Source organism: Vipera berus (genome assembly GCF_964194415.1).
Source record: "Vipera berus genome assembly, chromosome: 2".
Lineage (NCBI taxonomy): Eukaryota > Metazoa > Chordata > Lepidosauria > Squamata > Viperidae > Vipera > Vipera berus.
In genome coordinates this window covers 257,630,554-258,118,140 of record NC_138203.1, presented here as the reverse complement: position 1 = coordinate 258,118,140, position 487,587 = coordinate 257,630,554, and the positions used below count along the sequence as shown (strand labels likewise).

Sequence of the window (487,587 nt, the reverse complement as noted above, 5' to 3'; positions counted from 1 at the left end):
GTTAATGCTGTATGGAATGAAACTGGTTGAATCTGGATGTTCTGCTGCGGATACCACAAAGCCTCCTCCCAGAAGGTAACAAGGAAAACAGGTCATGAAGAGGTTGTGTAGTGTCCCAGATAATCTTACGGACCCTGTTCAAGCAACGCTTCTTTGCTATGTCCTGGATGGGAGGGAGGGAACTGCCAATGATCTTTTCGGCCATCCTCACCACTCTCTGCACCTCCTTCCTGTCTGAAGCAGTGATGCTTCCAAACCAGACTGTGATGCTCTATGACAGGATGCTCTCGATCGTTCCCCTGTAGAAAGTGGTCAGGACAGGGGAAGGAAAATGTGCTTTTCTCATGCGACGCAGAAAATGCAGGCGCTGCTGTGCCTGCTTCACCAGTTTCTCACTGTTGAGTGACCAAGCCAGCCTTCTCATTAGCTGCACACCCAGGAATTTGATGCTGGTAACCATCTCCACAGGTGAATAATTAATGCACAGAGAAGTGTGGCTGTGGCTGCCTTTTCTGAAATCAACAATGAACTCTTTGGTTTTTCCGGTATTTAAAACTAGGCTGTTTTCCTTACATCAGTTCACCAACCCCTCAAACTCCTTGCGCTAAGCTTCCACCTTGTCATCATGAATAAGGCCCACTACTGTTGTATCATCTGCGAACTTCACAATATGGTTGGTGGCAAACCTAGCAAACAGTCATGGGTCAACAGGGTGAACAGCAGCAGACAGCAGTTGAACCTAAAGATCGGGTTGCCTTGCGATGGTGGCAAATATCTGTAGCTTGGGTGAAGGATGAGGGTGGAAGTTCATTCTCTGAGCTTGTGGGCTGGTTTTCGAACATTTCCTTACCAGGCTAGGTAAATTTTCAATGGAGTTTAGGGGACGTCAGTGTCAGTGTTCTTCTATTTATAAGGGCTTGGTGTGGTCAATAGGTCTTGTGATGGGGAAGTCACATCAGGTGAGGGTCTTGTGATGGGTCTTGTGATGAGCCAGGTGTGGGTTGCATCATTAGGCTCCTCCCAGGGGTTGAGTCTAATGATAGGGCTGGCTGTTGTTGGGTGTCTCCTGATGAAACGAGCAGAGAGAAATTGATGGAGAAGGTTAAGAAGTGTCAAGCCCCACAGAGATAACAAAGAAGCCAGGACCACACAGATTTCAGAAAAGTCTGTTTAATGCTAGCTTAATGCTAAAATACAATCTTGAAACCTCTGAAGAATAAATTGATAGTGAATTAATTTAGGTCCCTTTGATATTGTTGTTACATCTATGCTGTGCTGCTTCTTTACACCTCCTCTGCTTTCTTCCCACAGTCTATCTCAAGAGCTATGGGCAGCCAGAACAATGTTAGATGGGCAAGTGGATATATATATATATATATATATATATATATATATATATATATATATATATATAAAATAAAGGGAACACTTAAACAACACAATGTACTGTATTTAATAGTAGGATGTCTTATGTCTTATGCCCTAAATGACATGGGTCCAGGTTACTTACGGGAGCATCTGCTGCCAGCATCAACTTCCCTTCGTCCAGTGCGCTCCCACAGAGAGGGCCTCCTTAGGGTGCCGTCGGTCAAAGAGTGTCGACTGGCGGCCCCCAGGGGGAGGGCGTTCTCTGTGGGCGTGCCAGACCTTTGGAACCATTTACCGGTGGAGCTCCGGACGGCTCCCGACCTTCACTCCTTCCGACGTGACTTAAAAACATATTTATTTGAACAAGCCGGCCTGGTCTGATGGGTTTAGGGGTATTTTAACATTTTGTATTAATCTATTGAATTGGGCTATTGTATTTAAAATTTCTTTTAATTTTTTTTTTTTATTGAAAAGTTTTAAGGTACAATTTTCCTTTAAGAGTCCCCCCTTCCCCCTCCCACCTCCCCCCCCTACCTTCCCCCCCTCCCCCCCTCCCCCCCCGACTTCCCAAAGCTAAATACAAGGTATATATATAAAAAGCAATCATAAGCAATCATATACTAACAACAATAAACTCTAAAATCCAACACTCTCTAGCTTATATAGGATAAAACAAGCCTTAATAATATTAAATATATATAAAAAGAAACTAAAATAAGAAAAGAAAAAAAAACGAAAGAAGACTTATTCAAATGCTACAGAAAACTTCTTAACCCTATACTTGTTCTGGATAAACTCAATCCATTTTCTCCATTCCATAATATAGCGTTCTTGCGAGTAATCTTTCAAATAGGCCGAAATCTTCGCCATCTCTGCCAGGTCGGAAACCTTTAAAGTCCACTCTTCTATGGTCGGCAGTTCCTCTTTCTTCCAATATTGGCCTATCAAAAGTCTTGCTGCCGTAATTAAGTTCAACATCAACTTGGTGTCCACAACTGTAGCGTCTACAATTATTCCCAACAAAAAAAATTGCGGACAAAACTTTATCCTCTGTTTAAAAATCTTCTGCATATTCCACCAGACTTTTATCCAAAAAGCCTTAACCTTCTTACATGTCCACCATATGTGAAAATATGTTGCATCTTCATCTCCGCACCTCCAACATTTAGGCTGATAATTCGGATACATACTTGCAAGCTTTTTAGGATCTAAATGCCATCTATAAAACATTTTGTAAAAGTTCTCCCTTAGATTTTGAGCTTGAGTAAATTTTACGTTCCTCACCCAAATCTTTTCCCAGGTGTCCATTGTGATAACTTCCTGGATGTTTTGGGCCCATTTTATCATACAATCCTTAACAAGCTCTGTTTCTGAGTCAATCTCTATCAATGCAAGATATATCCGTTTGATATGTGCTGGACCCTGATTTCTAATTTGCTTTATCAAATTTTCATCAGTCATTGTAAATCCATTTTTCTGATCTTCTTTCCACCTGGCCCGTAACTGAGTATATTGAAACCAATTTTGAACAACCTTCTCATCTCGCAAGAGGCTATATGATTTCAAACACCAAACATTTCTTTCCAAGCTAAGGATCTCCTTGTACGTAGTCACATCATGTTTGAAGCCAGCATGTATGTTTTCTATTGCGTGTTTTGGAATTGCCCACAATGGTATCTTACAACTTAACTTATGTCTATACTTCTTCCAAACTCTCAGCAATGCCTGTCTTAAAATATGCACCCTAAACACGTTGTCTACCTTCTTATCATACAACAAATATGCATGCCAGCCAAACAACAAATCATGGCCCTCAAGATTTAATAACCTCCCTTGCGTCAAGTTAATCCAATCACTTATTCCTACTAATGCAGCAGCTTCATAATATAATTTAAAATTAGGCAGTTTAAGGCCACCTCTCTCACGAGTATCCTGCATAATCTTAAGTTTAACTCGTGGCTTTTTCCCTGCCCACACAAATTTATTGATACCTCGCTGCCATTCCTCCAAATTAGAATCTTTCTTAAGAATCGGTATCATTTGGAATAAAAATAAAAATTTAGGCAGGACATTCATTTTTACTGCTGCAATCCGTCCCAACAAAGACAATTGCAATTTTTCCCAACTCTCCAATTCTTTTTGAATTTTCCCCCATAGTTTTTCATAATTATTTTTATATAGCTTTGTATTAGAGGGCGACAAAATCACCCCCAGATATTTGACCCTTTTAACAATCTCAAATCCAGTTAATCCTTCTAAGAGAGCCTTTTGCGAAACTGTCATATTTCTGGCCAAAATTTTGGTTTTCTGTGTATTAACTTTAAATCCAGAAACCTTCCCATATTGTGTTATTATCTCCATCAGGTCCACAACAGAGTTCTCTGGCTGGGTCACTGTAACAACCAGATCGTCTGCGAATGCTCTCAATCTGTAGTCCTGATCTCCAATTTGTATCCCCTTAATTTTTCCTGAATTCCGAATTTTAACCAATAATATCTCCAATGTTAACACAAATAACAAGGGCGATAACGGACACCCTTGCCTTGTGCCCTTCTCAATATTACATGCTTCTGTCAAGCTATTATTAACTATAATTCGGGCAGTTTGTTTTTGATATAATGCCCTAATTGGTTGTAAAATTTTTTCCCCAAAATCCATTTTATCTAAAACTTTCAACAAAAATTTCCAATTCAATTGATCAAAAACTTTTTCAGCATCTAAAAAAATTAGCACCGCAGCGATCTGGTTGTTCCTTTCCAAAAACTCTAACACATCAACTATATGCCTCACATTATTTTTCATTTGCCTACCACTAATAAACCCCGTTTGATCCCCATGGATCACCTGTTGCAGAACCCTCATCAGTCTATTAGCCAAAACCTTAGCAAATATCTTATAATCTGTGTTCAAAAGCGATATTGGTCTATAATTTCTAACTTGAGTAGCATCTTGGTCTTCCTTTGGAATCAAAGAAATAAAAGCTGTTCTCCAAGACGGTGGCACCTTTCCCCCCCTCTGAATTGTCTGGAACAATTCCTTTAACGGTTTTATCATCTCTAATTGTAAATTTTTGTAATAGGCCGCAGTCAAGCCATCCGTACCTGGTGCTTTATCCACCTTCAATTCCTTAATTGCTGTAAAAATTTCTTCTTCTGTAATCAGTTGATTAATCCCCTCTTTTTGTACTTGCGTAAGAACCGGGATGCTAGCATTCTCCAAATATATATCAATATCTTTTTCATTAATTTCCTCTTTAGCATATAGTTTCGAATAGAAATCCACAAAAGCGTCCTTAATAAGATCCTGTTGAAACACAACCCTTCCTTTATGCTCAATCTTGTCTATATTAGAAGCCCTTTCTTTTAATTTTTATATATTGTATTTTATTGTATTGCCCTGTACACCGCCCTGAGTCCTTCGGGAGAAGGGCAGTATAAAAATTAAATTATTATTATTATTATTATTATTATTATTATTATTATTATTATTATTATTATTATTATTATTATTATTATTATTATTATTATTATTTTCTGTTCCCTTTATTTATATATATAAATATATATATATATATATATATATATATATATATATATATATATATATATATATATATATATATATATATATATAAAATCTGCTTCAAGTAGCGCTTCACACTGCCAGGTGTGTGTGGGAATTGCATCTGAGAACTCTTTTGCTTTTCAGAGTTTGTCTATATCCTATTGTCATGCTGAAAATATTGCACTACTATTTTAAAGCCAGCAATGGTTCAAGGGTCTGAAAAATTGCTTTCTTATAGCCACTACATTTGATGACTGATTTCCAATTCAACACTGGGCATGAAATCTACTAAATGCCAGCCACGCTTAAGGAAAATCACTGGTATGTAATGTCTATTAATGTTTAGTTGACTCCTAGTCTCTTAGCATCCAATCAGCCCATTAACCCATGCCAGTTAATGCAAACTAATTAATGCTGCCCTTTCCTTAGTAGGTTTAAGGAAATTATGAAAAATGGAACTGTTTAAGAGGGCCTTTGCTTCTGTTTAAGAGGGCCTTTGATTCTTTATTTTTTATTGCTTACTGACTGGGGTTTTTAAAATGTTTTTTGTTTTAATGGGTTGACATTTTTTTGTAATTATTTGGATGCGTGATTCCACCACAGAAATCTTATAAGTGATATAATAGTACCTTACTAAGAGTCTGTTGACTGTAGTTGGTTAAAAAATGGAATCAATCAATTAATCAATCAGAGCCCTGACAATTAAAAGGATTGAGGGTATCTGGCATATTTGCAGGAGCAGCGCCCAGAATCTTTTCACGCTATACTCCCAGAATACATGGGAAGCAGCCTGTAACTTTCTCTAATTTTAGAAAAAGCAATGCAAAGCAAAACGAAACTCAACTCCTACAGCTCTTATACTAGCACTACCAGATCTTGGATGCAATGGTATGGAAGATGATCAGTGGACCGTATCTTCACAGGGACATTTTTAAATTTATTTTTAATTACATGAGAAGAGAGCAGAGATCTCTGCCAATTCCTGGCCTGATCAAGCAGTAATTTGAGGCATATGTAGGACTCAGAAAACCTGTGAACATGTTGCCATTTCTGGATCATCTAGCATCAAACTGCTCCTTTCCCACATAATTCCTTTCCCTACTTTCTAGGGCTCATGTGCTCTGGCTTTGGAAAAGAATTGTGCCAGATGTTTCATAATTATTCAGAGCAGTAGAGGAGGTTGAACATTTCCCTTTGACAATGGGTTTCTCTCTCCCATTGCAGAGGAGGGAACCCAAAGCCTCTAATGGGCTTTGGAAGAATAGGGATCGTAAGTTTGCTGTCTTGTTTTAGTTATCAAAATCTTAACCCTAGGTGTTTAAATTTATGTGCTGTCCATCTCATCAGAGATGACTCTGAGCATCTGACAAACATTGAAACTAGCATAGATTGAAATAATGAAACAATAAATAACAACAATAGATGCTGCTAAAGGACGGGGTGGAAGGAAACATGAAGTGAACACGGGGAGAGGTGTGTGTGTGTGTGGGATCTTTCCTAATCCAATAGCCATCTTTTGTTGGGGTGCCAGGCCAACTGGCAGAGCCAATTCTTCAAGCCAAAGGGTTGGGTCTGGATTTCAACTTAAAATTATGTTTTAAATGTTTTTTTTGAAATAACCCAACACTTGTATCAACTTGAAAATAAATATTTAAGGTGAATTGTATGGCACCAGGTTCTGTTGCAATGCAAGGGAACAGCAGAGGAAAAGAAAACCAGATTAGGTCTTTTAAGTTTTGATTTCTTCTGATTCTCTGATTCTCTTCCAGTTCTGGTTTTGAATGCTTTGGATAGGAGTGAGGAGGGGCAGAGCTGGGTCTGATTGCTGGTATGGGTGCAAGGCCAAATTTGCCTTGGCTAGAGAGTGAGATTTAATAACATCACTCGGTTAAATCTTCGTTTAACTCTGTTAAGTGAACATTCCCTTTTCCAGAGGTGAGAATAAAAGCAGTCCTCTGGGTCCCTTGGCTTCACCTTCCTTGGAATGCTTTATCCAGTAAATCCACCCCAACGGGGAAACCCAGTGGCGTAGCGTGGGGGGTGCAGGGGGGGCCGGCCGCACCGGGCGCAACATCTGGGGGGGCGCATTAGATGCATTTTACTTTAATTACATCAGTATTTTCACGGGTTAGGGGGCGCAAATTACTTGCCTTGCCCCGGGTGCTGACAACCCACGCTACGCCACTGGGGAAACCACAAGCTGGATGAACTAGCTGAAGCAGAATCACCTTCAGGTGACCTGTTTGGGTGGGTGGGTGGGTGGGTGGGGAACATTACTGCATTCCATTTGTCCATGATGAACTTCCCCAGCAGGAAAGATAATGCACTGGGGGAACCTACCCAGTGAGGATTCCAGTTCCAATAAGGAACAAAAGAAGCTTAACAAAGCAATACAATAACAACAACAACAACAGCAGCAGCAGCAGCAGCAGCAGCAACAACAACAACAACAACAACAACAACAACAACAACAATAATAATAATAATAATAATAATAATAATAATAATAATAATAAAAAGTTGGAAGGGACCTTGGAGGTCATCTAGTCTAACCCCCTGCTCAGGCAGGAAACCCTATACCAGGGGTGTCAAACTCAATTTCATTGAGGGCCGCATCAGCATTGCAGCTGCCCTCAAGGGGCCAGGTGGGTATGGCCAGGGTGGGCGTGGCCTACTGGGTGGGCGTGGCTAGAATGCGTATGGCCTACTGAGTGGGCATGGCCAGCTCTACATCGTTCACATCAAGGGTGCCTATGGGGGCCTGGGCAGGAGTGGGACAGATCTGAGGGTCTCTGGCAGAAGGAGGGTCTCTGGCCCAGGGCCAAGGCAGTGGGGGCCGTTCCCTCACTGTTTCCAGGATGGCTTCGCGGGCCACATGAAACCACTTCGTGGGCTGGATCCGGCCCCCGGGCCTTGTATTTGACATGTCTGCCCTATACCATTTCAGACAAATGGCTGTCCAGTTTCTTCTTAAAAACTTCCAGTGTTGGAGCATTCACAGCTTCTGGTGGCAGGTTGTTCCACTGATTAATTGTTCTAACTGTCAGGAAGTTTCTCCTTAGTTCTAGGTTGCTTCTCTCCTTGGTTAGTTTCCATCCGTTGTTTCTTGTCCTGCCTTTGGGCGCTTTGGAGAATAGCTTGACTCCCTCTTCTTTGTAGCAACCCCTGAGATATTGGAACACTGCTATCGTGTCCCCCCTCGTCCTTCTCTTCATTAAACTAGACATACCCAATTCCAGCAGCCGTTCCTTATATGTTTTAGTCTTCAGTTCCCCAATCATCTTTGTTGCTCTTCTCTGTGCTCTTTCTAGAGTCTCAACAACTTTTTTACAACCTGGTGACCAAAACTGGATGCAGTATTCCAAGTGTGGCCTTACCAAGGCATTGTAAAGTGGCATTAGTACTTCACGTGATCTTGATTCTATTCCTCTGTTAATGCAGCCTAGCACTGTGTTGGCTTTTTTGGCAGCTGCAGCACACCACTGGCTCATATTTAAGTGATTGTCCACTAGGACTCCGAGATTAAAGGTAAAGATTCCCCCGTTCAGTTGTGTCCAGTTCTAGGTGGCACTGCTGACCTCTGTTTCTTAGCCGGGAGCCATCATTGTTTGAAGATATGTCCGTGGTCATGTGGCCAGCATGACTATACATTGAAGCACAGTGAATGCTGTTACCTTATTTATCTACTTACATCTGCATACTTTCGAACTGCTAGGTGGGCAGGAGCTGGGGCAAGTAATGGGAGCTCACCCCATTGGGGCCAAATGCAAAGTAAACATAAGCTATAACAATAATGAGGATATTAGGAAAATTAAAGCAAGAATGAGCTCTGATTAGTGAAGAAAACTAGGAAAAATGAAAAGGGCTTTTTAAAATGTTTTCCAAAAAAAAATATCAGTGTGTGAGCTGTTCAATTATAGTTCCCAAATGCTAACAGGTAACAATGAAAAGTCAGCAAACAGTATTTCTGTTTTGCTTTAGCCTCGTCCGTCAAGAGTTGTGTTCCACCAAGCAAGATAAAGGGACAAAATTGAAATACCGGATTGACTTTGAGGTTAAGTCTCCAGGGCCAGAGAAATGGCATCTCAAGACACCAAAGTCTGACTGAATCCTATGAATTAACTTTGAGAAGTCTGGAGATGAAGTGTCATAGGATGGGAAGAGAGGAAATGTCTCTGTCTTCAAAAGGGAAGCCAGAAGACCCAGTAAACTGAAGACTGTAAATCTGACATTGGTACTTGGGAGCAAATCATTAAAAAAAAAAAAGATTGGCATGATTTTGAAGGCAATGCAATAATTACCAGAAGTCAGTATGGAATTGCTGAATTAACCTTACCTAATTTTTGGATTGGAAAATTTCCCTAATAGATTGTGGGACCACAATACCTGTAGAGATATTTAATTGATTATGAAAAAGAACAGAACTAGATGATATGTTTGTTAGTTAGTTAAGCGTGGGTTGGATTGCATGACAATTACAAGTGCATTAGCTTATACCAGTTAAAACTTACCACAGCACTGAAAAAAAAATGGACTTACAATCAGTCTGCAAAGTTCTGTTGCAGTGTCTCCCCAATGACATGATTGCAAAGTTGACATTTTGATAGCTGTTGCAACTTGCCACAAGCAAAATCAATGGAGAAACCAGTAGGTTTTCTCCCAAAGAGCCCATTATCTTCACCCTACTGCAGTCTGTAGAACCATCCTGACTCATCCACACCCCCTAGCATCAGTGGTGGGATTCAAATGTGTGAACAACTGGTTCTCTGTGTGGATGCCGCTTCCGGAAGTCCTTTCTGGGCCTGGACAACAAAAAATTAGCTATCGGTTCTGCCGAAGTGGTGTGAACTGGCTGAATCCCACCACTGCCTAGCACCCACTTGTGGCACCCTCCCACCCACTTCCGCAGCCCCCCTCTCCCCCATGTATACCCAGGCAGTTCTTGGCTTCTACTATTCAGATGGAAGAGTACTGTGGATGTCTAGGGCTACAGGCAAGATCAAGAAGATGAGGATCTTGATGATTATTTCCAGATTGAGACAACAGCTTATATATCCCATGAGGTGTCCATGTTTCTATCGGGTGCTGAGGTCATCTTTTTGCTTTCCCACCTGAACGACACCACCAAAGATGTCTTAGAAAGCTAAGCAGGGACAGAGGTCACTGCTGCTTGGATGGGAGGCTATCAGGCTTCAGGTTGGACTGGGAAGTAAAAAAGGAAAACACTGTGTAACAAGGCACTGGCAAACCACTTCCATTTTGTTGCCAAGAAAATCATTTGAACATACCCAGTAAGTCCACAGGAACTGAGCTTCATAGGAAAGTGCATGAACTAGATTGTTGCATTGAATGTCATGGTTTTCTTGTCGTTTCTGTTTTTCTTGTTTGTATTATTTTTGATTTTACTATTGTGGTGAGCTGCCCAGAGTTGTCTTCTACAAGGTAGGCAGCCATATAATGATGGGATTAACAAGAGTGACTGATGGCTGTTTTTCACATTTAATGTCCATTGCAGCATCCCCCCATGGTCACGGGATGAAAATTTGGATGGTTTGGCAACTGTCATGTATTTGTGATGGTTGCAATATCCCAGAACCACGTGAAGACTTTTTGTCACCTTCTGACAAGCAAAGTCAATGGGGAAAGGAGATTTACTTAAGAACTCTGCTGCTACTTTAACAAGTGCAGTGATTCACTTAACAACTATGGCAAGAGTGGTCGTAAAATGGGACAAAACTCACTTAACAACTGTCTCACTTAGCAACAGAAATTTTGGGGTCAATTGTGGTTGCAAGTGGAGGACTACTTGTACTCTACAACCGCAGCTGAACACTTTTTGGCTGGTCTCTTAACCTGTTTCATGCTTAGTGAAAGGCTTCCTGTGTAATTGTTCTGCCTCATTCACAGCATATGTTGCCTCCCGTTGGTAAATTTTCCAGGTGGAAAAGGAGCTCCTCAATTCACAAACTATTTTTTTTTAAAAAAACACCCAGGTGAAAAGAAAATTCCTTTATTCTAGAAGACAGGAGCTCTTACATGGATTCTTGTTAAATTGACTAATCTTTCTATTTGTTTGTTTATGGGTTTTTTTCTTCTTCTTCCTAAGGCAGACATAAAAAGACTCCAGTGTTTTATTAGCAGGACATCTGAACAGTTATTTATTGAAAAGCCACAGTCCCCACACTTTTACAACTGTCGGCTTGTATAAGGCAAAAAAGCAAGATGAATCCACTATATTACACAAAAAACTAAAAGCTCCTGGAAAGGATTTGGGGGGAAAACGCAAGGACATGCACGTTACTGATCCAAATACAATGTACATGACAAGATATAAAAACCATTATGAAAACAAAAGGAGGTTAAAATGATGGATACAGTCTACGAAAAGAAATGGTCGTTCGTTATCATTATTGTTATTATAGCATCCTCATTATTATAAACACATCTGTATAGTCTACGGTTGTAATTAAAGTCCTTTTTACAAACACAGTTATTGGAACTCTGAACAAAATGTAACATTGAGAGGGGCAAGACGCTGACATAAAGCAACTGCTCAGAATCATAAGGAGGACAACGTGATCAAGGTCAGCCCAAGGTCAGCCCATTCTGTAGATGGATGACTAAGATTCCAGTGGTCAGCCACTTCTACAAAGTTAGCTGTATACTTTGGAAGAAAAGTGCTAGGGTACAAATAAACAGGAATAATCCCAGCTTCTGGTTTATATTCCTTCTCCCCCAAATGTACAAAATAGGTGTCTTGTAGTAGCCTTACTCTGTTTCGAAGCAGTTGGCACCCATAGAAGAGAAACAAACATATGAAAGTACTTCTTTCACTTGTCTTCACAACAATTTACCATCCATGTATATACGTACATTAATGAAGCATCATTTATACTTTAATTATCATAGGGACACACCTAGTAGTATGTTTTCTATGCAGATTTATTTTTCCATTAACTGTTTTAAACAATGGTGCTCCATATTGCTTATAAACATAGAGATATGAAATCAGGAAACTCAATGAATCGAAACAGAGATGCTAAGTCTTAAGGACCACACAGCTAAAATGGGAGTTGTATTGGTAGACTTTCCATGGGCGTTGAGAGTAGACAGAAAATTTCCTAATGTGGCTAATTGAATAACCGACTAGATTACATGCACTGGTTTCCAGGCTACATCCAGGTTGGGGGGACTCTAAATTTGGAGATCTAATCATCCTCTTCATCTTCTTCATCGCTGTCTTTCATGGTGATCCCTTGGAGTCCTCCACCTTCGCTTACTGAAGCTGTGGCTTCTTCTACTGTCAGCCGGTTTCGGACTGTGTCATAGGTTTTACTATTCAAGGTAGAATCCAGAACTCCTTGCAATCGGAAATCTCTGTATGTTTTCTAGGATGAAGAAGTTGGTGGTGTGAAAAACATGACCAAACATCCAAACCAAACCAACCCAGCTATAGCAGGAATTAGATCTCATGCTTCCAAATACGTTTCAAGCACTTTTGCTTTTAATAGGAACAGATGCTATCTTATAGTATTTATTCCCCAGTATTTCTCGACCTATTTCTGCAGAAATAGAGAAGTTGAAGTAAAATGATTTGATAGTGCTGGATGTCTAATTACAAATACACATTGAGACCAAGAGAGGGAGAGAGGTTTGGTTTCTTAGTTTTAAACTGATGTATACTGTACACTATATTACTGTTAATATTACATCCTTAATATTAAATTAAGGAACCAAATGATGCTCTTGTTCAATGATGTGTTATTGAGATACAGATAATAAGCTTGTTAAACCTTTGAAGAGTTTTGTGAAATGGGACGAAGAAAAAATGAAAAGAAATCAAATTCCAGGAAATTATTTGAAGCGGCTAAAGATCAACATTGTCAAAAGTATAAGGAAGGAATATAAAGTTGGTTTATTTGATCAAATTTAAAGTAGATATGTTGGTATAGATTTTGGCTGATCAGGACTAAAGCAATAAGGCTTTAGGGATTTGTTTATAGATAAGAGATGGGATATGGGAAGAAGAAGTCATTTGTTATATTTTAAGAGAAGGTGATAAGTTACTAAAATGGTTGATACTTGTGATGAAGATGGAAGTCATTACACACACACACACAATCTTTTTCTTTACTATATTCTTATTTTTCTTTCCTATTTTTCTTTGATTTTTTTTCTTTTCTGCATGTTCTATTTTTTCTTTTTAGGCATTTATATTTTAAACATAGTCTGCTCTTACAAAATGAAATAAAAATTAGGCTTTGGCTGATAATCTGATTAAAGCTATATGCACAAAGCTTCATTTGCTACAAGAGATCACAGATTGATTGTATCTGTACCCATTTTGAGAAGAATTATTTGGACTGGTAAAGCTGAACTAGCAGAGGTCTGTTCTCATGCATGCGTGCTCTTAACTGGATCAGGTTGGAAGCCATTGTGATTGATGAAATAGGACAGGGGTGTCAAATTTGGAATGTCATGTGACATGTTGTGACGTATAATGACATTTTGCCATTGCCAGCAATGGGGTGGGCGCAGTTTCGCTATAATGCATCTGGCCTGTGGGCCAGCAGTTTGACACCCCTGAAATAGGTGGTCATATGGGTGCTGTTGTTCAATGTATCTGATTTCCTTCCATGAGGTAAATCTTAAAGAAGGATGTTGAGCCTTTCCTTTTCATGCATCTTTGATTTTGACAGTTATCTGGAGTTTGTATTCTACAGTAGGGGTCCCCAACCCCTGGTCCGGGGATCAGTACCGGGCTGTGGCATGCCAGTAACCAGTCCACACAAACAAGCAAAGCCCCATCTGTGGGAGGCAGGCAGCACACAAAGCCATGCACCCTCCAGTCCGTGGAAAAACCTCTCTTACATGGAACCGGTCCTTGGTGCCCCAAAGGTTGGGGACCTCTGTTCTACAGAATACAGTCTTCCTTCTGAAAGAGTGGGACCTGTGACAGTATCTTAAACCAGCATTATAACAATTAGTCTAACTTCTTATTGCCTAGGTTTTTCTGAAAATAGTTTCCATAATGGGGGAAAAGCAACTGGAGGACTGAACAAGGTTTTTTAGAAGATCGTATTTTATGACATAGCACAGAAAATTTCAGAATAATAATTATGGAGTAAAAATTGCGGAAACGCATATGGGAACGGGGAAGGCTGTTCCCATGTCACACCCCAAAACTGGAAGTGAACCAAACAAAGGGAGGTCTACAGCAGCAAACATTTGTATAAAAATGTCATAGATATGGCAGGGATAGCTGCAGGGAAGGGCAAAAGGCAGAGGAAGGTGTGCTATGAAATCATGACAACTGTGTCCCTTTCATACTTGTGTCGCAAAATCAAGTAGGTAAGGAGCAAAATTTGCTTCATGATGTTGTGATGCATATTTCACCACTCTGATAAAATTGTGGCTGCCTCTGAGTTGTGGGGGGGGGAGCAATGGCCCCATCTTTCCATTTAATAGCCCTCCCTTGAGTATTATGAGAATAAATGGGGCTGTGAACTGTCTTAGGTGTCAAAGCCATTTGTTTATTAAAATTTTGTCTAGGTTTGTGAAGTTTTTTGGTTTTGATGGTTTCACAGAATTCAGTGGCATCATAAAAATACAGGTATTAGTTAAATTCACATACTGTTTAACAATGTGTTTTGCATGTCTCTTATGACTAGAGAAACTGTTATTTTTTTTTAAAAAAGAGGCTATTATGTAGTCTAATAGTACAAAAGACACTTCCCGTGTTTTTCAGTGTTCCCAAGCTAACACATAATAATAATGTGCTAATACCTATTGCTTTTATTTTGAAAATTAAAAACCATGTTAGTAATTTATTCATGACTTCTTTTCTAAAGTATATAATTTTCCTTTTCTGCAAAATATATCACATGGAACCAAAAATGATCAAATATGTATTTACCTCCTCCTGAGATCTTATTATGTGATGTAAGCCACTGAGATTTCACACTGAAATAATTATCATCCATCCATCCATCCAACACATACACGCACCCATGCATGCACACACGCGCATGCACGCGTACACACACACACACACACACACACACACACACACACACACACACACACACAGAGACAGAGCTATATTAAGGAGATCTTCTTGTTTTGTTTGTAACCCATTTTTAAATGTTGTCAGCATCTATTGTAAGAGAAATTATTTTAATTATGTGTGCTGTTCTGATATGGCATGTGTTTTTAAGGATCTTCCAAGTTCCTGAAAGTGAAAATCAGTAATGAAGATTGCTACCCAACAATTTTGGGTAGTATCTTTTGCTCTCTTTCTACATATAGAAGGGGGCAGATTAAGAGATACTTCTAGCTCTGCTAGAGAAGATTATCCAGCACTTTGCGCAGAGACTCACGGTAATCGTTCATCCTCATATGGTTCCCTGCCTTTCAGTACCATCTGTCTAGGTTGGCTCCTGTTTCATTTGATCAAATGGAAGGAACTAGAGCAGTGATGATGAACCTATGACACGTGTGCCAAAGCTGACCCACCATGAGGCTTTGGGTGACATGGCAGGATTTATGCCAGCGTTCACCAGCACCCAACAACTATTCTTGAAAGCACGCCTTGTTCCCACTGAATTTTTTGGAGACTGTGCAAGAATGAGGTACCGTATATACTTGAGTATAAGCCGAATTTTTCAGCCCACTTTTTGGGCTGAAAAATTCCACTTCGGCTTATACTCCAGTCAACAAAAAAACTTACCGAGGACTTGTGCGCGGCCGAGGCTTTGGTGCTTCCGGGATCGCCCGCACCTCTCCCAAGCCACCGCCGTCCGAGACCTGCCGAAGTTTGGGGAGGTTTGGGGAGGTGCGCGCACACCTCCCCAAACTCCGCGCCTTGCCTGCCTGCTTCTTTCCGCAGCGGAAAGAAGCAGGCAGGCAGGGCGCGGAGGAACGGAGACTTGCCGACGTTTGGGGAGGTTTGGGCGCCTCCCCAAACCTCGGCAGGTCTCCGTTCCTCCGCGCAGACCTGCCGACGTTTGGGGAGGTTTGGGCGCCTCCCCAAACCTCGGCAGGTCTCCGTTCCTCCTGCCGACCTTTGGGGAGGTTTGGGCGCCTCCCCAAACCTCCCCAAACCTCGGCAGGTCTCCGTTCCTCCTGCCGACCTTTGGGGAGGTTTGGGCGCCTCCCCAAACCTCCCCAAACCTCGGCAGGTCTCCGTTCCTCCTGCCGACCTTTGGGGAGGTTTGGGCGCCTCCCCAAACGTCCCCAAACCTCGGCAGGTCTCCGTTCCTGTTTGGGGAGGTTTGGGCGCCTCCCCAAACCTCCCCAAACCTCGGCAGGTCTCCGTTCCTCCGCGCAGACCTGCCGACCTTTGGGGAGGTTTGGGCGCCTCCCCAAACGTCCCCAAACCTCGGCAGGTCTCCGTTCCTGTTTGGGGAGGTTTGGGCGCCTCTCCAAACCTCCCCAAACCTCGGCAGGTCTCCGTTCCTCCGCGCAGACCTGCCGACCTTTGGGGAGGTTTGGGCGCCTCCCCAAACGTCCCCAAACCTCGGCAGGTCTCCGTTCCTGTTTGGGGAGGTTTGGGCGCCTCCCCAAACCTCCCCAAACCTCGGCAGGTCTCCGTTCCTCCGCGCAGACCTGCCGACGTTTGGGGAGGTTTGGGCGCCTCCCCAAACCTCCCCAAACCTCGGCAGGTCTCCGTTCTTCCTGCCGACCTTTGGGGAGGTTTGGGCGCCTCCCCAAACCTCCCCAAACGTCGGCAGGTCTGCGCGGAGGAACGGAGACCTGCCGAGGTTTGGGGAGGTTTGGGGAGGCGCCCAAACCTCCCCAAACAGGAACGGAGACCTGCCGAGGTTTGGGGAGGTTTGGGGAGGCGCCCAAACCTCCCCAAACGTCGGCAGGTCTGCGCGGAGGAACGGAGACCTGCCGAGGTTTGGGGAGGTTTGGGGAGGCGCCCAAACCTCCCCAAACAGGAACGGAGACCTGCCGAGGTTTGGGGACGTTTGGGGAGGCGCCCAAACCTCCCCAAAGGTCGGCAGGTCTGCGCGGAGGAACGGAGACCTGCCGAGGTTTGGGGAGGTTTGGGGAGGCGCCCAAACCTCCCCAAACAGGAACGGAGACCTGGGGAGGTTTGGGGAGGCGCCCAAACCTCCCCAAAGGTCGGCAGGTCTGCGCGGAGGAACGGAGACCTGCCGAGGTTTGGGGAGGTTTGGGGAGGCGCCCAAACCTCCCCAAACAGGAACGGAGACCTGCCGAGGTTTGGGGAGGTTTGGGGAGGCGCCCAAACCTCCCCAAACGTCGGCAGGTCTGCGCGGAGGAACGGAGACCTGCCGAGGTTTGGGGAGGTTTGGGGAGGCGCCCAAACCTCCCCAAACAGGAACGGAGACCTGCCGAGGTTTGGGGACGTTTGGGGAGGCGCCCAAACCTCCCCAAAGGTCGGCAGGTCTGCGCGGAGGAACGGAGACCTGCCGAGGTTTGGGAAGGTTTGGGGAGGCGCCCAAACCTCCCCAAACAGGAACGGAGACCTGCCGAGGTTTGGGGAGGTTTGGGGAGGCGCCCAAACCTCCCCAAAGGTCGGCAGGAGGAACGGAGACCTGCCGACGAGCCTTGGCCACACAGGGTATTCCTGTGTATTCAGGCTTGCAAAATGGCGGATCGAGCCTCTGCTGGCGGCAGAGGCTTGCAGAACGGCGGATCGGCTTATACTCGAGTCAATAACTTTTTCCAGTTTTTGGGGGTGAAATTGGGGGTCTCGGCTTATACTCGAGTCGGCTTATACTCAAGTATATACGGTATGCCCTTGTGACAAAAATCATATGAGAAGGGGGCTTTCATGCAGGTTTTGGAGGTTGAAGAGGCTGCCAAAGAGCATTTTTGGAAGCCATTTCAAGGGTGAAGGCCTTGCGTGACCCAGAGCAGTGTTCGGTAGGCTGCAGGGCCCTGTCAACAGAAAGAGAACACCACTTGAAGGTTAGCAGTGAATGGAAGATCCTGGGACAATCCCAGCATTCCCTAAGGCTCATGTGCTTTGGGGAATGGCAACCGCCAGTCTTTTTAAGTGGCAGTGGGGTTGCTAGGACTGAGTCAGGGCCTTGACCTCTACTTCATGTGAGCCTCAGCACTGTTGCCAAATGCCACTGTTCAAAATGGCCTAAGTGGGAGGAGAGGGTAGATAGAGAATTGTTTCTTGTGTGTTTCTCTCTCTCTCTCTCTCTCTCTCTCTCTCTCTCTCTCTCTCTCTCTCTCTCTCTCTCTCTCTCTCTCTCTCTCTCTCTCTCTCTCTCTCTCTCTCTCTCTCTCTGTGTGTGTGTGTGTGTGTGAGAGAGAGAGATGCCAGCAGAGTCAAATTAGTCTTTTGACAAATTTTTGACCTGCCAAGCTCAAAAGGTTAGCCATCACTGAAATAGAATAATGCTAGTGTGAGAAATATTATCATTCTGGGTAATCAGGACTCCTGCCTTGGGCAGGGGGTTGGACTACAAGACCCCCAAGGTCCCAAACCTAGTATTAAAAATATCCCAGTGTGACTGATTTCAGAGTTGTACAGAACATGAAGAATAAATGATGCTGACGCATGGACAAATTGCTACAATTGCCTGCTATGTTTCCTCCATCTTCACTCTCTTGGATGAATATTTTGTCAATATCATTTTCACTTTGTTCAACATGGCAGATGGAGAGTAAGGTCCATATCTACAAATGGGCCTCATGCTTTGATTTAATTGGCATTTCCTTTCTGACTGAGAGCAGAATCTATTTCCAAGTAACACAACTACATTAGGCAAGCTTACCTTTACTATTCTAATAAGGGTTTTTAGTTGATAGATGTGAAGCTGAAGGTCCATGCGGTCTGTTAGCCAAGTGCAAACGATGTTCATGGAGCTGGTGTACCATTGCTGCAAAACAAGCGAGAGCTCTCCGAGGACATGTCAAACAATATGAATCATATATATTTATAAACACATTTTATTAGGTTTGATCTTTTCACTGTAAACATTCAGACCCAAAATTAGAGTGCACACTTAAAGACAAAAGAAACATTTGGATCATTGATGTTTAAGAATACTCAGCATATGGCCCAATAGGTTTCAGTATCCATCCAATCTGGAATTAGGGTTTGATTTTTTCCCCTGCTTAAAATACATTCCCAAATACTTTTTGTGCCTTTGCCTTACATGGTATTATTTAAAATAACTTTGCTCTTTAAAATTGACATGCTTCAGATGAATGGAGAGGCATGGATGTTTAATACCTTCTTTAGACTGGCTGCATCTGCATTTACTGTGGTTGTTGCTCCCAAACATTTAAAGAGTAGAAGTGGGTTATAAACACTAATCATAGCTGATTTCCATCTATTAGTTTCCCTTTTAGTTGTACCACCTTTGAGATGGCCAAGTGGGCTGGGCAGAAAGTCACTAGTGGAAGCACACATCCACATTTTAAGTTGCCCTTGCCAACTTTTCCAACCAGAATATCTGCTCCTACGATTCATGCAGCCATAAATAACACTTGAAGAGGTGGAAGCAACAATATCCAAATGTTGATCAGAAAAAGAAGAGGAACCACAGAAACTATTTCAGCTCTCCAAGTCCATACTGCCCTAACCTTTTAAAATTGCAGTGAAAATAAAGATGTAATAAAAAATCAAGGGTCTCATAAACCTCAAATACCATGTATTTGGAATTCATGTGCTCTCTATCCCTGCTAATATTACTGTTTTTCCCCCCCCAGCCCAGAGTCAAATCAGATTCTTGATGGCATCTCTGGATGAGGGAACTAGGTCTCTAATGACGTAATTTGGAGAAGAGCAGCTGTAGGCAGCGGAAGGGAAGAGCTTGTACTACTCAACACTTCCGGTGTTCATATCTAGTTAACTGTGCTAGAAAAGCAGGCATAAAAAGAGCATGCAAGGGAAGAACTTAACTTCTCTATCTACTGCTTTATCCTTCTCTCTTATATTATTATTTCAAACTCCAAATCTTTGGCATATGTGAGCTTGGCATTACTAAGACTATACTTTTAAAGGAAGTCAGGGAAATACATAGTAGCCATTTCAATTCAAGTCACTTTTTATTGAGGTATTCCCAACATATTTTCTGGCAGGGCATCTGCACCCTGGGAAAAGCTTCACCTCCCCTACTTCATATAGCAAGTCATCTGTTGAAGATAGGAAATCAACCTTAAATCAATACTGAATAATGGGCTTGAAGTAGTTCTCTATATTAATGGAGCTGTGAATGGAAATATCTTCCCTGGCATCATCATCATCATCATCATCATCATCATCATCATCATCATCATTATTATTATTATTATTATTATTATTATTATTATTATTATTATTATTATTATTATTAAAATTTATATGCCGCCCTTCTCCCTAAGGACTCAGGGCGGCTCACAACAATAAAAAATTAAAAAAACATAGAATACAAAAATTAAAAAAGAATTAAACAATAAATAAAGAAATAAAGGACAATTTAAGCCAATAAAAACCAAATTTAAAAAACCATGATCAGTCCAGGCCCACTTGTTGGAACAACCATGTCTTCAGGTCATGGCGGAAGGATCGAAGGTCAGGGGCCAACCGCAGCTCCGGAGGCAGTTCATTCCAGAGGGTCAGCGCACCCACAGAGAAGGCTCTCCCCTTGGGGGTCGCCAGCCAGCATTGCCTGGCCGACGGCACCCTGAGGAGGCCGACTCTGTGGGAGCGAACCGGGCGATGGGAGGTTGACATTGGCAGCAGGTGGTCTCGGAAGTACCCCGGGCCTAAGCCATGTAGGGCTTTAAAGGTAATTACCAGCACCTTGAATCGCACCCGGAGGGCAACTGGAAGCCAATGCAGCTCACGCAGGAGTGGTGTAACATGGGAGTATCGAGATACTCCCATAAGCACCCGCGCGGCTGCATTTTACACCAGTTGAAGCCTCCGGGTGCATGGATGAATGTTGAGGCAGGTCTGATGGGGAAGTAGAGTTAGGGTTTTCTTTATGGATGGAGGGGTGCCAAATTCTCCATGAGATCCCTGGGGCAGAGGAGGAGGGGTGTGACAGCTTACGTTGTGAGGCAATTCCCCCCACTTTTCTTTGTCTTGCACACCAATTCAAGAGGGTAAGTTTTTCACTCTGTAACTTACTCTAAATTACTCAGCTCTGCCTTTTTTTCGACCATCACAAATAAAACACTCCTTTTATCTTCAGGCTTTTGGACAGAAGCTACCTCATAAATATTTATCACTCCAGCTTTGCATCCCAGGGTAATGAGGGATTGCTTGTTTAATACACGCTACTTGTTCTTTTCCACCCATGTAACCCCATCACTTTTTCAATCTCAGTGACAGCTAATGGGTTGCAATTTAGGGTTAGACATAAAGATTTTCAGGAATTTGGTGACAACTCTGTTTGCTGTTAGCATTTATTTTAAATAAGTTCAGATCTATGTGCTACTCTTTTCCCCCCCCAAAAAATATGTCTCTCCCTTAAACAACAATATTAGTAGTATTTATCTTACTCCCACTACCTGACACTTTTTTGTGAAAACAATTGTTCTCTGTCAAAGTGAATGTATTCATGAAATAAAGCAATTAAGGCTGCAATCCTACACAGATTTAACTCAGCTCCAGTGGACACAGTGGGACTTCAGAATAATGTAAAAAGGAATAAGTTGCGCTGAAAATATGTTAAATTAAAATGTGTAGCTGGCAATGCAAGCCTAAATGTTTTTATATGGAAATAAGTTCTATTGCATAGATCTGAGTGAAGTGCATGTAGTATTGTAGCTTTAATGACAAAAGTTGAATACGGAATGCACTATTATACTCCACTTAACAGTGGAAAAGCTAGTTGCTGAGTGCTATTAATGTCAATTATCAAGGTCACCATCCTTAACAGAGAGTAGCTCTTACAGAATTCAGGAAAATATCTTCATGCACGTTCTTGGCATTTGTTTGCAAAGACTATCAATTTTGGGTGGATTATCTTTATTAACAAAATACATCCAACCACAGGACAATTTCCCTTTGGATACTTTGCCTCCTCTTAATTTTAAAGAGGTCAAATTTGGAGCCTTATGACCAAGGCGGTTTCAATTTTTCTGCCAAGATAGAAAATTATCCCTTAATAAAATTTCTACAGATTTTAATGGTCATCCTTTTTAATGGTCATCCTTATCAAAGAATTGCTAATCTGAAAGAAAACAGGGAATTTTGTAAATATAATTGGTGATAGTTTATAAAGATTATTAAGTGCAAACAGAAATATATATTATTTCAACAAGGAAGAGAAAGCAGTAATGGTTTAATTGGCTGTTCTATTCAAAGAGGAGAATATATTTACTTTTTTTTTAATTTAGATATCACTTCTGGATTTTGTGCTTGTGATGAAAAAAAATATGAAACTTTGACTTTGGTTTTGCCAATTAGATAGATTTGTTGTTATAGAAATGGCTAGTTACATACTAATGTGTAAAAGTAAAAAAAATGAGGTTGTAATGTTGTTATCTTACACTTAAAAAGGGTCAGAAGTCAATGTTTTTTCTTTCTTTCCTTGTACATCGTATTTTCTTTCCCCCTTTCTTTTTTATTTTCTTAATTTCCTATTTTTATTTTTCTTTGTATTTTAAGAATTGATAAAACAATAAAAGTTAGAACAAAAAAAGGGAATTGTCAATCAAAGGAGAACATGCCTTCAGAGCCATTTCTTCTTCAGAATGCACATTTCAAATGGCCCAGTGATATATCAGTGTAAACACATGAAAAGGATAAAAGCCAGTTTATTTCATGGAAGCTTATATGAATGTACTGTATGAAAAATGATATATTGCTTAAAGGAGATGGTATTGTCCATCAGCTTTTGTCTGAGAAGAAACACAGCAGCAGTTAAGATACTGTATGTCTGCTGCCCTAAGTTTATAGAAAGAAGTGGCAGTGAAGGCCAATATTATTTTTACTGTACTTTTCCTTCCATACTCCAGTGACATTAATTAGCACTAAACTTGGATCCAAAGCATTATCCAGGCAACACCTTTCACCTTTGATTTTACACAGCTAATATCACACCTATACTGGTATTCAGTTTGCTTCAAGGGCAATGTGGACAGATTATCGCCATATTCTGGATCCTGAAAACTCCTGCATGCATTTCTCCAAGAGCTCAGGGCAGTTTATAAGGGGAATATGCCTACATTTTACACCCATGAAGGTAGGGTTAAAAACTGATGAAGGTAGGGTTAAAAAAGAATAATTGACCTAAAGCCCCTCAGTGAATTTCTATGGCAATTGGATTTAAATATAGATTTCTCCAGGCCTGGTTCCATATCTTAGCTGTTCTATTACCTTACATCTCAGGCAGGAACGGCACAAAGCAATCTGAACCATGGATTTCTTATGCTATTTATTTGTGAGAATTCTTGGAATGAAGGGGTCTAAAACTGAAACTATACAAGTTATGCTTTTGTAACCATTTCAGAGGTGCCTTCTTTCCATATGCCCATATATTATGACAGTACTTATAATTTTGATAAAGTTTGATAAGACTCGTAAGTTTGGTTGGATGGTTAAGGCACCAGGTTAGAAATTGGGAGATTGGGAGTTCTAGTTCAGCCTTAGGTAGGAAGCCAGCTGGGTGGCTTTGGAGCCAGTAACTTTCTCTCAGCTCAACCTGTCTCACAGAGTTATGGTATGTTCACCATTTTGAGTTGTGTATATATAAAAGAATAAATAATGGATAACATTCTTTCTATAAATGACATTTCCCCAGTTCTCAGAATAATTCACTTATTTACCATTTCTAACTAATTAACAATGTCGCTATGGATGCTCATGGATCCCCAATATAATTATACCAAAAATATTCTAGTTTTACCCTGAGTGATTAGTTCCCTTAGAACAGCTTTTTCCTCATCGGAGGCTTCCCACTGGATTTTAGCTCCCATAATTCTCAACCAACATGAACTTTAACAGAATGTCACACACTTTTCTTTCCAGTAATAATACACAAAGGTATATGACTTTTTCAACTTATCTCATGGATGAAATTCTGAGCAGCTTTCAAAACTCATAACTTTTGTTGTTTTCATTTTTAAAAGCTGTTCTGCCTTCCCTTGTGATAAAGTAAAAAAGAACTCTACTTTATCTGAACTCATTCCTTATTCTTAGCAGTGGGAGTTGTTTCTATCAACAACAGCATTGAAGCTTTAAATATAGTGACAGGCCTTTCAGATTTTACACATTCTTGGTACTACCTGATCCTTCAAAGTGGTTTGAAGCTGGCGTTATAATTGTGTTCACTCCTGCCAAACTTGGAAAGCTAAGAAAAGGTAGGAAACACACAATCTGTGCCCCCACCAATCAATTGACTGAAGAGTGCAAAAACTGAATTTATGTCTGTGCCATGCCACCTGAGCAGTAAAATAACTTTTGGAATAATCAAAATCCCATACTCCAGAGGTCCCCAAACTTTGGGCACCAGGGACCAGTTCCATGGAGAAAGGTTTTTCCACAGACCAGAGACTGTGTGGTTTTGTGTGCTGCCTGCATCCCACAGATGGGGCTTTGCTTGTTTGTGTGGACCAGTTGCTAGCATACAGCAGCCTGGTACCAGTCCATGGACCGGGGGTTGGGGACTCCTGACATACTCTATGCAGAAAAAAGGGAAATCTCACTTAATACCTTTATTTAATTATTGGATTTATGAGGCTACGCAGTTGAAAAGTGTGACTCTGGGTGACTTTCAGCAAAAAAATAAACCAATACAAGGAAACACTACATTATTCTCAAAGACCCCACACAATATTAAATTATACCCCTCAAGACCCCCTCAAAAGAGCCATAACAAAAGAACCATTAAAACATACTCAATATAAAAATATAACTCAGTGACCAAACACAATAAGGAAACAATCAAAAGGAGACCATGGACCAAGTGTCAGGGGAAGAAGCCAGTTCTTACCCAGTTTTCTAAAGGTGGGCAGAGTTGGGGCTGATGTATATTGAGGCAGATCATTCCAGAGCAAGGGGAGAAATCATGATTGTTCTTTCAGTACAATTTTAGAGAGAGAGAGAAAAAAAACAGATGTATACATTCGAATGTCATTCTGTTCATCCTATACTTAATCGGCCTCCTAATTTGATTGCATAGGGCATTTTGTCAATAGGGTATTTCGACCCAGATGCAGTCTAAAGCAGGGGTCCCCAAACCCTGGTCCTTGGACCAGAACTGGGCCACAGCATGCCAGGAAACGGTCCGCACAAACAAGCAATGCCCCATCCATGAGATGCAGGCAGCACACAAAACCACGTACCCTCTGTGGAAAAACCTCTCTCCACGGAACCGGTCCCTGGTGCCCAAAAGGTTGGGAACCTCTGGTATAAAGCATTGTTATGTTCATTTTTTTTATAAGTAGTGAGTTACCAAGGTTTGTGACCCTTCCCTTTGCCTTATTATAGGTCAGAATTGTATTTTTTCTGCCTTTGGGGACACATACGTTTGTCTCCTGGAGCACAGTGGCTCATGTGATTAGGGGTTGATGATAAACAAGCCCGGGTTAGAGACATGAGTGCTGCTGCTGGGTGGGTGAGCTCTTGTTATTCGCTCCAGCTCTTGCCAATGTAGCAGTTCGAAAGTGTGCAATTGCAAGTAGATAGACAGGTACCATTTGATGGGCATATTATTATTATTATTATTATTATTATTATTATTATTATTATTATTATTATTATTATTATTATTATTATTATTATTATTATTATTATTAACTTATATGGGCACACGAAAGGAGCTCCCAACTGGGCATCCACCCAGCAACAGTGATGTGTCACTGGCAAATCCTTTCAACTGGGAAGCACCTTAGGTGCTTCCGGCACAAACAAAAGCAAGTTTGTCTCCCATTCTTCTTTTGAATGCTTATAGCTGGTTTCGCCTGGCAAGTTTTAATAGAGGAGAGTTTCTTTCTTCTTGTTATTTTCATCCACTGGTTTCCTCCTCTGCTTTCCTTATGAAGAGTTGCTTGCCCCATTTTGGTTCCACAGCCTGTCTTTGAACTGATATTTCCTTTCTTTTGTCATTGCCCAAAATATGGCCAGGTATTAGTCCAATGCTTTCACTTCTTCAAGGACTGCTGTGAACTTTAATCTGCTGGAAATGTATGCTAGATTATTTTCAGATAGGAAGGCAAACATGTCACAAGCACTACTGGCCACAGACTTAAAATTCCTATTTCTTTTTGTTCCCTCCTCAAGTTCTTATGGTTGCCCAGGACAAAGACTTAACTGAAAATTTGTCGCAGACTACGCTTTAAACTCATCTAGGGCTCCAAGATCACTGCAGATGGGGACTGCTCCTGGGGAGGAAAGCCATGGCAAATCTAGACAGCACACTAAAAAGCAGAGACATCACCCTGTCAACAAAAGTGCGTATAGTCAAGGCTATGGTCTTCCCAGTTGCAGTGTATGGCAGTGAAAGCTGGACCATAAGAAAGGCTGAGCGCCAAAGAATTGAGGCCTTTGAACTATGGTGCTGGAGAAGACTCCTGCGAGTCCCTTGGACTGCAAGGCGATCAAACCGGTCAGTCCTAGAGGAGATCAATCCCGACTGCTCTTTAGAAGGCCAGATCCTGAAACTAAAACTCAAATACTTTGGCCACCTAATGAGAAGGAAGGACTCACTGGAGAAGAGCCTAATGCTGGGAAAGTTCGAGGGCAATAGAAGAAGGGGACAACAGAGAATGAGGTGGCTGGATGGAGTCACTGAAGCAGTAGGCGTGAGCTTAAATGGACTCCAGAAGATGGTAGAGGACAGGAAGGCCTGGAGGAATGTTGTCCATAGGGTCGCGATGGGTCGGACACGACTTCGCAGCTAACAACAACAACAACAACAAACAGTAAGTGCAATATTAGGGGCAGCACAATGGTGAATAGAGTGTGAAGGATGTGTATATATAATGTATGTTCTTATCTGTGGTTTTTACTTGTGTGTAGTGTGCACTGTGGACAGCATTTAATTTTGTTGTGAGTTACACAGTGACAATAATTCTATTCTATTCTATTCTATTCTATTCTATTCTATTCTATTCTATTCTATTCTATTCTATTCTATTCTATTCTATTCTATTCTATTCTATTCTATTCTATTCTATTCTATTCTATTCTATTCCTGATTACTGCTTTCAATTCAGTTGCTTAGTGAGGTCCATTTGCTGGAACTTGGTGTCTTATATTCCTCTTTCAGACTCTGCTTACTAGAAAGGAAGCAGTCCCTCAATCACAAGCACCAAGCAACCAGCAGGATACAGATCTTGCAACCAGCAGCCATTCAATATATGGTTTCCCCAGCTTAGCATCACAGCTTAGCATGCACTCTTTCAGAACACATGGTTTCTCTGATCTTTCCCTTCTCATCCTCTTGTTGAACTCTTCTGGCAAACTCCTGTTGGCTCTCTCTGTTTGCTTATGCAGAAAATCAGCCAATCAGATCTTTCTATGAAGTGTAGACAGGATGAAAGAGGCTCTTCTGTTTAATCTACATTCAGCTGGCAAATTCAGCACATTTAGCACAATGTGACTGTATTCTGAGATTAAGGTCTGTCTTCTTAGACTCCTTTTTTTTTTTACTATTCGATGAGGTGAAGGGAACACCTTCTCTTCCTTGAGAGTAAGTTACATCAAAAGGAAATGTATTTTTTTTCCAACTTAACGCTTGATGAGATAAAAGACTGAGAGAAGAGGGCTGTTGAGGAGGGAAGGAAAGGAAGAACAAAGGGAACTCAAGGGGATAGTTGGGAATATGCAAAAGCCAAAAGAACTGCTGCTGGACTTCCTTACTCTGGCTGGTAGAACACCTCAACTCTTGAAACAGCTCCCTTCTCTGGTGGAGAATTGAATTGGTCCTTCAATCAGGATGACCAAGTGCAGGGGTAGGCAACTTCGGCTCTTTTATGACTCATGGACTTCTGGGAGTTGAAGTCCATGAGTCATAAAGGAGCCGAGGTTGCCTACCCCTGACCAAGTGGGAAGAAAATGAGCTGGTTTATGTAAAGGGAAAGGACTGACTAAATTTTCAGGCATGCTTGATAGAGCAAGAAAAGGCTATACAGGCAGTTCTTGCTTTACAACAGTTCCTTTAGTGACTATTCAAAATTACAGCAGCACTGAAAAAAAGTAACATGACCGTTTTTCACACTTACGACCGTTGCAGCCTCCCCATGGCCATGTGATCAAATTTGGATGCATGGCACTGACTCATATTTATGACAGTTGCGGTGTCCTGAGGTCATGTGATCGGCTTTTGCGACCTTCTGACAAGCAAAGTCAATGGGGAAGCCAGATTCACATGCTGCTAACTTCATAACTACAGTGATTCACCTAACAATCGTGGCAAGAAAGGTTGCAAAATTGGGCAAAATTCCCTTAACAGCTGTCTTAGTTAGCAATGGAAATTTTGGGCTCAGTTCTGGTCATAAGTTGAGGACTACCAGTAAACTACTTCTGCCATGATATCTCATCACTTTCATTGGACACAACAGAATAGCATAGAATAGAGCTGGAAGGGACATTGGAGGTCTTCTAGTCCAGCCCCCTGCTCAAGCAGGAAACCTATACCATCTCAGACAGGCGAATGTCTAGTCTCTTCTTAAAAACCTCCAGTGATGGAGCGCCCACAATTTCTGAAGGCAAGTGGTTTCACTGGTTGATTATCCTCACTGTCAGGAAGTTTCTCCTTAATACCAGGTTGCTTTTCTCTTTGATCAGTTTCCAACCATTGTTTCTCGTCCTTCCCTCTGGTGCTCTGGTGAGCAAAGTGACCCCCTCTTCCTTGGGGCAGCCCCTCAGATACTGGAACACTGCTATCATGTCTCCCCTAGTTCTTCTTTTCTTTAGACTAGCCAAACCCAAGTCCCATAGCCGTTCTTCGTATGTTTTAGTCTCCAGGCCTTTGATCATCTTAGTTGCTCTTCTCTGAATTGTTTCCAAACTCTTGACATCTTTTTTGTGATATGGTGACCAAAATTGGCTGCAGTATTCCAGGTGTGGTCTTACTAGGGTTTTATAAAGTGGTACTAATACTTCATGTGATCTTGGATTTAATTGTTTATAAACTGAAAGTTCAAAGGAATAAAACTATCTATTCCTTTCCTGGGTCCCAGTGTTTGCAGCTGCTTGTCTGGTCCTCACTTCTCTACCTTATGGAGTCATGATGACATTCAAGGGCAATTGCCTTTTTTCTGTTGGTAAAAGTAGCTTTTGCAATGTCTAGACTCCTAGCTGATATTACAGTAGTTGCTATCACGTTTTGAAAAATGGCTTTGGGACAATCCTGCATATCAATTGATACATTCAAGGCCCTTTGAAAAGTTTGGGCAGATCAACAGTTAAAAACAACAATAACAGCAAACCATCCATCAAAGTAACTCAAGCATACAGAATTGTCTCTGTCTGTCTGTCGATCTGTCCACCTGTCCACCTATCCATCCATCCAGGTTTACTTCACTGCGTGTGTTGTAGATGACAGAGACCGGAAAAGCCATACCGAAGATTAGCTTAAGATGCTTGTTCATAATTAAACAGAATATCTCTTATATCCTGAACTAGATAATAAAGGTTTCAAATCCCAGGTTGGTTGCGTTGATAAAGCAAAAATGAACCCAGAAATCACCAATAAAGCCACAGCTACGGAGACTGCTTGGAAACTTACTAACATCCCTCCCACCATTTCCCATCACTGTGAGATTGCTATAGACCTCTGTGGTATGAAAGAAGCTAATACTAGTCTATTCGTATGTAGGCAAAGACAATTGCAGATAATAGCTAGAGCCATGTGGAGACATTTTATTGCTGCATTAATCTAGCCCCTATCCCAATGGCAGATTATGTAAGGCAGTTTGGTGTATGAGGCAGAAAATCTCATAAGCAGCTCTCTGGGTAATTCAAGTACAAAAACAGTACATTAAAAGAGAATCAAGTTGCTTCCCTCTCACGACACTCAGAATGAGCTGTGTGAGACAGTCATTCCATCTCTGGGAATGGAAGGGCAAGATTTGTAATCCAGGAAAATCACCAACAAATGACTTTAAACCATCCCAAAGGTTGTTTAAAAAGTACGCCAATGATGCGTGATCATCGCCGCTTCTATCACAGCCCAGATCATTTGAGTTATGGAACGTCACTCTCACCGATCTGCGGTCTTATTGAAGTCCTAAATGCGCCTCCAAATTTACAAGGAAAAAAAAATGATATGAATAAATCTGCAAAGTAACACCCACTGATGGCAGGGCGGCACATTTTTTTTTAAAAGCTGTGCTGGGTTCCTGCACTCCAAGGGAGGTGGTGTCATTACACATCCACCAGAACATCTGCAAACTCCGATTTCCTTTTCATAGATTTGAATGGAAGCCTGACCTCCTGTTCCTTGCTATGAACCTTAAGTTCACACTCACATTTTTACATGCTACAGGAAGCCAGAGCTCCCTCCAGGGGTTCTGCAAACAGAATCTCATAAGCCAGATGCAGCCTGGCTCCTTAATGCACCTGAAGGAGCTGTATTCTTCCTCTGGTGCTGATGGTGGGGTAGACAGAAGCGGCCCGCTCACACATTAGAGGCTTAAGGTCACTCCAGCTTTTGTAAAGAAGCGGACAAAACCTGGAATGCTTATGGGGCTGAATTGTCAGCAGGGTAGCAGAAGGATTACAAGAAACCTGTGACTCTGCCTCTTTCTGCCTTTGCTGGTAGTGTGTGTGTGTGTGTGTGTGTGTGTGTGTGTGTGTGTGTGTGTGTGAACAAGTGCCATACAACAGATTGAGGCTGGTATAAAGGCCTGGGACTGTGCAAGGAATCCCCCGCTGGGCCTCAGCTGTGCTTGCAATTAGCAATAAGCATGAAATGATTATTGTTGTGGTGGCTGATGGCAATCTGAAGTGACAAGTTTTATGGGGGGAAGTTAAAATAAATGTGTGTGCATGTATGTATGTGTATAAGATGTTGAGAGAGAGAGAGAGAGAGAGAGAGAGAGAGAGAGAGAGAGAGAGAGAGAGAGAGAGAGAGAGAGAGAGAGAGAGAGAATCAGACTCCTTGCTCACAAACCATTAAGCAAAAACCCCAATGCAGTTTAGTCAGACCTATTTTCTGCCATTCACAAAGGTCTTACAAAGTTGGCTGAAAGAATATTTTTCTTTCTCTTCTCCCTGCCTCGGAATGGAGTTTTTCTAGGTCATGGATTCTCTGCTACCCTACTTAGTGTCGGGGGGGGGGGGGAAATACCCATTTGCCTCAAATTAGCCAAAAGCTTGTAGGGAAGGGTGAGAGATTAAACATACAAAATTACTCAGCAGGTGGCTGCTTGGGTGGATTTGGGGGAAGCCAGGAGCCTTTAAAATGGACCAGAAGACATTATAGACTTCTGACAAAAGAACATAGTAATCCTACCTGCTCGCTTTAACCACTGCCGTTTGCCCATTATGATGTGCTCTAACGCCCATGAGAGTTAAACTTCGGGTGATACTGCTCCATAACCATAGTAACTCACACCCGCGACCCTTGAGTTCAGTTCTGGGCTTTCCAACCAGAATGAATCCAGGCTGTTCAAACCTATTAAGCATCACCGAGGTAGATTCTCTGCCCTGGGAAATGGCAGGGATGAGATGGCCTAACCCTAACCCTTCTCTCTGGTCCAGGCTGCAGAATCTCTTTTGAAAGGCTGAAAGGGGGACTTTTAAATTTAAGGTGTTTTGAAGGTAAGGCATTCAGTGGAATGAAAGAACCTGGCATCCTGCTGAGTCTAAAAGGAAAGGAACAGAGGGGACATTTCTTCATGAATGGACGGCTTCCTGGGATGTTATAGAACAGCTCCCAGTTTTGACAGATCGGTGAAATATAAATCTCAGGTACATGCATGACGTATGTTTTTTCCCAATCCATCTATTAGGCTCTCAGTGGTTGCAGATATAAATATGAAAATGGCAGATATCCATCAGGATTTCACATTAAGATCTTGAGATCGGCTGATCTTATGTATTTCTACCGCTGAGATTCTTGGGCATAGATGCTCAAAAAAAAAAGGGGGGGGGCTACAATGAATGGACCCTGAGAGCTGAAGGATCTCTCTCCTTTGCTCCATTTCCATAAACCTCAGCTTATTAAAGCCTCTAATTTTAAAGTTTGTTCAATGAATAATGGGGATGAAAGTGTAACATAACATTCTTAATCTCTCTCTGCCTCTGTCTCTCTCTCATCTATCTACCTACCTATCATCATGATCAGGATCATCATCAATCTATGTCCAGGAGAGAAATCACTCCCTTAACCACTCCATCCTCCCAAACTCTGCTGAATTATTTTCCATCCCTAGATGGTTCCTGGAACCCTTAGAAGCTCAGGAATATTTTATGGCCAACCAGGTTTTCAAAGGATACCTAGCCTTGCAATAAGCTAATAAACTGTCCTATGTATTACATAGATCAGATTAATTAACTGAGCACATGAAAGCAATATTTTCAGTGCTGGTATGAATAAAAAACACAGAAAGCAAATAGTGTCTTAGAAGATAAGCAAATATATATTTAAAATACACTTTTAAGCAATTTATCAATGCTTTCAAAGAAGGTGTCCTGTCTAGTACGTACACCTGGATAGCAGCCCAAATCTCATATTGATCCTTGAAAGATAGGACACTAATAAGTACCCAACCTCTTCACATGCTAAATATATTTATCCCCATTAATGAATTATGCAATGGCCTTCCAACTTTTTCTTGTTTGAAATATAGTGGCTATCATAGCAAGAGTTTCATATTTGAATTCATCTGAGTTTGGAACTAAAGGAATTTTAGAATCTTGGGGCAATTCTGATCACAACAAAGAGAAATAGCAAAGACAAATGATCACATTCTTGTTGATTCTAGTAAAGAAACAGCTCCAACTCTGAGTGTCGTTTGATTTCCCGCAACTGTCAGTCCTGATGACCTATTTTCTTTAGGGCTAAGTATTTATAATTAGGCCAAAGGATATCAAAATGGCAGTTTCTGGGCATTAATTTATCCTAATTAATTTATTAATATTTATGCCATTTCTTTATGCAACTATCTTGGATGCTATATCATAACTGGCAGTACCGTTCAAGATCAAAGACAGAGATTAACAATAAGACAATCAGTTTCTGGGCATTATCTGATGCTTCCAGCAAATACACTACTGGGTCAATGAATTCATAAAATCAATATCTGAACAAAAATGACAGCCCTTTGGAGTCTCTTCCTCTTTCCACCATAGTGTCTTCAGATTCTATGCACTTTTGCACTTTTTTCAGTATTGATGACAGGGAGAGAAGTTCACAATTGACAATGAAGATAATCCTTCAAATCTGTCTTAAGAGAATGCATTTTTACTAAAGAAATGCCAACTTTGCTAACATTACATCTCTGTGTATTTTGCACCCTTTGCTTTCTACCTTTCACCCAATGCGACAAAATGTGCATTTTTTAAAAGAAAAAAACACCATGCATAATGTTTGCATTTCAAAAGTTGGCACTGATATCCAAGACCTGTTTTATCTTTGGAAGGACTCACGTATGTTTGAATTCTCTCAACAAAGCCTTGCAATCAAATCAAGACAGAGTCTATTGCCTTTTTCTTTTTTCTAAAATGTGGTCTGGAGATGTGTCACTCATTTGCAGAAAACATTGTTTAACTCAGGCTTCTTATCCAAGCATATTAAAGAATATGCTGAGCACAAATTACTTTGTCACTTGTTCTCTGCTTCTCATTCTGTGGAGTCTAAGCAGCCTGCCCAAGATGGAAAGAAGGACATTTAATAGAATTGCTTGATACCCATATTCTTATCTAGTTCATCTTTTCCCCCCTATTATTATCAAGCAACCTTTACATGTAGGAAGAAAAAGGTGTGTGCGAGCATCATCACAGGTGACAGTAGCTTCTCCAAATTTTATTTATTTGAAAAAGCATCTCCAGCTGAAGATTTTTTCAGAGCTCTGGGACAAATAAAGTTCCTTGTTGCTGATTGGTACTCTTCTGACTGTAAAACTGAATGTGATTTTGGGATAATTCAAATTGCTGCTGGTCAACAAATAATTGTGTTTAAGAAAATGTCTGGGATCTGGATTTTGTTATCTTTTACAGGAATTAAAGTCAGGATAAGGATATGGGGAGTAGGGTTTTTTTCAGTAATGCCACTAAATTCAACACTCCAGTAAACTGGTATTTAGCAATCTGACAACTTCTGTTTTTGCCAAATGTTTGGGTCAATTGTATCCCAGGCAGAATAACCAGAGTGTTCATAACCTTGGATGCCACTTGCTTATTTTGCCTCTTTTATCATTCAAATGGCCTCCTTTAAAATGTGTATGTTATTATAATTATTGTTACTACTATCTACTCTATCAGACCCTACTGTATACAAGGCTCCTTTCATTTTTGCATTTGTGCTTCACAATGGGCATAACAGGGATCCACTTGCTTGTGTCAGTTGAAGGGGAAGCAGAATGGTACAGGAGATTATTAAGATGCTCTAAATCCTCCTGGACTAGAGCTTTAAAAATAGTCTTCTCTGTCCATGGAATAAACATAATAAAGACACTTACTATCCCAAAGGTGATTTTTCACAAGGCAACTAGACTTTCTTGATTTTCTTTGAAGACTTTTCGCTTCTCATCCACTTTCTACCTTTAATGAAGACACCTACATTTGTCTGATTACTTCTTACAACAGCATCCTGGGCATGATTCCTCCAAAATAAATCTGGCTCCAAAATATCTGGACAATTTTCCCTTAGAGAAGAATATAAGTGACATGTAACCCAGGGAATTCTTGTCTTGAGGGTGATCTGGGATTCTTAAAATTCAACAACAATGCAACAATCCACGACAAATCTAGAGTCTTATTAAATTGCAGCAGCTCTTTTTGGCCTTTATCTTTCCAAGATAGAGAAGAGAAATTTCCATCTTTAGAATGGAAAACAAATCTTAAACAATCACCGAGAAGCTGACTTTGCTGCAGAGTCTTCTATTATTCCATTACTATGTTCGAAAAACCGGGCGAATGAGTTAATGCTGTGGATACTGATCAGCAAATTTGAACAATTATAATGATAATGATAATAATGATAATGATAATAATGATAATGATAATAATAACAAGAACAACAACAACAACAATATAGTTTTGGTGTGTGTGTGTGTTTTAAAAAACCCAGGCTCCCTTCAACCTTTTATTCACAAGCATAAGAAATTAAACACTCGTTCTAAAGAGTGAATGAAATTGAATAAGCTACCAAGTACTTGAGTTTCACAGCAAGTGCTTGAATAGAGCAAACCTCCTATGTTGAATAGGTTGCCTTTTGGGACCAATTTGCCTCTTTTCACTCTTTAGTATTCCTTTTTTGCTGACAGATGTACAAAGGCGGAACTGCGCTGTGCGGCTTATCTACATACACCCTCAGCAGCTGTCACTTTTGTCGAGCAAGTTAATCAGCAAATGCCACCATATCCCACTTTCTATAAGGAACAACATGTTATAGACAGGAGTATCAGGAGAGAGGGAGAGGGGGGGGGAAGACTTTATTTTAACTTTGATTAGCTTGATTTTTTCCCCTTATTTCTTTTCAAACCAAAGGCTCCTTTTCCCTCTATGTAACTTTTAAGTTTTTCTCTCTTTTTCTTTTCTTTCTCTCCCTCCCCCCCCTTTTTTTAAAAAAAAAAAAAAGAGCTCAGTACCTCAAAGCCTGTTTTGGTTACCAATGAGGGTGAGGATTAAAAAAAGTTTCTAGACCTCATCAAAATATCAAAAAAGAAATCACAATGAAATCACAAAGGGAAAAGGAGGAAAAATTCTGCTTGGGGAAAGAAAAAAAAAGAGCTAAGCATCCACAGGAATAATTAAAAACAGAAGGTACCTTTCTAATGAAAGAGGAAAACAGTTTGTGAATATTTAAAGTCCTCCCAAGTTTTTTTTTTTTAAAAATTGTTTTCTGCTTGGAAAGGCCTCTTTGTGCTTAGAAAAGTTTTATAACATTAACAAAAATGCACTGCAGAACAGTGGACTTCCATTGTTAATTTTTCTGATTACAAGGTATTGATTGTCAGTTGCGTTCAAGGTAAGTGCAGCTAAGGTGAGCTTCTGCACAGCGCAAGGGAGAGGATCTTGCTTTTCTGTCCCTGTGACTTCATTGCAGTGGAATCAGAACTTCTGGATGTTACTCATACAGATAGTCCTTGACTTATGACTGGTCGCTTAATGACTGTTCAAAGTTAGGACAGACTCAAAAAAAGTTACGACCTGTCCTCAAAGTTATGACTGCCACACCAACTTTGATAAACATGATTGCACTTTGGGTGTTTAGCGACCAGCTTGCGTTTATGACTGGTTGCAACGTGATCACTATTTGTGAAGATTCTTGCTGTTTTCTGACCAAAAAAAAAAAGCTCATTGGATGAAATGGATCTACACTTACCACCACCACTTAACAACCATGGTAACTGGCTTAACAATTGTTCTACAAACAATCATAAAATCAAAATCTGATCACATGGTAACTTGGCTTATGACTACAACAACTGATGACTGCAATTTTGGTCCCAGTTGTGGCTGTAATTCAAGGACTAATTGTACCTGCTCTTTGAGAAACTCAACTTGTGTGACTTGTTCTTTTTCTTCTGTTGAAGATGTTTCCAAACTTCCAACATGTGGAATCAAATTGATCAAGGGGAAGTTGTGGTACATATAATACACTTTCACTGCTGTCAAAGATTAGTAATAAACACTTAGCTGTTGCAACAGAGCCACACTACCAAAACCAGCACATGGACTCCAACCTCTGAATTAAATAGAGCTAATATGGTTCTAATATCTTCCCCAGGCGACTGACTGACTTGTTTCTAAAGATCTTGGCCAGAGACAAGCTGCTGACACCACAATCACTTCTGCCATTTGAAGCACCACTTTCTAATACAGTACATAAAAATAGTTCACTAGAAGTTGTGATTTAGGTTACCTTGCTAAAAACTACGATTCAAGAAGAAACGTTATAGTTTCCTCTTATGCTCCTAGTACACACACACACACACACACACATATAAAGATTTTTTTAAAAAATGGAGATAAAGGCTAATACAAAGTAATATAAAGTAACAAAAAAGACAATGAATTTTTTAAAAAAAACTGTAAGAAAGGGAAAGAAAAATAGAAAAGAAAGCAAAAAAGGAATAAGTAGCTTTCAATCTTCTTTATAGCAATCATAAATACAATTATAAATTTGCCTCTTATTTATGGTTAAAAGTTAACTCTCTTCTTTCTATAGCCTATTTTGTCTAATTATCAAATGCATAAATCATAAGTTCATTTTTTTAATGTTTCATGCAAAACATCTGTAAGGGGTACACTATTTCCTTAAAAGTTAACAGCTGTTAACTTTCAGGATTCAGATGGTGTTTGCCTTCATATATCATAGAACTTTGATTTGGTTGTGGCTCCAAACAAATCAGAAATATTAGGGGGTTGAGAACTGCATAAAAAAAATAAGGACCCAATTTAGCTAATTGCTTCAACGATAAAAGTATTTCTATCTTCAAAAAAGTTAGAAATATCTACATTTATTTTTATTGAAACATACGTTCTACATTAATTCAGTGATTAAAAAGGTTTTCTTAACATTATCTTATAGGATCAAGTGACAGATAATAGTAATTGGTGATGACATTAAAATCCATTTTAATATTTAACATCTACATTGTAGTTCTCAAAAAAACCCCATAAACCCATTAGAATAGATTTTCACGCTATTAGAGTGCCCACATATATTTAAGCGAGTTTTTAAAGCAATGATCCTGTTACCTTGACAATAAGCTTTTATGCATTAATTCTGCACTAAGAATTTGTACACATACTGTGTGTAATATTCATTATCAGCGAAATCTTAATCACCCTGAAAGTGCACCAATGTAGGTAGGTTAGATAAACAGTGAGATTTAATATTAAAATCTTTTGCGCTGTTATTTAACAAGGCTGCCATGTTGGTGTTACATAATAAAGCTAAGCTGCCATCCTTAACTATTAATAATCTCTCTAGTCATTGAATTACATCATCGCTCCCTTTTTTTCAGTGGCTAAAATAAACCATCAAAACATTGTTGGAATTGTGGAAAAGCTTTGATCTAGACAAAACAAGGAAGCGGGCTAAGAAGGAAGCTCAGATTTGCAAACACAGTTTTGTGCCTGCGTAATGCAAGGGTGTTTTTTTTTTTTTGCAGTACATATGGTCTATAAGATCACCCACTGTTTAGGGACTTCTGTGATAGAGTGAGTTAAGGATGGAGTTTCATCCTTAATTGGGATTAAGTTTGACTCGAAGCAGTTGTATTGCATAGTGTTCCCTTCACTGCTAATGAAAGTTATGGGCTGAATGAAGTCCCATGGGTTTTAACAAGCCGGACTCCTTGAGCATAAATTTTCAGTGCTAAAATTATGGAGAGATTATTTTCAGCTCCTAAGGTTTTAACTGGGGAATGAAGGTTTATTAACTCACATGCAAAAATCTGCCCTCTGCATTTGTCTGTTCCACATTCATTATCTGTTTTACTAATAATTGCTATTATAATGTATTTTCTAATCCTTTTTGTTCTGTATGGTTACAAGAAACTCCTGCTATTGACATAGAGGCTAGTGACTGGGAAATCAGAATTATGGAATTTGTTTCTGGAAATATGAACGTGAAATCCCTGACTTTTTGGGGTCTAGCTAGCAGAAACTCCCTCCCAGATTCTTAAGCTTTGCATAGGACCGAACAGCAGTAAGCTTATAGACCAAGAAGATTCAATGTAAGAGCACATAGCAGAACTGTAAAAACATAAAGAGTAAGCTGAGTTTTGGCACAGCTCAGTTTTATCTGGGATGTGTGTATGTGTGTAATAAGAGGTTAGGGAGGGAGCCGTGCCTAGACTCTTCCCTTGAAGAACCAGTTTGAAATAGCTATTTCTATGCGGTATTTTTAGCCCCAAAGAAATTTTGATTTGACTAAATCATTGTTTTCTGAAAATGGACTCTTTTTGGCATTTGGCAAATAATTCCCCAAAGAAGGGGGAATTTCTTGTGGAGTCAAAGTAAAATGAGACACAATTTTGTATGTTGTGTTGCCTTACTCCTGCTTTGTTTTCTCTGGTGTAAATAGATGATGGTTTGACCCAGAAAGGGTTTGCCATCTATAGCATGGGAAGAGAAACAAGCTCCCCAGCTCCCATTTTTCAAAGAAAAAAATAAACCAAGCTCTACAGCTGGATAGTTTTAAAACCTTTCCATGGGTAACATCATTTTTTTTTAAAAAAAAGAAACCTTATCGATTGTGTGTGTGTATGTATGTGTGTTTCATACAAAGGGGTAAAAAGAAAGAGTTGATTCTCCCCTTTCCCTACACCAAGTGGTCCCAATCCAGACTTACAAAGCAAAGAAAATAAAATTAGGAAAGAAAGCAGCAGAATGAAATATTTATGGCTCATTTAGTTTAGCTGATTCTTCCAAGAACAAAAGAACAATAAGTAAGCAAATAAATAGATATTTTCTAAATTATCCACTGAACATTGATATGAAGAAAAATCAGGGTTTTTTTTTGGGGGGGGGAGAAACATCAATTTGACATCCCCGGAGTTTTTAATATGAACTGTAGACCCCCAAAGCTTTTTCAGTTTAACTGCTAATGTCTGAATTATTTCAAAGTATACATTTAAAATACACGAGAGAGGACTCTGGAATTTTCTTTTATACCATAAGGTTTAATGACATTGACTCATGGGAAAAGTCTGTTTTTTTTAGAAATACTTCTTGGTATTGTATTTTCTGTGGAATTAGAATTTATGGGAGTTTTAGTCTCTCTCACTTCTAAATTTATTCTGAATTTAACAGGTACCCAAATTGTATTTTAGTTGCAGGGCTGCTCTTTTATATAAAATGCAGATGCCAGGCTCTAGTTTTCACATGAGAAATGGGGGACATACAACTCTTTTTCCCTTCCACATCCCTTATCACCCCCTTGGTGCCAGTCTCCATCAATAGATACACTGCATTATATCCTCCAAACTCCTTATGATTAGATGGGAATTATAGTCTGCAGTTCTCTTTTAGTTTTTCAAACAAACAGATGAAAATTGTAGAGGAACAGGTAGGAAATTGTATAAAGCAATGGAGCACATTGGAATAAAAGAAAGGCGAATAGCTGCTCTTACCTAAAATATCTCCTAAACAAACTTATCCCAATCAGGCTTTTAATTTAATGAAAATAGGACCAACATATGAAGAAAATGCCATTGTATGTAGCTAGGAACTAGAATAGAGCTTGGTATGGCACATTGCAAGAGGCAGCATCTGTGTGCCAGATTCTATATCTGATGGCTTCATCAGAGTGTATATGAATCCTAGGCATCCTTGGGAACTGCTACAGCCCAAGTCTCTGGCAGAATCTACTGCTAGTGCCTGCCATCCTTATTGTCTTTCTTGATTTGCTGTCTTGAGTAGTAACATGGAAGTTCATAACAGAGTTGGAAGGGAGCTTGGAGGTCTTCTAGTCCAACCCCCTGCTCAAGCAAAAAACCCTATACCATTTCAGACAAATAACTGTCCAATCTTTTCTTAAAAATCTCCAGTAATGGGGCTCTCACCACTTCTAGAGGCAAGTCGTTCCACTGGTTAATTTTTCTCTCTGTCAGGAAATTTCTCCATAGTTCTAGGTTGCATATAAAAAAGGTAAAGGTTCCCCCGCAGATGCGTGCTAGTCGTTTCTGACTCTAGGGGCCGGTGCTTATCTCCGTTTCAAAGCTGAAGAGCCAGCGCTTGTCCGAGGACGTCTCCGTGGTCATGTGGCCGGCATGACTAGACACCAAAGGCGTACGGAACGCTGTTACCTTTCCACCGTAGTGGTCCCTATTTTTCTACTTGCATTTTTATGTATATATATATATATACATACACACACACACACACACACACACACACACACACACACACACACACACACACACATATATATATATATATATATATATATATATATATATATATATATATATATATATATATATATATATATATATATATATATATATATATATATATATATATATATATATATATCTTACCAAGCATTATATCGTATTTTCATCTTTTAATTTATCACAATATCTAATACATTGTTCTTGGGCATTTGGGGAAATTAAAAGGTTAAGTGGATCCAAGTGCTTGAAATGCTGCCATTTAACTAATAGACAGAAAAGGATACTTTCCCAGATCCCTTCAGTAACATTGAGTCTATCTAATGTAAAAAGGCATTTTGCTTTATTCTACAGATGAGCCACTTTCACTAAGACAGAGAAATGGATTGGGCATACTGGGAATTAATGTTTGAAGATCACCAAGGAGGACTCTACTGCTGAATGGAAATGTTAACCTGGGTCTTCTGAGTTTTGCTATGACTCTTTGGCCATTTACCAGCAAAGTATAAATTAAAATCTCATGATCACAACCAATTTAAAATAAGGCCAATGCACAAAACTTTTGCATGAGTTTCTTGGCAGTCACATAGCCACCGTTTCCTTCCAGAGTAACTTTTGCAACTTCTCAGTCTCCGATCAATCTTTTTCAAACTGGGTAGCTTTAAGATGTGTGGACTTTGAAGCTGGCTGGTGGAATCCGGGAGTTGAAGTCCATGCATCCTAAAGTTGCCTAATTTGAAAAACATTTATCTAGATCAGGGGTCTTCAAACTTGGCCCTTCTATGACTTGTGGACTTCAACTCCCAGAATTCCTCAGCCAGGCACGCTGAAGAGATGTCTTCCTTATATGATCAGGGCCTTGTGAGGGTAAATGAAATTGTGGGCTATGTCATCAGACATGTATATGTTCAGAAGGGTCTCCCATGGCAAATAGGCCATGATATATATCCCAGACTAACACTGATCACATCTGCCAACCTGGATTGGACCACTATGGTAGATTATGGTCTATTCCTTCCACCTGCCAATCAGATGTGAGAATGAGTCAATCCATTATAGAGTGTTGACAGTAATTTGGGAGATCTGCATTTATATTCCACCTCTGCTTACACCTTAGCAATATTGGAAAATCACTAACATTAATCTGAATTTCCTTACTCTAAAAAATTAAAAAAGCTATTTTTTCCTAGGCTCACTTATTTCCATTCCCCTCCATCTCACACACATAAATATAAAGCTTTCTTTAATACCTTAAATATAATTTAATACTATTATTTGTCTTTGAACCAGAAGCTACTGCAAAGAGCAGATTTGTTGTCAGTTTTATTTGAAAAGAAAATCTCATTAACACGAAAAGTCTTTATATCAACAACATAGATCTTTGAGACTGTTGCTAATATGTGTAATGCTCCCTCTAGTGGCTGGTAAATAAGCAGGAATTAATTATTTGCATGGAGAAGAGAGCAGCACTATGTGAGGAAAAGCAAATACATAATTTTGAGTATCTCTTTTACTACATACCCACAGGAAAGTGAAGATAAGATCAACTACGCCTTCTCAGTGAGGTCACAGATAGCAAAAAACATGCTTGCAATAAGCTGCATACAATTATTAGATGCTGCAGAGATAAAGAAATTTTGTACATTTGGTTGCTGAAGTTCCTTAATCTATATATTAATTTATTATTATTATTATTATTATTATTATTATTATTATTATTATTATTATTATTATTATTATTATTATTATTATTATTAAAAAACATTGTACTTAGTTTTTCCGTTGTATCTGTTTTGCCTTGGAGCTCAGTTTGATTAGCATTTACTAAAGTTCATTTGCTGATGTCATCGATCCATCTTGTTTTAGGTCTCTTTCATGGATGCTTTTTATCAAGTGGGATCCATTCTGTGACTGCCTGGGTCTGCCTGCCATCAGTTCTTGCCATGTGGCCAGCCCATTTCCATTTCCATTCTTTTACTTGATGATGTCATACACTTTCGTTTGTCCTCTAATTCATGTGCAGTTCTTTCCCTCTTGTCTTCTATGTGCATGTATCTTTCTATGGCTCTTTGCGCCACTTGTAGCTTTTGTATCAATTGTGAGGTTAGTGTCCACGTTTCACTGACATATGTTAGAGCCGGTAGCACACACTGATGAAAACTTTTCTCTTCAGGCATAAGGAAAATTATGCTTAGCTTGCCAAATGTCTGCCAACCACATTTAAAATGTCGTTCAATTTCCTTTATTGTATCACCTTCCACTGAGATCCATTGGCCAAAGTATATGTACTGGTTTACTATGTCTAGTTCTTCTCCAGATATAATTTTTTTTATTTCTTTGGTGAATTTATTAAACACAACTTGGCTCCTTTTCAGGTTTATTTTTAAACAAAATGGTTCTCCTGCTTTATTGGAATTTATTAATTATTGGAATTGGAACATTGATTAAATATTGCAGCAGCACCTCACAGGGTTTAGTTTGCCCAAGGTTCATCCCAAGATTTATGCACAATAGCGCTTGGTCCAACTGTGCAATTTTGTAGTGTGAAATTTAGACTTTCCATAACACGTGGATGCTTTTGTGCTGAGGATCCATGCAATTGGATACATGGAACCGCAAGCTTTTTATTGTTTAAATTATTTTAATTGGCTTACAGTACTTGAGTACTTAATAATTTGTCATGCTGGATGGACCCAGAAACCATAGTGGCTTACTTTCATACTGATTAATATTACTATGAATTTTACAGCAGCTCTTCAAAAATGCTCAAATTGTGAGAGAAACCTATAATTTTTGCAAGTCTAACCACCAAAAGGAGCCTAAAATTGAAATGCTTTCCACATTGTCATCTCTTGGACTTTTCCTTTCAGAATACCCTTTCTGGTCTTCTCTCACTTCAATTTAATCCCAAATCATTTCATCACTTTTGTTTTTCATTCATTTACCATGTTGGAGGCTTCAGGTTTGGTCCATTTTACTCCCTTCCAGCATATTTTGTGATTTCCATCAAATTGCCCTTTAGTTTCTACCCCGAATTTATTCTTAACTAGTCCTTGTTCTGTTTGACTACACACTTTTCAATCATTTTTGATGTACATTATATACTTTCATTCTCATTTTTTCTGGATGATGCTTTTTTTTTACTTTTAGCATTACATATTTCTCATTAGTGTAATTCCTCCAGGTCCTATGGCACTCTGTAACATAGTCTTCTCATCCTGTTCCAAACAGCTTCTATGCCCACTTTTTGTGCCTAGTTTCATTTTATTCTTTAAAAAGATTATCTCCTAATACTTTTTCATAACAAAGCTTGCTTGCAGATTCTTTTCCTGCAGTTTGATCTGTGTTCCCTCTTGGTTTCTCACTTTCCTTCTGTCCCCGTATCTGTTTTCCCCAAGAGACACTCTTGACACTAGCAGAAATGTCCCTTTGGCCGCATCTCTTATCCCTCTGGTCTCCTTCACTAATCGTTCACCAAAACAATCAATCAAATGTGTTCTAAATGTACATCCATCCTTTTGCTATTTATATTCTGACTGATTAACCTATGTATTGGTACTGCCCTATGTAACCACAATAATTTGATGAACCACAGCTCATTCTCTCTGGCAAATATTTTAACCTTTTCATACCTTTACCTAATATCATACCACCAAATGAAGCAATTTTTATTCTAATCAATTACCTCCTTCCCCATTTTCACAGTTTCCCGGAAACATAACATGTGCATTTTTATTTCACCGACTGTGTTTGTCAATTCATGTCCTTTACCATTTACTCTCTTACATTCGAACTTGCAAACTTCCTCACCGTATGCCCTGCGCTTCTTCAATGCCCACCAAAACTTTGATAACTGAAGCTTTCACAGAACACTTTTTTTATGAGATAAAGAAGCAGATTGGGTTACCAGTTTTAGGAGTACCCATGCAACTGGATTGTATTTACAATGGTTGCAACATCATGGGGGTGACGTGATAGCCAATTGTAACCTTCCCAGCCAGTTTCCAAGAAGCAACACCAATGGGGCAAAGTCAGATTTGCTTAATGACTGCCTGATTCTCTTAACCCGGAGTTGCTTTTCAGAGTGAAGTGGGAGGCCTATAAATTTAATAAATAAATAATCGCACCGATTCACTTAACAGTCATGGGTAAAAAAAGATTGTAAAATTGGGGGTGACTCACTTAACAATTGGCTGGCTTAGCAATGGACATTTTTTTCTCTCGATTGTGGTCATAAGTCGAGGCCTACCTATAGTTCTGACGATTTTCTACTTTTAGAGAAATGGGAACATGCCTACCTGCAAGGAGGTACTGCTTGTTTCAGGTGACCATGGAGCCAGTTCCATCATAGCCAATTTAATCAGTTAAGTGGGCTAGCAAAAAGAGATATTCTTTATTTTCCAATGCATCCATGAGATCCATAAGCTTATTCCCCCAGAGTCATAGGTAGTCCTTGACTTAAGACCAAAATTGAGTTCAAAATTTCTGCTGCTAAGTCAGACAGAATTTCCCATTGACTTTATTTGTCAGGAGACTGCAAAAGGTGATTGCATGTCCCTGGGATATTGCAACCAAGCTGCCCAGCGTCATGTGATCACATGAGCATGGGGATGCTGCAATGGCCACAAGAGTGAAAAACAATCCTAAATCACTTTTTTCCCCCAGGGCCATTGTAACTTTGAATGGTCACTAAATGAACTCTTGTAAGTTGAGGACTACCTGTACATTTTTTCCTCTATTCCAATATTCAGAATCCAGACTGAGGCTCCTTGCTTATTGTTATTAAACCTGAGAGTTCCCCTGCTTGTGTCCCAGATGATGTTGCATTCTTTACTAAGAATAGTTCTCAAAGATTATGACAATGCCTATTGGTCTTGAATCATCTACTTCTGGAGACGCTTTGTCTTAAATGGTGAGAATGTCTTTTGTCAAATATTTCCCATGCCAACAAAGGAGAATATTTGTAGCTCAGGGTTGACATGAGGGGTCCTTGGTGCTCTCTGAGCTTGGTTGTTTCTTTGCAGACGTTTCATTACCCAAACTAGTAACCACATCAGTATTAGCGCTGATGATGTTACCTAATTTGCAAAATGAAATATCTGCAAAAAAACAACAACACCCAATCAAGCTCAGAGAGCACCAAGGATCCCTCATATTTCCCATGATTAGTATCTCCAGATATGTTACATGGCAGCACAGTAATTAGATTTGGTGTCTGGTAAACATGGGAGTTGTAGTCCACCCAGTTAGGAAAGGTAACAGTGAGGCAATTGCATTTAACGAGAGGGCATGGGAAGAAGAAAATCTACAGAGCTTGAGGCATGAATGGGAAAGCCATTTAAAAGGCTGAGATTCTGATAACTCTTCAAGAAGGTACCCAGCTTGATTATGAGACAGCAGTTTTCCCACCCTATCTTACCAATAATCAAGCAATTTTATGAATGGCTACAGATTGCCCACTCTAGGCTTTAGTGTAAATTAGAATCCTTAAAAGAAGAAACAAGGTCGTTGAATAGAATTGTGTGACTGATAAGACATAATGGAGGGCATGATAGGCTGCAGATTTTTTTTCCTTATAGGATGACAAGTTATTCATTATTTTAATGTTTCATTCCTAATTTCTCAGCAAGGAACTCATAAGAATAACTTAACAAAATGTATTGAAGAGCAGGCTCGTGGCAACAATATTCTCTTCAGTGATTCTAAGGGGGTTGTCACTGAAACGCTGCAGGTTACATCCAGGTGATTATTGTGGAAAGCACCATTTCCCACAATCATTCATCATGCTAGCCCTTCAAAAGAAGAAATACCAAAATAATTAATAGCCAGGACATACTGACCTATCTTAAAAATCAGTAGAACTTTACAAAGTTTTGGAAACAGAGTGAATCAGAAGAAATTCAGGGTCCTCAAACTTTGTGATGCTATGAACTATTACAATTTGTAAAAGGACTTACTTGTCCTATCACCCTGATATCACACATTCATGAATCTCTTCTAAACAATACAATTTAACTCATAAAATTTGCCAATAAATGTTTCAACCAGCAAGTGGCAAAATCCTTGCCTATATATACATTTAAATGTTTTCACTGTAGAAGTAGTACAGAGTTAGCACAGATCAGTATGTAGGTTGTGATTTATGTCCATCCATCCATCCATCCATCCATCCATCCATCCATCCATCCATCCATCTATCCATTCGTCCATCCATCCATCCATCCATCCACCCATCCATCCATCCATCCATCCATCCATCCATCCATCCATCCATCCATCCACATCTACATAAAGCTGTACTTCCTAAACCTCGGTATAGTAGCCAAAATTGGGTAGAAGTGATTCTTCTTGGAGTAATGACACATGGATCCATTCATGGTTTTCCAGTGCAAGTGATTGAGCTTAAGTCGAATAATCAGTGCAAGATGTTATTTGCAAAAAAAGGACTGGTTGGAGACTTTTTGCTTAACAAGTCACGATGAATATCCTGTGGTAACTGGGGATGCAATTATTGCTGCAATTGTTGCTGTTTCCAAGCACCCACATGTGTGATGTAGGATTTCCTACTTTTCCCTCCATAAAGAGCACAAAATGAACCCACAAAACAGTTTTGGGTATTGAAGGAAAATGTTTGTGAAGCACCGACATAGAGTATAAATAAACCTATCTGTATGTAAGATATGGTCACATTTGAATGTTCGATAGCTGGTTGCTTATTAATGGATGGTGCCTGCTTAAACATCTGGACTATTTAAAAAGCAAATTTAATTTTCCTGCAAAAGGAATTAATTCTTGAGAACATGGAAGCTGATACCTATTGTGGAAAAAAACCCTTTAACGTGAGAGGATCAACACTGATCTGAGATACTGGCACCCCTACCTTATCACAGTGAATATGGCTGCTGGGATTGACAGCTGTGATCATACAGTACTTTGAGAGGAAGTGCAGGAGACGGATGGATCTTTGTGAAAGCCTGGAATGGCATAATAGGCATGTAGCTATCAAGACTTCAGGATATAATCTAGTTTTTGTAACCCTGCATAAACTCCACATTATTTAAGCCTTTTAAAAAAGACACCTGAAACAGTGAACTGTAGAAGATCTCAAAGGAAATGAATAGCCCTCCTATTTTAAGGCCTCATTTTGAATACAGTATTCTTGTTTGTTCACTTAAAAAAAGGAATGTTGATATTTTACACTCATTTTTTTTCTATAAAAGGGCCTTAACTAAACAGACTACTTACATAGCAATTTTGTAAAGGGCCATGCCCTTTCCTAGTCAATGGATTGCAATTCAGCACCAGTATAATTGGGACGTAATGTTATTTTGCACATTGCAAAAGAATAATGCCAGACATACAATACTTTAATTGTATGGGTATTTATGCTCTGAGACTAGAAGTGGAATCAAAAGACGTCACAAACTGGACTCAGTAACCTTAATTGAGTCCTTTTGGGTAGCTTTCACATTGTAAAATGAGCGTTTCAGAGCAGCCTATGTATTCACTCAGAACGGGATATTTAACAAATAGTTGAATAAGGCCCTCCAATGCTTTATATGGGGTTGCAAATGGATCTATTGGCAATTTGGAAGCATTTTTGTAGGCTGATATCATAAGTGGAAGGGAGGTATTCAAGGGTTAGTGGTTGGGAAAAATAAAGAAATGTGCTACAGTTCAAATTAAGAAGTGACATACAATTCTTTACCTAATAGGCTCTGCTAGTTTTCTTGTGGTTACTGTGCAACTGGGCCGTGGGCAAAGAGAGGGGCATTGAGCACCGAGAAGAATATAGAAAACTGAATCATAACCTTTGCAGTTATTGGCTAAAATCTGCAGATTAAAATCCTTAGTCTGGTGCCGGGAGAGCTCACCACAGCCCTCTGCTTTACAGCAAGACTGTGTTCTTATTTGTATATGCATGTATGTGGGGAAAGCAGATGATTACAATGCTTTGTGATGATATGTGTGGATCATTCCTGAGAAGACCTATCTCACCATGCACTATGCTGAACTAAATCCAAACTTATACAAGCACCACATCAGCTGGAAAGCTAGAACAATGGAAGATAAACGGTGAAATGGTAGAAGTAGTTGAGAGTTATAATTTTCTAGGTTCCAGAATTTGGGGAAAATAATGGTGGATGTACCAAGGAGAATCATAGAAGAACAGCAATAGGCAAAAAGGCATTGAGGCATCTAGACAAGGGGAAAATGGAGACATTTCAGTCAAGCTTAATTCAGTGATATTTCCTGTTAAAATATATGGTATGGAGGGGAAGGATGGACTCTGTGCATGAGCAAGAGAAAGAAGAAGGACATCTCTGAGCCATTGCATTGGAATTCTTTGTATTTCTTGGACAGCCAAGAGAATCAGCCCTTCAGTACTTTAAGGAAATCAAACCAGAACATTCACTGAAAGAAAGGATCATCAAACAAAAATTGGACACATCATGAGTAATGCACCATCTATGGAAATGTTGGGCAGGATGAGCGGAAGAAGAAGAGGAGGTTGACAGCGTAGGAGGTAGATAGCTGGAAGGTTGGAAGCCACAGAAAGGCACCTGCAAAAATTGTACACTGCATCAAGAGATAGGACAAATCAGAGAGCTTTCCTCTAAAAAATCCCTAGAGTCAGCCCAAACAAACAAACAAACAAACAAAGCTAATGTAACTCCTTAAATCATGATATGGATCCACAACCCATGATCTTTAAACACAAGCCTTTGATTGTTTCACATAAGCCTATTTTCAATAGGAGGTAAGATTCAATGAATTTATTTTAAGGAGACTGCAAAATGCATGTAGCAACTGTTATTACTAGAATAACTGTCAACCTTATACAGAAGATTCTTGAGCATTCTTAACAGTTCAATGGGACAGATTTTTTTTATATTGTACAGCATCAAGTATTCATCATGTTATTGTCCATGATACATTTATGTACTTATTGTAATAATGGTGGAAAATCTATATTTCCCCAAGGATCTAGCAAGATCCTAGGAGCAATGCTGGAAAAGCATCTTCTATGCCTGGGGGAAGAAGTTTAAGAAAAAGTGTAAGAAAGATATGTGGGATAACTGATATTCCTGTAATTTAATAGTTCCGTATGTTAATAGACCATTTTACGGAAGGATGTATTAACCCCATTGTGGACCTAGCTAAGTCACTTAAGGTCATAGACTGGGGATTTCTGGCAGTGGAAACAAGATGCCAATGGCTATTATTACCATTGTACTTTCTAGCAGCAGGACCTACCACAGGAAGTAATAGAATGTCATCTGCTTCTATACTGAATTTAATTCTGCCCAGATGTCTCAAGATAAGCAACTTGTCACTCAGACAGGAACTGAGTACCCCCCCCCCCATATATTTCTTCTTGTTTTTCCCTTTGCTTCTCTGCTTGAGGCCTATTGGCAATGTCTTCCAAGAGTACCTGGTTCCTTGCAACTTTATATTCCCTACTTTGACTTTATTTATTTATTTATTTATTTATTTATTTATTTTATTTATTTTATTTAATTTGTATACCGCCCTTCTCCCGAAGGACTCAGGGCGGTGAACAGGGCCATAAATACCAAAATAACCAAAATACAAAATTAAAAACAAATTAAACCTTAGTGCCCAAATGTAAAAATAAATTATATTAAAACAATAATTAAAACCCAAACCCATCAGACCAGGCCGGCTTGTTCAAACAAATAGGTTTTTAGATCACGTCGGAAGGAGCGAAGGTCAGGAGCCATCCGGAGCTCAACTGGTAAATGGTTCCAAAGGTCAGGCGCACCCACAGAGAACGCCCTCCCCCTGGGAGCCACCATGCATGTTTTAGTCACTGTTTAAGACTGAATCACATGATATTTGATTAAAGCAGCCATTGGTCAGCAATGACCAAATACATTTGTGAGATAAAATAGGCAGGAAATTGAGCAAGCAGGCAGGGAGAGTATGTCATCATTTAACCAACACAAAATTGATCAAACAACTGTATCCAATAGATATTTACCAACACCTGATTCCATTTTGTATCAGAAAAAAGTTTTGAGATTTTGGGATCTGTGCTGTTCAACATATTTATAAATGACTTGAATGAGGGGGTTAGATAATATGGTTATCAAATGTGAAGATGTCTCAAAGATTGAGTGATAGCAAGAAACCTAGAGGACAAGTATCAAGATGTAGTAGGATCTTAACAAAATGGGCTGAAATCAGCAATGTGAATTTCAGCAGAGACAAATGCATTTATTTGGATAGGAAAGAATCAAAGGCATGAATATAGGGAGAAGGAGACCATATTAGGCAGCAGCAGATGTGAAAAGGATTTGGAATGTCTTGGTGACTTATAAGCTGAACATGATCCAACAGTGTGATGCAAAACCAAAAGTGAATGCAATTTGAAGTCACCTCAACAGAAATACAGTGTCATGATCAAAAGAAGTTATTATTCCTCTCTATTCTGCATTGCTCAGACCATACCTAGTTTTGGGTATGTTCAGTTGTGGGTCACTACAACTGGCAAATTGGAATATGTCTGGCCCTTAAGTTGATACTAGCTGGAAAGAACCTTATGAGAATCAGTTAGAGACATTGAATATGGTTAATTTTGAGTAGAGGAGAATGCAGGGAAACATGATAGCTGTCTTAAATATTAGGGGTATTATGTAAAGGTTAGAGCAGAATTATTCTGAATTGAGATAGGACAAGAAATAAAAAGGTAAAGGTAAAGGTAAAGGTTCCCCCGCACATACGTGCTAGTCGTTTCCGACTCTAGGGGCCGGTGCTCATCTCCGTTTCAAAGCCGAAGAGCCAGCGCTTGTCCGAGGACGTCTCCGTGGTCATGTGGCCAGCATGACTAGACGCCAAAGGTGCACGGAACGCTGTTACCTTCCCACTGTAGTGGTCCCTATTTTTCTACTTGCATTTTTATGTGCTTTCGAACTGCTAGGTTGGCAGAGCCTGGGATGAGTAACAGGTGCTCACTGTGTTACGTGGCACTTGGGATTCGACCTGCCAAACTGCTGACCAACAAGCTCAGTGTCCTAACCCACTGAGCCACCGTGTCCCTTAGGACAAGAAATATTGTGCTCTAATAGTGGAAGTAGATATTGGTTAGCCATCAAGGAATAATTCATAATGGTAAAAGCTATTCAACGTGGGAATACATTGTTTTGGGAGGTGATAAATTCTCCTTTGCTGGAAATGTTTAAATGCAGACTGGATCTGTTGGGTATGCCATAATTGTTTGTTCCTGCACAAAGCAGGAAGTTACACTAGATGATCTTCAAGGATCTGTCAAATTTTGCATTCCATTTTCCAGTAAACCCTCCTTCCATGGGGGAAGATACTCAGGAAAGCCTGATACTGTCAGTTTTCCATTAAAAATAACCCAATTATTCCATGTAGAAAACATAAAATATGTCAGCAGGACATCGAGTAACAGTAATCTGTCAAATTTCTTAGGATGCAGTTCAATTACAGCACTGTTTACACTGATGTGGTCCCATTGACATATGAGAGTCTGTATCAAGGTAGAATGATTAGTGGAACAATCTTCTCTGGAAAGAAAACCAATTAACTGCCTTCACCAAATGTCTGCTGAAACATGAAAAGCTGTTCCAATAAAGATCTTTAGGAACAAGTAAAGCCAAGTGATAAATCTAGGACTTATTTTATTAAGGGTCGATCTAAAATAAATTAGACTAAATCCTGCTTAAATTAATACTTCAGGAGGGAATAAACCTCCTGACAAATTATAGATGTCAATTCTTTACATACATGTGATTCTCCCACAGAAATGAGGAAAACATTTCCATCGTTAATCAGATCTTATTTTGCCCTTTTCTTGATGCTAGAAATGCAGTTAGGTATAAGCTTAGGGGGAAAAAATGCCCTGTGAGTTGCACTAGATTCTGATATTTGCAATGCTTCTCACTAATTCCACAGAACTCTTCCATTTCTCCCAACATTCCATATGACCAATGTGATAATTTATAGTGTTGGATTTGGGGAATCTTTAATGAAGCACAAACACATCTGATCCATAAGGATTTGGCCCAATCGTTACCATTTTGTTGCATTTTACCTAAACAGGGCTTACTTTGCCTGAGTATATTTTGCTTACTAGAGTTTCCAGATATGTTCCATCTTAAAAGGCCTTTACCTTTTTGAACACATAGGGGTAAAATCTGGGTAAAGGTAAAGCTTTCCCCAGTCCAGTCATGTCTGACTCTAGGGCAGGGGTAGGCAACCATGGCTCTTTTATGACTCGTGGACTTCAACTCCCAGAGTTCCTCAGAGCTGGCTGAGGAATTCTAGCAGTTGAAGTCCATGAGTCATAAAAGAGCCAAGGTTGCCTACCTCTGCTCTAGGGAGTGGTGCTAATTTTTGTTTGTTAGCCAAGAGAGTAAGTGTCGTCCAAAGACATTTCCATGGTCATGAGGCCAGAATGACTATATGATGAGGTGCACAGAACACTGCTACCTTCCCACTGAAGTGGTACCTATTTATCTACTCGCATTTGCATGCTTTAGAACTGCTAGGTTGGCAGAAGTAGGGGTAAGAACAGGAGCTCACCTCATTGCATGGTGCTCGGGCTACCAGCTTTCCAGCTGACAAGGTCAGAGTCTTTAAATCTTGATATCTGGGTACAGTTTTAATTCCTGTTGCAAGTGTAAATAACAAATATAAGAGAAATACACCTCACGCTAGTCGGGAACAACTGATTTGATAACTAGTTTCTCTTTTAAGTCTATTACTTAGCTGTTTATTATTGATGGGTAACCTCAAATCCACTACCTCCCTCAACTTTTAATAATTCTTTATCTTCTTTCAAATTAGGAACATCTTTAAATTAGTAGTATCTTTAAATAACAACTCTCCAGAAAAAAGACTCACTGTGAGTTGTGGGGGGGGGCACGAAGGGCAGCTCAGCCAATCTCACTGTACACATGTACTTTGATAATAAAGGTTCATTCAAGATGATGACTCCTAACGTAGGAAACATGGCCTACCCTTTTGGTCTGTCCTGCAATTTGGCCAGATGGGAAGCCATATCTGTTAGGTTGAGACTGAGACAAACTAGGAGTGTTGCTGTTGTGCTACATTACCACCTAACTTCCCCTCACACTATGGTGTTAATTATGTTAGTTAGTTATGGATTCAATTAATGCTGGGTAATTTTATCCTTCATTTTCTGGGGCTAGAGGTGGTTTGGGAATTCATAGATGCCATTACAACTATAGAGCTGTCCCAGATATGATCTAGTTACCATTGGGCTTTTCCACCAGTTTTTTTTGACATGTATTGTGTAGTGGGTTTTGGAACGCATGGATGACGCCAGGCACAGGAGTACAGCATAACCATCTTTATTAGGTGGTAGATTGTACTGGGGGAATAGGGGTTACCTGTGCCCTATTTGTACCTGTCCAGGTACACTTCCAGCCAATAGATTTAAACCTGGCTTCCCCGCCGAGAGTCCAGGCACAATTCCAGCCAATAGATTTAAACCTGGCTTTCCTGCCAGAACGCTGCTCCCGGCCGCAGCAGTTTCAGCCCAGCGCCACCTGGTGGTATCGGTAGAGCCATTGCTTGCAGTGTTATTAAACCCCATACATAAAAACATGGATTGATCATTTATTATTGTCATTTGGAGTTACTAATCTCAGCAGAGGAAGGGTCAATTAAGATGGCTTGCATGATGAACCCAGAGGGCTCTGTGTGACACCTAGGAAAATCCCCAGAGATCAGGAAGACAGTTTTGTTGGAAGACTTGCTGACCTCTGGAATATAGAGGCAACTAGGACTTTCGATATGATTGCTTTCAGTGGTTGCTCATTGCTCACTGATCTTTGATAGCTTTTTTGGTCCTCTGTGGATCTTGGGAAGATGGAATAAAGAGACACACTGGAGTAGGAAAACAAGAAATTTTATATGTGTGAGCTCAAATCCAAGGCTATGTCACGGAGCTAATGACAGCAAAGCAGGTTCCCCTCCTCCAATTCTTGTTTCATTTATGTAATGTTAGTTAATTACATTACTTAAGAGGGACTCAAGCACCTTTTTATGGCAGAGTCTGATTGTTTGGCTGAACATTCCATGAATTAAATTGCTTATATTTGCTGTTACACCTTCTGAAGGCTAACAAAAACTCGGTTCTTTCAGAAGGCCTTTGGAGATTGATGGTGTGGAATCATTAGTCTAAGAATGATCAAACTGTTTTCTATTGCTGTTATACTCATTCATCTTGTTTATTCTGTTTGGTATTTGTAAACTGCCTGGTGTCTCTTAGGGGTAAAGCAGTCAATCAGTCAATCAATCAATTAATCAAATGCCCACTGTAAACTGGAGAAAAATGTGGACTTGACAATCTAGTCTTCTTTAACCTGGCACCCTTTAATTGCATTATACTACAACAGACAGCATTCCCAGGGAATTAATAGTACGGCCAATTACTCAGTTGGGGAAGATTCACAAAGCTTTTTTTTTTTTAGAAAAGCTTAATTGCATCTAAATATAGCCCTTTATTTCCTGTACTTTCATAAGCTATGTCAGACTTTAGGAAGGTGTTTAGTTTTTTTATTTTACTTTATTTTGATCATGACCAAATCAAAACAAAATTTAACAAATCCAGCCATGGAAACACAACATACTGAGGTGTAAATAAAATAAGGCACACATTATTAACACTAAGACTAAAAATCAGAAGTTAAGATTAGATTTAAAAAAAGAATCATAAAATTAATTGACAGCTAAATCTAAAACTAGATACTGAGTCTACAGCACAATAAATGAATAGTATAGAAATAAATTGTACAGTAAGATCTAATAATCCAAAATACCTTTATTTTGGGACATTAATTACCATTGATTAATTAATTTATTTGTATCCCGCCTTTATTATTTTCACGATTAACATATTAACATATTCACATTCCTCCTCCTATTTTCCCCACAATAACAACTGTATGAGGTAAGAAGGGCTGAGAGAGAATGATTTGCCCAAGATCACCCATCTGGATTTCGCACCTAAGACAGGACTAGAAATCATAGTCTCCCAGATTCTAGCCTGGTGCCTTAAACACTAGACCAAGGGTAGGCAACCTTGGCTCTTTTATGACGCGTGGACTTCAACTCTCAGAATTCCTGAGCCAGCCATGCTGGCTCAGGAATTCTGGGAGTTGAAGTCCACGAGTTATAAAAGAGCCAAGGTTGCCTACCCCTGCACTAGACCAAACTGGCTCTCTGATGCACAGTTTGCTAATAGCACAAGCACTATATTTAGGCAAGAAAAACCAAATGCACAGGTACAGTTTAGGTGGTACCTTGCTCAATAGTAGTAACTGTGAGAGGGATCTAGGAGTCCTAGTGGACAATCACTTAAATATAAGCCAGCAGGGTGCCGCAGCTGCCAAGAAAGCCAACACAGTGCTAGGCTGCATTAACAGAGGGATAGAATCGAAATCACGTGAAGTGTTAATACCACTTTACAATGCCTTGGTAAAGCCACACTTGGATTACTACATCCACTTTTGCTCACCACAATGCAAAAAAGACTCTAGAAAGAGTACAGAGAAGAGTAACAAAGATGATTAGTGGATTGGAGGCTAAAACATATAAAGAACGGCTGCTGGAATTGGTTATGTTTAGTTTAATGAAGAGAAGGACGAGGGGTGACACGATAGCAGTTTTCCAAATCTCAGGGGCTGCCACAAAGAAGAGGGAGTCAAGCTATTCTCCAAAGCGCCCGAAGGCAGGACAAGAAGCAGTGGATGGAAACTAATCAAGGAGAGAAGCAACCTAGAACTAAGGAGAAAGTTCCTGACAGTTAGAACAATTAATCAGTGGAACAACCTGCCTCCAGTAGTTGTGGATGCTCCAACACTGGAAGTTTTTAAGAGACTGTACAACCACTTGTCTGAAATGGAATAGGGTTTCCTGCCTGAGCAGGGGGTTCACCCAGAAGACCTTCAAGGTCCCTTCAAACTCTATTATTATTATTATTATTATTATTATTATTATTATTATTATTATTATTATTATTATTATTATTATTGTTGTTGTTGTTGTTGTTGTTGTTGTTGTTGTTGTTGTTGTTATTGATAAAACCTTTCATTCAAAACTGAACTTTACAAATTATAGGCAAGGAAAGTCATTGAATTAAACCATAGAGCCGTTCATAACTATATTGCTCCATCTTGCCATCCATAACTATACTGCTCCATCTCCATCTCCTCTGACTTGAGGTTAACTTGTTCTGATTTCACAGATACATCCATATTATCTTGGAAAGATGATAACAGAACAGAAGTCATTTGCTACTGCTTTGTCCCAGGATTTTTCCCCCTTTTATTTCAGAGCCCTGATACTGAGTCATTCTGAGGGATGGGAACTACATAATTTTGTCAAGCGAACAAACGAACAAATAAAATACTTCCCAGTGGCCTCCAATCCAATTATTATTTAGGTTTAACCCTTTTTTTAAAAAAAAATCAGCCATTGATTGAATACGTGCCACCAAGTCAGTATCAAACCAGTTAAAGCGAATATAATTTACTGATCCTAAATAACAAAGAACACTCAACACACGGTCATTTTGTTAGAGTCAAAACTATGAAGCAATGCTAATAATTGTAGATAACATGATTCTGTAACACAGATGTAGTCTGTAATTATAAAAGGGAAAGTGATCCTTGTGTATTTATTTACCAATAAATTTTGATGAAGTCCTCACAAAATAGCTTTCAGTATATAAAAAGAAAAACATGAATACTCAACATATTTACTCATAAATCAATAAAGCAGTACATCTCTGTTAACTGCATTACCCGTCCCACAAATGTAGGATGAAGCCAATTAATATTGATTATTAATAATAATATTCTTGTCATTATTGATGAAATTAATAATTCAAATTATTTTGGGATCAAAACAAAAGTGCAGCAAAAAAGCCGAGCCAAACCAACACCTATAGAAGAAATAGCATATCTCAAGTCCTGTTGAGTTTTTCTGACTCCTAGTTTTGTACTTTGAAGTTCTACATTGATCTTAATTGACTAGACTTGGACTACTGCATCCAGTTTTGTTTGCCACAATATGAAAAAAGATGTTGAGACTTTAGAAAGAGTACAGAGAAGATCAAGAAAGATGATTAGGGGACTGGAGGCTAAAACATATAAGGAATGGTTACAGGAATTGGGTATTTCTAGTTTAATGAAGAGAAGGACAAGGGGGGACATGAAAGCAGTGTTCCAATATCTCAGGGGCTGCCACAAGGAAGAGGGAGTCAAGCTATTTTCCAAAGCACCTGAACAAGAAGCAATGGATGGAAACTAATCAAAGAGAGAAGCAACGTAGAACTAAGGAGAAATTTCCTGACAGTTAGAACAATTAATCAGTGGAACAACCTGCCTCCAGAAGCTGTGAATGCTCCAACACTGGAAGTTCTTAAGAAGAGATAGGACAGCCATTTGTCTGAAATGGTATATGGTTTCCTGCCTGAGCAGCTGCTTGGACTAGAAGATGACCTCCAAGGTCACTTCCAACTATTATTATTATTGTTATTGTTGTTGTTGTTATTATTATTATTATTCCCTGCTCAAGCAGGAGACCCTATATCATTTCAGACAAATGGCTATCCAGTCTCTTCTTAAAAACTTCCAATGTTGGAGCATTCACAGCTTCTGGAGGCAGGTTGTTCCACTGGTTAATTGCTCTCACTGTCAGGAAATTTCTCCTTAGTTCTAGGTTGCTTCTCTCTTTGATTAGTTTCCATCCATTGCTTCTTGTCCTGCCTTCAGGTGCTTTGGAGAATAGCTTGATCCCCTATTCTTTGTGGCAGCCCTTCAGATGTTGGAAGACTGCTATCATGTCACCCCTAGTCCTTCTCTTCATTAAACTAGACATACCCAATTCCAGCAACCGTTCTTTATATGTTTTAGCCTCCAGTCCTCTAATCATCTTTGTTGCTCTTCTCTGTACTCTTTCTAGAGTCTCAACATCTTTTTTACATCGTGGTGACCATGGGGTTGGATCAGAAGACCTTCAAGGACCCTTCCAACTCTGTAATTCTGTTAGTCAAGTATAATTTCCCCCCATATGTTCAAGACTACCATCTCTTTTTGCACTGCTTGGAGATCATTGAGTTGTAATGCAAAATATATTGATAACACTAAGTTGAGGAACATTGTTCTAAAAATTGCATTCCGCTCATTGACTTTTCAAATACAGTTTTTGTTTGATACCCTTGGCATGCTGATACTCTCCTTTTCCTTCCACATCTCTTTTTGTTTTGCTAATGTGTAGTGATATAAAGGAAGGGAAACATTAATCTGCCTGAGCAAATAACAGGAGGGCAGAAGGTAAATCTCCAGTTTGAATAGTATCTCTGGCAGGACAATATCCTTTTATGCACAAAACAAGAATATGTTAAGCTTGGAACAAAACAGTCTCACTTGGTATGTTCTTTTGGAACAATTTAAGCTGGCTGGGTTCTGACAAACTAAACGTAAGACAAGTCAAAGATTTTGTATTCTAGTAGTATCACATTTGAAATGCTTTGAGTGTTGAGGTCATGGAAAACAATGACAACTTAAAACAGGTCCCTTGCCTTTTGTTTTGCAAGGATCACCAGAATAAAAGGGAGGCTATCTTTATTGACTACTATTTGCCACCCCATTTATAGGAAAATTGATTAAGAAGATTACCTCAATATTTTAAACATCCTTTTAGGAAACAATTGCTTACATTTCCTGCAAAGGGGAAAAAACAAAACAAAAACAGAATACAAAACACTCATGCAATTTCATCACATAAACTCCACAGTAAAGAATAAAAAACAATCTAACTTACCTATTAGATAGAGAAGAATACAGGTGAGAGCAGTCTTCTCTGCACAAAAGAAGCAGCACAGAATAGCCCAATATGGCTTTTTAGCCCGAGTCAATAAATAGCACTCCACACATCACCCATCCTAAGTCAGTAGCAGCAACAATATGATCAGGCCCTGTGATTCTACTACCTAAGTGACATTTTTTGAAGCCAAAACAAACTAATCAACAGGCACAAGGCAAAATTCTAATGGCCATGCTTGGCATAATCTGAAAACCTCAAAACCATGCCTGCCAATCCTGAATTTGTTCCAAGTTGGGGCAAAAAAAAAATACCATGTATTTTTATGATCTCACAAAAAACTTTCAGGACAAGCACATTTTTATCCTGAATTTGGAATACAGGACAAACATGTCAGATCAAGAACAATTTGTATACTCCTAGTTCCTAGAGTGCATTAAATGATAATATGTAGAGAAAAATGGTACAAACTATATTAAAGACATCCAGAACAAACAAGAATATATGGCAAAGATATACTTCATCTACCAAGCTAGTATTTAACCAGAAAATAAATAGAGTACAAGATTTAAATCTGACATTAAGCCTTATTTTACATTTCCTATACAATATCTAAAGTTTACATGTTCACCTAGCAGACAATTCTTTTCCTGCAGGGGAGTTGTGCATACATCAATAAATTCACCAAACAATCTGGTATCTTGTCAACCAGTGAACACCAGAGAGAACATAATCACTAGAAATAATAAGTCTGCCCCCATCTTGTGGACTATAAATGTGGCAACCACTAGGCTGTCCTAATGTTTTACTAGTCCAGCACATGAAGCAAACCATACTCAATCTCAATGAAGAAGAAAGCAGCCAGAGACTGAAAGTTGTCACAGTCTGCCCACTTTTTGATGAGAGTTGACCATTTTAAGCTGTCTATAAGTGTGGGAGAGCCATTAAGATGGCTTGTTCTCAAGAAGTATGACATCCAAAGGGTTTCATGAACTTCCATAGATAGTGCTGGCGATTCTATTGAAGCTCTAGCTTCATTTCACATTGTGATAGAAATTATTGATAAAATTATTGCTAAGTTGCTTCTCCAGAAATGCAGAACCTGGAATCTGAAAGCCTTCTTGACCTCAGAGGAACTATGGGACATGAAGCAGCTGGACATGGCTGGAGTTTAGATGGTAGAAATTTTGCTCCAAAGATGACCAAACACAGACTAAAGCACATAACTGATTTTGTTTGTTCTCACTAAAAGAACTACCTAATCATTTTGTGCTGTTTAAGGGCTTCTAAATTATACTCCCACAAGTGGAATGTTTAAGACTACAGATTCATGTCCAAGGCTCCTCAGAAATATGTCTACTGGCCACGGCTGATGCACAAATGAAGTATCCTTTGTCTTGTTTGGTTCAAATTTTGGGGGTCAATTATAGCTTATTATTGGACAACCACCTATTTGAAATGGTATAGGGTTTCCTGCTTGAGCAGGAGGCTGGACTAGAAGACCTCCAAGGTGTCTTCCAGCTCTATTCTAATTGATTGATTGATATCTCCATTAATTATGCTTTATTTCTAGCATAATTGGGTGTTGATGTTACCTAGTTTGGGTAATGAAATGTCTGCAAGAAAATAAGCAAGCTCAGAGAGCACCAAGGACCCTTCATGTCAACACTGAGCTACAAATATTCTCCTTTAAAGTGAAGATTTTCAACAGCTCTGGATGAGAGTAGACTTGAATTTGGGTCAGGTCCAACCTCTTAGCAATAAATATCTTCTCTAACAAATGTGAACCCAAAGGAATACTTCACTTCAGTCAAATTGTTGTGAAGCATTGTTTCTACACAGCTCTACACAGCACTGTTTCTAGACACTGTTGGTTCCTTCACCACCTTCTGAGGGCTTCTGAGCACGCGTTCATTTTTGTTAAAGGGAAGCAGTTTGGCAAAGAGAAGCAGGCCACCTAGATGGTTCAATTTTTTTGTGTTGTGGTGCAATTTCCCTCTACTAATCCACAAAGCAGCTCCATTTTGTGCAGCCAGGAAAAAAAAATCATTTCTGAAATAATAGGGCATATACAACAAGATATCACTGTCACACTAAATTATCCCTTCCTTAAACACAGGAAACAGCTTTATCATCTAGGAAGGCTTTTGAACCAACTCATCCTCTCTATTGGACTGGTTATAGCTCTGTCCTTTGTCTCATCCCGCTTTTACTCAGTAAGGTGTTTTCCAAGCAACTCCCACATTAATGGGAGTACACAGCGGGTATGTATAGTTTAATGAAAAGAAGGACTAGGGATGACGTAACAGCAGTGTTCCAATTTCTAAGGGGTTGTCACAAAGAAGATGTGGTCAACCTGTTCTCCAAAGCACCCTGAAGGCAGGACAAGAAGCAATGGATGGAAATTAATCAAGGTGAGAACCAACCTAGAACTAAGGAGAAATTTCTTAATAGTTAGAACAATTATTCAGAAGAACAGCTTACCTCCAGAAGTTGTGGGTGCTTCAACATTGGAGGTTTCTAAGAAGAAATTGGACAACCATTTGTCTGTAATGGTATACGGCTTCATGCTTGAGCAGGGCATTGGACTAGAAGATCTCCAATGTCCCTTCCAGCTTTGTTATTCTGTTGGCATATCTAGGCCCATGTTATACAACTGTTTCTAGGAAGCAGCAGTGAAATGGTAAATCTATCCTTCTCTGGAAGCACAGAGCAGTTGGTTTCCTCGTATCAGCAGCCTATCATTGCATGATTAAGTTCTTACCAGACTTTTCAGTAAGGGCAACCTTCCTGATCTGGTAACTACTCAGAACAAGCCAAATACACTGAGTCAATCTATGAACATTTAATCTCTGCAGAGAAGGCAGATTAAGGGTATAATTGACCCATATAATCCGCCTATCATCTCCAGTCAAATGCTTCCTACTTCCGGTTTAGGCAGACGGGCTAGGTGGGGGCTATCAAAGAAAGCAATCAGGGAGTGCATATTATGGGGACTGTGGATTTCATCAAAGTTCGAGATGGTTTTTTAATCACTGATCTCAGAGACTGCCAGACTTAAGCAGATGAGCTAGCTGGTAAGCACATCTGCCTTAATCCTGATCTTCTGCTTGGACAGGCTTGTGTCTTCAAGGAATATAAGAAGGGGGGGGGGAAATAAATTAATTTTTGTTTGGATCTTTGCATTCTTAGGAGCTTCAGTGGATGATTTGATTTCTCATATCAAAAAACATGCTCTTTTTTTCTTTTAAGAAGTATGTTTGCGCAAGGGACAGGCTAGAGAATTAATCATCTGTACTGAGGAGTTAGAAAGGCCATCTGCACCATTTGTGGATTCTGTAATCAATATCCTATGAAACCTAGGGGCTCGGCTTCATGACTTACTTCCCTGTACTTTGTTGTCTGTTTTCCCTATTCATAATGCTATATATTCTGCAGTACTGATATTAGAACACTGCAAATCGTTTGAAATAGGTGCTTTAGAACCTGTGCGAGTGCAGATCAAGTTTTCTTTTGTGTGTCTTTCTGGCTACCTTAGAAGCTCTCCTGGATTTCTCCACATGAGTGTCCATGCATAGCTACTTTTCTTGGGGAGATAGTTAGGAGCACCTTTGGAAGTACTGTAGGTGTGTGAACCTGGCCAAAGATGTGGCTGCTTTAATGATTTAAATACAGATGCTTTGCATGTAGTCAAAGGATTTACACTGCTCTAATGAACACAGTGGTTTTCACGACAGGATTAGTGGTGATTGAGATTTCACAGAGTCAGTGGTGGTGCAAAGGCAGACTAAATGTGACAGTAATTGTACAGTTGGCCTTTAACTGTTAATTTTTCTTTTGTGAAAGAAAGGGAAAAGAGAGCAAATTGAATTAAGGAAACTCTGAATTGCAATGGTCTATGTTCAGAAAGGAAGCCTTGTAGCTGCTATTTGCAATGGGAAATGAACTTCTCTGGTGCTCTAGCATCACTGCACTGTTCACCTACTCTTGGATTCTCCTAGTGCAGCATAGCTGGCTCAGGAATTCTGGGAGCTGAAGTCCACAAGTCTTAAAGTTGTCAAGGTTGCAGACCCCTGTCCTAGTGATTCTGCTCTACAATAGACTTGTACGGGTATTGGTATATGTATATTGTATATGTAAGTACATATATCTGCACCATTGTTAGCATGCAGTAGCATCTGCAAAGCTATATTCTTTTTGTTCCCTCTATATAAACATAGGGAGATGCAATCTGTTTTTTTTTTTAAAGATAAATTTTCTTTAGTGCCTTTGAGTCAGTGTTGACTCTTGGCAGATGTCTGGACTAGTCCCTGTAGTTTTCTTGGTAAGATTTTTGGAAGGGGTCTGCCATTGCCTTCTTCCTGGAGCTGAGAGAGAGGGACTGGCCCAAGATCACCCAGCTGGCTTTGTGCCCAGGGCAGCTTCTAGCCTGATGCCTTAACCACTACACAAAATTGGTTATAACATAGTCTGTTATTAAATATATGGCATGAGTTCAGGGTATCTGAGAAATCGTCTTACCCCAATGGACCTGTCTGCTAAGGATTCCAGAGGATGGGGTCAAGGAGAAGAGCCCTTTCTGCTGTGGCTCTGATCCTGTGGACCTCCCTACTACTGGAGGTGAAAACTGCTCCCACAATTTTGGCCTTCCAGAAGGTTATTAAAACTTGATCTTGCCTGTTGGTTTGTGGACTCAAAGAGGTTGTTTATTGGTGGAGGTAGTTGATGGGGCAAGAAGACCTCTTCCCTGTGCTGTCCATCTCCTTGATTCTGGGTTGTTGTTTTTTTTGCATTGTTTTAAAATTTTAATTTTCATAGTTCTAATTGTTTTTCTAATTACCTTTTTATGATCTGTAAGCTGCCCAATGTCACTTTACTGGGGAGATGGGCAAGATATAAATTTAATAAATGAATAAATAAATTATGACTTATTTATAAACATATAAACAGTCCACCACTGATTTATTGATGTGTGAATAAGAGATTAAAGTAAGCAGCTTCTCCCTCTTACCCACTGTGTGTTTTGGAGCTTGTCTGAAAACAACCTACAGAACTACTGGGTCAGGAATTTGTGGTTTAACCTTTGCCTTACCAATCAGGGTTGTCAAACAGAGTTCAATTTCACTTTCAAAGTAGGATTTTAGACCAGTGGTCCCCAAACTTTCTGGCTTGGTGGTCTGACAGTGGTGGGGAGAGGGTATAGTTCAGTGGTGGGATTCAAATATGTGAACAACTGGTTCTCTGTGTGGATGCCGCTTCCAGAAGTCCATTCTGGGCCTAGGCAACAAAAAATTAGCTACTGGTTCTGACAAAATGGTGTGAGCTGGCTGAATCCCATCACTGGGATAGTTCCTTGTGAGTGGTAGGCAGGTGCTCTTGAGTACGGGCAGCTCCATTTGTGTGAAGCGAAGTTTTGCATGTGAGCACAAGATGGCCATCACTCGCGTTAAGGGAGCTTCTTGTTCAAGGGCAAGTGACTGGTGCTCACCCAAGGGAAGCTTTGCACATGAGGGCAAGTGGCCACCATGAGTTCAAGATGGCCACTGCTTGTGTAAGGGGAGCTCTGTGTGCGAACGCAAGAAGCTGCTGCACACATGAGGGGAAGTTCACATGAGCGGAGGCACTGGTCTGCTGCTTGCATGGCCCTGTTCTGAACAGGCTGCGGCCTGGTAATGAGTCCCAGGGGTTGGAGACTCCCATTATAGACAATTTCCTAGGTTTTTTGGAGGGGTTTGCAAAACTAAAGTCTATACTGAACCTCCCTGGTTGATAGAAAGAAGGATAGGAAATGGGAAGGGGGAAAACCAATGCTTGATGGATATTGGAGACCAGGATGAACAAATATGTTTTCAATGCTTATAATTTAGTTTATACTGATAAAGTATATTAGGCTCCCAGTCTTGATGTTCAACTAAAATCAAAGATAGATAACATGATTATAGTTTTCTCCTCAATCTCCAGATTTCATCAGTAGATGCCAAAATTCCTAATGGGCCACAGAGAAACTGCAGCTCTATCAAATTCTGATTTCTTAACCACTTATATAAAGTTATAGGATCTGATTTAAGATGAGTTCTTGATAAGATAGTGGGATTCATTCTGTCTAGATCAGGGGTCTTCAAACTTGGCCCTTTTATGACTTGTGGACTTCAACTCCCAGAATTCCTCAGCCAGTGTGCCTGGGTGAGGAATTCTGGAAGTTGAAGTCTACAAGTCATAAAAGGGCCAAGTTTGAAGACCCCTGGTCTAGATAATGGAAGATGTTAAACTACCTTACAGAACTTAAATCATCAGGGAATACACTGAAAATACATCCTCAAGGCAGTTTCAGAAGTAGCATATAAATATGTGGGTGGACATATCTGGCACTAAACCATTAACTGTAATAAATGATCCTTTCTTTCTCATTACTCCTTCACTGTAGCTAGAATTTAATAGAATTTTTAAAAATGGTTGCATTTCAATAAACAGTTCTTGGAGAATAAAGTGACCCTTATTAGATGCTGATTGTAGACTTTCACAATGTCCTCCAGTAATCTGAACCAAAATTTTGATGGCTTTTTTCCACGATAAATTTAAGTTACAGAACAAATGTGATTCACGAGTGCAGTACAGTAATAGTTAGATACTTTCCCGCAAATGCTAATATTTTCAAAGGAAAATAAACCCTGCTATTCTAAACCATAGGAACGAGGCTTTATAAAGGAAATGAGTATTAAGCAGTATAAAGTCGATGATTTTAGCAATAGAAGAAAGCAAAATTAATAGTTCAGTAAATGTATTAACAATAATATTAATAAAATGCCATTTAAAAAAATTCCAAGCAAGGAAGGGAAAGAATCAAATGGAAAGCGAAGAGAGAATAAACTTTTTTTTGTTGCTTTGGCATTTATGATTCGAATAGAAGCCAAGCCAATTTTGTCAATAGAGCTTCAAACAAAGCTCTCAGTGATCCTCACCATCGCCATAATGGGACACTTGGGAGTTTTCATTCAACCACATTCAGAGGTGTCCATCGAATGGGAACAAAAACATCAAGATGGTCATCCCAACCATGTGATCAAAATTCCTTCCTTCCCCCTTTTTTTTTACCATGTATGAAAAAGAAAAAAAAGATTGGGGCTTTTGATTGCATGGTTGAGGCTTCCATTTTGACTTTATTTGACTCCCTCCCTGCAGACACCTCTAAAAACCATTTCAAGAGCCACAGGTTCCCTTTTTTTACGCCTTATCACTTTTTGGAAATGTTCCTCAAAAGTTGTGGCTCTAGCCCAGGTGTTGTCCAATGTATACTTGTATCTTCCTATGGGGCCTGTATGGTTTATAGATGTGCTTCAAAGTGCTTTTTGTTATACAGTTCCTGTTCTGCCAAGAGGGTGTTTAGATAAAAACTCATTTATTAATAAATTTATTAATATTTTTTAAGAAGAGACTGGATAGCCATTTGTCTGAAATGGTATAGGGTTTCTTGCTCGACCAGAGGCTTGGACTAGAAGCCCTCCAAGGTCCCTTCCCACTCTATTATTCTGTTATCCTGCCCCTTCCAACTCTGCTATTCTATTCTATTCTATTCTATTCTATTCTATTCTATTCTATTCTATTCTATTCTATTCTATTCTATTCTATTCTATTCCATTCCATTCCATTCCATTCCATTCCATTCCATTCCATTCCATTCCATTCCATTCCATTCCATTCCATTCTATTCTATTCTATTCTATTCTATTCTATTCTATTCTATTCTATTCTATTCTATTCTATTCTATTCTATTCTATTCTATTCTATTCTATTCTATTCTATTCTATTCTATTCTATTTTCCATTATTCTATTCTATTCTATTCTATTCTATTCTATTCTATTCTATTCTATTCTATTCTATTCTATTCTATTCTATTCTATTCTATTCTATTCTATTCTATTCTATTCTATTCTATTCTATTCTATTCCATTCCATTCCATTCCATTCCATTCTTGATTGTGACATGATTGTGATACTTATTCCATTTGAGAGGGTCAGGGCAATTGGCTGAGATACACGCTGGAAAATGTTCAGTGCAAAGGCTACCCCTGAAAAGAACAATCCCTGGAAATGTATTGCTAAGTGGAGAATTTCTACAGTGATGGGGAGAGTGCTAGCAAGTGTATAACCGAGAGAAAAGGACTGCCTCAAGTGGAAAGGTGATTTGCGTCTCACATTTAAATTCTCTTAAGAGGAAAAGAATCTCTGGAGGGCTTTATGCATGAATGAGGCATTCTCAGTGGATATGGGTCATGCTAGTAGATATACACAGGAAGATTATTTGACTCCAATTCATGCCACTTGATATAATGTGATAAAACATTTGACATGGGAGATAAGTTCCATTTTAATCTCGTGGGGAAAGGAGGACTGAACAAAGAGAATTGCACAGTTGGAAGAGGCTTCAGTGGGAAGGAAAATGGGAATAAAGACGAGACTCAATCATAAAAGGAATTTGGAAAATTTGGGGACATGGCAGACAAACAGCTTTTCAATCCAATATAAGCAAGAAAACAGGTAAAAAACAAACCTGCAGGGAATCTGAAGGTGTTCAAATTGGGATACCAGAACACAGAGGAGGGTAGAGAACTTAGAGCATGGAGAGGTAGGAGAGCAAAGACAAAGGCAGGTGTTGTACAATTTGCACAAACACATAGACAAAGAAACATGCATTCCTAACAAGTGACGGGAGCAGGAATATTTAACCACCTGCCATAAGTTGAAATGCTAGGCTATACAATTACTGCCAGGACAAAAAAAATGTATTCTAGAGAGAAAAAAAAAGCATCAGAAAGACAAAGAAACCAAAAAAATGCATGATATTCAAATAAAATCTTAGATAACCCTTTAAAATAACTGGGTGGTACAATCCTCTTTCACAGCTGGAATCGCATCCAACCTCAAAATTAACCTTACATATTCAGATTGGACAATGGATACAGAAACATTCCAATATTTTCAAACTAATTTTTAATCGAAAGCCATACAACTATATTCAAAATCACAATTGTATCTATTACTAAGGATATTAATATTACTACTAATAATAATGTATGTTCATTTTTCATTTTTGAAAAAAAAATGGGTCGAATCATGGGTAAAGTTGCTGATCCTTCAGCAAAAAGTTTTACTTTCAATCAGATCACAAATGGACTTTTTCTGAGTGTTCACTTTCTCTCCTAGTTGGGAAACAAGACTTTAAGGCTAAGAAAAATGATGGATACGTTCTTACTGTCAGAGTGATAAGCATTGATTTAATGTGCACTTATGCTAAAATCTAAACAGAGGGAAAGTAAGTCAGAGAGGCTTGGAGAAAGCCATTAGAGCAGACAAGTAGCAGATAGGTTGAGTATCAATCAAAAAAGAAAAAAAGAAAAAAAACACAGAAATTTCCTTCAAAATTAAAGAGAAAACAAGAAAAAAGAAAAAAAGAGAATATTATCATTCATCATTTATCTCAAAATGTGACTTATCCTCCTGTCCCATTTTGTCACATTTTGCCAGTCTCCCTCTTGTTATCTCCAAGATGGAGGGGGCATCTACTTACATCAAATAACCTTTCTATATACATCTCCTCATTGACCTTATCACGCAGAATGTCCTGAGAATGGCGAACGAAGGTCACGTAGGCATCAGCAACGTCCATCCCTGGTTTCTGTGTGGAGAAAAAGAGTGAGATGGAAAGGAAATTAAAATGGAAAAATTGAAGGAAGAAGCATGAACGTGACATCTTTCCAAGACAGTCGGATTATTCAGTGGTGTGAGCACTGAATATTCTCCTTCTTCTATTTCCCTTCACATTATGGCTGAGGGACCTATTCTAGTTGACACATTGAGACTTATTTGGGAATCAGTAAAATCTTTCTGCTGTGTGTAGCAGGTAGCTAAAGCACCTAAATATTGGTTTGCATAGATCAAATCTTTTTTTCTGTCTCTCTCACTCCTTCCTTCTCTTCCTGACCTAATTAGCACAACCACAACAACAACCCATGTGGCTTCATTGTCACCTCTTTAGAATCATCTTCTCCAAGAAAATACTCTCTAATATTAAAAAGGGAACCTTCAGACCTATTCAAATCTAATGTGCCAAAGTCCCAAAGGTGCTTTTTCAAGAGGCAGCTGGACTTTCTTGTTTTTCTTTGAAGACTTTTGAGAATCTCCATAGACATTTAATGTGCCAAAGGTTCTTGAAATATTTATATTCAGTTTTGAGTACCCAATCAAACATATATATTTAAAAAGAAAATATCGGTTGGAGTTATAGCTATATTTTATTTTTCCCCCAAATCTATTTCCTACCTGTTAAAATCAGCAAAAACCTTCAAGTGATAGATATAGGTTGTCAATGTATTATTGCTGATGGAAATGTGATACTTTACATTAGCCCAATGAAGGTGACAATCCTTTAATTCTAGCTAATTTGGGTCAGATTGTACCATAACTGTATTTCCAATGCATTTGCAACCTTCCATGTGGGAATAGGTCCGATTGAAAACAGCAAGATTGCCTTTTGAGTAAGCAAGTATAAAACTGCTCCATTCATCTCTTGCCATTCCTGTGGAGCTGCCACACACCAAAGTCCTTTAAATCAGAATTTACAGTTTGCAAGATATTATGACAGTTTGTATTACGCTCACCAAAAGCTAATAAGTGAAATAATTTGGGGAAAAAAACAATCAGTAAGTAAGTTACACGCTTTGATATAATGGAATCAAACTCATCTCAAAGGAAACCCATTAAAATGCTAAAATAAGAGTCATTATAAACGCTGCCACACAAACCTTAAATGCTGGTGGTGCATGGGAAGTTTCTTAATAACGAGTGTCATTACTTTTATTACTGTGTTTTATTACTGCAGATCACAAAGTATCATTTCTCTATGAGATGTGATTGTCATCCACTGTAAATTGAAGTTAGTTAACACCCATTTCCTGGGTGAAAATTAGGAAGTTTGAGAAGCAGGAGGAAGGTGTGTGCATATCTTGGTGTGCGTGTGCGTATGGACATTTTTGCATCTCTCTCTCTCTCTCTCTCTGTGTGTGTGTGTGTTTGTGTATATAAACAGAAATACAATTATCAAGCAAAGGGCAATGATTGGCTCTAAGATGTCAGTAACATTTTTAACACCTATTGAAACAATGACAAGGTATTAATTTAAACAACAACAATGAGAACAATATACAGTACAATATGACGGTGATATTTTTTTCAAGGCAATATTCAGCAAGTGAACTGCACTAAGGTTGTAATGCAATAAAATGGATTAGTGCTGCAACTATTTAATTCCAAACAAACCAACTTTCCAGAATTAGACAGGATAGTTGTTCAGCTGCTATAAGAGAGCAAAGCTTTTGACTAAATTGTAATGCCCAAATTTTGGCTGCAGCTTGCTTCTTTCTGCAGAGTTTTGTTTGTGTGTGTTAGTATGTATGTTGGTAGGGTGGGGGAAAGGTTCTCTTTAATAATATTGGCAATTCAAAAGGTGAAATGTCAGGGCTGATGGAATGGCATAGCTAACCTAAAGACTGCTGTAAATCCAAGGAGGTAATGATAAACTGTCTAGACCAGGGGTAGGCAAACTTGGCTCTTTTATCACTCGAGGACTTCAACTCCCAGAATTCCTGAGCCACCATGGCTCAGCTTGGAAACCTCTCTTTTTTCCCTCAGCATGGCTGGCTCAGGAATTCTGGGAGTTGAAGTCCACGAGTCATAAAAGAGTCAAGGTTGCCTACCCCTGGTCTAGACTCATCTTGTAGGGGAGATGGATGGTCTTAAAAATAAAATAAAAAGTTTTAAAAAATCTAGCGGTGATTCTCTACTACTTTTTTCTTGTTTTCCTCTTTAGGGAAAAGATTTCTGCATCTGTGCATACATAAAGGAGAGGAGTTTTGATATTACAGGAAGAGAGGTCTTTACTGTCATTTCAAAAAGTCTATTGATCTAGAAAAATGGCAATATTGGAAATGTGATTTTAACATGCCTAAGCCATGGTGTCCTGGTATTTTTCATTCTACCTTCCTTCCTTGTATGTAAAGCAATTATTAATATTAGTTAATTGATAAGTTAAGATGTTTTTTTTTCCTGCAAGATGTACCCGCCCAGTAATATTGTATTGCAGTAGGGGGAAAAATGAGTTTGAACTAGAGGAAAATGGCTGCCAAACTTTGCTTCCTTGTAATGTTCAGTGGAGCAGCTGCGTTGGTGTGTGTGTGTGTGTGTGTGTATTTACCTTCCATCTCACATTACTTTAAAGAGTGGTTGTGAAGCTAAAATAGGATAATATCAAGAATATCTCACTGGGCTTTATGAGTGTGCAGGACATATTTTAGATGAACAAATATGTAATATTATACAATAAAAATCAACATTTTGGACAAGCGAAAATATAAAATAAAGGCATATAAATTATGTTTAACTTTTTTTCCTGTCTTTTTTCCATAAAGTTATATTGAAGGAACTTTTACACTCAGCCACTGTCTATATAATTTATCTTAATAAACATGGATATATGTACACACAATTTGGAAATGAAAATTTAGAGCAGGGGCTCTTATCTGTAAATCCTCAAACTCAAACGCCTGCAGTTGTCTCCTGCTTTAACAATCATAATTCCCGACTCCAACTTAAACTTAATTTAACTTGCACTTTAACTTAATTTAAATGTTAATTTCAGATATGTAAAGTGGTTTGCCTGAGATCTTCAAGGACTCTTTTCGTTCTAATCCAAGCTCTAAATAACGGGCTGCAGCACCCTTTTTTTTAAAAAAAAAAGGAATAATAAAGGGGTTTTTTTTGTAGAAAGGTCTTCAACATGGTCTTTAATATATATATACCACTTATCTACCGCTCACCATTTTCCTGTCAAAAATTATTTTTGCCTTAAAGTTAAAAGGCTGTTCAACATTTAGGAAAATAAATATTAAAATGACAGTTAACATGTTCAAGATTGTGCTGTAAAGGAGTCAGAGAGAAATTCATACTTGCATGATTCTCTCAACGTAGCTTTAAAAGAAAGTAGAATTAGCTCATGTGGTTGTGATTCCTATCTGGTTTACCCTGTGTGGTTGACATCAATCTTGTAAGCATGAAACTACACTCCTCCATACACATCTGCTTTACAGCCTGAGAAACTAGGGAAGGTCTCTTCTGAGCTTCTTGCCCTATCTACTATCCATCTGTGGGCTATGCTATCTCTTATTTGTCTGTTCCCTTGGCAGTGTCTCTTTGCCCAGGCTACCAAGGTCTTTCTTACATACCATTACAATCCCCCCTTATCCACTCCCTACAATATGCTTGCTCCTCACATTTCTCTAGGCACCATTGTCTTTCTTTCCTCATTCCCCAGGTCTTTGGAGATGGCCCAGCAACTTTGAAATCAGCTGCCTCTTCTACTTTGCCTCTGGGAAAGTTGGATGGCCTTTGAAAAAGTTATTTTATTCTACTCTTATTAAGGTAGGTAGCTTTTAGGATATATCGGCTTTGGACTGAATATAGACTCTGCTGTACTATATAGAGCAGGGGTGTCAAACTCAATTTCATTGAGGGCCGCATCAGCATGGCGGTTGCCCTCAGGGGGCCGGGTGGGTATGGCCAGGGTGGGCGTGGCCTACTGGGTGGGCGTGGCCAGAGTGCGTATGGCCTACTGGGTGGGCGTGGCCAGCTCTACATCATTCGCATCAAGGGTGCCTATGGGGGCCTGGGCAGGAGTGGGACAGATCTGAGGGTCTCTGGCAGAAGGAGGGTCTCTGGGCCAGGGCCAAGGCAGTGGGGGCCATTCCCTCAGTTTCCAGGATGGCTTCGCGGGCCACATGAAACCACTTCACGGGCCAGATCTGGCCCCCGGGCCTTGTGTTTGACATGTCTGATATAGAGTGTTCCTTTCAATATGTATGGATGTTGTGCTTATCTTGTCTTAGTTGTAAATATTTAATTTATTGGATTGGTGATTAAGTTGTGCATTAATTAATTGGAGGGAATTAACTACTATGCTTTCCTTTTGATCTGTACCAAGACTTTGCAACAGTCTAGAAATTCCTCCTCTTCTTCTTCTTTCTCCTCCTCCTCTTCTTCCTCCTCCCTTGTATGGAAACTTATAGCTAAGAGTTGTTTTTTTAAAAAAAATGATGGGATAGCAATGCAATTGATAAATAAATAATAATGATAATATAGCAATAATAGTGGTATAATATATTATTAATAATAGTAACAGTGATAATTATTACATTGTGCAACAGTAAAACAAGCTGTTGGAACTGTTTGCTGTGGAATGTAAAACAAACATAATTCCATTTCAGCCCACTCATTCTAGCTTTGTTTGTCTACTTTAAACCTCTGAGCACCTGCTATTCTGGATTCTGATGCAGAGCTTTTATTCATTTCAAACAATGTTATGTCAGGCTTTACTGTATTTCAGGGCCTCTCCAATTACTTGGTCATTCCTGGGAGAAAGGGCACAAAACCCAAGGAAGCAAAGAAAGAGGCCCATCAGATTCGTACCCAGTAACAACAATGAGAATCGATCTAGTGCCAGTTTCTCTGGTTTCGAAAGACGAATTGAGTTGCTGTTCCTTGTTAGGAACTTGAGGATTCCCACATCTGCATTCTTACCATCTGCCTAGATTTTTACACAGTAATGTTCTTTCCATCCAAAATGAAGAATTACCTTCCTCTTTCCTTCTTTGACCTCACACGCCTTTTCCTCTAAGCTGATCCCATAATTAGCCTGCCTCCATGTCAGCCATGGAAATCTTCACTACTTCAAGATGCTGAGAATGGCAGTATGATCCAACAGGAACTTCCTAGAGTCTCTGACACTGCATAATAAACTCTCCTTACTCTGATCTCCTTCCTGAGGTCACTGTTCAGCAAAAAGGCCAGGTTACAGCCAATTTGTACTGGTTCTTAAAAGTTATTCTACATCTCAAAGAGCAGTGATTATGTTTTGTGATCTGGGACAGATAATTTACAAAGCGACTGTGGCTATATAGTTATAATGAAATACATTGCAAATTTTCATAATTTTTGTTCCATATTTTCACTGTATAACATTTATTTTTAACATATGTTTTATTTGACAGATAACCAGACTTTACAAAGATCACTGAGAAAGATCCAAAAAAGATCAGCTCTCATAAACTTTTGATTAAAAGGCCTCATTATCATCACTGATTAAGAGAACAGCCAATTACTGTAATCATTGTAAAGAGGCATCACTTCCGTTACAAAGAGGGTGGGAGAAAAAAAAAGAGTGCTATATTTAAATAAAGCTTACAGGCACATCCACGTATTTGGAAGCTGCTTTCACCTAAAATAGAAACACAGCAGACATTAAAATTTGTTACTTTTACACTATAAAATAATATAGGAAAACAAATTATGGTACTTGCAGCATTGTTAGAAAATAACAAGTGACAATTTATATCATAGGCACATATACACATACATATCCAACATGTGATTCCCTTTTGAAGTAAGCTACTTCGTACAAAGTTCAGAAATGGAGTAAGAATTTATGAATTGAAGGGATAAAGGCATTAAGAGAGGAAAGGGAAATACAATTGTATCTAATTTACACCAACACCGTTTACTATACCACTCCAGATACAGGAAATCCTTGAGTTACAATCACAATTGAGCCCAAAATTTATGTTGCTGAGTGAAACATTTGTTAAAAGAGTTTTGCCCACAATTTATGAGTTTTCTTGCCACATTTGTTAAGTTTATTTATTTATTACATTTTTATACCGCCCTTCTCCCGAAGGACTCAGGGCGGTGTACAGGGCAATAAATACAAAAAACAGGATACAAAAGTTAAAAGCGAATTAAATAAATAAATGCCCAAAGTTAAAACAATAATTAAGATATATTAAAACCCCAACCCTAACCCATCAGACCAGGTCAGACTGCTCAAATAGATACGTTTTTACGTAAGTGAATCAGTGCAGTTGTAAAATTAATAACATGGTTGTTAAGTGAATCTGGCTTTCCCATTGACTTTGTCAGAAGTTTGCAAAAAGTGATCACATGACCCTGGGACACTGCAACTGTCATAAATGTGAGTCAGTCGTCAAGCATCTGAATGTAAATCACGTGACCATGGGGATGTTGCAACGGTCATAAGTGTGAAATATGGTCATAAGTCACTTTTTTCCCATTGCCGTTGTAACTTCAAATGATCACTTAGCAAACTGTTGTAAGTTGAGGACTACCTGTATTTCTACCATGGATGCCTGCAGTGTTGAGATTTTATTGAGACGATGAAATCTGTATTGTGACATCATAATTTGTACAAGCCGGCCTAGCCTGAGGGGGGTGTGTTGGGGTTGTTTTATCTTTCGCTTTTTAATTTTTCTGGGGGTTTTTAGCGTTGTATCTATATTGTTTTTAACTAGGGCAATTGTTTAATCTTTTTTAATGTTTGTATTTGCTATTTTATTCTGCCCTGTGAACCGCCCTGAGTCCTCAGGGAGAAGGGCGGTATATAAATGTTATTAAATTAAATTAAATTAAATAATGCAAGCTCCACCCCTCACGTACCTGTATATGACATTTTGATGCAAGTACAAAAGTTTATATAATGATACACTTTTTTCTCATTTACCCTCTTTGCCCAACCTTCCATGACATCCATGCTTTTTATTCTTGCTAACCATCCTTGTTTCTACTATTTTTATCCACCATTGGTTGCATTCTATCCAACCAGCATTTCCCCAATCTTCCTGTTCCTCTCTCTTCCTATTCACGTATTTTCACACATTTGTTCCATAATTCAATCCTCACTAATTTTCTAGATACAATCAAACTGCCCAAGTGTAATTCTTTCATACCATTCACTTACTTTTATGATCAACTCACATCCATTCATTTTATCCTGTCTCTGCTCCAGATATAAATCTGAAGCATCTATTCTCACTGCACTCATCTTACAATTGTGTTTCTCTTGACATACATCAAAATTGGTCTGTATTTTCATGCTTGCTTCTTAATTGATTGTATCTCGTTTTGATGATATTCCTTGTACCTATCTTTTTCTCTCTAAACCTATCTTTTTCTAATCCTAATTTTTGCAGCAATCATTCTCTTTAATGCATTTTTTTTACGATTCTGCTATCCTTTATTTTTCCCAACACACATCATTTTTCAAATTTCCAATTCATATAACTGAATTTTCTCTGGGACACATACTTTTTAAAAAACTCTGTTCCACGTAGCTCCCATTTCACCTTACAGTCATTTTCCATTTATTCTGTTGGGAGATTAATTTACTTTCTAATAATACACCCACATAAAATACATCCTTTCTTTGCCTCCAGTTGTTCACCATTGTTTTCTATATCCATTTTTCTCTGAAGCTCTTGACTTACCAAAACATGGTTTGTCAGATTCTGTCAACATCCCTTTTCCTTCCTTAATTCAATCTTCTATCAGCTTAATTGTGCTTTTAGATATATGTTCATACCCTCACCTGAACAGATTTATGCTTAATTCGCATGTTCAAAACAAACTGATCTTTTTCTATGCAGATATGCATCTGTCACTATTCTCTAGAGTCTGTAAATGGCTTGATCACTTTTTTTGCATTGTCTTGTTTTGTTCCCACCCATTCAACCAGTTTACTGTACACATGAGAATAATTTCTGAATCTCATTCACTCAGAAAATTGTACATTTCCCCCCTAAAATTCATATTTATTTATTTATTTATTTATTTTAATTCCATTTATATCCCGCCCTTCTCCGAAGACTCAGGGCGGCTTACAAGCTTAGCAGTAGCCTTCATTCTATGTATATGCCTGCTTATTAGGGCTTTCATACACCCCCCCAAGCGGCATTATTACAAAGTCAGCTTATTGCCCCCAACAATCTGGGTCCTCATTTTACCTACCTCGGAAGGATGGAAGGCTGAGTCAACCTTGAGCCTGGTGGGATGCGAACCTGCACTAATTGCAGGCAGCTGGTGTTACTTAAGGAGGCATTAGCCCACTGCTCCACCAAGGTGCAGTGTGTTTCTTCCATTCACCAAAGTGCTACTTGCATCTATCAATGGATTTCTACTGTCATACATATCCACAACAACTTAGATAACACCAGTTCATACTTTCCGCAAAATGTTTTAGCCCTTTTGTTCATAATCAAACTAATATCTTCACTTCCCTGTATGTATTTATCAGCTGAACCACATGTTCAGACAACCTTCACTACATGACAAATTAGAATCTTCTGCATTCCATGGTCATCACCAGATGGGCCCCAAATGATCTTCACCCCATGGCCATCACGAGATGGGCCCCACATATATTCACCTCTGCCATCTATCACAACTTTAGTCAACCAAGACTTTTGTTTAATGCTTTTTAGGAAGATGTAAAGTGCTATCCTAAAATATTAGCCTTAGTCATACCTCTGCCCAGATGCAGTATTTTCTACTATTAGTAAGGACTACATTGATCAGATTGGGCACATTTTGGTCAGTTTGTGCAACTAAAGCCAGTTTTGGTCCATGCATGTTCATTCTGTTCAATGCAAACTAGCATCTGACAATAAACTATTGTCCATATCCCATCAATCTGAAGGCATCTACAGTGTTTGACACATGCTCGAGATGCATTGAGAAATAAATGTTAATTAAAGAAAATAAAATTATTCACAGGAAAAAAAATACAAAACAGCACATGCGTTAAGCATGCCTTTAAAACAATCAAAGGATAGTTTAGTAAATGAAAGAACACCAATCTATTATATGGCCTTTGCAATGTTAGATGAATGACATTCTTGTTGTTTGTTATAATGGGAATCAGAGCTCCTGACAAAAGAAATACTAGGCTTTACAATATTCCAAATAGGCTGCAAAGAAGATGTGGAGCCCTTAAGAAACATTCCAGATTGTATACAAATTTACAGTGGATTATGTTGCCTATTTCATTTGGAAACAACACTATCACTATTTCCTAAACACAGGACTTAAATAAAACTAAATCAATGCAACACGGCACAAGCAGTATCTCACTTGAGCTGAGCTGGGATTCATACCTGAGAAGTGGATGCTTTTTATTTACCTCCTTATCACCCACAAAATTACACCGAGAAACAGTATGTGAAAAACAGTTGTGAAAGAATCCTACTTGTCAGTACCACACTGGGATTTCTGTGAGCCGTGTGGCTACAAAAAGGGCAGCTGTGATTGTGAAAATAGCAGCAGCAAAAGCATCTGTGTAGCGAGTGATGCTTTACTGGGGTTTTGCACATTGGATTCTTCCATGCGAACGCATGCCATGAGACATTCAAGATGATTATCTGGAGTAGGGGAGCATCTGATTGTATGTGAGAATTAGTCTTGGCATGCCCAGTATCCCAAGAGCCCTGAGGTATATGGCTCACCCCCACGTCTAACGCACCTTTCCGAAAGCAAGGAGCAAAACTGCCTGTGATAACTTGTCCAATTTTGGGTGTGTGTGTGTCTTGACAATGCCAAAACCCTTTTCTGCTCCTTTCCCTGTTGAGTAATATATACAACTGGGCTATTTCTGCAGCTGGCATCCGTGTGTGTGTGTGTTTGTGTGTGTGTGTTTGTGTAGATTTCCATGCAATTCTGAGTGAACACAGCTAACTGAACAGCTTCCAGATGGACAGAGAGGCCCTTTGATGAGGGTACCAGAATGCATCCCATCTGCAAGGCTGTGAATTTCTGAAACAAATATGCATTTAATTACAATACATCACTGAACACCATTCTTATTTGGGTTTTAAAATACTCACCTGCTTCTAAATATTTCTAAAACTCCAGGTAAAATTGTTTAAAGACAACACAGATGCCTGGATCCTCTCACAGATCCACCTCTTCACGTGAGGATTACATTATCCATTCAAGTTGAGAGAATAAAGACTTCAGCCCAAGTGTGAGCAAACTGACATTGTTTACTAAAATTTAGTGGCATAGTGGCAAAAATTTACACAGAACTATACATTTGCTGCTGTCGAGATTAAGCTCAGTAGTACAATTCCATTTGGGCAAAAGACAGGTTGTTGACTGCTATAATCTGCACTTTAACCTCAGATATTCATGGAAAGTCCATAGGCCAGTCTAGATATTTATAATTCTCTAAGTAAGTTGGATTTGCTAAACATCTCATTATTGACTTAACAAGCACAAAAGATCATTCCAACATCCTAAAAGATCCTGCAGTCAGGATTTCCATTCACATTATTCAGCTGTTTTTCATTAATTAGCTAGTTAACATATTCCCCTTTCTGCACCATCTAATTCTTCAGCAAAAATCATCAAACAGAATGGAAAAGAGGACTAAGAAGAGGAGACAGGGCCCAAGGAGATAAAGCTGGTGAACTTGGTGAAAGTTTCTTGATCCTAAATACAAATTAGATATCCTAGTAAGAAAATGAACTAAATTATGTCATCAATGCATGTACAGTGCTGTATTAGCTATTGTAGTGGTCATAAGAATGCACTGCTTACTCCTTGGTTAAAATAAAGTCAGAACATATTATAAATTGGTTAATTTAAAACAACAACAATAGCAACAACAACCAATCAACCACAATGCTTGTTTTTCTTCAATGCAAACTTTGGCTACATCAGGGGTAGGCAACCTCGGCTCTTTTATGACTCGTGGACTTCAACTCCCAGAATTCCTGAGCCAGCCACGCTGAGAGGAAAGGGAGAGGTTTCCAAGTTGAGCCATGCTGGCTCAGGAATTCTGGGAGTTGAAGTCCATGAATCATAAAAGAGCCAAGGTTGCCTACCCCTGGGCTAGATGGATGGCAGTTTCATAATTTTTTTTTGGCTAGGCTGCAGCACTTTGGGAACAATGTGATTTCTTTCCCATGAATTTTCTCAGTTTATGGCAACAATTTGTGCAGCACAAAAATAAGATTGCTTGTAACCTCTCCCAAGGGTAAAATACATTCTCTGGTTTAATTAATGTAGGAAATCATTTTTTTCCCTCTTCAAAGAGAAAAGACTCTTCAGATTAAATGGATCCTTGGTAGGTGTCATAAGCTTGGTGTAATTCATTTTGTAGGCAAAGATACCTATTTAATAACTGGACTGATTGATCCAAGGAACATCACTGACTGTAAAAAGCATCTTTCTTCAGCTATCAACCAAATATGGAATGATGTCTCATACAGAAAGGAGAAAAAAAAACAACCCCAGGAAGTACTTTATAATGATGTGGTTAGTGCGAATGCTATTAGGAAAACTGATGTATTAATTTTAAGATAGATTTCACAGCAAGGATTGAAAATGAAGGTATCCTACTAGGTGATAAAACGACTTGTCATAAGAGCCCTGGTGACATGTCATTTTCTAAGAGACTGAACAATGTTTGATGAAAGAACTTGGTAGATAGCTGCTTGTTTTGAATTTTTTTAAAAAATGCTCTAGCTACATTCCACACACACACCCGCTATCAAATTATATATTTACCTTTATAATAGAAGACTGACTAGATAGCAGTAGCATAATTTCTGATTATTTGCCAAGATAGCTATGAGAATTAAGCTAACATGTTAAGCTTTTTTAAGGAATAATCTCAATGTATGGGATGTTTCTCAATAACATCTTATTTGGGGGACCTATTCAATGGTTCAATGCTCAGTTTGTTAAATCATAGCTTAGTAGGGTGTTAAAAGAGTTGTAAGACCATGTGCCTCATCCTTGTCTTCCTTCCTTCCTTCCTTCCTTCCTTCCTTCCTTCCTTCCTTCCTTCCTTCCTTCCTTCCTTCCTTCTTTCTTTCTTTCTTTCTTTCTTTCTTTCTTTCTTTCTTTCTTTCTTTCTTTCTTTCTTTCTTTCTTTCTTTCTTTCTTTCTTTCTTTCTTTCTCTTATTTCTGGATAAATTAAAACAAACTATCCATTCCAACTCAACAGGGTAAATGGTCTAATGTAAATATATTAACCAATATCTTATTCAGTGTTCAATTCTGGTTCTGGACCCTGTTTATTAACAACTATGTTCTGATTTATAAAACGTGCTTGCAGCAGAGGCAACACTTCTATTAATGAAGCAACTAAACTGGAATGGCTGTTTTCACAAGTGTCTTCATGTTGTAGGATGTGGTCTCGTTGTTTGCAATGAAATCTGCCAAAATTAGTGCTTTAGTGTTCAAATGTTGCATGATATCTGCATTAAAACGTGCATTAAAACTAAAACTGCTACTCACAAGGTTCAGCAGACATGTTTTGCTTCTGTTAAAATGCTTTCCAAAAGTGCTGAAACATCCAGCTTGAAGGTTAAAAGAAAAGGTTAGAAAGTTCATTGGGACATGATTTTTTTTTTAGTATGTGGGATATATGTGCCTATTACAATGCACAAATTAAAGTAAGAGCTGAAAAATCTTATACTATTGACATACATACATTTTCTGTGACTTTCATATTAGACTAATTAATATACTGGACAATAAAAGAGATAGTTTGGTGAACTTTGAGGATGATGATTGCTATTTCTATTTCTACTATTGTTATTGTGTCTTTTCTACCAATTAAACAAAAGATGCTTGATTCATGGGTAGATGTGGCTTACTTTACTGAAACTTCTGTAAGAACTAACTCTGATGAATTTGGAAAAATTACAACATATACAGGCAAACCAACATACTTAATTAGCTGTCACAGGCATACTTATTAAGAAAGACTCAGTCCCTACACCTTTCTCTGCCAAGATACAATCTACATGATGTTGTGGTTTTTATATATAAATTGGGTAAGGTTTGTTATCACAAACAAAAATGTTTGGTGTGTCCAAATCTACTGGTGACTCTGGAGCAGGGGTCTTCAAACTCGGCCCTTTTATGACGCGTGAACTTCAACTCCCAGAATTCCTCAGCCAGGCATGCTGGCTGGGGAATTCTGGGAGTTGAAGTCCATGAGTCATAAAAAGGCCGAATTTGAAGACCCCTGCTCTGGAGTAACTACCACTTGTATGTCTCTCTAGATTGATTCTGCAAACAATTTATTATTTCTTATCTCTAGCTCATCAATATGTGTCTCCATATATTATGAGGAGCAGTTTCTATGATACAAGAGAGAAGACCATTTGTTTTCTTCGATCTGTCTGGTTCTTCTTTATAGTCTTTTGCCAGTCCAATAGAAATTGTTATCTCTCTGCCTGAGAGGGTTGCTTGCTGCATGACAAACTTGCTTGTCTTGAATGCTTCTTCCTGAATTAGGTTTCAGAAGGCACAGCCTGGGATGTAAGGTTTAACTAAAGCAATATTGTTGGTGCTTTGTGTGTTGTTGGATACACTGTGTTGCAATAGAAAGAACAAGAAGTCTGAAAATGTTTGACTCAAAACGACATTTTCTCCAAATGTCTGTTGCAAAGCAGTCTTGAAAATCTGAACAATCTTTTGGTCAGTCTGTTTATAGTCGGCTGAGACACTGCTGATGTGATATGTTGGATTTCATTCCTTTTCAGAAGTCTTTGAACTCTTCAGTTATACATTGTGTAAATTATATAGTCATCAATTGTCCTGGTGCAGCTGTTCTCATGGGCATATATTGCAATGGATCTATAGCATGTGTGGGTGTTGTTGAAGTCATTAGAAATATCTGTGGCTATTCTGAACATGCATCCACAATTAAGAAACCCTTAAATAGTCCTACAAAGTTTATATGAAACATACCTCACTCAGGAGAAGTGCATTTTCTGCTGCTTCCTTTATGGGATCTTTCAGAAAAATGAACCCCCACTGGGTCTACAAGAGTTACAGCATCTACAGGCAATCCAAGAATGCTGGATCACAGCCACACTTAGTCACTCAATAATCCCAGTAACCCGATCTACTGCCATTACTATTCGTTAGCATTCATATACTGTTTCCTGGTGGAAAGATGAGGTATGTTGTTGTAAGAGCCATTTCAACAATCTTAAAATGTTGGTCAATGACATTATTTCCCTTCTGAAAGTATGGGATAGAACTGCCTCTAAAATTACAGTGATTTTCAATGACTAGGGCATCAAGCACTTGCATATGACAGCTCCCAACTTCTATAGGCATGTCTGCCAGCGGTGTTTTTAAGTTCTTGGTTTTGGCATCACATGTAGGCTTAAAAAAAAACTTTCATAATGCCTGGATGTAGAAATTTAACGGCAGGCTGTGCAGCTCACACTAATTGGTAGTTGCTGTGTTGATCAGCAAAGGCCAAAGCATCCTAGGTTTTTGGATTATCTCCCTGAATTAAGAACTAGTTTGATTTTCTCCAGATTCATTGACCCATCTGCACCACACTGGGACATCCCTTTATCACCATTCAGAAAATATTATGTGGTACCAGAGAGGAAGAAACTGGATCCAAAGAAAATAGTTTAGTAGAGGTGATGCTGTTCATTCCAAACCTTCCAAAGGAGCACTTCTATATCCTTTGCTGCTAATTATTTCAAAGAAAAAGCAAGCTTAACCAACCAACACCTTGTTTTCTAACTCAGATTGAAATCGGACATTGAAATCGGAGAAATGAAATTACTGGCTGATGTTCATTAGGTTTTTCTCTTGGTGCTTCTTTCCTTAGCACACAAAGATATCTTCATCTCAGTGACCTTCCAGTAGGTAATGTCTCTGATTTTAAGTGGCAATATCTTTTCCTTCAGCTGCATTCTTTATTGCTTTTAAAGGTAAAGGTAAAGGTTCCCCCGCACATGCGTGCTAGTCGTTTCCGACTCTAGGGGCTGGTGCTCATCTCCGTTTCAAAGCCGAAGAGCCAGCGCTTGTCCGAGGACGTCTCCGTGGTCATGTGGCCGGCATGACTAGATGCCAAAGGCACACGGAACGCTGTTACCTTCCCATCGTAGTGGTCCCTATTTTTCTACTTGCATTTTTACGTGCTTTCGAACTGCTAGGTTGGCAGAAGCTGGGACGAGTAACAGGCGCTCACTCTGTTACGCGGCACTCGGGATTCAACCCGCCAAACTGCTGACCTTCTGATCGACAAGCTCAGCGTCCTAACCCACTGAGCCACCACGTCCCTTATTGCTTTTAGTTCTGTGGAAATGTCTACTAATTCTGTTATGTAGTTGTATGATTATGGGAAATGCAGCAATGGGGGCTCTCAGTGACAGTAGCAGAATATCTATCCCTGTTCTGATGTTGATGTTTTTATTTCTTTGTGCCACAGAACAGAACAGAGGAACCAGAAGCGGAGAATGGGCACGCAAGCTGTAAGTCTCGAGCTTGAAAAATTGGACCCTACTCTTTTCTTTGGACTTGAGAAAGCAAATATTCTATAGCCATTTCATTCTCTTAATCAATCTTGCCTGGCATGCAGGGAAGGAAATGGCAGCAGATGCTCTTCCTAAGACCACTTGGATTCGTTTCAAAAATTAAGTTGCAATTTTCCCTTGGTGGGGGAGAAATTCTAAGATAATGGCTGGATTAATTTGAAATAAGTTTGAATGAGTTTATGTGGCTCTATTTTTATCTCTGCAAAATTCTCCGTGATAGTATGCAGCAGTAAAGAAATGTTGGTTTTGCCAGATTTAATGGAGTTTTATTTTTCATCTTGATTGCTTCTTTTAGCTATATTTTAAAGCAGTTTAACATGTATCTTGAAAGGCAGTGAATAAAGAATCCAAATTAATTAGAATATAAGTTAAGGTAAAACAAGGCAGACCCACAGGACAGTGACTTAAGTGACATCCATTCACTCAGTGGCTGTTCAAAGTTACAACAGTGAGTTATGACTGTTTTTCACACTTATGACCATTGCAGCATCCCATGGTCACGTGATCTAAATTTGGGGGCTTGGCAACTAGCATGTATTTATGAGAGTTGCACTGCTTTGAGATCATGTGATTACCATTTGTAACCTTCCTAGCTGGCCTTCGACAATGGGGAAAGCCAGGTTCATTTGATGACTGCATGGTTCATTTAATAACTGCAGCGATTTGCTTAACAAATGTGGGGGAAAAAGGTTGTAAAATGAGGTGCAACCCACTTAACAACTGCCTCACTTAGCAGTGGAAATTTTGAGCTCAGTTGCAGCGGTAAGTCAAGGGCTACCTGTACACCACCCAACTATATCCATACACCGCATAAAGCCATTTACAGCTCTCGAATTCTTGGTGCCCTTTGAACTTGGATCTTTCCCCCATGACTTTCCATCAGTTCTTCTTGCATTCTGCTTCCTTTCCCATCCCAGATCCCCCTCTACTCAGTTTTTTTTAACTTTTCCAAGTCACATAAGAGGTGTGGTGGGCCGGTGGTTAAAGGTAAAGTTAAAGGTTTCCCCGCACACGCGTGCTAGTCGTTTCCGACTCTAGGGGCCGGTGCTCATCTCCACTTCAAAGCTGAAGAGCCAGCGCTTGTCCGAGGACGTCTCCGTGGTCATGTGGCCAGCATGACTAGATGCCAAAGGCACACGGAACGCTGTTACCTTCCCACCGTAGCGGTCCCTATTTTTCTACTTGCATTTTTACGTGCTTTCGAACTGCTAGGTTGGCAGAAGCTGGGACGAGTAACAGGCGCTCACTCTGCTACGTGGCACTTGGGATTTGAGCCGCCAAAATGCCGACCTTTTGATCGACAAGCTCAGCGTTAGAATGCAGTAATTCAGTTGGCTAATTCTGCCAACTGCCAGCAGTTCAATTCTCACCGGCTCAAGGTTGACTCAGCCATCCATCTTTCCGATGTGGGTAAAATGAGGACCCTATAAACTGCTTATGGAGGGTTGTAAAGCACTATGAAGCGGTATACAAGTCTAAGTGTTGTTGCTATTACTATATGCACTCCAAATATTTTCGTTCTGCCAACTATGCTCTACTCTGCTCTGCTCTACTATGAGGGACCTCCTTCAGATGGTAGCTGTTGGAGATCAACAATGACTACCCTCCAACTTCACCTGAGCTCCCTAAGCCAACCCCTCTGCAGCATAAAGGTATTCCTCAACTTACAACCGTTAGTTTAAAGACTGTTCGAAGTTACAATGGTACTGAAAAAGGTAATATGAACCTTTCTTCACACATACAGTTGTTGCAGCATCCCCATGATCACATGAGCAACTGGTTCATATTTATGAAGTTTGCAGTGTCCCCGGGTCACGTGACCACCTTTTGTGACCTTCTGACAAGCAGAGTCCATGGGGAAGCTGGATTCACTTAAGAACTGCGTTACTAACTTAACTGCAGTGATCCACTTAATTCACCTGTGGCAAGAAAGGTCATAACATGCAGTAAAGCTCACTTAACAACTGTTTTGCTTAGCAACAGAAACTTGGAACTCAGTTCTGGTCGTAAGTTGGAAGTCTACCTGTATCCTATGTAATCTTTCCTAAGCCAGTAAAACATCTCAAAAATGGAAGATGCTATTACACCAGCTATTATTCCAGGCACATTCTTAATAGGGTAAGAATGCCACCTAGACTTTTTAATCCAGGCATGAAAATATCACCAGCTGACCCTGGATAATAGAGCTATCCTGTCTTGCCCCCCATCTCTTGCTCTCTCTTTTTTTTTAACCAGGTAATCAGAAGTAGCTGAAAGCAAATGTTGACCTCCAACGATCTCCTAATTCTTATTTTCTGAGCACAACAGTTAGTCCTCGACGTAAAACGGTTTGTTTAGTGAGCGTTCAAAGTTACAACGGCATTGAAACTGGGATTTATGACCGTTTTTCACACTTATGACCGTTGTAGCCTCTCTGAGGTGATGTGATCAAAATTTGGACACTGGGCAACAGGTTCATATTTATGACAGTTGCCGTGTCCCAGAGTCAGGTGATCACCTTTTCCCAACCTTCTGACAAGCAAAGTCAATGGGGAAGTCAGATTCACTTAACAACCGTGTCAATAGCTTGGCAACTGCAGTGATTCACTTATTATTTATTTTTTAAAAAAAATGTTTATTGATTTTCTAATTTTACATTTAAGTATTTGAAAAGCCGCATGGTGGCTGGGTTAATCGATAATACAATGACATATAAGTATCTTTAGTACAAGTCTCAAGCTGCTACATTAAATTTTTCCTCTCTTCCCCTTAGCATTTACTGTCTCCTGTTTAAACTAATACAATTCTTATTAAATCAATTAAATAAAGATGACATTCTTACATTTATCAATAATTTTTGGCTTATACATAACCTTATTATTTTAACATTCAGTCTTTATAGACAATCAATGTCCTAATTAGTTTCCCCCAGTTTTTAATTTCCCATTAATATTTAACTTAACATTTCATATTTCTAGTTTCCAAGTTTTAAGGAACCAAAGTTCCCATCATCACAACGCATCACAAAGTCTAATATTCAGAATACACATCTGTTAAGTGATTCACTTAACAGCTGGGGCAAGAAAGTTCGTAAAAGGAGGTAAAACCCATTTAACAACTGTCTCACTTAGCAAACAAAAATTTTGGGCTCCACTGTGGTCATAAATTGAGGACTACCTGTCTTTAGGTCCCTACATATTCAGAGACGTGTCAGGGAATAACAAGGAAAGATTGCCAGAGTGCTCCAGCTTATTCCAACTCCAAGTGTCAGCAAACCAACTTACAGTAAATGAGAGGAAAGAAGAAAACAAGGTCCCTTCATCGTATCTTGATAGCTTGGCCAGCACACCTTCCAGGATGGTGACAAACTGAAAAAAAAAGAGAAAGAGAAATTTCAACCAGAGATAAAAGAAATAAATCCCAAATCTCTCATGTTGCATGTGTGCACGCATGCACACACACACGGGCGACAAGAAGCTCTTCTTCATCAAATCATGACAACTGAGGAAGCCAGCAGTCTATTGGTGTAAATGGGATTTTATAAATCTATCCTCAGTCTTCTAAGTAGGACAATTGCTCGAATGGATGTTAACTGATACACTTAGATTAAAAAAAAATACTCATTCTCTAATTAACAGAGTAAGGTAAAGGTAAAGGTAAAGTTTCCCCCGCACATGCGTGCTAGTCGTTTCCGACTCTAGGGGCCGGTGCTCATCTCCGTTTCAAAGCCGAAGAGCCAGCGCTTGTCCGAGGACATCTCCGTGGTCATGTGGCCGGCATGACTAGACGCCAAAGGCGCACGGAACGCTGTTACCTTCCCACCGGAGTGGTCCCTATTTTTCTACTTGCATTTTTACGTGCTTTCGAACTGCTAGGTTGGCAGAAGCTGGGACGAGTAACAGGCGCTCACTCTGTTATGCGGCACTCGGGATTCGACCCGCCAAACTGCCGACCTTCTGATCGACAAGCTCAGCGTCCTAACCCACTGAGCCACCACGTCCTAATTTACAGAGTAGTCAATGGCAAAAGAGAAGCCAAGATGTCCTTATTAAAGGAACATATTGATTATTCTGGGTTTTTCTGGCATTTAATGTTCTTATTACTTAAGATTATTTAATTGGCCTTTAATAATAGTTCCATATAATTGGAATGACTTCATAAAACGAACAAAGGACAGTCAACCCTGCTTTTTTGGCATCAGTTCAAGTGCACATAGATTAACTATTACTACAAACAGACTTTGAAGAAGACAATGTGGGGCACTTGTAATAACTATTAGTTTGTGAGATTAATATTTATAAACAAAGTAAATAACATTTTTGTTACCTTTAAAGCAAAACACTGATGAAATTAAATGGCTTGTTATGACCTGATTATACCTGCCAGTATAAGAATTTTGCAAGCAATGGTTTTACCCAGTAACAATTCCTGATTGGAATTAGAATTAGTATATGAGGGGTCCTTGCTGCTGTCTGAGCTTGGTTATTTCCTTGTAGACATTTCATTATCCAAACTAGGTAACATCATCAGTGCACTAGTTTGGGTAATGAAATGTCGGCAAGAAAACAACCAAACTCAGAGAGTATCAAGGACCTCACAATTCAACCCTGAGCTACAAATATTCTTCTTTATTGATAGAATTAGTATATGTCATTATTGATATAACAACTGCCTTCTACTCTACAGATGGTTGTAGTAGCCTTACATTTGTTCATTTCCTAGAACCTTTTTACCTTTTTCTCCCACATGACTTCCATTAAGTTCAGCCACATTATTCCAATGTAATGGCAGAATTTATAAACTTCTATTGATGTGGTAGACATGGCAAATGGCTAAGTCTGAATTATTGGGGTGTTCATCAAGCATTCCTCTTTGATGGCTTTAAAATAAATGTATTAAAGACTCACAAGGAGCATAAAGAATGCTTTGTTTTAGAACATCTTAGTATTTACACCAGGCCCATTTCCTCTTGTGATAGGGTGAAATTACTGAGGGAATGACCAAGTACTGGGGAATGAATAAGTAAGAGGAACAAAAAATATTCATGTATCACAAAATGGTCCAAGCCTACAAAATGTACATACACAGCAGTACACTAGAGTATATACTTTAAATCCAATCAATAAAAAGATACACTAAATCTTAAAAGTCATAAATAATGTTTTATAAACCACTAGTAGTGGATCTTGAGAACATGGATGAGATGCCCAAAGAGGTGAGATCTACAACTTGTCAAATTTATTTATTTATTATTTCAATTTATATATCTCCCCATTTCAAATATATGACTCTCTGGCTTGCAATTTCTGTTGATTTTTCTGGCTGATGGAATCACTCTAAGTGGCTCTATGATTAACGAATGTCTTCCTATGGGAAGGGATTTTTTCTCCCCCATCTTGCTTTTAAAGGAAGCAGTAAGGAAAGCAAACTTCCTTAAGCAAATACTTTTGCTAAAGGTTTTGAAAAGAGACCTCACCACTGCAGAATGCAAGTATAAAAGTACTGAAAGTAAAAGTGAATAAAGTCAGCCACACTGCCTCAAGAACTACGGTATTTGTGTGTGTGTGTGTGGGGGGGAAATCCCAAATAAAACTTCTTCCAGAACTGTAAAATGTCTTGCTTCCTTATCTTGGCTGTGAACCTTGTTTTCCCTAAACGTGGTAATTGGAATGAGCTGATAGTTCATGAGTTTTGGGGACCCAAAGAGATTTGTATGGATTTATATGGAAAATTCAGTGGGTGTTTAAAGTGGGAAGGTAGAGAGAAGGGGTAGTTTGAGTTGGAGTTGTGTGCTGGGAAGTTTAGGAGAACACCCAAAGATCAGGGATGTCCACTCAGAGGTCATGTTCTCCAAAGGAACCTCAGCATTCTAAGGCTGTCAAGGACCAGTGAAGAACAAACAACCAGCGATCTTAAAGATATCATCGAATTCTAAAACTACAAGTTACATGTATATTGTGATCCATAAACTGTAATTGAATACAGTTAGTCCTTGACTTATAGTCGCTTAGCCAAAAAAAAAAAAAAAGAAAAAAGGGCACAACTTGGATTTGAAATTCTGATGGCCAGCACCCACAACGCCATGGTCACATGATTGCAACCAGCCCACACTTATAGCCATTTGCAGCATGACTGTCATTTATGCCTCTTTTTTTTTGCCGGAAACCTATGTCTATATCCAGTTTCCAGCAAAAAAAGCACCTATGGTGGACAATGGATTCATTTAAGAATTGCATACACACACACACACACACACACACAATATATAAATCAGTTCTGTCATGTGATGACCTGTTTAATGACTGGCATGATTTTCAGTCATAATTATTTATTTATTTATTTATTTATTTATTTATTTATTTATTTATTTATTTATTTATTTATTATTTGGATTTATATACCACCCCTCTCCCGAAGGACTCGGGGCGGTGTACAGGGCATAATTCTGGATTCAATTATCGTAATAAGTAGAGGACTACCTGTACCTTTTTTCTGCTCCATTTTATGCACATGACAATCATGAGACGTTCAATCTATCAAGACTAAGTAGCGTTAGATTTCTTTCATGACAAACAACAAACCATCTAATTGTCTTAAATGTGCCACATTTGTATGGGAATGTGTGTGTATTCCCTTTGAATGATAATATTAACCATGAATACCTTCACCTGAGGTTGAATGTTACCTTTGCTACAAGGAGCGTTATCATTTCTTTGACGGTTTCTTCAATTAGTTCATCTATTTTTGAATGGTACTGGTGCTACGGATGGAAGAAGAATGGAAGTAAAATATTATTAGTGTAAATCAATTGCAATACACATAGCTATTTACTTTTACTGCAGATATTGACTATGGTGCTTCAATGTTGATTAACATGTGTTCTAATGTAGTGGCCAGTAATGAATTAACATATACACAATGCCTCTGACTAAGGAGCCTCTGACAGGAATTTGTGAATGTTGGTCAAATCCTAATTGTGATTTCGTGCATGCAGCTGAGCCAACATTAAGGAGAATCAAATGCATGCAGGATAAACATCTAGCATCTCTTTGCTATACGTAAATCAGGAAAATAAGAAGCGCCAGTGGTAAAAGAGCATATTACATCTGCTGTTCACAGTTCTTTAAGTCTGAAATAACAACTTGAAATACAGGTCAACACTGGCTAGCACAACGGCAGCTGTTTTGGGGCGCAGAGCAAAGCTGTTGTGTCAGAGGAAACCTATAGATGAGTGACACTGAAGCAGAGAAGCTTCAGCATGTGGAGCCATCGAGTATGAACAACTGGAAGCAGAATATCAGTTTTAGAATCCACCTTTTGAAAGGAAATTAGATAAGTATGTAGCGTTCCAATTCAGGTGCTGGTTAAGCACTCGAGCGAATTGGGGCCTTTTTGACCAAGTGTAATAATGATTGAGACATGGGTGTTCTGAGTCATGCAAAAGATGGCAAGTGCAGTACTGGGACCCCTCCAGTTAGGTCATGCTGGGGCCTTCGGTTAATGCCGACTCATAGAAAAGATTGATACCAACAAAACATCCACGTCACTTTCTACACAGAGTTCCTCCCCTCCCCTCCCCCCCATTCCTCCACCCAAATACTGACCAGATCAAACTTAACTTTGTTCTGAGTTGTTTTCAAGGAAGATAAGAACATTTTCAGCTAATTTGTAACAAACATGCTTCCTTTTTCTTAAAAAAAAAAAGTCTTTGGGTGACTAAACAAACACTATGGCGTATTCTTTTGTTTTGCCAAGAACAGACAAAATATTTAATATATGATGATTTTCTTCCACATCGCCTCTCCCCCACATTAAATAAAACATTGAAAGTGCTGATCTTAGTCACTGTATTTATTGCCACTTGTTTGTGCTAATGTTATTTTAAAATGTTAATATACAAGCAAAAAGCAATCTAAAATACAAAAAGGAAAAAAAAATCAAACCAAAACAAAAAAAAGCAGCATTAGAATAGACAGATCTGTGGTAAATACTAAATTGTGCTTTAGGGAACAAAGGAGTGTGAGGGGCAATTAGAAGTGTCAGACCTTGGTCCCTTAGCATTGACTAAAGTTCCTTTGCTAGTTTGAGCTGCTCAGTGTTTGCTTTATTTATTTATTTTTTTCTCAATGGAACAGTCACATTCTACAACAGGAACTTGGAAGAAAAGAAAACAAAACGTAAGGACACACTTACCCACTCTTTAGCAAACTTTCAGATGATTGGGGACAGAAATAAAGAGGAAGGTGCAGAAGACAGGAAAAAGAACATATGAAGGTAAACAATAAATAAAAACAAAACCTTCAAAAGAATGGGACCGTATAAACAGGGGGCTATGAAAATGCAGCGGCATGCAGAGAAACAATAAGCAACAGGAAATGAAATTATGAATAAATTCCCCTTCCCCCCCCCCCCCTGAAATACCCAGAGAGATTGCTACTGGAGAGAATCGCGCAGAAATTCAAAAAGGGGTTTTTGAAAAGGGAACAAGGACACCTACATAGAACATGCAGGGGTAGGCAACCTCGGCTCTTTTATGACTATGCTGAATTCTGGGAGTTGAAGTCCATGAGTCATAAAAGAGCCGAGGTTGCCTACCCCTGCGCCTAGTGAGACAGAGAAATATCATTTTGTTACAATTGAAGAAAAAAAAAAAGACCATATGAACAGTGCAGTGGCGTGGCAGCTGTTTTTTTTTTTTGAGTTTCAATGGGCAGATTTATTAAGCTCTCTTGCTCACTGGATTTTATGAAAATGACACTTGGAAAGAGAGACGCTCCCAAAATGAAAGGAGCTTTTCCTGACTCGCTTTGTACTTCAAAATCAAATCGATTCTTGGCTGTTCTAGTTACCGGCTGTAATTAACATTTAAGTCACCATAATAACGTTAATCTTACACCAATTGAGTTCACTAATGGCTTAGTTGTTTTTAGGGATTTGGTGGCTTATCTGATACATAATCTCCAGATCTGAGATATGGCTAAAGGAAAGATAAACTTTCTGTTCAAATGGGATGCAGAGCACCCAATGCCATCCTTTCACTGATGGCCCCTTCGTGCTTTGTAGAACTACACAATTGGGATGAAAAAGAGGACAGTTGCGTCAAGAGTTCAAGACTACCTTTAAGGCTGTATCTATAGGAGGGCTGTCCCAAACTTGGCGATATGTGGACTTATGGTCTTCAACTCTCAGGATTCTGGGAGTTGACTGGCTGGGGAATTCTGGGGGTTGAAGTCCACAGGTCTTAAAAGTGCCAAGGTTGGACACCTTCATCTACACCTTCAATAGAATCAGATGGTAGAGATCCAAATAATAGAGCAAACAATACCACCTTACTCTGAAGGGGTTTTTATATATGTCTGCCTAATTAAATAAAAGAAAAATCTGCAGGTAGAGAACCAACTGGGTTGATCAAGAGCCTTTGCTCAATGACAGAGCAGACACTTTTTATGCAAAAGCTTCCAGGTTTTATTCTTTAAATTTCCAATTAAAGGAGAACCAGAAACCCTGGGAAAATCCCTGCCAGAAGGAAATGAGCGGAAAGAATTCCTCCATGCCTGAGTTCCTCTCAGCTGCCACCAAACAAAATGGCAAATGCCAGGATGAATGATGTGATTGGCATAAGGCGCCTTCCTGTCTATCTTTTCTTCCAATAGGGTGAAGCAAAGATCTATTTTACTTACAGGTTAAAGCTGTAGAGCTCGTTCCACCATTGTAGGACTCTACCACCCCATTCAATTGGCTGTGTACATTTGGACTAAATTGCAGAGGTGTGTTCTAGATGCACTGGGGTATGGAAGTGTGTGTGTAGAAATGGGTGGGGAGAAGCAAGTCAGCATCATTTAAAGTGTGCCTGGGCATGCATGCACCAATAATGGCACAGAAGTCCTGGAGAGGTTTGGAAAGACAGTGCTTGCAACCTGCAGCAAGGTCGGGGAAATCAACAAAGGATGCAAGGAAAAGCAGCAGCATTTTGAAATCCCACCTAGTGCTTGCTTCTGCCTCCCTTCCTCATACTGAGGGCCTAAAGACAGAGACTTAAGGAGTTGTTTCCATCCGTCCTTTGAAGAAAGCTGCTAGGTTGGCTCAAATTAGCTGGGAAGCACTGACAGGCCTCCTTTGGCACAGGAGCGTGAGGAAAGTCAGGAAGCAGCCTTGCCAGAAAGGTACTTTCCCAATTTGTGCTAGGATTAGAAGACCACATACATCCTCCTTGGACCCCCATCTTCTAAACAGGTTATTTCACGTGCAACCCCTCCCCCTCTCCTCTTTCTCCAGCAGCCACAAACACTTTTGCAGATATTTCCTCTGGAAGGTGGGATGCGGGCAGTCCTGCTGAGAAGTCACATGCCATATCATGAAGAACGTGCTCAACAGAACAATTGCTGAGACCCACAAAGCCATAGATGTGTTCTGCCGAATGGGATCCTTTGAGAGACTGAGACATACTACCCACTAAGTACAGAATGAAGCTTGCAACTGGACATCATGCACACTAGGGGAGCTAGGTTGGTCAATTCACCATTCAGAAAGCACACAAAGGCAAAACTATCTTTTTTTGGGTACAATACTGTATACACCCAAATCTGGCACAGTCTGCCCCTAATGCATGCATGGAAATGGGCTCCTTTTGCATGCATGGTAGGCTGAGCAGAAAGACATCAAAGCACGTGCAAGTTGGACATTTCCAAAAGTGCACCAATGCTTTTGAAAATGCAGTCCACGAGAAATGGTGGCAAAGCGTAGAATTTAAAAGAAAATATTCTCTCAACTGGTTTCTAGCCCCCTCCCCATCGGGTTTTGCATATAAGTCCAAAGACATGCTTAATTTGCCACATTATCATATTGTTTTAATCAGGGCTTTTTTTCTCATAGAACGCTCAGAACGGAGTTCCGGCACCTTTTTTGGATGGAACCTTGTAGGGTAGGCAAGGCGGGTTGTATGACATGTGTGAGTTCCGGCACCTTTTTCTTTTACAAAAAAAGCACTGGTTTTAATCAATAACTTTTGTTTGTTGGAGATGAGGAAGGGTGACAATTCTCATGCCAGTGTTCATTTTTGTTGGATAAATTATGAGTTTTAACTAAAACGATGGCTAGGTGTGTGCAAAATAATACAGTGTGAAATGTATTGACAAATATATTTTCAATTAAAATCTTGTTTACAATGCAAATAAGAAAGGCAGCAGGCACAGCAGCACTAGAATGGAGCCAGAAAGATTAAAGACTTGATCCTCAAAGTTCCTCATCCTGGCAAGTACTATTGAAACAAACAGAACGTATGCTGGTGGAATTGAACAGGAAGATTAAATCTTTAAGGAGAGAAATAGCTCTGACCTTCGGAAAGCAAAGCAAGCACTACATCTTTTTCCCAAACATTTCTTCTCAATTAATTGAGAAGATGGGCCAACAAGTTCATGTTCACTGAAGTTAAATTCTACTCAGAATGAATAATAATTAATCAGAATTATTATTAGAATAAAATAGAGCTGGAAGGGATCTTGGAGGTCTTCTAGTCCAGCCCCCTGTTCAAGCAGGAGAATCTATACCATTTCAGACAAGTGACTGTCTAGTCTCTTTTTAAAAGCCTCCATGATGGAGTGCCCATGATTTCTGGAGGCAAGCTCTTCCACTGGTTAATTGTCCTGACTGTTAGGAAGTTTCTCCTTAATTCCAGGCTGCTTCCCTCTTTGGTCAGTTTCAGATTCCATCGTGTTATAGAACAGGATTACTGTCTTCCATATGTTTCTTTACACTCACTTATAAATCAACATTTAAATCAGTGCTGTGCCCTTTCAGTTCATGGGATTGTAGTATAAAGATATTGGGGTTTTGGCTAATCTTACAGCAAAAGATACCTTAAAAAGAACTTTGACATCTTATTCCCTCTCTAGTTTCATCACCGTTTAATGTGGATGATAGGGATTAATGTATGGTGTGGATGTGGATTTATAAACGGAAGATTTTGTTGTTGGCAGACATTGAAATGGTGAATGCCTAATGATTGCTTTCCAGGTTCCCATTGCACAGAGATTCTATGGCTGTTCAAACATTTGCCTCAACTGTTCCTGCAACTAAGCAACTACTGCTTCATTTAGCATTGGTAGATGCTCCCATCATATTGAGCACATAACAAGTCAGCTTCTTCACATGTGTTGGAGAGGTGGCCTGCAAAACACTCATTCCAATATATTGACTATTCTGGCTAGACTTTGATGGGAACTGGGAAATGTCACAAGAAAAGGGGAAAGCTGTGGCAAGGCAGATGGACTCTAACTTGCATATGCTAAACTAACTTGGTTGTCAACAATTCCATAGATTTGTTGAAATTCAGAGTGGGGAATTCAGACATGTTAAGAACATGACTGGTTCTTGTGTTTTGTTCATTGAAAACAGTGAAGGAGGAAATAAGGAAACCATAGTTTGACTGAAGACAAAGGGGTTAAACCTGGATTCCTTCTTGTCTTAATCTAAAAGCCTCCTATTTTATAAGACGACGGCATGAAAAGAACAATCATTTAGTGCCATATCTATTCTGACTCTTGGATTATTTGTCCAGCTCCATGTGGTCTATCTGTCGCTCCCAACTTGGCATCCTCCAGACGTAATGTGACAACTTCCAAACTATGCAAGTCCCAACATATCTAGGAATTGGGGAATTAGGGGAGATTACTCTGGCCTTAAAATATCTCCTTCAGAATCTTTCCATCATATACCATCTGATCTCTGTCTCTAGATGGAGCAGAGATTGAATTTGGGATCTCTGAATGGCAAGCATCTGCTCCACCCTTAAGCTATAGATAAGCTCTAAGCTTCCTAAGTCTGGATGACAGTATTTTAATTAGAGTAAGAACATCCTTTTCCATGAGTGATTTTCAAAGATACATTAATGGCAACCCTGCGGCAGAGAGTTATATAACATACTTGTCTCTGTGGAATCAAAGTCTCCAGTGAAAATATGGAACAAGTAGTTCAGGAGGGGTGGGGAACATAAGATTTGTGCAGTGAATTGGTAAATGCTAATACTACCTTCTGCTGCCTTCAGCCCAAGAGCACCCACACAAGAAGCAGCATAAGATGGGAGAAAGTCAACAAGCATAGCCATAGGTTGCCCTTGATGACCCTGCCGCTCCTACATTGCTATTTTACTCCAGATAACTGAAAATGAATTTGTTGAGTTCGCTCTGAACTGTGGGGTCCTTGGTGCTCTCCAAGCTTGGTTGTTTTCTTGCAGATGTTTCATTATGCAAATTAGATAATATCATCAGTGCTGAGTAGGTAATGAAACATCTGCAAGAAAACAATCAAGCTCGGAGAGCACCAAGGATCCCTCATTTCAACCCTGAGCTACAAGTATTCTCCTTTATTGGTTCTGCCATCTGCTTCAGAATTGGCGACCTCATATGCTGGTGTTTCCCATTGTCCAGGCCACCTCAAACAGCCAAGTATTAACCATACTGAGCCATCAACAGCATTCATTTCTTGGAATACTTTCTCTTTCCGGCATTTCAAAAGTTTCTTTCTACTATAACCTTATAGTTGCCTTATAGATTTGTTTCTTCATTCATTCACATTGTGTGAATTATATTCTCCCCCTGCTTTTATACTAAGTCCTTCTAATGTTTTTGCAACCTTGTGTTCAACTCAACATTTTCTTTACTTTAGGGTGATTCTATTTATACAAAAATATAGTACAAAAAACAAATGAATAAATTAATATGGAAAACTGGACTCAGAAGGTACACTGTACCATGATAGGCAGTTGCATTAGCTAAAGCTAAACTGCTTTGCAGGAGTGGCTTGCTACTTCAAATTATCCCAAACTATTGGAAACTTTAGCCTTATTTGTTGATAGATGAAGTTTCCTAGGCAGATTCCATCTGATTTGAGTAACTGTATGTGAGAGGCACTATAGAACTGCTAACAGATTGTGTATATGCTGCATTTTCATCAGTGACCAAATCTGACCTTGGAAATGAAACAAAAACATACCGGATCAAACTCAACATGTTTTATACATACATTTCTGCCTGTCCATACATTAAAAATTCAGAGGAAAAATATTTAAGGGGTAAATTATGTCTGCCAAATGTCTGAACAGCTGCCTTTAAATACAAGGACACAGGAGAATATGGGCATATGTGTTCAGCATAATATTTTCCCTAAAATGTATTTAATTATTCTATTTCTGATCATACAAAAAAAAAAACCTGCAACCAAGTTTGTGGGATCATTATGGTGGAAAAGCCTTACGGTGTAATACTTGTATTTTTCTCAACTTAAAGAAACTGTGAATATTTCAGAAACAAAGCGACCGTATGAGATGAACTCTTTCTGCCCTGAAATTGTTGTGGAAGTAGGGAAATTTTGTTTAAGCTCATTAATCAAATTTCTTTGTTTGACCAGCCAATTCCATTACCTGCTGGGAAGAGAAACTACTGCAAATTGATTGTTGTCATGTAGGGTAAAAATTTGGATCAGCTTTATGATGAGTAAAGAAGGGAGATATTTATTAAAAAGAAGAACTGAAAAATGTGAGAATCACTCAGGAATTTCCCCTGAAAAGAGGCTGGGGTGGGTATTCAGGAGACCCTGGGAGTGATAGCATCAATCCTTAGATTGGAAACTAACAAAACATCCCCACTGCACCCAACATGGATGGCAGGAGGTTAAAATGCAGTAAAAACAAGCATATCTTTTTCTCTTGAATTAAAGATATACATGGACCTAGTACAATAGTTAAAATCCAGTATTGCCCTTCTTATTTTGAGGAAGGAGTAGGAAGAAAATCTAATATAATTGGCAGCTGTTCATTTAAGGGTGAATTTTTTTATCTTGAAGAGGAACAGGGAAAATAAATCAAAGAGAGAAGGGGTGTTTGTAACTGAAATTAATACAAGAGCAAACAAAAGAGAGTAAGAAACAGAAACATGTATGAAACAGTAACATATGCATTGGCAATTCACATCTGATCCATGGGTCTATTAGATTTTGTTATTTGTTTAAAATACTTTACTACAGCAAATGCTACTTTATGTAATCACTGTGGAATCTCTGCATACGTTCTCTAAGAAGCGGACATGGATGTACTAAAATGTACTAAGGCTAATTCTTTGTACAACTCAATTGCTTGTCATCAGTTTATCACCATGATGGTTATAGCTCTGCAAACATGAATAACAAATCATATTGGCTATGGCAAAGTAGTTGATGTGACTTTTGTCTATGTTGTACCTAGTGAGAAATAAATTTGATAGCTAGTTAAAATTGAAGACTATCGTCTAAAATTTGTGAGTCAAGCCTACTTTTAGTTGTAGTATAAGGATAACGCTATCAGATAGCGCTGAGCAATAGTGGATAGCTTTACTTACTGATGAGAATTATGAGATACAAACCAGGAGTACTGAAAAACAGGTACCAAATGTTTAAAGAGAAAACATTTTAAAAAGAAATTTTGTTAACAGAAAATCAAAAGATTACGGACAACCAAATCGTCTTTTTTTCTGGGGGAATCATATTCTCCAAAGCTTGTTTTGTAGCTTTTCACATGTGTGTAAACTTTTTTGCTAACCCAAAAGTGCTTTTTCAAAAGACAACTGGACTTTGTTTTTTCTTGAAGACGTTTTGCTTCTCATCCAAGAAGCTTCTTTAGCTGGATGTGAAGCGAAGCATCTTCAAGAAAAAAAACAACAAGTCTGGTTGTCTTTTGAAAAAGCAATTTTGGGGGCAACTACGATTGGGATGACTGAGAATCTCCATAGGCTTTTTTGCTAACCTTTTTTTAACCTGCTTTAGTACTTTCAGAAGCTGTAGTTTAACTACTGCAGTGATAACAGACGTTGGGTGAGGAGATGCAGCACTGAGAAGGAGATGGAAGGAAAGTGGCTGTTGTTTCTGGTTCTAAATATCAAGGAAACGATTATCACGGAAGCATTTCTTTTATTTTCCTCCCAACTTACAGTGAATGGTGTGAAGATGGCATGTGCATGTTGGATGAGAGTTTGTGATAGTGGTTTGTAGCATGAGGGGTTGGTGTGAGTTGTGTGAATGGTGTATATGAACAACTATGAGAATGTGGTCCATGTGTATTGTGAATGGTGTATTTTATTTATTTTTTATCTGCCATAACTGAATAGTCCTTAGGCACTATCAACATAGATGTGTTTGCGTGTGTATGAAATGTGAGTATATGTAGGCTTCTTGTTCTCTGAGCTTCTCAACTCAGAATATTCTTTGGATTGCCCACATTCCTCATTAGCTTGCAGTAAATCATACAAAAGTCTAGCAACTGTTTGGCCAAAGTTTTTTTTTTGCTATAGTGATTGGAACTTTATCATGCTAAATCTTTAAAAGAGGTTTCTGTAGGACTCACATCTTTTCTTCTGCCCTCTTCTCAGATCAAGAAAAATCACTGAAAGTTTGTGATTAGTTCTTATCCCTCTCTCTCTCTCTTCCTTTCATACATATGGATTTAAAGGCAGAACTGTAATGGATCTGGGAATGGGAGAAGCCTAGTCTGATATTTTTCCCTGGGGTATTATCTGCAAAAGCAGAATGAAAAGCTGCACAAGTTGAGGTGATGTAAGAGAAAGCTTGAGATTCTTGGTATTGAAGCCATTTATGGACCAAAAAGCATAGGGGGTTCGTTAGAAATTAAATTTGGATTTTGGTGAGGGAAATGTTTTAGCACCCACAACAGTCAATTTGCATCTTGGAATAAATCACAGAAGATAGCTAAAACAAAACAAACATAAAGAAATGATAGATTAAAGCAAGAAAAAGAAATGTGGACAAAAGGAATTGACTGGTTAGATGGTGAGCCCAATCTCACCCTGCATCCAGTCCCTCTTTCTGGACCTTTAAAGTATCCAGATTAGATAGATATATTCAACAAAACAAAACAAAATCGAATTGGAACACGTAGGAAATAAATTCTGCACATGAAACGTTGGAATAGCTTGCATTACTGAAAATGTGATAGAAACATCGAAGCCCTGGATTGGTCTTAAATGGAGATGAAAAATGTTGAACATTGTTTAAAGTCTTCTGAGCAAAACCGATTCAGAGGATACATTTCATCAAGTTCAATTCAGCATGTCTTTCTACTTCTTCACATTACATTAGAATTAGAAAACCTCAGGTTATAATGGTGTCTCTTAGAAGGAAAACAAATTAGACCAGCAGATGATAAAACTGGACCAGTTTGGAGCATTAAGGACCTTGAAGTATGTTAAAACATAGCATCCGGAGATTGCCTTTTTTAAAAGCAACAGATTAGTTGAACAATTTATTTCCCTTTAAAGATTTTAGTTTCACTATTTATGTTTTTTTTCCATGATAGTCAAAATAATGTCTTCTTTTCAACTTGGAAAAGATTAATGTTTTGAGGAAAAAACATTCCAAAGTTGAGTTAATGACTCAATATTGCACACTGTCAAGCATACATAGGCCATGTTGTAGGTATGTTGTGCACATCAGTCTTTGCCAAAAGTCACCACTAGATGACCATGGATCTGATTATCTGCACTATGTAAACTGATTTGATGGAATGATCCAGGATTTTCATCTGCACAGCCTCTATAAGACTAAATCCACAACAGTTAGAACGTTTCTGAATCTAGCAAAAGAAGCGGACCGTTCTTCTCTTAAAAATTACATTTTTTTTTCATAATGCATTTTACCTCTTGGCCCATTTCCATACTGCAAAGTTTTGTTGATTGAGCTTTGGCATCAACCATAACATTAAACATGGTGCATATTGACTGAGGAACTCGGAAATCTGTTGATCGGCTTGTTTTCTGTAGTTTTACTTCAAATGCAATCCGGGTTCTATGAAGCATGATTAAAAAAAAAAAAAAGGAAGATGTTTGGCTGTGTTATAAACATACTGCATTAAATAATCCTTGTAATCAATGCAACACAATCTGAAGGCTTCAGAGCAAAGGACACTGCAGGCTGATGTGAAGGTCGGAAGAAAAAAGAGATCAAGGCAGCTGTGTTGGTCTGGCCAAGACTGTCCACAGGGTGTGATTAAAAAAAAGTTCCTTCATCACCACACCTCCAACATTTAGGCTGATAATTCGGATACATACTTGCAAGCTTTTTAGGATCTAAATGCCATCTATAAAACATTTTGTAAAAATTCTCTCTTAGATTTTGAGCTTGAGTGTGGTGATGAAGATGCAACATATTTTCATATATGGTGGACATGTAAGAAGGTTAAGGCTTTTTGGATAAAAGTCTGGTGGAATATGCAGAAGATTTTTAAACAGAGGATAAAGTTTTGTCTGCAACTTTTTTTGTTGGGAATAATTGCAGACGCTACAGTTGTGGACATTAAGTTGATGCTGAACTTAATTACGGCGGCAAGACTTTTGATAGGCCAATATTGGAAGAAAGAGGAACTGCCGACCATAGAAGAGTGGACTTTAAAGGTTTCCGACCTGGCAGAGATGGCGAAGATTTCGGCCTATTTGAAAGATCATTCGCAAGAACGCTATATTATGGAATGGAGAAAATGGATTGATTTTATCCAGAACAAGTATAGGGTTAAGAAGTTTTATGTAGCATTTGAATAAGTCTTCTTTCGTTTTTCTTTTCTTTTCTTATCTTAGTTTCTTTTTATACATATTTAATATTATTAAGGTTTGTCTTATCCTATATAAGCTAGAGAGTGATGGATTTTAGAGTTTATAATTGTTAGTATATGATTGTTTATGATTGCTTTTTATATATATACCTTGTATTTAGATCTGGGAAGTCGGGGGGGGAGGGGGGGAGGGGGGGAGGTAGGGAGGGGGGAGGAGGGAGGGGGAAGGGGGGATTCTTAAAGGTGAATTGTATTTTAAAACTTTTCAATAAAAAAAAAAAGTTAAGATGGCAGCCATGGTGGTGTGGCCAAACTTTCATCTGTTTTCACTCATTAAAAAGGCGGAGCTTCAATTGAATCATAGTGATTGCTGTCTTGACTTTTTGGACCACAGTTTGAGAAATGCATTGATATGGTGGAATGATAAGTGTCCTGAGTGTCCTTCATAATGTTTCTCAAACAGAAGTTTATTTATTGATTGATTACATTTATATGCCACCAGTCTTACTGATAAAGTGACTCTGGGCTACTTGTGAAATAGCAAAAAGGTAAATATAAAACCAGTTAACATTAATAAGATTTAAATAAGAACTAAAAACAAGGAGATGGATGGCACCAGGGTGAAATCTTTTCTCCTATCCTGCCAACCACCTCCAGCCAGCAAAACCATATTTTTAAGGTCTTTCTGGAGCACCAGAAGGGTGGGGGCAGATCTCACTTCCTGTGGCAGAATGTTCTAATTTGGGGGGCAGGGAGAACACAGTGGAAAAGGCTCTTCTTGACTCCATCAGCCGAAATTCATCAATGGACAGAGTTTGCACTGGAGCGAGTGGGGCAGGCCAATCCCACTGGGGCAAGATGGCGCCTCAAATAACAGCCAACACCTTGTGTTTAGTGGTATCAAGGAAATTGGTAAGAGGGACATTTTATTTGGCTTCTATCTGTTTTGAAATCAATTTGGCGAACAATTTTTGTCACTTTTTTAGTCATACTCCTCAGACTGTTTCTATTTCTATATCAAGAGACAAGAAAATCAGTAAGTACCTTCCCATATTAATTAAACAGTGTGATGATGTTATCACGGCAAGCGATAAAAATGCGTTCCTATAAGATGGTTGATCTGTAGCTGAAGTATAGTAGGGACCACAAAAGAAAACTCACAAAATGAAAGGAAGCTGAGGAATGCTCTGTTTTAAGCACAACTTAAACAAGTGTATTAATTGGTTGACTGCACAGTGACTTTATATTTAATATTTTTTCACAATGTTTCCTTGCCTGTTCTCTTCATAACTGTCACATAAGCAACTGTAAGATAGATTTTTGCACACAGACACACCAGCGCCATGGCGAAACATAAAAATGATGCAGAGCTCCACCAACCCTAATAAAGTTGCTCAGTTTAAATTTCATTTTCAAACATGACAAAAATCATACAGTGAAGACAGAGTTTGTATAATTAGGAGCTCCCTGTTTATACTTTGGTTCTTCCTTGTAATCCCATCTTCTCTAGCAGTAACCCAAGAGACACAGTGAAGTAAGGTAAACCCAATCTCTTGCAAGTTCCTTAAGTGCATCAGATAACATGTGATGAAAAGTGAAAATGAAAAAAAAAGCACTCTTATTCGGGCAGTAAACTCATGTTTTCCATTTCATGTAGTTCTGTTTGGAAGTAGAGTCAGGATTTGGAAAACGCTGTCTGATAGAGAAGGTAGCCACCGTTACTGATCTTTTCACAATAAAATTTATTTTTAATCCCGCCTTTATTATTTTTATAAATAACTCAAGGGGATGAATGTAATACTCCTTTCTCCTCCTATTTTTCCACAACAACAAGGGAATTGGGAGGAGAGAGAATGACTGGCCCAAGGTCACCCAGCCAGCTTTCATGCCTAACTTGGGATTAGAACTCACAGTCTCCTGGTTTCTAGCCTAGTGTCTTAACCATTGTTGTTAGCTGCGAAATCGTGTCCGACCCATCGCGACCCTATGGACAACGTTCCTCCAGACCTTCCTGTCCTCTACCATCTTCTGGAGTCCATTTAAGCTCACGCCTACTGCTTCAGTGACTCCATCCAGCCACCTCATTCTCTGTCGTCCCCTTCTTCTATTGCCCTCGATCTTTCCCAGCATTAGGCTCTTCTCCAGTGAGTCCTTCCTTCTCATTAGGTGGCCAAAGTATTTGAGTTTTAGCTTCAGAATCTGGCCTTCTAAAGAGCAGTCACGGTTGATCTCCTCTAGGACTGACCGGTTTGATCGCCTTGCAGTCCAAGGGACTCGCAGGAGTCTTTTCCAGCACCATAGTTCAAAGGCCTCAATTCTTTGGCGCTCAGCCTTTTTTATGGTTCAACTTTCACTGCCATTAAACCAAACTAATTTCTGGAAACTCTGTATCCCCCTAATCCAAAATGTAGTAAGAACTGGTATTTAATTCAGAGTTAGACTTGTTCAAGCCTTTAAAAAGATGGCCAAAGGACAATGTGTAAGTTCTAACCACTAGGATCATTTCCATAAAGCTATTGTCATATTTCAACCCACCTCTTTACACAGGATTCAATCATATCACTAGCCATAAGTTTTAGTCGTTGTTCTAAGTGTTTCCCAAATTCTTCCTCAGGCCAGTGTAGATCCCTGATGAAGGTCTGTAAGGCATCTAGTTTCCAAAACAGATCTTCTGATGTTCCTGATCCATTGCTGCCAGGATAAAATGAAAAATAAGAAACAACCAGGTTACAGTCGGCTCACTGATTTTGGAATCCTGATGTGGAGATTGTTCTTGCACACATGGAACGGAGTGTAACAGTGACCGAAGACACAGAACAATGCCATGGGGAATCTCCATCATCAGGCTTGTAGTGTTTTCTAGTCTACCTATCTCTTACAAGTCTTTCCAGATCAGACGGAGAAGACAAGTCATGTAAGAAATGGACATTCATCTGGAAACACTGCGTATGAGAAAAAGAACTCAGCCCTTTTCAATAACCACATTTCCTTCTGTAGTTGTTGAACTGAAGGCTCTACAAAGTAAAGGGACATCTCTATTTGATAATAACCGCACTACACAATTGCGTGTGGTTATTTTTAAGTTCCATGCATTTTATTTTCACAGATTGCCAGATCTGTTCTCTTTCCTTTTCTCCCCCACTTCCTTTATCGCAAGGGTTTCGAGGGAGAAAAAAAATAGTGCTAACAAGTGGTGAGCGAGGACATGATTTTGGAACAGCTGGAAATAAATCAGGGCAAGGCAATTAAATTATTCACAACGAGACATTTTAAAAAACCTAGCTCAGAAAGGGTTGAATTTACTAACCAGTTGACCTATTTTTGTTTTTGGAAAAAATTATTTTGGAGAAGGAGGGATCAATCTACTTCACCAGGTTATTGTAAGGTTTTTGTTTTGCTCCACTTTGTTTTCTTATTCAGATTTTTTTTTCATATATTTGGAGCTATCCTGTCTCGCTGCTGATTAGACTTCTGTTCAGCTAAAATTATGCCTAATGCCTCCACTCACAAGGTAAGTTTTACATTATGTTTTACGCCGAGAAATTTACATATCTATTTATTTTACCCTTCTTCCTTCCTTTTCTTATTTTTTCCCCATAATTATTATGACCAAGGAAGCTTCAAGACATTATTCCCACTCCTCGCATACCACTAATGCTAACACAGTGATTGATATTTGACACACCATGCATTGTCATGTCACGCTGATATCGTCTATAGAAACAAACGAGGAAGACTGTTTCTATTGTAACCGATGCCAGCTGCATTGAATTAATGCTACAGAAGGGAAGATAAAGCTACGTGGAAACCATATTCCCAACATGCCAAAGGGCTCTTTAAATCCTAGGCCAACAAAGGTAATTATTCAAACAATGCACTGACTTAGTTGTAGAAAACAGACATATCCATATAAGTGGGGTGAAAACACTGAAGCATGTTCCTAAATGGGTAGAAAGGAACTGGAATCAATGAAAAGATAGAGAATCAGGCATTTTCTTGAAGAATTGACCATCAAAGAAATGCTATCGCATACAGATAGTCCTCAACTTGCAACCAAAATTGAGCCCAAAATCTATGTTGCTAAGCAAGAAATTTGTTAAGTGAGTTTTGCCCCATTTTACAATTTTTCTTGCCGTATTTGTTAATTGGATCGCTGCAGTTGTTAAATTAGTAACACGATTGTTAAGCGGATCTGGTGTCCCCATTGGTTTTGCTTGTCAGAAGGTTGCAAAACCCCAGGACACTGCAACCGTCATAAATGTGAGTCAGTTGTCAAGCATCAAAGTGTAAATCATGTGACCATGGGGATGCTGCAACGGTCGTAAGTGTGAAAAATGGTCACAAATATATTTTTTTCCAGTGCCGTTGTAACTTCGAATGGTTACTAAACAAACTGTTGAAAGTTGAGGACTACCTACCTGCACATGGTAGTCAGAAACTATCATTGGTTCAGGATGGTTTCAGCTTCTTCTGCTTCAGATATACATTTGAAAATGTTTACCTTTTTTCTTTTTAAAATCCATTTTAATCCTGCTTTTGGAAACAAGAGTGTTTTGGAACAGAGTGCTTTTGTTTTAAGCAATTAGGTAGCCAGGAATGCAATAACTGTTACTTATTATTACGATAGGATGACACCCCTCTGCTTCTAGAAATTTCAAATAAAAAAAGAATGCTAAGTTGTTTTTGGATTTTCCTTTTCAAGAGCTCCTTGGATTTTTAAAGAACAACAACGAGAGAAGCCTGATTTCAGACTGGGAAGTTTAGTGGCATATTCAGCAGCGTTCAACTTCACATGGCTGCTCCATTGCAATGGCTGGGGCTGTGATCTCAAATATCTGTCCTCATGAGTATGTGTCATTTTTAGCGAGACTTCCTTTGAGGGAGCATGTATAAGATTAAAGCCTTGATTCTTATCTTTTCAAAAATAAAGTAAAATGGAACAACATCACACAGCATGCACAGAGCAAAGTAGTTTTCCCCCCCCCAATTTACATAGACTGCCTAATCTAATCTAACCTTTCATAAATCAGCTTAACATGAATATGAATTGCAAACGTTTTTTTGGACAGCTATTCATTTCATTTGCAATTTAAAATCATCGTGGTTTGGAAAAAAAATCTCAAGTTGGAAGTTTAAAAATGGATTCCTGTTCCTGAATGATTGTCAAAAAAGAAAAAAGAAAAGAAGAAGTAATCTTGTTGAAAGTAACATTCTTATTACAATTTGACTTTATTATCATATATTGCCACATGGGGAAATTTGATTATGATCAGAATATGTTGTAAGTTTTAAAAAAAATGTTAACGAAAGATAGAGCGACAGTGATTGACTAGATTGAGTTTGCAAATGTCAGTTGACATGTGAGCAATACTACATGTCCCAGTCGGGACATCATAATCACTTTGTGATTTTTCTGAACCATAGCTTGTTGCTGTTGTACATAATACAAAGACATAAGCTTGTTTTGAAGTCACAAGGGTGCACTTCTACATCATCTTAAGTTAAACACCGAATAAACCATGATTTGTTATTCCAGCCCATTATTTGCCTGCAAGAGAATACATATGCACAATGGGTACCTTGTGACTGAAAACAATAATAAAATAATAATATACAGCTGTTATTAACTTTATTTCTGAACTGGGGGATTCTTATTTCCAGCATGATATTTCTGCTGGTCCTTACAAATGAACAAATACACTGATGCAGATATGCCACCAAAAGCAGTTTTAAAATGTGCCAGATACCTCTGTCATGAAATGATGCATGACAAGAAGGGATTCAGAAGATGACATTTCATTATTACTATGCATGTAAAAATAAAACAAATTGTTTACAAAATTGTCATCCTGTATCCCTATTTCCTTTTGTGTGCATTTGTTTGGCAAAAGAAAGGAAGGAAGGAAGGAAGGAAGGAAGGAAGGAAGGAAGGAAGGAAGGAAGGAAGGAAGAAAGAATGAAAGAAAGAAAGAGGAAAGGAAGGAAGATACAAACAAAGAAAGGAAGGAAGGAAGAGGAAAGGAAAGAAGGAAGCAAGGAAAAAAGAAAGAAAGAAGAAAGGAAAGAAGGAAGGAAGGAAGGAAGGAAGGAAAGAAAGAAAGAAAGAAAGAAAGAAAGAAAGAAAGAAAGAAAGAAAGAAAGAAAGAAAGAAAGAAAGAAAGGAAAGAAAAGGCAGAAAATCTTAGCATTTCCTACTTGGAAGAACAAAGATTTCCTGCAAATGAGAAAATGTATTGTGGCAACATTTTTTTAAAAAAAACCCAGAACTTTGATATCCAATATTTGTTCAGAAATAATTGGCTCCATTGTTAAAAAAAGCTGATGTTTGTAATCATAGAAATTTAAAATTCTTTTTAGTAGCAGATGCAGAGATCTCCAAGGAAATGTCCCGAGTAGACTATGTAGAATATGCTGTTACAAATGTCAGTAACGTTAGTAGCATAGTTTGAAAACAATCATTTATATTATAATCTGTAGGGTCCATGGGCAAGTAAAACGTTGTGACTTTTTATTGCACATTTTTTCTGGATTCCATCTTTTTTTTTTAAACATGCATGGAAGAACAGGATTTTAGCAATAATAGAGGCAGCAGGACTGGGGAGAGGTGGTTTTAATCTCCGGCTATTTAAAATGTTCTCCATATTGAGATAATCTCTTCCCTTTTGCCAAGAGGAACTATAAATTCCATAGCCAGAGATGAGGAGTTACCCTCCTGAGTAAGTTTGCTCACCCACAGAATAAAGGTTAGTTAACTATATTACTGGAATCATTAGCACCCCATGGCAATTCAACATAGGCCACACATGTCAAACTCGCAACGTCACGTGACGTCACTTGACCTATCAGAACTTTTCCTCCATTGCTGGCAATGCGGTGGGTGCAGTTTCGTCGTGATGCATCTGGCCCGCAGGCCAGCAGTTTGACACCCCTGACATAGGCCATCGGTTTGCTCTCCAGATATACAGGACTTCAATTCCCACTATTTCAAGCCAGAGTGAACTTTGGCAGTTGAGGTTCAACACAGGGAAGGCTGTGATCATTTTGTTTCCCATGTAGCTATAGGACTGATGTGACTGATTATTATCTAAGATAACCTGGAAAAATTAACTAAACAAGAATAATTGGGGTAAATTAATATTTTCTAGAGGCCTCCCTTCCAAAAATGAGAAGATTATTTTTTATTATTCTGGACAATCATTCAGAAAATTAGGAAGAAAACAAACAAAATTAGATTTTAGATTCTGAAGTAGTTAGTGAGAACAATCTTTCTCTTTTTGAATGTATTTTTTTTAAAAAACCCAATACATATTTCTTGCCTCACATTTAGAAGTATGGGATCCTGGAAAGGCCAATTTTAACCAGAAAACTATGGATCCCAGTGTGAAACAGAATTTAAAAAAAAGAAAAAAAGATCTTCCAGTTTTGTTCAGTTCAGTTTTGTCAAATCATACGCAAATGCCCATTTCTGCCCAATTTCAATGCCTGCTTTCGGGAGATTTGCGGCGGACCCATGTCAACTGATGCTGCTCCCATGATGTTTCTCTTTTCAGATCTGTTGACTCGAAATGAGCAATTCATATTCATGCCAAGATTTATTTATTTATTTGCTTGAAATGAGATCTCTTGAACTGAATACACACTCAGCATCATAGATAGCCGCCATCCATGACGGTGCAGAAAAGGCAGGCATTTGAGGAATGCCTAGTGGGATGTTAACTGGTAGGTTTGGAACTTTAGGGAGATTCACATTTGGTAGATTCACATTGGGCAGATTACTTGTTAAGCTCCTGTGGAAGAAACAGACAGAAAGGAAAAAATACCATCACGGTGACGATGCTGATGCAGCAGAAGCACAGTGGCACTCAGAAAGAAATCTGCAAAGTTCACAGCAAGACAACAATCAAAAAAAACCCAAACCAAAAACATTTCAGAGAGAAGCATGAGTATGGAAGGCTTTAAGTGTGGGGTTAAGGACTTTGCGTTATTTCAACACTCTGCAATCACAAGTTGCTAAAACAAAAAGAGAGGGAAAGAGAGAGCAAGAACAAACACAAAAGAAGGAACATTTATAAAAGAGCAACTTAAAACATTGATACAGAAGGACAGAACTTAACTGCTACCACATTTTAAAAACCGTAGAGTTTAACTTGGTCTTAGACGAAAGACGAGGAACACACTCAAATGATTTTAAATGATCGGCATGTAGACTTGAAGGACAAAATGGCACAGCTATGCTAAAAAAAAAAGTCTAATAGGACTATTTTGTAGATTTGTGCGTATGTGTTTGTTATAGAAGAGGTTTAGCAATTGAATATATGGCCAGGATTTTTCTCTACATAGACATTTTATTCCCAACACATGGAGTTGCCATAAATTTTATATGCCATAGGCAGGTCCCACCCACATGAGGTGGGTGGCCATATAAAATCTATTTGATAAAACAAACGAATAATAGAGTGGCAACATATGGGATAGGGACCTGTCTATGACATATCCCATATCCATATGGGGGAGGCCTTCCCGGTAGAAAATGGGATCCCCTGTTTTTCAGTTTAAAGCTTTCTTTTCCATTCAAACAAAGAGTACATATGCAAGTGATCTTGGGCCTCCCTAAGCAGCTGCGTTGAACAAATTATTGACAATGCTATAGGACTCCGCTGAAGGCAGGGAAGGGCAAAATTGGTCTCACTCACATTGGAACTGAGCAACTATGGATCTGGAATCAACAATGACTTGGTGGCACATGAACAAACCAATAAATCAAATCTTTCTAGATATTTATGGCCCTCATCATGTAATACTGTACAGGGACCTCCTGACTGGTAACATACTATATTGGAGAAATTGTACAATTTTAAGAACCTAGAGGACTGTGTAACTTTTATAACAAAATTGCAGATTCAAAATCCAAGTTGGATGAAGTACATGAGGAATTTAATGGGCTTCCATAATTTGCAAATGGAAGCATGCAGTCTAATCTTGTGCATATTGACTCAGAAATATTTTGCTTTGAGTTAAATCACATTTACAGCCGAGTAAGTTGACAGAAGAATGGGCTGCACAGAGAATATTATATATGTTTGTTCAGATCAAAGGAGTATCTACTATTCATAAATAAATATACAAAATATTTAACTTATTTTCAAATGTACAGCAAAATAGCATGAAATTGACATTGCCATGAAATCTAGACTCTGTGCAACAAATCCTGATACCAACAGAAGAAAATATTTGTTTCTTTGCTTCTGCTTCCCCAAAGCTCTATTCTGATCTTCAGAAGACTATGCAAACATTGTTTCTCTGCAGTTGTTGACAAAAACTTGGTGAATGCATCTAATATCGTATAGGAGCTCACTTTGATTGAGCATATATACCACTTCAATCAGGATGACTGTACAGTGTACAACAGCGTTTATCAAGCTTACCAATTTAAGATGTGTGGATTTCAACTCCCAGTATTCCTCAAGCTACATGCTGACTGGATAATTCACACATGCTGAAGCTGACAAACACCGGTGTACAGTATATTGTGCATCCCCCAAAAACACCATTATGCAAAATAAAATAGATTGAAAATCTCTGCACATAATACCCTAAATGCTGGGATGAATAGTCTGCTAAGTTCTAGTCTTCTGGACATATCTAGCGCTAATGAATTAATTCTTTATGTTCAACATCAAGTCTTCACTTGTAGTGTGTAGACTGGCTCACAAATTGGATACAACTTGCAAAGAAGCTGTCATTCCTTAGTTTTGCCCAACATAGCAGTTAAGCTTAGAAGGAAGGCAGAAAGGAAGGAAGGAAGGAAGAAAGAAAGAAAGAAAGAAAGAAAGAAAGAAAGAAAGAAAGAAAGGAAGGAAGGAAGGAAGAAAGGAAGAAAGGAAGAAAGAAAGAAAGAAAGAAAGAAAGAAAGAAAGAAAGAAAGAAAGAGGAAGGGAGGGAGGGAGGAAGGAAGGAAGGAAGGAAAAAGGGAGAAAAAGGAATAAAAATAGAACAAATTATATAAATGTGAAAGAGAATATGGGATAATTTGTATTATGCTGACTGATTATGCTGAGATAATTCTGATTATATTCTCAATTTCCTCCCATACCAGCAAATTTTACCAAAGGATTTTTCCCCCCTCAAGGAATGGGAACCTTGGGAGAAAGGGATTGCCTATCCCTATAGAAAATTGCAAATATATGTGAATGTTCATCTTCAGGTTGAACTGATGCAGTCTTTATTTTTGGGTGAACACTAAGTCCATAATCTTAGGTTGTCAATGTTTTCTGCGATAAGATTTGATTGATTTTCCCTTTGAACATATTATGATTTAATTAAGGTGAAATTAAATTACAATTAACCTACACATTATAGACTAGTCTCACTACTTCAAAAGATGCCACAGACATAGCCACAAAACAATAACCTTGTAAAAAGAAATTTTCATGTGGTATTGATATCTAGAAATACATTCTCTGAGCATTGTTACTATGCTAACAGGAAACAAACATTTGAAGACATAAACAGTGCTCACTGAGGACAGCTGGTTACAGCAGACATATTCCAGCAAAGACAGCAAAAAAAAAATTCACATATCATCCATCTCTTATATGAAACAAAATGATTTAAGTACCATCTGCCCAGTTTAAGAGAAGCAAAACTCCTATCTATCTTGCTATATTTATATATTATCTGTCATACTATGTCATTAAGAAATTAGTTTTAACTTCATTCTGAAAGCCAGTCTAGACAGAATCATATACCAAATTATTATTCTATGTTTATGTACTTTATAATTATTTCAGAGTAGCAAACACTTTGCAAGCTTGGTTTCTTTTCCTCTTTAATTGCATCAGTTTTCTGTCCCTATGTTAAAAAAAAATTAGTAGCTGACACTGGAGAGACATTATAAATTCTGCATTTTGCCTGAAATGGCACATGGGAGGGAAGGAGCAACAATACATAGTGACACAAAGAAACAATTCCCATGTGCAAAAAAGAAACATATTCTACATTGAAATTAAAATCAAAACAACTCTGGCTGAAGATACCATTTTCCCCACTGATTTTCAGGTATCTCAACCATTGTATGGAAACAGATATAAATTGGTTTGGCATCAGAATTTACTACAGTGAACCTTTCAAAAAGACTGCTCCAAATTATGTTTGTCCTAGAATGTAGTCTTTAATGCCTTCAACTTTTTGTGCTATAAATTGGTTATATCAAAGTTGGACCGTTTTTTTCCAGCTATCCTATATGTAATACAAAATGGTCATCCTTAAGTGGAAATCTCCTACTCCAACCGTAATCACAGTTAAAGGCCTTAAACGTGACCCTTGGTGGCTGATAATGACAGTAACTGAGAAAATGCAGGCTACTCTGAACAGTCTTCCGCAGCAACAACATTTTCAAAAATCTTTTTAGCTCCTTCTACCTAGTTCAGTGTTTCACAATCTACGCAACTTTAAGATATGTGGACTTTAACTCCCAGAAGTCCCCAGTCAGGGAATTCTGGGACTTGAAGTCCACCCATCTTAAAGTTACTCAGGTTGGGAAACACTGATCTTGTTTATCCATTGCCTTTCACTTCTACTTCCTACAATTTTGTTAAGTATAATATTTTTTAGTTCATTACCTGCTCATCACACATTTCCCGAGTATGTGAGTTACTGCTCGCTGATGACCACATCAAGGAAATAATCTTTATTTCATCCAGGATTGATTTTATCCTTTAAGAGTCCATGATACTCACGATAATTGGCTCCAAATCTATAAGATCTATCTTCTTCTCTTCCTCTTTCTCAGAATCCAACTCTCATGACTTACTAGATCACTAAAAAAGTCCTATTTTTATATACTGTTATCCTCCATGGTCTTGCCGAAGTATACTCTCTTTATCTAGGACAGCATTAAAGCATGGTTATATACTGTATAATCTTCACTTTTGACCATCAATGAAGAATGCAGACTGATGTTACTTTTGACTACTTCGAAATTTACATTAATCCAGTTTTTTTTAAAAAAAATTGAGTTCTTACTTTAAATCCTCACTGCTACATAATGGTGCTGCCTGCTTTTCTCAAATTGTTCATGTTTCAACCTCTGATATCGATTCCCATTGTGATATTTTCCAATCCTGCCATTCTTATACTTTAGTCACTGTTTACATTAAATGGATATGGGGACCACATGCCTCATTTCCTTCCCTAACAGGAACGTCTCTGTTCCTCCAAATTCATTTTTTATAGCAGATTCCTCTTTACTGTTCACATCCCTTAGGAAAAAAAAATCAAGTCTTCTGGAATGCCCAATGAGACTTAATACATACCACAGCCTGACAGAATGCGGCCGCGCGAGTTGTAATGGGGGTTTCCCGATACTCCCATGTAACACCTCTACTCCGCGAGCTGCATTGGCTTCCGGTTGCCCTCCGGGTGAAATTCAAGGTGCTGGTTATTACCTATAAAGCCCTACATGGCCTGGGTCCGGGTTATTTGAGGGAACACCTGCTGCCGGCATCAAACGCCCTTCGCCCAGTGCGCTCCCACAGGGAGGGTCTGCTCAGGGTTCCGCCGGTGAGAGATTGCCGGCGGGTAACACCCAGGGGGAGGGCCTTCTCAGTGGGAGCGCCTGCCCTCTGGAACCAGCTGCCGGTGGAGCTGAGGACTGCTCCCGACCTCCGATCATTCCGCCGGGGCCTGAAGACCTGGCTCTTTGAGCTCTCGGGCCCAGGCTGAGGAGAAAATTTTAACTGGGGTTTTTAGTGTACAGGGTGAATTTAATACTTTTTAACTGGTTTTAACTTTTGTATGTTTTGATTTTTAATTCCCTGTAAACCGCCCTGAGTCCTCAGGGAAAGGGCGGTATACAAATGCAACTAAATAAATAAAAATAAAAATAAAGAGCTGACGCAACCAGTGAAGGGAGGATAAACTTGCTTTTATTTGCTCTCCCTATTCATCCTCTATTAGCTCCTGTTCTTGTGCCCCTTTGCTTTCTCTAAAACAGGTCTGTTGATTTGGTCATTTCTCTTTCCACTGATGGCTCTATTCTTCCACTGTTAGATATTAAGTAAACTTTGCTTGAATAAGGAATAAGGGCAATGGGTCATTCATTTGTATCTCACTTCTTTGTTATTGGCCTAGACCAGGGGTGTCAAACTGCTGGCCCGTGGGCCAGATGCATCATAGAGAAACTGCGCCCACCCCATTGCCGGCAATGGCAAAAAAGTGGCAATACGTCGTGACACATCACGTGATGCTACAAGTTTGACACCCCTGGCCTAGACAATGATGTTTTTCCCAGGCCACAGAAATTTGTTACATGTTGTGTTCCCCTTTTAATTGCCTTACTTTGCAACTTTAAGATGTTCAATGTGTTCCTTTCTCTGTTGCTTCTTGTATTTTGTCAAGAGGTGGTTCCTGCACATATAGAGGTTTTATAAGTTTTGGCGTATTATAATTAAGTTAGAACCCCTACCCATACATTTATGACAGTTATGATATTTAAAGATGATGGCACTCAGGATGTGGAGAACATTTGCCAAACAACTACGTAGAATGAATCTTGCTCAGATTCACTCATAAGTAAATATGCTGATTTATAGGGCTTAATTTTTAGAAACAGAGTTTAAGCCCATTCCTCTACAATGAATCATAAACAAAAGATAACAAAATGATGAAAAATGCTATAATTAACTTTTAGTCATCACTGTAATAAATTAACAATGCTACCATTTGGAAATCCTAAAGTGAATGTGTTGTGCTTGTCTCTGTGTGATTTGTCTTCCTGCATTAGTGGAAATGACTGGCACAATTGTTGAAAAAGAGTTCAGGAACTCTTAGACTCATTTTTTGGAGGATGCCTTCCAGTCATTCTTGAGTCCTGGTAATTTCCTGGACAAGTTCATATAGCTTTTTTATTAGCATAAATGTATAATATTATTATTTTTCTTCTTCTTCCATTCCTGGAGTTTTTTTGGCAGGATTTTTCAGAAGTGGTCTGCCCTTGCCTCCTTCCTAGAGCTGAGAGAAAGTGACGGGCCCAAGGTCACCCAGCTGGGTTTGTGCCTAAGGCGGATCTAGAACTCCCGATCTCCTGGTTTCTAGTCTGATGACTTAACCTCTATAACAGGGGTCTTCAAACCTGGCCCTTTTATGACTTGTGGACTTCAACTCCCAAAATTCCTCAGCCATCGTACGCTGGCTGAGGAATTCTGGGAGTTGAAGTCCACAAGTCATAAAAGGGCCAAGTTTGAAGACCCTTGCTGGGTACCAAAGTGCCTCTCACAATATCATGTAGAAATCCAGAAACATGTTTTGAATTCTTTTCATCATTGCTTTATGAAAAGAATGAAGTGGGACATTAAACTTATATTAACAAAGTGATCCTAAACATTTGTTGGAGAAGCTACTACTGTGTTCAATTAAGCTTTCTTCATATGAAGTACAGTCTTAATTTAGTGATAGCCTTACTAGATTCTGTGAGATTTATTTTTGAGTAGGCACATTCAGCATCGGCTTATTGTTATTAAAGTGGAAGTATATGTTTATGAAAATATTTATTTTCATTAGAGTGGCTGTAAATAGTTTCTAACAAAATAATTTAATAAATGGCTACATCCGATGGAAGCTCTAGCCCAGGGGTGTGAAACTGCTGGCCAGCAAGCCGAATGCGTCGTGCTGAAACCACGCCCACCCCATTGCCGGCAATGGAAAAAAAGCCGCGATACGTTGCGACACGTCACGTGACATTGTGAGTTTGACACCCCTGCTCTAGCCCATCATGGCTGATCTTGGAAATCACAAAAACTGAACCTGTGATGGAACACAATGAAGAGATGGATTCTTAGGAGGGAATGGCTTAGATATCATGTGAGAGAAAGAGGGTGAAGTCAGCCCCTCCTTCATAGTTGCCAAAGTATACTGTAGATGCAGACAGCAGAGTCAGGCAAGATTTGGTCCGTAAGTGTGAAACAATAAAAAAAACTCAGCTTGGAAGAATTAGCACCCCACCGTCCTGTGCGCTCCCACAGAGAGGGCCTCCTCAGGGTGCCACCGCTCAAGGAATGTCGGCTGGTGGCCCCCAGGGGGAGGGCATTCTCAGTGGGTGCGCCAGCCCTCTGGAACAGCTTACCAACCGAAATCCGGATGGCCCCCGACCTCCGCACCTTCCGGCGCGACTTAAAAACCTTCCTGTTCCAGCAGTCCGGCCTGGCCTGATAGCTTTAATTGGGGTCCCAGTTTGTTTTTACTATTGTTTTTTATTGTTCAATCTGTATACCTTCCTTACTCTGTACACCGCCCCGAGTCCCTCGGGAGAAGGGCGGTTTATAAAAACAAACAAACAAACAAACAAACAAACAAACAAATAAATAAATAAATAAATAAATAAATAAATAAATAAATAAATACTATATGTTATTCTTGATATTGGGCCTGACTGAACCTGGTTTAACACTGGGATGAGGAAAACCTGAAAAATCCCATGTCAGAAGCAGAATATAGCAAACCCTTTTCATATTGTTGCTACATGTCATTCTATGAGTGTGACTCAAGGTTGGATTTATATTGTATTCACTCAGTTGTAGTTCAGTTTGACCAGATCAAACTCAGTTGAGTTTGTTTGACCAGATCAAAATACTTCCATAAGAAATGTTTTAGCACAACATATATTAACTTATATATGTTCAAAACATTTGATGTCTGAGCAATCATTTTTTTTAAAGAATAAGAATCTAAGGGCTCATGGTGGCTGTGGAATTTCTTCCAACTACGGAAGGAGAGAGGGACAATTCCTGCTTTTTATCTTGCAGTACTTTCTGTCCATTCCATTTCTGTTCTGGAGAGCTGAAGGATCGTTCTGAGTAAAATTTTAAGTTCTTGCAAGAGAAGAACAGTCATCTTGTCAAGTCCATGGACTTAACTATTAAAATTAAAAATGAGTACAGGTGGTCCTCAACTTACAACAGTTCATTTAGTGACCATTCAAAGTTACAGCGGCACTGAAAAAAGTGACTTATGACCATTTTTTTCAAACTTATGACTGTTGCAGCATCCCTGTGGTCATGTGATCAAAATTTGGACACTTGGCAACTGACTCATATTTATGACAGTTGCAGTGTCTCAGGGTCAAAAGGATCACCTTTTGCAACCTCCTGACAAGCAAAGTCAATGGGGAAGCCAGATTCATTTAACAACCGTGTTACTACCTTGACAGCTGCAGTGATTCACTTAACAACTGTGGCAAGAACTGTCGTAACATATGGCAAAACTCACTTAAAAACTTTCTCGCTTAGCAATAGTAAATTTTGGGCTCAACTGTGGTCGTAAGTTGAGGACTACCTATACATAAGTTAGAGTTCCTATCTTTTTTCTAGTTCTTACTTACAGCAAAAAGGGGAAGGTAGGTACCAATGTGGTTTCCCCCTCCTATTGTTTTACCAGTTTATTAAATTTATATGCCACCCATCTTGCTATTAATCAACTCTTGGCAGCTTACAACATCATAAGGTCACAATATAAAACTACAGAAAAGATTCAGGAGTAAGAATTAAAGCATTAAAATTGATCAAAACTAGATAAAGCCTGCTGTTCCTTTGTTGATATTTCTGGCCACTTTCTTTTTAAAAAAAAAACTAAGGCTATAACCCAGAATATGGTTATGGGCTTTGGGTCTGAACATTTCCTTCCTTTTTTTGCCACTTAAAATATCTCTAATATTTTAACAGGAGTGGCTTAGCAGTCTAAATTGGAAATCATGACACACTTTATATTACAACTGAGAAGCTGTTAAAGTTTTCAAGAACCTTGCACTCATTAATGAAAAGAAAAAAGGAAAATAAAGACACGTAAATCTTGACATAAAACAATCAGATGTAATATATCAAGTGCTTATTATAATATTCATTGTTCACTTTGTTTACCATTCTGTTTTTAATCTAATCAAGAACTTCTTTGTTTATTCTTTTTCCCCCCTCAGAATCAGACAAGATAAATACTAGACTAAAATAACACAATGGAGGTTAAAAAAATTGATTTTGACTTTTACGTTTTTGCTGGGTAAACTGATCTTATTTATGTGAATTACTTTTGGCCACTTGTATGAAATAAATAGCACCGTGTCACTAGAACATTGCACCAAAGGAAAAAAAATGCTTCTCTATATAGTACTCTGCAGTTTCCTTGGCAGGATTTTTGGGCAGTGACTTGCTATTGCCTTCTTCCTAGGGCTGAGATAAAAGGAGTGGCCTAAGATCACCCATATGGCTTCATGCCTAAGGCAAGATTAGAACTCTCAGCCTCTTGGTTTCTAGCCTGATGCCTTATCCACTATAGCAAACTAGTTCACTTCTAAATATTGCTCTGTTTACCTGTACATGAAACAGTAAAGCTCCGTCCCTTTAGCTGAATTCATATTTGTGTAAGATAGTATAGAATATTGCTATGGGTTCTGTATTACTTTATATGCTGCTAATCAGTAAAGGCAGGGCTAGATGAATCAAAAGTTGGAATTAAGATTGCCGGAAGAAACATCAACAACCTAAGATATGCAGATGATACCACTCTAATGGCAGAAAGTGAAGAGGAACTAAAGAGCCTCTTGTTGCGAGTGAAGAAGGAGAGTGCAAAACTTGGGTTGAAACTAAACATTAAGAAAACCAAGATCATGGCATCCGGCCCTCTCAATTCCTGGCAAATAGAGGGGGAAGAAATGGAGGTAGTGACAGATTTTATTTTCCTGGGCTCCAAGATCACTGCAGATGGGGACTGTAGCCAAGAAATTAAAAGACGCTTGCTCCTTGGGAGGAAAGCCATGTCAAATCTAGACAGCACACTAAAAAGCAGAGACATCACCCTGTCAACAAAAGTGCGTATAGTCAAGGCGATGGTCTTCCCAGTTGCAATGTATGGCAGTGAAAGCTGGACCATAAGAAAGGCTGAGCGCCAAAGAATTGAAGCCTTTGAACTATGGTGCTGGAGAAGACTCCTGCGAGTCCCTTGGACTGCAAGGCGATCAAACCGGTCAGTCCTAGAGGAGATCAACCCTGACTGCTCTTTAGAAGGCCAGATCCTGAAGCTAAAACTCAAATACTTTGGCCACCTAATGAGAAGGAAGGATTCACTGGAGAAGAGCCTAATGCTGGGACAGATTGAGGGCAATAGAAGAAGGGGACGACAGAGAATGAGGTGGCTGGATGGAGTCACTGAAGCAGTAGGTGTGAGCTTAAATGGACTCCAGAAGATGGTAGAGGACAGGAAGGCCTGGAGGAACATTGTCCATAGGGTCGCAATGGGTCGGACACGACTTCGCAACTAACAACAACAACAATCAGTAAAGCTCACTAATGTTTTACACACAATCAATATTAGCTGAGACTTTGTGGAACAAAGTTCCATTCTGCCTTTGTTCTTGAGCTGAGGGCACTACTCATAGTCACTTGGCCTTAGTCATCTCTTGAATGGATTACTCTACATGTGCTCTACATGGGGAGGCCCTTAAAAGAATATTGAGAAGCTTCAGCTGTGGCTTGGATGCCTTTAAAGCCCTTCACCCAGTGTCATCTGTCCTTCTTCTTAGGTCTGGCAGGAGAAGCATTCTCTAGTTCATGTCAGTATGCCAGTATGCCATCCGGAGGGGCCCAGGGAGACTTTCTGTTGTGCTGCCTATCTTCCGAATATCACCTTCCCCAGATATCAGACTCACCCTGACCTTACTGACTTTTCACAAGGTCTTAAAGACCGGGTTGTATTATTCATCCTAGGGCCCTGGTGGTATTGATGAGCCCATTTGTTGACAGCATTAATTGCAATTACTGTTAGCATTGCTCTGGGTTGTTGTTTTCAGCTACTATTCACATGATTTATACCATTGTTATATTGTTTTTATTCTGTTTTGGTAGCTGCCCACAGTTATGGACTCGAGATGAGTGGTCATATAAACAAATAAACAAATAATTTCTTTTTTTATATCTAGACTTTCTATGGTTGGTGTGCATCTCTCCTCACTCTTATTACCTACATGAAACTATTGGCCATCTATCTTATGGAGCATCATCCATTCCCCATCGTTGTTCAGATGGCTCTGATTCAGATGGCTCTGATCTTACTTGCCTTCTCTTGAAGACCTGGCTTTTCCCCTCAGGTATTGGGCCAAGGAGGTTAGCTGAGCTTGGTGTATAATATTGATTGGTTGCTTTTTTAACTGGATTATTAGGAAATTGAGGAGTCCTTGGTGCTCTCTGACATTGGTTGATTTTTTGCAGATATTTCATTATCCAACTAGGATGACATCTCCAGTGTTGGGAAGAAAGTGAGGTTTACTCTCTGTTTATATATGGGAAATCACCTTGTCAGTATTGGTGGGACTGTTCTTGGTTCCTAGATTAGGCTGTTATTTACTGATTGATTGCTTGTATCAAAATCAGGAACCCGACCCCAGCAAATTCTACAGCTAAAACCGGAGTTACAGATATTCTCTTCTATCAGTATTAGGAACCTCTGTCATATTACACAGTGTATGTATGCATTATTATGGAGGTGGGAAGGATTGGTTACAGATATTTAACTTGTTGCTTTTATTCAGATATTTTCATGCTTTTATATATTGTTAGCCAGTCACCCTCTCTCAGCCCTAGGAAGAAAGCAAGGGCAAAACCTCTGAACAAATCCAGACAATTGACACAAGTCAAGAATGACTTGAAGCCCCCACACCCAAAAAACAGGGAATAATTTTTTTTAGAAGCAACATACAAAAAATTTGAGTGTCAAACGTATGGAAAAGCAGTTGGAAAAACCACATTAAATCACATCAAAATGTTTTGCAAATCTAAATTGGATTTCCCCCCCCCAGAGATTCCCACAAAGAGGTATACAAGAAATCCTGAAAAATGCCTGATACTGACTCGGAGTGTTTCTCCCTCTAGCTCAGGGACGGAACACATTTATTTTTGAGGATGTGGGATAAGTCTTCACACTTTATTCATTTTTTAAAAAATGTTCTCCAAGGAATGCGAAAGTCATTGCCAACGAAGAGTTAACATCTTTGGAATTAGGAATGGTTAATTCCTATATATTTTGAAAACAGAAAAAATAGAATTACTTTATAGCTGAAATCATTTTTTAAAAAGAGAAAGAAATATGCCTGAAAATCACTAGATAAGTGGATTTTTGTTTAAAATTACTCATCAGCCTACTGAAAACGGATATGTTGCCAAGAAATTTCGACAAGTGCAACTTCGGCAGTTTCTGGCCTGCAAGTGTCTCGCAGGCTGTTCGCCCAATCTAGTTATGTCTTGTCAAAGCTGATTTCAACCCTAAATTCCTGTAGGTTTGAGGCAGAAATGTTTCTACTTGGAGATGCCAGGGACTGAATCCAGGACCTGGATGCAAAACCGGATAGAGTGCAATTGAACTAACTTGTCTCCCTCATCTTTTGAGGGTCCCTGTTTTACAATCTTGTGACATTTCTGTGAATCTGACACTCTTGTTCAAGATGAGCTGCATTCTGCCATCGGCGTTCTTTAGCGCATCGAGATCTCAATGGCGTAGAATTGATTGAGCACGGAATGCAAAGGCGACGCTGGCATGGTCTCTCCTTTCATGCGCCTGTGTATATTCCATCAGGCTAGGAACAGATTTAACTTGCATATTCAGTGTTTTGGAAAATTGTGTTAGGGCTGCTGTCTTGCTTTGATTCATTTTCCCTGCACAGTTTTGCCCACACTTACCAGCTGTGTAACCTTTTGAAGAGCAAGTTAACTCATTTGGGTGAGTTTTACAGCTCTTGCCGAGTGAGCGAAAAATAAAATAAAACAAAAAAAGGAGAACATATTTGTTCGGCATTTGTGAAAATCTTCAAGGCTCGCAATGTTTATCTGCTTGCGTGTCTCACATTATTCCTTAGGTGATGCTCAGCATCTAGCAAAGAAAATACATCTTTTTTTAAAAAAAGTATGTTCTAGTAGACAGCCATCTGGTAAAGACCTCATATTTCAACCTTGATTTTCAGGCAGGCATCATGGAAGGTCTGTTTTCAAATTTGTACGTTGTGACAGACCATCCTGTGTACACAAGATAATGCACTTTCATACACTTGGCTTGACTTAATGATTTAAAGTGAGATACGATCACCCATTTTCTGCCTGCTATCTCCAGGGAGTTGAAGAAAGACAACGTTGAAAGAGTCACCCCCCTCCCCAGAAATAAAATAAAAATGGTGAGGTCTTCTTTGTTTTTACCCTGTGTTAATAAATATGTGGCTTACTGAAACAATATATCAACAGGATTTGGTGTCCAGGAATTTCCCACCAACAGTTTATAGAACCCTATTGTACCTTGCAGTGGGATCCTGAGTTTTTGGCTGCACAATAAGTAGGAAGAACAGTGAAAATCACACTAGCGACAAAACTGCTCTCTGTGCTGTGTTGAAGGATAATAACCGAGGCTGTGCAGTGCTGAGAATGTGAGGGGGAAAAAATGCTATGGGGCACATTTGAAGGGTTTTTTTCCTTTTTTTCTTTTGGCCTTTGAATGAGTTCTGACTATAGGAGAAGTACATATAATTTTCTAGGCAAGCTTTTGGAAGTGGTTTTCCCTTCCCTATTTCTTCCTGGTCCAGGGAGAGAACACAATTTGTTGGTTTCCATGCCTAAGACAGGACTGGAATTCAGATTTCCCTGCTCCTAGCCCAACCCCTTGCGTAGTGCCTGACCTGTGGGCAATTTCTTAAAGCAGACTGAGATCATGCTTTTGGAAACATCCCTTTGAATCCAATATGCTCCACAGACCTAATAAAAACATAAGGAAAGCATGGCTGAATCAGACTAAATTTTTATCTAGCCAATTTCTTGTTTCCCATCGACCCAAGGATCTGGGTTTGCAAAGTATCTCTAGGAGGTGTTTTGCACATTCATCCTGAAGATAGTACATAATCCTCACAATCAGTTTCCTTCAAAGTCTTGTTACTGACACCACAGTTATTCTCAGGCTTAAATGGCTGCATTCTATTTTTGAGTGCTACATTATTCAAAGTTTTCATGAAATTATACAAATTGCAGAGGATGCGATGGCACAACTATTGGAGGTTGAAAAAATGTTGGCAACCCACCAAGATTATTGTGATCTCAAGCAAATGTGTGAGTTTTTATGATAGTTATATGATCAAGCCAGTAGGAAATAGTTTAAAAATGAGTAAGAATTCAGGTTTTTTTGTGAAATTGTCATACAGTAGCATGATGATAAGAAGCTAGGTAGATATTAAAAACTTATCTGAGATGAATAGAGTTCTTAAATGCCAATTCTGTCTTGAATGTCCTTCCTTGAAATACAGGAAGAACTTGGAAACTTCAGTCTTCAATTTCCAATCTTACTATGCAGATGAAATATGCTTGTTTATATGTACATTCAGTATATGAGATAGACAAAAAGCCACCTAAATTTGCTTAGAAACAGAAATTGCTATTCAAAAGATATAAACCAGTACTGGAGTGAGTTCTTGTAAAGAAGAGAAAAGTGATGGCAATCTTTACTTTTCACTCCTATGAAGACAACGGGACTACTTCAGAATATACACATTATATAAACTAGCATGGAACTATTTTACCGGGTACCACATTAACAAACTTTTAATTAATTTAAAATTAATAAGTGTAAACACTTTTTGAATAAATATGCATTTAGTATTGTATTTAGCCACAAAATAATATAAAACAAGATAATAATCATTTAGATTTTTTTCCCTAGCATTTTTCTCACAAATGCTAGGTCTGCCTTTTTCTGATCAACCGAGTTTTGATCCATTGGTTACTGCGGCAATTGACTGGCCAGCTTGTTGCATGAACCTGGCTAAAAGAGAGACTGGCTGGCCCAAAGTCACCTAGCTGGCTTTCATGCCTAAGGCAGGACTAGAACTCACAGTCTCCTGGTTTCTGTGCTAGCGCCTTAAGTATTAGATATATCAAATAAGTGGCATTTTATCTTTTCCCCTCCTACTTTTAGCTGCAGATCTTTCTAACTATATCAATTGGAAGAGAATCAATGTGGAAAAATGGCAGCAAAATGGTGATCAATGGGAAGGGAAAGGAATAAGAGATTCCACCCTTTTCCTGGTCCCAATACTCTCCTTTTGAAATAAATTTGCCACTGGAAATGACTGCTAAGATTTTATTTTATGATTTGGAAAATAATATTCCAAAATATTTTCTTTTGGAAAATATTTCTAAGACTCTTTGTCCAAACTTGTTTTGCTTATGGATATCTTGTACAGCTTCCTTTTGAAATGAAGTTCAGTATTAAATTCCATGAAAACTAAAAGCAAGATAGCTTGTGGAACACCTTTCGCTGAAATTGCAGAACTATGATGTCTCATCTTGTTGCTATTGTTATTCAACCACAGCATCAGCCAGTAGTTATTACTCAGGCACAAGAACTGACTGAATAATACCTACAAGATTTTTATTCTTTGTCAGAAAAATTGTTGCATTTCAGACATGGGTTGGATGAAGCCTTGGGATCATGGTGTTGGGATAGACTGATCTTGCATTCTCACGAAGAGTAACAATTTATTCTATTAATTATTCTATTAACACTTTCCGAACCAAATGTAAACCAAAACTGCAGGCTGAAAATTTCACTTTTTACATTTTGCCATTTTAAAAGAGGGCACAACCATATACGTATGCTTAGAGGAAAATGTGCACCCATGCCTACTTCTCAAAGGACAGAAAACTATTCTAAGAAAATGTATACCACTAAGTATATTATGAAATTCTGCAGAATTTTATGCAGGGTTTTTTTTGTGCAGATTAGTTCCTAACCAGTTTGATAATTGAAATGTTGAGAAATGGGATGAACTGAAAAGAAAAGGTTAGAAAAATTAGAAACAGAGAAAATTTGCTATTCTCCAGTAATATGGGTTGGGCCTAAAACCAAAGAAGCAAAAACATTTGTCAGTAATATGGAACCTGCTTCCAGTGCCGCCCCCCCTCTCTCTTAGACAACTGAGTAATACAATTTTTGAAACCTGAGCTGAAAGGCAAAACAATAAAAAGAAATACTTTTGGAACCACCTCTGAACTAACAAGATGATCCTTCGCGAGATAAGATTTTCATACTTGAGTGACTTTGTCCCAAAGGTGCTTTTCCAAAAGGCAACTGGACTTTCTTAGCTCTGGAGCACAAAAGACAAGAAAGTCTAGTTGCCTTTTGGAAAAGCACCTTTGGGACAACCATGATCTGGATGACTGAGAATCTCCATAGACACTTGAGTGACTTGTTCATTTTTATCATGCTACCAAGTGGAAAATGTGTCATCTATTGAGGTCTAGGTACCACTGTATCAGCTGGGTAGAAGATGGACAGGTCAGAAAATGGCTTATGATGGTAACCTTATGAATGCCAACAATATGGCTACAGAGTCTATTAAAAGTTGACTTAGATTAGCAGAGGAACAGTATATCTAATATTCTCCTAACTCATCTGTGCATGATTGTTCTTGTATCCCAAAACTCCAATTGTATCAAAGGAGATTTTCTTACTTTACTGGCTCCCATGATTCCCGCTCAAAGCCCCTGTGAATGGACTGGGCAATAGAGGACTCCATGAGATCGACATATCTAACCACAAGTGGAGCAAAGAGATCTTGGAGGTGTTTGTGGTATTTTCCATTGCACAAGTTATCTAGAACAAACAAACAAAAGCACAATAAGACACTCTTAGCATCCCACAATTACGCAGTGTAATTTTTTTAAGGTAACTTTTATTTAGGACAAAAGAACTAAATCAAAGGCCCTGTCAATAAAAGGATCTTCTGTCAATTTATTTATTCTAGAAACATTTTAATATAATCAAGAAAATAATGCAACCATGGCACTGATTGTTTTTGAGCAATACTTAAGAATCACTTGAGTAGAATTTTGGCTACTCCATCTAAAAAAATAATATACTTTTTAACATTTTAACATTTTATGTTAAAAATAAATGTTAACATAAATGTATACAGTATATTTAGTTTAAAGAAGCTCATCTATTACAAATATATTTAGTTCCAAGAAGCTCATCTATTACAAATATAAATAAATAAATATAAACCATAAATATATGATTTCATTTAGCATTCTAAGATCTCCTGGAAACTTTATTTTTTTAAAAAAATGAAAATTTTACCTCAATATGGAAAACTAAAGAAGAAAGCCCAAACTTATCAGAAACATTCTTTCTGAATCTTTCTGAATAAGAATGCTTGGATACATGCAGTATAGTCTTATGCAAACTTATTTGGAAGTAAATCCCACCGTATTCAATAGGAGCTAATTTCTATCAGTTGGATCTATGACTGAAGACCTAAACTACTGTAGTTTAAATTATTACTGCCAACCCAACCAGAATCCCAAGAGATTTGCTTAGGAAATCAAACAAGTGTTTTTAGGCAGACTGACATCGGTGCAAGGTGAATGCCTCAATTTTCTCACAAGTCTATTTGTCACATTGTGTTCAATACCCTTTGCTTCCAAAACCATGAGAACAGTGAAAGAAGCCATAATGAATAAAATTAACAATCCAACTAATGCAATAATCCCAAAGAAACTTCTGGGCCATTTTTTCAATAAAAACTGCTCTTTGCATTAAATTGTCAAACAATACTTCATGTCCACAGTGAAAACATTGCCTTCAAAAGTACATTGTAATGTATTCCTGTAAGGAGATGGTGGTAGATAAAGAGATTGTGTGAATCCAACACATCAAGAGCACTTAAGGGGACCCCTTTTGAACAAATCCATGTCATTTAGTTTGGGTTAAAACTTATCTTGATTGTACCTTTTCAGAAAAGTTCCATTACTTTTTTTAAATATTTTTTTATTTGGTTCTCAGAAAACGTCCAAAAGTGACAATAGTGCTGCTTTTGTTATTCTTTTATATTATTTGTTTTAATAGTTTTTTATTTATTTTTTATTGTTTAGGATACTTCAGACATTAGGGTATTTTTTTCCTATTTTTTTTACTCCACCTTTCTACGTGTGTTTGAATTCTCTTCTTAAACAACAAAGAAAGCTTTGCTTCACTTAAACTTAAATTTTTTTAAGTAGAAGTCTCAGTGAGGAAAAATATTTATTTATTTATTTATTTATTTATTTATTTATTTATTTATTTATTTATTTATTTATTTATTTATTTATTTATTTATTTATTTATTTATTTATTTTTGGGACTTATATGCCGCCCTATCTCCCGAAGGACTCAGGGCGGCTAACAACAATAACATACAATAAACACAGAAGTTAAGATAAAATTAAAATTAAAGGCCCCTGTACAATAAATTTAAAATTAAAATAAATTAAAAATTAGAGTTAAAAATTAAAAACATAATTAAAATCCCTGTCAGTCCAGGTCAGCCGGGTGGAAAAGGAGTGCTTTGAGGCCGCGGCGAAAGGACTGGAGATCTGGGGCCATCCGAAGCTCAGGGGGGAGCTGGTTCCACAGGGCTGGCGCTGCCACAGAGAAGGCCCTCCCCCTGGGGGTTGTCAGCCGACATTGTCTAGCCGACGGTACCCTGAGGAGGCCTTCTCTGTGTGAGCGTACTGGGCGATGGGAATTCATTCCCGGCAGCAGATGGTCCTGCAAGTATCCCGGGCCTAAGCCATGTAGGGCTTTAAAGGTAAGTACCAGCACCTTAAATCTCACCCGGAGGGCAACCAGTAACCAATGCAGCTCATGCAGGAGGGGTGTAATATGGGAGTACCAGGGTGCTCCCATCACTACCCGTGCAGCTGCACTCTGCACCAGCTGGAGCCTCCTGGTGGTCTTCAAGGGCAGCCCCATGTAGAGAGCATTGCAGTAATCTATACAGGAGGTAACGAGTGCGTGGGTGACTGTACGTAGGGCATCTCGGTCCAGAAAGGGGCGCAACTGGCGTACCAGGCGAACCTGGGCAAATGTCCCCCTAGCCACGACTCCAATATGATCTTCAAAACTGAGTCGTGAATCCAGGAGGACGCCTAGATTGCGTGCTCTATCAACGGGAGGTAACATCTCTCCTCCTATAACCAAAGATGGAACCTCTTGGACTAAACGAGATGCCGGTACGTAAAGCCACTCAGTCTTTATGTCTCTCTAATCTGCATGTTTCCTAAGTTATTATGATTCTCGCCTACCTTTATAAAAAAAAAGACAAAAGTTTTGTTTTACTGTGTATAATGCTAAAAAAAACAACCTTGTTCCTAACGCAAATCTCCCCATTTGCACACAGATGAATAAAGCTTTATATACGCCACAAGTAAGTACCAGAAGCGACTGGCACAGTCTTTCCTTTGGTCCCCTGGCTCTTCTGATTTTTTGATGTAATGGACGGAGATAGATTCTCTTTGCAAGTCTGCACCCATTTCTGCAGTCTCCCCAAATGGATTTGCATGCAAATAATATGACCTACCAGCTGACTGAAGGAAAAATTACAAAACTGGTTGGTACTGCTTGTTTATAAATTGAACAACAAGGACTGGAGCTCTTTTTTTTTGCAGGAGTATGTGTATTCTCTGAGGTTTGGTTGTGGGGTGCTTTTGTCTGTGTGTCTGAATATACAATAACCGTTTTCTTTCATAAACATTCAGAAAAATGAGGCTTCCTTGATACTCTCTGAGCTTGGTTGTTTTCTTGCAGACCTTTCATTACCCACACTAAGTAACATCATCAGTGCTGGTCCATTCAGAAAACCACAGCAATTTGTGAAGTCACTTTAAGTGACTTACCTAAAAGGTTAAGTGAGGAAGAACTGGAAATCAGTCAAAAACAGCATTAGCCCAACACTTTTATCTCCACAGAGAATAAATTAAATGGCCAAAGTGCAATACATACAGTCACTTCGAAGGGAATCATTTAGAAGCTGAAACAGTGGGAAGCTGTCCCAGGTATCTGGAGGCTGGACCTCCAGCGCAGCATCCATGTCTACCGCAAACAACGAGAGGAAGGTTTCCGCGTGTTCAACCATTAAGTCTGACCACCAAGCAAAGGCCTTGAAAAGTTGTAAAACAAGACAAAATTTTAAAAAAATTAAATAAACAGAAGCGTTACCAAATTAGATTTCACGTTCGGGAGGCCTTAAATAGTAAACCGAGTGAATACCTTATATAAGTCTAGCTTTATTGTAAAGCGAACAGTGGTACAAATGCTAGCATGTTGCAGTCATAACGCAACCAGGGTGCAAGACAGCATCTGCTACTCAAGAAGTAACTTGTCAAGGAGTAAAAGAGATGTATAATCTTCCATGTCTGCACTTCTAATAATGGAAGTGCACCTGTTCGTTTTACAATAGATCACTTAATTCCCTGTGGATCATGCTCTTTCTTAAGAGTTCCTTGTATAAAATGGATCACATTTGGGAGTTTCTTCACTGTGTTTGTAGGTTTTCTGCTTATTTTTCCCAAGGAACCCTCCATAATTATTACTGTAAACTACCAAGTATGAACATTAGGGATTTAATGGCCACGAAACACCCCACATTTCCCGTTCAAACTCAGCTAGTGGGTTAGTTTTTAACATAAATTAGTAAATCACAATGAAAAACCCTCCCACGTGACATTAGAAGAGCTATCTGCAGTCAAGCTAGGATAAAGCTACTAATAAATAAATAAAGTTGAAAACCAAGAAATATCAGTGAAGTAACTCATGGTCATGCGCACGGTCCTCAAGAAGTCACTGTACGGCTTCTCTGAAATGACATTCACATCATACATGTCTCAGATGTGAATGTGCTAGGAACACATGCACGCGTGTTTAAAATCACTTCTGGCTTAGGAACATGCAACATGAGTGGTGTTGTCAATAGGACCTTGTGCAATAATGACTAAGCAATAAAAAAATTACTAAGAGCTCAATGCTTATGTGCAGTTAAAAAAAAGCCATTGTTATTTTCTAAAGAGGTATATAGAGTATTTTGACAGGTGAGGCAAGGGCTAAGAATATTTGATTTAATATATGTCACTGAAACCCTACTCCATAATCCATGTTCTTTTCGGTGATTACCTCTGAAATATAGAAAATACCCTCCTGAAAACATACAGTATATGCATTAGTCTTGTTTAGCCTCTTTTCAGAGACAGATGAAGACTCCTTAATTTTTCCAGGCACTGTAATCTTAGCTGGAAATGATTATTTCTATTTTTCTAAAATTTTGTATTAGTTTACAAGAGAAGCACAAGTGAATAAACTTTGCATATCCATTCCCTAGAATGAAAAGGACAAATCAGTACATAGCTAAGATAAATTCTTCTGATCTCAAGGAGACTGAGGTATATATATCTTTCTCTGAATCTTGCTAAGGTTTCATTGGCAGAAACTATTTCCAAGAAGAGAGTTTTGTCTTTCATGACTCCCTAGTAAATACGACAGGGATCTCTTGAACACAGTAGACAGAGGACTAGAGGACTTACTTGTAGAAGGGAAAGTGGGATACTCAGGGCTTTTTTCCTCATGGAACACCCAGAAGGGAGTTCCGGCACCTTTTTTGGATGGAACCTTGTAGGGTAGGCAAGGCAGGTTGTATGACATGTGTGAGTTCCGGCACCTTTTTCTTTTACAAAAAAAAAGCCCTGGGGATACTCCAAATTATTCAGTGGAACTCCCATATGGGTCAGATGGCACTATTTAATGTTAGGGGGAATCTCCTTAATTCTCCATTCTAGAGACCATTCCTCTCATTTGGGAGCTTTTTGCAGCTTGTCAGATGAAGAAAGCATTGAAGAAGTTAGCTTTCCAGAATTCCATTCTGACAGCATGACATTGGAATTTGATGCTTGTGAACATCTTGGGGTTGGTTTGCTTAAAGTACTTAAGATATTTGGAACATAATATGAGCTTTAAAACTGAAACTGAATTATTAGTTATGTATATTTAATATCAGGAAAGAGGACAGTGAGAAAAATAGAAGATTCAACAGAAGTGAATGAATAGGCATTGTTTCTGAAGCTATTCTTAAGTGAAATCTAGCTGTGGATATTAATTTTAAATGTCAGTTAAAAGAAATTATAAATATATCAACTCCATTTTATAGAACAATTCCTTGTCAATTAACTTTCTTCTATTAAACCATTACTATTTTGGTAATTTAAGAACTTTATTCAAGAAGTAATTATAATATGGATGAGATTCATTACCAACACCATATTTTGAAAAACACAGGCAAAAGCGTATTAGAAGCAATGGACTGATACATCCTATATCCTACATCTTTATTTAAATATTACTTTTGGTCCTTCTGTTTTCACTGGCAAATGTTGTAGATACGGCTCAAAAATGAGAACAATTCTAGTATAATTGAATAAGTGCCATCAAACTGTAGATTCCTTCCAGAATTCTAGTATAGCTAGTGTTTTCCTAAAAGCAGGAAAGCATTTCTACTAATATTGGTAATATTCATATAGCTCCTAAAGATTAATATTAATGTCATAAAATGTATATATTATAGCAAACTCTATAATATATACATTTTATGTATATATGTTTTATTAACTTTTAGGAACTATATCAATGATATCAACAGCAACAGAATTACTTTCCTACTTTCTATAACATCACCTTTATACATTACAATGAATGATTCCTATAAAATCTAGGTTTTAAGAGAAAAAATCTTCTATACTATTGAAAATTATATAAATTCCAGAAGAAATGAGGGAAAAATTGCTATTCGAGAGTTTTATTTTGTCTAGCAACCTTGTTTCCATAATAGCCAGTATTAGTGTTTCATGAGACTTCTAGAAATTCAATCCAAATAATTCTGCATGTTCTCCAACTAAAGTTTCCAACAAAGGTTATTAATAATCCTGCCTTTATACGTTGTATAAATCCAGTCAAGTGGAAGAGCAATATAATTGTATTGGCATTTTGAGACAACATGAACACATTTATTGCAATCCTGTACAATGTTAACTGTTATATCAAAACCAGTAAAAAATCTTGTGGCATCTAATGATTAACTTTTTAAATCTTTTAACCTTAGTTGTGGATTCTAGATCACAAAATCTCACAGTGTAATAGCTTTATGCTGCTCACAATCTTTTTTGAGACAATTAGTCTAGAATTCAACCATTATGTACCATTTTCATAAGTGAGAAAAAGAGCCAATGCTTTTGAAATTCAAAGAAAGGAACATGGTCATTTATGTAAAAATGTTTTTTTTTTTAATTTTGTAGATAGCACTGAATTTGCATCTAATAATAAATCTGCTTTCTCAGGTCCAAGCTATCATCCTGAAATCTCTTTCTGAAAATGAGAAAAATTACATTGCTGTTCAAGAATATCATTCCCCAATAATAAAATTTACTTTGCCTTGACTTACCTTCTTTATAATAAACATACAAAGGAAATGCAAATCCTACATCACGAAACCTATGATTTATTTGACCATACCCATGAAAATTCATGTATATATGCAAGTTTTCAAGAGATAAGTACATATATACATATTCATACATATATACATATGGAGAGAGAATGATAGTTTCAAAAGCCTGCTGTACATAATGTATGTAATTTGCAAAATAGATCCCCCTTCCCATTTTGAAAAAAAAGAGAAGTCAAATGTTATAGAGCTAAAAGTCTATCTGCTATATTATTGAAAACTGCTTAGATCATAGCATGTCCCATAGACTCATTTAGGATTATTTTAAACAGCAGATTTTTAACAAAGTGTTTTCATGACTTAGGCTTTTTTGGAATCAATTTCATATATCTTTGTATGTCATATACACATGCATACTAAGCAGCTTCTTAATTGTTTCCTGGTAATGCTTATTATTTTTGACAAACTGACTTTAAACTAACTTAAGATAACTTTTTTTCTGATAATTATTTTGGTGTCCCCTTCCCCTTTTTTGTGATTACTTATTTTTGAATGCTGTTCCAAATACTCTTAAGGCATTTTTACATAATGTGCCTGCTGCCTGTATATTTTCAATAATAATTTCAGCCTTCCAATGGCAAATCATTTTGGGGAAGATCTTTAAGGTCTGAGAATGACTTATATAAATACTTATAAAAATAAACACACCAATCTGTCTTATAAAGTACAAAACAAGTGACTTCCCCCCTACAAAGTTTGGTTATTTTTCCCATCAACCTTGAAGCATAAAATGAACAGGGGTTTACTTCCCAATTGTGTTTGTTTCCTATCAGAAGATTACTGACCCCAGGGGTCTCTCCTAAGCTTTTCAGATAATGTTACCACAAATGAGGTTGTGTGAATGTATTGGAGATGGCAGGAATTTCCTTTGTTAAGATTCTTGCAGCAATTCAGAATCTGCATTTTAGGTCTCATGGCCATTAGCCATGGAATGTGTGCTTTGAAGTCATCACCACTTGCCTTTCCAAAAGAATAATAACAGAATAAGACTTTTCTTATCTTAACACAAGACGATTTGTACCAAAGTGATCGTGCAGTTGGAAACAACATGGTTTCCCTTAAATAGCCCATTTCCATTCCAAAAAAATAAAAATAAAAAAATGCCCTTTCGGAGTTACACTGCTATTCTCTACCCTCAGCCATCTGAGAACAGATCTTGCTACCTCCTCAAACCTGTATAATCTCTCTCCATATATAAATATTGTATATACTAAAACAATACACACAATGAAGGAAAAAAAAAACCAGAGGGCAAAGTGCTGTACTCCTAGCTACTTCCTTCTCATTCATAGATATTACCAGCAAGGTGAATTATAAATCAGGTGTGTGCTGAGCAACAAGGGTAAACAACAGGCTGAGGAAAGAGCCCAGGCAGGTAAGACAGGTGTTGGGATGTAACCGCAGTGCTTGTAGAAGTATAGCCATTGCTACATGCAGGGCTGGAGAGCCTCCCCAACATTGACCTGCGATGTAGGGTTACAGTTCCACAAGCAATTGAAACTGAAGTTGCTGTTACATTCCTTGAATCCAAAGTTACAAAGCAAGGATTACCCAGGGGAGATCCCATTAGGAAACATGGCACTGAGAGGGCATGCACAAAATATGACAGGAGGCAACTCAGTTCATTCAGGTTGAGTGACATACCTCTTTCCCCTGCCAGGATCATCCAAGATTGAATAAACAGTAGAAAAACAGGGAGGAAATTTAAATAGGCAATCAGGCATTAGTTGGGACTGGTGGTGTGCTACGTGCTAGAAATAAATTAATTTTACATTGTTTTTATTAGATAGCTATTTTAGGTTTTATTTTAAATGTGAAATTATTTTTCAAAGGTTTTTTCTTAATGCAAGATAAAGAAAATGTCAGTGATAAAAGGTAAAGGTAAAGGTTCCCCCGCACATGCGTGCTAGTCGTTTCCGACTCTAGGGGCCGGTGCTCATCTCCGTTTCAAAGCCGAAGAGCCAGCGCTTGTCCGAGGACGTCTTCCGTGGCATAAAAGAGGGAATTAATATTACAGGGTTAAAATGTATAAGCAAAGGTTCATTTTATTGGAGTTTTAAAAGGATGATTTATAAAAGTTATATCAAATCACTGCAATTTCACTGAACCCTGGAATTAATTTATGTAGAATTATGTCAACCTATGCACTCAGTATATGCAGCATGCACCGTATGTTACATGGGTGCCATACAATAGCAAATCCATTCTAATCACAAAGTGGTCAGAAAGTTACAGTATATATGAATTTGCTTAGGCTGAAACAGGATGGTTCTTAAGCTACAATTACCATTAAGAAAAACGGGTTGCCTGCCACTTTATGTAATCATACAGACCGCCCTTCATCCACTTTTGTTCTCCAGATGTATGAGGTCTACGATTTCCAGAATTGATGACTAACATTAGCAAGAAATTTTGGGAGACATAGGGACAGTATATCTGAAGGGCATCAAGTTTGGGAAGGGCATGATACACCTTGAGATGTAAAGCACAACTAGGAGTGATTCAGTATCTGCCATATGAAATATGTCACTCTCAAACTTTATCCTGGTCTGCTAAGTTATTTTCTCACTGTCTACCTCTAGGAATGGCCATCACAGGCTTGCCTAGTATGTTTCTAGGCTCTGTAGCTGATATGAAAATGACCTGGAGGAGTATGATGCTACTCCTGGCATACAAGAATCCAGAATGGACCAACCTAAGGGTCAGGTTGCTCCTGCAATTACTATAAATCAAGCAGTGTACCTGAATCTGTGATCTGAGATTATGAGAAACCTTAGTACTTGTATTTTATGATATTAAATGAACCATCTCCTTCCTGAATGGCTTACAGCTAAAATTTATGTTGTTCAAGATTTCTAGCACCCCTAACTCATCACAAAGCTGCCTACTCATGAAGTATGCTTCATTTCACAAGGCATAAGAAATGTTTAACTTCCTAAAATGTCTCAAAAGTTGGATTTCCAGAAAACCAGCAGTGGAAGATGACATGGGAGAGAGAAAGGAGTCATAGCAATGTTTGCAAATTCATTTCAATAATATCCATGGCTTTATATTTATTGGCTGCCACAGCTATCTTCCTCTGAGCAATGGCTTGTTAATGACACAGTCTCATCACCTTATTATGTCTTCTTAGGGAGATTCACATCCCTGTTTGTAAAGCATGTGGAAATTGTGCTGCTGGCAATTGTTCACGGAAGCCATCTTGCAATGAAAATATTATTTCTCGCAGATCTGGACAACCTCTTTTCTTCCATATATTTTACCTCCATAATCTTCATCAGAGTGAAAAGGTGATAGAGGAAGAACTGTGCCTAACATGAATTAAAACTATTACACTGGTTGTCAATACAGCTGTATGTAGTTATGGTGTATTGCGGGCTCCTGGGTCCAAATAGAACCACAGATCAAAATTGTCTTGCAGGCAGAGCTCTCCATTTATCTCATGAGGCCACAAGTGACAATCTTATCTGTTTCTGAAACTCAGATTAATCCACAGAACTCCACCTTGTCTGTACAGCAATTTCATGAGGCTGGGGCGATTTTAAAATGGTCTTCCTGAAGCTTTCACTGTCCTCTATACCTTTTAGTGAAGCACTCCTTAGAGAAGGCAGAGAAGTGGTTCAAGGTGGAGAGTCTCAATCATCCAGATCAGATTGTCCCAAAGGTGCTTTTCCAAAATTTTCCAAAAGCACCTTTCCATTTTCCTTGAAAATGTTTTGCTTCCCATCCAAGAAGCTTCTTCATTTCGGATGAGAAGCGAAAAGCTTTCAAGGGAAACAAAAACCAAGAAAGTCCAGTCGCCTTCTGGAAAAGCACCTTTGGGATGCCTTGAAGTTGTAGCTCTCTGATGCTTTGCTCCCTTATTTCTTTGGGAGGGTCTTAACTCCCCTTTTCATATGTTAACATCTTAATATATGACTTTACCATCTCCTGCAATATCCCCTTTGAAATTAAAAGAAAAAATATCAAGCTTGACTCCTATGACTTTCATGTAGACCCTTTACATGGACATATTTTGCCACTGCCTTCTTTCTTTTTCAACTTTCTGATCTAGCCTACAGCTCTGGGATTTCTGGTTTTGCTTAGCTTTTTCAGGATAAAAGCTACCTGGAGGTTTGGTACCTTTTATGTTGTAATCATTCAGCTCTTAAAAGCGTATGCCCCAAATCTGTATCATTATCAGTCACGGATAAGTGCATACAACTATCAGGAACAGCTGAATCCAGAAATGACGATTATTCAAGATGACAATCTCCTTCATGGAATAAGGTTGTGAGACTTTTGTATAAAACCAAGAAGACTTTGCATTCTAGCACAACATTTTTACACGAATGTCTTCATTAGCAACCTTCTGTGAAAGTCAATACTGAAGCAGTCCTCAGGAACACGGTTTTTGCAGGGTCCCACACAAGAGGAATTTTCTTGATAAAATCACAATCAGTGAGCTTGCATTGTGCCCCTATTACTTGATGACATTTTTCCAATATATTTCCGGGCAAAGTTGTATTTACTGAAATTCAAAAATATTTTGGGGAGAGAATGGATTGTCTTACTTAAGATTTGCCTAGGATATAAAGCATTATGTCTGCAGTTTGCAGAGGTACACACTTGCTTCACTAGTTCTTGATCGGAAAATTCTAGCTTACTGCTGCTCACCTCTGCGTGATGTTCTTCATTTTGCTGCAGAACTTCAATCACCAATTCCGCCAAACGAATTGTATCTTCTAGCTTTTTGGCAGGCGTAATTAACCGACCTACATTTTCTGCAGTACAAGAACTTGAATTAAAATGGAGTGAGACAGAAGAAGCTCAATATAAGGCCAATCAATTAGGTAGCTAATTAAAAATTGTAATAATTGCAATCTGAAAAAAAATCTACATCATGCAAGGATTAAAATGCTATATAGTTAGTACTGAGCAAACTATGAAGCAACATTTGTTGTTGTATTAAGAAAACAGTGCTCCAGCATTGAATATAAAAGATATATAAAGATTGCCTTCCTTTGCCCTGATAGCAAGTATTTAACGGAAACTGAGAAATGTAGAGAAATTTCCTAGAGACAGCATCTTTCTAGTATCTACATTAGGACTATTTAATGTCACACTTGATACATACATATATCTGTGCTCTAGATTTGAAATTTTCACAATTTGTGTATTGTATAAAATAATCTAAGAATTAGTAGTGTTGAAGTGGCAGATTAAAATGAACTCACCCTATTTTACATGAATGAATTTATATTCTTTGAACTTTAGACTGGCAAAAACAGAAGAAGTCTCTCATGCTTATTTTTGAGAAATCTAAGGAGCTGGGAAAGGGGGTGGAAAGGAGAAAATGCTGACCAGTGACAAGTTAGATGGATTCAATTACAGTGGTGATAATATATTATTAGAAGACTTAACAGGTCAGGTTTGGGACAGATCACCCTTCTAACTATGTAGTCTCTTAAATTTGATACCAAACAGATGGCATGTAATCAAACCACATCCAAGCCAAATCATTTAACTGAAATGGTTGTTCCTGAATCTTGATATAATGTTTGAATATGGCATGAATGTGTACAAAAGTATTGTTACATGTAATGTAAAAAATCCCTTCCTAGTTCAGGTACAATTGTCCAGAATATTTTCATGAGAGTCCAAAGAACAGAGGGTTTTTTTGACATTCTCCAAAAGCCAGATCAATTATACATTAGGGATAGCTGAATCATGTTATTTTCCTTCCTTCCTTCCTTCCTTCCTTCCTTCCTTCCTTCCTTCCTTCTTTTAAATACAGTATTTATAGCTGCCCACCTTATATCAAACTCTGGGCAAGTCCCAATCAAAAAATAAAACAATATCCATATTAAAACAACACAATGCCGTATTAAATATATTAATCCTGTAAACATCAAATTCTTATTGTGCATTTAGTCCATAGGGAGATTCGTGGGAGCCCTATTTCAATTTTCTGGTTTTCTAAAAAAAAAAAGAGCTCTGCTTAAAGTCACATGTAAATATAAGTTTAATATTTAATAAATATATTTTTATTCAATGTGGCTTTTTTTAGAGAAGAAAAGTATAAGCAGACAACCTTTTCTTTCTACATTCTACTCCAGGGTCTCCATCTCCCTCTACTAGGTTTTCAGGAACCTGGCCATATGACTGTGTAATAAGCTTCATCCTATCCTTGACCTCTGTGAAAACTTCATGGTCTTTAAGATACATTAACAGATTCCTCCCTTTTTTTTACTTGTGGGTGATTGTGTGGTCTCTTTCACCTATTTAATTCTTAGCAATGTTGTCAATTCCTTAGTTTGATTCCTATGTTATATATGCCCCTAAACTTTTATTGGATGGAAGTTTGTAATTATTGCATTTCCTTGAATTGTAACATAGCTGTTAAAGATGCTTCATAAATACAAATTATTATTATTGCTATTGCTTGAAATAGCAACAATAACTTCAGCTATTTCAGACATATGAGATTGCTTGTATATCTCCTCCTTCATGTCATACTGAAGTCTTCCATGACTTGTAACCAAGCTGAGAAAGTATTGCAGAATTGCTGCTTATTAGAATAAGAACCCAGGTACTGATCATGTGCACCCAAATTAATCAAAGTTTGCTGGCTTAGTCAATCAGAAACTGACTGTCTGAATCACAACTTAAATGCCAAGTTCAGGCACTTGTCAAAAGGGCACAGAATCACAATTGTCTAGCATTTCGTAGCTTATTAGATCCAAGGGATTTTAGCTGAATACAACTAGAAAGGATCAATGCACTTAACCATTCTTCCTGCATAGATTTGATTCAAGAGCAATAGTCCATTTCCTTTATCTCTTCTGAAAAAACCAACAAGGAGAAAATGAAAAGCATTCTGTTCTTATTGTGTAGATTGTGCAAGTTATCCAACAGAGAACATTTTTCTGTGAGGAAGGAAAAAAAAGGAAAGGTGCAGGAAAGAAAGAGTTCTGACAATAATCTTCCAATACTTTTTGGCTTGCTACCCAATTTTTGCTATGCTAATTACTAGACCTTGGACACCCTTTAACTTGTGGAAGGAATATGTACTAAATATTTTATAACAAGTGATTTGCAAGATTCTGTCTCTAGGTAAAATGTAAATCCATCTCATATTTGATTTTCTTTTTAATAACGTTTTTGAGATAACTCCTTCAATTTATTGCGTTGTATGAAAATAGCTGGAGCGCCGCTCAATGAAACAACAGAGTGTTCAATAACTTCATACATCATTAAAATCATACAAATTCACAGATCTCATGCAAAATGTTATGCAACCACAATGTTATTTTGTGCTGACGTTGATATTTGAAAATGTTGCATATGTCAGACATTGCTAGACAGAAAATGTGGACATTTTGAAACCAAAGCTATTTCTAAAAGCATTGCACTAGCCATTTCTGGATAAAAGCTTATGGTGGGAATTAGCTTATAAGAATCTACAGTAAATTAAATGGGAAATGACTAAACTAGCAATTGGTTGAATTTTTTAAAAAAGAATTTTTTTACAGTACTTGATTCTTGCTTAGATATGCCTTTCAGCATCAGATTGATCATGTTAGCCTGTGTATTAATAGATGGAGCGGGCCCAACTGGGGCTTTGGGCACTGACGATCGAGCTGTTTGCAAATGATGTTGAAAGACAGCAAAAATAAAGACACACGTGATTTCATAAACAGTGACAAAAAAAAGATGGTAACTTTGAAGGAAAAGTAAGCAGAAAATGATAAAAGTACACATGGAAGAGCTGCTGTTTTGCTTATCGTCAACTCAAGTACTACACAATTATGACAACAAACATTTTTATCTCAAGTTGACAGATTCCACTATGCGAGGAGAGTTCACAATCTAAGATCCTTAAAATTCAGTGTGAATGCTAATTGTTATTTCATGTAGCCAAGTGCAAAAAGCAGGATTTTAGTACAGTCAATTAGTTTTTTTTTTTTAAAAATCTGCATGTGTCAAATGTGAAATAGCATTGCCAGCCTTTTGCACCCATATAGAGAGAAATATTCTCTCTATAGATTGCTCCCAGACATAGTCAGTATTATTAGTTGAAAAAAGAAGGAAGTTCCCCAAATAAATTATTTTGCAGACACCAAGATTTTTTTTTTAAAAAAATAACAACACAAATTTGGGCTGAAGACATAGCTAAAAAATTCTTAGTGCAATTTAAATATGTACTCAGATCTCTCACTTTCCCCCCCCTAAAATGTGTGGTATCTGATAGTTTCCAGCTTGTTATTTTCCGCTTGGAATTCTAGTGTCTTTTATACTCTGGGTTGAATCATATATAAAAATTTGCCAGTTCTATCAAATATGTTACTTTACCATTCCAAATGTTAGAATACTACAAATCAGGACTTGACCCATCTGTCATATAGTTTGTGATATCAGTCTAAAGAAAATATATATTTATATAATATATAAAACATGTATGTATATAATGTATAATATATATAAAATATACATGTATATACATGTATATAATGTAATATATGCATTATATGTACATACTATATATATATATATATATATCTTTGGTCATTCGGGTTTTTTCCCACGTACCTTCAATCCTACATATATATATACATATATATATATACAAAGATCTACATATATATATATATATATATATATATATATATATATATATATATATGTAGATCTAGAGTCTCGGGTTTCTTCCCACGTTCCTTTCATCTTCAGAAAGTTGTGGCGACGTTTCGATGATGACGGATGGGATTTCGTCGAAACGTCGCCACAACTTTCTGAAGATGAAAGGAACGCGGGAAGAAACCCGAGACTCTAGATCTACACATACAGACACCCGCAAAAATCTATGAAAACAAATATATATATATATATATATATATATATATATATATACATATATATATATATATATATATATATATATATATATATATATATATATATATATATATATATATATATATATATATATATATATATATATATATATATATATATATGTTTAAATTACTAACAAAGAATTTAGGGAGGCTGATATGCATTTCGGACTCACTGATGAGGACTAATGAGTCCGAAATGCATATCAGCCTCCCTAAATTCTTTGTTAGTAATTTAAACAAATATATGAACTGTCCAGTGTGACTACAGCCTGTTCGATGGCCTTTGAGATAAGGCTGAAAACAGGAAATAAAGATTTGCCCCATGTTTGGGGCCTAGCAAGGTAATCTAAGAGTTAACATATGACACACAAACACACACACACACACACACACACACACACACATATATTTGTTTTCTGAAATATATATGCGAAATATGCGAAATATTCTTCTGTATTAACACAACATTCTATATGATGAATGTATTTGTCCTATACTTTATGTTATACTTAATTCAATATTTTAATAGCCAAAGCTCTTTTCTAAACAATTATGTCTCTAAAGATTTGGCATATTTATCTGGATGAATTACTTCCAGAAGTCTCTCTCTGTCTGTCTGTCTCTCTCTGTCTCTCCCTCCCTCCCTCCCTCCCTCCCTCCCTTCTTGCATTTCCAAGAAATAGAAAAGAGAGGAAGAGAAACCTCAGTTTTGGTCATTTATTTTAAAAATCATTAATTTCAAGTGTTATAAAAAGAATAAAGGGAATACAAGTTCAAGATGGTACAAATATTTATCTATATAAAACAGGATATCATTTTTCCATACTATTCTTAATTAGTTCTTAAGTTAAGAAGTTAGGTTTTTGTGGGATTCATAATTGAGAATTAATTAAAAATCCCAATATTCTTAATTAAGAATCCCAATAAACTTCACCAGTTTAAACTCCATTTAAATCCAATGTCTGTGTTCTGGAATGTAATCTTATTTTAATTTAACTACCAATCCCATCGTAACATACAATTGAAGTGTTTCGAGTTGGATTTAGCTTGGCTGGCCAACCAAAATATAATGGAACATGTAACTAGCGATACAGATTGGATAACTGATGCTTTTAATCATGCTTGTTTTCATTTTATTTATTTATCACACTACTTTTTCTAAGGTGAATTTACAGGATTTCTTTTGCAGTATTGAGAACTAAAAGAACTTTCTGGGAAGGGGAGGGGCAAGATATAACGTGGAGAACATGTAATGCTTCTGTCTTAGGTTCAATTCTTGCCATTGTTGTGACACATCTGAGCAAATCCTCTGCACAATGCAGATTTTTGAGCCCCTGTTCAAACTGCCACATAAACAAGGATGCCCTTTCTATTCCAAGATATTATTTTATTTAAATTTATTTAGGGAATTAAGGTTTTGAAGGCAGAATGCATCATTCTACCATTCTATCTCCTTCCTTATCATTCTCTTAGGTTCATATTGGCAAAAGAATAAACATCTGAAAAATCTATTGTAAAACAGAGATGAAGCTAGTGGTGGTAGCTTTCTGGGGTACAATGTCAGCAAATTTGTTTTTTAAGCAGGAGAAGATTGTCACCCACTCTTTTGAATTCTTTGCATCAAGTCCAGATTAGAACGATTCAAAATTCGGCTGGAGCAATTGCTCTGGAGGTTAAAACAACTGTAGGGTTCCCTGGCAATTTACTTAAGAACAAAGCCTTCCAACAAGCAATCTGTACACTGCATATTCATGAAAAAGGTAAGTGAACTACAAAACAAAGATGCAACTCATTCTCTTTGGAACTATGAACAAACAACTGAATGGCACATCTATTGTAAGAACAAACAAACAGCAGATTCTACTTTTCCAATTCAGGTTACTTCTTTAACTGGGAGTAAATCTCTGGATGCCTGTGGGCCTATCTTTGTGCAGGTATCGCTGCAAATTTTCTGACAACCTCTACTATTCAAGATGACTATTATGCCTCTATTGCAGAACAACGTTCAAGTCTCAATGATCCTATGTGTGTTAAGATTGTGATGAATGTTTCAAATACATGTTTTCTATGCAATGTATGCATTAAAGTTAATGACAGGTTTTGTAGCTTAACCTGTTTTTTCTTCTTTTTTTGCAGTAAAAGTAAGCTTATATTCCAAAGAAATGAAATCTCATTTTTCACTGACTAAAGAAGGAACAGTGAAAAAGTTAAAAACACTATTTCTACTTCGAAACAATCCCCATAAAAACATTAGCAATTCAGTCTTTTGGCCTTCTTCTCCATAATATTTCTTGAGCCATAAAATGAAAAGCGCATCCAGGTTATAAGCAGGAACCTGATTTAGCAAAGTGCTCCTAAGCTTGACTAGGCAACTGGAAGTTTGTTAAAACCTATTTCACAAGAAACTAAGATTGATAAACCAGCATTCCCTGGCCTCCTAACATTCCATTTCATTTAGGAAAAGTAGAAATGAAAAGCTGCAGAATCAAATAGGTCAAGGTAGGCCTTTAGCTGTAGAGGTCAGTTCACATTTATTCTGCCTTTATTTAATATAATGGAGTTGTAGTCTTTTCTACTTTATAGTATATGAATTATGATCAAATAGGATAGGTGACTGCCATAACTATCCAATAATCTATATAACTTCTAAGATAAGAACATGTTGAGATAAAGGTTTTCTATCTCCTCCATTCTGCTGTTCTGGAATCTGCAAAATTTGGCAAGGAGGTTGACCAAGTTCAGTAAGCAATATTAAAATTCAGGTCTTTAAGTGGCCCACTGCTACTTTTACACTGGTCTGTATCAGTCATCATGAGAAAAACATGTCTGCAGATTTAAACAGCACTGAAACAGGGCACCTGATCTCTGCTCTTTGACAACCCTTTTAACAATGACAAAGCACAGTTTCCATTTTGCTCTCATAATCTCCCTGCTGAATAAGGTCAAAAACCCATCTCACACTGTTATTTTCTAATAACTGCTATTCAGAGGAAAAATGCCTCTAATCCCGGAGAGAGCATACTGGCATGACTAATAGCTACTCTTATCCTCCATGATCTCCTTTGGAATTCACCTAAATTAATGGCCAAGCTCTATCTTCTTGTTGAAGATTTCCTGTTGCTTCAGGAGTCGGCAAGTAGCACTGTATTTGCAGACTCTTTTCCCAGACAAATTGGCTGAATTGCAATAGCAACATTTCATTTGAAGAAGAAAGAGAAAGTCATAGGAATCATAGAATTATAGGGCTGGAAGGGACCTTGGAGGTCTTCTAATCCAACCCCCTGCCTCCATGGCAGGAGACCTTGAATTGTCCCAGACAGATGGCTTCCAATTCTTTCTTGAAAACCTCCAGCAATGGAGAACCCACAACTCAGGGAGGAAAATTGTTCCATTTTGTTCTCACCTTCAGGAAGAATCTGCTTAGTTCCAGGTTGGTTCTCTCTTTAACAACCTTCCACCCATTGCTTCTTGCCCTTCCCTCCACAGTTTTGGAGAATAGGTTGACCCCCACCTCTCTGTGGCAGCCCCTCATGTACCAGAAGACAGCTATTATGTCACCCCTAATTCTTCCCATCATTAGGTTAGACAAACCTAGTTCCCTTTACCTTTCCTTGTCTGATTTATCCTGCAGACCCCTTATCAGCTTAGTTGCTTTTCTCTGCACTCTTTCTAGGGTCTCAACATCCTTTTTGTATTGTGATGACCTGTGGTGAGATTCAAATATGTGAACAACCGGTTCTCTGCATGGATGCCACTTCTGGAAGGCCATTCTGGGCCTGGGCAACAAAAAATTAGCTACTGGTTCTGCCGAAGTGGTGCGAAGCAGCTGAATTCCACCCCTGGTGGTGACCAGAATTGGATGCAATATTCAAAGTGTGGCCTCACTAGTGCTGTATTAAGTGGTACTTAATACTTCTTTTGATGCTATCCCTCTGTTGATGCAACCTGGAACTGCTCTGGCTTTTTGGGCAGCTGCAGCACACTGCTGGTTCATACTTCAGAGGTCCCTCTCACAGGTACTACTACCTATCCTCTATCTGTACATTTGATTGTTTCTTGCCTAGGTACAAGCCCTTACTTTTCTCACCACTGAACTGCATCTTGTTATCTCGGACCCAGTGTTCAAATTTGTCACAATCTTTCTGAATCTTTAGAATCCTTCTGAATCCTCCAAAGTGGTAGCAATTCTCCTCAACCTGGTGTTGTCAACAAGTTTTATCTCCTCATCTAGATCATTGATGAAGATGTCTGAAGAGCACTGGTCCTAGAACAGAGCCTTGCGGTAGCCCACTGCATGCTTCAAGCCTTCCCCCCATATAGTTGTAGTTCCATTGAGCACTGCAATGGTTGGACAGCCAACTGCGAATTTGCTACATTGTTCTGTCTTATTAAGAAGGAGGTTTTGGTCTACTTTGACCAATGCTTTACTGAAGTCTAAATATGCTATATCCACAGCATTTCCCTGACTAATTTACTCACTTTATCAAAGAAGGCAATAAAATTTGTCTGGCATGATCTGTTTTTAACAAACCCATGCTGGCGTTTGGTAATTGCTTTCTATATGCAGCAATGCTGATTTTACTTGGCATCTCTTATTTTTATTTCTTTGTGCTATTGTGGGCCATTGGGCTTTTATGATTTCATTTTTCAGTTTCCCAAGCATCTTGAATTGTTTTTCCAATTCAAGTCAACCTAAGGCATCTAGAAAGTCAATCGAGACCTTAATTAATACTTTAAAATTGGTTTGAAAAAAAAAACAATTAAGGCTATTTTGTAGGCTTTTGAAAGAGTTTTAAGGGTCCATTTGCTCTGCTCTTTCTGCTGAATTCCCCCTGAAAGACAGGAGACCAATTGCCCACCCTTTGAACTACTGATATTTACTGTAAGAGAGTAAAAAAAATCAAGATGGCAGATGAACACATGACCAAGGCCTCATGCTTTTGCATGTCTATAAAATGATGTATTTAACAAAGGGCTGGAGCTTTGGCTGCACAGTTGCAACTTCCCTCTTGACTTTTTTGAGTGCCTCCCACAGATGCCCCTGTTGAAATATCAGCTATCTGTGCTGCAAAGCAACCACAAACTATGCAGAGGAATACTTTTTGTCTATCTGGGTCTCTCCCTATTCAATACCCTGGCTTGACCCAAAATCTGAGTATCACTAGAAATGGAAGACAACCTCTCTCTAGTCACCTTCTGTATAATGCGGATAAGAAAAGGACAGGTTGGAAAGAGTGATTCTTCTTGACTCTTGTGGTAAGATCGATGCCTTTTTAGAAACACAAGCTTTTTGAAAATTGTTATCAATATATACCCCACACTCACCCAAACAGGTTATGTATATTTACACCTACCGACGGTTCCAGTGTACTGTACATAACTGGAACCCTCAGTTGGTATATTAGTAACTATGGAATCCTTCTGAGGAGATCATTTCTTTGAGTGGGTCTCAGGTGATTGGCATTCCACAAAGAGACATTTTTTCCGAGGGTGCCAAAACCAGAGAACAATCACATACCCGAAGAGCGCAACCACAATCCAACTCGGCCACCATCTTTAAATATTTTTTAGCGTTTGAATTTGCCAGCAGCTGTGCATTTCTGCCAGACATCTGTGGCAACCTGGACAGAAAATAAATTTCGAAGCTGTTTGGCATTTCAGTGCTGCAGCTATGCAGGGGGCCTGGTTCAATTCAACTTCCGTTGTGATGTCTTTAGGCAACTTCCACTGTCTATGTCTTGTGCATCAAGAAAACCAGAGAAGAGAATGAAGAAGACGGGGGTGGGGGGGTGGGGGTTGAGAAACAAAACATCCCAAAGCAAAATGGCTGTAGTGGCTACCCTTATCAAGTTGCCCCTAAAACACAAGACATGTGACCTGTGGATTGGATTGAGCTATTGACAGCAAATTGACAACTTCCATCCATTTTGGGCGGTTGTTATTTTTTTCTAACTGAATTTGTAGAATACAGCAACAAAAAAAAGTATTTTTGAAGGCAAACGGGAGGATCTGTGCATCTTTCCTGCAGTCTGCACCAAGCATCACCGCAATCATTAAAATACCCCTGCTGATTCCCTGCTGATGCCAGCAAGTGCATAGCGATGTCTCCTGCCAAATACTGGCAGGAGACATAATTGCTGCATGCTATGTTACAAAGGCAATGGGGAGTAGGAAGAACATCAAATTGCTACATTGTTGAAAGTCCAAATTTACGCCCATCTTTATTGCTTTGGGGATAAATTTACTTGCTTTGGTAAAAAAAAAAGCAGAGAACTTTGCCTTTTTATTTATGAGTGTATGTGTTTCTAAACAGATCTAGCTTCCTAGGGCTGATTTACACTAGCTGTTGGCCTCAGTGTCAATAGCTTCAGAAAGCTGGCTGGCTGGCGCACAAGAGAAATGGGTAGTGCTTCTGCAGAGGTAGATGTGAACAGGCAACTCCATAGAGGAACTGTCAGTTGAATTGCTGCGATGTCTACTGGGGTTTTTTAAGCATGTCCCCTGTGATTGCAGAAGTCAGGGCTGCTTTGCAGAAATCTCTGTCCAGAGGGAGGGTTCATATCTGCAGCCCTGTAAGGTATGAGGAGGTGTTGAAATGAATGGAACTGTCCTGACTTCCAGTCCTGTCACTGAGCCATCCAATTCTGAGAATTATCCAGCCATCCATGCATTTTACCCTGAAGAATCACTGATGAGCTGCTAGCATCCTGACTATTCAGGGCACACTGGAGGACAATTAGGAAATGACAACACCTCTGGGACATTGATTTCACTTGCTAAACATTATTCATTACTGTCCTTTAGTAGAGATTTCCCCCCACCCCTCCGGAGGTGACTGGCAGAGTTTAACATGCCAGGCACTTTCTCTGCTCTTATTTCTTTTCAGTTTTGTATTTGGGGTGTGGACTTCTGTTGGAGCTAAGGAAGGAGAAACCCACTTTGAGAAACCCACAGGAGTTTTGTACTCTCAGTATGCCATAATATCATTAAAATTTGGGACTGCCTGTGACATGGCTATGCTTACAACTTGGCCTCTGTGTATCTTTTATATTATAAATTAATGCATATATGGCATTTGTGATACCAGAGCGGACCCTTTTTCCTCAACTCATACAGAAGTCCACACTCCAAAATACAAAACTTAGTTAAAAATATCCTTTTCATGATTATGCCTACAACCTGGCTCCTTTATTACTGGAGAAATGCTGATGGTTTCTATAATACAACACAGTGGTACCTTTTTTCCGACTGTAGAACAGGATGTTAGGAATGACACCAGTTATATCTCCATTTAAAAATTGCCCCAGGTCAAGTTAGTGGAAGCTTACTATATATTAGATTTCGGTTGCATCCTTTTTTCAGGTAGCCTTTGGGCAGTGGTGGGATTCAAATAACTTAACATCTGGTTCTCTGCGTGGATGCAGGCCTGGGCCTCCCAGGCCTAGAACGACTTCCGGAAGTGCCATCAGCGCACTTCCTGTGCGCTGTTCTAGGCCTGAGAGGCCTCCTACAAGCCTCCAAGGCCTAGAAAAAGACTTCTGGAAGTGACATCGATGCACTTGCAGTGGGCCATTCTAGGCCTGGGAGGCCTCCACCAGGCCTAGAACAGACTTCCCGAAGTGACATCAATGCACATCAATGCCTGGGAGGCCTAGAACGGACTTCCAGAAGTAGCATGGGTTCAGTCAGTTTTCCAAACTCAACAAAACCTAGCTACTGGTTCTACTGAATTGGTGCAAACTGGCTAAATCCCACCACTGCCTTTGGGTTACGATCATAATAAAGCTTGGTCATAAGTGGTGATAGTCATAAAACAGGTCATCACATAACTGGACATTTTTAATGACCTGTTTTGCTGGTAGTAGTTAAGCAAATGTCATGCTTGCTAAGTGAACACACAATGAACCAACAGTCATTAGCAAATCAATGGTCCACTTGGGCTGGTTTTCCCCAAAACTGGGAAGAAATACCAGTTTTCAGCAAAAATATCGTAAAATATGTCAGCTGAACATTGTAAATGTGGGTCATTTGCCAAGCACCTGAAGTGGGTATGCATTCACATATACAAACAAAAAGTACTCTAATTTACAAATTCTAATTAGTATAAACCACTATAAAATCACTCATATCAAATTCTGATCAATCCAGAAGTACACTCTCAAAATCTGTTAAACTTCAGGAGGAAATTTTGTATTTTTTTTTGGGAAAGAAATACAATCAAAATTCAAATTACTCTAGAATTTTAGTCACTAAGTTATTTAGTGGCATGAAATATTTTATGAGAGCTGCCATAAAGGTGGTTGAAATGAACCCCCCCTGCAAATAAATAATATTCTCCAGATTTAGAACAATGTTTTAACATATGGAAATCCTCATATGTTGTATGATGTCCACAAAAAGAGGTTGGAAATAAATGCATGAGGGATATAGTTTTATAAATCCACACATTCTTCCCTGATGTTAGATCCACTTCTATAACTTTTTAAAGGTTTTCAGTGCAGAGGATTCTGTACTAGAAAGTAATCTAACAGGTGTGACCCCAGGGCAAGGTCAAAAATATCAAGATGGTGCCTGCAATGGAATGGCTAAAATGCCGCCATTTATTTTATTTCTGTCATGACTTTTTTAACCATAACCTGCAGATAGCCCTGAAAACTAAATATAATGCTGACAAATAAATAATATTATATTAATATCTCAAGACTAATAATCCAGATGAGTAATATTATTAAGGTAAAGGTAAAGGTTCCCCCGCACATGCGTGCTAGTCGTTTCCAACTCTAGGGGCTGGTGCTCATCTCCGTTTCAAAGCCAAAGAGCCAGCACTTGTCCGAGGACATCTCCGTGGTCATGTGGCCGGCATGACTAGACGCCAAAGGCGCACGGAACGCTGTTACCTTCCCACCGTAGCGGTCCCTATTTTTCTACTTGCATTTTTACATGCTTTCGAACTGCTAGGTTGGCAGAAGCTGGGACGAGTAACAGGCACTCACTCTGTTACACGGCACTTGGGATTTGACCCGCCAAACTGCCGACCTTCTGTCCTAACCCACTGAGCCACCACGTCCCTTCATATTCATATTCATATTATTACAGACACCCAAATGCTAGAGATGGATGAGTCTTACAGGCATTGTTGATATGAACCACTGTGGACATATCCAGTGATTTCTTTTCAGAAATAAAAATAGTCTAGTGACTGGATATTCAGGTTTCTTGACATGTTTACGATTCACAGCAACAGTGCCATTATTTTAGTCTTTTCATGACATTTGCCTGGGTGAAGGCTATTTCCTCATAATTGACTATTTTTGCCAATGTGCATCCATATCCAGTGCCAATCCAACAACATTTAATCAGATGGAGGCATTTTTACAAGTTAGGATGTCTGATCTTGTTGGGGTCACCACTAATCATGTGCAGTGTCTCCATCTAGACATTGATGACGGCCGAACACCTGGCACTTTCTTTCCTTGACACATATTAACAGTATAAATTGCACATAGCTGTGGACACTTGTTTAAAATGTGATTGCTTATGAGAATGGCAAGTCAGAGCGCTTTTATTGTTATGGCCTTTTGAGAGGGATAAGGCATTGCTCAGTTGAATGGGGTATATTACTCTTCATTTCAGTGACCCTGTACTCCTTGTACAATACTGTTTGTTGTGGTGTCAGGGAATGCCTGTGAAATTAAAAATAAAATTCATGCTAAACAAGTTGCAGCTATTTCTCTCAAATGTGACCTGAGGAAAAATTGGCCACAAAATTCTGTTTAATTTTTCTTTCAAAAAGTGATTCCTGCCAAAACAGTTTAAAATCAAGAAAACACAAAGAAAAGGCTAAGAGATGCTAAAAGTAACAGTTAAGATTGTAAGACAGTTCAGAAAAAACGATAGTTACATACAAAATTCATGACAAAGGTCTAAGAGGTTTGAGGGAGTATTAAAATTTTTTATCTGAACTGTTTCCTTGCTTTATTACACCACCACGTTACAAACAAAAAAATTATGACAAACATGATTTCTCTCTGTTGTTAGTTACACATTAACAAGAAAACCATTCTACCCAAGTGGGGCCAAAACAGAAGATGTGAAAAATAAAAATGAGAATTAGTTTATATATCGAACAGTGGTTTGAACAAAAAGCCAGACTGTTAATACTTTGGGGCATCAAAATGTAAGCGGCTTTGTGCGTTAGCGTTTGTCTATATGTACATGCGTGTATGTGTGTGTGTGTGTGAACAAATAGCTTCTTCGTTAGACTGTACCTCACTGCTGAGAAAATTGCATTGTTATTTCTGTTTAAATTTACTTGGGGGAAAAGAACAATACTAGTTACATGAAGTAAGACAGCACAAATTAACTCCTTAAGGATTACTGCAACTCCAATGTTTCTCTATACGGAGCACATATCTTAAGGAGCTTTGAAAAGAAAACAAAGAAATATATCTATATATCTATAGATATATAGATATATATATATAACTCAACAATCCTAGCAATTTATAATGCATATACAGATGTTCACCTGCATCCTTTTGATTCTCTATATAAAAGAGAGAGAAAGCAACAAGGAGAAAAGAGAGAAACAAGAACAGATATGCAGAATTAATGAGCAAGTGGATCAAAAGGCCCCAGTTATGTGTGATATATGACATTCATAAAGAAAAGAAGTTGCCCGATCTCTCCCACCCACCTAAAATCATGGAGATCATAATACCATGTGTCTTGCCAAGAAAGAATTTAATCATTGTGCAAAGAAAAATAAATGGGTGTTGAAGTGGTTTCACTCTGCAAACACATATTGCGAATTAGATCAGCAAATGAATATACATAAAATATGTTCTGTTCAAAGGTTGCTATATTGCAAGAAGCTAAAATAGCATTCTGCTTGAGAGTAACAGACAAGAGACGTGAAAGAGCTGATGTCCAACGAGGATGGTTTTCGGTGGTTTTACTCAGAGGTTGTTACAAACTTCAGAAAGCAAAAAAACATTTGGGAAATGTTTCGTAGCTGAACTGTAACCCCGTGCTCCCAGGTGTGGTAACTCCCTTTCGATTGTGTACCAGTGACAAGTGTTTACAAATTGGGGTTACACATAAGCAAAGTAAAAATGCATTCAGGTCACAGACAGAAAGAAAGGAAAAAAAACTTACAGACAAATTGGAGTTTGTCACAAACAAACAAACAAAAAGAAAAAAAGAAAGAAAAAGAAAAAAAGAAAACCGGCTGAATTTTTCTAACCTGGTTTTTTAGGCTGATTAAAAAGTGAGTCGACTCTCACACTGGGACTTTCACAGACAGAAGCAACAGACAAGCCAATGCTCAAAGACTCAAAGCGAGGAAAATGGGTTGGTTTGGCTCTGGATTGGACGGAGGAAATGACAACGGAAAAGAGCAAAGGCAGCGAGGAGAGGTGGAAGGAAGGTACTCACGAATGGTTAAATCCATCACTTGAGAGGCCAAGCAGAAGACAGGATGCTCATACATTTCTCTCTTTTTCCCTATAAAAGAGGATTTGGGCATGCAAGAGGCTTAGGTCAGAGGTAAAGAGGTTATAGGTCATAGGTCAGAGGAAAACTTTACATTAGCTTTAAAGGAAAGTAGCTGTAGAGTATTTGGGGATACATACAGGAAAGAAAATTAAAATAAAAAAGGAGATTTAAAATTGGGCGTTTACTGGATTAACCATTCAGCATGCTCATGAGTCACAAAAGAGATTGTGCCCATGATTCTAAAGGTTTGTTCTGAATTTTTGGTAGGAATATAATGATCAGAACATCACAAACAGGAGGAAATTGAATTCTGTTGATTTAAGGCTCCGAGATACTAAGGAGTTTAGCCTTTAGTATCTAAGGTTTTCACAGGTATTTCTTCATAAACATAGCCTCAAATAGCATTGCTGATCATTGTTACTTATCTTAATTTTAATGCATTCTAGATATTGAGATAGAATAAGGCATTTCATTTCCAAATGATTAGACTCCTTTCAGGAAACAGGTTGCACAATATGCATATAAATATACATATAAATATATAATATGTATTTAAAGTTAAAAACAATTTAAAAAAGCAACTCCTAGTGAGTGGACTATGCTCATGAGAGAAAACCTGAGGCATGCAACTTGCTGATGTTGGGTTGTTTGAATTAACAATCCCAGCATGCTTTGAAACTGATGCAACCACTTTTTCTAGAGGCAACATAGAAAAGTGGCTGAACCAACCACAAACAAGGAAAAGGAGAAGCAGAAGAGAGCAGGTAGTGTGGGATGAAGTACTTCTCTGAAAACAACAGCTGGATTTTTTTTTTAAAAAAAAAGGAGAGAGAAAGAGAGAGAGAGAGAGAGAAAAAAAACTAAAAAAAAAGTTTGTTGCTTCAAAGTTTCCCAGAACCTAAAGTCACAGTGCCAAAAAAAGAGGGCAGAGAATTAAAACACAATCAAGAAGAATTGAGGCACAAAAGGAAAAAATACACGCTAACTGTTCTACGTTTTGTGGGAAATGAATGCATTTTTACTTACAGATCATAAAGTTTGTTTTTGCATAGATATATCTGAAAGAAGAGAGCACAGCTTACCGACAAAGTTAGTGAGGGTTAGACAGAGACCTAGGTAGCCCAGGGTCTATTCAAAAGGAAAACAACAAGCCCAGAGCTGTTTTTCAACTGGAGTTCTCCCATGTCTTCATGAAGCAGATTTAAACATTGAAATTTGTAACAGAGTTCACCAATTAAAACCCGTGAAGTAGAAGGCTTGGATAAATTGCTTGATAGCTCAGCACTCAAGAGACCTGCTTTCCTTCTCTATTTTCACTGCTCATTACCGAGTCAAGAGTTGATAATCATCCTTTTAGTGCCCAATTCTTAAGTGTTTCTCACTGGATGCATAACAATGAATTCATTACCACTGGTACACAATTTGCATTGTCAATGGGGGCGGGAAAACATTGAAAGAGAGGAAGTATATCAGTGTACAGACCCTGGAAATATGTGACTTATCACAACAGACCTTCTGACAAGCAAGGACTAGAAGAAAGAAATTGAATAGTGATATTCATTCTGCTAGGGTTATTCCTCAAAGTGAACACAGTAAAGCTTCACGGCTCACATAGGACAAGGAACCACAATCCATATTGCACGATTCCAGTTTCACATTTCACAGCAAGATATTTTACCAGAGTTTTACATTACTATTCAGCAACAACCGAGTAACAAGGAAAATTGATGAATGCATAAAGATCTATTCGCATGTATAATTAGATTCCTGCCAAAAGCGTATCTTCAAGCAAGTTTTAAAATGTCTTTTTGATGGCTACATGTGTCTTTGGTCACTAATTGTTATTCTTTCCTAATGTAAAAGGTCAGCAATATCAGCTGCGGCAAATTTAGAGTGACAAGAATGAGATCTGAAGCCAGCACAAGGCCAACTGACTTGACAGGAGCTGCTGTACAAAAAGGGAAGGTGGCAAACATTATCCAGGGAAAAATAGACATTTTAATTAGCTTCTAAAGAAACGAGTGCCATGCAAACATTTCTGAGTTTTTGCTCATCCAATTGTCCAACGAACCCATTGTCACAAGCAGTGATATGTTGATTCCACTCTCTTTTTGGGGGGGATGGAGGGAAATATATGCTGGAGTTTGATTACTGGCCTATGCAAGATTATCCTATTCTCTTATTTCGCTTTATGTTTTAAAAATCTATTTATGTCTGCTTATCTGAGAGTGATATACACAGATAATCTTTGTTTTTAATGCAGCTTTTAAAAATCTTCTTCTCTGAAAGAGGATGCTAACATTGAAGTTAAGAATTAAATTACCTTACCTTCGATTTTTGCATATTCTGATAGCCGAGTATAGTTAGTCAATGCCGCTTGTTCTAAGCATTTACGGATGACAGCTTTTACCTCCTCTTGAGGGACAGGAGTAACTATGTCTTTCATCAAAACCTTGATATAAGGAAGCATTGATTTATTATGTCTTCTTAATTATTATTATTTGTAAAATATATTTTATCTACCCTCCCAATGCCCTTTGTCTCCCTCTTCTGGCCAGAAAAGAAGACAGCAGTAGCCTTATCCATTGGTCTTTGAAACCTTCGGACTCAATCTCTGAGGCCCACAATCTGATTTTTTAATTTATAATTTGAAACACTGCGTGAGATGATGAAGGATGTGCAACAAATCTACATAAGACATACATTATATAAAATGTCTATGTGGCATCTCAAAATCACAATTTTCTTTCGCCTTTACCAAGATTGATTTTTGACATTTGGAAATTAATTATCTTCTTATACTGCAACATAATAGAACAATATCATCTGATTTTACCACTTGGCGAAACTCAGCCACAATAAATAATATAGTTCTTAAGATGCGATGGGACTGCATGGTTTTTAAACCTAATGTCTCTGGTATTTACAGTTTCAAGGAATTTTACGACTGTGAAATCACCCTGCATATGGCATTAACAAACACAGAGACACCAATAAAGAAGTCACAGCTCCATTAAATAAAAGACCAGAGATTATGTGATAGATTGATTTTGTATGATTTATAGAATGTTTTAATTATATGCAACCATAAATTAGAATATCAAGCTTCCAAGTGTAATTTCCATACACTGATGATTTGAATGAAATCCATAGCTGTGCAAGCCAAAGACTTTTTGTGCAACCACCAGTCTCCTCAGATCAGCTTTGGAGGATTTCCTCAACCTCTAAAATGGGTTTCTGTAGATGGAAAGAATCGTTCTCTCCTTGGTATATTGCTGAGCAAAGCAGCCTTCACTCTCCACAGTGAAATTATGGCTTTTGTATTTAGGAGAAAAGTAGCTCAGCCTTCCATGCAGTACCATAACTGAAACACATCTCAATCCCTATATATGAAGCTTCATTGAAAGGATAGGTTGATTACTTCAGATACTATTGAGGTAATGGAAGGACCATAACTCCTGGAAGGACAACTTGAGTCATCCCAACCATATAAACTAGTGTATACAAGGCCTAAGATGAATGTAGGATTAATAGAATCATGCACAGTAGGAGAAAAAAATATTTCTCCCAATCATTGTTTCCAAGAAGATGGAAAGGCAAATTAACTTCCTTTCTTCAATCCAATATAATCCAAACCAATTTAAATTCTACTAAATGAAGATGGCCAAATATGGAAACTAGGTCACTGCCTTAGCCTTTCAATAATCTTAACAAAATAATAGAGAGTTGGAAGAGACCTTGGAGGTCATCTAGTCCAACCCCCTGCTCAGGCAGGAAACCCTGTACCACTTAAGACAAATGGTTGTCCAGTCTCTTCTTAAAAACCTTCAGTTGTGGAGCATCCACAACTACTGGAGGCAAGTTGTTCCACTGTCAGGAAATTTCTTCTTAGTTCTAGGTTGCATCTCTCTTTGATTAATTTCCATCCATTGCTTCCTTTCCTGCCTTCAGGTGGTTTGGAGAATAGGTTGACCCCCTCTTCTTTGTGGCAGCCCCTGAGATATTCGTCTTATGCTTACCCGTTCCAGGAGTGATAAAGTAGCTTTTAAAGCTCCTTCTGGTCGGCCAAATGGGAAGCAATACCTAGAAATAATACACAGTTTTTTAAAATATTTTTTACTACATATTACTTTATATATTTACATCAATATGGCCAGATCATGTCCCAGTCACTGTCCCTAGTTAAAGAAAACAGCTATTTTGGATTTAAACACAAAATGTGAGCCAAAGGCTGCTCATCACCATAGCATCACTTTTAATTAATAAATATAGGTACTCCTATGACTACAATTGGGACCAGAATATATTTTGCTAAGCACAGTGGTTGCTAAATGAGTTGTGCCTGATTTTACCACCTTTTTTTGGCCTCAGTTGTTAAGTGAATCACCACAGTTGTTACATAAGTGACTTAGTCGGTTGTTAAGGAAATCCAGCTTCCCCATTGACTTTGCTTGTCGGAAGCCAGCTAAGAAGGTGATCATGTGGCCCCAGGATGCTGCAACCATTGTAAATACATGCTGGTTGCTAACTGCCCACATTTTGGACATGTGACTGTGGGGATGCTGTGATGGTCGCAAATGTGAGGAGTAGACATAAGCCACCTTTTTCATCATCATTGTAACTTTGAACAGTCACTTTATGAATGGTTATGTGTCAGGGGTCTTCAAACTTGGCCCTTTTATGACTTGTGGACTTCAACTCCCAGAATTCCTCAGCCAGGCATGTATGATCACAAAAGTCAAGATGATGGCTCTGATGGGATGACTGAAGTTCTAGTAAAAACATCTGGGGTATTTCCTCTGAGGGGATGGCTGTCATCTACTGATTCAAAAAGCAAGATTTCCCCTTCCTTCTATATTCCCTCTTCTCAAAATACATCCAAGAAGATCACAAAACCCTCCCAAGAAGAGTTTTAGGTTAGGGGACTTTAAGGAGGAAGCCTTCTTTAGGAAGCCTTCCATTCCTAAATGGAATATTACTCACATAACAATAGATTTCAACCATTAATAAATTTAAGTGGAACTGGATCACCTTGGGGTAATGGTAAATTTTAAACTTACAGTTGCAGTTCTTCTATTAAGCATTCAGCTGCAACTCTTAATTACTGTAATTGCTACTACTGAAGCAAGCCATGATAACTCCAACGGACATGACTGCAGATTTGGAAATTGAAATAGACGTTATTACCTAAAATGCGTGATTTGATTTTCCAATAACAATCGCAGCCGCTCTTTGATTTCTTCAAACCGCTCTTTTTCTTCTACTGTTACTGTTCCTATTCCATCAGGCCTGAAGGAAAAAAACCACACTATGAATAATTTGAAAGCTGTCTTATGAATCACCACCCCTGTAATCCAGAGCGTGTACTTCTTTACACTCTTAATTAAAAAAAATAGTGTGAATAAATAGTATCATTTCAATTACAAACATTTGAAATTGCTGGTGGAGTCCTGCAGACTTGGTTGCATGTATGAGCCTCTGAACAGAGAATCTACTCCCTTATTTTGATCTGCCCTGTACACTAGGTAATCCTGGTGATCAAAACACCTGAATTGTGTAGATTACAACACCCAATTTTAGATTGAAGCTAATGAGCTAAGAGGTTCTGGCTGTGCCTCTGCCTTTCGATGGAAATCGTACACTTTCATATGTCATGTTTTAGAAACCGTTTTGGAGATTATTTTTTCTTTTATCATAAGCACTATTTTTCACCAGGACACGCTTAAGCTACCCACATACAGATCAGGAAATACTTGTTGTGATCATTCATGGCAGGAGGTGCAAAACTAAAGTTACTGAATATTGTAGCTTTTGAGGGTCATCTTCTGGGAGTATCATTAATCTTGGTAGACTTTTTGGGAGTGCAGGGGGGTGGAGAATGGCTGCTTGTATGCTTCTGAAAAAAGCAACATGTCCAATCAACATTTTAGATGAAAAGAACAGTACTCTTGAGTCATGCCTGACTCCTGTCGTTTTCTTGATAGATTTACTAAAGTAGGTTTCCATTGTTTTCTTACAAGATTTTTTTTTTAAATTCCCATCCCAGTCTAAACCTTTGGAAATCCCATGTGTTCATCAGTTAGCAAATTAAAGGTGAGAGCTGACATATAAGAAATATGAGGAACAGTAGCTTTAATAGAAATGATTGTTTTTCCCTGGGGAAGTATCAAAGATCTTGTTAAAGCGGACAAACAATAACCTATCTTGTACTTTCTTTTAACATGAACAATCACTGTTGCTAATACTGAACTCATTAAGTACTTATCTGAACAAGTGGTAGATTTTCCCTGATTTGCAAACAATGTAAGCATAAGACCAGCTTAAATCAAAATGGTTTATCTGAGTTCATATTTTAATAAACAGTCACCAGAACCAAAAATTATAATTCTGGATAAGAGCGTTTGACACCACTGTTATAATATCTATTTTATTTATTCATTTAAAACATTTATATAGCCGCCCAGCTCCAAATCCATTAGCATAGGACACAGTATTGTATCAGCTTTAGTGTGTAAAGAGAGATGAGATACTAATAGTCCGGAAGGCAATTTTCTAATGGCTTTCCTGCAAAGATCTTATTCAAGATTGAAAAGAACGATCAACAACTTTTGCCTTCCATAGTGGGCAACCATTTGCAGGGAGTTTGAAACTCACTTACTCCAGATCTCTACTCAGTCTGCCTTTACAGCTTCCCTGACAGTTATGTATCCATATATTCTCTGTTTAAACACCTCCAGTAAAGGAGAATTCATCATTTTCCAGAGCAGTCTGTTTCCCTGTTAAAAAGCTCTTATCACTGGGTCCCACCCCCCCCATTGTTTTTTTTAAAAAAAATCTATGTTCTTATATTTCCTTTTGAAAGACAAGTGCTTTTTTTCTCCCTAATGTTTATCTATGGATCTTGTGCCTATAAAGTAGCTAAGTTAGTCCTTTGCTGGAATAAATATTAGGCATCTCTATTATTTAGCATCTCTATTTACGTAACAAAGAGGAAGGACCCAAGAGTATCAAAAAACATGCTTTTGTATCCCTATTCATTGCTGCCACAATATGTGTGTGTGAGTGTGTGTGTGTATGAAATCTCCTGACTGCCCAAACCTGCTCTAAATTCAGATCAGAAAATGAGTCAATGATAAGTGTATTCCTTTTTTCTATGGGCAACCAATATCACAAGCATTTGTGTATTTGTGTGTAGGGTGTAGCTGAAAGTACCTGCTTCTAAGGATAATGTAAGTCTTAAAACTGAATAAATGTTTTTTTTTAATTTAAACCTGCCCCCCTCCATGTTTGGATTAAGCTTTCTAAGTCCTTGGTACTAGGCTAGTTTTGCTATACAAAAGACTTGGCAAGGGATTACGAAGCTTGTAATGAACCTCCTGTCAAGGGTTAATTGGGAAGCTTTATGTTCCTTTTAAAGACCCAAAATGTTCCCAAGATTTTTTTTTTCCAACTGCAATCTGTATAGTCAATTTATGACCTAAAGATGCAAAAAAAACCCTCAAACTACAAATACATTAAAAAGAAATACGAATAAATAAATATTACTAGCAGGGTATATAAGTTCAACATTTTAAAATGAATTCTTAACTTCTTTTAAAATAATGAAGATCTGGATTGAAAAAAAAATTAAATGGGGAAAATAAATTGTAAATCGTATACTGAGACTTAATGCTTAAGTGCAATGAAGCTTTCTAGTCTTGTCTTCGTCATATGCTTTCAGGGTAGATCGCCAGAGCAGATCCCATAGTGCCTGCAAGTTACAGAAGGGAAATAAGAGTTGATTTCTTCCTGATCTAACCTTGATGTTAAATTCCATTGAAATGAATTGATCGGGGCTGTAGTAGCTGTCAGTAACCATGTACACAAATGCCTCAATGATACCGGGAAGATTTCCATGCATTTAATGACTTCTGGGCTTCTAAATCTTGTTATGCTGTTAATATCATTAGAAGACTGCTCATAACCCTAGAAAAACAATTTGGGCTTCATTTTGATTAAGTATATGCCACAATACTACCCATTGTATGTTCTACCATAATACTACCTATTCAGTATGCTATTTAACCCTTCCAAAAAATTGGTTTAGTTTTGATAAGCAAGCATTCCTATGATCAGAAAGTGAGACAACAGCCTACTCTTTCAAACTATGAGCTTGTTTAGCATTGCTTCGCCAAGAGTCAAATAGAACAACTCATTTCAAATAGAAATAATAATAATAATAATAATAATAATAATAATAATAATAATAATAATAATAATAATAATAATAATAATAATAATAATAATAATAATAATAATAATAATAATAATAATAATAATAAAGCTTCAGTGCTAATTTCCAAATCCTCTGCTTATTTTAAAGAAGTTAGTTTTCAAGTCTAATTATTCTAAAATGTAAAAACACATTGTTTACTGATAAAACTCAGTAAGTATACAATATGTTATCAATGTGATAATTGCAACTATTGCTTGATAATGTGAATGTGTAAATCTGTTACCATGAGTTATTGGATGATCAGTTCTCACAGATCACTGCCTCTTAATGTGTCAGCCAATTGCCCATTGAGGGAGAATCCAAATAGGAGGTGATATAGTTGCCCATCTCATGTTCTCACACTATTATTAAATGAAATGTGTGAATTTTTCCCTGATTGAAGCAATAACCTACAAAGTGTTTTACTGAAAAATGTCTTGACATGAGTAGAAATGTAAAACAAAGCAAAATGTGGCTAGAAAACTTGCTCTTTTATGCTACTCCTTCCTTAGTTCAAGACATCAATTTAAAACTTATGGCAAACTTGACATGCTTACTACAGAGAAAGCTGCTGATTCCAAGAAGACAAAATGGTAACCAATGGCTACAGATGGCCATGGCTGACACTTAGATTCTGAACACATTTCAAGATAAGTTGCTTCCAATTGTGCTGAGGATCAGAGCAGCAGACTGCTGCTTATTTTGCTGCATTCCACAAAACACTCCCCAATGAAAAGTTTTAAATGCCAGGGAGTGGAAATAGGGCATTCTGCCCATCCTTAGTTCAATACAGGAACTATTCTATTTCCAGCTTGCTATTTTCTGCTGACTTCAATGGGAGCAAATTTTATCATCGCTTGCAGAAAATGCCAGTGCTAGTCTGTGGAGGCAAATGAACAAAGGCTCTTTATTCAATTTTCTTCAGTTTGTCATAATAAGGTGGGAACCTTTGCTTTGGAAATGGCCTCAACAAGCTCAGTAGGGTTTGTTTTCAAGCAAAATGGAACTGGAACTGTGTTAGTCAAAACAACTTGTAGATTTGTCAAATTCAGACCAAAGGCTCTTACTCTAGAAGAGAGCCACTGGGTTAAACTGACCCTCATTTGCCACTGCTCTTTCCAATCCTGTGCTTACTTAAAATAAAATACCTAAACACCAGCTTTAGTTGGTACCTGAGTCATACTGTGTAATCCTTTCTCTTTTTTGGATAACATAGCTACTGTCATGGAAATCTAATGTTTCACCACCCATGCATAACCCTTGCATTTTTGTAATTAGCTTTGGTTTTACTACTCAGTGAATTTTCATTATAATTTAGGATGATCTTTCTTAGGTTTCTATTAATAATTAACTGAGAGGAGCTGAAATGTTCACATCTCAAGGTACCTCCATTGTGCTAGTATGCAGATCCTTGAGAAAAAAGAATCTGGCAGTTGAGAGTGCTGACTTGCAGAGGATTTATTAACCTTCCTATTATCCTTATGAGAGTTTGTATTCCACCCACTGGCAAGTGTGAAAAAAAATATTAAGAAAGATGGGACACTCCTCCAGATTTTCAGCAACATTCATTGCTGCTGGAAGACAAAACCAGAAAATTGGGTTATCCGAATTTAAGAATAAAGGCATCCATCCTCAAAAATCTTAGTACAACAAGGGTTCATAAGGCAGAGGATCATATTCAGTCCAAACATTACCTTATGATAAACTTGTAGTATAGGTTTCTTACTAGATTAGATGACAAATCAATCCTGTCCCCATCATGAAATGACACATCAACAAAAATATTCATTTTTATTGTGAAGCTACATTTTATCTATTCCTCAAATTATATTTTCTTTATGCCATATTGCGCCTAGAATATTTGGTCCAGTTTGGGTCACCACAATTCAAGAAGGATGCTGAAAAACTAGAAAGACTCCAGAGAAGAGCAACAAAGGTGATGAGGGGCTTGGAAGTTAAGTCCTATGAAGAGTAGTTAAGGAATTGGATATTCATATAAAGAAGGGAAGGCTAAAGGGAGCTATGAAAGGGAGACAATCCTTAAAGGAAAGAGGCTATCATAGAGGTTGATGGTAGGACAAGAATTCTGATAATGACAGCAGTCAATCAGTGAAGCTGTGGGTGCTTCGTGACTGATGGTTTGCAGGTACATATTATTATTATTATTATTATTATTATTATTATTATTATTATTATTATTATTATTATTATTATTATTATTATTAATTAATAATAATAACAATAATAAAGTTGGATAGTCATGGGGCTGGAATAATCTGAGGATTCCCACACTCCAGGGTACCTTTTATTTATTATTTACGGGAGTACCTTTTGCCGGCGTTAACTTCCCATCGTCCTGTGCGCTCCCATAGAGAGGGCCTCCTCAGGGTGCCGTCGGTCAGGGAATGTCGACCGGCAGCCCCCAGGGGGAAAGCATTGTCTGTGGGTGTGCCTGCCCTCTGGAATCAGCTTCCTGTTGAGCTCCGGATGGCTCCCGACCTTCACTCTTTTCGCCGCGACCTGAAGACTTGGCTATTTGAACTTGCCGGCCTGGACTGAGGGATTGGGGTTTTAGATTTTAAATTTTAAATTTTTAGAATGTGTTTTATTGTTTAGGGCTACTTGGTTTAATCTATTTTAATTTTTGTATATTATGTGTTGTATATAGTGTTTTAATTGCCCTGTACACCGCCCCGAGTCCTAAATAAATAAATAAACTCTGTGATTCTATGAAATCACATCACGATCACCCATCCAATATCAGACTACAACCTTTGTATTTCCATCGGCCATGCTGTATAAGGCTAATGGAAGCTGTTGTCTGTATTTGATATAGCCTGAAGAGTGGCTGGTGACCTTTGAATGATCCTAACAAGGGCATTATTCTGCCATGTTTTATTAAAATTATCAATAATTTAATAATCATAATAATTGGACAGGTGCAAACATTTTATAAAAACAGTATTGAAAGCTTTAATTTTTCTGGTCTTTTTACAGCAAAGCCATGAATCATGTGCACAGTGCATAGCCAAATTAGAATGATGATTCTACTAATAGAACACTGTAAATGCCCACAGTGTTTGATATGTGCTAACCTGTTTGAAAAAATCTTTCTGCTCCTGTGGAAATCACAGATACTACTATATATATTTCACTGAGCATTAATTTAAAAAAGTCTCTGTGGGAATCTTATGTACTCTTTTCCAAAAATAGTCTGGTATTTTCTTTTTCAGACAAAAAATTTAAAGAAAAATCTCAGGAAAAACTGAGGGCAGAGGAACCTAATATTTAAAATACTGTAGGCTTCGAATTCTTCAGTTGCATGTTTATAAAACCAGAATCACTGAATGAAATATAGTTAAAGTAGTAGCAGCAGTTGGGCCATAAGGAAGGTTGAGTGCTGAAGAATTAAGGCTTTCGAATTGTGGTGTTTGAGAAGACTCTTGAGAATTCCTTGGATGGCAAGGAGGTCAAATCAGTCAATCCTAAAGGAAATCTACCCTGACTGTTGTTTGGGAAAGACAGAAGCTGAAGCTCAAATTCTTTGGCCACCACACGAGATTAGAGGACACACTGGAAAAGGCCCTGATGTTGGGAAAGAAAGAATTGGTTAGATAGTGTTGTTGACCCCGTGGGCTTGAGTTTGTAAGGACTGTGGAGGACAGCATGGCTTGATATGCGGTGGCCCATGGGGTTGTGAAGAATCAGACACGACTTAGCAACTGAACAATGACCAGATGAAAAATATGATTTCTAAATAAACACTGGCATGGCTTTGCATGCCAATAGGAAGAGTGAGGCAATCAGGCTAGTTCATAATCCTGAAATATTATGATGTGGAAGCTTATTGCTATTTAGACTATAGTGTTTTGGGTTCTTCCAATGCTTTCTAGGGGTCACAGGAGGAATGAGATTTCCCTTTTAAGATTGAAGGAAGGGTTTGATCTGGTTGTGGAAGCTCTATGGCATGTTCTGATAACCTCTAAAGCCATCTCTTTCCAAAGCTGACTCAAAACAGGCAGATTATGATTGGAAAGAGACATACAAAAACTGTTCTCCCTCAGAACTTCACAAAGTTCTGAATAGGTTGAAGACCTCTCTGTTGGGTAAGGAGAACAAAAATTAGTTCTGGCTATGGATTCTTATTGACTTTTATCTTTGCAACTTGGGTGGTAGTGGAAGAGATCCCTTTATTATTTTTGAGTCAAATATCTTGATAATTTGGCAAGCCATATAGAGTTGGTAAACAGAGAAGGACCTACTGTATGTGATATTTGAAAAATATTTTGGGTCTAGCATTTTAAATTGGACACGGAAGTAAAGAATCTCATCACCCCACTCTACACTCCAATTTTTGTACTTTTCACATTGTGAGTGTGTCAGTTTAACATTAGTCCTTCCTAATTTCCTAAAAGAAGAAACATAGAAAAAAAGAAAACAAAAAGAATTCAAAAACATTAAGTCTAAAAAATCATTCAGCCCAATGTTTAGGTGCATCAATAAGCCTTCAAAACATAAAATAACATGGATAAGTTTTTTCATTCCACTGATCAAAAGCCAGTTCATAGAAACTGAACACATTCCAGGATTTATAAAATGGAAGAGTAGTCATTTTTGCTATTCCCACCATCCTTGAAAAATCCATAAATCTGGCTATATTGTAGCAAGAATTTCCAAGCTTTGTGTATAGAATTCAAGAATTTATTTATTTATTTATTTATTTATTTATTTATTTATTTATTTATTTATTTATTTATTCATTCATTCATTCATTCATTCATTCATTCATTCATTCATTTATTTATTTATTTATTTATTTATTTATTTATTTATTTATTTATTTATTTATTTATTTAGGGACTTATATGCCGCCCTATCTCCCAAAGGACGGCTAACAACAATAAAATACAGAATACAAATATTTAAAAAAAATAAACTATCACAAAGCCCCACTAAAACCAATAAAAACATTAAAAACATAATTAAAAACCCTTATCATCAGTCCAGGTCGGCCTGTTGGAAAAGGTATGTCTTGAGGTCACGACGAAAGGACTCGAGATCTGGGGCCATCCGGAGCTCCCAGGGGAGCTGATTCCACAAGGCAGGTGCCCCCACAGAGAAGGCCCTCCCCCTGGGGGTCACCAGCCGACATTGTCTGGCGGATGGCACCCTGAGGAGGCCCTCCCTGTGTGAGCGCACAGGGCGATGGGAAGTCATTCCTAGCAGCAGACGGTCCTGCAAGTAACCCGGGCCTAAGCCATGTAGGGCTTTATAGGTAAGAACCAGCACCTTATTATTTTTTTAACCTGGAAAACGGGATTCTATAATTCAATCAAAAATTGTAATAGCCCCCTCCCCCCATTTTTAAAGCTGTTTGCCCTGTTGATTAATATGAAAAAATGTGATCAAAATATTAAAAAGCAAAGAAAGAAAGCAGACCTAAAGTTTAACTGATAAGGAGAGAACTTATTTAGTGAGGAATGATTAATGTATCTTAGTCTTCAGGAGTAACAAAATGAATGATACTTATCTGGTTGTTTAATCTTATGGACTTAATTTACATGTACTTATTTGCTTAGCTTGGCAATCTTTTTATTTATTGATGGGTTTCTGTGCTGCCAGTTGCAAAGATTCGATGCAGCTTTTACTTCAACTTTATAAAAATTGTAAAAAGAAAATTAAAAAATATGCTAACAGCAAGCCCGTATCATATAATTGTCCTTCCTCTTCCCCCAGGTTATATTTTCAATATTCACAATTGGTTCTTTTAAAACAGGTGCTTGGTAAACGAAAGAAAATCTATTGTTGAATTAGTCTCTTTAAGATCATAAAAGAATTTTAATATTCTTGAAGACTCTTAGCAATTGGTTTGCTAAACAATTGTTTTTCAAGGGATATTCCAACTTTTTACTCAAAAAGGCCTTGCAAAGAATTGATATCAACTGTAGTGATGCACCTTACAATATACAGGTAGTCCTTGATGTACGACCACAATTAGCCCAAAATTTATGTTGCTAAGTGAGATGTTTGTTAAGTGAGTTTTGCCCCATTTTATGACTTTCCTTTACACAGTTGTTAAGTGAACCATTGCAGCTGTTAAGTTAGTAACATGGTTGTTAAGTGAATCTGGTTTCCCCATTGACTTTGCTTGTCAGAAAGCGGCAAAAGGGGATCAAATAATCCAGGACACTGCATTTGTCATAAATGAGAGTCAATTGCCAACAGTCTGAATTTTGATGATGTGACCATGGGGATTTTGCAATCGTCGTAAATCACTTTTTTTCAGTAATGTTGTAACTTTGAACAGTCACTTAATGAATTATTGTAAATCCAGGACTGTATGCAAATTAAGACTAACCGACAGCAAATTCTATACTGGTAATAATTTCTCTTCTAGATGATGCTAGTGCATGTTCCAAACAAATAAATCTGGACCAGACCGTGAAATCAAGATACGTTTTTGCTGAATGTACAACTTTTGCAATTCTAGGTAACCAAAATTCCTCTTGCAATATCTTGGATAAATTCATTGACCCCAAATCTATCTGTAATTACGAAACTGGGATTTATATGGTGAAAATTATATTTTTGTTCCAACAAGTTCCCAGTGTGTACGCTTGTAATAATAGTGCAAGCAATAATATTATATAACAGTGATATTGATTTCTGTGCATCCTAAATTGAGAAAACGTAAGACTTAAGCTCCACTGTAAGCATTTTCAGAGCTATTTGGATGTCTGGCAGGATCTGACAACTAAGAGCCATCACAACTATAAGAACTTCCTTTCTCAAATAGCTCTGGACTATATTACATCTGACATGAAGAACATCTCTTGAATCTACCTTTGAGATATTCGGCAAACCGTTTTCTCACTGTCCTTCACAAAGTTGACATTTTCGGCAGTATGATAGGAAAGATGTCATGTCAGCTGCTTTTCAAGTTCTTGTTAGAGTGGTTAGCACCAGTTCTGTCATCTTTACTCTCCTCACAATCCCCAATCTTTATCCATGTCAGAAAGAATAATACTTCCAATTTTTTTTGGTCAGATTTAAAACACTATCATCCAGCTGCACATCTTTTGATTTCACTAGTGATGCTAAATGCTGCTACTCATCTATCCAGAAGGAAAACAATACATTCAGCAATTAACTGCAGGGATTAAACTTAAATTAAAAATATTTCATTCAGTATTACTGTACATACTTGAAGATGAGGATATGTGATCATTACCAATCAGGGGCACATAATCTAAATGTAGTCAAATGATCACCATTAACTGCAAATTTAGGGCTATTCTGATCTTTGATTTTTTTCTCTTTTGAGTTGCACTTTCTCTTGCTGAAGGCTATTCACAATCTTTTGGGGGAAAAAACTCTTAAATTCTCATTCCTATTACTGTCCAGTACCTCCTGTTAATATAATAATTTGATCACTGAAATTTTATATTTGCTTTCCATATAGAATCAGAAATGTGTGCTTATATGGAATTTGAATTTTACAGGGGTAAACGACAGAAATTATATATATATATATATATATATATATATATATATATATATATATATATATATATATATATATATATATATATATATATATATATATATATATATATATATATATATATATATATATATGGAAAAAAAAGTATTTACATGTATGTATAAATGGAGTCAGAATCAGAAAAAGCACACAAAAGCAATAGCAGATAAAATAATATATAACTTCTAGTGTCTCTAAACCTCCATTCAATCACATCAATAATTAGAGCAAAAACAATATAGGCATCTCACTAAGAATTTAGGTCACCCTGTATAATAAAAATATGACATATTTCAACAGTAACAGATTTTTTTCCTCATTTCATATTGCTTGAATCCTGCTAAAGAAATTAGTATGACAATGTACAGATGAGGGTATGGAGAAGAAAAAGGAGGAGGGGGTGTTATGCTAAAAAAGGGTAGCATTACAATTGATAGTGCATTTGTAATATAGGTTTTTAATCATTGCTTTTTTTAAAAAAACCCAATATAGACATATTATAGATGAGAAACGAATTCTCTTAAATCTGTTCAATTTTATACCCTAATTCTAATAACAGAATGGAAATGTTTTTAAAGCTTACCAAGGAACATGCTTATAGCAAAGACTATATTTTCTTTAGACGAGTTCTTTGTTCAAGTCACAAGGTTAATTATAAATTACAGTTAGGATCTGGGGTTCTAAGGCCACTATTTCTTTTGAGAAACTCCATCTCCCCCACCATGCCCTGGTCTAATTGTACGTGGATGCCTTGCTGAGCTAGGTACGCAGCTAAAAGCAAATAGATCAGAATCATTTCTTTTAAAATTAAAAATAAATCAAACTGTTTGCCATTGGAAATAGACATTATGGGTTATTTTTTTGACATTACCTTTGTCCCAGTATGGCTCTAAAATAATCATATAGTGACTTTTGTACATTTCATGATCACCTCTCCCATTTTTGGATGTCCCACTCAAATGAATACCTAATTTGGAATAGATTTAAAGGATAAATTCTTGGATTTTTCTCCTTTCCACACATCTTTACCCCCTTGAAAATATTTTATGGCATAAATGATTTACACAACCTGTGACTATTACAATGTATGTCCAGATAGCTGCTTTGTTATACGCCCAGCCATATTGTTTGGGTTAAAAAAACCACATCACATCAGACAGGAAGTTGTTAGTGGGGAAAAAATGAAAGCAGGTTGCTCCTAATATGCACAACCAAATCTGGTTTAGCCCAACTCTTGCCCAATGTGTTGCAATTGCATCACCATGGCAGTCCATGGGCCTCCTTCCTGAAGGCAATTGTCACAATGTTTATTTGTGCTTGGCTTTTAAGATGGCTGATCTTTATCCAAGTTTTGAATTATTTAGGATGCCCATGCTATTTCTGCTATGTACCTTTCCATAACTCAAGTTGAATGGAAGAACCTTGCTGAATCCAATCAAACCTATGTTCTATCCAGCACTTTGATTCCTACAATTTTCATCTCTGATGTGACTTTCATGAAATAAGCAAAGTTGATACACAGGAGTGTCCTAACATAAAAAAGAATCTAGTATGATCTAAATGTCAAAATGGGTATGCAGGTACATTATGTGTATGTGCGCATGTGTGTGCACTTAACCTAGAGCAGTGATGGCAAACCTTTTGGGCTTAGCATGTGAAAAATTTGGAAATGCTTAATTTGACTCTGCGGGCATGCCACATCCCCAGCCCCCCCACTCAACAAAACAGAAACACTTCCTTATATATTCAATTTATTTTTAAAAATTACACTCCACTCATGTGTGTGATCCCCAGCCACCCATTGCTTATCTTCAGGCAGTGTTCTGTTGATAGGCCCCTGTCCCTGTACCAGGGGGTCCACAGGGCCTTTGTTCTTGAAGCAGCTTTGGAGAATGCTCTTCCATGGCCTCTGTAGCATCTAAAACACACATGAAAGCACACCCTTTTTTGTGCAACTTTTTGGAGGCTTTGAAGGCATGCAAAAGCTCATCCCATTCTTGCTTAGACTCTGCAGCCTCTGAAAATTGTGCAAGAACGTAGCCTCCTTTCAAGAATAATTGTTGGGTGATGTTGAATGCTGGTGTGTCACTCAAAATGTTTTGGCATGTCACCTTTGATATGTCATCGGTTCACCATCACTGGTGTGGGTTAAGGCAGGGTTCTCCAACCTTGGTAACTTTAAGAGTTGTGGACTTCACCCCCAGAATTCTGGGAGTTGAAGTCCACAAGTCTTAAAGTTGCCACGGTTGGGGGCCTCTGGGTTAAGGCATCAGACTAGAAACCAGGAATCAGTAAGTCTGAGGTACAAAGCCACCTCAGACTTTGGGACAGTCACTTTCACTCAGCCCTAGGAAAGAGGCAAAGGCAAACTACTTCCAACAATATTGCCAAGAAAATTGCAGAGATTTGTCCAGGCAATTGTCAATATGTCAACACTGACCCCAAGATACAAATTCATTCATATTCTCTCTCCTAGTCTCAGCAATGTACATGTAGAAAGGAAAGGAAAGTTTCTGTGGTTTAGACTTTTTTTTTTGTTTTCAGAAGTTTTGACCAAAAGAAAAAGTACAAAAAGGAATGTATGTCTGTATGTACGTATATTAATATATATACAGAGACAGTATATCTATACAGTGTGTGTGTGTATGTGTGTGTATTTCAAGAACAAGACACTACATTTGTTTTAATCAAATAGAAGAACAATCAGAATAAAGCGTGTTCAAGTACCCATTGGAAATTATTATTCTGCTTCTCAGAACAAAACACCTAAATGATGAATTTGTAACACTCTATTTGTAGAGTCTGAATGCATCCAGTGCTCTGAGTTTGGTGTACTATTCAGAAAATATGGCACACAGTCCACAGAATTTCCTATTGGAACTTTCCTGAGAGGAATTTCAAATAGAAGCCATTTTCTCATTGTTCTGCATTGATAACTGGGCTGTATTCATGAAGTAGGACCTTGGACAGCATCTAGTTAGTTTCTCTCCTCCAATTGCCTGTCATTCATTTTGTCAGTCCTGACCTTTGGGCTGTCCTGCACCATCTGAATCACCCTCTTTCTGCACTTTTTCACTGACTGCAAGCTACTGTCCTCTCGTTGTCTGACCTTACACACAGAGAGAGCAGAAACACACAGGCTACATCAGCTCCGTCACTGTCTAAGGTTTATATGAAGAACTGATAACAAGCCACAAAGAACTGATTCTCTTTGACCATCATTACTTAAAGCATCATATTCCTATAGCAAATCTTATTTTTAGGGAAAGCCATATTAATACACTTTTACCAGAGAAAACAAGCCTGAAATTTAAAATACAGATGGAAAGAAAATTAAAAATAATTAATGGAATATGGAAATTGGAATTTTAAAACATCTATAAGTGGATCTGTGCATAAGCACTTGTTCCCCCACTTTTTTTTAAAAAAAAAATCGTATCTTTGCCTCTAAATGTTGTCAGAGCTTCATATGGAATGTACTGATATAGAAGTCGGAGTGAAAAATAATGCCAGGTTTGGCAGAATTTAGCTTACTTCATAAACAAAGTCATCCAATATGTAATGTGCTGGCATTTTAAATGTACATCCCACCCTGAATTTGAAACAATTCAGGTGTGTATATATTATTATTATTATGAGCAGTCGTGTAAATATTTCATTAACCAATCAGAGCCAACAATTAGTGCCAACTTTGCCTTTATATAAATCTTGGAAATTTTGGTATCCCTCATTACAGTAAAATTTGCATCAGCCAGATTCTAGATTATATCCATACTCTGCTCAAGTCAAACACACACCAAAAACAAAACAAAACAGGACAACATTCAGAGATTTGCACATCTTTTTTGCCATAGCTGAAGTCATTATGATCCTACCCGTAGCAAGATGAAAGTCATTGCTGACTAAGAAGACCATAGATTACACATCAACTTTGCCTTCAAAGCATTTGGAAGATCCTTGAAATTCCTGGCAGAGACTATCACTGTACAGTATAGTGTATAATTATAGTATAAAGGTAAAGGTAAAGGTTCCCCTGCACATGCGTGCTAGTCGTTTCCGACTCTAGGGGCCGGTGCTCATCTCCGTTTCAAAGCCGAAGAGCCAGCGTTTGTCCGAGGACGTCTCCGTGGTCATGTGGCCGGCATGACTAGACGCCAAAGGCGCACGGAACGCTGTTACCTTCCCACCATAGTGGTCCCTATTTTTCTACTTGCATTTTTACGTGCTTTCGAACTGCTAGGTTGGCAGAAGCTGGGACGAGTAACAGGCGCTCACTCTGTTACGCGGCACTCGGGATTCGACCCGCCAAACTGTCGACCTTCTGATCGACAAGCTCAGCTTCCTAACCCACTGAGCCACCGCGTCCCTTATAGTATACAACCACTGTATAGTGGTTTCAGGGATTCCATGGAAACTGCAGCATGTGCAGAGAATGTTGTTCCTTTCCACCCTCTGCATACACCTTTTGAAGTATGTTCCTCTCCCATGTAGCTATGAGAAGTAACAAAAGCACTTTCCATCTGTATGTCTCCTTTCATACTGGAGTCACCAACACAGCTACTTCTATGCAATAAGGATAACATGTTTTTTGGCTCACAGATTGGGCCTGTAAGAGATGACAAGGCTGAAGCCGAGGAAAGGGTAAAGTGTGCCATCAGTTTAGAGTCTCTTCATACCAACAAAAGATCTAAGTCCAGCCCTTCTGGAATTCCTTTGACCCTCTTATCTGCCACCAATTTGCCTTGCCCATTAGTAGTTCAGATTCTTGTTTAGAGGTAACATGGAATAAACTTGCACTCATTTGAACAATCCTAGTTCCTAACAAGGCCCTAATTATATAAGCCATAAAAGTGGACAGTACCAAAAGGCAAAACAATATGTTCAAACTATCGCACCATTGCACTCATTTCTCATGCTAGTAAAGTTATGCTTAAAATTCTACAAGCCAGACTCCAGCAGTATGTGGATCGAGAACTACCAGAAGTACAGGCAGGATTTCGAAGCGGCAGAGGAACTAGAGATCAAATTGCCAACATACGCTGGATCATGGAGAAAGCTAGAGAGTTCCAGAAAAACATCTACTTCTGCTTCATTGACTATGCTAAAGCCTTTGATTGTGTGGATCATAACAAACTGTGGCAAGTTCTTAAAGAGATGGGCATACCAGACCATCTTATTTCTCTCTTGAGAAACCTATATGTGGGCCAAGAAGTAACAGTGAGAACTGGACACGGAAGCACTGATTGGTTCAAAATTGGGAAAGGAGTCCGGCAAGGCTGTATACTGTCACCCTGCCTATTTAACATATGCAGAGCACATCATGAGAAAGGCAGGGCTAGATGAAGCCAAAGCTGGAATTAAGATTGCCGGAAGAAATATCAACAACCTAAGATATGCAGATGATACCACTCTAATGGCAGAAAGTGAAGAAGAACTAAAGAGCCTCCTGTTGTGGGTGAAGAACGAGAGTGCAAAACTTGGGTTGAAACTTAACATTAAGAAAACCAAGATCATGGCATCTGGCCCTCTCAGTTCCTAGCAAATAGATGGGGACGAAATGGAGGTAGTGACAGATTTTATTTTCCTGGGCTCCAAGGTCACTGCAGATGGGGACTGTAGCCAAGAAATTAAAAGACGCTTGCTCCTGGGGTGGAAAGCCATGGCAAATCTAGACAGCACACTAAAAAGCAGACACATCACCCTGTCAGCAAGGTACCACCTATACTATACCTGTATATTTGGTTTTTCTTGCCTAATTGTAGAACCTTACTTTTTTCACCACTGAATTTCATTTTGTTAAATAGTGCCCAATGTTCAAGTCTGTCCAGATCCTCCTGTATCTTAAGCCTAACTTCTGGAGTGTTGGCTATTCCTGCCAGCTTGGTGTCGTCTGCAAATTTGATGAGTTCCCCATCTATGTTGTTGTTGTTGTTAGCTGCGAAGTCGTGTCCGACCCATCGCGACCCTATGGACAACATTCCTCCAGGCCTTCCTGTCCTCTACCATCTTCTGGAGTCCATTTAAGCTCACGCCTACTGCTTCAGTGACTCCATCCAGCCACCTCATTCTCTGTCGTCCCCTTCTTCTATTGCCCTCGATCTTTCCCAGCATTAGGCTCTTCTCCAGTGAGTCCTTCCTTCTCATTAGGTGGCCAAAGTACTTGAGTTTTAGCTTCAGGATCTGGCCTTCTAAAGAGCAGTCAGGATTGATCTCCTCTAGGACTGACCGGTTTGATCGCCTTGCGGTCCAAGGGACTCGCAGGAGTCTTCTCCAGCACCACAGTTCAAAGGCCTCAATTCTTTGGCGCTCAGCCTTTCTTATGGTCCAACTTTCACTGCCATACGTTGCAACTGGGAAGACCATAGCCTTGACTATACGCACTTTTGTTGACAGGGTGATGTCTCTGCTTTTTAGTGTGCTGTCTAGATTTGCCATGGCTTTCCTCCCCAGGAGCAAGCGTCTTTTAATTTCTTGGCTACAGTCCCCATCTGCAGTGATCTTGGAGCCCAGGAAAATAAAATCTGTCACTACCTCCATTTCTTCCCCATCTATTTGCCAGGAATTGAGAGGGCCAGATGCCATGATCTTGGTTTTCTTAATGTTAAGTTTCAACCCAAGTTTTGCACTCTCCTTCTTCACCTGCAACAAGAGGCTCTTTAGTTCTTCTTCACTTTCTGCCATTAGAGTGGTATCATCTGCGTATCTTAGGTTGTTGATATTTCTTCCGGCAATCTTAATTCCAACTTTTGATTCATCTAGCCCTGCCTTTCTCATGATGTGCTCTGCATATAAGTTAAATAGGCAGGGCGACAGTATACAGCCTTGCCGGACTCCTTTCCCAATTTTGAACCAATCAGTGGTTCCGTGTCCAGTTCTCACTGTTGCTTCTTGGCCCGCATATAGGTTTCTCAAGAGACAAATAAGATGGTCTGGTACTCCCATCTCTTTAAGAACTTGCCACAGTTTGTTATGATCCACACAATCAAAGGCTTTAGCATAGTCAATGAAGCAGAAGTAGATGTTTTTCTGGAACTCCCTAGCTTTCTCCATGATCCAGCGTATGTTGGCAATTTGATCTCTAGTTCCTCTGCCTCTTCGAAATCCTGCCTGCACTTCTGGTAGTTCTCGATCCACATACTGCTGAAGTCTAGCTTGTAGGATTTTAAGCATGACTTTACTAGCATGAGAAATGAGTGCAATGGTGCGATAGTTTGAACATTCTTTGGCACTGCCTTTCTTTGGAATTGGAATGTAAACTGATCTTTTCCAATCCTGTGGCCATTGTTGAGTTTTCCAAATTTGCTGGCAAATTGAGTGTAGCACTTTTACTGCATTGTTTTTTAAGATTTTGAATAGCTCAGCTGGAATACTGTCACTTCCACTAGCTTTGTTGTTGCTCAGCTTTTCTAAGGCCCACTTCACTTCACATTCTAGGATGTCTGGCTCGAGGTCAGTGACCACCTCATTGTGATTATCAGGGACGTTAAGCTCATTCTTGTATAGTTCTTCTGTGTAATTTTGCCACCTCTTCTTAATCTCTTCTGCCTCTGTTAGGTCCCTGCCATTTTGGTCCTTTATCATGCCCATTTTTGCATTAAACGTTCCCTTCATTTCTCCAATTTTCTTGAAAAGATCTCTGGTCCTCCCTATTCTATTATTTTCTTCTATTTCTTTGCACTGTTCATTTAAGAAGGCATTCTTATCTCTTCTAGCTATTCTCTGGAATTCTGCATTCAATTGGGTGTATCTTTCTTTTTCTCCCTTGCCTTTCGCTTCCCTCCTTTCCTCAGCTATTTGCAAAGCTTCCTCAGACAGCCATTTTGCTTTCTTGCATTTCTTTTTCTTTGGGATGGTTTTGGTTGCTACCTGTTGTACAATGTCGCGAACCTCTGTCCATAGTTCTTCAGGCACTCTGTCTATCAGATCTAATTCCTTAAATCTATTTGTCACCTCTACTGTATATTCAACAGGGATATGATTTAATTCATACCTGAGTGGCCTAGTGCTTTTCCCTACTTTCTTCAGTTTAAGCCTAAACTTTGCAAGGAGAAGCTCATGGTCTGAGCCACAGTCAGCTCCTGGTCTTGTTTTTACTGACTGTATAGAGCTTCTCCATCTTTGGCTGCAGAGCATATAGTCAATCTGATTTCTGTGTTGACCATCTGGTGATGTCCATGTGTAGAGCCGTCTCTTGGGTTGTTGGAAAAGAGTGTTTGCTATGACCATTGTATTCTCTTGACAGAATTCTATCAGCCTGTGCCCTGCTTCATTTTGCACTCCAAGGCCAAACTTGCCTGTTATTCCAGTTATCTTTTGGCTTCCTACTTTAGCATTCCAATCCCCCATGATGATAAGAACATCATTTTTTGGTGTTAGTTCTATAAGGTGCTGTAGTGCTTCATAGAACTGGTCAATTTCATCCTCTTCAGCACTGGTGGTTGGGGCATAGACCTGGACTACTGTGATATTGAATGGTTTGCCTTGGATTCGAACTGAGATCATTCTGTCATTTTGAGGATTGTATCCCAGTATTGCTTTTCCTACTCTTTTATTGACTATGAAGGCTACTCCATTTCTTCTGAAGGATTCTTGCCCACAGTAGTATACCTGATGGTCATCTGAATTAAATTCACCCATTCCTGTCCATTTTAGTTCGCTGATACCTAAGATGTCAATGTTCAGTCTTGTCATCTCTTGTTTGACCACGTCCAGTTTTCCTTGATTCATGGATCTTACATTCCAGGTTCCTATGGAGAAAAAATCTTTACAGCATCGGACTTTCCTTTCACCACCAGACATATCCACAGCTGAGCGTCCTTTCGGCTTTGGCCCAGTCGCTTCATTCTTTCTGGCGCTACTAGTACTAGCCCTCTGCTCTTCCCCAGTAGCATATTGGACACCTTCCGACCTGAGGGGCTCATCTTCCAGCGTCATATCGTTTTGCCTTTTGGTACTGTCCATAGGGTTTTCATGGCAAAGATACTGGAGTGGTTTGCCATTTCCTTCTCCAGTGGATCACGTTTTGTCAGAACTCTCTGCTATGACCTGTCCGTCTTGGGTGGCCCTGCACGGCATAGCTCATAGCTTCATTGAATTACGCAAGCCCCTTCGCCACGACAAGGCAGTAATCCATGAAGGGGTCCCCATCTATCTATCCCCTCATCCAAATCAGTAGGATAAAAAGTGTTAGAAAAATACATGTCCCACTGGCTCAGGTCTTGTGAATATGGATGATATTTAGTGACTCTCTCTAACTCATCTCATAAATATGAAACCTCTGATCTTTTCCAGCAACAGCAATGATGTATACACAGTGATTTAGACTTCTACTTATGGGATTCTTCTTTCTGACTAAATTGAAGAGATCTATCATTTGCACAAACTTCTGTACTTTTTTTTTGTAAAAGTGTTTCAGCAAGTCCTTGTAACTCTCCACTATCCAGGTTTACCTGCGACAGCCTTATTTAACAGGCTTTTCAATCCTGCAAAATAACAGCTATGACATTGCTATACTGTGAGAAATCTTGCCCAAGAGCTCACACAAAAGCAGCTCAAAAACATTTTATTCACACATCTTTGAATCCAAGCAGAGAGGCACAGTGTCTCAAATGTGTGTCCGCAGATGAAACAGGTTGGCACTCACACAAGGGAGAATTTTCTGAACACACATCCCACTGATACTTGTTGAGTCATTTTGGTTACGCATACTGTATATTATGTTGCTTCATTTTTTAAATTAGATTTCTGAACCACTGCAATCATGGAAGGCTTGGTTAGCGTACACTTAGAACAATTACAGAAAAATAATATAAAATCAAAAACAGTGTAATGAAAATAAACAAAATAAAACATTGTATAGTTATATGAGATACCAATGGCATTATCCAATCACTGAACTTGCTGCTAGAATTCCTAACAAGGTCGGGACGACTCTAATTTCTTAGGAGAGGCCATGTCAGGTCCAGAGAACCAAGAACTACGTGTGAATAGTACCTTTATTGTTGCTCACTTACTAACAGAAACTTGCCAGAATAAAGCAATCACCTGCGATAACTATAGATAAACTCTGTGAATTGCTAGGGAGGGTTCAACCTTGCTCTCTTCCTGCCCACCAGTCCTTCCAAGCTCTGCTGTCTCTTTGCCTTCTCTCCCCTCTCCTGCAATTCCTGACTACATTCCACCGCAGGCTATTCTTTAACATGGGGGCTATTATAAGAAGTACCCACTCCTGGGTTCCTCTCCATTTAACAGAATAACAGAGTTGAAGGGACCTTGGAGGTCTTCTACACCAGCTCCCTGATTACAAGTATCCTCTCTCTGGGTATTTGTGTCAGGTAAGTCAATCCTAACTAAAGAGGCTGGTTCTGAAGATACCAGGGTGCCAAATATGAATTGCATTATGCTGGGCTAATTGTTATAGATCTCAATTCCTAACTTTTGAGTTAAGAAATGTGTGCATTTTATTAAGTGCTGCCAGGGCTTTTTTTCTCATAGAACGCTCAGAACGGCGTTCCGGCACCTTTTTGGGATGGAACCTTGTAGGGTAGGCAAGGCGGGTTGTATGACATGTGTGAGTTCCGGCACCTTTTTCTTTTACAAAAAAGCACTGAGTGCTGCAATTTTGTATTTAATCTTTCTACATTAATCTATCTCCTATAAGGCCGAGCTGCCCCAGTATTTCAAATCAATAAGACATAAATTCCTCTAGATCCTATATTAAGGTTTCATCCACTAAACTACTATTCCTTACCTTTTTTGTTCTGGAGGTGGCTGAGTTTTGTTATCTTTCCTCTTTTTGGACTCCCTTTTGGAATCCTTTCTGGCCTCTACCTCAGAGGCTGGGGGGTTATTTGCAACTGGCTGTATGACACCAAGTATCTGTTCCATTGTTTGACTTTGGAGATGTTGAGTTTTAAATTAAAACATAAAAAAAGATAAGGATAGCGAAACAGAAAATGAAAGCAACAAGGTGTTGTAACAGAAGAAATGAAAGAAAACAAGCTAAAAATTAAATGTTAAACAATAAAATGATAACAATAGATGCCAACAATTTGTCAGCAAAAGAAGAAAAGGAAATCAGAACCAGAAAGAAAATAAGGCAAGCCGAGTGCTGTAACCTAACGAGATGGATCGAGCGAACTGTGACTTGAGTGGCAGCCATACAATGTAAAATACCAGCAATGTGTATAATAATTCATGATGATGTTTACCAGGGAGCTTACAAAACACTTCATTATTTTATAACACTCTGTTATGCAGTAGCATATGTAGAACAGAGTGTGAAATCTCACTGTATAGAATGCAACTTCCAAAAAAAATAAAACCATCGGTGCACGGAATGTTATACCAGTCTATACAGTTTCAGCTTTAAAATGGACGTGATTGTCAAACTCTGAAACAAGTTTGAAAGTATAAAAAAGTTTTTTTTTTTAAAAAAAAGCAATCTCAGTTTGAATTTAACTCTGATCTGTTACAGCAAGGTTAACTGGCATAACAAGGCAGATGCAATAAATGTTGAGTCTATAAGCATGCAAGTCTCAATACAAAGGGAATCTGATGCAGCCTAAAACATGGGCCATCCATTATCGCTAAGGCATTTAGAAATGGTGGCTTTAGGATACAATGGCAGCTTCCTCGGTCCAATCAAAGTAAAAGAGGTATATAAAATTGCTGCACACCGTTATGCTGGTGTGGAAGGAATTCTGTGTTCTCGTTAGTCTGTAATCATGATGTAGAAGCTTAAGAAGTAAGCAGAATGAACATATTGGATTACAGAAGTTAATGCATTTTCCAAGTGTTCATCCCACACAAAGAAGGGGATAGGGATGAGGCTATGTCTTCGAAACCCTGACTCCAAAATCTTTTTCTTTTTCTTTGTAATTTTGTGTCTATTATATATTAAACTGTGAAGAGATTTTATGAGCATTTAGTTGATCTCCATGAGTTAAGATCTCATAAAGTATTATTCCTGTTGACAAACCCCATGCAGCACAAAATGTTCTTGTGTAACTTTATTTTCTCTCTTAAGTCCTGCAAAGTATTTGAGAGAGTCCTTAAATTATTGCTAAGGATCTGAAGAAAAGGAAGACAGCTACTACATCTCATTTACCTTTTGCATCTTATTGTGATGCAATCAAAGGATTCAAATGTCTACAAATTCTTAACTGATTGAATATTTTTTCCAGGTTTTGAGTTTTTCTCCATCATTCTCAAACCTAAAATATAATTCTTGAACCAAATGCAGTGCAGAAATTATTTACAAGAGCATCAAAAGTGAGCATTTGTTGTACTCCCACAATTACTAAAATAAAAAAAGATGAGAAGTTCTTAATCTGCATTTTTATATTGATTTAGCACATCCAATTCCTTATCTCAATAAATGAATTTATTCAACTGTTTCTTCTTTGGCAGAATTCTTTAATTTATGGTTTTTTCAAAGTGATGCAAGTATTGAAAGGTCTGAATCCAGATGGACTTCAGTTTTCTTTGGTTACTTTTTTTTTTAGACAAGAACTAAATACTATTTCCCATATAGTAAAGAACGTAAATTATGAGTATAGTTATGCATTATCCAAAGAAACCAGCATTTGTTCGATCTGTATACCTTCCTTCCTCTGTACACCGCCCCGAGTCCCTCGGGAGAAGGGCGGTTTATAAAAACTAATAAATAAATAAATAAATAAATTTCAAAAAGCAACATTACCAAAATGGCTGAGACACACCTGGTCCACCTTACCTGTTACCATGAACATGTGATGCACAAAAGGCAAAACTGTAGTGTAGTAAGGTGGGGTCAATCATTGCTCCGTTTTCTGCTCTTTCAAGCAAATCACCAAGGTAGCAAAGATGCCTGTGACAGCCTCTGACTCCGTTACGTGCACAGTATTCATCTAGGACAAAGACTTGGCCAGGGCTAAACCAGCCCTGTAGGTAAATAGAGAAAGTTTGTGTCAAATGTAGATTTTTTAAAAAAAAGACACACCAGACCACAATTTATGAAAATGAAATTAGGAATGGAAATGAAATATTTATGTTGAATACATAAATTAAAACAGGAATGTTTAGAAGCCATCCAGCTTTGTACAACTAGATTTTGGTTGGAAAAATCAACTTGTCCTTTTCTTGATATCGTCATGTAAACCCAATTTTTTATAGGTGCACCTTCATACCCTACTGAGATATGGAACTTGTTCTAGTTGCGTTATTTGCTTCTCCTGCCCCTTCACACTATGGATGTCTGTTTTTGTGGACAATTGAAGTGGTGAGTCAGTGACTTGTAAGTGGAATATCACAACATTGATGTCTACATTACAAAGGAAATCTTGACCAATCTACTGGAAGAACCTAAGTGAAAAGTAAAATATCATCTCACCCAAACAATGCTAGAAGTTTTAAACAACGAAACATGAATTATATCTATGTATGAAACAGTGCTGTTAATGTACAAATACTCAATTAGCTCCAAACTTTATCATGCTTAGAACAGAGCACTGAAATCAACAGATCAAAATAATCCAGCATATTGCTTAGCTATGAAAGAAGAGATTTCTATATAAGAACTTTTTTCTTATTACAGAAATAAATTCTCTAGTAAGCAGCAATAGTCATGGCACATATTTTGTTCTCTACAGATAAATGTGCTTTTGTGGGAAATGGAATAGCGCCTCTGGCCCTAACACTGTTCTTCATGCATTTTGATATCCTGTTCTATATGGAAGTCTGCAAACTAAAGTGCACATACATGGTTGCATGATAGTCACTACAAATGTGGAAGGTAAATATCTTAAATAATATCTATTTGGAGTGTGGGGTGTGAGAATGGCAGATATTCATATATGAATGGGTTCTGGAGTGTATTAACAATGGGGATTAGGTCAACAACTGAGAGACAGGATTTCATAGAAAAAGTGGGTCAAAAACTAATACAAATATATCTCTTAACTTCATTATGGCTCAGTGTTTTACTGTATATGCCAATGTGAAGACCATAGAGCAGTGATGGCAAAGCTTTTAGAGACTGAGTGCCCAAACTGCAACCCAAAACCCACTTATGTATCATCGGGTGCCGGGTGGGCATGGCCCTTTGGGTGGGCATGGCTGCAGTGTTAACAGCAGACTGGGTGGGACTAAAAACTTCAATCAATCAATTCCAACTTTGAGAGAACTTTTTTTCCCCATGAGAAGTTGCAATTGATTGATTGAGCCTTTTTTTGTGTACATGGTGGCGGAGGCCTAAAGTGAAAAGGTGTTATAAAACCCAGCTGAAGGCCTAGGACTGGGGTGAAGGCATGCATGCCCACAGAGAGGGCTCTGCGTGCCACCTGTGGCACCCGTGCCATAGGTTCACCACCACAGCCATAGAGAATAGCTGAAGGATGACTGGAAGTTGTTTTTTTACTTTGGATTATTATAAATACAGAGTCATTATAACCTCAGCAGCCCATCCTGTTTATTGTTTTAGCTGAACAATTGACAAGGGCAGTTGCACATATTACGAAGTATTAGAATACTGAAGTTTCAAGGTTACGCAGGAACAAATTAACAATAGCGTATCCTTATGGATCTATCCTAGCATGTCACAGCACCAGACTATCATTTTGTAAAACGGGAAGCCTAATTAGAGGAGATTGCCATAACAGCTTATCAGGTAGATTTTTTTCTTACCTAACGTGAAACTCTGTAAATAGAATTCAAAAGAATTCCAGGAGCAGATTGAAAAATAATCAGTATTGATAGAGACACTGAGCCATTGACAAGACATATCTTTCTAATGCTTCAAAACTGCAAACTCTTTCTTCTTTTAATTGAAAAGTTCCTGCGGCGACTAGATCAGTGCCCTGCCCCTTTAGGCAACTTCTTTGCCACCCCATCTGGCACCCCAAATGCTACGTCTTTGAAATGAAGCCGCTGTGAAAAGATTAAAATATATTTTCTACCACTCGGATGACACCAAATCCTTTCTGGATGCCAAAATGCTACTGTTGAGGAGAGTCGAAGAAATATCAATTAAGAACTCCATCGAAGGATTTGCTTATCGTTGTTGGGCCAACTCCAGAACAGATTGAAAAGGGATTAAAATAATGAGGGGCAGAATCAAAGGCATGGAAAACAGACATAGTTCCTTTTATTACGCCTATTGCCAGAAAGCGCATGTGTGAAAAAAATGAAGATGCTGACGGAGGATAAGTGAGGCTATGGCTTCTCAAAAGCAACCTTTTTTTCTTTCTTTATGTCGTTTCAAAAGAACTCCTGGAATTTTGTATTTAGGTGAAGGCTCAAACAAAAACATTTTCCTTACTTAAGAAAAATCCAGTTGGTTTTGTTTTTCTCATAATATTTTGGCAAGGTAGAAGGGGGGGGGGTAAAATAAAAAATACCTCTCCCCCTCTGGAAGTGATTTCCAGGAAAAAAAAAGAATTGAGTATTCCAGAAAACTATGGTAGGGAAAAGCTACAACTGAAGATGCTCAAAGACAAAAATATTGCTAAAATTGCAGCCAACTGTATTTGTGTGCCTATTCTAGAGAAAATAGTTGTACAGCAACATTTCTCACCAATTCAAATTCCCACCAAGTGCCTCCTAGTTAATCTAAGGGGGAATTTTCCCCCTTAAAGAGTACTTCAAAATCACATTTAAAGATGGTTTTTTTTCTTTGCTTTTTTCTAAAGCACAGGGACAATTAGGCAACTGAATATACATTTGAACTAGTTATGGCTATACTGTGAAATAGATCCACGGAGAACTGAAACTTTTGTCAGAATTCAAGCTAAATTATCGGAGTTAAGCAGCCAGCAACCCCTGTGAAAATCACAACAAAAGGAAAAAAGAGGAAGGAATAATAGCAAGCCCATTGGTTGATCAAAATGTCTCAAGTTGGTTTTGTGTTGTGTTCTGTATTTGTTAATCAATGCTGTTCTTTAATTTTTGTTTTCTTCTTGCTCCTTACTGCAAGCTTTTTTTTGAGTTGTTTGTTTGTGTTGAATAATTCTCAGTCTACCCCTTATTCACGTTTTATAACCCTGCTCTCTTACTCAAAATTAGTATCTGGGACATTTTTATCTCTCATCAGAGACTCTGACAAGTCAGTCTCATCGCAAGATGCCATGTGAGACTGAACTGCAGACGTATCTTGCAAAGAAGCCTAGAGGCAGTTACACACCCACAGGAAGGGAGTGCTTTACTTATTTATTTTTATTTAATCAATTCTTACAATCACCCATCTTCCTCCCAGAGGAACTCCAGACAATGTACAAATAAAATATTTGTACAATAAAATATAAAGACAAAAGATCTACACAAAATTTTTAAAAGGCAAGGGATGAATTAAAAATCAGTGTTAAAGTTACTTAAAAAGTGGGGGAAAGAGTCACCCAAACCCCAGAGTCCAATAATCTGGCCCTGCTTTCACACCAGAAGCCAGGGCTAATGGACTCTATCTCAAGATTAAAATAATTTAGGAAAGGAATGGTTAATCTGCAACTTAAGAGCTGCACATATCAATCTGCCTAATTTCACAAGGACACAGCTCTGTTTTCCAAAGCCCTTTGTGAGCTACCAGTTTCAATTCTTGAGAATGACGTGAGAGAAAGAGAGAAGGGATTGTGAAGAAAATGAACAGTAGGTGATCCTATCTATCTACTTACTATTTAGAAATCATCTCCCCCCCCCCCGCAAAAGACACGGGAACCTACTAGAAACCAAAAAGGACATCAGCATGACATTGACATGGCATCGTTTTCCATTCTGTGCCTATGCTTGCAGATTATCTCCAAGGGGTTAGGGGCCTTGACGATCAGAGTGATGGGGTAAACATAACTGAATTATAGCCACAGCAATTTATGGGGTTCACAGATTGTTAACTGCATTGCCAAAAGCCAACTTGGAACACAGCATCTTGAGCAAATGAACTTTATGCTAGTCAACAATTCATGTTCAATTTAAAAAAAACCCCTCTCATTTGATGCAAGAATGAAGTCATTTTAAAAAGAAATTATAGTAAATTTCATCTTCGTGACATTCCTAAAAATTGAAATATTGTTTGAGTTCTTCTGTTTCCCAGTTTTTTTAATTTAGAGTTGTGTTTAAATACAGAAATTAACAACAGCAAAAATCATGTAAAGTGACAGTTTAGTTTTTGACATCCTGCTTTCCAATTAAATAATAATAAAAAAAAATCACAGATACTTCTGAATGAGTAAATTAAAACAGACTCCGTGGCCCAATTTTCTAGTACTTCCGCTTGAGTATTGATGACTTTTTTCATTTAAATGGAGACTCTAGAAGGTGCAGCAATCATGACATTACAACAAAACCTGCATTCTTCCAGTCTACAATACAGCTCAATTCAGACTATTTCAGGGTAAATTTTCATAAAATCCTATTATTTTTGTTTGATTTAATTATTAAAGAGAGCCAGCTGCTCTCTGCACCTTCTAGAGCAGCAAAATTGAATACACCAGTCTTGTATGGCAAATCTGCAAAGCGTAAAGGTACAAATAATACTTACACAGGAAGGGAGCAAAGCCAATGTTGGACAGCATAGGCCTTTTCTAAATCATTGTTTGCAGAGAGCAACTCAAAGAACCCTGTGGCTATGAAAACTGTGACAGGAAGTTTCAGTCAATGGTGCCAACAACACCTCTGCTTCCCCTTCCAAATGCTTTTCCATGCCAAAAACTGTTGCCTTTATGTTATCTGTAATGAGTCAATTTCTTTGTTTTCATAGAGAATTCCGCTTCTGTCAGACTGTGGGAAATCAAGTCAGACTGTACATCATGGGCTTGAGAAGGAGAAACGATGCTACTTTGGGGAGGTCTATCAGTCTTCAATGGATGACTTATGAAAAGTTGTCAACAACATGAACCACAGCAAAATGAGCCAAGACACAGTTTGCAATTTACATGGAGGGAAGTTAACATGTGTTCATCTTTAAAATCCCACACAATTCTTTCCTTTTTTGGAACAAATTGACAAGATCATCTTCTACATTCTAAATTCAGGATTTTAAAGCCACCCCTGTCCCTTCAGCTGCCCCCTATATAAATTCTGCACTAAAAACTGATTTGCAGAAATTCCCTTATACGTGAGCAGATGTGATCTCTGGCAGAGAAATGGCAATCTGGTCATTTTGAGTGAACGGGATTAGAGTTAAAAGGAACAAAAGGAGAATGCAATGTGAAGCAGATTGCTCCAGAATCAGAGACCTGGGATGAAGATTATGTTGCTGGATGCCAGCTTGATGAATGAGGGAAAATTGACTGGGACTTGAGCCCCCTGAGATGTGGGAATCAATTCAGATATTCCATGCCAGGAGACTGATAGAAACAAATGGCTGCCAAATGCTGAAGGTTCCTCCCTCAAATTAAATCCAGGGAAAAGCAAGAACTTCTTGGTCACCATCCCATTGATCAGTCTCCCACCAGAAATTCAGATGGCTCCATCATTTCTGAAATTTAGAAATATCTAAAAAAATTAACTGGTTCTAAAGAGCATGCATTTATGCTCTCTCTCTCTCTCTCTCTCTCTCTCTCTCTCTCTCTCTCTCTCTCTCTCTCTCTCTCTCTCTCTCTCGTAAACCTATTACCATTGTTCTGCCTGTTATAAAAATTTGCAAAAGGTTTTGAAAGTTTAAAGGATTATTATGTTTGGTGTTTCTTGTGTTAGGATCAGTTTGTTTGTTTTATTGTGTGAACAAACCAACCAATGAAATTAAATCTATAGAAATTGATGTAACATAGTCCTGACAGGTGCCAATCCATGAAATTTCTAAAAATTGATCACAGGCAATTTTCTTACATTAAATGCTAGTTAGTTAGGCCCACTGAACTGGGCTTGACACTTGATGGCTGCTTCAACAAATTTTCATCATCTCAATCTAATTCCAGCACACTTCTGTAGCTGTTCCAATGAGAATAAGGTAATCTCTTTGAAACTATCTTCTATTTTATCTGCCGTATTCACTTCTATCTCTGTCAATCTGGTAAAGCAAAATTGTGTTTTTTTAGACTGTCATTGGCTTGCATCACGTGGCCAAAGCAGTGAAATGGGATGCTATTATGGTATATGGCCAGAACTGTTATTTCTGACTGGCACAACTATCTATAATAATGGATATGCACTTTTATTGATGGTGATGAAAAATTAGTGCATCTCCTTAGAGACACCCCAAAACAGGGAGTTTGTGTCCTAATTGATGACTGCTGGACATCTTAGCTAATGTTTCTATTTTTGCTGTAAATTAATAGCTAGAATTACTCGCAACAAGGTACATATTTCTGTGAACGTCACTGTTTAACTTCTACTCAACTAATTCAGTTAAGAGGAGCTATGTGTTTCCTCTATTAATGAAAATAAGATTTGTCTGGAGACTTTACAAGAACGTAACAACTTCTTATGGAATTTTCTAAACTTTAACAGTGGTTTCGCTTTTATTTTGTCTTTCCATCATCAATCCTCACACTGCAATTCTAAAGTTAGTGTGGGAAACTTATAGAGCAGTATTTCTCAACCTTAGGCACTTTCAGATATGTGGACTTCAATTCCCAGAATTCCTCAGCCCCTGCCCTGGCAAGATTTCCCAATTGAAGTCCAGATAATTGATGTAGTAGGCCAAGATTGAAAGACATTACTATAGACATAGACCTTATGTGACATTTCTGAGGCTTTGACATAGTTCTAGGACCCTTATTGACAGGTACTGTACTCCTTGACCTACAATAAGTCACTTAGTGACCATTCAAAGTTAATACGGAACCCCACTTACAATGTTACAACCCAGTTCTGAAGGCTGACCCCACATGGTCACATGGCTGTATTTTAGATGCTTAGCAACTGGCCTGCAGCATCTTGCAGTCATGTGACCATGATTTACACCATTTTTAAATAAAACCTAGCATATGCTTCTGGTTTCTGGCAAAAGAAACCCCATAGTGAACAATGGGTTGGCTTAACAACTGGGGCATTTGCTTAATGACCACAGCATTCACTTAATGAATGCATTCACTGCAAAAAAAAAGGTTACAAAATCCAGGCTGTCACAAGATAATCTGTTTTATGGCTGTTGCAACTTGTGGTTATAAGTAGTAGGCTTATGAAAAATTTGGTCTAGTAGTTAAGGCATGGAAAAGTTTGGTCTACTGGTTAAGGCACATTTTAAGGGAGAATGTATTTAATGTTATCTTCTTTTGTTATTTAATTATATTTCTACTGTATTTTTGTTTTCTGTTCTCGCTGACAGCTTCTAAACATTAACATCAATATCTTTCATTCTATGAATGGGCAACTTTTAAATCATGTGAATATTTGTTGAACAGAGGAAGTATAAAAGTTGCAGTAACAACTTATGGCAAAATGTAGGTAACCTCTTACTCCATGAGTGCTTATGATCTAAAATCTCTTTTTTTTAACAGCTTAAGTAATTTTTAAACTTGGAATAAAAGAACTCTCAATAATAGTTCTTATATGCATTACTGCACTTTCTCCAGAATGTGTTAAATCTACCCTGCTGCATTTGGGGTCCTTTGCTGAAGAATGCACTGTCTTTTTCTCCAAAATCTCACTGCTGACACCAGTGCGCCTCTCCCAGTCCTACCAGTATCCACTATTTCAGACTTGAGAAATGAGAGGCAATCCTATTTAGATATTTTTAATGCTAACGTATGAGGAACCAGAGCATAGTCCAAACCAAACCAACAGATCATAGAATCTTGGTAAGTATCCATCTAAATTAAGTTATGAAAGAAATCATCATTCACTTTAGTTCACGCCTTCAGCTGTTGAAATAAAAGTGTTTTGTAGCTTTTACAATGACAAAAAATTTAAAAAATATTGTTTTGAAAATTTAACTTTCACCACAAAAGTACAGAGTTTAAAATTACAATTCCTTTCCCAATTTCTTGGAAGAAAGCACCACTATTTTCAAATTACTAAAATAATTAAGATTATAATAATTTGTTTATAAACAACAAACATTTTAATACTGGTATACCAAATATTAAGTAATTTGCCAATATATTTAGGGATTCCAAATAATGCTGACAGATAACATTGCATAATGTTGAATGGCCAACGTAATGATCTTTTATCCTTCTATTATCACTGAAATCTATCTATCTATCTATCTATCTATCTATCTATCTATCTATCTATCTATCTATCTATCTATCTATCAATCTATCTATCTATCTATCTATTAATCTATCATGTCTACCAATACCAGTAAGAAATTCTGAGTTTATTTGGATTTTGTTGCAAGCTAAATGGGCTGATTTAAGGTCTAAAAATCAAATAAGGATTGAATGTATTACAACTGCAAGCCATATTTATTCTTTGCAATCTTTAAGTTCATGTACAGGAAGACTCGATCTGAAGGATCTCTCCAGTTAGAGTAGTCTTTCTAATAAACATATTTATTGTGGCCAAGATCTGTTGATTCTGCCAGATATTTTGTACTGCACAAAAAATAGTTGCTACTTCAATAGGGGGTATTTTTGAGATCTCTTGGGACCAAATTCAAACCTGAAGGAAGCAGGCATTTATTTCAACTGACAGCTGTTTCCACTGACAGTTGCACACACTATCAGAAGATCAGACATTAGTGCTCAGGGTTTACATTGCATAGACCAAAGAATATACTTGCCAGACAAGAATAGGAATCATTAAGTCTGTGGTCCAAAGTGAGGCGCTGAAGCATCTCAAAAAGGGCAGCGTGGTCAAAATTACAGGGATTGGAAGAGATAAATTCATCCATGCCATGCTTTTGAGCTCTATCTGCATCTGTTCATTTATACATATAGAGAAAGACACAATTTAGAAAAACATTGTGTTTGATGTACCAAAAATATAACATGATGCATGAGAACTAAGTTGCTCTGTAGCATTTATTTGAATTTCAGGCTCAAAAGCCTTAATTAGATTTATTCTTCAACTTCCATTGTCAACTTGCAACACTTATGGAATGGCTTATATTGCCAAAGGTACTAGAATCATAATCTTATTTACCAATTACTGGATTGCATTTACTTCATATTTTGACAAAATAACAAAGAAAGTTATTAAATTTTCTGCTTCAAAAAAATAAAACAACTCTAATCAAAATGTATTGTCCATAAAACAATGTTGGGATTCCTATATTCCACAAATTCCTACTTTTCATTTCAAAATAATGAGTAGAACCTGTTGTGAATCCATTCTGAGTTGGTCACCAGGACCAGAGGTTTAGTTTTCCGAGCTTTTGGACTTGTGCTGGATCTCATCCTCAGGGAACTTCTTTCTCACCAGAATGTGTGCTTTGGGCTAGTCTATACATTGTATTTATATGATTCCCAGTTGCGTGTGGCTTTAGTACAGGGGTCTTCAAACTTGGCGACTTTAAGACTTGTGGACTTCAACTCCCAGAATTCTTCAGGCAGCCAGGGCTGGCTGAGGAATTCTGGGAGTTGAAGTCCACAAGTCTTAAAGTCGCCAAGTTTCAAGACCCCTACTTTCGTAGAACCTGTCTTTTTAAGGAAAGGAGGATCATTATATTGTCTTAAATTTAATATATTTGACAACAGATGAACCCATTTTAGCTTTAGGGAATCAAATAGCACCTGTTAACTGTTAACTAAGTGTTAAATAGTTACCTGTTAATAACCCTAACCCAAGTTGCACTTATTTTAAGCCTCAAGATTTACTTTTTCCTTGAAAAATATTAAACAGCAAGGAAGGGCTTTCCTCTAAAAGTATGGAAGTGTAATGGCAGCGCATAGCTTTGTTTTCATGATTGACAATTGAATGTATAAATGGAATGAGTGTAGAAGTTGAATACTAACTTCTGCTTCCTTTTTTGGAAGAGAAAAAAAGAACCAACATGGAACTGGGTATGGTTTAAGCCTATTGGGTGTCAAGTCAGGTATCACTTAATGGCACTTAGGAGCCTAAACTTCAGTTTATGGGGATTTCTGGGAGTTGAAGTCAATACATTTTAATGTTGTGATATTGAGAAACACTGATCTAAAATATTACCCTACAAGAATTAATTTAGAAAAGTAAACAATTCAGGAGAGAAGTGCAGACAGGAATGTGGTTTCAAAGAGATGTTCCAATCCTGATTCAAATGTTTCATTCAGTTACGAGGGAGGAGATCCAAAATTCCTTTTTCCCATTGACTCTGCCACTAGAGATCTTCTTGTTGTTGTTTTAAAAATCCTTAATAAATAAAGGAGGAATTAAATCCCCACTTTTTAAAACCAGTCTTCTAGAGTCTTAAGAGCAGTAGACAAGCTGAAAAGCACTATATATATATATATATATATATATATATATATATATATATATATATATATATATATATATATATATATATATGTATATGTATATATATATATATATGTGTGTGTGTGTGTATATATATATATATATATATATATATATATATATATATATATATATATATATATATATATATATATATATATATATATATAAAATTATATCAATTCCTGGTTTCATATTTGTAATATAAGCTGAATATTTAACTGGATGCTGTCAATAGATTTTTATATAAGAGAGGAATGGATCCCCATGTAGGTATAGAATCTCCATGCACAGAAGCCCCAGTGACATCACATCTGTTATGATGTCATCGTCCAGCTGTCATCATTTTTGTCAGTTCTCACCACCCACCTCTGGATTCCCCTGTATTTGTACATCTAAACACCAATAATGATAAAGAAAAAAAATCTTAAAATGTCTTCTTAGAATTTAGCTACTGTGTGTGTCTCTGTGTGTAGGATTTCAGCCTAAATTATCCTGGCTTAATAAAATTGCAGATAAATCTGCAAATTTACTCTCCTTTCAAATGCAATCACTTCAGCATGATCCATTCTAACCTTGGGGTTCCAACTACCGTGCTCTCTTCAACAACCAATCAGATGGTTTCTATCTGTTTTGACAAATGATATCCTATCCCCCTTGTCCCTCTGGGACAACTTCAATTGAATTAATACAATGTGCTAATAAGAGTCTGCGGTGCTCCCCTACAATCTGTCTCCTTCCAAATTCAAGCCCTAAATACATAAAAAATAGCTGTATAGCTTTAATAAGCTGCATCAAGTTTTTTATTATTTTTTAAATAAATTTTGAAGTCTGTAGTGTTCAAATTTCCCTGAGAAGACTGCAAGCTGACAAATTGGCTGGAGGCCTTCTTTTGCCAGTTATGTTCAGATATATTTCATGACTTTTTCAATTATGAGACATGGTGTCTTGACAAGTCTGATTCCTTAATAAGGAAGTTGGAGTTAATGGGTTATGAGTTTAAAGGGTCCCTCCTTCTCCAAGTGGAAAGAATTATGACCTTAGAGGTATCACACTTCTTGAACTATGCTTTCCTTTTAATTATTCTGCCTTTTTTAGAACTCATTAAAAATAAACGAAGTGTTCGACATGCTTTTTTAAATAATAAAGAAAAAAAGCATATACAAGACCCTTTATCACTACATATGGAATGGAGGGGTACATTTGGCTTCAAGTATATGTGGAGTCACATGATCCTTTTCCTTTTGGCAGTAAAAACAGGACTTAAGAATGGAATCAATGCAAGGAATGGCTCAATTTCTTCAAGCTAAAAAGACCCAGCCTTGTAATGCTTATGTATGTCAATTAATCTAGACAGTCACTTGTCTGTAAGGTATAGATTCTCCTGCTTGAGCAGAGGACTGGACTAGAAGACCTCCATGGCCCCTTCCAGCTCCATTCCATTCCATTCCATTCCATTCCATTCCATTCCATTCCATTCCACTCTATTCTATTCTATTCTATTCTATTCTATTCTATTCTATTCTATTCTATTCTATTCTATTCTATTCTATTCTATTCTATTCTATTCTATTCTATTCTATTCTATTCTATTCTATTCTATTCTATTCTATTCTATTCTATTCTATTCTATGCCTTAACCTAGCATTATTCTAGACCACTGGTTCTGCCTTCCTTTAGAAGAGCCAACCTTGCTAATAAGCAAAGTTGAGACTCTGCCTGAAATAATTCCCTGCTATTTCTATACTTTCTCACATGTGTGTCTTGAAGATCTAGATCAGTGCCATCAGGCCTTGGCTCTAGAAATGATCTTAACTGTCTTAAGGCCCCAATTTCAGGCAAAAACTAGACAACCACCATATTATGTGGTAACACAGCAGTGAGTTGATGCAGTCTAAATCAAAACTAAATAGCTTATACAGAGCAATGGATATGTGTGGATCATGGAAGCAACCTTCCTCAGCCTGCTGAATTGCAGTAGATGTAATTCCCAGATTCCTGGCCATAACCTTTAGCATTCTTCATGTCACCAATGTTTCAAACACTATATGGCAACATCTGCAGAAGTGTCAGGGAATGCATAAAATGGGTTTGTGACTGCTTTGCACTCATTCACGCAAATGAGCTCAATGTGCAAGTACAGCAACTATGGTGATCAGAAACATCCAAGTTCTAAGATGGAGGGATGATGGGACATGTACATTGTGTGTACTTGTACATCTACATACATCTACATCCATATCCACATCTACATCTGCATCTATATCTATAGTATCTCTATCTACAGTCTGTGTCTCTCTCTCTCCCCTTAACCCATGAATAGCCTGTGTTTTCCTCAGTCTCAGGTCTCTTACAAAAGACCCAGAAGTTTGAAGATTCTGCAGCTGTTCCTAGCATTGCACTCTTTTGGACAGAGGAGTTATTATCTAGTGCCATAGAAAAAGAAATTGCAGTGTTTTGGAATATTTAGAATGTTTGTTGGACAATGAAATATTAATTAGCCACCTAAATGAAAAATGCTCATTCTTCTTGTCCCACCTTTAAATTTATTTATTTATTTATTTATTTATTTATTTATTTATTTATTTATTTATTTATTTATATCCTGTCTTTATTATTTTTGCAAATAACTCAAAGCGATTATCCAATACATCTTCCTAATATAAGTATAAATATATGAACATGTTGTTTCATGGTGTTTCTTTGGCTTACATTTGTAGCAAGTGGTGATTTGGATGGAATGGAATAAGAGCCTTTCACTCAAACATTTTTCTGTCTAAGAAAAACAAGAAAAACATCTAATCCAGACATCTGTCTCTTTTTATTCTTTAATTCTGCTGCAATTTATATTACATGTGGAGCCAGTGATTTTAATATACTCCCTCACAGCTATTATTCAAATATATTCAGTAGTTTGAAAAAAATATTCTAACCAATTGTCAAAAAGAATTAGATCATTTTTGTCAATATAAAAATATATAAATAGATTGTAGACATCTTAGATAATTACTGATCACATCAAGTGTTTTGATTGTTCTAAAAAATCCTGAAATCATCTTTTTGACAGCATATATAAAGGTATACTTCTACAGTCATGTATAAACTTTTCCATTGTAATTTTCTTATTTAAAGCTCTTTAAAATCTATATGGCTTAAAGCTTTTTTCTTTCTTTCTGTATTTACAGAAAATGTTTAAAGAAAAATATATTCACTAGAATACTTTTTGTTTTATAATCTGAATGTATCTCCAGTCCAAATAATAGAAGAATGATATTGCTCCATTAAAACTTCTAATTATAGCTATAGATTTAGCTATTCATTCTGGCAGTATTCCTCTCTATTGTGAGGCTGAGTTAGTTATGTGGAATTTCTGTTGCTAGAATGAGAAAAACAAACAAAGAAAGAAAGAAAGGAAGGAAGGAAGAAAGAAAGAAAGAAAGAAAGAAAGAAAGAAAGAAAGAAAGAAAGAAAGAAAGAAAGAAAGAAAGAGAATTCTATTTAGAATTTGTTTCAACAGGATCCAGATGGAAAGGCAATATAGCTTTACACTGCCAGCCAATGGAACATACCGATGAATGATCTGACTTGGTATAACACAGAGAATATACAGAGTATTATTAATGATGCTTCGTGTACAAGTATGCAACTGGAAAGCTAAACTGTTTTCAAGAAGATTCTTTAAAAAAGAATGAATTCCTCCAACCATGTATTATAAAATGGTTTTAAAAGAGCCACAAATTTTGTGCGATCTATTCATCAAAGTAGATATAAGTGCCTTTCCATTAATTTTATTGATTTCTGATTTTTTTAGATTAGCCTTAAGAATAGGTGCAAAACCATGCACAAAACTTGTGCTATGAAGGCTACAAAGTACTTATTTCTCTGAGAGCTTTTTAATTTGCAGCTTTGTTTGAGCTGAAATAGCAAATGAGCATCCAAATAAATTTTTTGGAACAGATTTGTTTATAATAGAATGATCCAAAACACGACCAACAATCGTCCAATTGTAAAGTAAAAGGTGACTTTGTATTTTATTCATCTGGAAAATGTGTGCTTGTCATATCTGCTTGACGTTAAAAGAATGAACTTATGGTTTGGACAGTAACAAACAATGACACTAGTCAACCTCATCAGGAGACATGAAATAAAGGGATGACAATGATTGATGGCAGTTACTCATTTAAAGAGATCTCCAGAAGATACTTTATTGGCAGAAGGGAGTGTGGCAACTTTTTTTCCAATGTTCTTAACTCTTTGTTGGCTCTGCACATTTGTGGATGAAGGGGTGGAAAAAGTGAAGGCTAAACCAAACCTTTTGTAGACACAGTTATCTTCCTTTACAGTATTTTCAGTGAATAGATCAATAAAAAGTAACTACTGGATAATAAAATATCAGAGCAAAATATCTGAGAACACTTTTGCCTATTGCAGTGTTTGTCTACTGTTAAAAAAATCAAGTCTTGTAATCTCTAAAATAATAATACATTTATAATGTTATAATTGATACTTTACTCTATTTGAAACAAATAGATACCATTGCAAATCTGTAAATCTTTACTGTAGCATGTGGTCCTTACATTTTCTGGTGAATACCTTACATGTTCAAAATCATGCTCAGATTTTGAGAGGAAGGAATTTAAGTTGTAGGTATAAACATTGCATCTAAAAATACCACATATTATTTGGGATTGGGACATTAAAATAAATGTAATCAAATTCCTATTTCTCTTGCTGTTTTAGAGTGCACTATAATCTTATCTGAGGGACGCGGTGGCTCAGTGGGTTAGGACGCTGAGCTTGTCGATCAGAAGGTCAGCAGTTTGGCAGGTCGAATCCCGAGTGCCGCATAACAGAGTGAGTGCCTGTTACTCATCCCAGCTTCTGCCAACCTAGCAGTTCGAAAGCACGTAAAAATGCAAGTAGAAAAATAGGGACCACTACGGTGGGAAGGTAACAGCGTTCCGTGCGCCTTTGGCGTCTAGTCATGCCGGCCACATGACCACAGAGACATCCTTGGACAAGCGCTGGCTCTTCGGCCCCTAGAGTCGGAAACGACTAGCACGTGTGTGCGGGGATACCTTTACCTTTACCTTATAATCTTATCTATTTATTCTATGTATTATAGAATGGATTAGTATTCAATTTTGAGTTTTTGATAAATCTGCCCATGTTTTTCTACTCCCTATGGCAGGGTTTCTCAACTGTAACAACTTTGAGATGCCTGGGCTTCAATTCCTATAATATCCCAGCCAACTTCCTGGGTGGGGAATTCCGAAAGCTGAAGTCCAGACAACTTTAAAGTTGCTAAGACTGAAAAAAAACAACTGCCCTATGGTATAAAGAAGTATACTGATTTACACTGTATTTGTTTTGAAAGCTTTTTAAAATAATGAATAGAGCTATCAGTTACTAAATTATAATCAAATTATATTCAGAACTTAGTGGCTGATAGTTTTAATAGTTTCTAAATGAACACAATAATCCATTCAAAAAATGGATTTTCAGAAAGAAAAAGTATAGCAGTTGTCACCTTTTAAAATGTTTGGGGATAAGACAGTTTTCTTTTTCTGCGCTGCTATTAAAAAAGGCCCAAAGAGTGATTTACAATATACCGTATTTCAAATCCACGGAAAATATGTGCAAACTGAATTTATGTTTTAATACTGTATTATACCATAATGTTGTAGTATCTGCAAGTTGACAATACAAGAAAACTTAGCAATGTTCTCATGAAAGAAAAAAATATAGACCTGAAGCAACTAAAAGCACACACATTGTTGAAAATAAAACAGTTAAAGAGGGTAGGAATGCATTCTAAGGCAACATACATATACTGCGATCAAACCAGAATTCATTCAGTCATTTAAAAAAAAAAGAAAAGGAAAGGGGAAAAAAGAAAGAAGGGGGGGAAAAAAAGAAAAAAAAGAAGGAGGGAAAAAAAAGAACAATTTTAAAAAGAAATGATATATTCTATCAAAAATCTGCACTATTCCTCCCCGCCAACTCATAAACAAAATGAATTAAAGAAATTACATTTGCTAGAAGGGATGATGAAATTCTGCCTGGGATCCAAAGTATGAGAAAGAAAGAAAGAAAGAAAGAAAGAAAGAAAGAAAGAAAGAAAGAAAGAAAGAAAGAAAGAAAGAAAGAAAGAAAGGAAGGAAGGAAGAAAGAAAGAAAGAAAGGAAGGAAGGAAGGAAGGAAGGAAGGAAGGAAGGAAGGAAGGAAGGAAGGAAGGAAGGAAGGAAGGAAGGGGAAAAAGAAAAAAGAAAAAGAAAAGAAAGAAAAAAAAATAAAAGGAGTATTTTTTCCAGGGTCAGGAGGAATGAATCCACCTACTCCATTTCATATTTGCATTCAGAATACTCCAGATACATATTTGCCAGCTCTTGTGACCAACAAAATTATAGTTTTAATTCCCTCTTAAGTAAAGGTGCACTCACCATTTGTTTGAGGAACAGCTTTTTGAATATGAATAAAGAATTAGTACAAGTATTGTTTCTTTAAACGTTAACCTAGAGGTAAAAAACTCCCAACTTTGCTTAATTAGAAAGCATTTTCAGCTCGTCTTAAAAACCAAACCAAACCCAAAAAACAATCAAAATCAATCCTCCAATATCACTAGGGAAAAAAAAAATCCAACGAAGAATAAAATGACAGATTCTCTACTTTGTTTTTTAAGCGTTGCTCCGCTATGAGTGATATATTTGAAATTGCCTACTATATATACATTCCTTTCTGAATGAATTTTCTAGAAATGGGAGGGACGGGAAGGTGAAAATGGGGTAAAGGAAGAAAGCCTATTGCGTCTAAGCTATTTCACCCTTAGGCAGGTGTGCGCATGTGTGCATACAGCTACACACACACAAACACTCACCAACTGCAATGGGATGTCCATCCAAAAGAACATCTCCCTAGTATCCATTTTTTTTTATAAAAAAAAGTGTGGATAAATGGGTCCTGTTGATGAATAAGGAATCGTCCTCTCACCCAAAGGGAATTTTTGTCACTCTACTCCTTTCGGATTTTTCTCCCTTTAATATGCTGCACCTTCCCTTATCACTTTTATGCTATCCTACCTTTCTACTCTTGGATGTGTCCAGTCTTAATATCATTCTGCTGTTGCATTACATCATGCTAATAATTGGAACAGGGATAAAGCAAAAAAAAAAAAAGAAAATAAAGGAAGAACAGTAAATTGCCAAAGTGCAGAATGATCTGTTGTCAGGCATTAAAGCAGCCAAACTAGATGTCAGTTCCATGAAAATAACAGCAAGGTAGGAGTTACAGTCTCATTGTGATGCTAATCCATGTTTACAACCTTCGGATGAAAAAAAAAACAAAACAAAACAACCCCCCCTCAAAAAAAAAAAATATCCAAAAAAAAAAGAGAGAAATGTTAATGGTTGACTTTTACTAAGAGGATCAGTTGATGCCAATATGGAAGCCAGGGAGAGAAGGCAATTATGCAAACAACACATGCACCCTAATTTCAGTATGGAAACTTATATTTCAAACCTAAATTCAGGAAAATAATATGAAGGGATTATACTACAAAATCTAAACATGAGAAAGATTTAAGAGGAGGAGGAGGGGGGGAAAAAAAGCACATTGCATATGTCAGATAATCGAGTGATTATCTGAGCTGTGCTAGCTACAGGGAAGCACTTACCCTTCAGTCCAGCTAGAAGTTAGCAGGGTAAGAAGGAACAAACCAGAATAACATAAAGACTAGCAACAAGGCTCAGGAAAGCAGACAGGAGTTCTAACCTAGCAGCTAGAGTACTTGGGTTCAAGCAAAAAATGAAATACAAAAGAAAAGAAAAAAAAAAGAAATATATATATATAAATTAAATACAAAGAAAAAAAAATACCAACAACAACATTTAATAGCTGAAATTGTTATGAAGCTTGAGAAACCTAGCCATATAAATATATAGATAAGTACATAAAAGGGTAAAAGAAACGATCACACAACTTATCAAAAACAACAGCGCATTTTTGCACGAGAGGTGACCAAGATAATTAAACAGAACATATACAATAAAACAAATGGAATAGGGGAAAAAAAAGAGAAGCAAAAATGATATGAGAAACCATCGCTGATCAATCTTTCATGTTTAAAATAACTTTTAAAAGTAATAAAAATGAAAGCTTGGCTGTGTATATGTATATATATATATATATATGTCTGTATGCATTTTGACTAATGCCAGTAATAAGATGAGACAGACAAATATTCATATCTCCAAATAAATAATTATTTAATGCCAGAAAAAGGTCATATATTACTTCAGACGTAAACAGCGAATACTTTGTGTTCCTTTTAATGAAAAACATATTTAAAGTGAAACTTTTAAGCTCCCATCCCATGCGCTCTAGAGGAAATAAGCACTGAATAGAGCAGAACTTTAAAATAACACCGTAGGACTGCCTTGTGATTTTTTTTTTTTTTTGGTTTAAAGCGAAACCCAAAACAAAACAAAATCCAAAACAAAACAAAACCCAAGAACAAAAATAGCTGCCTTTTTCCCCAAAGAAGGTTAAAAAAAACCCAGATGAATAGCAAGTTGTATTTTTGTATATTTAAAAATGTGTATTTTTAAATGCATACTATATTTAAAAATGTACGCTCCCCTTTCTATAAATAACAGTAATAAAAAAAAGATGTTTCATTCAGGCCTGGAGGGGACATTAAGCACTGCATAAAGTTTATATCTGTTAAGGCAAATTAGGAAGGAACCAAATGAATTCAGTATTATTCCCAATTTTCCCAACTGTAAAAATGTGTTGTTTTCAACTTTCTGTTTTACAGCTTCAGCTTAACACTGGGGTGTTTGCATGGTTTATTATTATTTTTCCCCTTCTGGCTGTTAACACAAAGCAGTTCTGCCATCTTTAGGCAATTTATGTAATCTATGGAAATATTAACCACAAGAAAAATATTAGACAAATGGAAACTGCTTTCAACATGTTCTTCCTTCAAAGTCTCCCATGTATCCAGAACTGAGTTGGAAAAATAAATTAAAAAGATGTGCACATTACAGTGCAATGCACATTAAGGTATTTTTCACCACCATTCTTACCTTTCTGTGGGTGAGAAGGGAAAAAAAACTTGAAAATGCAATACTTGATTTATATGGGAAAGGAACTTTGGTTTCTATTACCATAGTCTGGAACATCTGATGGCAGCCATCATGTGTGCATAAGAAGGACTCATTTGCTTGCATTGATACATATATTTTATTGTCCACTGATGTGTTTATAAAAGGAGCTTGTTATTCTGACACAAAAGCAATAGGTGCAAATATACAGGCATCAATAAAGCGTGAAATTTCACAGCCTGAGCTCACAGATATTCCAGTGAGTAGCCAAGCAGCAGAAATGCATGTGTTTAGACGAAAAGGCCTCTGCACAGATTATGCATTTGCAAGACTTAGCCCCTGGATAAAATTTCTTCGTATTTATCTCTTGGTGTCTTTTCTATTTATGGTATTACCTATACACTTCTAGTGATGTGTTTGCAGCTATTCTGAGCTACTTATCAGATGTACTCATAAAAACCCATTTGTAAGTTCTTCATGATAAGGACCATCTACCCTAACCCTAACCCTAACCTTTTAGGCACCAGGGAACAGTTCTGTGGAGAGAGGTTTTTCCATGGACCGGAGGGGGCGTGGTTTCGTGTGCTGCCTGCATCCCACAAATAGGCCTTCGTTTGTTTGTGCAGTCTGGTTTCTGGCATGTCACGGACCAGTGCTGGTCCACAGATTGGGCCTTGGGGACCCTGAGCTACCCTTTTCTTCCTTCATCCCTTTTGCCTTCTATCACTGCACAAGGCAGCAGAAAATAACAAGAAAACAACAGTTTATAAACCAGTTGCATCCATTTATCCCTCTTCTGCTAGAACTGGTGCTTATGACCAACCTTGGCAATGTTAAGACACATGGACTTCAACTCCCAGAATCCCCCATGAATTCAGGGAGTTGAAGTCCACATGTCTCAATATTGCCAAGATTGGGAAACCTTGCATTAAGGACTTGCATGTAGATTCTAGAAGGAATTTCTAGAAGGATTCTAGAAGGAATCTAGTTCGTTATTAAAGCATATGAGAAACATAAGGAAATCGAAAAGAAAACTTTTGCTTGCAGGCTTTCTCTGGTTCCCACTTTTATTATTCAGAAAGTAAGGGATTAAAGGGTTTGAAACTCAAATACTTCGGCCACCTTATGAGAAGGAAGGGCTCACTGGAGAAGAGCCTAATGCTGGGAAAGATTGAGGGCAAGAGAAGAAGGGGACGACAGAGAATGAGGTGGCTGGATGGAGTCACTGAAGCAGTAGGCGTGAGCTTAAATGGACTCCAGTAGATGGTAGGGGACAGGAAGGCCTAGAGGAACGCTGTCCATGGGGTCGCAATGGGTCGGACATGACTTTGCAACTAACAACAACAAGGGATTAAAGACCCAGCCTAGAATAAGAGGAACAAAGCGGTATCTTTATACAAAGCTGTATACAGCCATTTCTTAATGGTTCCGTTTTGTGAAACATTATGAATAGAACATCATAGCTACTCCAACAGAACCCAAATATCTCACTTTTATTCTGTGCAACTCAACAGGTCAGTATCTAACACATAATATACCTACAAAGAGGTAAATACATAATGTATGCACAAATCCCTTGACTTGCTTTTCTGTCTTTTTCTTTTATCCCTGTTCAGGCTAGGTTGCTCGGTGTGGAATTAGAAATGTGGGTCTAAAACAATATAAAACTGAAAGAAACTACTTTTAATCATATGCTTGGTTTAGCCCGAAGCAATGAAAAAAAGAACAAACCTGGTGTGATAGCTAACTGTGATTGTCTTTTACCTAATTTGGAAGTTTCTTAAGAATTCTGAAATTTCTTTTGAAAACTATCTGCTTAATTTTCCTTAACTTAATTTTACTTTCTCCTTTGAGTAAATGATAGTGGCAAGGACCTTACTGGTGGGAAAAATATATAAAAAACAAGGATATGAGATATATGTTTATGAATAATTATTAAAAACGCTAATATTAACAAAAGCAATTCTGCAGGATGAAGGTCTTATTAATCAATCTTCCTGACTTCATCAGTTTGGGATTGAAATGAGACAGAACATTCTTTAAAGAACAGCAAGAAAAAAGACAAGTTAAAATTCTCAGAACATGCATTTTTGGCAATCTGGAAAGGTAAAGACGGAGCAAATGGAATGGCTGGAATAGAGAATGCACAACTTCAGGAAGGAATGTTGGGACATGGAAAATAAAATAAATAAATAAATGAAACTCTTAGTCCAGTCACAGAGCTAGGAAAGGTCACCCAATTACTGCATAATATCCTTGGGTAAGCAACCTAGAAAAATACATTGTTATTATTTACCTGACCTAAATTACAAATATGCTGTACATTTTGGACCATGAAATGGGCTTCTCCTGACACTTTCTTCATGTCATTGAATCTAAAAGACATAGATGCTATTCTAAGGCCCAAATGCGGCAGCCATCCAACCAGTCAGGCAAACTGACAATTAATTCACCAAAGGTTTTCCTTGTGTAATGTATATTTGCAACCAAAAAGGAAAATGTGAAATTAATGTCCTTCAACCAACCTGTATCATGCCATGTTTTAACTCATACTGAAATGAAAACCAAGCTTTGCTGGACAGTAATAAAGATTAAGTGTGAGTCGAAGTTATGCACACATGTGAAAAAAAAGAAGTTAATTTCATTGTTTTCAAAGATTATAAATTTCTGCAGATGTAGTATTTTAATAAACAAATATTTCCATTACAACCAGAATACACCAAATTATACCACCCAAAAATTATTCCAGAAAGCTTTGAATAGTTTGAGATATTTCAGATTAATCAGCCTTGTCAAATGAACCAAAAAACAATGAATACATGAATAAATAGAAATAAAATAAAATTAAGGGCTGATGTATCGACCTCATTGACCTGGTGAAATATTTCATAGAAGTTAATGTAACTAGATTTTTTTTACCCAAATGTCTCAGCAGTTCAATAATTTATGCCCAAAGAATATAGGTAAGAATATCAGTATAAGTACCTTACACCTTTTTGTGTCCATTAAGATAATGTAGGGACCCTGACCTAACATGAATTCAAACATTAAATTGTGTCTATGAGGATGATGTTCCAATTCAAAAGTATAACTTATGTGAATCAATTTCTTCCAATTTCCCTCTTTGTTAACTTTCCAAATCCAGGATTGGAGATTTCCCAAGATCTCTGCAAAAATATTTTCTAGACGCAAGTGCAAAAAATACTTTTATCTACCAAAATACAAAATTGCTACTGGCTATAAGTCCACGAACTAGTTAACCCATTAACTAAATTGTAAATGTAACTATATTACATTGGGTTTATGGCTATAATGCCTTGGTATAGTGTTTGCTGGGATAGGATCACATATTCATATATACGTCCCATACTACCCTTATGTACATATGCAACGGGTGAATATTAGGCTATCTGTCCTTTGCCAGCAATCTCTGGGCTATTGAGATTGATACCGACTGTAGGTTAGAGAGTTGTATGTCAATAGCTATCCATCATTTAGCCCTTATACTTTGGATGCTGCTGTTCTGGGGGCTGGTAGAAAGAGACCAACTTCTTGACTATGTCCCAAAGGTGCTTTTTCAAAAGGCAATTGGACTTTGTTTTTCTTTGAAGATGTTTTGCTTCTCATCCAAGAAGCTTCTTCAGTTCCGACTGTTGAAGCTTCTTGGATGAAAAGCGAAACATCTTGGATGACTGAGAATCTCCATAGACATACTTCTGGAGTAGGTTCCATGTAAAGCAATAGAACCTGCCCAGAGCAGAAAACCAGAAAGTGGCCATGGCAGGACAACTTTAGTAAGGTAGGAATGGACAACCAAGTGGAGAAGAGATAGATGATGCCCCATATCGAACATAGTGAAGGGGTCAGCCTATTCCATTTTTAAAACAAGGATTTATAACTTCCTTCCTTTCAACGCACTTTGGAGCAAGCCAAATTAGAGCAATAGTCTTTAACGGCTAATTATTACACTGTTCCTTACAATGAATGGTTAGTAATCAATTTTATAAAGGGCCTTTTATACACGATTGTCCCCCAAAGAGGCGTTTGTTCCAAAAATACTGAAAAGGAGAGTGCGATAGTGAAAAAATAAAAATAAAAATGGGAAGAGCAAGTTAGGAGTTGGAAAATCCTAGAGTCCATACATCAAGTATTGCATTTTATGTTTTCCTTTGCATTTTTAAGGAAGAACTTGTTTTTCTTGATCCTCTGCATATAATATTATGAAGAATTTTCAAAATGTAAAAACAATGAAATACATAAGCTGAGCCCTTCTCTCCCCCCCCCCCCCAATATCTATGAAAAAGCAACTTTTAAGTCCAAACTGTCTGGTTTGGTAAGAATATGTTTTACTTACAAAACTGAGAAATGGGGGCATCTAGCTGGGGCACATTTCCTCCTTTAGCGTTAAGCTTCTGAACTTGAGTAGGTGGCACAGGTTTGTGGGACTGGCCTGTAGCTCGATACATGGCTTGGACCCAGAGAATGCGGTCCTGCTCATCATCACTTGCAAAAATCACGGTGTCTCCTTCTTTCACTGCATTGAAAAACGCTCGGCCGCCCTCCAAACCTGAAAGATAATCAAAAAGCCATTGTTTAGAAAAAGCAGCATTTCCATGGATCCCCAAAACAAAAGATGAATTTATGGTTGCTTACGGAGACCTTCTCAATTCATCTTACTTTTTTAATTTTCTGCAAAATCTCCCTAAGATTGGAGAATCTCATTAGGATGAAGTATGAGAAGGGGCAAGGAGCTGCAGACTGAAGGAGGGGTAAGATCTGCTTCTGGAATGAGGACTTTTGCAAAGGATTCTTTCAATTCAAGGCAAAAAGCACAAATGCTGTACTGGGGGGGGGGGCGGAGAATTTGCTGAGGTACTGAATTCCATGGTTCTTAAATATTGCCAGGAGAATGACTTTCTTCTGCTTACCTGGAATCTTTCATTCTTTATATAAGTGTGCTTTTGTGGTAGTTTTGTAAGAAACAGAGAAAGACTCCCCATTATTTTTTTGAATAACTTCTATAATTTTTCATGAGAACATCTATCCTTTTCTAATGATCACCAACCCAAAATTTGTCTTTTGTGTTTTGCACTTTGGGCTAAAATATTAATGAAGTATAAAAAGCTGTGTTGGTGCAGTGGTGGCACAGTGTTTAGAATGCAGTATTGCAGGCAAACTCTGCCCACTGCCAGGAGTTCAATCCTGTCGGGCTCAAGGTTGACTCAGCCTTCTATCCTTCCGAAGTCAGTAAAATGAGGACTCAGATTGTTGGGGGAAAATATGCTGACTTTGTAACCCACTTAGAGAAGGCTGTAAAGCACTATGGAGTGGTATGTAAGTGTGATTGCTATCAAATCACTCTATTTCAATATTATATATCTATTTAATCATGTTTAGCTCAGATCCTTTAGCGTACATCATGCGTGAAGTTAGTTTTTTCTTTTGTTGTTGTTGTTAGTTGTGAAGTCGTGTCTGACCCATCCTGACCCCATGGACAATGTTCCTCCAGGCCTTCCTGTCCTCTACCATCTTCTGGAGTCCATTTAGGCTCACACCTACTGCTTCAGTGACTCCATCCAGCCACCTCATTCTTTTTCTTTGCCATCACAGGTGGCACCCAGAGCCCTCTCTGTGGGCATGCGCACCGTCACCCCAGTCCTAGGCCTTCAGCTGGGTTTTATAACACCTTTTCACTTTAGGCCCTCGCCGCCATGTACACACAAAAAAAGATTCAATCAATGAATTTCAACTTCTCGCAGGAAAAAAAAGTTCTCTCAAATTTGGAATTGATTAACTTTTTAGTCCCACCCAGTCTGCCGTTACCACTGCAGCCATGCCCACCCAAAGGGCCATGCCCACCTGGCACCCAATGAAACATAAGTGGGTTTTGGGTTGCAGTTTGGGCACTCAGTCTCTAAAACGTTTGCCATCACTGCTCTATATCATTAAAGTAATCCCATTTACTTTACTTTCTACATTTTCTGTTTTTTAATTTGTTACTTCTTCATAAGAATCACAAAATAATTTATCTTATGAATCCTTGGTGAAAGTTTTTTTTGTCAAAATTTTCTGAAACTAAGCAAATATATTGGATTCCTCTATCATTCCCTTTTTGCTGGTATTGGCAAAGGATGGTAAAAGTTTTGTGATGAAGGTCTTACTGAAGCTGTTCAGCCCAAATTTATCTGGAATAATGTTTTTCACTAATATAACCAATAAACTGGTTTGTAACTTCCTGAATTCTGCCCTTGTTCCCCAATGGTTGGCAATTCACTCTCTACTGTCCGTAACACTGATGAAAAAAACGTATTCTAGGGATATGATTGTAAGTTCCTTCTTTTAAGATTGAGACCACCCAATTGTTGTGTTTTTAATAATCATACTCATCTTGATCATTTAATTCACGAAGAACATAATTAAGCAATTTGCATAAAAATATACAGAAATGTCAGTTAATCCTATAACTGAGGAAGTTGACTCTCAGAAAACAAGCAAACAAACCTCAGCTTACCATCTTACTTACCGGGTTGTGGGTCTGTATAGTCTACTGTGTATCCATCAAGCTGCAACAGCTCTTGAGGTTCAGCTTTTTTCTCTCGGTAGCTGCACATGGCAAATGTATATTGGCTAACCTGCAGAAGATCATACAGCTTAAGGAACACCAAATGATGAAGGAAGAATACTTCCAACTGGGAACCTTTGCAAATAATTCTATATTTACCTTCAGCTAAATCTTTCCATAGGTTATTGTCTATTTTCAATAGATCTATTTTAATAGATAATAAGGTAAAGGTAAAGGTTGCCCCGCACTCTAGGCGCTCATCTCCGTTTCAAAGCCTAAGAGCCAGCGCTTGTCCGAGGACGTCTCCGTGGTCATGTGGCCGGCATGAGTAGATGCCAAAGGCACACGGAACGCTGTTACCTTCCCACCGTAGTGGTCCCTATTTTTCTACTTGCATTTTTACGTGCTTTCGAACTGCTAGGTTGGCAGAAGCTGGGACGAGTAACAGGCGCTCACTCTGCTACACGGCACTCGGGATTTGACCCACCAAACTGCCGACCTTCTGATCGACAAGCTCAGCGTCCTAACCCACTGAGCCACCGCGTCCCTTAAATAGATATCATCTATTTTTAATAGTTGATTCCTGTAATATAAAATCTCAAGATTTTCCTGAAAAGTAGGATACTGCAGTCAATATCCCACAGGTTTATTTAAACATTTTTATAATCTTCTGATCAGCAAATGCAGAACAATCTCTTATGTGTGTACAATCTTGTCTGCTTGAAATTGGGTTCGAAAATGGGATTACTCGGTATGATATAAAGATACAAAACCTGGGAACTTGCATCAGAAATGTTGTGAAGGCCTCTTCACCTGCTATATTTTTGAAATACACTTTCAAAGGATGCACTGAAGGTGACCTGTCCTTATATTTGAAAATAAATTACACCATGAAGATGTCAGAAAGACATTATTGGCTGCAGCCAGTGGTGGGATTCAAATATTTTAATAATCAGTTCCCTGCAGGGGGAAGGCGAGGGGGGAGGTGGGGGAGCACTACCACGAGGCAGGTGGAGAAGGGGGGAGCTTCCCCATGCACCCCATAACTGCTTACCAGGCTGAAGGGCCGACGCAGCCAGGCCTACCACTCCCCAACACCTGTAGTGCTTCGCCTGTTCGGTAGTGACTTCTCCCACTTTCTCGTTTCTCTTCCTCCTTTGAATATCCCTTCACTCCCATTGCTGCCTTTTTCAGTCCCGGAGTTTTGTCCAGAGCCTGTGCAAAGGTTCTTTGGAAACGAAGCCCCACAGCAATCAGGTAGGGTGGGAACCATTCCCTTCACTTTTGGACCAGCTCCAAAAAGGGCTGGAAGGAACAGTCCAAGGGCTTCAATCTGGCTTTGCAGCAAGCAAGGGGATTGGAGCAGTGGTGGGATTCAAATATGTGAACAACCGGTTCTCTGTGTTTGATGTCGCTTCCGGAAGTCCATTCTGGGCCTGGGCAACAAAAAATTAGCTACCGGTTCTGCCGAAGTGGTGCAAACTGGCTGAATCCCACCACTGGATGGGAGGCACCTGAATGCAGGCTAGTCTGGCGTCTCAAAAAACTGGGATATTTTTCCCCGTGCTGCCTTTTTGTTGCCATGCTGTTTAACTTTCTTTAACGCTTGCCCATTCTCCATCAAGTAAATTTTAAAGAAAGTTAAACAGTATGGCAGCAAAAATCCAGCAGGGGGGAAAATAAATCCCAGTTTTTTTAGACAATACAGATTAGCATGCATTCACGTGCCTCCAATCCCCTTACTTGCTGTAAAGCCAGATTGGACTTTTTGGGCTGCTCTTTCCAGCCCATTTCAGAGCCAGTCCAAAAGTGAAGGGAATGGTTCCTAGCCCACCCGATCGCTGCAGGGCTTCATTTCCAAACACCTTCTGCACAGGGTCCGGACAAACCGAGTTCCGGGACTGTAAAAGCAGCAATGGGAGCACAGGGCTGTTCAAAGGAGGAGGAAGAAGGACAAAGTAGAAGCCCAAGTGAGACTTCCTTCATCACTCTGCAAGCAGAGGCAGAGGGGGTGGGGGGAAGGCATGCGATTTGGACATGCTACACGGTGGCAGCAAGCAGAGGCAGAGGGGAAGCCTTCCCCAGCCTGCCTCCACTTGCTGCCACCATGCAGTACATCCGGATCGCCTGTCTCCCCCCCACTCCACACCTCCACTTGCAGAGTGATGGAGGAGGTCTCCCTTAGGCATGGAGCAGGTGTCAGCTTCAGCCAGTGCTTTGGAGAACCTCCTCCATCACCCTGAGGAGCGTGAGAGTGGCAAGACCTGAATGGCTGAAGGTTTAGGTTTAGGTTTATTAAATTTATATGCCGCCCTTCTCCCTGAGGAGGAGCCAAGAGAGAAAACCTCAACATCGGATTGAAAAAAAACGTGGAAAAACTGGATACGGGAAGGCCAGAAATGGAGACTCAGATTTATCATAACTGGTTAGCCAAACTCAACCAAAAATTTGAGATTGTTCTGCTGAACCAGTGCGAACCAGCTGAATCCCACTACTGGCTGCAGCTATTTATTGTATCTACATTCTAACCCCCCTCCCTCCCAACTTGTTATTACATACTAAAACACTTGAATGGAATTCTAATTTTAAAAATTGGCAGAGATATAATATTTTTCTCTCAATCAAATATTAGTGATTTTCTCTGTCCCTTTACAACAGTATTGGTAAAACTACAGTAGTACTATCCGAAATTCTGTTTAATCGCTATCAGATAGAATTCATCATATTATCCAAGCATCCTTATCAGAGTTTATACCAACTAAAATACTAAAAGAAATTTGAGGAACCAAAGATCTGGATTGAAATATAATGAATGGTCCAACAAACTATGATATATTTGATAAAGAATAAACACTTTTTTCTCTTCTTCTTTTGTACACCTTAATAATGCAAAATCTTAATGTTGTGCAGAATTGGTAAACAGTAATTTAAATACTGTATGAGAATTAGTACTATAGCATCTAACCCAAGTATTCAACTACATAGTTATGAAACTGCAACTAAGGATATAGGGTGTGTAAACCTTTAGGGCCAAGGAATTGCAATTCACACTCCATGATCACAGGGAAACTATTTGTTACTTGTAATGTTATAGCCTTGGTGGAGCAGTGGGCTAATGCCTCCTTAAGTAACACCAGCTGCCTGCAATTAGTGCAGGTTCGCATCCCACCAGGCTCAAGGTTGACTCAGCCTTCCATCCTTCTGAGGTGGGTAAAATGAGGACCCAGATTGTTGGGGGCAATTAAGCTGACTTTGTAATAATGCCGCTGGGGTGTGTGTGAAAGCCCTAATAAACAGGCATATACATAGAATGAAGGCTATTGCTAAGTACATTGATTTGTGCTTTAAATTGTAAGCCGCCCTGAGTCTTCGGAGAAGGGCGGGATATAAATGGGATTAAAATAAAATAAAATAAAATAAAATGTTATTGCAATGGGGGAGGGAGGGGAACTAGGTGAACCAAGGAGCCAGTTTGGTTTAGTGGTTAACGCAGCAGGCTAGAAACCGGAGGCTGTGAGTTCTAGTTCTGTCTTACACATGAAAGCCAGCTGGGTGACTTTGGACCAATCACTGTCTCTCAGCCCAAACCACCTCACAGGTGGTTGGTGTGAGGAAAATAGGATGAGGAAGGTGTGTTGAGTATGTTTGCAGCCTTGAGTTATTGGTAAAAATACTAAGGGTGGGAAATAAATAAATAATAAAGTAAAACTAATATTTTGACCTATTTTTTTCAGGGGAAAACACTTGCACTTTCATTTCTGCTCTTACAGGTTCAGCTGAATAGTGCACCTCCAAAACAAAACAGAATTTTACCACAAAAATTTTGACCCCAAAATGGAGGAGGGTGAAGGTGGGATGCCAGTAAAAATGGGCATGCTTCCTTTGTCAAATGGTTTTGGGCTTCCATTCTCATCTTTACTTTTTCAATTTTTAAAAAAATGGAATAGATGTAGTCAAAATTGAGCTTCCTTGCCACTGAGTTTCAACGGCTAATCAGATAGACACATAAATAGGCACGCCAGCTGAGGAATTCTGGGAGTTGAAGTCCACAAGTCATAAAAGGGCCAAGTTTGAAGACCCCTGGTCTACACCAACACCTGAGATATGGCTCTAATTGTCTCATTCCTTATAAAATAATGACATTCACCAGAGAAGTTCTAACTATCCCTTGTGTTATCTAGCAGGAATTAGGTTTTTTTAACTGACAGGTATCGTTTCTCCTTTCGAGTCTCAGTTGCCTCGATTGACATATAATCACTGTATAGTTTCTTGTGTAACTAATCCTATTGAGATCTCCCCATTCAACATCAAGGACAAATCAGGACTTTGTAGAATTGTAATGGAGACCACAATGCCAGGGAGTAAAGATGAAAATAATAATAATAATAAATAATAATAATAATAATAATAATAATAATAATAATAATAATAATAATAATAATAACAATAATAATAATAATAATAACAACAACAACAACAACACCATTGACACAATTTTTTAAAAAAGTCTATAACAATTATTTTATAGTGAGCTGTCAACTCAAAGGCTCACAGCTTTTTTGTTTTTTTAAAGATAGCTATTGTTCAAAGAGAGGAATGTGCATCCTTTGAAAACTCTCATCGTTCATTTCACATAATGTCAGGCTGACACCTGTCAGAAACAATGTGAGCTAAATTGCTGGTTACCAATCATATTAAAACAATCCCAACCTACCCCCCTATAGTTCTTGTATAGTTATTGTCACTGATCTTGTAAATGGTAGCTTTCACTCCTCCATCGATGTGCATGACATTCAATGTCAAATACTTTGATGGCAGTCTTCATTGGCTGAAGGGGCATTTGACATCGCCTTTAGGTGCCCATCAGGCTGCATTAAGACACAGCTTGTACTTAATATATTGTCTTTTTAAAAATCAGGATAATCTGGGAGGAGAAGGCAGTTGGAAAGCAAGGGATTCTCCTGTGCTCTGGGCTAGGAATAGGGAAATTTATCATCAAATGATTGAAAAAATGCCTCTGTTAAGGTTGTGTCACATTCTGGATTCCTTACATTCTTATATTGGTTTAGACATTTTCTCGACCTCTTTAAAAAAAACCAACAACTTTAATTTTCCTTAAAACTCTTGCATTACTGGGTGATGCCAGTCATTTTGGGGGAACCAGGGAAGGAGAAGAAAAAGGCTAGGATATCTTCTCTCTGGACTTTAATGTCGTCCCTGATGATTAGAAATGCTTTGGATTTTATTTTATTTTTTGCTGTTAATTAATTAATGATGCTTAACCTTCTTCAGGGTTCTGCTTGCATCTGCATTCCAGATCTAGTGTAGCTTCTAGTTCTGGGCCTGCAGAATTAATCTCTTTTTGATTCCCTGACCGTAAAAAGCAAGGGGAGGCAGAATTATTGCCCTGATTCTACAGCACAACCAACCCAATCAAGCAAGTCACCATCTCTGGCTTGCCTTTGACTGGGGGAAAAAAAAGCAGACAGAAAGAGCATTGCCAAGAACTGTGACTGGCAGATAGATTCCTTTTCAAGTCTCTCGGGGGCCTTATTTTTTACTTTGGTGACAGAGGCATCTCCAAGGATGGGTCAAAAATTCAAGATGGTGATGTGATTGAAACTGCACCCTCACAATTTAGATGACTGTAAGCTGCAACAAACAGACGAATCCCCCCCTCCCGCTTCTCCCTTACTTAAATTTTATCAATGGATGCTGTAACACAGTAGCTTCCCTTGAATGAATGTGGGCAAAGTGTCTTTGCCCAAGGTCCACGTTTTTAAGTACTCATAGCACTGTTTTCCTATAAACTAAATCTAGGACTTAACTGGAATTCAGTGCTATAAAAGAATTGCAAATACATTTAAACGAGAGGTTTCTGAGAGCTTTCAACTCAGCCAGAATAATACGGTACAGTGACATGCTGCCCTCCACTGGTCTCAAATTGGTATTAACCTCTCCCCAAAAGCTGTCACTAGTTTTTCTGTCACTGGTTTCCATATTCCCCCATACAATAATTCAAAGTTTCCTCAGAACTTTCGTCTCGCTCTTCAAAAATGTACACAAAGGAAACTTATTTCGAAGGAGGTATATTATATCTATTCACAGGACTCATCCAAATGTCTTTATTGCCATCTCACATCTGATGTGAGATCATCAGTATGAGTTATAATCCTATATTATGATTTAAAATGATATTATCATAATTTATTTAAATTTATAAGCCGCCAAGCTCCAATGGACTTTGGGTATTTCCCTCAAAGATTTCCAAGCTAACAGGTAGGTGTAAATAAACTATAAGTTTATTCATAAGATCTAGTTGGAAATTGTGTCATTCCTTATAGTATACAGGTCCCTGTTCATTTCCTTGTTCAAAATCAACAATGGCATAAATCTCTTAGCTATTTGCCCTAAGTCTGCTGCTCATTTAAATCTTCTGAAGTAGCATACCATAGCAATGTTTTTGCCTGGTTGAACTAACTGGCTGGTTTTCACTCAGTTCCTTGTTTCGAACAAGCAAACCTATTGCTGTCAGAAAAGCAATGATGGCAAAAGCAATTTTAAACCAGTGATGGTGAACCTGTGACATATGTGCCAAAAGTGACACACCATGGTGTTTTTCATTACACGCCAGCATTCACCAACACCAGCATGCCCATTCTTGTGCAATTTGAGGGGGCTGTGTGAGAAGGGGTTTATGCTGCCATGCAGCCTCTGGAGCCTCCCAAAATTGTGCAAGAATGGGACATGCTTTCGTGCAGTTTTTGGAGGTTCCAGAGGATGCAGAATAGCATTCTCTGAAGCTGCTTCAAGAAGGAAGGCCTCATGCAACCCAAAGCGGCCTTGGGTATAAGCAGTAGGGGCCTGTCAACAGAAAGAGAACAGTGCCTGGAAGTAAGTGGCCTGCAGTAGATCCTGGGGAATAGTGGGGATCATGCTGTTCCCCAAGGCTCACGTGTCTTGGGGAATGGCATGAGATGGTTTTTTTGAGTGGCAGCAGTGGTGCTAGGGCTGAGGTTGACTTCAAGACTGAGGTTTTGAATTCAGGCCCAGTCTCATCATTGCTACTGAGTGCTGCTGTCCAGGGTGGGCCTAGATGGGAAGGTGGGGAGAGAGAGAGAGGGGGGGAGGGAGGGAGAGAGAGAGAGAGAGAGAGAATTGGTTCTCTTTTGTTTGAGGAGATGTAAAATTAAGCATATTCTAAATTTTTGACACACCAAGACCAAACGGTTTGGCATCACTGACCTAGACTCAGTGAACATGACGCAGCCCATGACTGAATAATTATAGAACATGAGTGCAAAATATATGCTGTACAATTTGCCCTTCACACCTTATAGTATATTCCGTAGAGATGCTGTAATCAACTTTTTCTCTCACTGGTTAACTCTTCCTTTCCTATGAAAAAATATAAATGCAAAGTGTAGTCCCTGAACTTTGTTTGCACACCTGGGCATGCAACAAAGGGAAAAGGTAAATCTAGATAGAAAAGGAAAGGAAAAGAAGAGAGAAGTGCAACATTTATGGGGCTAAAAGATCCACCCGAGCAGTAGTTAATTTTCTAGCTATTCTTCAATGACATCCAGGCCAAATCGGTAAGAAAATGGTGGTACCTCCACCATTCCGACAGTCTTCAATTCTTCTGAGAAATGCAAGATTGCCTCCCTATAGCTAGATATTTTGGGAAAGAAACTTTTGCTTTCTACTGGTAAATATAGTAAATTTTGAATGTTCTGAATGCTCTACACAGTGTAAACACAACAAGGCTAATTCAGTGGTGGGATTCAGCCGGTTCGCACTAGTTTGGAGAACCAGTAGCTAAATTTTGCTGAGTTTGGAGAACCAGCTGAATGCACACTGCTTCTGGAAGTCCGTTCTAGGCCTCGGAGGCCTGGAGGAGGCCTCTCAGGTTTAGAACGGCCCACTGGAAGTGCATGGATGCCACTTCTGGAAGTCCGTTCTAGGCCTCGGAGGCTCAAGCCTGCATCCAATAAGAGAACCGGTTGTTCAGATATTTGAATCCCACCACTGGGCTAATTTCTGAATCTGCAAAGATTGTGGTTGAACAAGACAACATCTAAAGAATATCTGGAGTTGTTTTTCCATTATGGGCACTGTTTGCCAATAACTAGTATGTTGCTGCCACCTCCTGGGTGATTATTGAAATTATTGTTGCCATTTCCTTGTCTCTAGCTTCCAGATGCTGAAATAATCAGAAGCCTAATTACTATACAAAAATGAAATGAGAGAATCAGCATATTTCACATTTTCAGGCAATGCTGTGAATCCTTTGTAATCTGGTTTTAACATTTTTTAAAAATATCTCCCTGCAACTGTTTTTTAAATAGTATGTTCCCTAACTCAGCAACCAAAGTCTTAATTTTTCTTTAAGCACAGTTTATTTTTGCAGAAGCAAAATAATTTTCATTCTCGAGAAGAGCCACACATCAATCACTGACACCCAAATCCAGAGATTTCTAGCAGAAATCTAGCAGAGATAACGGCAGAGATAACAGAGGTACAAGCCCTATTTAATACATAAGGCAGAGGAAAATAGAGGAAGGAAGTATTTATGGCTGTTAGTCTCAAGGAGCTGACACTTATGGATAATCAGCATCAATGTGAAGGGATCTATGTGAAATTAAGTTTATAATAACAATTTTCCCCCACCAAGTTGGTCAGTCTGAACGTCCATCACTGTGGATTGAGACTTCTGTGTATATACTGTAGTTGATGCCAATTTAATGTTATTTGATGGTTGAGGGAGTACGAATGCCAGTGGCCAGAAAATAGAGCTACCTTGTACATTTTTGTACCCTCTTTATGTTCTTAGTACTCATAAGTAATCATCTTCTGAATACAGATACCAAGTAGTTATGCTTCATCAGTATTCCCTACACTAGTAGTTAATATCATGTTTGACAGTTTCTAATTTGTGAACATGTTCAAGTCAGTTCAGATATGCACCTTGCTGATTCATGTCACATTGTTTGCCTTTTTAATGAAGTCATTCATGAATTTTCCATTCTGGAAATTTATGAAGATACTCTGGACACATACTAAGGAAAACATAGTCTTAGCCATTATGTGCATCTTTATTTATTCTGGCTAATGGAAGAATTGGGTTTTTTTTGTCTGAACTCATTACAAATCAATCTAAGTAAAAAAAAGAGAGTTCTAATATGGAGGCAAGAAAAATGACTAATTTCTTCAGTTCCTTCATAATTTTTCTCAACTTTCCATCTTCAACATTTTACAGACTTGGAAACCTTAATCTTTTCTTAGTCAGGGGGCACCATTGTACTTCACCAACTTTTAGTGTGATCCCCAAAGAATTCCAAAAGTTGCTACCAAATGCCATCATCAGTGAGACAGAATGGGAATAAACACATGGCAGTAATTTTATTAACTACATTGAATTTTGTATACCTGTAAACCAGATGCTGGAGTCAATTTGAGTTTTTAATCTGAGTCTTCCCCATTATTTTTTGCTGCGTGGCTCCCAATTGACAACGTAAAGTTTTCAGCTCAAGGAAAGATATGCAAACCTGTTTTACTTCAGCACCATTCTTTCAATCATGCCCTTTTCTGTTCCCTTTCATTTAGCCTTTTCAGGTATTTATTTCTTTCTACAGTGGAAAGGATATGTTTCTGCCAGGATTGCCAAAGTAAACAAATCAAGCAAAGCTAAAAAAAAAAAGCATCGTGATCCAATAACAAAGCACAACAGATGATGGGACAGATTAAAACCATATGGTTTAGAAGTACTCAAGAACAAACAAACTAGAAATAAAAAGACAACAGATTTGCCTGCTACTTAAAAAGAAGAAAGTATTGAACTATGCTTGAGATGAAGGGTATCCCCTGATTTGTTAATAATCACCTATAAAAATATATAAAACTGTCAAAAGGTTCTCTGTATCAGATCAAGAAGATTAATCTGTGATGAAGGGATTGAAACTATAGAAGATCTCCATATACAGAAGAAGAATCAAGCAATTTGAAATTGAGAATCATTGGCTGCAGGCTGACTGTTTCTATAGACTTGGTACCAGCAACTGGTTGGTGGCACTATGGAGACAGGAACTGGGTTGTCTATCACACTTAACCAAGTCAGTTAAAGACAGAGGCTATGCTTTATTAGTTTCAATCTTGGCTAGTTTTCTTTGTAGCCTAGAGGGTATATGAAGTCAGCCAGTAGTTTATGATTCAGAATGTTGTGTTATCCTACAAAAGAGTAATCAGTAAACCTATGGCCATGCTGAGGACTTCAAGATGGAATGCGACCACATGCTTGCAGGATGCTGACTGAATAGTATTTTGATACATTTCCCCAAGTGTTGTCTGGAAAAGAGCCTCCATCTTCTTCCCCTTTGGAATGGCTGCACAGAGCTAGTTTTGATTCTCGCAGGAGAATGTCCCTAAAACATGTCTGTCCTCACTTGTATCAGTGTCATGATTTCACTACTACTTACATGATTAACTAAAAACAAATCTGAGACAGCAAAAAAGAAAAGCCTATTTTTTTTAGCCCTCAAAGCATTTGCTTTTGGTATAATACCTTAGAAGTGCGATACCTATCATTTCTACTGATTTTAAAGGTTAACAATAAATTGCATCTCAGCTACAGTTTTTGTTTTAAATGTTTAGGAGAGGAGTCCCTGAGAGTCTCAGCATATTGATGTAAAGAAGAAAGTGAGGAAAGATCAAACAAGATCATAAATGACTATTGGCTTACGGCCTTGACATTCAACAGTTACATTATCTACCTACTTGTGCAATTTAAAAGCTTTTCTGAGGTTCTCTAGCCAGTTAGGAGCACTTAGAGTGACTTTGCCATTCTTTTTCTCCTTGATTTATGATGCTGTAGATAATTTTCATTCTTAACCTTGAGGTCATATTCTGCCATGGCTTTCACACTGCATATTTCAGAATTTACAATGAGGTGAATAATAAGTCTCTGCCTTGAAATTTGCATGCAATTAACATTCTGTTCCTCTCAGAGAGTAAATTTGCTATTAGAATAGTAAGCGATATACAGAAGACATATAGTAAAATCAGAGCACTCTATGTTTCAAGCTTGCTTACATTACTCAGACTAAATACTTTCAGAATACAGTAATGGTATTGCAACCAATGCCCACCTAAACCATTCAAGATTAAATAAACAGCATTTTAAAGAAAAGGCCAGATGAATTGTATGGATGAGGAAGTTGAGCATTGAAGCAAAAGTTTCATTTCTGATTACAGAAACATTTCTGTTTTAAACCAAGGGAAGGCTCTAAATCACTGCCATCTTTTATGGAAAATTTAAATATTTCTTCATTTGCTCATGCTTTCTGTGTAATGAGTGCTAGCTTCAATTCTGAGTTCTGTTTTCTCTTTACTTCTAGTACTGTGAACAGTCTTTTATTATTTATTCTCTTTTGTTGGTTTTATTGTGCTAATCCTGAAAGGCAGCACAGAATGATCTGAAATAATCTGGGCAGCTTTCAGAACAGCTTTGCCCATCCTGGCATTCTGGATCTATCAATAACAGTTCTAGAGTTGTAGTCCCAAAACTCTATAGGGCACTGGGTATGGAAGACTGCTCTAGAAAAATGCAGGCAAAACAAAGAAACCGCAGGAAAAATATATAAACCTACTCCTAAATACTATTCTGTTTTGCGCGAAGCAGTTATGCAAAGTGTAGAAAAGGGGTATAAATAAATAAATAAATAAATAAATAAATAAATAAATAAATAAATAAATAAATAAATAAATAAATAAATAAATAAATAAATAAATGACTGGAAGCATGAGATAAAGAAAAGAATGAATCTAAAGTTATCTGGAAGTTAAGTCATGCCAATGGGACTTCTTTTCTTTTTGGTTTGAAATTTAAGCAGCAAAAAGTTTCAAACCAAAAAGAAAAGAAGTCCAGTTCAACATGACTCAACTTCCAGACAACTCTACCTGGATGACAGAGAATCTTCATCAACATCATCTAAAGTTAGTTTACACTGGGCATCAATTATCATAGATCACTCGCATACATTTCCTGACTGTTAGAACAATCAGCCAAAGAAATGACTTGCCTCCAGAGGTTTTGAATGCTCCAACACTGGAAATGTTTAAGAAGAGACTGGACAACCATTTGTCTGAAATACTATAGGTTTCCTGCCTAAGCAGGGGGTTGGACTAGAAGACCTCCAAGGTCCCTTCTAACTCTGTTATTCTCTCATTCATACCACTCTATCTTTGCAAACCATACTTACTTCTACCACTATATTTCATCCATAGCATTTTTTTTTTAAAAAAAAAACTTTCTCACCTCATTTGTTTTGAGGATCTCATCGGTTCCTTCCAACCACAGCCTCCTTGGTCTCCCCCTTCTTCTTAGTCCACTCACTCTCCCTTCGTAGATTAATCTAACAATTTGATCCTTGTTTATTCTTTCTGTACGACTGACCCATCTGCATTATATTTTTTTGCAAGGTAAGATTTCTACACTAGAAACTAAAGTAGTGCTGTTGCCTGCGTGCCATCACTAGAAGAAACGAACTGTACTGAGAGGCACTCAGGATGCAAGAGACTAATATAAAATAAACTCAGCTGTACTTGAATATGTACGACGTATTACCTGCAGTGATTCTAATTTTAATGAACCCAAAACTTGTTAAACTGCATGTTACCCCAAAACAAAGCAAAAACAACAATGGCAACAAATTAAGAATTAAGGAAACCCAAAAATGGTTATTTCTCACTGAAACTATCATTATTCTCTTTTTCAGCTCTGTGGGTTTCAAACAGTGACAGTATTAGCTGTAGCAGAAGTAGAGATGTGAGTGCATGCCGGTCCAGAGCTGGTTCTGAAGCTGTACAAAATCTTTGGGTGGAGGTGCCCAAAGCAGCCTAAAAGAGAAATCATGTCTTGCATCCACACTCCAAAAGAGAAAGGGGAAAAATGTGGTTTTCAATGTGCAGCACAGTTGTTGTCACTAGTAATGGAATTGTTGGTCCCAATAGTGGCCAGTAAGCAAGGACTACCTGTAGGTAGTTTGGACATCTTACTAAACTTACATACTTACTTATTGATTAAGCCTCACTAGTTCACACATAGCATCAACCCATAAACCACAAAGAGGACATTTATTTCATGTACTGAACTGAATCCCAAATAATCCCAAATAAATTAATCGCTCATTCTGACCTAGAATGACATGCTCCTCTAATAATTCTATCAAGTTAACTATAACAAATCTCATTTACTGCTATTTGCTAATGTAAATATTTTTGCTTACTTATTCATTTAAATGTATACCTCTATACCCTACCATCCAGACGATCTTGAAGTAGGTCACCATTTCTTAAAACAAGATTAAATAATACAAACATGTAAAATAAAGATGTTAATTAAAGAGTCCACTGGGTAGAGGAGAAGGAGAAGGAGGAAGAGGAGGAAGAGGAGGAGGAGAAGGAGGAAGAAGAAGAAGAAGAAGAAGAAGAAGAAGAAGAAGAAGAAGAAGAAGAAGAAGAAGAAGACATGCACATTGAGAACCCCATACAATAGTAATTGTGATACTATAATTAGGCACTTAAGGCATGGATAAGAAGTCCTGGCAGTGAGAGTAAAATGCCAGGGCTTCTGGTGTCAGACACAAGAAATAGAAGCAGCAACTTCATCTCCAAAAGAATGTCATAAAAGAAAATGCTTCTCCTCCATCCTCATTTTCTAATTCACGAGTAGATAACCTTTCTTCAGTTAAATTTTGTGCATCTTTCTTCCTATGTCTGTGTGCTTAATCAGCACTCATTAAGCTACTTCTTTACATGCAGAATAAATCTAAAGCAGAAGGGCAATGAGGACATTGCAGTCCTTCTAATTTTCCTCATATATTCAGGATGGAGTCTGTTGAAAGTTATAGAGCGGGTCGCTTGCATCATGCTGAGGCCACGCCCACCCCAGCTCCGGCAATGCAAAAAAGTCGCGACACATCACGTGACACGGTGAGTTTGACACCCGGGTTAATAGAGGAACTAGTCGCCTCACTTGTCCCACTGAGTTCCTCCATAAACTGCCCAATATTTACAATCCTAGAGTTTACACCTTACAATTTCACAGCATTTACATGTCATAAACTTTGTTCATCTGTAAGCCTATGCTGTAATGAGCTTTGTTATACTGACTGTAATGTGTGGTCTCTCACTCATAATAGTTTTGGTTTTTGTGTGAACCACAGCAAAGTATCCTGCACTTAGAGCCTAATTGTATTACAACATGGTGTTAAAGAATAATAAATATATAAGTTTTAGTTGAAGCATTACCTGCACCAGTACAAAGAACCTTTTCTTCCATCTCTTCCAGACATTTTTGCCGATGGCCCACAAATATCTATAAAAGCAGCAAGGAAAACTTCATTAGGGATTTTTTTTTAATAAATAAGAATCTCATTGTTTGCATTGGGCAGTTTTTACTGGAAACAGCAACTAAACACTGGTTTTAAAAAAAATGTTGTAAATAGTGTTGTGACTATAGGATCCTGCAAACAGCCATAAAATATCCAACCAGTTGCTAAGTCCCCAAAATGTGATCACATGACCACAGGGAGAAGGGAGTGGTGACCTTTTAACTTGATGACTGGCTTAACTGCTACTGTGGTTTCTGCTATGGAAAAGAGAAGTGAACTAATCTTTTAGTATTATCCTATAGGAGAAGGAGTGGCAGAATCTGGGGGTGGAGTAAAAAGAGTGACATCATCATCATCATCATCATCATCATCATCATCATCATCATCAAAAATCAACATCAGACGAGGAATCTTCCAAGGGGACTCACTTTCACCACTACTGTTCAACATCGCATTAATTCCATTGACAATAATATTACAAAACACAAAACTGGGATACCACATCTCAAGCCAGCATGGCAAGATAAACCATCTACTATACATGGATGACTTAAAACTGTATGCAAAAAGCCACACTGAACTTTAATCAATACTCAGCGCAGTTCAACTGTTTAGCAGCGACATCAGAATGGACTTTGGACTTGGAAAATGTGCTATATTATCTATGCAATGAGGAAAAATGGGAAAAATAGAAGGAATAGAACTGGGAAACGGAAGTATTATGAAAGCACTAGCAAAGGATGATGGTTACAAATACCTAGGCATAATGGAAGCAGATAACATCTTGAATGGAAAAGTCAAAGAGTCAACACAAAAGGAATACATCAGGAGAGTCCGCAAAATACTAAAATCAAAGCTGAATGGTGTAAATATAATCAAAGCCATTAATACATGGGCAGTCCCAGTGATATGCTACCCAGATGGAATTATCAACTGGGCATTGGCCGAATTGGAACACCTAGACTGGAAAATGCGTAAACCTTTGAATATGCACCACGCTCTACATCCACGAAGTGACATCAACAGATTGTACCTGCCAAGAATAATAGGGGGCAGAGGGCTACTGCAAATCCACCAAACTGTAGAAGAAGAAAAATGAAGTTTGAATGACTATGTGAATCAAAGTACAGAAAAATTGCTGCAGGCTGTGAAAACAGAGAGCATTATCAAAATAACAGAAACAAAGGCAGAATATAAGGAAAAACGGCTAGATGATAGATTAAATAGATGGAAAACCAAAGCTTTGCATGGACAACATTTGAAAAACATTGAAGGAAAATGTGATAACAACTTGACATGGGCATGGCTTAAGATTGGAACCATCAAGAAAGCAATAGAAGGCTTAATACTGGCTGCTCAAGAACAAGCACTACAAACTAATGCCATGAAAGTGAAGATACAAAAATCTACTGACAATCCAAATTGCCGACTTTGCAACAACAAAGTTGAAACTGTTTCACATTTAATATATGAGTGCAGCAAAATCGCGCAAACTGATTACAAAGCTAGACATGACCGAGTTGCTAAACTAATCCACTGGGCATTGTGTAAAAAATACGACTTGCCTGTGTCCGAAAAGTTGTGGGAACATAGAGTGGAAAAAGTTGTCAAGAATGAAAGGGTGAAGATATTGTGGGACTTCCGAATACAGACAGATCACCATTTGGAACACAACACGCCAGATATCACAGTTGTAGAGAACCGAAGCGTACAGTTGATTGATATCGCTGTACGAGGAGATGCCAGAGTCGAAGAAAAAGAACTGGAAAAAATTATGAAATACCGCGACCTGGCCATCAAAACTGCGTGATTATGGATGAAACATGTAACAGTGATACCGATTGTCATCGGGGCACTGGGAACTATGTCCAAAAACTTTGCAAAACACATCAAGAAATTGCAGCTTCCTGCAATAACTCCAGCAAAGCTACAAAAAACTGTGCTACTCGGAACATCTTACATTTTAAGGAGATACCTGGTTGATACCCAGGATGCTGGCAGCAACCCGTGTCAACCATTAGTGCCAGTCAGTTTGAGTGTTCAGTTGACTGAGTTTCATGTTTAATGAATAAAAGTTTTATAATAATAATAACAACAACAACAACAACAAAGACCTACAAATAGAAATAGAAAGACTGTGGCAAAGGCAAGCAAGGGTAGTACCAATAGTAATAGGTGCCTTGACTGCAATCCCAAAACAACTGGAGCACCACTTGAACACCATGGGCATTGACAAATTCGCCATTACTCAATTGCAAAAGGCAGCCTTACTAGGAACTGCTTCCATCCTGCAACGATATCTGTAATACCATCAAACATCCACATCTGCCTATCCCAGGACCTTGGTAAGGACTTGATAGGTAGACAAAAATGGCAAATCCAGTCTGAACATCTGGCTGACTGTGCAATGATTAATAATAATATTAATAATAATATTAATAATAATATTAATAATAATATTAATAATAATATTAATAATAATATTAATAATAATATTAATAATAATAATAATTTAGAATTCAAACAGACAAGCATCTGCCACATAATACCCCAGACCTAACAATTATCGATAAGAAAGACAAAAAAGTCTGCATAGTGGATGTGGAAGTGCCTGGAGAAAAGCAGAATAGATGAGAAAGAACTGGAGAAGATAACAAAATACAAAGACCTACAAATAGAAATAGAACGAGTGTGGCAAAGGCAAGCAAGGGTAGTACCAATAGTAATAGGTGCCTTGGGTGCAATCCTAAAAGAGCCTTGGTGGAGCAGGGGGCTAATGCCTCCTTAAGTAAAACCAGCTGCCTGCAATTAGTGCAGGTTCGCATCCCACCAGGCTCAAGGTTGACTCAGCCTTCCATCCTTCCGAGGTAGGTAAAATGAGGACCCAGATTGTTGGGGGCAATTAAGCTGACTTTGTAATAATGCCGCTTGGGGTGTGTGTGAAAGCCCTAATAAGCAGGCATATACATAGAATGAAGGCTACTGCTAATCTTGTAAGCTGCCCTGAGTCTTCGGAGAAGGGCGGGATATAAATGGAATTAAAATAAATAAAAAATAGATAAATAAATAAAAAAAAATAACTGGAGCACCATTTGAACACCACTGGCACTGACAAATTCGCCATTAGTCAATTGCAAAAGGCAGCCTTATGAGGAACTGCTTCCATCCTGCGACGATATCTATAATACCATCAAACATCCACATCTGCCTATCCCAGGTCCTTGGTAAGGACTCGATAGGTAGACAAAAATACCAAATCCAGTCTGAACATTTGGCTGACTGTGTGATGATCAATAAAAATAATAATAGAGTTGAAAGGGACGTTGGAGGTCTTGCAGTCTAACCCGCTGCTCAGGCAGGAAAACTATACCATTTCAGACAAATCATTGTCCAGTCTCTTCTTAAAAACTTCCAGTGTTGGGGCATTCACAACTTCTGGAGGCAGGTTGTTCCATTGATTAATTGTTCTGTCAGGAAATTTCTCTTTAGTTCTAAGTTGCTTCTCTCTTTGATTATTTTAATCCATTGCTTCTTGTCTTACTTTCAGGTGCTTTGGAAAATAGCTTGACTCCCTCTTCTTTGTGGCAACCCTGAGAAATTGGAACACTGCTGTCATGTCACCCCCAATCCTTCTCTTCATTAAACTAGACATACCCAATACCAGCAACCGTTCCTTATATGTTTTAGCCTCCAGTCCCCCAATCATCTTTGTTGCTCTTCTCTGTACTCTTTCTAGAGTCTCAACATCTTTTTACATCGTGGTGACCAAAACTGGATGCAGTATTCCAACTGTGGCCTTAACAAGGTGTTATAAAGTGGTATTAACACTTCATTAACACAGAGTGACTCTAGACTGATTCCTCTTTTGACTCCAACTCCAGGTTCTGCCAATCCTTCTTTTACATCCCACTAGTCTCCGTCTCCAATAATCAGTTGTTCTACATTTAGAAAGGGGCATCAATATTCCTTCTTTTCCTTTGCACTAAAAAAAATAGTTCAATTTATTTGTCTGGAATCTACCACAGATTCTGACAGGTCCTATTTCACTTGCAAATTTCATTAGATTACATTCTGTCTCAGAGACAAGAAAAAATACTGGCATTTCTTAAAAATCAAATTGTAAAGGGCCATAGTTGGAAAATGCCAGCAGTGAACAGACTCTGATTACAATTTTGCTTAGCACCATCAGAATTCGACAACATAGCTGGGGTTAGCTAAGAAAATATGAGTCATTAAATTTAATTAGAATGTGCTGATGGTAATTTTAAAACAGATAAGATAAATTTGTGGAACATAAACATATGAATGGCTATTAATCATGAAAAGCCATATGGAATCTTCATAATGGGAAGCCATTGTACATTTGCTTCCTAAACATTACGTGGAAAGAATAGAGCATGGCTGTTGCATTATATCCTTCCAGTAAGCTTCACCTTTATTTATTTTTATCATGTATCAAATTTTTGTATTGCCCACCACACTTGCATCCCTCCGCGTAGTTTACAAATAAAATGGAAAAATCATATAAAAGCTGTATGATTTGGCACAGTGGTTAGAATGCAGTATTTCAGGCTAACTCTGCCCACAGCCTGGAGTTCGATCCTGATGGGGCTCAAAATTGACTCAGCCTTTCATCCTTCTGAAATTGTAAAATGAAATGGTAAAAATCCAGATTGTTGGGGGCAATATGCTGACATTGTAAACTGCTCATAGAATGCTGTTAAGGCACTATGGGATAGTATATGCATCTAGGTGCCATTGCTATAGTTAAAAACAAAGTTAAAAAACCAGATTAAAACAAAATTAAAAAGAACAATTACAGAGCTAAAAGGCAGAAGAAGAACCTTCAGCCCACCAACTACCCCTAGAGTTGCACAGCACCTTTGAATTGCCAGGCAAGTTGGCAGAGCCTGGTCTTAATACTTTTCCAGGAGGCCAGGAAAGCAGGGGGCCCGTCTCTGGGCAATCTGGGGGAATGCAACAGGGAAGGCTATTTCCTAGACTCCATCAGTAAAATTCTTTAACTGACAGGGTTTGTAATATGCCTTCCCTCTCTGCCTGGGTATGATGGGTCAAAGAAATCAGGACAAGATGTTTCCTCAAATAATCTGGCCCTATGCTTTAAAGCAAGGGTCCTCAACCCCTGGTCCATGGCTGCGGCATGCCAGCAACTGGGCTGCACAAACAAGCAAAGCCCCATCCATGGGATGCAGGCAGTACATTAATCCACGCCCACCCCAGTCCGCAGAAAAATCTCTCTCCAAGGAACCAGTCCCTGGTGCCCCAAAAGTTGGTGACCTCTGCTTTAAAGGTAATAACTAACACTTTAAATTGGGCTCAGAAGCAAGTTGGCACCCATGCAGTACATGTAGCAGAGGTTACATTATAACTCATTGGCTGTCATTAGCAGTGCTTTTTTTGTAAAAAAAAAAAAAAAAAAAGGTCAGACACGTCATACAACCCGCCTTGCCTACCCTACAAGGTTCCATCCAAAAAAAGGTGCCGGAACTCTTTTCTGGGTGTTCTATGACAAAAAAAGCCCTGGTCATTAGTGACTAAATGCCTGAACAGATGATCCAGAAAAGTAACACCTATGTTTTTATTGCAAGGTGGGATAAAAGAGACATACTAATGGGGCTGGATTAGATTAGACTCCCATGAAGATGTATATTATATCTGGTGAGAGATTAGAATATTACTTTCATACTGCTCTCCATTCCACCATACATGCCTTACCTTCAGTACTGTTCTTTAAAATGTAGGGATAACATTTAAATGTAGAAGATGCATAAAATACAGACTATTGCATGTAAGGGTGGATTATGCAGTCAATGGTTACACAAAATGTTTATGTGAATAAAATTAAATTTAACGAACCATTAATTCATTCATAATTTACAATTTGATAACAATAATTATTAATAATTAATACTTCCCCTTTAAGACTTACAAATGCAACATGGTACAAAGGTATTGTAAATCTGCCCTTCTGCTCTGTGTGAGTAAAGCTCTTCTCTAATTGGTCTAGGAACAATTCAGAAATATTATTTTATGTCTATATATGGAAGATAAGAAGCCATAAAGAGTGAAACACTATTTAAATTTGTTAGCTCATGTGAAAAGTAGCAATGCTTTATGCATTCCACTAAACAATTTTAATTGAATTCCTCATAGGAAATGTAGAAAGAGACTCCATAAAGCCAGTCCATAAGCTGAGGACATTTTACTTAAATTATCTCTCTCTCAAAAAAAAAACAACAACCTAAAACAGGAAAGCCTACAGGAAAGCATAATATATATAAAAAATCTCATATGCCCTCTTTTAAATATTAAGCATTTCTATTTGCAAAGTTGTTTCTTTTGTAGAATCAATGTGATCTTTCTGTAAGCAGATTTCTTGTTATATAATATAATATGATTTATATTTATAAGTTATTCCATTTCACAATGGTGCCGGCTGGTGAACAGTATGAATTTTAAACAGTCCAATACAACCAATACTAAAAGCAAATATTTGAAAAAAATAACAAATTGCAATGAAGCAATTGTCTTCACAAGGGGTTTATTACCCACTCTAACCCAAGATCTGGGTTTTAAGAGCTCATCTGAACAATGTCTGGATGGAGGCCATACAACACAGTGCTAGGCTGCATTAACAGAGGGATAGAATCAAGATCATGTGAAGTGTTATTAAATGTACAGTTATAGAATAAGTGGTATCTCGCTCAATAATATAAGTGGTACCTCGCTCAACAGTAGTAACTGTGAGAGGGATCTTGGAGTCCTAGTGGACAATCGCTTATATATGAGCCAGCAGTCAGCTGCAGCTGCCAAAAAAGCCAACACAGTGGTAGACTGCATTAATTGAGGGATAGAAGTGTTAATACCACTTTACAATGTCTTGGTAAGGCCATGCTTGGAATACTGCATCTAGTTTTGGTCACCACAATATAAAAAAGATGTTGAAACTCTAGAAAGAGTACAGAGAAGAGCAACAAAGATGATCAGGGAACTGGAGGCTAAAACATAGAAGGAATAGTTGCTGGAATTGGGTATGTCTAGTTTAATGAAGAGAAGGACGAGGAGGGACATGATAGCAGTGTTCCAATATCTAAGGGGCTGCCACAAAGAAGAGTGAGTCAAGCTATTCTCTAAAGCATCTGAAGGCAGGACAAGAAGCAACAGATGGAAACTAACCAAAGAGAGAAGCAACCTACAACTAAGGAGAATTTTTCTGACAGTTAGAACAATTAACCAGTGGAAGAACCTGCCTCCAGAAGCTGTGAATGCTCCAACACTGGAAGTTTTTAAGAAGAGACTGGACAGCCGTTTGTCTGAAATGATATAGGGTTTCCTACCTGAGCAGGGGCTTGGACTAGATGACCTCCAAGGTCCCTTTCCACATTATTATTATTACTATTATTATTATTATTATTATTATTATTATTATTATTATTATTATTATTATTATTATTATTATTATTATATCTTTGGGGGGATGTCATTCTAGAGGGCGGGAGCTATGACATAAAGGGTCTGCTTCTTGGGTTCTATCAGATGATACTTTAATTGATAGGACCAGGAACATGTCCACCTGACTAGTTCTTGTGCAATGGGCAAAAGTATGGAAGACAAGACCCTTGGATAACCAGGCTGTATGCCATGAAGGGCTTTGTAGGTAATGCTCAGCATCTTGAAATGCGCCCAAATCCTACTGGTAAGCAGTGCAGAAGTGTTATGCAGACCTACCATGTGTGAGAGAATGAAACTGAGGTTGCTGTCTTCAGCCGAGGAAAAATGCTTCCCACACCCACTTGCCCAAGGAATGGCTCAGCACATTGTTTCTCCCAAAGGCCAGTAAATGTTTACAGCTCCAGGAGCCTGAGAAGAGATGCATTTGTTCATTCATTCATTCATTCATTCATTCATTCATTCATTCATTCATTCATTCATTCATTTCCCCCACTCTTGGTTGACTCATAAGCATCCATGCCAGTGTTCCAGATGTCTAGCTAACTGAGCCACAACCTGGCACTTTTAGGAATGAGCTGACATCCGTGCGCAGCTTAATCCTCTACGGAGTGGGGTAAAGCTACAAAGTATGACTGTGTAAGAGAAAAAGAAGACAACAAGCAGATTAGGAAGCAGGAAGTGATGTTTGAAATGTATGATTCATACAGGCAAGCAGATTGTGGTCAACTGCCAGGATGATACAGCTACAGTAAAAAGCCAATTATGGTGTGATTTCTGCCTGAAGCTTGGCATAGAGCTTGGTAGGAACCAGAAGCAGAGCAATAACACTGAGCCAGCAATTAATCCCCACGAGATTAAACGAGGTCAAATCCATTTTACAAAAGTCTTTTATTTCTTATAAGGGCTAACAATCAAAGACTTATTTCTACGGCTATATCAGTTTGCAAAAGCTAGGAGCATGGAGTCAATCCAATGAAAGGTGTGTGTTACAATGAAGTGTTTTGTAGACTTATCTTCTACACTGTGGTGTGTCCAGTCTTAGAAAACAAAGAACCCTGACATAATTCCCCATTCAGAACCAGCTGCAGTCTCTCAGTGCTCTTCAAGGGCTGCCCCATGTATTGAGGTGATCAAAGTATGAATGGTTGTCTAAAGTGCCTCCCAGTTATGGTATGGCCACAACTGGTACACTAGTTGAATTTATCTGAAGATCTCCCTGGCTGTTGTATTACTCCAAAAAGTCCCCTAAATTTTGGCCCAGTCCAGTAGGGGAAAGTGTGATCTTGTTCAGGACTATAGAGGGTCAATCACTTGGGTTTGAGTGTGAGCTTGTTCCTTTCCCTCCAGATCTGCACAACCTCTATCATTATTTCAAAGACCTTGATAACATGTTCAGAATATTATATGCATAATTATGACAGCACAATCAGGATATTCAAAGAAACAGGTTATCATTATTATGAATACTCTTGATTATACAGTAAGGAATTTGCTATTGCAAAAATGCAGTGCAAGAAATTGCAATGTGTGGCAGTGAAAGTTGGACCATAAGAAAGGCTGAGCGCCAAAGAATTGAGGCCTTTGAACTGTGGTGCTGGAGAAGACTCCTGCGAGTCCCTTGGACTGCGAGGCGATCAAACCGGTCAGTCCTAGAGGAGATCAACCCTGACTGCTCTTTAGAAGGCCAGATCCTGAATTTGAAACTCAAATACTTTGGCCACCTAATGAGAAGGAAGGACTCACTGGAGAAGAGCCTAATGCTGGGAAAGATTGAGGGCAATAGAAGAAGGGGACGACAGAGAATGAGGTGGCTGGATGGAGTCACTGAAGCAGTAGGCATGAGCTTAAATGGACTCCAGAAGATGGTAGAGGACAGGAAGGCCTGGAGGAACGTTGTCCATGGGGTCGCGATGGGTCAGACACGACTTCGCAACTAAAAACAACAACAACAAGTGCAAGAAATAAAATATAGGAAAATGACACTGATTTATATTTTTAAAAACCCTTGATTGTTCATTTTTGAGAATAATAATAATATTCTTAGTTCACGTGTAGGATAGAAAAGAGTGATTATTTTCAGAGGGCATTTAGTTTGAAATATTAAGAGAAATAAAACATGTCAATCATTCTCAACAAGATGTAAACTAAATCTCATTGATTCAGTTTTTAAGTTCATACAATCTGGGAGAAGAAGATGATATTTTTCAATTATTATAATACTGGAAAACATGGTAACATGCAATCACTGTAATTTGCAAAAAAATAAATAAAAATAAATTGCTTACCCAGAATGTTTCATATTCTGTGGTTTATCCATTCGGACAGCAAGCTTGATTTTCAGGTCTTGATCAGGACAGTTTTTGGAAACAGCCATTTTGTGCCATTCAGATTGTTTGGGGCTATTTGGTGTTGGATGAAGAACAACCTAAAGACAAAGTTTTAACATGCTGAGCTTTAGAGTGCATGTATGTGCAATCCACAGCAGATGCCATGGATATATATCTCTCAGAACTATTTTGCTCCCAGATAAGAGTTCGTACAATAGCATCATCATAAAAATGATGTGCATTTTCAGGGTTGCCATATCTGTCCAATGAGAGGTAAGGTAAATGAGATATGGAACTGTCACATCAGTCCAATGACAGGTAAAATAAATAAATGTGCTACTCTACCAAACAGCATTATACAGCTTTGCCACCTTCTCTTTTTTAAAAGTTTAAAGAACAATGCAAAGATTAGAGGTCTTTTTTAGGATCTACAATGTAATTCAATGACTGGGCAGGGTGATTGCACCAAAAAAGTCTTGTGTGAAAGTAACCTTTTCTCAGTATTACGAACTCGGCTGCTACTTAAAAGAGGTTATATTGGTCCACCGTAAGCCTAATGGGTTATGATTTGACTTTGAATGCATAAGGTGAGAATTAGACTTCCATGTCATGGCATTTCAAGGAATATATCCATTTGTCATTTGGAGACAGTTGCATAGCTGTTGCATTTATACTTCTGCAAATGCTAACATTCCAGCTAGGGAGGCATTAGAAAACTTCTCAATAGGAAGTTGGGAAGCACAGAAAACTTCCCAACAGGAAATGGGATCAAATGATCAGCATGCAGGATTTGCACCTCTGCCCAACATATAGTTGAAATTTGGGAGGTATGCATGTTGACTCGTCTGCAACCATTTGCAATCTAGGCTTACCCGGCAACCCCTTCATAGCACAAGTATGCATTGTCACCTACGCACACTTCCGGACAACTTTAAAACATGCTTAAGCCCAAATTATATCATGACTCAACATGACATGGGCACTAGATTAATAGTGATTTCAGCTGAAAACTGAGAAGTAGCACAAAAGAGAGAAGAATTCCAGTCTGTTATATCAAATTCCAGCATGTGGTTTGGAAGGGCAGTATTCAAGAATCCATGCAGGGTTCTACTCTGAAGTAACTCTATGTGTTGGTCCTGGTTCTTGGGGCCTCACAGCTCCTCCCCCTTCTTACATGTATTGTGAGGCAAGGTAAAAAGGTAAAGGTAAAGGTTCCCCCGCACATGCGTGCTAGTCGTTTCCGACTCTAGGGGCCGGTGCTCATCTCCGTTTCAAAGCCAAAGAGCCAGCGTTTGTCCGAGGACGTCTCTGTGGTCATGTGGCCGGCATGACTAGATGCCAAAGGCGCACAGAACGCTGTTACCTTCCCACCGTAGTGGTCCCTATTTTTCTACTTGCATTTTTATGTGCTTTCAAACTGCTAGGTTGGCAGAAGCTGGGACGAGTAACAGGCGCTCACTCTGTTACGCAGCACTCGGGATTCGACCCGCCAAACTGCCGACCTTCTGATCGACAAGCTCAGTGTCCTACCCACTAATCTTAATCTGTGCTAATCTGTATATATGGTTTGCTCTTCAAATACTCTATAATACTCATTAGTTATTTTATTGGGAGGTATAAATTGGAAGACATTTACAAAAGATAGAGTCTTGGAATTGAAAGTACAGCAATAAATTTTGGTTGGTCACAAGCATACACAATATTAATACTGTAGTTTTAAAAAGTCATTGAACAAAGACAATACATTACCAATGAAGGAGAAATACATTAAACAATGTCCACAGAACTGTCACACTTTAATATATTAAACTTGAAGAGAAGAAAAGCAATTGAGGTCAAATTCAAGTGGTGGAAGTTGATTTTATTGAATGAAATATAGTTAATGTAGCTAAATTATCATCTGTGCTGGAAATGAAAATACAAAGAAAAGTTTCAAGGATTAACCCATACATAAAATGTTAGAAAGTTCATAAGGTCAATATAAGAATGTGCATTTTGACCCAATATATTGATAATATATTGAATCAGGAAAAAAGAGCTAAGTGAAGCACAAGAGCATGAGAGATGCCTTCATTTTGCAGACTCCTACTTCTCCTATTTGCAGTTTTTCACCTTTCTCTTTTATTCCTTGCATTTTTAAAGAGTGTGTATGTGTGTGTGCGTGTGTGTGTGCGTGCATGTGTGTGTATAAATAATTGCATTTCCAAATACATACTGAAAAAAGAACAACTGAGACCAGAATTTCTATTACTAAGCAAGGCAATCAATTGTTCAGTAGATCGTCTCAGATTTTATGATCTTTTTTTTTTACTATAGTTGTTAAGCAAACAATTACAGTTGTAAAGTGAGTCATGAAGTCATTAAGCAAATCCAGCTTCCCCTATTGATTTTGTTTGTTGGAACCCAGCTGGGAAAGTTGCAGATAGCAACCTCAATACATGCTCATTGCCAAACAGCTCCATTCTGATCACATGAGCACGGGGGGGGGGTGGGCTGCAAACGGTCATGGGTGCAAGGACTAGTTTTAAGTTCCATTTTTCCAGTGCCATTGTAACTTTGAATGGCTGCTAAACAAATGGCTGTAAGTTAAGGACTACTTGTAACTTCTTCTGTTTAATTATTTTGTATTTGTAGGGCAGAATCAGAATCTCTGGAAATAGAACAATATATAGTAAAGGTAAAGGTTCCCCCGCACATGCGTGCTAGTCGTTTCCGACTCTAGGGGCCGGAGCTCATCTCCGTTTCAAAGTCGAAGAGCCAGCGCTTGTCCGAGGACATCTCCGTGGTCATGTGGCCGGCATGACTAGACGCCAAAGGCGCACGGAACGCTGTTACCTTCCCACCGGAGTGGTCCCTATTTTTCTACTTGCATTTTTACGTGCTTTCGAACTGCTAGGTTGGCAGAAGCTGGGACGAGTAACAGGCGCTCACTCTGTTACGCAGCACTCGGGATTCGACCCGCCAAACTGCCGACCTTCCGATCGACAAGCTCAGCGTCCTAACCCACTGAGCCACCGCGTCCCTAGAACAATATATAAGCTAAATTAAATAATAATTTAGAGAAACATTCTTTTCAGTTAGATTCTAACAGACCTTAAAAAGCAGATTTTTTTAAAAAACTGGTCTACGCAGTTTGGGAATAAAAACCATACATCCATGCAGACAGTTCTCATTTCTCATCTACTTCAAATTAGAGCTAGAACTTAATAACTTATACAAAAGATGGGGGAAGGGGAAGTAGGTGTTTTAACTGAAGAACAATTGAGTTATCTGGCATTCTGCAGTTAAGGTTAGTAAAAGTTAAATGTAAGCCTTATAGATAGATGTTTTTTGCGTCCCATGTAGCAGTAAGTGAAGAGCAGAGGAAGCTGAGTAGAGGCAAAGCAGAGCCCAAAGGGAATTTATTGGCAGTTATATCTGTCACCAAGATAAATGCTGCTGAAGGCGCTATGGGGAAAAAAATGACATCGAGATAGAGAAAAAAAAGAAGAAACGTTCAGGAGCGTGATGTTATTTTATTTTATTTTATTTTTTTTAAATTTTAATTCCATTTATATCTCGCCCTTCTCCGAAGACTCAGGGCGGCTTACAAGCTTAGCAGTAGCCTTCATTCTATGTACAGTATATGCCTGCTTATTAGGGCTTTCACACGCACCCCAAGCGGCATTATTACAAAGTCAGCTTAATTGCCCCCAACAATCTGGGTCCTCATTTTACCTAACTCGGAAGGATGGAAGGCTGAGTCAACCTTGAGCCTGGTGGGATGCGAACCTGCACTAATTGCAGGCAGCTGGTGTTACTTAAGGAGGCATTAGCCCACTGCTCCACCAAGGCTCTTATATAGCTAATATCACTGGGAACCTGTTACGTAATTTAAAAAAAATGAAAGTTGGCATTATTGTCAGTTTTTGTAACTGGAGGAAGAAACGGACAGGCCACAGTTAATTCAACTTCAGCTGTGCTGCTAACCTGAATATGGTGAATTATCTACTGATCAGAGAGGTGACAAATGAAATTCATTCCATAGATCCAGAGTTACTCTGGCAACCTTGCCCTACCTGAGGTAGATTGTTAACAGCCTCAGCAGCAATCCCATCTATGCTCTAAAATGAGATCAGCGTTGATTTGCACTCATCTCTGGGAAATAAATTATTGGAATCCTCCCCTCTCCCCTCCTCCTTCCTCTCCTCCTTCCCCTCCTCCTCCTAATGCCTTGGCTTGGCCAATGGAAGAAGGCACTAATGCTTCTATTATTGTTAGTTTTGATGTTTAACCCACCTTTATCATTTATAAAGAACTTAATCTGGCGAATATACCTAATACTCTTCCCTCCTCCTATTTTCCCCACAACAAACCTGTGAGGTGGGTTGGGCTAAGAGCAGTGGTGGGATTCAGCCAGTTTGCACCAGTTCGGCAGAACCGATAGTTAAGTTTTTGTTGCCCAGACCCAGAAGGGACTTCCGGAAGCAGCATCCACACAGAGAACTGGTTGTTCACATATTTGAATCCCACCACTGGCTAAGAGAGAATGACTGGCCCAACCTAGATGATTTTTCATACCTAAAGCAGGACTAGAACTCACCATCTCCTGGTTCCTAAGCCAGCACCTTAACCACTAGACTAAACTAGCTATGGGAGCGGGGGAGGGTTTTTCTCAGGATACACAGTATAAGGTTCACCACTCAGCCACAATATTTTAATTCCCTTTCGTTAACTAAATCAACATTAATGTCATATGTTAATTACATAGAATTGGTTTCGCAGCCTTCCCCTGCCCCCGAAATCCTGTGTTCTTTCCAATAATTTAATTATGTTTATTTCAGGGAGGAGTTGTTACTAAGATGAGAAGTTCCTCTTTTCCCTAGCCCTTTTAACAGTTATTTATTTTCCTCTCTGACTTCTTTGGACCTGTGTCTGAATTTTTGGGGACTGTGTCTCATCAGTCTGGGAAAAATGTGCAATCCCTGTGGTTCTCTTTCATGCAAGATTCTTAGTCAGCCTTCTCTTAGAAATGCTTTACCAATGGAGAAATTGCAGAAATGTATTTCAGGCCCAACTTTCAGCCTCCACAGGGGTATTTTGTGTGTGTGCGTGTGTGTGTGCATGCACATGTTCACTGTGTCTTCAAAACTGAAAATCAACATTTGAGTTTTTCAAAAACCTGTCCAACCTTTCTTTCCTTCTTCAAGAAATGTTTCGGCAGCTGTAATTTTACCACACCACATTTATTTATTCCTGTATGTGTTGCCCATCTTACCAATAAAGGCACCCTGGATGGCTTACAGGTGATAAAAAGCTACATGTGAAACAATTAAAATTAAGAAGAGTTTTGTAAGAATTAAAACCAAAAACAAGAGATGCAAAGTTGTCATTCCCATCATTGCATTATTTGCTGGTGCGGTCAACAGCTGTGCCTGCTCTTACCCGCCCAAGTTCTTTGTCTTCCAAAGCCAGGACACCGGTACTCTCCGTAAACAGCTTCACCTTCACAGCTGGAAGGGCATGTGTCGTGGAAAAGTCACCCTGAGTTCCCCAGCTGTGAAAACATCCACAAGAAAGACATTAGGAAAAAAAAGAAGCAGCAGCAGCATCTTGCCACCTCAGCACTGTCACCTTGGAGAGGAAAAAGTTACCGCAAATGTCACCAACTGTCATATATAGAAGAAAGAAAAAGCATTAGGAGTGCCATTGTGCTAATTAATTAATGTGTAAAAAACCTGCAAGACAACAACTCAGCAATGTTGAAAAGCTCCCTCTGGAAAGGCAAGATACTATCACAAAGCCAGTGGTAGCAAAAGGTATGCTTGCACTTGGGTTTATTTTGCAACTCAGTAAAAAGAAGGCTGATGAAAACATTGTTGTAGCAAAAGTTTGCGTGTACGTTGAAGGCCCATTGCAGTTAGATAGTGATCACCATGATCCATAAAATGGGAGAAATACAAACGAATACAAATACTACCCATTTCCAATGTACAGGATTTTTAGACAAAAAGCAAATTTCTCCATGTGTAGATTCCATTAATTGACTAGTGTGCTGCATTTCATTAAAGATTCAAAGTTTTATTTATATACAACATGGATTATTTTGGTGGTATAGCTAAGGGACTGTGGGGTCCTTGGTGTATGAATAGAATAGAATAGAATAGAATAGAATAGAATAGAATAGAATAGAATAGAATAGAATAGAATAGAATAGAATAGAATAGAATAGAATAGAATAGAATAGAATAGAATAGAATAGAATAGCTGGAAGGGACCTTGGAGGTCTTCTAGTCCAGCCCCCTGCTCAAGCAGGAGAACCAATATCATCTCAGACAAATGGTTGTCCAGTCTCTTCTTAAAATGTCCAATATTGGAGCATTCACAACTTCTGGAGGCAGGTTATTCCACTGATTAATTGTTCTGACTGTCAGGAAATTTCTCCTTAGTTCTTGCTTCTCTCTTTGATTAGTTTCCATCCGTTGCTTCTTGTCCTGCATTCAGGTGCTTTGGAGAATAAGTCAAATCCCTCTTCTTTGTGGCAACCCCTGCTATCATGTCACCCCTAGTCCTTCTTTTCATTAAACTAGACATAACCAATTCCAGCAACCGTTCTTTATATGTTTTAGCCTCTAGTCCCCTAATCATCTTTGTTGCTCTTCTCTGTAGTTTTTCTAGAGTCTCAGCATCTTTTTTATATCATGGTGACCAAAACTGGATGCAGTCTTCCAAGTGTGGCCTTAACAAGGCATTGTAAAGTGGTATTAACACTTCACGTGATCTTGATTCTATCCCTCCGATAATGTAGCCTAGCACTGTATTGGCTTTTTTGGCAGCTGCAGCACACTGCTGGCTCTCTGAGCTTGTTTTTTTTCTTGCAGACTTTTCATTACCTATCTAGGTAACATCATCAATGCTAGAAGGGAGAAAAGTTTGACCTCTCTTCTATATACTAATAGCTTGTCCTTTTGGTGGGAGTATTCTTGGAGGTTCTTTGATTGGGCTGTTGTTTACTGTTAGTTTGTTTGTCTGAGATGTTATCTGATTGGATAATGAAATGTCTGCAAGAAAACAACCAGTCTCAAAGAACACCAATGTCCGAACAGTTCAACCCTGAGCTACAATATTTTCTTCTATCAGTAGTTAAGGGGGCATATAGGTAACAGAAAGGGAGGGATGATAGATATCACAACTGGGAACAAGTGTCTCCAGATCATTGAAATCAGTGCTCATTTACATAAATTGCCTTCTCTCTTTTCTGTTTTTTGAAAAGAGGTGAACCTTAGCTCTAGAAGAGAAATGGTTGATATTAATTTTTCATTTACCACCCCCCGTCTGCTGATTAGTGCTGTCGTAATAATATGCATCAACATTTGCTTGATGTTTTTGATCCTTATATTGTATGTTGCTTGGAGTCATTTAGGAGTAAAATGACTAATAAACTGTAAGTAATGCAGATAATCTGACAAAATCAGATGAAAGGACAAACTCACACAAAAAAGGAGACAAAGATACAAATGAAGAGTCTTTGGGAAAGTTCACAATCTGTAATTGATGACTGAGGGCTCATCACAGACCATTTCAGAATCCATCTCCTTAATTATCTCTAGCAGGCTGCAAAATAATTTGCTTTCATTTGTACTACTTTCCCTTAATATTCATAAAATATAAAATACAGACTATTTAAAGCGCAAGGAAAAGTAAAAATAGCAACTCAGCAACATTATTAAACCATCATCAAGAGAGAAAGATTAAAAAGGATGAATTAGCTTAAGAAGTAAAATGTCACAGCAGGAGCTTAAAAACCCATGACTGATTAAAAGATGCAGTGAAATAAGGATTTTGCCTTCCCCATAAACCTCAAAAAAGAGAAAACAATATGTGGATGGGGACATGGCTGAATAGTTGATTTGACGGAACCCATTATTGATCCCCTTCATGGATTACTGCCTTGTCGTGGGGAAGGGGCTTGCGTAATTCAATGAAGCTATGAGCTATGCCGTGCAGGGCCACCCAAGACAGAAAGGTCATAGCAGAGAGTTCTGACAAAACGTGATCCACTGGAGAAGGAAATGGCAACCCACTCCAGTATCTTTGCCATGAAAACCCCATGGACAGTACCAAAAGGCAAAACGATATGACGCTGGAAGATGAGCCCCTCAGGTCAGAAGGCGTCCAATATGCTACTGGGGAAGAGCAGAGAGCTAGTACTAGTAGCGCCAGAAAGAATGAAGCGACTGGGCCAAAGCCAAAAGGACGCTCAGCTGTGGATATGTCTGGTGGTGAAAGGAAAGTCCAATGCTGTAAAGATTTTTTCTCCATAGGAACCTGGCATGCAAGATCCATGAATCAAGGCAAGCTGGACGTGGTCAAACAAGAGATGTCAAGACTGAACATCGACATCTTAGGAATTAGCGAACTAAAATGGACAGGAATGGGTGAATTTAATTCAGATGACCATCCGGTATACTACTGCGGGCAAGAATCCCTCAGAAGAAATGGAGTAGCCTTCATAGTCAATAAAAGAGTAGGAAAAGCAATACTGGGATACAATCCTCAAAATGACAGAATGATCTCAGTTCGAATCCAAGGCAAACCATTCAATATCACAGTAGTCCAAGTCTATGCCCCAACCACCAGTGCTGAAGAGGATGAAATTGACCGGTTCTATGAAGCCCTACAGCACCTTATAGAACTAACACCAAAAAATGATGTTCTTATCATCATGGGGGATTGGAATGCTAAAGTAGGAAGCCAAAGGATAACTGGAATAACAGGCAAGTTTGGCCTTGGAGTACAAAATGAAGCAGGGCACAGGCTGATAGAATTTTGTCAAGAGAATATGATGGTCATAGCAAACACACTTTTCCAACAACCAAAGAGATGGCTGTACACATGGACATCACCAGATGGTCAACACAGAAATTAGATTGACTATATGCTCTGCAGCCAAAGATGGAAAAGCTCTATACAGTCAGTATAAACAAGACCAGGAGCTGACTGTGGCTCAGACCATGAGCTTTTCATTGCAAAGTTTAGGCTTAAACTGAAGAAAGTAGGGAAAAGCACTAGGCCACTCAGGTATGAATTAAATCATATCCCTGTTGAATATACAGTAGAGGTGACAAATAGATTTAAGGAATTAGATCTGATAGATAGAGTGCCTGAACAACTATGGACAGAGGTTCGCGACACTGTACAAGAGGTAGCAACTAAAACCATCCCAAAGAAAAAGAAGAGTCTGACGAGCAGGACACGGGCAGTCTTGTCGATGTTATTTGGGAGGAGTTTGATTCTGTGACCCCTGAGGAAGTGGACAGGATTATGGGGATGCTGAGCTCCACCACATGTTTATTGGACCCGTGCCCTTCTTGGCTGGTTTATGCAGCCCGGGAGAGGACACGAGGCTGGTTCCAGGCAGTTATATCTGCTTCCTTGAGTGAGGGTAATTTCCACGCCGTCTTGAAGGAGGCGGTGGTGAGACCTCTCCTCAAGAAGCCTGTCCTGGACCCAGCTGTTTTGAACAACTTTCGTCCGGTCTCCAACCTTCGCTTTCTTGCGAAGGTTGTTGAGAGTGTGGTGGCGCATCAGCTTCCCCTGGTCCTGGATGAAGCGGATTATCTAGACCCGTTCCAATCAGGTTTCAGGCCCGGGTACAGCACGGAGACGGCATTGGTCGCTCTGGTGAATGATCTCTGGAGGGCTCGGGACAGAGGATATTCCTCTGTCCTTGTCCTATTAGACCTCTCGGCGGCTTTCGATACCATCGACCATGGTATCCTGCTGCGGCATCTCAGGGGATTGGGAGTGGGAGGCACAGTTCTTCAGTGGTTCTCCTCCTATCTCCTGGGACACTCGCAGTCGTTGTTGGCAGGAGGGCAGAGGTCGACCCCTAGGACTCTCGCTTGTGGAGTTCCTCAGGGGTCGGTCCTCTCGCCTCTCCTGTTCAACATCTACATGAAACCGCTGGGTGAGATCATTCGTGGTTTTGGAGTTGGGTATCATCAATATGCCGATGATACCCAACTTTTTATTTCAACCCCAAACCACCCCAGTGATGCCCTCGATGTGATGTCCCATTGCCTGGAGGCGGTGCGGGCCTGGATGGGGAGGAACAGACTTCAACTCAACCCTGACAAGACTGAGTGGCTGTGCATTCCGGCATCCCGGGACATTCAAAATACTCCATCTCTTCTTATGGGGGGTGAGTCTTTACCCCCCGTGGATAGGGCTCACAACTTGGGAGTCCTCCTAGATTCACGACTCACTCTGGAAGATCATATAGTGGCCGTGACTAGGGGGGCTTTCGCCCAGGTTCACCTGGTGCGCCAGTTGCGGCCCTATCTGGACCGGGATGCCCTGTGTACAGTCACTCATGCGCTCGTGACCTCTCGCCTGGACTACTGCAATGCTCTCTACATGGGGCTTCCCTTGAAGACCACTCGGAGGCTCCAACTGGTACAGAATGCAGCCGCGAGAGTTGTCTTGGGAGTTTCCCGGTACACCTTTGCTCCGCGAGCTGCATTGGTTACCAGTTGTCTTCCAGGTGAGGTTCAAGGTTTTGGTTATGATCTTCAAGTCCTTACATGGCATGGGTCCGGGATACCTCGAGGACCACCTGCTGCCGGCGTCAACTCCCCTCCGCCCTGTGCGTGCCCACAGAGAGGGTCTCCTCAGGGTGCCTTCGGTCAGGGAATGTTGACTGGTGGCCCCCAGGGGGAGGGCCTTCTCTGTGGGTGCTCCGGCACTATGGAACCAACTGCCGGTTGAGCTCCGGATGGCACCGGACCTCCGCTCCTTCCGCCGCGGGCTGAAGACCCACTTCTTTGAACTAGCTGGTCTGGCCTGATGGGGAGGGTCTTTTTAACGGTTTTTTTTATTATTTTATTGTTATTGTATTTTAATTGGGCATTGGTTTAATCTCTTTTTAATTTTTGTACTGTTATTTATTTATATATGCCCTGTTAACCGCCCTGAGTCCCTCGGGAGAATGGCGGTATAGAAATCGAATAAACCTAAACCTAACCTAAACCTAAAGTTATGCTTAAAATCCTACAAGCCAGACTCCAGCAGTATGTGGATCGAGAACTACCAGAAGTACAGGCAGGATTTTGAAGAGGCAGAGGAACTAGAGATCAAATTGCCAATGTATGCTGGTCATGGAGAAAGCTAGGGAGTTCCAGAAAAACATCTACTTCTGCTTCATTGACTATGCTAAAGCCTTTGATTGTGTGGATCATAACAAACTGTGGCAAGTTCTTAAAGAGATGGGCATACCAGACCATCTTATTTGTCTCTTGAGAAACCTATATGTGGGCCAAGAAGCAACAGTGAGAACTGGACACGGAACCACTGATTGGTTCAAAATTGGGAAAGGAGTCCGGCAAGGCTGTATACTGTCGCCCTGCCTATTTAACTTATATGCAGAGCACATCATGAGAAAGGCAGGGCTAGATGAATCCAAAGCTGGAATTAAGATTGCCGGAAGAAATATCAACAACCTAAGATATGCAGATGATACCACTCTAATGGCAGAAAGTGAAGAAGAACAAAAGAGCCTCATGTTGTGGGTGAAGAAGAAGAGTGCAAAACCTGGGTTGAAACTTAACATTAAGAAAACCAAGATCATGGCATCTGGCCCTCTCAATTCCTGGCAAATAGATGGGAAAGAAATGGAGGTAGTGACAGATTTTATTTTCCTGGGCTCCAAGATCACTGCAGATGGGGACTGTAGCCAAGAAATTGAAAGACGCTTGCTCCTCGGGAGGAAAGCCATGGCAAATCTAGACAGCACACTAAAAAGCAGACACATCACCCTGACAACAAAAGTGTGTATAGTCAAGGCTATGGTCTTCCCAGTTGAAATGTATGGCAGTGAAAGTTGGACCATAAAAAAGGCTGAGCGCCAAAGAGTTGAGGCCTTTGAACTATGGTGCTGGAGAAGACTCCTGCGAGTCCCTTGGACTGCAAGGCGATCAAACCGGTCAGTCCTAGAGGAGATCAACCCTGACTGCTCTTTAGAAGGCCAGATCCTGAAGCTAAAACTCAAATACTTTGGCCACCTAATGAGAAGGAAAGACTCACTGGAGAAGAGCCTAATGCTGGGAAAGACTGAAGGCAATAGAAGAAGGGGACGACAGAGAATGAGGTGGCTAGAGGGAGTCACTGAAGCAGTAGGTGTGAGCTTAAATGGACTCCAGAAGATGGTAGAGGACAGGAAGGCCTGGAGGAACGTTGTCCATAGGGTCACGATGGGTCGGAGACGACTTCGCAGCTAACAACATTATTGATACTGGGACATAAAACCAGATCACTCTTTTTTAAATAGTAGTGTGATTGTTGTTCCATGGTTTTTCTGCCCCTCATCATTTTTTCCTAGGAATTTTTAATAGCACTATCAATAGCACTTAGACTTACGTACCACTTCACAGTGTTTTATAGTCCTCTCTAAGCAGCATATGGCCACTAACAATTTGGCTCTTCATTTTACCGACCTTGGAAGGATGGAAGGCTGAGTCAACCTTGAGCTGGACAGGATCCAATTGCTCACAATTGGCAGAGTTAGCTTGTAGTAGTGCATTCTAATCACTGCACCACCAGAATAGTTTCTAAACTATTCTAAACTATTTGAGCAGTAAAATGGGAGAGCACATAAGATCCAAATTTAGAACTTTTTTTGGTAGAATAATTCAAACTGAATTTATTAAATCATACCAGACTCTTTTTTTAGCTTTGGAGAGAACACAAGGTACTTTTCATTACGGCTCTGATAGATTTTCAATAGTCTTCACAGCTCATTTAATTTTGTTTCTCAAAATTTCAAGCTGTGTTACCACTTTTTTTTTTGTAAATGGCACATTTGTTCTTGTGAAGGTGGGCTTGTTCTCTCCTCTCCCCCACTTAATAAAACACACATAGGGCTTAACAGATTATGAGAAAGTAGCCTTTGCACTGCCATTTTCAATAAAAAAACAATGCTAGATCAAAATGCAAGAAGTTCTATGTTGTCTGCTGCTATCTCTATATCCAAAATGTACCACTGAGGAACACCTCTGCATGAGTGGCAGCCCAATTGCAAGGCCCTGTGGACAATGGATGGATCAACAGAATCAGACTCAACTGTGCTATAAATGAAAATGGAATTAAAGCATGATGAGCAAAAGTACTTCCTGTCTACTAGCAGCAATTAAGCATCTGAAATCAAACAGATACTCCATGGAATGTCATCTGAACTCTGCTGGTAAGATTGATCCAAGAGTTTGCATTTGAAGCATTTATTTCCGACCATAGGTTTTGGCAAAATACCTAGGAGCTGGAAAACGTGCTTCTCTTTCTAACATTTTCACTGTTTAAAAAAAAACACACCAAAAACTTAACTTTTGGATTCAGACTGTCTTGTCAACTCAACTCTTACTTTGTATTAAGCTCTTTGAACTCAGACCTGTGAGAGAGACATTTGAGATCTGGTTATACAGTTGAAGAGCAGCCTTGATTTCCACAACACAATGCTCTTTTAACCCTTTTCTCATTCCCGGGACCCATCCTAGTGTAGTGCATAGCCTATGCTTAGTCCTTTTTTTCTGATATGCACAGACACAGGGCATACGAACAAGGGTAAGTTCCACCTTTATAAACGCACGGTTGACTACAGTTCCTGGAGGTAAGAAAAGACATTACAGTTCTTTGATTTAACTTCAGCCTATGATGAAAGCAAATCTAATTTGTGTTTTCCTGCTGCAAGTTGAAAATAATCTTTTTCTTAGTAAGGCCTCCTGAGCTGTTGTTTGACCTCTGAGCTTGGCGATTTGGCTGCGAACGTTTCGTCTCAATTCAGGGGGGACATCTTTAGTGCACTTTGAATTGTGTTTATCTGTCAGAGCACTGGTCTCCTGACTTGGGCAGGGGGGTGGACTAGAAGACCTCCAGGGCTCCTTCCAGCCCTATGTTTCTATGGGCAGATACATAATGATTGTCCTGATTTATAAAAATTCAGAAGTTTAAATGTCAATCTCATCTGAATACAGCTGATTAAAGGTAGAGGAGCTTTCTGGTAATGCGAAGAGCTGAAAGAATTTGGAGGTAAGCATGTTTTGGATGCACTCAGAATAAACCAGCAATGAGGGAATTTCTCCCAATAAAATGGTCTTAATTAACAGACCTAGCATGAGTACAGTAAAAAGAGTCCTAATGAGCAGTAATCCAATAAAGCCAATCGAAATATAACAACTAAGGCACAAAGGCTTAAAACTGAAGTTCCTCTACATGGCCAAATAGGGCTTCATCAATCAGAAGCAGCATAATTCCATCTAAGTTTATTTTGGTAATTATGTTTGACAAGGAAAAAACTGCTTAAAAGTGAGAGGGAGTAGATGAATGCAGATTCATAGAAAGTGGATAGATGCATTTTGGCAGAATATTTACTGGAGATGAGGAAATAGATCAAGAAATCTCAAGTTGTGCAAATGTTGGTAGAAAGACAGAGGTAGTTTGTGGGCTGTTGTCAGAAATGAAAGCTTGTTGAAAGAAAAAAAAGATGGTTGAATTGAAGAGCAGGTTTACACCCTCTTAATAAAACAGAATAACAGAGTTGGACAGGACCTTGTAGGTCTCCCCATACTCAAGCAGGAGACCCTATACCATCCCAGACAGGTGGCTGTCCAGTCTCTTCTTAAAAGCCTCCAGTGATGGAGCACCCACAACTTCTGAAGGCAAGCCATTCCACTGGTTAATTGTTTTCACTGTAAGGAAATTTCTCCTTAGTTCTAAGTTGCTTCCCTTTTTTATTATTTTCCACCCATTGTTTCTTGTCTTGCATTCTGGTGCTTTGAAAAATAGGTTGTGGCAGCCCTTCAAATACTGGAAAGCTGCTATCATGTCACCCCCTAGTCCTTCTTTTCACTAGACTAAAGGTAAAGGTAAAGGTTCCCCTGCACATGCGTGCTAGTCGTTTCCGACTCTAGGGGCTGGTGCTCATCTCCGTTTCAAAGCCGAAGAGTGAGTGCTTGTCTGAGGACGTCTCCATGGTCATGTGACCGGCATGACTAGACGCCAAAGGCGCCCGGAACACTGTTACCTTCCCACTGTAGTGGTCCCTATTTTTCTACTTACATTTTTACGTGCTTTCGAACTGCTAGGTTGGCAGAAGCTGGGACGAGTAACAGGCGCTCACTCTGTTACGCAGCACTCAGGATTTGACCCGCCAAACTGCCGACCTTCTGATCGACAAGCTCAGCATCCTAACTCACTGAGCCACCACGTCCCTTTTCACTAGACTAGACAAATTCAATTCCTATAGCTGTTCTTCATATGTTTTACTCTTTAGCCCACTTATCATATTTGTTGCTCTTTTCTGCACTCCTTCCAAAATTTCTACATCTTTTTTATAATATGTTGACCAAAACTGGATATAGTATTCTACGTATGGGTCTTACTAAAACTTTATAAAGCATTCTAACACTTCATGTGATCATGTGATCTTGATTCTATGCCTTTGTTAATGCAGCCTAGAATTGCTTTGACTTTTTTTTTTTTTGCTGCTGCTGTTCACTGCTGGCTGATATTTAAGTGATCGTCCACTAGGCCTCCAAGAACCCTCTCACAGTTAAAATTATTGAGCCAGGTTTCCACCCAATCTGTACCTGTACATTTGATCTTGCTTGCCTAAGTATAAAACCTTACTTTTTTCTACATTGAATTTCATTTTGTTTGATAGGGCCCAGTGTTCAAGTCTGTTGCAATCCATCTGGATCTTAAGCCTGTCTTCTGGCATGTTGGGTATTCCTGCCAGTTTAGTATTGTCTGCAAATTTGATGAGTTTCCCTTCTATTCCCTCATTTAAATCATTTATGAAGAAGATGAAGAGTACTGGGCCTAAAATAGAACCTTGAGTTACCCCACTACTTACTTCCCATGTGGATGTAGTTCCACTGAGGACTACACATTGAGTGTGATTTGTCAGCCTGTTACAAATCCATCTGGTGGTGACACTATGTATCCCACATATTTTTAGTTTATCAAGAAGTAAGTTGTGGTCTACTTTGTCAAAAGTCTTATTGAAATCCAAATAACTAAGTATATCCAAATATATTATATCCAAGTATGTTATATTCAAGTATGTCCATTGCAATGTATAAAAACAATGCATAAAGTGGTATCTGGTATGATATAAGCAAATAATATAGAAATAAAGATTGAAAAATATGAAGAGTTGAAATTAGTGTAAACTAGATTTGGCTGTATTTCATTTTCATTTTTTTTTACATCATGTTGCAATTTATTTGACTTACTATTTCTTATTGTTACGTTCTTATTCTTATTTATATTTTATGTAATATTAGCATACAGAAACTAATTTTATTTTTATTTTTAATTCCATTTATATCCCACCCTTCTCCGAAGACTCAGGGCGGCTTACAAGCTTAGCAGTAGCCTTCATTCTATGTATATGCCTGCTTTTTAGGGCTTTCACACACACCCCAGCGGCATTATTACAAAGTCAGCTTAATTGCCCCCAACAATCTGGGTCCTCATTTTACCTACCTCGGAAGGATGGAAGGCTGAGTCAACCTTGAGCCTGGTGGGATTAACATTATAGTATAAATATAGTAAAATATAAATATAGTAAAAGTTTGGTTTAACTTTTCCTTCATTGTTTACTCTCCCTAACAGGAGCACTGTAATGTTTATTAAATTGGGATTCATCACTTACATTTATTTTACTGATGGATAAATTGATTGTATTACTTTTTCCTTTATATTTTGTTTTTACAGTTTTTAATTCTTGTGTCTGTTATTTGCCCTCTACAGTGTGTTAGGGTGAGTTATAAATCTCATTAAATAAATGAATAGATAAATAAAGGTTTCATACAAATGACACCTTCATGTGATGTATACTTCAATTTAATTAAAGTTATTAAAGAATTAAAATTTACAGATAGCCCTTTCCCAAATAGTTTATTAAACTGAGGTTTTATTGTAAAAACATATTTTTTAACAAATAATGGTATTAAGTTAACAAGGGGAAATAAATGGTTGGAGTTGTGGTTTGCAATTCAGAGTCACGGGGCTTATAGTTTCGTTTGAATATACTGTAATATCTTTTCATTTTCTTGCTGACATTTCAGTCTGCTCCCCAAAATCCATGTTCACTGAATAGCTTGGAAACAAGAACTTAGTGTGTGAAAAGTCTGTAAAAGGAATTAAGGAGAAGAAAAAAAATGCCCTATAATCTTGCGCTGTGCATTTTGATAGCATCTGCTTTGTATGACGCCTATTTCTGTGTACTATTAAAAGCCTTTTATTTGCTGAAGCATCCAGAGACTGTATGTTATCAACAAATGTTTTTATCCAAATGCAAACAGTAATTTCAATTAGGTTTTCCTTATGAGAATCACACAAGTTACAAAGGGAATAAACCAAATGGTGTAAACACATATAGTAAACCTCTGACAATGATGTTGTGATTATAAATTCATACTTAATGACACCGTAAAATATTTCATTATATCATGACAATTTAGCAATGAGATTTAGGGCAGGTTTTATCTGAGGATGATGTAATTAGTTGTCATAGTGATATTCAGCATCAGGACATGCTCTAATTCAGGACCACCAAATTATTATTTATATTCATATTAAGTGCCCCGCTTCCACACACAAGATTTAACCTTACCATTTAATTAAAAATTACTGTAACCACAGAAAATACTTAAAGAGGAAAATCTTGTTTAAAGAAGAATTAATAATGCAGCTGGATTCCTTATTAAACATTATTATTATTATTATGTTTATTAAAAAATCAACATAATTAATCACAAAGATTAATTTCCAAGCTCTCTTTTGTCAACCCACTGTCAGCGTGCTCTTCATATGTGATTTGTTTAAAGACTGCACTAAATCAGTGCATTAGGAATGGTTCCATGGATTTTATGAAAAATAATAAATCTTTGGGGGGAATTACTTTAAAATACAAAGTATTTTTGATTAAACAATTTGCATACTCACACATTTTTTAGTATTTGAAAGGACCAATATTCAATCTGCACTAACAAATATGTAATTAACTATACAGCTTCTGAAACTCTGGGCAAAAGGATTAACATCTACTGGTTTATTTTATGATCTGACTAACAGATATTAAGAAAATCCCAATAACCCCCACAAGTATGATCCTTACTTTATTCTATTAGAGGTGATTGCGCAGCCCTTTAAATCAAGGATTTCAATAAAAATAACTACTACTACTACTACTACTACTACTACTACTACTACTACTACTGGAGCACCACTTGAACACCATTTGCATTGACAAATTCACCATTAGTCAATTGCAAAAGGCGACCTTACTAGGAACTGCTTCCATCCTGCAATGATACCTATAATACCATCAAACATCCACATCTGCCTATCCCAGGTCCTTGATAAGGACTCGATAGGTAGACAAAAATGCCAAATCCAGTCTGAACATCTGGCTGACTGTGCAATGATCAATAATCATAATCATAATAAATTTGGAAGGGACCTTGGAGTTCATCTAGTCCAGCCCCCTGCTCAGGCAGGAAAGCCATTTCAGACAAAAGGGTGTCCAGTCTCTTCTTAAGAACTTCCATTGTTGGAGCATTCACCATTTTGGGAGGCAGGTTGTTCCACTGATTAATTGTTCTAAATGTCAGGAAATTTCTCCTTAGTTCTAGTTGCTTCTCTTTTTGGTTAGTTTCCACCTGTTAGTTCTTGTCCTGCCTTCAGGTGCTTTGGAGAATAGCTTGATTCCCTCTTCTTCGTAGCAACCCCTGAGATATTAGAACAATGCTATCATGTCACCCCTCGTCCTTCTCTTCATTAAACTAGACATACCCAATTCCAGCAACTGTTCCTTATATGTTTTAACCTCCAGGCCCCTAATCATCTTTGTTGCTCTTCCCTGTACTCTTTCTAGAGTCTCAACATCTTTTTTACATTGTGGTGACCAAAACTGGATGCAGTATTCCAAGTGTGGCCTTACCAAGGCATTGTAAAGTGGTATTAACACTTCTATCCCTCAATTAATGCAGTCTAGCACTGTGTTGGCTTTTTTGGCAGCTGCAGCACACTGATGGCTCATATTTAAGTGATTGTCCACTAGGACTCTAAGATCCCTCTCACAGTTACTACTATTGAGCGAGGTACCACTTATACTATTGAGCGCGGTACCACTTATATTACACCTGTACATTTGGTTTTTCTTGCCTAAATGTAGAACCTTACTTTTTTCACCATTGAATTTCATTTTGTTAGATAGTGCCCAATGTACAAGTTTGACAAGATCCTCCTGTATCTTAAGCCTATGTTCTGGAGTATTGGCTATTCCTGCCAGCTTGGTGTCATCTGGAAATTTGATGGGTTCCCCATCTATCCCCTCATCCAAATCATTGGTGAAGATATTGAAGAGTACTGGGCCCATAACAGAGCCCCGGGGCACTCTGCTACATACTTCCCTCCATTGAGGACCACACTGAGTAGGGCCAGTCAGCCAGCTTCAAATCAATCAAGCAATCAATCAATCAATCTAACCCACATTTTTCTATCTTATCAAGTAGAACATTCTGATCTACTTTATCAAATGCCTTACTGAAGTCCAAGAAAATTATATCCACAGCATTCCCCTGGTCCACTAATTTTGTCACTTGGTCAAAGAATACAATAAGATTTCTCTGGCATGATCTGTTTTTGACAAACCTATGTTGGCTTTTCGTAATGACTTTGTTTGCCTCTAGGTGTTTGCTGATTCATTGTTTATCTCTTCCCAGGTATTGAGGTCAGGCTGATAGGTCTGTAGTTTCCTGGATCCACTTTTTCCCCCTTTTTTGAAGATGGGAACTACATCAGCATATTTTCCAGTCCTCTGGGAGTTCCCCAGTGCTCCAGGATCTTTGAAAGATATAGTTCAGTGGTTCTGTGATCACATCTGCCAGTTCCTTGAGAACCTTGGGGTGTAATCCATCTGGTCCTCGTGATTTGAACTCGTCTAGGCTGGACAGGTGCTCACTTACCATTTTCTTCCCTATCTTAACTTGTGTTTTTAATCTGTTTTTTATGGTACTGTGTTGATAGGTTGGACTGTTTTTTTTCCCCTTTGTGTAAAGACGGATGCAAAAAATGAGTTAAATAGTTCTGCTTTCTCCCTGTTGCTTCTCACCTTCTTGCCACTTTCTCCCACTAATGGACCAATCATTTCCTTAACTTTTTTCTTGTTTTTTACATGTTGAAAGAAGCTTTTTTTGTAATTTGATAAGTCTCTTTCAAATGTGTTGGAATACGATTACCATCGGGATTAGAGTTTTCAATATCTTTGACCTTGTTGGCTTGGTCTTACAGCCACTGGAATCCAACATCTGTAAGACTACAATTTCCTAATCACTGCTCTAAATAAAAGGAGAAAGCAGCAGTAGGAGAAATATCTTGCTTTCTCCATCAATTTTTGTGGCCTGGCTTGATCAGCAATAGAAGTGGGATGTGTGGACTGCCCTTCATGGAGTCCACTTGGGGATTTCTTATTTCAGAAAGATAAAAATGTAGTTTTGATTTTAATATTTGTTAAATAATTTATGATTGTAGAAATATAGTTTATTATTATTAGGCATGTCCATTGTATTCTTATTCACATGTTTAAACTAAGAATAAGAAGCTTTTCGTTATATATTTTAGTGTTATTTTGATTGTTTATGTATTATTGTATGGTTTGAGGAAACAGAGGAAGAAGTTACTTTACTATACATATGTACTTGTACTGAAGAAACTTGGAAGTCTATCTTCCTTCGTTTCTTGTGATTTTTTAACCTTTTCCCCTTTCTGATTCCCAAATTTGCTGCTCCATTTTTTCTCTTTTTGTTATTTTGTACTTTATATTTTTTTCTTTTGAAATTTAATAAAATTGATTTTTAAAAAAAGCAGTAGAAACAGGGCATTTTTCTCCACTGAAAATGACAGCAATGTTATGCAGCACAGACCTTCTTGCCTTTCAACATCTTGTTTGTGCTTTTCAGTTAAGTGACAAGTAGCTCAATGAGTGAATAGTAGGAGGCACCAACCACTTCTATAGTAAAGAAGAGTCCAGAAAGAATAGAAGCAAGAGTTAGTTTTAGGATGGAGAACTTTTGCTAGAAAAAGCAGATTAAGCCTGTAAGGTTAGCCCTTGAGATAGACCAGATCAGGAAACAAGAATTACAAGGCTTCTAGGAAACTAATCAAGGACAGAAGCAACCTAGAACTAAGGAGAAATTTCCTAACAGTGAGAACAATTAACCAGTGGAATGACTCACCTTCAAAGGTTGTGGGTGCTCCAGTAGTGGAGATTTTCAAGAAGAGACTGGACAGCCATTTGTCCGAAATGGTATAGGGTCTTCTGCTTGAGAGGGGTTGGACTAGAAGACCTCCAAGGTCCCTTCCAACTCTGTTATTCTGTTTCATTACTAAACTAGGTAAGCTCTGATGAACCTCATCAGAGGATATCTAGTTTAGTTAATACATATAGTTGAAGAATGTCTCTTTAGGAAATGTCAAGGCACCTGGGATGATTCCACTGCGGCCACACCAGAAGCAGTTACATAGTTAGTTTTCTTAGATATCGAATTACAACATCTATCCCACTGCAATTCTATGGTTCCACATAATGGTGATTTTATTATGGTTTTATCTTAATTTAATATATCATCTCTTATGTATTGTCCACATATCTTATATTTTATATATATATAAAATATATAGAGAATTAGAGGGAGACTTAACTAAAATACTTAACAAATACTTTATATATATATATATATATATATATATATATTTTCTGAGGTTTTCGCGGGTGTTTGTATGTGGATCTTTGGTTATTCAGGTTTTTCCCCGCGTAGAACTAAAGGTGTAGGAGCAACGTTTCGACGGAATCCCATCCGTCATCATCAGGCTTGTGGCTTCAGCTTCCTTCTTCTGGGAGAAGCATGTGGTAGTGGCTGTTTGTTCCTCTTTTTTAAACTGCCAGAGGGGGTGTGTTCTGTGGGTGGAGGTGTGCTCTGATTGGGTGGGGGATTAAGTGTGTTCTGATTGGGTGGGAGTGTGTTTTGAATGGTGGGTGTGTTCTGATTGGGTGGGGATGTGTTTTGAGTGGATGGGCTGGTCTCAGCTGCCAGCCTTAGACCTGAGCTGGTGAGTTGTGCTGCTTTTGTTTGGCTTCGTGTTTGTGGTGGTGTCATGTTTTTATAGTGGGTGTCAGTTTGCTTATTGTGTGGTTTGGAGGGGTTTAAAGTGGCTGATGTTGCAGCTGTAGTTAGGTTTCTGTTTTGTGGTTGTGCCTCGTTATCATTGTGGGTTCGGATTTGCTTTTTGAATGGTTGTGTGTGTATGTGTGTATATATATATATATATATATATATATATATATATATATATATATATATATATATATATATATATATACATACATACATACATACATACATACATACATACATACATACATACATACATACATACATACACACACACTTCTCCCAGAAGAACGAAGCTGAAGTCACCAGCCTGAGGATGACGGATGAGATTTCGTCGAAACGTTGCTCTGATACCTCCAATTCTATGTGGGGAAAAAACCCGAATGACCAAAGATCTACACACACACACACACACACACACACACACACACACACACATACACACACACACATATTTGCTGATATGTTATTTAAACTAAACTTCTATATCAGTGATTGCATGACCTTTGTAGATGCCATATGATAAATAAAAAATAAACAGAAACCTAGTTTGGTAATGGTACTCTCTGAGCTTGATAGTTTTCTTGCAGATGTTTCATTACCAAACTAGGTAACCTCTGATGAACTTCCAGGTATATCAAACAGACTCAAGGCAATGTTATTTAGTCTTTTTCCTCATGCTTCCCACTTTCCTAAGACTGAGTTTTAATTTTTCCTTCCTTGAAAGATTCCTCCATCAAAGCTATCTCTAACATACATTTGCAATAAGCTGTATAACATTTCTTTATTATTTTAACTAAACTCAGTGATGGTTTTTAACTGAATTCTTAGGCCATTTGATAATTGCATCATGCTTGGCATTAAAGCTTGTTTGCCTATTTAGGTGGCCTTTAATTGATTGTGTGTTGTTCAGGTATTTTGCTAATGTGCCATCCATTTTTTTAATTTCTTTCTTTCTTTCACATTTCATTTTTTTCAGGTTATTTTTTTTATTATTATTGTTTAGTGGCTTGGATCATTATTTTTATTCTTTCATGGAAGGAATGCAAGTAATACTGGCATTCATTACAGCGATTATATTTTCTTGGAAAGCATATGTATCGTTATAACTTTAGTTTACAAAGAAAATTTAAAAAAAAAACAACCCAAGAAAATGTTTATGCATCTTCTAATAGCAATACTTACAACTGAACAGTATATGTAAATTTGCTTTGAAAAGACAACTCAATCTCACATTTTTCACATGAGATGAAAGACTGTGCAGTAAGTGATACTACTTGTACAGTAAAAGTTAAAAGAAGCAAACGGACAAAAATGAGTTTTCAATAAATAAATAAATCTAAAGAGGTCCTTTCTGAAATAAAGGACTCTCCTTTATCAAAGGGCGCATAGTTACTGTAGCCTTTTGAGAACTCACTTCCAGCTTCCCTGAATGGCAATGAACAGCTAGAGTGACACAAACAAAAAGAAAATGCATTGACAAGTGATTCCTAATGAAACATGCCATGTTCCCTTTCAGCTACTAGATGGCACCAATAAGCTTTCAATTTGTTCTTCTCGGTGTTTAAACTAATCTCAAGTAGTTATGCGGTCTTCTTTATGACTGGGATTGTTGCAGGAACATTCTGTGCAGCACTGACTTTAGAGTGCTGTTGATCATTTAAAATCTATTGGGAGTTTCAAGAAAATAACGTGCTATGATTCAGAGTCGTTAGCTTGTTGCACTACTTCTGAATTCAGTCTTAAAGGTAAAGGCAAAGGTTCCCCCGCACATGCGTGCTAGTCGTTTCCAACTCTAGGGGCCGGTGCTCATCTCCGTTTAATAGCCGAAGAGCCAACGTTTGTCCGAGGACGTCTCCGTGGTCATGTGGCCGGCATGACTAGACGCCAAAGGCGCACGGAACGCTCTTACCTTCCCACCGTAGTGGTCCCTATTTTTCTACTTGCATTTTTACGTGCTTTCGAACTGCTAGGTGGGCAGAAGCTGGGACGAGTAACAGGCGCTCACTCTGTTATGCGGCACTCGGGATTTGACCCGCCAAACTGCCGACCTTCTGATCGACAAGCTCAGTGTCCTAACCCACCGAGCCACCGCGTCCCTTTGAATTCAGTCTTAATGCTTGTTTATTACATTTGAAAGGCACAGAACTTAAGATAGAAGGGAAATGCTGATTCGATTTGAAAAGTATAAATCTATGATTTATAATATGGCTTCTCTTTTATAAAATTACAAGTACTGATGATGATGTGATCTTTATATTAAATCACTGCAGCATGTTAAACAGTGCCATTGATATTTGAACAGAAAGATAAATAAAAAGATAATTTCTTTAGAGAAATAGAGGTTAATGCTTTCCAGAATACAAAAATGTTAAAAGAGATTTTTCCAGCTTACTTGCTTTTCAAAGATGACATCTATATTTATTTATATTTATATTATTAAGCATTTATAATTTAGCAAACACTTACTAAGTATTTTACCAGAGTACTTTATTGATTGGTTATTACAACCCAGTTAAAAAAGTTCCTAACTCAGTGTTAAAAATCAGAAAGTGATGGAATAATTTGCCAATGTCAATTTGCTATTGACAATGTAGCTGAATCTCAGAAGAAAATGTTTAATACTTCTAAGATTGGAAACTTGTCCCTTGATATTAGGTAAAGGAAAAGGTTCCCCCGCACATCGTGCTAGTCGTTTTCGACTCTAGGGGCCGGTGCTCATCTCCGTTTCAAAGCCGAAGAGCCAGCGCTTGTCCAAGGACATCTCCATGGTCATGTGGCTGGCATGACTAAACACCAAAGGCGCACGGAACACTGTTACCTTCCCACCGTAGTGGTCCCTATTTTTCTACTTGCATTTTTACGTGCTTTCGAACTGCTAGGTTGGCAGAAGCTGTGATGAGTAACAGGCGCTCACTCTGATATGTGGCACTCGGGATTTGACCCGCCAAACTGCTGACCTTCTGATCGACAAGCTCAGCGTCCTAACCCACTGAGCCACCGCGTCCTTTATGCCTTGATATTACTCAGCCCTAAATGAGAAAAGATTGCCAAGCCAAGCAAATAAGTACATGTAAATTAAGTCCATAAGATTAAACAACCAGATAAGTATCATTCAATTTGTTACTCCTGAAGACTAAGATACATTAATCATTCTTCACTAAATAAGTTCTCTCCTTATCAGTTAAACTTTAAGTCTGCTTTTTTTCTTTGCTTTTTAGTATTTTGATCACATTTTTTCATATTAGACAACAGGGCAAAAAGCTTTAAAAATGGGGGGGAGGGGGCTAATACAATTTTTGATTGAATTATAGAATCCTGTTTTCCAGGTTAAAAAAAATAATATGTTCATGTCATTCTGAACATCTCAGAAATCACTCTACTGGGTCCATATCTGAATTTTGCAATTTAAGAGGGATCTAGACAAATCGATCTGGGATTAAGGGAGGACAAGAAAGACAGTAACAATATAAAATCAAGCCTTGGAGGAAAGTTGGTTAGCCTGCCGAAGGGAAGCATGAGCACGTTCCTCAATATCTTGGACAGAAGAAGGCAAATGCAGTCTTTGGAAATGGAACACCAAGAAAATAATACGAATTATCATGACACCAATGTTGATGAAGATATTACTAATATAGTAGTAACTTTTTCTCTGTGGCACCGGGGGGGGGGACATAATAAAATCTAGTGAGCTTAAGCAATACGAAGATAGATTTTAGAGGAAGGAGAACATTACAGAAAGGGGGAGCAGTTGTTTGGCAACTGAACAGCAAAGCAAATCCAGTGCTTTTTTTGTAAAAAAAAAAGGTGCCGGAACTCACACATGTCATACAACCCACCTTGCCTACCCTACAAGTTTCCATCCAAAAAAGGTGCCGGAACTCCGTTCTGAGCGTTCTATGAGAAAAAAAGCCCTGAGCAAATCTAAATGGAGATTTTTCAAGCAAAGGCTCTCAGGCCTTGAGATGTTGACTTGAGATGTTCTATTTTGGAACCTTTTGCATACAAAAGAAAAGACGAGAAAAGGTAACATATAGCACTGCTATTCAACCCAGTTATTTGGGGACAATAAAACTGTGGGTTGGAAGTAGAATGTTATCCCTACTTTTCCTTTAGGATTAGCTACCAAGGGAATTCCGGTTCTACTTTTTTTGACCTCCAGGTCAAGAAAGCAAGGCTGAGATTTAGAAATGAAGTTTAGAAATGAAGAACAGAACAGAAGTCATCCTTTGAATCTTGCCTATCCAGTATGAAGAAGAAGAGAGCATGGTTATATGGTTTTGGACGATAAGTGAATCCTTTCACTTGTTCCAAGTACAAGATGGGGAAGGAAGTCTTTTACCAGCCTTACCGGGTGATTCTATAGAAGCGGCTTGCCAGGTACAAGTACAAAAGCAGTCAGTCCCTGTCCAGTTGCCAAAAAGTACATTATGAAACACACACTGCCTGCAAAACTGCCAACAATAATCCCTGTGAAACAACAGGACACCAAGAAAATGGAGACCAAGTTATACAGCCTGAAAGGCCTTTGCTGCTTGATTGACTATGGTTGTGAAAGCCTACACTGCTATATGAAATTCAGAGGACTTGAAGGATTTTTGATCTACAGACAGGGATTTTGTTAAGACTTGCATTGTTGAATGGTTTGAAATAGTTAAAGGAGGGCACTTTTAAATGCAGGGTGCATGAGTCTACTTCGTATGCTGCATAACATTTGCTTCTTTTTTTCATTGTTACTTCCCTTTCCTCTTCCCCTGGCTTCAGTGGTGGGATTCAAATACAGTATGTGAACAACCAGTTCTCTGTATGGATCCCAGTTCCGGAAGTCCATTCTGGACCTGGGCAACTAAAAATTAGCTACCAGTTCTACCGAACTGGTGCAAACTGGCTGAATCCCACCACTGCCTGGCTTATATTCTTTCCCTTTCATGTGCTATGAATAGATCCAGTGGAACAAGTTATTAGGAAGCGAATCTAAGGGAAGACCCTAAAGTGAAGCAAAAAAAAAATCTACATAATAAACAAAAGGTAATGTAATTGAATTGTTTTTTTGCTCTTGTTGTGATTCAGGGTCAGCCTGTGGGTTCGGCAGTTGGGTCGGACGATTCAGAGGAGGAGGAGGAGGGGGGTGTTGGAGAGGTTGATGAGGGGGTTGGAGAGCTTGCTGATGAGAGCCCTCAGCCAGGCCCCTCCCACCTGGTCACGACGCAGACCCAGCTGTGTGAGCCTGACAGTGTGGATGAAGATGACCCACAGCTGGCCCTGTTCAAGGACGCCCGACGCAGGAGGCAGTCAATCAGGAGTAAACAGAGGAAGGCAATGGGGCACCTCAGAAGGAGGCAGAGAGAAGCCACGCCCTGAACTGTATAAAAGGGGAATGCGTGGGAGGGCTGGTTTGCTGAAGGCAACCGCTTGAATAGCTCCTGTTTCATGGTTCGTGTCTTGTTCTGTTTGCTTTTGTATCCATAAATTTGGCAGGCTTAGTTCCAGCATCTTGCCTTCTTGTAAAAGGGGTTGTCCCTGCCTTTTCTGCAGGGCCGGTAGCAGGCTGGTACAGAACAGCTCTAAAGCTTAACCCCCCCCCAAAAAAAAAATAATCCAGATAATAAAGAAAATGTCTCTTGAAGTGGAAGCAGTATTTGATGTTGTGGGAATAGTTTTTCCCTAAGCCCAAATCAAGAACTGTAGATTGTCCTCGACTTATGACTACAATTGAAATGAGAACAACTGTTACTAAGCCAGGTAGATGTTAAGGGACGGCCAATTTTATGAACTTTTTTTAGTAGGGTTAAATGAATTACCCCGGTTGTTAAGTGAATCATGTGGTTCTTAAATGAATCCAACTTCCCCCATTGATTTCGTTTGTCAGAAACCAGCTGGGAAAGTCACAAATAGAGATCAGGAGACCCCGAGACACTGCAACGGTCATAAAGATGTGCCAATTGCCAACTGCCCGAATTTTGATTATGTGACTAGAGGGCTGTGAGGTCTGTAAGTGTGAGGACTGGTCTTAAAAGTCACTATTTTCAGTGCTGTCATAGCTTTGAACAGTGGCTAGACCAGGGGTAGGCAACCTTGGCTCGTGGATTTCAACTCCCAGAATTCCTGAGTCAGCATGGCTAGCTCAGGAATTCTGGGAGTTGTAGTCCACGAGTCATAAAAGAGCCAAGGTTGCCTACCCCTGGGCTAGACAAATGGCTGTAAGTTGACGACTACCTGTACGGTATATCCGGAACAGCGCTAATGTATTAATTTCAAAATTAATAATCACAACAATTAGGAAAAAGGAAAGAAAAAAAGGTGTTGCCTAAAAGTTAGGTTACGGATAGAACAATTCTACCTACTTTGACTAGAGAAATTGTTTGACCAGATGATTAATTGTTCTGACTGTCAGGAAATTTCTCCTTAGTTCTAGGTTGCTTCTCTCCTTGATTAGTTTCCATCCGTTGCTTCTTGTCCTGCCTTCAGGTGCTTTGGAGAATAGCTTGACTCCCTCTTCTTTGTGGCAACCCCTGAGATATTGGAACACTGCTATCGTGTCCCCCCTCATCCTTCTCTTCTTTAAACTAGTTACTAGACATACCCAATTCCAGCAACCGTTCCTTATATGCTCCAAACAAAGCAAAGGAAATAATGGGGCTTAGCTGCATTTCAGAATTAAAATTCTTTTCAAACATTCTCCTTCCAATCCCCAAAGAAATCTCTATATTTTCTCTGGAAGATATGAAATGGATGGCGTGCTAATCAACCATGCCAGTCTCCCTTTGAAGCTTCTAGCCTTGATCTTCCTTTTTCAGTCTGTCTGTCGCTCACAAAGAGACCTTCTGAGGAACAGGAGAGACCCCACTATCATGCCTTTTCATTCTGCAGAAACCCAGATGTTTTATGATACTTTGAATTCCCAGGCAGATGGAGCACTTAAAGATTGAAAAGAGGATGTATGGCAGGGGGAAGGGGACCCAGATGTATGGTAATCCTAGATTGTATTAGATGGCACACTGTGCCTTTTGCACAGTCCAAGGTGAATTTGGGAAAGCAGGACTTGCAATAAATCACACACACACACACACACACTATACAAACTCCTGAACCTCTTGAATACTTAATGAATGAAATGTGTCCAGAGACTTAACCATGAGACACATCTTGCCGTATTAGATTTCACTCCATTGTTTATAAATGGAAGTTTGGCTCAAATGTATGAAACTGAATGGAAATTTATTTATTTATTTATTTATTTAATTGGATTTGTATACCGCCCTTTCCCAAAGGACTCAGGGCGGTTAACAGGGTAATTAAAACAAGAAATACAAAAATTAAAAACAATTAAAAAGATTATAACAGTCCCTGAAAAAGTAAAAAAACCCAATTAAAATTAGAATTAAAATTCTCAGCCTGGGCCAGAGAGCTCAAAGAGCCAGGTCTTCAGGTCCCGGCGGAATGAACGGAGGTCAGGGGCAGTCCTCAGCTCCATGGGCAGCTGGTTCCAGAGGGCAGGCGCACCCACTGAGAAGGCCCTCCCCCTGGGTGTTACCCGCCGGAAATCTATATGGATTATCATATTCTTATCTCCTTATATACAGTATACAATTGTATATGCATTATTGTAATGAATGCATTTTTTTCCTATTCTATCACCTCTTGTCTATTATTTTTCACCAGTATTTACTTTCTCTCTATATATTTAATTAGAAGACTACATAACCAAAATATTAAAAGAATAATTGATTTTCATTGCAGATGGAAGACTGAATTAGAAAGTTCACCTTAAAATGTGATCCAATTGAATCTCTTTCCTCCTATTTGTCATAACAATACCAGATAAATTTAACTGATTTTGGAGCATAGGACAATTTTATCTGAAATCTGATTTGCAGAATTCAGTTAAAGCAAAATGTCTTTAAACAACATACAATTACTGAATCTATTAAACTGGCACATTTGAACATTTCCCATTCAAATAATTAACTAAAAATCTGCCAAGAATACAGATGACTTAATTTTACATTTAAAACCAAATCAGGAATATTGTACAATAATATATCAGACAAACTGAATGTCAGCACAAGAACACTGAAAACCTTTTTGTTGCAAGACATATAATTATTGAATTATTTTTTTTCTTCAGAATAGACTTTAATAAAATAGGGCAGGGGTCTTCAAACTTGGCCCTTTAATGACTTGTGGACTTCAACTCCCAGAATTCCTCGACCAGCACGGCTGGCTGAGGAATTCTGGGAGTTGAAGTCCGCAAGTCATAAAAGGGCCAAGTTTGAAGACCCCTGGAATAGGGATTCATGATCAACCTTATATTTCACATATTTTCACATTTCAGTGGGGCAAAATGCACTAGGAGCTGTCCTACTAACTCATGCCTAGACAGATTATTGGTATATAGGAGAAATTATAACTGGGATTTATCTGAAGACTCCAAAATTATTCTTTACTCCATTATGTTAATGTGTGGGGGTGAAGAGAAGCAAAATCTGACACTGAAATAGAAGAAAATGACTAGACTAGTACCAATACTTATTGTGTTTATGGCACACTGGATTGGCTGTAAGATTTAAGCAGGATAGCAGTTATTTATAGCCACAGTTAAACATCTAACCGTTGCTGCTGTAATCCTAGGATTTTCATCTGCAAGTAAAATGTTTACATTCTCAGATGTATTGCTTTCTTTTTTTAGATTTTAAAATAGGCCAGATAACTTCTTGCCAAAGACTCTTATAACATTCACAATACAATACAATACTTTTCTTTTTCTTTTTAAATGTTTAACTATGGTTATAAAACCAAAGTTTTTAGTAACATATCAGTAGGTTGGGGTTTTAAGCGTATTATGTAGTATGTATTAAACATTTTACTTGTTAAATTGTTACATCTAATGCAATCCAAGTTTAGATTGCATTGGTATCTTGTTTTTGGCCTTTTGGCTATAAATAAAATTGACTGAAGTTTGGAATAGTTATTTCTAGAGCAAAATAGTTACAGCACACTTAAGATGGATGTGCACATTTTGTTAAGCTATACAATAAGCATGTTTAGGTGTGGTATGGTATTCTGAATGAACTCTCTCACTGAGCTTTATAAATCCTGCTTTATAGCTTAATAAATTGTAGGAGACCAGCAAGTCTGGTTTATAAACATGGTTTATAGCTTATCGTGTTTTGTGAATCAGCCACTGTGATTTATTCAGCAATCTATCAGTTAAATAAACTAGGCTTAGCATGATGTGTGAACTCAGTTCAATCACTCTGCTTTCTTTCATAATGAAAAGATGGCAGTTTCTGATTTGTTCTTTCAGAATTAGGAGAGTGTAAGATATATTTTTAGCATGGTACTAAAAATTGTCTAAATATCTCTTTAGTCACTTGCCTCTTAGGCAAACGTATTTTAAAAAATGAGTTCAGTGATCTTGATTTTATATTTTCTCTTTTTGACAGAACTGCAAGTGACATGCCAGTTTTTCCTTGTTTTCCCCAAGATTAATGTTTTTTTTCAAAAAACATGAATGATCTTATCTAAATGGGTTAGATGTTATGGTGGTTGGTTAATTGATATGCTAAGAGAAACTAGATAAATTTTGTTATAGTTACTCCAGGGTATGAATCCAGCCAAGGGTGCCGCTCTTCACTTGTTCCAATATATTTTCCACCAACAAAGTTGTAGTGAGTGAATTGTGCAGCCATATAATTTTTCTTAATAAATAATGAATAAATATGTCCAGTGGATAGCTGGGTCTGGCATCAGTTGACACCCCCAGGGAAGCAATAGTGGGGCAGTTGCGGTCATCCGAGTTGCCTAGTGCACAGGTCTCTAACCTTTTGAGCACCAGGGACTGGTTCCATGGAGAGAGGTTTTTCCCTGGACCCGAGGGGCTGTTGTTTCATGTACTGCCTGCATCCCACAGATGGGGCTTTGCTTGTTTGCGTGGACCGGTTTCTGGCATGCTGCTGTCCAGTACCAGTCCATGGACCAGGAATCGGGGACCCCTGGCCTAGTGGACATCCAAGGGCCTTGCTCCCTGGATATGCCAGCTAGATGTCTGGAATAAAGGAGGAAATGTGATGGTGGTGAAGATGGACACTTACGTTGGTTTGGATGCCTCAGCCTGGTCAGTCTGTAGTTTTTCTCCTCCTTCTACTTCCATAGTGCAATATACAATCCGGTTGGGTGCTAAGGATTTGAGACCCTGCACTTCCATGATGACAACCTAAAGGAGAGAGAGAGGTGGAGGGGGAGGGAGGGAGGGAGACAGAGAGAGAGGGGATCGGGGGGGGGGAAGAGGGAGAGATAAAGAGGCCGTGACTCTCGGGAATGTTCTTTATTCAGGAATCAATTCCAGAATTAAGCACAAGTTATAGTGCTTTGAAGAAAGCATCTAAAAATCTACCATGTAGGAGTACAAGGGTAAATTGGAAGGTTGTTATTGTTGCTTGAAATTAAAATCCTCACATTAACCAAAAACATCGGGAAGAGTAACAGGCAAACGCTTCCCTTTTAAGAGCCTGTTGGGATCCCACTGGAATATTAACTTTATTTAATTAAATATTTAATTAATTTAAACATTTTCCTTAAAAAGCAAGAACAGACAAGAGCTGACCTCCAGCATTGTCTTAGACTCTGACTTCCCCTGCTACATCTCTTCATCGTGTAGCCCAAGTATTGCTACCCGCTTGCTACCCATGAGACCCTAGCTTCAATCTCCAGCATCTCTATGAAAGCATGGAAAAACTCCTGCCTGAAACCCAGGATTCAGTGGAAAACAACCTGTCAATTAAGAACTTGAGAATCTAACTTATCAGCCTGTAAAAAGCCCTTCCTTTGGTTCTTGTCATTTCCTCAGTGTCTCTACACATATTCCCAGACCATGCTATGCATCTACTATTTTTCATATTAAAAATCCATGCAATGGTTAAATATTGTGGTAGCTTGGTTCATAGTTTACAGATGGACCAAGGATAGGTTAGCTGTCTGTATTCCTTACATCCCCAACGAAAAGAGCAATTGCCAAAAATATAAAAAGTTGGGATTCCATTTTAAGTTCTGATTGCCAAGACATTGATCACTGAGCTGCTGTTACCCAAATTTAGACCAGTTATTTTACAACACCCTTCTATTTATTTGATGAAAACTAGATGTTACCTCCAGGGAGAAAGATAGCACAACATCTGATTTGGACAGCTGGTTTTCGTTCTCTTCTCCCAAGTCAATGATGGAAGTGTTGTGGCTGCGTTTAAGTTTTTGTAACTTAAACTCGGAGCCCCCTTTGGACACTGGCATGCTTTCCAGGTTTGCCATGAGTAAATTGACTGAGGACTTCAACTCTTCAATGTACATGTTTTCCATTTCTTTGGACACAAATTTAGGAAATTTACGCTCCTGTGATGGAAAGTAAAAAAAAAAGAGTATATGATTGACAGGTTTACATATATTTATACATACTGAATTCAGTTCTCCAATAGGTATTTGTAGATGCAGTGCAGAAGACTAATGTTTATTGTGAGGAGTTTAGTTACTTGTCTTGATTTCTCCTTCATATTAAGAAAAGTCTAGAAGTTGAGAGCTCATTCTGAGCTGATCTGCTTGTTTTTTTAAGTTCTTGTTTACTGAATAAAGAAGGAGGAGGAAATTTTCATGTAGCTTCAAAGCTGTGAAAATCCCAGAGTCATGTGCCACCCAGTCCAGACCAGGTCTTCAGTCTCATGACCATAGCAGAACCATGTGGTCATGGTTCCACCTTTTGATAAAAAAAACACCTTGGGCTGTTGTTTTGGGGAACTTCAGCTCCTAGTGCTGGATACTGTGGAAATTGGCTATCCTTGGGGTACCTCTGTTGTTGCTATTATTACAGGTCCTGACATCCTGTAAGAGATATGAGTATTATCTTGCTTGGTATATTTGCTTTATAAAAATTGTTTGCCTGAGGTAATCATAAAGCTTAAAATTCCTTTATTCACTGGCATGCTTAATGTGTTTGGATCCAAAAATTGCTTGGGCCATCTGATCACTGTCCTGACACTTGGCAAAGCAGCATTAAACCTAAAATGCAGAGCTTCTGGTTTTCCATCGGCACCTTCAGATGCATGGAGGTGAACTCCATCTCCAGCATCCAATTTCATCCCATTGGGAGACCCTGGAAAGAGTCAAAAGTCACCCTATAAGGGCAACAAGTGAGGAGGGGATCCCTGCTTGATCATGGGAGGGCAGCAGCCCTCCCGCTTGATCTAGGGCAGCTCTCCAAACCGGCAGGAGAAAGACCGGTCCTAGCAATATGGCTCGTCATTAAGCTGCTGACAGCCGAAGTCAAAATTACTACCAAACACCTTTAAAGCAACGCAGATGAAACTGGGTGAGACCTGATCTTCTCTTTAAGACTCTAAATATCTTTCCTGAAAAAGCTGCCTTAAGTATTTTTCCCCCTGTGAAGAGAGAGGGAAGAAAATTTCTGCCCCACTCTCTAAGAACAGCAGCGACTGACTACCCAGGGGAAACAAAGCAATTATAAAAACAACTTTAATCTAATTGGCTGCATATACTTTTGAAATTTAGGGGCTAAAAAGTTTTCCTAATTTTTTTTCTTATTTCTATTTCTACTGCATACGCTGATTTTTATCTAAAAAGAAAAGAAATAAACTTTGAAAAACTATTATAAAAATGAGGACTTAAAAGGTTTTAAATGGCATCGGTGACATCATGTGGCAAGGTTTGGTATTACAACTTGTTATTGCCTAAAAGAGACTTGGCTTGAAGCCCAGACTACAGATAAAACTTTTTCAACCTTGAATACTACCTGTGAGAAACTCAGTGGTAAAGAGAACTTCTGGGTGGCATAACTGGCCTGCTTGAACTATGAATGTAAACCTTTACTGACTTCCAGAGTTATATGTGGGAAATTGCCTTCCTATTTCTTTATTTGAGGAACTTGGTTATTATATGACATGATGAAATATCTTGGACTATAAAATCTTACTTGACAAACTACTATAAAGACTACCTATAAACATGTGAAATAAAGGTGCCATACCTAGTTATAAAATTATTTTTAACATCTGATTTTAAAGTCCTCAACTTAACACATTATTAAGAGAATATGGATGAAGACCAGGAAAAGATCATTTCTATGTTGAAAGCAATACATGAAACCATTCTTTCAGCTTGTGACAAAATAAGACCCAACATAAAAGAACAAGATAAAAGCTTAGATACACAAACCCAAATTTTGACTACAACCAAAGAACTAACAATACAGAAGATAACAGAAGAAGTGGAACAATCAAATACTAAGACAGAGGACTCAATTGACCAACAAATACAGTTAATGGAAAATCCAGAAAAGGGAATGATAACACTGAAAATGGAAAAGACTTCTTATATAAATCAGAAGAAATTTGAGAAAGAACAGATTGAAAGGAAGATAACCATATCAGGACAATCATGGGGAATTGGAATAATAGGGAGATGATTTAATGAATACAAATGGGCTAGCCCTTCCAAAAAATGGTAACTAAATGGTCTCTCTTATTTCAAATAATATATATAATAATAGAGGGAGATCTATTTGATGATCTAAAAGCATTGACATGGAAGGCTAATTGGCAAAGGAATAAAGCCAGAATAAGGCTGAAGAAAATTGGGGTTTTGATTTATTAGAGGGGATTTCATATTACTAATTAGAGGGTTAAAGGGAGAAGTTGAGATAAGGAGAATTTTGATCATTAAATTTAAAATATTTGGAAACTAGTTGAAAATAAGGATTCTATTTGTTTAATATTTAAAAATTAGACCCAAAAGGGAAAAAAAGCTATTATAAATATGTTTAATTTATTGATTAACCCAGACAATATACATAATGGTTTTGATTTATTAAAGGGTATACTTATCATTAATTAGATGATTTAATATGGTGGGAAATAGATAACTTTTAGGAAATAGAGCAAGACTATATTCAAATAGATGTGTATTTTGAATATTAGATTCTGTTATGAATTGAGATAAGAGAAACTTTCGTTACCTAAAGCTTGGAAATTATAAATATCAAATGTTAAATACAAATATTGATGGGAAAATAAAAATTGGGAAAAAATCAATAACAGGACATTGATTGTCTATAAAGATTGAGTGCAAAAATAATTAAGATATGTATAAGCTAAAATTTATTGATAAATATAATAATGATGTTTTTACTTAATTGATATAATAAGAACTGTATTAGGTTAAATATGAGATAGTAGATATTAAGGGAAAAAGAGAGGAAATATTTGATGTTGTAACTTGAGATTTGTACTAAAGATTTTTGTATGTTATTGAACTATTGATTAACCCAGCCACCACATTGCTTTTTAAATACTTAAATGTAAAATTGGAAAATCAATAACATATTATTAAAAAAAACCTAAAATGCAATAGCAAAAATAAATCAAAAGCCAGCTCTTCCAGTCATTGCATAAAGGAAGCTCTTAAAGTAAGATCTATGAATGTTAATGAGCATTTTAGAAGATAGTTCTAAGTATCTAGCCAGAGCAGGAATATTCAGAGTGGGCGGCAGCTGTGTCAATGTATTCAAAATCCTGTTGATTTTTTGTGTGTGCTATGCTGCAACATCAATCCCACTATCATGGTTACCATCTTGACTTTGTACCACATTCTGTGTACATTCCTGAACCAGAGGATGAACCAGAATGTTATGGTAGCAAGATGGATTCCAAGTTGTACATTAGGGATATTACTGCAAAAATGTTCTCCATATAAAACCAGCTGTACTGATGGCCACACACATTACTGGGGAAATATTTCAGCATTTTCTGGCTTTGGGCTCCTAAAACCTCTGATTTGCAGCTAGAGTCCACCAACACTTTTTGCTACAAATGTAGATGAGGTCATAGGGAGCTTATGATTTTAGGTAGGAAGTTTTAAAGTATAGGTGCCTCACCCCCACCACCAAAGTTATATTCTATGCTTCATATGTTCAACTTTAGTTAATACAGTAGCCCTTGACTTATGACATTATGACAGACCCCCAGAAGGTATTTATGACCTGGTTCTGAAGTTCTGATGTCTGGACTCTCCATGGTCCCATGGTTGCATTTCAGGTGCTCAGAAAACAGTCCACTTTTGCAGCTGTTTGCAGCATCAATAAGACTGAGATGTATATTTTTGTTGAAAACAAGAGCTTACTTTGAGTTTTCAGCAAAAATGCCCCAAAGCAAATAATGGGTTTAGTTAATGACTATGCCATTGGTTAACAGCCACCACATTCATTTAATGATTACCACATGTGATGACCTGTTTTATGACTATCATGACTTACAACTGTAATTGGCAGGCTCCATTATGGTCGTAAGTCAAGGACTACCTACAGGAGCAAGTGGAATGAACTGCATGCTGTGATCTCAAGGCATGGAGGGATAGGTAGAAGTTGGTTATAGGTAAGACTAGAACTTCAAAAGATTGAAAAGCAATTAAAATCCTTAGAAAGTGGGTCAGTATTGGTCCATGCATAGGGGTGAGACAGATGGATGCAGGATGGATTTGTTACAAAATAAAACCAGCAATTTAAAATATTACTAGACAATACTGAAAGGATCGCACAAAGAACAGTAATAATTTGTTATGATGAAGCTCTTAATTCAAAGAAACAAAACAAACAAACAAAAAGCAAAAACAAATCCAGACTGTGCTATACTGTATATTCTGATAGATTCTATATACCTTTTCCTTAAGACTATTTAACTGAACGGTAGGGCCTGGATCGTTCCCAAAGCTACTGGGTTGCATTATCTAAAGTACAGGTTCCCAGAGTTCAAATCCAGAAGAAGGTCCGAACCCCATGGCATAAGATCTACCAACTCTACCATTCATGTCTGATGTTACCCAATAATGATGAAGCTGGTCATGTAAAGTTTCCTGATGATCAGTGAAAACAAAAGCTTTAGCCATTTGCTTGAAGAAGTGGGAACTTTATCTCCCAAAATTCACCTCAAGAAGTCCACACACCTTCAAGCTGCCCAGGTTGAGAAGCACTGCTCTAAAAATACAAGCCAGAAGAGGTGTGGGATCTGGTCTGATCTCTGATATTTGCCTGAGGCAACTGCTTCATGTACTTGTAAGTTTGCATCGGATCCCCCTTGCATGAAAAATCTGTCCTATTGTCTCTTGGATAGGGAAGTTCTTCTAATGTGCACCCAGTTCATGGAGAACATGGAGATGAAAAGTGTTTGTTTTTTAAGGCACAGAAGTGTTCTGCTTAGTTTTGCAGTGTTCCAGGAAAGAGTTTGAATATTTAAGTAGCTGCAGAAAGAAGACAAACCTTGATATTGAGTCTGCCCTTAAGCCAGCAGGTTTGACATGGGTATTACAAGACAATGAGCACAAGGATCAAAGTAGTCAAGTCTTGCCCAGAAAGTAAACAAGCAAGAACATCAAATAAGGCTGAAATCTCAGACATCACACATAGCTGCATTGAATAGGATGCTGCATCAAGGAACTGCAGAGTTTATTTACCTCATTTAGTCCTGTATTACAACTGTGTGATAAAGCCCTTTTGTACAATACTATTCATGAAGAGCTATAAGACATCAAGGAATCATACAAAGCCAATGTCAGAATGGCCACCTCACATTCGCCTTACTATTTGGCTTCAGTGCCAAATTCATGATCTCCTGCATAATGTGCAAAAGAAGGAAATGTAGTAAGCTCATGGGAGAAAACATTTATTTATCCTTAGGTTTCTTACAATAGATTGTAGGTATGGACCAGATCCAGGTTGCTTGGCCACTAAATGGCATCAATGTATACAGAAATTCTCATTCTTTGCTACTCACCAGTAACAGAATGACCTTTTGCCATCCAGACATAATGTATCTACTCATTGGATCATATAATTTACATATTTTATAAGGCTGCATCAACAGAGGGTTAGAATCAAGATCACATGAAGTTCTAGTAGTATTTTTAAAAGCTTTAGTAAGACCACACTTGGAATACTGCATCCAGTTTTGGTCACCATGATATATAAAAGATGCTGAGACTCTAGAAAAATTACAGAGATGAGCAACGAAGATGATTAAGGGACAGGAAGCTAAAACATATGAAGAACAATTGCAGGAATTGGGGATGTCTGATTTAATGAAAAAAGGACTAGGGGTGACATGGTTAGCAGTGTTCCAATATCTAAGGGAATAGGTGTCAAGCTATTCTCCAAAACACTTAAAGGCAGGACAAGAAGTAATGGATGGAAACTGTGTGATAAAGCCCTTTTGTACAATACTATTCATGAAGAGCTATAAGACATCAAGGAATCATACAAAGCCAATGTCAGAACGGCCACCTCACATTCGCCTTACTATTTGGCTTCAGTGCCAGTCTGCCTTGAACTACGGGGGGGGGGGGAGGAGGGGAGGGGGAAAGGAAACTGAATGGGAGGCGGGAGGAGGACTCTGCTGCTGCCTGTGCTGGCTAGAGACATGAATTCAAGGACAACAGCTTGCGAAGAAATGTAGCCACATCCCAAGGGTGATCGTTCCAACAACATGTAGTTTGAATATGATTCAGAGAACCGAGGACAACGGGGAGAATGTTCCTGGAAGGGGAGAATTATGCTTGGGGATTTGGCGTGCAAACTTTAGATCTGGCTTTGCCGTATTGTACTTCACTTGACCTTTGGTAAAATATAACTTTCTCATAAAATGGAGCAAAGGATCCTTCTTGCCTAAGGTTCAAGCCAAGGCAGACATTTAAGACAGATTGAAGGCCTGACCAACTCTCCCACCAAGAAACAGGCTGCATCTTTGCTGAGCATTATCTTATTTTATCTCATCCTCTCAATTATCAGCTGATTGAGAGAGAACATTTAAAAAGGTTATTCTTGGGGAATTATGTGTGCTGCACCCCACTTTTGCTGCAGGCACAACTCATTTCATTGCCTCCCATCTTGAAGAATAGACTTTGAGAGAGAAAAAAAGGTGACTGGTTCTGTTCAAGACAGGCTACAGGTAGTCCTTGACGTACGACCATAACTGAGCCCAAAATTTGTCTTGCTAAGCAAGACAGTTGTTGAGTGAGTTTTGCCCCATTTTACATCCTTTCTTGTCACAGTTGTTAAGTGAATCACGGCACTCGCTAGGCTAGCAGCACGGTTGTTCAGTGAATCTGGCTTCCCCATTGACTTTGCTAGTCAGAAGGTCACAAAAGGGGATCACAGGACCCCAGGAAGCTGCAATTGTCATAAATATGAACCAGTTGCCAAGCATCTGAATTTTGATCACATGGCCGTGGGGATGCTCAAATGGTTGCTAAGTGTGAAAAACAGTCATAAGTCCCTTTTTTCAGTGCTGTTGTAATTCAAATGATTCTAAATGAATGGTTGTAGGTCAAGGATGACCTGTACTTTTTTTTTAAAAAAAACAACTTTTGAACATCTTTGTGGCCAAATCTCTTAGCCCAAGAGTTTAAGAATCTTTAACTGAAATCATTCCCACCAGTAATTCTACTCACCTCTCACTCCATAACACTTTGCTATGTTATGTCTCATTTTACATCCTCTCTAGTTTTCAACACGAGGCATAAAACCTCTTTCTACCGATCAGTCTTTAACAGGGGTCCTCAAACTTGGCCACTTTAAGACTTGTGGACTTCAACTCCCAGAATTCCCCAGCCAGGTTGAAGTCCACAAGTCTTAAAGTGGCCAAGTTTGAGGACTTCTGGTCTTTAACTTATGGAAATGTGCCCAGGGCCAGAAAATTAAATGCTTCCTCCAAGCACAAATTTGTTGTAATGAATGGGCAAGTACATAGCCAAATGTCTCCGCTGGGGCACTTTGAGAAAGAGTTAGGTTTGACAGGAAGGCTGCGGAACAGATTCCTCATTAAAAGGTTATTTAGAAAATGAGGAACAGTCCAACTATTCCACACTTTTAATGACTGATATAAATTCATGATCTCCTGCATAATGTGCAAAAGAAGGAAATGTAAGCTCATGGGAGAAAACATTTATTTATCCTTAGGTTTCTTACAATAGATTGTAGGTATGGACCAGATCCAGGTTGCTTGGCCACTAAATGGCATCAATGTATATAGAAATTCTCATTCTTTGCTATTCACCAGTAACAGAATGACCTTTTGCCATCCAGACATAATGTATCTACTCATTAGATCATATAATTTACATATTTTATAAGGCTGCATCAACAGAGGGTTAGAATCAAGATCACATGAAGTTCTAGTAGTGTTTTAAAAAGCTTTAGTAAGACCACACTTGGAATACTGCATCCAGTTTTGGTCACCATGATATATAAAAGAGTTTCCCGATACTCCCATGTTACACCTCTGCTCCGTGAGCTGCATTGGCTCCCAGTTGTCTTCCGGGTGAGATTCAAGGTGCTGGTAATGGTCTTTAAAGCCCTACATGGCATGGGTCCGGCGTACCTTAGGGATCACCTGCTGCCGGCATCAACTTCCCTCCGCCCTGTACGCTCCCACAGAGAGGGCCTCCTCAGGGTGCCACCGGTCAGAGAATGTCGGCTGGTGGCCCCCAGGGGGAGGTCCTTCTCTGTGGGCGCGCCAGATTTGTGGAACCGTTTGCCGGTTGAGCTCCGGATGGCGCCCGACCTTCGCTCCTTCCGACGCGATCTGAAGACCTACTTGTTCGAACAAGCCTGATGGGTGATGGGTTTGGATTTTAATATTGTTTTAATGCATTTTAACTTAACTTATTGTTAGTTTCTGGGCACCTTGTTTAATCTTTTTAAATATTTGTATTCCTGTACTTTTATATGTTTGCCCTGTTCACCGCCCTGAGTCCTTCGGGAGAAGGGCGGTATACAAATAAAATTAATAATAATAATAATAATAATAATAATAATAATAATAATAATAATAATAATAATAATAATAATAATAATAATAATAATAATAATAATAATAATAAAGATGCTGAGACTCTAGAAAAAGTACAGAGATGAGCAACGAAGATGATTAAGGGACAGGAAGCTAAAACATATGAAGAACAATTGCAGGAATTGGGAATGTCTGCTTTAATGAAAAAAAGGACTAGGGGGTGACATGGTTAGCAGTGTACCAATATCTAAGGGAATAGGTGTCAAGCTATTCTCCAAAACACTTAAAGGCAGGACAAGAAGTAATGGATGGAAACTAATCAAGGAGAGAACCAACCTAGAACTAAGGAGAAATTTCCTGACAGTAAGAACGATTCATTATTGAAATGGCTTGCCTTCAGAAGCTGTGGGTGCTCCAACACTGGTGGTTTTTAAGAAGAGAGTGGACAACTATTTGTCCAGAATGGTACAGGGTCTCCTGCTTGTGCAGGGGGCTGGACTAGAAGTCTTCCAAGGTCCCTTCCACCTCTGTTATTCTTGAAAGATTTATTATTAATGTGTAAAATAATTTTTTCCACATGCTAGCATATGTGTCTAGTCATGCCGGCCACATGACCACGGAGACGTCCTCGGACAAGCGCTGGCTCTTCGGCTTTGAAACAGAGATGAGCACCGGCCCCTAGAGTCGGAAACGACTAGCACGCATGTGCGGCGGAACCTTTACCTTTACCTTAGCATATGTGAAATAAACATAAATATATGAGCTGTGCTGTGTTAATTTTTACATCTACTCTGGTCTTTTCTGAAGTGTCTGCTGTTACAATCTTGGAGGTCTTCTAGTCCAACCCCACTGCTCAGGCAGGAAATCCTAAACCATTTCAGACAAATGGCTGTCCAATCTTTCCTTAAAAACTTCCAGTATTGGAGCATTCACAACTCCTGGAGGCAGGTGGTTCCACTGATTAATTGTTCTACAAAGATTCACTTGGATGTCTTGGGAGTGTTTTGCTAAAATTGGTTGACTCAGCCTTCCATCCTTCTGAGGTAGGTAAAATGAGGACCCGGATTGTTGGGGGCAATTAAGCTGACTTTGTAATAATGCTGCTTGGGGTGTGTGTGAAAGCCCTAATAAGCAGGCATATACATAGAATGAAGGCTACTGCTAAGCTTGTAAGCCGCCCTGAGTCTTCGGAGAAGGGCGGGATATAAATGGAATTTTAAAAAAAATGTTTCCCAAACAAAAAAGCTTATTTAAAGATTCCCCTCCCGCCCAAATAGGATACATAAACATTGAAGCTATTATCCTTTCTCCTTCAGGGAGTGATGGCTTAGTGTGGTTGGACTCTTATATCTGTGCTACTTGAAGATGAACTGAAAGGTCTTGTAAATGATACAGGTACAGTAAAGGATCTGTGTGTCAAGACAACACAATATCCGTTAAGACACAGACTCAGAAGACCAACTGGAGGTACTGAATGCCTGGCAAGCTCTACATCTGAGTCCTCAGCTATTTTGATATTCACAATTTACAGTACACAATCTAACCTCCTAAGGTACCTCACCATGCTTGATGTAATTAGGTCCTCATATTCCCCCCCCCCGATTTCTCATCCTCCTTAGTTCAACTGGATCCATGAACCACTGTATGATCCTTCTGTATTTGCCATTTTTTCGGGATCATGTTTGGTCTTTGTGTGGGGGATATCTCTATGTTTTGTACTGCAACTATCATAGTTCTCAACAAGGTCAGAGACCCAAGTGTCCAACACCCAGGTCCAAGACCCAGATGTCATGCGACAGGGTGAGCTCCGATCCTCACCCCAGCTCCTGACAACCTGGCAGTTCGAAAGCAAGCAAATGGCCAGAAATGGCACTTCTATGCAAAACCAAATAAATATTCTACTGTATTCCAATGGTTTCCTTCTCTCACACAAACCAGCCAAGAATGTAACCCTCCTGCTCCTTTGATATGTTAAGAAATAAATACTGTAAGAATGTGATATTTAGCACCATTTCTATTTTAACCTGTAATTTTCAATTTCCCTTTCAAATGCCATTATATTAGGTTTTGGTTCCTTTTATATCTCACTTTTTTATAGGAACCTAAGGCTTTTATGAAACTCATGATTTTAGTCACACAACAATGCACCTGGTGACTAGTCTAAGAACACCAATATAAACAAATACCCCCCTCCCCAAGTTTAAATCAGGACCCAGTATAACATACTGCACCTCCCAAAGGGTGAAAGTGGCTAGCACTAGAATTAATTATTTAAATTATATTCCATCTTTCCTATGGGAGACCTGCATGTCTTTCCTGGAGATCTCCGTTAATTTTATCCCTATGAGATGTCTGAGAGAGTCCTAGTATTCTGGATCTTCTCAAGCCTAGGTTAATGCCTAAACCAGTATACAGAGTCCTTGACTTACAACTGTCACTTAGCAACTGTTTGAAGTTTGAATCTCTCCCACCAAAAGGCCATGCCCCCCATGTTATGATTTCGGAAGTTTAACTACGGCTCTCATTTACGGCTGTTTGTCACGTCCCACAGTCATGTGACCACAATTTCCTTTTTTTGTGTTGAAAGCCACTGTTTACTTTCAGTTTTCAGCACAACACCCCATAGCAAGCAGTGGTTTTGCTTAATGACTGCTGTATTATATATGTAAACAGTTAAGTTAGATGTGATTAAACTGTATACGTGAGGAAAAGCAAATCTGACAGAAGAACACGCGGGAACTTTGACAGCTGTCAAAGTTCCCCCGCACAGCGCAGGCGCAGCCGCTGACAGCTCGCGGCTGTCAAAACACCGGACCATGCGGAAACCTAAGCTGTCAAAGAGAAGACGACGTGGATTGGTCCGGATTGACGCGGCGCCAAAATGAACACTCCTGATTGGCCCTCGCTGACAGCTGCCGGCTATAAAAGCCGGCAATGTTATTCTATGTTGTCTTGCTCTAAATAAAACCTGTTAGTGCTAGCCTGTCGTCCCGAGTGGTCCTTCGGCTACTTCACTGGTGACGAGGATGGGATTGCTCCGGAACTGAAGTCACAGCCAAGGAATTGAGTCCCTGAGCTGAAGTCACGGCCGAGGAAGAGAGTTCCCGGCAAGAGCTGTCACTGGAAGTTTTAACTTCCACAGGAGCGACCCAGGACCGGACGACATGGCAAACTTCGGTCGTGTGAGGGAATTCGATACCCGCCATCCCGAGAGATGGCAATCACACCTAGGCCAGGTCGAGGGATTCCTCCTCGTCAGTAAAATCACTGACGACAGAGCAAAGGCCGCCGCGCTACTATACATCAGCGGACCTCCAGTGTATGATGCTGCCGTGGGCCTGTTCAGCCCGGTGCCCATCACCGAGGTCTCCTACGCGGACCTGGTGGACCAGCTGAACAAGTACTATATGCCGGCTCGCTCAGAACTGTACTGGCGGGTCCAATTTGCCCAGAAGAAACAGCGGCCAGACGAGCCCGCCAACGAGTTCATCGCGGGGGTCAGACACGCCGCGCGGAACTGCTGTTTCCCCGATTTGGAGGACCGCATCAGAGACCAGGTGGTGATCGGGTTGAGGGACGAGAGGCTGCAGAAGAAGCTGACATCCAAACCCGACATGAGCCTGGCAGAGCTGACCAGAGAAATCATGGCCTACGAGCACAGCCACAAGAAGAAGCCGACTACCACGACCCCAGAAAGCCCAGCGACCGTCTTCCAAGAAAGCGCCACCCTCAGCGACAGCGAAGAGTCGGTGGATTTCACCGACAGAGAAGCCCTGCAACGCAGAATGGAACGCAGGCAACCGAGGAGAGGCGACACTTCAGATCGCCGAAGGTCCAGGAACCCCCCTCCGCCACCGCCGCGTTACGAGCAACGGGCCGCCTGTGCCAGCTGCGGGGGCAACCATGCCCGAGGAAGCTGCCGGTTTAGGAACGCTAAGTGCCACAATTGCGGGAAGACCGGCCACATCAAACCGGTGTGCCGCAGCAAGGGCCGTGACAACATCAATGATTTGGAGGCAAACTCCCCAGGTAGGCCAGCTACCCAGGCCAGCAGAGAAAACCCACCAGGGCCCCTGGTAGAAACAATTGACAGGGTAAACAGCCTAAGCTCAAAGGTTAAGATCAGGGTAAGAATTCAGGGGGTGCCCTGCCTCATGGAAGTGGATTCAGGGTCAGCAGTCTCCTTAATTTCGCTTAAAACTTATCAGGAGATCTGTCAACAGGGAAAGGAAAAAATTCCTCTGAGGCAAACCCAGGTCCACCTAGCTGACTTCCAGAAAACCCCCATTCCTCTGGAAGGGAGGGCTAAGGTTACGGTGCAGTACAAAGAGTTCAAGGGTCCCTTAGAAGTCCTAGTTACGCCAGGAAATCGCACCAACTTGGTAGGGTTAAACTGGTTCGGGCCGCTAGGAATCGCCATAACGGGGGTAAATACAATTCAATCACCCAGCCTAGAAGCCGTTTGCAACAAGTATGCAGACGTCTTCGATGGCACGTTAGGGAAATACACCGGTCCCCCCATCTCCTTACAGTTAAACCCAGCAATCCAACCAATTAAGATAAGAGCTAGGAGAGTACCCTTTGCCCTTAAAGAAAAAATTGAAAACGAACTCGAGCGCCTCATAGGTCTTGGGGTGCTCGAACCAACGGAAGGGGGAAGCTGGGAGACCCCTATAGTCACCCCTATTAAACCTAACGGGGAAGTGAGATTATGTGCGGACTATAAAGCGACCCTCAACCTAGCCCTCAGTCCCCACGCTTACCCGGTGCCAGCAGTAAGGGACGTATTTGCTTCTATCCGCTCTGGCGCCATTTTTGCCAAACTTGATCTCACGCAGGCGTATTTGCAACTGCCTGTCACTAATGACACGGCGGAAGCCCAGACAATTGTCACCCACCGCGGTGCCTTTAAAGTGAAAAGGCTCCAATTCGGCATATCGGCGGCCCCGGGTATTTTTCAGGGTATCATGGAGAAAACCCTGAAAGGAATACCCGGGGTCTGCCCCTATTCCGACGATGTTCTCATCGCCGGAGAAAACGAAGCAAACTTAGCTGACAGGCTGTCAGCTGTGCTAAGCCGGCTCAGAGAAGCCGGCCTCAAGCTGAAACGGGAAAAGTGCTCTATTGGAGTCACATCCACAGAATTCCTAGGGTACAAAATAGACAGCCAAGGCATCCACCCCACCACAGAAAAACTAAAGGCTATTCAAACAGCACCAAGCCCAAAGAATAAACAAGAGCTCCAAGCTTTTTTAGGATTATTAAACTTTTACCATGCCTTCCTTCCCCATAAAGCCACTATCGCGGAGCCTCTGCATAGGCTCCTGGACAAGGGAACTGTTTGGTCCTGGACCAAAATACATGAGAATAGTTTCCAATCATTAAAAAAGATTATTTGCCACAGCTCAACGATCACCCTTTTCAGAGAAGACACCCCAATATGCATCGCTTGCGATGCATCTCCCTATGGAATCGGGGCAGTGTTAAGTCATTTATTCAAGGATGGTACACAAAGACCCATAGCCTTTTATTCACGTACTCTGTCTAAAGCAGAAAGGAATTACGCACAAATAGACAGAGAGGCCCTAGCAATAGTCGCAGGAGTTAAAAAATTTCACGACTACCTTTATGGGAGGCCCTTTACTATATTTACAGATCACAAACCCCTTCTGGGCATATTCACGTGGAATAAAACTACACCACAGATTCTCTCTCCAAGAATTCTACGGTGGTCCACATTCCTATCAGCCTATTCCTATCAGTTAATACATAAACCGGGGAAGGAATTAGGACACGCAGACTGCCTCAGCAGACTGCCCATTCAAAGCAAGGACTCAGATCCAGCCCCAGCTGGACAGATTCTAGCAATCTCTCAACTTTCAGATTGTCCCCTGTCCGCAAACATTATAGCCAAAAACTCAGCTACAGACAAAATACTTAGCAGAATTCTCAAATGGGCCACAACAGGGTGGCCAGCACAAAACCCACACCCCCAATTCCAGCCATATTTTAGCAGGAAAAATGAAATATCCACTCATAGGGGATGCCTACTGTGGGGAAATCGGGTCATAATACCAGAGAAGAACATAAGCCAAACTCTACACATTTTACATGAAGGACATCCAGGCATTGTCAAGATGAAAGCGATGGCTAGAAGTTATGTCTGGTGGCCAGGCATAGATAAAGAGATAGAAAGATATGTGGGAGGGTGCTATACCTGTCAAGCGACCCGGAACGAGCCACCCCAGGCACCAATCCACAAATGGGAAACAACAAAAAACCCATGGTCACGCATACATTTAGACTTTGCAGGACCTATCCAGGGACAGAGTTTCCTAATTGTAGTGGACAGTTATTCTAAATGGTTAGAAGTCACCCCCCTTAAGAAAACAACGTCAGGAGCCACTATACAAGCCCTAAGGAAAATATTCGCCACACACGGCCTCCCAGATACCATAGTTTCAGACAATGGCCCTCAATTCACTTCTCGTGAATTTCAGATATTCGCTATGAAGAATTGTATTAGGCTGGTCACGTCTGCGCCCTTCCACCCATCAAGTAACGGGATGGCCGAAATTATGGTACGCTCCACAAAAGAAGCTTTAAAAAAGTTCGCCAAGGGGAATTGGCAAAGGCGACTCAGCCAATTCCTAATGTCACAACACGCAACTCCATGCACAACAACTGGCAAATCACCAGCGGAACTAAGATGGGGGAGGAGGCTGATAACACGGCTTGACAGACTGCATCCTGACACATATCCGGAAGAAAACGAACAACCCCCCCCCATCCGCACATTCAAGCCAGGGCAAATGATATGGGCACGATCTTACTCTGATAAAAACAAATGGGTCCAAGGGACAGTGCTACAACAAACAGGACCCATTTCTTACCTAATTTCCACACAGACTCAGGGCAACCTACGCCGACATATCGACCAACTCAGACCCAGACAACCGCCATACACACCAGACCCCCAAACGGCGGAACTCGACCTGCAACCCCTTCCAGAAACACTACCAAACCAAGAGGAAGAGGAGCAAAGAGACGCACCACCGGCAGACCCTGACAACGCCCCACTTCCACGTCGTTCCACCAGAAACCGAAGGGCCCCCACCTACCTAAAGGACTACCAGTGGGCGGGTTCCAACGACAGAGGGGGAGAGAACGCTCCAGGGGAGGGGTAAGGGGTGTATTATATATGTAAACAGTTAAGTTAGATGTGATTAAACTGTATACGTGAGGAAAAGCAAATCTGACAGAAGAACACGCGGGAACTTTGACAGCTGTCAAAGTTCCCCCGCACAGCGCAGGCGCAGCCGCTGACAGCTCGCGGCTGTCAAAACACCGGACCATGCGGAAACCTAAGCTGTCAAAGAGAAGACGACGCGGATTGGTCCGGATTGACGCGGCGCCAAAATGAACACTCCTGATTGGCCCTCGCTGACAGCTGCCGGCTATAAAAGCCGGCAATGTTATTCTATGTTGTCTTGCTCTAAATAAAACCTGTTAGTGCTAGCCTGTCGTCCCGAGTGGTCCTTCGGCTACTTCAACTGCAGTGTTCACTTAATGACTGTTGAAAAAAAAGGTTGTAAAGTTGGGTTGGTCACATAGCTGATTCACTTTACGACTGTTACAATTTACAGTCATAATCATCAAGTTCTGTGACAGTCATATATCGAGGACTACCTGAACATCACTGGCTCTTTTATATCACTGAAACAACACAACACGGTTTTCAAACTTATTTGCCTTTAAATCTCTAGTTCCTTAAATATCTCAGGAATTATTTATTTATACATGCATACAATTTATAGGCCATCCAATTTTCAATAATTTAGGGCAGCTTACAATTTTAATCCTTTTAATAATTATAGGAGACAAAAAAGAAATTGTGAGCAGCTAAAAAATATCTATCCAACAGGGGCTCAACCTTCACTCTGCCCCAGAACCTGGGAGAACAGCCAGATCTTCATAACATCTGGAACATTATTAGGGTGGATGGAAGCCATTTGAATCTCTGGAGGATCTCATTCCAGAAGGCAGATCCCCTAACGGAGAGTGTGTGCTTCTCTGACAGAAAGTGTCAACATACAAATACACAGGCAGCTTTTGATAAACACTGCCACTGCTTGAGCCATAAAAAATGGGGGGAGGGACTCAAACCCCCCCTTCCTCTCTTACCTTGGCAATCTGGTCTGCCATTTGGAGACGACCGTCAAGTTCCCGCCTAATTTGGGCTGCTTGCTCATCAGGATTGTCCAGCTGCAAAAAAAAGAGAACAAAATCATTAGCAGCCATTCAGCAGCAGTAAAGGAACAAACATGTCACTAACGAAAAATCAATATTTGATACCTCCTCTGCTTCTTATCGTATTAGTGTCATAAAAAGGAAGGCCCACCACTGTCTTTACTTTCTGAGGAAACTGAGGAAGGCACAGCTTCCACCACACATCCTCACAATATTCTACAGAGGGACTATTGAGAGCACCCTGAGCAGTTGCATTACTGACTGCCTGGTTTGGAAACTGCACCGTTTCGGATCCCAAAACCCTACAGTGAATAGTGAGGATGGCAGAGACGATCATTGGGGTTGCTCTTCCTTCTGTCATAGATATTTACATCACACGTTGCATCCGTAAAGCCAGAAACATTGTGGCTGATTACACCCCCCCCCCCCCCATACACACTCTTCACTCTTTTGCCATCTGGAAAGAGGTACAGGAGCATTCGGGCTCGGACATCCAGATTGTGTAACAGTTTCTTCCTACAAGCCATTAGAATTCTCAACACGAAGAAACTGGAACTATAAATACTTGTATTTGTAGTTTTTTAAGTTTTTAGTTTAGAGTTATGTGTAGTTTGTGTTCTGTTCTTCTTTGGATTAGTGTCGTCTGATGTAGCACCTTGGTCCTGGGGAAATGTTGTTTCGTTTCACTGTGTACTGTACTGTATATTGTTGAAATGACAATAAAGTCTACTAGTACTAGTAGTAGTAGTAGTATTTCCTTTGAAAAAACCGGGTGATGTGAATCAAGAATAATATGTAGGCTACATTTCAACTTTTCATACAGTAATGTAGATAATATGTACAATATTATAACTAGCTCATTATAGTGGCTAAGGTGTTGTCCTGGAAACCAGAAGATCACAAGCTCTACTCCCACTTTAGGAATGAAAGCTGTCTGGGTGGATTTGGACCAATCATTCTATCTCTCAGCCCAATCCACCTCACAGGGCTGTTGTTGTAGGAAAAAGAGGAGGAGGAAAGAATATAAGGTAAGTGTGCTGCCTTGAGTTACTTATAAAGTCATAAAGGTGAAATAAAAAATCAATCAAACAAACAAACTTTGTTTCTTTGTTATTTTACCTGACAGCACATATTTTCCTTTACAAGTGGCCCTTGAATGCTTAGTAACCATTCATAATTATGACAGCCCCCCCCAAATAAAGCATAGTTATAACCCAGATTTGAATTTCTGTTAGTTGCCTTCTCTACCTGATCATGTGATCATGTTTGGCAACTGGCCTGCATTTATAGCTATTTGCAACATACTGTGATCACATGACTGAGATTTACGAATTCTTTTTGCCAGCAGCTGACATTTACTGCTGCTCATTGTGGACAATGGGTTTGCTTAATGACTGCAACATTCACTTAACGACCACTGCGAAAACAGTTGCAAAATTGGGAACAGTCTCATTACGATCTGCTTAATAAATGACACAAGTTATGACTCAATTATGTTCGTAAGTCGTGGACTATCTATATTGTCTTATTGTAACTTTCAAATAGCAACAGTAAATTCTCTTTTTAATACTTAACCTCTGAAGAGGGATATTTAATGGTATCCACTATTCTAAAACTCTTCTTCCCCAAACTCCAATCTATGACACTGTTAAATAGCGGGTTCTTTGGCGCAGGCAAGAAGACATAAAGCTGAGTATAAGGTAACTCATAGTTTATTTCATGCAGAAACTGTACTGGGGAAAAGGCTGCAACTAGCTGCAATATATAGTCTAGCCCCTAGGTGACAGCCAATAGGTTTGAATCAACCATTGCCGCCTGGAGATAGCCAATTTCAGCACAGGAGACTTATAGTCTGGGTTGCTGGAGAGCTGTTAGCTGCTCCAGCAACCCACGTGGTATTCTGTACATACTGTAACAGACACCTCCTTGGTTTTGCTCACAGGAGAATTTTACACCTATGACTATACACTGAACTCCTAAAAAACATCTACATGCAGACTTAAGATCTGCTTGGTCTAAGCCATGTATAAACCATACTGAATCATGTCCAGGAATTATATCCATTCTAGATAACATGGATGTACCACTACCATAAAAAATATGTCTGTAATCATATTAATCATTTTAATCAGACTCTATTGAAAGATACAAATTGAACCTTTGCCAAGATTTTGTTCATCTAAAACACATGAGGGCAGGCTGTTCAGTCTTTTTCATCTGTCAGAAAGGAGGGCAATTATCATTTAGGCCTTTGTTTTTCTTCTCCAGGCAAAAAGAAAAAAAATCAATTGAGTTTTCAAAGTTCACAAAGACCTTTACTCAATAAGAATAGATGTACTGAAATGTCTATATTTTGGTGTACATCTTGCTCTGACAAAGAAAAATACTCTTAGGGTAAGTCTGAATTTTTTGCTTGCACATTAAAGGCACAGTTCCATGATTCACCTACAAAATCAACAAGACCAGTATATAGGTATATACAGTGGTGGGATTCAGCTGGTTCGCACTACTTCGGCAGAACCAGTAGCTAATATTTTGTTGCCCAGGCCCAGAATGGACTTCCGGAAGCGGCATCCACACAGAGAACCAGTTGTTCACATATTTGAATCCCACCACTGGGTATATATGAGAGTGCGTAAGTGGTTTATTCTTTTATGAACTGGCTTATCTCCAACTTATTAGCAGGGCATGGAGGATAGAAAGAGATAAATATATAGTCTGCTTGCTTTCAGGCCTTTCCTTTTCCTAGCAGAAAGCTTCATTCCCCAGCTAATTCCTGTTCTGTACCAGCCTGCTACCGGCCCTGCAGAAAAGGCAGGGACAACCCCTTTACAAACGGCAAGAGGCTGTAATAAAGCCTGCCAAATTTATTAACATAAAACAGACACCAACCATGAAACAGGAGCTATGAAACAGGAACTATCCAAGCGGTTGCCTTCAGCAAACCAGCCCTCCCACACATTCCCCTTAAATACAGCTCAGGGCGTGGCCTCTCTCTGCCTCCTTCTGAGGTGCCCCATTGCCTTCCTCTGTTTACTCCTGATTGACTGCCTCCTGCGTCGGGCGTCCTTGAACAGGGCCAGCTGTGGGTCATCTTCATCCACGCTGTCAGGCTCACACAGCTGGGTCTCCACCAGGTGGGAGGGGCCTGGCTGAGGGCTCTGCGGAGCCTCAAAGCCATCATCAGCAAGCTCTTCAACACCCCCCTCCTCCTCCTCTGAGTCGTCCGACCCAACTGCCGAACCCACAGGCTGACCCTGAATCACAACAATTCCTCCCTTTGCTCTTTCTATATTTTTTCTTGCCCTCTGATCAATTCCTCTTCCTTTTCTTCACGAGTTCAATTATATGACATTACTACAGCCAAGTATTTTCAAAACTGACCACATAAGAATCAGCTAGCAAAAGGAGATCAGTACAGGTACTTCTTGACTTACAACCATTCAAATGGTTGAGCAACACATTCAAAGTTACAAAGGCCCTGAAAAAAGGGGTTTACGGTGGGTCCTCACACTTACGACCGTCACAGCATCCCCATGGTCACGTCATCAAAATTTGGGAACTTGGCAACCCGGCATGTATTCATCATTGGTTGCAGTTGACCGACATCAGGTGATGATCACATTTGCGATTTCTGACCAGCAAAATCAATGGAAAGAAGCTGGGTTCACTTAACAATCATACATTTTGCTTAAAAGCTGCAGTGATTCACTTAACAACCATTGCAAAAAAAAAGACTGTAAAATTGGGTGTGACTCACTTAACCACCGCCTTGCTCAGAATGGAAATTCTGGACCCAGTTGAAGTTATAAGTCAAGGACCACCTGTAAAGGGGCTCAGTATAAGTTCCTGCATAACACAGAAACACTGGAAGCTGGTTAGATGCTGCCATTTACCGCATACTTTTAATTTTTAAAAACATGTTAGCATCAGGGCTGATGGGTTCACAAATTTGTAGCCTGCCAGATGAATTTGGGAAAAACGTATCGTTCTTTTTCAGCACCAAATATGACTACAGTATTACAATACATTTCTATCCAAATAATACATACACTCTTGGCCAAGCATTGAAGTTCTGGGTCTAAAATTAGTTAGCTGCCCCATTATAGGGAGCCAAGCTTTCTCCACCACCACCACTTCTAAAACCTGACCTTTAAAACTTGTGTCTAATTTCACCTGTCATATTTTTTTCAGCCATCTCCTACAACTAGCCTTTATCGTTCAATAATGCAGGCTACTTTAAGTGCAAATGTACTAGCTGATTGAATGCTTGGTATTCTAATATTACATTGTTAAAGCATATCTTTCTGAAGGTAGCAGAACACTTTGTTACTTTTGTAAACATTGCGAACACTGTAAATAAATATTAATTGCTTTGCAAGCATCCTGAGCATGTGCCCTTATGCTGCAAGTAGCTACTAGTTGGTGGGATGCAGGCAAAGGTACACTGATTTACAAGACGTTCTCTCCATTAGAGACCCTACTGTGCACAGAATAACATAAGTAGATGTCAGCCCTTCAAGGTAGCCCAGACGGAAAACCCAACCATGAGTACTGATACTACCCTTATTGTAAGACTACAGTAACAGGTTCTTGCAAATCTAAAATCATTTTCCTCCTCTTTGCCTTTACTTTTGGGAGAATTAGAGAGGTTCCCCCCCCACCCGTGATGCTTTCTCCATCCCCATTCCTGCTGTGGGCTGAGATATCCCTAATCTGACTGTTGCCCTGGCTGTGACTCTTCCTCCTATCTCCCAAGGTTATTGTCACAGCCTGTTACAGTAGGCTTGGGGCAACACTGGGCTTTGGTTGTACTTGTGGCATACTAGTCAAAACATGCTAAAACGGACTAGTAATGTCCTTATGTAGAAACATAGAAAACTGACAGCAGAAAAAGACCCAGTGGTCCATCAAGTCTGCCCTTTGAGTTTTTGTTCGTTTTCCTTTTAATTAATTGTTTCTTTTATTTCTTTTTTTTTCTTTTTTTAATTTTTAAATTTTTTTGTCAGATGATAGACATGCGTTCATCCCAAGCATGTTTAAACTCAGCTGCTGACGATTGACCCGCTTCCTCTGCTGGAAGTTGGTTCCAAGCTTCCACCACTCTTTCTGTGAAGTGATACTTTCTAATATTTCTTTTGAACTTCCCTCCTGTCCTTACTTTGAAACGAGAAGGCTTGAGGTGTCACAGTGCAACCTAGACTGCATTTATCTCATTAAAAGAAAAGTTAGGTGAAAATCTTGATGGATGGCATCCTATGGCCTGGGCTACTCAGCCCTTTAAAGAATGACTTGGTTGGGTCAGTTGAGGATACACTTCAAAGGTTTCTGCATGCCACAAAGCTGGGAGATGTTAATACTTTAAATAAAAGGGAGGAGATTCAAAAAGAACAAGAAATGCAAGACAGGAGAAGGAGATGGGGGAAGCCTGGCTTGGCAGTCGAATACGTGGAAGGGATCTGGGTGTCCTTGTGAACCACAAACTAAGCATGTGCCAGCACTGTGATGCAGCTGCTAAGAACGCAAAAGCTATCTTGGGATGCATTAACCATAGCACAGAGTCCAGATCACAGGAAGTAATTGTTCCATTCGGTTCTGCTCATTTGGAATATTGTGTACAAGACAGTTTAGAAAAAGACAATTATAAACTGAAGCAGGTGCAGAAGAGAATTGCCAAGGTGGTGAACTGTCTATGAAGAACAGTTTGTATATTTTTAGCCTACTTTTTTTTAAAAAAATGACTGAGAGGAGATGTAGCAATCTCCAAAAATCTGAAGGGTTTTCACAGAGAAGAAGGATTGCTAAAGGTCTTCAGACAGAGCCTGGATGCCCATTAGACAGGGATGCTTTCATAGAATAGGTGTTGAACAGACGGTTGGAAAAGATGACCTTTAATGACCCTTCCAATTCTATGTTTCTATGACCCAGACAATATTTATTTTATTTTATTTTATTTTATTTTATTTTATTACATTTATATACTGCCCTTTCCCGAAGGACTCAGGGCGGTTTACAGGGTGATTAATAACAAAAATACAAAAGTTAAAAACAGATTAAAAAAATTATATTCGTCCCTGCATAAGTAAAACCCCAGTTAAAATTAAATTAAAACTAAAATTAAAATTCTCAGCCTGGGCCAGAGAGCTCGAAGAGCCAGGTCTTCAGGTCCCGGCGGAATGAACGGAGGTCAGGGGCAGTCCTAAGCTCCACTGGCAGCTGGTTCCAAAGGGCAGCTGCACCCACTGAGAAGGCCCTATCCCTGGGTGTCGTCCGCTGGCAATCTTTTACCGGTGGCACCCTGAGAAGACCCTCCCTGTGGGAGTGCACTGGACGAAGGGAGCTTGATGCCGGCAGCATGTGTTCCCTCAGATATCCCAGATCCAAGCCATTTAGGGCTTTATAGGTCATCACCAGCACCTTGAATCTCACCCGGAGGGCAACTGGGAGCCAATGCAGCTCGCGGAGTAGAGGTGTTACATGGGAGTATCGGGAAACCCCCATCACAACTCGCGCGGCCGCATTCTGCACCAGCTGAAGCCTCCGAGTGGTCCTCAAGGGCAGCCCCATGTAGAGAGTGTTGCAGTAGTCTAAACGGGAGGTCACGAGCGCATGAGTGACTGTGCGTAGGGCATCTCGGTCCAGATAGGGTCGCAACTGGCGCACCAGGTGAACCTGGGCAAAAGCCCCCCTGGTCACGGTTCCTATATGGTCTTCAAAATTGAGTCGTGAATCCAGGAGGACGCCAAAGTTGCGAGCCCTATCAATGGGGGGTAACACCTCACCCCCCATAGTTAGAGATGGAATAGTCTGGTTAACCCGAGATGCCGATATGCACAGCCACTCAGTCTTGGCGGGATTGAGACGAAGCCTGTTTCTCCCCATCCAGACCTGGACCGCCTCCAGGCAACGGGACATCACGGTGAGGGCATCGCTGGGTTGGTTCGGGGTGGAAAGAAAAAGTTGGGTATCATCAGCGTACTGATGATACTCCACCCCGAAACCACGAATGATCTCACCCAGCGGCTTCATATAGATGTTGAACAGGAGGGGCGAGAGAACCAACCCCTGAGGAACTCCACAAATGAGAGGCCTCGGGGCGGATCTCTGCCCTCCTGTCAATACCGACTGCGAACGGCCCAGGAGATAGGAGGAGAACCACTGTAAAATGGTGCCTCCCACTCCCAACCCCCTGAGACGCCGCAGTAGGATACCATGGTCGATGGTATCAAAAGCCGCTGAGAGATCTAATAGGACCAGGACAGAGGAACAACCCCTGTCCCGAGCCCGCCAGAGATCATTCACCAGCGCGACCAACGCCGTCTCCGTGCTGTATCCGGGCCTGAAACCCGATTGGTACGGGTCCAGATAATCAGTTTCCTCCAGGAACAGAGGAAGCTGATGCGCCACCACACTCTCAACAACCTTCGCCAAAAAGCGAAGGTTGGAGACTGGACGATAGTTATTTAAAACAGCCGGGTCCAGGGCAGGCTTTTTGAGGAGGGGTCTCACCACCTGTAGAAGTCAAAATTATGGTGATAATCTGGGCATATGGAAGATTGTGAGGTGGAATGCAAGAAGAGTATATGGTAAATATCATAACGACATGAAAGAAAGAAAAAATAGATATATTGTGCATTTGTGAGAGTAAGAGAAAGAGAGAACACAATAGAATACTTGTAAGTGTTTTGAGCTATTTTATCTATTTATCTAAATAGACTTAATTAACACCTAGCTCCAGCTTACTGTGGGCACTTTACATAATATAATATTTACATAGTAAAAGACCAGAACAATGAAAGATACTTGCATGGAAGTGAATGCATACATAACATACCCTCTGAGAAAACAACCATAAACAAATACTGTCTTAAGTAACACACAAACACATATAACTGTCTCTATCATCTGTCTGTCTGTCTGTCTGTCTGTCTGTCTGTCTGTCTGTCTGTCTGTCTGTCTATCTATCTATCTATCTATCTATCTATCTATCTATCTATCTATCCATCATCTATCTGTCTGTCTGTCTATCTGTCGCTGATGTCATCTAGATGTTTATGTCTGAAAATAAAACTCCACAGATGGGTGATACTATAGTGACAAGTTGTGTTTCAGTGAATCATGATAATGGAAGATCCACTTCTCAGTTCCAAGAAAAACTTTGAACTGTTCTGAATAAATGCAATCTTGGGGAAATTATACTAATATGTGATGTTAATAAATGACTGGGAAAAAGATTGGAGAACAGAAAAACATTTGGGCTATTTGGCTACCCATTAATGAATGACAACGAAGATACTTGAGAATTTGTTTAGGAAAATAACCATTTGTTCAAATATACTGTATAGCAGGTGTCCCCAACCCCTGGTCCACGGACTGGTATCGGGCCGTGGCATGCCAGCAACCAGGCCGCACAAACAACCAAAGCCCCAACTGCGGGATGCAGGCAGCACGCAAAACCATGCCCCTTCCAGTCAGCAGAAAAACCTCTCTCCACATAACCGGTCCCCAGTGCCCAAAAAGTTGGGGACTTCTGCTGTATAGTTTAGGCATACATTTATTCATAAGTACCCATGGCTCAGGAATAAACTAAAACAAAACATTGTTGATTTATTTATGACGAAAAACCAAAAGCATTAGTGAAAGAGGCATGAGTGACGAGAGGTTCTGAACATGGTACTAAGCATTATTTGGGGTAGGCAAGGGTGGATCTTGAGAAAAATAGACATGGAAGAAAAGAAGAGCCCAAAAATTTCTATTGCAAGGGAATTGTTAAGTGAGATCTGTCTCGTTTCATGTCCTTTTAAGTCACAAGTTGTTAAGCAAATCACTGGAGTCATTAAGTGGATCATGGGTCATTAAGTGAATCTGGCTTCCCCCATTAACTCTGCATGTCAGAAACTGGCTGATGGTAACAAATAGAGATCATGTGACCCAGGGACAGTGCAGCTGTTATAAATACAGTACATGCCAGTTGCTAAGCATCTGAATTTTGATTATGTGACCACGGGGATGCTGCCACGGTCATAAATTTCTTCAGTGCCCTTCCTACTTTGAATGGTCACTAAGCAAATGGTTGTACAGTAAGTCGAGGACCACTTGTGTTTCTGTAGCAAAAAATGCACCGCTGTTGCTGGAAAACCTGAATTATCCCAGGGACTGTTAGATTACATGAGGCAGTGAGAAATTTGGATCTGAAAATAAATGAATGAAAGACCAGAATAATAGTGCATTGAAAGGGAAAATGGAACAAATTTATATATATATATATATATATATATATATATATAGGGACGCGGTGGCTCAGTGGGTTAGGACGCTGAGCTTGTCGATCAGAAGGTCGGCAGTTTGGCGGGTCGAATCCTGAGTGCCGCGTAACAGAGTGAGCGCCTGTTACTCGTCCCAGCTTCTGCCCACCTAGCAGTTCGAAAGCACGTAAAAATGCAAGTAGAAAAATAGGGACCACTACGGTGGGAAGGTAACAGCGTTCCGTGCGCCTTTGGCGTCTAGTCATGCTGGCCACATGACCACGGAGACGTCCTCGGACAAACGCTGGCTCTTCGGCTATGAAACGGAGATGAGCACCGGCCCCTAGAGTCGGAAACGACTAGCACGCATGTGCGGGGGAACCTTTACCTTTATATATATATATATATATATATATATATATATATATATATATATATAAAAGCATCTTGCACCCCCCACCCCCACCCACGAGTGAGGTTTGCTCCAACCCTTCTGATCTTCCATAAGAGCCTAAAGACCAGCCTTTGCCAGCTGGCTTTGGGCCCCAAAGGAGGAATTTCTTGTTGGGAGTGGCTGATGGTTAATATTATATCCCACCTCCCTTGCTCATCCTACTCTCTTCATCTCCATCTTTTAGCTCTTGTTTTTTGTATTTTTATTCTTTTGTAGTAATTTACTTATATGGTTTCATTTTTTTAAAATATTGCAAATTGCCCAAAATTACCCTGTGGTAAGATGGTTGCTGATAAATTGGATGGATGGATGGATGGATGGATGGATGGATGGATGGATGGATGGATAGATAGATAGATAGATAGATAATAAATAAATAAATTTAAATAAGGTGGAGAAATCTCAGGTCATTTCTTTTATATGCTATCATTTGATAAAATCTTGGAGGTGCATCTTCTCTTTAACTGTCCTGGGCCTTTGGAATAGCCTCCCACAGGAGATTTGCAAGGTCCCTAATCAGTGATGGGATTCAGCCAGTTCGCACCAGTTCGGCAGAACTGGTAGCTAATCTTCTGTTGCCCAGGCTCAGAATGGACTTCTGAAAGCGGCATCCACACAGAGAACCGGTTGTTCACATATTTGAATCCCACCACTGTCCCTAATGCTTTAGCCTTCTGGAAGGCTCAGAACTGGACTAGGATGGAGTTGAGTCAGAGATCAATGGCATGGTTGGTCTGGTGCCCGGTAGAAAGATTTTCCCCCCTGTTTTTATCTTTATGTTCTTTTTATTAAAAAGAGTTGCCTAGGGTTTGTGAGCTGCTTAGAATCACTGGGTAGGCAAGACAAACACATCGGTTCTTTTAATAAAACAAGCAAACAAACAAAAATAGCAGTGCCCAGTGTTTGGAAAAAGAAGAATATGTTGTATTGCACTAAAACTTCCTGACAGTTAGAACAACTAACCAGTGGAACAACCTGCCTCCAGAAGTGGTGAATGCTCCAACACTGGAAGTTTTTAAGAAGAGACTGGACAGCCATTTGTGTGAAATGGTATAGGGTTTCCTGCCTGAGCAGGGGGTTGGACTAGATGACCTCCAAGGTCCCTTCCAACTTATTATTATTATTATCTTATCCCTGAAGGTTTTGTGCAGAAGGATATAGGCCTATGTTGGGATGTCTGGAATCCTAAGTAAGTGAGCTAGGAGCTTCTCAGCCATTATACTCTATAAAGCATAGTTAAATATTATATATGAACAGGGCAGTTATGGCTTGTTTGTTTATGACTAAAATAAATGAGTTTTCTTCTCTCACAGGCTGCTCATCAACTTGATTTTTAGTTTCTCTATTTAATTCTTCCAATTTTAATTGTATTTTAGTACTTTTTTTTACTTTTTAGCATATTGTAAGCCACCCAGAGTCACCATATCATAAATAAATAAATGTAAGAGTCAAGAACGAACTGAATTATTATGGTTTAAATACAAAGGCAAATGAAGTTAAACAATGTTTAAAGAACAAAAGGCAATGTATAAATCAGCAGGTGACTGTGGGAGAATGACATATTACTTCAAAGACAAAAGAGTAATATTGGCATAAATTAGCTTTAGTTATGTATTTGTTTAATCTCCTGTCTTTTAATTTGGGGGTTAATATATATATATATTTACTCCTTTTCTTCCCTTTATGCTTGGTCCAAAAGAGAATTGTGTGATAGGTATGTGTGTATACATCCATGCACACATGGACCAGTTGCTTTAATTTCTGAAGGCAGACACTGCTAGTCTAGTCTAAAATACCAAACAGAAGTTCTTTAGTATTTTAGCCTGTACAAAGAAACAGTTAGCAAAATGGGCTGTTAAGACATTACTACTTAAAAGCATCGCATCCCCACAATGTTTATTTACATGGGAGGTTTTAAAAGAATGTAAACTTTCCCTAAGAACCTGCCTTGTACTTATTTTGGGATCTGACACTGTACAGATAATTATGGTCTATATTCTATTACCTCATGGTAATGGGCAAGATAATTACAGCGGTGGTGAGAAAAGCAGAAACGTGCTTCTTCCTCAAACACAACTATTTATTATTGCATATCTGCAATAATAGGAAGATGAATTGAGATTATATTCAGCCAGATTTCCTTTCTTTCTGCCAACTATCGAGTACTGAAAAAAGTCTGTACTTTTTTTTTTTTTGCTATCCGTAATTTTCTCTTCCAGTCTTTGTTTTCCTTGAGTGGCATCCTTGAGTGGGATGACCATCCCAAAGATAGACTTGGGGAGGGTCCAGAAAGGTGGTATAAATAGTCCTCAACTTACAACCATAATAGAGCCCAAATTTTTGGTTGCCAAGCAAGGCAGTTGTTAGGTGAGTGGGACCACATTTTATAACCGTTGTGCCACAGTTGTGAAGCGAATCACTGTAATTGTTAAGTGAATCATGCAATCGTTAAGTGGATCTGGCTTCCCCCCATTGACTTCGCTTGTTGAAAACCAATCAGGAAGGCTACAAATGGTGATCAAATAATCCCAGGACAGTGCAACTGTCATAAATACATGCCAGTTGCCAAACGCCCAAATTTAGATCATGTGACTATGGGGATGCTGCAATGGTCATAAGTGTGAAAAATGATCAGTATTCACCATTTCAGGGCTCTCATAACTTTGAATGTTCACTAAATGAATGCTTGTAAATCAAGGACTACCTTTAATGGCATCAAAATGATCCTTCCCCATCACTGCAACTCCAGTGGAGAGGAAAAAATGCATTTCACACTTGTTAGAATGACTGCTTGCTTGATGTTGTAGATGATTTATTCTTCCGGACTTAAACCTTTTTACTGGGATCTGGGTTAGAGCTATCCCAGCCAGGGTCATAAATTTGAAAGGTGAAAAACATGATCATAAACTGAAACCTAAATCCTGCATATCAGAAGTCTTTGTTCCTCAAGCTCAATACATGTGGTTTGCATTTCAGCTCAATGCACTAAGCACTGTACCACTGTTCTATTTAAAATTAAAATATTTAGATTAATCTAGAAGAACTCTGGTTTCAACAAAAGTCAGGAGACTTTCATGTTTACCCCACCAGGATTTGCCAGGAATTCAAAATTATGCTACACAACTTATATCCTTGGGTGGATGTAGTAGTAGACTCAAAGCTATAATTTGAGTGAAGTTTCAGAGTCAATGATGGAAGATCACTAGATATGGGAGATCCCTAAAACCACAACCACTCAGTTTCAAAAACTGGTTTCAGACTTGCACAGAATCCAGGTCCTGGGAAAGCACATTGAAGCATTACTTGGGGGGCCTGGGGCAAGATTCTTTTTTTATGTGATGCCTTATGGCAGACATGTCAAACTCACAATGTCACGTGATGTTGTGCAACGTATCGGAGCTTTTTTGCCATTGCCGGCAATGGGATGCGTGTGGCTTACTGATGACGCATCCGGTCCTCAGGCCAGCAGTTTGACACCCCTGCCTTCTGGCCTCAAAGCTGTGTTGTATCTTTCTGACCTAAGAATTACTGGCTCCTTCCTTAATCATTGTCCCACTACAATTTCATTTTCCCGGTCACAATCTCCCTTTCTATTTATTTATTTATTTATTTATTTATTTTATTTTTATTACATTTATATCCCGCCCTTCTCCGAAGACTCAGGGCGGCTTACAAGCTTAGCAGTAGCCTTCATTCTATGTATATGCCTGCTTGTTAGGGCTTTCACACACAACCCAAGCGGCATTATTACAAAGTCAGCTTATTGCCCCCAACAATCTGGGTCCTCATTCTACCTACCTCGGAAGGATGGAAGGCTGAGTCAACCTTGAGCCTGGTGGGATGCGAACCTGCACTAATTGCAGGCAGCTGGTGTTACTTAAGGAGGCATCAGCCCACTGCTCCACCAAGGCTCTTGTACTGCTCCACCAAGGCTCTTGTTTTCATAACAGATGATCTCTTCTAACCACATAAACAACAGGGACAGAAAGGATTTAAAGTGGAGGGGAACAAATAGGTGATTATTTTGGTTGGTTCAGAAATTAGACATATACTCTTCTTTTTTCCTAGTAGTAACTAATGGCTCTGAGAGTTGGACCATGAGGAAAACTGAGCACCGAAGAACTGATGCTTTTGAATTGTAGTGTTCTAGAAGACTGCAAGGAGATCAAACCAGTCAATCCTAAAGGAAATCAACCTGACTGGTCTTTGGAAGGACAAGCTGAAGCTCAAATACTTTGGTGACCTAAGGAGGATTCATTGGAAAATTACCCTGATGTTGGGAAAGATTGAAGGCAAAAGGAGAAGGGGAAGGCAGAGGATGAGATGTCTAAAGAGTGTCATCAGTGCAAAAAACATGAATTGGGCAAATTCCAGAAGTGGAGGACAGAGGGGGTGGGGCTGGCATATTGTGGTCCATGGGGTTGTGAAGAGTCATTCATGACTTAGCAACTGAACAACAACCACACTTTGGTGTTTTTTTTTTCTTTTTAAGGAATGGTTATGGCTATATGGTGATCTCCGAAATGCTGAAAGTGAAATCAGCAACAATTGTTGTATTGAAGCAATTCAGTGATCCAGATACTTTAACACCTGTCATTCCTCAATATTTTTATTGTTGGAGGAATGAGGGGAGTTTCTTGTTTGTTTGTTTTTTTGGCATGAAAATTAGATCACAGTGCTCCACCAGGTGTATTGCTACTGCTATTATGCTACAACTATTATCACTAGAAAAGATGTAACCTAATTCTGGAAGCATCTGCTTCTGACTGTGACATAGAGAAATCATTAAAGTTGAATTAGACTATAAATCCCATATGGTGATGAGGAATATTTTGCATTGTACTTGACATATTTTTCTAGTGAATTATATTCCCTAACTTATTATGTTAAAACAAGAACGGTTGGTAATAATTACAATCCATAGCTCATTATTGACTAGATTTGCATTATCCCCTACCTCCGAGTCATTCAATGAAGCATATTTCAGTGCATCTCATTTTTGCAACAAGTTTGTAAATCCTGGGATAATTAAGTGGAGTGAGCTTCAATTTGTCACAAAAAAGCTAGCCTGATCTCTTTCTTTGACAGAATTACTAAGTTACTAAGATCAGAGGAATATCATCACCATGGCTTCATAGACCTCAGCAAATCTTTGATGGTACCTCAGAATGTTTTTTCTTAATATATGGTAAAATAAGATAATGCTATTATTAGCATTCATGGTTGTTTGGATGAATGCACAAAAGGACTGCTTATTAATGGAATGCTATATGGTTTTGTCTTGGGCCCTGTGCTGTTCAATATTTACATTTATGACTTGAATTGAGCTTGTGAGGAGCTTATCAAGTTTGTAGATGACTCAAAACAGGAAGGGACAACGGTGAAAAACAAATGCTATCTTTGAGTATGTGAACAGGAGCATATAAATCACAGAAAATAATTGTCCCATTCTATTCTACCCTAGTCAGAATACATTTGGAATGTTATGTCCAATTCTGGGCACCAATATTCCCAAAAAAGAAAAGAAAAAAGGACAGTAACAAATAGGAGGAATGGAAAAAAAATACTCCGTGAAGTCCTTGGTCCCCTCTGAGCTTGGTCGTTTGCTTGCAGATGTTTCATTGCCCAACTAGGTAACAAAGCTACTGAGTGTGGGGTTTGCTCCCTGTTTATTTTCTATATAGTAGCTTCCTTGCCAATGCCAGTGTGGGGTGAGGGTTTGGTTTTCTATAACCAAGTTCCTTGATTAGAGCATTGTTTTCTGCATGCTTGTTTGTCTGATGTTAAGCCCTGTTTATCTGGGTGTTGATTGCTGGAGGAAATGTGTTCTGGTCTTGTTGTTTCTTTCTTAGCTTTTTTTCCTGTTTCTTTTGTATGGTCTGTAAATGTGATTTATCTCTAGGTGTCTATTGATAGCTGATTTGTCTGAAAGCCATATTTCCAAGATTTCCCTAGCATTTTGGCAGGGATTTGTTGTTGTGGGATTAAGGAGTTTTCATTGTGTCTTCAGATTGCTAGTTGATGATCATGGGTGTGCTATTCTTCTGCCTGGCTTTTCTATACAGTGGCTGAAAAAGTCCTTATGACTGTTGAAGAGGAGGAGGAACGCCCAGACTATTAGAGCTGTCAACCAGTGGCACCTGCTGCTATATGTCTTGGTCTGTTTTCCTTTATTAGAGGTTTTAGTCAGTCATCTGTTAAGAGATGCTTTGGATTCTGCACTAAACAGATGGCTGGATTAGAAGACCTCTGCATTCTATGACTCTATGGTCAGTCAGGATTACATTGAAGTTATATAACTGAGATCTAAAAGTAGAACATTATCTAATTCTCAGCGTCTCTTCACTGTGGATCTCTATGAACTATGAATCGATTAATAATTCCTTTTATGAACTTTCCAAATCATGGGTCTCTTTATGATCTCTTCTAGTTCCAGGGGGAAGGGGAAATTCAGTCATAAGGTGTTTTGTCTGAAATAGTGCTTTCTCTGATGACAGCTCTCTATAAAGCATTTTTAAAGATAGCTTGGTTTTGTTGTAAATGCCATCCTATATTTTATCCATCTCCAGTGAAAAATGGTTCTATCCAGGAAAAGCTTGCTTCACACAGTGCATTTTGGAAAGTTGCCATTGTAGCAAACTTTGCTATTTCAGTTCCCAATTTGACTTGGTAGAAATGTTGGCTTGCAAATATGGGTTAGGCCACACAATTTATCCATATAGCTATTGCTGAACCTGCAAACTGATCAAATTGCCCAGAAAATGTTTTCCTCCTAACAGAAGTGTCTGTTTCATCATGGAGGGATCTCCTGGTGAATTTAGCCCCTGTTCCACCTGAGTGATTACTGTATTTTCCGGTGTATAAGACGACCCGGCGTATAAGACGACCCCCCAATTTTTGAGAAGATTTTCAGGGGTTAAAAAGTCGTCTTATACACCGGAAAATATGGTACTCTCAAAGCATCTTTCCAGCATAAGGAATAATTCAGCATTCAAAATTATTAAATTTGTAAGGATTTAATACCTTGACTTTTAAAATAGCACAACATTAGGGGTACCTCCTTGGAGCAGGGTCACAGTTCCATTTTGACTCAGGATTTAGACTAATGGAATTTTTTCCCCCCAGGATTCAAATGAAAGCAGGGAAGAAAGGTCAGGAGGAAAAAAAAACATTTTGGAGGATTAAGTTGTAGCTGGCATCTTGACTTTTGTATGTTCCTGATGGTATTAAAAAAAGTCTTCTACTCTAATCTATGTTCACTGTATTTTCAGTAGCTAAAGTTCTGCAAAATTCTGTGGTTACAATTATTTTCTTGCTTTGATCATTTAGTAATGGCTTATTATGTGAAGGAGTTGATTGAAATTAACTGCATGACCTGCAAATAATTAGCAGCTATATTTGGTGTTTTCTGACTGTATTTGGAGCTCTACTTGAACATCGTATGTTGGTATCCTTTACAGAAGTACCTGTAGTTTAAACCTTTTTGCAAGGGAGAAGGAGGAGAAGGAGATGGGGGGAGGAGAAGACAAGTACAATTAGAACCCCATATATTAATAATTGCAGTAGGTGTGAGTGAGAAGTCCTCACAGTAAAATACCAGAGTAATATGTCAGACATATTATTTGTAGCTTAAACATTTTCCAAGGGAGAAGAAGGAGGAGGAGGAGGAGGAGGAGGAGGAGGAGGAGGAGGAGGAGGAGAAGGAGGAGAGATTCTGTCAATGGGATAGCTTTTTAGCCATGCTTCATGGCCCTACAGGGATACTGTCCTCCTGGTTTCAAGGGCATCATCTTTAATTATTGGCAAATGTCTGCCTTAAAAAGAAAGCAGGATGAGAAGCATTAATGTCATCATGTAATCCAGGATTACATAGCCCCATTCTGAAAGGCTCAATTAGAAATACACTATAGCATAACATTAGGAATACCTCCTTGGAGCATTGCCACAGTTCCATTTTGACTCAGGAATTAGACTAATGGAAATTTCCCCCCCCCCAGGATTAAAACAAAAGCAGGGAAGAAAGGTCAGGAGGAAAAGAAAAAAAAAACCCACAGGCATCCATAATTGCTTAAGAACTTCAGCATGTTTTCTTCTCTACACACTTTTTAAAGTTACAGATGTGTAACTTCCCTGAAACCTTGGACAAACTTTCCTTGATATGATTGAAGATAAATATTAGCACTCCCGACATAGGAAGGGAAATTAATCCCCGTCTTTCAGACAAAAGCTGTCCCTACTTTTAGTAAGAATGATGACAATCTTTCAAATGAAAAATTAAAGTATTCATACTGCATGTGATTAAGGCTCAAACTTTAATTGAACTAATGGATGGATATAATGATTTGCTGAACAAGAAAGAGGCTATTTCAAATGCTGATGCTAATATTGATCATAGCTAGAGTTTTGAATTATTGTTTTCCTCTTTATTTTTTAATAACAATAACAATAACAGCAACAACAGCAGCAGCAGTAACAATACACTTAATGGCCATTTGAAATTATGATGGGCTGAGAACAGGTCCTTTATAAAGCATTTTTGATTGTTGTAAAATAACATGCCATTCTCTGCCATGCCCACCCCTGTAGTCACGTGACTGACTTTCACCTCTTACCTGGCAACTGGTTTGCCTTTACAACAACTTGCAATGTTCCATGGTCTCATGACCACAATTTGTGATTTATTTATTTTTTGCCAGTTTCTGGCAAAAAAATTAATTTCCATTCAGAAGAATGTGTTCGGGCTTATGACTGTGCTGTTTGCTTAATTACTGTGGTGTTTTCTTAATTCAGTGCAGATTCACTGAACTGTCATAATGATTTTTTTTTATTACATTTATATCCCGCCCTTCTCCGAAGACTCAGGGCGGCTTACAAGCTTAGCAGTAGCCTTCATTCTATGTATATGCCTGCTTGTTAGGGCTTTCACACACACACCAAGCGGCATTATTACAAAGTCAGCTTAATTGCCCCCAACAATCTGGGTCCTCATTTTACCTACCTCGGAAGGATGGAAGGCTGAGTCAACCTTGAGCCTGGTGGGACTCGAACCTGCACTAATTGCAGGCAGCTGGTGTTACTTAAGGAGGCATTAGCCCACTGCTCCACCAAGGCTCTTTGCTTAACCACCTCACCACAAAATGTCATGAAATTGGATCCAGTTACATGGATGACTCAGCTTGCCACTGTAATGATTTACGACTGGAAATCCAGTCCCAAATGGGGCCATAAGTTGAAGACTGCCTGTATAATGAAACTGGAATGATATACCCTCATACAGCAAGGAAAACATCTCAGTAATATAGAGATTATTTTTTAAAAAAAAATCTGCTACATTTCTTAACAAAAAAAAGTGCAAAAAGAAAAGAAACAAGGATGATTGTTGTTGAATTATAATTTATCCTACACTTTGTTTATTCAAGTTTTGGTAATATAAATGCAAAAAATACTGATTAATCAGTCAATCAGTTGAAAAAAAGATAATTAATATTGGTAAAGTTTTAATATTTAATGGCCAAATATTGCTAAATTATAAACAGTGAAGCTATCATTCATCCTCACCATTTGAAATAGCATGGATTAAAAACAAATTATTTTATGGAAAACAATTCACCTGAATAATCTCATTATATTCTTATGCCTCCTAAAAATGTAGTGTAGTATTTAAGGTGCTAGACCTGGATGAGGAGAATTGAGGGAAAGACCCCATTCAACTGCAGAGCTTTCTGAGTGACTTTGGGCCAACACTATCTCTTAACTCAGCCAAACACATTATTCTGGAGAAGATATGAGAGGACAAATGTTATGCATGTCAGCCTGGAATTAAGGAGAAACTTCCCGACAGTGAGGACAATCAACCAGTGGAATACCTTACCCCAGAAATCGTGGGCGCTCCATCACTGGAAGTTTTTTTAAAAGAGACTGGACAATCATCTGTCTGAGATGGTATAGGTCCTCCTGCTTGAGCAGGGGGCTGGACTAGAAGACCTCCAAGGTCCCTTCCAGTTCTATTCTATTCTATTCTATTCTATTCTGTTCTGTTCTGTTCTATTCTATTCTATTCTATTCTATTCTATTCTATTCTATTCTATTCTATTCTATTCTATTCTATTCTATTCTATTCTATTCTATTCTATTCTATTCTATTCTATTCTATTCTATTCTATTCTATTCTATTAATTCCTCAATTTCCCATAGAAAAGTCAGCATATAAATGAAGTAAAACTAATAACTATTTTATTATGTACAAGTAATCCTCAACTTATAACTATTTGTTTAGTGTCCCTTTGAAGTTACAAGGGCACTGCAAAAGGTGACTTATGACCAATTTTCACACCTACAGTATGACTGTTGCAGCATCCCCATGGTCATGGGATCAAAACTCAGATGCTTGGCAACCGGCATGTATTTATGATGGTTGCAGCATCCTGAGGTCATGTCGTCACCTTTTGCGACCTTCTAATAAGCAAAGTCAACGGGTAACCTCTTCAGTGGGATGTTGGGGGTTGTCAGTGTCAGTATTATAAAATCTCTACTAATAGAATTTCTATTAATGTAGAAAACAAAAAGGACATTTCTAGGTATCTACTTCTGAGAATACCTCTGTTACTTGGTGGTGGTGCCGCATATTTTCTGTCAGTGTAGTTTGCCGGTTCTCATAAACTAGCCTTGAACTGAGGGATTGAGATCTCAGGTTCTGATGGTAAATATCTGTTCTTAACATGGCTGACTTAAAACAGGGGTCTTCAAACTTGACCCTTTTATGACTTGTGGACTTCAATTCCCAGAATTCCTCAGCCAGGAACAATATGAGGTTTTCTCTGCTCTTTATTTCTGGTTGGAAACTATGTGTCAAGTTTTCTATGTATGGGCTTTTCAAGTGACTCTGAGGCATTGTTTACCTTAAAAGTCCTAATACACTGGCAAATGCTTGCTCGAAGGAAGCTGGAATCTGAAATCTCCACCCCCTTGCACAATATATTAAAACACAATTCTCCACCTTTCTAATTTTGTCATTAATCATATTCTCCAATTAATTTAAAGAATCAGTTTCCCTTCCATTAGAAAACCCCCAAGTTCTTATCTTCTTTAATTTCAGATGGCCTTGAAGGTACAATTCTCCTCTCCCCCCACCCAACCTTAAACTCAATCTCTTAAAGCAATAAACAAGTTTAACATATGAAATGGCTACTTCTTCATGTCTTCTCAAGCAATAACATTTGATGTTAGCAGAGTTGACACTACGATCCTCCACATTTTGGGATATGATACTATAGTGAAACTCCACTTTCATTCCTAGAATTAGGTGTGGGGGGGGGGGCTGGGAGTCTCAAAGTTCTTTTTCTTTCTCCATAACCCCACTTGGCCCCACTTCCTGTTTTGGATATGTGTATCTCACTACAGGTAGTCCTTGGCTTACAACAGTTCATTCAGTGATTGTTCAAAGTTACAACGGCACTGAAAAAGCGACTTATGATCTTTTCTCACACTTATGACTGTTGCACCATCCCCAGGGTCACCTGATCAAAATTCAGATGCTTTTGGCACCTGGTTCATATTTATGACGGTTGCCATATCCTAGAGTCATGTGATCCGCTTTTGCGACCTTCTGAGAAGCAAAATCAATGGGGAATCTGGATTCACTTAACAACCGTGACCATTCAGGGTCACATTTTGAGATGGGTGGCTATAGAAATTAATTAAATAAATAATATTACAAACATATCCACTATAACAATCCCTTTGAAAATTAAGAGAAAGAAATATTACAAATTTCAATCATCTCTACTTTTCAAAACCCTAAACGTTCATCAGATTGCCTGAACAACAAATGTCCATTCATTCATTCATTCGTTCATTCATTCGTTCATTCATTCGTTCATTCATTCATTCATTCATTTAATTTCAATGGCCACTCATCTCAAACTTTTGACTCTGTGCAGATAACAAGGGAAAAAAAATCCCACAGGGAATCAAATGATCTAAATACGTAGCTTCTTTGCAGATTATTAGAGAATTGCTAATTTGTCAATACAGCAGGAATGTCCACATCATACAGTTTAAAAAAACATCAGGATGGCAACTGCAACAGTGTGATCAAAGCTCTGGCTGCTTTTCATGTTGCTTTTGCTAAAATGTAGTACTCTCATTCATATTTCACCACGTTGGTTTGAGAAAAGATTGTCAATAGGAATAACGATTACTTCTGTGCATTGCTTCTGATTTGGTTTGGAAGGGGCACATAGAAATCAGGATTCTTAAAGCTGAGAAGTGATTCTGTGCACAACCTTCCAATGTATTTTGAAGCAAACCCAAAGGACCGTACAAACCTAACCCTTGTGATACCATATTTCAAACCAGGGCAATATTCTTCTCAATCTGAGATATCCTGATGTATTGGATTATATCTCCCAATATTTCTGAAAACTGTTGGTTTAGGCTCACAATGGGACAATTCACTGCAGCCAACTTGCCACGGTCAACTCATCGCAGGACAACTTGCCATGGCCAACTCGACATGAAACAATTCAACAATTCAATTTAGTTATTTAAAATAGTTAAAAATATTTTAATTTTTGTCATTCAAATTTTATTTTGCTCCCCCCCGCCTCCTTTCTTTAATGATTCTATTCCACTATTTCTTTGATATTAGTGTTATTCTTGTCCCATGGAAAATTGTCCTGCAACAAGTTGTCCATGGCAAGTTGTCCATGTGGCAAGTGGGCCACAGCAAGTTGATTACGGCAAGTTGTAATTGTCCCGGTTTAGACTTCAATGCATCTAGAAATCAGCAGGTAGAGAATGCTTCCCATGGTAGACATGCACATGAAATGTAGAATACCACAGTTGGGAAGGGATCTTGGAGGTCTGCTACACAACCCTGGCTTCAGCAGGAGACCTTATACCAGGGGTAGGCAACCTTGGCTCTTTTATGACTCGTGGACTTCAACTCCCAGAATTCCTGAGCCAGAATAGCTGGCTCAGGAATTCTGGGAGTTGAAGTCCACGAGTCATAAAAGAGCCAAGGTTGCCTACCCCTGCCTTATACCATTCCAGTCCAATCTCTTCTTAAAAACCTCCAATAATGGAGCGCTCATAACTTCCAGAGGAAAACCATTCCACGGAGTAATTATTCTTACTGACACAAAATTTCTCTTTAATTCTAGGTTGTGTAAGCTTCCATCCATTGCTTCTTGGCCTGCCCTCAGGTGCTTTGTAGAATAGGACAACCCCCTCTTCTCTGTGGCAGCCCCACAGATATTGGAAGACTGCTACCATGTCACCCCTAGTCCTTCTGTTTGTTAGACAACACATACCCTACAACCATAAGGGAAGAAAGAACAAGAGCGTGAAAGTATTCTTTTAAATTTAATTGTATTTATTTGAATAGTTAATCCTTGCTTTCTGTGATCTTCAGTCCAACATAGACCACTGGAGCTATTTTGTAAAAGGCAATGCCAAATGCCAGCAGCCATTCTCTCAAGAGTGTCCTTGACATGTTCTCAAATTCTAATGTGTTCACTAGCCCATGAAAACGCCGGGGAATTTGGTAGCGGTAAAAAACAAAACAAAACCCTATTTATGCAAAAATCACAGATCTAGACAACAGAAATCCCACACAAGAAAAAGAAGAATTTTGCTTCAAAATTCTCCAGTTGTCAGCACAATCAAAGTAAGTTTTGGGAGAAACCTATTAATGTTTTCCATTTGTTTTCTGATATAATAAGGTCCCAGTGGCCATGGATTCCAATTGCTTCATTTAGTTTAGCTAATGATACAGTGTGCCTGGGACACTGCAGGGCCCACAGAGGCATGCAAATTTCTCTCTCTCTCTCTCTCTCTCTCTCTCTCTCTCTCTCTCTCTCTCTCTCTCTCTCTCTCTCTCTCTCTCTCTCTCTCTCTCTCTCTCTCTCTCTCTCTCTGTCTCTCTGTCTCTCTCTCTCTCTCTCTCACACACACACACACACACACACACACCACACCCAAACCCAGAGAGAGAGAGAGAAAGAGAGAGAGAAAGAACATGAACACATAGAGAAGCAGCACTGAAAACTGCCATACTGAAGAGCAGCCATTTGAAATGGGAGTTCAAAGAATCAAATCACAGTTCAATATGACTTACGTGTTAACACCATTTTTTTTTATCATCCTTACTATAGTTTGCGAGAAGCTGCTTAACAGAATAATGGAGTTGGAAAGGACCTTGGAGGTCTTCTAGTCCAGCCCCCTGCTCAAGCATGAGAACCTATACCATTTCAGGCAAATGGTTGTCCAATCTCTTCTTTAAAAAACTCAATTGTTGGGGCACCCACAACTTCTGGAGGCAAGCAGTTCCACTGATAAATTGTTCTAACTTTCTCCTTAGTTCTAGGTTGGTTCGTTTCCTGATTAGCTTCCTTCTATTCATTGCTTCTTGTCCTGACTTCAGGTGCTTTAGAGAATAGCTTGACTCCCTCTTCTTTGTGGCAGCCCTTAGTCCTTCTATTCATTAAATTAGACATACCCAGTTCCTGGAACCATTATTCAGGGCCTGCTTCTACTTGAATATTCAATGCCTTTGAGGGCTCATCACAGGCAACATTTTGGCCTGATCCATTTATATCATTTTAAAAACATGGCACACATTGCGGTTTCTGCAAGAACAATGTGTGTTGGGAAAGCTTGTCTCTGGAACCATGTCTCAGCAGTGAACCACCTGACTCTTGAAGCACAACATTGTCAAATTGTTGTTCTTTGAAAGACGTTTAAAATTAAGGGGGAGGGGAGCTAAATGGTGCCAACGTTTAGTTTTCCAACAGTGTTTCTAAGTCCCAAAAATCTTCCAATGTTTTGTTTGGAAGGAATGATTATCTACACTCTCCAAACACACAGATGCAAGGAGTCACATTTCTGTGAGTGGCATATAAATAATTTTAAATATAATGAAAATGGATTTCCCTCTTTTGTGCTGTATTTTACTGACAGGGGAAGGGGAAGGTGTTTTGTATCTTTCCATCTTTTTCTTTCTTTTTGTCTTAAAGTGATGCCAGCATTTATCCTTCCATTTGCCGTTTCTCAGCATATTTGCATGCATAAATGTTTCTGGCTCAGGACTGTATTGATTGGAAACACAAGGAAGAGGCCTAAATCCCGCAGTGGATAGACAATGGTTAAAATGATGATGATACTAACATGTTATAATGAAGTTATCATGAAGGCAGGACAAGAAGCAATGGATGGAAACTAATCAAAGAGAGAAGCAACCTAGAACTAAGGAGAAATTTCCTGACGGTTAGAACAATTAACCAGCAGAACAACCTGCCTCCAGAAGCTGTGAATGCTCCAGCACTGGACATTTTTAAGAAGAGACTGGAAAACCATTTGTTCTATTCTGTTCTATTCTGTTCTATTCTATTCTATTCTATTCTATTCTATTCTATTGTATTCTATTCTATTCTATTCTATTCTATTCTATTCTATTCTATTCTATTCTATTCTACTCTATTCTACTCTATTTTTTAAGAAGAGACTGGAAAACCATTTGTTCTATTCTATTCTATTCTATTCTATTCTATTCTGTTCTGTTCTGTTCTGTTCTGTTCTACTCTACTCTACTCTACTCTACTCTACTCTACTCTACTCTACTCTACTCTAATTTTTAAGAAGAGACTGGAAAACCATTTGTCTGAAATGGTATAGGATTTCCTCCCTGAGCAGGGGGTTGGACTTGATGACCTCAAAGATCCCTTCCAGCTATTCTATTCTATTCTATTCTATTCTATTCTATTCTATTCTATTCTATTCTATTCTATTCTATTCTATTCTATTCTATTCTATTCTATTCTATTCTATTCTATTCTATTCTATTCTATTCTACTCTATTCTACTCTATTTTTTAAGAAGAGACTGGAAAACCATTTGTTCTATTCTATTCTATTCTATTCTATTCTATTCTGTTCTGTTCTGTTCTGTTCTGTTCTGTTCTGTTCTACTCTACTCTACTCTACTCTACTCTACTCTACTCTACTCTACTCTAATTTTTAAGAAGAGACTGGAAAACCATTTGTCTGAAATGGTATAGGATTTCCTCCCTGAGCAGGGGGTTGGACTTGATGACCTCAAAGATCCCTTCCAGCTATTCTATTCTATTCTATTCTATTCTATTCTATTCTATTCTATTCTATTCTATTCTATTCTATTCTATTCTATTCTATTCTATTCTATTCTATTCTATTCTATTCTATTCTATTCTATTCTATTCTATTCTATTCTATTCTATTCTTTCCAGTGGAAGAGAAGCAGATGTGTGTCTCTGTGTGTGTATGTGTGTTTCTCCCTCCTTCTCTCCATCTCTTGCATCAGGAATATGCATAAAGTAGTGCTCTGTGGTGTTTTCATACAGACACCATCCTGCTTAGCTGTGTAACAAGCTGCTTTCTGTGATAAATAAGGGCATTCACCCCAATGAAGGGCATTCAGTCTGTCTGGGGCTGGAGAGTTATTACATTTTCTTTATTATTTCATCAGCCAGCGTCCTTATTCATCTATGAAACTGTTAAAGACTGAAGTATACATATGCAGAAGCCATGAGACGGAGCTATTCATGGTAGTATTAAAGAACATTTGGGAAGAGCCAGTGCTGTTTTTCCTTAGTTACCAAAATCTTATTTCACACTTCAGAGACTTCAGTCTTCCTCTGCCCGGGAGTACCAGAATAAACATATTCCCTGAGCTCAAGCATTTGGTGTCTCTTTCCAAAATGCTGATTTAAAAATAAAAGGGGGGAAGCAGCTTTATGCTATAAATTTGTTGTTCTGTTTGTGGAACGTATGTTTTTTTTAAGGAAGCTGCATCTTCAAATGTGTCGTATTTGGATATTCCCTGATAACTATGTTTACTTGGAAGGCATTCTCCTCATTTGTCATTCATTCATTCAAATTTTCATTCTTCGTATGAGTCAAGCTGTGGTAAATGGCTGCAGCAGGTTGTTTGCATGCTGGTTGTCCTCTATCTTCTAACACCTCAAGGAAAAGTTGGGAAAAATCATTTGAAATCAACATTATTGGTTAGATGGATTTATGATTTCATTCCTCATATTGCAACCTCCTGTGGAGATATACTTTATGTATTCAAGGTTAATGTAATCATTTTAATTGTTTTTAATTTTTGTAATTGTATTGGTTTTTTTTGTTTGTTTTGTTTTAAAAACCTTGTGAACTGCCCTGAGTCCTACGGGAGAAGGGCGGTATATAAGTTTAATAAATAAATAAATAAATAAATAAATAAATAATAATAATAATAATAATAATAATAATAATAATAATAATAATAATAATAATAATAATAATAATAATACTGGTAACCCTCCATTTACAACAATTCATTTAATGACTGTTCAAAGTTACAACGATACTGGAAAAAGGGAGTTTTGACCCTTTTTCATACCTTCAACCCTTGCAGCATCCCCATGGTCATGTGATCAAAATTCAGTCACTTGGCAACTGACTCATATTCGTGACGGTTGCAGTGTCCCGAGGTCATGTGATCCCCTTTTCTTGAGCTTCTGACAAGCAAAGTCAATGAGGAAGCCAGATTCACATCGTCCCTGTGTTATTAACTGAACAACCGCAGTGGTTCACTTAACAACTATGGCAAGAAAGGTTGTAAATTGGAGCAAAAATGTCTAAACAAATGTTTCACTTAGTAACATACATTTTGGGCTCAGTTGTGGTCATAAGTTGAGGATTACCCGTATAGTAAAAATGGGTACATTGACTATCTAATTACCTGGAATAAACTGCCATGGTGTCAGGATTAGGCACTGCAATAATGTCACGGTGCGATCATCAAACGAATGAACATAATTAGGCATTTCTGTCATGACAACACAGGACACAAATCTGCAAACTTCAGCATTTGCACTGTGAAATCACCATGCCTTCTCCCCTTTTCTCACTCACATTCAGTATGTTTTGTTTGGTGTGTAGAACAATAACCCCAGTCCTATTGTTAGACATTGTACCCATTCTGCATCTCACTCTCAAAAAGCACCAGTCCATACAGACTTCTCAATACTGATTTTAAAAAAGCAATCTTGTTTATGTGTTTTGGCAGCGTATGCCAGAAAGACACTTAATATGGCTTGCAATTAAAATAAGTACCAGGTAATGAGTACTATGTGAGCTAAATAAATACAACAAAACAAAAAGCAGGTGAAGGACATTGCGTTTGTGATGCTAAGTCCTCTCCTTCAAAAGCCCACTTCTTTTTTTTTTCGGCCAGCTGTCTACTTGCATTATTCCCTCAAGCGTGATCTCAAGATAAATTATACAGTAAGATTCACAGAAGGTAACGCACAATGAAATCTTTGGGAAATGTACTGTAGCTCCACTTCTTAACAGAAATGGCATTTATTGGTTGGTTTACCAACAGGTGCTTGTTGCCGGTGGCATAAGTTTTCATTCTGAAAAGCACAAACTACTCAAGTGTAGCTTTTACTACAGTGCAGTAAATAATGAAATTCTCTCTTTTGAATTTCTTTCCTCTGCTTTTTTTCCACACTCATTTGTTGTACATTACAGTGGACCTTTCTAAATAATCACACAGATCTGCATTCAGCTTACCTATAGCGGGGTCTTTAACCAGTTAGATAAAATGTATCACTAGTATGGTTTATTGTGCTATCAATGTTGCAAGATTGAATCTGGGTCAATTACTTGGACTAGAGCAGGGGTAGGTAACCTTGGCTCTTTTATACTCGTGGAGTTCAAGTCCCAGAATTCCTGAGCCAGCATATAATATTGCATTTTAATGGGATTTGTAAGTCAATGAATGACTTACATCGCTAGATGAATGCTGCCTAAATTCTCATTCAATTTTATCCAAGGTCATGGAACTTTACGTTTTTGGTAGAGTTTCTGTAACTGCAAGAAACCTAACAGGATGAAAAATAAAAACATACTCTGAGCAAAAAACGTGCAGCACAGTTCTTATCTTAACATTGGTCCAGATGCAGAGTTATTTTATGATGTAGGTAACACTAGAAAGAAATAAGAAAAAAGAAAGAAAAGACGAAAGAAAGAGAAAGAAAGAAAGAAAGAAAGAAAGAAAGAAAGAAAGAAAGAAAGAAAGAAAGAAAGAAAGAAAGATAGATCAAAGTTGATTGCTTAGCTGGGTAAAATTACGTGACTCATTAAAATGCTATTCTGTCTGAAATTGCAAAACCATTTGAATGCACCGACAAGGTAAATAATGTTCATGATTTGATATGATTACGAAGAAATCTGGCAACTTGATGTGAAAACCTGGCAACACCCCAGGTTTGAGAGAAAAGTGATAAATTTTGGCTTAGGTAAAACCTAAATCCATCAGTGTAAATTGGATTTTAAAACATGGGGGCATATTATATGCTTGACTATGATGAAAGGCAGGACATCTACAGTGTATTTTAAACAAGTCTCCTTATGTGGATCATTATGAGATCCTTGAGTGGGCTAATATAATTAACTCTGCATGGACCTCCCTGCACAAACACACAAACCAATCTGTAATATTGTGAAAAACCATCTAACATTTGATAAGAATTAGCATCAGGTTTGCTATAGCAGAATAGCTCTGCATTTGCAGCTTCATTTGGCCATGCAGAGAACTAGATGAAGCATAACTTTCTAATTAAATTGGAGGGTGATGCTTAAAATATACCAAAATTACTACTGCTTTTGGCCATCTTCCAATCCTTGTCCCTTTTACCAGATGTGATTGTGCTGTTCTAGACAGCACACTTCTGTGCCTTCCCCACTTTTCCTCCTCCACCCCAACCCCCAGCCCCCACCCCCGCACGCCTCTCACTCTGTTTATGTTTGTATCTGGGATGTGTTGCAGAATCTGCTCCCTGGGTGAATATCCTACATTTTGTTGCTTCCTTGTTGCATAAAGTAAAAAAAAAGGGTCATGGAAAGATGGAAATCTGTACAGTACTATGATCTGAAATTTGCACAAGCAAGCTAGCTTTCTTTCTATTTATATGTATGTTGACTTGTGAGACATACAATAGATCAGAGAGCAAAGCTTGCATAGAAGAATACGAGCATGCTTAGGGTAAAACTGGGCATTGGTTGTGTTTGTAGCATCCTGGGCAAAATTGACTGGTACTACTTAACATTAGCAGCCATGCTGCATGTAGCACAGATTCATTGAAAGCTGGTGACCTAATCTGTATCTTTTCTTTATTACTAAAAATCAATGTATGAAAACCTTGATTGATCAACCCTACAATGGGCTGTACAGGTTATTATATCTAGGGGCCCATTTGTACAGGTAGCCCTCCACAAATAACCATTTGTTTCGAAATCATTCAAAGATATACAGTAACAGCCCTGAAAAAAGTGACTTACAACTGGGCCTTGTGCTTAACAACTGTCACAGAATCACAGGGTCATGGGACCCCCATTTGTGACTTTCTCAGATGGCCTCTGATGAGCAAAGTCAGTGGGAGAGAATTGACAATTGGCAAAAAGGTAGCAAAATAGGTGATGACTCACTTTAATGGCTGAATTGCTTAATGATAGCAATCCTGATCCCAATTACATTCACAACTCAAGCACTACTTGCAAGTCATAGCATGAAATGAAAGGAAGAATAGCTATGTTGTTTGTGAACCATACATAAAGGGAAAGATGTAATCAATAAGAATGAAGGTCATTTGATCTTTTATAATGGACTTGAAGAATAAATGCAGTGGTGAAAGTGCAAATTCAATTGGCAATGAATTGGCTAAAATGTATGTCACTGTACATACTATAGTCCAATGAATGGTGATAGTACAAGGGATGGGGATAGATTTTGTGAACAGCTGTGGTTCTGAATGAATGTGACCAGGGCAAAAAATTCCCTTAGGATATCAACATGAATAGATGATAACAAGAAACTGTAGAAAAAGTAATTGGGCCACATGGAAACCTAAGAATTAATAAGAACAGTAACGGTTTAGTGAGCATCTGCTTAGAAAAATGCCTGTTCAAATATTTGGTATAAATATACATTTATTCATATGCCCACATGGCAAAGGAATGAATTAAAACATGATTGATTTGATTGTTTATGAGAAAAGATTGAGAAAAACAGTGAAGTCTGTAAGAGTGATGAGTGGTTTTGAATATGGATGCATATTAGTTAGCCTTGAATTATGCAACACTTTACATAAATATGCAGCTAAAGGTAGGTTGAAGAATTTGATACCAGCAGGATGGGTTATGGAAATAAAACTCTCATGAGAACCAATGAATTGCTTAATGAGATGTTCAACCCACCAAACAGGGAATAAGACAGGATGTGTCATGTCTCAAATACATTGATTTGTGTTTATGTTTATTTGTGTTTATGTCAACATGTGGATCTGACACACTTAAGATTTTTTTAAAAAAAAAATTCACGTGTTTTTTTTAACAATGTTTCTTAGCAGGAGGATATTATATGGGATAGGAATGTGTTTATGGCAGGAAGTAAACATCAGAGAAAAAAAGGAATCGTTTCCCTATAAAATAATAGATTAAGAGTATCCCTAGCTTTGGTAACACAGAGAGAAATCAGATAGAAACATTATAAGAGTATAAGGCAGGGGTAGGCAACCTTGGCTGTTTTATGACTCGTGGACTTCAACTCCCAGAATTCCTGAGTCAGCATGCTGACTCAGGAATTCTGGGAGTTGAAGTCCACGAGTCATAAAAGAGCCAAGGTTGCCTACCCCTGGTATAAGGGTACCCTTATACGGTCTGTTATAACAATCACTGAGAAACATCAGCTAGAAACATTTGCAGAATCAGGAACAGCTGTAATCTAGCCTCACAATTTATTTCATGTAATATAAAATACAGATTTTATTAAACCTATGAACATGTAACAGTATCCCAGTAACAGAGAGTGAATCTAAAATGCATATGCCATTATCTCTTGTTAATTCTCTAACCAATTCTTTAATAAATCTCTAGTTCTCATCTTCAAGTCAATCTAAATCTAAACTTTATTTCCTTCTTGCAGAATGTGGTTTCTTTTTACCAGTTAGTTCCTGTACGTCTAGTAGTCTGTCATCCAAGCACCTTTTAAGTCTGATTATGCTTAGTAAGTTCAGTTCTTGCTCAAGGCTGACCTTAATCTGAACGGTCCACCTGCTTCCTTGTTCTTCTACTTCATTTCTTCCTTCATCACTTTTACTCGACATTTCACAGAGATGTCAATTTAGTGGCTTTCAGAGGTATCTTCCAGTTCACTATAATTCATGGAAGATTGAAATGCTTTTTATCATAAATAATAAATCCAGGTACTTGTCCTTTGCCCAGACCTTAAAATGAGCAGTGAATATACAGTATATAGTGTATGTATGTATGTATGTATGTATGTATGTATGTATGTATGTGGATCTTTGGTCATTCGGGTTTTTCCCCACGTAGAATTGAAGGTGTAAGAGCAACGTTTTGACAAAATCTCATCCGTCATCCTCAGGCTGGTGGCTTCAGCTTCTGGGAGAAATATGTGGTAGTGGCTGTTTGTTCCTCTTTTTTAAACTGCCAGAGGGGGTGTGTTCTGTGGGGGTATGTATGTATGTATATAGCATGTGCATATATTTGTTGTTGTTAGTTGCAAAGTCGTGTCCGACCCATCGCAACCCCATGGACAATGTTCCTCCAGGCCTTCCTGTCCTCTACCATCTTCTGGAGTCCATTTAAGCTCACGCCTACTGCTTCAGTGACTCCATCCAGCCACCTCATTCTCTGTCGTCCCCTTCTTCTATTGCCCTCAATCTTTCCCAGCATTAGGCTCTTCCCCAGTGAGTCCTTCGTTCTCATTAGGTATGTGTGTGTATATATATACTGTACATGTGTGTGTGTGTGTGTATGCAGATGGTGAATTGCACTTGAGTATATCCCCTACAAAAAAGTTAGAAGTAAACAATAGTTATTAATTTTCTAAAACAGAAAAAGGGCCACTTTAAATGAAGAAAGGGAAGCTGCAGGGCTTTTAATAAATATTAATTTAAAATAAAACTATCCATTTGCTAAGAAATTAAATACTGTAAAAGATTGCCATAGTTAAAAAAAATCTGTTAAATTTCCTCTTGACAGCTCGGAGGCAGAGATGATTGGTGCCATCCGTAGGAAGACCTTGCTTCTGACAACAACATTTGAAGAATATGGATAGTCAACAGAATTTTAAACACAGAAGAGAAAAGAAGTTCCATAGATTATCCATACAAATTGTCATGCTCCACAAAATAGCTGATGTAATTCATGCCACAGTGAAGGTTCTCTAAAAGAATCGACAGTGAAAAGTTACAAATAACTTGAAGAGAATCACATTATGAGCCAAATAAATTATAGGGGAAAGCAGAAACCCTCCAAGATCACTAGCATAAAAGAGGAAAAATAGCTTCCCAGCCCTATCATGAACATAAGCAAAATATGACCATCTGTTTTATTTTTTTGTCTGCATACTATCAAACCAGCAGGAAAAAAAGGAAGCAAATATTCATTTAATGCAAATTTAACAAGCTCTATTTCTGGATATAACTTGATAAATGGAGAAATGTATATCTTTCTGCAGAAGGTATAAATAATGAAAAAATAAAATAATGTGTGGTTCTTTGATGCTGTTGATTATATTCAGCAATGCTTCTAAATGCAGATTAGGGTAACTGTAATGTAATGTAATGTAATGTAATGTAATGTAATGTAATGTAATGTAATGTAATGTAATGTAATGTATAGTATAGTATAGTATAGTATAGTATAGTATAGTATAGTATAGTATAGTATAGTATAGTATATATACACACATGCACACACACATATATACAGTATACACAATATTATTTTAAAGTTTTACAAGTAAGAATAAAAAGTAATAAAACAGTGTTACAAAAAATGGAAGAAATAAAAAGTTAAGTTGAAGTGCAAACCCCCCCAAAATAAAAAAGATAGAGAAAAGAGAAAAGAAAGAAAAAAGGTATAAAGAAATGGCTTCTGATTTCTTTAGAGCTGTTGTAAGTACAATTGTAGATTTATATTTTTACCCAGACTTATACTGTCTTTCCATAATCTATCCTATCTAATCATCAAAACCAGATCAGTATAACTTAAATTCATATTTTTCTTCATGGCTACCATTGTATACCCTTAAAAGTCTATCCATCTGTTGGAACGTGTGGGGGAAGTCCTCCAGCAGATGCTACAGGAAAACTATACATAAACACTAGTACATTAAAAAAACCTCAGCAAACTTAAATGAAGTTATTAAGTTTAATGGACCATACTTTTGATATACACATTAGTTTAGTTATGCTTGACTCATTTTCACAGGAGCTATTGATCAGCTACTGTTGGGAAAGTTAGCCTTATGCAAAATCAAATTTTTGTGGCTTAATGGAAAAGCTAAGTGTTCTAAATTTAATTAGAAGAGCAAACATTATTCTACTTTAGTTGTCAAAATATGACTTACAAAGAAATCAGATGGATGGATTGATAATCATCCATATATCAACCAAATGTCCTTTGGCACACATTTATCCTACTCATATGGAAATGTAGTGATAGATTATATCAGTGGTGGGATTCAAATATGTGAACAACCAGTTTTCTGTGTGGATATCGCTTCTAGAACTCCATTCTGGGCCTGGGCAACAAAAAATTAGCTACCGGTTCTGCTGAACTGATGCGAACTGGCTGAATCCCACCACTGGATTAAAACATATTTCAAAATTTCAGAAGAAATTTCTCTGTGGTTGGAATCCTAGTGGACGGTCACTTAAGACTGTTTCAAAACTGAACCTAGTGCTGTTACTCCAAACAGATCAAATTTCAGCACCACAAACAGAAGCAGGACAACCAGTCCTAGTGGACGATCACTTAAAAATGAGTCAGCAGTGTGTGGCAGCAGCCAAAAAAGCTAATACAATCCTTGGTTGTATAAACAGAGGCATAGAATCAAAATCAGGTGAAGTATTAGTAAAGTTAAAGGTAAAGGTTCCCCCGCACATGCGTGCTAGTCGTTTCTGACTCTAGGGGCCGGTGCTCATCTCCGTTTCAAAGCTGAAGAGCCAGCGCTTGTCCAAGGACGTCTCCGTGGTCATCTGGCCGGCATGACTAGATGCCAAAGGTGCACGGAACGCTGTTACCTTCCCACCGCAGTGGTCCCTATTTTTCTACTTGCATTTTTACGTGCTTTCGAACTGCTAGGTTGGCAGAAGCTGGGACGAGTAACAGGCGCTCACTCTGCTACGCGGCACTCGGGATTCGACCCGCCAAACTGCTGACCTTCTGATCGACAAGCTCAGCGTCCTAACCCACTGAGCCACCGCGTCCCTATAGAAGTATTAGTACCACTTTATAAATCCTTAGTAAGACACACCACTAGAGTACTGCATCCAGTTTTGGTCACCCCATTACAAAAAAGATGTCGAGACTTTGGGGGGGAAAGTGCAAAGAAGAGCAACTAAAATGATTAAAAGCCCGGAGACAAAAAACGTATGAAGAACAGTTGCAGGAATTGGGTATGGCCGGTCAAGAGAAAAGAAGGACTAGAGGTGACATGAAAGCAGTATTCCAATTTTTGAGGGGCTGCCCTAGAAAAGAGGGGGGTCAACTTGTTTTCCAAAGCACCAGAAGGCAAGACAAGAAACAATAGATGGAAACTATTCAAGGAAAGAAGCCACCTGGAATTAAGAAGAAACTTTCTAACAGTGAGGACAATTAACCTGTGGAACAGCTTGCCTCCAGAAGTTGCTTTTAAGAAAAGACTGAACAGCCACCTGTCTGAAAGTAGGATCTACTACTTGAGCAGGGGCTTGGATTAGAAAACCTTCAAGGTCCCTTCAAGCTCTATTCTGACTGATTGATTGATTGAGTTTGTGTCACAAAGCATGTTTTGTCTTTTTTTCCTTGTACCTCTCTAAATGCCCATCGACGGCCTGTCAATATGCATTTAACAGAACATAATGCAATGTGTTAAGTGGATACATGTAATTAAAATGTTGTGGCAAGCAGGAAAATTGGCTCAGGCTTTCTAAATGTTTTGATATACATACTTGCGCATTTCTTGTGTGTACATTTGTATGATATATTACAGAGTTTACTGCAAATCCCTGCTGGATTTTTGACATATAGCTGGTAAAAGCAGATCATTTAAGTTAGCTGCTACTTGGCAATTAAACTAAGAATTTCCACAGGAGATGAGAGCCTGCATTGCACGATATCGTACAAAAGAAATATAAATGCAAAGGGAGATTTAAAAATGAATTAGCAAATGTCCACCTAGGCAATACAATGGGCAGCACAGGGGACTTGAATTCTCTTGTATTTCATTTCCTTTGATGTCTGAATGGTAGGAAGGATACACAAAAAAGGTCATGTCTCTAACTTTAGCAGATAAACAGCTTCTGGGAGATACTGATTGATTTCAACTACAGAATATAAGATTTATTTTTATGGGGGGCAGCTTAGTTTGAGTTTGAAGTTTATCACGTGTTCGCTTTCAGGTTTCACCAACTGCAATTCCGTATTCTATTATTCTTATCCAGATTTCTCCTACAGTTGCACTTCAAAAGTGTGGAGCTACAGATTCCATTATTCACAGCCATCACAATCATTAGCTCTGCTGGCTGAGCTGACCAAAATTATAGTCAAACATCCCTGTAGTGCATGAGATTAGAGGAAAACTTTTACTAAAGCAGCTAAGCAACCTAAAATCTGGATTTTAGCTAAGCTAAGAAAAGTAATGATTTTCTTTGGGGGAGCTCAGCTTTTGGTGATTATATGGATGAAGCCAAACACTGTTTTCAAATAAGCAATTACAAATTAAATCTAAGCTGTGGCTGATCAAAGCTCAGCCTCAGAAAAATGCCATTGTTTATTACATCTGATGCAGCACCTGTTTTTTTTTTTTAATCAAAGGACCATTTTGAAATTTTAGAAGCTATTTCTTGGCCCTAGTGCAGGGGTCCTCAAACTTGACCACTTTAAGACTTGTGGATTTCAACTCCCAGAATTCCCCAGCCAGCATGGCTGGCTGTGGAATTCTGGGATTTGAGGTCCACAAGTCTTAAAGTGGCCAAGTTTGAGGACCCCTGTCCTAGTGGAACAGGAAGGTATCCCTGTTTGCAGGAGCACCATAGAAGAATACAGGCAATTGTTGACTTACATCCACAACTGGACAGAGAAGTTCCACCAGCTAAGCAAGGCAGTCGTTAAGTGGAGCTGCATCCAATTTTGTGACCTTTTTTGCCATGGTTGTTAAGAGAATTGTTTTGAAGTGAATCACAAAGTCATTGTGAACCCGGCTTCCCCCATTGACTTTGTGTGTTGGAAGCTGTCTGGGAAGATCACAAATGACAATCACGTGATCCTGGGTTGTAAATTCATGTAAATTCATGCCGATGGCTAAGCGTTCAAATTTTGATCATGTGACCATGGGGATACTGCAAGAGTAGTAAGCGCAAGGACCGGTTGTAAGTCACTTTTCTCAGTGCTGCTCAGACTTTGAACAGCCACTAAATGAATAGTCATAAGTTGAAGACTAACTGAATTCTTTGATATTAATGTCCAAATCTTGAGGCCATTTTGCAAGTTTCTTTCAAAGGGATACCTAAAAGTGCTGTTTTTTTAAAAGGCAACTGGACTTTCTTTGTTTTTCCTTGAAGATGTTTCGCTTCTCATCCAAGAAGCTTCTTCAGTTGTGATGGAGTGGTAAGCACAGTGACCAAATCACTGCAAGGAATATAAATCCTTCCATTATCCACAATTCAGTCAGAACTGAAGAAGCTTTTTGGATGAGAAGTGAAACATCTTCAAGGAAAAACAAAGAAAGTCCAGTTGCCTTTTTAAAAAAAAAGCACCTTTGGGACAACAGTGACCTGGATGACTGAGAATCTCCACAGACCAGACATGTCAAACTCGCGACATCACGTGATGTCGCGAGACATATCGGGCCTGTTTTGCCATTGCTGGCATTGGGGTGGGCATTGCTTCTGGATGACACATCCGGCCCACGTCCCGGCAGTTTGACACCTCTGCCATGGACATTTAAAAGGGATAGTTTTGGCTACCTCAGCAGCTTAAATGCTTCAGTGCCCTACCTCAGTCACTTGCGGTGGCATTGAAGAAAGGATCAGGACAGGCTACATGACAGTACTGAGATATACCCCCCATCCATTTTGTACATAAGCTCATACAAGCACATACAAAAGTGGCAGAACTACGATTGTGAACATCACCTCATCTTACTTGAACCCCCACACGTATCACACTGTCACTTGTCTCTGTCTGGTGGTAAAACCCAAGAATACCTGTTGAACTAATTTTAGCTAAGTAGGGGTGGTGGTGGTGGTGGAGAGAGAACTGTTATTTGCTTTTCATTGCAATGCTCCCAGATATAAGGGGGCATTGTGGAGTGTTAGATAAGTATCCTAAAAGAAAAGGAAGTACTTCAAGGTTAAGTCCCAAAAGGAATTCATGTGGAACTAAGCTAAAAATATGTTTTTAATACATGTAGTCCTTGACTTACAACCACAGCTGAGCCAAAAATTCCCATTGTTAAGTCCGTTTTGCCATAGTTGCTAAGTGAATCACTTCAGTTATTAAGTGAATCCTGTGTACATTAAATGAATCTGGCTTGCCCCATTGACTTTGCTTGTTGGAAGCTGGCTGGGAAAGTTGCAAATGGTGATTAATTTAATTTAATATTTGCATTTGTATACCGCCCTTTCCCTGAGGACTCAGGGCGGTTTACAGGGAATTAAAAATCAAAACATACAAAAGTTAAAACCAATTAAAAAGCATTAAATTCACCCTGTACATTAAAACCCCAGTTAAAATTTTCTCCTCAGCCTGGGCCCGAGAGCTCAAAGAGCCAGGTCTTCAGGCCCCGGCGGAATGATCGGAGGTCGGGAGCAGTCCTCAACTCTACCGGCAGCTGGTTCCAGAGGGCAGGCGCTCCCACTGAGAAGGCCCTATCCCTGGGTGTCACCCGCCGGCAATCTCTCACCGGCGGAACCCTGAGCAGACCCTCCCTGTGAGAGCGCACTGGGCGAAGGGCGTTTGATGCCGGCAGCAGGTGTTCCCTCAAATAACCCGGACCCAGGCCATGTAGGGCTTTATAGGTGATAACCAGCACCTTGAATTTCACCCGGAGGGCAACCGGAAGCCAATGCAGCTCGCGGAGTAGAGGTGTTACATGGGAGTATCGGGAAACCCCCATTACAACTCGCGCGGCCGCATTCTGCACCAGTTGAAGCCTCCGAGTGGTCTTCAAGGGCAGCCCCATGTAGAGAGCGTTACAGTAGTCCAAACGGGAGGTCACAAGCGCATGAGTGACTGTGCGTAGGGCGTCTCGGTCCAGATAGGGACGCAACTGGCGCACCAGGCGAACCTGTGCAAAAGCCCCCCTGGTCACGGCTCCTATGTGATCTTCAAAATTGAGCCGTGAATCCAGGAGGACGCCCAAGTTGCGAGCCCTATCAACGGGGGGTAACACCTCACCCCCCATCGTTAAAGGTGGAATAACTTGGTTAACCCGAGACGCCGATATGCACAGCCACTCAGTCTTGGCGGGATTGAGACGAAGCCTGTTTCTCCCCATCCAGACCTGAACCGCCTCCAGGCACCGGGACATCACGGAGAGGGCATCACTGGGTTGGTTCGGGGTGGAAAGAAAAAGTTGGGTATCATCAGCGTACTGGTGATACCCCACCCCAAAACCACGAATGATCTCGCCCAGCGGCTTCATGTAGATGTTGAACAGGAGGGGCGAGAGAACCGACCCCTGAGGGACTCCACAAATGAGAGACCTCGGGGCGGATCTCTGCCCTCCTGTCAACACCGACTGCGAGCGGCCCTGGAGGTAGGAGGAGAACCACCGTAGGACGGTGCCTCCCACTCCCAACCCCCTGAGACGCCGCAGCAGGATACCATGGTCGATGGTATCGAAGGCCGCTGAGAGATCTAATAGGACCAGGACAGAGGAGCAACCCCTGTCCCTAGCCCTCCAGAGATCATTCACCAGCGCGACCAATGCCGTCTCCGTGCTGTGTCCGGGCCTGAAGCCCGATTGGTACGGGTCCAGATAATCAGTTTCCTCCAGGAACAGAGGGAGCTGATGCGCCACCACACTCTCAACAACCTTCGCCAGGAAGCGAAGGTTGGAGACTGGACGATAGTTGTTTAAAACAGCCGGGTCCAAAGCAGGCTTCTTGAGGAGGGGTCTCACCACCGCCTCCTTCAAGGCGGCAGGGAAGACACCCTCCTTCAAAGAAGCAGTTATTACTGCATGGAACCAGCCTCGTGTTCCCTCCCGAGCCGCATAAGCTAGCCAGGAGGGGCACGGATCCAACAAACAGGTGGTGGAGCTCAGTCTCCCCATGATCCTGTCCACATCATCAGGGGAAACAGGGTCGAACTCAGTCCAGATAACGTGCTCAAGACCGCCTGATTCCTCCACATCAGACTCTGCCCAGTCAGAGTCCAAGCCGGTCCGGATCCGAGCGATTTTGTCCGTCAGATGATGACTAAACTCCTCGGCTCGTCCCTGCAAGGGATCCTCCCTCACCTCCTGGTTGAGGAGGGAGCGAGTCACCCTAAACAGGGCGGCCGGGCGATTATCTGCGGACGCGATAAGGGCGGCAAAGTAGTTAGACTTCGCCGTCCTTATCGCCGCAAGATAAGACCTTTATGATCACATCATAAATACCTGCCGGTTGCCAAATGCCTAAATTTTGATCATGTGACCACATGAAACCTGTAATCCTAAGTGTAAAAAATGGTCATAAGTCACTCTGTTCAGTGCTGTTGCAATTTCCAATGGTCACTAGATGAAAATCAAGGACTACTTGTAATTTCAGAAGGAAGTATTAATATTTAATCTCATATACTGATAACATCAGACTGCATTGCGGCTTGGCTTTTTTTAAAAAAATACAGTTTATATTAAAAAAAGCATATCATGAAAATTAATATTTAGATATATGCAGCTGCAGGGTTTAATAAAAATAAAAGGAAGGCTAATAGCAAAAAAATAAGATTCATTCTATTTATCTAGGTTTCCAACTTGTGCAATTCTATCTTTAGGCAGCGGTACATCCAATTTATGCTGACTACACCCAATTCTACCTCTTGACCCTTGGCAAATTAAGCAGCGGTATGTTTACCTCGGTGCCTGGAGGCTGTGTGAGTCTGGATGGGAAATAACAGGTTTCAATGGAACTCTGGAAAGACTGACTGGCTTTGGGTTCGAGTCCACCCGGATCAGGAAATTTAACATTTTTGGGTGCTGGATGGGGTTGCATGACCCCAAACAAACCTAGTGTGCAATTCTGGGGTCCTTCTGCCTGGAGGGGCAGGTGGCAGTTATGAATAGGAGGGCCTTTGATAATTGGTACACAATTACATCCATTTCAGAGGCCAAAGCAACTCACGAAGGCAGCACTGATGATGTTGCCTAGTTTGGTAATGAAATGTCTTTCTTCAAGAAAACCACCAAGCTCAAAGAGCACTAAGGATGCCACAACTCATAAATTATAAAAATAAAATAGGCTAATTTGCCTCTTCCAGTTCAAAATACGGTCTTTGAAACTTACGCATTGTAAAAAATGAGTTTTATTTTACACAGAAATAAAAATAAACAAGCAAAACAAATGGCTTGCATTAATTTCCCTAGGAAGATATATTTTAGCATTGTCTTTTAATAAAAATAATGAGACTAGTTAGCTAGAAACAAATTACATTAGTCTTTTTTTTTCTACCAGATTCTAGGGCTAAGATGGTCACAAGAGAGTCATTTTTCCTTATCATCTATTTAACATTCAGAGTGAAATTGCTCAAAGTCTCTAGCATCCATGCTGGAGGAGCAGTGATTGTTTACTTTTAGCCCTCTGAAACTTGCAGAAGTAATTACAGTTCTCCAGAAGGACTCCAAGCTGTTGCTTTGGTTACTATGGCAATAAATGCTGATTTTTCCAAAAATATATGATTGTGCTTTATAGACTTTGCAACTATGGCAATTTTACAGGCATTTCAATCAATTTCTCAAAACATCAGTACTATAGACAGGACTTATGCAATCATCTTGCTTGGCTTAACCACAAAAATAAAATTGTTGTGCTGCTCTAGGCCAAAGGTGTGTTTAGTTTAGCATTGTGCTTCCCATCGTGGCAATATTTCCAGACAAATTACAGGTGGATGGTTAAGGAAATTGCTTCGTTTTACTGGTTGTACCTTGGCCACTAGTCATTTGAAAGCCTACTTTGAAAGGCAGTGGGGAATTCTATTTTCTTATCTTGGCTCCAAGTTATTTCCCCCCCCCTTTTTTTTTTTCTTTTTGGTCTTGTGGTATCTTGTCAACTTCATTGGGTGAACCTAAGTTCAAGAGAGCAAAATTCTGCTCTGGTCTGACAATATCAAACTGAAAGTGATGGGCAATAAATTCCAAAAAAAGACGTGGTGTCTAGTTAGATCCGTAAGAGAGATGAAAAAATGAAAACAAAAGAAAATAAAAAGAGAATCAGTTTGGTCCAGTGGATAAGGCACCAAGCTAGAAAGCAAGAGACCATGAGTTCAAGCCCCACCTGTGAAAGCCAGTTGGGTGGCTTTGGGCCAGTCACTCTCTCACTCAGCCTACCCCACCTCTCAGGGTTGTTGTTGTTGTAGGAAAAATAAGAGGAGGAAGTTGTCTTGAATATGTTTGTCACTTAGTGTGATGATTCCCCTGGGCCAGGGGTAGGCAACCTTGGCCCTTTTATGACTCGTGGACTTCAACTCCCAGAAATCCTGAGCCAGCCATGCTGAGGGGAAAGGGAGAGATTTCCAAGCTGAGCCATGCTGGCTCAGGAATTCTGGGAGTTGAAGTCCACGAGTCATAAAAGAGCCAAGGTTGCCTACCCCTGCCCTGGGCGCTTCCTCAGACACGTCTCGAGACGCAGTTTGGAGGTGGATGAGCCAGCAGCTGAGGGTTACAAGCCAGGAGTGGAGGGGCCAAACACAGGGGAGCATCCAGACAAGCAGCCAGCTTTGCTAGAGACAGGAGAGCCTCAGCTGCAGCTGGGAAACCCAGAGGCTTTGACTGGAGAGGGCACACAGTTGCAGCTGGTCAGTGGAGATAAAGAAGAACTACCTCCTCCTCCTCCTCCAGATCCAAGAGCATGTAGGGCTGAGAGGAGGCAGGCACAAAGAAGGTCAGTCAGGCTACTTGTGAGGAGGTAGTCTCGCTCCTCTTGATGAGCTCAGCAAGTGGAGTAAAAATATGCTGGGCACAACTTGTCTGTTCCCTTGCTGTGTGCTTTTGCCTTGAACTTCAGATCGTGTTTCTTCAGCTATGGCCTTGCCTTGCCTTGAGGCCTTGCCTTTGCCCTGTGGATTTGCCTCGTCTTGTGGTCTTGCCTTTGCCTTGGGAACTTGCTTTGGCCTAGTGGACTGGACTTGCCTTTGCCTTGAAGACTAGTGCTGGCTTCATTTGAGTAGTAACACATTGGGATTGAGCTGGTCCCTGCACAGGGAATTGCTGGGGAACGCCAATTCAGGCTGGGAAACCTTAATAAAGACTCCTTACACCCAATGTCTCTCTCTCTCTCTCTTTCTCTCTCTCTCTTTGTGTTGTGTGTGTGCGCGTGTGCGCATGAGCGGGACAGTATACTTTGAGTTATTTGTAAAAATAATGAAGGTGAGATTCAAATAAATAAAACAAAGCTAATGTCAAGCTGTAGTTGCATCGTAAATTGTTTAAACCAATTCACAGTTACATATTGGTGTTTTACTATTTCAACCATTTGTAAAATTTGGAAGATAAAACAAAGAATGTATTGGGGTCTTGGAGACCAGCTGTCTGGGTTACTGTCCTTTTCCTCTAGATCAGCTTTTACTTTGGATGTTAAGAATCCAAAATCAGTGAGTACCTAAAGCTCTGAGGCTTAAAGCACACACACTTTGCTCTTAACTCCCCAGCTTCTTTGCACCCTGTATTAAATAAAATCAAGAATACTGAGCAGATCAATCTAACTGGCTCACTGAATACATTCATTGCATCTTTTCATCCAATGCACCTTCTACATATGTTTTACTTACTCATACTCTGCTTAATATAATAGACAATATCGTGCTTTATTAATACTATTTTTCTGTAATCTTTATTACTGTAAGCTTTGGCCCTCTAGCTTCCATTGAAATATCTCTGCTGATGAGGAGATTAGCAAATTAATGTCTAAACAGCTATTTTTTTTCTGACCCATGCATGCATGGCCTGTAAAGAAAATGTTTTAACAGCTTTTAAATCTTGTAACAGTTCACACATACAAACTCAGCAACAATCAGTAGCCTATGGTAACCATGCAAAATGATCATTTTCACAGCATTCGTTGGAAGTGTCACAGACAACTCCAGATTTGCAAGAACAAGATAATATTGTAGCATAAAGAATTCCCATGGGCTCTACAGTATCCTTGAATGTTGAGTTTGATGCTCAAATGGATTTGTAGCAGGCATACAGTCTGGATATTTGCATCTCAGTAGTTGATTTTGAAGTATCATTAGAGATGCAACATCTTTGTTTAAAGTAGGATGCTTGCATTTATAATGATTTGACACAGTACATTAACATTCCTGTTTTTCCTATGAGTGTTCTTGTTTTTCATTAAGGACCATCAGTGGACCTTAGCTTAAGATACAGTAAGCACTAATGGGTCACTACTGGTAAGGTCTACTATACTTAAAAAGAAATAAAACAAAATCATACAAATTGCAGGTGTGTGATAGCCAATTATAACTCTAGTTTTCAAGCAGAACAATATAATTCAGCTGCTTTTGGTGCCTGCATAATTTTTCTTTCTTTCTTTCTTTCTTTCTTTCTTTCTTTCTTTCTTTCTTTCTTTCTTTCTTTCTTTCTTTCTTTCTTTCTTTCTTTCTTTCTCTCTCTCTCTCTATCTCTCTCTCTCTCTCTTTCTTTCTCTCTCTCTCTTTCTTTCTTTCTTTCTTTCTTTCTTTCTTTCTTTCTTTCTTTTCTCTCTCTCTCTCTCTCTCTCTCTCTCTCTTTCTCTCTCTTTCTCTTTCTCTTTATCTCTTTCTTGAAAATGTGTAGCATGAGTTCCCTGAATTCATAACTTTTTGTCTCCCTGTTCCCAAGCATTGGCTACTATTCATAAGAGCAGGAAAACTAGCAATGCAATAATGACACATCACATGTGTTGCTCTAGGGTACACTGCAGGACAAGAGGAGGAGGTGGTGGTGATTTGGGACTGTCGTTCAGTGAAATATCAGATTTATTCTCAACTTCACTTATTCTTTCATACAGAGTCTACAATGGAATCCAAATATTGACAGTCAAATTAATTAACTTTCCCTAGGTTTTCCATGGTTTTAATTTTCAGCCAAAGCTTATCTGTTATTATGTCCCAACTGGAAGACCCTGAAGATCTAGGTAGTCATTCACAGGGTTTAAGTGATGCTATGTCCAAAAGAAGGGGACCCGGTGGCTTAGCATTAAGATACTGGGCTCTTAACTGGAAGGCTGGTGGTTGGACATGTAAGTCCTACGTGACATTCTTGCCCCAGCTCTTTTCCATCTAGCAGTTCAAATCATGCAAAGGCAAGTAGATAAATAGGTGCCATTTTCACTGGGAAGGTAACAGCATCTGTGCTCCTCAGCATTTAGTCATGCCGGCCACATGACCACAAAAGTATCTTTGGATAAAAGCTGTCTCCTTCGGCTAAGAAATGGAGATGAGCATCACTCCTTAGTGTCAGGCACGACTGGGCAGGGAAAACCTTTACCTTTATCTATCTACCTTTATCCGAAAGACATCTTCACTGAAATGTGCAAATGTTTACATGTCTACTGATGCTAATGCTTTGCTATGATCAATAAACTCCCTGGGGGTATTTTAAGTTTTAAGTTTAAGTTATCTTCTCATAAGGTTCTTCCACATAGCACTCCAAAAGCAAAGGATTCAGCTACTCTAGATATAATCAACTGAACAGGCTTTGAACTTAAAAAACAAACAAACAGATTTTAATGGAATTAGAATCCTAGAAAATTCTCTGCAAAGATTTAACACTCTGAATTATCAAAGTTATTTTAATATTACATTAAAAAACTAATAATATAAAAAAGGAAAGAGGTACATCATTACAAAACGAGAATAATAATGTCTTGCACGAACGATCAGCAATTGTAATAGTAAAGCATAGTGAGCGTCAGAGAGCTGAAAATTCGCAATAGTGGTGAATATCTGTAGGATGAGGGTGAAAGTTTGTTCTCCAAGCTTGTGGGTTGGTTTCTGAATGTTCCGTTATCAGGCTAGGTAACATCTTCAGTGGGATGTCCGGGGATGTCAGTGTCAGTATTATAAAATCTCTACTAATAGAATCTCTATAAATGTAGAAAATAAAAAGGACATTTCTAGAAATCTACTTCTGAAAATGCGTGTCATGGTTCCGACAGATGAAACTCTTCAAAAGAACTTTGAGGCATTGTTTACCTTAAAGAATCTTTTCTTTGAGAAACAAAGTATCAGCACTAGATAGTTAAAGCCAAAAACTGAATTTTCCTCCCCTGGGCACAAAGTAGCAAAGCACAATTCCCTCCAACAATTAACAGTCATAAATCACATTCCCCAATTAGCTTGAAGCGCAGGCTTTCTCCCCAGCTCTCCAGCCCACCAAATCTTTATCAACTCTGGGCGCAATAACCTTGGATTCCCATGGCTGAGTTCTTATTGTTATGACTAACTGGACTCTCATCCACATCCCCCCTCCCAGCATCAAGTAACTAAATCTAAAAGCGAAAGAGAAAAATGGCTGCATTTCCATCTGTGGTCAAAGCAAGAACATCTGATATTAGCAGCGTTGACAATGCGTCTGGTACTTGGTGGTGGTTCCGCATATTTTCTGTCAGTGTTGTATGCCAGGTTCTCATAAACTAGCCTTGAATTGAGGGATTGAGATCTCAGGTACCTGATGGTAAATACCTGTTCTTAACATTGTTGACTTAAAACAATATGAGGTTTTCTCTGTACTTTATATCTGGTTGGAAACTATGATCCTCAACATTTTGGGATATGATACTATAGTGAAACTCCACCTCAATTCCTAGAATTGGGGGGGGGGCTGGGGGGCTCCAAGTTCTTTTTCTTTCTCCAGAACCCCATTTGGCTCCATTTCCTGTTTTGGATATGCGTATCTCACTACAGGTAGTCCTCGACTTACAACAGTTCATTCAGTGACCATTTAAAGTTACAATGGCACTGAAAAAGTGACTTATGACCTTTTTTCACACTTATGTTTATTGCAGAATCCCCAGGGTCACCTGATCAAAATTCAGATGCTTTTGGCACCTGGTTCATATTTATAATGGTTGCCATGTCCTGGAGTCATGTGATCCACTTTTGCAACCTTCTGACAAGCAAAGTCAATGGGGAAGCCGGATTCACTTAACAACCGTGTTGCTAACTTCATAACTGCACTTATTCACTTAACATCTGTGGCAAGAAAGATTATAAAATGAGGCAGCACTCACTCAATAAATGTCTCACTTAACAACATATTTTTGGGACTCAATTGTGGTCATAGGTTGAGGACTACCTGTAATGCCCAACCCTTCAAGCCCATTATGTATGAGAGATAAATGTCTCACACCCAATGCTGCCTTTCTGGTTATTAAAAGGAAAAAAAAATAAAGGGATAACATCATCATCAAGGAATAGGGAAATAATTGCTTTACTTCTTGACTGTAAAGCGTTCAGGTAACAAGCAGTTTCATCCTTTCCTTGGGAAATAAATCAATCTCACAAGAAATAAAGAAATAAAATGTAATATTAAAAGACTTGTAATAATACATTTCAACTTTCCCAGCTGAGGGAAGGTTTTAGAAGCGAATTACCTAAGAAAATACAATGTTCCAGGAAGACCATGAGCTGGTATTAGTTTGCTACTAATAAAAAGAGACTGCTGTAAAGAGACTTTAGTAGGAGTCCAATATATTATACCACTAAAAATTTGAGAGAGAAACTATTTCCTCATTAACAATCTACAATAAAAATAAAGGGGCTGAAATACATATAATTATGCACAATAGACTTTCATAACACAGAGAAATAAACATAATCACTTTGATCCAAATTCCATCCTAGACTTATTTACTTATTGTTTCAGAATCAGGACCTGAAATATCTGTCCCTGTGCTTTAATTTCCCTGGAGTTTCCTTCTTTCTAGAAATTCCAAACTTTGTGTTGTTGTTGTTAGTTGCGAAGTCGTGTCTGACCCATCACGACCCCATGGACAATATTCCTCCAGGCCTTCCTGTCCTCTACCATCTTCTGGAGTCCATTTATGCTCACGCCTACTGCTTCAGTGACTCCATCCAGCCACCTCATTCTCTGTCATCCCCTTCTTCTCTTGCCCTCAATTTTCCCAGCATGAGGCTCTTCTCCAGTGAGTCCTTCCTTCTCATTAGGTGGCCAAAGTATTTGAGTTTTAGTTTCAGGATCTGGCCTTCTAAAGAGCAGTCAGGGTTGATCTCCTTTCTGCATAAACAATGTTAGTCTCCTCTGTTCTTAGCCACGCTGTAACAATTTCTACCTTGGTTTTAAGAGGGCTATTATTATTTTTTATCATCCAAACCAAACGAGGCTGGACGAGCATTTCTCCAGGAGGAAGCTGTGGATTCTACCTCTGCCCTGTAGGTTGGCCAGCTGTGAATGGTATTGTATTATGAGACATCTTGCAGAAGATGGAATTCTGATAGATCAGTGATAGTATGGAATGAGGAGACGAATAGAAAGAGAGATGTGGTATACATCAAATTGCTTCATTCTCTTAATCTAAAGCTTGTAAAAGAAGGGAGGCTATAGCCATTTATTTTGCACTTGATGATTACCGGTAGTCGTCAGTGCCAGAGGGAACACAATTTCATCCACTGAAAGATTGAAAAGAGTGGATGAATAGGGAAGATGCCACTAGAAGTGGTCACCTTTGATTAACTGCATCTTTTTTAACAGTTTGTGAATGAGGCATCTATTAGTGATTTCAGCCCTATAACAAGTGGACTGCTGATTGCTTTGAGACACAGTTGTTTATATCTATTTGGATTGATTAAGCTCCATGGGTTGGGGCACTTCTGGATTAAAAGATGTTTTAATCTTTTTCGCTCCTTTTTTGCCACAAAAAGCCTTTGCTGGCCTACTTTAATTTCTTCTTCCTGTCTTTTAATGCCCCCCCTTCAACCACATCAGTTATTTTAGCTTTGCATAAATCTGCTACGTATAAATCAGCTCAAAAAAGGCAGCAGCTCATTTCTAGGGTAGGGGTCCCCAACCTATGGGCTGTGACCCATTGCTGGGCCATGACCTATTGTCCACCAGGTTGTGGACAAGCTGGCTCATCCCCACTCACACTAGGGCCTGCGGACCCATTTGCGCATACACACAGGGCTAGTGGTGGCGGCTAGCACCTGCGCATGTGCGCAAACGGGGCTGCTAGTGCCTGCATGGGTTGCACAGCCTGTTTGTGCATGTGTGTGGGGCTAGTGGCGACAGCTAGCACCTGTGCGAAGGTGCAAATGGGCTGCTAGAACTGTGCAGCTTCTGCAGCCCATTTGAGCATGTGTATGGGGGCTAGCACTGGCTAGGTTGCACGGCCCTTTTGTGCATGTGCGTGGGGCTAGCAGCAGCAGCTAGCACCTGCACAACTATGCAAACGGGGATGCTTGCACTATGTGAGTGCACACCGCCCCATTGCTGCATGTGCATGCATGCGCATGCGCAAATTTTCCAGATGCTCCCTTTCCCTCCAGGCCACCAGCATTAAAAGGTTGGTGACCTCTGTTCTATGGCATTATATTAAGGTGCACTGCTATTTTTTTTAAACTATATTTAAAATAATCCCATGTCTCGATTTTTAAAGCCCTTCCCTTAAATATATTGGATCTAATTGTGAAACTGAAATAAAGATCAATTGAACTAAGCCTCAATGGAGTAAGCCAAGCACAAATCAAATACATTCCTGGATTCAAATTTACCACTAGGATGAGTTTTTCATTTTCTTCCTTAACCTGAAAATTAAGCTTATTGAATTTAATGGGAATATTTTTATTTTGGAAAGCAGCTTTGCTTTCAAGTCATTGTTGGCTTGAAGCACGGACCCAGAAAAGCTCGATTTCTCATGGTCTTTCTCTTTGAAACTTTCCCTGGACAACATTATCTAAGACATAAAGAGAACAATAAGATCTTCCTACGTCTTTATAATCAGGGTAGAGTTAATGAGGCACAATGCAGCTGCCAGGATGAGTCAACAGGCACCAATCAGCACCCGCACAAAAGCCTTAGGTACACCTCCCATTAATTGGGAAAGCCAATGATTGCCCTTCCCTTTTTCTCAGCATGTTGCATTACCAGCTGATTATCTTCCACCTTTCGTGGGAAAGTCAATTCCACCCATTCATTACTGTATAATTAATATGATTTCCAGATCCATCTTTCTTTTTGCACATTCCTTGATATTAAAGTAGAAAATCCCATCTGGAGGAATTCTATTACTCATAGGCATTTGTTTTTACCCCAATAGATAATGAGCATGTCACCCTTGCCTTTAAGTCTTATTTTGTGGAACATGTAAAAATAGCTGTGGCAGGGTGGAAGAGCTTTTTTAAAATAAAATACAGTAAAAAAAAACAAAAACAAATTATGGTTCTTAAAAATGTTTCCATTCAGTAACAACAGGAGTCAAAATTTCTAATTCCATGAAAATTCTATGAAAATCTACCCTTTGCCCCATCTGAGAACATGACTGTTCACTCAGTGGTAAGGTGGAAGATGGTGCTTAAATGAGAATAAGACAAGCCATAGATTCTAGCATGTATAAGTGTATGTTCAGAGGAGATCATGTCAAATGGCTTTTCTTTACCGCCACGGATGAGCACATTGTCTTATTTGTTGTGGAATCACTGCAGACACACACAGTGCTTTCACACAGAAATATCCCTTCTTGGCTTAAAATTCAGATGATCCTTGAATCAAATCTTTTTTTTTAGATCAAGAGTTCTTTATTAATATAAAATAATTGGGCAGGAAACTGGTTTTGTACTATCCTATGGCTGTTGAGATTGTAGATAGGTAGATTATAGATAGGTAGGTAGATAAGTGGATTATAGATTGATAGGTAAGTAGAAAGATAGCTTCAAACTATCCTACAGCTGATGAGATTGTAGATAGGTAGGTAGATAAGTAGATCATAGATAGGTAGATAGATAAATAGGTAGGTAGATAGCTTTATACTATCCTACAGCTGAGATTATAGAGAGAGAGGTAGGTAGATAGATTATAGATAGGTAGATAGATAAATTGATAGATAAGTGGGTAGATAAGTAGTTTGTAGATAAGTAGGTAGGTAGCTTCATAGCTGTCGAGATTATACATAGGTAAGTAGGTAGATCGGTAGGTAGAGATCTACCTATCTACCTATCTGTAATCTACCTATCTCCATATCTATAATCTCAACAGCTATAGGATAGTATGAAACCCAGTTCTCCCTCCCCGCCTCTTCTATCATTTGAGAATTCATAATTATGGTCCCAAAGCAGATGGGTTATCTCAAACTTGTTCCATTCTAAAATAAAGAAATGTTTCAAACTCTCTGTTTGTAAGGAAAAAAAAATCTGTTAATTCTTCTGAAGTGATATTTCCTATCCTGTCACTTCTAATGCTTTTCTTGTTCTTGTTTGTTTGAGTCTCTGAATCAATTATGGATAACTCTGTTTTCACTAACCGCACTGTCTGTCATCTGTTGATGTGGATGGAACATGTTTCTTCAATAATGCAATTAAACGACTGCATTTCTAAGTCTCTGTTAATTTACTAAAGCCTCTTTCGAGTCAAGTTTAACTCTTGAGGACATCCATGTGGTTTTACTAGTTGCAGAAGAGAAATAATCTGCCTTTTTTCTGGGATTAATTTTTGCTTCCCCAGACAGTCATCAAATTTTGGTATTCCCTCATGGCTTCCCATGCAAGCCCAAACCAGGGCCATCACTGTGAGCTTCTGTTCCAGATTATGTTGGCCAAGTACTACCATCTGCTGAGACTTTTACTAGCACGAGAATTTATGGTAGAGGTTTTAAAGCATGTAAGCTTCTATTCTACCTCTTCCCTCTTCATCTCACTATGATGGTTATTTTGATTTTCCAAAAGTCACATCTGAAGCTTGAAGTTCTGAACATGTACCTAGACTTCTACTTATCGCACTTTCTCTTGACAGAATCTAGAAAGAAAAGCACTGCAAAAATTTTCCTTTCCAGTGATGGGAACATAGTAAGGAGAAAGAAATTATATCAAACTCTCTTTCTACAAAATGCACACCTGAAAATGTGTCAGAATGTAAGTCACCTTATCAGCAAGACAGAGGTATACATATTTAAACAAACAAACCTTCAACATAATATTTATTTATTTAAATTTATATGCCACTCATCTGACCGATAAGGCGACTTACATACTGAAACTTTTTCAGGCAACACAGAATTGGGAAATTGAAATCCTCATAATCATATACGGGTTGTTCTCGATTTACGACTGCAACTGAGTCCAAAATTTATGTTGCTAAGTGAAACATTTGTTAAGTGAGTTTTGCCCCATTTAATGATTTTTCTTGCCATAGTTGGTAAGTGGATCACTGCACTTATTGTTAGTAACATGGTGTCAACGCTGCTAACATCGGATGTTCTTGCTTTGACAACAGATGGAAATGCAGCCATCTTTTCTCTTTCATTTTTAGAGTTAGATGATGCTGGGAGGGGGGATGTGGATGAGAGTGATTTATGACTGTTAATTGGAGGAGGGAATTGTGCTTTGCTACTTTGTGCCCAGAGGAGGGGAAATCAGTTTTTGGCTTTAACTATGTAGTGTTGATACTTTGTTTCTTGAATAAAAGATTCTTTAAGGTAAATAATGCCTAGAAGTTTATTTAAAGAGTTTCATCTGTCGGAACCATGACACATGGTTGTTAAGCGAATCCAGCAACCTTCTGACTTTGCTTTTCAGAAGTTTGCAAAAAGGGATCAGGTGACACCGGGATGTTGCAACCGTCATAAATATGAACCAATTGTCCAGCATCAGAAGTTTGATCATGAGACCATGGGGACGCTGCAACGGTTGTAGGTGTGAAAAATGGCCATAAGTCACTTTTTTCAATGGCTTTGTAACTTTGAATGGTCACTAAAATGAACTGTTGTAAGTCGAGGGCTACCTATACTCTCACTACATTTAAGCAGCTTCCATGCATGATATTGATTAGGAAAGCACAGAGCATAATCCGACATGAAATAAAAATCAAGTGTCAGTTCTTTCTCTTTTACATTTAGAAATCAGTGAAAACCTCTAATGTTTTGAAGCATACCTAAGATATTTTTTAAGGGCAGCAAAGGGCGGGGAATAGCATTTAGGAAGGTCCCAAAACCTACACCTAAATTCTATTTGTGGCACTCAGTGTACAACAAGATATAACCATTGTGCTGCCACCACGTGGCTGTTTTGGAGTAATTACAATGTGGGCAGTCAGACCCTCCTACCCTGTGATGTATTTCCTCTTCCCTCCCCTTTCTGGGATGGACTTCCTCCTCCTTTGTCCCTAGAGAGTCCATTCTCCATCAGCCAGAAGACATGGGGTAACTTGCAGACTCAATATGCAGATCCTGGGAATATCACCATTTTCTAACCTTAGAGATACCTTGGAAATATCTTGAAAATGCTGTACAAAGGTCATCTGAATGCATCCACCTACTGTATTCAACTCTACATGCAATAAAGGTATTTCTATATGATAAAAGGTGTCTTTACGAGTTCAAAACTATCTGGAGAGATCTGTTAATGTTAATGATACCTGTTTATATAGACCATAGAAGTCTTAACAAGAGATTAATTAAAGTACAACAGCTTCGATCCAGAATAGTTAGGAAATGGTGATATTCCCAGGATCTGCATATTGAGTTTGCTTGGTATCACATGTTTGCTGGTAATGGAGAATGGACTCTCTAGGGACAAAGGAGGAGGAAGTCCATCCCAGAAAGGGGAGGGAAGAGGAAATACATCATAGGGTAGGCAGGTCTGACTGCCCACATTGTAATTACTCCAAAACAGCCACGTGGTGGCAGCACAACCATTAACAATGCAGTTTGCTGTTGCTTTTCATCTCTTTGCGGTTTTGCTTCAGGTGTAAGTACACCTAAACAATGATGCAGCATGTTTTTTACTAAACCTGAAAGAAAGGCAGGATGAAAGGAAATCTGGAATTTGGATTCTGTCTGGAATCCTTACTGCATATCAGATATTAATACAATTGAGCGAGTTCAGAAGTATTTTACAAGAAAAGTCTTGCATTCTTCTGTCCGTAATAGAATACCTTATGCTACTAGGCTTGAAATTCTCAGCTTGGAAAGTATAAAACCATGACACTTGTAGTTAGATATTGTATACAAAATTGTACATAGCAACACTTTACCTGTAAATGACTTTTTCTAGCTCTACTCGTACTGTAACACATATGAACAACTGCTTTAAACTTAATGTAAAGCTCTAAACTTGATGGTAAAAAAAAGTTTTTTGTAACAGAACTGTCAAAGTCTGGAATATTTTACCTGATTCAGTTGTCTCAGCCATTAAATTTTACAGCTTTAATTTTCACTCCATATTTTAAGAGGTCCCTAGCAGAACTTCCATAAGTGCATTGGTGGGCCTATCATTCCTGTCACATTTTGATTTTCTTATTTTCTTTGTTTGAATTTGTCATTTTTGTTTGATGAATAAAAATAAATAAAATAAAAGGAGGAAGAAACTGATTCTGTGGATTTTTCATAAGGTCATCTCTAGCATGGGGGGCACTTGCCTCTAAAGTCACCAAAAGTCTGACATGACTGAATGGTTAAAACAGCAACAACATCTAGTGACATATCTGCATTAATCATTAAAACTCTGGACTCGGTAAACTACATACATTTGTCAACAGGTAGAAACCCCACCACCATTAATACTATGTTCTTAGTACCCAGAGTCTGAATTTTCTAATTATAGATGCTAAAAAAAAGAGCCTTGTTACTTTACTGCAAAATCTCAAACCCAATTATATTAAACTCCAAAACGTAGACATCTGCAGAATCATTTGAAGGGGGGGGGGAAATGAAATGAAAATGGAAGGAATGCTTATCTAACTGAAAGCGATGGGCGGATTAGCTGTGCTCACCGCTCTGTACCAAAAGCTGTGTAGAAAATCAAGACTTTCAGAATGATAGTCAAGGAAAAGTATACTGTTTTCTTATGCTGGCAGGAATGAATCATGTGGAAATAAAATGAGATGATGAAAATTAGATGATTCCAGAGTATTTACATCAAGCCACTTCAGAGTTCCATCCCTTCTCAAATGCAAGATATATTTTGATGAAATCTTTCCATTGATTTATAAACTATTTCAAGCTGTTTTACATTGTTGTATTTTCCATGTGTTAATAAATTATAAAAAAAAATGTTTTTGTGGAAGTTAGCATTATTTAATGCTACATGGTTGCATTGTCTCAGCACTTGCTTAGAGTAATGGATTGTTATTCTGTACTTTGCTGTTCATGCTGGCTCAGTAGAGCTTCATCTAGCGGTCTCTTCACAGCTTTCATCTTGATTTTATTTGTCTCTTTCCATAGAACAGCATCCCCACTTCTAGTCAACCTCTTTTGATCCCTTCCTCCAGTTGCATTTATTTTGCAAAACTTGACTTGAGTTCCACCTACTTACTTTAAATTTATTTTGCCAATAAACTCACTCATCTCTGGCCATTATAACACATTTATTTATATACCTCAATTATTGTTTACCTTCTGCTACAAGGACAGTATGCCTCCTTGATACTTCCTTGATATTAATATGAACTGTTTATTACCCAATCTTAGAGCTTGTATTTCCATTTATTAGAGGGTGACTCAGTGCATGGTAATGAAAAATTGGACAGTAATCGAGTAATTTAGAAACAGAGAGAAATGCATCGCCTAACTATCTGGACATTCATTTATGTCTGTCTGTCTAGATAGCTAGCTATCATCTCGTCATGTCTGTCTGTCTGCCTGCCTGCCTGCCTGCCTGCCTGCCTATCTATCTATCTATCTATCTATCTATCTATCTATCTATCTATCTATCTATCTATCTATCTATCTATCTATCTATCTATCTATCTATCTATCTATCTATCTATCTATCTATCTATCTATCTATCTATCTATCTATCTATCCATCCATCCATCCATCCATCCATCCATCCATCCATCCATCCATCCATCCATCTATCTATCTATCTATCTATCTATCTATCTATCTATCTATCTATCTATCTATCTACATCCTTAAAATTATCAGCTTCCTTACCTTATAAATTTTAGTTCTGTGAAGTGCTTGGTGTTAATGCAAATATTTAACTTCCAGATGCTAGAGGAATGAGTGTTTCCTATGTGCAAACAAGCCTTTGTATGCATATTTTAATATTGAATGACTTCAGCCTTTCGTTCTCTTTTTTCCCCCCTCTTCCTTCCTTTACAGCATGGGTTATTTCCTCCACTTCAGGCAAAGGTGTCTTGGAACTGGAAGAGGAATTAAATAGGATGAGGAAAACACCACACTGTGACAAAAGCTCCAGCATCAGAATAGTCGTTATTCTGTCACCACTGTTCTACTCTGAGTTTTTTGCTTCCTGGATTTCTAAACAGGTGGCCTTCCTGTTAGGCAGAGTCAGGTGGTTGCCTCAGGCATCATGTTTAGGGAGTCACAAAAGGACAACAAATTGTTTTATATTTGTTATTATTGATTTTTTACTGACACAGATGGAAAGATGTTGTCGGATTTTCTAACTTGGATGCCAAAATAACCTGTCTTAGTTTAGGTTTAGGTACAGTGTGTATATGAACGTGGCTAGATGGATGACCCCATTAGCTGCTGTGCCTCAGGCAACAAAATTCCTTGTCTAGGAAGTTAATTCTTTGGAATCATTGTTTCTCCTACACAGTAAGAATTGATGATTGTGGTCATGGCCAAGTCCCTTTAAGCAGGGCATTTTCCCCACAAGGAGTGGGAAACAAAACTTGCTTGGATGATTTGAGGTTTTCTGCTCTGAAATACTCTTTTCATTAAGGAAGGAAAGAACAGCCAATGTGGAAAAAGAAGACAGGTGAAAAAAACAAAACAAAATCTACTGCCATTGAGTAAAGGTAAAATAGGTACAGTGTATCAACAGGATCAATAATTCCACATCTATGGTCCCTGAGACAGCACGAGGAGCCATGAAATATTTGAAATTCAGCTTCTCAGGTTCCAATTACAGGTAGTCCTTGACTTATAACCACTTGTTTAGTGACCATTTGAAGTTACAACAGCATTGAAAAAGTGACATATGACCGGTTTTCACACGTATCACCGTTGCAACGTCCCATCATAGTCATGTGATCATAATTTGGGCACTTGACAACGGGCATGTGTTTATGATGGTTGCAGCATCCTGGACTTATGTGACCATCATTTGAGTCCTTGTTAGTCAGCTTCTGACAAGCAAAGTCAATGGGGGATTTGCTTAACAACTGCAGTGATTTACTTAACAACTGTGGCATAAATAAATAAATAAATAAATAAATAAATAAATAAATAAATAAATAAATAAATAAATAAATAAATAAATAAATAAATAAATAAATGGTAACATTCAGTTGACAACTGCCTTGCTTAAAAACAGAAATGTTGGGCTCATTATAGGTCAAGGACTACCTGTACAGTACTGGAAGAAACGATCACATCCAAATTCTTTCTTCCCATATTTGATGCCATGTTTTTCTGAGGTTAGGACAGGCTGGCTCAGGAATTCTGGGAGTTGAAGTCCACGAGTCATAAAAGAGCCAAGGTTGCTTATCCCTGGGTTAGGAGAACTTGAATAGCCTTCTCAAGGAGGCATGGTAGAGCTTAAGCAATAGAGGCAAGAGCATTATTTTAAATCCAAACACCAACTAGCAGTCAGAAGACAAAAATAAAAAGTCCTTAATTTCACAGCATATTGTTGGATCCCCAAAGAAATGTATCACTTTTCTTTCTATCCTATACATGCATCTATATCCATTTGGGGGGGGCTGCCATTTTATTGGGATGGGGGATGTTTTGCTTTGCTTTGCTTTGCTTTGCTTTGCTTTGCTTTGATTTGATTTGCCAGACTGCCTTTCCCCCAAGAGAAGGAATGCAGCTGAATACCATCCCCCTTATCTGAAAGATGGTTTGCGCTTAGAGACAGAGGGAAATGGAACCGAGAGAGACCTTGAGGAGCACACCAAAGGAGCCGGTTACCAAAACAATATACCACCTGTGGATTGGCCGAGATTCAAATGGACAGTGGGACCCGGGGGGGAGGAGTCATGAATATTACTTTTGATATACTGCTTGTGCGGGTATTTTCTCCAGACCTTGCTTTGCTTCCTAGCTATCACTAACTCCCAATAAAAGTTCCTTTTGAGACAATGCCTGCTTCAAGAGTTCTGCTTTCTTGGGAGACCTAGTTGAGGCTGGTCCTTACACACATGGACAGACTTAAGCACCCCCTCCACCAGCAATCAGCATCGAGATCAGCATCACACCAACAATCAAGTAAACAATACCTCAATGAAGAAGCCAACAGCAAACAGCCCAACCAAAAAATCTCTAAGACTACCCTCAGCAACTTTGACAGGCAAGCCACTAGAATATAAACTGACAGCAAACTGCACTCCTTATTAACATCAGTGATATTACCTAGTTTGGGTAATGAAATGTCTGCAAGAAAACAAGCAAGCTCAGAGAGCATCAAGGATCCCTCAGACTTAACCATAACTTTACAACTGGAAAATGTAAGCATCCTAGATCAAGCTAAATCCAAAAATGCTAAATAATTCCTGGAAGCTTGGCATTCAGACAAATTAACCATCAACAAACACATAGAGATAAACTCCATTTACACACCATTCAAAAGAGACGATAAAGAAGCTAAAAAAGAGCAAAAGATTGCTCACCAGCAGTCAATACCCAAATGAGCAGGAACTAACCCCAGGATTAAGACCAAACAAGCAATAAACAACAGTGTAATCAAGGAACAGTGTAATCAAGGAACAGTGTAATCAAGGAACAGTGTAATCAAGGAACCAAGGAGAAAAATTCACTCCCACCAACTCTGACAAAATAAGCTGTACAAGATTCCCACCAATTCTGACAAAGCAAGTTACTGTATAGAAAAAGAAAACAAACCCCATTCCATTTTAGCTGGGTAATGCAACATTTACAAAACAACAACAGCAACAACCAAGCTCAGAGTGCACCAAGAATTCCATAACTAGTTTGTTGCAAAATCTCAAAGCCTATGAGGCCAGACAGCATGAAAAGGAACAATATCAGCATTTTGTTTTCCAATAAGCAGCTATTTTGTGACTGGCAAACTATTTGGTAAACAACCAAGTCCTCAATAATGTGTTTAAGAATCCACAAATATGCTTATAAACTATTAAAAGTGTCTACTGACCCAAAAGGTTTGAGCATCCTTAACACTTTCTAAATTCTAAATAACTTCTAAATACCTTGGGAGAAGTTCCAGAAATATTGGAAGTTCTCACTTGCAAATTATTGCTCTATTTACGTAGTGTGTGATATGAACAAAAGAGACCTTTTCTTCAATACACACCTCATGTGTATTTTCTTCAATACACACCACATGTAGAATCACATGTGAAAAGAATACTAAATAAAGAATTGGACTGAACCATATTTATTTGGAATGCCAGGTAGTTCATAATTAAACATCCAATCACAATATGATAAACATGATATTAACATTTTACTACATTTATGTGCTTTGAGTATTCTGATTCTTCTATTTCCCTACCTGTGATGTGGCTGTGGAATTATCTGCTAAAGTAGAGCATCTCGTAGCAATTCAGATATCTTCCCAAAGATTGCTTTATTTTTTTTCCACTTCCTGACTGGCTGATTGAGTTTTGCACGTACCTTCTAAGTTGCCATAGACAATTTAGTTTTTTTTTTTAAATCCTACCTTTATTATTTTATAAATTATTCCAGGTGGTGAACATACCTAATATTCCTTCTTCCTTCTATTTTCCCCCAGAACAACATGTAATAATAATAATAATAATAATAATAATAATAATAATAATAATAATAATAATAATAATAATAATAATAATAATAATAATAATAATAATAATAATAATAATAATAATAATAATAAGAAGAAGAAGAAGAAGAAGAAGAAGAAGAAGAAGAAGAAGAAGAAGAAGAAGAAGAAGAAGAAGAAGAAGAAGAAGAAGAAGAAGAAGAAGAAGAAGAAGAAGAAGAAGAAGAAGAAGTTGGAAGGGACCTTGGAGGTCATCTAGTCTAACCCCCTGCTCAGGCAGGAAACCTTATACCATTTCAGGCAAATGCCTGTCTAGTCTCTTCTTAAAAACTTCCAGTGTTGGAGCATTCACCACCTCTGGAGGCAGGTTGTTCCACTGGTTAATTGTTCTAACTGTCAGGAAGTTTCTCCTTAGTTCTAGGTTGCTTCTCTCCTTGACTAGTTTCCATCCGTTGCTTCTTGTCCTGCTTTCAGGTGCTTTGCAGAATAGCTTGACTCCCTCTTCTTTGTGGTAGCCCCTGAGATATTGGAACACTGCTATCGTGTCACCCCTCACCCTTCTCTTCGTTAAACTACACATACCCAATTCCAGCAACCGTTCCCTATATGTTTTGGCCTCCAGCCCCCTAATCATCTTTGTTGCTCTTCTCTGTACCCTTTCTAGAGTCTCAACATCTTTTTTACATCGTGGAGACCAAAACTGGATGCAGTATTCCAGGTGTGGCCTTACCAAAGCATTGTAAAGTGGTATTAGTACTTCACTTGATCTTGATTCTTTGTGTGCCACACTTTGATTGCACTGTCACTGGACCTTTTTAACTGCACACTGTGGTGACCCTTGATGACAAATTATTTGTCCAAAATGATATGAGTCTCCTGCTTGGTTAGGGGGAGGGGGGGAGAGAACTGGAGGACTTGTAGGGTCCCTTCCAACTCTATTATTCTGTTCTGTTATTCTGTTAACTGTTCTATGATTATGTGTATCCATTCCATCAAGCCCAAAGAAAGTCAAGAATGGTATACGATCTCCTGTCATGAGCAAGGGGGGGGGGTTGTAGTAGATCTCCAAGGTCCCTTATTCTATGTTCTAAAGCAAAACACCAGCAAGCAACAGAGAGAGGAACAAATGCAATATCTACAGTACTTCATACACTCAGAGTGAGGATGGGTCAAAAGTCAACTTTGACCATCTAAAAGTTCAAGGAGGGCACCAAAAATAGTGGGGAGAAACAGATCCGGGCCTTTCAAGACAAATTAACATTTAGAAAACTGGAAAAATAAAAAAAAAAAATAAAAAAAATGTGTGACCCTGTACCTTCTCCAGCAACTGAGCTTGCCCTGAGTGTAATAAAAACAGAGTAAACCCAGAGTCAGTGCTATTTTCTAAGCTTTGAGCTGAATTTCCAAAACTGCCAGTGCAGAGCTTTTATCAGAACTCTCTGCGCTAACATTTAAGGGGGTGAGAAAGTGATTTCAGGGGAAAATGAGAGGTGTGTGTGTGTGCACCTGCCTCTGTGTGGGGTATTAGAGGGATGAAGAATGGCTTAGAATGAGAAATAAGTATCATCACCCCACTTTTGAGTCTGGTCATCCCCAGGGCTTGCTTCTGTCCCAATCAACTCTTTCAGAGGTCATCTACAACAATGGCAATGATAAGGTTGCCTATTTGATGCTTCATGGGAAAAAATTTTCCATTCATTTCTTTCTTTCTTTCTTTCTTTTCAGCTCCCTTGCTGGTAGAAGAAGAGTGTGTGCACTTCTGTAAAGAAAGGCAACGTTGTTCAGGGCCCAGCTGGCATATCTCTATAAACCCTTGATTTCTAAAAATAATCAGTAGCTCCAGGAAGCCACACAGGAAATGAACTGAAGAAGATGGAAATAAATCTACTGAGAGATCTAATGAGGGAGGAGAAAAGGTCTAGGACAAGCACTGATCACAGTAAACTATTGCCACAGTTGTTAGTTTTCTTGAGCGTTGCCATTTTAATCTCCACCTGCAGTGATCTCTTTTCTCTTTTTCTTTCTCACCACAGAAATAGATCCAAATCCTTATGAAAATATTAAACCCTTCCGCTACAAACTCTATCTTACTTTATTCCAAAACTTGTCTTCTATAAAATGTCTTTTCTCCAGAGAGTCTTTGTTAATTATCGTCCTTCTCAGACACATATTAAAAATAGCAAAGTAATCCTTGTATTAAGCATTTGCATTCTCACTGAAATATGTACTTCTAGCAAATTCCTAATTAATTGATGGTTTGATGGTTTAATGAGCAAAAAAGGAACATAAATAAAACCAGGCAGGTCATCGCACTCCAGCTTTGAAACTAGCGCTGCAGATGTTATACTTGGAACATCTTACTCTACCAGAAAAGGGTACCATGTACTTATTTTATTGTATTTATTATTTTTATGACACCTTGTAGGGGAGATGGGTGGCATAAAAACTTAATAAATACAATAAAAGAAAGAAAGAAAGAAAAACATAGGTAAAATCAAATTTTGGATTCCTTTAAGGACTATTAACTATCAACTACCCATTCTTTCCTGAAAATAAATATTATATAAAAAAGAAACTTGTTTCCTATATAAATTTTGTCCTTTTGTGGAAGTAAAGATAGAGAGATTTTTAAAACAACTAAGAAAAGAAGCTGCATCAAGGGTGAAGTGCTTTTTAAAAAAAAATGTGTTTAATGAGAAACATCTAGCTTATAGATTCATTTATACACAAGGTAAGATCACTTTGTCTTCTAACCTGTCACTTCATTATCACATTTCTATACAGACTATGAAAAAAATATATTTGGATTTTCATACCATTGCTGTACTGTGTTCAGCAAAGAGATCTTACATGAGGATGAGATTGCCAAATTATTCATGGGATTTCAATCATTTTTAAAAATGAAACAGCTGCACTGTGAGATGGCATGATTGTACCCACAGCTTGGAAATGTTACTTATCTCTGCATTACAACAGCAAGAAAGAAAACAGTAATTAATGCCAATGATATGCCTGCTTGTTGAACACTTCATTCCCACAAACCCCTAAGGCCATAATAATTCTCCAGAAACATGGAACACATTCTGCCGAGGTTTTGTCTTATAGATTTAGCAATTTTCAGCAAAACACCAGATAGTTGGTGTGGTTTATTTTTTTCCAGGTGAAGGTACTACCAATACGTTAAATGTCTAAAGAAATATGTCTGATTCATAACCACAGTTTTTACATGTTGTATTTCATTTGCTCACAACATTGTTTCATGTCGGTGCAAAATGGGCCTCAGGCATGCTGTGTACACTGAAAAATATGATTAAACTCAGGGTATGCTGGGAGTGGGCAACTCTTTCCAGCCTAAATTCCTGAAGGCACTGGGCAAACAGAATGTGTAGGTTGAAAGCCAGAGATTGATGAACTTAGAAGCAAAAGTGAGTTAACAAACCTTCTTTCGCTTTTGTTTCTGTTTTTTTTTCTTTTTTCTTTTTTGCTGTTGTTGTTTATTCCTTCTTCCCCCCAAAATTAGCTAGCCAAGGAGGTGAAGAAAGGTCTTCCTATACTTGTCAGCTGGCTGCTTCGAGAGGGCTTGTGAAGTTTGGTTGAGGGATACTTATGCCCAGTGGCTACATTATTAAGTTTATTATTGTATTTATTTAATAAACAAACTTAAACAGCCACCCTTTTCCCAGAAGGGACGTAATGCCTATTTTCCTCTACATATTATGTATGTATATGTATATATGGTTTATTTTATTTTATTTTATTTTATTTTATTATTTTATTTTATTTTATTTTATTTTATTATTTTATTATTTTATTTTATTTTATTTTATTATTTTATTATTTTATTTTATTTTATTTTATTTTATTTTATTATTTTATTATATTATATTATATTATATTATTTTAATTTATTATTTTATTTTATTTTATTATATTTATTTTATTATTTTATTTTATTTTATTATTTTAATTTATTTTATTATTTATTTTCTATTTATAACATTTATTAGCCACCCATCTTACCTCAGGGTAATTCTGGGCAGCTTGCAGTCATAAAAGATAAAAATTGTATAAGCTAGAAGCATACTGTAAATAAGTTAATTACAAAAAACCAAACACTGTAACCCACTTAAAAACGGGGAAGGCTGGAGAGGGATGGGGTGGGTGGGAGATGGGATCTGTTGTTAATCTGTTGACCATCGCCACTGGGATGCTCCCCCACTGGAGCCCCAAGCTAATTGACACAGTCAAGTCTTTAGGCTCTTAGGAAAGGTGGAAGGGTGGAAGCTGACCTAATTCGGGGGTGGGTGGGAGAGATGTTTCAGAAGGCAAGCACAACAATAGAGGCCCTTCTCCTAGACCTCACTAGCTAAACTACTCGGGCCAATGGGCCCACAGCATGTCTCCACTGCCAGCATGGGTGGGATGGGCCAATCTCAGTGAGATGAGATGGTTCCCTCAAGTAGCCTGAAAAGCTTCAAAGGTGATTACCAACACCTTGAAATGGAGCTGGCAGCAGACCAGCAGCAGACCATATGTGGTTATATACCTTCAGGTGGTCCTCAACCTATGAATGACCACAATTGAGTCCAAAGTTTCTGTTGCTAAGAGAGACAGTTGTTATAAGAATTTTGCCCCATTTTATGACCTTTCTTGCTACAGTTGTTAAGTGAAACACTGCAGTTGTCAACTTAGTATCATGGTTGCAAAGTGAATCTGGCTTACCCACTGATTTTGCTTGTCAGAGGCTCAACAAAAGGGGATCACATGACCCTGGGACACTGCAACCATCATAAACATGAGTCAGTTGCCAAGTATCTGAATTTGGATCATGTGACCATGGGGATGCTGCAACAGTCATAGGTGTGAAAAATAGTCATGTCACTTTTTCCAATGCTGTTGTAACTTCAAACAGTCACTAAATGAACTATTGTAATTTGAGATCTATCTATCTATCTATCTATCTATCTATCTATCTATCTATCTATCTATCTATCTATCTATCTATCTATCTATCTATCTAATTTATTTGCTGCCCATCTGGTAACAAACAACTTTGGGCAGCCTCCAGCTTTAAAACATTAAGGATTAAAATCCTAACAAATAAATATCTTTAAAAGAATAAAAATGAAAATCTCAATCAAGATAAAACATAGTTAAAAGACCGGGAGAGAGGGAGAGAGAGAGATGGGAGGGGAGGTGGGATTGCCTCTTAATTCAACAACTACCTCCAATGTCGTTGGACCTTGAGGACACAGATAAACCTCCAAGTGGCATCAACGACTCTCTAAAAGAATGCAAATGACCATCTATCTGCAAGGAGTATAAATTCCATTCCCCCATCATCCAGTCAGAGCTGAAGAAGCTTCTTGGATGGGAAGTGAAACATCTTCAGAGAAAAATGAGAAAGTCCAGTTGCCTCCTGAAAAAGCATCCTTGGGACTCCAGTGTGATGCTACCCTGTTACATCTGGCAGAGTCTTCAGGCTGCTGTGGAAGGACAGAAGGGTAGGACTGAATCTCAGCTCAGGGGATAAGATGTTCCAAAAGACAGTAGCCGCAGCAGAGAAGGCCACTCTCCTGGACCCATGAGTTATACCTGGTTACTTTATTTTTTACTATTTTTAAAATCTATTCCAATTCACAGGGAGGCAGTAAATGCTTCTCATCCCCAGTGTTTGAGTCACAAAACTAAAGTGCTCACTATGTAAATACTCCATTCTTCTGATAAACAAAATTCTTCACTGATGTTACTTTAAGGATGCTGTCTACCCTACAGGAAGCAATGGTGCATTCACCCCTTGAGCCCTATAAAAGATAATTGAATTAGTTTTTAATGTGATGGGAGGAAAAATACATTGGGAGCAATTATTTGTGTAAGTAATGAAAGTATATATATATATATATATATATATATATATATATATATATATATATATATATATATATATATATATATATATATATATATATATATATATATATATAAAAGGTAAAGGTTCCCCCGCACATGCATGCTAGTCGTTTCCGACTCTAGGGGCCGGTGCTCATCTCCGTTTCAAAGCCGAAGAGCCAGCGCTTGTCCGAGGATGTCTCCGTGGTCATGTGGCCGGCATGACTAGACGCCAAAGGCACACGGAACGCTGTTTCCTTCCCACCTTTGTTAGCAAGCCAAAAAAAAAAAAAATACACAAATATGAGCTGCCACTGCTGTGGCTACTGCCTGTAGTTGGCCTTGGGCTAGGCTGAAACAGGAAATAAGATTTGTCCCATGTCTGGGACTAAGCAAGTGTATTCTGAATGCTTAACAAAAATTTAACATATATATACACACACACACACACACACACACACACACACACACATATACAGTGTGTGTGTGTGTGTGTGTGTGTATCTATATAAATAAGACATTTGTTAGGAAAAATAAACATGAAATTGATACAAATATTTATACAGACCTTTTTAAAATGTCCCAGATTGATATACAATAAAATAGGAGGAATTGAAAAGGTAGAAATGGAGAGAAACTAACAGGAATTAAAATGAATAGGAAACTGTTGTTTTGAAAATTAGAAATATTCCTGAAGGAGGATGGCATGTTGGATATGTTCACCACTAATATCTTCTTTTTATATATTTCATATATCTATATCTTTTTAAAATAATGGGATGCTTTTAATTTTCATTTTTGATTTGGAGAAGGAGAAAAATGAAAAAAAAATGTAAGGAAATTGATCTAGTCATGAAATAAAAATAATTTTGTCTCCTGGAACATGTAAATCTGAGACCCACAAAATTTCTGAAATTGCTCTAAAAGAAATGCATTCAGAGGACAAACTCAAAGAATGTTACATTTCAATTTTTATAGACCAACCTTCCTCAACTGCATGCTCTATATGCACCATACATAAAGCATCCAGAATTGACAGCCTAAATTGCCAAACGCCTATAAAGACACAGATGTGTAGATTCCAGCTGGCTATTACTATGATAATAATATTTAGTAACTAGCCATTGACCATGGAGAACCAGTTTGGCGTAATGGTTAAAGGCACCAAGCTAGGAACCAAGAGACTATGAATTCTAGTCTTGTCTTCAAAACCAGCTTAATGACTTTGGGCCAATCATGCTCTCTTAGTCCCAGGAAGAAGGCAAAATAAATCCCTTCTGAAATCTTGTCAAAAAAACTGCAAGGACTTATCTACAAGACTGACCTGGAGCCACACACAAGCACACAAACAAAAGACGGATGGCCATAGCACATAACAGAATAACAGAGTTGGAAGGGACCTTGCAGATCTTATAGTGCAACTCCTTGCTCAAGCAGGAGAACCTATTGACCATTTCAGACAAGTGACTGTCTACTCTTTTCTTAAAAACCTCCAGTGATGGTGTGCCCACAACTTCTGATGGCAAGCCATTCCACTTAATTGTTGTTGCAGCATCTACTTCTGTATTGTTTACAAAATGTAATTGTATCCATGTACTTATCAGGCGTCAAGGATGTCTTCAGAGTTCTTATATTTTAAAACTGTTCTGAATTTAATTGCTAGAGTGATAGAAAGGTGCTGCTTCAACTGATGCCATATAGACCCTAACCTGTCACATCGCTATTTATCTCAAGACAATTTGCAGATCAATTTTTCCACTAAATGTCAATTGGAAGCTGTGTGTGCTAAACAAGTAATTCCAGCAGTAACACTGTAATAGCAACAGCAGAGCTATAAAAGAGATAATGGCAGAACAATCAGCCCCATAAAAATAATGAACATGGAATGGCTAAAGACAGATTCCACAGAAATCAACATATTAGCTTATGGAAGTGGATGAAAGGTCTCAGCACAAAAAGTAATTGTCACGGTGGAATGAAAGAAGAGGAGTTTGACTTGCTTTTTTTGTTATTATTGCATTCTTCTTATATTGCACGTTCATTTCTTTTGCCAGATAGCCCTTCAAAGGTCAAACAACATATTGTCCACTATAAAACCCATTCATTCTGAAGAGTTCTCAAGAACTCTTCAGATAAAGGTTAAGCAGAAAATAGATGTGAACCTTTTGTTAATTCTATGGGTGATTTGTTCTGGATTTACCAGGATTTCTGACTTCCTATTGTTTCATGCACACACACATGTGTGCATGCGCACATGTGCACACACACACACACACACACACAAAGAATTACAGAATTAGAAGGGGCATTGGAGGTCTTCTAGTCCAACCCCCTTGCAGAAGACCCTATAACACACACATCTCTCTCTCTATCCACTCCTCATGTTATACTAGTGAAATAATGAAAGCTTAGCATGTAACCAGAATGGCATAACTTACCTGGGATGTTTATGATGTACAAAACAGATCCTGCAAAGTAAACTCTGATCTGAATGATTAAAGGTAAATTTTTTGATCCAGCCTAGCATACAATTCTCCAAGATGTTCATTTGTCCTCCATCTGTCTTACTATTACTACTCAATCACACCTTGCTGTCTGACCCAGTGTAAATGTTAAGGAATCTGTGAATGTCACCAGAGGTGATTGCATTATTGATTTTTGATGCTTTATCTAACTAACGATTTCCAGAACAGTACTCACATTCACCTTGTGGCTCCTGAAAGAACTTATTTTAACCTGCATTTCTGTGATGCTTGTAAAATTGTTTTCATTATTTTTAAACTAGTATTCTCTTGCCCCTTAAGAAATATCTCTCAATATCTTCAATTAGAATGCATATAAAATAAAAGTCACAGACAGTGCCAATAAGTCACTATTTTGAAAGACTGTTTGGTCTCAAAAATTTGCATGAGATAACTACAAGTAATGATCTCTAGACTGCAAAAACAAAATAAATCAGATCAGGCTGACATATAGTTCAGGAAAGACAAAACAAAACAAATTAACTTGTTCAGCCTATTTAAACAGCCAAAAGAGTGGAAGGAACCTTGGGTAAAAATTCTAGAAATAGATCTGATTGCATTTAAATGAGAAGTCTAGTTTTTAATTACCAGCAATCCTTCTTGCAGTGTGCATAAAGGAGCACAATACAGAATGCTCCAGAATGCCATATGACCAGATACAGGTCAGAACTTAGTTTATAACTTGGAATTAATCAAACTCAGCTGACTGTCTTGCCCTTTCATCAGAATTCTTTAACTTTCCCCTCTCGCTTTTTCTCCTTTTCTTTAATATTCTGTCAACATTTTCTTGAAAATTTCTTAGAGTTGACATCAAGAAACTTTCTCCTTCTCTTGCATCCTCCCTCAGATGCAACCTTATCTGAGGATGCACTGTCCTTTTTCACCCTGATGAATGTCATGAATCTCTTGTAAGCATTGCCAAGCATTTGTAAAACACTTTTATAGTCCACTTGTCTTCCTCCATATCTCCTCTGATGTCTCCAAAACTGTCTGGCAGCTCTCTTGTTTCTATGGCTCACAGAGCCTTCAGGTCTCTGCTATGTCATTATCAGTACCATTAAATGTTCAAAGTCATCTAATTGGGATTTGAACCAACCCATATAACAGGCACTTTTTATAAGCTGTGACAAGTCCCTAGCTTTCGTGTAGCACACAGTTTCCTAAAGCCTCTGGTCATTGGCCTTGGTCTTGAGGTTCAAAGTTTCTTCAGATGGAGGAAGACTGGTTACCAGTCAGCCTAAGATTCTACCACTTTACAAGACTTAATTCCAAGACTTAATTTTGCTGAAGACATTTAAAAGACTCATTGGCCAACCCAACATCTCTATATCATCAATTCCTCACCAACTGTTGTTAAGCAAAGGATGAAGAAAAGACCTTCTGTTGTAATATTTTATTCTGACATCCTATTCATAATCAAGCTCCCAGCAGCAATAACATTCTGCATAAGTAGGGTAGAAAATCGGATAATCAACAGATCCAAGTTATATTCTTCAGGAACATTCTTGCTAATTATAAAGTATATATGGAAGAGTACCACATTCCTATTTCATTTGTTAAAAGACAAGAGGCAAATTGTCTAGGTTTTCAACAAAACCAAGTTAGGATGTCTTCCATCTGCCTGTGTCATTATGTATGTATGGCTTTATGTGACCAGTCTGACTCCAAAAGCTAAGCCTCCAAGGACTGTTCTTCCATGAATATTGGAAAATATTGTCAATAAGATTGACAATGCTCTGGATATCATTCAAAAATTTCATTCAATAAGATCCTAATCAGAACACAAGCACCCTACTTCATCCCATCCTGGCAGAGTCTGGTGGAAACACTCATGCCTCAACCAAAGTCTGCTAGTCTTTTGAATAAAAAAAAGCTTGCCATCCTATACCCAAAGGCTAATATAAGATGTCACCACATCCTTCATATCAAGCATACCTTTCTGTGTTCCTCATAACAGAAAGAACAGAAACAGAGGGAATAGCAAAGAACAGAGGCAAAGCTTGTTCATCTCCATCATATGATTCAGATTAATGCCCTATCAGGAATAGATATTTTATTGTGTCCACAGTTTGACAGTAGATGGTTCCCTGGACAACAAGGAATCTTACCTGACATGCATTATACAGGAGCTGATGTTCAAATTTCTTGATTCCCAAGATGTTCTGGAACATCTCATAAAGCTGCTCCTTGCTGAGAATCAGCTCTGAAGCAGCACTTGCTGTCATTCTGGCTTGAGCTTTGCGTGGATCTTCTTCCCCCCGATATATTGCATCGAATTTTGCCATCCAGGAACTCAGGACAGTCTCCTTACTGAGACCATCAATCTCAGGGAGGCTACGGACCCTCTTTTCGATATGTTTCTTGAAGACTTCTCGGGAGTCATTAGCTGAGAACCCACCACTCTGAACCATTCTGGCAACACGGTCACTTTTCAGAAATACCTGCAAGGTGAACAAAAACATAAACGTAATCCTTCCTAATTGTGAAAGACCTGGAAATATATCTCATTATAAAACTCCATATGGTTCCCCATGTACCACCAACTACTGTATATGTGTGACATTCCAATCTGATCATTTGATTGTGACATTTCTAGAATTCTAAAAAATTAGAATAATGGAGCATCTACATTGTGAATTTGGGGGGGAGGTGGAGAAAGGGAAGAAATCGTCTATATGGCATTCTTAACATAGCTTTCCAGAGCTAAACCTCTGTACTGTCAGTTAACGATGATCCTTTGTCACACCACAGTTCAATAGCAGAGAATATCCACTCCATATGGAAGTTCAAATAGAATGGGAGAACGGTGCATGAGAACCCCGTCAAATTCTGAATATTTGAAGAAAAGAAACATGTTTCTAAAGGTTTCAGAGGCTTTATTATTTTGTTTTTAGACCATTCTCCACATGTCATGCAGACATCCAATCTATTTTATAATATACAGTAAATGAGCCCTGGTCACACATACTCATTTCTATGCATTGGATGCAAATTGATATTATTTTGAATTTGCTTTCAAAGAATGTCATATTCTATGGTATGAAATCATGTGCTGTTTCTTCCTGCACTCAGTCTTGGTTTTATGGGACAAATGGGCATCCCTAGCTGACCTTGGCTGATTTTTGAGGAAGCTAATTTAAGTCAGGTTCAGACTTTTTTATTTTTTTATTTATTTTATTTCCATTTATATCCCGCCCTTCTCCGAAGACTCAGGGAGGCTTACAAGCTTAGCAGTAGCCTTCATTCTATGTATATGCCTGCTTGTTAGGGCTTTCACACACACACACACACACAAGCGGCATTATTACAAAGTCAGCTTAATTGCCCCCAACAATCTGGGTCCTCATTTTACCTACCTCGGAAGGATGGAAGGCTGAGTCAACCTTGAGCCTGGTGGGACTCGAACCTGCACTAATTGCAGGCAGCTGGTGTTACTTAAGGAGGCATTAGCCCACTGCTCCACCAAGGCCCAAGACTTGATTAGCGCTCAGAATGAAGAGCATCAGGAAATCCCAAAACTGTAAACTAGTCAGAACGTATCCTAGATGAAGACAATGGCTAATCACTTACTTATGTTGCTAGGAGAACTACTGTACATATTTTTTTTTCTGTAGTCAGAAATATCTGACTGTCCTTTCTATTACAACCATCTATGAGATTGTAAATTGGCATCATTTATTTTCTGTTATGATCTGTCATTCATGTGTCTATGATTTCTAGGAAGTTTCCAGAGAGTTTCTCCTTTAATCCTTTTTTATTATGTTCCAAGGTCAGTACAACGTAATTTTTTAAAAAATGCAAGTATAATCCAAAAATACAATAGCAGTACAGATGTAACCATTATATAATTGCATTGTAACTAAGATGGTATCCATTTTAGTGGCATCTGCGTGGCAATGCCATAAAGTAAATGCTGGTGTCTGATAGAAGTTGTGGCCTTTGTATGATGACACTGTTGAATACTTTTCCTTGTTTGCACCCTCATTTCCCTTGCAGACACCAATGAATTAATTACCGTTTTCCTTCCTCCGTGCTCATATTTTATTTCTTATTATATTTACACTTACATTGGCTCTTTATTCTTTTCACAGCCTAAACCAACAAGACTCCTTCCATTCATGGATAAAGGAATCAGGATTGTACACCGCTTGAGAAAAATCTCCTAGCCCTTTATCTGATAGTGAAATAGCATTGTAACCATGGAAAAGAAGCCGGCTGGACTGAAGTAGCGGTCCCAAGGCAACAGGGCTGAAGTCTTTCCTTCAGCTGTTCCTGCCATTTGCTCATTGAGGAGTTGACTGGATGCATAAAGTTTCTTCCATGAAATTAAAATTATCAAGTGTATGACCACGGTAGAGGTGTGTGTGTGATAGCTCAGCAATTAAAGATGCTCAGCTTGTCAGCTGGAAAACTGACATCCTGGGGTCAAGGCCCGGGCACCACACAATGGGGTGAGCTCCTGTTACTTGCCCTAGCTCCTGCCCACCTAGCAGTTCAAAAGTATGCAAATGCAAGTAGATAAATAGCTACCATTTTGGTGGGAAGGTAGCAGTATTCCGTGCACCTTGGCATATAGTCATACTGGCCATATGGCCACGGAAGTGTCTTCAGAAAACACTGGCTCCTTCAGCTGAGAAACAGAGATGAGCAACACCTCCTAGACTCCATTGGACAGAGGAAACCCTTATCTTTACTTTTATGACCATAGTAGCGAGCCACTTCATGTATTTTTCCAAAGTTTATGAACAATCCAAGGACAGTGAGATCCTCAGTGCCACCTCACTACAATAATTTCCTCACCCCCCCCCCATCCCTGTTATTTCCCAAACTCTATTTTTTTTCCTGAATATCTGCACTATGTTCATTTCAGTAAACACTGAAATACCTTGCGGCTGGGCAGAAAAAATACAGCACGTTGTAAGAAAGATACATTACTTAAACAATTAACCTCATGGCATTGCGAAGCAAGTTGGGACTACCCATATACAGCAGAATAAATTTTCCAATATACTTTGACCAGTGAGGGGGCATCATGGCAACGTTTAATTAAAAAGAAAATTGCAGTGAATGACAGGGTGCTATTTCAGAAGCAAACACAGTTCAGATCCTTGTTACTTGGCTGCATCTGGTGTGAGAAAGGCAATCTGTGTTTCCTGCTATCTTCAGGGTCTCTTTTTTATCACCACTCACAAGCACGGCAGAGTAAAAAGCACAGGTCAGATTTGGGGGATGAAAAGGCACTTGACATCATAAAAGCTACTTTGGGAACAGGAAGAAATCATGTTTTTCCCCCTCACCTCCCTAGGAGCCACTTGTCAACAATGACCTTTTTGCAACCACAGTGTAAAAAAAGCAACAACACCACAGGCCTCCGTAAAATATGAAAGGGAGATGTTCACCTGGAAGATAATATTATCCATTGAGTAAATAAAACATGACATTGCCCTTTTCTACCAAATGAAGTGAAGTTAATGGAAACCTTAAATGCTTTCATAGAAGCATAGAATCATATGTCTGGAAGGGACTTGGGAGGTCTTCTAGTCCAGAGGTCCCAACCTTTTGGGCACCAGGAACTGGTTCTGTGGAGAGAGGTTTTTCTGCGGACTGGAGAGGGTGCAGTTTAGTGTGCTGCCTGCATCTCACAGATGGGGCTTTGCTTGTTTGTCTGGACCAGTTGCTGGCCTGCCGCGGCCCTGTGCTGGTCCACGGACTGGCAGTTGGGGACCCCTGTTCTAGTCCAAACCCCTATGCCCAAGCCAGGAATCCTTATATCATCCTGGACAAATGGTTGTCCAATGTTTTCTTGAAAACCTCCAATGATGGAGCACCCACAATTCTGAGAGGCAAGTTGTTCTCACTCTCACAAAATTCCTCCTTATTTTCAGGTTAGATCTCCCGCTGACTAGCTTCCACCCATTGCTTCTTGTCCCTGCCTTCAGATGCTATGGGGAGGTTTCCCCAGAGCTTAATATTCCATCATATAAGCACAGGACTTCTTCATAACCTGAATCCACCTGAAATGTTCAAAGAATTTCTTGTTCTTATCTGTGTCTTTTCTAGAGGAACAACTTTATATTTCTTATTCAAACATGCAGGAAGAAGGTAGGTTTGGAAGGGACCTAAGAACCCAGCTAATAGCTGGAAGCAGAATAGGACATATCATTTCCGATATCGGATACAAGAGGTTTTTATGAGGACATTACTATCCATAGATGCTTATCTCATAGTATGGAGGAACTGTATATGTGCTGCTGGGCTCCATTGGTCAGCATCTCAATGGAGAGGAGGATCACAACAGTTAACATGGTGGCCAGCTTTGCTTCTCTTTAATGTGCATGGAGAGTCACATTCATTTAACAAGTGGAACAAAATTGCAAGTGGAAATAAGGTCCCATCCATTTCTATATTTGTACTAATTGCAATTTAGTACAAATACGTTGAGGAAGGTGGGCGGTTCAGAAATGTGAAGAATAAATAAATAAATTTCTTCAATCTCTGCATTTTCACCTGTAAAATAACAGCAGTGGGAATTTTTAACAGAGAATTTTCATTATTGTTATGCTCAGTTGAGTCAGCTGATTCCTGGTGACTCTGTGGTCTCCAAACAGTCCCGTCTCTTGCTGCATTATGCAATTCTTGGAAATTCATTTCTGGGGCATCCAGTTCTCCATCTATCGGCCTCATATGCTGCCAGCTGCTTCTTCACCTTCTGTCCACTTTTAAAGGTAAAGGTTCCCCCGCACATGCGTGCTAGTCGTTTCCGACTCTAGGGGCCGGTGCTCATCTCCGTTTCATAGCCGAAGAGCCAGCGTTTGTCCGAGGACGTCTCCGTGGTCATGTAGCCGGCATGACTAGACGCCAAAGGCGCACGGAATGCTGTTACCTTCCCACCATAGTGGTCCCTACTTTTCTACTTGCATTTTTACGTGCTTTCGAACTGCTAGGTGGGCAGAAGCTGGGACGAGTAACAGGCGCTCACTCTGTTACGCGGCACTCGGGATTCGACCCGCCAAACTGCCGACCTTCTGATCGACAAGCTCAGTGTCCTAACCCACTGAGCCACCGCGTCCCTGTCCACCTTGCCTAGCATTGTCATATTTCCGATAGATGCATCATAATGTGTCCAAAATATGACACATGTTCGAAATAAATTAGTAGTACTGAGTTGCCTTTGAGCAAACCAGAACTCTATCTAGTTTGAATTATGAAGCCGTGTTTAAATCACTGATCTTCAATAAATCAGACAGAGAGAAAGAGAATGATGGATAGAAGCAGGGGTCAAGCATGCTGTTGTATTTAAAAGACTGGTTCATAATTCTGCAATAGTTATAACCCATCAGTGATTGGAAATAATCTGGTCCATGTTTATAAGTGGAAAAATGTGGCTGAGGTGGACTGAGAAAAATACAGCTGGGGCTTAACATCATGGTAGGATTGAATAATCAAAATAAGACATTCAACATTCAATTGGACTTTAATACATAAATTAATAAAATAAAACTTTATACAGCCCTTCTTGGTGTCCAGTGGAAAGGCTCTTGTGAATGTCTGGAACCAACTTTGGGACCCCTTTTTTTTTTAAAAAAAAATCAGGCTCTGTTCACCCCCTCAGACACTTTTGTTCTCTCAACTCCTGGATATATGTTGGAATTCTAAGTACAAATAAAAAAAAGATTTTGCAAGAGTAAGTTCTGCCAAACTTGCAAAAATTGTGCAAGAGTTGCTCTCCCTGTACATTTTCCAAGAATGTGGAAATTTCCAGTACTCCATCCTTCAATATAGGGATACCACTCCTGGGATTTTTCTTTCACGGGGAAATGGGGACTATTGAATGATACTCAAGCAGATTAAGTGGAAGAAGAGAAAAAGCTGCTACAAACCAAACCAGACTAACACGTAACAAGATAGAGGCATTTGTCTACTTAGCACAAAAAGGAAGGATTATTAGTAGGTTAGAGGGTCTAAAACAGGGGTATCAAACTGCTGGCCCATGGGCCAGATGCATCATGCCAAAACTGCGCCCACCCCATTGTCAGCAATGGAGAAAATACATCGCAACACGTCACGTGACGTTGCGAGTTTGACACCCCTGGTCTAGAATATTAATGCATCTGAATACTGAGCTGCCTACCCAGCTCAGAAACAGCTGGGTAGGCAATATGTAGAGAAATTTATTTTACATGGAGTTGAATGTAGTCTTGAAGACCAGCCAGAAACTTAAAATCATATAAAATGCAGTTCCCTAGTGCTTATTGGACAATCACAGTATTGCGGTGTCTTTACAGGGGTGCCATGGTTCAGGCTAAAGACACTGAGCCTGTCAGTTGGAAAGCTGACAGCCCAGGTTTGAGACCCGAGTGTTGTGCGATGGAGTAAGCTCCCATTACTTGACCCAGCTCCTGCCCATCTAGTAGTTCAAATGTATGCAAAAAGAAGTAGGTAAATTGGGACCCCGTTAGTGGGAAGGTAATAGCATTCCATGTGCCTTGGCATATAGACATGCCAGCCTCATGACCATGGAAATGTCTTTTGACAATGCTGGCTCCCTTGGCTAAGAAACAGAGATGAGCACCACCCCCTAGTGTTGGACATGATTGGATAGGGAAAAACTTCATCTTCTTCACCACTATTACAGGTGGTCTGCACAAGGTGATTTCTTTCTCAATGTAATTCAAGGTGCTGGTTATTACCTCTCAGGTACTATAAGTGGGGGGGGGGTGTTGGATATCTTAAAGGCTGCCCATCCCAAATAAATTCTGCCCACCCAACCCAGGTGAACAGGGAGGATTTGCTGAAGGTCCTTTCATATCAGAAGGTATGTAGGGGATGGGTACGGAGGTGGCTCTAACTGTAGTTTGGAACAGCTTAATCATGAGATAAGAATGCTTCCCACTCTTACAATCTTCCAAAGAATAATTAAAACCATTGCTTCTGGAAGGCTTTTTGGGATTAAGCAGCTAGAGGAAGATCCAATTATCATCATTATTAGTGGTAGTAATATAGTAACAGTAGTGTCAAGCTATGAAGATTTATTGTTATTAGGACTGCCATATTGCTTCTAGCTTGCATACAGTTGTGAGGTGGGATGAAAGAGTTTGAGATCCACAGGTGTTCCCTATCATTCTGAGATCCAAAGTCGTCGAAGAGATGTTTTGGTGAACTGAAGTTTTCTTCTCCTAACAATTAATGGAAGATTAATTGGACAATGTGACCCGACTTGTCAGAGAGGGAGGGAAAGTTTTACTCTTTTAATTATCTGTTTCCCGCCATATTGCCAGAGCTAGCTTTCCTTCTTTCGTACCGGTATGCTATGTCTAATAAAGTTTACATTAGAGATCACCATGTCTTTGGTGCTTTACTTCATTGGGCTTTTCAGCCGGAACTTGACAAGTAGTTTACAGATTTTTAAAATATGTTATAGATTTCTTGTACTGTGTTTTGCTTTAGTACACTATCTAAAGCCTCTGTAATGAATTTAAATTTCACCATGCTATCCCATAAGTTCTTAATAAATATGGAACTCAAAGTTGTCCTAAGAATGTAAAAAGAAACCACAACTGTATGCCAGAAATGTAATTTTAAAGAGGATAGTTTTTATCATCTCTGATGAACTTGTGATAATGTAAACAAATAGTGGGATCGGATTTCTTTCCTAATTCAGAAGAACCTGAAAATAAATATAAAAATGATACCGGAATCCCACTTGAAAGAAAATTTAGAACTTTATTACTAACTATGTTAACAGTGGTGAGAATCTTACATGCAGAAATATGGAAAAATACACTAATTCTCAAAATGGAAGAATGAATAGTAAAGGTGATGGAGTTGGCAAAAATTTAATTAAAGAGAAGAATTTATCTAATTTTGTTTCTATTTGGAAACCACTTCTGGATTTTGTACTTGAAACTGAAAAAAATGAAATTCTAACTTTAGGTCTTGATGATTAGAATGATTTTGTTGTTATAGAAATGGCTTGAAATATTTAGAAATGTAAAGAAAAAGCTTGAGGTTACAATTCTCTTTGTATGCGACTGCATTGAAAAAAACTCCAGTAATTACTACTTTTTCTAGTTTCTTTTTTAAAATCTTATTTAGTTCTGAATCCTTTTTAACGTTCTTAACTTGTTGGGTAATTTCTATTTTATCATACAATAAACTTCAATGAAACTTTTTTAAAAAGATGACCTTAAAATGTGACAGATTTTTGCACTCCACTGGGAGTCTCAAATCTGTAAAAGCTAATCACTTTTCTTGATTGAGCCTTCCACTGGTAGATGAGATTTCTATACACAGACAAATAACAAATTGCAAGATGACAGAAAGAAAAAAAAACAGCAACAGGATTCACACTGTCACTGCGCAAGCGAGGAGAAAGTTTCATCTTATCCTTTTATTGTCTGGACAATGGAATCTCCCTGCATGATTTCTAACCATCAAAATAACAATAACAATAATAGAGCTGGAAGGGACCTTTGAGGTTTTCTAGTCCAACCCCCTGCTCAGGCAGGAAACCCTGGCCTATACCATTTCAGACAAATGGTTGTTCAGTCTCTTCTTAAAAACATCCAGTGTTGGAGCATTCACCGCTTCTGGAGGCAGGTTGCTCCACTGATTAATTGTTCTGACTGTCAGGAAGTTTCTCCTTAGTTCTAGGTTGCTTCTCTCCTTGATTAGTTTCCATCCGTTGCTTCTTGTGCTGCCTTCAGGTGCTTTGGAGAATAGCTTGAGTCCCTCTTCTTTGTGGCAGCCCCTGAGATACTGGAACACTGCTATCATGTCACCCCTCACCCTTCTCTTCATTAAACTAGACAACTGTTCTCTATATGTTTCAGCCTTCAGTCCCCTCCAGTTTTTCAAAGGACGTCATTAAGAGATTTGCTTCCATAAACTACCCTCATGCACATCCTGGGAAACAGCAGCATTCAACAGTATGTTTGCAACGGACAAGTAGTAAGTTATGCCGAGCATGATTCTGATTCAACAGGTAAACAACTGCATAGATCACATACAGGCAGCGGCGGGCACAAATCTTAGTGTGCAACAAAGTCCCATGTAGTTCTCACAGTTTTTTCCATTAAAGGAAGAAAAATCTGTCTCAATAATGAGAAGATGAAATTCCAACTGTGTGCAGCGGCTTTGCCTTTTAGTTTTTGAAAATTCCACTTTAAAAGATATCGGGGAGACACTGGATCAGAAGCAGCTTTGAGAATATCTCCAAGAATTCCCATTAAACTGGGACGTTTATAGTTATAGAAGATAAAACTGGTAAAAAAAAACAGTTGCTTGATTGGGCTGTTGTTTGTCTGGCGTTAATTCTGGTGCTAATTTCTGCTTCTCTGAGTGTTGATTGCAGGGGAGGAGACGTTTTTGTTTCCTTTTTAACCTTTTTATTATCTCTTTCGAATGGTGTATAAATGTTGTTTATCACTATGTACCTGTTGATGTCTGATTTGTTTGAATACCAAGCTTCCAGGAATTACTTGGCATTTTGAGATTTAGCTTCGTTTAGGATGCTTACAGTTTCCCAGCTAAAACTGTGATTACATCTATCCACGTATTATGAAGTTAAGGATTTATCATTGCGTCTTCTGACTGCTAATTGGTGTTCATGGATGTGTTCTGCTAGTGTATCTGTCTGTCCTACACAGTGACTGTCCTTACACTGTAGTAGATGACTCCTGTTTTAATTTTTGGGCTACCAGATCTTTTGGTTTACTTAAGATGTTTTGGAGGGCTTTAGGAGTTTTGTGTGCTACAGTGATACCACAGTGTGATTGTAATAGTTTTTGGTTGTTGCTCAGAAGTTTTGGATATATGGCAGCGTTGTCATTTGTGTTGATCGTACTTTTGAATGAGTATCCACTTTATTGGAAGATGTTGCATAGGCAGCCTGTTTCCTTTTTCTGGTGTTTTGGATTTTTGCCATGAGTTTTTGCTTGTATGAATAATGTTCCTCTTGTGAGAGGTTGAGTTGTTACTTTGGTAATGGAGCACTTAGTGTGGGTGTTTGTTTTTTGTTTTGTTTTTTTTTTAAAAAAATAAAGGCATTGGCTTTATTTCCTTTGCTAATGTGGAGATCCAGAAAGAGCTGTGAATTTTATTCTTTTGAAGATGTTGGTGATTATTTCATATGTCTTTCCCTGTTGTTCCTTTTTTATCATCACATATAATTGTATTTAGTGATTTTACATTGAAAGTCAGTTTTTATTCTGCCCTCCCTTTTATTTACTCCAGTATGTGATGATAATAAGGATTTAGGGAGAGCAATATATCAAAGACCCCATCCACCGACTGCATTAAAAGCCATAAGGGAAAAATAGATCATGAAGATATTAAACTGAACTGTGGGCTGTTAGGCCACCAAATCGAAATAATAGCTTGAGGTCCATGATAAAACAGTGTGGACAATAATGGAGTTGATCAAGAGTGGACAACCTGTGTCCCTAAGGTCATATATGGCCTATGCATTTTGAGGCAGGAAGTAGTATGACTTTTTTTTAGCACATAACAGCTAATGTAACAGATCTCCAAACAGATCTGTGATATGGTGTCATCACTTTGCAACTGTTCAAATATGCAAAGGCCAGTCCTTGGTTACTAAAGGATTGATTAGCGCTAGATTATATAGATTAACTTCTAACCCAGTATGACTTCCTGTGGCAATAAAAGACATTGCTATAACTTCTGTAAACTTGGAGTTGACATCTACAAAGAAATTCAACTTCCTGCACATCCCTGACATATATAAGACAGGGGTCATTTCACACTGAAGGTGTAAACCTTATTGCATTTTTGTGTTGAAAACTTTGAAGTGATATGAACCCGTCCAATATAAGACGATGTCAAATGAGCCATTTGACAACTTATAAACAGTGTGGGATGCTATGATGATCGCTGGCACAAATTAATTAGCGTGCAGAAGATGTCTTTAAAGTCTAATTACATGCCAAAATATTTATTCTTTTGACGAAGATATATAATTGGAAAATAGCATCTCCTAATTGAAATATCTGACCTTTGAAATGAGAAAACGGCACAAAATAATTTAATGACTAAGTAATGAAGAATACATACTTCCCCAGTTCCGCATTAGTCTTTTTATTGCCTTCCAATAGTTGGCTAGTTAGTAAAACAAGCTTCTGAGCCAATATAAACTGGCTGAGAGGCATCTTCAGATACTGTTCCTCTGTATCTTCAAATTCCTTCTCTGGAGTTGTTCCATTAAAAGTATTCCAGAATAAGTGGCATACGAACACGTTCCTTTTATAAGGAGGGAAGATGAGTTGGCTACCTGGGAGCGCTAACCTGATAAAAATTAAGATGAATAAACAGAGCTAAAACCCAGGAGTCAAATAAAGAGGTAATCTGGAAGACAGACAGTCTTGATGAGAAACACACAATGCTAAAAAGAGGTGACAACTGACTTCTGGTTTGTTATGCAGCTGCTATGGACGGCTGGGAGACTTGCTCTCTCCCCCCCTGGTCCAGTTTTGCATCACTGGGGGCCCCTGAAAAGGGCCAAAAGTTGCCCCGAAGAGGCGACCAGTAAGGAGGGGCACTCGCTGGATCACGGGAGAGCCTCAACTCTCCCGTTAGACCTGGTGATCCCTCCAAACCGGCGGATGAAAGGATCGGCCATTATGGCTCATCCCTAGGCTATGAACAGCCGAAGTCACATTTTCTACCAGACAACTCTTAAAGCAGCGCGGAAGAGACTGGGTGAGATTTACCTCTTTTACACCCTAATTACTTTCTGTATCTCCTTAAGCTGCTAAGCATTTTCCCCCCCTGTGGTGAGGGAAGGGGAACTTTTGCACTCCCTCCAGAAAGAGCGGCAACTAAATACCCAGGGGCATTTTAAATGTTGAAAAAGTAATTGAATCCCAGTTGGATTGAAAGATCTTTTATTTCCTATTTTCCATTGTTTACTTCTGTTGGAAATCTGGATTCTTTCTTGTGAAAAAAAAGAAAGAAAAACTGAAAAGATTAAGACATCTTTGGGACTTAAAGGGAAACTTTAAAAGGGGCCTGGCTGACTGCCCAGGGAAATAGATAAGATACACAACCTTGAGAACTTTGAAACAACAGCTGTGAAAGGCTTTGTGTTCCCTACCTAAAAAAAATATCTCTCTTTTGGATTTTCTAAGTGTAAAGGCTTTAGCTTAAAATACCAATATGGAAGAAGACCAGGAACAAAAATTATTTATGGATGAAGATCAACAAACTCTCGCTATCTTAAAAATACCAATCCAAATTCTTACCACAACCAATTAAATACTAAGAGGCTATGAGAAGGAACAAGAAGACAGCCCAGATATGAAAGCCCAAACTTTGACTACAACTAAAGAATCGTCTATACAAAATACAATAGAAAAAATGAAACGTTCAAGTACAATGACAGAAGAATCTACTATTAAACAAATATTGATATTTGAAAATCCAGAAAAGACATTGACAACTTAGAAAAAGGAAAAGGTTTTTTATACAACTCAGAAGGAACTAGAGGATCTAGAAAAAGAACAGTTGGATGAGAAGATAAACAATTCATAACAACTACGTTAATATGGAAGAATAAAGAGATGACCCACTAGACCTACAAGTCCTCTCAAAAAATGGTGATCGGATGGTTTTGCCAATATCAATTAATATACATATTACAAGGAGATTGGTTCAATGACCCAAACACAAGGACATGGAAGATGATTTGGCAAAGAAAAAAAGCCAGAATAAGACTCAAGAAGAATGAAGTTTCGACCATCTTATTGAAATTTGAAACAGAATGTACTTAAATAGATAAGATGTGTATGTTGAACACAAGACATTGTTATGAAGTGAGATAAAGAAAAAAAATTGGTCATTAAAATTTAGCAGTATAAATATTAATAGCTAATTTGAATATTGATTTGTGCATAAAGGTTATGCAAAGTTGAATAATATTGACAAGCTAAAAACCTATTGTTGAAAGTAATAAATAGGTCTATATGGAATGTTAAAAATGAAAATTATCAGTTTAAGCAAGAGATAGCAGATACAAAGAGGAAGAGAGGAAGTATTAAATACTGAAATAAAAAGAAATTTTGATTACTACTTAAAAAAACAATTGAAAATTAGCAAAAAGGAAGGCTATCATATTGTATCCTTAATTTGTTGACATAGAGGGTGAGAAGTTAAGTAAACGGGATGTGTATTTTGAATATTAGATTTTGTGAGGAATGGTGATAGATGAATTGGGAGTATATTAAATATCTTGGGAATGATAAATATCAAACGTTAAATCTAAATGTTAGTGAAAATTGAAATCGAAAAATCTATTAGGTCATTGATTGTCTAAAAGATTGTATGTTAAAGCAATTAGACTATGTGTGAACTAAAAACTATGGATATATGTAAGAAAGTGATTTTCTATATGATTGATAGGATGAAACTTGTCTTTAAATCTACAAATAGACAGTATATATGAAGGGAAAAAGAGAGAAAATGTTTATGGTAGCAATTTGAAAACTGTATTAATTATATCTGTATGTAATTGAGTTACTACTACCCAGCCACCACGTTGCTTTTCAAATATGTAAATGTAATATCAGAAAATCACTAAAATTTGTAAAAAAAAAAAAAAGAGGCAACAACTGAGAATATTGGGGAGGGCCGGGCATTTATTTCCTCCCTTCAAACCTGGCATGAGGGAAGTTTTTTTCTTCAGATGAAGCCAAGATTTGGAAGAAGAGAAGAATGAAGAAGTGAAGAAAAGTAAACACTTTGGCAGAGGAGAAATAGAAAACAGAACCTTGAAAAAAGGTGGGAGAGAGCAAAGTAGCAAAACCAGCATAATAGGATGGAAAGTGATAAGAGAGATACGGGGATTGAGTTAACTAAAATATAGAAGTTAGCTATCAACAGCTACATCAGAGATATAGAAGAGTAAGATATAAGAATACAGTATAATGCAGGGGTAGGCAACCTCGGCTCTTTTATGACTCATGGACTTCAACTCCCAGAATTCCTGAGCCAGCTGGAGTCCATGAGTCATAAAAGAGCCGAGGTTGCCTACCCCTGGTATAATGAAAATGGGCTTTGAGGAATATAGTAGAGAAAAAGATAAATTAGAAAAGTTTGTTTATGTGTTTATTCAATTTGTATAGCTGCGCATCTCAACATGTGACTCTTGTTAAAATCTTTTTTATTAAGATAAATTTCTGAACTAGTTGAAGGCATTTATAATTTTTGAATCCTTCAGGGTCTTTTTTTTACTTGTAAACTTTGTTTTTGTAAAATAAAAGTCTCCCATCAGTTACTGAAAGGATGTATAAAAAAAAACAAACCGACTGTCCAGGTTTCCAGTGTTTTATGTGTACTGAATCTGGGTCAATCTGGTTATTGGTGAGAAAGAAACAAAAGTACCAGGTCATATTACTACATCAACTCCAGGAAATGCTTTTTTTATGGCACCTGCATCTTGATCTTTTTACTTGAGATCAATGATGTGCAAAGCAGGATTTCTACTAAGGTTTGGATGGTCTGTCTAGTTACTGATCAAAAGGTTACCTGCTTTATAATATGGTGTGACAATATTGATCATAAGCCCTTCCAGCTTTGAGAGCCTATCAAACTCATTATATGCATTTATTTTAGATGTCAATAACAAAGAAGAGGGAGTCAAGCTATTCTCCAAAGCACCTGAAAGCAGGACAAGAAGCAATGGAGTCAAGGAGAGAAGCAACCTAGAACTAAGGAGAAACTTCCTGACAGTTAGAACAATTAACCAGTGGAACAACCTGTCTCCAGAAGTGGTGAATGCTCCAACACTGGAGGTTTTTAAGAAAAGACTGGATAGCCATTTGCCTGAAATGGTATAGGGTTTCCTGCCTGAGCAGGGGGTTGGACTAGATGACCTCCAAGGTCCCTTCCAACTTCTTCTTCTTCTTCTTCTTCTTCTTCTTCTTCTTCTTCTTCTTCTTCTTCTTCTTCTTCTTCTTCTTCTTCTTCTTCTTCTTCTTCTTCTTCTTCTTGTTATTATTATTATTATTTCCCCATTATCTGATAAATTTCTAGGAGAACCAACGTCATGAAGCTCTGATGCCAGATTTTTCTCATTCAGAGGAGACAAGGAAAGCAGAAAGACTGGAGAGAGGAAAGATGGAAGAGGGGAGAGGGGAGAGGGGGAGGGAGAGAGAGGGAGAGGGAGCGGAGAGGGTCTTAATTCTCAAAAATGTGTTTCATTGCCTTGTGCATTTAGCAGGGTTTTTTTTTTACTCTGACACGTTTTTGTAGGGATAATGAAAGGAGGAGGCAGCGGCAGCAAACAAAATATCGGAAAAGCAGATGAAATGGACAGGAATTGTACTTACTTTTAAAAATAAATAAGATGTCTAAGGGATGCATTCTCACTTTTTTTCAAAAAAAAAGAAACTTTTTAAAGTTCCAGAGAAGAGAAGTAATCTTTTTTTTTTTAAAAAAAAACCGGTTTGGCACTCTTTTAAAAATGTCAGCCTTTTAAAATGCCAATGAAAAAAACGGGAAGAAATCCCTTGGCCATCTTCAAATGTTCAAAAAAACCCAAATGCAATTCTCAAAGCACTCCATGATTATTTTGAGAGAGAAGTCTGAACAGTAGCCAGACTTAGTTTGCAGCTAGCATTTAGCCCACCATGAATTTCTCAAAAGGAAAAATCTCCAAAGCCTCCCATAGAGGCATTCACAATGATTCTTTTTACTTTTCTTTTTTACATTCTTAAGGAACAATCCTATTCCTTAAAAGGCTTGAATTTCAGGCCTTGTCAAACACTGGGCTCAATCCACTCTCAATTAACTGTGCTTGTAGTAAAACAAAATGGAGATGGAGACTTTCTTATAAAAATAGTTACATTCATGAAACCTTTTATAAAGCTTAGAGGAACTGGTGCTTCTTTTTCCGACACGGCTAAGATTCCATTGAGAAGGAATTCCACGAATACAGTAACATAGCTGAAAATTCTTTTTGTTCTGGGTACTACCTTTTGCTTTAGGAAACCTAGATCCCATTCGTGAGAATGATTATGCTAATTTGCTTAGAGGTGTGAGGTGTGGGGAGAGGTGTTCTGACTTCTAGACTCATACCAGGTCCTGTAATAACATAGGAAAGAACTTATATCATAAGCTGCCATGTGAATTATGCCATTTTCCCATTATTTATTTATTGTTTATTTATTTATTATATTTTTATACCGCCCTTCTCCCGAAGGACTCAGGGTGGTGTACAGGGCAGTAAATACAAAACAGGATACAAAAGTTAAAAGCGATTAAATAAATGCCCAAAGTTAAAACAATAATTAAAATGTATTTAAAACCCCAGCCCTAACCCATCAGACCAGGTCAGACTGCTCAAATAGATACGTTTTTAGATCGCGCCGGAAGGAGCGAAGGTCGGGGGCCGTCCGGAGCTCAACTGGCAAGCGGTTCCATAGGTCTGGCGCGCCTGATGTTTATATGGATGTTTATATAATTCATGCCAGAGATAATAACAGTAGAGGTGGTAGAACAATTACTGTTACAACAGTTCATTTAGTGACTGTTCAGAGTTACTGAACGGTACTGGAAAAAAGTGACTTATGGCTGTTTTTCACACTTATCACCCTGGCCATATCCCCATGATGACATAATCAAAATTCAGGCACTTGGCGACTGACTCATATTTATGACGGTTGCAGTGTCCCGTGATCATGTGATAACTTTTTGAAACATTCTGGCAAGCAAAGTCAATGGGAAGTCAGATTCACTTAACAATTGTATCATTCCCCTAACAACTGGAGTGACTTACTTAACAACTCTGGCAACAAAGGTCATAAAAGGGAGCAAAAGTCACTGAACATCTGTCTCACTTTAGGAACAGAAATTTTGTGGTCGTAAGTCGAGGAATACCTATAATCAGCACCTATTGGTTGACTCTAGAATGTGCATGCAAAATATCCCAGGTTCAATTCCAAGCATCTCCAAATAGGCTTTAAAACAGACTGGGCAGCCCATGATAACACTCATTAGAGATAATGTATTAGTCCAGATGAATCAACAGTCAGATCATGTTTAGGTCAGCTTTCTACCTTCAATTTCTAGTGAAGATCCAGGCAACTGAATGATGATGTTCTCTTAGACCACAGTCTGTGAAGATTTAGGCCTAAATTAAGTTGCACTGAAAGAATTGAAGGATGTATATTTTACCTTAGAGTAGTTCAGGGCTACAAAATACTAATAGATTGCTCTGCAAACATCTAAGGCTCATGTTCTTACCTCAAAATAACTCTGGACAGCATTCATAAAGGCTTCATCAGCAACAATCTGAGTTTCTCCATTGAGAAAGGCTTGAAAGCGATCCTTGACAATCTGCAATTGCTGTTTACTTATCTGCGGGGGAAATAATAATAATGAAAAGAAAACAAATATTTAGAACTACATAAATAACATATTAGACTTATCTATCTATCTATCTATCTATCTATCTATCTATCTATCTATCTATCTATCTATCTATTTGATTTGATTTCTATAGTCACCCATCTCAATCCAGTTGACTATGGCTGGTGAACAATACCCCAACAGAGCCTTGGTGGAGCAGTGGGCTAATGCCTCCTTAAGTAACACCAGCTGCCTGCAATTAGTGCAGGTTCGAGTCCCACCAGGCTCAAGGTTGACTCAGCCTTCCATCCTTCCAAGGTAGGTAAAATGAGGACCCAGATTATTGGGGGCAATAAGCTGACTTTGTAAAAATGCCGCTTGGGGGGGCGAAAGCCCTAATAAGCAGGCATATACATAGAACGAAGGCTATTGCTAAGCACATTGGTTTGTGCTTAAATTGTAAGCCGCCCTGAGTCTTCGGAGAAGGGCGGGATATAAATGGGATTAAAATAAAAATAAAAAATAAAAACAAGTAAAACTATTAAAGTTCATGATTGTCAAAGCAATTTTAACCAAACAATAAAGGCGGAAGCTTTTTTTAATGCATAGCTGTTTATAAATTAATCATATTGCATACATATACATCCCACCTAGGGTACACATTTGATCTGATTTTATTTGATCTCCACTCCAACAACTCTGTGTGGAGGATTTGGGCTGAGGCAGCGTGACTGACCAAAATCACTCAGCGGTTGAGTGGGGATTTGGCCTGAGTTGAAGTCCAACACATTAGCCACTATAATATACAGCTTCTCAATTCCCATATTTCAGTTTGATTTTCATTACTCACAACCTTTTAAAGAAATAACATTTACGATTGTGCTGAATGCTGAAATGTTAATCCAGGGACATTTGACTATGCACACTTCCACCTAGCATTCCTTGCCTAAGAATATTTTAGTATAAAATCCATATTACTAGATTCAGTGGCATTCAGTGAAATATTTTATGCAAATGGGAATTCTACCTGGAACACAAACAAACTATTATGACAAATATGTCTAGCAGAGTTTGGGGAGGTTTTGTGGGTGAACGAATGCATCCCAAACTGTCTGAATTGAGACCAACATCTAAGTATTGCCATTTTTTTTTTGTTCTATATGAGTTGAAAATGTATTATATTCATCTTGCAGGGATTGACAATATTTTATGCTGAAATGGGAATGTGATACTGAATTGCCTTCTATACCTGTAGATCTTTCTGTTTTCTACTGATTCCACTCATAAATCTGTGAAATGGTCACAGGCTATGCAATTGGACACACAGCACCTCCAGCCAGGTTTGCTGATCAGGTTTCCAAAGATTTCATTTATTTTTGTCACTTGGAGGCAGGATTTATTATTTGGTTTCATGCTCCTTGGCCACAGATTGATATTTTCATTTCTCTGTTCTTTATTCCATCTATATCGGTTCCAATCCTGATCTTTTATCATAAATACACATTTTTGTCTCATATTTTAGCTGACTTCACTGGTGTTTTTTTTTTACCTTTCTTGGTTGCATTTAACCTACAACTTATCCCAACTGACTTACTCTATTTTAAGATGTCTGAATATTTTGAAGACAGTTTCTTTGTAATTGTGAAAATATTTCTGTTATCTCCAAAAAATATTTTTAGATGTTATAGCCAGTGGTGAGATTCAGCCAGTTTGTACCAGTTCAGTAGAACTGGTAGCTAATTTTTTGTTGCCCAGGCCCAGAATGGACATCCGGAAGTGGCATCCACACAGAGAACCGATTGTTCACATATTTGAATCCCATCACTGGTTACAGCATTTGTGGTTTATATTGGTCTAAAAAATACAAATCATATAAAATTCCAGTTCAAATCTTTGGAGGACTTTCTTTGACAGAGAACTTATCCTAACATGGATTGTGTGTATGTTTAACTATGAGTAACAAGAAACAAATATTAGCCTCATCAAATACAAATCCTTAACATTTGATATGTTCTTACTCAATATAGTCTTAATGAAGAGATTTGTATTATTTACCCAGCCTTATTAGATATCCCAAGAGCCAGCAAACATATATATTACTCACTCCTACATCTTTGAAACCATTCCTGACCAAAGACCATAGCTGATGGACATTTAGAGGGGAAAAAATTAATTAATTTCCTAAAGTATCCTTTAAACATATGGTTCCAGTTAAAACCATTGGCCTCTAAAGTAGTGGCCAAAATTGTGGAAACATTTGGGGAAAAGTGTATTTTTGAGGTTTGATGGCTAATAACACTAATTATTTTTAGTAGTACCATAAAATTATATATCAATGGAAAGATAATGTAATCAAGAATGTAATGCAACAAAGTTTGTTCAATTATCCATACTTTATTCTATGAAAAGTTATAGCCAAATAACCAGAAAAGGGAAGCACAACTTGTTTAGGTTGATATCAGGTAGCTTTCCTTCATCTGATAGTAGCCAATGAGCATGAGTGTTTAGAGAGGCAATCAGGTGTCATCTTGTTTTGGCAATGAGCCAATCAGATCACAGTAGGATTCAGTTATTGATGTCACGTATTGAAGCTGAGGGGAGAACATTTGTCAGTGTGTTATGTAATTGCTATTAAATTGGTTAGGTTTTTTTTGTGCTCTTTCATTTAGTGAGCTTGTAAAATGTAAGAAAATTAAAGTAATGGGGCAAAGAGTTGACTGCTTGCCCAGAAAACGATGTAAAATAGTATTATTAAGTGAACAAGGCTACCATTATCAAGAAATTAGAAGGGAAAAATGGTGGAAACTTAACCAAAGGTGGAAATTCTACTGTACACTTTTCCCAAAAGGTTCCCACAATTTTGGCCACTACTGTAGTTACAGATACTCTCCAAGAAAATGAAATAATATTTTTCAAGAGACGGTCACTTGATCAAGTATTTTTGTAATGTGTTTTATTATTGATTTGATATGATGGTGACTTCAAGTAACTCTGACTGGCTCACAATATACCAGACGCTATAAGACTACAAAGCCCACTATCCACTCCCAACCCTCCTACCATCTCATATCCAGAGAAGGAGCCTGGAGGCACCATACCACAAGGCTTAGGAGAATAGCCAGGTATTTATGGCCCTCTGGAAGACCAACAGGGTATAATGACATCCTTAGGTAACTGCTCCATGAAACGAGTTACCGGTATATAAATTAGATTGGAAAGCATCGTCGATTGTTTGCTCAAGTCATCTCTCTCTTTTTTTTTTTAATAAAAAAAATTGACTCGATGGGGCAAAATCCAGGCCTCCTCAGAGCACAGTACTAACCTTCTTTATGCTGGATTACAAACCAAGAACATTTAGGCCTCTAGAAATAAAACCTGGCAGCTTGGGGAAACACCAGGTAATTAAATCAATATTTCTCAGTCACTACAAGATAACCACTGATAATTTGAATGCCCTTTCCATAGATCAAAGTCCACTTTCATCAGCTGACGTACACCCTTGTAACAAGAACAAATGTCACATAACCCAATCCAGCTTTTCTTTTCCTTGTCCTTCCTCCACTCTATAAACAACAAGGCCCGTTGACTCCTGCCGTGCTTTTTCATGGAGCAATGCACTAGGTCACAACCCAGCAAAGCTTTGTCTTCTTCTCACAGAGGTTTCAGCAACTGAAATCCATATATTAAATAAAGTATCTAGGCCAGGGGTAGGCAACCCTGGCTCTTTTATGACTTGTGAACTTCAACTCCCAGAATTCCTGAGCCAGCCAGAATGGCTGGCTCAGGAATTCTAGGAGTTGAAGTCAGGGCTTTTTTTCTCATAGAACGCTCAGAACGGAGTTCCAGCACCTTTTTTGGATGGAACCTTGTAGGTTAGGCAAGGCAGGTTGTATGACGTGTGAGTTCCGGCACCTTTTTCTTTTACAAAAAAAGCACTGGTTGAAGTCCACAAGTCATAAAAGAGCCAAGATTGCCTACCCTGATCTAGGCCATGTTATTTAAGAGCCGTGGTGGCACAGAGGTTAGAATGCAGTTTTGCAAGCAAACTCTTCTCACACTGTCAGGAGTTCAATTCCTTCAATCCTGACTGGCTCAAGGTTGACTCAGCCTTCCATCCTTCCGAGGTCGGTAAAATGAGGACCCAGATTGTTGGGGGCAATATGCTGACTCTGTAAACCCATTAGAGAGGGCTGTAAAGCACTGTGAAGCAGCATATAAGTCTAAATGCTATAGCTATACTTAAGAAGCGGCCTGAGCTAAGGTCTGTTTAAGAGTCTATAAAGGACAATATGTTTTACTTGAGCCTTCATGCATAGAAACACACAATTTCTCTCTACCTATTATGCTGGCATAATTTACTCCCCCCCCCACCAAAGTCAATGGCACATTAAACAGAAGGATGAATGCTTCTGCTTTAGATGGAAGTCAAAGAAATATGGCATTCAGCAACCTGAGAGAGAGGAGAAAAGCCAGCTTCGCCCTTGCTCTTCCTTTCCTTGCATACCTGTCCCTTAGCCAGGGGCCTTCTTGGCCAAATCTTTACACCAGAATGAGAAGGAAGGAGACAAGATCAGAAGAAAGGAGGAATCATTTGAGTGAGTAGTCTCTCTCAACCTCTCATCATTCACCAGAGTTTGTTCTTTAGTTTCTCTTCGCTGTTTGCAGGGTTTTTCCTTCTTGATTCTATGCAAGAAGAACAGTTTCACTCACGATGTTTTTTTTAGCTGTTGTGAAATTTGTAACCACTTGCCAAGCTCAGAAATAAAACCAACAGCCCAACTACCATCTTGAGCTACTAATACTCAAACACATTTCATTTAAAACCACATCTTTTGCTAAATTGTTGTTGTTGTTAGTTGCGAAGTCGTGTCTGACCCATCGTGACCACATGGACAATGTTCCTCCAGGCCTTCCTGTCCTCTACCATCTTCTGGAGTCCATTTAGGCTCACGCCTACTGCTTCAGTGACTCCATCCAGCCACCTCATTCTCTGTCATCCCCTTCTTCTCTTGCCCTCAACCTTTCCCAGCCTTAGGCTCTTCTCCAGTGAGTCCTTCCTTCTCATTAGGTGGCCAAAGTATTTGAGTTTCAACTTCAGGATCTGGCCTTCTAAAGAGCAGTCAGGATTGATCTCCTCTAGGACTGACCGGTTTGATCACCTTGCAGTCCAAGGGACTCGCAGGAGTCTTCTCCAGCACCATAGTTCATTGCTAAATTGTAGTATACTGAAAATCTTCATGTATACTAAAATCTATTATAATCATAATCATAATAAAGTTGGAAGGGACCTTGGAGGTCAACTAGTCCAACCCCCTGCTTGGGCAGGAAACCCTATACCATTTTAGACAAATGGCTGTCCAATTTCTTCTTAAAATCTTCTAGTTTTGGAGCATTCATAGCTTCTGGAGGAAGGTTGTTCAACTGATTAATTGTTCTGACTGTCAGGAAATTTCTCTTTAGTTCTAGGTTGCTTCTCTCCTTGATTAATTTCCATCCATTGCTTCTTGTCCTGCCTTCAGGTACTTTGGAGAATAGCTTGACTTACCCTTCTTTGTGGCAGCCCCTGAGATATTGGAACACTGCTATTATGTTACCACTGGTCCTTCTCTTCATTAAACGACACATACCCAATTCCTGCAACCATTCCTTTAGCCTCCAGTCCCCTAATCATCTTTGTTGCTCTTCTCCACACTCTTTCTAGAGAAGAGGTGTCAAACTGTCACGTGACATCACGTGACGTTGCGAGTTTGACATGTCTGTTCTAGAGTCTCAACATCTTTTTTACATAGTGGTGACCAAAACTGGATGCAGTTTTGGTCACCAGATGTGTTGAATAAACCAAAGTGGCTGAGTTCACAAACAATGGTAAGCCATTAATCCTGTTGGAGAAACCATACTAAGTCAAAATGAAGCACATAACGTTGAATCCTGCCCTGATGTGGAGAGCCATCCAGCAGAAGCAAATACTCTGTGCTGTTCAGGGATGTCCACAAGAAGATCAAAAAAGTTAAGATGGTGACACAACTGTGCAATCAAAGCCTTGGCCTTTTTTTATGGACATCTGAATATCTGTTTGAAAAAGTGGAGCTTTGATTACATGTTTGGGACCTCCATTATGAATTTTTTTGGAACTCCTTCGTGCGGGTACCCCAAGTGTTCTAGGATGAGCTGACTTTGCATGTTAGTTAATGCTCTAATTTTTGTTATTTTATTTTAAACATCACTGTGTGGTTTATATTGCAGAGTGATGGTTTCAAAACAACAACCAGCAATTCGGCTCTAAGTAATTTTCCTTTGTGGATCCAATTTTACAGCAGGCTGCTTTCAAAATGAGTGATGTTAGATGAGATTTCTGGAGACTTTCACTCATGAATTTAGTGCTTCTGGATGCAGCCAGTAAAGTAGGACCAGGAATTTTTCCAATGGCCTTTTCATTCCTCTAAAGATATATACTATTTGAGCAACGTGGGGATTAAACAACAGCCTCAAATGAAAAATTCCTCTTCCAGCCTTTAATGTAATTATTTTCCAGACTGCAAAACAGCAGTAGTTTATTGATCTTCAGCATTTCCATGCTTCAACAGCTACCAATGTTGTTAAGAAAGAAAGTCAATTCCCAAGAGGAAATTAAATTGCTCTTATATTCCATTTACCGTAGATTTCACGGTGCCCCTATAACAGCTAATTGGCAACAGCATCCTATGTGCCATAAGCCTACGTAAACAAGGGTATATCTTTGCATTCAGTCATATGGATAAAGAAGCAAAGCAAATACATTATTTGTTACTGATACCATATATTTATCCAGGGGAGATGGGTGATGGCTGTTGCATAAGACTCATTTGTTGCAATACTTAACTACTAGTTCTTCTGAATAAGTGCACGTGACTTGACTATTTCCTGAAAAATTTCAAGATTTACATCCCTGTGAAAGTACATTCTATATTGCTGAAATCTGCTGATCTGCTTCTATGGGCAATGCTATTGAAATGAAGCATGTAGAATCCTACCTTTCTGCATAGTTTGGAAGCCCTTATTGAATCTAAATCTAATCAGTAAGATGGGAGCCACTTTTCTATCGTACTGTTGAAAACTAAAGAGATCAGGTGATTTTAAAAAAGTCAGTGGCCACATGTTGATTGGGGCAAGGTTGAAATCAGATGCAAACAGTTTTTTCCACTTTAAGTTAATTTCAATATTAACTTGCAAAACGTCAGGCAGTGTTTGAGGAAGACTTAGGGCTACAGAAGTATCTTGAGGGACTTTTATTGCCTATCCACACTGTAGCAGCTAGGATAGCCCATAATCTAAATTCAAGGACTTATTTTTCTACATTTACATTACTTGTAGAGTTAGAAGTTTCACTACATGTCAGTTTATAAAGAACACTAACATTCCTGCCAGAAGCATTCAACTAAGATCTTGAAGGAACTATTGTAGCACATCTTACAAGCTGTTGCCTTCCATAAGTTACGTACTTAAAAATTGCATCAATGTAAGTTAATTGAAAGCCAACTTAATTTCCATGAAATCAGTATAGTAGCTCAATGTCCTCTCCATTTCTTTCTGATAAAAGGGAGAGTCAAAGGCAAGATACTTGCCTAATAAAATTGCAATAGCACTTAGATTTATACACCACTCCAAATCTGAGTGGTTTATAATGTCAGCATTTGGCCCGCAACAATTTGAGTCCTCATTTTACAGACCTCAGAATGATAAAAGCCTGAGTCAACCCGAACCCTGTTAGGATCGAACTCGTGGCTGTGGGCAGAATTAGCCTGCAATACTGCATTCTAACCACTGCGCCACCAATTGAAATGACTCCCTAAGCAAAAGAGAATTACAAGACAGCATTTGGGCATGGCTGATTTTGTATGTCACTCATTACCAGCATCAGATTAAATAACTGTATAATGTTCATTTTAGAACTATAAATTTAGTTGCACGTGGAAAGAGAAAAATGCCAGCATTTTTCTGAACTCTTTTTGAACTTTTTTCTCATTTTTAAATGTGATGTCTTCTTCAGTAACTTTATAAGATCCTTTAACATATGCAGGCTTGGGAGCCAACAGAACTTAAAATCAACCTGAGATAACTTTATAAAGAGTAAATGAAAGTCTGTAATAGTTACAATATATTGTCCACACTATGCGTATAGTCTGTTGACTGATTTTAAAGCATAGCAATACCAAGCTATAATTGTAGTGGTTTCATTTAAATAATGGGAGATAGATAGATAGATAGATAGAGAGAGAGAGAGAGAGAGAGAGAGAGAGAGAGAGAGAGAGAGAGAGAGAGAGAGAGAGAGACAGACAGACAGACAGACAGACAGACAGACAGACAGACAGACAGACACAGTTGCATATGTGTGTGTGTGTGTGTGTTATGTAAGGCAGTATTTGTTTGTGGTTGTTTTCTCAGTGGCATTTTCGCAGAGAGCTTATTTTGGGGAGTAAAAATAAAAATACTGGTGGCTGTTTTTTTGTATGTGGAATGCTCTCAGATTTCGTTGTGTGAAGCTGAGTTCTCTTGACTTGGTTGAAATCATATTAGGAACTCAAGGGCTTGCACTCAGGTGGATGGTGATCATAAAGGAAGGACAAAAAATTGTCATGAGTGTACTGAGAATAGAATAGAATAGAATAGAATAGAATAGAATAGAATAGAATAGAATAGAATAGAATAGAATAGAATAGAATAGAATAGAATAGAATAGAATAGAATAGAATAGAATAGAATAGAATAGAATAGAAGCTGAAAGGGACCTTGGAGATCTTCTAGTCCTGTTTAAGCAGGAGAACCTGTATCATCTCAGACAAGTGACTGTTTAGTCTCTTCTTAAAGATCTCCAGAGATGGAGCACCCACAATTTCTGGGGCAAGCTGTTCCACTGGTTAATTGTCCTCACCGTTAGGAACTTTCTTCTTAATTCCAGGTTGCTTCTCTCTTTGTTCAGTTTCCAACCATTGTTTCTTGTCCTGCCCTCTGGTGCTTTGGGGAATAATGTGACCCCCTCTTCTTTGTGGCAGCCCCTCAAATAGTGGAATACTGCTATCATGTTGCCCCTGTTTCTTCTTTTCTTTAGACTAGCCAAACCCAAGTCCCGTAGCTGTTCTTTGTATATTTTAGTCTCCAGGCCTTTGATCATCTTAGTTGCTCTTCTCTGAATTTTTTCCAAACTCTCAACATCTTATTTGTGATATGGTGACCAAAATCAGCTGCAGTATTCTAGGTGTGGTTTTAGTAGGGTTTTATAAAGCATTAGTAATACTTTGCGTGATCTTGATTCTATGCCTCTGTTTATACAACCCAGGATTGTATTAGCTTTTTTGGCTGCTGCTGCACACTGCTGGCTCATGGTTAAGTGATCATCCACTAGGACTGGTTGTCCTGCTTCTGTTTGTGGTGCTGAAATTTGATCTGTTTGGAGTAACAGCACTAGGTTCAGTTTTGAAACAGTCTTAAAAAATTATATGGGACATAGCCATCTTTGACAATTATTGTCTGTCTTTAATCTCCTCTTTTTAGCGTGGTTTATTAAGGAAGTAGTCATGAGGCAGAGCATCCTAAAAGAAGTTAATTTTGGTCTTGCTTCAAGGATAGAATGGAAAGGTGCCTGTTGATGACTTTATAACCTTGGTGGATATTTTTCTTCTGAGCGTTTTAGACTTTCTGGAGGGCTTTGATATCACTAATATCTTTTGATACCATTGATGTCGTTTGGGACTGCTAGTGAGGGTTGGGAATTCTACTCTTTTCTTAGTTGATATCCTAGTTGCTGACTGTTGGAGCAAAGAGATTTGTGTTTGGTCATCTTATGAAACCATATTTATGGGAAAACATGGTGTGGGAATATATTATTCCAGTGCTTCCTATACAAATTGATGAATCTAGCTATTCAAGTATTCAAGGCCACTTCATACATTTTTCCATGTTTTCTTTAAGAATCAATTTTGGACGAAATATTTTTATTGTTAAAAAAAATCAAGTGAGCACTAAGCCTTTGCAAGGTGTCTATATATCTCTATCTCTATATCCATATCAGCCTACATCTACCATCTGTCTTTCTCCATCCATCCACCCATCTGCCCACCCACCTTCTATAGTTTGTTGAGAAAATAAGTGCACCTCTTTCTGCTCCCTGATTTGCTTTGCTGAATTTTGTTAGATTTGTTTAAATCAAGGGTAGGCAACGTTTCCCTTCATGGATTATTGCCTTGTTGTGGAGAAGGGGCATGTATTATTCAATGAAGCTATGAGCTATGCCGTGCAGGGCCACCCAAGACAGACAGGTCATAGCAGAGAGTTCTGACGAAACATGATCCACTGGAGAAGGAAATGGCAACCCACTCCAGTATCTTTGCCATGAAAACCCTATGGACAGTACCAAAAGGCAAAATGATATGACGCTGGAAGATGAGCCCCTCAGGTCGGAAGGCGTCTAATATGCTACTGGGGAAGAGCAGAGGGCTAGTATTAGTAGCGCCAGAAAGAATGAAGCAACTGGGCCAAAGCCGAAAGGACGCTCAGCTGTGGATGTATCTGGGGTGAAAGGAAAGTCTGATGCTATAAAGATTTTTTCTCCATAGGAACCTGGAATGTAAGATCCATGAATCAAGGAAAGCTGGACCTGGTCAAATAAGAGATGACAAGACTGAGCATCGAAATCTTAGGAATCAGTGAACTAAAATGGACAGGAATGGGTGAATTTAATTCAGATGACCATCAGATATACTACTGCGGGCAAGAATCCCTCATAAGAAATGGAGTATCCTTCATAGTCAATAAAAGAGTAGGAAAAGCAATACTGGGATACAATCCCCAAAATGACAGAATAATCTCAGTTCGAATCCAAGGCAAACCATTCAATATCACAGTAGTCCAAGTCTATGCCCCAACCACCGGTGCTAAAGAGGATGAAATTGAGTGGTTTTATGAAGCCCTACAGCACCTTATAGAACTAACACCAAAAAATGATGTTCTTATCATCATGGGGGATTGGAACGCTAAAGTAGGAAGCCAAAAGATAACCAGAATAACAGGCAAGTTTGGCCTTGGAGTACAAAATGAAGCAGGGCACAGGCTGATAGAATTTTGTCAAGAGAATACGATGGTCATAGCAAACACTCTTTTCCAACAACCCAAGAGACGGCTCTACACGTGGACATCACCAGACGTTCAAAACAGAAAACAGATTGACTATGTGCTCTGCAGCCAAAGATGGAGAAACTCTATACAGTCAGTAAAAACAAGACCAGGAGCTGACTGTGGCTCAGACCATGAGCTTCTCGTTGCAAAATTTAGGCTTAAACTGAAGAAAGTAGGGAAAAGCACTAGGCCACTCAGGTATGAATTAAATCATATCCCTGACAAATATACAGTAGAGGTGACAAATAGATTTAAGGAATTAGATCTGCTAGACAGAGTGCCTGAAGAACTATGGACAGAGGTTCGCAACATTGTACAAGAGGTAGCAACTAAAACCATCCCAAAGAAAAAGAAATGCAAGAAAGCAAAATGGCTGTCTGAGGAAGCTTTGCAAATAGCTGAGGAAAGGAGGGAAGTGAAATGCAAGGGAGAAAAAGAAAGATACACCCAATTGAATGCAGAATTCCAGAGAATAGCTAGAAGAGATAAGAATGCCTTCTTAAAAGAACAGTGCAAAGAAATAGAAGAAAATAATAGATTAGGGAGGACTAGAGATCTCTTCAAGAAAATTGGAGAGATGAATGGAATTTTTCATGCGAAAATGGGCATGATAAAGGACCAAAATGTCAGGGACCTAACAGAAGCAGAAGAGATTAAGAAGAGGTGGCAAAATTACACAGAACTATACAAGAATGAGCTTAACATCCTTGGAGGTCACTGACCTCGAGCCAGACATCCTAGAATGTGAAGTGGTGGGCCTTAGGAAAGCTAAGCAACAACAAAGCTAGTGGAGGTGACAGTATTCCAGCTGAGCTATTCAAAATTTTAAAAGATGATGCAGTAAAAGTGCTACACTCAATTTGCCACACATGCCTTGCCTACCCTACAAGGTTCCATTCAAAAAAGTTGCCGGAACTCCGTTCTGAGCATTCTATGAGAAAAAAAGCCCTGCCTATTGGAACATGTTTATCAGCTGGCGAAAATCCATATACCGTAGTTGCAAAATTAGTTTGTGCTGTACAGCAGTGGCCAAAATTGTGGAAACCTTTTGGGGAAAGTGTACACTAGAAATGCCACTTTTGGTTAAGTTTCCACCAATTTTTCTTCTAATTTCTTTATAACTGTAGCCTTGTTCACTTAATAATATTATTTTTCATCGCTTTCTGGGCAACCAGTCAACTTTTTGCACCCTTACTGTAATTTTATTATGTTTTACAAGCTCACTAAAGGAAAGAGCACAAAAAAACCCAACCAACTTGACAGCGATCACATAACACACTGACAAATGTCCTCCCCTCAGCTTCAATACATGACATCAATAACTGAATCCTACTGTGATCTGATTGGCTCATTGCCAAAACAAGATGACACCTGATTGGCTCTCTAAGCACTCATGCTCATTGGCTACAATCAGATGAAGGAAAGCTACCTGATATCAACCTAAGCAAGTTGTGCTTCCCTTTTCTGGTTATTTGGCTATAAGTTTTCATAGAATACAGTACAGATAATTGAACAAGCCAAACATATTCATTCTATATTGTGGAAGCCTTAGTCTGAAAGCATTGGCTCTGAAAATATGATCAGCATTTTCCTTTGCCCCACCAGAGCCAGCTTGGAAAGTACTAGGATAGACCTCACCATCCACAGACAACAGTGGAAGAACAAAAAGTTAGAATGATTGAGCATCTATACAACATTTTAAAAAATATAGAATTCTGCAGGGGGGTTGGTCTAGAAGACCTCCAAGGTCCCTTCCCACTCTATTATTCTGTAGATATTAGGTTTACTTAAGTATTATCTATGGAGATTCTCAATCATCTGGGTCATGGTTGCCCCAAATATGCTTCTGACAAGGCAACTGGACTTTTTTTCTTGAAATTGTCTTGCTTCTCATCCAAAAAGCTTCTTCAGTTCTAAAGAACTGAAAGTTCAAGAAAGTCCAGTTGCCTTTTGAAAAAGCACCTTTGGGAATATTTGAGTCCTGATTTCTATTTAGAAGTCCATCAAAACTCATGTAGAAGTAATTTCTGAAAAGATCTGAATCCATTGTGTGGTTCATTTTAGAACTTCTTTTAAAAGTAGCATTGTATACCCACCTGTCTTTATTATATTTACTAGTCTTTTGAAATTACTATACAGTTTTTACTATTCAAGACTGCAAGAGACATACTTATAAATAATTGTTATACCCAACGTGGCCTGAGACATTTCTATGTGGCCTTCAGCAGGGCAGAAAGCTCACATTTGAAATACAGCAGTCATTGAATTATTTCTAATGGCTTCATAGTTTTGCTACAATAAATCTATGTATCTGAGTCTCCAGGTCTCAGGAAATATATTCTACAGCATTTTGCCTTATTAGCTGAGAGAAACGTAACAGTCTCTCACACACTGGAAAATGCAAATACAGGAAATACAGGTAGTCCTTGACTTATGACCACAACTGAACCCAACATTTTAGTTGCTAAGTGAGACGATTGTTAAGTGAGTTTTTGCCCCATTTTATGACCTTTCTTGCCACAGTTGTTAAGTGAATCACTGCAGTGGTTAAGTTAGTAACCCAGTTGTTAAGTGAATCTGGCTACCCCATTGACTTTGGTTGTCAGAAGGTCACAAAAGGGATCACAGGACATTAAAACCGCCATAAATATGAATCAGTTTTCAAGCATCTGAATTTTGATCACATGACCACGGGGATGTTGCAACGGTTGCAAGTGTGAAAAACGGTCATGTCACTTTTTCATTGCTGTTGTAACTTCAAATACCCACTAAACATACTGTTGTAAGTTGAGGACTATCTTAGAGAAACACAGCTGTAATTAGATGGGGAAAGCACAGTTTTTTCCCTTGCCTAATACTTTGCAAAAGAGACAAGTTCTGAAAAATATGAATTCTTCCCTGTACATAAATTCACAAGAAATGGGAATCTTTCTCTTGTTCTGCCTATTTGTTAAACATTAACTGATAAACAGAATTCGGACAAGAGGGCAAGACTGCTGATGGTTGAATAGCTAATAGTGAGGGAGACTACTGGATAAGAAGTTGGAGTATGTCAACCTAGAATGTACCAGGTTGTTTTTTTTAAAAAAAAAACATCATATGAGTTCAGGAGGAGAATAACATTTGGAAGAGAAGATAGGAGGAGAGTTAGCTGAGAGCTCTGTGCAGCCAAAGGACAAACAATGGTGATAAGCGTCTAGGCTAAATAGGCCATGGTCTAATTATTTGGTATTTTGCCAGCAACTGTAGTTGACATCTTCAGAGGTGTAAGTGGCCTGCCTTTTAGCACCCTTATTGACAGTCATAGGAGACTGATTTTACTCTTGGGTATGTAGCAGAACTAATCTCTAATTGCACCATGCCATCCAAATTTTGGAAAACTAATTTCTGATGGGTTCTGCCTCCAGTTGAATTTGTAATTGGCCTAAAGTCCGAGAGAAAATGTGAAATTTGCTTCTACGGCAGCGTTTCCCAAACTTTCCACGGAGGAGAGGGGGAAAGAGGGGATGGCTTTGTGTGAGGGATAGATAGGAATGCACTCGTACAGCTTCATTTGTGTGAGTGGCAGGTGCAGCCCCATGAGTGGGGGCTGTGAGCATGCTGGCCACCACTCATGCACCACGCACTACTCATGTGAATAGGCCATGGCCCGGTAGTTTGGGTTGGGGACCCCTGTTCTAAGGGATACCCAACTCTGGGAACCTCCAAGAAAAAGAGAAAGGGTCTTCTATAACATGAGCCAGAAAAAGAAAATAATCTGGGAAAATGCTGCATAAAGAAGGAAGGAACTAGTTTGGAGAGAAAAATTAAAGGAGCATTTAATGAAAGTTAAAGGAGCAGAGGTAGAGGTCAAGACAGAGATGGTGTGTAATCTGATTCAGTTCATATAGCTAGGAACAAAATAAGGAAATGAATTAATAGGCTTATAAGAAGCTATTTGGGTATAAATTATGTATAAACACAGGATTAGGACTTTATATTCAGTCATAATCTTGAATCTGAAGTGTTCCTTGTGCTCCTGTGAACTTTAAGTACTGTAGAATACCTGGATTAATTTGGGAGGTGACTTCTAAAATTGGTTTTAGTAACTGGCCTATAACGATTCCTTCTGCCTGCTTAAATTCCTATGAATGAACCATGAACACCTTCCTGATTTCTCCTGCCTGATCAGCTTTCATCCCTGGTTATTGGCTTTAATGCTGCCCAAAACATTATTCGCTATGAAAGAGCAAGCTTTCTCTACAGCTTCTTCATAAAGAGAAAAAGTAATTTTTGGAGGAATTAGGAGAGGGAAGAGGAGGTTTTCTTGAAGCCAGCGGGCCCTATTATCTTTTCTTTACTCTCTTCTCTTTTTTCCCCTTTCTTTAAAATGTCATTTGGAACAGCACAAGAGAGCATCTCCTCCATCTTCATTTTTTTTAAGACTGATCACTTGACCACACAATCACATTTTAGCTAACTGGATTATGCAAGGCTTTGTGATTAGCTCAACATTTGGTGTGTTGGCAAATTCAGAAAATTTAATTCACTAAACCATGATTCATTTAACCAGAGGTAAGTATATTCTCTGTAAAGAGATAATATGTCCTCTTCAGTCCTTCTAACTTTATTTTTTATATCAGCGTAGGAAATAAAGTGCTGTTATTAGAGAAAGGGAACTGAGAGCATAAAGGTTATGATTCTAAATGGTGATAGTGCTGAGGCGATAGGTTCATTGGATTTCCCCCCCCAAAGAATGAGAGTTAAAAACTAGAACTTATTCACGCTTGCATTTGTGTTGGAAGCATCAATGTCTGGGTTGAAAGGATTAGCTGATAACATCACTGTTGCCTGGGGGACACCCGGTTGGCCCCCACAGAAGTGATATCTAACTATATAATAATAATAATAATAATAATAATAATAATAATAATAATAATAATAATAATAAAAAAAGTTGGAAGGCACCTTGGAGGTCATCTATTCCAATCCCCTGCTCAGGCAGAAAACCCTATACCATTTCAGACAAATGGCTGTCCAGTCTCTTCTTAAAAACTTCCAGTGGTATCTAACTATATAATAATAATAATAATAATGATAATAATAATAATAATAATAATAATAATAATAATAATAATAATAATAATAATAATAATAATAATAATAATAATAATAATAAAAAGTTGGAAGGCACCTTGGAGGTCATCTATTCCAACCCCCTGCTCAGGCAGAAAACCCTATACCATTTCAGACAAATGGCTGTCCAGTCTCTTCTTAAAAACTTCCAGTGGTATCTAACTATATAATAATAATAATAATAATAATAATAATAATAATAATAATAATAATAATAATAATAATAATAATAATAATAATAATAATAAGAAGAAGAAGAAGAAGAAGAAGAAGAAGAAGAAGAAGAAGAAGAAGAAGAAGAAGAAGAAGAAGAAGAAGAAGAAGAAGAAGAAGTTGGAAGGGACCTTGGAGGTCATCTAGTCCAACTGCCTGCTCAGGCAGGAAACCCTACACCATTTCAGGCAAATTACTTGCAAATGTTCGCTTTCAAACTGCAAGGATGGCAGGCGCTAGAGCGAATGACAGGAGCTCATCCCATCACACAGTAGCACTAGGATCTGAAATGTGGGCTCACCAATTGTCAACCCAGTGTCCTAACCATGTGAGTCACTGTGTTACTGAATGTACAGTAAACAAAACTTCAATATCAAGACAACATCGAAATAAGGTAATTCAAAACAAGATTAGAATGCTGGCAAGGAAAAGCATTATAAGAGGAAAGTGAAAAAAGATAAACCTGGCAATAGCTTACAGCTGGAACAATAAAAAAAAAGAAACTGAAGGCTTGATTTTGGCTGCTCAAGAGCAAGCTATTTGAACAAATGCAGTCAAAGCCAGAATTAAAAATCACCAAATGACTCAAAGTGCAAAGTGCAAATTTTGCAAAGCAGCAGAAGAAACAGTAGATCATATACTCATCTGATTATAAATGATTATAAATGATGACATAATGCAGTCACCAAAATGATTCACTGGAACATCTGTAAAAATTATTATTTGCCAGTGATGAAAAATTGATGGGAGCATACAGTTGAAAAGCTTGTCGAAAGTGAGCAGGTTAAACTATTGTGGGATTTTTTTTAATAAAAAGTATTGGATTATTACTGGCTTAACTATAGTTGAACAGAAATTATGGTTAATTGATGTGGCAATATCAGAGGATAGTAGAGCTGAAGACAAAGAATAGAGAAGATGATAAAGTATCAAGATCTGAAAATCAAAGTTGAAAGATTATGACATAAACCAGCTGTGGTGGTACCAATGATGATCAGTTCACTGGTTACCATACCAAAAAATCTTGGATAGCACTGTCAATCTGTGCATTGACAAAAGTTCTATCTGTCAATTACAAAAAGCCACTCTGCTTGGATCCACACATATATTACACCTATACATTACAATGGCCTTGGGAAGAACTTGATGTGTATGAAGGCCAACCCCAGCTAAAGAAGTGGTAGCTGTGATTTCATATTGTTGTGTATACAACGACAACCACTGCCTATCCCAGGTTATTGGAAAAGACTTGATGGATTGATAAAAAATGCCAAATCCAGTCTAAACATCTGGCTGACTGTGCAAAAAATCATTATAATTAATCAATTGCAAAAAGCAGCTTTACTTAGGACAGCTTATATCCTGTGGTGATATCTTTATCATCAATGGTGATCAAACAACATTTTCCTGTCCCAGGTCCTTGGGAGGATTTGATCATGGATAAAAATTCCAAATCTAGTCTAAACCTCTGGCTGATTGGCTGATGAAATAACAACAACAATTACTTGGAATAGCTTAGATCCTGCAACAATCTCTTTAAGACCATCAAAAAATCCACATCTGCTTATGCCTGGTCCTTAGAAAGGACTCAATAGGGGGACCAAAATACCAAATCCAGTCTGAACATCTGGCTGACTGTGCAACAAACCATAAGAATTTTTTTTTAAAAAAAAATCTCTTCCCCTTAAATAGTTTGCCATTACTTTTCCCACTTCACTTAAAAGGTTAGAAATTCTCTTGGTAGACAACATTAATATTTATGTATGCAAGGCTGTATTACAGATTACTGTTTGTCAAAATTTTGGAGTCAAAGCAGCTCTCACACAAATATTATTTGCAGGAAAATAATCCAGGTAGAAAAGGATAGCATGAGGCAGAGCTGAGAGGGCCATCACAGCGAGTAGTTAGATTAAGATCAGCAAAAAGGAGATGGAAAGCAATGAAATTGGGAAATCTAGTACCAAAGACAAGAATTGTGAACCAAATCATAAGGAAGTCATTTCTGTACGATATATATTGATTGTAGAATAACCTAATTTCAGAATCCTGAACTGTTATATTCACCAGGTATATACTATATTTATGTGAAGATTGGAATCAAGTTACTTTAATATTTCTGGAAGATCTTTCTGGAAGATCTTTATAGGAGTAGATTTTCTTTGAAGTTCATTGGGCTCATGTAAATCCAAGCTGATGCCATTGTACTAATGCATTTTGCATACAATTATTCTCACAGCACATTAAGTGGAGGCTACCAAATGTGGATGGCAAAAATCCAAATGACCATTAGATAGTGGCTAATTCTACTGGTCATCTGGATTTTTGCAGCCTAGATAGTCTAGCTTTTACATTAAGCTAAAATAATCCCAGTTCATGTGCTAATGTACCCACCACTCATTTTATGGTTCTCTAGGATTAGCAAATCCAAGTAATTAGGTGATTTCAGCAACTATCATTCAAATCCAGGTAATTAGGTGACTTCAGCAGCTAACCATTATTAATCTTCATTAAAAAGAGGTCCCTGTCTTTAACTGATCTTTGTGGCTTATTACATAATCTTTATCTGGAATAGCCACAATTATGAGTTTAGTGCAAACAAAGACTTGTAACCTACTTGGCTACAAGTTCTCACTTACTTAAATTTCCAATCACAGCCATTTCAGGTACAGATCACAACAAGCAAGAAGCTTTTATTGAAGAGCCAGGCTTAATACATGGGTAGGATAGCACCATACGCCTATTCAGTAATTGAGATCATAGCATAGTGTTTTTGAAGGAACACAGCTGAAATATGGTTGGTTTGCTTTGGTTTTACTTTTTTGTATTCATGCAGCCAATTGTTGTTTTTCAGTGAACTGTGACAAAACAAATGCAAAATGTAACTCCAAACATTGTAGCATAACAGGAGTAAAGACTTAGTAGTTTGGGGGATGTTTAAAGCTGTGACTAATTTAAGGAAGGAAGGAAGCAAGGAAGAAAGCAAGGATCATTCATTCATTCACTCATTCAATTTATATAACTGCCATCTCAGTATATGGTTTAGAGTGACTTTCATCATTAATAAACAGCCATAAATCCATAAAAAACCCAATACAAAAAACAAATAGAAACAAAGCAACAAGTTTAGTTACTCCTGTCCTGATGTTTCAGCACACAATTATTATTTTTCACTTACTATTTGAAGGTAATTATTTGACCCCCTTAGTTTGATTTTCTATTCTTACTGTTTGTTTTGATGGACCTGTATACTTGTGTATGAAATTCACAAAGAAGGCCAGATTAGATTGCTTTTCAGAAGATTTGTTATATTATTGTCTTAAGACAGATTTCTAAACATAACTATGTGAAATTTATGTAAGCTGAAATAAAACGGCATCCTAGCTGTTACAAGCTTTTGAGTCATAAATGTCTGGACCCCCCACTTCAGGAAAAGATGGGTGGTAGAGGAAGTTGCACAACTGTTTCTTTAAAAAGCAATGCAATTCAAGGCAGAATCTGATTTCAACATAGGTAAAGGTAAAGGTTCCCCCGCACATGCGTGCTAGTCATTTCCAACTCTAGGGGCCGGTGCTCATGTCCGTTTCAAAGCCAAAGAGCCAGCGCTTGTCCGAGGACGTCTCCGTGGTCATGTGGCCGGCATGACTAGACACCAAAGGTGCATGGAACGCTGTTACCTTCCCACTGTAGTGGTCCCTATTTTTCTACTTGCATTTTTACGTGCTTTCGAACTGCTAGGTTGGCAGAAGCTGGGACGAGTAACAGGCGCTCACTCTGTTACGCAGCACTCGGGATTTGACCCGCCAAACTGCTGATCCTCTGATCGACAAGCTCAGCGTCCTAATCCACTGAGCCACCGCGTCCCTGATTTCAACATAGTAGCACTTAAATTTATTCCTGAAAACCTTTGGATCAACTTTTTTATCCAGATTTTATATTTCACGGATCTGCTGGGCTTATTCAACAACAAGGAGAAGTGTCCTTCCTTCAAGATGAATAAATATAAGTTTATGATAAAATGATGTGGGTCATGATCTATTTCATCAGTTGCATAAAGTGTAATTCTGAGAGCAAAATATGTGATGCACACTTCTGTTACTGTAGGAGAAAGTTCTTTAACAGTGACAGAATCTGTAGCTATGGCAGCTGATTTCTCACAAGTACATTTTTTTCTGGCTACATCCTGGAAATTTTCCCTTTGAGAAGGGTTAAGGAGATTTCTTTCCCTTCTTTTTGCTATTATATTTATATTGTTTCTCTCTCTCTCTATCTAGCTAACATTTTTACTACGGCATTTACACCACTGCAGTCAACATGACTCTGAGCAGCCTACACACCACAGACCAGAACATAGGTCAGAACAGTTAAAGTCTAAAACAGATGGCAAAACAAAAGCAAGCCAACATAGCCTGGCATTAGTAATGATACAGAGATGATGGAATGTATAATTACAATAGTCTGTCTTTACTTACTCTAGCATAATTTGTTACCTACTACTGGATATAAATTCAAAATAAGGCACAAGTTGAGTTGAGTAGAGTAGAATAGAATAGAATAGAGCAGAGCAGAGCAGAGCAGAGCAGAGCAGAATACTGGCCAAGTGTGATTGGACACACAAGGAATTTTTCTCCGGTGCATAAACTCTTAGAATACATACAAACAACAAAATAATACAATCATAAGACACCAATAGGAGAAAGTAGAAGAAAAGATGAGAAGGATTATTATTATTATTATTATTATTATTATTATTATTATTATTATTATTATTATTATTATTATTATTATTATTAATAGCCATACTACATGGGTAAATATCCTTAAGACATAAGACAGTACTATGGCAATTAGATGTTCAACAGTCATGGCACGAGGGAAAAACCTGTTCCTGTGTCTAGTTGTTTTGGCACGCAATGCCCTGTAAGCAGCATCCTGAGAAGAGGAGTTGAAACAGTTTGTGTTCAGAAGGGCTCTGTAGATATTTCCTCAGCCCTCTTTCTGACCCATGCAATATACACATACAGTATGATCAACGGTGTGTCTTTTATATTCATATCATGTGCATCCTCTTTTTATAGATCTAACACCCCTAAGAGCCAGATCAGCCTATCTTCAAACAAGATATCATAGCTTATATTTTATTAATTTGTAGATTATTTATCTTCTGATTACTGCTATTAGAAAAACCTACCTCAGCTACCAAAGAATGCAGCTGCTTTGAATGTTGGGGTGTGATGTGCTCAATGGTGATAACTGTAAGTTATGCAAAAATTGATAGGAAAGAATGTAATCTTCATACGGCCACCTACTTTTCCCTCAGCTAAGCACAGCATTTTGAATTGTGCCCAGAAATAAACAGAAAGTCGATCCAGTTGTTTCAAGACCGTTATAATTAAACGTCAAATGCTTTTCTAATAAACATCTGTCTTTTCTCACAATCCAATATTTTTTGCTTCATGTAAAGTACTTTAGAGTAATCTAAACTATTGAGGAAATTAAAGCATGAATACAAGGCCAAGTCTTTTTTTAGCAGTACAACTAGCTCACCAAATAATGCTGAATTTGGCCAGCTGATTATTTCATTTATTTTTTTAGGGGAATGGCTTCCGTATGCTCTTCTGATCTCTTAATACAGTAGTTGTCTAAAACAGAGATGCTGACATCTACAGATGTTCAAATCCCTGCAGTGTATGACATAACAAGCAGTTGCTGCTAAATTCCCTCTTGTACAGAATGATTAGAAATGTGGCTTTATTGATATGTAAAAATTGCCCCGTCTTGGATTTAAGTGATCAGAAACAGAAACAGATTCGTTCTCCCTATTTCTATCCAGAGTGGATTGTTTCCATTTTTTTCCCCCCTGAGCTGGCCTACCAAGCTATCTTTAACTCTGAGTCCTTCTCCTTCCTTATATTTATCCTTTCTTTGTGAAGGATTAATTAAGAAGGCAAAACTTTCCATGACTCTCCTACTTCAGGGATTTAAAAATTTGTATTATGTGATTACTGTGAGCACACAGTGATCAAAGTTTAACAGCATATAACCTAATGAAAGCTCTAATGATGCTGTCCCCAAATGCAACTGCAACAAAAGCCTACAAGGTAATTGAAGGCCATAAAAGCAGTGCCAGCTCCAAATTGGTTCTGCCCATTGTTAGAATCTAGGTTTATGTGATGGTAGGAAGGTATCTAAGACTGTCTTTAGTCCATGGTCAGTGAAATTAATCATAATTATAACATCCTCAATATATGCTTGATCATGATCCGCTTTAAGGTTTCCAAAGAATGGAAATCCATCATCACTGGGGCAATGAAACAATTACAGGTAGTCCTTGACTTATGACCACAATTCAGCCCAAAATTTATGTGGCTGAGTGAGACATTGTTTAAGTGACTTTTTGCTTCATTTTATAATCTTTCTTGCAGTTAAGTGAATCACTACAGTTGTTAAGTTGGTAACAGGTTGTTAAGTGAATCTGGCTTCCTCATTGATTTTGCTTGTCGCAAAAGGTGATCACGTGCAACCGTCATAAATATGAGCCAATTGCCAAACACCTGAATTTTGATCACATGACTATGGAGATGCTGCAAAGGTTGCAAATGTGAAAAACAGACTTTTTTTCAGTGCCACTGTAACTTTGAACGGTCACTAAACAAACTTAAGTCGAGGATTACCCTTGTCAGAATTTGATTGGGATGGTTTTATTTATTTCTTCAGTTCTGAAGCACAAAACAAACATTTCTCTTCTCCTCATTCCCATTATCCTTCACAACTGTTATCATGTGCTGGGTGCATTAGAGAGAAATGACTATTTTGAGCAAGAGCAGTTTTTTGCCCTTAAATGCCCTTTTTGCATTTATTACATGCATTTATGCATTTCATGCATGACTAAAGATAACATGAAATTTGCTTCAGCTGACTTGAAGCTAAATGCGCTTATTTGGGACGAGCACTGCTTTTTTAAAAAGTGTGTTTTATTTTAACACATACATTAATAACAAAAATGTTAACACCATGAGACATCAACATCTGCCTATCCTACATCTTTGGAAAGGACTTGCTAGGGGGATAAAATCCAGTCTTATCTTCTAGCTGATTGCGACAGACCCTAACAACAATAACCACAACTATTTGTATTTTCCATTCATCAACCTCCAAGCCTAAACTATGGTGTGGTTTTTTTTAAAAAAAATATAGATTGAATGTAGGATCATATATATGGACAGAGTTATGACATTGAATTACCTCATTCTCTTCCAATCCAATCAGACCTGTTTATCTTTACCAACCTCACTCCCCACCTTTGTGACCCTATTAACATAACTTTGCTTTCAATAGTCAGTAGGAATTATGAAGATGTTTTGGTTCAGGAAGAATTGTTTATCTCCACCCTGAGCCAACCCAGTGATGCCCTTGACGTGATGTCCCAGTGCCTGGAGGTGGTGCGGGTCTGAATGGGAAGGAACAGGCTCAGGATGAACCCCTCCAAGACCGAGTGGCTGTGGAGACCGGCATCTCGCATTGTCCAACATGTTCCATCTCTTTTGATGGGGGGAGAGCTCTTGCCCCCCTCAGAAAGGGCCCGCAACTTGGGTGTCCTCCTGGATTCACGGCTTAACCTGGAAGATCATCTAACTGCCGTGACCAGGGGGGCCTTTGTACAGGTTTGCCTGGTGTGCCAGTTGCACCCCTTTTTGGACCGAGATGCCCTATGCACGGTCACCCACGCCCTTGTCACTTCTCGCCTGGATTACTGCAATGTTCTCTACATGGGGCTGCCCTTGAAGTGCACCTGGAGGCTTCAGCTGGTGCAAAATGCAGCCGTGCAGGTGCTTATGGGAGTATCTCGATACTTCCATGTTACACCTCTCCTGCGCGAGTTGCATTGGCTTGCGGTTGCCCTCCGGGTGCGATTCAAGGTGATGGTAATTACCTTTAAAGCCCTACATGGCTTAGGCCTGGGGTACTTGCGAGACCACCTGCTGCCAATGTCAACCTCCCATCGCCCAGTTTGCTCCCACAGAATCAGCCTCCTCAGGGTTCCGTTGGCCAGGCAGTGCCAGCTGGCGACCCCCAGGGGGAGAGCCTTCTCTGTGGGCACGCTGACCCTCTGGAATGAATTGCCTCTGGAGCTACGGACGGCCCCTTGTTAAGGAATTTGTGGTGCAGAGATCTCCTTGTGCTACCAAAGAGTTGCACAGACAAGGAAGGGTACTGAGAGTAGTAAGAGTCACACACAGAGGTACACTGAGTTGTAAAAGCAAAAAGTATTTTACTTTTGAGGTGGTGTAAAAACAAAAATGCACAGTCAAAAATAAACAGTCCAAGTCATAAACAATAGCAACAGTCCAAGGAGTAATCCAAACTACAAAGTCTTCTTACCGGTCCAGAGGTCAATACACAGTTCAGGTTTACAACAGTAGTAAACCAACAGCAGAGCAAAAACAGTAATAGTAGAGATCAGTGAATTCAGAGAGAGAGAGAAGCTACTTCCTAGCTTCCTCTTATGGCCATGAGAACACTTACACACCCATTGGCCAATTACCTTCTTAAAGACATAGCATTATGGTTAATATATTTTCAACCCAACATTGTAGGCTAGCACCATATGCCTAACACCCCTGACCTTCAATCCTTCCACCATGACCTGAAGACATGGTTGTTCCAACAAGCAGGCCTGGACTGACCATGGTTTTTAATTTGGTTTTTATTGTGTAAATTGTCCCGTATTTCTTATATTCATTGTTTAATTCTTTTTTTAATTTTTGTATTTTATGTCTCTTAATTTTTATTGTTGTGAGCCGCCCTGAGTCCTTAGGGAGAAGGGCGGCATATAAATTTAATAAATCCTAATCCTAATAAAAAACCCAATAATCTAAATTTATATATTGCCCATTTCCCAACAACCCTGGAATCATAAGTATATGGTATAGATCTACTGAACTATACATAGTACTGCACAGTAGGTGTTAAGCTTCCCCAAGAGAATGGTGATTTATCTATATCCTCGATATCCTGTATTAATTTAACTTTCTCATTTAGTTGTAAATGCTAAGATACTAAATGACTACCGTAATGTTCCCCATCCCAAGAAGCTAAGTGGGATAGGGGATTTTCACTAGCTAGGCAGACCAAAGAATGACCAAAATATGATCATTCTTCATTGTTACATTTAGTAAGTTATGTATAAGCCCATGGAGCATTTCAGATATTGCTAAAGTTAAGCAGTGTAATATTAAAGCAGAAATAGGCCCTGCTAAAGTACATTGCACTGTGGATGCATTGTACCTTTATTAAAGCTTAATAAAACCAATTAATCAGCCCAGGTTATTCCAAAGGAGGTTGCTTTGAAGGATAGCAATGCTCAACCTATGATTGGGGACTGGTGAGCAGAGCAAGAACTGTGTGGAAGAAGTGGTGAATGAGTCAAATTGAGATGCTTACAGCAATGAAGCTGCTGGGAGTGGTAGACAGAAGCAGCTTGGGGACATTGCTGACCGATGAATGAAGGAACCTATGGGTTGGATGGTGGTTTTGAGGCATCATCTCACCTAAGAAAAGTCAGGAATGGCAAGGTATGTGGGGATGGGGGCAGAGGGTGAGGATTTATGTTGGACAGAAGGCAGGTGATGATGGGCAGAGGGAGATAGGGTGGGAATCTTAGGACAGTCTGTCCAGAGGAAATGAGGCACTCATATTTCAAACCAATCCTGTTTTCTGGCTCCCAGTATTCAGTCCTGATGTCAGGCCACTAATTCATTAGCTCTGGCCTTGTAAGAGATGGGCCAGGTTCAACCCAAGGGTGTAGTCAAACACATCATCAGTTTAGAGTTTCTACACTCCTGTAAAGGACCTAAATCCAATCCCCCTTGAAGTCCGTTGACTCTGATCTGGGGTCAATTCACCTTAATCATTAATAGTTCAGATTCTTGTGTATAAATAGAATGAAATATATTGGTACGGTAGTACTTTTGAACTCTATCCTGGTTCCTGAGTTCTTCCACCTGACAAATGCCTGGTCTGTTTTCTAACACCGCTTTCTTCACACATGATCTTATTTTGGAGCAGCCCACCTAGCATGTGTAACCAAGATATTTCCTACCAAAACCTGGGCTTTGAGAGCTTTTTCTTCTTCTTATGATCACATTCTATGGACTTACACATTTTTTTTACTGGCTCTTCATGCTAAATCAACATTTCATTGGCTGTGAAGAAATGCCTCACCTTCATTCTCCAAGCAAGACAAAACTTTCTGTCAAACTTCAACTCTTAGAGTTCCCATCTTTGCCTTCAGCATGCAAGGAAACCATCACATAGAAAGTATTGAAGAACAATGTGACTCTCACATTAAAAATCTGGGTTACTTAGTAAGTGTGCAACCTACTCACTGATATATAAGTATGTGGATTTTGTATTAAATACAGGCTTTGTCTAATGTGCACTATAGGGACAAAATGAATAAATGAACACTGTAAAACGTGGTGATGACCCGAGACAACTGCATTGTATGAATTTTGCATTAGGATATAGCTAAGATAGGATGGGGGTGTGTGATGGCCTAGCAGTTAAAATGTTGATCTTGTCGACTGGAAGGTTGGCAGTTCAAACCCGAGTACCGTGTGACAGGTGTGTTCCTGTTCTTGCCCCAGCTCATGCCAACCTAGCAGTTCGAAAGCATGCAAATGCAAGTAGATAAATGGGTACCACTTTGGTAGGAAGGTAATAGCATTCTGTGCACCTTGGTTATAGTCCTTGGCCACATGACCATGGAAATTTCCTCAGACAATGCTCGCTCCCTTAGCTAGGAAACAGAGATGAGAACCACCCCCTAGAATTGGACATGACTGGACAGAGGAAACCTTCACCTTTAAGATAGGATGCTCTTTAAACCTAATGGAAAATCCCTGTTTCCTCTTAACAAAATCTATAACATTTCCCTTTCTGTGCATTCTGATACATTATACACTACTGTATACAGATAGATTATGGTTGATTATGTACAGTGGTTTTTTTCTAAAAAAAAAAGGTGCCGGAACTCTCATCTTGGTGGGCGCAGGAGGTGGGGGGTGGGGGGGTGGGGGGGCAGGGGGCGCTGCTGTGGTCACAGGTGCGAGGGGTGTTGGTGGTGGGCTGCCCCCCAGGGCCGGAGCCGGCACGGCTGATGCTGTGGGAGCAGCAGGGCCCACTGTATATGGCAGGGCTGCGTGGGGCATGTGGTGGAGGTGGGGTGGGCCAGGCAATGCAGGGCGGCCACTTAGGTGTGCAGGGCGAGGTGACGGTGGTGCAGGTCCAGCACCAGGTAGGCCACCAGCCTGGTTGACACGGGTGAGCACAAGGAAGGAGTGCACATGGACTCCGCAGAACCCACCTCCCACTCCTTGTCCTTTCTTACTTACCTAGTTGAGATGGTGTAGCTGGGCAGCAGGGAGGGATGCAAAGTTCCTGCCTACTCGCCTTCGCTGCAGACAACTTTCCAGTGCAACATTTGCCGGCCAGGTCTTTTGGCGTGCTCAGCAGCAATTCCAATAGGCTTTTGAAAGCCAATAGAGAAAGTAGCATAGCTTGTGCAAAAGCTTTTTTTTTTTGCAAAAAACGGTGCCGGAATGCCATTCTATGAGCATTCTATGAGAAAAAAAGCCCTGCTTTTATGTTTTAATCTTATGATTTTAAAAATATTTTTTTCTACTATAAGTTGCCCCAAACCTCACCATGTGGATTACATACAAATATTATATAGTCGGTAAATAAAGGTAGAATATATGTTAAATATATATCAAATGATAATATGCTTCCCTACAAAGTCAATTCTTGCTCAATGACAAACCAAGGAGTTAACTTGGAAAGGCAAGAGGAAAATCTAGAAGAGATCTGCGCAACTTGTAGAAGGGAAAGGCCCACACTGATAAATTAAAAATCTTTGTGGTCTGCAAAGGAATGCTGGTGGGCTAATCAATGATTTGGTGACTACAGGAGCATTGTTGTTATTGATGTTAAGCTCACCATGGAAAACATCATACATTGTTATGTATATACTAACTAGGTTAATTATTTAAAGACTGAAGTGCAACATAACTAGATTCTAAATAATCTATTTTTCAAAACACACAACAGTCCAAACAGTAAAAGTAAAGTCCAAATTAAGAATTTTTCATTCTTAAGAATTGTTTAATTTAAAGTGGTTTAGTTGTAATAGATGGTTAGATTCAAAATAGTTTTCAAGAGTATGTACAAAAGATAATATTTTTTCTAGCATCAGCTAAATTAGACACATTACATTGAGAAAAATGTTTCTCATTTCTTTCCTGTTACCTTTATTGATTTCGTTGCAGAGATGTTAACATAAGAAATAGATTATTTTGTTATCTAATTTTACCTTCCAAAAAACAGAAGCAGATGAAAAATGTGAGGTTCTTTCCTGTTGGCTTTTTTGAATTAGCTGTTTTAGATTCTAAAAGTTTAGTTCCTAAAGAAGTAACCCTGTAAATAATTTTAATGTCCTCCTCTAGTGCAGGGGTAGGCAACCTTGGCTCTTTTATGACTCAAGGACTTCAACTCCCAGAAGTCCTGAGCCAGCTTGGCTCAGCTTGGAAACCTTTGCTTTTCCCCTCAGCATGGCTGGCTCAGGATTTCTGGGAGTTGAAGTCCACGAGTCATAAAAAAGAGCCAAGATTGCCTAGCCCTGCAATAGGCTTAGGAAAGCCAATAGAGAGAGCTTTTTTTGCGCTGTTCTGAGCATTCTATGAGGAAAAAAGCCCAGATTATGTACCATCAATTAGTTGTCAGTTTTCAGCAACTACATATATATACTTTGTCCATGTCAATCTAGCTAGTATTTTATATAAACCGTTTATACACTGGAAGGGAATTTCAAGACATTAGTTTCCAAGGCTAGGTAGTTCACTATGGCAGAATAACATTCTTGTTTTCTGCACATGTGAGATAAGGTTCAAACAATTAGTTATCTGGATATTTACCCTGAGCTGGACCAAAGAAGAAAGTCAACAATCCCTCATTATCTCAGGAAGCACTGTCCTCACATTCCACCTGCTGCAGCCAAGATGCTCCAGTGAGCAAACATTTAGTCACAACCAAACAAAGCACACCCCACTGCCTCACGGTCCAGGGCTAGAGTAAGCCAGCACCCAAGCCTCATTTATGCACTGCAGTTAGAGTACATGTTGGGCCAGCTGCCAACTATTTTGTATTTTGCAGGAAATTCTCTTGAGAGAAGCAGACTATATTTATTCAGGACGTTTCAGTGAGAGGCTTTAATCCATGTAATCATCTCAGGGAAGATTTCAATTGATGAGGAGAAAGCAATTACCACTCCATCTTCAACTGTTTAGCCTTCTCAGGATTCGTCCATCTGTCAGTACTATGGTGTCCTTTCAGTCAATATATCTGAATGGACTTTTGCTAATCTATTCGTTCCAATTTTGGGGGGCAGCCAAATTGATTCACAGTAGCCTTTAATGAGCATTTTTCAGTTTTTTTTCTTCTTCCCATAATGACATACTGATGCAATATTTATTAGATGTTATGTAACGCATGGATAAAACAACTGGATATAATCCTAGATTAGAAGGATTGCAACACGATGCATGAAACTCTAACTCACTCCTAATACAGCCTGCCATCACCATTCAAACAAGTAGACTGCAGAATGGATAAAGAAACAAAAAGAAAAAGAAAACAAAACAAAAAAAGCAATTGCACAACATCAAGATACAACTATGCCAATTTTCTAGTTAATTTTCTGAGATTTAGGCTCAGATAAAGGTATTTCGCTTCTTAAGATGGTTCAGAAAATGATGTCCTCCACTCGTAAGGGATAAACTAACATTTTCAGGCATTTGAGCTAGAAAATCATGCAACTATTTCATCAGATAATACATAATAAGAAATAAAGTGCATTTTACTGCTTTTTTTCATGATGCTTCAAAATACCTGTCTGTGATGATTATGTTCTGTTGCTTATGGTAATGCTGGTAGTAATAATAATAATAATAATAATAATAATAATAATAATAATAATAATAATAATAATAATAATAATAATAATAATAATAATAGTTGGAAGGCACCTTGGAGGTCATCTATTCCAACCCCCTGCTCAGGCAGGAAACCCTATATCATTTCAGACAAATGGCTGTCCAGTCTCTTCTTAAAAACTTCCAGTGTTGGAGCATTCACAGCTTCTGGAGGCAGGTTGATCGCTGATTAATTGTTCTGTCAGCAAATTTCTCCTTAGTTCTAGGTTGCTTCTCTCTTTGGTCAGTTTAAGCAAAAAGCAAAGAGGGTCCAATCAGCAAGGGCTGAGCTACTTTGCTCCTCCACCCACCTTCTCCTTGACTCCACCCGTTGCTTCTTGTCCTGCCTTCAGGTGCTTTGGAGAATAGCTTGACTCCCTCTTCTTTGTGGCAGCCCCTGAGATACTGGAACACTGCTATCCTGTCACCCCCTCGTCCTTCTCTTCATTAACCTAGACATACCCAATTCCAGCAACCGTTCCTCATATGTCAAAAGAATATGGGTCAAAAGAATGGAAAAAAGTATAACAGTATAACAGTACAATATTTGGTTGCCTCTGAGCCTGTCAATCAGTCAACCAGAGTAGAGCTGGAAGGGATGGTCATCTAGTCCATCCTCCTGCTCAAGCAGGAAACCCCATACCATTTTAGACTAGTGGCTGTCCAGTCTCTTCTTAAAAACCTCCAGTGATGAAGCACCCACAACATGTTTCTTGTCTTCTGGTACTTTGGCAAATAAATTGATCCCCTCCTCTTTGTGGCAGACGCTCAAATACTGGAATACTGCTGTCATGCACCCCAGTCCTTCTTTTCTCTAGACTGGCCATACCAAAATCCTGCAACCGTTCTTCATATGACTTAGTCTCCAGGCTTTTAATCATCTTAGTTGCTCTTCTCTGTACTTTTCCCCAAGTCGTAACATATTTTTTTGTAATGAGGTGGCCAAAACTGGATGCAGTATTCCAGGTGTGGCCTTACTAAGGCTTTATAAAGCGGTACTAATACTTCATGTGATTTTGATTCTATGCCTCTGTTTATACAACCAAAGATTGTATTAGCTTTTTTTTGTGCTGCCGCACAGTGCTGACTCACGTTTAAGTGACCGTCCACTAGGAGTTCAAGGTGCCTTTCACAGTTACTGTTTTTGAGCCAGGTTAGTGTACAACACTAATTTGGCTATTTTGCTTTCCCTGTTAAGAGTCAAGTTTTTATGTCTCTCTATCTCTCCATCCAATCAACTAACCAACCATGTGTCTCCCCTTCCATTCACTAACCTTACTCTTCTGCACAGAAGGTGAAATTTTGGATCCAGTCTCAGAGAATATGAATGCTTTTAGTAAGTAAAGTTCCTATGCCTTGTCTATAAACCTACATTCTATGAATTGATAGTTTTAAAAGACATGCAAAGAATCTATCAATTTTATTAGCCAATTCTGAACTATTAATTTTACAGAGGAGGCTGGATCCTTCCTTCCTTCCTTCCTTCCTTCCTTCCTTCCTTCCTTCCTTCCTTCCTTCCTTCCTTCCTTCCTTCCTTCCTTCCTTCCTTCCTTCCTTCCTTCCTGCCCTCTTGTGCTTATTTTCTTAAGTGAAAAGCCAGAAATATCTTAGGACCTTTCTTTGCATATAAAAAGGTATTTTTGTCACCCTTTCGTGCAGAATTATTTAGTCTATTTATTTTTATCCCATCTTCCTTATTTTTATAAATAACTCAAGATGATGAACATACCTACAACTCCTTGCTCCTCCTGTTTGCCCCACAAAAACCCCATGACATGAGTTGGGCTGAGAAAGAGTGACTTGCTCAAGATCACCCAGCCAGCTTTTATGCCTAAGGCAAGACTAGAACTCACAATTGTTTGGGTTCTAGCTTGGTATCTTAACTACTAGACCAAATTGTCTATAATAACTTTTTTGGGGAATATAGTGACAAAGCTGTGCACAACATTCCAAATGTGGCTGCATTACATAAAGATATTACAGAACTGACAATTTTATTTTGCTTTTCTCTGCCCTGCTCCCAGCTACCATAAATGAGCAGATGTTTATATTGAGTTTCCATTGTAATCCACTGTAATCCTAAAATCTCCATCCTGGTTAGTCACTACCCATCCAGCCCCCATTAGAGTTTTAGTAATGATAATGGACCAGATTTTATGCCTGCTTACAATGACATCTTATCACTGTTCACTCACTTAGGAGAAATCCTTCTGAGCCTCTTCACAATCTGCTTGGTATTTCAGAATTGAAGGAATATCATTCACACTAATTGTTCATGGCATCCTTTCACTTTCCCTTGTCATTTCAACTTCATTCACATTTTTATTACACATAATCAAAACTCTTGGGCTCTCTCTCTCTCTCTCTCTCACACACACACACACATGCACACATACACAGAGACACTTGCATACATCCATTTATTGATTAGTCTTAGCCAGATATTCAAAAATCTGACAAGACACAAATAGAATCCCATTTGACTTTGGACTATGCTTGAAGATGGACTATGCTTCTTCTTAAGGAAGGCCTTTTAAATTCATAATTATCCCATTCTTAGTCATGTTTTCTATAAATTTAAGATAGATAGATCGTATGTGGTTTGAGTAGTATTTCCCTGGCTCTCATCTCAGTTTTCTTTTAAGAACTTGGTATTATGTTGGTTACTTCCTGTGTTTCCTATAAGATAATTGATCTTAGTGGCTTTGCACATTTTGTAAAGAAGTCAACCATGCCATATCAGAAGCTTTTAAAACTACAGGTAGTTCTTGACTTACGACCACAATTGAACCCAAAATTTCTATTGTTAAGCAAGACAGTGAAGAGAATTTTGCCCCATTTTATGACCTTTCTCACCACCGTTGTTAAATGAATCATTGCTACTGTTAACTTAGTAATAAGGTTATTAAGTGAATCTGGCTTCCCCATTGACTTTGCTTGTCAGAAGGTCACTAAAAGTGATCACATGACCATCATAAATATGAGTCGGTTGCTAAGTGTCTGAATTATGATCGCATGTCCATGGGGATACTGAATAGTTGTTAAGTGTGAAAATGGTCATAAGTCACTTTTTTTCAGAACCATTGTAACTTCAAATGGTCCCTAAATGAACTGTTGAAAGTTGAGGACTACCTGAGATCCAGTGGTTTATTAATCTTTAATTTATTACTCCTTAAACCTCATTGCTGGTCAATTGTTTGTATTAGCTCCATTTTTTATGATGGTAAAGACCATTTCAAAAATTAATTCAGTATTTATATTAAGAATTTATATTTCAGTTACAATATTTTAACAATGAAGACACACTGAAAAGAGTGGGATTGAGAGGGAGAATTAAAGTCTAAGGCTGACAGAAACATAGCCAGGGAATAGTTACTTTCACTGAATAGAAAAGCAATTGAATCAAATTCTTTATTCTGGAATAGACAGACTACACCTCTGGGACTATGTCCAAGACTTAAGGATCAGACAAACATAGACAGATTCAGAGAGAGAAAGGCAACGAGGATATCAGAGGATGGAAAACTAAACAGAAAGTAGGAATATTTAATCTTGTGAGGACTGATAGTGGAAATTATAGCACCGTTCAAATATGTACAGTATAAGAAGATCATATGGAACAAAGTCAAGAAAATTAAAGGCAGATCTATCATCTCACATCTAACTGGGGAAAAAAATTAAGATACAGGACGTTAGAGTATGGGAGAATATTAGAAAAATATTCCTTACTGTGGGATCCTTGGTACTCTCTGAGCTTTTGTTTTCTTGCAGTCATTTCATTATTCAACTAGGAAACATCATCAGTGGTAGAAGGAAGGGAGGCTTACTCTCTGTTTTTATACAAAGTGGTTTGCCCTTTCAGTGTTTGCTGGGAGTGTTCCTGGTGGTTCCTCGATCAGGATGTTGCTTACTGTTTGATTGTCCAAGTTGATTGAGTTCCTTGAATCGGATATTGCTTACTTCTTGATTGTTAGTCTAGTATTAATCTTGGTTTTAATCTCTGCTTTCTGGGTATTGATTCCTAGCAAAGAGGTGTTCTTGTCTTCTTGTTTAATCTTTTTGCTTCCTTTTTGGCACTTTGATTGTCTCTTTTGAATGGTGTGCAGATGTTGTTTAGCTACATGTGATAACAATAGACTAATAACAATATATTAGTACTGGTAACGGTGTTCAAAGCCCTCCATGGCATGGGGCCGGAGTACCTTAGGGAACATCTGCTGCCGGCATCAAGCTCCCTGCGTCCTGTGCGTTCCCACAGAGAGGGCCTCCTCAGGGTGCCACCGATCAGAGAATGTCGATTGGTGGCCCCCAGGGGGAGATCCTTCTCTGTGGGCGCTCCGGAGCTGTGGAATCAGCTACCGGTAGAGCTCCGGATGGCGCCCGATCTTCGCTCCTTTCGTCGCGATCTCAAGACGTTTCTGTTTGTACAAGCCGGCCTAGCCTGATGGGGATTGGTGGGGTTTTCTATTGTCTTAATTTTTAACTTGGTGTTTTAGAATTCTATGTCAACTCTTTTAACACGGGCAATTATTTAATCTCTTTTCACGTTTGTATTCAGTATTTTATTCTGCCCTGTAAACCGCCCTGAGTCCTCAGGGAGAAGGGCGGTATATAAATATTATTAAATTAAATTAAATTAAAATTAAATATTGTTAGACTCTAGCAGGAACTACCAGCTCGGACAAAGAAGCTAACAGTAAACAACAGCCTAATAAAGGAACTCTCCTCAAGAATGCTCCATCAACAGTGACAGGGCAAGTCACTAGTATATAAACAGCCCCCATTTTCTTCTGGCACTGATGATGTTATCTGGTTGGGTAATGAAACGTCTCCAAGAAAACAATCAAGCTCAGAGAGCACCAAGGTCCCCACAGTTCAGGACCTCTCTGAGCTACAAAGCTACAGAACTATTTCTATTGGTATATTCCTTGCAATTAAATCAGTTCAATGCTGGTACTAAATACTTAGAGATATGATGGCATCTCCATTATTGTATGTGTTCAGTTAGACAGATCTCTGGAGTGCTGTAATTCAGTTTACTGTAATTTGGAATAGCCTATTGGATTCCCAAACCCTATATGGCCCTTCCATTTCTATAATTCTGTCACTGTTCAGGCAGTATCATGAACACATGTAAGAGAAGCAACAAGATGACAAGAAGGTGGACAAGTTGCTAGTTCATTGTGGGAAAAATAATGTTTCTGCAATGCTTTAAAGCTTTCACAGGTTCCTTTGAAATTAAATTATGCATACCAACAAGTTCCTTTTGTAGCCTAGCAAGGCAAGTTTTGCCATTGGAAAAACAAGCTGTTACCGATTTACAACTCACATTGATTTCTTTTTCTTTATACTTTCTTCACACTGTGTATTTTTTTTCACAAATGTGGTACTTTACGAACTGCTCTTCAGCTTAAAAGAAAGATTACTCGCTAACCTTTCTGTTACTGACAACACCACTAGATTTACACACTTGATTTCTCTCGATGCCTATGTCTATGTTCCTGTAACAACAGTCTACTCCACAAACAACATAAAGTCATTTAAAAGGAGAAACCTAAGATACTAAGCACCAATATATAGCTTTGCCTTATGAAAAATGGTAAAGCATTTCTACACTCCAATCAATCTGTTAGGGAACTCAAAAAGGACCATGAAACCTAAAAATTAAGCCTTAATTGAAAGATAGGAAACCTTCAGTGCCCAAGGATTATATTTAATGCACTTTCAGGGGTTGAGAATTGTACTGGACAGTGATTGATTGATTTTGTGCCATCAAGTTAACAGAAAAACAGAATTGGAAGGCACCTTGGAGAACTTCTAAGTCCAATCTCCTGCTCAGGTAGGAAACCCTGTACCATTTCAGACAAATGGTTGCACAATCTCTTTTCAGAAACCTCCAGTGTTGCAGTACCCACAACTTCAGGAGGCAAGTCGTTCCACTGATTAATTGTTCTCACTTTCAGGAAATTTCTCCTTAGGTCTAGGTTGGTTCAATTCTTGATTAGTTTCCATCCATGGCTTCTTGTCCTGCCTTCAGGTGCTTTGGAGAATAGGTTGATCCCTTCTTCCTTGTGGCAACCTCTCAAATATTGGAACACTGATATCATGTCACCTCAGTGCTTTTTTTCATTTAACTACTCAATTCCTGCAACCATTCCTTATTTGTTTTAGCCTCCAACCCCCTAATCATCTTTGTTGCTCTTCTCTGCACACTTTCTAGAGTCTCAACATTTTTATATCATGGCAACCAAAACTGGATGCAATATTCCAAATGTGATCTTACTAAGGCATTATAAAGTGGTACTAACACTTCATGTGATCTTGATTCTGTTCCTCTGTTAATACAGCCTAGGATTGTGTTGGCTTTTTTGGTAGCCACAGCACACTGCTGGCTCACGTTTAAGTAATTGTCAACTGGGACTCCAAGATCCCTCTTGCAGTTGTTGTTGACTCCCAACCAGATAGATAGATTTTATGCATGATAACCTGTCCATAACCTGGACTTTCAGCTCTTCCAACTGTGTGGTTATCACTACTGATCATGAGAATAATACTGATCTTATAATTTACCTTAAATGAAAACTATGTGTTGATTTGTTTGACAATTCATTTGTTTGTAATGAAAACAAAGTGGGCTCTCACTGTATATTAGCTGGCCTAGGATTTTCTGTTTTGAACTGGCAAATGATGTTATGTCTATTTTACAGTTTCCACCACAAATTTCTGTGTTTCCCTGAAGTATATAAGAGGGGGCAGAAACACTGATTGTCTATTGTACCCCTTTCCTCTGGAATACATTCAGAGGTTCAGCTTACACCCTCCTTTGCTTATAAAATAGAATAGTTTAACAGAGCTTTGGTTGTTTCTGCTGAGGTGTCTTCAGAGAAGGTGTCTTTGGATTTGTTATTTTAATTATTTAATTATTTTAGCTCTCTTTTATTCTGGTAGACCACTTGGAGTCACAATGGAGTGTGGGACTATTGTAAAAATTGGAGTAAATAAATAAACAAAAAAATGCATGACTTCTTTTCAGTCATGGGTGTTGGGAGTTCTGAGGGCCACCTGAGTTTTTTTTAAAAAAAATATTACAAAATAAGTAACATTTTCAATAAATATATTTGTCTTTAAGACACAACACTTGTGATTGTTTTTAACATTTTTAACTACAGCTATTCATTTATAAATGTATACAGGTTTAGAGCCATAATGAAGTCTGTCTGTTACAATCAAAAGTCGTGATGTCATAAAGTGGATCGTCACATGACCAACTCGATTTTGATGAACTTCTTTTGCAGCCGTCATTAAACGAACACAGCGCTCCTAAAAAGTGAATGTTCACAGTAGATAAGCAAACCCATTGTTTTCTATGGGCTGGTTTTGGGCAAAAATGTTGTAAATTGTGGTCATGTCACCGTGGGATGCTGCAAATGGTCATAACAATTAACCAGTGGAACAATCTGCCTCCCGAAGTGGTGAATGCTCCAACACTGGAAGTTTTTTAAGAAGAGACTGGACAGCCATTTGTCTGAAATGGTATAGGCTTTCCTGCCTGAGCAGGGGGTTGGACTAGATGACCTTCAAGGTCCCTTCCAACTTTATTGTTGTTGTTGTTGCTGTTGTTGTTGTTGTTGTTATAAATGGTGGGACGGTTGTTGAGCACCTGAAATGGTACATGATAAGTACCATTTGCAGGATGTGTTGTAACTTTGAATGGTTGCTAAGCAACTGGTCGTAAGTTGAGGACTACCTGTAATTGACTATTCTGATTCTGATTATTCTGGCGTCTTAACATTTATGGTGTTGTTTTCTATTCTAGGTCACTTTTGTGTGAAAACAGAAAAATAGCTTACTGGTACATATAACTGGGAGTTAAGATTGTGAAGCTGCCTATCCAAATCTCTTTATTCAAGGTTAGACAGGGGGCCGTCACACAAAGGGCTTGTAAAGGCTGCTCAGATAATAGAACTACTTCCCCAACATTCAAGTGCTGGCAGGTGTTTTGTTGTTTGTTTGTTCTTTTTTTTAGGTGCCAGGCAAAAGACTGCCCTATTCATTAAAGGATTTTAATTTTTAACTGCATCTGAGTCTCTTTGCAGAGCCTTTACTCTGGCTTACTGAAATTGTTAATTGGATTCTTGTAACTGTCTGGCTTCATAATCTGGTGTTACCTCTCTCTCACACACACCTCTTCCCCACCCCGCCCCTTGTTTTAAGAATTGTGTGTACATTGCTTGATCTTATTTGGCTTTTAAAATTTGTTGTCATTTGCCCTAAAGCTTTAATGATAAACAAATACACAAGCAAGCCTATGATACAGGCATATTTAAGGTGGTCTTTTTTTTAGTGCCTAATTTATAGATTTCAATAGTATTACAATACTTTGAGTGAACAATGTTGCCGTGGGTGTTTAACTTTTCTCTGCACACCAACTGTGTTGGATATTTCTGAAGAGTACGCTTACTAAAATAGCAGAACTTGCTAGAAGCCCAGCCACCTCTTTCACGCTCCTTTACGTGTTTTCAGGACTGTGAATTTTAAGATATTTTTAGGATCCGCTTTCAGATGAAAGCTCTTGCATGTGCTTTGGAGTTTGTTATCTACTTAGAGGCCGTTTAGCTGCATGAGTCCTAAGAATCCGTGCCCTGCAGAGTTAGAGAATTAAACCCTATATAGTCACTCTGCAGCTTCAAAACTATTTCAGCAGCTGCTGAACTTACAGAGGCATCACTCTGAACTAAACATATTTTCTCCAATAAAAGTAAAATGGAGCTGGGAACTTAGATACAAGGGGAAGCAAGATGTCTCCAGATACTTCCCTTGTGCCAATTAGACATCTCGTTTCCTCTGAATTTTTAATGGGTTCTTTTAATTAAATAGAAAGCTAATGTGATACAAAGCAAGGCAGCAATTTCTAACATCATACTTGTTTACCTCGGGGTATCACCAAGGTGTCACTGGGATTTATGAGAATTCCCACCACACATGCCTGGAATTTTTAAAAACCTTGTTTCGGCTCCTGTTCTGATATACGACACTGTACATCTCTCTATCCTGTTCTCTACACTTACTGTCCTGTGGCTGAAAGCATGTACATACAAGGGGGAAAAACCCGTCCATTGAGAACACACAAGATATAATATAGCCATATACCTCTCCCTCTTTCACACATATATACTTCCCAAACAGAAACAGGGCAGGTTGACCTTTTTGCTTTAATTTTATTGATCCCATCCTTGAGGGTTCATCTCCAAAAGAACATTCAAAAAAAGCTGCTTACAGGTGAAGACATCAGCACGATTTAATCAACATAATTTAAATTAGCAATAGCAATAGCACTTAGACTTGTATGCCGCTTATTTACAGCCCTGTCTAAGCGGTTTACAGAGTAAGCCTATTTCCTCCAATAATCTGGGTCCTCATTTTACCGACCTCGGAAGGATGGAAGGCAGAGTCAACCTTGACCCTCTCAGAATCTAACTCCTGGAGTGAGCAGTGAGTTAGCTTGCAGTACTGCATTCTAACCATTGAGTCACCACGGCTCTCATGACAGCCTCTGCACATCCTTGTGCATCCTAATTCATTCAGACCATATATTTGATAATATCCTTTCTAATCCCTTAGTAAGTAGTAGAGCAGCATGAAAGACTGTTTGACAGTTAGGTCTCTTCTTGTTGAAAGCTATCAGGAAGCAATGCAGCAGATGCATTTTGTATTTTCCTTTCATCTGTTCAATTGTGTTCTACTTTCGGAGACTGCTGCAGTTTTCTTGGCATGGCTTTTCAGAACTAGTTTGCCATATTCTCTTCCTTGTCCATCTAAATTCCTATGGGACTTCCAGATCCAAACAGAAAGGCAGAGACTGTTCAGTCAACCAGACATCATGGTAGTAGACAAGGACCAGAGGACATCTCTCTCTCTCTCTCTCTCACTCATACCTATCTATCATCGTATTCCAGTATTTGAGGGGCTACCACAAAGAAGAGGAGGTCAACTTATTTCCCAAAGCACAGAAAACAAGACAAGAAACAATGGATGGAAACTACCCAAGGAGAGCAGCAACCTGGAATTAAGGAGAAACTTCCTAACAGTGAGGACAATTAGCCAGTGGAACAACTTGCCTTCAGAAGTATTTATTTATTTATTTATTTATTTATTTATTTATTTATTTATTTATTTATTTATTTATTTATTTGATTTATATACCGCCCTTCTCCCGGAGGACTCAGGGCGGTGTACAGAGCAATAAAGTAGTAGGTTCATCACTGGAGGTTTTTAAGAAGAGACTGGACAGATAGCCACCTGTCTGAAATGGTATAGGGTCTCTTGTTTGAGCAGGGGGTTGGACTAGAAGACCTCTATGATCACTTCCAGCTCTATTCTGATTGATTGAATCTATCCTCCTCCTCCTCCTCCTCCTCCTCCTCCTTCTTCATCCACCTACTCTCCCCTACTGGTACATAGCTGCATCTATCATCACCACTGTCTTCTGGTCCTTGTCTACTACCATGATGTCTAGTTGATTGACCAATCCCTCCCCACCTTCTACATCTCTTTGCTAAAGACCATTCTAGCTACCTGGCTAAGTTAAAGATCTTTATAGAATAGGTAGAATTTGTGAAAACCTCTTAGCAAAACTTTTCAAAACCAATCTCAGGAGAAAACTGGAGATTGTCACACAGCAAGTGAATGCATTCTAGAAATATCATAAATGAGAAAGAGGTAACTTCTCACAGTCACTGTGTGGCTGTAGCCAGCTTTAGTTAGTGTGATTCAAAGCCCACTTAAGGTTAGGCAGATATTTTAGATTACAATGCCCACAGTTTTTTTTAAAAATAATTTCAACAGACTTAATTTACAGATAAAATATGAGGAACTAGAGCTTTAATTGCCAAAATTTCAGCCTCTCCCTTCTCCATTTTTTTCATGTTTTGCAATCATTAATTTTTCATTTGCGGGGATTATACAGCATTTCACTGTATAGCTTTAATTTATGTTTTCTTTTTACCAGAAGTCTAAAGAAGAAAACACATTTAATGAACTTGGTTTAAAAATGAATTGAATCTAGTTGTACTGAGCACTGTGCCATCTATTCAGCATATCTATAGGTGGGGCAAGTTGTCGTGGGACAATTGGAAGCTGTACGTAATCAGTCCCCAAACTGGTATTCATATAAAGAATCTGAACTATAATTCCCAGTGGCCACATTTATTTGGAATGCTGAGAATTTGAATGTATCTAGAGGGGGTAGCTATTGTAATGGCCAATAAAGAGAGTCCTTACTGAATGATAATATCAAATACAGAGCTCTTAAAGACAAATTAATGAGTATGGGCAGCAGTTCTTACAGCAGGAAAAGCTAAAGTAATGCAGAGCAACGCTAATAATGGGATCCCCTTTAGAAACTTCCTTTGTATGATTTCAATGATCATTAATATCTCGCTGTGAACTATGAGGGCACTTTGGAAATAAATATCTATTTGGTTATCAATGACAGATACAGAATTTTTATTATACACATTAGAAAACTACAAATTACATTACTTTTTGACATAATTGCCATTTAAATTGAAGTACTTGTCATAACATTTTACAAGGCTTGAAATTCCTTAGTAATAGTTGCTTGGTGCCAAATCTGGGCTATGGGGGTGGTGGTGATCATAAACATCCCAACAGAACTGCTTCAAAAGTTCTTGGGTGTGTCTAGCAGTGTGCGGGTGAGCATTATTGTGAACCAACACCACACCAGAAGTCAGCATGCCCTGACACTTGTTATGAATGTCTAGTCTGAGTTTTCATAACATTTCACAGTAGACTTCTGAATTGATGGTCAAACCACGCTCCATGAACTTCACTAGCAGTACTCCTTTGGCATCTTCACATTTGGCGGGATTTTCTATGGCATCGCTTCTGGTGTGGTGTTGGTTCACAATAATGTTCACCCACACACCGCTAAACGCACCCAAGAACTTTTGAAGCAGTTCCGTTGGGGTGTTTTTGATCAAAAACATCCCCCGTAGCCCAGATTTGGTGCTAAGCAACTACGACTAAGGAATTTCGAACCTTGTAAGACATGATGACAAGTGCCTCCATTTGAATGGAAATTATGTCAAAAAGTAATGTAATGTTGTAGTTTTCTAATGTGTATAGTAAAAGCTCTGTATCTGCGAGTGTCTGTTTCGGTTTATTTCTGAATTGCCCTTGTATTTGCCTCAACAGTTTGAAAAATATAGGAAACAGAAAGTGCTTTAGATGATCTGTGGCTTCTCTGATAAATCCTAGCTCCTGTAAAAAAAATACATAAATAAGAAACTATCTTATAGTTAGTCCTTGTCTTGTCTTCATTTAGTGGCCATTCAAAAAAGGTGAAAAAGGTGACTTAGTACCACACTTACAACCTTTGCAGCATTCCCCACAGTTATGTGATCAAAGTTCAGGCACTTAGCGACTGACACGTATTTATGATGGTTGCAGGGTTCTTGGTCATCCCCTTTTGCAACCGTCTAACAAGCAAAGTCAATGCAGATTCACTTACCAACTTAAGAACTGCCATGATTCACTCAACAACTGTGGCAAGTAAGGTTATAAAATGGGCTAAAACTCACTTAACAACGGTCTTGCTGAGCAATGGAAACCTTGAGCTCAATTGTGATCATATCTGTATTTGTGCTGAAACTCCTGTTGTGTGACTCATAAAGAGCTTCACTGATTGGTTCCTGGCTCTTCAGATGTTCCAGATGGAATGATGAAATTTCTGCACACAACCAAGGAAAGTGATTGTAAACATGAGGACAAACTTCTCACCTTCCATCGTTTGGCAACAGCCCGATGTTGTCACAATGCAGGGTTTGTAGTAGTGGATAATTGACACCAGTTTCACATATTCAAATAACTGGATGACAGTTTCAATTATCATATGGGGGGGGAAAGTGGGGAAATGCTTTGGCTTTTCCTTGGCAATACCTTCAAATGCCAACAAGGCAGAAACTTCTGCTCCATCTCATCTGACAGAGAACATTATAAAGAAGTCCACTGAGAGCCAGTTTGGTGTATTGGTGAAGGCATCAGGCTACTCTGAGTTCTAATCCTGCCTTGGGCATTAAAACTGGCTGGGTGATTTTGGGCCAGTCACTCTCTCTCAGCCCAACTCACCTCACAGAGTTGTTGTTGAGGGCAAAATAGGAGGAGCAAGGAATATTAACTATGGTCAACCACCTTGAGTTATTTGTAAAAATAATAAAGCTGGAAAACAAACAATCAATCAAATACTCATTTGTTCAGAGAACCTTGTCCCTGTAATACAGAAGTCTCCAAACTTGACAACTTTAAGCCTTGTGGACTTCAACTCCCAGAATTCTCCGGCCAGTATAAATAGCTGAGGAATTCTGGGAGTTGAAGTCCACAAGGCTTAAAGTTGCCATGTTTGGAGACCCCTGCTGTAACAAATATTGTATTGCAGCCTGGTCTTTTGTAGGAATAATCTGGTTTCTTTGATTTGCACAATTTTTCATGTCAACTTCAATTGAAAACAGAAGGGAATCAGATTGGCATTCTCATGAGCATTACACTATGGCATTCTCAGGCAACTTCATGGGCTGCCATTGCATCTAAAGATACTTCTCTCTGTCCTCTTTCATTTTCATGTTAATTAATGTACTTTTCCTAGAATTAAAATGACTGAGATCCTACAGTCTGATGATTTGGGGTATGCACCTCAGAACTCATAAGATCCTCTGCAAAGCCATGAAATCTTCTATGTCTTATAAGCGTATTGTATCTCACATGAGGTTTATGAGAATGCAACAACTTTGTGGAAAATAGAAGATGGGCTGATGAGAATTCAGGGTGATTGTCTGGAAAAGTGTTGACCCTTAATTATGAGCAAATACACCAGGATTAGCAAAGAAATTGGACCATAAATTACATACACATCAGTTTTGTTCCAAGGGCTCAAATATTTAAAGGGTCATCTGGAAATTTTAACAGAATGAACCACAATTACATGAATTAATTGTAAGTTAGGTTGAGATTTTAAGTGTTAGAAAGCACTACTTAAAAATACTTTCATCTCCTTAATCTACCTAGTGGCTAATTATTCACCCACTTTAAATTAATCAGAAAAATAAGTACTACTACAGATATCATCAGAAGAAATATATCTGAGATCATGCAAAAAGCCCGATCCTAACTTAGCATGGTAGGGGGGAAAAATAGAAGGAAAACTTTGTGATTCATAGCCTCTGTTTCATCCTTGCAACAGGATTTCTTTCCATTTGATGAATGGTATTGAATTCTAAAAGAAAGACAATCAAGCAAGACCTGTTTCTGGAACAATTTATCTGTTTCAGGGGCAAATTGTTCAATAAAATTCCTTACAGCTTCATAGTACTTCCATAGGCATGAACACCTCAGTCTTTTAATTAGTCTGGCAGACAATCAGAACCAATTACCCTCACTGTAAGTCTATCACCTTGGTTAGTTTTAAGTCATTCTTGTCCCTTGCTAATGAAAACGTGAGAAGAAATGTTTATTACAAACAGATATGTCCGCCTCCAGAGATCAAGCACTGATATGGAAATAAAATGGGTAATAAGGTTGTACTTGGTTGGGTAGTACTGGGATAGCCAACTGGTGTATTCCCAGGGATATATTCAAGATAAGGAACTGGAAGTGCAAAGGTGTCCATATGTGCATGTGTTTTGCTTCACAAATTTATCTTACATTAATCCAGTGGTAGCTAAGCTCCATATCAAAGCAGGTGTGGCGCAACCAAAAGGTCAAACAATAATAGAATATAGACTTAAGTCATGAAAATATAAATAAAAGACATGTATACAGTATGATTAAACACAGAATTCAATCCTCCTTCTAGGCATGACATAATTAAGCACAGTGTTGTTTTTAGAGTGTTGATTTAAGTCTACAAAGGTTTCAATTGAAATCCCCAGTCAGCCTAACCATACTTGACAGGATTCTTGCTGCAACAAAACTATCTCTTTAAGTCTTGACAATAGTGAGAATTGATTAAGACTAGTTTCAGGACCTGGCTGACTTGGGTTAAACAAAATGTAGAGAGTTCCATGTAGTTCAACAAATAAAATTTATATTTTATAATATAAAATGTATATAACCATGGAGGATTAAAACCTTTTTTATGTACAGTGCAAGTATGATGTGCATAGAACAAGTGGGGTTTCATTCACACAATTGTAGCCCCATTGTGAGTTTTTTTAAAAATTATCCCTATTACAGGTGCTTCTGACTATACATATACACACTGCCTTCCTCTCTAAATACAGCATAGTAGCTATCACAAAAATCGAGCAAGACACTCTACTGCCCTGAACTCCTTGGAAGGAAGAAGAATGATAAACATAATAAAATGAATATGGAATATCTGATTATAATCATGAATTGTTCTTTGCTTTACTGATGAAATGAGAAGGGCCAAAAATTTACTTCAATTAAAACTTAATGGTTTGCTGGCATGAAATAAAGTTCTTTAAGGAATCCAGGTCCAGCTTGCAAATGGCTAGTTTGCCATTCCTGGTACAACAATATCAGCCTTGGTGGAGCAGTGGGCTAATGCCTCCTTAAGTAACACCAGCTGCCTGCAATTAGTGCAGGTTCGCATTCCACCAGGCTCAAGGTTGACTCAGCCTTCCATCCTTCCGAGGTAGGTAGAATGAGGAGGGGGCAATTAAGCTGACTTTGTAATAATGCTGCTTGGGGTGTGTGTGAAAGCCCTAATAAGCAGGCATATACATAGAATGAAGGCTACTGCTAAGCTTGTAAGCCGCCCTGAGTCTTCGGAGAAGGGCGGGATATAAATGGAATTAAAAATAAAAAAATAAAAAAATTAGCGACTGAAGCAACTGATGTGTTTGGCTGTGTTTGCCACAAGCTAGAGATCCCATTGGTCACATTAATAGGCCAGGGCAGCCATGATGACTTAGAAGCTGCCCTGATCACCCAACTGCTCTAACAGTCCCTTTGTCTCCATTGGCTTCTTTGGTTTGCTCTGGAGCAAAACCACAAACGTCTGTCCACACTCCAAAGAATGGGACTGCCGGAGATGCCTGGAGGGAGAGAGGCTGAGTAGACAGTGAGCACATCCTTTTATCCCTTCTGAATTAAAAGTCAAAAGAATGTGTAGTTCAACAATTGGCAAAACCTGCACACATAACATTACTGCTTAGCTTTCTGAAAGTGCTTAGTTGATTACCACTGCTTCAGTGGAGTGATCCAGCAATCTTTATTCCCTTTTGCCAAGACTTATGAAAACTCTAACCTTTCTAAGAGCTGATCAGAAAAGACAAGACAGTCACTTTTCCAAGGTACAGAATCCAAGAGGCACACTAGGAAAAAGATACGGGGAAGGAGTAAGCAAGCAGGCAGAGGAGCAAGACCCATTGTTCCATAATGTTTCTATGGAACATCACTCACCCAGAGGTAAAATTGCCCCCCGTATTGTTGTTTTTCTGAAAGTTCTGCTTTTGTCAGGGGCCTCAGAACCCTGAATGGAGATGGAGCCAATCAAGTATTGCTGCTGTCATGGTGTACGAATGAGTGTGGGTTATAGTTTTTATGTTGTAAACTTCCCAGACTCACTTGGGTGTCACTTGGGTGGCCACATAAATTTGTTAAATAAGTAAGGAAGTACACTGAGAGGGACATTTGGAACGTGTCAACCTTATTCTATCATGTTGCTGAATTTCAGTGTTACGATTTGTAGGCTGGGTTATGACTTGTAACGTCTTGGGGACACAGGGTGGAGATATTTCTTTTTTTTAAAAAATGGCAGCCATGCCTCCATTTGCATTGTGACTCCTCCCACTTTGGTATTATTTCACTAGCATTCTTGCTCACCATCCCCCTCCAGTGTGAGAAAAACAGGTTGGCCCTCAGACATGATTGCTGAGCTACACTTTTTTGGGGTCACAAGATGCTCTTCCACAAGGGCAGCCTTCCACAATGGTAGCAATTCTCAAGCAAGTGTGAGTCTAAGGGATTTTTTTTCGGTCAAAAAAGGTTGAAGGAAAAGATGGAGTTCTTGCTGGCTGATGTTTTGAACTAGGATGGTCCTGTCCAAACATGCTACATGGCATTAGGGAAATACAGCTCCTAGGTATGGGCACTGGCTAGCCAACATGCACTTTCTGGGTTACTGAACAAAGATGGAAAATAAATACAGGGGGCTGAATTCACATGTTGCATTATGATTTAACCATGGTTTGTTGAGCAAGCTCCAGTGAGCTGGATTCATATATTGTACTTACCCAGAGCCTATATTTTATTGGTCACAATGATTGGATTCATTCATCGTATTGAGCCAAAATCAACAAATCACATTATGGCTTAGCATGATACCCAACCATGTGACCCAATTTGAATTTCTTTATGTTATTATTAATGGGGATTCACCGACCTCAGTGCAGTCTAAACAGAAGTGAGAATAAGGGCATTTTTGTTTTAGAAATAGGAAGCACCATCAACAGCTGGTCTTGGTGCTCTTGATCTTTCTTATCCATGGTAACTCTCTAAAGAGACTACAAGAATAATAACTATCTACAAATATGAGTAAACAAGCTCACAATTTCCTTGAAAGAATAATAACACATTATTAAATGGTTATATGGTTTAGAAAGATGGATGGGAATATTTTGAGTAATATACTATAGAAACCTCAGCCTTCTAAACACCTACACACTTCTACTAGATTATATGGTCTTTCTAAATCACACAATCATTTAATGTGTTTTTTTTATTTCCAAGGAACTTGTGAGCTTGTTTACTCCTATTTGTGGATGAGAAAATGAAGCAAATGAAAAAAAAAAGAGAGAGAGAAAGCCTTTCAAGTAATCTGATGAACTGGACTTTGACAGCTCACCTCCTGCCATTGCATCGTTCCTCACCACTTTGGACACCTTTCCGTAACTGTTTCTTAAAGATCCAAAAGGCAACTGAAGAGATGGTCATTTCCTGGTTTCTCTTACAAGCTTTCAAAGGTGGAGTTCAGATTGTTTTCAGCATTTTTTTGGGTATCAGGGCAATAAGGTGGCCAAAACATTGAGCCTGAAGATAGTTTTACTGTTTTATTGGTGACAGGGCCATAATAAATTCATTTAGTCACTCTCACCCTTCTTTCTAGCAGCTATTTATGTATCTTTGAAAATCCATTTGATGGCCCTGTGAAGTGGTAAAAAATAAACTTCCTCTCCTTTTATCATTAAGGGTGTACAACTCGGAATTATGAATTCTACAAGCCAGGATTGCCAGGCCCACTGTTAGAAGTAGCAGCTGCAGGCATCCTTTGGAGAACAGGGATGTTACAAAAGGGATATGGAGATAGGTTATTACATTTCAAATTTTACAATACCAGCAATCCCTCAATTGTTTGCTGAAAGTATATAGAATGATGACATTTCACATACTTCCTTTTGAAGAATACAGAATCACAGAGTAACACAGCTGGAAGGGAAGGAGTTAGAGGTCTTCCATTCCTACCCTCTGCTTAAGCAGGAGACTGGACTTATGGCTGTCCAATCTCTTCTTGAAAGCTTCCAGTGATGGAGCACCCACAGCTTCTGGAGGCAAGCCATTCCACTGATTAATTATTCTCATCGACAGGATTTTTAACGAGGGCCATGCAATGTCATGGGCAATGTAATCTCAATGACCATGTCAAGATTTTAAGGCTGGTCTGAAACAGTTCCACCCACTTCCTCACTGCTTTTTCATAAGTGTTTTGGGGGAACACCAATGATTTTGGGGTGCAAAGCATTGCTGCAGCTGGTTGATGGTGATAATTCTCTCCTTTCCACCAAGCCACCAGCTTGACAGAGCCCTGCATCTTGGCTATCCCTCAAGCTATTATTGCAGATAACGGAGGTGACTGGATGGGAATTTAAATCCAGCGCTTCTAGGAAATACCCAATTGCTTGATTCCCCTAAATTGGGGAGAGAGAGAGAGAGAGAGAGAGAGAGAGAGAGTTAAACAAGAGTAATGGGAAGCATGATGGTGGAGAGTATCACAAACGACATACAGGCAAATCAGAAGTCATTTGTGAGAGAGTGCACATGGCATCCTCAGCATTCCCAAAGTGATTCCTACTTTGTGTGATGTTTTTCTCTTAAGGGAAAGAGTAATGAAAGCAACCAGTGAGTGCAGCCAGCAAGATAATTTTCTAAGCAGATGTTTACCGAAGAGTCACCTTTCTAATTCATTCTTCGGCCTCCAAATGGCCTAGTCACTTTTTCTGTACTTTCTCTTCTCCTTCCCACTCATCCCTTTAAAGTACATAGCTTTTATTTTTTATTAAGACACATTCATTCAACCAATGAAGGAGAATATTTGCAGTTCAGGGTTGAGATGAGGGATCCTTGCTGCTCTCTGAGCTTGCGTGTTTTCTTGCAGACATTTCATTACATTAGCTAGGTAACATCATCAGTGCTAATAAAGAGTGGGGTTTGCTCTCAAGAGAAAGAAAACAACCAAGCTCACAGAGCACCAAGGACCCCTCATTCATTCAACATTTGATCAAAATTCACTCCTAATGTTAGCCAACCAATCACCATTCTAATTAATGCATGGGTATTCGAATGGCAGGAGGTAGTGACTAATTTTATTTTCCTGGGCTCCAAGATCACCGGAGATGGGGACTGCAGCCAAGAAATTAAAAGACGCTTGCTCCTCGGGAGGAAAGCCATGGCAAATCTAGACAGCATACTAAAAAGCAGAGACATCACCCTGCCAACAAAAGTGTGCATAGTCAAGGCCATGGTTTTCCCAGTTGCAATGTATGGCTGTGAAAGCTGGACCATAAGAAAGGCTGAGCGCCAAAGAATTGAGGCCTTTGAACTATGGTGCGAGCCCCTTGGACTGCAAGGCAATCAAACCGGTCAGTCCTAGAGGAGATCAAACCTGACTGCTCTTTAGAAGGCCAGATCCTGAAGTTGAATCTCAAATACTTTGGCCACCTAATGAGAAGGAAGGACTCACTGGAGAAGAGCCTAATGCTGGGAAAGGTTGAAGGCAAGAGAAGAAGGGGACGACAGAGAATGAGGTGGCTGGATGGAGTCAATGAAGCAGTAGGCATGAGCTTAAATGGACTCCAGAAGATGGTAGAGGACAGGAAGGCCCGGAGGAATGTTGTCCATGGGGTCACGAGGGGTTGGACACGACTTCGCAACTAACAACAACAATTCAAATGGCCCAATCACTTTTTCTGTACTTTTCCTTCTCATCCCTTCATATCAGAAAGCATTTTTCCATTGAATTCGTTTAACTTTTGCTCAAAATTCATCCCTTATTTTCCGTTATCAACCTTCACTGGAATGTAATATATGACTATCACTAATCTATTGTTTTCTACTTTCATACACTCCCATAACAATCAAATGACACCAATTCATTTAACATTCATTTTACCCTTTTCATTCATAATTACATCTTCATTTCTTTGCATGCATTCATCACAGCTGGTGTACAAAGTTCTCTGTAGCTGATATCATGTTTTATTCAATGCACCTTTCTGAGTTTGCATGACATAACTGGGCCATAGACTAACCATATTTGATGGGTTCGTGCAACATGTTGAGCTAAGTGCGGCTAAATTATGGTTCAGTGTTTTCTGCAAATTAACCAATACTTGGATCCAGACAATATACTGCTACACTGTACAGCCAAGCCCATATTTCAGGGGTGTCAAACTCAATTTCATTGAGGGCCGCATCAGCATTGCGGTTGCCATCAGGGGGCCGGGTGGGTATGGCCAGGGTGGGCGTGGCCTACTGGGTGGGCGTGGCTAGAGTGCATATGGCCTACTGGGTGGGCATGGCCAGCTCTACATCGTTCGCATCAAGGGTGCCTATGGGGGCCTGGGCAGGAGTGGGACAGATCTGAGGGTCTCTGACAGAAGGAGGGTCTCTGGGCCAGGGCCAAGGCAGTGGGGGCCGTTCCCTCACTGTTTCCAGGATGGCTTCGCGGGCCACATGAAACCACTTTGCAGGCCGGATCTGGCCCCCGGGCCTTGTGTTTGACATGTCGGCCATATTTGATCAGGATGAGTAAGTATAATTTGTAAAGCTGGGAAGCATTTTAAGATTATGCCCAGAAGGCCATTACACAAAAGACTTTATAAGATGAATTTTCCTTTGTCTCATGCATCCTTTGCTGGAGAAGATAAAATAATAAAAAAATGATTAAATTTGTCAGTGATTCAAAGCTCTGTGTGGGCTACTTAGTGCGAAACAACAGTCCATAAAACTAAGAATGACAGAAAATATCCTAGAGGATGACCCAGGGAATAGGGTAGAGGAGACAGTTGTAAACAGTCAAATTTGGAAAAAAAATATAGCATGCTCAGATAGAATGTTGGGATGTACTCTTATGCCGCTAAATACTGCCACAGAAAAAATGCTTTGAAATCCCTTTTGTAATATGGTAATGACTATTTGATTATAGAGTTCATCTTTCAAAAAAATTGAAAGGATATAAACTGAGATTAGACTGGCCCTGTATCAGTTGGCCGTTTATGGGATCTTGACAACTTAGTGTTATTCCCAAGCCTGGACCCCCAGTGTGGGATAGAGCAGCGATGGCAACCCTTTTAGAGACCGAGTACCCAAAAACCGCCCCCGCCCGCCCCTGCTCTGTCCTATCCCCAACCCACCCCCCGCCCACTCACAGGGCCACTCACTGCCTCCACGGCCCGCCACAGATCGCCCAGGTGGCCCAGCAGCGCCATGGCAGCCACGCCCTCCGGCCACGCCCCACAGCATCATCTGCGTGCGATGGGACGTGAGGGTGGAGTCTTGTCCCCACTACCCAGCTGCCATGTCCTTGGCTGTGCTGCTCCACGTGGGCCATGCTCAGGGGTGACTCTCCTCCAGGGGGGCTGCTGGTGAGGAGGGGGCTGTAGGGGGAGGCGGGGTTGGGGCGATGCTGCCTCTGGCACACGTGCCATAAGTTCACCACCACTGGGATAGAGCCTGTCTCCTGGCTACGTGGATGATTCATTAGAAAATGTCAAGTTGCTGTATGTTTTATTTTTACTTTCTATTTCTCTATTGTATATTTTAGAGACAGTCCTTGACTCATTTAATGACCGCTCGAAGTTACAACAGCACTGAAAAATTACAAATTATTACCGTTTTTCACACTCACAACCATTGCAGCATAACCATAGTGGTGTCATCAAAATTGAGATGGTTGGCAACTGACTCATATTTATGACTGTTTCAGTGTCCCGGGGTCATGTAATCACCTTTTGTAACCTTCTGACAAGCAAAGTCAATGCGGAATCCAGATTCACTTAACAACCATGTTATTAACGTAACTGCAGCGATTCACTTAACAACTGTGCCAAGAAAGGTCGTAAAATGGAGGAAAATTCACTTAACAACTGTCTTGCTTAGCAACAGAAATTTTGGGCTCAGTTGTGATCATAGGTATTTTCGGGCCTCGGCTCAACTCATATATCAAAATTAATGTTTCTTTTTAGGAATATATTTTAATGATTTCACATAATGCAAGGTACCCATCTCTCTCTCTCTCTCTCTGGTTGTATTTTTTCCTTATCTATTTTAAAGCAATTCTTTCATGAATGTTTACCGTTAAAGTGTGTGTGTGTGTGTGTGTGTGTGTGTGTTTGTGTACACACACACATACACATTTAAATTTATTTGATTGGCATTTTTTCAGAAGGAATATGGAAGGGCCTTGAAGCACAAACAGAAAGAGCCACTAACCAAAACCGTGGCCAGATAAGAGGGGTTTAAGCCTGGGAGAAGAAAACAATATAAGGCAATGTCTTCAGACTTCCAAGATGTCAGCCCAACAAGATAGACCAGGCTAAGCAAATAATGCCATTAATAATGCCTGGTATCAAGAGCTCTAGGGGAAATGCCCCCATCAGAATAACAGAATAACGGAGTTGGAAGGCACCTTGGAGATTTTCTAGTCCAACCCCTTGCCCAAGTAGAAGACCCCATACCATTTTGGACAAACGGCTGTCCAGTCTCTTCTTAAAAATCTTCAGTGTTAGAGCACCCACCATTTGCCTTTTGGAGGCAGGTTGTTCCACTGATTAATTGTTCTGTCAGAAAATTTCTCCTTAGTTCTAGGTTGCTTCTCTCCTTGATTAGTTTCCACCCATTGCTTCTTGTCCTGCCTTCAGGCGCTTTGGAGAATAGTTCAACTCCCTCTTCTTTGTGGCAGCCCCTGAGATATTGGAACACTGCTATCGTGTCACCCTTAGTCCTTCTCTCCATTCAACTAGACATACCCAGTTCCAGCAACTGTTCCTTATATGTTTTAGCCTCCACTCTCCTAATCATTATTGTTTATTTATTTATTTATTTATTTATTTTATTACATTTATATACCGCCCTTTCCCGAAGGACTCAGGGCAGTTTACAGGGTAATTAAAAACCAAGATACAAAAGTTAAAAACAAGTTTAAAAAATTACATTTGTCCCTGTATAAATAAAACCCCAGTTAAAATAAGATTAATCCTCAGCCTGGGCCAGAGAGCTCGAAGAGCCAGTTGTTCAGGTCCCGGCAGAATGAACAGAGGTTGGGGGCAGTCCTCAGCTCCACTAGCAGCTGGTTCCAAAGGGCAGGCGCCCCCACTGAGAAGGCCCTATCCCTGGGTGTCGTCCGCCGGCAATCTGTTACCGGTGGCACCCTGAGAAGACCCTCCCTGTGGGAGCGCACTGGACGAAGGGAACTTGATGCTGGCAGCAGGTGTTCCCTCAGATATCCTGGACCCAAGCCATTGTTGTTCTTCTCTACACTCTTTCTAGAGTCTCAACATCTTTTTTATATTGTGGTGACCAAAGCTGGATGCAGTATTTCAAGTGTGGTCTTACCAAGGCTTTATACAGTGGTGTTAACACTTAATTAACATTTGATTGCTATATTTTAAGTATAAAGGAAATATTCAGAGAAAATTTTTAAATGTAGCCTATACTGCACAAAGAGAAAACTAAAAATGCACCTATAACTGTCACTAATATGCCTAGATAGTTTTTCAAGCTGATTAAAATATTCATGTTGAAAAGATTTCCTAGTACATACCTGTATGGGTGAACTTTCTAGATGCAATCAATTCATGTTAACCTTATTTTAATAGGAACTCACTTAGTTCCATTGCTGGAGGTCATAACTGGCCAACAACCTATTAAGAGCTAGTGTTTAATATTACAGATAATTAGGATTCCTCATGTTTTTCAAAACAAAACAAAAACTGAAGTCATTTTGAGAGAACATCTATTCCAAAATGTGTTCAAAGGCAGCAGATATTTTTTTTTAAAGGGAAGGGTTCCTCCCTCCCCTCCCCCCAATTTACAGAAACTACTCATTGAGAAAGTTGGTAGTAAATAATTTCTGTTGCTTAAATGTTTGGAGTTGTTTTAAATGTACGCAGTTACTAAACTGTTTTGACTGCTATTTTTAATCTTCTGCTTATTGATTTTATTTTTATTTTATTTTCAACCTAAGTTCATGGATTTTGCTATCTTGACATTCGTGTGCATTGAAGGGGAGGAACTGCCATGCCCATACCTTTTAAATAAGCAGAAGGTCCTTCTTTGTTTATGAAAAAGCTTTCTTTTTAAATGACTGCTTCACATTCCCTATTCACACTGATTTATTTTTTTTCTGGCAACAGTGAAAGCACATGTATTCCAAAAACAATCTCTTTCCCTGAAGGCTACTAAAGGTAAAGGTAAAGGTTCCTCCGCACGTGCGTGCTAGTCGTTTCCAACTCTAGGGGCCGGTGCTCATCTCCGTTTCAAAGCCGAAGAGCCAGGGCTTGTCCGAGGATGTCTCCGTGGTCATGTGGCCGGCATGACTAGACGCCAAAGTCGCACGGAAAGCTGTTACCTTCCCACCGGAGTGGTCCCTATTCTTCTACTTGCATTTTTTACGTGCTTTCGAACTGCTAGGTTGGCAGAAGCTGGGATGAGTAACAGGCGCTCACTCTGCTACGTGGCACTCGGGATTCGACCCGCCAAACTGCCGACCTTCAGATCGACAAGCTCAGCTACTTCTAAATTTGCCAGAGAGGTCACAGATAAAATAATGATACGTACCATTTCTGCCCAGTGGACTTGGCAGTAACAATTCTTTATATCAAAAATTAAATGCAGATTGCATTTAAAACAAGGATGCGTCAGAAAGCCGCCCACTTTGGGGGCATGTCTTTCTTCACATAATATTCACAAGTATACCAATATTTAAGGTTAGGGTTAGGCCACTCATCTTATTCTGAGTAAGAGGCCTTTAGAAGCCTTTGCTGAACCCAGCGCTCTCCTACTTGAATTACCCAACTGGAGAAGGTTTTTGTTTTCCCCCTTTCTCTTTCTTGCTTTGCTCTGTATGCTACTTTGATTTATTTCTGTATTCAACCACAAACTCTTAACAAGTGTCCTATGGGGCTTTTTGTTTGTCTTTATTTTCAAAGGAGGCAAGCTGGTGGGTTAAGGAATCTCTGCAGCTGTTGTGTGTTTGAAAAGTAGGGATGGTGTTTAGGAGATACCTGTGCCAACATTGCCAGCTGCAATGAAGTATGTGTGCGTATGTGTTTGTGTGTCTGCGTAACAGGTAGGAGTATTAACTTCTGCTTCAATTTGGGTGCCCAATGAATATGCAGATATGTGCATTCCCTGTCTATATTTCCCACGTCCAATCAGGGATACCCAGGGTTCTTTTTGTCATAGAACGCTCAGAACGGAGTTCCGGCACCTTTTTTGGATGGAACCTTGTAGGGTAGGCAAGGCGGGTTGTATGACATGTGTGAATTCTGCACTTTTTTTTAACAAAAAAAAGCACTGGGGATATCTGCCAAGAAATCTCAGCCTCATGCAGCTATATCCCTGGGTAGGAGTTGGAAAGCAAGGGAGATGGTTGGCAGTGTGTGACCCATTATCGGAATAAGTGTACAATAAGCTATCGACCAAGGCTTCCTGCAAGGTCCTCCCACTGCACATAGTATATTGAGCCAAGTGCATTAGAAAGTAAGGAGATTGGAAAGCTGTTTGTGCCTCAAATAGGCTGCAAAAAAGATTGTCTATAAGTGGATATCACCCCGCTAGGGTATGAATTGCTTTGCAAGTTGGGTTGTATCTTGGTACGTATAGCATATATAGGTTTTCCTGGATGTTCTTGACAAGAAGGACCAGAATCTGGCTTTAGCTATTTTGGAGTCTACTGATGAAACTTGCTTATTGATTTATTTAGCTGCAGGTTACATCCAAATCTACTTCAAGACTTATACTGTCAGTGCAGCCCATTTGTCCAGAATCCCACAATATTTATTGAGCAAGGCAGCAATGGAAGGAAATTCCCCACACACACACCTCAACTCCAGTGGTGGGATTCAAATATGTGAACAACCAGTTCTCTATGTGGATGCCGCTTCCAGAAGTCCATTCTGGGCCTGGGCAACAAAGAATTAGCCACTGGTTCTGCCAAAGTGGTGCGAACCGGCTGAATCCCATCACTGCTCACCTCCATGTCCAAAATGCTTCCCTTAGACTGCTGTGGTGTTGCCATTGCAGCAATTGGGCATGTCTAGTCTATAGAAAAGAAGGACCAGGAGAAACATGATAGCGGTGTTCCAATATTTGAGAGGCTGCCACAAAGAAGAGGGGGATCGACCTATTTCCCAAAGCATCCGAAGGCAAGACAAGACACAGTGGATGAAAACTAAATCAAGGAGAGAAGAAATCTAGAACTAAGAAGAAATTTTCCTGACACTTAGAACAATTAACCAGTGGAATGGCTTGCCTTCAGAAATTGTGAATGCTCCATCACTGGATGTTTTCAAGAAGACACTGGACAGCCACTTGTCTGGAATGGTATAGGGTCTCCTGCTTGAGCTGAGAGTTGTGCTAGAAGACCTCCAAGGTCCCTTCCAATTCTGTCATTCTGTTATTCAGACTTGGATAAATGATTTTACCATTTTTGGAACCTTCCCAGGTCATAACAAACCTATCCAGTAGACAGAGGAAACAGTTAATAATTTTGCAATTATGAAATGCCCTGTCTAACATTATGGTTTTGGAATTGCCCATTTGTAGTTTGAGAGCCAATATGGTCTATTGCTTAAGGCTCTGGACTATGATCAGGGAAAATCTGAGAGTTAGTCCTGCCTTAGACACAAAAACCAGATGGGTGACTTTGCACCAGTCACTCTCTGTCAGCTCTAGGAAGAAGGCAATGGCAACTGATAATGTTGCCAAAAAAATCTGCAGAAACCAAGACTGACATACTACATATGAAACATCTATCCATTGTTTTGTCATGAGCAAAGGGGGTAACCCAAGGGTACAAATCCAGGACTTGGAGACCATCAAAGACCACTGAGATACTTTTCCTATAAACACGATCCCGTTGCACAAGATTTTTCCCTTGCCACTGCTGCACTGCTAATTCAAACCATTTCACCATTGTTGCTTGGAAACCTTCTTACCGTGACAGTTCCACCTACTGTGATTACTCACTTGGTTCATTCTCAACTCTTGCCTGCTTTGGCTACTTACCTGCAAAAGTCTGATATGTTACTCATATAATCTGCAGGCATTACTGTAATTTACTCTCCATCTCTGAACCAGCCATACTTCTGCCTTGGTTGGATGCAATGGAAGGACCTGGTGATTACTGTAATTTAACTGCCATGACGACAGAACCTAGGGTTGATTTGTCACCCTTGCAAAATCCAGATTTAGAACTGTATGTTCGTGGTTCAGCATTTGTGATTCCTGAAGGCAACCTCTTGCTTTGCAATTTCAGAGATTGAAAAGCTGTCATCTTGCAAACAACCAATATTTATGCCCTTCTTTTATCTGCCAGTACTGACAAACCAGGTGTATTTATACTGACTCCAGGTACATGTTCAAGGCTTTACAGTTTACATTTATAGTTTAATGTACAAGGGACTAGACTGCCTGACGCCTGTCTTTTATCAAGCAAGCTTCTCTTGTTCTTGTTTAACTTGATGCTCTTCATTTCCAAAAGCCACTGCAGTGTTAGGGCACTCTTTGCTTCCAAGAAATTATATGGCAGATTTTGCTAAATCACTGCTTCGAGGTTCCTTTGGAAAGTTTTTGATGTACCTCCTTTTCCTTTATGGACTTGACTTTATTACAGTCAGACACTGCCATTTAATGCCCTATTTACTGTTGCTTTATAGTCCGCGCATATGCGGATTTGGCCATTAGGCTTAATGGGAGTAACTATAGGGGTTTCCCAGGTCCCTCCCTCGGTGGGTTCTAGGACCCCAATTTTGACGAGGCGGTCCAGCTCGTCCTCAATTTTTTGTTTGAGGGCGAACGGGACCCTTCGAGCTCGGATTCTGATGGGAGGTATGTCTGGTTTTAACTTAAGGTTGATGGGGGGGCCGGTGTAAGTACCTAGGGAACCATCAAAGACGTCTGCAAATTGTTTGCAGACGTCTTCGAGGGTTGCGGCCTGTACCCTGTTGATGCCTGTTAGTTGGATTCCCAGTACTCTGAACCAGTCTAGGCCGATTAGGTTTGACCTGTTTTCTTGTGTTACTAGGACTTTGAGGGGCCCTCGGAATTTTTTGAATTCCACTAGGATTTCTGCCTGGCCCTTCAGGGGTATTGGGGACTTCTGGTAATCTGCTAGGTTCACCTGGGGTGGTTTTAAGGGAATTTGCCTCTTGTTAATCCGGCAAATTTCCTTGAAGGTCTGCCCTGATATGAGGGTGACAGCCGAGCCTGAGTCCACCTCTAGTTCACAAGGTACCCCTTGCAGTTTGGCTTTGATTTTTACTTTAGGGGTTAACTTGAGGTATCCCCCCCCTCTGTTTTGTTAATAGCTAGTTCTAGGTGGTTTGGGGGTCTGAATTTACTCCTGCCTCGGGGTGTCATACCTGGGGCTGTAGTTTCCACTTCGTGTAGCTCCCCCCGGTTGCGGCTTCTGCATGCGGTTTTGATGTGCCCCATTCTTCCGCAGTTGTGGCACCGGGCGTTTCTAAATCTGCAGGAGGACCTGATGTGGTTTCCCCCGCAGCTGGCGCATGTTACTCGGGGGTCCCGGTTGGAATTCTTGGGTCTTGCCGCTTCCTTGTTGTCGGTTTTTCGGTTTTGGAGTTTTTCGAAGCGGCGGTGGATTGCGTCCACATCGGTAAGATCTTCTATTTCGTCGTGGTCTCTGGGAACTGTTTCCCCGTTGGTAGTGGTCCTGGTTTGGTTTTGTTGAGCCCTGGTGTTGTCTTCCGCGTGCGTGTCTTCGTATGCCTGAATCTCTCTAGTGACTTCAGCTAGATTCAGGGCCGGTTTTGCCATTATTTTCTTTTGGAGGTGCTCATCTCGGAGGCCGATGACCAATTGGTCCCTTATCCGGTCCTCCAGGTCCGGAAAATGGCACCATCTGGCGGCCTGTCTCACCCCAGATATGAAGTCTGCAGCCGTCTCCCCGGGTTTTTGGCGACGCCTCGCGAACTGGACCCTCCAGTAGATTTCGGAGTGGGTCGGCATGTAGTGTTTGCTAAGTTTTTCTGTCAGCTCCGCGTAGGTTACCTGCGCGACCGGTTCTGGGCTACACAGACCGACGGCCACATCGTACACTGCGGTTCCGCTAAGGTACAAAAGTGCCGCCGCTTTAGCTCGGTCGTCTGTTATCTTGCTGACTAGCAGGTAACCTTCAATTTGGCCAAGGTGCGATTCCCAACGCTCGGGAAAACGAGTATCGAACTCACGAATTTGACCGAACGCTGCCATACTGTCTCGGTTCTCCTTCGGCTTGCTTGTGGTGGAAGTTACAACTTCCAGTGACTTAGCTTAGAGCCTCCAGAAGGAACCCTTCCTAAGCTCAGTGACTTCAGCTAGCAAGCCGATCCCATCCTCGTCGCCAGTGGTTTGTCTGACCAAGGATCACGCGGAGACAGCAGGTTCAGCTGTTCGGTTTATTGGGGAACACCAAGGCAAAAACAGCGGGGTTACAACTTCCTTATATAGTCCACAGAATGTTGGTTCCGCCAATCACTGGACCCGCAGCTTCCCGCTTGACGGCAGGGCCAATCGTCTGCGTTGGTTCTTGACAGCGAGGGACCGCGTGTGGAGCTGTCAAAAGCTGCGCCTGCGTGTTGGCTGCCGGCAATTTGACAGCTGTCAAATTGCCGCGTGCTGAACTGTCAAACGGGAGTTTACCTCACGAACCAATTTCCAACTTGCTGTAATACAACTATTTCATAGGTTAATAATAATTGAACACTCATAACAATAACAGATAATACATATCACATCCCACTTAGTTTAACTAGCAAAGAAAGAGTCATGGCTCATTTTTTCCCCCCAAGAGTATACTTTACTGAGAACAAAGTGGTTACAGATTAGAGCAAGGCAGAATTCTCTTGGCTTGGTGTGAAAAAAATGGAATTAAGTTCCCCTTTTCCCTGGTCAACCCCCCCCCCCGTTATCAGTCAATGTCCAATTAAAAGTTCTCAAGTAGTTTTGGAAACAGACCCTATGTTTGTGCCTTTCCCATTTCCACCTGTGTTTGTGCCTTTCCCATTTCTGCATTCCTTTCACTGAGGAATTGGTGCAACTTACAGTTAGGGCCGGTAATGGTTTCAATCCCATCCCCCCCTCCTCCACCACCCACATTCCAATCTCTCCCTACCCTCCCCCTGTTGCAAATGTCAGGCTGGCAAGATGCGATGCCAAGCAAGAAGCAGAATGCAGCCATGACAGACACACTCTCTGGAGAATAAACATTTTGGGCATTGGAAGGATGGAACACAGATGCAGACAAATTGTGAGATCTCTGAATGGATGCCTGTGGCCCCAAGGGAAAAATGTCCATACTTCCCCATTTATTTGTCATCCTGGAAAGGCTGCCACATGACCCCAAGGAAGGTTGGGTGACCTTGGGCCAATCACCTCTTCTCCCCCTTAGGAAGGGGGCAATGGCAACCGCCTTCTAAAATCATGCCAAGAAAACTGCAGGGACTTGTCCAGGCAGTTGCCAGGAGTCAACACTGACTGAAAGCCCCCCTCCCCCCAAAAAAAACCTACAAACCATCTGTACAATAAACTCATGGTTTATGCTTCTTATCTGGACTACCACAAGGGGCTGACAACTACTGAACTATCAAACACCAGTTCTTCTGACGTTAATGTTGTTCCCACATTCTCATCTGGGGTTTTCTATAGCCTATTATAAAGGAAAATAGAGATTACATGATTCACAAGTATTGTGTCCTCCCACTTCTATTAATCCATCAACTGGGGGCTCCATTGTAGCTTAGCTTGTGTATGAACTCAGCCATCATGATTTCAACTGCAGTGTGAGTCTAGTGCCGTGGTGGCGAACCTATGGCACGTGTGCCACAGGTGGCACACAGAGCTCTCTCTGTGGGCACGCGTGCCGTTGCCCCAGTCCTAGGCCTTCAGCTGGGTTTTATAAATCCTTTATACTTTAGGCCTCCACCGCCATGTGCAAAAAAAAGGTTCAATCAATCAATTAATTTCAACTTGCAAAGTAGGAATTGATTGATTGAACTTTTTAGTCCCACTAACTCTGCCGTTATCACTGCAGCCACGCCCACCAATGGGCCACACCCATCCAATGGGCCACACCCACCCAATGGGCCATGCCCACCCAGCACACGATGATACATAAGTGGGTTTTGGGTTGCAGTGTGGGCACTCAGTCTCTAAAAGTTTCACCATCACTGGTCTAGTGTGTTTGGTTAACCTGGCTAAACTGCATCCATTACATTTTCATTCAGCACATAATGGCCAAGCTTAATCATAGTTACCCAAGGCCAATGACTTCTTTGGGAAAGAACTGTGTTAGCCATCGCAGATAATCAGAGGCAGCCTCTTCAGCCATAGCTAAAGGCTTCTTTAAGCGTCACTGGCTTAAAAAAAGGGATAAAAGAAAAATAGGGAGGCTAATTTATTTGGTTCAACCTTTCTGAAACTCTCCTTTTCTCCACAAAAGATTTCCAGGTGGCTAATAATACAATGAGGTACGCACAACCTTGGAGCAACAGAGATGAAAAGTGCTGTCAAAACAATGTTCAATAAAACAATTAAAGCAGATACCAACAAATTTAAAATTCTTAAACAAAAGCTGTTTTAAACAAAGGAAGGAGGTCAGGATGTTTAATGGCTGTGTTCCCATGATCCACTGCTGAATTACCCCCTCATCAGCCACATTTCAACCTAAGTTGTTGTGCAATACCCAGTCTTTGCAATTCTCCAGAATTAGACTGTTGCAGTACGCCTGAGTTTAGCATAATCAAAGGTAAGTATCTTTTGTAGCCACAATCAAGGATCAGAAGGCTCAGCCTGGGGAAATTATAGTTCATGATACCACATTATTCTTAGAGCCAAAGAAAAATGATAAAGCAACTTTGAAACTGTTGAATATGGTGACTAATAAGCTGAACTTCATTTTGTAGTTCTATGCACATGCTAAAAACAAGACAAGTAGGTTTTTTTAGGGCTGCAATTAACATTCACAAAGTGGAGGGTAATGAGAGACATAGACTGATTATACAAAATGGGTAGAGCACCATTACTTAAGCAAGAAGCTATGGGCTCTTTCTCCTGGGCTGGGGGTAGATGATGATAATGATGATGATGATGATGATGATGATGATGATGATGATGATGATGATGATGATGATGATGATAGAAGGGACCTTGGAGGTCATCTAGTCCAACCCCCTGCTCAGGCAGGAAACCCTATACCATTTCAGACAAATGGCTGTCCAGTCTCTTCTTAAAAACTTCCAGTGTTGGAGCATTCACAACTTCTGGAGGCAGGTTGTTCCACTGATTAACTGTTCCAACTGTCAGAAAATTTCTTCTTAGTTCTAGGTTGCTTCTCTCCTCAATGAGTTTCCACCCATTGGTACAATGTGTATATTTAGGGGGTCACCTTTTCTGCCATAAGGAAATCATGCAATCAGTTTTCAGAAATTACAGTCAGAGAAGAGATCAAGAACCCAATGTAGGCAATGATCAGGCTGAGCCTGAGGGCAGGGTCAAACATGTTATCAGTGTGGAATCACTACACTCCCAAAGAGATCAAAATGCAGCCTCCCTTTAGTTCTGTTAACACTTATCTAGCATCAATTTGCCTTGATTGTTAGTAGTTTAGATTCTTGTGTGTAGGTAGCATGTAATAATTTTGATGTGCCTTGAACAAAACTCCTGTTCCTGGTTATTTGCACCTGATTCTCAAGCCCCCAACATCCCAAAGAAATGTGGATGTGACCCTAAGGCAAAATTGTCCATCCCTGTCCTAAAATCTATCTGTGCTGAGATAAATGCAGATCTGTAATGTGTGTCATCATGTGGGCGCATCAAAAAAGGCAACCTAGGATTTCTGGGAAATAAATATAAAACTGAAGACAACTCCACTAAAAGCTGACAACCAAGTTGGAATGAAGAGCTGGTGCCTCTTCTAAATTCCTGTTCAGACAAGGAAACAATTTCAGATTGCCCACAAAGTCTGCATACAGTTGCTCCTTGTGAGAAGACCACAAGACAGGGGTCTCCAGCAGGTCCAACTCTGGAGGCACCTTGCTGAAACCACAGTGACAGTATCTTCACATACTTCCTTTCCTAATCTCCTTTGTAAATTGCTTGTTAACTGCTCATTAAAAATTAAGAACTTTTGGATTGGCAAATTTTACAGAACCAACTGAGTTTCCTTCAGTCCTTAGTGAAAAGAAGTTTTAAATACAAGTTTAATAACTTATTTTTTTTCTTTTAGAGTAAACAACAAAAAAAGTTATTATAACTTTGATTCTGGTAAGCTACAAATGGTCTATCACTGGAGAAGAGCCTAATGCTGGGAAAGATTGAGGGCAAGAGAAGAAGGGGACGACAGAGAATGAGGTGGCTGGATGGAGTCATTGAAGCAGTAGGCGTGAGCTTAGATGGACTCCAGAAGATGGTAGAGGACAGGAAGGCCTGGAGGAACATTGTCCATAGGGTCGCGATGGGTCGGACACGACTTCGCAACTAACAACAACAACAAATGGTCTAAGGCTACAGATGGATTTGAAATAATATTTTGGAATTAATTATAAGAATCCTTCCCATGGGAAAAAGCTTTTGCTTTGTATTCTTTTGAAAAAGAATAGATAAGACTTTGAAGGCTGGACACTAGAGGGAGCCAGAGGGAATTAAAGATTGTAGTTAAAGGAGATTAACACTTAATTTTTACTTACTTATACAGAATATATCAAAATATGCTATTATTGGATGTATTGAAGGATATTTTTGACCAATGGGCCAAGAAGTTAATTTTAAGAACATCTGCCTCTATAGACAAACTGCACTTAAAAGGTGTTATGAAAGAGGGGGCAGTTTTATCGGACAAGATTGAGATTAATCTGAAAGTGGATTTAAAAGTGGCAGGCTACAAGAATGATATGGAAAAAAGATGCTACACTGGATATACAGAAGAAACCATTTGACGTAGGCCTGGAGACTAAAACATACGAAGAACAGCTGCAGGACTTGGGATTGGCTAGTCCAGGGGTAGGCAACCTCGGCTCTTTTATGACTCATGGACTTCAACTCCCAGAATTCCTGAGTCAGCTCTCAGGTGCAAGTAGCCATAATCACTCGTGAATAGGCCCAAGTAGATATTTTGTTGTTGATCACCTATATTACAAGGATCTCTCCAGACTGTCTGCCTTCCACTTGTAAAACTGCAAATATAGACCTAAGGATTTAACCTCGGATATTTCCTCTTCCGGATTGATTCCAAGCTGAAATATCCTTTTATTCCCTCTACACAGGCTCCCACTCCTTTAGATGGTGATTCCACCACACTTTCCCAGCATTGTGTAACAACATCAATACTAATGCCATCAATGCAGTCAACTAGCCAAACAGGCACCAGTCTCAGGTGATGGGGTTCACAGAGCTATATAGCCCAAGTGGATATTACAAGTGCCCAGGCAGGCAGATACTACAACAGCATCATATTTGAGAATTCTGAGGTCTCATCTAAGTGACTCTTACAGGATGGCTACTCAGGTGTAAACAAATGGCTATTTGGTACAGTGGGTGGGAAAGACTGAACCCTGTTTTTCATCTCAAACTCTGCACCTAAAGGCAGGACAAGAAGCAATGGATAGAAATTAATCAAGGAGAGAACCAACCTAGAACTAAGGAAAATTTTCCTGACACTTAGAACAACTAATCAGTGGAAGGCCTTGCCTCCAGAAGTTGTGGGTGCTCCAGCACTGGAGGTTTTTAAGAAGAGACTGGACAACCATTTGTCTGTTTCCTGCCTCAGCAGGGGGTTGGACCAGAAGACCTCCAAGATCCTTTCCATCTCTGTTATTCTGTTATTCATATTTAACAATGCTAATTAAAAAAAACTCTTTCAAAATCACAGATGAGCTGTATCCTCGGGCTGATGATCACAAACAATGATCAATCTTGCAGCAAGTTTTCTGATACTTTTCCTTTTCACCATTGCAGAGCCTCATTAACCTCAGACAATATATAAAAAGGTGTTTTTTTTTACTAGCCTCCTTCAGTTCTCACATTTCAGACAATACTGGCCAGACTGTGATAAAGGCAAAATATATCACTCAGAGCTGACAAATCCACACCTCCATCTTTGTCTCACAGATGGCTGTGGTGATCTTTTCTGCTCAGCTAGATTCATAATTCTTGTTTTCTCCTCATAAACTGAGCAAAGCTTTTGGCTCACTAAGTTTGAAAAAACAAACAAACATGGCAGGGGCTTCTGTATAGTTTCATCTGTCCAGTATTAGAAAATCAGCCAGGACTGACTGAGGTTCTGATCCTGCTTTTGTGATCTGAAAATGATGCATCACTGCTTGCCAACAAAACTGACGCAGTAAAAGCCTATCCATGATGAACCTGCTCTTGAAATCAGGCAGGACCCTTCTTACAAATTTTCTCTGCAAGTCTACCAACCTCAAGAACATTTCAAAGGCATTTCCAGGCTCGCCATTTAAAGGCATCGCAGGCACATCGATGTTCTGAAGATGCCTCCTTTCATTTCTCGAAGCACACACCCAGACTCATATTCCAGAAATGCACAGCACCCAGATTTTGCTTGCCTCACACTCCAAACAAGAACTGCAGCCTTTCTGAATTCAGTGTCCCAAAAACCTCTATAGAAAAGAAAATCAATGCAATCCAATACTTTGTTCTGAAAGTCTTATTACTTGCTCAGAACATGGACAAGAGTAAACAGGATGATAGGCTGTGCCCTACCCAAAAATGAGTAAGAAAGGGAAGCATTTATCATTATGACATATTGATCTCCCTAACTTGCTCAGTGCCCTGGGAGACATTTTGGGATTAGCTCCTCCATGCACTGCACAAGCTCCTTAAACAAACTCCCAAATTCCAGATGTGTCCACTGACAGAAAAAAATTAAAGAGTTCTGGCTAGGGGTGGACACCATCTGATGGACCGTTTGTACCACACTCTCTGGATAGCCCTGAGCCAGGACGTCTGAAATTATCCTCTTCCAGGCCAAATTTTATTTTATGGCAGAAAAGAAATGAAACTCCCAGCTTTCCTTTGTACGGAGTAAGGATAAAGAAAGCAGGGAGGCAATATTCTTATTTACAAACTTATTCCTGCTGCTAGCAGTGGCACATAACTATAGATAAAAGTCCACTACCCAAAAGCCTGAGGAATGACATTTTTAATGGAAAAATAGAATCTGGGAAATGTAGTCAGAATGTTATCTAATAGACTGCAACTCCCACAATTTGCAATATGGAGGGCACAATTTTTGAGAATTTGGGCTTAAGAGAACCCAATTAGTCTCCAGTAAGTCTGGTTTTCTGGATAATATTGTCCAGAATATTGCCAAGATAATATTCTTCCTTGCTACAAAACTGCTGCAATGATAAGGCTAAGATCATTTTAATGCTATATAAGGAAATACTGTATTTACTGCAACGGTCCAGAATAGTTCAGCATGCCACCAAACAGGGAAAATAAGTGGATTCAGATCCTGTGGATATTTTTCTTAGGTGAATGTGTTCACCTAAGGTTTCTGGAGTAACTTATCTTAATTAGGCTGTCAATGGTTCACATAATCTGCATCGATCCAGATTTGAAGAACCCCTTCTCAATTTGCTTTATATCCATTTTTTAAAGAATGTAGGAGTTTCTTGCAGGGACTATCACAGGATGACTAATGATTCAGCTTTCCTAGACAGTCTGCAAGAGGGTCTATGCTAGAAACCGATGTTATCCGTTTAAAAACAAACAAAAACCAATCTTTGAAGGATAATATTATGTCATAAGTACCAAAAAGTTTTATACTTAGGTAGGATGTTTTTTTCCATCACGATGCTAGATGCTAATTTGAATAGATCTGAATCACGGTGCCAGCATTCTGACTGCTATACTTCATCTCTCTCTTTCAATATAAAAATTGAGGGAATAGTAGGGAAAGCCACGCCCATCCAAAGTTAGACTGTAAGGGGGGAAAAGGGGGATTTGAAAAAAGAGGAGGTGGAAAATGGGAGCAGAAGACTCACAGAGTGTGCATGTTCAGATTAAGCGTGTGATCTAGTCCTCCCACAGCCCAACTTCTACACACTATCTATACCAAAGTGAAGCGAAGGCTCAGATTAAGTTAGGCAAGCTAAGTAGTTGCACAAAAAAAGCAAATCATATTTAGAGATTTCTTGTTCTGTGCAAAGCAACATGGAGTTTTATTGCATTTCATAATAGGTTCATTATTGTCAATCTGTTTCTTAAGACTGCATCTTCAAAATCAACCAATGCAACCATACTGGAAATATATAAAATAATTATGCCCGGGGAGATTTTGATGCAGGCTGCTCATGGACGAGACTTAAGGCCTTGGACTGGGGCGATGGCACGTGTGCCCAAAGAGAGGGCTCTGCGTGCCACTTGTGGCACACATGCCATAGGTTCGCCACCACGGCTATAGGTAGTCCTCAACGTACACAACTGCAACTGAGACCAGAATTTCTGTTGCTCAGCAAGCTGGTTGTTAAGTGACTTGTTCCAATGTTATGACCTTTATTTGCCACACTTGTTAAGTGTATCATGCAATCTTTAAGAGCTCTGGTGGTACAATGGTTAGAATGCAGCACTGCAGGCTACTTCCACTGACTGCCGGCTGCCAGCAGTTTGGCAGTTCCATTCTCACCGGCTCATGGTTGACTCAGCCTCTTCCATGTTTCCGAGGTCAGTAAAATGGGGACCCAGATTGTTGGGAGCAATATGCTGACTCTGTAAACCACTTAGAGAGGGCTGTAAAGCACCATGAAGCGGTATATAAGTCTAAGTGTTATTGCTATTGCTATCTTAGTTTAAGGAACTCTAGCTTTTCCTGATGACTTTACTTGTTGAAGATGGCTAGAAAGGTTGTAAATGGCAATCGCATGGCCCCAGGACACCGCGACTATCATAAATGCATATATATAATGTGGGAGCTTACAAGACCAAATTTTATGAGCTAGCAGATTGCTGGCCCACTTAAACCCCATCATTTCTCTCCTCGTCTAATTCAAAACCTTATTATTTGGCTTCAAACTTTATTTAATTAACCTCATACTGGATGTTTTCTCTTCATCATCCTGATGTATATGATGAGCCACAGGCTGAGCTGCAAAATGCAACTAAAATTATTGGCACTGCAGAACGTATTGGTACCTAAGGAGGTCAGAATGGCAGTGCTCCTAATATCCAGTATCTTTGCACTGGTGTAATGGTTTGTTTAACCTTAAGCCTGTGTGACTTGGTCATTTTTTTTTTGAAAAAGAGACATCTTAATGTTAATTCCCTATTCCCATCCCAGGAAGACTTGTTACAGCCTAGCTGTATTGTACAAGGTCATTAACTGGATTAAAATGGATCAAATGGCAAATAAAAGAAAAAAGGAAACTTGAAGAAAAAAAGGCTATGAAGCCCAGTTAAGCAATAAGAACTCAGTGAATACACATGCTGTCTCTTTAGTCTGTGAAGAACCCTAGTGCCCTGACCCAGTTTTGAGCAGTAGCCAAGAAGCAGACATAATGGAAAAAGATCCATTTGGATCCTGGCTTCTGAGTTCGCCCTACAGATTGACCTTACTTGCTGGCTAAACTTAATAATAATAATAATAATAATAATAATAATAATAATAATAATAATAATAATAATAATAATAATAATAATAATAATAATAATAAGAAGAAGAAGAAGAAGAAGAAGAAGAAGAAGAAGAAGAAGTAGTTGGAAGGGACCTTGGAGGTCATCTAGTCCAACCTCCTGCTCAGTCAGGATACCCTATACCATTTCAGGCAAATGGCTGTCCAGTCTCTTCTTAAAAACTTCCAGTGTTGGATTTTCCAGAGTTCCCAGTGAACTGACTTCCATAGGAATGGTTTGAGTCTATTTTGAGTAGGGGAGCAAGTCTGGTTGATTTAAGACAACGTGAATTTGCAAGAGAAGGAAGCTAACGCACACAAGATGTTTCTGCCAGACCGCTTTTAAGCCTTTGAGAAGAGCGCTCCATACAGTATTGAACTGAAGCTGCACAGCCACTAAGCTGCTATATAGGACTCTGAGCAACATCCCTTTTATCTGTCACTGAAAAAAAGAGAAGGTTACCATGTACTTTGCAGGCTACATTCCTGTGAATGTAAATGCTTCAAACTTTGTGTAGGAGCTGGTGTGTTTCTAGGTTTGTTGAAAAGTCTCTGTCATTCCCTGGCAAAATTGTGAATGCAGATCTTACAAGGTCACCTTAGACTTTGTAAGAACAGGAAAGAAGGGAACTCTGTCTAGAGTCTGTGATATTAAAAAGAGATACAGTGTCTAAAAAATTAGCAAGTATGTATCCGAACTACCAGCCTAAATGTTGGAGGTGTGGTGGTGAAGATGCAACGTACTTTCATATATGGTGGACCTGTAAAAAGGTTAAAGCATTTTGGATTAAAATTTGGTGGAATATGCAGAAGATATTTAAAAAAAGGATAAAGTTTTGTCCACAATTGTTTTTACTGGGCATTATTACTGATACTACTGTTGTGGACACTAAGTTGATGTTGAATTTAATCACGGCAGCAAGACTTTTAGTAGGGCAATACTGGAAGAAGGAAGAACTGCCGACTATAGAAGAATGGACTTTAAAAGTTTCTAACCTGGCGGAAATGGCAAAGATATCGGCGTATTTGAAAGACTATTCGCAACAGAGATATATTGTGGAGTGGAAAAAATGGATTGATTACATCCAGAATAAATATGGGACTAAAAAGTTTCATTTAGCATTTGAATAAGTATTGATGTGATATTTATATTGCTTGTAGTCATTTTATAAGAGTTAAAGTGCGATAGATTTAATAGCTTATTGTTGTTTGCATATGGTAGATTATGATTGTTTTTACTTTTATACCTTGTATTTAGCTCTGGGAAGTCGGGGAGGGGGGAAGGGGAGGGAGGGAGGTGTTGGGGTGAGTTGGGAAGAGGGGAGGGGGTTGGGAGGGGTTTTGTTTTGTTAAAGATAAAATGTACTGAAAAACTTTTCAATAATAATAAAAAAAGAGATACAGTGTGTGAGTGGCCTAACCAAGCCACAATTCATGGCTGCTGAGTTTTATTAGCTCACAAGGTCTCAACCCATTCACGTCTTTTTCATTGTTCATTAAATAAAGTAATTTAGCGTCACATGTTCAATAAACACTTGACACGAATTTAAGCATCCAGTTGCTCATTTTCCAGCTTGCTATACATGGCCTTTCTCTCCCTCATCGTCTAGAACAAGATTGGTTCTCATACGTATAGGAAGAAATATCGTAAATCTTTGGAAACTTTGGCAAAATATTATCCCTTTGGAAGGCTGCAAAGATGACCACCATGGTGTTAGAAAAATAAAAGATATCCACTCTTAACAATTTAATAACGAAAGTAAGCAGTGCAAAAAAAGGTTCCCTCTTCATAAATAAGGGGTACAAATCATTTCTAGCAGACAGAAACAAATAATGTCTTCTACTTATCCCTAGAGCACCGTGAATAGGACCTTAGGCCGTATTTTCTTGGTCTGAGTTGAAAGTTGAAAAGAGAAAGTTGGGACTATGGCTTGTTCCAGCTTCCCGGGGAAATGCTACTACAGGTGGTACTCAACATAGGACCACAACTGAGCCCAAAATTTATGTTGCTAAGCAAGACAGTTGTTCAGTGAGTTTTACAACTTTCCTTGCCACAATTGCTAAATGATTCGCTGCAATTGTTAAGTCTCGGAGTTCTGCTTTATTTGTCTCTGTCTATCAGAACCATGACACCTTCATTGCAGGTGGAATCACATCTTCCACTTTCAATGAAGCTATCACTACTGCATGATCCCAATAACATATCACCTTCCAGGAGGCCTTCACTAATTAAAAGGAGCATAGATCTCATCCACAGGTGGCTGGATTAACAACCTGGCTGATTCAACTTCCTGACAAGGCATATACTCAAACCTATCCCAACTAATCAAGAAGATTATTCCCGTCACTTTGATTGGACCTGTTATGTACTGGGCTTTTGGAATATCACCATGTGTGTTGCTGGAGAACTAACAGTTCTCCAGCAACCCAGACAGGACGTCTCCGGTCCTGCAATTGGTCAACTTTGGGCAGCAACCATGTGTTCAAGCCGATTGGTTGCTACCAGAGGGTCTGGCTATATATTGAGGCAGGGTGACTCCAAATCCTCAGTACAGGTTCTGCTTAAATAAAGAATGAGTTTCTCTGTATTCAACTGCGTGTCTTCATTCCTGCTCATCAGAGCCCACGACATAATAGGACCCATCCAGTCAGAGATCAACTCTGAGCAAATCTGAGTGACTTTACCCACTAGATGCCTAGAATAATCTTCACAGCAGCCCCATAGACAATCTTGTGCCCATTGTTCCCAGCAATGAAAAGGTCATCATAAAAAGGCCTGGTAGATTACTGTGTGTTGTGACAATAGCTGTCTTCGGATGCATTTACAGTATTGTCCCAATGTAATCCCAAACATAATTTTTTATCTGCTCCCAATTAGATTCACTCTTAGTTTTCCTCCAAGTGTACTCTGGGTATCTCTTCAGAAAACAAAGGAACATCCTGGGATTGACAATAAAGATGAGGCCAAATAGGAGAGATTTGATCAAAGACTTTATTATTTGTCCATTCCAGCTGAGATAAGGCCTTTTTTCCCTAGATCCTTGGGAAAAATGTTATCCTCCCTCTGGAACTCGGTAGGCCCTCCTGCCCTGAGAGGAGTGATAGTATCAGCCAAGCCAAAAAGCAATAAGAAAATGATCTCTCTCAGGGATCTTCAAACCTGGCCCTTTTATGACTTGTGGACTTCAACTCCCAGAATTTCTCAGCCAGGCACACTGGCTGAGGAACTCTGGGAGTTGAAGTCCACAAGTCATAAAAGGGCCAAGTTTGAAGACCCCTGATCTATCTGATCACGAGAAAGAACTGGTCTCCCACCTTCCAATCACATGACAGCTGCCCTGAGTTCAAAACTGGATCTAATGTGAGATCCATATATGTCGGGCACTCTGTGACTTCAGTCATGAACTCCTCTGCTTGTACCAGTCTCCACACTGTCCAAGGGCAGATTGAAGGACTCTCAGCATTGGTGACTGCACCCCCAACTCAGCTATGGAACCAAGCAGCTCAGGCAGAGATGTTGCTAAGCAGCAGGGAGGCCAATACCACAACCACAAAACTGGTTGCTCCCTAAAAACCAACGGCAACCATAAGGTCTTGCAACTGATTATTTGCAGGGCAGGGCCTCTGAGAGCTGACAAGGTTTCTTGATAGCCATTCCATCTCCCTTGCCCTGGGATCATAGCTGATGAGAAATACAAAACACAAATCCTAGAGGAATGTCTCTCTGGACCTTGAAGGTCTCAGTTATATTTTCCAGGTTACCTGCCTCCTCCATAATTTTGGTATTATTGCAAACTGACCTGTACTTTAGGACAAGAACTGGAGACCAGGGCTATCAAAGTCTGGTGACCTAGTATAGGGAATAAATGACAGAATAACAGAGTTGGAAGGACTTCTAGTTCAACCTCTTGCTCAAGCAGGAAACCTATTGCATTTCAGACAAATTGTTGTCCAATTTATTCTTAAAAATCTCCAGTGTTGGAACACCCACAGCTTCTGGAGGAAACTCACTCTGGAGGCAACCTGTGGCTGAAATGTGAGATCAGTCTCAACCGACGCCCTGTTCCCCATGAACAACCTGCCCTTGTATCTCAGAGGGATAGAATCAAGCTCATGTGAAGTATTAATACCACTGTACAATGCCTTGGTAAGGCCACACTTAGAATACTGCATCCAGTTTTGGTCACCATGATGTAAAAAAAATATGCTAAGACTCTAGACAGAGTACAGAGAAGAGCAAAAAAGATGATTAGGGAACTGGAGGCTAAAACATATAAGGAACGGTTGCTGGAATTGGGTATGTCTAGTTCAGGGGTCGGCAACCTGAAAAAGCAAAAGAGCCACTGGGAACCGGTTCCATCACACATAAAAAAAAGTGGGAGCCGCGCGCGTGCATCCACGCACGCGAATGCGCATAAAACAAAATGTCGGAATGGGCAGCGGCGGTACCCATTTGGACACCTGCGCGCCCAGCTCTCCAAACCTTTGGAGAGGTGCGCGCGCACCTCCGCCCGAACACCCGTTTGGAGACCTGCTGGTGTTCGGGCGGTGGTGCGGTTTGGAGACCTGCTGGTGCCGGTTTAGAAAGCTGCCGCGGCCCGTTTACAGAGCTACTGAAGGCGGTAGCTCTGTAAACGGGCCGCGGCAGCTTTCCAAACCGGCACCAGCAGGTCTCCAAACGGGTACCGCCGCTGCCCGTTCCGAGAGGTGCGCGCGCAGCTCTCCAAACCTTTGGAGTGGTGCGCGCACACCTCCTCCCATTCGGAGTGGTGCGCGCGCACCTCCGCCCGTTCGGAGAGGTGCGCGCGCACCTCCGCCCGTTCGGAGAGGTGCGCGCGCAACTCCGCCCGTTCGGAGAGGTGCACGCGCAACTCCGCCCGTTCGGAGAGGTGCGCGCGCACCGGGTGACCTGGAGCCGCAGGAGACGGCTTAAAGAGCCGCATGTGGCTCCGGAGCCGCGGGTTGCCGACCTATGATCTAGTTTAATGAAGAAAAGGTCGAGAGGGGACATGATAGGAGTATTCCAATATCTCAGGATATTGCCACAAAGAAGAGGGAGTCAAGCACTTCTCCAAAGCACCTGAAGGCAGGACAAGAAGCAACGGATGGAAACTAATCAAGGAGAGAAGCAACCTAGAACTAAGGAGAAATTTCCTGACATTCCTGACATTCAGAACAATTAATCAGTGGAACAACCTGCCTCTAGAAGCTGTAAATGCTCCAACACTGGACATTTTTAAAGAAGAGACTCGACAGCCATTTGTCTGAAATGGTATAGGGTTTCCTACCTGAGCAAGGGGTTGGACTAGATGACCTCCAAGGTCCCTTCCATCATCATCATCATCATCATTGTTTTATTATTATTATTATTATTATTATTATTATTATTATTATTATTATTATTATTGTTGTTGTTGTTGTTGTTGTTGTTGTTGTTGTTGTTGTTGTTTTGTTGTTGTTGTTGTTGTTATTATTTATTATCTTATGGGTAGGTCTGTCTATCTTCTATCTATCTATCTATCTATCTATCTATCTATCTATCTATCTTATTATTGTTGTTGTTTGTTGTTGTTGTTGTTGTTGTTGTTATTATTATTATTATTATTATTATTATTATTATTATTATTATTATTATTATTATTATTATTCCCATCATCACCCTGATTGCATTGGCTGCTATCATCTGATGCCTCTTCTTAGTCTCACCCCAACCCTGGCTGTTTCTTCCCTTGCCAAAAGACCTTCCCAACAACCACTGACATTCACACACTTAAATGCAACCCTTTTATATACAGGTAGTCCTTGACTTATGACCATTTATTTAGTGACCATTTGAAGTTACAACAACAACACTGAAAAAAGCAATTTAATGATTATTTTTCCCACAACTGTTACCGCATCCCCATGGTCACATGATCAAACTTCAGGTACTTGGCAACTGGGATTTACTGATGACAGCTGCTGTATCCCGGGTTCATATGATCACCATTTGTAATCTTCTCAGATGGTTTCCGACAAGCAAAGTCAATGGGGGAACGACCGCATGATTCACTTCACAACTACAGTGATTTGCTTAACAACCATGGCAAAAAAGGTCGTAAAATGTGGCAAATCTCACTTAACAACTGCCTTGCTTAGCAACAGAAATTTGGGGGTCAGTTATGGTCGTAAATTGAGGAGTACCTGTATATTAAAGTATAAGACCCACCCACAGAAACGAAAGAGCTTAGCCTTTCTGGCATGGAAAATTGAGAAGTCCCAGCAACAGGGAAATTGTTCTCTCTCTCTCTCTCTCTCTCTCTCTCTCTCTCTCTCTTTCTCTCTCTCTCCCTCTCTCTCTCTCTCTCTCCCTCTCTCCCTCCCCCTCTCCCTCCCTCCCTCCCTCCCTCTCTCTCCCTCCCTCTCCCCCTCCCTGTCTCTCCCTCTCCCTCTCTCTCCCTTTCCCTCCCTCCCTCTCTCCCCCTCTCTCTCTCTTGCTCCCTCTCCCTCCCTCTCTCTCTCCCTCCCTCTCTCTCGCTCGCTCCTTCTCCCTCTCCCTAACTCTCTCTCCCTCTCCCTCCCTCTTTCTCTCTCCTTCTCCCTCTCTCTTGCTCCCTTTCCCTCTCCCTCTCCCTATCTCTCCTTCTCCCTCTCTCTTGCTCCCTTTCCCTCTCCCTCTCCCTATCTCTCTCTCTCTCGCTCCTTTTCCTTCTCCTTCTCCCTCTCCCTAACCCTCTCTCCCTCTCCCTCTCCCTCCCTTTCTCTCTCCTTCTCCCTCTCTCTTGTTCCCTCTCCCTCTCTCTCTCCCTCCCTCCCTCTCTCCCTCCCTCCCTCTCTCTCGCTCCTTCTCCCTCCCTAACCCTTTCTCCCTCTCCCTCTATCCCTCCCTCTTTCTCTCTCCTTCTCCCTCTCTCTTGCTCCCTTTCCCTCTCCCTCTCTCTCTCCCTCCCTCTTTCTCTCCCTGTCTCTTGCTTGCTCACTCCCTCTCCCTCTCTCCCTCCCTCTCTCTCTCCTTCTCCCTCTCTCTCGCTCCCTTTCCCTCTCTCTCTCCCTCTCCCTCTCTCTCTCCCTCCCTCTCTCTGTCCCTGTCTCTTGCTCGCTCGCTCCCTCTCCCTCTCTCCCTCTCCCTCTCTCCCTCTCCTTCCCTCCCCCCCTCTGTGCAATAGCTGGCAATCCAGTCTGAACACCTGGCAAGCTGCTTCCTGAAGCATCCCAATCCTGACAGTATTTTCTTAAGATGGCTTAAAATTAAATAGCATTAATACCAGATAGGAGAAGCTTAAGAATGCAGTGCAGATATGCAGTATGTGGAGAAGAGCTATAAATAATCTTCTACAAGAGAGAAGTCTGTTCCGTGGATAAAAGAATAGGGTAAAGAAATGTTTACAGTGCAATTGTTTTATTGATTATATCTCTAAGACAGTAATTCACGATAAATGATTAACTGCCAACCCACCACACGGGCATCTTAAAACAATTCACCAGAAACTTGGATTGAAAGGTAATTTATTTGCATTCCCCATTTTGTTAGTTGCTTTCTCAAGATGGAGAAGGGTAAATATTTAAAGTGCAATTAAATTAAGCTGGATACGGCTGCTGTCAAAGGAATGGCTGGAATATTTTCACCTTGTCTATCTCCAGCATGGCATTTCATGCTTAGAATGCTTTCATTCAATACGAGAGAGCTGAATTAAATTGGCTCTGGTTTAAAATGATGCATCACTAGTTGTGTAGAATTTTTTTTTTAAAAAATGAAATTTGGCGTATGTAAATTCCAGCAAGAAAACCAACAAAAGTAATCCAGGCAATGCTGCCTGAATACCATTTGTGAATGATTTTTTGCCAATTTCTATAGACACCCTACTTTGCACAACTGATTACAAGGAAAATCTGCTTCTTGCCGTGTGAAACCTACTCTCTTATATATTGTGTTGGCATAACATAATTTCCTGATGCCACTGCTAACATCTTCCCTAAAGCAATCTAACTTCTTGCCTATACGTTCTGATTAATCATCCACTTTGATTGAATGGTTCTGACCTCATCTGGGAGGGGAGGCAGAGATGACTCAACTTTTATGTTTCAAAAAATAAGGAAGAAGCTTTACTCTCTGTATAATAACGTCAAACCCAACTCAGATTTCCTACGGAGGGCATTCTAAAACTTGTTAAGACATTACTTTATATCAAACTGAGACAGATAACACCCCCAAAGATATGAACTTTTCTCGTCCTTTTCCATTTCATCGAGGAGCTGTGCTGATAATGCTCCCTCAAATTGTGGCATTGCTCAATTACTCATCCCAAAATATGTTTTTAATTGCAAGTCTTGTCAATAAATGAGGATTAGTGTATATTTAATACATACTGTATTTGACATGTTCCCTTCATTGTAAAAAATGAACAGCTGATCCATTATTAAAGATGTTCAGCACAGACATTTGTTATTTCGAGTCAAGGAACCAGAGTGCCCTGAATTACTATAAAAGTAATCTCTCTAGCATGGTGAGCCCAGTGGTGGGATTCAAATATGAGAACAACCAGTTCTCTGTGTGGATGCTGCTTCTGGAAGTCCATTCTGGGCCTGGAAAACAAAAAATTAGCTACCGGTTCTGCTGAAGTGGTGTGAACCGGCTGAATCCCACCACTGGATGGCCCAAAATCTTTTGGGCAGCAGGGACCGGTTCCGTGGAGAGAGGTTTTTCCACGGAACGGAGGGGGCGTGGTTTCAAGCGCTTCCTGCATCCCACAGATGGGGCTTCACTTGTTTGCGTGGCCCAGTTTCTGGCATACTGAGGCCCGGTATCGGATCCATGGATCCCTACTCTAGCAGACTACAACAAATGAACATTAGGTTAAAGCTGACCCATTCTCCTATGCAACAACCTTTAGATAACAAGGTGAGGTTCTAAATATGAGGAAATGATCCCTCCTAAGAAGGGTTATCTGTCTTTATATGTCACGATCAAAAGATCCCAGCAGCAGCTATGAATATGAAATCAAACAGGGTGAATCATTAGCCCATTGATCCACTTTCCAGAAAATAGTTCAGTTCATTCACTGTCCACATCCTAGAGAAGCCTCTGCAATTCAGATCACAGGACTCTGCATAGGGAGTTGAGGCCTTCAGAGCAAAACATTTTAAGTCAACTAAGCCATAAATTATAGAAAAATATCTCTCTCTCTCTCTCTCTCTCTCTCTCTCTCTCTCTCTCTCTCTCTCTCTCTCTCTCTCTCTCTCTCTCTCCCTTTTCCAACCAGCCCCAACACAGAGAGAGGGGAGGGGAGACAAGGAGAGAAAGAGACAGAGCAACATCCAAGGTATCTTAAAATTATTTTATCCTGGAGGAAATTCATTGCCCAATTTTGAAATGAAGCAGATCGCTAGCAGCTGAATGAGCCATTTGAGGAGGATGTTGCACCTCTGTGTCTCCCAATTAATTAAATAGTTCAGAAAAAAGCCCCTACAGCATTAACTAATAAGAGTCACTGCAAGTTTGCAAACTGTCCTTAAATTTACAGAGAAGAAACTAAATTCCAGGAACCAAACCATTATCAGTTGTCAATGATTTGGTACATTATTGTGCCTCTTGTTATCCTCCCTGATTTTTTCCCCCCTATAGTCTATTTATATTTTTATTTAAGTAAATCCCTTTAGAAATGCATTAGTGATGAGTGTAGAGTTTAAGTGCTTTGATGATTATGACAATTAGGACGCCTATGAAAATCTTTAGTGATAGGTTATTTCAACAGCCTGCAATCCCCTTGCTGGCTGCTGTGTTCCCGCATCTATAACCAATCTTGCCTATTACATATTTTAGAGTGGATTATCCTTCTTCAAGTAAAAAAAAACATTCTCAGCAGATCAGAAATCTGCATACTTTCAAAAGCAAGTCCATTAAAGAAATAGCTTTTCCTATTTTTAAAGGATAAATTATGAACATTACAAAGCTGATGTAAGTGGTAATCTCCAACATTTCCACAATCCTTTAATATTTGCTGTCAGCATTTATTCAAAGTGCACGTAATTACATTATTGCACTGCTAGTATTTTATATTTTGTTCACCTAACATCTTGTAGTTGGGAGAGCAAGCAATTTTACAGGGGTCACAAAAGAGAATAGTATGTGGCTTTATAAATATGGCCCATTGTTACCTAAGAATGCTTTTGTAGAACCAAATTAAAATCCATCTATTTCAGCTTTCACATTTCAGGAACGATTAATCTGATGTTTCCAAGAGCTCATAAAATATATGACTCCCAGAAAGCATAATATTGCTTATATCATTTACTTACATTGCATCTTATTTGCCCACTCACTCCATATGGAGGGCTTGTTTGAAGAATATGTGTCATTTTCCTGGAATATGTGTATCATCTGCAACATGACTATTAGCGTCTATTCACTCCTAATGCAAGTTTTTATTAGAAGATAGGGACTCTACATCATGTAGACCGATGGATAAGGAACACGGCAATGGTACTCCAATAATACCTGAAAAGTCAGGGATTACTTATGGGTCTACTGTAAATGTCTTATAGCAATAGCACTTAGACCAGGGATGTCAAACTGTTGGCCCGCGGGCCAGATGCATCATAGCAAAAGTGCACCCACCCATTGCCAGCAATGAAAAAAAAGTCATGATACGTCGAGACACATCACGTGACATTGGGAGTTTGACACTCCTGATTAGACTTATATACTGGTTCACAGTGCTTTATAGCCATCTCTAAGCGGTTTACAGAGTCAGCATATTTCCCCCAATAATCTGGGTCCTCATTTTACCGACCTCGGAAGGATGGATGGCTGAGTCAAGCTTCAGCCGGTGAGAATCGAACTGCCGAACTGGCAGTCAGCAGAAGTAGCCTGCAGTACTGCATTCTAACCACTGCACCACCATGGCTCTTATGTATCCTTCTATGGTGGAGAATGAAGGTTGTCACATGAGAAAGCCAGTTTGGTCTAGTGCAGGGGTAGGCAACCTCAGCTCTTTTATGACTCATGGACTTCAACTCCCAGAATTCCTGAGTCAGCATAGCTGACTCAGGAATTCTGGGAGTTTATTTATTTATTTATTTTTATTTATATTTAAATTTATATACTGCCCTATTCCCGTAGGACGCAGGGCGGTTTACAGGGAAAATTAAAAGTTAAAATACATCATATACAATTAAAAATGATTAAAACTAAGATTAAATTAATCCCTGAACTTAACTAAAACCCCATTAATTAAAAATTAAAACCCCTCAGTCTGGGCCAGACAACTCAAAAAACCAAGTTTTCAAGTCCCTACAAAATGAGCGAAGGTCGGGGCGGTCCTAAGCTCCGTGGGAAGCTGGTTCCAAAGGGCCGGCGTGCCCACAGAGAACGCCCTTCCCCTGGGGATAACCCGCCGGCATTCCTTAACCGGCAGTACCCTAAGAAGGCCCTCCCTGTGGGAGCGCACAGGACGATGGGAAGTTGATGCCGGCAGCAGGTGTTCCCTTAGATAATCCGGACCCAAGCCATTTAGAGCTTTATAGGTCATTACCAGCACCTTGAATCTCACCCGGAGGGCAACCGGAAGCCAATGCAGCTCACGGAGAAGAGGTGTTACATGGGAGTATCGGGAAACTCCCATAACAACTCGCGCAGCTGCATTCTGCACCAGTTGAAGCCTCTGAGTGGTCCTCAAGGGCATCCCCATGTAGAGAGTGTTGCAGTAGTCTAGCCGGGAGGTCACAAGCGCATGGGTGACTGTGCGTAGGGCATCTTGGTCCAGATAGGGCTGCAACTGGCGCACCAAATGAAGCTGGGCAAAAGCCCCCCTGGTCACGGCTCCTATATGATCTTAAAAATTGAGCCGTGAATCCAAGAGGATGCCCAAGTTGTGAGTCCTATCGACGGGGGGTAACACCTCACCCCCCATCATTAGTGGTGGAACAACCTGGTTTATCCGAGATGCCGATATGCACAGCCACTCAGTCTTAGCAGGATTGAGTCGAAGCCTGTTTCTCCCCATCCAAACCCGGACCGCTTCCAGGCAACGGGACATCACATCGAGTGCATCACTGGGTTGGTTCGGGGTAGAAAGGAAAAGTTGGGTATCATCAGCGTACTGATGATACCCCACCCCGAAACCATGAATGAGCTCGCCCAGCGGTTTCATGTAGATGTTGAGCAGCAGGGGAGAGAGGACCGACCCCTGAGGGACTCCACAAATGAGAGACCTCGGGGCGGACCTCTGCCCTCCTGTCAACACCGACTGCGAGCGGCCCAGGAGGTAGGAGGAGAACCACCGTAAAACGGTGCCTCCCACTCCCAACCCACTGAGACGCCGCAGTAGGATACCATGGTTGATGGTATCGATAGCCACTGAGAGATCTAAAAGGACTAGGACAGAGGAACATCCCCTGTCCCGAGCCCGCCAGAGATCATTCACCAGTGCGACCAATGCCATCTCCGTGCTGTACCCGGGCCTGAAACCCGATTGGTACGGGTCCAGATAATCAGTTTCCTCCAGGAACAGAGGAAGCTGATGCGCCACCACACTCTCAACAACCTTCGCCAAAAAGCGAAGGTTGGAGACCGGACGATAGTTATTTAAAACAGCCGGGTCCAGGGCAGGCTTCTTGAGGAGGGGCCTCACCACCGCCTCCTTCAAGGCAGCTGGGAAGATACCCTCCTTCAAGGAAGCAGTTATTACTGCCTGGAACCAGCCTCGTGTCTCCTCCCGAGCCACATAAACCAGCCAGGAGGGGCACGGGTCCAGTAAACAAGTGGTAGAGCTCAGTCTCCTCATAATCCTGTCCACATCATCGGGAGAAACAGGGTCGAACTCAGTCCAGATAACATGCTCAAGACCGCTTGATTCTTCCATGCCAGACTCTGCCCAGTCAGAGTCCAAACCGGTCCGGATCTGAGTGACTTTGTCCACCAGATGATGACTAAACTCCTCAGCCCGACCCTGTAAGGGTTCCTCCCTCACCTCCCGATTAAGGAGAGAGCGAGTCACCCTAAACAGGGCGGCTGGGCGATTATCTGTGGACGCGATGAGGGCAGCGAAGTAATTAGACTTCGCCGTCCTCATCGCAGCGAGGTAAGACCTTGTGAAGGCTCTTAGTCGCAATCGGTCAGATTCAGACCGGGTGGACCTCCAACCGCTCTCTAGACCCCATCTCTGACGCTTCATCTCCCGGAGCTCCACAGTAAACCATGGAGCCCAACGGGATCTGTGCTGAGTCTGGGGTCGCAAGGGTACAACACGGTCAAGTGCCTCGGCAGCCGCCCTTTCCCAGGCATCAACCAAGGCATCGACCGGGCTGTGACTGAGGGAGATAGGTAAGGACCCAAGCGCCGTCTGGAACCGTTCTGGGTCCATTAGGCGCCTGGGATGGAACCATCTGGTCGGTTCCACAGCCCGGCAGCGGGGGGTGGCACAATGGAAGACCAGCCGCAGGAGATAATGATCAGACCATGACAGGGGGACAACAGATGGCGAGCCCCCTCCCAAATCATCCAACCATTGTCCAGATAGAAAAATCAGGTCAAGGGTGTGACCCGCCCCATGAGTCGGGCCCTGAATTACTTGAAGTCCATGAGTCATAAAAGAGCCGAGGTTGCCTACCCCTGGTCTAGTGGTTAAGGCAGTGGGGTTACCACAGGTAGCTCTTGACTTACAACAGTTCATTTAGTGATTTATGACCGTTTTTTAAGGTTACGACCTTTGCAGCATCCCCATCATCATGTGACCAAAATTCAGAGGCTTGGCAACTGGTTCATATTTATGACTGTTGCTGTGTCCTTCTGACAAGCAAAGCCCCCTCACAAATCATCCAACCATTGTCCAGATAGAAAAATCAGGTCAAGGGTGTGACCCGCCCCATGAGTCGGGCCCTGAATTACTTGAAGTCCATGAGTCATAAAAGAGCCGAGGTTGCCTACCCCTGGTCTAGTGGTTAAGGCAGTGGGGTTACCACAGGTAGCTCTTGACTTACAACAGTTCATTTAGTGATTTATGACCGTTTTTTAAGGTTACGACCTTTGCAGCATCCCCATCATCATGTGACCAAAATTCAGAGGCTTGGCAACTGGTTCATATTTATGACTGTTGCTGTGTCCTTCTGACAAGCAAAGTCAATGGGGAAGCCAGATTCACTTAACCACTGGGTTACTAACTTATCAGCTGCACGGATTCACTTAACAATTGTGGCAAAGAAGGTCATAAAATGGCACAAAACTCACTTAACAAATGTCTCACTTAACAACAGAGATTTTGGCCTCAATTGTGCTTCTAAGTCGAGGACTACCTTGTACGTGGAGACTGTCCATTCAAGTTCATATTTTGGCCATGAAAGCCAGCTGGTGGACTTTGAGCCGGTCAGTCCAACCAACATCACAGGATTGTGGTTGTGAGGAAAATAGGAGGAGGAAGGTGTGTTGTAAAAAAAAAACTGCCGCCTTGAATTATTTGTAAAACAATTATTATTATTTGTAATAAAGAAATACAGTAAATAAATAAAGAAACCATAAACACATGCTGAGCTGATGAAGTAAAGCCTTTAAGAAATCAGTATTACAGAACAAAACTGATAGTTCAATATGACTTTTTTTTTCCAAAGCAGACTATGAGAAAGTTTTATTATCCATGAAAATTCATTCTATTCTTCAAATTTCAAATCTGAGAAAATTCCATTTTCTGCTGAAAATCTAGCCAGAATGTTAGTTTGGGTAGGGATGGTGACTTTCCATGATGACATTCCCTGGGATTCAGACGAAGCTACAAGTCCCATCTCCTGCCAGAGATAAGCTTAGCAATTTCATAAAGAGAATGTAGTTCTTCTACTGTAGCTGGACATCTGCAGAAAAACACCTGGTTAAATTGATATGAAACTTGTTTTCCCACTTCGTTGCCATGCTTCTCAAACAAACTATGTGGTGTTTCACTCTGGGGGAATTAGAGACAGTGTACCTTTATTCAGTTTTTATTTTCCCCCCCCATGGAAAACTACTTCAGTTAATTCATTAGGAACAATGATTCATGACATGAAACAAATGCTTCACTTATTATCATTTCAATCTATCTCATCATCCCTTTCACCTGCCCATAGTCCTTAGGCAGTGCAATTCATGATTATGACTAAGTTGCACAACTCTTAGAGCATCATGTGGTTCTTTTGAAGGCAGACGTCTGCTCAGGGTTAACCTCCCAAGAATTTAAACCAGGGGTCTTCAAACTTGGCCCTTTTATGACTTGTGGACTTCAACTCCCAGAATTCCTCAGCCAGGCACGCTGGCGGAGGAATTCTGGGAGTTGAAGTCCACAAGTCATTAAAAGCGCCAAGTCTGAAGACCCCTGATTTAAAACCCCTTTTTTGATCCCACCACCTGTTGAGTCCCATTTGGCAGTAACACAAGAAAGGACCTTCTTGGTGATCGCTGCAATTTCCTTCCGTTCTCTTTGTTGTTCTTTTGCCTGAAGGAAGAAACTGTTTTATTCCAACAAGCTATTTGGCTTTTAAAATGTGTTTTTTTTAAAAAAAGCAAACAGCTTTTAAATAGGTGTGAATGTCTTTTTTATTTATTTATTTTCTTCTATATTTCATTAACATGTATTTTTATCAGCACTGTTGGGCTGTCAGCAATACAGAGTGCTACTTATTGGGATAGTTAGAACATGAATTTAGTAAATGCAGGATAAATTAAGAAGCCTACAACTGATACAAAGGACTGTAATCCTTGTCTCCCTCAAGGAGACAAGAACTTAAATTGTGCTATTCAGTGGCATGTCCCTAATCAATAAGCACAACAGTGTAACTGCTGCTTAGCAATTGTGTGCTCATGTGTCAAAAGCTGCCTTCCTTGGGAAAAACTGTTTAATTTGGGTGGGGAAGAGAAGAAAGCAATGTGTAGGAGAAAAAAAAAACCTGAATAAAACAGAGTCAAGATTTAGTATTCTCAGAATACTAAAATCTCTGTCAACGGTTCCAAGTGGATCTGGAACAAATGAGTCATTTTACTGTAGGAAATATATTTCTAAAATCAATCTGTTTGAAACAGCACATGAGCTCTCATCACAATCCCTATTAAAATATCTAAAAAATACCATTCAGCTTGTCCAAACTTCGATTGATTGGTATAAAAGAAATGTAACACTGGGAACACCATAGGAAAACCACAAAGTAAACTAATTTCACTTTTTAATTTGTCAGTAAGAAAGATCATCTGTCTTAAAACAGAAATTAACATGTTAGCATCTCTTTTAGAGGTGTGCTATTGCTTTGGATTTAAAAATAGCCTGGTAAATGCATGAACACAGTATCTGTCTGGAACTTATTAAAACAGCTGTATCTTTTCCCACAGTTGGCTAGCTGACTTCTGTCACCTGATCCCAAGGAAAAATGTGGGTATTTTAAAGGAGCACAGATAGATATTTTTGCTCTTTTGTACTCCAAAGGAATTTTGGAATCAAATTCAAAGTCCAACCCTTATGCATGTTTTTATAAATAAGTTATGTATATATGCATCAAGAGGGACGCAGTGGCTCAGTGGGTTAGGATGCTGAGCTTGTCGATCAGAAGGTCAGCAGTTTGGCGGGTTGAATCCTGAGTGCTGCGTAACAGAGTGAGCGCCTGTTACTCGTCCCAGCTTCTGCCAACCTAGCAGTTCTAAAGCATGTAAAAATGCAAGTAGAAAAATAGAGACCACTACGGTGGGAAGGTAACGGCGTTCCGTGCGCCTTTGGCATCTAGTCATGCCGGCCACATGACCACGGAGACGTCTTCAGACAAGCACTGGCTCTTCGGCTTTGAAACGGAGATGAGCACCAGCCCCTAGAGTTGGAAACGACTAGCACGCATGTGCGGGGGAAACTTTACCTTTTTATATGCATCATGCATGCAATATTCTAATGCCAATCTCTCACTTTTCTAGTTAAAAGAATCCCAGTGCTGGACCTGAAGGGAAAAAATATTTGAAACCTCCCTGAAGAACTACTCTTAGCTAGATTAGACAGCACTTTGGGATATGAATTGTATTATTGTTGTTTTAATTCAGTACAAGGATACATACAGTACATTCATGTTGTTCAACATTGCTTCCCCCACCCCCACCCCGGTTTCTTTTTCCTGGGCTCTTTGCTTCGGACAAGGCTAGTTCTCATTTCACCATAACTCGATTGACTTTTGTTGAACATGACTGTTGTTCAGTTACAATTTGCATTGTGAATACAGCATTTTCCCCTCCTCCTTTTTAGAACAGCCTGGCATAACAGGTAACATTTGACATTACAGATTGCAAGTCAAGACCAATCAGTGATCGTGGCTTATCAGAACTTTGAATCAAAGTCTTCCAAAATATGGAGGCAAAATTTTCTGATCCATTTTGTTCATCACCACGTTATTTTTGCAAAACCTAATGAATGTTCCACCTTTATTTTTTTTCCCTGCCCAAGATGAAGAACATACAAATGAGGAAAATATAATTTTGCCATCACGTATTACTGTATAATGCAGGAGTTCCAAGGCAAGGATACAGAAATCTAATCGGTGTTATTATCAGTCTATGAAACACAGCTGAGAAACATATGTAGGAATTTGACTTTCTGTCCACATCAAAATCTTCAAACTGTGTTGACCTGATATGCTTTTCCACTTCCTCATGCTTGAATGGACTAATAATAGCTTTGTGGCGTGACAGAGCTGAATGAATGTCATCCTCGTCAATGTGTCCTAGAGTCATTTTGGTATATAAAGGTCATTGGCAGAAATAAAACTAATATACATTCCTCAGAATTGGACTTTCAAAGAGTAATTGAATCTAAATGTGAACTTTTTGTATTTGGTATGATAATAATTACAAAGACAACCCAAATGCATCAGAAATTTGTTTGACTGGAAAATAGGAATAAGGGAAGAGGCAGCCATAACTAGGTTTTCTGGATTTCTTTGGCAAAAACATTCACCCAAATTAATCTGTGACTGATGATTGTATTTTTGTCATGTTAATATATCCTGTCTTTCCTCAGGATGCTCAAGGTAGTGCTCTTGTGAGTTGCCATTTTTTTCATCTTATCACCGTGTGAACTGGATTGAATTAATGACTGATGTGTAAGTTCCATACTTGACTAAAGAACTTCCTGATTCTCCTGGACCCAATTCATTTCCTCAAACATTCCTGTAAAACTGACAGGTGTCCTTTTCATTGGTTGCCAAATTAAATCAGTCAGTCCGTCTGTCCGTCCGTCCGTCTGTCCACCCATCTATCTATCTATCTATCTATCTATCTATCTATCTATCTATCTATCTATCTATCTATCTATCTATCTATCTATCTATCTATCTATCGCTTATACAGTCACCCATTTCATAAAACAAGTGACTTTGCCTGTGTCAGACTCTACCCAAGTGCCTCTCTCTTTAATTCTTAATTAGTTTTCTCCATTTTAAGACATTGTTTTTTTAGTAGTTTTCTGTCATTGTATCCCATCAGTCATGTTAGTACAGGGGTGTCAAACTGCCGACCCACGGGCCGGATGCGTTATGGTAAAACTACGCCCACCCCACTGCCAGCAAAGGAAAAAAGTTGCGATATGTCGCAACACATCACGCGACGCTGCGAGTTGGACACCCCTGTGTTAGTATTATGCCTGGAAGAAGAACATTTCTTTATGCCCTAACAGGAAGCTGCTATTCATTCAGAAATACACATGAGCACAAACATACTTTGCAGGCCAACAGTAGGATTACTCAGATTTCTGCCCTGTAAACACTTATGCTGATACCAGAATATAAATCAAATGTTTGCATGTCTTGGGCTGTTTACAAGGCAAAGATTGTGACAGAAGAATATGCTACATTTCTTAAATATTATGTTCTATCATTTATTGTGCATGGAAATTTGAAGGAATGTAAGCAATCATCATCCCAACATCTTAATGTAAAGAGTTTATACCTTGGTCTAATTACATAATGCAAAACTCAACTCTGAAATATAGCTTTGCAATATATTAGTGGAAAGTTTCCCTCATATTCCAGACTTTCTAAAAGTCACAATCTCATACGTACTTCCTCCCAACAAAAATCCCATTTCACTCAGTGAGACCTATTGGCCATAAGCATGATACTAATTGGAATGTTACTTTGAGTTCGGCAATAAGACATCCTAGGATAAAAATATGTCACAAATTCATTGGCTGACCTTGGGGAAAACCTCACTTATTTTTTTCTTTATTTAAGTCTGATTTCAACTGTTAAAAAAACCCTCTCCACCATTGGTCTCTGCTTTGTTTCCAGGACATACCAAACGAAATGCAAACATGAAATCACTTTTTACTTTCGATATACCAACAGTTCACTAGAAAATACACGTCCTGCTGAATATAGAATGAAATGCAGATATTTAAAACATGTTTTCCCCAGAAGGAATGGATAGCAATGAAGCATTAAATACCTTTACATTCCCCTTTTTGGATTATTCTAGTTTTTACAGCCTCTTCACTGTTCTTTAAATTAATGTATTTGTACTCTATGTTTACTACTATGTGCCATCAAGATCACAAGACTTAACTCTGCAGGCATCGCTGTCTCTGGTCATAGAATTTTGCAGGACCCATCTGTGCTGACTGCTTTCAAAGGGAGGAGATGAGAAGAAGTGAAGTGAACTAATGTGAAACATGCTCACCTATTGTTAGACATCAAACACTGCAGCAAGAAGTGTTATGGCCAGAGCATCTTCAGCAAGGGCACAAAAACAACCCTGAAATAATTGGTCCTCTCCATGGCATGAGCACAGCAGGTAGGTGTATCAGCATAACCTTTGTGAAGATCTCCAGGAGAGCAATGGATTGGCCACTTCTCCCAGGAAGACCCTTAGAAAAATGGGGAACTCTTGGGCAAGGCAGAGGACAAAGGACAAGTCTCAAAGCTCAAGACATACCTCTCTCTCTCTCTCTATAACTCACTTCTTTTCCTCTCCTTTGGCATATGGAGATTGGAGCAAAATGCCAGCTCCCTCTTAGCATTAGCTGCAGTTATGTAAGGCCACAAGGAGAAAAGCAGCCAAGAAAGGCAATAGGTCATCTGACCTCTCGTTGACATGATTGCTGCTGATGCAGTAAACGCTTGGACTTCTTTCTCCTGCTGAGGATTTGTTTTACACTCCTCCCCAACTCTCGGGGTTCCTCCTTACTCTCCACCTCTCCCCAAAGTACTACCTACTACTCCATGGACGAGAGGCCTTGTGTCCCCCTGATGTCCTTCCAGCTTCCTCGGCTCCTGCTGCATTCTCCTGCTGCAGGCGCCACCCAGCCTCGGCTCAGGTTCCATCTCTGTGGACAGGCCAATGGACCTGAACCAGAAGAGCTGCTTTCAGACCTTGATTTTTACAAGAGAACAGCTACTACCCAGGGGACAGACTTAAGTCCCAGCAAATGTATGAGGTGTTTTTAACACCCAAGGAGAGAGATCTCACAGAGGTGCCAGGTGCATTTTTAACTTGCAGAGGCACCATTTACTGTTCCATACCAGACAGCAATCTCTCTCTCTCTCTCTCTCTCTCTCTCTCTCTCTCTCTCTCTCTCTCTGTCTCTCTCTCTGTCTCTCTCTCTCTCTCTCTCTCTCTCTCTCTCTCTCTCTCTCTCTCTCTCTCTCTCTCTCTCTCTCTCTCCTCTCACTCAACAAATACAAGTTGCTTTTTCCCTTGAGGTTTGGGGACTGCTAACAGCCTTCTCCCCCAGAGAATCTTGTAAAGAGAGATGATTTCACAGCTCTGCATAAACTCTCTGGTTGCCAAGCCCCCTCCAGCACTGCCCCTCAACCAGCAGGGAAACTTGCAAAGGAAAGGGCCCTGGACACAGCCGTCTGGGGAAACTTTCTGCAGCAAGATCAACCCGCTCCTCGTCCTGACTCTGGATTCTGACGTGTGCCATGTAGTGTTTCTCCATACCCAGGTGCCTCGGACCCTCCCCAGATATTTCTCTGGGCAGGTCCGGCTTCCTCGCCGACTTGCCTACCTCTACTGTTCTCTTTAGCAAGACTTTACCTTTTGTTGCCTCCGGGCCATATCGGTGGGCTGCTTGGCATTGAAGGGGTAGGCGATGCACCTCATGACGAAGACGTAAAGCTGCAGCTTCTTCTTCCTCTCTTCTTCCTCCTTCTGCAGCCTTTCCAGCTCTTCCTTCTCCTTCTCGCTCACCACGGAGGGGCTCGGGCTGGAAGGCCGGACGCTGCTCCCGCTCCGGCTGCAGGGCTGCAGCCCGCCGCTGCTCCCGCCACCACCGCCCCCAGAGCTCTCACTGGTCCGGCTGGGAGAGAGCCGAGCCCCCGAAGCTGCTGGGGCCAGCACTTCCTTACTGCTCTCCTCTTCCACGATCTCATCGGATTCTTCTTCACTGGACGACGGGTCCAGCATGTTGGCCGCGGACTAGTGGCCGCACTCGGCGGGGCTAACGACAGCGGCGCAAAGCCCGGACGGATTGCTCTGGCGCCCTTCCTTCAACGCCTCCCCGGCTCCTCCTGCCTGCTTTCGCAATCGCAGCTAAAGGAGCGGGAGGATCGCCAGCCGATCCGGGGTGGGGGGTGGGGGTGGGGGAAAGGAGCCTTCACGAAGAGCGGCGGAGGCAGCGGACGGCAGAGAACGCACCGCCGCCGTCTTCCCAAGCTTACGTGGGTTGATGGCTTTAACTCTTGCCTCCCCAGGCGGGCTCCGCTGCTAGCGAGAGAAGGAGAGCGAGATCAAAGGCTGCTGCCTGCCAGCTTACTCCTCACCCAGGGAGGCCGGTTCGGTCCCTCCAGCTCTCTCTTTCCCTCTTTCTCACTCTCTCTCTCTCTGTGGGGATACGGGAGACCGAAGAGGCTCTGGCGCGCCTTAGCCTTCCTTCTGGCTCCTTTCCTCCTTACAGCGATTCCTTGGCAAAGGAATCACGCCGCAGCGCGCGAGGAGCTCTCCAAGGTGCTGAGAAGCGAGTCACCAACTGCAGCGGCACCGAGAGCGCTCGGTCGGTGCAAGCAGCAGCAGCAGCAGCAGCAGCAGCAGCAGCAACAAGCAGAACGGCCCACCCCTGACTGCGCAAGCTCAGTGCGGCCTCCTCCTCTTTTTCCTCCCTTTTCTCCGCGCGCGGCCGCCGCACATGACTATTTGCGAAAATGAAGCCCCCACCCTTCCGAGGCGTTTGCCCTTACCTCACCTGCTCCCGCCCCGCCCCGCCCCACCTGGCCGTGGCGTGGCGTGGCTGTGGTTGTTCTTGCCTTGACTCTTCCCCTTCTCGCTTTGCCTGGAACGACTTAGCAAAGAAATGGGAGGAGGCGGCGAAGAAAGGATGGGTACCCTAACCAGGAGGCTTCTGGGGAGAGGAGCGGGGAGCAGCGCCTGAAATCCTTTCAAAAATGGGGAAGGTAAGGGGACGCCTCGGGATCCCCCGCTTAATGTAGTTATTAGATATTTTTTTTAATCTCGCCTTTATTCCTTTATACAAGTAACTCAAGACAGCGAACATATACGATACTCCTTCCTTCTCTTTTCCCCCCACAACAACAACCCTGTCGGGAGGGGTCAGAGGAGAGAGAGAGGGAGAGACTCAAAATACCGTTTCTTCCGGCTTTCATGCCTAACAGTCTCCTGCTCTCTAGCCTGTTGCCTTTAATCACTAGAACGAACTGGCTCTTAAAACTGAATAGTGGGAAATTTGGGATGAATGAAAACTGAAATTTAGCAAAACTGAAATTTAGGAGGGGACTAATACTAAGGGGGAAGAGAGGGGTGTGTGTGTATTGGGTTACCGACCTTGCAGCCCATCAAACATCTTTTGGAAACAACAGTGCAGATTAATTTCAAAGAGCTGATCAAAGGGAGGAACTCTCTGGAGAGCAGCTTGCATGTCATTGCAACCCCCCTCTAGCTCTGTTAGTTGAGACCAAAGACTCTGTAGTTTCTGCAGGGGCCAGACTGGGAAGAATTTCACAGCCTCCCGCTGGAGATCAGAGACATGAAGCCCCCAAGAGGGATTGTCTGTGCCGCTGTGATAATTAGCAGCCTCTTTCACCCTGCAGCTGCCTAATCACCTGTAAGAACAAACTCTTACTCTAACTTTTCTTCGTAGTCTAGACCAAAAAGTTCCCCAACAAGCCAGGGGCAGATTTAAACAGAGATCTAGGTGACAGGCTTATGAGGACATTTATTATTTATTTATTTGAACATTTATTATGTATTTCTTCATTTATATCCCAGTTTACAAATAACTCAAGGCAGTGCAAATAGCCAACACACCTTCCCCCTCCTATTTTCCCCACAACAGCAACCCTGGGTGGTAGGCTGGGGCCTCAGAGAGAGTGATTGCCCCCAAATTCCCCAGCTAGCTTTCATGGCTGAGGCGGAACTAGAACTCATGGTCGCCTAGTTGCTAGCCTGTTGCCTTAACCACCAGACCAACTGGCTCTGATGCACTGTCATGACTCACATATACCAAAGAGATGTTTGTGATTTCTCAACTCTATGCTTCAAGAGCCATTTCAGATGATACCTGAGATAAATAGCAATAGCACTTAGACTCATATACCGCTTCACAGAGCTTTACAGCCCTCTCTAAGCAGTTTACAGAGTCAGCATATTGTCCCCAACAATCTGGCTCCTCATTTTACCCATTTCGGAAGGATGGAAGGCTGAGTCAACCTTGAGCCGGTGAAAATCGAGCTCCTGACAGTGAGCAGTGAGTTAGCCTGCAGGACTGCATTCTAACCACTGCACCACCACAGCTCCAAAATAAAATAAAAATGCTCTAAGTAGAGAGATGATAATCACATTGCCATTACATAATAACAAAACCAAATGGAAATAACTACCATGACATGATAAAATGCTCCCCATGGTATAGATATCTTGAAAAGGCAATCAATGGATGAAACAAAAGTTGTTAGGGTAGATGTGGTGATGTAATTATTAGGTGATGTCGATCACCAATGCTCTAGAAACGAGAACAATAGGAAATGTCACAGTCTAATATTGTAGTGTTATGAGGTTTTTTAAACTGTAGTTTATTTTCTCGGAATCCAAGTTACAGAGGTAGAATTGTACACTGCTCAGAGGTGACTGGAACAGCCTCTAAGCCCTGTAAAATTAATTAATTATTTTTTTAAAAAAATAAGTAGTGCCGAGTTTGCAACCTGATGCCCACTTAATTGGGATTCAGCTCTACTGCTTACTATTCAAATTATAAATGAATGTCATATCCCATTGTGCTTTAGGCTTATCATGGTAGAATGATAAAATTGGTGGTTAATGGTCTATCAATTGTACATGCTTCTCTGCCTATGGTGCCTTTTGCACTTAATGCTAAATTAATTACCAAAGTATTTAATTACTAAATGCTTAATAATAAAATCCCACTGATTTAAATAGGATTTATTTCTGAATGCATGGTTGGAGCTACCACTGTCAAACAGTACTCTATGCAATGTAATGCTGTACATGTTTAATTGGCTTGAGGCTTTTAATGTAACTTTTAAAGACATTTTTCAGGATCACAAAGAAACCTAATATGCCCACTCTTGGCCCGAAGTGTATGATGCAGCCTTTTTCCTTGTTGTGTTAATGGTTGGTTTTTTTTAATGATGTTTTTTTAAGATTATGGTAAGATGCCCATGTACAGGTAGTCCTTGATTTGCAACCATCAGTTTAACGACTGTTCAAAGTCACAATGGCACTGAAAAAAGTGACTTATAGCTGTTTTTCACACTTATGACCATTGCACCATCCCCTGATCTTCAGGTCACCGGATCAAAATTCTGGTGCTTGGCAGCTGGTTCATATTTATGACATTTGCAGTGTCCCAGGGTCCTGGGAGAACCTTTGGCAACCTTCTGACCAGTATAATAATAATAATAATAATAATAATAATAATAATAATAATAATAATAATAATAATAATAATAACAACAACAACAACAACAACAACAACAACAACAACAACAACAACAACAACAACAAGAAGAAGAAGTAGTAATTGGAAGGGACCTTGGAGGTCATCTAGTCCAACCCCCTGCTCAGGCAGGAAACCCTATACCATTTCAGACAATGGAGAAGTTAAATTCACATAACAACTGGGTTACTGACTTAACAACTGCAGTGATTCACTTAACAACAGTGGCAAGAAAGGGCATAAAATGGGAGCAAAACTCACTTAACAGCTGTCTCACTTAACAACAGCAATTTTGGGCTTAATTTTAGGTGTAAGTCGAGGAGGACCTGTATTTGAGATGGCTGGCTATATAGAATGAATGAATGAATGAATGAATGAGCTTAAAATGTAGATCCTTTAATAAATAATAGGAAGGAGCTGTGGTTACACAAGACATTTTGTCCAAATCATTTTTGAAGTGTGCAGAGCAATAGAAAAAGGCCTCACTGATGTCAGCGGAAGCCATTCCTTGTGAACGTCAGGGATGTAAGGTGAAAGACTTTTTACTACTGACGATGCGAAAGAATTTTAACCCTGGGATGACAAAGAGAGTACTTCCACGCTGAATACTGTTTCAAGGCTCATTGCCAAAAACAGGGTTAGGCAAGGAACTCCATAACTGATACCCATTAAAAATTAAAGGTCTTTCTGATCAGCTCAACATGTAGGATGAAACAGAACGAAAGATCAGGGCTGCTTGTGGAGAGTTTTGTGAGTCCCCTGGAGAAAAAAAGGAGCCATGGAAATCATGATTCATTTGCTGAAGGTAGGAATGGTACAACTGATAGGAGTTAAGTGAAATAGTTGCCTATTTTTGCCCATTTACACATCATTTGGTAGGTAGAAGTGCTTTGGACAGTAAGTTGGATGCTTACCTTCCTACATGTTCCTTAAAGTAATGTTATCATCAGCTTTGCACATGTGGATAGTTGTTGTGTAGAGAGTTATTAATATAACCATCCAGCTGTTAATCACACTAATTTTTCATTTAAGGAACTTTTAAGCATTGCCTAGTTATCACTCTGTGGTAGTAGCTATTTGAGCAGCCAATATTTTAAAATGAATACCAGGCTATTTTAAAATGGCAAAATATATTTACTGTCTCTTTTACTCAATGAATATGAATTGTTTTCACAACAATCAATAAAACAGAAATTATGCTGCTACTATAAATTGGGCTTCCACTTCCGTAGTTTCACTGTGGCTGTTGGCTTGGAATTACCGTATGAGAACTGAATCCCAGTGTTGAAAGTAGTTTCCCAAGGCAGATAGACACAAGTGTTTTTTTTTAATATACCGGTAGATCTTTCTGCATTTTTATAAAACAGAATAAGGGTGCTTTTCTCCATATCTTGCAGCTCAACAGCTGTTGGTTCATAAAGCTCTTTTTAAAAAAAAGAATGAAATGCCATTTTAGACTTTATCAAATTTCTTTCTTTTACTGCTTAATGCCACCTACGGCCTTAATTGCAGATTTTGGTGACAATATGCTTTGTATCCTAAAGTTCAAACTTTGCTTGTCAATAGTTCCAAGCTCAATTTTGTATTCCCAGTGTAAATGACTCTACTGCTATTGACTTCATGTTGTATAAGGAGTGCTTCAGTAGTAACTCTAATGCATCTGCTGGACAGCCACTCCAGTGCTCATCAGACAGCAAGAAATAGTATTTCCAACTACTCACTCAAGCATGCGACACCTTAGTAGGTGCATTGTTCTTTGAAGTGACTTAACACTTAACACTGAACAACAGATCAGGCCTACCTGCTATCTCATTTTATTCTTTTCTTTTTTTTCTTATTTTCAGCAAGATTGCTTCTTTGACGGCCTTCTCCAGACCTTTCTGCTAGACTGCTCAGATGGGTGTCTGCCTACAACCTGGGTCAGGCTGTAGTACAGAGGATTTTCTTAACTTTCTAATATAAACTTCTGGAAGCTAGGGGTAGAGAAAGTAGAGATTTCAAGCTTTTAGTGTACAACTCTAGCTTTTATGTTACTTCACAGGATCAAATTCTTTTTGATTCAGCTTTCTGACTGCTTTGTCTGCTTCTTACACGTTCAGCCAAACCAGTTTCTATCAACTACATTAGCAAAAAACCATGAAAGCAAACAATAATATTGACATACATGGTTAAAAGATATGTAATTATAGAAGACCAACCTGCTGAAAAAATAACCACGATCATGATTTTATGATCAATAATCATAAAAGAAGCGGGACTTCAGTAGACATTGGGGAAAAAAAGCTAAATATTCATATCTGCCAATTTTTGTACAATGCTGAAAAGATATTTTTCATATAAATTCAATAAATAAATGCAGCATGAGCAGAATAAAGATTGCAACAATGTTTATGCAAAATTCACTAGTCATTATTAAAATCCAGTAATATACAATTGCAAGAAAAAGTATGTGAACCCTTTGGGATTACGTGGAGTTTTGCATGAATTGGCCATAAAATGCACTCTAAACGTCATGTAAGTCACAACAATAGAAAAACACAGTCTGCTTAAAATAATACTACACAAACATTAGCTGTTGTCATGTTTTAATTGAACATAAGATGGAAACATTCACAGTGCAGGGTGGAAAAAGTATGTGAACCTTTGGACTTAATAACTGGTTGACCCTCCTTTGGCAGCAATAACCTCAACCAAACATTTCCTGTAGTTGCAGATCAGACCTGCACAATGATCTGGAGTAATTTTGGACCACTCCTCTCTTAAGGTCATGCCGCAGCATTTCAATCGGGTTGAGGTCAGGACTCTGACTGGGCCACTCCAGAAGGCGTATTCTGTTCTGTTGAAGCCATTGTTTTGTTGAATTACTTGTATGCTTTGGGTCATTGTCCTGTTGCATCACCCATCCTCTGCGGAGCTTCAGTTGGCGGACAGATGGTCGTACGTTTTCATGCAAAATGTCCTGATAAACTCTGGAATTCATTTTCCCATCAATGACAACAATCCATCCAGGCCCTGAGGCAGCAAAGCAGCCCCAAACCATGATGCTCCCTCTGCCATGTTTTACAGTGGGGATGAGGTTTTGATGTTGGTGTGCTGTGCCTTTTTTTCTCCACACATAGTGTTGTGTGTTTTTCCCAAACAACTCAATTTTGGTTTCATCTGTCCACAGTATATTTTGCCAGTAGTGCTGTGGAACATCCAGGTGCGCTTTTGCAAACTTCAAACGTGCTGCAATATTTTTTTTGGACAGCAATGGCTTCCTCCGTGGTGTCCTCCCATGTACTCCATTCTTGTTTAATGTTTTCCTTATTGTAGATGTGTCAACAAAAATGTTAGCATGTGCCAGAGATTTCTGTAGGTCTTTAGCTGACACTCTAGGATTCTTCTTTACCTCATTAAGCATTATGTGCTGTGCTCTTGCAGTCATTTTTACAGGACCACGCCTAGGGAGAGTAGCAACAGTGCTAAACTTTCTCCATTTGTAGACAGTCTGTCTTACCGTGGACACATGAACATCAAGGCTTTTGGAGATACTTTTGTAACCCTTTCCAGCTTCATGCAAGTCAACAATTCTTGATCGTAGGTCTTCTGAGAGCTCTTTTCTGCGAGGCATGGTTCACATCAGACAGTGCTTCTTGAGACCAGTAAACCCAAAACAGGTGTGTGTTTTTAAAGGGCAGGACAGCTGTCAGCAACACATCCAATATCATCACACTGGTTGGAGTCAAGGTTGGCTCACTCCTGGCTCCAATTAGCTCTTGGAGAAGTCATTAGGCTAGGGGTTCACATACTTTTTCCACCCTGCACTGTGAATGTTTCCATCTTATGTTCAATTAAAACATGACAACAGTTAATGTTTGTGTAGTATTATTTTAAGCAGACTGTGTTTTTCTATTGTTGTGACTTACATGACGTTTAGAGTGCATTTTACGGCCAATTCATGCAAAACTCCACGTAATCCCAAAGGGTTCACATACTTTTTCTTGCAACTGTAACTGAATTGGAAGGTACCTTTGAGGTCTTCTAGTCCAACCCCTTGCTCAAGCAGGAAACTGTATACCATTTCAGACAAATGGTTGTCTAGTCTCTTCTTAAAAACCTTCAGTGTTGGACTTCTGGAGGAAAGTTGTTCCACTGATTAATTGTTCTAACTGTCAAGAAATTTCTCCTTAGTTCTAGATTGGTTCCCTCCTTGGTTAGTTTCCATTCGTTGCTTCTTGTCCTGCCTTCAGTTGCTTTGGAGGATAGATCAGTTGCATTTTTTTCTTTGGAGAAAAGACCAGTTGCATATTTTTTCAAGGAGTAGCCCTCTTGGTTTTACAGTAAAAGCAGCAAATAATGTGTGATCTTAAAAACTGGATTTATTGCAACATAACCTTCATTAAATTTGTGCAAATACATAGCAGGAATGTCTAAACTGTAGGGCTCATGAATTCAAAGCATCGTGACAAATCTATAGCCCTCCTCTATAAAGCTTAAAATATACACAGTCAGAAGATAATGTCCCATTCTTGACAGCTTAACTTTTGCTTTGCCACTAACCTTCTGGTACTAATACAATATGTGTGATGCAATAATACCTGCCTTCATTATTAAGTTTGAATTGATTATAATCAAATGTAATTATAATTGTACATAAGAGTTTCACCTTGAAATCTCCTATGGAAATGTATTCCAGTTTTAGTCATTTTCATACATGCAAAGAAATGCTCACTTTTAGTTTCTTCCCTTAATTCCCACAGAATGGCATTACATTGGAATTCTTTTTTATCGTTATATCAAAATGGCTGCCTGACTTCGGAAAAGCCAATGCGATTTCTGTTAGCTTTATGCCCCCTCTGCTTTGGTCCATTTCATATCAAGCTGAAAGAGGGGAAACTATGGTCTGCTGTCCAGGGTTGAAGATACATCCAGCAACTCTGCCTTAGCCAGTAGTAAGTGAGGAATATTAGAAAATACAAGTCAACAATATCTGGAGTATAATATGGTTGCCACCTAAAACCACACACCTAAAAGACACTGCTACATTTTGCTCCTTTTTTCACCTTCAGTCCCGCAAGTGACTTTAACAAGATTATGGCCAATTGAGTCTTGAAGCTGGGTTTCGATATGGCAAAACCTGAATTAATTCCCTTTGTTATAAGAAAGTCTCTTCAGGAAAGAGGGGTTTGGGGTTTTTGGTTTTGTTTTGTTTTTTGGTGTGATGAAGATGGAAAATTATATGGGATTTTCAAGTTGCTAAAATAGCTTCTGGTCCGGTGTCCTTTGCAGCATTCTTATTTTAGCCAGATAATAAATCAATTGTCTTTCCAAAATTTATATTGTCATAGCCCTGGGGAAAAATTGCAAAATGTTAATAAAACAGACTGTCTTGAATACTGGGGATAATACCCACCAGTTTCATGGTTGTATAAGCTATTAAAAACAACCTTGGAAATATTTAATTGTTTTGTCATTGAACATCTTGCATTAATGAAGCATTCTGAATGGGAATCCTTGACCTGCTGTGATGATTGTCTTGATCTCTTCAGGGCTCTGCAGTGTTGTCATAGTCAGGCTTAAGAAAAGTCCCTGAAAATGCTTTTATGCCACTATGTGTTCACAACTAATGTGATTTTTAAAAGCCATTGGGAGCCATTTGTTGTGCAATCACCTCCTTGCATTGCCTGCATTAAAGTCCTCATGAAATGTAGCAGTATGAATAATCAGCATTGGCTGTCACAGGACCAATTATCTTTGGTCAGGAGTGAGAAAAAGAATGATTGAACTTTATAAATGCTCTGGCAATTTTGCAATAAATAAGCAAGTATTTCCAAAATTTTAACAATAACTGGACATCCCATGGGTCATCCTTCTTTCCATTTATAAAAGAGGCTGGCATGTTTTCTCCTCTGTTCACAATTCTCAGCATATCACCTGAGAAGTTGCCTCCTCCTTCTCCTCCTCCTCCTCCTCCTCCTCCTCCTCCTTCTCCATCATCATCCCACAGAACAGCTTGCCACTTTCCTGGGCAGAGAAGGAATTGAGGACCATGAGGAAAATTGCACCCCTGCTTTCCATTCTGGTGTATCCTCCAAGGAGGAAGTCTGCTGGCACCCCTCCAGCCAGCCCTACCTCACTGAGCAGGCATCACTCCCTTGTCCTTCTCTCACCACTCACCACTGTTAAGATATTTCAAATGTTAGCCTTGGTTTCAAGGGACGCGGTGGCTCAGTGGGTTAGGACGCTGAGCTTGTTGATCAGATAGTCGGCAGTTTGGTGGGTCGAATCCCAAGTGCCGTGTAACAGAGTGAGCGCCTGTTACTTGTCCCAGCTTCTGCCAACCTAGCAGTTCGAAAGCACGTAAAAATGCAAGTAGAAAAATAGGGACCACTATGGTGGGAAGGTAACAGCGTTCCATGTGCCTTTGGTGTCTAGTCATGCCGGCCACATGACCACGGAGTCGTCCTTGGACAAGCGCTGGCTCTTCGGCTTTGAAGCAGAGATGAGCACCGGCCCCTAGAGTTGGAAACGACTAGCATACATGTGCAGGGGAACCTTTACCTTTACTTTACCAGCCAATTGGACATAGGGGCAAGAGGGGTGGGGAAATGGACTCTCCCATCTTCCCTTACACCACCCAACCTATGGATTTCTGGGAAGTGTAGTCAGAAATGATGATCACATAACTGCAGGTGACCATGGCTGCATGGCAATGCAGAAGGGGCCACAATTTTGTTAAATTTCAATCCCACAAGAGTAATGGGTCCCAAATTTGGGACTTATTCTTTAGCCCACTTGAGATTGTTGCCCTATAGTGTACTGCATTGCTTAATTGATTTTTATAAACAAACAAGAGGGTTTTAGTAGTATATAAATGGCAACAAAAATATTCTTTTTTCCTCACAGATCTGCTTAAGTCAAGCAACTCTGAACAAAATCTAAATGTTTATACCTATCTGAAATGAATTTCTTCCCCTTATTACCAGCACCACTTGTCCTATATACTGACAGGTTATACCAGAATTAAAGAAGGTATTAAGAGATTGATCCCTAGCCAGCTTCTGTTTGATTTAGAGTCTAGTCTATAACTTGCTTTTAATGTGAAGGCATGTGGAATGGCAATATTAATACCTTTCATCACTAAGCAATTACAACATACTCCTGAAATGTCAATAATAGTAGATGAATCTCTAATGCTAGGGAGCACAACTTCCTGCAGACGTGACCTTCATTAATTTTTATTTTAGAAATTAAGCATTAAGCAGAAAGATTTATGGCAAAGGTTTTGACTATTTTTTCTTCTTCTAAAACCCTTCTAAAACCCCACCACTATTTGATATCAAATCACTTTAATTGGTGCAAGATATAGTCTTGAAAAGAACTTCAATAGAAGACAATATGGTGTATGTTAGCTCAGGGATGAACTATGAAATCCTTGGTGCTCTCTGAGCTTGGTTTTTTCCTTGTAGATGTTTCATTACCCAATCAGCTAGCATCATCAAGGCTAGTGAGTGTGCATTTACTCGCTCTTTATATGCAGCAGCTTGCTCTGACAGTATTGGTGGGGTGTGGTTTTCTCCTCTGTAGCTCCTTGATTTGGGCATTGTTTTCTGCTTGCTTGCTTGTCTGGTATTAATCCTTGCTTATCTGGCTATTGGTTGCTGGAGAAAAATGTATTCTGTTTTGTTGTTTCCTTCTTAGCTTTTTTTTAATCGTCTCTTTTGAATGGTTTGTAAATGTGGTTTAACTCTATGTGTCTATTCATGGCTGATTTGTCTGAATGCCAAGCTTTTAGGAATCCCCAAGTATTTTTAGATTGAGCTTGGTCTAGGATGCTCACAGCTTTGCAGCTGAAACTATGGCCGAGTCTGTGAATGTCTTGTGAGATGAAGAAGTTTTCATCATGTCTTCTGACTGCTCGTAGGTTTCATGGATGCACTCTTCTAATCTCATACCTAGCATAGTGGCTGTTACAGTCCTTGCACTGTAACAGCTTGGGCTCCTGGATCTTTTGGTTTACTTAAGATGTTTTGAAGGGCCAGTAGCAGTAATACTTTATTAATTGATTAGTCTTACAAATAATACAAATAAAATATAGGATCTAATTTTCAGGTAAAATAGATAAAAGAAAATACATTAAAATACATCTGTGGTAAATGCAAAGGATAGAGATGCAGATAAATACGTCACCTTTACATGCTACCTCAATCTGTATGATACAGCAAGTTCTTACTTCAACTGCCTCAACTATAAACTTAGCAGTTCTCACAATGTATACATTAGAGCCCAGGGGGAAATAGGACAGTCTGTGATTCAGATCCCAGTGGGCTGTTCTTTGAAGCAGGGATTTTAACTATCTAAGCCTAAAAAGGGCATACAGTTAACAAACAAATAATGAGGAATATTTTCAATAACAGGGGCACCATATATACACGTCATCTCATGCTGTGGCTGATGATATTTGGTCATATTTAGCCATGGAATCTAATTTACTCTACAATAGGCCCTTCTTGAGAATTGTGTCAATCCCACTGACAAGCATTTTTCAAATTGGGAACGAGTCTTGTTCTTAGCCAAACAATTTAAAGCTATAACTGCCTGTTCCTTAAAAGAATTGTTGGCGTAAAGAATGGCGTAAAGAACTCTTGGTTGTGGATATGATTGAACTGGGTTTATGATTTAACCTGGTCCTAACATGGATTTTGAAACACTTTAGCTTTCAGTGTTTGATTGAAAAAGATTAATATATTTGTTGACATTAATGCTTCAGCCCAGAGAAATTCAGAGCAGTTTGCGCTGTACCTAAGCAAAGAGTTATAGGATCATAGAGTAAGCAGACAAGAAGCTAATTGCACTCTGAGACAAATGGCTTGGCCATTCCTGTTAAAACCCTGTCAAAAATCTGAAACAGCACTCAGACCCTGCACTTTCCCATAACTCTGACAACTTCTTTCATTAATGAGCTCATTTTGTTAAATGTAAATATATTAAGTGGCCTTATGTTGAGCCAGCCCATTGATTTCTCTTGTGACCAATAGCAGCTAGCGATGTAAGATAAAAGCTGTCATGATTTCAGAGAAAGCCATAGAATGCAATCCACTGGAACAGACTCGGGGATTGCATCAATAAGCATTCATCAAAGCAATCAGTGTGACTCAGCATTTGTCCCTGTGTGCTCCAAAATTCACACAAATCTTTGGGGGTGGGGGGTGGGAGAGGGTTTTTTTTTAAACAACCTACCTAACACAAACTATGTCCAGCATTTTATTTCACATAACAATTTGGAATTGAATAATGCATGATAGGAGATGCTGACAAGAACCAGATTTAAACTCCAGAATCCCAAGAGCTGCAGATTCCCAAGAGCTCCAATGGAGGAATTTTTGCAGCGTATTTGCTCTGGAGAGAGATATCAAAATCTAATTCAGAGATGTTCTATGTACACAGTCTGTATTTTGTCTAGGAAGTTATTAATCTTCCCTGGCTTGGTTTTATCTTTGTTCAACCAGCATCTTGTTCTCCAAACCTTAAAATATTTAAAAATTTAATATGGTACATGTTAAGATTTATGTATGTATATATTAGGTTTTTAATCCCTCCTTTATTACTTTATAAGTAGCTCAAGGTGACAGATACGCATATTTTTATTATTTTATTATTCCTCATATTTTCCCCACAACAACAATCCTATGAGTTGTGTTGGGCTGAGAGAAGTGATGGGCCTGAAGTCACCCAATTGGCTTTCGTGCCTAAGGCAGGACTAGAACTCACAGTCCTCTGGTTTCTAGGCCAGTGCCTTAACCACTACACCAAACTGGCTCCCGTAATATACATAAAGTTCTCAGCAGACCATTTATAATTTTGCTAAACCAAAAGGTACTATTTTCTCTCTCATATTTGGTGACAGAAATTCAGTCCCAAAAACCACCCAGAAAAATAATTTACTGTACTTCATCTATAAATGGAAATGAAGAATTAGGAGGAAAATAGAAAACATTTGATCTGTCCCATTTCTTCATGATGGCTAGAACTGCCTAAAGATCCAGAAGCTGGAATTTCTCTATTTGTCAGAGAATTTTACTTTACAGAGAAAATGAGACAGATGTCTCTTATTTTCACTTGCAATAGCAACTGGCTCATTGGCATTGCTATAAACTGCAACTATCTTTCCAAGAAATTAAGATCAAAGGAATTTAAATTATGCTGTGTAAATATGATGTATCAGTTACAGTACATTGTGACAATGTCAGGTCCCCAAACCTCATCGTTTCCCTTGAATAGTTATTCTACTTCTGTGGCCTGCCATTCTGCTGGGGGGAGGGGAAACATGCTATCACTTGGGATAACTTTCGCTTTCTACTTTCCCTCTCCTGCCTCTATCATCTTGAGAAAGGAATGTCTCTCCCTTATCAGGGAGATAGTTAGAAAGCTGGAGAAGACCTTGAGATGCAAGCCAACTGTACCAGCCAGCCAGGCTTTGTGCCACCTGCGGATTGGCTGGATTTCAAATGAACATTATGACTTTGAAGAGAGGAGGAATCTTGCTAGCTTAGCTATACCATTTGCATGGGATTTTGCCCAGATCTCGCCTTGACTTCCCTACTGTCACAGATCCCTAATAAAAGTTTCCTTTTGAGACAATGCCTGTTTCAAGAGTTCTGTTGTCTTGGGTGGTTAGTTGAGGTGGGTCCTTACAGACAACCTAAAATGAGTTGAGGGATTTCATCATGGAAAAGAAGTATTAAAAGGATTTGACCTTGAAACTGAGACAAATAATATATGCATCTATTAATAAATAAAACATAATCTGAATGATTGTAAATTACATGCAAGAAATGGAGGAGCAGCAACCAATAACAGACTTATTGGAGACAAAAAATAAGATTTACCACATAGAAATATATCAATAACAGACATTGGAGACAAAAAATAAGATTTACCAGATGGAAATATATCACTAGAAATAATCTGTGAATTTGTATCTATCTGTCTGTCTTATTCTATCTTTCTATCTTATCCATCCATCTATCTTATTTGTAAAGCCACCCATTCAAAATGAAAGTGACTCATTATTTAGATTTTATTAGATTTTATTAGATTTATATCCTTTCCCGAAGGACTCAGGGCGGTTTACAGGGCATTTTAAAATCATACCAATACAAAATACAAAGTTAAAAGACAAATAAAAGATTAAATTATCCCTGAAAATAAAACCCAGTTAAAATTCTCAGCCTGGGTCAGAGAGCTCAAAGAGCCAAGTCTTCAGGACTCGGCGGAATGAACGTAGGTCAGGGGTAGTCCTGAGCTCCACGGGCAACTGGTTCCAGAGGGCAGGCACACCCACAGAAAAGGCCCTCCCCCTGGGTGTTATCCGCCGGCAATCTTTTACCAGTGGCACCCTGAGAAGACCCTCTCTCTGCGAGCGCACTGGACGAAGGGAGCTTGATGCTGGCAGCAGGTGTTCCCTCAAATATCCCAGACCCAAGCCATTTAGGGCTTTATAGGTCATTACCAGGGATAACTAATTTCATAACTTCATGAACTTGTTGACAATTTTGGATGTTGGCCCTTTTTTATATTTCTGCATGACTTAATAAGTAGGAGAAAATAACTACAATTCAGTCACTTTAAATCCTGACAACACTTTGAACATGTGAATCAACTCTTGAATCAACTCAATGGCAGGAGCCACTGCCATTGAGAATTAAGGGTCAATTTACAGAATTGAGGGCTGGCCTGACAATAATAGAACTTGCTTAGCCGATGATTGCTGGTCCAAAGAGTTGCATAAATAATCCCTAACAGGCATAGTTACAATATATTATAAAATTGTTTCCTGTTTTCAAGGATTTCTGGGAATTTAACTCTCTTGAGGATACATATGACATTTCAAAGACATTATAAGTACTTTGCCAACCATAAATCCCTGGATTTTTGTTATTCCCAGTGAAGCAAAGTCCTGTGCAATCAATGATTCTTCCAAGACCTGGACAAAGGTCTTATTTGGAACCTAACACTTGAAGAAGGACTCCCATGTTATGCTGGGACATAAAAAAGGAGAAATAGATTTTTCAGCCCCGTATACATGGTTGAACTCTCTAAAATGTTAAATAAATACGTTTTCCTGCTTGGATAGATGAATCTAATCAGTTCCTCTTACCTTCAACAGGTTTAAATATTACACCCACCTAGAAACTTATGAAAGTTATTAGAGAAAACCCATACTCAATTCTTGTCCATCTCCACTCAAAGGTGCCATGGAGGCATGTGTTTAAGAGCAAAGCCAGTGATAATCTGAGCCGATTACAAAAGAGGATCCCTTTTACATAGGATTTTTTTTTATGAGAGCTGTTGGTTTGATTTGGATAGAAAACCCTATTTGCATTAAAATGATCTCTCATTCCTTCTTTTTTACATTTAAAGAGATTCAACTCAAAAGTGGAGAACAAATGAGTTTCTTATGAAACCTTTTTTTAAACTGAAACAAAGGAAGATGGTGAGTCATTCAAAGGAAGCATACAGCAAACATTTTTCTCTTTCCTGACTTTGCCTCTCTGTTTCTCTCTCAATGGCATCACATGATGCCTAATGGAAGAACACTGTACTTTATAGAGTTAAGATATCATCTTTTAAATAAGCAGTGCTGTTGTCCCCAAATTCGGGTCTTTGATTTCTTTTTCAAGTGCTTCAGCAAAAGGGGTCCCAGCCAGCAAAATGCAAGGACCCAAAACAAAGGACTGAACAAGCTTTTATACAGTTTTTCAAGGTGGGATAAAGAAACATTGTCTAATAGGCTTTTTGAAAATTATCTATTGGCTCCATGCCATCCCTATTTCTAAGTCTTAACTAATAAACACTTCAAAAGTTATCTAACAAGTATTCTGTTGAGTGTACTTCAACCCTATTCCTAAAAGTTAACTAATAGGCATCCTAGAGGACTTTTAGCATGTTTTCTATTGGCTCTGCCTTAACCCAATTCCTTTGTTGTTGATAGTTGCAAAGTCGTGTCCGACCCCATGCACAACATTCCTCCAGGCCTTCCTGTCCTCTACCATCTTCTGGAGTCCATTTAAGCTCACACCTACTGCTTCAGTTACTCCATCCAGCCACCTCATTCTCTGTTGTCCCCTTCTTCTCTTGCCCTCAACCTTTCCCAGCATTAGGCTCTTCTCCAGTGAGTCCTTCCTTCTCATTAGGTGGCCAAAGTATTTGAGTTTCAACTTCAGGATCTGGCCTTCTAAAGAGCAGTCAGGGTTGATCTCCTCTAGGACTGACCAGTTTGATCGCCTTGCAGTCCAAGGGACTCGCAGGAGTCTTCTCCAGCACCATAGTTCAAAGGCCTCAATTCTTTGGCGCTCAGCCTTTCTTATGGTCCAACTTTCACTGCCATACATTGCAACTGTGAAAACCATGGCCTTGACTATACGCACTTTTGTTGGCAGGATGATGTCTCTGCTGACAGTCAGCTCTTATTTTCTACATTGAAAGCCCCCTCCCCCACCAGTCCACACTCCCTCTTCCCTTATCTTTCTTATGCAGGCTTTGCAAATACACATCTCCCTTCCTTCTCAGTTCATACCATAACCTTGCATTTTTAGTAAGTGGCCCTATAGCAAATGGCCCATCAAATGCATATAATGATTCAGATATAAACAGAAAACAGGTCTAAAGAGAAGAGTCTGAAAGAACCAAGCCTCATAAAAAAGACTCAGAAAGGATCATTTGCTCTCCACAACTATATTCCTTTATCAACCTGACCAAGGAGCTGAATTACTGGTGAATAATCATAACAATAAGTAATTGCAAATAAAGATTAACATTCCACCCACTTAATTTTTTTAGAAATAAATCTGTGTAGCATCCAACTGCATAGCATAACTACAGTTGTAAAAGTTCCAGTTTGGTTGACTTGCTTGTCTTCAGCAAGTTATGACATAAGAACAACCCAGGGCAAGAGTAAACAGGTTGCAGTCCTCCATCTGTGGCTGAGTTCAACTCTCAGCAGTCCTCACCACTGGTTCTGCTGACAGAATCTGCTAGAAATTATACTTCAGCACCATCTGGAGAAAAACAGAATCTGATACAAGGATTGTGAGACCTTCCGACCAAGGTGTTGAAAATAGGAGTAGGCAGGAGGCAAGTAGTGATCTATTCACAGTTCTCTAGATCAGTGTTTTTCCACCTTAGAAACTTTAAGATGTATAGGACTCAGCTCCCAGAATTCCCCAGTCTATACAACTTAACATTCTCAAGGTTGAGAAATACTGATCAAGATCAATTGCTTAACAATAAAACAATGTGAGGATTTTCTCCTGCCCCAATTTTATTATTCTACTAAAATAAAGGAGGGGTATGAAAGGATCAAGGGACGTGGTGGCTCAGTGGGTTAAGACGCTGAGCTTGTCGATCAGAAGATCGGCAGTTTGGCGGGTCAAATCCCGAGTGCCATGTAACAAGAGTGAGCGCCTGTTACTCGTCCCAGCTTCTGCCAACCTAGCAGTTCGAAAGCACGTAAAAATGCAAGTAGAAAAATAGGGACCACTACGGTGGGAAGGTAACAGCATTCCATGTGCCTTTGGCATCTAGTCATGCCGGCCACATGACCATGGAGACATCCTCGGACAAGCGCTGGCTCTTCAGCTTTGAAACGGAGATGAGTACTGGCCCCTAGAGTTAGAAACGACTAGCACACATGTGTGGGGGAAACTTTACCTTTACTTTACCTTTATGAAAGGATCACATCGTTTATTTATTTACTTTTGCTCCTCAGAACAAGTTTTTAGTTGTAGAATTATTTGGTTTTAAGATATCAAGGGGGATATTTGGTTCTGTTTGGTGGATCTTGGGGTTTCAGCAAAAAAAAAACAACACAGCATAAACTTCGCAAACTTGAAAACTGTTCTTCAAAAAAACCAATTAACCTGACCATAAAGATCATAATGCAAGGATTCAGGTGTTCTCATTTTTAAAAAAGTTGAATAAATGATGACTGGAGACAGGTTCTGTGTATCATTATAGTTGAAAACAGGGACATTTACACAATTATTTTTCATGTAAAGCTCCACTTGTGACCACGCTCTTAATTTTTTCATTATCCAAGACTGCTTCTATTTTCTTATTCTAGGCATGTAGCTGTTACTTACTCTTGTTAATGTTATTACCTATCCTTACTCTTCACTATCATGACCAACCAATACAAACTTTGGAGCAGGGGTGGCCAACCTGGGCAACTTTAAGACTTGTAGACTTCATCTCCCAGAATTCCCCAGACAATGGTTGGTTGGGGAATTCTGGGAGTTGAAGTCCACAGGTCTGAAAATTGCTGCTTTAGGGGCAATCCAGAAAAAAAATGGCTGCCAAAATGGATATATAAGTACAAATGATGAGATGAAAGACTTGCTCTTTTTAAAAGATGAATAGTGTACTAAAAATAACAGCTGTATCTTTAAACAATTCCCATTCAGTGTGATTGGGGGTGGGAAGGTTTTGATGACATTCCCATAGGTGGGAATACACATTCTAAAATGTGCCACAAACAGGCCACCAGGACCTGCACAACTCTTGGGGCAGTGCTAGCACCCACGTGACACAAACGGAGCCGCTAGTGCCCATGCAAGACAAATGCCACTAGCGCCTGGGTGACACAAACAAGGCTGCTAACACCCAGGCAATGCTTGGGGTTGTGCTCATGTCAGTGCTAGCACTAGTGGAGGGATAAGCAGTGGCCCACAGATTGGGGACTCCTGCTGTAGGCGTCTAGGCTTAAGTTCCATCCAAGGCAAATATCAGGTAGGAACTCTTGATTTGGAGTTTTTTTTTTCAAAGCAGGATGCTGAAGAGAGCCACTGTCCCACCATCACCTTAGAGCAGGGGTCTTCACATGTGGCCCTTTTATGACTTGTGGACTTCAACTCCCAGAATTCCTCAGCCAGGCACACTGGCTGAGGAATTCTGGGAGTTGAAGTCCACAAGTCATAAAAGGGCCAAGTTTGAAGACCCCTGCCTTAGAGCAATCCAGTTAGCTTGAAAAGTACCATCAAAAGAAATTCTAGGACCCTCTGAAAATGAGGGAGAAAATCCAAAATCTCTCTGGCAAGAGAAGATGGGAAAAACTCTTAAAACACCTCAGCAGGGTTCAAAAGACTTCTGGATTGCCCAATATTTCAGTGGTACCCGCCTCATTAAGATAAAGGCTCATTGGGATCTTGCAGGTCGACCCTTAGCCTGGAAACTTCCTGTTCTGATTCAGAAGGACTTGAGAGCAGCTGTGAGGTTGAAAAGAGGAGCAGTTAGGAGAATTAATCATTGGGTACAAAGTGGTTTGAGCTGGCTTTTGTTTGGTGTGCAAATAAGGGCCAGTTGTTAGCATTGTGAAATCTTGTCTCTCAAGGGCTGCTGATAATGGCACTAATTTATAGTAAGGCCATTATAATCCTGTTGAGTCAGGATGGGTTTCTGCCATGTACTTGTTTCACTAAAGGATGGCAGACAATGGGGGCTAGGGTTGATGACAAAGATAGCTCAAAGAGGCTGAGTCTCCCTCTTCATTCATTTTCTATCCACAACGTCACCATTTGGGATTGATCTGTTGGCTAGTTTTGCAATCTGAGCACCTGGCTTCAATAAACTATCACCCATGTTTTAAGAACACTTGTAAAAGAAACCAAGAAAAGTATAAAACAAAAGCTCCCCCCACCCCGTCACCCCAGTCTATTGACTCTAATAAACAGCATTTACTGAAATTGTCCTGCAAATGACAAAGCAGGTTTGAATTGATTTTTTATTTAACTTATTCATTGAATGTTCACATCTCTGCAAAACATCAAGGCATCATCTGTAAGTAAGGAAATTTGTGCAGCTGTGGAGGGTGATGGAATGCCTAACAGACCATGGGAATAACCAGAAAGTTCGGGGAGGAAACAGGGCTGATTCAGAAGAGATCCTTGAGTTTGGATAAGGAAGCAAGAATGAGAAAGAGACTCGGAGTAACTCTGCATTCGTTGCATTAAATTTAAGTGTTGTTGCAGCATTACCAATAGTCCTTGATTTATGACCACTATTGGGACTGGAACTTCCATTGCTGAGTGAGGCAGCTGTTATGCAAGTTGCACCTGATCTTACCACCTTCTTGCTATAGTTGTTAAGTGAATCAACCATAATTGTTAGATGAATCATGTGGCTGTTAAGCAAATCTGGCTTCCCCCCATGACTTTGCTTGTCAGATGCCGGCTGAGTCTTTGGGATGATCTGTCCCCAATCTGGCCCTTTAGATCTTCCAACAGTGTATTCATCACTGCCATAATCAAGTGAATCCATCCTGCTGCTAGTCACCATTTTCTTCTCTTTCTTTCTCTTTTCCCAGCATTATGGCTTTCTCAAGCGGGGTTTCTCATTATAGGTAGAGATAATATTGTGGGTTCCTTGGTGCTCTCTGAGCTTGGGTGTTTTCTTGCAGATGTTTCATTGCCCAACTCATCCATTGAGAAGTACCCTAGTTGGGTAATGGAACGTCTCTGCAAGCTCAGAGAGTACGATGGAGCATACAGTTCAACCCTGAGCTGCAAATATTTTCTTCTATTGAGACATACAGTTAATACTATTAAGAGAACTTTCTTGTCTCCTCAGAACGTTCTTTGTATTACCGTCTGTTGTCCTGTGGAGTCATTTCGTGTAAGTATAGATGTATATTGAATCTGTATCAAATGGCAGTGTTCTTACTTTTTAGAACCATGGTAGCGAACCTATGGCACGTGTGCCACAGGTGGCACCCAGAGCCCTCTCTGTGGGCACGCGCGCTGTTGCCCCAGTCCTAGGCCTTCAGCTGGGTTTTATAAAACCTTTTCACTTTAGGCCTCCGCCGCCATGTGCAAAAAAAAAAAAGGTTCAATCAATTTCAACTTCTCGCAGAAAAAAAAAGATCTCGCAAAGTTGGAATTGATTGATTGAACATTTTAGTCCCACCTAGTCTGCCGTTACCACTACAGCCACGCCCACCCAATGGGCCACACCCACCCAATGGGCCATGCCCACCCAGCACCCAACGATTCATAAGTGGGTTTTGGGTTGCAGTTTGGGCACTCGGTCTCTAAAAGGTTTGCCATCACTGTTTTAGAACTATAATGACTGGACCTGTTGGATATACCAGCCTCATCCTCTTATGGATGGACAAGTAGACAATGGGTATACAGTACTGTACGCTGAGATATTTTCCTGCTCAATGCAAATCACAGAATTGTAAGAGAAGCTGCTATCTGGACAAGTTCATAACTCAGAGAAAGCCAGTTTCTTTTGATAGAATTCTCTCTGGACATGCTACGTACTAGCTGAACACTCTATACAGCTCATTACTAAATAGCTAATTTTCAGCAGGTGTGATAACCTCCAGAGTGTGTCTTCACTAGATTATAGCTGACAGGCTATGGCATAACAAAGCAGATGCTCCAACAGAGAATATCAATCTAAATTAGAAAAAAAAGTTTAAAAAGTTCTCCACTTTAGTAGTTTTTCATACTTTGTATCAGAATGCAATCTCTCCATTCCCCCTGTAGTGCCTTCTCAAAAGGTTTCTGTTCTTAACGCACAATAGAATGAGGAAGCTGAGTGGGCATCCTTTAGAATAGCATCCTTAGAACTTCGTTCAATAGTGAGAAAGCTTTGTTATTGACTTGCTCTGCTCTTCATTTGCTATGAAGTATTGCTCAAAAATGAATTCAGCATATGGAGGAGGATGAAGTGAATCTTTCAACCTGTGCACCTTTTAGAGGATCTTATAAGTTGGGCAATGGAGAGGGAGCCTTATAAATCAAATATATACATGAACGACATTGTGCTGTGTTCTAGTGATGTGCGAAGCAATGATCTGAATTTCACTTTGATTCAAAATGATTTAGATGGATTTTTGTATGCAAGGAGCTACATCTTAGTGAATGGAATCCTCAAATTGATTAAAGGATTCAAACTGCAAATTCAGTTCAACTTGACTCCTGAAATTGAATTGCAAATTTCAGTGGCATAAATTTCAGAGAATGAATGGCAAGTTAAATAGATACTGAATGGTTGATACCACCACTAATTTGCTCCATCCAGCTTTCCCTGGCAACTGTTCTGCAGTAGCATTTCAAATAAATTGTAGTTTTTAGAATTTCTATCCTAGATCAGTGTTATTTGTGCACTGCCCTGATTATTACAGGGGAAGTTTAGGGAAACATTTTATCAATAAGTAAAAAAGGCTTGAGAGGCCTCTGTGACCTATACTTTATTCACGAATTGTTTCAGGAACATTACAGAGTTTGAGAGTGTTGTTAAGAAGCTGCATAGAAGCCTAAGAAGAAGAAATAAAATGATAAAAAGAATACGGGAACTCTTACTACCATTCATTTCACTTGCCAAGATGGCTCAGGAAAACAACATCTGTGTTGACAAATCCAATTATTAGATATTTTTCAATAAAACTAGTATTGGTCATTAATGTTGTCATTAAACTTCAGAAGCCAATGAGTTTCCGAAATAATATTAAATAGATCACATAGTCAGCAAATTCTGGATATATCATCATCTTCACATGTTATTTTTTCAAGGTCTTTTCCTTAATCTTATATTTGAGACAGCAGAATATCTTACTTTTCATTTTAAGACTATTTGATCTGTAGAGACTCCAATTTCAGGTGCCAATTAAATTCTAGCAGTGCTTGTAGAATAGACAGGTTAATGAGGAATTGAACCTCTAGCATTCCTTTTCTTTCAAGGCAATATAAAACCCATAATGGGCTAGTTTGCAAATGTTCTCACATGAAATCCTATGCAGAGGAAAAGGTAGAGGATAACATTAACTGAAAATTAGTTTACATTGTTAAGAAAAATGGCTGTTGATCCTCAGCTGTCTGAAGGTTGTCCCACATATCAAATTGATCTCCACTTATAGTCATTCAATCATTTACACACTCTTTCCATCTTCCATGCATCCTACTTAATCCAACAACTAGACAGAAACATCTGAGGTTTCTTGCCACATAGTCCTGGTCAGTAAGTGGACAGGGAAAATCTTTTGATGTACACCCACATTCCTTCAGTGACGATTCATAAAGTAGCTAATTTACTCCCAGGCATTGTAGCAAATGCAGTGATGTGTTTATACCTACAAAGATGAGATGTTCTTTGCAAACAAAAGTTGACACTGAAGAAGCAGTATAGGAAGAGTAATGGCACTTTCTTACTTGGGTGATGGAGAAGAATGCTGAGAATACCATGGACAACCAAGAAAACCTATGGATCATCATACAAATCAACCCAGGATTCTCACTTGAGGCACAAATAACCAGGCACGAATTAACCTACTTTGGACCCATTATGTGAAGACCCAGCTCTGTGGAAAAGGTTCTAATGATGGGAAAGATGGGAAGAAAGAGAAGCACAGGATGACCACCAACAGCAAGATAGATGGCCTTGGTTACAGTGGCAGTGAGTGCACATAATCATAGATTGTCCTGGTCACCAGGAGTTGAAAATGAGTTGATGGCACATCATCATCATCATCATCATCATCACAATCAACATTATAACAAATTTAAAAAAATGCACAAATGCTTCAGTCAAAGCAATACTTCAGCTATATTTGCTTAAACAACACACCATTGCTTAAACTGTGCACTTGGCTCACTCTTATTCACTAACTTTTTCCTAGGCTGATAACACACTAGTAAAGGTAATACAGAAGATTGAAATGTCTCCTCAAGGTGAAAGTCTATCTACTTCTTCAACTTTGGTTTCTTTTATTTCGTCCTGATTATCAGGACCAAATATATTATTTCTGTCCTTCAAATTAATCAGCCACATTTCCTGAAAATTGTTTTCTTACAGGAGTTGCTTTCTAATAGATGTCCAGCTGTTTGCCTATTTAT

General features: G+C 39.3%; 1 protein-coding gene across 6 annotated transcripts; it reads right to left on the bottom strand.

Moving 5' to 3' along the window:
• Positions 1 to 12,140: 12,140 nt before the first annotated feature.
• CADPS (calcium dependent secretion activator) lies at positions 12,141 to 463,206 on the bottom strand (the record flags this gene model as incomplete). 6 transcript variants are annotated; one of them, XM_081320037.1, is made up of 30 exons in its annotated part: positions 12,141 to 12,320; positions 18,693 to 18,797; positions 69,290 to 69,397; positions 75,014 to 75,046; positions 88,242 to 88,325; positions 91,643 to 91,717; positions 102,636 to 102,783; positions 106,079 to 106,234; positions 111,184 to 111,330; positions 128,065 to 128,206; positions 131,375 to 131,531; positions 136,563 to 136,571; positions 139,575 to 139,695; positions 155,230 to 155,302; positions 157,622 to 157,745; positions 159,313 to 159,376; positions 160,481 to 160,582; positions 183,827 to 184,014; positions 192,728 to 192,864; positions 207,844 to 208,056; positions 210,013 to 210,121; positions 224,359 to 224,425; positions 234,200 to 234,339; positions 239,666 to 239,777; positions 266,547 to 266,668; positions 267,601 to 267,837; positions 284,475 to 284,555; positions 354,913 to 355,245; positions 372,065 to 372,178; positions 462,838 to 463,206. In XM_081320037.1, the coding sequence occupies 30 exons, from the start codon at positions 463,204 to 463,206 to the stop codon at positions 12,141 to 12,143; spliced, it is 4,050 nt and encodes a 1,349-aa protein (XP_081176163.1). The 6 variants fall into 6 exon arrangements, with proteins under 6 accessions (XP_081176163.1, XP_081176162.1, XP_081176164.1 ...); XM_081320036.1 differs by lacking the exon at positions 136,563 to 136,571; XM_081320038.1 differs by lacking the exons at positions 136,563 to 136,571; positions 155,230 to 155,302 and adding an exon at positions 154,326 to 154,343 and having other exon boundaries at positions 139,554 to 139,681.
• Positions 463,207 to 487,587: the final 24,381 nt, after the last annotated feature.